Below are 497,044 nucleotides of genomic sequence, written 5' to 3'. Positions count from 1 at the left end.
CGGTCCTCAAGGCACACCAACAGTGCAGGTTTTAGTGATATCTAGGCTGCAGCACAGATGGTTAAATCAAAATAACTGAGCTACTAATTAAGTTACGTGTGCTGAAGCCTGGATATCACTAAAACCTGCACTGTTAGTGTGCCTTGAGGGGACTGTGGTTGAGAATGCCTGGACCAGATGATGTTGAGATCAGTGCTCTGTAGGAACCATATCATCACTTTCAGGACTCCTTGTTCTTCTTTATGCTTAAGATGGTTATTCATGAATTGACCGTTAGTAAATAAACCCATAGAAGTCTGATTTCTGTGACTGGTTTAAAGACACTCAACTTACAGCCCTGTGCTTTTATATTGTCACATATTCCTCTGTATCTTCTAATGTCCATATACATTTACAGTGGTGAGTGTATTCTACCATATATTTATGGCAAGTGTAACTTGAACCTATCAGTCTTTTCTATCACTATTGTATTTGACAATTTATTGTGTTTCTAATTACATTCTGCTTGATATCTGTGTATATATTGCATAATAAAACTGAATCCGTCTACCATGGAGCGGCAATAATCCTGACTGACTCCAGCCAAAAGAAAAGCAACAGCTGACTTGGGTCAAGACTTGCATGGAGCTTGTAGCATTAGCTTACCATCAGCCCTAATACAGAGCCTAAAAAAGGGGGAGATGTAAAGAACTGCGCTAATCCTGTATAAAGCTCTATAAGCTTGTTGCTGATTTTGAACAGTTAATGGGTGTACTATAGAACCCCACTTAAGGATAGACAAATACAATAGCAAAGAATTGTTCAGCGCACCCCTAGCTTAAATGATGCATTAATACCGAATACAGGTTGAGTATCCCTTATCCAAAATTCAAGATCCCACATTTTTTGGATCCCCTACTGAGATAATGACATATGTATTATATATATATATATATATTTTATATATTTTATCGTTAAATAAATATATATATATATATATATATATATATTTATAAATAATATATATAATATATGTCATTATCTCAATAGGGGACCCACAAATTTGGGATTTTTAACCACTTAACTGACGATTTATTACGCCAAAAACCGCTCCGAAATTATTGTTGTTTTTTATGAGTGAATTAGGTGAAGAACATGAATCCTATCCCAAATTATTTTAGAATTTTTTTTTTTTATCCCGAAACAGCGATCGGGAACATTGCAACCATTGGAACATTGTGACCATCGCGGCTTTCATTTTGAAAGCTGGGACAGCCTCCAGGTATACTGGGGGTGGCTTGGGAGGGTTAATTTTTACTCCCCAGCAGCTGCTATTGTCTGCAGCCGCTGGAGGGGGGGGGGGGATCCTGCAGTGCTGACTGATCAGCAGTGATCGACAGCACGGCAATCAGTAGGGAAGAGTGCAGGGAGGCAGAGGGACCGGTCCCTCTGACAGCAGCAGCGGAGGGAAGTTTCTCTTCCCTGCCGCTGCTAACATGCTCTATCTGACTGGTCGCATCCTGTGTGACCAGGTCAGATAGAGCACTTGCAGGCATGGTCGCATCTGATGCGACCATGCCAGGCAAGTGCTTAATTTTGGATAAAGTATACTCAACCTGTATACGTGTAGTATTTACCTCTATGTGATATGTGGCAGTAATAATATGCACACTAAGCAGTAATAAAATCAAAATATTTCCCCCAGCAGCAATGTCCCTCCATAGGTGCAAATCAACTGGGTTTTTTTTCTAGGGTGCTGCTTTTTAGTGGAATCTGTTTTTATTTCCTTTTATATATTGATTTATTTTATTTTAATTGAGCAGCAGCGCTAGCCATCCTTTGGATGCCCACGCTGACTCTCCAGTACCGGTGGCCGCAGCGCAGATGAGTGGGTTGATGTCTTCGGCCAGAACACTCATAGGCACACTGGGGATCCTTAGCCGCAGCTAGTTGCTACACAGGGACCAGGTAAGACGGCTCACTGCTTTAAGGGAGCAGTGTTGTAGCGGCTGTCACCGCCTCTGTGGGAGATCACTTGTGCTGACAAGTAGGCGTCTGAGTCACCTGCACCCCTACTAGACCACCAAGGATACTGGCATCGGGCCGTTTGCCTGGGATTGACAGTCGACAAGGGAAGGTACGTTAGCTCCTCCCCTGCCCTTTTGGCGCTTTCCCTCAAGCAGGCATTTTGCCATAGGGTAGTCCCTCCTCACACTCCCCTCCCTCAGAGAGACGCTGGGCGGTCATCTTACTCAGTGCCTGCTACAGCTAATCACTGGAGAGTTTGCTCTGGCTCCTGGTGTTGCTCTATACCTCTCCTCCAGCAGTCAGGTTATACTCTCAGCGTATTTTCTTTTCTGTCAAATGTATTGTTATAGATATTTTAAGTGTACGTACAGCTGAGCCTAATTATTTTTCACTGTTTGACTGTTAATTGCAGTCCCGTATTTGCACTCCTCTGTTTATTTCTGTAAAATGTCTTCCAAGAGCAAAATGCCCAGGGAGATGGATGCTCCTGTGTTACGTAGCTGCATGACCTTTTCCACTGTGCTTTCTCTTCAGGATACGGACCAGGATGGTCTCTGTATCTGGTATTTTACAGATTCACATCGTGATGACCTGTTGACCGCAGCTTCCAGCCAGAAACTGGCTTGGGTATTTTCTCTTTCACAGTTATATATGGTAAATAGGCTTCCCACTCCCCCTTCTAGTCTACAGGGGTCCAGCCTGCTGCAATTCTGCCATCTGACCTGCAAGCAGTTACTGTAGAACCGCCCTGGATGTGGTCCTTTTGCAGACTATACAAGGTTTGGTGCAGGTGTCGGCTTCTTTGCAGAAGATGTTGGATAAAGATCGCAGTTTGAACCGCAGACCCTCCCGGTGGGAAAGCTCTAATCCCCATTCTGGGTTTGCTTTGGAATCGGAGGCTTCCTCAGACAGTGAGGAAGACTCTTCAGTTACTTCTGATGTGGAGATTTCCTCTATCCCGGAAGAGTCTTTATCTCATGTACTAGATATAGCTGCCCTTATCAAGACAGTTTAATTGATCCTTTTAATTGAGGAGGAGCAAGTCCCTAAGTCTAAAGCTCCTGTGTTCAAGCGATCGAAAATGTTTTCCCCAGAATTCTCTGTCTGTGCAGGTAGAGGATCTGTTGGCATAAGCTTGGTAAGTGCTTTCATGTCTTTAAGCACATTGCTTCTTTTTATCCGCGGCTCGGGCTCTGGTCGTTGCTCACATTGCCCTCCTGGGGGGTAATTCGGAGTTGATCGTAGCAGGAACTTTGTTAGCAGTTGGGCAAGACCATGTGCACTGCAGGGGAGGCAGATATAACATGTGCAGAGAGAGTTAGATTTGGGTGTGGTGTGTTCAATCTGCAATCTAAATTGCAGTGTAAAAATAAAGCAGACAGTATTTACCCTGCACAGAAACAAAATAACCCACCCAAATCTAACTCTCTCTGCACATGTTATATCTGCCCCCCTGCAGTGCACATGGTTTTGCCCAACTGCTAACAAAGTTCCTGCTGCGATCAAATCAGAATTACCCCCCTAGTTTGAAACACTACCCTCCCTATCCCTAACATGAAAACTTTTCCATAAAGTTATTTATTCCCATGCCTGTGCGATTGAGCGCCCAGCCCTAGCATCCGCTTGGTTGGCTAAGGCCATCGAAGGTTGTGCGGATGCCCTTGAAGACCTTGCTTCAGCTACTCACAGAAACAAGTTGCTGTCCTTGGTGGGGCATATCAGGGAGGGGCTTTTCTTAATGAGACAGCAATGCACACTGGTATCCTATCATCCAAGATTTCTGCTTCCTCAGTGTCTGCTATGACAGCCCTCTGGCTTTGTTCCTGCAGCGTCTAAGATGGTCTTCCTTCTGTGATGGTCCCTAGGGTGCGAGAGTCTTCTTTTTGCTCCTTTCATCCACAGGTGAAAAGCCACGGGCCAGTCCTTTTCTAGGTTCCAGAGTACTTCCTCCAAGGGCTCAAAGCCCCAAGGTAACAACCCTGGTTTGCTAGGAAATATTGCAATGATACAATCCTCAGGCACTGACATACACAATCCTGCAATAGTTTGTAGTCAAGGCTGCTGCTTCATTAGCAAAGGTCACTGAACCTCCTAATATACACACCAGAAAATATATAGAAAAAATGATGCGCTGCCTGACTCAATTAGATACATTTTAAAACATTTAATACACATAAAACATACATTGATTAATATACCACATGGCTGGTGATGCAATTACAAATTAAAATTATATCACTATTGTGCTCACAACCACTTATATCATATATTAGATGTTAATTGCACTATATTGGCAATGGTGATGCATTAAAGTTCATTAGTTAGTAGTAGCAATGAATTAGAGTCCACTAATCCAACAAAAAAACAGTATTATTGTGTTAGTGGTGGTTATGATTAAAAGTCCATTATTCCAACATGTTTAGAAAGCATATCAGATAGACAGCATTAGTATTCAGCATATTCTGTGTTTTATGTTGGTATGATGCTTGCAAGCTCACATCCACAGTTCACTTGTTAGTGCATAGACCATATATATGATATACTTGCGTGGCCACATTATATTTGGTTATGCACGACTCAACGTGTGGCAGACTGGTATGTAGCTATTGGTCCGAGTGACGTCTCACCCACTTTGTAAGCCTCCGGTACTCACGCGGTTAGTGCAAAGATTAGTAAGGAGTGCCACCAGCTGTGGGTCACAGTCCTCATCCTCTTCACGTTTCTCCGCCTTTAGAACCTCAGTGGCTTCATCAGAAGGTCTGCTAGGCACTCGGCCACCAAGCCAGCTGAGACGCCCTCCACATGATTTGGTGGGCCTCCACCTGGGGGACCCCAGGGTGGCAGGCCAGCTTCTGCATGGCAACTACTATGGACTCCTGGTTACGCATAGTCTCCCAAGGTTTTACTCTAACTTTCTGGAAAGCCCAATTTCCACAGGAACCTTGAAAAGCAAAAACTCTTTTGGAGTCCGTTCACTCCCTACTAACCACCAAGGTAATTGTTCCGGCCAATCCTCAACCTGAACACCCTAAATGGGTACTTGTGGAATATCTGTGGTGCATCAATCTGATGCTGGAGCCGGGGGATTTCATGGCATCCTTGGACATCCAGGATGCCTATTTGCATGTTCCTATCTGGCTCAGTTGCAAGCGCTTCCTTGCGGCTTCATGAATGTCATAGTGGCTCATTTGCAGCACAGAGGGTTCAGGATTCTACTTATCCTGGCCTAGTCTCCGGATGATCTCCAGGAAGACTTTCAACTCACCATAGATCTCCAGTACCATGGATCATCAATTTGCAGAAATCCTTCTTGACTCCGTCTCAGGAGATGCTCCAGCTGGGGGCCTTGCTGGACTGTGACAGTTAATTGATCTTCCTCCCTTCAGACAAACGTTGGGAACTACAGGACAAGATGTGCAAGTTTTTACATCACAGCCAAATGTCCATAAACTCATGCATGTGGATCCTGGGCTCTCTTGCCTCCACCTTCGACATGGTGAAGTAGGCCCAGTTTCATTCCAGGCTTCTTTTAGATGGAGGTTCTGACCAGGTGGAACAACTTCCATCAGCAGATCAGAACACAGACAATTCTATCTCGGGAAGTCCATCTCTCCCTCTTGTGGTGGCTCCAGACATCCCACTTGTACAGGGGTTCACCCTTTTTGGATTTGAAATTGGGTCCTCCTCACCACCAACGCAGGTCTTCGTGGAGGAGTAGCGGTCACCTGTCAGCAGTCCTTTCAGGGTCAGTGGATGGCTCAGGAGAGCAGACTTCCAATTAACACTCGAGCCCTGTGCGGTTTTCAGGGCTCTCTGTCTAGCTCTGCGGCTTTTTCAACATCATTTAATCCAGGTACAGTCCAACAATGCGACAGCCATCACCCATAAAGGCGGCACTCGCAGTTGGGGCGCCATCTCGAAGGTGAGTCACGTTCTCATTTGGGTGGAGCGTCATCTCCCGGCTCTGTCAGCGGTCTTCATTACAGGAGTCCAAAATTTGGAAGATGATTTCCTAAGCCACCAGGACATTCACTCAATCGAATGGGCTCTTCATCCAGACGCATTTCAACTCTTCGTTCATCACTGGGGCTTGGCATACATCAACCTAATGGCATCTCGGCACTCCCACAAGCTGCCGAGGTACTGCTCCCGCACCAGGGATCTGGGGGCCCTTCTGGTGTATGCCGTAGCAGTTTGGTGGACTTTTCGTCTCATGTACATCTTTCCCCTGATCTCGTTGATTCTGTGGGCTCTCTGCAAATTGAAGTTGGAAGGTGACACCATGATCCTGGTAGTTCGCGATTGGCTGCAACAAGCTTGGTATATGGCTCTTCTGTGCCTCTCCATCATCACTCCGTTTCGTCTTCCCCTTCGGCCGGACCTTCATGCTTCCATCTGGATCTGGCCCGTCTCGCTTTGATAGGGTGGATCTTAAGACATGCGTCCTGTGGGCAAGGGGTTCCCCAATTCGATCATTCGTACTATGCTGGATGCCCGCAAATATGCCAGAAGTAAGTTTGGCGTACTTACTTCTCCTGGTGTTCAGCTAGAGGTTTTAATTCCTGGTTGTTTTTGACTCTCTTGCGAGTCCTCTCCTTTCTCCAGGTGGGTCTGAGTTTTTGTGTCCCCACCTATTGTCTTCCAGAGGCAGATCACACGGATGCCTGAAGTTCAGACATTCTTTTAATGTATCCTCCACGTGTAGCCTCTGTTTGGTCCTCCGGTGGCTCCATGACCTCAGTTCTTCATTCTTCAAGCTCCCCTTTTTGGACATTTGCTGGCTTACGTGGAAGACACTCTTCCTGTTTGCTATAGCGTCATCCCGGCAGGAGTAATTCCTGAATGCATTATCTGGTCTCGCTCCATTTTTGGTTTTCCACTCGCACCAGGCCATACTTCGGACATGACTTGGCTATCTCCCTAAGGTAGTTTGTCAGATTTGTATTAACCAAGAGATCGTGGTTCCTGCCTTTACAGCTCCTGATTATTTACCGGAGGAGGCCTCCTTGGAAGTAGTGCGGGCTCTCCCAGATTTATGTTGACAGGACAAAAGAACTCAGTGAAAAGTCCCTCTTTGTCCTATGACTTTCACATATGGCTGGTAACCATACAGACTTTGGCCAGTTGGCTTCTAACCATCTGCCATGCTTACTCAGCGGCGGACCTTTCTGCCTCAGGCGTAGCGACTGCTTATTCCACCCAGTTGGTGGGAACTTTTGTTACGTAGATGAGACAGTGAAAAGATCTACAGTCAATAGGTTGACAGGGTCAAAAGGTCGACATGAAAATGCTCGATGCAAGGTTTTTTTTGGGGGGGGGGTTATGTTTTTTACATCTTTTGATGACGACTACTATCCATGTTACAAACTGTTACCTTTAGTAGCGCAAAGGGACGCGTTTCTAATATGGTTTAAACTACAAAATGCCACCCAAAAAAAAGAAATTCAACCATTTGGCCCTATCAACCTTTCCTACCTGTCGACTTTTTGTACTGTCTACCTTTCTCCGGCAGGGTCCACAGGTTATCCACAGGATAACAATGGGATATGATGAAGTGACAGCGGATTTGAACCAATCGATCAAAGCTTTCTGGCCTCCCAGCATGCAACGGGCCCGTCCATATATCCCCACCTCCTGGCTCAGGCAAATCAGTTTTTGTTTGGTGCGGCAAGAGCCGGACCATGGTCAGAGGGCTGCTGGTTTTAGCAGCCCTAAGCTTTCTATATAGCTTACCTTAAAAAGAGTCGCTCCAACAACTCTCCGCCGGGTCGCGACAATGCTTACCCACGAGTACAGTGCTGTTTCGGCAGGCGTCTGTGTTGGATATACTAGCAGGTCCAGCAGACGTTAGCAGGCTGTGGCCAGAGCACGGGGAGAAGGTAAGGCATTGGTTCTGCTTAGAAGGGGAATACGGACACAGCCACACTGTATTGAGAGACTACAGAACAGTCGCTGACGCGGCTGCCACCTCGGGTGCTCCAGCGCTAGGCCTTGGGGATCATAGGCTCCAGGAATAGTATGAGGCCGTGATCCCTAGGATTGATGTCAGCAGTGGGAAGTCAGACGCTCTCCTGGTCGCCCCTCCCCCTGGTTGATGACCAGTTTCCTCCGAGTCTCCCGCCATGAACTGTTTCCCGTTTCCGTCTCAGACGCTGTACACTAGGGGACCCAGTTGCAGCATAGGCGGCTATGTGACTGGTGCGTCAGTGTTCACTATAGGTTCATGGAGCAACAGTGTACACTAGTAGCGTCTGGATCCACTCAGCGTTCGCGAATGTATTGATCGGTCCTGGAAGCCAGGTGAGTCTCCCTGTATACCACTCTGAGTTTGGGTAATACAGCACTAAGTCTCTATCTACCTTTTTGAGTATGAATAGTTAGATAAGTGCCTATTGCATATGAGTCTGCATACATATACGGTTGTTTCTTTCGCAATGCGTCTGAATACGGTAGATCTGTTTAAACATGATTCAGTAATATGTTCTCCTACATACTTGAAATGTAGTTGTAGTTGATGATGTGCTCCTATTGCTTATTATAACATAACATATAACATGTGACTGACTGCTAGTGTGATTGCTGACTTTACTATATTCTGCCAGTTTTGTTTTATTCCGATCCTCAATGCTGGTGCATGGGTAGGGTCGGATTGTATGTCACTTTAAAAAAACTTAGTGATTATAGTCACAGATTGTGTAGTACACTGTGAAAGTGTTGGTTATTTATCATGTCTAAGACGATACACTCACAGCAACACCAAGACTCATATCATGTTTGTCTTGCAAAGCTGTGTTATCCTCTCAGGAGCTGGTTCGGGATGGTTTGTGTGCAAATTGTTTTAGCGTTCAGCGGGGGTTCTTGAAAAATACAAGGCAGTTTCAGGTGCAGGTTGATCCACCTTGGGCTATGTTTGCACAGACTTTATCCAGTATAGCTGAACGGATAATTCATCCAACTCCTGTAGCGGGGCTAGGTTACACGATTAACCCTTACATGCAGCTTCCCACTTGTGGTGTATCACTTCCAGCAGCAGCCTCTCAAAAGAAACCGGCTGATAAGCCGGTAGTAAGTAAATCTTCATCCTCACAGGCTACACATGGTGCAGATGAGGATTCATCGGAGGATGAAAGCTCAATTAATTCTACTTCGGCATACGAAGAGGAGGAAGGACTCAGCTCAGTGAATATAGCTGACTTAATTAAATCAATGAAAGCCATTCTATACTTAGAGGATTCTGCAGAGCCTGTATGTTAAAAACCAAGGCACCTGTGTTTAAACGTCCCAAAACAGTTAAGACTGAGCTTCCAGGGTCAGATCAGCTGATAGAAATCATGGAAGAGGCTTGGGCTACGCATAATAAAAAGTTTTGAATTCCTAAGAAATGGAATTCCAATTATCCTCTTCCAGCTGGGGATTGTTTAAAAAGGGAGGTGACTCCTAAAGTAGATACGCATATGATTAGATTAGTGCGAAAATCTACATTACCTTTGACTTCAACATCATTAAATGATGTCAAGGATAGGAGAGTGGATGGTTTAAAAAAAAAAAAATGTCCTGTCTGGGGCAGTCATAAGGCGAGCCATGGCTTCAGCTTGGATGGCAAAGGCAGTGGCTACCTGGGCTGATGCTTTGGAGGGGGATTTTTCAATAGCATCTAGAGAGAAAAATCCCATATAGCACATATAAAACAGGCTGCAATGTTCTTGGAAGAAGCAGCATTGGATATGGGTACTATTGCCTCCAGGGCATCAGCTTCAACAATAGCTGCTCGCAGAGCAGTTTGGCTACGTACGTGGAAAGCTGATTCAGAATCTAAGAAGGTTTTGGAATCTGCCCTTTTCTGGACATCTTCTTTTTGGTAATTGAGGGCACAATAAAAACACATCACTAGGCGCCCTGAAAGTGTCTGAGGAAGCCGCCGAGGAGATAGGCGGAGAAACGCGTAACACGACAGCTCAACGGAGTGCCGCTGTGCACACTATTTCAGAACAGGAATCCAACACAGCACTGACGTCAGTAAGGTAACGGGACCACATGAAGTGCACGGACTAAAATCCTCCTCCCATGTTGTAAAACGCTGGCGGGTCCAGAGGCAGCAATAGTGGATATCAGTGCCGTGGGACCCATGTAAACCATCCACAAAAGGTCTGTGTGCTAGGGATTCTTTGTTCATAACACTCACGAGTGGACATTGTTATCAGCTGATTATACCTTGCTACACTGTAGCACATGTGGAAGAACTTTATTTAGAAAATAATATAGATACAATTATATGTGCAAAAACGATACAGTATCCCTATTTGGCCAGCACAACTTAACATCCGGATCCGCTCGGGGGACTCTTTGGTAATAAATAAGAACTATGTGCAATATCTACAATAGAGCTTGAAAGGTTTTATTAGGGAAAAGGAAATTAGATAGAAACTCTTCTAGGTGTTTTCTATTGTTTTTTCATCTGAACAATACCTCATTAGCATTTTAATGGTACTATTGTGGTTTTTGTTTTTTTATGTAGAAAATTAAAAATTGTTATTTTATTTAGTCTGCATTGGTGATGAGTATTAATAATTCATTATTAAGGTGTGTCTTTAAGAGATACCATCATCGCTCCCATCTTTGTTCTTTTTCTTTTTGGTAAAGAATTGACATATTTTGGAGCCAGAAGCAGACTCCAAGAAGGTCAAGTTTCCTTCCACATACAATTTCAAACCTAAAGTTCCGGTTTTTCGTCCCTTTCTCAAGGAAAAGCTAAAGGCAAAAGTGATAGCAGGTAGTCCCAATACAACAAGTCTGGTAAGACTAAAAAGCATTGGGCTACCAGAGGACCAATGCTAAAACGGATAATAAGCCATCAGTCTGATGGTGCAGGCCTCCACCTGGGGGACCCCAGGGTGGCGGGCCGACTTCTTCAGTTTGCACAGATATGGCAGCAGTCTACATAGGTCAGGACGCCAGTCCGTTAGGACGCTGCAGTGCATAGTATATAAAGTGGCTAGTTATAAATGTGGCAGCTTAAATCAATAGCAGTGTTATACCTGAATGTCATTAGTTACATCTTCATCTGATATCGACTGCAAAATTGGCTCCTCCTCCTCTCTCCTCACCAACAGGTAAACCACATTGCAGCAGAGTATTGCATCTGCCTTACTAAAGATTTACTCGGTAAACCATATTGGAGTAGAGTATTGGATCTTCCTTACTAAAGATTTACTCGGTAAACCCTATTGCAGCAGAGTATTGCATCTGCCTTACGAAATAATTACTCGGTAAACCCTATTGCAGCAGCATATTGCATCTGCCTTACTAAAGATTTACTCGGTAAACCTACTCAGATCAATATTGTTTGTTGTTTTGGTTTTTTTTTTTTCAAATTACATTGCATGTTTAAAAGTTTAGAAAGCTGTTCTAAGTGGATTTATATATGTACTATGTTAAGAACTTATAGTGATTGAGTAGGGTTTACTGACCTTAAATTTGTGAGATTTGAGTAACACCTTTTGCTGGAGGTGGAGGGTTGTTGTGTGGGGGAGGGGGTTGTAATCAGGTTCAACATGTGTTTGTAGACTTATTTATTCAGTATAGGTCAGGACGCTACAATGCCTAGTATATGAAGTGGCTAGTTATAAAGTGGCAGCTTAAATCAATGGCAGTGTTATACCTGAGTTAAACCGAAGGAAAATAGAAGGCAAACAAACAGAGCCGGCTCTACCATTAGGCAGCTTTAGGCGGCTACCTAGGGGCGCCGGTTCCTGGAGGGCGCCACTAAATTAATCTAGAAAAAAACTGAAGGATGACTTTGTGTGCCGCCTCCTCCTTACACTGCTCTGGCTGCTGCTTCGGGTCTAAACAGGTGCAGCCATCACTTTCAGGCTGTACCACAGAGTGCCTCAGCGCTTCCTCCGTGCTAACAAGTGTAACATCATGTCATATGAAGGCACATAGGAGGCGGATGTAACTATGGCTCCCAAGGGGCGCCCCCACGGCCGATCCTCATAGTCCTGATGCAGGCCCCTGGATCCCAACTCTCCAGCAGCAAGCAGCACCTGACTACATGCCTGCACCTGCAGCATCGCTGTAATGCTGCTGCCGCCTGTAAGATGAGCCGTACCAATTATGAGGGAAAACAAGGAAACAACTATTAGGTCAGTAACCCATGGGGGTTTCTGCAGGACCACAGGCAGTACACATCTTACATCTTGGTAGGTGGGTTGCTCTTGTAAACAGCATAATAGGGACACAGGCACTGGGGTACAATACAGTACATATGGAGGGGGGGGGTTTAGTAATTAACTTACAGATGGGGGGATGGAACACAATAAGGAGCATACAAATATATGTATATAATACTGTATGTATGTATACACATACAATTAAATATCCCACCACACCCCATATACAGATGCAATGTATACAAGATAGATAGATAAATAGATTATTCCAGCACTCAACAAAAAAAAAAAAGTGAATTGGCCTCAGTGTCCTATACAATTGCCATCATGCCAGCTAGCATGTACACATAGGCAGAAAGAACGGTCATCACTCAAGGATTTGAAAGTAAAAGTACTGTATATTGTGAACAAAGTCACAAAAATATACTTTTTCACTTTAAAAGTCCATGAGTGTTGTTTCTTTTTTCTGCATATGTATAATAATGCAATATACCCTAGTGCACCTGCATCTTCCCTGGGGGAATGGGGGGGGGGGGGGGGGGGTTGCAGGTTATGGGGCACTAGGCTGGAGATTTGCCTAGGGTGCATAGAGTCCTTCCACCGGCCCTGCAAACAAACCAGCAAGATAACAGAAGGACTGCGTTACAACCACAAAACTCAGGATCAGGAGCCCTCACCTCTACCATGAGATCTCCAGGACCAGGTTTACCACCTCTCCGGCTGAGAACATCAAGTGCGCCCCTGGGCCTAAACCTAAAGATGAGCAGGGAGCTGTGGGTGGAGAACGCCAGGCTCAGCGGGGACATCTGCATAGGTCCTGAGGGTGCTCCCCACATTCTCATACCCACCCGTAATGTTATCCCAATTTCTCTGACGTCCTAGTGGATGCTGGGAACTCCGTAAGGACCATGGGGAATAGACGGGCTCCGCAGGAGACTGGGCACTCTAAAGAAAAGATTAGGTACTATCTGGTGTGCACTGGCTCCTCCCTCTATGCCCCTCCTCCAGACCTCAGTTAGAATCTGTGCCCGGCCAGAGCTGGGTGCTCCTAGTGGGCTCTCCTGAGCTTGCTAGAAAGAAAGTATTTGTTAGGTTTTTTATTTTCAGTGAGCTTCTGCTGGCAACAGACTCACTGCTACGTGGGACTAAGGGGAGAGAAGCAAACCTACCTGCTTGCAGCTAGCTTGTGCTTCTTAGGCTACTGGACACCATTAGCTCCAGAGGGTTCGAACACAGGCACCTGTCCTCGATCGTCCGGAGCCGCGCCGCCGTCCCCCTTGCAGAGCCAGAAGACCAGAAGCTAGAACACGACGAAATCGGCGGCTGAAGACTCCTGTCTTCATTAAGGTAGCGCACAGCACCGCAGCTGTGCGCCATTGCTCCCAGCACACTTACACACTCCGGTCACTGTAGGGTGCAAGGCGCTGGGGGGGGCGTCCTGGGCTGCAATTGAAGTACCTTTGGCATAAAAATACATATATACAGTCTAGCACTGTATATATGTAAAAACCCCCGCCATTATTTTACACTGAAAGCGGGACAGAAGCCCGCCACTGAGGGGGCGGGGCCTTCTACCTCAGCACACCAGCGCCATTTTTTCTTCACAGCTCCGCTGGAAGCAGCTCCCCAGGCTCTCCCCTGCAGTATCCAGGTACAAGACGGGTTAAAAAGAGAGGGGGGGCACATAAATTTAGGCGCAAAGAATACAAAAAAAGCAGCTATTGGGTATATCACTTATTAGCAGTGAAAATCCCTGTGTTATATAGCGCTGTGGTGTGTGCTGGCATACTCTCTCTCTCTGTCTCCCCAAAGGACTTTGTGGGGTCCTGTCCTCAGTCTGAGCATTCCCTGTGTGTGTGTGTCGGTACGGCTGTGTCGACATGTTTGATGAGGAAGGTTACGTGGAGGCGGAGCAAGGGCAGATGAGTTTGGTATCGCCGCCGTCGGGGCCGACACCTGATTGTCATTTAAGACCTTCCACATATCCATCCAATGTAAACTCCTTATATAAAAGGTTTGATGACGCTGCAGCCTTGAGACAGCCGGGGCCTCAGCCCGCGCCTGCCCAGGCGACTCAGAAACCGTCAGGGGCTCATAAATGGCCTCTATCTCCGATGGTTGACACAGATGTCGACACGGAGTCCGACTCCAGTGTCGACGATGATGAGGCACATTTACAGTCTAAAATGACCAAGGCCATCCGATACATGATTATTGCAATGAAAGATGTATTACACATTTCTGAGAGTAACCCGGTTAATACCAAGAGGGTTTATATGTTTGGGGAGAAAAAGCAGCCAGTGACTTTTCCCCCATCTGATGAATTAAATGAATTGTGTGAAGAAGCGTGGAGTTCCCCTGATAAGAAATTAGTGATTTCTAAGAGGTTACTGATGGCGTACCCTTTCCCGCCAACGGACAGGTTACGTTGGGAAACATCCCCTAGGGTGGACAAGGCGCTGACACACATCTAAAAAGGTGGCCCTGCCTTCTCAGGATACGGCCGCCCTAAAGGAGCCTGCGGATAGAAAGCAGGAAGCTATCCTGAAGTCAGTGTATACACACTCTGGTACTCTACTGAGACCTGCTATTGCTTCAGCCTGGATGTGTAGTGCTGTAGCAGCTTGGACAGATACTCTGTTAGACGACATAGATTCCCTCGACAGAGATATTGTTTTGCTAACCCTGGGCCATATCAAAGACGTCGTCTTATATATGCGAGATGCTCAGAGGGACATTTGCCTGCTGGGCTCTAGAATTAATGCTATGTCCATTTCTGCCAGGAGGGTCTTATGGACTCGGCAATGGACAGGAGATGCTGATTCTAAAAAACACATGGAGGTTTTGCCTTATAAGGGTGAGGAATTGTTTGGGGACGGTCTGTCAGACCTCGTGTCTACAGCGACAGCTGGAAAGTCCACTTTCTTGCCTCAGGTTTCCTCACAGCCTAAGAAAGCACCGTATTATTAAATGCAGTCCTTTCGTTCCCAAAAAGGCAAGAGGGTCAGGGGTGCATCCTTTCTTGCCAGAGGCAGGGGTAGAGGTAAGAAGCTGCACCATGCAGCCAGTTCCCAGGAACAAAAGTCCTCGCCTGCTTCCACTAAGTCCACCGCATGACGTTGGGGCTCTACAGGCGGGGCCAGGTGCGGTGGGGGCGCGTCTCCGAAACTTCAGCAGCCAGTGGGTTCGCTCACAGGTGGATCTCTGGGCTATACAAATTGTATCTCAGGGATACAAGCTGGAATTCGAAGCGACTCCCCCCCGCCGTTACCTCAAATCAGCCTTGCCAGCTTCCCCCATGGAAAGGGAGGTAGTGCTGGCGGCAATTCACAAGCTGTACCTCCAGCAAGTGATTGTCAGGGTCCCCCTCCTTCAACAGGGAAGGGGTTACTATTCCACAATGTTTGTGGTACCGAAACCGGACGGTTCGGTGAGACCCATTCTGAATTTAAAGTCCTTGAACACTTGTATAAAGAAATTCAAGTTCAAAATGGAATCGCTCAGAGCGGTTATTGCAAGCCTGGAAGAGGGGGATTTTATGGTGTCGCTGGACATCAAAGATGCTTACTTGCATGTCCCCATTTACCCACCTCACCAGGAGTACCTCAGATTTGTGGTACAGGACTGTCATTACCAGTTCCAGACATTGCCGTTTGGCCTGTCCACGCCACCGAGAATATTTACCAAGGTAATGGCCGAAATGATGATACTCCTTCGGCAGAAGGGAGTTATAATTATCCCATACTTGGACGATCTCCTCATAAAGGCGAGGTCCAGGGAGCAGTTGTTGATCAGCGTAGCACTCTCTCAGGAAGTGTTGCAACAGCACGGCTGGATTCTGAATGTTCCAAAGTCGCAGCTGATTCCTACGACGCGTCTGCTTTTCCTGGGCATGATTCTGGACACAGAACAGAAGAAGGTGTTTCTCCCGGTGGAGAAGGCCCAGGAATTAGCATCTCTGGTCAGGGACCTCCTGAAACCAAAACAGGTATCAGTGCATCACTGCACGCGAGTCCTGGGAAAGATGGTGGCTTCATACGAAGCCATTCCCTTCGGCGGTTCCATGCGAGGATCTTTCAGTGGGATCTGTTGGACAAGTGGTCCGGATCGCATCTTCAGATGCATCGGCTGATCACCCTGTCCCCAAGGGCCAGGGTGTCTCTTCTGTGGTGGCTGCAGAGTGCTCACCTTCTCGAAGGCCGCAGGTTCGGCATACAGGACTGGGTCCTGGTGACCACGGATGCAAGCCTCCGAGGATGGGGTGCAGTCACTCAGGGAAGAAACTTCCAAGGGCTGTGGTCAAGTCTGGAGACTTCTCTACACATAAATATACTGGAATTAAGGGCCATTTACAACGCCCTGAGTCAAGCAGAGCCCCTGCTTCGAAACCGGCCAGTGCTGATTCTGTCAGACAACATCACGGCGGTCGCCCATGTAAACCGCCAGGGCGGCACAAGAAGCAGGATGGCAATGGCGGAAGCCACAAAGATTCTTCGATGGGCGGAGAATCACGTGCAAGCACTGTCAGCAGTGTTCATTCCGGGAGTGGACAACTGGGAAGCAGACTTCCTCAGCAGACACGACCTCCACACCGGGGGAGTGGGGACTTCATCAAGAAGTCTTCCAACTGATTGCAAACCGATGGGAACTGCCACAGGTGGACATGATGGCGTCCCGCCTCAACAAAAAGCTAAAAAGATATTGCGCCAGGTCAAGGGACCCTCAGGCGATAGCTGTGGACGCCCTAGTGACACCGTGGGTGTACCAGTCGGTATATGTGTTTCCTCCTCTTCCTCTCATACCAAAAGTACTGAGAATAGTAAGAAAGAGAGGAATAAGAACAATACTCATTGTTCCGGACTGGCCAAGAAGGACTTGGTACCCGGAACTGCAAGAAATGCGCACAGAGGACCCATGGCCTCTGCCTCTCAGACAGGACCTGCTGCGACAAGGGCCCTGTCTGTTCCAAGACTTACCGCGGCTGCGTTTGACTGCATGGCGGTTGAACACCGGATCCTAGCGGAAAAAGGCATTCCGGATGAAGTTATTCCTACGCTGATAAAGGCTAGGAAAGACGTGACAGCAAAGCATTATCACCGTATATGGCGAAAATATGTGGCTTGGTGTGAGGCCAGGAAGGCCCCTACAGAGGAATTCCAACTGGGTCGTTTCCTGCACTTCCTACAGTCAGGGGTGACTATGGGCCTAAAATTGGGGTCCATAAAGATCCAGATTTCGGCCCTATCCATTTTCTTTCAAAAAGAACTGGCTTCACTGCCTGAGGTTCAGACATTTGTTAAGGGAGTGCTGCATATTCAGCCCCCTTTTGTGCCACCAGTGGCACCCTGGGATCTTAAAGTTGTGTTGGATTTCCTGAAATCCCACTGGTTTGAGCCACTTAAGACCGTGGAACTGAAGTATCTCACGTGGAAAGTGGTCATGCTGTTGGCCTTAGCATCGGCTAGGCGTGTGTCGGAATTGGCGGCTTTGTCATGTAAAAGCCCATATCTGATCTTCCATATGGACAGGGCAGAATTGAGGACTCGTCCCCAATTTCTCCCAAAGGTGGTGTCCTCGTTTCATTTGAACCAACCTATTGTGGTGCCTGCGGCTACTCGGGACTTGGAGGACTCCAAGTTGCTGGACGTAGTCAGGGCTTTGAAAATATATGTTTCCAGAACGGCTGGAGTCAGGAAGACTGACTCGCTGTTTATCTTGCATGCCCCCAACAAGCTGGGTGCTTCTGCTTCAAAGCAAACTATTGCTCGCTGGATCTGTAGCACGATTCAGCAGGCCCATTCTGCGTCTGGATTGCCGCATCCAAAATCAGTAAAAGCCCATTCCACGAGGAAGGTGGGCTCTTCTTGGGCGGCTGCCCGAGGGGTCTCGGCTTATCAGCTTTGCCGAGCGGCTACTTGGTCGGGTTCAAAAACATTTGCAAAGTTCTACAAGTTTGATACCCTGGCTGAGGAGGACCTTGTGTTTGCTCATTCGGTGCTGCAGAGTCATCCGCACTCTCCCGCCCGTTTGGGAGCTTTGGTATAATCCCCATGGTCCTTACGGAGTTCCCAGCATCCACTAGGACGTCAGAGAAAATAAGAATTTACTCACCGGTAATTCTATTTCTCGTAGTCCGTAGTGGATGCTGGGCGCCCGTCCCAAGTGCGGACTTTCTGCAATACGTGTATATAGTTATTGCTTAACTAAGGGTTATTGTTATGAGCCATCCGTTGAGTGAGGCTCAGTTGTTGTTCATACTGTTAACTGGGTAAGGTATCACAAGTTGTACGGTGTGATTGGTGTGGCTGGTATGAGTCTTACCCTGGATTCAAAATTTCCTTTCCTTGTAATGTCAGCTCTTCCGGGCACAGTTTCCCTAACTGAGGTCTGGAGGAGGGGCATAGAGGGAGGAGCCAGTGCACACCAGATAGTACCTAATCTTTTCTTTAGAGTGCCCAGTCTCCTGCGGAGCCCGTCTATTCCCCATGGTCCTTACGGAGTTCCCAGCATCCACTACGGACTTCGAGAAATAGAATTACCCGGTGAGTAAATACTTATTTTTCCTTCTGACACTGGTTACCTACAATTGTTGTTTATCTCCCCTTTTGTTTTGTGTGTGTGTATGTATGTGTATCTACATTGTTTAAAAAAATAAAGGGAACACTTAAACAACACAATGTAACTCCAAGTCAATCACACTTCTGTGAAACTGTCCACTTAGGAAGCAACACTAATTGACAATCAATTTCACATGCTGTTGTGCAAATGGAATAGACAACAGGTGGAAATTATAGGCAATTAGCAAGACACCCCCAATAAAGGAGTTGTTCTGCAGGTGGTGACCACAGATCACTTCTCAGCTCCTATGCTTTCTGGCTGATGTTTTGGTCACTTTTGAAAGCTGGCGGTGCTTTCACTCTAGTGGTAGCATGAGACGGAGTCTACAACCCACACAAGTGGCTCAGGTAGTGCAGCTCATCCAAGATGGCACATCAATGCGAGCTGTAGCAAGAAAGTTTGCTGTGTCTGTCAGCGTAGTGTCCAGAGCATGGAGGCGCTACCAGGAGACAGGCCAGTACATCAGGAGACGTGGAGGAGGCCAACAACCCAGCAGCAGGACCGCTACCTCCGCCTTTGTGCAAGGAGGAACATGAGGAGCACTGCCAGAGCCCTGCAAAATGACCTCCAGCAAGCCACAAATGTGCATGTGTCTACTCAAACGATCAGATACAGACTCCATGAGGGTGGTATGAGGGCCCGACGTCCACAGGTGGGGGTTGTGCTTACAGTCCAACACCGTGCAGGACGTTTGGCATTTGCCAGAGAACACCAAGATTGGCAAATTCGCCACTGGCGCCCTGTGCTCTTCACAGATGAAAGCAGGTTCTCACTGAGCACATGTGACAGACGTGACAGAGTCTGGAGACGCCAAGGAGAACGTTCTGCTGCAACATCCTCCAGCATGACCGGTTTGGCAGTGGGTCAGTAATGGTGTGGGGTGGCATTTCTTTGGGGGCCGCACAGCCCTCCAGGTGCTCGCCAGAGGTAGCCTGACTGCCATTAGGTACCGAGATTAGATCCTCAGACCCCTTGTGAGATCATATGCTGGTGCGGTTGGCCCTGGGTTCCTCCTAATGCAAGACAATGCTAGACCTCATGTGGCTGGAGTGTGTCAGCAGTTCCTGCAAGACGAAGGCATTGATGCTATGGACTGACCCGCCCATTCCCCAGACCTGAATCCAATTGAGCACATCTGGGACATCATGTCTCGCTCCATCCACCAACGCCACGTTGCACCACAGACTGTCCAGGAGTTGGCGGATGCTTTAGTCCAGGTCTGGGAGGAGATCCCTCAGGAGACCATCCGCCACCTCATCAGGAGCATGCCCAGGCATTGCAGGGAGGTCATACAGGCACGTGGAGGCCACACACACTACTGAGCCTCATTTTGACTTGTTTTAAGGACATTACATTAAAGTTGGATCAGCCTGTAGTGTGTTTTTCCACTTTAATTTTGAGTGTGACTCCAAATCCAGACATCCATGGGTTAATAAATTTGATTTCCATTGATAATTTTTGTGTGATTTTGTTGTCGGCACATTCAACTATGTAAAGAACAAAGTATTTAATAAGAATATTTCATTCATTCAGATCTAGGATGTGTTATTTTAGTGTTCCCTATATTTTTTTGAGCAGTGTATGTGTGTGTGTGTGTGTGTGTGTGTGTGTGTGTGTGTATGTATATATATATATATATATATATATATATATATATATGTTTATAAAAAAATTTCACTACCACCCTACTGTGTGCTTTTCCTGCAATGTTTACCTCCACTGATTGCACACCCTGCCATTGCGCCCTACATACAGGGTACATCATACTATTATACAAGTGTCAGTTTTCCCATATATGCACTTGGCCCTTGTATGGCTCACCTCCCACAGTGTAACCTTCGAAGTGCGCCCAACATGGGTGCCTCATCTGGTACGCTTGTGGATGGGATGAAAATACGTGGACCTGGTAGTTTTGTCAGAACCCTACTCTGAACTTTAGGACTCTGAAATCACCCCCATTTTGTGTCATCTCTTCTAGGGGTGGACTATTCCAGCCTGGATAATCCTACGCTGAGCGCCTAAGATGGCTGCCACACTTGGTACCTTGTGAGGGTGGAATACACAACCATTGGAAGTTATTACCCAAAATGCCTACACCAATCCTGCATTATGCTTTCTGTGTGCTTAAGGTTTTCTTTTATTATGTCTGTATGGCTTATCTATTGCTGTCTTACTTAAATATTCTGTATTATGGCCCTCATTCCGAGTTGTTCGCTCGGTATTTTTCATCGCATCGCAGTGAAAATCCGCTTAGTACGCATGCGCAATGTTCGCACTGCGACTGCGCCAAGTAACTTTACTATGAAGAAAGTATTTTTACTCACGGCTTTTTCTTCGCTCCGGCGATCGTAATGTGATTGACAGGAAATGGGTGTTACTGGGCGGAAACACGGCGTTTCAGGGGCGTGTGGCTGAAAACGCTACCGTTTCCGGAAAAAACGCAGGAGTGGCCGGAGAAACGGTGGGAGTGCCTGGGCGAACGCTGGGTGTGTTTGTGACGTCAACCAGGAACGACAAGCACTGAACTGATCGCACAGGCAGAGTAAGTCTGGAGCTACTCTGAAACTGCTAAGTAGTTAGTAATCGCAATATTGCGAATACATCGGTCGCAATTTTAAGAAGCTAAGATTCACTCCCAGTAGGCGGCGGCTTAGCGTGTGTAACTCTGCTAAATTCGCCTTGCGACCGATCAACTCGGAATGAGGGCCTATGTGCATTGTATTTGATGTTTGTAAAGCGCCTTGAGTCTTGTTGGAAAAAGAGCACTATATAAATAAAATTATTATTATTATTATTATTATTACTACAACAGATGCCTGGGTGCAGGAAGCGCTATCTCTAGGTTATGCTTTTGCCTTCAAGAAGTACCCTCCTCAAAGGTTTTTTTTGTACCAGCCCGTCTCGGGTAGGGACGAAGGCCAGGTCTTTGCAAGAGACAGTTCAGAAATTGCTTCAGTCAGGAGTAGTCATTCCAGTTCCTCCAGCACAACGAGGACAGGGTTTTTACTCCAACCTGTTTTTAGTTCAGAAGCCAGATGGGTCTTTTCGGGCCATTCTCAATCTGAAAGTACTGAACAAATACATTTGGTACCTCAGTTTCACATGGAGACTTTACGTTCCATCATTTTGGCCATGGAGCCAGGGGATTATATGGTATCCCTGGATATACAGGTCGCTTACCTAAATGTTCCTATAGCACTGTCCCATCAGTGCTATCTCAGGTTCTCTATCCTCCAACAGCATTTTCAGTTCCAGACCCTACCTTTTGGGTTAGCCACAGCCCCCAGAGTATTTACCAAGATTATGGTGGTAATGGCATCTTATCTCCGACAGCAGAGGATAAGAATGTTTCCATACCTCGACAATCTTTTAATCCTGGCACAATCGCAGGAATTGATCCTATGTCATCTGCAACAGACCATAATGTGTCTGCAGAAGCACAGGTGGCAAAATCGTCTCTGGTTCCGTCACAGCGAATGACTCACTTGGGGGCTGTACTGGTTTGATGGTGTCAACATTTGACATAGTGGAGTATGCACAATTCCACTTGAGGCCTCTGCAGTGTCTGATTCTTGCCAAATGGAGTGGGCTGCATCAGACGATAAAAACACAGACTATGGTTCTTACGATAGAAGTAAGAAGGTCATTAGCCTGGTGGCTACAGCCATCCCATCTGGACAAGGGGAGTCCCTTGTGGATATCAGATTGGGAAATTCTGACAACAGATGCCAGTCTCCAGGGCTGGGGAGCAGTGTCAGGAAGGTTGTGTTTCCAGGGGCAATGGACCAAGGAAGAAGGTTGCCTGCCAATAAATATATTGGAACTTCGGGCCATATACATGGCACTGATTCAGGCAAAGGACATTCTTCGGGGAAAACCAGTCCAGATCTGCTCAGACAATGCGACTGCAGTAGCGTACCTCAACCATCAGGGAGGAACTCGCAGACGAAAAGTGATGAAGGAGGTAAATTACATACTAAAATGGGCAGAACTTCATCTTCCAGCCTTTTCCGCAGTATTCGTTCTGGGAGTCCTAAACTGGGAAGCGGACTTTCTCAGTCGACACGCCATTCGGGCAAGTGAATGGGCTCTACATCCAGAGGTCTTCCAGACTCTAGTAGACAAGTGGGGGTTGCCAGAGATAGATCTCATGGCATCCCGTCTGAACAACAAAGTGCTCGCATATGGGTCAAGAACAAAGGATCCCAGAGCGATTTTTATGGATGCCCTGACGGTGAGACGGGACTTTCATCTGGCTTATATCTTTCCTTCAATCACCCTATTACCAAGGGTGGTGAGAAAGATAAAGCAAGGGAAAGGTGCTATGATACTAATATCTCCGCCCTGGCCCAGAAGGCATTGGTACACAGATCTGCAGAGAATGTCGATGGATGCTCCCTCAATGTCCAGATCTACTGATGCAGGGTCCTTGTTATCGCAGACATCTGGATCGACTGTCTTTGATGGCGTGGCTCTTGAAACCTCTATCCTGCAGTCAAGAGGATTCTAACAACAGGTAATTCAAACTATGCTTAGAGCAAGGAAACCTTCCTCAGCTCACATTTATCACCGAATATGGCAAACCTATATTCATTGGTGCAGTGAACGGAAAATGGACCCTAAGTCTTTCAGAGTTTCCAGGGTCTTCGCATTCCTTCAGGTAGGAATGGATAAAGGTTTGAAGGTGGCTTTCTTGAGAGTGCAAGTGTCTGCACTGACTGTATGGTTCCAAAAGAAAATTGCCAACTTACAGGATGTGCATACATTTTTCCAGAGAATGCTGCGCATTCAACCTCCTTTTGTTCCTCCTATAGTGCCTTGGGACTTAAGTCTAGTCCTGAAAGCCCTTCAAGTTGCCCCATTTGAACCACTTAATAAAGTGGATCTTAAATGGTTGACAGCTAAAGTTCTCTTTCTACTGGCTATGGCGTCAGCTAGAGAATATCAGATTTAGGGGCTTTATCATGTCGTTCTCCATTTCTGATTTGTTCATCCAGATAAAGCAGTTCTAAGAACTAGATCTGAGTATCTTTCGAAGGTGGTGTCTAAATTCCACCTTAATAAAGAAATCGTAGTCCCGGCTTTCCAGGTACCGGGCCTTTCTGCGGGATATGCATCGCTAGACGTAGTCCGTGCATTAAGGATCTACGTGGATCGTACCAGTGCCATCAGAAAGACAGATTCTCTCTTCATTCTCTATGGATTTCACAAGAGAGGATAACCCGCTGATAAGCAGACACTGGCAAGATGGCTTCGGATGATGATTTCAGAAGCATATTCTCAAGCTGATCTCCCTGTTCCAGCTAATGTCTCTGCTCACTCTACTCGTAAGGTAGGTCCATCATGGGCAGCACAACGTGGTGCTTCAGCAGAACGGATATGTAAGGCAGCCACATGGTCTTCCATTAACACATTCATTAGACATTATGCCATGGATACCTTTGCCTCTCATGATGCTGAATTCGGGCGAAAGATTCTCCTGTCCATTCAGGAGCGTCCCCACCACTAAATTGCTTTGGGAAATCCCATTGTTATCCTGTGGATAACCTGTGGACCCTGCAGGAGAAATATATGTAATGGTAAGAACTTAACCGTTGATAACGGTATTTCTCCTATGTCCACAGGGATCCCACCCTGATGCACCTGATTTGAGGATCCTTTTACTCACTAACCTCTTCCTTCTTGTATGGAAGGGTGTGCATGTGTGTTCTTATCACCTGATTAGGACTACCTATGATGCTCCTGCCTTGAGCTTTGGAATACAACTGATTTGCCTGACCCAGGAGGCGGGGATATATGGACGGGCCCGTTGTGTGCTGGGAGGCTAGAAAGCTTTGACCGATTGGTGCAAATCCGCTGTCGCTTCATCATATCCCATTTTTATCCTGTGGACTTAGGAAAAATACAGTTATCAACGGTAAGTTCTTACCATGACGTATATTTTCTCATGTTGACCTTTTGTACCTGTCAACCTATTGACTGTCGACCTATTGACTGCAGACCTTTTCACTGTCTATCTGCTAATCCACACTGGGAACTTCTTTGGTAGCTCGTCGTGGATCACCTTTTGTAAAGCGGCCACGTAATCTTCTTCCCATATGTTTCTCAGATTCTATCCATTTGACACCCTTACTTCTGCTGATGCAACTTCGGGCAAATGGTTCGAAGTGCGGCTCAGGAGCATCCCCACCATTAGGAAAATTGCCTTGGGACGTCTCATTCTCAGCTTGTGGGGGGTATTCAATTAGTGCTGTTTTTTCGACCAGTCGAAAAAACTGCACTTTTCGACCGTTTTTAGGTTGAATTTACATTTGACCTATTCAATGCCCGTGCTGTTTTTTTGACTGGTCAAAAAATCCACATAACGAAAACCACGTGGAACGGTGAATTTGCCGCTGATCCGCGTGTTTTGTCGAATATGCAGGCTTTTGGGTCCGTATTCGCCCATGCTGATTCAACAAAAAAAAAACTGAAAAGGCATGGGCGAAAATGGATTAAAAGAAGGGTGAAAATGGCCAGTATTGAATATACACACAGGTCGAATTAGTGCAGACTTTTCGACTGTCAGAAAATTCGGCACTAATTGAATTTACCCCTATGTCCCCTATTGATTGAAGGAGAAAATGAATGTGCTCACCTGTTAAATCCTTTTTTTTTTTTTTAGAGATCCATATGGGACATAGGGCCCCACCCTGATGCTGGATTGCTGGATTTTTTGTTTTTCTCTGCTTCTGTCCACATTTTCTGCGTGTGTTTGTAACGGAGTTTGTGCCAGTCTTCCTTCTCCTTCTACTCGCTCCTGCCTTCGGGTTGTTAACTAACCTGGTTTCCTGAGGCTGGGGGACTGGGAACAAGAACGTAACTATTTGGTGTCCAGTCCTTCTACCCCATTGTCAGCCGGTGGCTCTCGAAGAAAAGGATTTAACAGGTAATCACATAAATCTCCTTTTCTTCATTGAAAACACTGGAGAGATGTTTTTTCTCAACTTAATAAACAACCCTAAGTATCTAATTAAACGTCCTACAACACCAAACATATGAACATATTTACATCAATCAACTTCTGGGTGTCAAACTGTCAGGTCTGTTGGTGTTTGTGTTCCCGGAGGGGGCACTAGTGGGCCCGTGGTGGCAGAATGATGGAGGAAACAAAGAGGCTGTAGTAACTTAGTAAGTGCATGTGCACACCAGTGGGGTGCGGTGAGGTCAGTAGATGGTGAGGCACTGCAGTCATAATGTTCGCCGAGCCCTGCCAATGACCCATAGCGCTGCTATGCTGATGCCCACTACCACCCCCAAGCAGTTACCAGTTTCTGTTGCTGTCCCTGATGCGGCAGCTTGTGCAGGTGAGGGATCTTTTCAGATCCCTCCCCGCTATTTCCCCGCAAGGTCCCTGTCAGGTGGGCAGACTCAGCAGGGGTCACTGTGCCTGTAGACCTGCCCATCTCACGCTGCCAAGCAGACCTAGCAGCAGCGTATTGCATTTACAGCAATCCCTCTCAGCCCGCGGGACTCCCAGTGACTGTACTGATCCCCGCTGCCAGAAAGTCCTTTCATGGATCCATGATCCTCCCCTCCATGGCACTCCCTGCTCACCTGGACCCCTGACCAGCGCTCACCTGGACACCGATGATGCAGTGTAACGAGAGGATCCAGGTAGGGTGCGGGGACACTGGGGACCTATAAACAAGTAGCAAACAACTCTGTAATCCACTGCTGACAGTGCCGGCAGACACCATCTGACCTGACCCAGCTGGCTGTGGGGACATTAGGACACACACACAGAGGAAGTGGGAACACCAGGCAGTGCTGTAACTAGACATTTTAGCGCTGTGTGCAAGAAATGACAGTGGCGCCCTCCACCTTATGTAAAAGAGGGACAGTGTGCGCCGTAGGCGCGCGCAAAAAATCTAGGGGCATGGCTTCATGGGGAAGGGGCATGGCTTCATGGGGAAGGGGTGTGGCTACAAAATAATACCAATTCAAATTACGCCGCACAGTAGTGCCACTACACCAGGTAGAGCCCCTTTCTCTAACGTCCTAGAGGATGCTGGGACTCCGTAAGGACCATGGGGATAGACGGGCTCCGCAGGAGACATGGGCACTTTAAGAAATGCCTTTGGATCTGGGTGTGCACTGGCTCCTCCCTCTATGCCCCTCCTCCAGACCTCAGTTTGATACTGTGCCCAGTGGAGACTGGGTGCATTTCAGGGAGCTCTCCTGAGTTTCCTGTAAAGAAAGTATTTTAGTTAGGTTTTTTATGTTCAGGGAGCCTGCTGGCAACAGACTCCCTGCATCGAGGGACTGAGGAGAGAGAAACAGACCCACTTCTCTGAGTTTCAGGGCTCTGTTTCTTAGGCTACTGGACACCATTAGCTCCAGAGGGATCGGTACGCAGGTCTCACCCCCGCCGTCCGTCCTAGAGCCGCGCCGCCGTCCTCCTCGCAGAGCCGGAAGATAGAAGCCGGGTGAGTATGAGAGGAAAAGACTTCAGAGGCGGCAGAAGACAGCTTGATCTTCATAGAGGTAACGCACAGCAGTGAAGCTGTGCGCCATTGCTCCCATTCACCTCACACATCGGTCACTGTAAGGGTGCAGGGCGCAGGGGGGGGGGCCCTGGGCAGCAATATAAACCTCTCCTGTGGCAAATGTACATATATACATGTACAACTTGGCACTGTACATGTATATAAAGAGCCCCCGCCATGTTTTTAACAATTTGGAGCGGGACAGAATCCCGCCGCCGAGGGGGCGGGGCTTCTCCCTCAGCACTCACCAGCGCCATTTTTCTCCACAGCTCCGCTGAGAGGAAGCTCCCCGGACTCTCCCCTGCTTGATACCATGGTGAAAGAGGGTTTTGAAGTAGAGGGGGGGCACATAATTGGCGCATATACATACTTGAAAAGCGCTACTGGGTAAACATTCTGTGTTTTTTCCTGGGTCATATAGCGCTGGGGTGTGTGCTGGCATACTCTCTCTCTGTCTCTCCAAAGGGCCTGGTGGGGAACCTGTCTTCAGAAAAGAGCTTCCCTTTGTGTGTGTGTGGTGTGTCGGTACGCGTGTGTCTATATGTCTGAGGTTGAAGGCTCACCTAAGGAGGAGGGGGAGTGTATGAATGTAAGGTCTCCGTCGGCAGCGCCGACACCTGACTGGATGGATATGTGGAATGTTTTAAGTGCTAATGTTAATTTATTGCACAAAAGATGAGACAAGGCTGAAGCTAGGGTACAGTCAGGGAGTCAACCCATGTCTGTCCCAATGTCGCCGGGACCTTCGGGGTGTCAGAAGCGCCCACTATCCCAAATAGTAGACACAGATACTGACACGGATTCAGACTCCAGTGTCGACTACGATGATGCAAAATTACAGCCAAAAGTGGCTAAATGTATTCGATATGATTATTGCAATAAAAGATGTTTTGCATATCACAGAGGAACCCCCTGTCCCTGACACGAGGGTACACATGTATAAGGGAAAGAAACCTGAGGTCACCTTTCCCTCCTCACATGAGCTGAACGAATTATGCGAAAAAGCGTGGGAAACTCCAGACAAAAAACTGCAGATTCCCAAAAGGATTCTTATAGCGTATCCTTTCCCGCCAAAGGACAGAATATGGTGGGAATCCTCCCCTAGGGTAGACAAGGCTTTGACACGCTTATCAAAAAAGGAAGGGGTACTACTCAACTCTGTTTGTGGTCCAGAAACCGGACGGTTCGGTCAGACCCATTTTGAATTTAAAATCCCTGAACCTTTACTTAAAACGGTTCAAATTCAAAATGGAATCGCTCAGAGCGGCCATCGCCAGCCTGGAAGGGGGGGATTTTATGGTATCTCTGAACATAAAGGATGCATACCTGCATGTTCCCATATATCCTCCTCATCAGGCGTACCTGAGATTTGCGGTACAGGATTGTCATTACCAATTTCAGACGTTGTCGTTTGGGCTTTCCACGGCCCCGAGAATTTTCACCAAGGTAATGGCGGAAATGATGGTGCTCCTGCGCAAGCAGGGTGTCACAATTATCCCGTACTTGGACGATCTCATAAAAGCGAGATCACGGGAGAAGTTGCTGAACAGCGTATCCCTTTCACTGAAGGTGTTACAGCGGCACGGTTGGATTCTCAGTATTCCAAAGTCGCAGCTGAATCCTACGACTCGTCTGCCTTTCTTGGGCAGGATTCTGGACACAGACCAGAAAAGGGTTTTTCTTCCTATAGAAAAAGCGCAGGAACTCATGACTCTAGTCAAGAACCTGTTGAAGCCAAAACAAGTGTCAGTACATCATTGCACTCAAGTCCTGGGAAAAATGGTGGCGACGTACGAAGTTATTCCCTTCGGCTGGTTCCATGCAAGGACTTTCCAATGGGACCTATTGGACAAATGGTCCGGGTCACATCTGCAAATGCATCAGCTGATCACCCTGTCCCCCAGGGCCAGGGTATCTCTCCTGTGGTGGCTGCAGAGTGCTCACCTTCTAGAGGGCCGCAGATTCGGCATTCAGGAGTGGATCCTGGTGACCACGGACGCGAGCCTCCGAGGTTGGGGAGCAGTCACACAGGGAAGAAATTTCCAAGGCCTTTGGTCAAGTCAAGAGCCTTGTCTTCACATCAACATCCTGGAACTAAGGGCCATATACAACGCCCTACGTCAAGCGGAGACCTTACTTCGCGACCGACCAGTTCTGATCCAGTCAGACAACATCACCGCAGTAGCTCATGTAAACCGCCAGGGCGGCACAAGGAGCAGAGTGGCGATGGCGGAAGCCACCAGAATTCTTCGCTGGGCGGAGAATCATGTCAGCGCACTGTCAGCAGTGTTCATTCCGGGAGTGGACAACTGGGAAGCAGACTTCCTCAGCAGACACGACCTGCATCCGGGAGAGTGGGGACTTCATCAGGAAGTCTTCGCACAGATTGCAAGTCGGTGGGGACTGCCCCAAATAGACATGATGGCGTCCAGTCTCAACAAAAAGCTACATAGGTATTGCGCCAGGTCAAGAGATCCTCAGGCGGTAGCTGTGGACGCCCTAGTGACACCGTGGGTGTTCCAGTCGGTCTATGTATTTCCTCCTCTTCCTCTCATACCCAAGGTGTTGAGAATAATAAGAAAAAGAGGAGTGAGAACAATACTCATTGTTCCGCATTGGCCACGAAGGACCTGGTATCCGGATCTGCAGGAAATGCTCACAGAAGATCCGTGGCCTCTTCCTCTAAGACGGGACCTGTTGCAACAGGGTCCCTGTCTGTTCCAAGACTTACCGCAGCTGCGTTTGACGGCATGGCGGTTGAACGCCGGATTCTAGCGGAAAAAGGTATTCCGGATGAGGTCATTCCTACGCTAATAAAGGCTAGGAAGGACGTGACATCTAAACATTATCACTGAATATGGCGAAAATATGTTTCTTGGTGTGAGGCCAGGAATGCTCCTACGGAAGAATTCCATCTAGGCCGTTTTCTTCACTTCCTACAAACTGGAGTGAATTTGGGCCTAAAATTAGGCTCCATTAAAGTTCAGATTTCGGCCTTATCCATTTTCTTTCAAAAGGAATTGGCCTCTCTACCTGAAGTACAGACTTTTGTGAAGGGAGTACTGCATATTCAGCCTCCTTTTGTACCTCCGGTGGCGCCTTGGGACCTTAACGTGGTGTTAAGTTTCCTTAAGTCACATTGGTTTGAACCACTTAGAACAGTGGAGTTGAAATATCTCACTTGGAAGGTGGTCATGTTGTTAGCCTTGGCTTCGGCTAGGCGAGTTTAGGAATTAGCGGCTTTATCACATAAAAGCCCCTATCTGGTTTTCCATATGGATAGAGCGGAATTGCGGACCCGTCCTCAATTCCTACCTAAGGTGGTCTCATTCTTTCATATGAACCAACCTATTGTCGTGCCTGTGGCTTGGAGGATTCCGAGTCTTGGAGGATTCCGAGTCCCTTGATGTGGTCAGGGCTTTGAAAATTTTACGTGGCCAGAACGGCTAGGATCAGAAAAACAGAAGCACTGTTTGTCCTGTATGCAGCCAACAAGGTTGGCGGCCCTGCTTCAAAGCAGACTATTGCTCGCTGGATCTGTAACACGATTCAGCAGGCGCATTCTACGGCAGGATTGCCGTTACCAAAATCGGTTAAGGCCCATTCCACTAGGAAGGTGGGCTCGTCTTGGGCGGCTGCCCGAGGGGTCTCGGCACTACAGCTGTGCCGAGCTGCTACTTGGTCGGGGTCAAACACCTTTGCAAAGTTCTATAAGTTTGATACCCTGGCTGAGGAGGACCTCCTGTTTGCTCAATCGGTGCTGCAGAGTCATCCGCACTCTCCCGCCCGTTTGAGAGCTTTGGTATAATCCCCATGGTCCTTACGGAGTCCCAGCATCCTCTAGGACGTTAGAGAAAATAAGATTTTAAACCTACCGGTAAATCTTTTTTTCGTAGTCCGTAGAGGATGCTGGGCACCCGTCCCATATGCGGACTACTTCTGCAAGACTTGTATATAGTTTTGCTTACATAAGAGTTCTGTTATAGTTTTCATCGGTCTTGGACTGATGCTATGTTGTTTTCATACTGTTAACTGGTAAGTATATCACAAGTTATACGGTGTGATTGGTGTGGCTGGTATGAATCTTGCCCTTGGATTAACAAAAATCCTTTCCTCGTACTGTCCGTCTCCTCTGGGCACAGTTTCTCTAACTGTGGTCTGGAGGAGGGGCATAGAGGGAGGAGCCAGTGCACACCCAGAACCAAAGTCTTTCTTAAAGTGCCCATGTCTCCTGCGTAGCCCGTCTATCCCCATGGTCCTTACGGAGTCCCAGCATCGTCTACGGACTACGAGAAAAAGATTTACTGGTAGGTTTAAAATCTTATTTTTACACATTACGGCAGACAGGCCCCCTTTTTACACATTACGGCAGACAGCGTCCCCTTTTTACACATTACGGCAGCCAATCCCCCTTTTTACACATTATGGCAGACAGCGGCCCCTTTTTACACATTACGGCAGACCGCGTCCCCTTTTTACACAGTACGGCAGCCAGCGTCCCCCTTTTTACACAGTACGGCAGCCAGCGTCCCTCTTTTTACACAGTACGGCAGACAGTGTCCCCTTTTTACACAGTACTGCAGACTGCGTTCCCCTTTTTACACATTACGGCAGGCAGCGTCCCCCTTTATACACATTACGGCAGCCAGCGTCCCCCTTTTTACACATTACGGCAGACTGCGTCCCCCTTTTTACATATTACGGCAGACAGCGTCCCCTTTTTTACACATTACGGCAGACAGTGTCCCCTTTTTACACATTACAGCAGACAGTGTCCCCTTTTTACACAGTATGGCAGACAGAATAGATAGCTAGATACACGGGTAAAGTAGGACGGGGAACATAGGGGTCGGTGTGTACTGACTGTGTCGGCAGTGGAGAACACCGTGAGACATACGGGGAAAGAGAGGACGGGGGAGCACAGTGGTCTGCGTGCGCTGACAGAGCAGGGGCCAATGCAGGATTTCTAAGAGGGGGTTTCTAGATATATGCTATATAGTTTTAGAACGTATATATATTTTATAGACAGAGACATTTATATGAATGATACAGCCAGGGGCGGATTGGGACGGAAAACCAGCTCGGGAAATTTCATATATTTTTATATATATATATATATATATATATATATATATATAGACAGATGAGGTCCCTGCACTTGCCCTTTGAAATCCACGTGATAATGCTCAGGTGCCATCCGAGGAATGAATCCGATATAACAAACGAAATGGCGGCACTCCGAGACTGCTTAGTGTGAAGAAATGCTGCTTTATTAATAAAGCAGCATTTCTTTACACTCAGCAGAATAAAGTAGCATTTCTTTACACTCAGCAGTCTCTGAGTGCAGCCATTTCGTTTGTTATATAGCTCTGGTAAAATACACATTGAGAATATACACATGAGCAATTGCTTTGTATAACATTGGTTTCATAGAGTTAACTCACCAAGCCCTGAACACAGGAGAACTCCCGTGCTTCAGCCTGTATAGGGAGAGGAAGAAACTTGAGTACAGGGAAAGCGTTTTACTTTCCGTTTCTGCTATCCCTGACAGCAGAAGTCCGTGCATGCAGGGAGAGGAACTTTTCTGCCTGTTGGTATGAGAGCACAGGAGTTTCCAGGACTCCCCTGCACGCTGTGGCTGACAAAGAGGACATCACTGCTGTGGGGGATACAGTCACTACAAAGCAAACTGCCTCCCGGCTCCCTCTCCCTTCAGCCTGCTCACTGCTCAGTTCTGACAAGCAGCAGCATGACAGCTTGCCAGGAGGGAGGGAGGAGAGAGAGATCTCGATCTCTACCTACAAGACGCTGCCGCTCTTTCTTCCCTCGTCCAGCACTGACAGTGACAGCCGGATGCAGTCACTGTCCGTGCTCTATCTAATGCCCGATCACAGGGACAGGGGCGCTGCGGCACTTACACAGGTGCCGCTCCATGACATTTATCAATGGTCTTTTCGGCCACTTTCCTTGGCCCCGCCCCCTGCCCAGCCCCTACCACTGCCCGATTAGAATGCACAGTGGGAGGCACCGTTCTCGGTACCGCACAAGTGCATTTAAACACCCATTTAACATCTAAAAACATTAACATAATATAAAGAAGATTCTTATGACACAGATTATGTGTCATAAGTATCTTCTTTGTATTATTTTAATCAGGAATGACAGGGGAGGCACTGCCTCCCCTGACTGCACGTCCCTGGTGCACACTGGTCTTTATTAATAGTACACACATGAATGGTAACAAAAGCAACAGAAATAAGTGCTGGATGATCGGTGTGTGAACCAATATAGTCTCAAATATAACTGAAAGTCACTGGAACTTAGAATCAATCAGCATGGAAGATGATGGAAACTTGAACTGCAGATATTGGCCTGGTAACCAATGGTGAGCTGGAACTTGAAGATATCGGCCTGGTAACGGTAACGGACTGGAACTAGTGGTTGTCGGCCTGGAAACAGATTGTGAACTTGTAACTGTCGGCCTGGACACAGATGATGAACTTGGAATATCGGCCTGGAAACCAATGATGGGCTTGGATTATGGGATACCGCCCTGAAATCCGATGGTAAACTTGAACTGTGGATTTCGGCCTGGGTACCGATGATGAAGTGTAACTGTGGATATCGGCCTGAAAAACGATGGTGAACTGCAGTGTGTGAAACTACACAGCAGATGGTAAAATAAGGGTATGACACAGAGTAATAGTGTAACAGGTAAGTACTGTGGGAATGTGGTTGTAGGTGTAGGTGTCTGTTGACGTACCTGGATTCTTCACCGGAATCACTTCCTGACGTGGATCTCACTGCTGGAACCCTAGGCAGAGGTGACGAGGAACCCCAACCACAGAGGACCCAATATAATAGTCACCACACATTAGGATGGTGACCTAAAGATGTGTTATTCGGGAACAAGAAAATGGTCACTGCTGTAACTTTAACTTTTAGTTAAGTGTTAAGACAATATTCACATTTATGGTACAGTAGCAGGTTTCAGCATACAGTTAACATAGACATTCAATAGCTATTAACCCAAAATTATACGGTAGGTGGCCGTCTAATGTCACTAGCATTCAAAGTCAGATTCAACTAGTACCAACTTTCGGTTAGAAATACAACCTTCTGAGTGTGGGTAACACCTTTCTATTTCGTAGCAAAGTTAAGCTAGCCTTAGTGGTTCTCACAATCACAGTTCTGTTACTAGGCGGAACAAGGCCTGCAAGCACTGTGGTAGTTGCAGAGGGAGATAGCACGTTTGAAATACAGATGCAATCGGAGCTCCTCACCGGAAAGACAGTATACTAGCTACTTGAGATCTACCTAGTAAATCCACCAGGTGACAATATCGCGTATGGGATGCTACAGTATCTTATCAGTTCATATATTGAACAGTAACCCCAATCCCAGTGGTATACAACAAGTCTTCTTCTATAAGCAATTACACTAGAAGCAGGTTTGCAGACAGATTAGAGGTAAAGCAAGCAGGTATTAAGCAGGGTTAATTACGCAGTTCCAAGTCCTCTTGTCAAGGGGAGAAAGTTACAGAAATTTGAGAGTGGTCATTAGCAGGACTGACGTAGCGACCGTTATAATGCATTTTTAATATGCAGTAGATACTTCCCCCTAAGTCAGGGCATTTACTAGTAAATGTTTCTCTGGCGGACTGGATGAGCTTTGCAGATGAGTGGGGACCAATAACATACAGGCAGCAGCCGAGTTCAATGAGAGTGCAACTAAAGATCAGTTTTAAGTCAAAGCCATAAGATTTTAAGCACAGCTGGTAGATGCAGATTATATTAGTTCAGATGGCTCAGAATAGAACATACAAGGTGTAAATAAAACGGACAGAGATGAGCTGTGAAGGGTCTGTAGTACACAAAGGGTCCTCACTTGCCTGACACACTGTCGTTGGTTAATGTCACTGAGGCAGTTTAGAGTTTCTTGTGCTATCTGATGCCTGTCTTTCCTGAGGTAAATTATAACCAAATGGGTTTGCGTTGGGCATTAAGTGGGCTCCCCTGTTGAAAGGTACAATATTTGATACTGTCCAGTACTCTTAATAGCTGTGTCTGCCAAGTAAAAGGAAGAGCGTCTATCTCTCTCATCTGACCCCTATTCAGCTGTGTATGTGGAGCTCGGTGACTCTGGGTTTCTAACTGAGATCATTAGCTGGAGTGTCTGTGCGTCAGGGGTAGGTACCTGCTATCAGTGGCCTCACCCACTCCCCTCTATCACCTGAGACCTTTTCCGGCAGCTTCTCAGTACTGGGCAGGCTGGTGTCACTGCAGTGGCTGGCGGCTCTCACAGCGGTCTCCTCAGCAGCAGCTTCGCTCTCCACGGTGTGTCTCCTCACAGCAGTCTCCTCAGCAGCGGCTCCACTCTCCACAGGGTGTCTCCTCACAGCGGTCTCCTCAGCGGCAGCTCCACTCTCCACAGTGTGTCTCCTCTCACACACACTGGTGCGAACCCCGCCTCCTCTTTTTACCGCTCTGCCACAGCCAATCAAAACTCCATCAGCCTTCTCACTCCCTCCTCCATTATAAGTAAGTCCAAGGGTCCTAGTGCCTGTCTGCTCACTGATCCTGCTGACGTCTCCCAGGTAACCGCAGGAGAGTGTGTTAGCCCCTTCTGCATTAACAGGACGGGTAGTAATTGAAGCTCAGCAAGGGGAAAATTAGGGGACCTTACTCATGTCTCCAATCCGACAGTTGCCTGCACTATACAGTACATCCTTTGCAGTATAATTTAAGGGGATCCAGTTTAGAGTGTCACAATAGCACTTAGTACAGCATGGCAGGAGACAGCAAAAGGAGAGAGCAAGGATTTCCTAGTGCAGGGTGATTAGTACTGACATTGCAGCTAGCAGTTAACGAGCAGGTGATGAATAGTAATGCAGCACCTGGTGCAAGTCTGATTCTGTAGATAATGCTGAGCACAGGTAGGTAAAGCTGCAACCACTCAGGATGGCTAGTTCCATGGAAGAGCTGACACAGGGAGGTCTCTGGAGCCAGGAGACACTGTACATAGGATGTGACGCGTTGTTCAAGGTACTGGAGAGTAGACTGAGCTTTCCCTTCCGTTAGTCAGCAGGGATTGGAGAATCAAGACATGTGAGTGCTCCAGTGCTCAGGAGTGTATAGTTCCAGGTCAGCTGACTGCAGGTTTCATGGTGGCACTCATACTCCGGAGATGGTAGGAATGCATTGGGGTACACACTGGAGAAAGTCTCTGCACATTGCAGGCAATCATGGAACATGCTGCCAAGCCGAGGATGTGACCTCCGGAGGCCAGCGCATTAGAGCACCGGTAAGTGACGTGATGCAAAATGCAGATTCCTGACTCTGGGGGTTTATTTACTAAGTATCGGGTTTAAAACCCCGGAGCTTCCAATCATGTTTATACCTGAATTTGAAATGGGCAACGTTTTTACTAGCTGTGTTTTCCTTTTAAAATTGCAGGCATAAACCCATCGTAAGCAGCTGGTTTTAGAACCCAACACTTAGACAGTGATTCCAACCAAACTGTGTTTGCAAGAACTAAAAAGCAAAAGACTGTTGCGTACGTATATTGTGAAATAATGAATAGTAAAACCTGATAACTTTTTTATTGATTTTCATGCAAATTCACAAATAGCTAGCAGTAAAGCAGCAATACATTAGAAACCCAAGAATATGTTCTAAAGATAAAAAATGTGAATTAGTCAGTATTAAACGCCAGTGAAGAGACTATATCGTATCAATTTGAAAAGAATCATAAAATTTTTTCCAAGCTGAGTTGTATAAACGTAGTGGACTTGTAGCGACATCCTTTGAGGTGTGTAGCTGCTTCCTTTGTCATTGTGGTTTGAAAAATCATGCTGCAGGTGTTTACATTTGTAATGGGTATCAACTGAAACAACTTGTAAAACAATCATTATATAGTAGTGTATAGTGTTACGTAAAAGTTTTCCATTGAATATTCAGTAAAAGGATAGTCGCAGTATGATATTGAATATCTGATGACTTTGGGTCTAATTCAGAGTTGACTGCAAAAAAACATTTCCCTCTAATGGGCAAAACCATGTGCACTGCAGGGGGGGCAGATATAACATGTGCAGAGAGAGTTAGATTTGGGTGTGGTGTGTTCAAACTGAAATCTAAATTGCATTAAAAATTAAAGCAGCCAGTATTTACCCTGTACAGAAACAATATAACCCACCCAAATCTAAATTTCTCTTACGTCCTTGGAGATAATGGGAATTCATTTAGTATCATGAGGTATAGACGGGTCCACTAGGAGCCTTGGGCACTTTAAGAATTTGATAGTGTGCGCTGGATCCTCCTGTGCCCGGTCACGTCGCTGGAAGCTCCTGAAGAGTTTCCTGCATTTATTTTATCTGTTTGTTATTTTCAGGCAGGACTGGATGGCACCAGCCTGCCTGCTTCGTGGGACTTAGGGGTGGAATGGCCCAACCTCTTGAAGGGTTAATGGTCCCGTTCCTCGCTGACAGGACATTAGCTCCTGAGGGAACTATTCGCAAGCCCCACCACAGCGAGCGTACATTCCCGCAGCATGCCGCCACCCCTAACAGAGCCAGAAGATAGAAGAGTGGTGAGTACTAATCCGGCGTCCCGGTTAGTGGGTCGCCGGCCATTATGGCGGCATGAGTGTACGGAGACGCATAGCTTCTACATGGGGCGGCTGGGTCTCCAGACTCAGTACACAATGCAGACGCACCTCCTCTGATGGAGTGAACTGAATCTAAATACACTATATGTGTACACAGTACCCAGACTGGCATTACAGACTTAAAAGGGGGCTGACTCCATTTTAGGCATTAAAATTACCTCAGCCAGTATAAAATAGTGTGGAAAGACCGCGCGCCATTGAAGAGGTGGGGCTTCACTATGAGCGGATCCAACAGCTCACCAGCGCCATTTTCCCTCTGCAGTGGACACAGACCGCTTCTCCGGAGAGACTCCAGATTACCTCAGCGGCACCAGGGGTCATAGCAAGGGGGAGCGCTTACTAGTGTACTAAGTCCCCAATCTGGGTACTTAGTCTGCGATCAGCTAAGCTTGGCAATAGCAGTAAGGGCACTGTGTGCTGGCTCCATACTATCTCTGTGTCTCCCTGAAAGGGCTCTTTGTGTGTTAATTGTGCATTTAAAGAGTGTGTTTCATATAAGGCACAGTGTTCCGCTTCTCCAGGGGGTTCACTGCAGTGTATTCAGTGCAGTGTACCCTCCCAGGCTAGCGGGGCTAGGGGAATGATCTCCAATATTTCTACTAAATTGTCCCGCAATGAGAAAGAGACGCAATACTTAAGACAATCCATGCCTGAGTTTATGAAAAGAGACTCGGTACCTAAACCAGCGTCTCAGTCCCCTGCCATTTGTCTGCAAAAACGTCCTTTGACCCATGTCCTGCAGTCTGACTCGGATGATGAAGGGTCAGACATGGAGGAGGGGGAGGTGGACTCAGAGGTGGGGGAGGCTACTCTGTCACAGGGAATAGAGGCTCTCATAGAAGCTATCAGATAAGTTTTGCATATCCCTGATAAGGTACAAGAGGAGACTGAGGAATCTTATTTCAATATAAAAAAGAAATCCTCAGCCACTTTTCTTGTGTCAAACGAACTAAACACCCTGTTTGAAGAACTGTGGGTTAATCCTGATAGGAAATGAAAAATTCCTATAAGGTTGCTATCATCTTTTCCTTTTCCTCCTGAGCATAGGGGAAAATCGGGAAAATCCACCGATAGTGGATGCATCAGTATCCAGGCTGTCACAGAAAATTGTATTGCCTGTCCCGGTTGCAGCCTCCCTTAAAGACACGGCTGATCGTAGAATTGAGAATACACTCAAATCTTTGTATACAGCTACTGGGGTGGCCCAGAGACCCACTATATCATGTGGGTGGATTACTAAGGCCATCGCCAAATGGTCGGGTAACCTACTTCAGGGGTTAGGTACCTTGACTCCGGGGGAGATTATTTTACTCCTGCAACATATACAGGACTCTGCGAATTTTATGGTGGAAGCCATAAAAGAGATAGGCTTGCTTAATGAACGCACTACTGCTATGGCAGTGTCAGCACGCAGAGGCTTATGGCTACACCAGTGGACTGCTGATGTGAACTCCAGGAAAGGCGTGGAAAGCCTACCCTTCACAGGAGAGGCCTTATTTGGAGATGAACTAGACAAATGGATCTCCAAAGCTACTGCGGGTAAGTTCACATATCTTCCTTCTGCAGCTCCTCCAACCAGGAAGGCCTACTCAGGACATAATCTACAGTCCTTTCGAACTGCCAAGTTTAAGGGCAAAACCAGAGGTTCTTCTACAGCCCCCAGAGGCGCTAGAGGTAAACCACACAAACCAGCAACTGCCGGTTCACAGGAACAGAGCTCAAACTCTGCTTCCTCAAAGCCTTCAGCATGACGATGGACCGCGATGTCTGGAGGACTGGCTGGTGGGAGCCCGACTAAAAATTTTCAGTCACATCTGGACAGGTTCATTCTAGGATCACTGGGTCATAGATCTTATTTCCCAGGGCTACAGACTGGAGTTTCAGCTAATAGATTCTTCAAATCAGGCTTACCAGTGTCACAAGAAGCAAGTATAACCTTACAGGATACCATTCAAAAACTGGTACAGACACAGGTCATTGTCCCAGTTCCACTTCATCTGCAAAACAAGGTATATTATTCCAACTTGTTTGTAGTACCGAAACCGGACGATTTGGTAAGACCGATTTTGAACCTCAAGTTGTTGAACCCGTGCTTACGAGTGTTCAAATTCAAGATGGAGTCTCTGAAAGCGGTGATCTCAGGTCTGGAGGAGGGGGAATTCATAGTGTCTCTGGATATCAAGGATGCGTACCTTCACATTCTGATCTGGCCGCCTCATCAGGCTTATCTATGGTTTGCACTGCAGGACTGCCACTACCAGTTCCAGGTCCTGCCATTTGGTCTCTCCACGGCACAGAGAGTGTTCACCAAGTTGATGGCAGAGATGATGTTCCTACTCCGCACATAATTCCGTACCTGGACAATCTTTTGATAAAGGCACTGTCCAAGGAGCAGTTGTTGGACAGCATTGGCTTCTCAACCAGGTTACTCCTGGATCACGGGTGGATTCTGAACTTACCAAAATCTCGCCTGAAACCGACGCAGAGGCTTCCTTTTCTGGGAATGATACTGGACACAGAGTCTCAGAGAATGTTTCTTCCTCTGGAGAAGGCTATGGTAATCCAGTCGATGGTTCGGGCTGTCCTGAAGCCAACCCGGATCTCGGTGCATCTGTGCATTCGCCTTCTGGGGAAAATGGTGGCCTCTTACGAGGCGCTTCAATATGGAAGGTTTCATGTGAGGCCCTTCCAGTTGGATCTGTTGGACAAATGGTCCAGATCGCATCTTCACATGCACCAGAGGATTTGTCTGTCACCAAGAGCCAGAATCTTCCTTCTGTGGTGGCTACAGACTTCTCACCTCGTCAAGGGTCGGAGGTTCGGGATTCAGAATTGGATTCTGCTAACCACAGCCGCAAGACTCAGACGTTGGGGAGCAGTCACTCAGGGGGTGCAGTTTCAAGGAAGATGGTCAAGTCGGGAAGTTGTCCTTCCAGTAAACATCTTGGAACTCAGGGCAATCTACAACGCCCTTCTGCAGGCCTCATCTCTACTTCGGAATCAGGCCATTCAAGTCCAGTCAGACAATGTAACAGCGGTAACGTACATAAACCGACAGGGTGGAACAAATAGCAGAGCTGCAATGTCAGAGGTGTCAAGAATTCTCTTCTGGGCGGAAAAATACGCTGTGGCATTGTCGGCAGTCTTCATTCTGGGAGTAGACAACTGCAAAGCAGACTTCCTCAGCAGACATGGTGGTTTCCCCAGCACAAACTATAGGACAATGAATGTAGGAAACTAACTAACTATATATATATATATATATATATATATATATATATATATATATATATATATATATATATATATATATATATATATACAGGTTGAGTATCCCTTATCCAAAATGCTTGGGACCAGATGTATTTTGGATATCGGATTTTTCCGTATGTTGGAATAATTGCATACCATAATGAGATATCATGGTGATGGGACCTAAGTCTAAGCTCAGAATGCATTTATGTTTCATATACACCTTATACACACAGCCTGAAGGGCATTTTAGCCAATATTTTTTATAACTTTGTGCATTAAACAAAGTGTGTGTACATTGACCCATCAAAAAACAAAGGTTTCTCTATCTCACTCTCACTCAAAAAAGTCCGTATTTCGGAATATTCCGTATTTCGGAATATTTGGATATGGGATACTCAACCTATATATATATATATATTTATTTTAAAATAGACGATTTTTATTCCTCAGCAGACACGACCTGCACCCAGGGGAGTGGGCCTCCACCCGGAAGTGTTCCGGTGGTGGGGATATCCACAGATCGACATGATGGTCTCTCGACTCCAGAGCCGGCCATAGGTATAGGCAAACTAGGCAATTGCCTAGGGCATTTGATATGCCTAGGGGCATCAGCAGCTTCTGCTGATTAAAATGATATGCGGCATGCCTATATTCTGTATGTAGCATTTCATATGCAGATACAGCCACAGTCTCACACAGTATATAAGCATGCCGCATATAATTTTAATCAGCAGAAGCTGCTTGTGCATCCTAGCTACATAGCAATGCAAATGCATTTTCATAAAATAAGGTGCCCGACATTAGTATTGAGGCAAGATTTATGAGGACACATCTGTATCTAAGCAGAGGTCACAGTGTTAGTGGTAGTGTGAGTGCTGTGTGCATGTGAGTGGGTTGGTTGTGCAGTAGTGTTTGGAATGTGTGTAAGGAGCATTGTGTGTCATGTAAAAATGCATAAATAATGTGCAACATGTGTAAAGGGGCACTATGTGTGTCATTATGTGTATAAGGGCATTAATAATGTGCGGCATATGTGTAACAGGGTACTACTGTATGTGTGTCATTATGTGTATAGGGGCACTAATGTGCTGCAAATGTGTAGGGGGCACTATGTGTGTCATGTGTATAAGGGCATTCATGTGCGGCATATGTGTAAGGGACATTATGTGTAAAAGGGCATAAATAAAGGTTGCCATAATGTGTAAGGCACATTATGTTTATAAGGACATTAATGTGTCTCATATGTGTAAGGGGCATTACTGTGTGGAATTGTGTATAAATGCATTACTAATGTGTGGCATTATGTGTATAAGGTGCTCTACTATGTGGCGTTGCGTATAGAAAGGGCACTACTGTGTCATCTAATGTGAATAAAGAGCAATAGGGTGTGGTGTAATGTGAATAAGGAGCAATTGAGTGTGATGTAATGTGAATAAGAGGCTCTACTGTGAGGAGTAACGTTTATAAGGTAAAATGATAATACTGTGGGATGAAATATGAATTATGGACACTATCACATGATAAAATGTGAATAAAGTTGCAGTACTGTGTGGTGGAATTGGGGTTACTATTGTGTGGCCATGCCCCTTGCCAGCAAAAACACACCCCTTTTTGGGCTGTGCGCCAAATGTGTGAACTGTTCCTATTTAAAATATAGGGGGTGCATACACCAAAATAATGACTGCTATGGGTGAGGGGTGATGGTGCTGGGAAAGAGGTGCAAGGTCAGAGGCGGAACCAGCGGTGGTGCTAGGGGGCACTAGCCAAAATCTTGCCTAGGGCATCATATTGGTTAGGGCCGGCTCTGCTCGACTCAACAAAATCTCAAGCGGTATTGTTCCAGGTCGAGAGACCCACAAACAGTGGCAGTAGATGCCCTGACAACTCCGTGGGTCTACCAGCTGGTGTATGTGTTTCCTCCACCTCCTCTGATCCCAAGAATTCTAAAGAGAATAAAAAGGGAAAAGGTTCAAGCAATCCTCATTGCTCAGGACTGGCCTCGAAGGGCCTGGTATGCGGATCTTCTCGGGATGCTGATCGAAGATCCGTGGCCTCTACCTCTTCGCGAGGATCTTCTGCAACAGGGCCCGTTCGTCTATTAAGACTTACCGCAGCTACGTTTTACGGCATGGAAGTTGAACGGGTGATTCTAGCCAGGAGAGGGATTCCTGACAAGGTCATCCCGACTATGATCCAAATCAGGAAGGGGGTAATGTCTAAACATTACCACCGTATATGGAAAAAGTATGTCTCTTGGTGGGAGGGCAGACAATATTCTGCGGTGGAATTTCATCTGAGACGTCTCCTGCTTTTTCTGCAGTCGGGAGTGGATGTGGGCCTACGCCTAGGCTCAATTATAGTCCAGATTCGGCCTTGTCTCTTTACTTTCAGAAACAATTGGCTTCTTTCCCTGAGGTCCAGATGTTCTTGAAAGGTGTTCTGCACATCCAGCCTCCCTTTGTGCCTCCCACGGCACCTTGGGATCTCAATTTGGTTCTACAGTTCCTCCATTCAGATTGGTTTGAACCGTTACAGAAGGTTGACGTAAAGTACCTTACGTGGAAGACCGTCACACTGTTGGCCTTTGCTTCAGCAAGACATGTGTCGAGCTAGGGGCATTGTCTCAGAAGAGCCCCTACTTAATTTTCCATGAGGACAGAGCTCAACTCAGAACTCGTCAGCAATTCCTATTGTGGTTCCGGCTGTTACGGACAACTCTACTACTTCAGTCTTTGGATGTTGTGAGGGCTTTGAAGGTGTACGTAAAGAGGACAGCTTGTCACAGGAAATTGGACTCGCTGTTCTTTCACTATGATCCCAATAAAATTGGGTGTCCTGTTTCAAAGCACGCTGGATCAGGTTCACTATCCAGCATGCTTATTCCATCGCAGGATTGCCGGTTCCAAAATCTGTACAGGCCCACTCTACTAGGTCGGCGGGCTCTTCTTGGGTGGCTGCCCGGGGTGTCTCGGCTTTACAGCTCTGCCGAGCAGCTACTTGGTCAGGTTCGAACACGTTTGCAAAGTTTTACAAGTTCGATACTTTGGCCTCTGAGGATCTTCAGTTTGGTCAATCAGTTCTGCAGGAACTTCAGCACCCTCCCACCTGGTTTGGGAGCTTTGGTACTTCCCCATGGTACTAAATGGATTCACAGTATCCCCAAGGACGTAAGAGAAAATAGGATTTTAATTACCTACCAGTAAATCGTAGTCCTTAGAGCATACTGGGCACCTGCCCGGTGCTTCGTTCTTTCTGCACTGTTACTTAGTTAAGAATTCTGGTGTGTTCAGCTGTTGCAGTTCATGTTTCAAGTTTGGTTAGCATGGCTTTCATATTGTTCTGTGTGTGCTGGTTCGTAATCTTACCACTTTCCTTATCTATCCTTCTCTCGAAGTATGTCCATCTCCTCGGGCACAGTTTCCTAGACTGAGTCTGGTAGGAGGGGCATAGAGGGATGAGCCAGCGCACACTATCAAATTCTTAAAGTGCCCAAGGTTCCTAGTGGACCCGTCTATACCCCATGGTACTAAATGGATTCCCAGTACCCCCTACAGACTACGAGAAAAGGATTTACCGGTAGGTAATTGAAATCCTATTTTCTCTGCACGTTATATCTGTCCCACCTGTAGTGAACATGGTTTTGCCTATTAGAGGAACATGTTGTTTTGCAGTCAACCTTGAATTAGGCCCTTAAAACATTATTTTGGTGTAATAGGGCTGACAGGTGCACTTCAACAATTCCAAGAAATGTTAGTCTCTTCTAAATAAATGTATATACTACCTGAATACCTGTACTTCGCTACGGAATTTCAAGTATTTCCATGCGTGTAACTTTTTAATTTTGAAGAACTTCCTGGTAAATTACATTTTTAGTCTTTATTTTAGGCTGGAGAATAGCCAGGTTATCAGAGGAGATGACTCTGGAAAAAAGAACCTACAAACTGAGCTTTGTAATGGTCATGGCATAGCAGACCTTTACCGGGAACTGCAGCGGTTTGAACTGGTAGTATGATGGGATCAGAGGAATTCTCAGAATAAAGACAGTTTTGAGTGGATGCTAAAGAGGCTCTAATAATCCTCCAATTTAAAATGATACAAAAATCGACAGAGTGTCTGTAAAAGAATTATTAAAAAATTATTGTTTTTAAACCTAGATTAACATGCTGCTAAAAATATATACACCTACTTAGGCACTTAGGGGGTCATTCTGACCCGTACGCTCGCTGCGCTTTAACGCAGCAGAGCGAACGGGTCCCTGCTGCGCATGCGCCGGCGCCTTAGTGCGCATGCGGTATGGCCAAAGGCAGTAGCAGGACAGCGATCGCCTCTGCCTGATTGACAGGCAGAGGCGATCGATGGGTGGGAGGGGGCAAAACGGCGGCATTTGGCCGCCGTTTCGTAGGCGCGGTCCGGCCAACACAGGAGTGTACATCTTAAAGGTTCTGTAAGTCTTACTGCAATATGATGAAGAGGACCCAACATATGGCAGCATAAAACAAAACACACCCCTTGTTGCCATCACCTCCCCATATATCATTCTGGTAAATTGTTATTGGTACCCGCCAATTTCAGCACAGTGTTACCATGTACACTGCTAATGTCGCTATCAGAGACTCAAGCCGGGTACACGCTGGGAGACCTCCCCTAGATAGCAATCAGCGCTATATCGCTGATTGCTAATTAGGGGAGATCACCAGTGCATACACACTGAACGATATCGTACAGTGACGTCATCCCCCGCACTCACCAAATATGCAGCTCAACGATCTAGTTAAAGTGGAGCTGCATGTTCAGTAGATAATGCCTGAACGAGAACGACCCACGGATGCACGCATCGTTCAGGCATACACACTAAACGATATGAACAATAGATCTTTTTAAAAAGATCATTATTATATATATCCCGTAGTGTGTTGCCAAGTGTGTACGGGGCTTTAAGGTGCATACACACTAGGCAATTCATTCCAGGAGTGACATTGCTTAGTGTCTCCCCTTCTTGGCCGCGCCACCCGACGTGGGCATAAACAGCGCGCAATATTACTACCAATATCGCACAGTGACGCCATGCCATGTCGCGGCCGGCCCGAACATTCAGCACGTGACGATATCGTCTGATTGAGCTGCATGCACAACTGACGGAGGGAGTCGTTAATAACCCCGTGCCCGCGCATCAGCCGTCGTCTGCAGCATACACACTGAGCGATTATAGTAAGCGATATCACTCTTGAGGGTAAAAATTAGCGATATCGCTTACTATATTGCATGTGTACGGGCCTTTAGCAGTATATTTACTAAAGTGCAGGTTTACAGAAGTGTAAATGTTGCCTATAGCAACCAATCGGATTTTACTTAGCATTTAGCACCTTTTAGAAGATAACAGCTACTGTAGAACCTGATTAGGCAACATCTCCACTTCTGTAAAACCTGCACTTCAGTAAATATACTCCTCAGTCCTGTATTAGGCTGGGTACACATTAGACGATATATCGCCTGATTTATCGTTTCCGAAGCAGATCGTAATGATATATTAGCCATGTCGTCTAGTACAGGCCTGGCCAACCTGTGGCTCTCCAGCTGTTGTGAAACTATACATCCCAGAAGGCCCTGTCACAGTTTTAACCAGTGGAGAGCCACAGGTTAGCCAGGCCTGGTCTAGTGTGTAACCCGTGATCGCGCACTCCCGTGGGCTGTTTGCTGGGTTGCACGCCCAATGGAATGATTCTGGCAACGACGTCATGCATCATAAATGCGTATGTGAACAATATATTGTGTGGAACATGATATATATTCATATCAGTCATGCCATCAGCTAGGGTACTCATTGTCTTAGCTGTAAACCCTGGTTACGTTCTGTCTGCAGTGTCTTCATACAGATGCATCCATATACATCTAGCTTCAAATCACGCCATTTAGCCTCCATTGGCATGTCACAGACTTTGTGACTTAACCACACCATGCTTCCCACAAGAGACTTTTTCACAAAATATACATCTTATTTGCATCACTATTATAACAAAAGTACATAGGGACACTGTCTACTGACACAGGCATTTCCCATAGCTTATCTGGGTAAAAATGCAAAGGTCTGATTCAAGTGACCATGGGGTCTATTCATGAATCAGTGAAAAGTGCGGAGAAGTTGGCCATGGCAACCAATCAGCAATGAAGTAACACTTTATAATTTGCATACTATACAATTGTACAGATTGGGGACATGAGCGCATATGCTTACACGTCCAGACGCTCTGGCGGGGACCCTCCGGGGAGGTGCGGGCTGCTGGAGGCGGTTGCTGACTGCGGGCTGGTCTCCTGGAGGCAGGGTCTGGCGGCGGAGTTCTCTGGCTTCGGGTGCCGCCATCTTGGACTGTCAGGTGACAACCGGAAATAATAGTGTTTCATTGACAAACTCCTGGGAACCAATCAGTAACCGCCTGCAGGTATATAGTAGGTAATCTTTTGGTGGGGAACTGCCAGTGCAACGTCTTACACCAAGCTACTGGGTGCTCTAGTTGTCTGTGCTCTTTCGCCTTGACAGTCTAGCATCCAGCTTCCTGAATCAGCTGTCAGTTCTTCGTAAGCTGCTTACTACAGACTGGAACCACGGTTCCTACAGTCTGCAAGACTGTAGTCTCCCACATTCTAACCCCAGTTTTGCCTCAATTGCTGCAGTTACCAAACTCACCGGAGGCAACCGCAAGTCCTGATCATGGTAACTTGTCCCCTGCTTCCCATATTACCTCGCTACCTGTATACCAGTCCGTTCATGTGTTATTTTCCTCATCAGTTATCTGTGAAAAATACTTTCATTCAGCCAGGTCGGTTTATATACGCAAAGAACCCAAATCTAAATCTCTCTTCACATGTTGCATCTGTCCCACCTGCAGTGCAACATGGTTTTGCCCATTATTGTGTTTTTTTGGATTGCTAACAAACCTGAATAACCCTTATAGGGACCAGTATGATATCCCGCCGCACGGGATGCTGAAGGTCTGTATACTGATATCGGCATCTCGAGCAGTGGAATGCAGGCAGGGGGCAAGTGGAATGAAGCCCCTTGTGGGCACGGTGGCGAGCTATGCACGCCACAGGTTCTATTCTCTCTATATGGGTGTTGTGGGCACCCATAGAGAGGGAATCACCTACCTCGCCGGTATGGTGGCGGCGGTATGGTGCCCCAGTCGGGATCCTGGTGTCGGTATTGTGACAGGCAGGATCCCGACCATTGGTATGCTGACCCCCCCCCCCCCCCTTCATAGGGTCTAATTTGGAGATACATGCAAAACTGTTGGTTTACATTTCTGATGGTGGGGAGCATGTGCAGAATGGGTCCAGTGCTGTCGCACACAGTGCCCCCTGAGTCACTCAGGCAGCGGCTGATTAGGGGGCTTGGAGTGGGCGGATCTGGGCATCATTCTTGAAAATTGGGAGTGCCGTACCCATTTTATGGGAGTCCCAAATATGAAGGTTACACCAATGGCCAATGGTATCGCTGATGATCCGATATTGCATCTTAGGGCTGAGCACAAGGATCTGCGATGACGGCAGGAGGCATCTTTTTCCCTCAGGCGCCTCCTACAGCATTAGCATATTTTCACCTCGGTGCTGTGACCATCTCTGAATCAGGCTCTTGTTTAAAATCAAAGCACTTTACAAAGTTGCAGTTAAAATGCCAACTTAAATGTACTTGTTTAATTTTAATTATGTTTTTACAGGACAAGTTCAACTTTACATTTGGATTTCTTTTAAACTAAATGTAATACTTGGATTTTGTCTTGGTAAGTTTAGCTAGTAGTACAGATTGTGTGATTATCTCAAGGGAGAACATTCTTGTATTAAATGGAAAATGTGCTCAATTAAAATGATGATCAAAAAATAATTTTTAATACAGTATATTAAATAACTGTTATTGCACTAGACAGAAACAAAGCTGATTGGGTTCTTTTTATTTCCACCTAATAGTAATGTAAATGAGACCTAATGTGAGCAAATTATCTGAACCAGATGACCTCCATCCAAGGTCAAGTTGGAATATCCTGCGAGATGCAGGCTGTTCGGGAATTCCTGCGAGTCTGCCCTTATTTTTGAACCGGCAATCATGGACAAAGCAAACCCTACCTTGTTTTACCTTATAAATGACTGCGGCTTTAAAATTATGGGCAGTTTCACAAGACTTCCTGAGCAGCATGTAGCTTGCAAGCTATTTCATCTTGCCCCAAGTGTGATAAAGGGCCTAATTCAGCTTCAGTTGTAGTTTTGTGAAAAATCGCAAAACTACAAATGTTTTCTTTAACATTCGAGGGCAAGAGCACAGGGCAAGGCCGCACCACATGTTGGCTCCTGTCCTCCCCCCAACCCCCCCCCCCCCCTTAATATATGAGCGCATGCTTAAGGTAGCTCCCTGGGTCACAGTGGCTGCGTGTGAAGGCACGCAGCCGCCGCAGCCCGCCCCATCAACTGTCCAGACACACCTGCGTTGACCGGAATTCGCCCCTTAAACGGAGCTTCAACGCCCACAAAATGCAGCGTCTATGCCCCGTACCCACCCCCTTAAGGTCTTAGATGCAGTTTAGAACCTTGTACACGTGCGCACTGGCATGTGCTGAAGTGCTGTGGTCGACCCTATGATCCACACCCCTGTAAACAGGTCCCAGGTCGGATGACCCGGGTTACCCATTTACACTGCCCTTTATCCCATCTTACCCATGTCCAGCCTGGACCCTGGACCCAGGTTTTTTTGTGGGACCCTTTTCCACTGAACAGAAACCCAGGTTGATGTGTTTTCATGTGCTAAAACCTGGGTTTATCAAGCCAGTGGAAAAGGGGTATTATTCTGCTGGATAGTAAATTATCTGACAGACTACTTGTTATAAATATTTCAAAGTATGGCTGCATTAAGTTATAGGTGTACCCATAGTTTTAGGACTAATGCTGTAAAAAAACCAAACACAAAATAAAATGTATTTCTAGAATCCACACAAGATGGCCCTTTAAGAAGATTGGGCAGCAACATAGTACATTTAGTTTGAATAAATGTAAGACTATGCATGTGGGTTCTGAAAACATGGAGGCAATTTACACCCTCGGTGCAATAACTTACAAAATGTCAGTATGTGGTACACTGAGGTCGCAAATAATAACTTGTATTTAATTTCAGTGAAGACCCATATTTCAAATGCAGTATCATTAGGGCCATTTGGAACTCATGTGCAGTGGTATACATTGGATGTCCCTGTTCTTTCGCAGCACCTTGTTGGCACTCTCTGGTCCCTGGGGTGCAGTTTTGGGGGTCTTTTAGGGCGAGGTGCATTCCTGCAGTGACCGGTCTCCTTCCATGCATTAGTGACAATAGACACAGTGGATTTCGGAACCTTCCTAACATCTGCATTGCTTTCACACTCAATAGGTGTGCTGATTTCACACTCATGGGTGTGCCGCTCTGGGACTCCATCCCCCCTCCACCGCATTATGTACTACTCCCCCTTCTTCTCCCACCAGGACATAGCTGGGCGGCACCGGGAAGCAGTCTGTGTCCCAGAGCCAGGGGTGGAGGAGGTAATACGTGACCCGGCGGAGGGGGAAGTCCCAGAGCGGCACACCCGTGTTGGCTCCTGTCCACACCTATGCTCTAACAACTCATACCTCCGATCGAGCAGCCTTATGATGATGATCACCTTATCAAACTCAGCTAGCTTCTTCCGGCAAGCCATTTCATTAGCAAATTATCTAATCAGTGCCCCTCTACCTGTTTTATACCTTCACCCACATGTGTCCGCTGCAGGAGTACACACGCGGAGTGTCCAATCACTTTTGTCAACATAGTGTATATGTGTTCCAAAAGTGAATGTGAACATTTTTTCAGTCTTTATGTTTCATCTGTCAATAGAGACACTTCTTTGGGAGACTTTGGGGTAAGTGTTATGTCTGCATGATGCAGGCATCAGTGAGTTCCCGGCAATGTTTTAAAGTGGCAATTATATAAAAGGCAAAGACACTGTTTTAAAGTGGTAATCATCTGGTTTTGCTTTTTAAATGATTGCTACTTTAAAATACCAGGCAGACTCCCCGGGAACTCACTGATGTCTGCATTTCACAGGCTATTACATATACCCCATTGAGTGTGTCTAATCTACACACAGCATGCATCCATGAGTTATCCATGGAGGCCCCATATATTCCCTCTCCCTTCTATAAGACAAATAAGTAATTCTATCTACAGTGCTACGGGCAGGCTGGAAGAGGTGAACAATATGGGGTAGTTCAAATACATTCTTAGGCAGCTCTTTCTTATAAAAAGCTTTTCTGTACACATTTTTTAAATACATATTTCTTTATAAGTTATTTGATACATATTATGGGAATGCTTTGAGAATAGTGTTAAGCTGGGTACACACTATACAATATATTGTGTGATATATTGTTCAGTTACGTCAGAATGATATATTGTACACATTGTATAGTATGTACCCCCAATGCATCATTCTCAGCTGTCTCAGTTCTCGGCTGTATTATGTGCATTGTTTTTGATATCTGTAAAGCGCCTTGAGTCCTGCTGGAGAAAGAGTGCTATATAAATAAAATAATTATTATTATTATTGTTATTATTATTTATTGAATTGTCCCATTGGAAGGGCTTCATGTCCAATGGGATGATTCCACAGTTGGCATGGTGTAGTTACAAGCAGTATGTAGCGATACTGTACACTGTGCCGTCGTACAGCGGATCATATCGTGTATTGTTACATCGCATCGCTGGGTCTCATCGTCAGAAGGTGTGTATCAAGCTTTAGTGTAGCTTTTAAAATAGTTTTTAAATTGTTTTAATACGTGGTGTATTGTCTGATTTCATAGTCAAGTAGTATTGTCCTTATAGTAGACTATCACAATTCTAATGCTAGTGTTGCTGCTTATAGTCTTGTAATAAAGCACCTAAGTGGATTTGTAATTATTTGTTCTGTGCGTTGTAGATTGCCCTGAGTTTATTGGAAGGACGACTTCCCAGCTTGACCATCTTCATTGAAATTGCACCCCCTGGGTGACTGCTCCCCAACGTCTGATACTTGCAGCTGTCCTTAGCAGAATCCAATTCTGAATCCCGAACTGCCAACCCTCAATGAGGTGAGAAGTCTGTAGCCACCACAGAAGGGAGATCCTGGCTCTTGGTGACAGACAGATCCTCTGGTGCATGTAAAGATGTGATCCGGAGCATTTGTCCAACAGATCCATCTGGAAGGGCCTTGCATTAAACCTTCCGTACTGAAGCACCTGCACAGATGCACCGAGATCCGGGTAGGCTTCAGGACAGCCCAAACCATCGACTGGATTACCATAGCCTTCTCCAAGGAAAGGAACACTCTCTGAAACTCTGTGTCCAGTAAAATTTCCAGAAAAGGAAGCCTCTGCGTCGGTTCCAGGTGAGATTTTTGTAAGTTGAGAATCCACCAATGATCCAGTAGTAGTCTGGTTGAGCGGACAATGCTGTCCAACAACCGCTCCCTGGACGATGCCTTTATCAGAATATCATCCAGGTACGGAATTATGTTCACTCCCTGTTTGCGAAGTAGAAACATCATCTCTAGACTCTGCCATCACTTTGGTGAACACTCTCGGTGCCGTGAAGAGACCAAATGGTAGGTCCTGGAACTGGTAGTGACAGTCCTGCAGTGCAAACCGTAGATTAGCCTGATGAGTCAGCCAGATCAGAATGTGAAGGTATGCATCCTTGATATCTAGAGACATTAGGAATTCCCCCTCCTCCAGACCTGAGATCACCGCTCTCAGAGACTCCATCTTGAATTTGAACACTCGTAAGTACTGGTTCAACGACTTGAGGTTCAAAATCAGTCTTACCGAACTATCCAGTTTCGGTACTACAAACAAGTTGGAATAATACCCCTTGTTTTGCAGATGAGGTGGAATTGGAACAATGACCTAAGTCTGTACCAGTTTTTGAATAGTGTCCTGTAAGGTAATACTTGTCTCTTGCGAAACTGATAAGCCTGTGAGGTGGGAGCTCCCGAAACTCCAGTCTGTAGCCCTGGTAAATAAGATATATATGACCCAGACATCCTGGCACGAACCTGTCCAGCTGTGACTGAAGAGTTTTAGCTGGGCTCCCACCTGACAGACCTCCAGGCATCGTGGTCCACTGTCATGCTGAAGGCTTTGAGGAATCAGAGCTTGAGCTCTGTTCCTGCGAACCGGCAGTTGCTGGTTTGCGTGGTTTACTTCTAGCGCCTCTGCTGGCTGTAGGAGAACCTCTGGCTTTGCCCTTAAACTTGGCAGTCCGAAAGGACTGTAGATTTGGTCCTGAGTAGGCCTTCCTGGTTGGGGTAGCTGCAGAAGGAAGATATGTGGACTTACCCGCAGTAGCTTTAGAGATCCATTTGTCTAGTTTATCTCCAAATAAGGCCTCTCCTGTGAAGGGTAGGCCTTCCACGCCTTTCCTGGAGTCCACATCAGCAGTCCACTGGCGTAGCCGTAAGCCTCTGCATGCTGACACTGCCATAGCAGTGGTGCATGCATTAAGCAAGCCTATTTCTTTTATGGCTTCCACCATAAAGTTCGCAGAGTCCTGTATATGTTGCAGGAGTAAAGTAATCTCCCCTTGAGGCATGGTATCTAACCCCTCAATTAGGTTACCCGACCATTTCACAATCCACCCACATGCTATAGTGGGTCTCTGGGCCACCCCAGCAGCTGTATACAAGGATTTGAGTATAGTCGCAGTTCTACGATCAGCCGTGTCTTTTAGGGAGTCTGCACCCGGGACAGGCAATACAATTTTCCGTGACAGTCTGGATACTGATGCATCCACTATCGGTGGATTTTCCCATTTTTTCCTATCAGGAGGAAAAGAAAAAGATAATATCAACCTTTTAGGAATTTTAAATTTCCGATCAGGATTGACCCACAGTTCTTCAAACAGGGTGTTTAGTTCCTTTGACACAGGAAAAGTGGCTGAGGATTTCTTTTTTATATTGAAATAAGATTCCTCCGTCTCCTCTTTTACTTTATCAGGGATATGCAGAACTTCTCAGATAGCTTCTATGAGAGCCACTATTCCCTGTGACAGAGTAGCCTCCCCCACCTCTGAGTCCACCTCCCCCTCCTCTATGTCTGACCCTTCATCATACGAGTTAGACTGCAGGATATGGGCCAAAGGACATTTTTGCGGACAAATGGCAGGGGACTGAGACGCTGGTTTGAGTACTGAGTCTCTGTTCATAAACTCAGTCATAATTGTCTTAAGTATTGCATCTCTTTCTCATTGTGGGACAATTTAGTCGAAATATTGGAAATCATCCCCTTAATGGAGTCCAGCCAAGCTGGCTCTGCCCCGCTAGCCTGGGAAGGTATACTGCACTGAGAACACAGTAGTGAACCCCCTGGAGAAGAGGAACACTGTGCCTTACATGAAACACACTCTTTGTCTGACATACTGTGACAGTGACCGCACACACACACACATAGGAAGAGGTTAAATGCACAATTAACCCACTAAAAGCCCTTCCAGAGAGAGACAGAGATAGTATGGAGCCAACACACACCGCCCTTACTGCTAATGCCAAGCTTAGCCGGGTTGCAGACTAAGTAACCAGATTGGGGACTGGTACACTAATAATCGCTCCCCCCCTGCTCTGACCCCATGATATTAGGTAATCTGGAGTCTCTCCAGAGGAGCTGGAGTCTCTCCAGAGTATCTGCGTGCTGCTGAGCTGCTGGATCTGCTCATAGTGAAGCCCCGCCCCTTCATTTGCACGCAGTCTTCCCACTCTTTTTTTATATTGGCTGAGGTAATTTTGTGCCTGAGTCAGACCCTTTTTGAAGTCTGTAATGCCAGTCTGGGTACTTTGTACACATATAGTGTACTGATACTCAGTTCTCCCCCTCAAAAGCTGTGCGTCTATGGAGACCCAGCTGCCCCATGTAGAAGACGTGCGTCTCCGTATCCTCATGCTGCCATAATGGCCAGCGACCCGCTAACCGGGATGCCGGCTTAGTACTCACCACTCTTCTTTCTTCTGGCTCTGTTAGGGGTGGCGCCGTGCTGTGGGAATGTACGCTCGCCGTGGTGGGGATTGTGAATAGTTTCCTCAGTAGCAAGTGTCCTGTCAGTGGGGAATGGGACCATTAACCCTTCAAGAGGTTGCCCCCCCCTAAGTCCCACGAAGCAGGCAGGCTGGTGCCATTCAGTCCTGCCTCAAAATAACAAACAGATTAAATAAATGCAGAAAACTCTTCAGGAGCTTCCAGCGAGGTGACCGGCTCCTCCGGGCACGTTTTCTAAACTGAGTCTAGTAGGAGTGGCATAGAGGGAGGAGCCAGCACAAACTATCAAATTCTTAAAGTGCCCAAGGCTCCTACTGGAACCAACTATACCCCATGGTAGTAAATGGATTCCCAGTATCCCCTACAGACTACAAGAAAAGGATTTACCAGTAGGTAATTAAAATCCTATTTTCTACCTGTAACTAATACCTCTATTCCATCTAAATCCCTGACTGACCCGAGATTATCATGAGGGTATAACGATTCCTGCTTCACCTCTTTACTAAGGCTAAATAGGAAGCAGCAGAACTGAAGAGAAGGTCCTAACAGAACTTTCAAAACTAAAAGTGAAAAATTAATTGGGGCCAGATGGGATACACCCAAGGATACTAAAAGAGCTAAAAGATGTGCTGGTGGCACCAATAACAGAATTATTTAACCAGTCACTAAATACAGGTGCCATTCCAGAGGACTGGAAAAGAGCAAATGTAGTTCCACTGTATAAAAGTGGAAGCAATGAAGAAGCAAGTAACTACAGACCAGTAAGCCTTACATCAGTAGTAGGGAATGTAATGGAAAAACTATTAAAAGACAGAGTAGTGGAATATCTTAAATCAACTTACAGGATCCAAAACAGCATGGGTTTACTGATGGGAGATCATGCCAAACAAATCTTATTGACTGTTTTGACTCTTTGATGAAAATAATAGATCAAGGGGGAGCTGTAGATGTAGCATATTTAGACTTTAGTAAGGCATTTGACACTGTCCCACATTGCAGACTGCTAAATAAACTTGAAAGCGTGGGGATGGATTACAAAACAGTTAAATGGAAAAGAACCTGGTTGCAGGATAGGAAACAGTCAGTTGTAGTAAATGGAGTGCAATCTTTGGAAGAAAATGTTACTATTGGAGTACCCCAGGGATCTGTACTTGGTCCAGTTCTCTTTAATATCTTTGTTGGTGACATTGCAAATGGTATTAAAGGGAAAGTATGCCTTTTTGCAGATGATACAAAGATTTGCAACAGGGTAGACACACCGGGATGGGTAAAACAAATGATTGATGACCTAGCTAGGCTTGAGAAATGGTCAAGAGCGTGGCAACTACAGTTTAATGCTAAAAAATGCAAAACCATGCACTTGGGTCTCAAAAACCCAAAGGCTAAATATAGTATCAAGGGTACTATAATGGAAACTACTGAGGAGGAAAGGGATTTAGGAGTCACTATTTCAAGTGACTTAAAGGCAGGAAAACAATGCAACAAAGCAATGAGATAAGCAAGTCAGATGCTTGGTTGCATAGCCAGAGGAATCAGTAGCAGGAAAAAAGAAGTAATAATGCCACTGTATAGGTCATTGGTACGGCCTCATCTTGAATACTGTGTCCAGTTCTGGAGACCATATCTCCGAAGGATATAAATACATTAGAGAGTGTACAAAGAAGGGCAACTAAAATGGTGCATGGCCTACATCACAAAACTTACCCGGAAAGGCTAAAAGATCTTAACCTGTATAATTTGGAGGAGAGAAGGGAAAGGGGGGACATGATAGAAACTTTCAAATATATCAAGGGTCTTAACAAAGTTCAGGAGGGAAACATTCTTCAAAGGAAGAGATACTGAAACTGGGGGAGGCAGGTTCAGGGGAAATTTAAGGAAAACTTTACAGAAAGGGTAGTGGACAAGTGGAATAGCCTCCCATCAGAGGTGGTAGAGGCTAAGACTATAGAGCAATTTAAACATGCTTGTGACAGGCATATGAATATCCTTACAAAAGAATGAATGTTCAAAAAAGGTTGAGATTCCCTAAAGTATAAAAAATGGGCAAACTAGATGGGCCAAGTGGTTCTTATCTGCCGTCAAATTCTTTGTTTCTATGAGATGTATTAACATCTCGAATGAGGAAGCTGGAGAGCTGGGAAGTGAAACTTCCCCCTCCGGTGATTGCTGCCAGAGTCTCCTCAGCGCATGTCTCTCCCCACGGCTGGCTCCGGTGCCCATGCCGAGATCTCGCTACTCACGATCTCTCATGCAGTGCTGTCCCTGGCTGTGGTGTATGAGCAACAACACCTGCATCTGTCAAAATCGACAGCTGCAGGTGTCAGAACATACATTGCTTTCAGATAGCAGCAGCTCTGTCATTCTGCACGCTGTATTACATGGCAGAGAAGCGGGATCTGTCAACATAACATGCACTGATACCACTTCTCCCTCTTATCAATGATTCATACATATACCCCACAGTTCCAAATCAGGTTAGACCTGGGACTGGCCCCTTGCCATCGTGGCTTCAATCCGGATTATTCCAAGGTTGGAGCCGTTTACGCAGAACACGGATGCAGTAGCCGCCAGAAGTCTTAGCTGCATTAAGACTCCGGCTCCGCCCTCCTGACGTCACTCAACCTACCCCCGGATAGTGTGAACGCTGCAGGAAGCTGCCAGCAGCGTCTCTGTCCACCCCATGCTGTGAATGGGAGCCGGGTCAGTTGTCACGGTTTACTCATTTACACTGCCCCTTAATCCAGGTCCTTCCCAGGGACCAACATGCAAACATATACCCTCCAATATGACCCATTCCATTAGGTACAAAATGCTCTGTTCCTGGACTTCCTTTCCAGTGACATTTACAGAGGTGGGGCTGTAAATTCAACTAGGGTAGCCACACCAACTGCCACCTCAAACACTGCCAAACATCACTGGCCAGGACTCAATGGCAGTTGCTGTGGCTCCTCTATTTGAATTTAGGACTGTGCTGCAGCCCCACCTCTAACTGCCACTGGCAACGAAGTCCAGGAACAGAGCATTTTGTACCTAATGGAAATGGGTCATGTTGGAGGGTATGCAAACTAGCGGGGTCGATTCTCGGGTCACTGGACATGGGTTAACCCTTTTCCACTGAGCTGCAACCCAGGATTTTGCGCCAGTGGAAAAGGGGTATAATACCCCTTTTCCAATGCCGCAATAACCTGGGTCGTGGCTCAGTGTAAAAGGTTCCTTGAAGAATAACCTGAGCCGGGTGACCCAAGAATCCGACCCTGGTAGCAACCAGGGTTGGACCCAGTTAAGGATGCAGTGTAAACGGAGCGACCTGGATTATCCGACCTGATTTATGCTTAAAAACTGCTGTTTGGCTTTGTGTGCAGAGGTCCGCTTCAAGGGAGTGTCTCTGAGTGACTTGCAGAGCAGACAGAGTTTCAGTGTAAACGAGGGACGTGCAGTCAGGGGAGGCAGTGCCTCCCCTGTCATTCATGATTAAAATAATACAAAGAAGATACTTATGACACATATTCTGTGTCATAAGTATTTTATTTATATTATGTGAATCATTTTACAGTTTGAATTGATGTTAAAATGTATTTTGCGGCACCGAGAACGGTGCCTCCTGCTCTCCATTGTGATGGTCCGGAAGCAGGGGGCGGGCAGGGGGCAGGGACAAGCAGAGGGCTGTAAAAGCCCATTGAAAAAATGAATGGAAGCGGCACCTGTCCAAGTGCCGCTGAACAGCAGGGGCGTGCTTTCAGCGTATCTGAAAGCATGCCCCTGTCACTGTTACTGCATCCGGCCATGAGCGTCATCAAGTGGGGTCTGCGGGGACTGACAGAACGGGACCCGGGTCTGCAGCTGAAAAGAGGAATAGTCTGCACGACTCTGCAGTGGCGCACACAGAGACGGAGACAGCTTTGTCTCCGTCTCAGCAAAAGCCGCGATCGCGACCGCGGATCTGCAGCAGCAAGAGAGAGCTAAGGAGCTCTCTGCTTATAGCATCTCCACCACTGCCACCCTTTCTGCTCCCAGCCCGAGATGGACTCTGTAAGTTTAAAGCCAATGTTTGTGTGTATTTGTATGTTTGCATGTAGTACAGTATGTCTGTGAGTTTGTGCAATTGTGTATGTACAGTATGTATTCATGTGTATGTGTTTGTGTATGAATATGTGCATGTACTGTATGTGTAAAATATATATATATATATATATATATATATATATATATATATATAAGGCAAACAAGTCTGGCACTCACCCATGGGCAAAGTGAGCTACTGTAAGCTCCTGCTCCAGTGCCCTCCTCAACAAACACAGCGGTCTGCATATATGGAACGGAGAAACAATGGTGGCACTCTGGCGACTCGGTTAAAGATGTGTAGAAATAGTGCTGTTTATTCAACGTTTCGGGGTACAAGCCCCCGTCTTCAGGATACACTAACGGTTGTGTATCCTGAAGACGGGGGCTTGTACCCCGAAACGTTGAATAAACAGCACTATTTCTACACATCTTTAACCGAGTCTCCAGAGTGCCGCCATTGTTTCTCCGTTCTATCTATCTATCTATCTATCTATCTATCTATCTATCTATCTATCTATCTATCTATCTATCTATCTATCTATCTATCTATCTATCTATCTATCTTCTCCAAACGCGGCATGAACGGCACTCACAGGGTAGAACATATGAAAAAATGCTGGTATGTTTATTGATGTAACGTTTCGGAGCTACTGCTCCTTCTTCCAGACACCAGACAGAATTCTGTCACCTTTTCCCTGGCATCACCCACTGCTGTCACCCTCTCCCTGGCATCACCCTTCCCGCCACCCTCTCCCAGGCATCACTCACTGCTGTCACCCTCTCCCTGGTGACCCTCTCCCTGGCGTCACGCTCTTCCTGGCGTCACGCTCTTCCTGTCACATTCTGGCGTCACCCACTCCCTGTCACCCACTGCTTTCACCCTCTCTCTGGCGTCACCCTCTGCTGGCTATTTTGTTGTCCAGGACATCCATTAACTTAATAGCGCCACATCCACGGTGCTATTAAGTTAATGGAAGCCCTGGACAACAAAATTGCATTCATGTCCTCTTCCCACTCCCTTCCCCAGTCCCAAACACTAACTATTATTATTTTTTTCTATAAAAATGTACAATATATCACAAGTATGATGAGCAGGCAGGCAGCGGGAATTGGCGGCATCGGACTGAGATGCAAATTAGTGGCGGAGGGCTGGGTCAGTTGATGGTGGGCGAGTTTGTAAGCAACTGGCGGTGGCAGCAGGCATCGTCTCAGGGGCAGTAGCGGGCATAGGCTTGGCGGCGGTAGGGGTCATTGGCAGGATTCGGCAGACATTATGGCTGCAGTGCCTCACCAGCCACTGACCTCACCGCACGCCACTGGTGTAAACAGGACTGACCCAGAAATAACCTGGGTCCAAGATGCAGTGTAAACAGGGGGCAGGATGTAATGACTTGCGAGACGGCTGGAGCTTCCGAGTCTCCGGCTGAACTTGTACGTTTTTTTAAAGCTGCAAATGATTACAAGGCAAAACCAACCAGGTTTCGCTTTGTAAACGTTTGCTGCTTTAAAAACACGTACGAGTTCGACCAGAGTCTCGGAGTTCCGGCAGTATCGCAAGCCATTACATCCGGCCTGGGCTCTGACCTGGTTTGGAACCGTGGGCCTAATTCAGACCTGATCGCAGCAGCAAATTTGTTAGCTAATGGGCAAAACCATGGGGATCATTCCGAGTTGATCGCTCGCTAGCAACTTTTTGCAGCGCTGCAATCGGGTTAATTCTCGGAAAAACTGCACAATACGTATGCACAGCATTGCGCAGGCGCGTCGTACGGGTACAAAGAGTATCGGTGCTGGGCGATGGATTTAGAGAAGAATCCATTTGCACAGCCGATCGCAAGGTGATTGACAGAAAGAGCGCGTTTGTGGGTGGTTAGTGACCATTTCTGGGAGTGTTTGCAAAAACGCAGGCGTGTCCAAGCGTTTGCAGGGCGGGTGTCTGACATAAATTCCGGGACCATAAAGACTGAAGTGATCGCAGCGGCTGAGTAAGTCCAAAGCTACTCAGAAACTGCAAAAAACTTTTTTGTGCCGTCGGCTGCAAACGCATTCACACACTTGCAAAGCAAAAATACACTCCCCCATAGGCGGCGACTATCTGATCGCAGCACAGCAAAAAGTTGCTAGCAAGCGATCAACTCGGAATGAGCCCTAATTGTAATGCAGAGGGGCAGATGTAACGTGCAGAGAGAGTTAGATTCGGGTGGGGTGTGTTCAAACCGAAATTTAAATTGCAGTGTAAAATGAAAGCAGCCCGTATTTACCCTGCACAGAAACAATATAACCCACCAAATCTAACACTCTCTGCGAATTATGCCCCATGTCTGGAAACTTGGGTCGGACCTGTATATGAACCTGAGGTGCTATAACCAGTATCACAAATAATGGAGAGTTCTTTGTACACTGCTAAAAAATAAATAAAGGGAACACTAAAATAACACATCCTAGATCTAAATAAATGAAATATGCTTATTAAATACTTTGTTCTTTACATAGTTGAATGTGCTAACAACCAACTCACACAAAAATTATCAATGGAAAACAATTTATTAACCCATGGAGGTCTGGATTTGGAGTCGCCCTCAAAATTAAAGGGGAAAAACACACTACAGGCTGATCCAACTTTGATGTAATGTCCTTAAAACAAGTCGAAATGAGGCTCAGTAGTGTGTGTGGCCTCCACGTGCCTGTATGACCTCCCTACAATGCCTGGGCATGCTCCTGATGAGGTGGCGGATGGTCTCCTGAGGGATCTCCTCCCAGACCTGGACTAAAGCATCCGCCAACTCCTGGACAGTCTGTGGTGCAACGTGGCGTTGGTGGATGGAGCGAGACATGATGTCCCAGATGTGCTCAATTGGATTCAGGTCTGGGGAACGGGCGGGCCAGTCTATAGCATCAATGCCTTCATCTTGCAGGAACTGCTGACATGCTCTAGCCACATGAGGTCTAGCATTGTCTTGCATTAGGAGGAACCCAGTGCCAACAGCACCAGCATATGGTCTCACATCTCATCTCGGTACCTAATGGCAGTCAGGATCTCACCTCGGTACCTAATGGCAGTCAGGCTACCTCTGGCGAGCACATGGAGGGCTGTGCGGCCCCCAAAGAAATGCCACCCACACCATTACTGACCCACTGCCAAACCGGTCATGCTAGAGGATGTTGCAGGCAGCAGAACGTTCTCCTTGGCATCTTCAGACTCTGTCACGTCTGTCACATGTGCTCAGTAAGAACCTGCTTTCATCTGTAAAGAGCACAGGGTACCAGTGGCGAATTTGCCAATCTTGGTGTTCTCTGGCAAATGCCAAACGTCCTGCACGGTCTTGGGCTGTAAGCACAACCCCCACCTGTGGATGTCGGGCCCTCATACCACCCTCATAGAGTCTGTTTCTAATTGTTTGAGTAGACACATGCACATTTGTGGCTTGCTAGAGGTCATTTTGCAGGGCTCTGGCAGTGCTTCTCCTGTTCCTTCTTGCACAAAGGCGGAGGTAGCGGTCCTGCTTCTGGGTTGTTGCCCTCCTACGGCCTCCTCCACGTCTTCTGATGTACTGGCCTGTCTCCTGGTAGCGCCTCCATGCTCTGGACACTACGCTGACAGACACAGAAAACCTTCTTGCCACAGCTCACATTGATGTGCCATCCTGGATGAGCTGCACTACCTGAGCCACTTGTGTGGGTTGTAGGGAGGTCATACAGGCACATGGAGGCCACCCACACTACTGAGCATGATTTCGACTTGTTTTAAGGACATTACATCAAAGTTGGATCAGCCTGTAGTGTGTTTTTCCACTTTAATTTTTAGGGTGACTCCAAATCCAGACCTCCATGGGTTAATAAATTTGATTTCCATTGATAATTTTTGTGTAATTTTGTTGTCAGCACATTCAACTATGTAAAGAACAAAGTATTTAATAAGAATATTTCATTCATTTAGATCTAGGATGTGTTATTATAGTGTTCCCTTTATTTTTTTGAGCAGTGTATTTTAAAATACAGAATTAGGGCGGGATGTATTAACTAGAGATGAGCGGGTTCGGTTCCTCGGAATCCGAACCCCCCCGAACTTCACCCATTTTACACGGGTCCGAGGCATACTCGGATTCTCCCGTATGGCTCGGTTAACCCGAGCGCACCCGAACGTCATCATCCCGCTGTCGGATTCTCGCGAGATTCGGATTCTATATAAGGAGCCGCACGTCGCCGCCATTTTTCACTCGTGCATTGGAAATTATAGTGAGAGGACGTGGCTGGCGTCCTCTCACTTTGTTTCAGGGGGCTGCATATCTTTATTCTGGGGACCAGCAGTATTATAGGAGGAGTACAGTGCAGAGTTTTGCTGACCAGTGACCACCAGTATTATACGTTGTCTGCTTGAAAAACGCTCCATATCTGTGCTCAGTGTGCTGCATATATCTGTGCTCACACTGCTTTATTGTGGGGACTGGGGACCAGTAGTATTATATAGGAGAAGTACAGTGCAGAGTTTTGCTGACCAGTGACCACCAGTATACGTTGTCTGCCTGAAAAACGCTCCATATCTGTGCTCAGTGTGCTGCATATATCTGTGCTCACACTGCTTTATTGTGGGGACTGGGGACCAGCAGTATTATATAGGAGGAGTACAGTGCAGAGTTTTGCTGACCAGTGACCACCAGTATTATACGTTCTCTGCCTGAAAAACGCTCCATATCTGTGCTCAGTGTGCTGCATATATCTGTGCTCACACTGCTTTATTGTGGGGACTGGGGACCAGCAGTATTATGCAGGAGGAGTACAGTGCAGAGTTTTGCTGACCAGTGACCACCAGTATTATACGTTCTCTGCCTGAAAAACGCTCCATATCTGTGCTGCATTGTAGTATATAGTAGGAGTACAGTGCATAATTTTGCTGACCACCAGTATATAATATATAGGAGTACGGTACAGAAGGCCACTGCTCTACCTACCTCTGTGTCGTCAAGTATACTATCCATCCATACCTGTGGTGCATTTCAGTTTTGCACAGTTTGCTGAACACCAGTATATAATATATAGCAGTACGGTACAGTAGGCCACTGCTCTACCTACCTCTGTGTCGTCAAGTATACTATCCATCCATACCTGTGGTGCATTTCAGTTGTGCGCAGTATATATAGTAGTAGGCCATTGCTATTGATACTGGCATATAATTCCACACATTAAAAAATGGAGAACAAAAATGTGGAGGGTAAAATAGGGAAAGATCAAGATCCACTTCCACCTCGTGCTGAAGCTGCTGCCACTAGTCATGGCCGAGACGATGAAATGCCATCAACGTCGTCTGCCAAGGCCGATGCCCAATGTCATAGTAGAGAGCATGTAAAATCCAAAACACAAAAGTTCAGTAAAATGACCCGAAAATCAAAATTTAAAGCGTCTGAGGAGAAGCGTAAACTTGCCAATATGCCATTTACGACACGGAGTGGCAAGGAACGGCTGAGGCCCTGGCCTATGTTCATGGCTAGTGGTTCAGCTTCACATGAGGATGGAAGCACTCATCCTCTCGCTAGAAAAATGAAAAGACTTAAGCTGGCAAAAGCACAGCAAAGAACTGTGCGTTCTTCTAAATCACAAATCCCCAAGGAGAGTCCAATTGTGTCGGCTGCGATGCCTGACCTTCCCAACACTGGACGGGAAGAGGTGGCGCCTTCCACCATTTGCACGCCCCCTGCAAGTGCTGGAAGGAGCACCCGCAGTACAGTTCCTGATAGTCAAATTGAAGATGTCACTGTTGAAGTACACCAGGATGAGGATATGGGTGTTGCTGGTGCTGAGGAGGAAATTGACAAGGAGGATTCTGATGGTGAGGTGGTTTGTTTAAGTCAGGCACCTGGGGAGACACCTGTTGTCCGTGGGACGAATATGGCCATTGACATGCCTGGTCAAATTACAAAAAAAATCACCTCTTCGGTGTGGAATTATTTTAACACAAATGCGGACAACAGGTGTCAAGCCGTGTGTTGCCTTTGTCAAGCTGTAATAAGTAGGGGTAAGGACGTTAACCACCTCGGAACATCCTCCCTTATAAGTCACCTGCAGCGCATTCATCATAAGTCAGTGACAAGTTCAAAAACTTTGGATGACAGAGGAAGCAGTCCACTGACCACTAAATCACTTCCTCTTGTAACCAAGCTCCTGCAAACCACACCACCAACTCCCTCAGTGTCAATTTCCTCCTTACACAGGAAAGCCAATAGTCCTGCAGGCCATGTCACTGGCAAGTCTGACGAGTCCTCTCCTGCCTGTGTAACGCCTACTGCTGCTGGCGCTGCTGTTGTTGCTGCTGGGTGTCGATCGTCATCCCAGAGGGGAAGTCGGAAGACCACTTGTACTACTTCCAGTAAGCAATTGACTGTCCAACGGTCCTTTGCGAGGAAGATGAAATATCACAGCAGTCATCCTGCTGCAAAGCGGATAACTCAGGCCTTGGCAGCCTGGGCGATTGAGATACTGTGTCCCCGGTACCAAATACCATCTAGGTTCCATTTCTCTAGGCAGGCGATACCGAAAATGTACACAGACCTCAGAAAAAGAGTCACCAGTGTCCTAAAAAATGCAGCTGTACCCAATGTCCACTTAACCACGGACATGTGGACAAGTGGAGCAGGGCAGACTCAGGACTATATGACTGTGACAGCCCACTGGGTAGATGTATTGCCTCCCGCAGCAAGAACAGCAGCGGCGGCACCAGTAGCAACATCTCGCAAACGCCAACTCGTTCCTAGGCAGGCTATGCTTTGTATCACCGCTTTCCAGAAGAGGCACACAGCTGACAACCTCTTACGGAAACTGAGGAACATCATCGCAGAATGGCTTACCCCAAATGGACTCTCCTGGGGATTTGTGACATCGGACAACGCCAGCAATATTGTGCGTGCATTACATCTGGGCAAATTCCAGCACGTCCCATGTTTTGCACATACATTGAATTTGGTGGTGCAGAATTATTTAAAAAACGACAGGGGCGTGCAAGAGATGCTGTAAGAATTGCGGGCCACTTTCGGCATTCAGCCACCGTGTGCCGAAGACTGGAGCACCAGCAAACACTCCTGAACCTGCCCTGCCATCATCTGAAGCAAGAGGTGGTAACGAGGTGGAATTCAACCCTCTATATGCTTCAGAGGATGGAGGAGCAGCAAAAGGCCATTCAAGCCTATATATCTACCTACGATATAGGCAAAGGAGGGGGAATGCACCTGACTCAAGTGCAGTGGAGAATGATTTCAACGTTGTGCAAGGTTCTGCAACCCTTTGAATTTGCCACACGTGAAGTCAGTTCAGACACTGCCAGCCTGAGTCAGGTCATTCCCCTCATCAGGCTTTTGCAGAAGAAGCTGGAGACATTGAAGGAGGAGCTAAAACAGAGCGATTCCGCTAGGCATGTTGGACTTGTGGATGGAGCCCTTAATTCGCTTAACCAGGATTCACGGGTGGTCAATCTGTTGAAATCAGAGCACTACATTTTGGCCACCGTGCTCGATCCTAGATTTAAAACCTATGTTGTATCTCTCTTTCCGGCAGACACAAGTCTGCAGAGGTTCAAAGACCTGCTGGTGAGAAAATTGTCAAGTCAAGCGGAACGTGACCCGTCAACAGCTCCTCCTTCACATTCTCCCGCAACTGGGGGTGCGAGGAAAAGGCTAAGAATTCCGAGCCCACCCGCTGGCGGTGATGCAGGGCAGTCTGGAGCGAGTGCTGACATCTGGTCCGGACTGAAGGACCTGCCAACGATTACTGACATGTCGTCTACTGTCACTGCATATGATTCTCTCACCATTGAAAGAATGGTGGAGGATTATATGAGTGACCGCATCCAAGTAGGCACGTCAGACAGTCCGTACGTATACTGGCAGGAAAAAGAGGCAATTTGGAGGCCCTTGCAGAAACTGGCTTTATTTTACCTAAGTTGCCCACCCTCCAGTGTGTACTCCGAAAGAGTGTTTAGTGCAGCCGCTCACCTTGTCAGCAATCGGCGTACGAGGTTACTTCCAGAAAATGTGGAGAAGATGATGTTCATCAAAATGAATTATAATCAATTCCTCCGTGGAGACATTCACCAGCAATTGCCTCCAGAAAGTACACAGGGACCTGAGATGGTGGATTCCAGTGGGGACGAGTTAATAATCTGTGAGGAGGGGGATGTACACAGTGAAAGGGGTGAGGAATTGGACGATGAGGAGGAGGTGGACATCTTGCCTCTGTAGAGCCAGTTTGTGCAAGGAGAGATTGATTGCTTCTTTTTTGGTGGGGGCCCAAACCAACCAGTCATTTCAGTCACAGTTGTGTGGAAGACCCTGTCGCTGAAATGATGGGTTTGTAAAAGTGTGCATGTCCTGTTTATACAACATAAGGGTGGGTGGGAGGGCCCAAGGACAATTCCATCTTGCACCTCTTTTTTCTTTCATTTTTCTTTGCATCATGTGCTGTTTGGTAGTGATGAGCGGGTTCGGTTTCTCGGAAACCGAACCCCCCCGAACTTCACGCTTTTTACACGGGTCCGAGGCAGACTCGGATCTTCCCGCCTTGCTCGGCTAACCCGAGCGCGCCCGAACGTCATCATCCCGCTGTCGGATTCTCGCGAGGCTCGTATTCTATCGCGAGACTCGGATTCTATATAAGGAGCCGCGCGTCGCCGCCATTTTCACACGTGCATTGAGATTGATAGGGAGAGGACGTGGCTGGCGTCCTCTCCGTTTAGATAGAGAGTGAGACACTTGATTTACTGGAGCATTAGGAGTACTCAGAGAGTGCAGAGTTTTGCTGATAGTTATACTAGTGACCACCAGTTTTATTTATTATTTAATGTAATCCGTTCTCTGCCTGAAAAAAAACGATACACAGTCACATACCATATCTGTGCTCAGCCTCAGTGTGCTGCATGATAATATCATCTATGTATATCTGACTGTGCTGAGTAGTGCTCACTGCTCACACAGCTTAATTGTGGGGGAGACTGGGGAGCAGTTATAGCAGGAGTACATATTTAACAGTGCACACTTTTGCTGCCAGAGTGCACTGCTGCCAGAGTGCACTGACCAGCAGCTGAACTTATTGGGGTGCAGCGAAACGCGTCAGGACCCCCCTGTTTTACATCACTTCAGTTCCAATGATCTCCAGTACGTGTCTGAACCAGCCTTGGATCCACTACTAATTTGCCGTGCGGCAACAAAGAGGACAACCCTAGCACTCACCACTACTAATGAGGACATTTTCCATCTAACATGGACTGCTACCTATGGAAGCCTTTCCACCTCTAAAGCGGTGACCGGTAATTATACAAACAAACCGAACTGTGCTAAACTAATCAAACCTCTGTACAAATCAGTGGACGTTTCTGGGCATCTTAAAGGAACAGACACCGAGTGATCCTAAACAGCAATAGGACGAACTGAATGTGATATGTTTTATTTTATTTTATTTTACATAATTTCTAAATATGAGGAGAGTAATTGTTTCCTATATGTGTTTTTACTAAAAATAAATTGTTAAATTATTGTACTAATCCAATCACTTCATTATTAGCGCTGCCAACCCACAATCTTTTCTGTCTTCATACTAGTAGTTTAGGAGTCTGCAGTGCTGACAGTGTCCAGCAGGTCCGTCATTATATAATATATACCTGTCCTGCAGTAGTGATATATATATATATATTTTTTATATCATTATCATCCAGTCTATACTAGCAGACGCAGTACGGTAGTCCACGGCTGTAGCTACCTCTGTGTCGGCAGTCGCTCGTCCATAATTGTATACCTACCTGTGGTGGTTTTTTTTTTCCCTATCTTCTTCATACTAGTAGTTTAGGAGTCTGCAGTGCTGACAGTGTCCAGCAGGTCCGTCATTATACAATATATACCTGTCCTGCAGTAGTGATATATATATATATTTTATATCATTATCATCCAGTCTATACTAGCAGACGCAGTACGGTAGTCCACGGCTGTAGCTACCTCTGTGTCGGCACTGGCAGTCGCTCGTCCATAATTGTATACCTACCTGTGGTGGTTTTTTTTTTTTCTATCTTCTTCATACTAGTAGTTTAGGAGTCTGCAGTGCTGACAGTGTCCAGCAGGTCCGTCATTATACAATATATACCTGTCCTGCAGTAGTGATATATATATATTTTTTATATCATTATCATCCAGTCTATACTAGCAGACGCAGTACGGTAGTCCACGGCTGTAGCTACCTCTGTGTCGGCACTGGCAGTCGCTTGTCCATAATTGTATACCTACCTGTGGTGGGTTTTGTTTTTCTATCTTCTTCATACTAGTAGTTTAGGAGTCTGCAGTGCTGACAGTGTCCAGCAGGTCCGTCATTATATAATATATACCTGTCCTGCAGTAGTGATATATATATTTTTTTTATATCATTATCATCCAGTCTATACTAGCAGACGCAGTACGGTAGTCCACGGCTGTAGCTACCTCTGTGTCAGCACTGGCAGTCGCTCGTCCATAATTGTATACCTACCTGTGGTGGGTTTTTTTTTTTCTATCTTCTTCATACTAGTAGTTTAGGAGTCTGCAGTGCTGACAGTGTCCAGCAGGTCCGTCATTATATAATATATACCTGTCCTGCAGTAGTGATATATATATATATTTTTTATATCATTATCATCCAGTCTATACTAGCAGACGCAGTACGGTAGTCCACGGCTGTAGCTACCTCTGTGTCGGCAGTCGCTCGTCATCCATAAGTATACTAGTATCCATCCATCTCCATTGTTTACCTGAGGTGCCTTTTAGTTGTGCCTATTAAAATATGGAGAACAAAAATAATGAGGTTCCAAAAATAGGGAAAGATCAAGATCCACTTCCACCTCGTGCTGAAGCTGCTGCCACTAGTCATGGCCGAGACGATGAAATGCCATCAACGTCGTCTGCCAAGGCCGATGCCCAATGTCATAGTACAGAGCATGTAAAATCCAAAACACCAAATATCAGTAAAAAAAGGACTCTAAAATAAAATCGTCTGAGGAGAAGCGTAAACTTGCCAATATGCCATTTACCACACGGAGTGGCAAGGAACGGCTGAGGCCCTGGCCTATGTTCATGGCTAGTGGTTCAGCTTCACATGAGGATGGAAGCACTCAGCCTCTCGCTAGAAAAATGAAAAGTCTTAAGCTGGCAAAAGCACAGCAAAGAACTGTGCATTCTTCGAAATCACAAATCCACAAGGAGAGTCCAATTGTGTCGGTTGCGATGCCTGACCTTCCCAACACTGGACGTGAAGAGCATGCGCCTTCCACCATTTGCACGCCCCCTGCAAGTGCTGGAAGGAGCACCCGCAGTCCAGTTCCTGATAGTCAGATTGAAGATGTCAGTGTTGAAGTACACCAGGATGAGGAGGATATGGGTGTTGCTGGCGCTGGGGAGGAAATTGACCAGGAGGATTCTGATGGTGAGGTGGTTTGTTTAAGTCAGGCACCCGGGGAGACACCTGTTGTCCGTGGGAGGAATATGGCCATTGACATGCCTGGTGAAAATACCAAAAAAATCAGCTCTTCAGTGTGGAAGTATTTCAACAGAAATGCGGACAACATTTGTCAAGCCGTGTGTTGCCTTTGTCAAGCTGTAATAAGTAGGGGTAAGGACGTTAACCACCTCGGAACATCCTCCCTTATACGTCACCTGCAGCGCATTCATCATAAGTCAGTGACCAGTTCAAAAACTTTGGGCGACAGCGGAAGCAGTCCACTGACCAGTAAATCCCTTCCTCTTGTAACCAAGCTCACGCAAACCACCCCACCAACTCCCTCAGTGTCAATTTCCTCCTTCCCCAGGAATGCCAATAGTCCTGCAGGCCATGTCACTGGCAATTCTGACGAGTCCTCTCCTGCCTGGGATTCCTCTGATGCATCCTTGCGTGTAACGCCTACTGCTACTGGCGCTGCTGTTGTTGCTGCTGGGAGTCGATCGTCATCCCAGAGGGGAAGTCGTAAGACCACTTTTACTACTTCCACCAAGCAATTGACTGTCCAACAGTCCTTTGCGAGGAAGATTAAATATCACAGCAGTCATCCTGCTGCAAAGCGGATAACTGAGGCCTTGGCATCCTGGGCGGTGAGAAACGTGGTTCCGGTATCCATCATTACTGCAGAGCCAACTAGAGACTTGTTGGAGGTACTGTGTCCCCGGTACCAAATACCATCTAGGTTCCATTTCTCTAGGCAGGCGATACCGAAAATGTACACAGACCTCAGAAAAAGACTCACCAGTGTCCTAAAAAATGCAGTTGTACCCAAAGTCCACTTAACCACGGACATGTGGACAAGTGGAGCAGGGCAGACTCAGGACTATATGACTGTGACAGCCCACTGGGTAGATGTATTGACTCCCGCCGCAAGAACAGCAGCGGCGGCACCAGTAGCAGCATCTCGCAAACGCCAACTCTTTCCTAGGCAGGCTACGCTTTGTATCACCGCTTTCCAGAATACGCACACAGCTGAAAACCTCTTACGGCAACTGAGGAAGATCATCGCAGAATGGCTTAGCCCAATTGGACTCTCCTGTGGATTTGTGGCATCGGACAACGCCAGCAATATTGTGTGTGCATTAAATCTGGGCAAATTCCAGCACGTCCCATGTTTTGCACATACCTTGAATTTGGTGGTGCAGAATTATTTAAAAAACGAGAGGGGCGTGCAAGAGATGCTGTCGGTGGCCAGAAGAATTGCGGCACACTTTCGGCGTACAGGCACCACGTACAGAAGACTGGAGCACCACCAAAAACGCCTGAACCTGCCCTGCCATCATCTGAAGCAAGAAGTGGTAACGAGGTGGAATTCAACCCTCTATATGCTTCAGAGGTTGGAGGAGCAGCAAAAGGCCATTCAAGCCTATACAACTGAGCACGATATAGGAGGTGGAATGCACCTGTCTCAAGCGCAGTGGAGAATGATTTCAACGTTGTGCAAGGTTCTGCAACCTTTTGAACTTGCCACACGTGAAGTCAGTGACACTGCCAGCCTGAGTCAGGTCATTCCCCTCATCAGGCTTTTGCAGAAGAAGCTGGAGACATTGAAGGAGGAGCTAACACAGAGCGATTCCGCTAGGCATGTGGGACTTGTGGATGGAGCCCTTAATTCGCTTAACAAGGATTCACGGGTGGTCAATCTGTTGAAATCGGAGCACTACATTTTGGCCACCGTGCTCGATCCTAGATTTAAAACCTACCTTGGATCTCTCTTTCCGGCAGACACAAGTCTGCTGGGGTTCAAAGAACTGCTGGTGAGAAAATTGTCAAGTCAAGCGGAACGCGACCTGTCAACATCTCCTCCTTCACATTCTTCCGCAACTGGGGGTGCGAGGAAAAGGCTCAGAATTCCGAGCCCACCCGCTGGCGGTGATGCAGGGCAGTCTGGAGCGACTGCTGATGCTGACATCTGGTCCGGACTGAAGGACCTGACAACGATTACGGACATGTCGTCTACTGTCACTGCATATGATTCTCTCCCCATTGAAAGAATGGTGGAGGATTATATGAGTGACCGCATCCAAGTAGGCACGTCAGACAGTCCGTACTTATACTGGCAGGAAAAAGAGGCAATTTGGAGGCCCTTGCACAAACTGGCTTTATTCTACCTAAGTTGCCCTCCCACAAGTGTGTACTCCGAAAGAGTGTTTAGTGCCGCCGCTCACCTTGTCAGCAATCGGCGTACGAGGTTACATCCAGAAAATGTGGAGAAGATGATGTTCATTAAAATTAATTATAATCAATTCCTCCGTGGAGACATTCACCAGCAGCAATTGCCTCCACAAAGTACACAGGGAGCTGAGATGGTGGATTCCAGTGGGGACGAATTGATAATCTGTGAGGAGGGGGATGTACACGGTGATATATCGGAGGATGATGATGAGGTGGACATCTTGCCTCTGTAGAGCCAGTTTGTGCAAGGAGAGATTAATTGCTTCTTTTTTGGTGGGGGTCCAAACCAACCCGTCATTTCAGTCACAGTCGTGTGGCAGACCCTGTCACTGAAATGATGGGTTGGTTAAAGTGTGCATGTCCTGTTTATACAACATAAGGGTGGGTGGGAGGGCCCAAGGACAATTCCATCTTGCACCTCTTTTTTCTTTCATTTTTCTTTACGTCATGTGCTGTTTGGGGAGTAGTTTTTGGAAGGGCCATCCTGCGTGACACTGCAGTGCCACTCCTAGATGGGCCAGGTGTTTGTGTCGGCCACTTGGGTCGCTTATCTTAGTCACACAGCTACCTCCATTGCGCCTCTTTTTTTCTTTGCGTCATGTGCTGTTTGGGGGGTGTTTTTTGGAAGGGCCATCCTGCGTGACACTGCAGTGCCACTCCTAGATGGGCCAGGTGTTTGTGTCGGCCACTAGGGTCGCTTAGCTTACTCACACAGCTACCTCATTGCGCCTCTTTTTTTTCTTCTTTGCGTCATGTGCTATTTGGGGGGTGTTTTTTGGAAGGGCCATCCTGCGTGACACTGCAGTGCCACTCCTAGATGGGCCAGGTGTTTGTGTCGGCCACTTGGGTCGCTGAGCTTAGTCATCGAGCGACCTCGGTGCAAATTTTAGGACTAAAAATAATATTGTGAGGTGTGAGGTGTTCAGAATAGACTGAAAATGAGTGGAAATTATGGTTATTGAGGTTAATAATACTTTGGGATCAAAATGACCCCCAAATTCTATGATTTAAGCTGTTTTTTAGGGTTTTTTGAAAAAAACACCCGAATCCAAAACACACCCGAATCCGACAAAAAAAATTTGGTGAGGTTTTGCCAAAACGCGTTCGAACCCAAAACACGGCCGAGGAACCGAACACAAAACCAAAACACAAAACCCGAAAAATTTCCGGTGCTCATCACTACTGTTTGGGGACTATTTTTTTGAAGTGCCATCCTGCCTGACACTGCAGTGCCACTCCTAGATGGGCCAGGTGTTTGTGTTGGCCACTTGGGTCGCTTAGCTTAGTCATCCAGCGACTTGGTGCAAATTTTAGGATTAAAAATCATATTGTGAGGTGTGAGGTGTTCAGAATAGACTGAAAATGAGTGGAAAATATGGTTATTGAGGTTAATAATACTATGGGATCAAAATGACCCCCAAATTCTATGATTTAAGCTGTTTTTGAGGGTTTTTTGTAAAAAAAAACACCCGAACCCAAAACACACCCGAATCCGACAAAAAATTTTCAGGGAGGTTTTGCCAAAACGCGTCCGAATCCAAAACACGGCCGCGGAACCGAATCCAAAACCAAAACACAAAACCCGAAAAATGTCCGGTGCACATCACTAGTATTAACATACATCGCCGCCCATCGCAGCGATGCTAATCGCATATGTACACTACTAACAATGTGGTGACGGAGGCCCCCAGCGATACCTGTGAGGTGGTGTGCGGGAGGTCTCCGTCACCTCCCTGGGGTCTTCACCTGCTCACCTGCTGGGAAGCTGGCTGCCCCGGGCACCGCCTCCTCCTCCCTGCATCCGGAAGGACCTCCGGCCGTGTTGCTAGAGGGAGGAGGAGTTTAGCTTCCAGGACCAGGGCTGCCTTGAAGAAGGTATGCCGGGGGGTCGAGGTCTGAGGCGGGGGGTGGCGGGTTGCTGCGGCCGGCGTTAAGAAGCCCATAGGCTTCTATAGGGTATCGCCATACAAAACGGGGTTTTATTGTATTTTCCCTTTAGTACATCCTGCTCTTAGAGTTTTGCACCTGTAATTTAGCATGTTTTACCTATGATGGTTTGTGTATGAACCATTAAGGGAAAGAAGTTGATATCATGGCAATATCCAGAAACACTCCAGGGTTTTTGAATTTATGAAACAGTGTGTAGAAGTAAATGCAGCATTTTTTGCTTCCTCAAGCTAACTGTTAATATGTTTAAAATAATAAATGCAGTCTCCGAACTGGCATTCAACCAATATCATTCTCATCTACAGCGCAGGTCTGTTTGGAGAGTCCTTTATTGCACTGGTTCTCAAGTTTAACTATAGTCTCAAGTACACCCAAGGTCAGGTTATCTTTAATCATGTACTGGTAAGTTAATTGGGTATGGCTGTCTAAACCGACTTAGAAAGCGTCAACAGTGTCCAGGTCGACACCAAAAGGTTAACACTTGAAAAAGGTTGCCATAACAAAAACGTCGACACGGAAAAGGTTGCCACAGGAAAAGGTTGACATGAGATTTTTTAATTTTGTTGTTGTTTACGTAAAGTGACCAGGAATCCACATTTAAACCTTTTGTCCATGTCGACCAAAAGCCTGTCGACCTTATCCATGTCAACCTAGCAGCCAGGTACTAAGTTAATGGTGTGTCTGTAATTACCCTACATGTTTCCACAGATAAAATCCTGAAAACATGACCTGTTAGGGGTGCTTGAGGACTGGAGTTGAAAATCACTGATCATAGGCATATTATTAAAACTCTTTTCTTTTGTAGGACAGACCTTTTTTAACGTTCACTTTCCCATCTTCAAGCAGATTCTTTACTAACTATCTAGCTAACACCTTTTATTTCTTTTTATGGTATCCCAGTTGATTTGACTCGAGTACTGTTAACCAAGGCCTTTTACCAGATCACAGTGGCTGGATTCAAGCTGAATACTCTAGTCCAGTGGTAATAAAAAGAGGCGATCTCACAGCGATGCTATATACAAGTTCCAGATCCGTGTGTATTCCTGTTCCTCAAACAGAGAACACAATATGCAACATATCCATTAGCTGGTATTAATGTTTCCACAAAACGTCTCCCAAGGTCACTACTCTTAGTGACTGACCTGTGCTAAATGAGATGCGTTCCCATAAAGGTTTCTTTCACACTTCATATATCAACAGCCTTCTAACCCACGGCTTATCTGCACCAGGCTTACCTTTAAGATAAGCCCTATATGCACTGAAAGGCATCTTTTCCAGTCCTTGTTCGTATCCGGACTTCCGTTACCTCCACTCAAATGGCTCCAAATGACAGCAAATGGTGAAACAATGTCTGTTTTTATTCCAAAAAGAATTTTCCCACAAAAGTGCGGGAATAAAACAATATACAAAATATAAAAACAATAAAACAAGATACAACAGGTGCCCCATGTAAAAGAAAGCAGGGCCACTTCCAATGGTACCGGTAGGATGGACCAGCTAATGGATATGTTGCATATTGTGTTCTCTGTTTGAGGAACAGGAATATACACGGATCGGGAACTTGTATATAGCATCGCTGGGAGATCGCCTCTTTTTATTACTATTGTGTCTGTAAAGGAGTGGTGCTCTTTTTTGGGGATCTGCCGAGCTGAAGCTAGGGCGCAAGTTACTCTTTATTTACTCTAGTCCAGTGGTTCCCACACTTTTTTGAGACACGGAGCCCTAGACTATCAGATTTTTTTTCACGGCACCCCTAGGTCAAAACTTTCTTTTTGAGACATTTAGAAAGAAATATTGCATTACAGTAAGTAAAGTGTTTATACAGTATGTCATCCCTAGGTCCAGTTGTGTGTTGAGAGATGAGATTTGCTTCAGATTGTCCATACTGTATACAGTATTTTATGATTGACAGTCACCAGCACTGGTTTTGCCTTTTACATTGACCATAAATAATTTGAATTGGTCCTAGACCACCAATCCAAGACACCCCTGCAAGTGTCCCACGGCACCCCAGGTTGCCACGGCACACTGTTTGAGAACTGCTGCTCTAGTGTTTTTCTGATGCACATTGACGTCTGAGGAAGCCGTGGCAGTGAAATGTATTAAAGTGACTGTTACATGAGTTTGGCATTTAGCACAGTCCCTAAATTTTTTATCCAGACAAAGGAGGTTCCATCAAAAGCAGTCACAGCATGACACTTTGGGGTATATTATTTACTAAAGTGTGGGTTTTCAGATGTGGAGATGTTGCCCATGGCAACCTGTCATATTCTACTTAACCTTATCGCTAGTGCCTTCTGAAAGATAATAAACATAGAAACATAGAATTTGATGGTAGATAAGAACCACTTGGCCCATCTAGTCTGCCCCTTTTTAACATTTAGGTCAGCGGTGGCCAACCCGCGGCTCTCGAGCCCCATGCGGCTATTTCTATTTACGATGCGGCTCCCACTCCCGCTCCCGCACCCGGCACTGCTCCCAGCCTCCCACAGTCAGCCTGCCTCTTCTGACAGGCACGCAACTGTTCAGGGGAGACATGCGCCGGCACTGCTCCGCGACATGCCCTATGTGACGTCATGATGTCACATCACATACTGAGAGGCAGAGCCGCTGCCACAAGAAGAGGAGCAAATACAGACGTGGATGCCGGCTCTGACAGTAGGGTTGCCTGAATGGCTGTCGGGGGGAGGGAGCCTGAGGTCTGGTGTGAGGAAGCTGCCTGGGGTTCTTTGAAAGAACATGGACTGCTGGCATAGTGAGCCAGGTACCCCCACTGACCACCAATGCGGTATAGATGCTGGTATAGATCATTTGTTTTACCTCCACCCTGGGCGACTCAATTGACATAAAAAATTTCCTTGCTCCCACACATATACACAGCTTGGTGATTGGCAGTGATTTTAGTGGTTGCAGCAGTCCAGAGACACAGAGTGAAAGGGGTGCAGGCAGAGAGGCACAGAGTGAAGGCTGGGAGGCACAGAGTGAAGGGTGGGAGGCTGAGAGGCACAGAGTATAGGATGGGAGGCTGAGAGGCACAGAGTGAAGGCTGGGAGGCTGAGCGGCACAGAGTGAAGGCTGGGAGGCTGAGAGGCACAGAGTGAAGGCTGGGAGGCTGAGAGGCACAGAGTGAAGGGTGGGAGGCTGAGAGGCTCACAGTGAAGGGTGTGAGGCTGAGAGGCACAGAGTATAGGGTGGGAGGCTGAGAGGCGCAGAGTGAAGGGTGGGAGGCTGAGAGGCACAGGGTGTGATGGGTGGCAGGCTGACAGACGCAGAGGTGGGATGCTGAGAGGCACAGGGTGTGATGGGTGGCAGGTTGACAGACACAGAGGTGGGATGCTGAGAGGCACAGAGTAAAGGGGGGAGGCTGGCTTGTTTCAGTGTATTTTATGTAAATCTGGATATGTTTTTTTTTTTTTTTGTGTTTCTTGCCCCAAGCATAACTAAAAATTGGGCTGTGACACATGGTCATGCTCCTACAAACATCATACTGATAGCGGGCGCACAAAATTGGGGCGTAGCCTTGTGCCAGTTAGGCCATGCCCCTTTTTTTGCACGGATGCCTTAGACATGCGCATGATACCGTCTCTTTCATTTGACTACAGATATTTTTCAGCCCACTGCCATTGACTGGTTGGCCACCCCTGCTGTAGGTAATCTCAACATTTTTTGAACTTTAGTTCTTTGTAAGTATATAAATGATTTAGAGGAACTATTAATAATAATTGTCATGTATTCCATACAGTATGCAGCATACCAAATACAGGAGAAAATAGAGTGAAGAGAGGGGGGAGCAGGGTACTTCTAATCAGCAGCAATCTAGCAAGAGGTCGCAGAGATAATGTGGTGTATCAGCTTATTTTGATGCCTTGAAACCATAGCGAGACCCAGTGGTAGAAGAAGAAAAAGAAAAACTTAGGTTCACATGGGATGGGAATCTGGAAAATATGGGAGATGAGGCCAGTGACCCTCCTGCCAAACATTTTTGGGCACAACCACCATATGTGGAGGAAAGTGCATTCAGCATCTATTTGATGCCACCTTTACAATGATTTATAGAGGTTCTCTTTTATTTACACAAATCGAACTTGAAGCAGCATTTTCCCAAATCTTTGACCAGTCATCCCCATCCAATACATCACCCAATGCTTCACAGGCAACCTCATGAGAATCACGCAAGCAGGGGCGTCTCTAGAGAGGAGGGTACCTGTGTGCAGACTCCGTAATGAAGCACTGAGACCTAAAGAATTGCACTTATTATTAATACTGGGTCAGCCAACACATTTGGTGTTGCAGCTTAGTTCTATTATTTTAGGAATTTGCAACTATTGTGCTCCATCTAATTGCTTACACATATTCATGTATAGCAATATTAAGAGTTATGGTAACTTACCTTTGATAACGCTATTCCTTCTAAGTCCATGGGATAACCTCAGGCCACTTGTGGCCTCCAGAGGACTGGGCACGACAAAGTACCACAAACCCAGGATGCACCAGTCAGAATCTGATTGGTTGATATGGGCAACATCTTCACATCTGAAAACCTGCAGTTTAGTCATATTTCCCAACTGTCCCGAATTTGGCAGGACTATTCCGGTGTTCCACCCACAGGTTGCAGTGTCCCGTGGTGGGTGGGTGGGTGGGGGGGGGGGAGATAAGAGACCCCCTCTCACTCGCTGCTGGTGAGTAGTCGCTGTCTGTTCACTGAGAGAGGGACAGGGGGCATGCCAGCAGCTCACAGAGCACTTGGCATGCCTCCCACAGCCATGAAAACGGGGGCCGAGACCAGCGATCGTGGCATTTCCGTGAGGCCACACACCCTACTTGTACGGTCACGCCCCCTATTTTTGGGTGTGCGCCTTTGGTGCTCCTCCCAACTTTCTGAAGTTGGGAGGTATGCTTTAATATAGTGGCTGTTTTAGGTGCAGGTTAGCAGGACGGGGTGCCCAAAGCTCTGTGGCCTGAGGGCACGGCCGCAGTCACCCCACCAGTGCCATCTGAATTGCGTGCACCTGCTTGCACTCAGTTACTCACTTCTGCCCCGCTACTCACTTCCGCACGCTTGGCAGAAGTGAGGTACAAGAGTCGGGAAACCTACTGGGTGAGTCTATGTTCCCTGGGTAGAGAGATGGTGTGTAACCCGGATACAGGCAGCAGAGCGGATTGCACATGCACACACACACACACACACACACACACACACACATACATACACTCTCTTTCTCTATAGCAGGATTCTATCTGGTGCAACGTGAATAAGGGGGTCTACCTGGCGCAATGTGTATAAGTGGCTACCTGGCGCAATGTGTATGAGGCTCTACCTGGAGCAATGTGTATAAGGGGCTCTACCAGGTGCAATGTGATACTACTGTGCGGTGTAATGTGACTGACGGACACTACTGTGTGGTGTAATGTGAATTGGTACTATTCTGTGGCCACACCATTTCCCCATGAAGCCATGTCCCTATCTTTATGATGCGTACCTTCAACGCGCACTGTCCCTGTTTTCTATGGGGAAAGGGGGGAGCGCCTTGAGTGCTACAAGATCTAGAACTGGCCCTGCTATAGCAACTATACATCTTTGCAATATAGACAGAACCAGCAGCCAAAATGTTATGGACTTTGCTTATGTGAGTTACTGGGATACTTATTTGCACAAATACCTAATATAGTGGCTTTAATTTTATGTCATACTAGGACAGTATTTCATGCTAATAATTGGATCTATATTTGTTTGTACGTGCTTGGAGAATTGAACAACTACTAATTGTCTGATGGCATAATCTAACAAAGTTTTTGCATGCTGCCATGGAAATATCCATTTCATTATTTTGCGATTTGGACTGTGGGGGTTATTCAGCTGTGGTTGTAGTGGCGTCCTGTGCTGCTAAGTACTGATTATCGGTACACAAACCATCGGGTCTGCGTATATCTCTGAATCTGTCCTAGATAATTTTACATTACTAAACAACATTTGTGGATGATCAGTGGCACTAGCAATTGCCTATTTATTTGTATTTACATATTATGAACAATTAGGTGTGTGTAAAATATTAAATGTATTTATCCAAAGCTGTTTGCAGGGACATTTAATGATCTTTATAATAAATTAGGTATTTATTATGGGTGTAGTATGGTATGCCGGCGGTCGGGGCTCCCGGCGACCAGCATACCGGTGCCGGGAGCCTGACCGCCGGCATACCGACAGTGTGGCAAGTGCAAATGAGCCCCTTGAGGGCACGGTGGCGCGCTAAGCGCGCCACGCTATTTTATTCTCCCTCCAGGGGGGGCGTGAACCCCCACGAGGGAGAATAAGTGTCGGTATGCCGGCTGTCGGGATTCCGGTGCCGGTATACTGTGCGCTGGGATCCCGACAGCCGGCATACTGAAGACCACCCTTTATTATATTGGGGACACTAGTTGTAGTTGACTGTGCAGTTTATTGTTAGTATATGGCTCTGTGTGTGGGGTTAATTTATTTGAAATGCCCAGCCATGTGGTTGTAATTATATTTCTATCAATATTTGTGCATGTATATTAAAAGTAAAGTCTGGGAGACAGGGCTTCTGCATTTTTTTTGTATTGTTTTACATCCGCTGGTCTCCAGCATTCATTCTCTAGAAGCATCAGTCTGTCACACTGAAATCAGTTAGCCCCTGAGAATATTTTTTTTTCTTGCTCTGCTTTATTGTTACACTGCAATTTAGAGTTAATCTAGGACATAACCCCTCCCCCCCTTCCCCACCCCCAAACTCGAAATTTGTCTGCACATTTTAAATATGTCACTTTCCACAGAGAACATCAGGGTTTTATACGAAGGCAGGGCACCCACTATACAATTATCTGGCACACCAACTCTGGCTGGTATAAAATTTTTATAAAATTCTGGTGATGTATGTAGCAAATAACAATCGACCATTTGCTCCCAGACACTGGAAAATGGACAATAACTGTCCTTCAGACAAATTGGTTAAATCTATCCCAGCTTTAGATTTGCTCAGGTCACTAAATCAGACCCTTGGTATGTATATATATGCCTGAGAAGTGTTCAGTGCCACAAGCCTGACCATCAGTGAATAATTGAGGCACTGCATGGCTGACAATAACATATTACACTGAACTACGGAGCTTGGTTGCATGCAATGTTATAAATCTTTAGCATACTGTACATCACATCTTGCGTTGCTGGAAACCTGAGGTAGAATTACTTGAGGACCTGTTCATTCCATACTCTAAGGTGCTGATTATGAGTTGTACGCTGCTGCAACTACTTTAGCATCTTTGCCGTAGTTGCGGACATGACTCTCTTTTTTTGCTAATGCTAGTACCAGCCCTTTGTCTGGTGTACAGCATGCGTCTGTATGTGGAAGGACTGAAACACCCACTTTGAGTGTCTTCAGGCACTGTAATATCATTATGGGTCACACCATCGAAACTTACACCACCCCTATGGTAGATTTTCCCTCCGAGTATGGTTTCCAGTGTGAGCGATTTAAACGCCTGTGTATGCAACATCTTCAGAGACATGCCCGTAACACTCTCATAACATACTCTGAGGATAGACCAGCCAAGTGCATCTGCATAGCCACCTCCCAGTCACTGCCCAGGAATGGGCAGCACATTTCCACTACATTTCAGATACCATGGGGGAGATATATTAAACTTTGGGGAGAGATATGTAAAGAAAGATAAAGTACCAACCAGTCAGCTTGTAACTGCTAATTTCAGGATCAGGATCCCGTTGATTGGGATGCCGATGGCCAGAACACCGACAGCGGCAACCCATTCCAATGCACATAATCCAGACACCTGGCAAGTATTGCAACCCTCCCCGTCTCCCCCCCCCCCCAATGCTACTCCTCCCTCCCCACATACTGCCACCCCCCCTCTGAAGTCTAACCCTCCCCGCAACCTAACCTTGACCATCCCCCGTTGGTGCCTAACCCTCGCTACCTGCAGTCTAATCCTCCCCCCACTGCCTAGACCTAACACACACCCCACAGCCTAACCATATCCTTCCCGGCATACTTACGTTCGAAATGCCAGCAGTCAGGATTCCAGCACCAGCAGTGTGATCAATGTCGGAAACCTGGCCTTGGATGGCATCAGGATCCCAGTGATTGGGATGCAGGCAGCCAGAATACAGACAGTGGCATCCCATTCCAACACGCTTAATCCTGACACCTGATAACTTTTGTAACCCTCCGCATCTCCCCCCCAAACATAATCCTCCCTCCCTGCATCCTGACCCCCCCCCCCCACTCGCAGTCTAACCCTCCCCGCAGCCTAACCCTAACCATCCCCCCTTGGTGCCTAACTCTCCCTCCCCGCAGTCTAAATCTCTCCCCTCTGCCTAAACCTAACACCCCCCAGAGCCTAACCGTAACCCTCCCCGGCATAGTTACATTTGGGATGCCGGCAGTCAGGATTCCAGCACTGGCAGTGTGGTCAATGTCGGTATCCTGGCCTGGGTCTTCTGACCTGTGTCGGGATTCCGGCATTGGTCTCCTAACTGCCGGCATCCTGAACGCCAGTATGTGGACCGGGTCACCTTTTAAAGACTGTATTTGAAAAATTATAGAATCTGATTGGTTGGTACTTTATCTTTCTCCAAGCATTAATAAATCTCCCTCTGTGTGCCTCAATCGCAACTCTGATGCTGAGCATACATAGAGTATAACGCATGCACCGGACAAGTTTTTAGGGGTCTTCGTGCACAGACAGTATCAAACAATCGCTCAACTCCATGAACATTGTGACTGTTCAACTCCGAATCAGGCACTAAAACTCTCTGCACATTTTAAATCTGCCTGCCTGCAGCAGTGCAATGCAAAGTTCTATTATTATTATTTTTTTCTAGATATGCTTCTAATTCTGAATCAAAGCTCTAATCAGTATCTATATCTTCATCTGTAGTATTACATTCTGGGTTAACACAGGATTTCCAAACGTTTGAGTGAGCATGATCGTCCAATATGGAGGGTATGACCATGCAGTGGAGAGGGTGTGTCTAGCACTTAAGCCGTCCCCAGCCCGCTACCTCCACCATTATAAGATGCGCTGCTAATTACTGCATGAGTCCTGTCCTTTATTCTGCATTACAGGGATGCATGACAGGGGACATACCTCCAAACGTTTTCCGTATCAGAGGAGAGTCCTATATATGCGAGACATATGCAGGACAGTGGAATAGCGCCTTCTTACTGTATTTTGTTTCCCATTCATCTTCTCCCTGGCAGATCATTATCTATTCTCCTATGTGTGGTAATTAATCTCCGACTCCCCACATTCCCTCTTGTGCAGTGCATCTCACTCTCCTTGTCCCCCTCTAAAATTCCTGCCGCCCACACAGAGCAGCTATCGATTACAGTGAAGCTTCATGTACATTTTTCATACCGGTGAAATGCCGCCAGAGGGTTCCTCTCAGAAATGTAATATAGGCACTTGAATGTGAGAGAAGATGTAAAATGAAAAATGCTGATATAAGAAAATGACCCCCACAATCCTATTCTTTCGATTTAAAATCAACACGTGCAGGCTACATACAGTATGCATATAAAAGCTGTTTATTCCCTGCAGAGTGTGCAGTAAGTGACCAGATGTGGTGAAGAAAAGTACTTTCACAATAGATCTGGGGAAGGAGGGGGGTGAAATGAAACACGCCCTTAAATGTTGCATGATACTGTACATTTTCATTTATACAACAAAATGTATACACAGTCCCATTACTCAATGAATACAATCCTAACCCTAAATTACGTTTTTCCCATTTCGTTTCATCTCTAGGTTATGTGATTTTTCTTCAGCGATGCTACCGGGTCCAGTCACATTATTATGACACCTCCTACATTTGACGTTGGCTGCACGTAGCCCATGAAGTACGTCACGTGTAATGCGCTGGCTTGGTGGATATATAAAGTGTGCGATAGGCCGTCTGCATACATATCACCCTTGCTGTCATGGGTAAAAGGGGTGATTTTTCCATGTTGCAAAGGGATGATTATCAGCTTTCGGGCCAATGGTGGCAGTATTTCTTAAACAGCGCAGTTTGTGAAGTGTTCATGTGCTGCTGTGGTGAAGGTATATAATGACTGGACAAATGGCACCATTGCGAATAACCGGAGCGCCACGTGCCAGTGATGTGAGAGGTGAACGTCGGCTACGAAGGTGCTTGATTGCTAACCGACACGCTACAGTGGAGCAGCTCACCATTAAAATGTACCTGTGCCAACCTCCCAGCACCTCCCAGCCCGTCTAGCTGCTGTCCATGCAGTAGTGGATCTTGCCACGGGCAAGCAGGACTTTTGCCCGGTGCGCCGCCTTCCGGAGGGCGCAGGGCGCCATCCGGAGGGCGCCGCACCAGGGCAAGATCCGCTGCTGCTGTGCCCCCCGCTGCCCGTTGCCCCCGCTGCCGCTGTGAAGAGAAACTAGACGCGTACGCGTCTAGTTTCCCTTCGTGGAGAGGTCCTTTACTGTGCGGTGCGCGATGACGTCATCGCGCACCGGACATCATTTCAGTCTGTACAGGGGGCGTAAATGACCATGCCCCCTGTACGTAGCCACACCCCCTATTGTCGCCCGGGGCGCACAGCGCCCAAGAACCGGCCCTGTGTCCATGCTGCACTCACAGTTACTCTGGCTATAAGCCGGTGGTCATAATACTGTGACTCCACCGTGTATTGTTCGCTTTTTTTCTGACTCTTTTCTGTCAAATTATTTTTTTAGCTTACATGGATGTTAAAGAATGTCCCCAAGATAAAGTCTCTTCAAGCATTTCAGTAGTTCCTGTAGATCAGTGAACCAGTGACATGTCCAGCAAATCAAGTTTAATTGAGAAAATAGGAACATTAATGTGTGAATGATATTGCTGCTACAACATGAAAGTGTCAAAGTTAAAAGAGTAATGGACATATATGGAGTAGGTCACTACAGTATTTTGAGACCTGGCTTCCAACACCAACACCATTCACAGCAAACAATTGTTAAAGTTTACATGAATATCTTTCTATTTTTTTTCTTTTTTAATTAATAATCAATGTTGCAATTATTTTAACACCTTTACTCCCAAGACAAATGTCTTTGATGCAGCATTGATGGTCACTTTTGTGGTAGGAAAGGCACCAAAGAGTAAAGTGCTTTCTATAATGTCACTGACATATAAACTTGCTTGAATTACAATTTTGACCCCACCGGGAAAGCAGGGGTGTAATGTGACTGCAGCATATTCAGCTTTGCCAACAAAGTCTCACATCCTAAATGATCAGTCAGCCAACAAATACAGCCGTAGATATCCGATGCTCATTAGTACCTTCCCCCCTTAGTTGTCATTATGTTGCGCTTTACAACGACGCTCTGTATATTAAGTGATTTGCACACCTTTAAGACAAGTAATACATTCCATATGTGACTGGCGTGGTGAAGAGTCCAGGCATGGGCAATGCAGGTCTCTGGAAGGCAGTGGGAGCTCCATATGCTGCTGCAGACCCCAACTGAGCATTAAAGGGGAATGGTAACGCAAAAGAGGGTAACAGTGGCTTGGCAGCCATTTTCAGCTTCTCCAGTTCGGCCTCCTGAAGCCGTTTGGCTTTGGCTCGTCTGTTTTGAAACCAGATCTTCACCTGTGTCTCTGTGAGGTTTAAAGAGCTGGAAAACTCGGCTCGCTCAGCAATGGAGAGATACTGCTTCTGTCTAAATTTCCTCTCCAGGGCCAACAACTGAGAAGTGGTGAATGGAGTTCTGGGCTTTCTGTTATTTTTGTGTTTCCTCAAAGTGCATGGTGGAGGGCTTGCATGTCCTATCGAGAGAAAGAAAGCACAGAAAGTTTCGTTTTTATATAACTGGGAACAATTCATGTTTCTTTAAAAAAGGTTGCAGATTTTTCTTTTATATTAAAAGAAATAGTGAACAGAAATAAATATATATCTATATATATATATATATATATGTTAACAAAACATTTTCTAACACAGGGCTGTGAAAATATGTCAATTCTTATGCATTATGCATAAGAATTGACATATTTTCACAGCCCTGTGTTAGAAAATGTTTTGTTAACATATATATATATATATATATATATATATATATATACACAGGGGTGTATTTAGGTGTCCGAGTGCCCCTGGCAAAGTAAAGGACTGGTGCCCCCCACCCTCCATATTTCCATATTTGAAATAGGGAAGGCACGTGTGCCAAAAAGGGGCGTGGCCACTCAATAGTACCCCAATGCAAATTACACCACAGTGGTGTGCCTTACTCACATGACACAGCACAGTAATGTACATTATTCACGTTATGCTACACAGTAGTACCCTTTATACACATTATGCCAATCAGTAGTGCCCATATATATACAGTTGTGCTCATAAGTTTACATACCCTAGCAGAATTTGTGATTTTCTGGCCATTTGTCAGAGAATATGAATGATAACTCACAAACTTTTCTTTCACTCCTTTGACAATTCTTTTGCTTTCCCCATGACTCGGAATCCAGACACGTCAGTGCAGCACTGGATGAAAGATGCAAGGGTCTTTCAGGAGTCCAGAAACGCACTGACCTTTTATACACACACACACTGATTACAAGCAAACAGATCACAGGTGAGGATGGTTACCTTTAGTAGCCATTCAAGACCGTTTGTATCAACTTGTGTGCATGTTATTAGGCCAAAATCTCCAGGGTATGTAAACTTTTGATCAGGGTCATTTGGGTAGTTTTTGTTGTCATTATGATTTAAAAAGAGTAAACACAGTTGTTTGACAATAAATGGCTTCACCCAACCACTAACCATGAGTGAAAGAAAAGTTTGTGAGTTATCATTCATAATCTCTGACAAATGGCCAGAAAATCACAAATTCTGCTAGAGTGTGTAAACTTATGAGCACAACTGTATATATATGTGGGAAGGCGTGCACGCTCCTGGGAAAGTGGGCATGGCCTCACAATTTTATATTATGATATCAAACTATTAATATATAATCACACCCCCTACACATGCGCACACACACAATTAGCAGCCTTACACACAATACCCACAGTAGTTCTCATTACACATAATGTCCCCAGTAGTGTCAGATGCACATAATGTCCCCCAGTATAGTGCCAGTTACACATAATGACCCCAGTAGTGCAGTGCCAGATACACATAATGCCTCCGAGTATAGTGCCAGATTCAAATATGCTGCCACAGTGCCAGATACAAATATGCTGCCACAGTGCCAGATACACATGCCACCACCGAGCTAGACACTCGTATGCCCCTACAGTGCCAGACACTCGTATGCCCCCACAGTGCCGGACACTCGTATGCCCCCACAGTGCCGGACACTCGTATGCCCCCACAGTGCCAGATACGCATATGCTCCCACAGCGTCAGAGACACATGTGCCCCCACAGTGCCAAACACACATATGCCCCCATGTTGATTTTACTATTAAAGGCAGCACTTTTAGGTAGATTCACTTTTAGAGGCGACAGCTATCCCCCCACCCGTGTAGTTCCTCAACAGCAGGGAAGCCCATTAATGATCAATGATCAAATAATGCAGCAGCCACTGTCATTGGCGCCGGGGTCCAGCACCGCACCACAATACAGACAAGAAACTCTACATAAACTACACCCCCCAGCAGCCGCTGCTGCATACTATGTTCATTACTGGGCATCCCTGCTGGTGAGGAACTACACGGGGGTGGGGGGATAGCTGCTGCCCCTAAAAGTGAATCTACCTACTGCCCGCGGGTGGCACCTCTGGACGGCGCCCCTCCTCGGCTGGCGCCCCTTGCGAGTGCCATCCTGGCCAATAGGAAGATACACCCCTGTATATATAGCACCTTAAATATCCTTATAATTATTCTGCACCTGAGGTGGACCCCCCAGAATATTGTGCACTGCGTTTCTTGCTCCATTTATCTTCTCATTATAAAAAATATAAGTCAAAAGCTTGATTTATCTAGACACCCAAGTGGCATCCCCACCACCTCCACACCCCTTTCCCTCGATAAGTGGTGAACCGCAGCCACCTCTTCTATAAACCATGGTAGCACGTTCTACTCATGGAAGTGTGAGGTCAGGTTCTAATATTACAGTCCAGCACCACATTTACAGCCGATTACCAGCATTGTGGATTAGCAGCTTCCTTTCATAGTGAGTGGGTGCCGCTGTGAAAATATAGGGGCTGCTGTGCTACTGGATTTACCAAGCATTACGGAACTTGGCTGTAGATGGCGTTGCCCTATAGTAGCCTATGGGCTTCTATTCGGTAAGTTTTTCAAAGAGGGATCTGATGGCTGTGCATGTGCAGTGTGTACTGGGCAGCCAAACCAAGAAGCAATGTGTTAGCTTTGCGCATTCACGGGTGTGGTTCGTTGGGTCAACAGTAACTAGGTTGACAGTCATTAGATCGACCACTATTGGTCGACACAACCATTAGGTCGACATGGATAAGGTCGTTGTGGAAAAAGCTTGACATGAGGTTTTTCTTTTAGGGGGTAGGGTGTGTGTCATTTTCTTTGTAAAGTGTCCGGGAACCCCAATTAGTGCACCGTGTCCCCTCGTATGGCTCGCTTCGCTCACCATGCTTTGGGCAAGGTGCCTCACTCCACTACCGCTGCACAAGGCACAGGTTACTACTCCCAATCGTAGTCCATGTGGATCAAAAAGAATGAAAAAGTTCAAAAAATTAAGAAAAAAATGTGAAAAACCCATGTTGACCTTTGCATGTGTAGACCTTTGCCATGTCGACCTAGTGATCATGTCGACCTAATGCATGTTGACAATTAGTGGTCAACCTAATGAGTGTCGACCTAGGTGTTGTCGACCTAAAGACCAGATAACGCATTCACACTGCTTCCAGCTCTTCATCAGAATGAGCTCTTATTAGAGAAACATAGTAATTTTGTGTAAAAATCTTTCTTTTTCATGTTGTAAATTTAGGCACTGAAACGTGGATTGTGATAAATATGCCACTGTATAGATTTGCCTAGTAGTACCACCGATCAGTTTTGGTGTATAAGCTTATTTTATAGGTAATCATTGCAAGAGCACCACCGCCTCAGAGGAGATTCAGGGGATCTCAATCTCATCTTTTTTTAAATCTAACACAGACGCTGCCATCAATCACAAAATTTATGTCTTATGTTTTTATGGAGAGTTAAAAATTCCTTATAAATGCATTGACAGGATCTGTCATATAGTATATAGGAATTAATTCAGACCTGATCGCTAGGCTGCGTTTTCATACAGCGGGCGATCAGGCCTAAACTGCGCATACGTATGCACCACAATGTGCAGGCGCGTTGTACGGGTACAAAGCAGGTCGCCGATCAGCGATTTGTTTGAGCGAAGGATCCATTCGCACGGGCGTTCGCAAGGAGATTGACAGGAAGAAGACATTTGTGGGTGTCAACTGAGCGTTTTCTAGGAGTGCTTGGAAAAACGCAGGCGTGTTCAAGCGCTTACAGGGAGGGTTCCTTATGTCAATTCCGGTCCCGGACAGGCTGAAGTGTTCGCAGCGGCTGAGTAAGTCCTGGGCAACTCACAGACTGCACAAAATCTGTTTGTACAGCTCTGCTACACATGTGTTCGCACATTTGCAAAGCAAATATACACTCCCCTATGGGCAGCGACTATGCGAACGCAGGACTGCAAAAAAAACCCTAGCGAGCGAACAGGTCTAAATTAGGCCCTAATTTTCATGATCATTGCAAGGATTTACCTAACACATTTTAATTCCCTGGACAATATATATATATATATATATATATATATATATATATATATATATATATATATATGTACATACGGCCAGCGGGTATGCAGTTTGTGCCAGTGGATTTTCTTTGAACCGTGTGGTAACCAGCCCACAGCGTGTGCTATATGGTACGAGTCCTATACAATTTGTTCGTGGACCTGTTACTGTTTTTAAATTGAATAAACAGTCTGCACTATGAGCGCCTTTTCCATTATGTTTTATTCCTAGAAATCAATCCTGCTCCAGGAGTCCGGAGCCTTCATTGGGAAAGTGCTGCAGTATTTATCCTATACCTGTGCTACAACTCAGAGGTTTCTGGTGCTTGTAATTTTCTCTACTGTTGAGAGAAAAAGGACTGCCAGCGCACCTGCACACCTTCTAATCGAACTGATATATATATATATATATATATATATATATATATACACACACACACACACACACACACACACACACAGTATATATTTGCAATAATTCTGCGGCGACTGTACAATGATTTATTTATTATTTATGATTTGTATGTATGATTTATTTTATTTTGTTCTGAGGGTACTCTGAGGAGTAGCATCAGCTCATCACCCAGAGCTGTATTTATCTTCCAATGAACTTCTAGTGAATCTGTCAAAATAGTCGTCCTTCGATTCTACCTATAAATACTGTTTCTGTGCTGAAAACAAACATAATTTATCATACATGACCAGTCATGGACTAAACAATGTGCCCATCTTGTGTAGGGTAAAACTGTCCTGATCAGAGGATCACTACTGTAACAAGCTGTAATGCTGCTTTATGGTGACTGCACATCAAGGTAATGAACCACAGGACACGCACCATAATAATGTGTCAATGAATTTTGAGCTAAAAATTAAAATGGGCTGGATTTCTTTATTTTTTTTTTAAATGTCATATGTGGCTGTAATTAATACATAGCATAATTGGAGATCTTAATCCAGTTAAATTGCTCTGTCTGGATTCAGAAATGATATATTTTCTCTTGCCACAAGACTGCATTACTTCTGGTGTTTGGGGGCCTAATTCAGACCTGATCGTAGCAGCAACTTTGTTAGCAGATGGGCAAAACCATGGGGGTAATTCCAAGTTGATCGCAGCAGGAATTTTGTTAGCAGTTGGGCAAAACCATGGGGGGTAATTCCAAGTTGATCGCAGCAGGAATTTTGTTAGCAGTTGGGCAAAACCATAGGGGGTAATTCCAAGTTGATCGCAGCAGGATTTTTGTTAGCAATTGGGCAAAACCATGTGCACTGCAGGGGAGGCAGATATAACATGTGCAGAGAGATTTAGATTTGGGTGTGGTGTGTTCAATCTGCAATCTAATTTGCAGTGTAAAAATAAAGCAGCCAGTATTTACCCTGCACAGAAACAAAATAACCCACCCAAATCTAACTCTTTCTGCACATGTTATATCTGCCTCCCCTGCAGTGCACATGGTTTTGCCCAATTGCTAAAAAAATCCTGCTGCGATCAACTTGGAATTACCCCCCATGTGCACTGCAGGGGAGGCAGATTTAACATGCAGAGAGAGTTAGATTTGGGTGTGGTGTGTTCAATCTGCAATCTAATTTGCAGTGTAAAAATAAAGCAGCCAGTATTTACCCTGCACAGAAACAAAATAACCCACCCAAATCTAACTCTTTCTGCACATGTTATATCTGCCTCCCCTGCATGGTTTTGCCCAACTGCTAACAAAATTCCTGCTGCGATCAACTTGAAATTACCCCCCATGTGCAGTGCAGGGGGGGGGGGGGCAGATATAACATGTGCAGAGATAGTTAGATTAGGGTGGGGTGTGTTCGAACTGAAATCTTAATTCCAGCGCAAAAATAAAGCAGCCAGTATTTACCCTGCACAGAAACAGCATAACCCACCCAAATCTAATCTCTCTGCACATGTTATATCTGCCCTCCACTTTATTTTTACACTGCAATTTAGATTTCAGTTTGAACACACCCCACCTAAATCTCTGCACATGTTATATCTGCCCCCCCCCCTGCAGTGCACATGGTTTTGCCCATCTGCTAACAAAATTGCTGCTACGATCAGGTCTGAATTAGGGCCTTAGGGGGTCATTCCGAGTTGATCGTAGCTGTGCTAAATTTAGCACAGCTGCGATCATGAACTCAGACATGCGGGGGGACGCCCAGCACAGGGCTAGTCTGCCCCGCATGTCAGCGGCGATGCCTTTGTACTTCAAGAGTAGCTCCCGACCAGCGCAGCTTTAGCGTGCTGGCCGGGAGCTACTCATTGCTCCCCGGCCCGCAGCGACTGCGTGTGATGTCACGCAGCCACTGCGGGCCACCGTTTCGCCCCCTTCCGCCCATCGACCGCCTCTGCCTGTCAATCAGGCAGAGGCGATCGTAGTGCAGCGACGGGCGTCCATGCGCCGGCGCACTGCAGTGCTGATGCATGCGCAGTTCTGACCCGATCGCTACGCTGCGAAAAACTGCAGCGTGCAAACGGGTCAGAATGACACCCTTAGTCTTTTCATTGCCATAGGAATGATAAAAAACACACACACACACACACACACACACACACACACACACACACACACACACACACACACCTTTCAATAATGCAGCCGTGTCTTTGAGTATTTGAGTACGGAAAATGCCACAATGTTTATCATGCTGAAGAGTGAGAGAGAATTTTTTATTTATTTTTTAATCTCGAGCAGTGTTGATTGTCTGGATGGCTTTTTTTTTTTTTCTTGTTTAGTGTTTTGCATGCACTTTGTGTGTAAATAGGTCTGAGTCTAGAATCCAGTGTTGCTGTGTTTTTACTTACATAAAGTTACATTACACTGAGGTGGTGTTTTTCAGAGCATTACTTCTTCAGTTTGTGCATTTACCACGTGTCAATGCATCAGAAAGTCCAGGGAGCTCTACAGTAGAAATGTGTAGCAAAACACTTTACATTTTTAGGGGCATAACAGTGATGCGATGCTTACCTTGCTGCCTCACGCCACTGGGGCCTTGGGTTCAATTTCCACTAAAGTCCTATCTATTTGTATGGGGTTCCTCTGGGTACACCAGTTTCTTCCCACAATCTGAAAACATGCGGGTAATTAACCAAATATTTACCCTAGGGTATCCATATGATAAAGGAATATAGGGGGGTGATGTATACTATCAATAGGATACATATGATATCCCAGCAGATGGAATGACAGCTGTCACTATACCAACAGCGGCATCCCATCTGCTGGAATCCCGGCGGCAGGGGCAGCAAGTCCCCTCGCCATGCATCGAGCCAAGTGGCTCGTTTCGCTCGCCACAGGTTCTGTTTTCACTTGGTTGGTGGAGTGGACGCACCAACCGTGTGGGAATACCCGGTGGTGGTCGAAATTCTGGCTGTCGGTATTTCACTGGCTGTCGGGATTCCGGCGTCAGTCTCTTGAACGTTGGGATCCCGACAGACGGTATATTGACTGCATCCAGTATCAAGAAGTGCAGAAGTAGACCAATGGAAAAGTTGCTCATAGCAACCTATCAGTGCCTACCTATCATTTTTGTTATTTAAATGCTTCCTCAAAGCTGATTGGTTGCTTTGGACAACTTTTTCACTGGTCCACTTCTCCACTCTTCTCACTGCTTGCTGCATCAACCCCATAGATTGTAAACTCCACTGGGGCAGGGACTGAAGTGACTGGCTAAATATCCTCTGATAAGCACTGCAGAATATGTGTGTGCTATATAAATAACTGTTAATAAATTAAATAAATGCTAGTGTTAAATACCCAAGTAAAACTAGTGGGTATGAAGACTTAATGGTTCAGTCAAGACAGAATTTGGTCTATCTGGGTTTTGTTAACGCTACTAGAATTTGGAAAAGGTTGAACATGAAAACCAGTATTTCTAAGACGGTCACATAACTACATCCCCTTTAACCACACTAAGTGGGTGTATTATTCCAGAATAGCTGTCTTATCTAGTGTCTGGAAAACCATGGCATTATCAACCTATCTGTACTGATGCTGTAAAGTATCAAGACCTTTGAGGTGCAGTATTTTGCACAGTGATAAACTGATTTATTTTGTTTTTCTGTAATTGATCAAAGAATCCAACTGTGCCTTGTTGTTGTTAACCTTTTTGCTTCCAAGGGGAACACTGCTAAAGTAATGTTTGGCAAGCTCTCTGGCAGCAATAAACATCTAAACATGCATATGTAGAGTTTTACTACATTCCTTTGACAAAAACGTAGGCTTTCTACCTTTCTTTATTGCCTAAAACTCAAACAGCACATGCCGTTTTAATCAATACTATATTAGTGACATTTTATTCCTTTACAGACGGAAAGAGAATAAGCCATTGTGTGTAAAATAGAAGTTTAAACATACGTTTTAAAATAAAAATGTGCGTTCTTAGTTTAATGTAAACAATGTTTCGTTTTTTTGGAAGTCTATTCTTACCTCCCACTGTACTACATGGCATGCCTAGAAAACACAAGTATGCCACAATTATTGGTTTATACAGAGGGCCTGACTGAGACAAACACTGTAACAATGGCTCTCTTGTGATGAGAAGTGGTAGGCCTTTGTGTCGCGAGTAACTGTTCTAGTTTATTGGATCAGATATACAGAGTTTTATTTTACTTTTATTGGCAATAGACCAAATTATGTTCACTGTAATCATTTAAAAGGAATCTATATTTTATACTGCATGTAGGAAGAAATTGTGTTGGGCCATGTTTCTGCACCCACTTTTAAACCACTGTTCCAGCCTACATAGCAAACTATTGCTCTCATTAATCACAGTACTTATTGAATACATCCTTCCATTGGAAGTCAGATAATTTATTATCTATGAAAAACTCTAATAATACAATGTAATGATTGCTGCCTCTCATCTTTGTGTCTATGGCGAATCTGCAATATTTACTACTTGAATATTTAACTACTATGAATATTAAAGTGATTATGAATATTAAAGTGATAATTGGATGTGGTATCAACAATGCTGGAACACAATGATGTTATTGCCAAAATGTATATGATATTTTTATTTTATAAAACACCTTTAGCCTATAGTCTTATTCATAAATCACTAAAAGAGACAAACTATAACCCCCATTACCCCATTGTTTCTATAGTATTTGCTTTATATGGAAATATATTTTTTAATTATTTACTGAATCTGTCAAAGCCCACGGGTGTTAAGCGAAAACTCTGATATATGAATAAAATAACAGCCACTGGCCTAACGATTAAAGCGATAACTACTAAAGTAGATGGGTAAAATCATGGTATTAACTTGATATTAATACATTTTAGTCATAACCAAAACAGTAACATTCGCCAAAGCCCAAATTCCAATACTAGCACAAGGCCTTAAAATATTGCTAATAAGTTCCCTAACACTAGCATCAGTACCAGTGGCGGCTCTAGATGTATGGCTGTCCAAAATTCAGAGAAGGAGGTTGTACCAACTGCAAGTTGGTCCCGGAAGGTTATGTTTGCCAGTGTTGGGGTGGTGTGTGTGTGTGTGTGTAAGGGAGGGGGGGCAGTTGGTGTGGCTCCCCTTTTTACCTTTTGGACTGGCTGCCACCCCGTATCTGGAGCCATCACTGATCAGTACCCCTGCCTTGATCATACCTAAATGTTACTAGAATAACCTTCCCTAACATACTTTTTACTTTGAAATCATAAAATATAAATGTCTGGTTTAACTAATGCTGGGGACATTCTGCAAGTCATTTATTTCATTAATACAGATGATATTTTTTCAAATGATATGCCCATTGTTTGTATCTTTAATCTTAAAAGTATATCACATTCCCCAAAATAATCTAAAATATATTTAATAAAAAACAAATAAATTTTTTTTATGCATTATGTAAATGTGTATATATATATTTGGAAATGTGTTAAATGTCGCACTCAATAAAGTGTAGTTATTCAGTGGTTTATAATGGCAATGTTTATTAAAGATACAGATATATTTATGCAATAGATTCAATCTTGTATATGTTCTGTTGCACAATCATTTATATTGGGGCACTGGTGTACGTTGGCCATAAAAGTGAAAGGGATCACTACATGACCACGAAAAATAATCAAAGAGGACTGATCTGTAAGAAACGGTTAAAGCTAAATTATGGAACTTCTGATTTGCCCCAATTTAAATATTTCTGTAAAACCATTGCCATCCGCTTAGCTCCAGAACCAGAAGTGATGTCACATCCACTTATACAATAATGCCAAGTTCAGATGTATAACAACCTTCACCTCATACAGGTTTGTTTTTAATTATCTGTACATATTTTCAGCTAGTTTTATTTAAAAATAGATGTACAGAATTTCAGTTAGCCATATAATATCTAATGCATACAGCAATATTTATACAGAGAGTGAAAAGGAACTGGAGTGTTCTACTGAAAAAGTTACATACACATAAGAACAGTGCAATAAATAGAGTGAGATCCTATATGAATGCTTTGAACAGAAAAGAGGTACTTGTCCTAAGGTGCTTACAATCTGTTATTTGCACAAATTACATTTTGTAAGTGGCCCTTGAGTGGCACTGTCTGTCTGACCACTCTGATAACTCACATTACAAACCAAACTAAACACAGGTCTCATTCTGCAGCCCTGGCTCTTTAGATCAAAGTGAAAATGTAGTTCCCGGGTTATGAATTGAATACAGGTCAGTGAGATCTGGGAGAATGGGGCTGTGAAGTGCGGTTCCTTTTCAAAAACAACTTTTATTGAACAGGCACAACCAAAACAGCATGAAGCAAAGAGAATTGATTGTAGAAGATTCATGTGGTGTCCTTCCAGGCCTCAGGGTATCCCCCCACCCCCTCCCTTACTTTTCTTGCACTCGCTTTAAATTAAAAATGTCCTGGCCTTTTACTAGCTTGATAAGGCGCTCCATTACTACAATTGCAGGCTGCAAAGAAAATATATGAAAAAATGTAACAACATGATGTTCTCTTTTTACCTTGTTTACGCAAAAGGAAACAGATGAACTAGCAGTGAATTTTAATGATTTGTTGTAAATCCTAAGGCTGTACTTGAAATCTCATTCCATGTTCCTTTATGACATGAAGTTAATTTACAGTGTAATGCATTGGAGACCATTTTATCATAAAAATAAAAGGCAGTTATCTGTAGATTATGTGAAAAATAAAACACGTTTTTACTTAGAAATACCGGTGTTTAAAAGGCAGACTTTGTAATAACTATGCAGAATTTCACTGTAAACATTCAAGGATACAAATGTAGCGCAGATGATACAAGATTTAAATACATGAATAAATAAAGTTAAAGAAAGTAAGTTTTCTGTGTTCTATGCCTTTGACAGTAACATTTAAGAAATTGTTTGATCCTTTTCCCAAATTTAAACTCCCCTTTAAATTAAGCTTTCAAACAAAATCTCACTTTTCTATTGGCCAGCAAAGCAACTCGAGACACTGTAAATTCCACCCTTCTATGTGTGTCTGTAATTTATATAGTTTATTCAGAAAGCAATATTCTGTAAACACCATACATGTTGGAGTGAATTATACTTTGGCATACAGTAACAAACGGCTGGCCCGAATTGATGGATATTTGTTGGGATGCAGGCTCTTGGCATCTGTTGCAGCATGCCTTTTTTGACGTTACTTTATTTTATTTTATTTCAATTATTTGATCTTATTGTCATTTTTGGAATAAATAGTAATATAATTCAAGGAGTTGATACTGGAACAATCATTTTCTAATAGTTATCTCCTACATTAATAATAAGAATAGTTTGTTTTTTTAAATGATAGTTATTGCAAGTGTTTAAAGATAAACATATACTTTTCATTTGCTGTACTGTTAGGAGGAACACAGAAAATATTATAAAATATATAAATAACTCCCTTTGAATAAGTTCTCTTTGTTAGACAGCATGAAGGGAGAGTAATTATTTTGAAAACAGAACCCCCTTGATCTGAAGTTGAATTATCTAAACTGCACAACATTTTCTTTGATATGTGAATAGTCAGAAGATGCTACAGAGTTCTGTTAACAAAGACCCTGATTCAAAGTCAGTATTTCCATCTCTACAAATATTTTTTTTTAAGATGGAAAATTAATATCTGTGGGTCCTGTTAACCCCATCACACCAAAGTTCCTCTGCATTGCTCTCTTCTGAACTGTGTTTAGACTTTAAGCATAGAACATAATTTTTACATTTAATCCACAAACCCAGAACAGTTTTTTTTTTTTTTCGCCATTGACTCATGTTTAAATGAATTCCAGTGCAAGCCCTTGGAAAATATGATGCTTTGTAAACTGGTAATGGGTGCAGTCAAGATCAAATTGTGCCAGCAAAACAGTTTCCTTTTGTTTGTTTTTTTACAGTAACTACTAACAGTATAAGCACATTGAATAGTTTATGAACTCAGTTGCAAAATGTAATGTTAAAAAAAGTTTATACTTAGTGTAGTTAAATGATATTTAGCTTTTCACTTTCACATATTAAATTATTAGTGCTATCGTTTTACAGCTATTTAACATATGCTCAAAGAGCGGAGCCCCCCCGCCTGTATGTTATATTAGGCAGAAAATTAGAGTTAGGACGTGTTGTGTATGTCAAGTGGAACATTGTGTGAAGATGATTTAACCCGAGCGTTAGCACCACTGTCACAGATACATATGAATTATTACCTAACTGAATACATTGAACTGAAAAATCACCTACAGTAGCTAATCCAATTCCCAGCAAATACAATTGGGCCGCCTAGTTTTTTTTAACTGTAGACTTTATCATTAGGCAGCGTTTACATTTCTTCATACATTAGGTACCCAGATTGTCATGTACAAAACTATATTGTCCCGCATATTATACAATGCTTTTACATGTATCAGCATGCTACAACTCTCTCTCTATATATATTAACAGATTAAAACTAGTGTATATGTTTACTAATACACACTGTATATACATACATACAAATACACACACACACACACACACACACACACACACACACACACACACACACACACACACACACATCTATCTCTTATAAGTGTATTCCTGCCTGTTTTGTGTTAACATAAAAGGATGCAATCTCGCGATCCCGACAATAATCGTAGTTGCGGTGCATATTCACAGAATACTTGTCATTCATATAATATCATACTGTAAATAGACTTGAAGCAGGCAGGACAATACATGTTGAAATAACCACGAAACATACTGTACATCTAACTGCTGCCCTGAAAGTTTGAGCTTAGAAGTGAGAACTTTTATATGCACATAAGTTATAGAAAGAGAATCCTTGCAAAAACAGCAAAAAAATAAAATAAATACAGACTAATTTAATATAATCTGTTACATCCTTAGATAACTCCAGATATTTAATTGTTCGATAAAGATGCCTGTTTCTACTTACTTGGGGGTGAGGAGTAGGGTGGCCCCTGGTACCAGGAGTTGCCCCCATGATCGCCTAGGGTCTCAGGGTCTTGTTTACAGGTGTCTTCTAAGTGTCCACCAAGGGGAGACGCATCTTTCTCTGCACCTAATGTCCGAGAGGTAAATACAGTCTGCTGCTGATCTCCATCACCCCCAGTGTCCGGGGACTGGGCCTTGCTGGGCTTCCGATGGGAGATCAGGGACTCCACACTGAAGGACAATGCTGGGCTCTTCCAGCCACTAGCCACTTCTGGGCTGCTGCTTGCCACCGGCATCTCTGTCTGGCTAGCCTCGGGCTGTTTGGGCTTTGGCCCCGGGGACCCTTCTCGGTCAAGATTCATGATCTGAGGAAAAGGGGCCATAAAAAGGGGCCATAAAATGAATAGACACTGGGTGCCAGCAGATGATGAGGAGCTGTCCCTGGTCCCAGGAGAGAGAGGGAAAAGAGGTTCGTCAGCAGGAGAGGAGCTGTCCAAGCAGAGGAGGTGCTGTCCCAGTATAATAAAGTGCCCACCAGGGGGGTACAATGCTCCCTAAGGAGAGGAGATGCTGCTGGGCTTACATATTACAGGGAGATTACTGCTGCTTCTCATTCCACATCACATAGCACTGTCTACATAGGAGCAAAATACATAAGAAAGGTTGTTCTGCGTCTGGCTTATCCAAAGTCACCAGTCTGTGTGCCCCTGATCCTTGGCTAAGTAGGTTTCTGTCTGCTTTCTGCTCCCACACTCACTCACACTCACTCCACTCCGCAGCTAATAAACTCCTTTTACTTTCCTTTCATGGCACCGCCCTCCAATGGCAGAGTCCGACCCCTTCAAACGTCACATAGTAGGGTTTCTATTGGCCCAACAGTGTCCCCCTTCCTCCTAAAAAAAAAAAAAAGAAGCATCAAGGCAGAATGAGAAAAAGAAAAAGTTCATGAAGTTCTGGCTGTGGGGTTTAATGGCTGCTTAGCAAGAGACTACATGATTGCAAATAATCACTAGGCAGCCTTATAAAAGGGATCAACTCCCTTTTATTGTCCCCATTGCTACTGTTAAACTGCATTTTATCCTAAATAGTGTCCACTGAAATCAGCTTATGTTTCCTAATAGTTAAACACAGCACTACTACGTAATACAAAACACGTGTTACCTACAGTATATCCACAATAACATCCATTAAGTGTTGGACACAAGGTATTGACTCTCAGCACGTCAGCCTATGAATTACTGTAGCATAACATTACTCACAGCTGAGCACTAAGAAGTGTTAAATAACCATACCTATTAAAATGTCTTAATACTGTAGTTTGATTTCTTCTATGTTTAGATTGTCAGCTCAGCGGTCTAGACGTTTAGAAAAGACCATCATATGGGCAGAGCACCACCTCCTTACATTACTAATGTGGTTAACTTAAACATCAGGAATTTCCTGTCAAACCAATTAATAAGAATAATTATTAGTGCACAGTATCAACCCAATTTATGTGCATCAAAGCAACAGCATAGAGAGGTTCATTAGTAATTCCATTCAGCAGTGGGACCTGCTCCACTTAGCTGAGTAATGGTTAATTCATTACAATGGCCAGGGCTGTGGCGGAACATTGCATTGAATCACCAGGCAATCCTTCAGCAGAAGTCAGAGCATTTAATAAGGCAGACAAGTTATGTTATGCTAGGCGCCAGGCTCGGCAGGATCAAACAGAGAAGCTACCTCTGGGAGAATGTGCTCACTTATAGCCCGGCTCAGGCTCACTGTCCTGGGTCCTTTCTCACAGCCTCTTAACCCATGCAAGCCCAGAGCCTGCAGCAGCACTCAGGGAATTATTCCAGACATATATAACATCATTTATTATATTTAAAGCTGAGATATTGGCTAGCAGCGTTTTCTGACCAGTGGCACACATGTATGTTTCACCTTTAAAACATTCTTTTATTTGAACATTGCATGATTTTTATATTTATATTTTCTTTACACACTGTAGCTTCTCCGCTACTATAAGGAGAGAGAAACATAAATAAATGGTGAGATGGATGGATGGATAGATAGATAGATAGATAGATTAGATAGTGAGAGAGACAGAGGAATAAATGGCGTGACATATGGCGTGACATATCGATATTGACAGTGAAAGAGAAATGATGCAAATAAATTGTGAGATCGTTTGATGATGAAAGAGACATATGAAATAAATATTTTATCATTAAACGATCTCACAATTCATTCACACCGTTTATCTAGCCATATAGATATGTAGATGTACAAAGATAAATGGTGTAAATACATTGTTAGACACATTGATGATGAGAGATACAGATAAATAAATATTGTGTCCACAATGTATAAACAAATAGATGTAATATAGATTGACAGATATCCCATATAGTACTACTGTGCATCTATCTATCTATCTATCTATCTATCTATCTATCTATCTATCTATCTATCTATCTATCTATCTATCTATCCCATAGTCCTGCGATATGTACAGCACCCCGACCCACACCGCACTCCCACAGGTTTTTAAATATTAAAATGTTTTACACTGCATGGACCTAGCAGACCGCTATGAATTGGATGCTTGTGTCAGCTGCAATCTACCAGTCATAAGTTTATCATAATATCATTAAGTAGAATCAGCGAACTACGTATTTATGTGTCTATAGGAATGGGGACAGAAAGACCTGTTTCAGAATTCATGGAAAATAGTAAAGCTGAGATCTTGGCAAGCAGCTTTTCCTGACCAGTGGCAGACATGTATGTTTCACTTTAAAACATTATTTTATTTAAACATTGTATGCTGTCTATATTTACATTTTCTTTACATAGCTTCTCCACCGCTATGAGGAGAGAGAGAGAGAGAGAGAGAGAGAGAGAGAGAGAGAGAGAGAGAGAGAGAGAGAGAGAGAGAGAGAGAAATTGTGTGATAGATAGCACTGTCATTCACAGTAATGCACCATAGTAACATCATATTAATACTAGGTATGCACCATATTAAAGTTATTGCGCCATATTAAAGCTGTTGAACTATTACACCGTATTCGCTTTTTTAAACAGCTCTGCTACTTTGGTCACAGACATGACATGTAAGGAACTGCTTGCCATTGTGTTTCTAATGAAATACTGTACATATCTGAACATGCATTGGCACTGAAATACGTTTATAACGAAGCATGCTTGGAGTTCATGGCCTATAAATATTTACTATACTAGTGTTATCATTGTCAAGTACAATAGATGTATTAGCTAAACATGTGTGTTCCCATTGTGTTCAATGTAATTAAATGATGAATTCATCTATTGAATATAATACATAAGGTTCATGTCAATCCGATTCACTGTAGTATAATGTTGTTACTGTTCAGTATACTGTATATATGGCCAGTCCGGACAAAAGTAATCTCAGGCGAAGCAAGAAGTCAATCTCCCAACTATACATTATTATTATTATTATTATTATTATTAGTAGTAGTACTAGTAGTAGTACTACTACTACTAGTAGTAGTAGTAGTAGTAGTAGTAGTAGTAGTAGTTGTTGTTGTTGTTGTTGTTGTTGTTTATGGCCTAACAGGTTTAAACACTACAACTTGGCAGCAGCCAGGGATTCCAAAAATCATGTGCAGAAACATATGCTGTAGTAACAAGTTCTGCTAGGAATCCACAGACTGACACTTACCTCTGATTAGTCCAGATCCCTGCTTGATCTCAGATGCATTTTAGTCATAAAAGCTTTTTTTGTTTAATTTTGATAAACAATTTACAGTATTCACTTTTTCTCTGTCTAGTACAGTCAATAGCAGTCTCTGAGGGTATCCTACAGCATTTATTAATACCTATAGCGCTGACAAGGAGAGGAGACTTGCGCTTAGTAATAGTCAACTCACGCAAATGACACTGTTACTATTATTATCCTTTATGTATATGGTGCCACAAGGGTTCCTCAGCGCCTGACAAAGTACAGAAACAAAGGAGCAGAACAAGAAAACAATGACTTACATAGAAGACAATGTAGGACATAGACAGGGTATATAAACATTTCTGTATCAGCGCACACGTCATTGAAATAAGCATCAGGGTTCCAAACTAAGGACATGGTGTCATTGTAAGGAGTATGGTCTTGTAGGAGCTACATACTGTAAGTAAGAGGGCCCTGCTCGAGAGAGCTTACATTCTAAAGTACACAGTGTATACAATGTTTTTGGAGTAAATGGATAGCTTCTCTGACTCACTATACACTCTCGCACACATATAGATATGAAGGCATATTACTGTTATCCACACGTGTAGATGTGGACGATTATCATTTATCATGTATTCATGTACAGATAAAAGTTTGTGTGGCAGGAATCAGAATTCGGCGTTGTGTATCTTATTACTGTATATTAAGATCTGGAACATTATGTCCATTGGTTGCCTGATGCCACTCGATGCATGTCCATAGTCCCTGGTAATGAGGTACTTTTAAGTATAAATTAAATTTCCATGCACTGCAAGCCTATAACAGAGCTGCTTTTATTCCGAGTAACACACTCTTCATGATACGTGTAATCACCAGAATTATAGGGAGCTCGTGTTAGCTGGAGGAGATAAGTCAATTAAACCCAATAGAATGGATTCACGGAATTGACTTTAACCACTTACCTGCGACATGGGTACTCCCAGGGGTTGCGCTGTGTTTTACAGAAGTTAGAAAGTAGTTCTGTAACCCCACGTAACTGTATTAGATACATTCGTTAATGGAAATCGGGACAACATGTAAGGTGTAGCATTTGGCCAACATTCACCATTCATGACTACAGTCAGTATTAGGAGTGGAATATGCATAGTTTGCAGTCAGGGCCGTCTTAAACAGCAGTGTGGGCCCCTGGGCACAGCAATGCACTGGGACCCCTACCCATCCTCCAGGGGGGGGGGGGGGGGGGGGGGGGTGCTGTCAGCGGCAGCTTTGATGTCCGGCGGGTGGTAGGGGGTGTACCATCTTCTGCTCAGCATATAGGACCTGGAGCAGTACTTTCTGCTACTTACTCCTTTACTGCACAGGTAGGGAAGAACACTAAACTGTAGAAGGGGCATTGGGATGAATGAAGGGGCCCCAGTACATCACTTCCAGGGTGGTAGGGGGTGTTTAATACACAGGGGAGGGGTGGATAGTGGAGTGGGCTTAATATTCATCATTTTCTGGTGGGAAGGTAGCTTGCATGACTGCAGATATCTCAAGTTCCTGGAAAAAGATTTCTTAGCTTTGAATGGGATAAAAAATTATAGTGTCTTACCTGTCAGGAGGTACTGGGGACTTGGGGATCAGAGATCAGGAGCCAGAGCAATCCACCAACGAATATATAAAACTGCATATTAGGCGTGTGGAGCTTAAGCAGGGACCAGCTGCTTGAAGGCTGATATCTCTGGTACTGGGCATAGTAGAGACAAGCTGCCAGTGTCCACCGAAAGTGGAGAGTCCCAGCTTTTGAAATGTACCCTCAGAAAAACTCTACATTATACAGAGCCTGAGATATCTGGCTAGCAATAGCAATTAACAGGCTTGGATGGGGACCACTGCTTTGAAGTCGGATATCTCTGGTTCCCTATGGCCGATTTTCAAAAATTTGATACCTCTGGAAAGAGGGGACCCTCAGCTATCAGCCTAGGGCCCTTATACTCCTGGGGCCCTTGAGCAAGAGCCCATTGAGCCCATACGAAAAGACGGCCCTGTTTGCAGTATATGTCCCACTCTCTTGCCCGCATTACGAGGTCTTGTTTGTTTCCTTTAATTACATCTTAAAATGAAATCCAGATCTGTGTTGAGTTTATTACAAGCACTCAGCAAAATTCAAGGAAATTCAATTAGATAAATAGTCAGCGCTTGCTCTTGTTGCATGAGGAAGGGGGGAGATGTGCTTAATTTTTTATGGGGGGGAAAGGGGGGGGGGTGTCTCAGGGCATAGGGAGCCGCCAAATTTATGCTAGCAGAAAACACTCAGGTTCTGCAGATAAATGTGGTATCTTCAAAGGCACACAAAATGCTTTCTACTGATTAGGGATAATGATCTAAAGCTCATCTTTCATGCCAGGAGCCTTTACCAGGCATGTAGGGGCGGGGGCGATTTAGCATAACTCTGGATTGGTTAATGTGTATGCAGGTACTGATGATATCCCTCACAGTCTATGACATGCAAGTGATAATATGGTTACTATTAGTTAGATTACTTGCCTCTGTAATATGAAGAGGCGCCCAGTTATTATCATATGTTGTAGGTTACACGTACAGATACTGAAACTTCTGCCACAGACTTTGCAAAATACTTTACGAATATATAAAATGGGATTAAAAGACCCTTTAGTATATGGTCGTTAGTAAATATTGTGCTGTACAATAAACGGTTTCCTCCTGATACAACAGTGCTGCAATTGCTGGTGACAGGGCTTCCAGGTAAAAAGCAACATAACGAATGCAGCTTAACTAAAACAGGTCCTTCTTACTTCACTTGGTAAATGCAACAATTAATAGCGGTGGAACTGGATCCCAGTCTTTCCCTAATATAATACACTATATTTGTGGCTCTATCTGTGTAATAGACGCGAACACCTCAAATGTCTCAAATAGTTTCATTTCACCGAAACGCAATTATTTGACCATCTCACCCGGTGGCACTGCCTGGGAGCATTGCACAGAATTAGAACTATTATCTCACCCGGCGGCACTGCCTGGGAGCATTGCACAGAATTAGAACTATTATCTCACCCGGCGGCACTACCTGGGAGCATTGCACAGAATTAGAACTATTATCTCACCCGGCGGCACTACCTGGGAGCATTGCACAGATTTATAACCACTGTATTATGATAAATCTGGTTTTAGTTTTTCCCATGTTAAACTGAAAGAAATAATTCCATTACTGTTACATTTTACCATAATTTAGTTGCTTTGTATTAAACAATTAATAGTATACTTATCCATAGATTATGACCCCTTTGGCTTTAATATTACTATTTAATATTATAATATAATGGACACTTTTGTTATCTGAAGTGATTTATGGCGATGATGTCGATATATGCCGGGTCTTTGGTATTTTCACAAGCCCAATTTAGGATGCTGGAGACGTTTCCTCTGCAGTTATGTGCGGTATGTGTGCCCGTCCCCTCCCTAGGTCTCTGTGCACAAGGGGCTGCATTATTCCTCATATGGACCAGCAGGGTATCACATTCTTAGCACGGTTAGCGCCCAGCACGGAGCTGGCCCACGGACCGGGCCCCCTCATCTGTAAGTCATTGGGGCTGCTCTCAGCTACACTGCTGTTATGTCTATTGCTCCATGCATGGTGATAATAATATTGTGCTTCTCGGGGCAGGGGCTCCTAGGTATCAATCAGCCTGAGCAGCTCAGCCCATCTCCTCTCCCCTTTGTGAGACTTTTATTAACGCAGCAATAATAAACACTACATAATCCCACCATTCTCCTCAATAAACACCCCCTTATTGATTCAGAATGTACACTCACAGTGATAATATTTATAGAACACAAATTATATAGTGTGTGTACAGTACATACACGTATATATGTATATTGTATGTATACACAGTATATATGTGTGTTTACAGTATGTATATATATATATATATATATATATATATATAGGGAAAAGAAGGCAGCGGCACTCCGGCGTTGAATGAATCAAATGTGTATTAGATCAAAACATTACAAACAATGGTCACGGTTTACCGTGACCATTGTTTGTAATGTTCTGATCTAATACACATTTGATTCATTCAACGCCGGAGTGCCGCTGCCTTCTTTTCCCTATTTTGATGCACCTGCGGAGGGCACCCGGATTTACAAAGCACATCAGAGTGCCGGGCATCCTTGTTTTGTATATATATATATATATATATATATATATATATATATACATACTGTATACTATATGTAATGGGTGTTAAAAAAAAGGGTAACTGAAACTTGGCTGTGTATCTTACAGTAGCTGTTGAGTGACAGCCGGTATGCCGCAGTACACCATCCAGGGACTTGCATGGTGTGCGGAACATTATTTCCAAGTATAAAACTTCTTTCTATAAATTGGGATTTATTGTTATTATTTTTACTGCACATGGCCTGAGTCTGTGTATCAGCAGGGACTCCTAGGTAGCAATATGACCAGTTCTTCATGGCAAGTTTATAGTAAGTACTAATATGCAATTGTTATGAGCTAACATTTCTCAGCTGTTACAATAATACTGTAACTATGTTAATGGTTTAGTCAGCAACATTTCTAATTACCTTGCAATTATGTGCTTACCCTATATAGAACATTACTTTACACACTGTATATAAAAAGCAGCTGGTCTGACAAGACAGTATATATATATATATATATATATATATGACAAAACAATATAAAAAAGTCAGCATTCAAAGGAAAGATGACAATTTTCAAAAACAAAAAACAAAAAACAAAAAACAAACAAAAGAGAAATAGCAAAAACATGCCTTTTTGCTGTTCTTTCATTTTTATTTTTACTTTTCATTACAATCATTTTTAGTACAGGCTTTATTACTTATATTAGCTGATAATAAGGTTGAACATTACAACAGAAAATGTATTTAAAAGGAATATTTTTTGTATTAACATAAATATGTGATCTCTAATCCCCCCCCCCAAAAAAAAAACAAAAAAAAAACAAAAACACAACAACCTTAGGAATACAACTTTTTAAGCTTGTAAATTTTCCAGAGGTATGTACCATGCAGAAAAACAATGCATCTCAGGCTGAACGGCAAAGGGAGGGTTATTATTAGCTCCAGCCATAATTTTGTCCACTTGTACTGTATGTACTTTTCACTAATAATTATTTATGTTTTGCACTGTATCATGATTTATATTGTACATTCATATAGATTATATGGGAGGATTACTGTATAGAGGACATGGTAATGGTTAGAGTTAAACCATATTTATTCCAGTGTTCTATAACTCAGCAATTCAGTCCATTTATATATGTAGACATCTTGGGGTGAATTTTGCATGCACAGCTGGAAGAGAGGACTACAGAATGTGTAATACTTCAGTGAGTTCCTGGCTCCTACTATGCCAACTGAGCACATGTGGTTTAATATGTATGTTAGGTTTATATTATATGGCATGAAATGACTCCCTCTTTAAAGATAGTTTATACATCTAATGCAAAAATGCAAAAATACCAACACAGTTTATTAGTAACACAAGCAGCACTGTGTATTGTACATGACATGTATAGGTTTATATTAATAACATGTGACACCCAACTGTATAAATCGTTTATTATATGCAAATCTTTTACATATGATCTGAGAATTTAGTCTTGGCCTTAAAACTCTCTCTAATCTCTCTCTGTTTCTGTCTGTCTGTCTGTCTGTCTGTCTCTCTCTCTATATATATCCTATCGTTTGCCCGTGCCTTCACTCATGTGGCTGTCTGTTATTTCTCAGTGAAATTAGTTTTATAGAGACAGTAGTGTTATCTAATATTTTGATGTAAATTTGAAATTGTAAACATTGACCACAAAATTTGTTGTAAGCAATATTTGCCCTTTTTCTCCTTCAGGGATTAACACAAAAAGGTTCTTGGGGCTACTAACTCGTGAGCAAGCCATGTAAAGCTGCCCATTGGAGAAGCAGCTGGTCCTGAGATCTATGCCTGCAGTCCTGAGCATTTGCCCCCTGTGACTTGTTGATTTTCATAGTGAAGAAGATACTTACAGGAAACTGCAGGCACTTGAATTGAAAAGGAAGTTTATTAGGGATAAGGGTTATACCTGGTATAAACACAGTCTCACCTGTGCCACATCCCACTACAATCTCTACCTCAATTATGTTCCTCTGCAGAGCAGTCACCTTAAGTCAGGTTTCTTTTGTATAACGGGCAGAATCAAGTTTTGCAGAAGCATGATCAAAACACCAACCTTCAGTGCAGTGTTGTGTGCTGGAAGTCCAGCTGTACTAAATAAGTTCAGAAATTCCACATACAGTATAGTCATTTTGGACTTCAGGAGCCTGCACCCTGCACACACCGAATGTCAAGCATATGCTTTTTCCTTTATTGCTCCTCTCCCTGATGCCACATCAAGATCATACATACCACAGTCTCTTTTTAGGTCATCAAATATACAATAGTGTACACGCGATCCAATTTCATCCAGTGGGTTTTGCATGATGCCGGCACAAACAGACAGACAAAAATTCAGAAATAGTATTTCCTTCATCTCCATAGTTCATAAACAGAGTTCATATACATTCATTAGAAGTAAATTTCTCAAAACAAAATTGCTATGTACAGACAAAACCCTTACAGTTTTGTTGTCTATATTATACATATCTATCTATCTATCTATCTATCTATCTATCTATCTATCTATCTATCTATCTATCTATCTATCTATCTATCTCTCTCTCTCTCTCTCTCTCTCTCTCTGTCTATCTATCTATCTATCTATCTATCTATCTATCTATCTATCTATCTATCTATCTATCTATCTCTTTGTCTGTCTGTCTGTCTGTCTGTCTGTCTGTCTGTCTGTCTGTCTGTCTATCCACATATATATGTATGTATGTATGCACAATGGGGGTGATTCCAAGTTGTTCGCTCGCTAGCTGCTTTTAGCAGCATTGCACACGCTAAGCCGCCGCCCTCTGGGAGTGTATTTTAGCTTAGCAGAATAGCGAACGAAAGATTAGCAGAATTGAGAATAGAAATTTCTTAGCAGTTTCTGAGTAGCTCCAGACCTACTAACAAATAGCAATCAGTTCAGTCAGTTTCGTTCCAGGTTTGACGTCACACACACGCCCAGCGTTCACCCAGCCACTCCCCCGTTTCTCCAGACACTCCCGCGTTTTTCCCTGACATGCCTGCGTTTTTCCGCACACCCCCAGAAAACGGCCAGTTTCCGCCCAGAAACACCCACTTCCTGTCAATCACCCTCCGATCACTTCTACGATGAAAAATCTTCGGACGTGAGTAAATCTACTAAGTTTTGAGCTAAAATACTAACCGCATGCGCACTGCGTACCATGCGCATGCGCATTTTTGCCTTAATTGCTCCGTTGCGAAAATCGGCAACGAGCGAACAACTCGGAATCACCCCCAATGTGTGGAAAAATAGACCCTTCTTGCAACACAGAGGGAAAGGATATATTCTCGACAAAATGGAAGAGATAATAGAGAGTTATTTGTGCACACACAAGAGCAGGCCATGATTTCATATTTACCTCAGCTCTTTTTAGGTTACAGTTTACAATTCTGAAATTTGTCAGAATTTTAGTAATTTGCTAATTAATTTGCAGGCTTGTCCCAAAAGTAGCAACAGTACATCCAGAGGCGCATCACATCAGTCACAGTGCTCCTCAACAAATATTATTATTTATTAACAGTTTCTTCTATAGCGCAGCAAATTCCATTGCGCTTTACAACTGGACACAATTAGAAGACAAAACCGGGTAAAAACAAACAGTCATAGAGGTAGGAGGGCCCTGCTCGCAAGCTTACAATCTATGGGATATCAGTCCTTAGTCTTGGAAAAGGAATTTACAGTTTCTGTGGAACGCATTCTTCCTACATTGTTCTACAGGACAAGTTCTACTGATGCCCTTATAACTTACTGCATACGTGTGACCACTTTTGTCCTAGAGCATGAATATTCTTCATTTCTCTGCACACTGATGAGGTTATTTCCAAAGAATAAACCAGTAATGTGCTCTGGTCCCCCCGACCAGCAAAGAGAGTGTAGTTGTGGGAACCAGACAATATACTGTAGTGAGCACTTTTATGTGTTTTTCACTAATAGATATTTATGTATCTTGCTGTTTCAAGACATATTTTGTACATATGTACAGGATATAATATATACAGAATATGCTTGCTAATGGGTGTGGTATGGTATGCCGGCGGCCGGGCTCCCGACGACCAGCATACCAGCGCCGGGAGCCCGACCGCCGGCATACCGGCAGCGTGGCGAGTGCAAATGAGCCCCTTGCGGTCTCGCTGCGCTCGCCATGCTGCGCTCACCACGCTGCGGGCACGGTGGCACGCTACGCGTGCCACGCTATTTATTCTCCCTCCAGGGGGGTCATGGACCCCCACGAGGGAGAATATGTGTCGGTATGGCGGCTGTCGGGATTCCGGCGCCGGTATACTGTGCGCCGGGATCCCGACAGTCGGCATACTGAAGACCACCCCTTGGTAATAAATAGTGTGAGATTCTCTTTTCTCTTTGTTAATCCACATAATTATGTAAATAGCAGCCTGTAATTATTTAGTAATGTATACATGTAACCTGTTTTTCTTTCTATGTCTAAGGGGCAGATGTATTAAGCCTGGAGAAGTGATAAAGCAGTGATAAATGTAAGGCGATAACACACCAGCCAATCAGCTCCAATATGTAAATTGACAGTTAGGAGCCGATTGGCTGGTGCGTCATCACCTTGCATTTATCACTGCTTTATCACTTCTCCAGGCTTAATATATCTGCCCCTAAAAGTCTATTTATCACCAGATGAGAGTAGGTGGTATATAAGTATCATACTGTATTTTGAGAAATGTGCCACATGTAATAGAGACAGCCCTGATGTCCCCTCTCTCTGCTGAGTAATTCAAAACATAAGTGAGTGTGAAACAAGAACTATTGTATGAGGAAAACTTCAAGTGTAATTTCTGAAATATTGAGTCTAATAGATTTGTATGGGCTTGCAGCATATATTACCCCTATCATTCCAAACCTTTTATCTCATGCTGTAATAAATACAAAGCTCATTGTTTCTGTACTTGTCATTGTACAAATAGCACAGGCAATATATTGTGTGTTATTTGCTATCTAAATAAGTATGTTGTTTGCAATGAACTTACTAGCACAAAAGCAATTTTTATTACAGCACATGTCATTAGTGACATTAACTAGATAGGTTTAGAAATTCAGAGGCAGTCCGTTGTAGTGCTGATTTATTTGTAAGAACACTATGACCGGCACAAAACAATTTTTTATTTTTTATTATGCTGTAATCACTTGTTTGTTATAAAAGCCCATTTTATTTGCGTCACAATATCCCATTTACTGATATTTACCTGTGCATCTGGCACTGCTGGGGGCAGTACCTGTGCATCTAGCACTGCTGAGGGCAGAACCTGTGTATCTGGCACTGCTAGGGGCGTATGTGTGTCTGGCACTGCACTACTGGGGGCATCTGTGTATCTGGCACTGCACTACTGGGGGCATCTGGGTATCTGGCACTGCACTACTAGAACCGTATGTGTATCTGGCACTGCACTACTAGAAGCGTATGTGTATCTGGCACTGCTGTGGGTATCCATGTATCTGGCACTGCACTACTGCGGGGCATCTGTATATCTGGCACTGCACTACTGGAGGCGTATGTGTATCTGCACTGTTGGGGGTGTATGTGTATCTGGCACTGGACTACTGGGGTCATTATTTGTATCTGGCACTATACTGGGGTCTTTATGTGTATTTACTGCTCTCTCCCGGTGTAACCCAGGCATATATACTGCTGCTCTCTCCTGGTGTAACCCAGGCGTGTATACCACTGCTCTCTCCCGGTGTAACCCAGGCGCGTATACTATTGTTCTCTCCTGGTGTAACCCAGGTGCATATACTACTGTTCTCCCCCGGTATAACCCAGGCGCATATACTACTGTTCTCTCCTGGTATAACCCAGTCACATACACAACAGCTTGAAGTGGGAAGCGAGTTAAGAGCCGATTTCTTTATATACTATGCTAGGTGGCGCCTTTAATGGCTGGCTACTCCCCTCTGGTCACTTGGCCACATCCCTTCTAGCATATGGCAATGCCCCATAGCGGGCCCCTGTGATTGCATTTCCCTGGTGGGCCCCTCATGTCCCAGTCCGACACTGTGCTGCCATGTCCATAATTGCTTACAACAAGGCTCCTGTCACTCTGAGGCTGCGCCCACACCATACCTCCCAACTGTCCCAAATTCAGCGGGACAGTTCCGCTATTTGGACACTGTCCCACTGTCCCACTGCAGTTGGGGGAGCCTTTGCTCACCCACTGCTCTGCTCTGCAAAGCAGAAAGTGATCTCTGAATACATGCAAGTGCACGGCATCTATTCAGTGCTGGGAGGGGAGCAGGGGGCTGCACAGGGAGCGCTGAGCACGCTCCCAAAATGATAGAAAACCTGGTCCACGGATCGAGGCCACGCCAACTGGGCAGAAGCCACATTCCCCCTATCAGAGGCTACACCTACACATTGGGGGTAATTCAGACCTGATCGCTCGCTAGCTATTTTTTGCAGCGCCGCGATCAGATAGTCGCCGCCTATAGGGGACTGTATTATCGCTTTGGAAGTGTGCGAACGCTTGGGCGGCTGCACGGTACAGAAAAGTGTTCTGCAGCTTCTGAGTAGCCCGGAACTTACTCAGCTGCTGCGATCACTTCAGCCTGTTCGTGGACGGATTTGACGTCAGAAACCCGCCCTGCAAACGCTTGGACATGTCTGCGTTTTTCCAAACACTCCCAGAAAACGGTAAGTTGACACCCACAAACGTCCTCTTTCTGTCAATCTCCCTGCGATTGGCCGTGCAAATGGATTCTTTGCTAAATCCATCGCTCAGCAATGATCTGCTTTGTACCCATACCCTGTGCCTGCGCATTGCAGTGCATACGCATGCGCAGTTCGGACCTGATCGCAGCGCAGCGAAAAAACCTAGCGTGCGATTAGGTCTGAATGACCCCCATTGTTCTAGGATCAGCACCCCATTTTGAGAGAGCAATAAAGTCATATATTAAATTTTTTAGATATGAACAATGGGGTTCATTCCGAGTTGTTCGCTCGTTATTTTTTTTCCGCAACGGAGCGATTAGTCGTGAATGCGCATGCGCAATGTCCGCAGTGCGACTGCGCCAAGTAAATTTGCTATGCAGTTAGGAATTTTACTCACGGTTTTTTCTTCGTTCTGGTGATCGTAATGTGATTGACAGGAAGTGGGTGTTTTTGGGCGGAAACAGGCCGTTTTATGGGAGTGTGCGAAAAAACGCGGGAGTGGCTGAAGAAACGGAGGAGTGTCTGGGCAAACGCTGGGTGTGTTTGTGACGTCAAACCAGGAACGACAAGCACTGAACTGATCGCAGATGCCGAGTAAGGTTGAAGCTACTCAGAAACTGCTAAGAGGTGTGTAATCGCAATTTTGAGAATCTTTCGTTCGCAATTTTAAGAAGCTAAGATTCACTCCCAGTAGGTGGCGGCTTAGCGTGTGTAAAGCTGCTAAAAGCAGCTTGCGAGCGAACAACTCGGAATGAGGGCCAATGGATTTAAATAAGGTTGTTCAGTAATAAGCTAATGTTCCACTGCAGTTTTGTTATAAAGTAAAGTGTTACCTCCCCACTCCATCAGCAGATCTTAATTTGTCTCAAACATGTAAAATACTGGGTAAGAGAAACATGAATATCTTTTTCTTCTACATTTGACTGGACCAGTGAGAGGTAAATTTAGATCCAAAGTATGGATTTGTACCTGCCAAACGCCATATACTTGACATCTCTACATTACCTCTCTCTAACCTGTTGTCGGTTCTCACTCTCTCATTCTCCATCCTATACCATGTGGCAAGATGGAAGAAAAGCAGAAGTGAGATACCAGTGGTACTAACAGGGACTTTCTAGAATCTTTTGAGTGCATATACACTATATTACAATATAATACCCTTTCACATCGCACAAATAACCCGGTACCGACACGGCATATTGCCGTGTCGAACCGGGTCAGTGTGCGATGTGAAAGCACACTGGCCGATTTAGCGGGTCGCCTGACCCGGTAAATCAACCCGGTAAAAAAGAAGGGTTTTACCCGGGTTGATTACCGGGTCAGGTGCGGTGTGAATGGGAGCCGTGTCGATGCGACACGGTTCCCATTCACAAGATAGGGAGAGGCGGCGCTGGAGATGAGCTCATCTCCCGACGCCGCCTCCACCCCCGCCCCTGCTGCTGCTGCGCGCTCCGTTGTTATGGCAACCGACCCGGTATATTGCCGGGTCGGAAAGCCAGCAGCGGAGTGCAAATACCGGATCCCACCCGGTAAGTACACGTTTGTCTTACCGGGTAGGATCCGGCATTTGCAGTCTGAATGCAGCATTGTGCCTAGGGGTGGTGTGACCTCTAAATTCGCCACTGCCCAGCAAACCTTTGAAATCAGTACTTTTAAGGATTTGCAAAACAGCTGGCACTGAAGCAATAATTAATGCTTCCATAGATTTGTGTCTGCTGCCGCAAGTTACATACTGAATTTGCGATGGCAAATTGCAATTGATGATTAATAAGCCTTCACACAGTGCAGATAGCACTAGTCTTCTGTACTAACACAACTGAATTATTAAGCCATTGCAAACTTTATTTTTATAGATAATCTTTATGTTGTGCTCTTTGATGTACACATTTTGGGAAATGCATCTGTAATGATGTATTAGCCAGACACTTCTTGTGCCCAGGTGTTGTAATAGCTGTAAGTAGCATACTTATATGGAGTAGTAACCCCATAATTAGCCTTTATGCTAACACAGTGCAATGTAGGAATGCTGAGTGACACAATTGACAGCGAACAGTTTAACCCATTAATAAGAGGGGAGAGCTTGGCTCTTTGTGCATCTTGGCTGTGGTTGCCGATCATGGTCTTTCTCCCCTGTTCAGTGTTTTATAGCAATGTAAAAAGCCACTGCTCCAGAATAGCAGTCTGTTCCTATGATGTACATGCAGCAAGGCATTTCTTGCTTCCGATCGCTAGTTGCCATCGCACCTGACACGTATCACGGTGGGAAGTGAGTGATTGATTCATGGAGTGGCGCGCACTCTCCCAGCAGCAGCAGCGCTGTGTGTGACCGAAACATCCCGGTACCTGCCCTCGCTGTGGACGCAGCCAGTGCTCTGTGTCCCAGGACTGACTAAGCTGAAAAGGGCCAGCAGGCAGGAGAGTGGGAGGATGGGGTGGGTGCTGCAGCTGCTGGGGCTTGTTTCCACAGCTTTGCCCAGCCGCAGCCCGCCCCAGCACAGCAAGCCGCCACAGCTCCACTGTACGGAGTCCGTACAGTGGAGCTGAGGCGGCTTGCTGTGCTGGGGCGGGCTGCGGCTGGGCAATGGAGCTGTACGGAGCTCTGATGCTCCGTACAGTGTTAAACAGGGCCGTGACTGTGCGCTCTCCAGGGCTCTGCGCTGTGTGCGAGGCCCCTCTCGCACACACCTAGTTACGGCCCTGGGTGATAGTGTGCTGAGAGACGACACAAGGGGTAGGTGATAGTGTGCTGAGAGATGACACTAGGGGGAGGTGATAGTGTGCTGAGAGGCGACACAGTGGGTAGGTGATAGTCATGTTGGCACGCCCCGCCCCATTTTCAGTGATCACCCCCCTTCTGGTATGTGACCATGCCCCTTCTAGTGCATGGCCATGCCCATTTTTTTGACACGCCTTTGGCGCGCGCACATACTTTGCTTTAGTTTTTTTGTGTGTGTGTGTGTGTGGGTGGGGGGGGGGGGGGGGGGGCACCACTCTTCATCTTGCCCTGGGCTCCGAAAACCCTAGTTACGCCTCTGCTATCACCTACCCCTTGTGTCGTCTCTCAGCACACCTTCATTCAATTTTTGGACATTACGGCAGTAGAGTCCCCTATTTACACCGTCCGCAGACAGAGTCCCCTATTTACACAGTACGCAGGCAGAGTCCCCTTTTTACACAGTACGCAGGCAGAGTCCCCTTTTTACACAGTACACACAGTGCCAGATACACATTACCCCACAGTGCCAGATACACATTACCCCACAGAGCCAGATACATATTACCCCACAGTGCCAGATGCACATTGCCCCACAGTGCCAGATACACATTGCCCCACAGTGCCAGATACACATTGCCCCACAGAGATACACATAGCCCCACAGTGCTACTGCCAGATACACATTGCCCCACAGTGCAACTGCCAGATACACATTGTCCGAAAGTGCCACTGCCAGATGCACATTGCCCCACAGGGCCACTGCCAGATACACATTGCCCCACAGTGCCACTGCCAGATACACATTGCCCCACAGTGCCACTGCCAGATACAGAATGCCCCACAGTGCCACTGCCAGATACACAATGCCCCAGACTACCTCCCCCCGCTCCCCGCTGCCCCACTCACCGCCGCAGCGCCTCCCCTGCCCAGCCTCAACGCACCATGAAGTCCGATCCGGTCTCCGGCTGCGGGTATCTTCTTGGCGCTGGTTTGTTAGCCAATCAGACCTCGTGGACCGGCAGCCAATCAGAAACCAGTCTGCAAGCTCTGATTGGCTACCAAGCCAAGGAGACTCGCCCCACCGCCGCCGCACTGGACCGTCCATCACCAGACATTGAGCACATTGAGGGGTAGGAGAGACGCTGCGCTCCCCTCCCCTCATTATCACATAGCAGCAGGATGGGGGACTGGCCGGGGGCATAGGATCAGTAATGGGGGCGAGTGGGCATGATGCCCTGGCCGGCGGCAGCGCCCCCCTCTGCTGGGCCAGCCAAGGTGCCCAGGGCACATGCCCTGCTTGACCCTCCTTAGTTACGCCTCTGATAGGTGTTATCTATTGCACAATGGTCCACTAGATTGCAAAGGTTCTTGGTGGGTTGTATGATATGGCCACACAGCAATTTTAGCCTGAAGTCAGGAGAATGGGAATGTGAAGAAAGAGAAAATATGTGAGGATATGTGTGGACTGTATAGTGGGGATGTAATTGGAAGGAAAGTTTATGCAGAATATGTGGGCGGTTCTGGAATTTGCTACTCTTTCCTGAAAAGGTGACTAGAAGAGAGTCTTATCGTGTGTGTGGGACGACATTCCACAGAGTGGGTGCAGCCTGAATAAAATCTTGCAGTTGGGAATGGGAGCAAATAATGAGTGTGGATGAGAGACGTAGAAGCGAGGAAAATTAGCCTTGCAGTAGCATTCAGAAAGGATTGTAACGGTGAGATTTACTCTTTGGTAAGACCAGTAAGAAGACTATTGCAATAATCAACGTGGGAGATAATGAGAGCATGGATTAGTGTTTTTGTAGTTTCTTGTGTAAGGTATGGTCGTATTTTGGATATGTTTTTTAGATACATGTAATATGACTTTGAGACAGATTGAATTAGGGCAACAAATGACAATTCAGAGTCAAGGTTGAGAAGTGATTTAAATGTTGCTTGGGGTTAGAGGCTTGAGCAGAGAAGAGAGTTTGGAAAATAAGAATTTACTTACCGATAATTCTATTTCTCATAGTCCGTAGTGGATGCTGGGGACTCCGAAAGGACCATGGGGAATAGCGGCTCCGCAAGAGACTGGGCACAAAGTAAAAGCTTTAGGACTAGCTGGTGTGCACTGGCTCCTCCCCCTATGACCCTCCTCCAAGCCTCAGTTAGGATACTGTGCCCGGACGAGCGTACACAATAAGGAAGGATTTTGAATCCCGGGTAAGACTCATTACCAGCCACACCAATCACACCGTACAACTTGTGATCTGAACCCAGTTAACAGCATGATAACAGAAGGAGCCTCTGAAAAGATGGCTCACAACAACAATAACCCGATTTTTGTAACAATAACTATGTACAAGTAATGCAGACAATCCGCACTTGGGATGGGCGCCCAGCATCCACTACGGACTATGAGAAATAGAATTATCGGTAAGTAAATTCTTATTTTCTCTAACGTCCTAGTGGATGCTGGGGACTCCGAAAGGACCATGGGGATTATACCAAAGCTCCCAAACGGGCGGGAGAGTGCGGATGACTCTGCAGCACCGAATGAGAGAACTCCAGGTCCTCCTCAGCCAGGGTATCAAATTTGTAGAATTTAGCAAACGTGTTTGCCCCTGACCAAGTAGCTGCTCGGCAAAGTTGTAAAGCCGAGACCCCACGGGCAGCCGCCCAAGATGAGCCCACTTTCCGTGTGGAATGGGCTTTTATAGATTTTGGCTGTGGCAGGCCTGCCACAGAATGTGCAAGCTGAATTGTACTACAAATCCAACGAGCAATCGTCTGCTTAGAAGCAGGAGCACCCAACTTGTTGGGTGCATACAGGATAAACAGCGAGTCAGATTTTCTGACTCCAGCCGTCCTGGAAACATATATTTTCAGGGCCCTGACTACGTCCAGCAACTTGGAATCCTCCAAGTCCCTAGTAGCCGCAGGCACCACGATAGGTTGGTTTAAGTGAAATGCTGAAACCACCTTAGGGAGAAATTGAGGACGAGTACTCAATTCTGCCCTGTCCGTATGAAAAATTAGGTAAGGGCTTTTATAGGATAAAGCCGCCAATTCTGATACACGCCTGGCTGAAGCCAGGGCTAACAGCATTACCACTTTCCAAGTGAGATACTTCAAGTCCACAGTGGAGAGTGGTTCAAACCAATGTGATTTTAGGAATCCCAACACTACATTGAGATCCCAAGGTGCCACTGGAGGCACAAAAGGAGGCTGTATATGCAGTACTTCCTTGACAAACGTCTGAACTTCAGGTACAGAAGCTAGTTCTTTTTGGAAGAATATCGACAGGGCCGAAATTTGAACCTTAATGGACCCTAATTTGAGGCCCATAGACAGTCCTGTTTGCAGGAAATGCAGGAATCGACCCAGTTGAAATTCCTCCGTAGGGGCCTTCCTGGCCTCGCACCACGCAACATATTTACGCCAAATACGGTGATAATGTTGTACGGTTACATCCTTCCTGGCTTTGATCAGGGTAGGGATGACTTCATCCAGAATGCCTTTTTCCTTCAGGATCCGGCGTTCAACCGCCATGCCGTCAAACGCAGCCGCGGTAAGTCTTGGAACAGACATGGTCCCTGCTGGAGCAGGTCCTGTCTTAGAGGTAGAGGCCACGGGTCTTCCGTGAGCATCTCTTGAATTTCCGGGTACCAAGTCCTTCTTGGCCAATCCGGAGCCACGAGTATAGTCTTTACTCCTCTCCTTCTTATGATTCTCAGTACTTTTGGTATGAGAGGAAGAGGAGGGAACACATACACTGACCGGTACACCCACGGTGTTACCAGAGCGTCCACAGCTATTGCCTGAGGGTCCCTTGACCTGGAACAATATCTGTCCAGTTTTTTGTTGAGGCGAGACGCCATCATGTCCACCTTTGGTTTTTCCCAACGGTTTACAATCATGTGGAAGACTTCCGGGTGAAGTCCCCACTCCCCCGGGTGAAGATCGTGTCTGCTGAGGAAGTCTGCTTCCCAGTTGTCCACTCCCGGAATGAACACTGCTGACAGTGCTATCACATGATTTTCCGCCCAGCGAAGAATCCTTGCCACTTCCGTCATTGCCCTCCTGCTTCTTGTGCCGCCCTGTCTGTTTACGTGGGCGACTGCCGTGATGTTGTCCGACTGGATCAATACTGGCTGACCCTGAAGCAGAGGCCTTGCCTGACTTAGGGCATTGTAAATGGCCCTTAGTTCCAGGATATTTATGTGAAGTGACGTTTCCATGCTTGACCACAAGCCCTGGAAATTTTTTCCCTGTGTGACTGCTCCCCAGCCTCTCAGGCTGGCATCCGTGGTCACCAGGACCCAATCCTGAATGCCGAATCTGCGGCCCTCTAGGAGATGAGCACTCTGTAACCACCACAGGAGAGACACCCTTGTCCTTGGAGATAGGGTTATCCGCTGATGCATTTGAAGATGCGATCCGGACCATTTGTCTAGCAGATCCAACTGAAAAGTTCTTGCGTGGAATCTGCCGAATGGAATCGCTTCGTAAGAAGCCACCATCTTTCCCAGGACCCTTGTGCACTGATGCACTGACACCTGGCCTGGTCTTAGGAGTTTCCTGACTAGGTCGGATAACTCCCTGGCTTTCTCTTCCGGGAGAAACACCTTTTTCTGTACTGTGTCCAGAATCATCCCTAGGAACAGCAGACGTGTCGTCGGAATCAGCTGCGATTTTGGAATATTTAGAATCCATCCGTGCTGTCGTAGTACTATTTGCGATAGTGCTACTCCGACCTCTAACTGTTCTCTGGACCGTGCCCTTATCAGGAGATCGTCCAAGTAAGGGATAATTAAGACGCCTTTTCTTCGAAGAAGAATCATCATTTCGGCCATTACCTTGGTAAAGACCCGGGGTGCCGTGGACAATCCAAACGGCAGCGTCTGAAACTGATAGTGACAGTTCTGTACCACAAACCTGAGGTACCCTTGGTGAGAAGGGCAAATTGGGACATGGAGGTAAGCATCCTTGATGTCCAGAGACACCATGTAGTCCCCTTCTTCCAGGTTCGCTATCACAGCTCTGAGTGACTCCATCTTGAACTTGAACCTTTTTATGTAAGTGTTCAAGGTTTTCAGATTTAAAATGGGTCTCACCGAGCCGTCCGGCTTCGGTACCACAAACAGCGTGGAGTAATACCCCTTTCCCTGTTGTAGGAGGGGTACCTTGATTATCACTTGCTGGGAATACAGCTTGTGAATGGCTTCCAATACCGCCTCCCTGTCGGGGGTAGACGTTGGTAAAGCAGACTTCAAGAACCGGCGAGGGGGAGACGTCTCGAATTCCAATTTGTACCCCTGAGATACTACCTGCAGGATCCAGGGGTCCACTTGCGAGTGAGCCCACTGCGCGCTGAAATTCTTGAGACGGGCCCCCACCGTGCCTGAGTCCGCTTGTAAGGCCCCAGCGTCATGCTGAGGACTTGGCAGAAGCGGGGGAGGGCTTCTGGTCGTGGGAAGAAGCTGTCTGTTGTAGTCTTTTTCCCCTTCCTCTGCCCCGGGGCAGATATGAGTGGCCTTTTGCCCGCTTGCCCTTATGGGGACGAAAGGACTGAGCCTGAAAAGGCGGTATCTTTTTCTGCTGCGAGGTGACTTGGGGTAAAAAGGTGGATTTCCCAGCCGTTGCCGTGGCCACCAGGTCCGATAGACCGCCCCCAAATAACTCCTCCCCTTTATACGGCAATACTTCCATATGCCGTTTGGAATCCGCATCCCCTGACCACTGTCGCGTACATAATCCTCTTCTGGCAGAAATGGACATCGCACTTACTCTTGATGCCAGAGTGCAAATGTCTCTCTGTGCATCTCGCATATATAGGAATGCATCCTTTAAATGCTCTATAGTCAATAATATATTGTCCCTGTCCAGGGTATCAATATTTTCAGTCAGGGAATCCGACCAAGCCACCCCAGCACTGCACATCCAGGCTGAGGCGATTGCTAGTCGCAGTATAACACCAGTATGTGTGTATATACTTTTAAGGATATTTTCCAGCCTCCTATCTGCTGGCTCCTTAAGGGCGGACGTTTCTGGAGACGGTAACGCCACTTGTTTTGATAAGCGTGTGAGCGCCTTATCCACCCTAGGGGGTGTTTCCCAACGAGCCCTAACCTCTGGTGGGAAGGGATATAGTGCCAATAATTTTTTAAAAATTAGCAGTTTTCTGTCGGGGGTAACCCACGCTTCATCACACACTTCATTCAATTCATCTGATTCAGGAAAAACTACGGGTAGTTTTTTCACACCCCACATAATACCCCTTTTTGTGGTACTTGCAGTATCAGAGATGTGCAAAACCTCCTTCATTGCCGTGATCATGTAACGTGTGGCCCTACTGGAAAATACGTTTGTTTCTTCACCGTCGACACTGGAGTCAGTGTTTGTGTCTGGGTCCGTGTCGACCCACTGAGGTAATGGGTGTTTAGTAGCCCCTGACGGTGTTTGAGACGCCTGGACAGGCACTAACTGAGCTGCCGGCTGTCTCATGTCGTCAACAGTTTTCTGTAACGTGCCGACACTGTCACGTAATTCCTTAATTACGGCCATCCATTCAGGTGTCGACTCCCTAGGGGGTGACATCACCATTATAGGCAATTGCTCCGCCTCCACATCATTTTCCTCCTCATACATGTCGACACACACGTACCGACACCCAGCACACACACAGGGAATGCTCTGATAGAGGACAGGACCCACTTAGCCCTTTGGGGAGACAGAGGGAGAGTTTGCCAGCACACACCAGAGCGCTATATATGTATAGGGACAACCTTACAATAAGTGTCTATCCCTTATAGCTGCTTATATCTGTTATTTTGCCAAATAAGTGCCCCCCTCTCTTTTTTACCCTGTTTCTGTAGTTGCAGGATGCAGGGGAGATTCTGGGAGCCTTCCTACCAGCGGAGCTGTGTGGGAAAAATGGCGCTGTGTGCTGAGGAGATAGGCCCCGCCCCCTTCACGGCGGGCTCTTCTCCCGCTTTTTACTGGAAAACTGGCAGGGGTTAAATACATCCATATAGCCCAGGAGCTATATGTGATGTATTTTTCGCCAACTAAGGTAAATTCATTGCTTCCCAGGACGCCCCCCCCCAGCGTCCTGCACCCTCAGTGACCGGAGTGTGAAGTGTGCTGAGAGCAATGGCGCACAGCTGCAGTGCTGTGCGCTACCTTATGAAGACAGGAAAGTCTTCTGCCGCCGATTTATGGACCTCTTCTTGCTTCAGCATCTGTAAGGGGGCCGGCGGCGCGGCTCCGGGACCCATCCATGGCTGGGCCTGTGATCGTCCCTCTGGAGCTAATGTCCAGTAGCCTAAGAAACCCAATCCACTCTGCACGCAGGTGAGTTCGTTTCTCTCCCCTAAGTCCCTAGATGCAGTGAGCCTGTTGCCAGCAGGTCTCACTGAAAATAAAAAACCTATTTAAACTTTTACTCTAAGCAGCTCAGGAGAGCCACCTAGATTGCACCCTTCTCGTTCGGGCACAAAATCTAACTGAGGCTTGGAGGAGGGTCATAGGGGGAGGAGCCAGTGCACACCAGCTAGTCCTAAAGCTTTTACTTTGTACCCAGTCTCCTGCGGAGCCGCTATTCCCCATGGTCCTTTCGGAGTCCCCAGCATCCACTAGGACGTTAGAGAAATATGTTTATTTGTGTCCAGGGCATTACGATAGGAGTGGTAGACAGGGGCGGATTGGCCATAGGGCTCACCAGGAAGATTCCTGGTAGGCTGACGTGTCCATGGCGCCTGTTTTGTGTGTTGTCATGTGGCCCCACTCCCCAACATGACAGGCAGCCCACTGTACTCAGTACACTGCATTGTCTCCATTCATTCGGTTATTCCATCTATGCAGTACAGTAACTCTGCCATCCAGTGATGCTGCCATGGTTGCACGGTATGTTATACCTTTTGTGCTGCCCATGTCAGGCCACTTCTATAAAATTGTACAGGGTCACTTTTAGTTCCCATTCCACCTCTGGTCTCAGACACAACTGCAGCAAAAGATGCAAGGAAGGTGTCAGAGTCGGTTTAGTTTGTGTCCCCGGAGGGGGCGCTAGTGGGTCAGTGGAGGTAGGTGGAATGAAGTGAGGAGGCAGTATTGGGTTTCTGCGCATGTGCACAATGTAGATTTATTAATAACAGAAAGTCCAGATAATAATGCAGCAGAAAGTAAAACAAACGAATGCAATGGAAATGACAATGGTAACGGCAATGGTAATGGCAATGATATAATATGGTTTGAAACTGAAAGTCTATGGCAGAGTTTGTAATGCAGAAATGGAACCAGAGTAATTAAAACGTGGAGCCAGCAGAGGTGGAATAATGGTAGCAAACCTGGTAGCAATGCAGGAGACTGGATGGTAATGTTCACTGTGCTGTTGGAAGTGCACAATCAGCATGCAGGCTGAATCACAGGTGAGATGACGGAATGCACCTGGAGAGAGAGTCTCTACTGCTGTAGGCTGGAGCACACTGCAGGTGTAGAAGGTGTGAAGCCAGAAAGGTATTGCTGGTGCTGGTACTTGTAGTTCCACGGAAGTAACAGGTACTGAAGAATATCCAGGAACACGGAGGATCAGGAGAATATCCAGGAACACGGAGGAACAGGAGAACAGGTCCAGACACACGGGTCGCAGGAGTGACACAAAGTTCAGGACAACCTCTGACTCACCCTGCAGCTCCTGATATACCCCCTGACCGGCAGGTATTGGCTGGAGTGAGACGAGGAGGTGCGGCCAAGCTCCGGATTGGCTGCCGCACTTACACTGGGGAAACTGTCATGGCGGCGCCCATGACGCGGCCCGGCTGGGACGCGGCGCGCCCACACGCCCGTTGACTCCAGGGGCGCTCCCAGGCCTGAGATGGTATCCACGAGCAGGGTGACAGGTGACAGCAACATGCAGTGACCCCGGACGGAGTCCGCTCCGGCGGACAGACATAACAGCGGTAAGTCGATTCCTGACAGTACCCCCTCCCTTATGGGTGGGCACCGAACACCCACGTGGCTTGGAAGGATGAGACCTGTGGAAAACACGGACCAACCTGGGAGCGTGGACATCAGCAGAGTTCACCCAACTCCTCTCCTCAGGACCATAGCCGGCCCAGTCGATGAGATATTGCAGACGACCATACCGGTGACGGGAGTCCAGGATCTTCTCTATCTCGAACTCTATGCCCCGCTGAGTTGGAATGCTGGGGCCAACTGGAAGAGCTCTTTGGAAGCGATTTAGGACTAATGGTCTGAGGAGAGAGACATGGAAAGCATTAGGAATACGCAATGAAGAGGGTAACTTGAGCTTGTAAGCCACAGGATTTAGAACTCTTTCGATGGAGAAAGGACCAATGAAGCGTGGTGCAAACTTCATCGAAGGCACTTTAAGACGAAGATTCCGGGTTGACAGCCAGACTTTATCCCCAGGTTTCAAGCTGGGAACTGCACGTCTCTTGCGGTCGGCAAAGAATTTGTACCGAGCAGAAGCCTTTTTGAGTGAAGTATGAATCTTCCTCCAGATTGTTGAGAACTGACTGAGGACAGTAGTGGCAGCAGGAACATCGATGCTAGGAAGGTCTTGAAAATCAGGAACTCGTGGATGCTGCCCATAAACAGCGAAGAACGGAGTAGTTTCAGTAGCTGTGTGGTAGCGGAAATTGTGAGCGAATTCAGCCCACGGGAGCAAATCTACCCAGTCATCTTGGGAAGATGATATGTACAGTCTCAGGAAGGTTTCCAACTCCTGGTTTACCCTCTCTGTCTGCTTATTCGTCTGAGGATGATACGCTGACGAGAACTTGAGATGGACCTGCATGGCAGAACAGAGAGCTCTCCAAAACCTTGCCACAAACTGAACTCCACGGTCAGATATTATTTCAGTGGGTAGTCCATGTAAACGGAAAATCTCCCGTAGGAAGATTTGAGCCAGTTTTGGAGCGGAAGGAAGTCCTTGGAGTGGAACAAAATGAGCCATTTTGGTAAATCTGTCGACCACTACCCAGATGGTATTGAATCCTTGGGAGGAGGGAAGGTCAGAGATGAAATCCATAGACAGATGTGACCAAGGACGGCTGGGAATGGATAATGGCTGTAACTGACCTGCTGGAGACTGACGAGGAGTTTTGTGCTGCACACATTTAGGGCAAGACGCCACAAAGTCTTTGATGTCGACTTTCATCTTCGGCCACCAGTATGTTTCAGAGAGAAATTTAAAAGTCTTTAGGACACCAGGATGCCCAGTAAATTTAGACTGATGAGCCCAAGACAACAACTTAGAACGGAGTTCAGGAGCAACAAAAGTCTTACCAGGAGGCGGAGCTGGAGAAACTTGTGAAGAAGCAAAGGCAACAGGATCCAGGATGGAGCGTGGTACTGGATCGGATATCTCGTCCTCAGATTCCATGGATCGAGACAAGGCATCTGCTTTGGTATTCTGAGAACCTGGGCGGAAATGGAGCTTGAAATTAAAACGGGAGAAGAACATAGCCCATCGGGACTGGCGAGGATTAAGGCACTGAGCTGCCTTCAAGTAGAGCAGGTTTTTATGATCCGTATAGATATTAAATGGAAACTTCGCCCCTTCCAGGAGATACCTCCATTCCTCAAGGGCCAGTTTAATCGCCAGAAGCTCTTGATCTCCGATGGAATAATTAACTTCTGCAGGAAGAAATTTACGGGAAAAGAATCCACAGGGATGAATCTTCCCGTCAGCTCCCATCTGAGAGAGAACAGCTCCCACTCCTACTGTGGAAGCATCCACCTCCAACTCGAATGGCTTATTAATATCGGGCTGTAACAAAACTGGAGCGGTAACAAAAGCCATCTTGATTTTTTGAAACGCAGCCAGGGCATCTTCTGACCAGTTGGAATGATCTGCCCCTTTCCGAGTTAAGCTAGTAATAGGAGCAATGAGAGTTGAAAAGCCTCGGATGAATTTCCTATAATAATTGGCAAAGCCCAGGAATCGTTGAATGGACTTGAGAGTGTTCGGAATGGACCAATTGGCAATAGCTTCCAATTTTGCCGGGTCCATCTGGAGATCCGATCCAGAAATTATATACCCCAGGAAGGGTATGGAGGTAACCTCAAAGGTACACTTAGATAATTTGCCGTAAAGACAATTCTCACGAAGACGTCGGAGGACTTCACGGACTTGGAGACGATGAGAAGGGAGGTCTTGAGAGAAGATGAGGATATCGTCCAGGTAAACAACGAGATACTTGTACAGAACGTCACGGAAAATTTCATTAACAAAGTGTTGAAACACTGCTGGAGCATTGCTCAACCCGAATGGCATTACCAGGTACTCGTAATGGCCATCCCGAGTATTGAAAGCTGTCTTCCATTCGTCACCGCTGCGGATTCTGATGAGATTATAGGCACCGCGGAGATCTAACTTGGTGAAGATGCGGGCTCCTTTGACTCTATCAAATAACTCGGTAATAAGAGGTAACGGGTAGCTGTTCTTAACGGTAATATCATTAAGTCCCCGGTAGTCAATACATGGACGTAGTCCTCCATCTTTCTTTTTAACAAAAAAGAAACCTGCCCCAGCAGGTGATGATGAGGGACGGATGAATCCTTTCTGTAGGTTTTCTTTGATGTATTCGCTCATCGCTTCGGTTTCAGGAACAGATAACGGGTAGGTGCGCCCCCTAGGTGGTTTTTTGCCAGGAATGAGGTCGATGGGGCAATCCCACTCTCTATGGGGCGGCAGGACATCAGCGGCCTTCTCGCTGAAGACGTCAGCGAAATCTTGATAGGCCATAGGAAGAGTAGACTGGGTCTTGATTTCAGAAGTCTTGACAGGAACAACTTGGGCTAAACAGGACTGACGGCAATGTGAACCCCAAGCAGTTAGTTGTAAGGTAGCCCAGTCAATCTGTGGGTTATGTAGCTGGAGCCAGGGCATACCTAACACAATCTCCTGAGTTGCCTGAGGAATAACTAGAAATTTTATTAACTCAGAATGCAGGAACCCAACCCCCAGTATCACTGGCCGGGTTTGTTGAGTGATATACCCCTTAGAAATACGACTACCATCAACTGCCGTGATGTAGACTGGATATGGAAGTTCATAGACCGGCAGATGAAACTTGTCTACCGCAGCTTGAGTGATGAAATTCCCCGCTGCACCACAGTCTACCAACGCAGTTGCAGATTGGAGTCCAGCCGCCGTCTCTAAGGTCACAGGAAGCATGAAATCTTGGGTTGAAGGAGCTTGCTTGAAAGATCCCAACTTGACTCCTCCCCTACAAGTCAGGATCTGGCGTTTCCCGAACGCACTGGACAAGAATTTATTTGGTGACCTACTGCCGCACAATAAAGACACAGTCTCTCACGAAGTCTCCTTGACCGCTCCTCAGAGGTTAAGCGGGACCTATTAATTTGCATAGGCTCGTCAGAAGGTGGAGGCTGAAACTGTACAGGAGGTACCATTCTTGGTTTGCGACACTCAGCACGAGCACGCTCACTATTGCGTTCGCGGATGCGAGAGTCCAACTTGATACATAGGGAGATTAATTCTGGTAATTGCACAGGGATATCACGGGTTGCCAGTTCATCTTTTATCCTCTCCGAGAGTCCATGCCAGAAGGCTGCTACCAAGGCTTGGTTATTCCACTGGATCTCTGCGGCTAGCGTCTGGAACTGGATGACGTATTGGCCCATACTGCGAGTCCCTTGACGGAGCTGGAGAAGATCTGCGGAGGCTGATGTTGCACGACCCGGTTCATCGAAGATGCGTCTGAAGATGGAAACAAACTCAGCATAGTTGTTCATCAACGGGTCGGCACGTTCCCATAGAGGAGACACCCAGCTCAGGGCTGATCCAGAGAGCAGTGAAATGATATAAGCAACCTTGGATCTTGGCGTGGGAAAATTATGAGGTAAAAGTTCAAACTGGACTTCACACTGGTTGAGGAACCCACGGCATAACTTCGGACTGCCATCATACCTGCTAGGCACAGGCAGGTGCAAACGAGATACAGGAGCAGATGCAGCCGGAGAAGAAGAACCCCCTACACTTGCATGTGCAGAGGTAACAGGAACTGGAGGTGCAGGCGCACTTAGCAGAGATTGTTGTAACGTATCAATCCGGGAGGACATCCCTTGCAGAAACTGGAATATCTGCTGCTGCACAGCCTCTTGTCCATCCAAACGGGAGACCAGGTTTTGTAAGGCCCCTGACCCCACACTCTGACCACCGTCCGAGTCCATCGGTCCTGAACTTACTGTCAGAGTCGGTTTAGTTTGTGTCCCCGGAGGGGGCGCTAGTGGGTCAGTGGAGGTAGGTGGAATGAAGTGAGGAGGCAGTATTGGGTTTCTGCGCATGTGCACAATGTAGATTTATTAATAACAGAAAGTCCAGATAATAATGCAGCAGAAAGTAAAACAAACGAATGCAATGGAAATGACAATGGTAACGGCAATGGTAATGGCAATGATATAATATGGTTTGAAACTGAAAGTCTATGGCAGAGTTTGTAATGCAGAAATGGAACCAGAGTAATTAAAACGTGGAGCCAGCAGAGGTGGAATAATGGTAGCAAACCTGGTAGCAATGCAGGAGACTGGATGGTAATGTTCACTGTGCTGTTGGAAGTGCACAATCAGCATGCAGGCTGAATCACAGGTGAGATGACGGAATGCACCTGGAGAGAGAGTCTCTACTGCTGTAGGCTGGAGCAAACTGCAGGTGTAGAAGGTGTGAAGCCAGAAAGGTATTGCTGGTGCTGGTACTTGTAGTTCCACGGAAGTAACAGGTACTGAAGAATATCCAGGAACACGGAGGATCAGGAGAATATCCAGGAACACGGAGGAACAGGAGAACAGGTCCAGACACACGGGTCGCAGGAGTGACACAAAGTTCAGGACAACCTCTGACTCACCCTGCAGCTCCTGATATACCCCCTGACCGGCAGGTATTGGCTGGAGTGAGACGAGGAGGTGCGGCCAAGCTCCGGATTGGCTGTCGCACTTACACTGGGGAAACTGTCATGGCGGCGCCCATGACGCGGCCCGGCTGGGACGCGGCGCGCCCACACGCCCGTTGACTCCAGGGGCGCTCCCAGGCCTGAGATGGTATCCACGAGCAGGGTGACAGGTGACAGCAACATGCAGTGACCCCGGACGGAGTCCGCTCCGGCGGACAGACATAACAGCGGTAAGTCGATTCCTGACAGAAGGCAGCAATTGGGTACAATCAGGCCCTATGAGGAGGGATCCCGCGCCCTCATCAGACCACATCCCCGTTAGGGCTGCTTCCATAAATTTCCCAGGCTGGTTTTGCATCCCAATCCGCCCCTGGTGGTAGATAATCTTATTTATGAGGAAGTCACTTGGAGTACGAGATTTACACCACTGACGTTCAACTTTACATTACCGTTTTTGTAGATGTCTTGTTAATTTAGAGTGCCACAGTTAACATCTAGGCCTATATGGAGTGCAATAGGCAGCTGGATCCACTTCATCAAGGACTATTTCTAGAGTCTGGTTCAGGTGTGACACAACTATCTTAGGAGAAGTGAAAGCAGAAATTGGTGATAGGAGTTGTTGCAGAGAGGTGGAAAGTTCTTGAAAATTAATTGTGTTAATATTTCTGCGGGTTTGAGGAGGATTGGAGGACTTCAGTGACATTTGCATATAAAGGTACATTAGCTGTGCTATTAACACACACCTCTGAGTCAGCCTCAGTAGGTGATAGCATTTGGAGAGGCAGAGACCTAACAAATTGATTTTTCCCCCCTGATTGGACTGTTCTATTGTTACTGAAAGCATAAACCCAGCAATCATGAAACAATAGTGACTGCAAGGCTGAAGCACAGTTAAGTCAAATGTCTTCATAACTACTTGCATAACTACCTGCATAAGAAACTGACCATAAGGCAAAAGGTTGAGGAGGTATGACGCTGTATTTCTTCTATCACTATGCATTAAATAGTTTGATAAACAATTGTGGCGTACAAAACTCCGATCAATCTTGTAGGATTTTTTAATGCATGGAATATAAGGTAGAATACAGCCAAAATGTAAATATAAGTATATAGTACTTGTCAGCTGTTTCTGTGGAGTCTTCATTCTAAAATGCTACATTTAAAAAACAAAAAACAAAAAAACAACAGCCCATGGATGTTACTGCCTGAGTAGCAATGGCACCATTGGATGATAATTTGTAGGCATTTTGCTTATTCACGTCCACTCAGTAATCATCTGGCTATTTCCTTTGTTGAGGGAAAAAAGTTGAAAGAAATTTTCTTATTTTTTTTTTTGTAAATTGTTCCGAAGGGTTGGTTTGGATAGTCATTAAAAAAAACTTTCTCCTTATTTTGTGGCACTGTCTATTGGTTTTATATTTATGTTTGAAAAATTGTAATTGCCCAATAAATAAAATACTTGAGAGAAGTTGGTGATTCCTGGGAGTTTAAATGGAGATCTAAAATGAGTACATTTGTCTAAAAAAAAAAATCTTCAGCATTCAATTTAGAAGCAAGAATTAGACACATATGTTGCCTGTGTTCCTGGCACAAAAACAGCTTTTCCCGTCTAATAATAAAATTCATGTTTTTATTACATCTGTTGTTATAATAAATATATTTTGTAGAGTCCAGAGTTTGCTTCCACAGACTTCCAGACCAAACATCTTTAAAGTTTGATTTGATAATTTGCTCTGCGGAGCTGGAGCCAAGACATAAGGGATGGAAGCCATGCTCTCACAGCAATCATTGTGAGGCAGCAATTGTGGATATGGCCAGAAATACTCATGAAGTCTGTTTTATTTTTTTTGTTTGTTTTTTTCCAGGAAATTATCTGCTTTGTATAAATGAAAAGTCATTACATTGTCATAATTTACCCAAGTCAACACTATAAACTTTCTGACCTTCCATTGAGTAAGGTGAAATATGGAAGAACAACCTTGTCTCTTTCTGTAACCTAGCTCAAACCTTTAAAGCAGTTTTGCTTGGTTGAACTTGTAAAAAATATAAAAACAAAGAAGCACAATGTTTAAAAAAAACGATTCCCTATAAAGTTATAAAGACGCAAATGCAAGGATTTCACCAAAACACAGCTGATAAAGAGTCAACTACACTACAATATATTTGCTTTCATTTGTTCACATTTTTTTTTTTTATAGTACTCTCTACTTAGCAGAATATTATGAAGTTCTGGGGGTATATTTACTAAGCTGCTCCCAATTTTGATCGATTTTGTGTTTATTTTTCAAAGTGTCATCTCGGGAATTTACTAAACACAAAGCTCGGCAGTGATGAGGGGATTCGTATTTTTTATGAGGGCAGAGAAAAAAATACGAATGAATACACCATCGGTCAAACACGCCTGTTTAGGTATACAACTCAGTAATTTACTAAGAATTCGTATTCACAATCACTGCCGGCAATAGCCAAACACTGCCGGTAAATGTTACAAATTGTAAAAAAAAAAGCAGTTTTCAAATAGACCTGCTTTTTTCTCTCTGTATTCTGATAGGCATGCACGGACCAGTGAGATCAGTGCATGCTTAACAGTGGGAAGGGTTGTGAATGAGTTAAAAATCCTTAAAAAATTTGCGTGGGGTCCCCCCTCCTAAGCATAACCAGCCTCAGGCTCTTTGAGCCAGTCCTGGTTGAAAAAATAAGGGGGAAAAAATGACTGGGGTCCCCCCATATTTAATCAACCAGCACCAGGCTCTGCGTCCGGTCCTGGTTCAAAAAATATGGGGGACAAAAGACGTAGGGGTCCCCCGTATTTTTTAAAACAGCACCAGGCTCCACTAGCCAGAGAGATAATGCCACAGCCGGGGAACACTTTTATACTGGTCCCTGCGGCCGTGGCATTACCCCCCCCAACTAGTCACCCCTGGCTGGGGTACCCTGGAGGAGAGGGCCAGGGGTGAAGCCCGAGGCTGTCCCCCCATCCGTGGGCGGTGGATGGGAGGCTGATAGCCTTTGTGTAAAATTAAAGAATATTGTTTTTTTGTAGAAGAACTACAAGTCCCAGAAAGCCTCCCCCACAAGCTGGTACTTGGAGAACCACAAGTACCAGCATGCGGGGGGAAATGGTCCCGCTGGTACCTGTAGTTCTACTACAAAAAAATACCCCCCAAAAAACATAACACACACACCATGACAGTACAACTTTAATTGACATACATGCACAATTACACACACACATACTTATCTATGTTGACACGGAGCACCTCGGTCCCCTTGTCCAGTAGAATCCACGGGGTACCTGTAAATAAAAATTATACTTCCAAACAATCCAGTGTAGATCTGTCCTCTTCTTTAAGTTTGTAATCCACGTACTTGTTGAAAATAAAAAAATGAAGAAACCGGTCAACGCTACTAAAGGGGTTCAATGTTTATACATGGAACCCCTTTCCCCGACTGGCGGGACCCCCCGTGACTTCTGTCAGTGAAGGTCCCGCCAGCCAATCAGGGAGCGTCACGTCATGGCACTCTCCTGATTGGCTGTGCGCTCCTGCACTGTCAATCAGGAGGAGTGCACTGGTTACAATGTAGCGTAGCGGCGCTCCATTATAACCAATGATGGGAACTTTGCGGTCTGCGGTTAACCGCAAAGTTAATTGGGGTCACTCTTGTGGGTGACCCCAATTAACTTCACGGTTAACCACAGACTGCAAAGTTTCCATCATTGGCTTCACCCCTGGCCCTTGGGTGGCTGGAGGGGGGGACCCCTTGATTTAATGGGTCCCCACTCCTCCAGGGTACCCCGGCCAGGGGTAACTAGTTGGGGGGGTAATGCCATGGCTACAGGGACAAGTATAAAAGTGTCCCCGCGCTGTGGCATTATCTCTCTGGCTAGTGGAGCCCGGTGCTGGTTTAAAAATACAGGGGACCCCTACGTCTTTTGTCCCCCTTATTTTTTGAACCAGGACCAGACGCAGAGCCCGGTGCTGGTTGATTAAATATGGGGGGATCCCTGTAATTTTTTCGCCTGTATTTTTTCAACCAGGACCGGCTCAAAGAGCCCAATGAAGCCTTGCACGGATCTCACTGATCTAGCCAGGATTCATTGTGTTAAATCCGGCAGTGTTTTACTAATCACTCCCGTAAAACACTGCCCGACAATACGAATCACATCAACAGCTTAGTAAATTACATGCACTTTATTAAAAAATTGAAAAAAAACACGACCGATATAATTCGAGATTAAACTCCCACCAAATCATCACAAATACAAGTCTTAGTAAATATACCCCCTGGTGTCCGAGCTTTAAAAGTGCAGAGTTTGTCTTCACATGTAAATAGCTTATCCACCTTCAGATAATTTTCATTTAATAACTTTTATATGCTTTGTAATTTAATTTAATAATGTGCTTTATCCTTCCTAGCTAACTGCAAGTTAGCAAGGGCTGGTTAGTTGTGGTCATCAGTAGCTCCTTGGTTTGTGACTATAGTGGGTTGGATGTTGTAGCCTGTTGATTGTCATGTGATAGGAAGTGCTGTCTCTTGCCAATTTGGAATTCCCCATCCCTTTGCCCATTTAAGATGACTTGCATCTGTTTATGTTCTTTATCTGTTTTTGATTATATTTCCCTGGCAGTTCAAGCAGGGCTGCCAAGAAAAAACCTGGGCCCTGGTACAGTAAGTTCCCGGGGCCCTTCCTGCAGGGGGTGTGGCCCCACCCTGCTAGTTGCATGGCTGCACCACTTTGGGGGCATGTCTAGCACATGAGAAGTACACACTCACAGGAGCATGATTTACCTCCCAGCAATTGGGACAAAAAGTGTTCACTGATGGTGGGTCAGTCACATAAAAGCTGCATTGGTTGCAGAGCGCCTTCCCCGGAACACCATCATTTTGTGAAAGAGGATCTGACTTGCTCATTAGTGGTCATCACTAGAATATATTGTTGCATTAGTAAGTCCCGAGAATGTCACAGTATTTCTGCTTATACTACCTGTCATCCCACTAAAGGCACCCAGGAAATTGCGCAGTATTTTGGACACACACACACACACACACACACACACACACACACACACACACACACACACACACACACACACACACACACACACACACACACACACACACACACACACACACACACATACACACACGTATATACTGTGTATGTGTGTATATATATATATATATATATATATATATATAATATATATATATTAGAGATGAGCGGGTTCGGTTCCTTGGGATCTGAACCCCCCCGAACTTCACCTATTTTACACGGTTCCGAGGCAGCCTCGGATCTTCCCGCCTTGCTCGGTTAACCCGAGCGCGCCCGAACGTCATCATCCCGCTGTCGTATTCTCGTGAGATTCGTATTGCATATAAAGAGCCGCGCGTCGCCGACATTTTCACTCGTGCATTGGAGATGATAGCGAGAGGACGTGGCTGCGTTCTCTCAGTTTCTGTGTTCAGTGTGCTGCAAATATCTGTGCTCAGTGTGCTGCAAATATCTGTGCTCAGTGTGCTGCAAATATCTGTGCTCAGTGTGCTGCAAATATCTACGTTCTCTGCCTGAAAACGCTCCATATCTGTGCTGCATTGTAGTTGTGCGCAGTATATAGTAGGAGGACAGTGCAGAATTTTGCTGACCACAAGTATATATATAGCAGTACGGTACAGTAGTCGATTGCTCTACCTCTGTGTCGTCAAGTATACTATCCATCCATATCTGTGCTGCATTGTAGTTGTGCGCAGTATATAGTAGGAGGACAGTGCAGAATTTTGCTGACCACAAGTATATATATAGCAGTACGGTACAGTAGTCGATTGCTCTACCTCTGTGTCGTCAAGTATACTATCCATCCATATCTGTGCTGCATTGTAGTTGTGCGCAGTATATAGTAGGAGGACAGTGCAGAATTTTGCTGACCACCAGTATATATATAGCAGTACGGTACAGTAGTCCATTGCTCTACCTCTGTGTCGTCAAGTATACTATCCATATCTGTGCTGCATTGTAGTTGAGCGCAGTATATAGTAGAAGGACAGTGCAGAATTTTGCTGACCACCAGTATATATATATAGCAGTACGGTACAGTAGTCGATTGCTCTACCTCTGTGTCATCAAGTATACTATCCATATCTGTGCTACATTGTAGTTGTGCGCAGTATATAGTAGGAGGACAGTGCAGAATTTTGCTGACCACCAGTATATATATAGCAGTACGGTACAGTAGTCCATTGCTCTACCTCTGTGTCGTCAAGTATACTATCCATATCTGTGCTGCATTGTAGTTGTGCACGGTATTATAGTAGGAGGACAGTGCAGAATTTTGCTGACCACCAGTATATATATATATATATATATATATATATATATATATTTATCTCTGTATCATGTGCTGTTTGGGGACTATTTTTTTAAGTGCCATCCTGTCTGACACTGCAGTGCCACTCCTAGATGGGCCAGGTGTTTGTGCCGGCCACTTGGGTCGCTTAGCTTAGTCATCCAGCGACCTCGGTGCAAATTTTAGGACTAAAAATAATATTGTGAGGTGTGAGGTGTTCAGAATAGACTGGAAATGAGTGGAAATTATGGTTATTGAGGTTAATAATACTATGGGATCAAAATGACCCTCAAATTCTATAATTTAAGCTGTTTTTGAGGGGGTTTTGAAAAAAACACCCGAATCCGTCAAAAAAATTTCAGGGAGGTTTTGCCAAAACGCGTCCGAATCCAAAACACGGCCACGGAACCAAAACACAAAACCCGAAAAATGTCCGGTGCACATCACTAATATATATATTACACACAGGCCCGGCGAAAGGGGGGGGGGGGGGGACAAAGGGTACACCTGTACGGGGCCCCGAGGGTGAGAGGGGCCCCAAGGATCAGGGCACAAAAGCATTGCCGCAGCGCCTATATTTTATTTTTATACTGTCCGACGGGTAACAGCGGGCAATCATTGTGTCCCAGTGAACCTCCCCTGCTCTCTCTCCTCCCCCCCCCCCCCGGGATATCTGTAACTTGGTCTGGTCCCAGCGGACGTCATGACGTCATTATGCATGACAAAAGCACAGCGCTTACTTGTCTCCTTCAGCAACTGCAGAGGAGCTTCAAGCAGCCAGGCCGCTGAGCCAGGCAAGCAAAACGTGGAAGACAGCAAATAGACTGCAGCAGCAGCCGATGCTCACAGCCCCACTACTGTCCCTACATACCCACGCTGGCTGTGGTGAGTCCATCCTGGGTCCTGTTACTTCACCACACACATATTATTTATATATATATATATATATATATATATTAGTGATGAGCGGGTTCGGTTTCTCGGAAACCGAACCCCCCCGAACTTCACCTTGTTTACACGGGTCCGAGGCAGGTTAGAACCTTCCCGCCTTGCTCGGCTAACCCGAGCGCGCCCGAACGTCATCATCCCGCTGTCGGATTCTCGCGAGATTCGGATTCTATATAAGCAGCCGCGCGTCGCCGCCATTTTCACTTGTGCATTGGAGATGATAGGGAGAGGACGTGGCTGGCGTCCTCTCCGTTTATTGTAGAAGACAGAACTTGATTCATTGGTTGTTTATTGCTTAATTGTGGGGAGGATTGGGGAGCAGCTGTTAGGAGTACAGTGCAGAGTTTTGCTGATAAGTGACCACCAGTTTTTATCCGTTCTCTGCCTGAAAAAAACGCTCCATACCATATCTGTGCTCAGTGTGCTGCATAATATATCTGTGCTGAGTGCTCACACTGCTTAATTGTGGGGACTGGGGAGCATCTATAGCAGGAGTACAGTGCAGAGTTTTGCTGACAGTGACCACCAGTATACGTTGTCTGCCTGAAAAACACTCCATATCTGTGCTCAGTGTGCTGCTTTATTGTGGGGACTGGGGACCACCAGTATAATTAATATTATATAGGAGGAGTACAGTGCAGAGTGCACTGCTGTACCTACCTCTGTGTCGTCATCCATTAAGTATACTATCCATCTACATTCTATACCTGTGGTGCATTTTAGTTTTGCAGTTTGCTGACAGTGTCCACCAGTATACTATATATAGCAGTACGGTAGGCCACTGCTGTACCTACCTCTGTGTCGTCACTTGTCATCCATTAAGTATACTATCCATCTACATTCTATACCTGTGGTGCATTTTAGTTTTGCAGTTTGCTGACAGTGTCCACCAGTATACTATATATAGCAGTACGGTAGGCCACTGCTGTACCTACCTCTGTGTCGTCACTCGTCATCCATTAAGTATACTATTCATCTACATTCTATACCTGGGGTGCATTTTAGACAGTTTTGCAGTTTGCTGACAGTGTCCACCAATATACTATATATATACTTATAGCAGTACGGTAGGCCACTGCTGTATCTGCCTCTGTGTCGTCACTCGTCATCCATTAAGTATACTATCCATCTACATTCTATACCTGTGGTGCATTTCAGACAGTTTTGCAGTTTGCTGACAGTGTCCACCAGTATACTATATATATATACTAATAGCAGTACGGTAGGCCACTGCTGTACCTACCTCTGTGTCGTCACTCGTCATCCATTAAGTATACTATCCATCTACATTCTATACCTGTGGTGCATTTTAGACAGTTTTGCAGTTTGCTGACAGTGTCCACCAGTTTTCTATATATATACTTATAGCAATACGGTAGGCCACTGCTGTATCTGCCTCTGTGTCGTCACTCGTCATCCATTAAGTATACTATCCATCTACATTCTATACCTGTGGTGCATTTTAGACAGTTTTGCAGTTTGCTGACAGTGTCCACCAGTTTATTATATATATTCTTATAGCAGTACGGTAGGCCACTGCTGTACCCACCTCTGTGTCGTCACTCGTCATCCATTAAGTATATTATCCATCTACATTCTATACCTGTGGTGCATTTTAGACAGTTTTGCAGTTTGCTGACAGTGTCCACCAGTATACTATATATATACTTATAGCAGTACGGTAGGCCACTGCTGTACCTACCTCTGTGTCGTCACTCGTCATCCATTAAGTATACTATCCATCTACATTCTATACCTGTGGTGCATTTTAGACAGTTTTGCAGTTTGCTGACAGTGTCCACCAGTATACTATATATATACTAATAGCAGTACGGTAGGCCACTGCTGTACCTACCTCTGTGTCGTCACTCGTCATCCATTAAGTATACTATCCATCTACATTCTATACCTGTGGTGCATTTTAGTTTTGCGCAGTAAATATAGTAGTAGGCCATTGCTATTGATACTGGCATATAATTCCACACATTAAAAAATGGAGAACAAAAATGTGGAGGTTAAAGGGAAAGATCAAGATCCACTTCCACCTCGTGCTGAAGCTGCTGACACTAGTCATGGCCGAGACGATGAAATGCCATCAACGTCGTCTGCCAAGGCCGATGCCCAATGTCATAGTAGAGAGCATGTAAAATCCAAAACACAAAAGTTCAGTAAAATGACCCAAAAATCAAAATTGAAAGCGTCTGAGGAGAAGCGTAAACTTGCCAATATGCCATTTACGACACGGAGTGGCAAGGAACGGCTGAGGCCCTGGCCTATGTTCATGGCTAGTGGTTCAGCTTCACATGAGGATGGAAGCACTCATCCTCTCGCTAGAAAAAAGAAAAGACTTAAGCTGGCCAAAGCACTCCAAAGAACTGTGCGTTCTTCAAAATCACAAATCCCCAAGGAGAGTCCAATTGTGTCGGTTGCGATGCCTGACCTTCCCAACACTGGACGGCAAGAGCTTGCGCCTTCCACCATTTGCACGCCCCCTGCAAGTGCTGGAAGGAGCACCCGCAGTCCAGTTCCTGATAGTCAAATTGAAGATGTCACTGTTGAAGTACACCAGGATGAGGATATGGGTGTTGCTGGCGCTGGGGAGGAAATTGACAAGGAGGATTCTGATGATGAGGTGGTTTGTTTAAGTCAGGCACCCGGGGAGACACCTGTTGTCCGTGGGAGGAATATGGCCATTAACATGCCTGGTCAAAATACAAAAAAAAATCAGCTCTTCGGTGTAGAATTATTTCAACACAAATGCGGACAACAGGTGTCAAGCCGTGTGTTGCCTTTGTCAAGCTGTAATAAGTAGGGGTAAGGACGTTAACCACCTCGGAACATCCTCCCTTATACGTCACCTGCAGCGCATTCATCATAAGTCAGTGACAAGTTCAAAAACTTTGGGTGACAGCGGAAGCAGTCCACTGACCACTAAATCCCTTCCTCTTGTAACCAAGCTCCTGCAAACCACACCACCAACTCCCTCAGTGTCAATTTCCTCCTTACCCAGGAAAGCCAATAGTCCTGCAGGCCATGTCACTGTCAAGTCTGACGAGTTCTCTCCTGCCTGGGATTCCTCCGATGCATCCTTGAGTGTAACGCCTACTGCTGCTGGCGCTGCTGTTGTTGCTGCTGGGAGTCGATCGTCATCCAAGAGGGGAAGTCGGAAGACCACTTGTACTACTTCAAGTAAGCAATTGACTGTCCAACAGTCCTTTGCGAGGAAGATGAAATATCACAGCAGTCATCCTGCTGCAAAGCAGATAACTCAGGCCTTGGCAGCCTGGGCGGTGAGAAACGTGGTTCCGGTATCCATCGTTAATTCAGAGGCAACTATAGACTTGATTGAGGTACTGTGTCTCCGGTACCAAATACCATCTAGGTTCCATTTCTCTAGGCAGGCGATACCGAAAATGTACACAGACCTCAGAAAAAGACTCACCAGTGTCCTAAAAAATGCAGTTGTACCCAATGTCCACTTAACCACGGACATGTGGACAAGTGGAGCAGGGCAGACTCAGGACTATATGACTGTGACAGCCCACTGGGTAGATGTATTGCCTCCCGCAGCAAGAACAGCAGCGGCGGCACCAGTAGCAGCATCTCGCAACCGCCAACTCGTTCCTAGGCAGGCTACGCTTTGTATCACCGCTTTCCAGAATAGGCACACAGCTGACAACCTCTTACGGCAACTGAGGAAGATCATCGCAGAATGGCTTACCCCAATTGGACTCTCCTGGGGATTTGTGACATCGGACAACGCCAGCAATATTGTGCGTGCATTACATCTGGGCAAATTCCAGCACGTCCCATGTTTTGCACATACATTGAATTTGGTGGTGCAGAATTATTTAAAAAACGACAGGGGCGTGCAAGAGATGCTGTTGGTGGCCCGAAGAATTGCGGGCCACTTTCGGCATTCAGGCACCGCGTACAGAAGACTGGAGCACCACCAAACATTCCTGAACCTGCCCTGCCATCATCTGAAGCAAGAGGTGGTAACGAGGTGGAATTCAACCCTCTATATGCTTCAGAGGATGGAGGAGCAGCAAAAGGCCATTCAAGCCTATACATCTGCCCACGATATAGGCAAAGGAGGGGGAATGCACCTGACTCAAGCGCAGTGGAGAATGATTTCAACGTTGTGCAAGGTTCTGCAACCCTTTGAACTTGCCACACGTGAAGTCAGTTCAGACACTGCCAGCCTGAGTCAGGTCATTCCCCTCATCAGGCTTTTGCAGAAGAAGCTGGAGACATTGAAGGAGGAGCTAAAACAGAGCGATTCCGCTAGGCATGTGGGACTTGTGGATGGAGCCCTTAATTCGCTTAACCAGGATTCACGGGTGGTCAATCTGTTGAAATCAGAGCACTACATTTTGGCCACCGTGCTCGATCCTAGATTTAAAACCTACGTTGTATCTCTCTTTCCGGCAGACACAAGTCTGCAGAGGTTCAAAGACCTGCTGGTGAGAAAATTGTCAAGTCAAGCGGAACGTGACCCGTCAACATCTCCTCCTTCACATTCTCCCGCAACTGGGGGTGCGAGGAAAAGGCTAAGAATTCCTAGCCCACCCGCTGGCGGTGATGCAGGGCAGTCTGGAGCGAGTGCTGACATCTGGTCCGGACTGAAGGACCTGCCAATGATTACTGACATGTCGTCTACTGTCACTGCATATGATTCTCTCACCATGGAAAGAATGGTGGAGGATTATATGAGTGACCGCATCCAAGTAGGCACATCAGACAGTCCGTACGTATACTGGCAGGAAAAAGAGGCAATTTGGAGGCCCTTGCACAAACTGGCTTTATTCTACTTAAGTTGCCCTCCCTCCAGTGTGTACTCCGAAAGAGTGTTTAGTGCAGCCACTCACCTTGTCAGCAATCGGCGTACGAGGTTACTTCCAGAAAATGTGGAGAAGATGATGTTCATCAAAATGAATTATAATCAATTCCTCCGTGGAGACATTCACCAGCAGCAATTGCCTCCAGAAAGTACACGGGGACCTGAGATGGTGGATTCCAGTGGGGACGAATTAATAATCTGTGAGGAGGGGGATGTACACAGTGAGAGGGGTGAGGAATCGGAGGATGATGATGATGAGGTGGACATCTTGCCTCTGTAGAGCCAGTTTGTGCAAGGAGAGATTGATTGCTTCTTTTTTGGTGGGGGCCCAAACCAACCAGTCATTTCAGTCACAGTCGTGTGGCAGACCCTGTCGCTGAAATGATGGGTTCGTTAAAGTGTTCATGTCCTATTTATACAACATAAGGGTGGGTGGGAGGGCCCAAGGACAATTCCATCTTGCACCTCTTTTTTCTTTCATTTTTCTTTGCATCATGTGCTGTTTGGGGACAATTTTTTGGAAGGGCCATCCTGCCTGACACTGCAGTGCCACTCCTAGATGGGCCAGGTGTTTGTGTCGGCCACTTGTGTCGCTTAGCTTAGTCACACAGCCACCTTGGTGCCCCTCTTTTTTTCTTTGCATCATGTGCTGTTTGGGGACAATTTTTTGGAAGGACCATCCTGCCTGACACTGCAGTGCCACTCCTAGATGGGCCAGGTATTTGTGTCGGCCACTTGTGTCGCTTAGCTTAGTCACACAGCCACCTTGGTGCGCCTCTTTTTTTCTTTGCATCATGTGCTGTTTGGGGACTATTTTTTTGAAGGGCCATCCTGCCTGACACTGCAGTGCCACTCCTAGATGGGCCAGATGTTTATGTCGGCCACTTGTGTCGCTTAGCTTAGCCATCCAGCGACCTCGGTGCAAATTTTAGGACTAAAAATAATATTGTGAGGTGTGAGGTGTTCAGAATAGACTGGAAATGAGTGGAAATTATGGTTATTGAGGTTAATAATACTATGGGATCAAAATGACCCCCAAATTCTATGATTTAAGCTGCTTTTTAGGGTTTTTTGAAAAAAACACCCGAATCCAAAACACACCCGAATCCGACAAAAAATTTTTGGTGAGGTTTTGCCAAAACGCATCCGAATCCAAAACACGGCCGCGGAACCTAACCAAAAATCAAAACACAAATCGCGAAAAATTTCCGGTGCACATCACTAATATATATACAAGCTCCAAGGTCCGGCACTCCAATGATCCGTGTGGTAAACTTCAGCCTGTGCCCTCACAATAATAAAGACATACCCAGATAAGGTGCGGCACTCGACTTTGAATAAAGGACAACCAAACCACGCTTTCAGCAACGTTTCAGTGTAATAAACACTATCATCAGGCTAACAGAACCATAAACAACACATACCTTATATACTTTAAAACACCACGTGTAACGCCCATGTCTGCACCGGGACTGCACACCCGGCCGGCATTAAGAATCAATGACGTCACTCCCCGCGGACAGGCGCACAGGGAATGACACAGTGCACACCATCACCATGGTTACAGCTTAAACAAAGCAAAAACGGAACATTGATGTAAACGGAGAACCAAAGTAACATGAAATATGAAGCAACAGCAACAAGATAGACATTGCCATTAGATGAAAGAAACATAGTATAGTGAATCATTAAAAATATGAAAGTATTAAACACTCATTAAGACCATGAGGGGACAAAACACCCAATTTATGGATCCATCTGGCTTCACATTTCAATAATTGCAAATTACGATCCCCACCACGGTAAGAGGCAGGTATGTGGTCTATCATGCGATATCTAATGCTGGAAAGATTATGTTTGGCTTCAAGAAAATGTCTTGCCACCAGCTGCTCACTGCTCCCCGACTGCAAAGCAGCACGAATAGCAGAACGGTGGCCGGACATTCTCTCCTTGAATTTACATTGCGTCTTGCCCACATAGGACAGACCGCAAGGACACACAATCTGATAGACAACATACAGTGGCGTAACTACTGCCCCCGCAGTCCTCGCGGTGGCTTGGGGGCGAGGGCTGCGGGGGCGCCACTGATTTACAGCAGACTGACATGCGGACGAGCGTCCGCATGTCAGTCTGCTTTCTCCTTCCCTCCGCCGCTTGTTGGAGGGACACGGAGGGTACAGCCTCTCCTGTGTCCCTCCTGCTGCATCATCTCCGGCGGCCGCGGGTCTGATAGGGAGAAGTGCCGTCCGTGAGCTCTAATTGGCTCACGAACCGGCACTTCCCCCTATTAGACCCGCGGCCGCCGGAGATGATGCAGCAGGAGGGACACAGGAGAGGCTGTACCCTCCGTGTCCCTCCAAAAAGCGGCGGCGGCGGCGGGGGGGGGGGGATGATATCTGGCACTGGGGGGAATATCTGGCACTGGGGGGGAATAACTGGCAGGGGAGGGATATCTGGCACTGGGGCATTGTCTGGCACTGGGGGCATATATGGCACTGGGAGGGGGATATCTGGCACTGGGGGGGAATATCTGGCAGGGGGGGGGTGGATGTCTGGCACTAGGGGGAATAACTGGCAGGGGGGGATATCTGGCACTGGGGCATTATCTGGCACTTGGGGGAAGTAACTGGCAGGGGGGGGGATATCTGGAACTGGGGCATTATCTGGCACTGGGGGCATATATGGCACTGAGGGGGAATATCTGGCAGGGGGGGGATATCTGGCACTGGGGCATTATCTGGCACTGGGGGCATATATGACACTGGGGGGGAATAACTGGCAGGGGGGGGGATACCTGGCACTGGGGCATTATCTGGCACTGGGGGCATATATGACACTGGGGGGAATAACTGGCAGGGGGGGGATATCTGGCACTGGGGCATTATCTGGCACTGGGGGCATATATGGCACTGGGGGGAATATCTGGCAGGGGGGGGATATCTGGCACTGGGGGCATATATGGCACTGGGGGGGAATATCTGGCACTAGGGGCATATATGGCACTGGAGGGGGGGGGAATATCTGGCACCGGGGGCATATATGGCACTGGGGGGGGGGATATCTGGCACTGGGGGCATATATGGCACTGGGGGGGGCATATCTGGCACTGGAGGCATATTTGGCACTGGGGGGGAATATATGGCACTGGGGGCATATTTGGCACTGGGGGGGGGAATATATGGCACTGGGGGCATATCTGGCACTGGAGGCATATGTGGCACTGGGGGGGAATATCTGGCACTGGGGGCATATGTGGCACTGGGGGGGTATATGTGTACCTGGCACATGGGGGGGTGGCTATATTTGGCACTGGGGCATGTGAGTACCTGGCACCGTGGGGGAATATCTGGCACTGGGGACATATGTGGCACTGGGAGCACAGCCCTAGCAACGAGCATGACACACAGTGCATGAAACACCTGGCAACGAGCATGACACACAGTGCATGAAACACCTGGCAACGAGCATGACACCCAGTGCATGAAACCCCTGGCAACGAGCATGACACCCTGAGCATGAAAACCCCTGGCACCGTGCATGGAACCAAGAGCATGAAACCCCTGGCAACGAGCATGGCACCCAGTGCATGAAACCCCTGACAACGAGCAGGTAATTGAAAAGTAATTAGAAGCCTTACTGTAGGACTTAATGTGTAATGGGCATTACGGTGTGTGGCATAATGTATCACGGACATTGCGGTGTGTGTCATAATGTGTCACAGGCATTACGGTGTATGGTATACTATATCGCGGGCATTGTGATATGTGGTATAATGTCTCAGGGTCATTGCAGTGTGTGGCATAATGTATCACGGACATTGCGGTGTGTGTCATAATGTGTCAGGCATTACGGTGTGTGGTATACTATATCACGGGCATTGTGGTATGTGGTATAATGTCTCAGGGTCATTGCAGTGTGGCATAATACATAACGGGCATTGCGGTGTGTGGCATAGGGTGTAACGGGCAGGGCATTGCGGTATGTGTCACAGGCATTACGGTGTATGGTATACTATATCACGGGCATTGTGGTATAATGTATCACGGACATTGCGGTGTGTGTCATAATGTGTCACAGACATTGTATGTGCTATAATGTATCAGGGGCATTGCAGTGTGTAGCATAATGTATAACGGGCATTGCGATTCCTGTCATAATGTGTCACAGGCATTACGGTGTGTGGCATAATGTGTCACGGGCATTACGGTGTGTGGCATAATGTGTCGGGGGCATTACAGTGTGTGCATATTGTGTCGTGCATTATTGTGTGTGGCATAATGTCTAAGGGCCATTGCAGTATGTGGCATTATGTATACTGGGCATTACTATAATGAGGAAAAATGACAAATAATGTAAGGGGCATGAATCAGGATTATTTTTCTTTCCTGTGGTGGCCAACGTATGGGCATGCAGGTTGCAGAACTGGGGTATAAGGTAGTCTTTTCCTGCAATGCCACGCCCCTTTATGCGAAACCACGCCCATTCCAACGAAACCACACCCCTTATTTTGCCGAGGCGCGCGCATATTTATCCCTTTCTTGCTCCCAATTATGTAGCATGAAGGAGGGAGGGGGGCGCCGAAGAATTTTTTGGCTTGGGGGAGAAAAATTTCTAGTTACGCCACTGACAACATACATACTATTACAGGTGAGGTGATGCAAAATCTTGTACTTTCTACCAGATCGGGGGGGAGTAAACACATCTCCTGCGAGCATGTGGCCACATGTGACACAGGAACATTTAAAACAACCAAATTTCTTGCAGGATAAAAAATGGTCAGGAACATCATTAACTCTAGTAATGTTAGGCTTTACCAGATAGTCACGTAAATTCCTACCCCTAGAGTAACAGGGCATCAGCCTGGTATTAGTTAATGACAGCGATTCATCAGTTGCAACTATAGGCCATGCGGCCTTAGAAATTCTATTGATGTCAGATGATAATACATTAAATTTATTGATCCAAGGGAACACCTGATTACCAGCGTTAGTACTTTTTCTTGAAGCCAAACATAATCTTTCCAGCATTAGATATCGCATGATAGACCACATACCTGCCTCTTACCGTGGTGGGGATCATAATTTGCAATTATTGAAATGTGAAGCCAGATGGATCCATAAATTGGGTGTTTTGTCCCCTCATGGTCTTAATGAGAGTTTAATACTTTCATATTTTTAATGATTCACTATACTATGTTTCTTTCATCTAATGGCAATGTCTATCTTGTTGCTGTTGCTTCATATTTCATGTTACTTTGGTTCTCCGTTTACATCAATGTTCCGTTTTTGCTTTGTTTAAGCTGTAACCATGGTGATGGTGTGCACTGTGTCATTCCCTGTGCGCCTGTCCGCGGGGAGTGACGTCATTGATTCTTGATGCCGGCCGGGTGTGCAGTCCCGGTGCAGACATGGGCGTTACACGTGGTGTTTTAAAGTATATAAGGTATGTGTTGTTTATGGTTCTGTTAGCCTGATGATAGTGTTTATTACACTGAAACGTTGCTGAAAGCGTGGTTTGGTTGTCCTTTATTCAAAGTCGAGTGCCGCACCTTATCTGGGTATATATATATATATATATATACATATATATGTATTTTTATATATATTTATATATGTGTGTGTGTATATATATTTAAATATGTGTTTTATATCTATATATTTCATATATGTGTGTGTATGTATACATGTATATGTGTGTGTATATATATATATATATATATATATATATACACACACACACACACACACTTCACTAAATGTATTTAGTGATACATTTATTGGCACACGCAGCGGAGGGATGTTTGGAGGATTGGAGGAGGGGTCAGGGGGATTTGAGAGGGGGGTGCCCAGAGATATCTGTGTGACGGGCCCAAAGATTTCTGTTGCTGGCCCTGATTACACACACGCATACAGGGCAATAGAGAGTCTGGCTGGGTCCAGGTACTTTTCGGGATCCGTGGCCTATTCACAGTAGGCATGGTCATGCACCCTTTGAAAGAAAGAATACAGAAAAAATTGTATTTTAAGCGCCACAATGCAACACTCCAGCCCAGCAGTCAGCAGCGTGTGCTGGGCTTAGAAGAAGAGCTGTAGTTGCTGCTGCCAGTTAAAGGGGTGTAAGCTCAGGGCCCCCACTGGGCCCCTCCATCAGACCTGGGCCCAGGTAATTTGTACCCTCTCCCTCCCTCTCTCGGCACCACTGAGTTCATGTCGACCTAATGGCTGCGTCAACCTATTTCTAGTGTCGACCTACCCACTAATGGGTGTCGACCTAGAGTCCGGATACCAATAAAATGGCACCTATATCTCATAGTAATTAAAATCATTCTGTCAAGGTTTCCCAGCACATTACATTTACAAACCTGTGAAATATCCTGACAGTCTAAAATCTCACGATGCTTGGATCCGTCTGTGAGAAAAATTTCCAGGGACAGAACAGTTAACCCACCTATTAGCCTTGACGATCCCAGTGGTTCTGTGAATACTTCCCCAGCTGACTACAAGGTGAACATACAGTAACAGTCCCATGCAGAATACTCAGAGCCTGGAAGCAGACACTCATTCAAACTGATTTACAGCTACCGACTGCTCCTTGGGGGTCATTCCGAGTTGTTCGCTCGTTATTTTTTTCTCGCAATGGAGCGATTAGTCGCTAATGCGCATGCGCAATGTCCGCAGTGCGACTGCGCCAAGTAAATTTGCTATGCAGTTAGGTTTTTTACTCACGGCATTACGAGGTTTTTTCTTTGTTCTGGTGATCGTATTGTGATTGACAGGAAGTGGGTGTTTCTGGGCGGAAACAGGCCGTTTTATGGGTGTGTGCGAAAAAACGCTACCGTTTCTGGGAAAAACGCGGGAGTGGCTGGAGAAACGGAGGAGTGTCTGGGCGAACGCTGGGTGTGTTTGTGACGTCAAACCAGGAACGACAAGCACTGAACTGATCGCAGATGCAGAGTAAGTGTGGAGCTACTCAGAAACTGCTAAGAAGTGTCTATTCGCTATTTTGCTAATCTTTCGTTTGCAATTTTGATAAGCTAAGATTCACTCCCAGTAGGCGGCGGCTTAGCGTGTGCAAAGCTGCTAAAAGCAGCTTGCGAGCGAACAACTCGGAATGAGGGCCCTTATGTCTTAAAACAACAGGAGGCAATAGAGGGCGATGGTGTAGGAAGGTGATGATAATGAAACTGATGCTGTCAGCTTGAAAAGCATTAGTCAGTAACTGCCTTTACAGGCAAACATACCAACATTTTTTCTTAATGATATTGAATTTCAGTATTGTACTAAACAAATTTTTTGATCTTCTAAAAATATTTGCCTTATGGGGTAATTCAGACCTGATCGTTGCTGTGCGTTTTCACACAGCAGGCATTCAGATCTGAACTGCGCATGCACCGCAATGTGCCAGCGCGTCAGATGACCGCACCGGGTATCGGTGCCTAGCGATGGGATGGTGCGAAAAAAGCGATTGATCCAAGGGAACACCTGATTACCAGCGTTAGTACTTTTTCTTGAAGCCAAACATAATCTTTCCAGCATTAGATATCGCATGATAGACCACATACCTGCCTCTTACCGTGGTGGGGATCATAATTTGCAATTATTGAAATGTGAAGCCAGATGGATCCATAAATTGGGTGTTTTGTCCCCTCATGGTCTTAATGAGAGTTTAATACTTTCATATTTTTAATGATTCACTATACTATGTTTCTTTCATCTAATGGCAATGTCTATCTTGTTGCTGTTGCTTCATATTTCATGTTACTTTGGTTCTCCGTTTACATCAATGTTCCGTTTTTGCTTTGTTTAAGCTGTAACCATGGTGATGGTGTGCACTGTGTCATTCCCTGTGCGCCTGTCTGCGGGGAGTGACGTCATTGATTCTTGATGCCGGCCAGGTGTGCAGTCCCGGTGCAGACATGGGCGTTACACGTGGTGTTTTAAAGTATATAAGGTATGTGTTGTTTATGGTTCTGTTAGCCTGATGATAGTGTTTATTACACTGAAACGTTGCTGAAAGCGTGGTTTGGTTGTCCTTTATTCAAAGTCGAGTGCCGCACCTTATCTGGGTATATATATATATATATATATGTATGTATGTATTTTTATATATATTTATATATGTGTGTGTGTATATATATTTAAATATGTGTTTTATATCTATATATTTCATATATGTGTGTGTATGTATACATGTATATGTGTGTGTATATATATATATATATATATATATACACACACACACACACACACACACACACACACACACACACACACACACACACACACACACTTCACTAAATGTATTTAGTGATACATTTATTGGCACACGCAGCGGAGGGATGTTTGGAGGATTGGAGGAGGGGTCAGGGGGATTTGAGAGGGGGGTGCCCAGAGATATCTGTGTGACGGGCCCAAAGATTTCTGTTGCTGGCCCTGATTACACACACGCATACAGGGCAATAGAGAGTCTGGCTGGGTCCAGGTACTTTTCGGGATCCGTGGCCTATTCACAGTAGGCATGGTCATGCACCCTTTGAAAGAAAGAATACAGAAAAAATTGTATTTTAAGCGCCACAATGCAACACTCCAGCCCAGCAGTCAGCAGCGTGTGCTGGGCTTAGAAGAAGAGCTGTAGTTGCTGCTGCCAGTTAAAGGGGTGTAAGCTCAGGGCCCCCACTGGGCCCCTCCATCAGACCTGGGCCCAGGTAATTTGTACCCTCTCCCTCCCTCTCTCGGCACCACTGAGTTCATGTCGACCTAATGGCTGCGTCAACCTATTTCTAGTGTCGACCTACCCACTAATGGGTGTCGACCTAGAGTCCGGATACCAATAAAATGGCACCTATATCTCATAGTAATTAAAATCATTCTGTCAAGGTTTCCCAGCACATTACATTTACAAACCTGTGAAATATCCTGACAGTCTAAAATCTCACGATGCTTGGATCCGTCTGTGAGAAAAATTTCCAGGGACAGAACAGTTAACCCACCTATTAGCCTTGACGATCCCAGTGGTTCTGTGAATACTTCCCCAGCTGACTACAAGGTGAACATACAGTAACAGTCCCATGCAGAATACTCAGAGCCTGGAAGCAGACACTCATTCAAACTGATTTACAGCTACCGACTGCTCCTTGGGGGTCATTCCGAGTTGTTCGCTGAGTTCGCTCGTTATTTTTTTCGCAAGGTTATTTTTTTCGCAAGGTTATTGACAAGAAGAGGCTGTTTGTGGGTGGCACTGGCAACTGACCATTTTACAAGAGTGTCAGGAAAAACACAAGCAGGCTCAGGCGTTTAGAGGGAGGGTGTCTGACGTCTGCTCCGGCCCCGATCACCAGGAATCCATTGCAGCGGCTAAGTAAGTTCTGGGCTGAGCAGAGACTGCACAAACTGATGTTTGTGCAGCTCTGCTACAAATGTGATCGCACACCTGCACAGCACTTTTCCCCTCCCCCTGTAGGCGGCGACTATCTGATCGCAGGGCTGCAAAAAACGCACCTTAGCGATCAGATCTGAATTATCCCCATAGTTTCTTAGTGTTCTCTAAGCTGAGAAATGATTGATCAGATCAACGTCGTCACATGCAGCCGCTCCAATTGAAAAAATGGCGGCAGGACTCCTGCTGTCGAAGCCAGGCTGCGCCGGCAGGAGGCTTCCGTAGTTTCTGCGACCACACTCTAATTGCGTTGAGATCGCAATTAGAGCGTGGTCACAGTGGGCGGGCTGTGGGTAGCATGCTGGGTGGCCTTGCTCTGTGATGGGCAGTCCCCAGCATGCAATTGAAGGATTGCAGAATCTGCTAGAAAGCAGAATCTGCAATCCTTATTGAATAAGGGCCCTCATTCCGAGTTGTTCGCTCGCTAGCTGCTTTTAGCAGCATTGCAAACGCTAGGCCGCCGCCCTCTGGGAGTGTATCTTAGCTTAGCAGAATAGCGAACGAAAGATTAGCAGAACTGCTACTAAATAATTCTTAGCAGTTTCTGAGTAGCTCCAGACCTACTCACAGATTGCGATCAGCTCAGTCCGTTTTGTTCCTGGTTTGACGTCACAAACACGCCCTGCGTTCGGCCAGCTACTCCCCCGTTTCTCCAGACACTCCCGCGTTTTTCCCTGACACGCCTGCGTTTTGTAGCACACTCCCGGAAAACGCTCAGTTACTACCCAGAAACGCCCCTTTCCTGTCAATCATTCCGCAGGAACACCAGCAAAACTGCTAAGTTTGTGCCTTGCGCATGCGCAATTAGCAACAAATCGTAGCATAGCGAAAATCGGCAACGAGCGAACAACTCGGAATGACCCCCAAGGTCCATAGTATGGGGGAAGTGCTTTGTGCATTCATTGATGAAGATGGGTGCCTGTTGCTCTAGACAGATATGCTGTCTAGCACGCCTTTGCTAGCTGGACACCATTCACGATTATATAATAGATGGGTCTGGCAATTTTATGTCTTTTCCCTTTGCCATACAATTTTTTTTGTCTAGACAATGACTATTCTCCAATCACCAGATCAGTTCTGTCAGTTAATAAACATACAACTCTTCATTTCAAGAATAGATTGATTTAAAAGGATTGCTAATATTATACCTCTCTAATTGAACAACATAATGTAATCCAGGCTCACCTTCTCTGGGCTGAAGTCTTTCAGCCCAGAGAACAGAATACTGTTACTGCTGTGGCCAGGGCCGTCTTAACAGCAGTGTGTGCCCCTGGGCACAACAATGCACTGGGGCCCCGACCTATCCTCCAGTGGTAGTGGTTGGGGGTGCTATCAGTGACAGCTTTGATGTCCTACGGGTGGTTGGGGGTGTTCTATCTTTCGCTCAGCATGTAGGACCTGGAGTGGTCATTTCTGCTAATGACTCCTTTACTGCACAGATGGTGGGAGATGGGGAAAGAGGGAGAACACTAAACTGTATAAGGGGGTATTGGGCTGAATGAAAGGGCCCTGGTACATGACTTCCTGTGTGGTAGGGGGTGTTTAATACGCAGGAGAGGGGTGGATAGTGGAGTGGGCTTAATATTCAGCATTTTCCGGAGGCAGGGCAGCTTGCTTTACTGCAGATATCTTCAGTTCCTGGAAATAGATTTCTACCTTTGAATGGGATAAAACAATAGAAAGTCCCTCCTGTCAGGAGGTACTGGGGACTTGGGGATCAGAGTTCAGGAGCCAGAGCTATCCATCAAAGATAATAAAAAACAGCATACCAGGCGTGTGGAGCTGGAGCAGGGACCAGCTGCTGGAAGGCTGATATCTCTAGTTCACATAGTAGAGACAAGCTGCCAGTGTTCACCAAAAGGGGAGAGTCCCAGCTCTTGGCATATACCCTCAGAAAAACTATAAAACAAACAGAACCCAAGATATCTGGTTGGGAAGAGCAATTAACAGGCTTGGATGGAGACCACTACTTTGTAGTGGGATATCTCCGGTTCCCCAGGTCCGATTTGCAAAAGTCTGGTACCCCTGGAAAGAGGGGACCTCAGCTTTCAGCCTATGGCCCTTATACTCCTGGGGCCCTTGGGCAAGTGCCCACTGAGCCCATACGAAAAGACGGCCCTGGCTGTGGCTGATCTTCTAGTGGCAGTGCCTCCACCCAGGTCCCTGAATATTACCAGCAATCCAACAGGTGTTGACTTGGGAATGACCACTATTCTCCTAGAATTAATGAGTTTTGCATTTTAGTTCAGTCACCAATAGTCACAACAAATGAATATGGTCAAAAGGAAAGATAACATGTATTACTTAGAATAAGGGTAAAGGGAACACTTTAGCCAAGCATATAACTTAAGTTGGATTCATACTACATTTCTGGATATTGGACCAGAAATCTTACCCTTATGTTTTTTGATTGACTTACACTTCCTAAATCTAATATTCAGTATTAGGTTTACAATAAAAAGCATATTTACTTCCTAATAACAATACCCTATTGTATAATGCAGAGCTGGCCAAACCAGTCCTCGAGATCTACCAACAGTTCACATTTTCCAGATCACCTAGCTGGTGCACAGGTGTAGTCATTACTAATTAAGATGTGCTGCATTCATTCCTAACTGACAATTATACAGATCTCCAGGAGGCCTGGAAAACATGAACTGTTGGTAGATCTCGAGGACCGGTTTGGCCAGCCCTGGTATAATGAATTGCTTCTTTTGTGATCTATCCACCCCATTATATTTGTAATTACCTTACTCCTCTAAACCTACTCATGAACCTGTACTCCATCCACTCACTCATCAATAGCAAACTTAAAAGGTACCAAATATGTTTACATTTTACTATATACTTTATATATCTGCAGTATGTAATAATATTTAATAATAATAATAATTTTATTTATATGGCGCTCTTTCTCCAATTGGACTCAAGGCGCTTAACAGATACATAGCATAATATAGTACAGAAAATCATGAAGTATGTGGAATATCCAGTCTGTAGAAGTAGCAGTCAGTAGCCTAATCTTTAAATATAGAAAGCGTTGGTGCACATTTACTTGGATACAAATTCTGGATTGTCAGAGATTAATTTACTAAAGATTGCATTTTCGGGCGTTTGGCCTTTTTTTCAAACTCAAATTTTTCCTAAAGACAGTCAAGGGAGTACAATCACATTTTGAACTGCAAAACACAGCTGAATCTGCAAATAGAAGTCAACACACCATCGGACCAACTTGCAAGTACTTTCACTAGAAAATAATAAAACTCAGAAATTTGCTAAGAATTGCGTTTATAAACACAGAGCAAACTAGTACCAAAATATGCTTTGCAAGGAGACATCCTTCTCAGCAGAGTGTTTGCAGAAGCCTGCACAGATCACTGTGATCTGTGGAGTGCTTCTGTGTATTACTGTAAAGACACACACAAGCAGAGCCAGCCCCGGGTTCTTTGAGCCGGCCCTGGTTCTAAAAATATGGGAAAATAATTGCATAGTGGTCCCCCGTTTATTAAGAACCAGCTGCGGCTCCACTAGCAGGAGATTATGCTGAATTATCAGGTACTTTGTGTCACAACTGAGGGCCTGAGCTGACGGGAGGCAGCCTCAGTTGTAGGGGCTGAGATGTACCGGAACCTGGGAGGTTGTATCAGACCCCTGGACATGTAAGTAACATGAATAATAACTGCCCGAAGGCGTGACCACGACAACTTGGATAAAAGTCAATGATGTTTATTATGACAACTCCGCAACACAGCAGCAGTAAAAGAAAACGTAAAAGTCAGCAAAGAATAAATACAGTTCCTGGGTACTACAGGATGGCAGGAGCCACAGGGCACTGGTAGTGTGAGATAGTTCTTATGATCTTCTAGATGGAAAGTCCTTACCAGGCCCGACTGTAGCAATGGAGATAACCCAGGATTGTGCCAGCTGGTGTTCCAGGAAAAGCTGGGTTGCTGAAGATAAAACAGCTGCTGTGGATACTGGCTGGAACCAGACTGTTGTTAGCACGGAGTGGATACTGGCTGGAACCAGTTAAATAATAAATGAACTTAGGAGCGATGAAATATGAACTGAAATGTAGAACTTGAGAGCGGAGAAATAATAATACCGGTGGAGAGTGGTAAAGTGTAGAAAGGACACCGGCCCTTTAAGGGAAGCTGTACTCTGCTGGAAGCTGAGCTGGAAGCAGGTAATGTTGTAGCTGGAACCAGATGAATCCACAATGGATTGGAGAGTCAGGCTACACCGCAGGGGGAATGCTGGTGCGGGTCTCTATGGTGGAAGTCTTGAGACAGGAGCTGGAACCTGGAAGACAATCACAGGAGAGAGACAAACAGGAACTAGGTTTGACAACCAAAGCACTGACGCCTTCCTTGCTCAGGCACAGTGTATTTATACCTGCAGCAAGGAAGGGATTGGCTAGGCAATTATGCAGATTATCAATACTGAGAACAGATTGGTGGAAATGATCAGCTGACAGAATCCAAGATGGCTGCGCCCATGCAGACACTTGGAGGGAAGTTTGGTTTGTAATCCATGTGGTAATGAAAACAGTAATGGCGGCGCCGGCCACCGGAGACAGGAGGCGCCAGGCTGACAGATGCACATCCAACCACTCGGACACAGCGGAGGCCGCGGCTGACGTAATCGCCACTCAGACACTCTGCATGCAGAAGTTCAGGGACGGCGGCGGAGGCCGCGGGAGACGCCATGCCAGGTGTAATATGGCGTTTACTGTGACAGCGTCCCAGAGTGACAGGAGAGGATACAGGAATGTACACATCAGGATAACAGATGGAATCCGGTCCTGGAGCGCTGAGCCAGCCTTAGGAGGCATCTGATGGGTAAGAAATGGCGTCCAGATACCCGGATCGTGACAGCACCCCCCCCTTTAGGAGTGGCCCCAGGACACTTCTTTGGCTTTTGAGGAAACTTGGAATGGAATCTCCGGACCAAGGCAGGAGCATGGACATCAGAAGCATTGGTCCATGAACGTTCCTCAGGACCATAACCTTTCCAGTCAATAAGATATTGTAGTTGACCGTAACGGTGACGTGAGTCCAGGATCTTGGCCACTTCATACTCAACGCCTCGTTGAGTTTGGACTTTCGGAGTTGGAGGAAGTGAGGAATGAAACCGATTCAAGATCAGCGGTTTCAACAGGGAAACATGGAATGTCCTGGGTATTTTTAAGAAGGGAGGCAACTGGAGTCTGTAAGCAACAGGATTGATGACTTGTTCAATCTTGAAAGGACCGATATAGCGAGGTGCAAACTTCATACTGGGAACTCTTAACCTCAAATTCTTCGTGGATAACCATACCCGATCACCCACCTTGAGAGCAGGAACTGCTCGACGCTTCTTATCCGCAAACTTCTTGTACCTGAACGATGCCTTGAGCAGAGCTGATCGTACGCTCTTCCAGATATTGGCAAACTGATGCAAGGTGATATCCACTGCGGGAACAGAAGTTGCTGGAAGCGGTTGGAACTCAGGGACTTTAGGGTGGAATCCAAAGTTAGTGAAGAATGGTGTTGAAGCAGATGAAGAATGATACTGGTTGTTATGACAGAACTCGGCCCAGGGAAGTAATTGAACCCAGTCATCTTGAGAGGAGGACACATAGATGCGGAGGAAGGCCTCCAAGTCCTGATTCACCCTCTCGGTTTGACCATTGGTCTGAGGATGGTAAGCCGTGGAAAACTTTAGCTTGACTTGGAGGACTTGACATAAACTTCGCCAGAATTTGGCTGTGAATTGAACTCCTCGATCTGAGATAATTTCTTCAGGAAGACCGTGGAGTCGGAAGATCTCTTGTATGAATACTTGAGCCAACTTGGAAGCTGACGGAAGACCGGTGAAAGGAATGAAGTGTGCCATCTTGGTGAACCGGTCAACTACCACCCAGATGGTATTGAACTTGTTGCACATGGGTAAGTCTGTAATGAAATCCATCGACAAGTGGGTCCATGGTCGACGGGGAACGGATAGTGGAACCAGTTGCCCCGCAGGCGACTGGCGGGATACTTTATGTTGGGCACACTTTGGGCAAGATGCAATAAACTCCAAGACGTCCTTTTTCAGAGTTGGCCACCAATAGGACCTAGAGATAAACTCCAGGGTTTTTTGGATACCTGTATGTCCGGCAAAACGGGAAGCATGGGCCCAATGCATGAGCTTCTTCCTTAGCATCGGCTTCACAAAACTTTTCCCTGATGGGGGCGTAGAGTCCATCCCTACCGTGGAGAATGCCAACGGATTTATAATAGGATGCTTGTCTGAAGACTCTGACTCATTTTCTTGCTCCCATGAGCGGGAAAGGGCATCGGCCTTGCGATTCTGAGAGCCCGGACAGAACTGGAGTTTAAAGTCGAACCTGGAAAAGAAAAGTGCCCATCTGGCCTGACGAGGGTTGAGACGTTGTGCGCCCTTCAGGTATAAAAGGTTCTTGTGGTCTGTAAGTATGGTGATTGAATGAGAAGCTCCCTCCAACAGATACCTCCACTCTTCTAGAGCGAGCTTGATGGCTAGCAACTCCTGGTCGCCAATGGCATAGTTGCGCTCAGCTGGGGAGAACTTCCGGGAGAAGAAACTGCAAGGGTGTAAATGGCCATCTTTAGCCCTCTGAGATAACACCGCTCCTACTCCAACGGAGGAGGCATCCACCTCTAAGATGAAAGGAGAGTCGATGTCAGGCTGTTTCAGAACAGGCGCAGAGATGAACCTTTGTTTTAAAAGATGAAATGCTTGCATGGCTTCTTCAGACCACTTGGACGGGTTAGCACCCTTCTTAGTGAAAGCAGTAATAGGCGCCACAATGGTGGAAAAGTCTCGTATAAACTTTCGGTAATAGTTGGCGAACCCTAAGAACCTCTGGACTCCTTTGAGGGTTAAGGGTACCGGCCAATTTTGGATTGCTTGTAGTTTCTCAGGATCCATCTCTAGTCCGGAACCGGACACAATGTACCCTAGAAACGGAATGGACTTGACTTCAAAGACGCATTTTTCTAATTTGCAATAGAGATGATTGACACGGAGACGGGACAGAACCTCTTTAACCCAAAAACGATGTTCCTCTAAATCGTTGGCAAAAATGAGGATATCGTCTAGATAGACCACGACATGACGGTATAGAATGTCTCTGAAGATCTCATTGACAAAATGCTGGAAGACAGCTGGAGCATTGCTCAATCCGAAGGGCATGACGAGGTACTCATAATGTCCGTCACGGGTGTTAAAGGCGGTCTTCCACTCGTCACCCTCACGGATCCGGATGAGATTGTATGCACCTCGCAAGTCCAGCTTTGTAAAGATGGTAGCTCCGCTAACTCTGTCAAAGAGCTCAGTAATCAGGGGTAAAGGATAACGGTTCTTGATGGTAATGTCGTTCAAACCTCTGTAGTCGATGCACGGCCGCAGACCACCATCTTTCTTTTTTACAAAAAAGAAGCCTGCGCCGGCTGGAGAAGAAGAAGGTCGAATGAACCCCTTTGCTAGGTTCTCTTTAATATATTCCTCCATAGAATGCGTCTCAGGCAGAGACAACGGATAAGTTCGGCCTCGAGGTGGAACCTTCCCTGGAACGAGATCAATCGGACAGTCCCATTCTCTATGAGGAGGAAGGATATCAGCAGAAGCTTTACTGAACACATCCGTGAAATCTTGAAATGGAGGAGGTGGAACATCAGACGACCTGGGGGAGGAAGAACAGACAGGCAATACTTTAAACAAACATGTCTCAGCACAGGAGGAACCCCATGCCAGGATGTGCGTAGTCGTCCAATCAATTGTAGGATTGTGAAGACGGAGCCATGGAAGGCCCAGGACCACAGGATGTGTGGCTCTTGGAATCACTAAAAAAGAAATAAGTTCGGAATGAAGAACTCCCACTCTCAGACGAACTGGTAGAGTCCTTAAAGAAATAACTGCATCAAAAATTTTGCTGCCATCCACGGCAGTTAAAGAAATGGACGAAGGAAGTCTCTCGGTGGGTAGGGACCACCGTTTAACATAGGCTTCGGTAATAAAGTTCCCAGCCGCTCCGGAATCAAGGAGGGCAATGACGTTCCGATAACGTTGAGCAACTTGAAGCGAGACTGGGAGATTACAATCTTGAGGAGATGGAGAGGAGATCATTACTCCTAGCCGGCCCTCTCCTTGGCGAGCTAGGATTTGGAGTTTCCCGGACGTTTGGGACAGGCATTAATGGTGTGAGACGGAGCTGCACAATAGAGACAGAGAAACTCGGAGAGACGTCTTCGGCGCTCAGCAGGAGTTAAACGGGAACGGCCAAGTTGCATGGGCTCATCTTTAGATGGTGACAGTTGACGAGGAGGAGGAGCAGAAGATTTTGGAGCAGATGATCTTCCACGCTCAGTTGCTCTCTCTCTAAAACGTAAATCAACTTTCGTGCAGAGTGAGATTAGCTCATCTAACTTAGAAGGTAAGTCTCTGGTAGCTAACTCATCTTTAATACGCTCAGATAAGCCATGCCAGAATGCAGCATACAGGGCCTCGTCGTTCCATGCCAGTTCGGATGCCAGGATCTGGAACTGTATCAGATATTGTCCTACAGTACGTGACCCCTGGCGTAAACTGAGAATCTCGGATGAAGCTGAGGTTACCCGGCCTGGCTCGTCGAAGATGCGCCTGAATGTTGACACGAAGGCAGTGTAGGAAGATAGCAGGGTGTCGGACCTCTCCCATAACGGTGATGCCCAATCAAGGGCTGAGCCACTGAGAAGAGAAATAATGTAGGCAATTTTTGTACGGTCACTGGGAAAATTGCCAGGTTGTAGCTCAAACTGAATCTCACACTGGTTGAGAAATCCCCTGCAGAATCTTGGAGATCCGTCAAATTTTGCTGGCGTTGGAAGATGAAGACGTGGAGCAGAAATGGGTAAGGTGGGTGGGGTTATAGCTGGAGTCACTGTGGTTGACGCACCAGACGCGCCTGATCCACGGAGAGTTGTCTGAATCCCATCCAGCCGAGTAGAGAGATCCTGGAGACAGCGGATGATGTGGCCCTGTGCAGCCTCCTGATGTTCTAGTCGGGCTGCCAGTTCTTGCATCGGCCTGGCCGCTTGATCCTGGTCTCCGGCTGGATTCATTAGGTCAGTGCTTACTGTCACAACTGAGGGCCTGAGCTGACGGGAGGCAGCCTCAGTTGTAGGGGCTGAGATGTACCGGAACCTGGGAGGTTGTATCAGACCCCTGGACATGTAAGTAACATGAATAATAACTGCCCGAAGGCGTGACCACGACAACTTGGATAAAAGTCAATGATGTTTATTATGACAACTCCGCAACACAGCAGCAGTAAAAGAAAACGTAAAAGTCAGCAAAGAATAAATACAGTTCCTGGGTACTACAGGATGGCAGGAGCCACAGGGCACTGGTAGTGTGAGATAGTTCTTATGATCTTCTAGATGGAAAGTCCTTACCAGGCCCGACTGTAGCAATGGAGATAACCCAGGATTGTGCCAGCTGGTGTTCCAGGAAAAGCTGGGTTGCTGAAGATAAAACAGCTGCTGTGGATACTGGCTGGAACCAGACTGTTGTTAGCACGGAGTGGATACTGGCTGGAACCAGTTAAATAATAAATGAACTTAGGAGCGATGAAATATGAACTGAAATGTAGAACTTGAGAGCGGAGAAATAATAATACCGGTGGAGAGTGGTAAAGTGTAGAAAGGACACCGGCCCTTTAAGGGAAGCTGTACTCTGCTGGAAGCTGAGCTGGAAGCAGGTAATGTTGTAGCTGGAACCAGATGAATCCACAATGGATTGGAGAGTCAGGCTACACCGCAGGTGGAATGCTGGTGCGGGTCTCTATGGTGGAAGTCTTGAGACAGGAGCTGGAACCTGGAAGACAATCACAGGAGAGAGACAAACAGGAACTAGGTTTGACAACCAAAGCACTGACGCCTTCCTTGCTCAGGCACAGTGTATTTATACCTGCAGCAAGGAAGGGATTGGCTAGGCAATTATGCAGATTATCAATACTGAGAACAGATTGGTGGAAATGATCAGCTGACAGAATCCAAGATGGCTGCGCCCATGCAGACACTTGGAGGGAAGTTTGGTTTGTAATCCATGTGGTAATGAAAACAGTAATGGCGGCGCCGGCCACCGGAGACAGGAGGCGCCAGGCTGACAGATGCACATCCAACCACGCGGACACAGCGGAGGCCGCGGCTGACGTAATCGCCACTCAGACACTCTGCATGCAGAAGTTCAGGGACGGCGGCGGAGGCCGCGGGAGACGCCATGCCAGGTGTAATATGGCGTTTACTGTGACAGCGTCCCAGAGTGACAGGAGAGGATACAGGAATGTACACATCAGGATAACAGATGGAATCCGGTCCTGGAGCGCTGAGCCAGCCTTAGGAGGCATCTGATGGGTAAGAAATGGCGTCCAGATACCCGGATCGTGACACTTTGTTGCAAAAGTAAAGCAGGATACACACTAGCACAATATTAATTAGAGCAACAAACATTCTATCTTGAGCAGGTTGGTGGGTGTGTACACCCGATATGTCTGTGAACAATTTTGTTCACAGGGGATGCAGTCAATATACCGGCTGTAGGGATCCCGGTGTTCAGGAGACCAAGGCCAGAATCCTGACACCGGAATCCTGACAGCCGGTAAAATACCGATGCCCGGAATCCCAACAAATGCTCGGTATTGCCAGTTGGTTGATGGGTCCACGCCATCAGCCTAGTGGGAATAGAGCCTGCGGTGAGCGAAGTTAGCCACTGGGCCTAATGCAGTATGTGAGGGGACTCACTGCCTCGCTGAAGGGATTCTGGCAGACGGGATGCCGCTGTCTGCATAGTGACAGCCGGAATCCCATCAGCCGGGATATCATATGTATTCCGTTAATAAATATGTATTCCGTTCACAAACATATAGTTCGGCCCTGCAGCACAACCGAAGCCACTATCTCTTGCAGATATATCGACATGTCTGACTGGCTGTGTGTACAGGACACCCGCCGACCGCCGGTACACTGGCTGCAGGAACTGACATCCCAGCTGTGTGGGCAAATTCATATCAAACAGCCATTTTCATTGCATTTGAGGAGATGTGTCAAACATTGTAGAGAGGACAAGTGGATACGTTTCACAGAGCAACCAAGCAGCTTCTGTTTGAAAAGTCTCCCACAATATTCCTAATTTTATTTACAGTGTGAAACATTTGTTGACATAGATGACGCATTATAACTTTTTCCAAACACACCATAGTTAAAATGGTATGCGGTCAGCATACCACTCGTTAGGATCCCGGCTGCCACAATACCGTTGCCGGTATACTGGCGGGGTAGTTGATTCCCCCTCTATGGGTGTCCACGACACCCATAGAGAGAGAATTGAACCTCTAGCGGCCATAGGTTGCCACCGAGCCCACAGCGTGGCGAGTACAGTGAGCTTGCAAGGGGCTTCATTGCGCTTGCCCTCCTGCTGGCATTCCACTGCTCGGGATGCCAATGGCAGTATAACATATGTTATAAAATGTTGCAATAAACTTAGAATGATGAATAAATGTTATTTTGTTTCAAAATGGAAACACATATCTTATTTAAGTTCTATTAAAATGAAAATATTAACACATGAAAAAATTATTTTGTTCTGATTTTATTACAAGCAATGTATAAAAAGACATTTTTTGACAAGAGTTTATACAGATGTTTCTGATTGGCTTATGTAGATTTAAAACAAGGGGGCAAAGGTATTGCTGAGCGCAGCATTGCTCTTGAATTCCTCTGTGAAAACTGTACAGCTGTCTCCCAATTTAAGTAGTAGATGGTATAACACAGCACAGTACATCTGAATGGAACTTTACTGCCTGGAAAAGTGGTTCATTTGTATTTCTTGGTAGCAGATTTGTCTTTGCTATTATTCACAAGGAGTCCATTTTTATGTCCTATCTAGCATGAAGGACCCAGCTGGCTTCATAAGGCTATATATATATATATATATATATATACACACACACACACACACACACACACACACACACACACACACACACACACACACTATACACACACATTTATAGAACACTGCAAGAAAATGGCTTTGGAGTTGGACACAAATCCACTTTATAACACATTCATGCACTTAACTTGAGAGCTTGTTGTTATTCAGTTACAACACCCTTTATTAAATAACACTTTTCAATATATTTCCATAACCAGGATTCAAACCCATAACCTGTTGCATTCCAGTCAAACACCATAATCATTGAGCTATTTGAGCCTGCATAAAAACTGAGATTTCTAACTATGAAGCTACTTGTACTTTGTTAAAAAAAAATAATCAGCATTGCAATTGAGCAGATCTACTGTATATAGTAAGCTGCCACACATCCAATCCTTTGCAGCCATACACTACATATATCTGCTCAGATGTAATGCTGATCATTTTTTCACAAAGTACAAGGTAAACTTCAAATAGTTAGAATTCTCTAGCTTTCTATGCAAGGGCAGATAACTCAATGAATAGAGTGTCAGACTGCAATGCCAAAGGCAATGGGTTCGAATCTCGGGTATGTCAGCAGCATATTGAAATGTAATAAAGCACAGTATGACTGAATAACAAAGAGCTCTCAAGTTAAGTTCATGAAGTATTAGCGACAAAATGAGTGGGGGGAGGAGAAGAGGTGGTCAGGAGATGCCGGGCTTCAGAAAGGGGGGAAGCTACAAGTGAAAGTAACAAACACCTAGTTACGGCCCTGTATTTGGGGACCTCTACGCAATAGTATGCATAGACTAATGATTCCACTAATTGTAATGCATTACAGGAAGTTCTTAATCAGTTGGTCTCCTAATTACTATGAACCATCCTTCTCTCTCTCTGGTGAGGCTATGTTTAGTGGGATGTCAATGTTCGCCAAAACTGTTTATTTAAACTTACACTGTTTACATTTGTACTTCTTTTACACCACACAAATTATCTTTATTTGTTGTAGACCTAGTTTATAACAAAACTTCTTATATTGAATATATAGATTATATTATAAACCCCTTTTCTCTCAAGCACTATGTTTCGTAAATGAGTTATTTACAACAGAGAACACTTTGAGGTGCAGTTGGTAAAGTTATATTAAAATAATATTAATTAAGGGCCTAATTCAGGTTGGAACGCAAAATTTGCGATTCGCAATCTGGTCGTTTATTGAATGACTGTGCATGCCCAGCGTTCGCATTGCGCACTCGCTAGTAAAAACAGCGACAGAAAATGCGTACACATTGTGATCTCAATGCAGCCGCTGTTTGAGTGACAGGAAGCCTGCGTTTCTGGGCGGAAACCCACCATTTTCTGGGTGTGTCTAAAAAACCGCAGGTGTGCCCAGACGTTTTTAAGGAGAGCCTCTAACATCAGCGATGACCACTTCCAGCCTCTTGTTTACCAAAAATTGTGGATGACATTGCGCGGCGCAGATAGGAAAAATCTTCGAAGTGTTTGATTTTGCGATCACTCCTTATATTGTGATGCATTCGCAATTTTTACGGTGGGAGTTTTTTTTTCTATTTCTCAGTGGCAACTATTTGATCGCAGAAACTGCTTTTTAGCAGAAACTGCAATCCTTACTGAATTAGGCCCTAAGCCCACTGCTGTCTTTTATTTGAGTGAAAAGAAGTATTGTATAAGGCAGACAATTTTCTAGCACAATTTTAGTGTACTAAAATATTTTCAACGCAATATTTGAATAAAAAATGTTATTTGTAAAGGTGCATACACACTAGAAGATTTTAAGCTCAATGTAGCTCACTTTTAGCGTTTTGAGCTACTTAGAGCTCAAAACCTCCTCTAGTGTGTATGGCCGGGCGATGAGCGGTGAACACTGATGCTCACTCCTGCATCCTCGCTGGCTGCCGTCGGACAGTTTTACTGGCCGAGTGATCCATTTTCCACAGTCTTCTACTGTGGAAAGTGGTTCACCCCCATGAACATCGCTGGGCACAGTGAAAATCGCTCACTGTGTATGCACTGAGCGATTTTCCTGCCAGCGATGTTCACATCATCCTGTGCATACTCACTGGGCAAAAACACCCAGTGTGTATGGATCTTAAGACAGACAGTTGGTATAGACTTTATTCTAATAATGGGAACCACATCTAATGCAATTTTGTTGTTACATCTGCGCCCACTCCTTGGTGATAAACACTAGTGACAACACTATTGTGCTCGTAATTTGTAGCAGCATCCCTGTGCTTACTAGTAGTCAGTTGCCTCCAGGACTCATGAATGAGTCAGAGGCATGGGTGTAACTATAGTGGGTGCAAGGTGTGCCATTGTTATGGGGCCCAAAGGCTTAGGGGGGCCTGGACACAGGTAAAATGAGTTGTACACCATGTCTCAGATTTGCCTGCAAAGCAATCCATTGCCCAGCCTGAATTGTGTGACACTACATTTTCAGTAATTGAATGTTATAATGGTAAGGGGGCACTGTATCATACCTCCCAACTTTTGAAGTACGGAAGTCGGTACTCTCGCGTGGCGTAGCTGCGTGTGATTCAGAAAGGGGATGTGACCTTGGGTGGGAGGGGTGTGGCTTCTGTTCAAAGGGCGGGCCTCGTGACGTGTACTTGTTTTTCGTAATTTTGGGGGCATGCCCAGCTTCGTGCTCACCTTTCAGCACTGAATAGATGCCGTGCGCATGTGTACAGAATCTATTCAGAGATCACTCGCTGCTTTGCAGAGCAGAGCAGCGGGTGATGAAAGGCTTCCCCAAGTGCCCCCGCCCACAGGATACTGTGACCCACAGGTGGGGCAGCGGGACAGTGTACGAATAGCAGGTATGCTGTAATGTAGCATCCACTGAACTGGAGGCCACTGTAATGTAGCACAATATGAACTGGAGGGCACTGTAAGGTGTCATATTCTTATTTGCTCATTGTAATGTGGAGCACACTATAATGTTACATGATAAGAACTGGGGCACTGTTATGTGGCATATTATGAAATGGAAGCACTATAGCGTGGCATAATATTAACTGTGGCACTGTAATGTGGCATAATAATCAGTAAAAATTATAAAATTTGCAGACGACACCACCTTCGTTGGCTTAATCAAGGACGAAGACGAATCTGCATACAGGCGCGAAGTGGAATGGCTAACGCAGTGGTGCAGCAGGAACAACTTTGACCTAAATCCCCTCAAAACAGTACAGATGGTGGTGGACTTCAGAAGGAAACCCAATGCCATGCAACCACTTGTAATAGCCAACAGCGTGGTTTCGACTCTTTCAAATTCCTATGGTCAAATATTTCACAAGACCTCAAATGGGGACCCAACATAAGCACTGTCGTAAAGAAGGCCAAGCAGCAGATGTTCGTTCTGAGGCAACTCAGCAAATTCAACATCCCGCAGAAGCTGCTGCTCATCTTCTACACAGCGATCGTAGAATCGGTCCTATGTTCCTTGATCACAGTCTGGTATGGAGCTGCCAATGAGAGTGACAGACGGAGGCTGCAAAGGGTGGTGAGGACAGCTGAAAAGATTGTTGGGGCTGACCTCCCTCCCGTCCAGGAATTATAACAGTCAAGGGTCAGGAAGTGAGCGGAGAGAATCGTGGCAGATATGCAGCACCCAGGTCACAAACTGTTTGAACCGCTTCCATCAGACTGACGCTACAGGTCCATTCCCGCGAAGTCAACCAGATCCATTAAAAGCTTCTTCCCACTAGCTGTCCACCAGCTGAACAATATATAAAAAGTCTAACATGTATAATATGTCTAATATGTTGAGTCTATCGTACAGTTGCAATGTGCAATATGAACTCATACGTGTAATGTTTGTAAATGTATGCTACGTTTTTCCCCCTTCTTATGCTATGTATTCCCCCTTCATGCTGCTGCTTGGCGATGCATTGTACCACAAAAAATTCCTAGTGTGCATGAGTACACCTGGCCAATAAAGCTGATTCTGATTAATTTGAACTAGAGGGCACTCTAATGTGGCCAAATATGAACAGGGGGCACAGTAATGTGGCATAATTGAACTGGGGACAGTGTATGTCATAATGTGAATTGGAGATACTGTGTGGCATAATGTGTACTGGCAGCTCTACAATGTATCATCATGTAAACAAGGGCACTACTACGGTTCAAAAAATAAGCTAGGGCACTACTATGGGGCATAAAATTAACAACCGCTGTGGTGAGGTGTCTCTCTGGAAGCATTGGGACAGGGGCCCCTTTAATATGTTGCTATGGGGTCCACAAAGTTCTAGTTACGTCCCTAGTTAGAGGGGTTTATTAACAAGGGACACAGAGCACCAGACCTAGCAATCCATAGGGATAAAACTGGCTCCAGCTCTACAGACACAGACTCTAAGTCATGTCAGGCCAGAAATAGCAGTTCTCAGGCAAATTCTGCACCAAGTATCAGTATCACAAATCAAGGTCAGGGTCAAGTCAAGATCCACAATAGTCAGGTAGCAAGTGATTTATTTACATTATTATATAGTGCTTTCATATTTCAAGATTTTATATAGGTATCCGGTCTCTAGGTCGACCACACTTAGGTTGACAGTCATTAGGTCGACCACTATTGGTATGCATTAGCTCGACATGGTCACTAGGTCGTAATGCTTTACGATCCACGTAGACTACAATTGGGAATAGTAACCTTGCCCGAAGCATGGTGAGTGAAACCATGCTTTGCCATGCACTAATAGGGGTTCCCAGTCACTTTACGAAGAAAACGACACAAACCCCCCCAAAAAACTCATGTTGACCTTTTTCCATGTCGACCTAATGACTGTGTCGATCTATTTCAGGTGTTGACCTAGTCACTGTCGAACAATAGTGGTCGACCTAATGAATGTCGACCTAAGTGTGGTTGGCCCTATGATCCCAAACTGTGTGGAGTTTGTATATTCTTCCCGTACTTGCGTGGGTTTCCTCCGGATACTACGGTTTCCTCCCACAATCCAAAAATACACTGGTAGGTTAATTGGCTCCCAACGAAAATGAACCCTAATGTAAATGTGTGTGTGTGTGTACATGTGGTAGGGAATATAGATTGTAAGCTCCCCTGGGGCAGGGACTGATGTGAATGGCCAAATATTCTCTGTAAAGCGCTGCAGAATATGTGTATAAATAACTGGTAATAAATAAATAATAAATAAAATGATCAACACCCATTATGTATTCATCTACATCATGCCATGTCACAGGCCCTGAGACATGACAGTTAGGAGCTGATTGGCTGGTACTTTTATCACTCTCCACTTTATCACTTTTTAAGGCTTGGTACATCTGGCCCATTATGAGAAGGGGGAGGAGCCGTGACCAGTGCTTTGTGGGTGTGGCTAGTGTGTGTGTACACCCCTACACAATCAGCTTTACTGTCTGACTAAATATATAAACATAGATAAAGTGCATCATTTTGTGAGAAAATAAAAATAATATATTATTACTTCTGATTTATAGCCATGTGGTCATCATCATGCTGTTATGATGTGGAAACCTGGAGCTGTGGAATAGTATATTATATAGCAGTTTAACAGTGAAAAAAATAATTTGTAAGATTTGCGAAACAGAATACAAATTTCCTGGGAGTATAATAATAAAGTATTTTCCAGTTACAGTATCTTCGGTAAGAGCAAAGTTTATGCAGATAATATGAAAACATTCCTAATGCAGTAACTTATTCCAATACAAACAAAGGAGTTTCTGACTCTATAGCGATAAAATATATTATTCTGATGAATAGGAACTCCAACTACTATGGTTATTATTCCAAGGAAAAGCAAGTGATTGAAGATTTTAGTAACTGAAGGATGAAGCAAGCTGGGATTTGTAGTCCCACAGCAGCTAGAGGGCCGCTTATTGCTCACCTCTGATCTAAGTAATGAAACTTTTTTCTACAATTGTATGATGTAAATGACACAACTACAAGCTGTAACTGCAATATCAAGAGGTGTATAAACTCTGTGCGGGTTCAGTATGATATCCCGATGGACGGGATGCCGGCGGTCAGAATACCGACAGTGGCATCCCGACAGCTCTGTGGAAAGTACCCTAACCCTAACCCACCCTTGGGGGTGCCTAAAACTAACCCTCCTTTCCCTGCTGCCAAAACCTAACCCTCCCCGCTTGGTGCCTAACTCTAACCTCTCCTTCTAAGGGCCTAAACCTAACCCTCCCCGTTACCTAAGCATACCTTTCCCGTCCCTGCACCCTAACCCCCCTTCTAATGCCTAACCCTAACCCCCCACGCAGTATTTTGATGCCGGGGTCCTGACCTCCATTGGGATTTAGACGCCGAGCTTCTGGCGTCCCCCGGGATTCTAGTGTTGGTATATCGATCGCCGGGATCCCATCCTTCTGGATATTAACTGCATCGGGTTCGGTATGATATACCGCAGCACAGGATGCTCATTGTCAGTATACCAACAGCGGCATCCCGGGCTATAGAATGCCGGCAGGGGGCCCGCGCACTCGCTGCACTCGCAATGCTGCGGGCTTGTTGGCGAGCCTCTATGGGTGTTGTGGACCCTCTATGGGTGTATGGTGCCCCCGTCGGTATATCGGCGTCGGTGTTGTGATAGTCGGGTGCCCGACAAGCAGTATGCTAACCTCATACCACTGCATCCCCTCTGTGCAAACTGACAAATTTCTGTATTATACATACTGAACAGTGTAGGCAGCTAAGAAAAGAGGCCCAGATTTATCAAGCCTTGGAGAGTGATAAATTGCATTGTGACAAAGTACTAGCCAATCAGCTCCTAACTGCCATGTTACAGGCAGTGTTTGAAAAATGACAGTTTGGAGATGATTGGTTGGTATTTTATCACCGTACAATTTATCATTCTCCAAGGCTTGATAAATCTCGGCCAGAGTGACATCATGGAAAATTATGGAACTGACAGAGCCGTGCACAAAAAAATCTACTAAAATAGAGATGTGAGCTGATCCCGTGTTTTGGTTTTGGTGTTGGAACTGGATGTCATCTTCATGTTTTGGTTTAAGTCTTCATGTTTTGGTGTGTTAGTTTTGGTTATTACAGAGTTGTAACAATCGCTTAATAGCATTGTTTAAATGAAAAATATACAATGTCCAAATAATATTTCAGATGAAGGGCAAATTCAATTAGCCACAAAAAGCCACTTTCATGGTAAAAACTATTTTTTTACCGCAAATCGACAAAAGTGCCTATTCAGTTGACAAAAACGGATTTGCGGTAATTTAACAACACATTTAAATTCACCACCTCTGAGCAGATACAAACTTGGGGAAAATCTCTATTTTTAGTTCAAAATGTCGCCATTTTGTTCAGAAACCCTGAGACACCCCCCTGAATGACTAATTAGGCACTTGCAAAGTTTTTAAGTATTTTTAGTTGGCCAGTAATATACTTGTGGGGTTGAAAAAGTGTAAAATGATGGGACAGGTGTAATGGAGGTGCTTTTTGAGTGGGACAAGTGTCTTTAGATTTGCAGGCGGAATTAATCGGTCTGTTTCTAATTTTTTTTAAAGTCCCCTAAAATGACCCAAATATACTCTACCCATTTTATGTACCCTGAATTAAATGTTATCACTTATTTTGCTGAAACAAAATACCTTTCTGTACGTTTCTAAACATTTCTAAACATTTTAAAAAATAAGTTTCTATACGTTTCTAAACATTTAAAAAAATGCATATAACAGCCATTTGACCCAATTTAAATACCAGAAATACTTTTATTATAACCAAATATAAACGTTTATACTGTTATCCGATGTTAGTTTAGCTTTTTTTAAGGGGTACAGGCAGATTTACCCATTATTTACTTCTCACAGCAACAATTTTCTCGGTAATCCCGTTTTCATGAATTTGCAACTGAATAGGCGAATTGTGGGAGCGCGCATACCTGTGGAAAGCCCATTTTTGCTGCAAAAAAAACACGAAAGCTGCAAAAATGGCAATCGTGGTAAATTACCGCAATTTTGCGGCTAACTGAATTCGCCCCTTAATGATCAAATGTCAGAAACTCATCTATGCAGTCTCCGTACTAGCTAGGCATGAATTACAGATCAACCTGTTATAATTTGAGCAACATGCCAAGAGGAGGGGGGTTTCCGGCCGTCTGGAAACCCCCCTACGTTTGCCTATGACTGAGGTACTAATTAAGTCACCTGTACCCAAGCATGGTTATCTTTCAAGACCGGACCATTAGGGTGCATTGGGGGCCAAATTTGGGAACCTCTACCATAGGCACATTCATTTGCATTTGCATCATATACTACAAACTCTGGTCCAGCATGCTGAATAAGGAATAATTCTGAGACCCAAACTTGAAATCTTAACTAAAAACATGCTTTTTTAAAAATAAATATTAAACTGTACCATATAATGTGATGTAACATGGCTGTACGTATTGATAAAGTCAATTTTTACCTAAAAACATTAAGCTATATTCTATTATGGACTAAGTACGCTATTGGCGCACTGTGTACCGTAAGGGTACGCACCTAGCGTAGAGGACGCTAGGCAGTGGGCGCGACGCACGAGAGACATGCACGCTCACAGAATGTTACACAGTAACCCTTAGTAACAACACACCTTAAGGGTACGCTTTACCCTTTAAACCTTAGCAATGAAATATAACGATGTAATGTTTGTTAACCTTGGCAATATGAGACGCTGATTGAGCGATTGAGATGCTCAGTAAACCCTTTACAGTAACTAGTGAAAACACAAGACCTGGTTAGGATACAAAAACCACTTGGGCTCTAACACCCAGTGGATGATTCTATTTGAGTAAAAAGGGGAAAAACAGTACAGCTTATACACTACAAAACTAACATAAAATCTAAACAGAATAACGAGAAAAATATGAACAATAGCTAACGATCGCAAATACAAGAAAACAGAATGTGTACACAATGAGAACAAATGGCAAACACAGAGGATAACAAAATGGCTACAGAGAACTTACACACGTGGGAATGATTCGCAGGCGCGTCCTGAATCCAGCCCTCAGCCTTCAATATGAAAACTTTGCAGAGAGAGTGAGCGACTGGACAAGCAATGGTGGTCTTCATATACACAACATACAGTAACAATACAATGGTCCCTATAATCTTATGGTTCATTGGACACAGGAATGTGTCTCTGCATTATAACAAAAGGTGGGTTCGAACAGGTGGGCTGTGCCTTTCTCCAACTGCTCAGGTGGGAGGTATCCTTAGGATTCCCGCCGCATGGGTAATGAACAGCAAATACAGTAAATATCTATAAACTACTTTTGTACATAACTATGCGCAGGAGCGAGCAATCTCTTCCTAACCAACACCGAAATGTTACCAATAAAATACTCTACAGCTGGATACTAGACACCACGTTCTACCTTTATCTGACCCTTTCTATCATGCAAAGAGGAATTTCTCTGTCCAAGAACCGTTTACACTAAACATACTTTCCAACATTGTTAAGGGGAATATTCACTATAAAACACACTATGTGGGTAAAATATGTTATGATCGAGTCGCCCGCTAGACACTCACAAACTCTACCGTAAATGCGCATACACCGCGCGTGATCGCCGGAGCGATCTTACGCAAATTGCGGATATGTGCACGCACGGCAGGGCATGAGGGGTTAGTACAAGGCATATGAATCAGGATATTTTTCGACTTTGACAGTCCACCCTTTGGCAGTCAATAATAACTGCCACTATCTAAACAATTAAGCAGAAAAATATATTACCATGAAATACCTTATTATGATTGGGAGTAGGGAGAAGAGGAGGAGGTGGGAAATGTATGACCTAGTGAGATAGTAAAAAGCATGTATGTATGAAATCCATGTCTGAGGGGTCATGTATCATCGTGCCGTACATGTTCTAAAAATTAAGCTTCGAGGTATTGTGAAGCATACATTGAATCCTTCTTATCCCGTATTAAGGGTCTGTAAGTGGGCTAACAAACTCTACCGAGCTCTTTTCGGCTTTTAGTTCCAACAAATGGGGTGCACATTAGTTGATGATACATGAAGGGGGAAAGTATGTGAGTGCTAATATATGTGTCTATATCACCTGTCGACTATGTGTGCCACTACCTGAAGATAGAAGAGATGAAGATAAGAAACATGCGTTATAAATGCATTCGTATGAATATATATGTGTGGTCGTCCTTGGGCGTCTGTTGGAGTCTTGTTGATGTCTTGTTGATGTCTTGTCGAAGTCTTGTCTGGATAACTGTATCTTTGCTGAGTGGCAAGCAAAGCTCTTCAAGTGTCCATAAAAATTACAGTCTCTAAGAGTTCATCAAATGGCTGTGACAAAGTTCATCAATGGTCTGTATAATGGGTCATCAAAATCTTCTTCCGAGTCGGTGTCTTCTTACCTTGGAGGAAAACAAAGGAGAAACGGGTGAAAGAAACGGACCGTGGAATCTCGTTTTATCACAACATTGTCTCAATTGCTGGGTCATAAATTAAACTAGTTGTTGTTACAATGCCTTCGCTCCTCAAACTCATCAATTTGGTACTACGCTTGCAATTCATGAAAATTTGAACACATTTGAATATCAGTCCAATCATTATGACAACTCCTAGGATACATAAGAGGAATTTCCCTACAGCAACGATAACATTTTGAGCCCATTCTCCTAACCCTGAGAACCAATTGCGTGGGTTCAACCATGATACCCAGCCGGTCAGTTCATTACCCACAGAAGCAAGGGTAAGGTTGTGTCTCCTTCGGAACTCCCACTTCAATTGCAAGATATCGTCCATCTTTTGATCTATGACCTCGGTTGGGTCCTCAGTGCTGTTTGTGATATACGTACAACACTTCACTCCATACTGAGTTGCTAGGGTGACACAATACCCTCCTGTTACTGCTGTGAGGTAATTGAGAACCATCCTGTGCTGGATCAGTTCCGTTTTTTAAGCTTGCAATTCTCTCCCAGTATATCTAAAGGTGTCATCATACATCTCGGTGATATTGTCTATCAGGTTCGCTAGCGCGGTAATATACCTAAAATTTATAACTCCTCTGGCGGTACGGGTGATATCTAGCGCGAGCAGGAGTTGAATCCCGGTGGATTCGTGGATAAAATCAGAGGCTGCATGCTCTGTCCTATCTATAAGGTGTCTTTTTACAATGTGTTCGTAATGGGTGTGAGTGTAAGGAGCTTGAGCATTGCGGTGAACGTCTTTCATTCTATCATGGGTAATGGTCATTACTTCCGGTAACACTCTTCCAATGTAACACAATCCCTCTGAGTTTGGGGCAAGCCACTTATACGCCTTCCTCCCACATATGAAATATGCATCATCGGGGAGGACATATGGGACAGAATATGACATCACCATAATACAAACCTTCCAGGTGAAAAATCCTATCCCTAATTCTCTCATCTGACTAGTACACATATCAGGTTGTATGATATGCGCACAGTATCCTGGTGATACTTCTCCAACTCGCATGGGCCTACTTCCTAGAGTGTACCTATATTGGAAATATCTTCCACTGTTGGTTATTTGGCGTATAAGCTCTGAGTCAATGGGCATTCTATCGGCTCTGTGTGAGAATGTCATGGTTCGGTTGTTCCATGTCACTTCCCAATTTCCCGGCTTTCGGGGATTGGAAATGTTAAAACATATTAGGAACCTATCCACATGATATTGGTGGAGCTTCAAACTAGGAGGCCTAGAAATATTAATTTCTTGTCCACCGGTCTCCCACCCCTTAATTCAAGTACCTCATCTATCGTTAAAGAGTATGGCACTACTCCTGACTTTCTATGACCTTGAGGTACTTGTGAGCACACCCAGCATTCCGTTTGGTTTAAAACCTTACCCACTAATGAGTGATAGTCACTCAATGGATGACGGTCCATATTGATATTAATGCTGGACTGACATCTCTGGATGCACCCGTCCTCAACTATGTTGTCACAATTTCTACATATACAATTCTCTTCAGCTAACAATCCTTCACAATGTCTGTTAGTGTCATGGCTACCAGATCGTTTTCTGATACTCGCCTTTGCTCGGTGATTGTGTTGCTCTTGAAATTCTACGAATCCATCCTGATCATCAGAACCCATTCCAGATCCTTTCTCGACCTCACTGGTACTCTCACCGAAACAGACTGCTCTGGTCAACAACAGGGTCAACAGGAAAACACGGACTGCAGTCTCTTGGGGCGAGTCCATCTTAGGAGGAGAAAGAAAGAGTTGTAATGGGGGAAAGAAAACAACTAGAAGGGAAAGAAAACTTGGCGCGACAACCGCCTCCGATCTTGTAGTTCTCTGTGCTCAGGTGCCGTGACAACAGTCCTGCCTCTCAGCCTTCCCGGAACAGACACTCCAGTGATATGGTTTCCTCCACACTCTGCTCTTTGTCACAGGCTCTCTCTGGGTCAGCGACCTTCTTACAGTGGGACGAGTGGACCCAAGTCTCTCTTTCGGCAACCTTCAATGCTGTCGTGCTGGTCAATAAGACTTGGTACGGTCCTTCCCAACGGTCAATCAGGCAACCTGAGCGTAGAAAATTCCGAATCATTACATAATCCCCAGGTTCAATGTTATGACAATTACTGTCTGGCAGATCAGGAATCACCAGCTTTAGATTGCTATTCTGATTCCTCAACTGCTTGCTCATCTTAACCAAATACTTTACAGTGACTTCATTGTTACATTTCAAATCATCCTGGGGGTCAATCATTACATGGGGTTGTCGACCAAAAAGAATTTCAAAGGGACACAGATTAAGAGGGGACCTGGGAGTGGTTCTGTTGCTGTACAATACAAGTGGCAAAGCTTCTGGCCACAACAATCCAGTTTCAGCCATTACTTTGCTCAACTTGTTCTTAATAATGCTGTTTACTCTTTCCACTTTCGCACTCGCCTGTGGGCGGTACGGAGTGTGCAGCTTACTATTAATTCCCATTAATTTGCACATTACCTGAAAGACTTCACCTGTAAAATGGGTACCCCTATCACTTTCAATTATCCTAGGGATACCATACCTGCACACAAATTCCTGCACGATTTTCTTTGCAGTAAACGTAGCGGTATTTGTGGCAGCGGGGAACGCTTCAACCCAATTTGAAAACACATCAATACAAACCAATACATATTTTAAATTTCTACAGGGTGGCAATTGTATGAAATCAATTTGTATTACCTGAAAAGGGCCGTCCGTTGGCGGAATATGGGATGGTTCTGTTGGTATCGCCTTTCCAATGTTCTTCCTCAAGCAGGTGAGGCATGTCATTGCCCTCTTACCCGCATGGGAAGAAAATCCTGGTGCACACCAGTAGGCTCTTACCAACTTGCACACACCTTCTTTACCTAGATGAGTCAGCCCATGTGCCGCCTCCGCTAAGCTTGGAAGGTATGTTCTGGGCGCCACTGGCTTACCCTGTCCATCTGTCCAGAGTCCTGAGGACTCCTGGCCACATCCTTTTGACCTCCAGACTGCCTTTTCCTGTGGAGAACACAAATCTTGCATTTCACTCAATTTCTGTGTGCTGACGGTATTGAATACCATCAGTTGTGTGATGTCCGTCTGTCTGGGGGTACTGGCTGCTAATTTAGCAGCTTCGTCTGCCCGGCTGTTACCAAGTGACACTGGGTCTTGGCTGTATGTGTGGGCTTTACACTTGATAACAGCCACTCTGTCAGGTTCCTGTATTGCTGCTAAGAGTCTTTTGATGTGGGTTGCATGCGCCACGGGTGTGCCAGCTGCCGTCATGAAATTTCTGAGGCGCCATAGGGCCCCGAAATCATGCACTACTCCAAAGGCATACCTAGAATCCGTGTAGATATTGGCTGACTTACCTTTAGCCAATTCACACGCTCTGGTTACGGCAACCAGCTCAGCAACTTGTGCTGAGTGAGGTGGGCCCAGGGGTTCCGCTTCTATGGTGCCTTTGTCATCTACGACTGCGTATCCAGTACACAAGTCTCCCGAGTCCGTCTGTCTGTGGCAACTACCATCAGTGTAGAAAGTAAAATCTACACCTTCCAGTGGGTTGTCACTGATGTCAGGCCTTGCAGTGAAATTTTGGGTCAAATATTCCATACAATCATGTGTGTCAGTGTCTGTACTAAATCCTCCTTCACCATTACTCTCATCCCCCACCCTTTGTGCCTGTCCAGGCACACCTGGGAGATACGTTGCAGGATTTAGTGCGCTGCATCTCCTTATGGTGATGTTCACAGGGGCCATTAGTGCTAATTCCCACCTTGTAAACCGTGCGGATGAGACGTGTCTGGTTTGGGCAGAATTCAGTAAGGCTGACACTGCATGAGGTGTATGAATGGTCAGGTTGTGTCCTAGCACTACATCTTCGCTTTTACTCACTAGCAATGCTATCGCTGCAACACATCGCAAGCATGTGGGGAGGGATCGTGCTACCGTGTCTAGCTGAGCGCTGTAGTAGGCTACCGGCCTGCTGGCATCACCATGCTTCTGGGTTAAGACACCTGCCGCACACCCAGCTCTTTCTGTACTGTACAGTTCAAAGGGTTTCCCATAATCTGGCATACCTAAAGCTGGTGCCTGCGTTAGGCACTGTTTGAGTCTCTCAAATGCCAGTTCGGACTCATCTGTGTGCGAAATCCGATCTGGTTTGTTTGATGAGACCATCTCTTGTAAAGGTAAGGCTAGTATGGAAAACCCAGTTACGGCAGTACCCACACATTCCTAGGAAAGTGCGAATCTGTTGCTGGGTTTGTGGCAGAGTCATGTCGCGAATCACCTGTACTCTATCAGCAGTGAGGTGTCTCAGTCCTTGCGTCAAGCAATGTCCCAAATTTTTTACCTTGGTCTGGCATAATTGCAACTTATCCTTTGAAACCTTGTGTTCCGTATCAGAAAGATGAAACAGAAGCTGTTTCGTGTCTCTCAGGGACGATTCGAGTGAATCAGAACACAGCAGTAAGTCGTCTACATACTGTATTAATACTGATCCGCTCTCAGGTTGAAAGGATTGTAGACAATCATGCAAAGCCTGTGAGAAAATACTTGGGCTGTCAATGAAACCTTGTGGTAAAATAGTCCAGGTGTACTGTACTCCTCTGTATGTGAATGCGAACAAATATTGACTGTCAGGGTGCAGAGGTACCGAGAAGAAGGCGGAGCAGAGGTCAATCACAGTGAAAAATTTCGCAGTGGGAGGGATTTGCATAAGGATAACAGCTGGATTTGGCACTACGGGGAATTGGCTCCAAACTATTTTGTTGATCCCCCTTAGATCCTGCACTAGCCTGTAACCCCTCCCCCCGCTCTTTTTCACAGGGAAGATGGGACTATTGGCAGTGCTGGACGTTCTAACCAGAATGCCCTGTTGTAGCAAGCGCTCTATTACTGGGTAAACTCCTAACTCCACCTCTGGCTTCAGAGGATACTGTGGGATTTTTGGAGCTATCCTACCATCTTTTACTTGAACTATTACAGGAGCTACATTTGCCATTAATCCAGTGTCTTGTCCATCCTTGGTCCAAAGTGACTCCGGTATCTGGGAAATCATTTTCTCTACCTTGGACGGACACCTATCTGTAACAGCAGTGTGTGACATTAGCCTTTGTGGGGAGTCTAGCATATCCTGTACTTCCTGAGCGTGATTCTCGGGTATATCTAAGAACACACCTCCTGGAGTACAGTATATGACACACCCCATCTTGCACAGTAAATCTCTCCCAAGTAGATTAGTCGGAGCCGATGCAGCTAGCAGAAAGGAGTGCTTGGTCTGCAAAGGCCCTATCGTAATCTCTGCTGGTTTGCTTAAAGGGTAGTGTTGTACTACTCCTGTTACTACCATGGCTGGAATTGTTTTACCAGTGGTCTTCATACCCACTGTTGAATTTAACACTGACTTGGCCGCCCCCGTGTCTACAAGGAAAGGTAGAGATCTACCAGCTACATCAATTGTGACCTCGGGTTCACTTCCAAGGCTCGCAATTAATTTCACTGGCTGCAGACTACAGGTGTGGCCCCACCCCAAATTGTATGTGGTGACCTCCCCGCAGCGCGTTGGCAGCTACAACAAGTGAAGGGGGTAACTGGGAATTTTCAGAGACTTGCCAGTCTCTTTTTGGTGGGTACCTTTTTGTTTCCCCTGCATGTGGCTCATAACTCCGTCTCTGCGGTCCCTAATCCCAATTTCGTGTGTCATGTCGTTGTCTAGGGGGTTGGTATACCTTATGTCGGTCGTTAAACATACAATTTCATGCATAATGTCCTTCTCTCTGACAGTTGTAACATTTCATCACATTTGACTTACCCACAGGGGTCTGGGGCTTAGGCTGAGGTGGCTTCATTGTAAGGGCTTGTATACTTACTGCCATCAGCTTATCGCCCTGTGACTCCCTGTGTCTCATGATGTTCCGATCATGTTCAATAGCGGTCTCTCTCAAAGCAGCCACCGACATACCTCTCCAGTTGGGTTGAGTGGTCTGTACCCTTGTCCTCAACACTTCCTTTAAACCATCCATTAATACAGAAACTGCTACTTCCCTATGATGCACATTTGTCTTAATGTCTTCTATTCCAGTGTACCTAGCCATTTCCTGCAGTGCCCGATGGAAATACTCAGAAGCAGTTTCCCCTTTTTTTTGTCTTATGGAGAAAATTTAGTTCCACTTGACAACAGTTGGGAAATATACTCCTAGCTGCAGGTTGAGACGTTTTACATTGTCCTGATTGTACTCATCAGTGAGAGGTACCTCTTCATCTAACCTACAATCAGTGATAAACGTTGCAGAGTCAATATTGGGGGGCAAGCATGCCCTCAGCAATGTCCGCCAATCTTTGTTATTGGGTTCTGCAGAGTTACCTAATTCTCTAATGAACCTTTGGCTTGCAACTAGATCTTTCCTAGGATCAGGGAATTCAGACATAATTGTTCTTAATTCTGTCCGGGAAAAGGGACAATGCATTGCAATGTTCCTGACGGGAGTGACTCCTGTGGCGTCAGTTTTTCCATTTGGGACTGCAATTACCCTGACAGGATTAAGTTCAATCACATCACTCTGGGTTGATTCTACAATATGTGGTGTAATTGTTTCTGCATAATGTACAGTGCCGTACTTACCTGCGGACACGACCTCACCTGTCCCTCCACTAGGGGCCTTTGCTACTCCTCTTACTGGTTGGGCCGTGCCCACTGTAGTCTCACTTATGGTGGCTGCTAGAGAGAGTGCCGATATTGTGGTAGGCTCATCTTCCTGGTCGCAGTCCTGAGGGAAGTTTAAGACAGGATACAACTTGCATGGGTTAACATTAGCATCAATACACTTATCTACTTTACTCTTATCATTTATACATTTATTAAGTGCACTTTTATCATATACCAGTATGCCATTCTCTGTAGCCACTTTCTCTCCTGTTATGTATGGTGGTGGTGGTGCGGTAGCTATCAGTTTCCTGATAGGATTGGAACTAGCTGCTTGAGCTAATCCTCCTTGTATCTCGCCTTCCTGTTGCCATAACTGTAAATAATCATAATGTCTAATCCGTTGCTTGCCGGACTTTATTAGACATATCCTTCTCCTTAAATTTTGCAAAACCTCAGGATTAAAACTGCCTACCCTGGGGAACTTTTCCCCATCGTTCACAGTCATACGTTCCCATTCATTGCATAAAACCTCTGCGTGTGATCCATATTTCTCACACATTACGTACCTCGCTGACCCGACTGGCCACGGAATAATATCAACCTGAACCTTGGTTGATCGTCCCTTACTTGAGCAACTGGCCCCATTCTTTGCAGGTATTGCCTTCTCAGCGAATTCCTACAAAAACCACGTTCCCAGAGGTAAGGCGACGGTGAAAGTCCAACGAGTGCCTTCATCCACTCTCGCCCACGTCGACCAATATGCCCACACACTGCTACAGCACTGGCGTACTCAACCCAGGGCCCCTATGTAACCTCTACTTACTGGGGCGTGTGGGAGTATGCTACCCTCCCCAGTAGGTATCAGTTGCTGGAGAATTCCTGAGTGAACAGCGAACCTCCCTTAAAATAAAAAAAACCTACACAAATCACGTTAGAATGTACAAATAGCGTTTATGATCCCGCAAATCGTACGCAAATTGCGTAATGGGTATCAAGGTAACAAACTAATGCACACAATTACATGCGGTACAGTCGCAATGCGTATAAGTAACTATTACTTATCCGCAGAACGACCAGCGGAATCGGTTGTTTAGACTGCGAAACCTTCAGCCGGAGCGTATTCTCAAAACGGGCCTATATGGGTATTGCGCCAACCCCCAGGGCTGCGCTCTCTACCTCTGACCTTTCTTAAGTCAGGGTTTTCAGAAACTGCATATAGGTACTTTTAACGGCTTTCTGACTTTCGCGGACCTCCTGGTCTGCTGTAACACTAATTGCTCCTCTTACCTTATGGACTTTTAACGTGAGATGGCCTTCTCCCACGCCACCACGTGTTCACTTCACGGGTATCCTTCTACGAGATCTCGAATTCCGGGGTTCACACCAAAAAAAAACTTTACTTGCATACACACGCTCTTTCACTTCATATATACTTTGATTTTTCTGTACAGAAAATTTCTTTCATTCAGGTAACACAGGCTAATCCCAGAGGTAATGCAACGAGAGGAGGATCTTTTTTCTTTAAACTAAATTTTGGAAACTGAACAAATTTGTGCTATTATCTCGTGGCTTCTGTATCTACTACTAAAACAATGCTATCGTGTGATTTGTATTTAGTGGGCGTATCCGTACGCACGTTGCGTAATGTACGCCACGTGTGTAGGCCTTTGTGTTGCGTACGCGGTCTCGCGCTCGGTCAGAGACACATGTACACAGGCCAGATACGTCCGCAGTAACACAAATAACACGCTTCTATAAATGCAAACGATATTTAACTATAATCGTTTACCAAACACCACACAGTATCTCCTGTATAACCTTTATAACTGGGTCAGGCTGCGTGCGTATTTTACAATTACTCCCTTAAGTATTACTTTTACTTTTAACTAAATAGCAACAAATTTTCTCAGCACGTGATCAATGCGAATGGCAGATAGAAAGGCAGATATGTGAAAGTACGCAAATGGAAATACAAGTGTGTGCGTGTGTTGCGTGTGCAATTTTCACCAATACAGAAATTTAAACAGATTTAAAAAAAAGACAATAGCTTAACGTTCTTACCTTTCGGTTCCGGATCCCACCAGCATCCCTACAAACCAAGCGGAGCAGACGCTTATCTAATCAGCACTTACCGTATCCCCAACCACCAAACGGCTAACAGGGGATACTACCTTCCCGCCCTTTGCTGATGGATAAAGTCTGCCTGGTTCCGCTTGGCTGCGGATATGAGGAGGCCCGGACGATGCCCCCAATTGATAAAGTCAATTTTTACCTAAAAACATTAAGCTATATTCTATTATGGACTAAGTACGCTATTGGCGCACTATGTACCGTAAGGGTACGCACCTAGCGTAGCGGACGCTAGGCCGTGGGCACGACGCACGAGCGACACGCACGCTCACAGAATGTTACACAGTAACCCTTAGTAACAACACACCTTCATGAATTTGCAACTGAATAGGCGAATTGTGGGAGTGCGCATACCTGTGGAAAGCCCATTTTTGCTGCAAAAAAAGCACGAAAGCTGCAAAAATGGCAATCGTGGTAAATTACCGCAATTTTGCGGCTAACTGAATTCGCCCCTTAATGATCAAATGTCAGAAACTCATCTATGCAGTCTCCGTACTAGCTAGGCATGAATTACAGATCAACCTGTTATAATTTGAGCAACTTGCCAAGAGGAGGGGGGTTTCCGGCCGACTGGAAACCCCCCTACGTTTGCCTATGACTGAGGTACTAATTAAGTCACCTGTACCCAAGCATGGTTATCTTTCAAGACCGGACCATTAGGGTGCATTGGGGGCCAAATTTGAGAACCTCTACCATAGGCACATTCATTTGCATTTGCATCATATACTACAAACTCTGGTCCAGCATGCTGAATAAGGAATAATTCTGAGACCCAAACTTTAAATCTTAACTAAAAACATGGTTTTTAAAAAATAAATATTAAACTGTACCATATAATGTGATGTAACATGGCTGTACGTATTGATAAAGTCAATTTTTACCTAAAAACATTAAGCTATATTCTATTATGGACTAAGTACGCTATTGGCGCACAGTGTACCGTAAGGGTACGCACCTAGCGTAGCGGATGCTAGGCCGTGGGCGCGACGCACAAGCGACACGCACGCTCACAGAATGTTACACAGTAACCCTTAGTAACAACACACCTTAAGGGTACGCTTTACCCTTTAAACCTTGGCAATGAAATATAACGATGTAATGTTTGTTAACCTTGGTAATATGAGACGCTGATTGAGCGATTGAGACGCTCAGTAAACCCTTTACAGTAACTAGTGAAAACACAAGACCTGGTTAGGATACAAAAACCACTTGGGCTCTAACACCCAGTGGATGATTCTATTTGAGTAAAAAGGGGAAAAACAGTACAGCTTATACACTACAAAACTAACATAAAAATCTAAACAGAATAACGAGAAAAATATGAACAATAGCGAACGATCGCAAATACAAGAAAACAGAATGTGTACACAATGAGAACAAATGGCAAACACAGAGGATAACAAAATGGCTACAGAGAACTTACACACGTGGGAATGATTCGCAGGCGCGTCCTGAATCCAGCCCTCAGCCTTCAATATGAAAACTTAGCAGAGAGAGTGAGCGACTGGACAGGCAATGGTGGTCTTTATATACACAACATACAGTAACAATACAATGGTCCCTATAATCTTATGGTTCATTGGACACAGGAATGTGTCTCTGCATTATAACAAAAGGTCATAGGTGGGTTCGAACAGGTGGGCTGTGCCTTTCTCCAACTGCTCAGGTGGGAGGTATCCTTAGGATTCCCGCCGCATGGGTAATGAACAGCAAATACAGTAAATATCTATAAACTACTTTTGTACATAACTATGCGCAGGAGCGAGCAATCTCTTCCTAACCAACACCGAAATGTTACCAATAAAATACTCTACAGCTGGATACTAGACACCACCGTTCTACCTTTATCTGACCCTTCCTATCATGCAAAGAGGAATTTCTCTGTCCAAGACCGTTTACACCGTTTACACTAAACATACTTTCCATACTGTATATATATATATCTATATATCTATCTATATATATATATATATATATATATACACACACACTTATGTGAGTGGGTATAGGTACATGGCCACAGTAGAATTTATTCAACCGCTTATACAGAATGCTGTCTAGGCTTTGGAGGCCATTTTATCATCCATATTTTATGTAACTATGAAATGCTAGTTCTTTGGCTTTATTCTATTTACATTCATTCTGCATTCACCATTGCTAAAAGGTGAAGAAGAAAAAATATTGTTTCCCAGACATAGAAGAATAAAGATATGTAATGGGTCACCCTCGTAAATAGGCTTGCCATGAGGAAGCTAGTGCTAGAAACTTCAAGCAATGGCTTCCGTCGGTAATTGCCACCGACAGCTGTATCCTTTCATAAATAGGAAACTCAGTGCCTCTGCTGTTTTGACCAGAGTTTAGGGTTATCTCCACTTGATAAACAGACCCCTAAGTCCTTGTTGCTTTACAGTAAATGTTGTTTTGATGAAAGAGCAAAAGTACCTTTTTTTTAATGACAAGGCTTAACCCAGAAGGAGATCTGTGGTGAAATCAATAGGTTTAAAGCTTCTGGTGCCAGAACAGTTCTATGCATAAGACATATTAGGAGGTCAGTGCTAGATAAGGACAGACAGGATGATCTTCAGACTAATCTTGCAGACTTGAAGACCCAGTGCCAGATTATAACATTACTGAAAAGTCCATTGAGATTTCATTCATTATTTAAAAAAGATGCTCAGTTCTATTTCCCATCAGAAATTCACACCTGAGCACATATGGTTTTAGTTTGGTTCTGATAAAACTTGAAATCAGTCATTGATCATCACAATTGGGCGATATATACGTAGCTATTTTGTTTAACAATAATGATCTGTTTTACATACATAACAGCACTTTCCTCTCTGTGATAAATCTTCTAAAAGCTCCCTGGCCTTACCCCCTGACATGCATGCCACTGAATCACTAAGTACTGGTCAAAGAGAAGGTGGCCCTGATTCCTTCCATCAGTGGCTCTGACAAGTTAGTTGTGTCTAATGAAGTTTCAATTCACTGCTTTCAAGTCCATATAAACTCTTAATCAAAGAAGGAGAGATGCAGGAGCCTGACAGCTGTCTGCGTCCTGGGCTCACTTTAATTACTGCTGAAAGGGAGGGGAGGGCAGCAGAGACATTTAAAAGAACCAATTGTCCCATAAAAGCAACCCCCTTTTCAGCCCATCTACAGTAACAATAGTCTGAGGGTTGTTTAGGTCCCTTGTATAAATAAGTATTCTTAGAGCCTTTGTGTTTAATAGATTTATTCTCAGTTAAGGGAACAATTTAGTAAAATATACACAAGGGAAAGTGTAAAAAGCCCCTCTTCCACACTTCTCTGTCCCATCTCCCCCTTACAATCAAGTTTGTGTTCTAGTGCAAAATGTTGAGTAACATTGCTCTTTTTTTATTTTTTATTATCGTAAAGTGTTAAGTTGGGTATACACTGACAGATATGTCGTCCGGATCAGACCGACTTATCCCTCACATTGGCACATATCAGGCAGTGTGTATGCCTGATAAGTGGGTGCCTGCGGTTGCTAGCGACGGCATCAGGTTTGATGTGCTGCACACCAAACCTGACGATATTGCTAGCGTCCTATAGTAATTTACTAATGAATGATGGAACATGATCATTCCATCCTTCAATAACATTGTTTTAGTGTTTACGTGCAATCTGGACTAATGGACATTCGTTCTGATGTCTGAAGGAAAGCCTGTCACTCAAGTGTGTACCCAGGTTCATTTAAGCTTATAAGAGCACTATGAGCCATTCAATGTGCCATACAGAATTTGCACCAAAGCTGAGGCACAGTAAACTGTTATTGCACCTGCAGTAAATGCGTAGTTTTGCTCATATGCAGGGATCTCTGTGGCTAGACTGCCACCTATCCGTGGCTCGATGTCTGTCATCATAGTATGCACTAGCACTAGCCACAGGTGCAAAAGATCAGTCTGAAAAAAAGGCACATTTACACTTATGCACAGTTCTGCATAGCTTGCTGTTCCCTTGAATTAGAACTAGCTTGCATGAGAATGCCACATTACTGCCCACTAACATCCCTACAGTAGCAAGTGAATATACGCCTGAATTATGTATTACATAGTTTTGTGCACTTGGTTCCAAAGCCCGCGCAGAGCGAAAACATGCAAATTACTCTCTACATACTGGTTTGTATTCAACTCCTTATCAGCTCCTTAATAAAATGTTTTAACAGTTTTAGTTGAGTATGGTTATGAATTAAAAAATAAATGTATTAAGCAGTAGTTTTGTTAAATCACCACCTGGTGCCATATCTATTGGGTAACAAACTGCAGTATTTATTAAAGCAAAACTGACAGAAAATTCCAGTAGATCCGCCATTTGCAAACCCGACATGCTACAAATCACTATCCTATTTTATTACATTAAAAACTGCAAAAGCCGCCAGTTATATTACCAGACGAGCCAGTACAGGCATATGCATGTCCTCACAGTGCTCAGCAAGGCAGGGAGTTAACACTTTCCTCTCTAGACCACTTACTGCTCTGATAAATTGGTGAATAGCCGCAACAATGCCTGACACTGAAAAATATACCCCTATATCTTTCATTTATACATTTACAGAGAGCCTGTAGCTTTCCATCATGCATCAGCAGGTGCCAGCTACCAGTGGATGCAGAAGGGGCCTACAAAAAAGGGACTTAGGCCCAGACTTATCAAGCCTTGGAGAGTGATAAATAGCACGGGGATAAAGTGCCAACCAATCAGCTCCTAACTGTCATTTTTCAAACACCGTGCTATTTAACACTCTCCAAGGCTTAATAAATGGGGGTATTAATAGATTATGGAGTCTATTTACTATTATGCGATAATGGAAAATGTTTTCTATTACCCCTTATCGCAATGACAGAACATTTAAAAAAATATAAAAGTTAGCCAGGGAACCTGAGCAGTGTTCAACATACTGACAATACTGATTGGCAGAGATATGAGGAATCTCATCACTTCGCTTGCAAGCCTTTGGATTATCAGGTTATAATGGGAGTCAGGAAAGCCTGTGATACCCACACTAAGACAATGGGGGTAATTCCAAGTTGATCGCAGCAGGAAATTTTTTAGCAGTTGGGCAAAACCATGTGCACTGCAGGAGAGGCAGATAGAACATGTGCAGAGAGAGTTAGATTTGGGTGGGTTATTTTGTTTCTGTGCAGGGTAAATACTGGCTGCTTTATTTTTACACTGCAATTTAGATTTTAGATTGAACACACTACACCCAAATCTAACTCTCTCTGCACATGTTATATCTGCCCCCCTGCAGTGCACATGGTTTTGCCCATTAGCTAACAAAAATCCTGCTGAGATCAACTTGGAATTACCCCCAAAGTGGCTTCATTTGCACCAAATAAATAACCCTTCTCTTTGCTAGATGCACTGCAGCGGTCACAGCTTACATGTCTAACAAAATTTCTGTGTGGTTAAGGCCGCAACCTGACATATCTGTTACATTTGTGATGTTTTGCTGTGTCTGTGCTGCGAATAAGATGCAAAATTTCTAAGAAACAAATGGTATGCTACTTCTGATTATCTCAGTCACGTCTGGCATCTCGCACTGTATGACAAATAGATGCTACAGAGTACAGATGTGTCATTTTATATCATTGCTCACGCTGCAGCATACTGTAGCAGTTCTGCAGTGGAAAAGGGGTTGTACACATCCACAATCCCAGAGGGTTGCATTGTGTAAACAGTGCTGCAGCATGGCGCATTGTGTCGTGCACATGCACAGTATCTGTAGGTGTATGAGGACAGGACCTTCTTCCTTGCTGCACCAGTGCTTTGTGGCCGAACCTAGATGGTATGTCCTGCTGTTCAATTTGATTGTACAGCCTACGTAATAAACCATACTGGTGCCACTGTATAATAATATCTTCTGTCCCTACTCTAGCGTTTATACTGTTCTGATTGAATCTCAGTGTATGGCTGGCCTTTCATACTGAACCTTTGATTGCATCCCACATCACAGAAGTTTATTTTATAATTAAACGTAGAAAGAGAATTAAAAAAAAACCTTTTCAATATTGCCAACCAATCCTGGACCTACAAAATAGGTTAACTGTCCACCTTTAATCGTAAGACAATATACATGAAAGAGTAACAGTGTTACTACGTCGTATTCTATTGGTAAACAAGGCTAGATTGCAATATTAAATATGAGCTCTTGAACCTTTGCAAAATGTAAAAGTACTGTTTCAAGCCATCGCTGCAGCTCGTCTCCGTGACGGGTCCCGTGTAGAGATGAGCGCCTGAAATTTTTCGGGTTTTGTGTTTTGGTTTTGGGTTCGGTTCCGCGGCCGTGTTTTGGGTTCGAACGCGTTTTGGCAAAACCTCACCGAATTTTTTTTGTCGGATTCGGGTGTGTTTTGGATTCGGGTGTTTTTTTCAAAAAACACTAAAAAACAGCTTAAATCATAGAATTTGGGGGTCATTTTGATCCCAAAGTATTATTAACCTCAAAAACCATAATTTACACTCATTTTCAGTCTATTCTGAATACCTCACACCTCACAATATTATTTTTAGTCCTAAAATTTGCACCGAGGTCGCTGTGTGAGTAAGATAAGCGACCCTAGTGGCCGACACAAACACCGGGCCCATCTAGGAGTGGCACTGCAGTGTCACGCAGGATGTCCCTTCCAAAAAACCCTCCCCAAACAGCACATGACGCAAAGAAAAAAAGAGGCGCAATGAGGTAGCTGTGTGAGTAAGATTAGCGACCCTAGTGGCCGACACAAACACCGGGCCCATCTAGGAGTGGCACTGCAGTGTCACGCAGGATGGCCCTTCCAAAAAACCCTCCCCAAACAGCACATGACGCAAAGAAAAAAAGAGGCGCAATGAGGTAGCTGTGTGAGTAAGATTAGCGACCCTAGTGGCCGACACAAACACCGGGCCCATCTAGGAGTGGCACTGCAGTGTCACGCAGGATGTCCCTTCGAAAAAACCCTCCCCAAACAGCACATGACGCAAAGAAAAAAAGAGGCGCAATGAGGTAGCTGTGTGAGTAAGATTAGCGACCCTAGTGGCCGACACAAACACCGGGCCCATCTAGGAGTGGCACTGCAGTGTCACGCAGGATGTCCCTTCCAAAAAACCCTCCCCAAACAGCACATGACGCAAAGAAAAAAAGAGGCGCAATGAGGTAGCTGACTGTGTGAGTAAGATTAGCGACCCTAGTGGCCGACACAAACACCGGGCCCATCTAGGAGTGGCACTGCAGTGTCACGCAGGATGTCCCTTCCAAAAAACCCTCCCCAATCAGCACATGATGCAAAGAAAAAGAAAAGAAAAAAGAGGTGCAAGATGGAATTGTCCTTGGGCCCTCCCACCCACCCTTATGTTGTATAAACAAAACAGGACATGCACACTTTAACCAACCCATCATTTCAGTGACAGGGTCTGCCACACGACTGTGACTGATATGACGGGTTGGTTTGGACCCCCCCCAAAAAAGAAGCAATTAATCTCTCCTTGCACAAACTGGCTCTACAGAGGCAAGATGTCCACCTCATCTTCACCCTCCGATATATCACCGTGTACATCCCCCTCCTCACAGATTATCAATTCGTCCCCACTGGAATCCACCATCTCAGCTCCCTGTGTACTTTGTGGAGGCAATTGCTGCTGGTCAATGTCTCCGCGGAGGAATTGATTATAATTCATTTTAATGAACATCATCTTCTCCACATTTTCTGGATGTAACCTCGTACGCCGATTGCTGACAAGGTGAGCGGCGGCACTAAACACTCTTTCGGAGTACACACTTGTGGGAGGGCAACTTAGGTAGAATAAAGCCAGTTTGTGCAAGGGCCTCCAAATTGCCTCTTTTTCCTGCCAGTATAAGTACGGACTGTGTGACGTGCCTACTTGGATGCGGTCACTCATATAATCCTCCACCATTCTATCAATGTTGAGAGAATCATATGCAGTGACAGTAGACGACATGTCCGTAATCGTTGTCAGGTCCTTCAGTCCGGACCAGATGTCAGCATCAGCAGTCGCTCCAGACTGCCCTGCATCACCGCCAGCGGGTGGGCTCGGAATTCTGAGCCTTTTCCTCGCACCCCCAGTTGCGGGAGAATGTGAAGGAGGAGATGTTGACAGGTCGCGTTCCGCTTGACTTGACAATTTTGTCACCAGCAGGTCTTTCAACCCCAGCAGACTTGTGTCTGCCGGAAAGAGAGATCCAAGGTAGGCTTTAAATCTAGGATCGAGCACGGTGGCCAAAATGTAGTGCTCTGATTTCAACAGATTGACCACCCGTGAATCCTTGTTAAGCGAATTAAGGGCTCCATCCACAAGTCCCACATGCCTAGCGGAATCGCTCCGTGTTAGCTCCTCCTTCAATGTCTCCAGCTTCTTCTGCAAAAGCCTGATGAGGGGAATGACCTGACTCAGGCTGGCAGTGTCTGAACTGACTTCACGTGTGGCAAGTTCAAAGGGCATCAGAACCTTGCACAACGTTGAAATCATTCTCCACTGCGCTTGAGACAGGTGCATTCCACCTACTATATCGTGCTCAATTGTATAGGCTTGAATGGCCTTTTGCTGCTCCTCCAACCTCTGAAGCATATAGAGGGTTGAATTCCACCTCGTTACCACTTCTTGCTTCAGATGATGGCAGGGCAGGTTCAGTAGTTTTTGGTGGTGCTCCAGTCTTCTGTACGTGGTGCCTGTACGCCGAAAGTGTCCCGCAATTCTTCTGGCCACCGACAGCATCTCTTGCACGCCCCTGTCGTTTTTTAAAAAATTCTGCACCACCAAATTCAAGGTATGTGCAAAACATGGGACGTGCTGGAATTTGCCCATATTTAATGCACACACAATATTGCTGGCGTTGTCCGATGCCACAAATCCACAGGAGAGTCCAATTGGGGTAAGCCATTCCGCGATGATCTTCCTCAGTTGCCGTAAGAGGTTTTCAGCTGTGTGCGTATTCTGGAAAGCGGTGATACAAAGCGTAGCCTGCCTAGGAAAGAGTTGGCGTTTGCGAGATGCTGCTACTGGTGCCGCCGCTGCTGTTCTTGCGGCGGGAGTCCATACATCTACCCAGTGGGCTGTCACAGTCATATAGTCCTGACCCTGCCCTGCTCCACTTGTCCACATGTCCGTGGTTAAGTGGACATTGGGTACAACTGCATTTTTTAGGACACTGGTGAGTCTTTTTCTGACGTCCGTGTACATTCTCGGTATCGCCTGCCTAGAGAAGTGGAACCTAGATGGTATTTGGTAACGGGGGCACACTGCCTCAATAAATTGTCTAGTTCCCTGTGAACTAACGGCGGATACCGGACGCACGTCTAACACCAACATAGTTGTCAAGGCCTCAGTTATCCGCTTTGCAGTAGGATGACTGCTGTGATATTTCATCTTCCTCGCAAAGGACTGTTGAACAGTCAATTGCTTACTGGAAGTAGTACAAGTGGGCTTACGACTTCCCCTCTGGGATGACCATCGACTCCCAGCGGCAACAACAGCAGCGCCAGCAGCAGTAGGCGTTACACGCAAGGATGCATCGGAGGAATCCCAGGCAGGAGAGGACTCGTCAGAATTGCCAGTGACATGGCCTGCAGGACTATTGGCATTCCTGGGGAAGGAGGAAATTGACACTGAGGGAGTTGGTGGGGTGGTTTGCGTGAGCTTGGTTACAAGAGGAAGGGATTTACTGGTCAGTGGACTGCTTCCGCTGTCACCCAAAGTTTTTGAACTTGTCACTGACTTATTATGAATGCGCTGCAGGTGACGTATAAGGGAGGATGTTCCGAGGTGGTTAACGTCCTTACCCCTACTTATTACAGCTTGACAAAGGGAACACACGGCTTGACACCTGTTGTCCGCATTTCTGGTGAAATACCTCCACACCGAAGAGCTGATTTTTTTGGTATTTTCACCTGGCATGTCAACGGCCATATTCCTCCCACGGACAACAGGTGTCTCCCCGGGTGCCTGACTTAAACAAACCACCTCACCATCAGAATCCTCCTGGTCAATTTCCTCCCCAGCGCCAGCAACACCCATATCCTCCTCATCCTGGTGTACTTCAACACTGACATCTTCAATCTGACTATCAGGAACTGGACTGCGGGTGCTCCTTCCAGCACTTGCAGGGGGCGTGCAAATGGTGGAAGGCGCATGCTCTTCACGTCCAGTGTTGGGAAGGTCAGGCATCGCAACCGACACAATTGGACTCTCCTTGTGGATTTGGGATTTCGAAGAATGCACAGTTCTTTGCTGTGCTGCTTTTGCCAGCTTGAGTCTTTTCATTTTTCTAGCGAGAGGCTGAGTGCTTCCATCCTCATGTGAAGCTGAACCACTAGCCATGAACATAGGCCAGGGCCTCAGCCGTTCCTTGCCACTCCGTGTGGTAAATGGCATATTGGCAAGTTTACGCTTCTCCTCCGACAATTTTATTTTAGGTTTTGGAGTCCTTTTTTTTCTGATATTTGGTGTTTTGGATTTGACATGCTCTGTACTATGACATTGGGCATCGGCCTTGGCAGACGACGTTGCTGGCATTTCATCGTCTCGGCCATGACTAGTGGCAGCAGCTTCAGCACGAGGTGGAAGTGGATCTTGATCTTTCCCTAATTTTGGAACCTCAACATTTTTGTTCTCCATATTTTAATAGGCACAACTAAAAGGCACCTCAGGTAAACAATGGAGATGGATACTAGTATACAATTATGGACTGCCTGCCGACTGCAGACACAGAGGTAGCCACAGCCGTGAACTACCGTACTGTACTGTGTCTGCAGCTAATATAGACTGGTTGATAAAGAGAAGATGTCTATGTAACTATGTATGTATAAAGAAGACTGAAAAAAATCCACGGTTAGGTGGTATACAATTATGGACGGACTGCCTGCCGAGTGCAGACACAGAGGTAGCCACAGCCGTGAACTACCGTACTGTACTGTGTCTGCAGCTAATATAGACTGGTTGATAAAGAGAAGATGTCTATGTAACTATGTATGTATAAAGAAGAATGAAAAAAAACCACGGTTAGGTGGTATACAATTATGGACGGACTGCCTGCCGAGTGCAGACACAGAGGTAGCCACAGCCGTGAACTACCGTACTGTACTGTGTCTGCAGCTAATATAGACTGGTTGATAAAGAGAAGATGTCTATGTAACTATGTATGTATAAAGAAGAATGAAAAAAATCCACGGTTAGGTGGTATTACAATTATGGACGGACTGCCTGCCGAGTGCAGAGACACAGAGGTAGCCACAGCCGTGAACTACCGTACTGTGTCTGCTGCGACTGGATGATAAATGATATAAAAAATATATATATATCACTACTGCAGCCGGACAGGTATATATTATATATTATATAATGACGGACCTGCTGGACACTGTCTGTCAGCAGAATGAGTTTTATTTTTATAGAATGAAAAAAAAAAAACACACAAGTGAAGTCACACGACGAGTGTTTAACTTTTTCAGGCAATCACAATATAAGTATACTACTAACTATACTGGTGGTCAGTGTGGTCAGGTCACTGGTCAGTCACACTGGCAGTGGCACTCCTGCAGCAAAAGTGTGCACTGTTTAATTTTAATATAATATGTACTCCTGGCTCCTGCTATAACCTATAACTGGCACTGCAGTAGTGCTCCCCAGTCTCCCCCACAATTATAAGCTGTGTGAGCTGAGCAGTCAGACAGATATATAATATATATATAGTAGAGATGAGCGGGTTCGGTTTCTCTGAATCCGAACCCGCCAGAACTTCATGTTTTTTTTCACGGGTCCGAGCGACTCGGATCTTCCCGCCTTGCTCGGTTAACCCGAGCGCGCCCGAACGTCATCATGACGCTGTCGGATTCTCGCGAGGCTCGGATTCTATCGCGAGACTCGGATTCTATATAAGGAGCCGCGCGTCGCCGCCATTTTCACACGTGCATTGAGATTGATAGGGAGAGGACGTGGCTGGCGTCCTCTCCGTTTAGAATTAGAATAGATTAGAGAGACACTTGATTTACTAATTTTGGGGAGCATTAGGAGTACTCAGTAGTGTACAGTGCAGAGTTTTGCTGATAGTGACCAGTGACCACCACTTTTATTTATAATCCGTTCTCTGCCTGAAAAAAGCGATACACAGCACACAGTGACTCAGTCACATACCATATCTGTGTGCACTGCTCAGGCTCAGGCCAGTGTGCTGCATCATCTATTATCTATCTATATATAATATTATATATATCTGTCTGACTGCTCAGCTCACACAGCTTATAATTGTGGGGGAGACTGGGGAGCACTACTGCAGTGCCAGTTATAGGTTATAGCAGGAGCCAGGAGTACATAATATTATATTAAAATTAAACAGTGCACACTTTTGCTGCAGGAGTGCCACTGCCAGTGTGACTAGTGACCAGTGACCTGACCACCAGTATATAATATTAGTAGTATACTATCTCTTTATCAACCAGTCTATATATTAGCAGCAGACACAGTACAGTGCGGTAGTTCACGGCTGTGGCTACCTCTGTGTCGGCACTCGGCAGCCCGTCCATAATTGTATATACCACCTAACCGTGGTTTTTTTTTCTTTCTTTATACATACATACTAGTTACGAGTATACTATCTCTTTATCAACCAGTCTATATATTAGCAGCAGACACAGTACAGTGCGGTAGTTCACGGCTGTGGCTACCTCTGTGTCGGCACTCGGCAGCCCGTCCATAATTGTATATACCACCTAACCGTGGTTTTTTTTTCTTTCTTTATACATACATACTAGTTACGAGTATACTATCTCTTTATCAACCAGTCTATATATTAGCAGCAGACACAGTACAGTGCGGTAGTTCACGGCTGTGGCTACCTCTGTGTCGGCACTCGGCAGCCCGTCCATAATTGTATATACCACCTAACCGTGGTTTTTTTTTCTTTCTTTATACATACATACTAGTTACGAGTATACTATCTCTTTATCAACCAGTCTATATATTAGCAGCAGACACAGTACAGTGCGGTAGTTCACGGCTGTGGCTACCTCTGTGTCGGCACTCGGCAGCCCGTCCATAATTGTATACTAGTATCCAATCCATCCATCTCCATTGTTTACCTGAGGTGCCTTTTAGTTGTGCCTATTAAAATATGGAGAACAAAAATGTTGAGGTTCCAAAATTAGGGAAAGATCAAGATCCACTTCCACCTCGTGCTGAAGCTGCTGCCACTAGTCATGGCCGAGACGATGAAATGCCAGCAACGTCGTCTGCCAAGGCCGATGCCCAATGGCATAGTACAGAGCATGTCAAAACCAAAACACCAAATATCAGTAAAAAAAGGACTCCAAAACCTAAAATAAAATTGTCGGAGGAGAAGCGTAAACTTGCCAATATGCCATTTACCACACGGAGTGGCAAGGAACGGCTGAGGCCCTGGCCTATGTTCATGGCTAGTGGTTCAGCTTCACATGAGGATGGAAGCACTCAGCCTCTCGCTAGAAAACTGAAAAGACTCAAGCTGGCAAAAGCACCGCAAAGAACTGTGCGTTCTTTGAAATCCCAAATCCACAAGGAGAGTCCAATTGTGTCGGTTGCGATGCCTGACCTTCCCAACACTGGACGTGAAGAGCATGCGCCTTCCACCATTTGCACGCCCCCTGCAAGTGCTGGAAGGAGCACCCGCAGTCCAGTTCCTGATAGTCAGATTGAAGATGTCAGTGTTGAAGTACACCAGGATGAGGAGGATATGGGTGTTGCTGGCGCTGGGGAGGAAATTGACCAGGAGGATTCTGATGGTGAGGTGGTTTGTTTAAGTCAGGCACCCGGGGAGACACCTGTTGTCCGTGGGAGGAATATGGCCGTTGACATGCCAGGTGAAAATACCAAAAAAAATCAGCTCTTCGGTGTGGAGGTATTTCACCAGAAATGCGGACAACAGGTGTCAAGCCGTGTGTTCCCTTTGTCAAGCTGTAATAAGTAGGGGTAAGGACGTTAACCACCTCGGAACATCCTCCCTTATACGTCACCTGCAGCGCATTCATAATAAGTCAGTGACAAGTTCAAAAACTTTGGGTGACAGCGGAAGCAGTCCACTGACCAGTAAATCCCTTCCTCTTGTAACCAAGCTCACGCAAACCACCCCACCAACTCCCTCAGTGTCAATTTCCTCCTTCCCCAGGAATGCCAATAGTCCTGCAGGCCATGTCACTGGCAATTCTGACGAGTCCTCTCCTGCCTGGGATTCCTCCGATGCATCCTTGCGTGTAACGCCTACTGCTGCTGGCGCTGCTGTTGTTGCCGCTGGGAGTCGATGGTCATCCCAGAGGGGAAGTCGTAAGCCCACTTGTACTACTTCCAGTAAGCAATTGACTGTTCAACAGTCCTTTGCGAGGAAGATGAAATATCACAGCAGTCATCCTACTGCAAAGCGGATAACTGAGGCCTTGGCATCCTGGGTGGTGAGAAACGTGGTTCCGGTATCCATCATTACTGCAGAGCCAACTAGAGACTTGTTGGAGGTACTGTGTCCCCGGTACCAAATACCATCTAGGTTCCATTTCTCTAGGCAGGCGATACCGAAAATGTACACAGACCTCAGAAAAAGAGTCACCAGTGTCCTAAAAAATGCAGCTGTACCCAATGTCCACTTAACCACGGACATGTGGACAAGTGGAGCAGGGCAGGGTCAGGACTATATGACTGTGACAGCCCACTGGGTAGATGTATGGACTCCCGCCGCAAGAACAGCAGCGGCGGCACCAGTAGCAGCATCTCGCAAACGCCAACTCTTTCCTAGGCAGGCTACGCTTTGTATCACCGCTTTCCAGAATACGCACACAGCTGAAAACCTCTTACGGCAACTGAGGAAGATCATCGCGGAATGGCTTACCCCAATTGGACTCTCCTGTGGATTTGTGGCATCGGACAACGCCAGCAATATTGTGTGTGCATTAAATCTGGGCCAATTCCAGCACGTCCCATGTTTTGCACATACCTTGAATTTGGTGGTGCAGAATTTTTTAAAAAACGACAGGGGCGTGCAAGAGATGCTGTCGGTGGCCAGAAGAATTGCGGGACACTTTCGGCGTACAGGCACCACGTACAGAAAACTGGAGCACCACCAAAAACTACTGAACCTGCCCTGCCATCATCTGAAGCAAGAAGTGGTAACGAGGTGGAATTCAACCCTCTATATGCTTCAGAGGTTGGAGGAGCAGCAAAAGGCCATTCAAGCCTATACAATTGAGCACGATATAGTAGGTGGAATGCACCTGTCTCAAGCGCAGTGGAGAATGATTTCAACGTTGTGCAAGGTTCTGATGCCCTTTGAACTTGCCACACGTGAAGTCAGTTCAGACACTGCCAGCCTGAGTCAGGTCATTCCCCTCATCAGGCTTTTGCAGAAGAAGCTGGAGGCATTGAAGAAGGAGCTAAAAGGGAGCGATTCCGCTAGGCATGTGGGACTTGTGGATGCAGCCCTTAATTCGCTTAACAAGGATTCACGGGTGGTCAATCTGTTGAAATCAGAGCACTACATTTTGGCCACCGTGCTCGATCCTAGATTTAAAGCCTACCTTGTATCTCTCTTTCCGGCAGACACAGGTCTGCTGGGGTTGAAAGACCTGCTGGTGACAAAATTGTCAAGTCAAGCGGAACGCGACCTGTCAACATCTCCTCCTTCACATTCTCCCGCAACTGGGGGTGCGAGGAAAAGGCTCAGAATTCCGAGCCCACCCGCTGGCGGTGATGCAGGGCAGTCTGGAGCGACTGCTGATGCTGACATCTGGTCCGGACTGAAGGACCTGACAACGATTACGGACATGTCGTCTACTGTCACTGCATATGATTCTCTCAACATTGATAGAATGGTGGAGGATTATATGAGTGACCGCATCCAAGTAGGCACGTCACACAGTCCGTACTTATACTGGCAGGAAAAAGAGGCAATTTGGAGGCCCTTGCACAAACTGGCTTTATTCTACCTAAGTTGCCCTCCCACAAGTGTGTACTCCGAAAGAGTGTTTAGTGCCGCCGCTCACCTTGTCAGCAATCGGCGTACGAGGTTACATCCAGAAAATGTGGAGAAGATGATGTTCATTAAAATGAATTATAATCAATTCCTCCGCGGAGACATTGACCAGCAGCAATTGCCTCCACAAAGTACACAGGGAGCTGAGATGGTGGATTCCAGTGGGGACGAATTGATAATCTGTGAGGAGGGGGATGTACACGGTGATATATCGGAGGGTGAAGATGAGGTGGACATCTTGCCTCTGTAGAGCCAGTTTGTGCAAGGAGAGATTAATTGCTTCTTTTTGGGGGGGGGTCCAAACCAACCCGTCATATCAGTCACAGTCGTGTGGCAGACCCTGTCACTGAAATGATGGGTTGGTTAAAGTGTGCATGTCCTGTTTTGTTTATACAACATAAGGGTGGGTGGGAGGGCCCAAGGACAATTCCATCTTGCACCTCTTTTTTCTTTTCTTTTTCTTTGCATCATGTGCTGATTGGGGAGGGTTTTTTTGGAAGGGACATCCTGCGTGACACTGCAGTGCCACTCCTACATGGGCCCGGTGTTTGTGTCGGCCACTAGGGTCGCTAATCTTACTCACACAGCTACCTCATTGCGCCTCTTTTTTTCTTTGCGTCATGTGCTGTTTGGGGAGGGTTTTTTGGAAGGGACATCCTGCGTGACACTGCAGTGCCACTCCTAGATGGGCCCGGTGTTTGTGTCGGCCACTAGGGTCGCTAATCTTACTCACACAGCTACCTCATTGCGCCTCTTTTTTTCTTTGCGTCATGTGCTGTTTGGGGAGGGTTTTTTGGAAGGGACATCCTGCGTGACACTGCAGTGCCACTCCTAGATGGGCCCGGTGTTTGTGTCGGCCACTAGGGTCGCTAATCTTACTCACACAGCTACCTCATTGCGCCTCTTTTTTTCTTTGCGTCATGTGCTGTTTGGGGAGGGTTTTTTGGAAGGGACATCCTGCGTGACACTGCAGTGCCACTCCTAGATGGGCCCGGTGTTTGTGTCGGCCACTAGGGTCGCTAATCTTACTCACACAGCTACCTCATTGCGCCTCTTTTTTTCTTTGCGTCATGTGCTGTTTGGGGAGGGTTTTTTGGAAGGGACATCCTGCGTGACACTGCAGTGCCACTCCTAGATGGGCCCGGTGTTTGTGTCGGCCACTAGGGTCGCTAATCTTACTCACACAGCTACCTCATTGCGCCTCTTTTTTTCTTTGCGTCATGTGCTGTTTGGGGAGGGTTTTTTGGAAGGGACATCCTGCGTGACACTGCAGTGCCACTCCTAGATGGGCCCGGTGTTTGTGTCGGCCACTAGGGTCGCTAATCTTACTCACACAGCTACCTCATTGCGCCTCTTTTTTTCTTTGCGTCATGTGCTGTTTGGGGAGGGTTTTTTGGAAGGGACATCCTGCGTGACACTGCAGTGCCACTCCTAGATGGGCCCGGTGTTTGTGTCGGCCACTAGGGTCGCTTATCTTACTCACACAGCGACCTCGGTGCAAATTTTAGGACTAAAAATAATATTGTGAGGTGTGAGGTATTCAGAATAGACTGAAAATGAGTGTAAATTATGGTTTTTGAGGTTAATAATACTTTGGGATCAAAATGACCCCCAAATTCTATGATTTAAGCTGTTTTTTAGTGTTTTTTGAAAAAAACACCCGAATCCAAAACACACCCGAATCCGACAAAAAAAATTCGGTGAGGTTTTGCCAAAACGCGTTCGAACCCAAAACACGGCCGCGGAACCGAACCCAAAACCAAAACACAAAACCCGAAAAATTTCAGGCGCTCATCTCTAATATATAGATGATGCAGCACACTGGCCTGAGCCTGAGCAGTGCACACAGATATGGTATGTGACTGACTGAGTCACTGTGTGTATCGCTTTTTTCAGGCAGAGAACGGATATATTAAATAAACTGCACTGTGTGTCTGGTGGTCACTCACTATATAATATATTATGTACTCCTGGCTCCTGCTATAACCTATAACTGGCACTGCAGTAGTGCTCCCCAGTCTCCCCCACAATTATAAGCTGTGTGAGCTGAGCAGTCAGACAGATATATATAATATTATATATAGATAATAGATGATGCAGCACACTGGCCTGAGCCTGAGCAGTGCACACAGATATGGTATGTGACTGACTGAGTCACTGTGTGTATTGCTTTTTTCAGGCAGAGAACGGATATATTAAATAAACTGCACTGTGTGTCTGGTGGTCACTCACTATATAATATATTATGTACTCCTGGCTCCTGCTATAACCTATAACTGGCACTGCAGTAGTGCTCCCCAGTCTCCCCCACAATTATAAGCTGTGTGAGCTGAGCAGTCAGACAGATATATATAATATTATATATAGATAATAGATGATGCAGCACACTGGCCTGAGCCTGAGCAGTGCACACAGATATGGTATGTGACTGACTGAGTCACTGTGTGTATCGCTTTTTTCAGGCAGAGAACGGATATATTAAATAAACTGCACTGTGTGTCTGGTGGTCACTCACTATATAATATATTATGTACTCCTGGCTCCTGCTATAACCTATAACTGGCACTGCAGTAGTGCTCCCCAGTCTCCCCCACAATTATAAGCTGTGTGAGCTGAGCAGTCAGACAGATATATATAATATTATATATAGATAATAGATGATGCAGCACACTGGCCTGAGCCTGAGCAGTGCACACAGATATGGTATGTGACTGAGTCACTGTGTGCTGTGTATCGCTTTTTTCAGGCAGAGAACGGATTATAAAGTAAACTGCACTGTCCTCACTAGTAAACTCTCTCCACTCAGTCTCTACACTTCTACAGTAACAGTACTCCTCCTAGTCAGCTCCAGTAAATCTCTCTCAGTCTCTTATAATCTAAATGGAGAGGACGCCAGCCACGTCCTCTCCCTATCAATCTCAATGCACGTGTGAAAATGGCGGCGACGCGCGGCTCCTTATATAGAATCCGAGTCTCGCGATAGAATCCGAGCCTCGCGAGAATCCGACAGCGTCATGATGACGTTCGGGCGCGCTCGGGTTAACCGAGCAAGGCGGGAAGATCCGAGTCTGCTCGGACCCGTGAAAAAAACCATGAAGTTCTGGCGGGTTCGGATTCAGAGAAACCGAACCCGCTCATCTCTAGTCCCGTGTCATCTGGCCGCAAAGTCTGACGGTCCCACTGGTTGCTAGGCAATTGGGATGCCAGACAGCTACGGTGCCTCTAGTTGCTTAGAGCTCAGAACGCAGGGAGTACATGCAGCTGCAGGAGATCATTAATCATTGTGGTCCTTCTCGTTCCTGCAGCTCTGATTGGTTCCACTCCCTGTTATAAGGCAGTGAGGCTTGCTCCTACCTGCCTGTTATAGCTTATGCTTCAGTGTAAGTTGCTGGTCTGTGTCCCAGATTCCTATACTCTGTGGATATTCTGTGCATGATTCAGAGAAATATGCAAAGCCGATGTTCCACGCAGTGGCGCAATTATCGGCAGACTGCACATGTGCTGCGTTCGCATTGCGCATGTATCAATGTGCCACTGTGAACCTGCACACAATGGCCCTCATTCCGAGTCGTTCGCTCTGTAATTTTCATCGCATCGCAGTGAAATTCCGCTTAGTACGCATGCGCAATAATCGCACTGCGACTGCGCCAAGTAATTTTACAATGAAGATAGTATTTTTACTCACGGCTTTTTCTTCGCTCCGGCGATCGTAGTGTGATTGACAGGAAATGGGTGTTACTGGGCGGAAACACGGCGTTTTCGGGGCGTGTGGATAAAAACGCTACCGTTTCCGGAAAAAACGCAGGAGTGGCCGGAGAAACGGGGGAGTGTCTGGGCGAACGCTGGGTGTGTTTATGACGTCAAACCAGGAACGACAAGCACTGAACTGATCGCAGATGCCGAGTAAGTCTGAAGCTACTCTGAAACTGCTAAGTAGTTTGTAATCGCAATATTGCGAATACATCGGTCGCAATTTTAAGAAGCTAAGATACACTCCCAGTAGGCGTAGGCTTAGCCTGAGCAACTCTGCTAAATTCGCCTTGCGAGCGATCAACTCGGAATGAGGGCCAATGAGTATTCCTTTGCTAAGTGAATGTTTTGGGTGTTAACGGGAAGTGGTTGTAAAAACGCAGGTGTGTAATAGCTGTCTTCAGGGCATGTATTTTCCTTTAGCTGCGTGCCTTAATGTACAAAAACATGGCACCTGCGTGACCAACGCCAGGTCCAGTCTGCATAGCCATAAGTCTACCCTTCAGCCCAATGTTCTTTGATCTTGCATATACTGTAGGCTGTGTATGTGGGCACAATTGTGAATGAGTTGCGGTAGCCCCGGTGGGGTCTCTTTTTATTTCTGGGTGGCAGCTTCACTTCCTGATATCTGCAGTTGCGCTGCGGATGAAATCACACTTGCAGCTGCATTAGCATATTTCTCTGAATCAGGCTCTCTGGCCGTTCCTGTGGATACTCTGCCTGTCAGAACTCCTGTCTGCAGTTGTTTCTGAATCTTGTAATAATAGTTAATATTGAATCTGTCATTTATTACTCCTGGAGTTCAAATAGTTGTGAGTCACTATGTTTGTTTAAATTGAAACAAATTCAACTATTTGAACTGCATTATTTAAACTGTTACATGTCACATCATGTGTAATTATAAGGGTTGTTGATGGTTGCCATGGTGACTCTGTTTCAGTCCCAACACGCCGGCTGGCCGGTCCGGGATGGTGTCACTTCCGGTGAGACATGACCGGGATCCGAGCAACGTGATTGGAGGCAGTGTGGAGTTTTCCCGGGTGAGCAGGTATTTAAACTAGTGATGTGCACCGGAAATTTTTCGGGTTTTGTGTTTTGGTTTTGGATTCGGTTCCGCGGCCGTGTTTTGGATTCGGACGCGTTTTGGCAAAACCTCACCGAACTTTTTTTGTCGGATTCGGGTGTGTTTTGGATTCGGGTGTTTTTTTCAAAAAACCCTAAAAAACAGCTTAAATCATAGAATTTGGGGGTCATTTTGATCCCATAGTATTATTAACCTCAATAACCATAATTTCCACTAATTTCCAGTCTATTCTGAACACCTCACACCTCACAATATTATTTTTAATCCTAAAATTTGCACCGAGGTCGCTGGATGGGTTCACTACGGCTGGCCGGCGGTCGGGCTCCCGGCGACCAGCATCCCGGCGCCGGGAGCCCGACCGCCGGCTTACCGACAGCTTGGCGAGCGCAAATGAGCCCCTTGCGGGCTCGCTGCGCTCGCCACGCTACGGGCACGGTGGCGCGCTACGCGCGCCACACTATTTTATTCTCCCTCTATGGGGGTCGTGGACCCCCACGAGGGAAAATAAGTGTCGGTATGCCGGCTGTCGGGCTCCCGGCGCCGGTATACTGAGCGCCGGGAGCCCGACCGCCGGCAAACAGAAGACCACCCCGCTGGATGGCTTAGCTAAGCGACACAAGTGGCCGACACAAACACCTGGCCCATCTAGGAGTGGCACTGCAGTGTCAGGCAGGATGGCACTTCAAAAAAATTGTCCCCAAACAGCACATGATGCAAAGAAAAAAAGAGGCGCACCAAGGTCGCTGTGTGACTAAGCTAAGCGACACAAGTGGCCGACACAAACACCTGGCCCATCTAGGAGTGGCACTGCAGTGTCAGGCAGGATGGCACTTCAAAAAAATTGTCCCCAAACAGCACATGATGCAAAGAAAAAAAGAGGCGCACCAAGGTCGCTGTGTGACTAAGCTAAGCGACACAAGTGGCCGACACAAACACCTGGCCCATCTAGGAGTGGCACTGCAGTATCAGACAGGATGGCACTTCAAAAAAATTGTCCCCAAACAGCACATGATGCAAAGAAAAAAAGAGGCGCACCAAGGTCGCTGTGTGACTAAGCTAAGCGACACAAGTGGCCGACACAAACACCTGGCCCATCTAGGAGTGGCACTGCAGTGTCAGGCAGGATGGCACTTCAAAAAAATTGTTCCCAAACAGCACATGATGCAAAGAAAAATGAAAGAAAAAAGAGGTGCAAGATGGAATTGTCCTTGGGCCCTCCCACCCACCCTTATGTTGTATAAACAGGACATGCACACTTTAACGAACCCATCATTTCAGCGACAGGGTCTGCCACACGACTGTGACTGAAATGACTGGTTGGTTTGGGCCCCCACCAAAAAAAAAAGCAATCAATCTCTCCTTGCACAAACTGGCTCTACAGAGGCAAGATGTCCACCTCATCATCATCCTCCGATTCCTCACCCCTTTCACTGTGTACATCCCCCTCCTCACAGATTATTAATTCGTCCCCACTGGAATCCACCATCTCAGGTCCCTGTGTACTTTGTGGAGGCAATTGCTGCTGGTGAATGTCTCCACGGAGGAATTGATTATAATTCATTTTGATGAACATCATCTTCTCCACATTTTCTGGAAGTAACCTCGTACGCCGATTGCTGACAAGGTGAGCGGCTGCACTAAACACTCTTTCGGAGTACACACTGGAGGGAGGGCAACTTAGGTAGAATAAAGCCAGTTTGTGCAAGGGCCTCCAAATTGCCTCTTTTTCCTGCCAGTATACGTACGGACTGTCTGACGTGCCTACTTGGATGCGGTCACTCATATAATCCTCCACCATTCTTTCAATGGTGAGAGAATCATATGAAGTGACAGTAGACGACATGTCAGTAATCGTTGGCAGGTCCTTCAGTCCGGACCAGATGTCAGCACTCGCTCCAGACTGCCCTGCATCACCGCCAGCAGGTGGGCTCGGAATTCTTAGCCTTTTCCTCGCACCCCCAGTTGCGGGAGAATGTGAAGGAGGAGATGTTGACGGGTCACGTTCCGCTTGACTTGACAATTTTCTCACCAGTAGGTCTTTGAACCTCAGCAGACTTGTGTCTGCCGGAAAGAGAGATACAACATAAGTTTTAAATCTAGGATCGAACATGGTGGCCAAAATGTAGTGCTCTGATTTCAACAGATTGACCACCCGTGAATCCTGGTTAAGCGAATTAAGGGCTCCATCCACAAGTCCCACATGCCTAGCGGAATAGCTCTGTATTAGCTCCTCCTTCAATGTCTCCAGCTTCTTCTGCAAAAGCCTGATGAGGGGAATGACTCCACTGCGCTTGAGTCAGGTGCATTCCCCCTCCTTTGCCTATATCTTGGGCAGATGTTTAGGCATGAATGGCCTTTTGCTGCTCCTCCATCCTCTGAAGCATATAGAGGGTTGAATTCCACCTCGTTACCACCTCTTGCTGCAGATGATGGCAGGGCAGGTTCAGGATTGTTTGGTGGTGCTCCAGTCTTCTGTACGCGGTGGCTGAATGCCGAAAGTGGCCCGCAATTCTTCGGGCCACCGACAGCATCTCTTGCATGCCCCTGTCGTTTTTTAAATAATTCTGCACCACCAAATTCAATGTATGTGCAAAACATGGGACGTGCTGGAATTTGCCCAGATGTAATGCACGCACAATATTGCTGGCGTTGTCCAATGTCACAAATCCCCAGGAGAGTCCAATTGGGGTAAGTCATTCTGCGATGATCTTCCTCAGTTTCCGTAAGAGGTTTTCAGCTGTGTGCCTCTTCTGGAAAGCGGTGATACAAAGTGTAGCCTGCCTAGGAACGAGTTGGCGTTTGCGAGATGCTGCTACTGGTGCCGCCGCTGCTGTTCTTGCTGTGGGAGGCAATACATCTACCCAGTGGGCTGTCACAGTCATATAGTCCTGAGTCTGCCCTGCTCCACTTGTCCACATGTCCGTGGTTAAGTGGACATTGGGTACAACTGCATTTTTTAGGACACTGGTGACTCTTTTTCTGAGGTCTGTGTACATTTTCGGTATCGCCTGCCTAGAGAAATGGAACCTAGATTGTATTTGGTACCGGGGACACAGTACCTCAATCAAGTCTCTAGTTGCCTCTGAATTAACGGTGGATACCGGAACCACGTTTCTCACCGCCCAGGCTGCCAAGGCCTGAGTTATCTGCTTTGCAGCAGGATGACTGCTGTGATATTTCATCTTCCTCGCAAAGGACTGTTGGACAGTCAATTGCTTACTGGAGGTAGTACAAGTGGTCTTCCGACTTCCCCTCTGGGATGACGATCGACTCCCAGCAGCTACAACAGCAGCGCCAGCAGCAGTAGGCGTTACACTCAAGGATGCATCGGAGGAATCCCAGGCAGGAGAGGACTCGTCAGACTTGACAGTGACATGGCCTGCAGGACTATTGGCTTTCCTGGGTAAGGAGGAAATTGACACTGAGGGAGTTGGTGGTGTGGTTTGCAGGAGCTTGGTTACAAGAGGAAGGGATTTAGTGGTCAGTGGACTGCTTCCGCTGTCACCCAAAGTTTTTGAACTTGTCACTGACTTATGATGAAAGCGCTGCAGGTGACGTATAAGGGAGGATGTTCCGAGGTGGTTAACGTCCTTACCCCTACTTATTACAGCTTGACAAAGGCAACACACGGCTTGACACCTGGTGTCCGCATTTGTGTTTAAATAATTCCACACGAAGAGCTGATTTTTTTTGTATTTTGACCAGGCATGTCAATGGACATATTCCTCCCAAGGACAACAAGTGTCTCCCCGGGTGCCTGACTTAAACAAACCACCTCACCATCAGAATCCTCCTTGTCAATTTCCTCCCCAGCGCCAGCAACACCCATATCCTCATCCTGGTGTACTTCAACAGTGACATCTTCAATTTGACTATCAGGAACTGGACTGCGGGTGCTCCTTCCAGCACTTGCAGGGAGCGTGCAAATGGTGGAAGGCGCAAGCTCTTCCCGTCCAGTGTTGGGAAGGTCAGGCATCGCAACCGACACAATTGGACTCTCCTTGGGGATTTGTGATTTAGAAGAACGCACAGTTCTTTGCTGTGCTTTTGCCAGCTTAAGTCTTTTCATTTTTCTAGCGAGAGGATGAGTGCTTCCATCCTCATGTGAATCTGAACCACTAGCCATGAACATAGGCCAGGGCCTCAGCCGTTCCTTGCCACTCCGTGTCGTAAATGGCATATTGGCAAGTTTACGCTTATCATCAGACGCTTTCAATTTTGATTTTTGGGTCATTTTACTGAACTTTTGTTTTTTGGATTTTACATGCTCTCTACTATGACATTGGGCATCGGCCTTGGCAGACGACGTTGATGGCATTTCATCGTCTCGGCCATGACTAGTGGCAGCAGCTTCAGCACGAGGTGGAAGTGGATCTTGATCTTTCCCTATTTTAACCTCCACATTTTTGTTCTCCATTTTTTAATGTGTGGAATTATATGCCAGTATCAATAGCAATGGCCTACTACTATATATACTGCGCACAACTAAAATGCACCACAGGTATAGAATGTAGATGGATAGTATACTTAATGACGACACAGAGGTAGGTACAGCAGTGGCCTTCCGTACCGTACTGCTATATATAGTATACTGGTGGTCACTGTGTCAGCAAACTGCAAAACTAAAATGCACCACAGGTATAGAATGTAGATGGATAGTATACTTAATGACGACACAGAGGTAGGTACAGCAGTGGCCTTCCGTACCGTACTGCTATATATACTGGTGGTCACTGTGTCAGCAAACTGCACAACTGAAATGCACCACAGGTATAGATTCTAGATGGATAGTTAACTTAATGATGACACAGAGGTAGGTACAGCAGTGGCCTTCCGTACCGTACTGCTATATATAGTATACTGGTGGTCACTGTGTCAGCAAACTGCAAAACTAAAATGCACCACAGGTATAGAATGTAGATGGATAGTATACTTAATGACGACACAGAGGTAGGTACAGCAGTGGCCTTCCATACCGTACTGCTATATAAAGTATGCTGGTGGTCACTGTGTCAGCAAACTGCAAAACTAAAATGCACCACAGGTATAGAATGTAGATGGATAGTATACTTAATGACGACACAGAGGTAGGTACAGCAGTGGCCTTCCGTACCGTACTGCTGTATATACTGGTGGTCACTGTGTCAGCAAACTGCACAACTGAAATGCACCACAGGTATAGAATCTAGATGGATAGTATACTTAATGACGATACAGAGGTAGGTACAGCAGTGGCCTTCCGTACCGTACTGCTATATATAGTATACTGGTGGTCACTGTGTCAGCAAACTGCAAAACTAAAATGCACCACAGGTATAGAATGTAGATGGATAGTATACTTAATGACGACACAGAGGTAGGTACAGCAGTGGCCTTCCGTACCGTACTGCTATATATAGTATACTGGTGGTCACTGTGTCAGCAAACTGCACAACTGAAATGCACCACAGGTATAGAATCTAGATGGATAGTATACTTAATGACGACACAGAGGTAGGTACAGCAGTGGCCTACTGTACCGTAATGCTATATGTTATATACTGGTGGTCACTGGTCAGCAAAACTCTGCACTGTACTCCTCCTATATAATATTATACTGGTGGTCCCCAGTCCCCACAATAAAGCAGCACACTGAGCACAGATATGGAGTGTTTTTCAGGCAGACAACGTTTACTGGTGGTCACTGTCAGCAAAACTCTGCACTGTACTCCTCATATATAATATTATACTGGTGGTCCCCAGTCCCCACAATAAAGCAGCACACTGAGCACAGATATGGAGTATTTTTCAGGCAGACAACGTATACTGGTGGTCACTGTCAGCAAAACTCTGCACTGTACTCCTGCTATATAATACAGCTGCTCCCCAGTCCCCACAATTAAGCAGTGTGAGCACAGATATATGCTGCACACTGAGCACAGATATGGAGTGTTTTTTAGGCAGACAACGTATTACTGGTGGTCACTGTCAGCAAAACTCTGCACTGTACTCCTCCTATATACAGCTGCTCCCCAGTCCCCACAATTAAGTAATAAGCAAGCACAAAATATTTGCAATGCATCAACATAAACGGAGAGGACGCCAGCCACGTTCTCTCCCTAACATTTCCAATACACGAGTGAAAATGGCGGCGACGCGCGGCTGCTTATATAGAATCCGAATCTCGCGAGAATCCGACAGCGGGATGATGACGTTCGGGCGCGCTCGGGTTACCCGAACCATACGGGAGAATCCGAGTATGGCTCGGACCCGTGTAAAAAGGGTGAAGTTCGGGGGGGTTCGGTTTCCGAGAAACCGAACCCGCTCATCATTAATTTAAACACTGTTTTATTTGTTGTTTGTTATCCTGACGAAGGGGCTGCGACCCCCGAAACGTAGAAATCTTGCATTAAAGCACGTTTATGCACTTTAAAAGCCTCTCATTGCCGTCTATTTCTGGACTATGTATGCAGGAGTTTTCTCTCATGTAGAAGGACACGGGAGCAATTAAGCAGCAGCCGTGGGGATGGAAGGAGTCCCGGGTCATACTGCAAACATATGTTAAGCCTGACGTCCTGACATGGGATTCCAAGCTTGGACCAAGGCACCCTGAATACCCAGTTTTCACCCACAGGATTCTTCACTCATCGCTATTTAACACTGGTGGAAGATAAGTTGGTGAGACACTTTGCACGTTGCACTTTAGAAGTTGTTGTTTACACCGTTTGTGTCAATATGCCGAATACCAGTGATACTTCTGTGGAAGGAGCCACATTTTTTCTGCAATGCGACACCCATGATACACTAAGCTTCAGTGATGTAGAGGCAGAAAGTATCCTTTACAAAGAACCATTGTTTGACACAGAATTAACTGCTACTAATGAAGATGTTTATAAGGAACTTTTGAAATCACACAAAAAAAAAATGGATTTTCTTTATCATGCCATGACTTTATCAGATTACTATAGAGCCAAACAAATTCCGCGTGGCTTCAGAGTCCATAACATGCCGACAATCGGATGTTATGAAGCTGCCTTCTGTAAGAAATGGATTATGGTCCTTAATAAATGCTCATTAGATCTAATGCTCCTGGTGATAGAGGAGCAACCAGGGAGTGCAATGTGACTAAGGACAAGATTAACCAATTACAGCAGGGAGCATGGAATTACAGCTGATCATATCCCTGAGTGGTTAAGTAATTTGTCTTCTGAGTTGGAACATTATAAATGTAATGTGATCAAATTCAAGAAGCAGAAATGTACTAAAGTACAACAAGATTATGATCAGCATAAAGTTTACACATGGTTTAGTAATCCGGCGTTCAAACCACATTTAGGACGCCAGCCCCAGTATCGCAAACGGGGGCCACGACAATATCATTCCAGCACATCGGCTAGTGAATTGGAAGAAAATACTTCTGCTGGTCTACAACAATATCATGAGGTCCCTTTAGGAATACGAACAAGGACCATAGCGGCAGGTCGAGAGGTACCCCAACGAGGTGAGGGGGCCAGAAGAGGTGGAAGGAGAGGAGCAAAAGGAAAATCAAGACCACCCTAGGCCAGAAACAATTGATTTACAATCTATCCTCCAAACCGTTGACCCCTGTGGAGAGCCAAGTACTTAGTAGTGGACTATCTTTCGTTCCTACACAATCACTGGACCTTTTCTCATGGAAAGTTGACACTTATAAGTTGACGAGATCACTTAAATTAAAAGAACATTTTGCCAAACAGATGCCATCTACTTTGGATCCTAATATGAGTGGATTACCTTCTCAGGTGAGGAAATTTACTAAATAATTTTTTGAACCTAGTTCGGTGAATCCTTCTATTAGGACGTTTGGCAGATTATTGGAGTCACTACCCAGAGAACAGACCAGCACTGTATATTCTAATTTGTCCAGAATTGAATCTGATGCATTGAAGAATTTGAGTAAACGAGAAGATAAAATTATTCGTAGCGCTGATAAGGGTGGTACAATAGTTATTTTGGATACTGTTACATATAGAGCTGAATGTGACCGGTTGTTATCAGATACTATTATAATACTATTATAATATTATGAGTTGAAGTGTAGCTGGATGAATTATTAACTCGGGCTGTTAATGAGAATATTATTTCTTCTGCAGTAAGCAGGGCTCTCTCGGTAGATTACCCAGTTACCCCTGTTATTTATGTGATACCGAAATTACATAAGGATTCTCTCAATCCCCCTGGCAGGCCTATTATTTCCGCCAGGGGTTCTTTGAGTGAGCCCCTTTCGGTATATTGTGATAGCTTTCTACAACCATGTATCCAACAAATGACTACACACCTGCTAGACACCTCCTCTCTCTTAAGAAAGTTAGCCGATTTAGGCAAGGTTCCGAGGTATGTTATATTGACATCATTAGACGTTACAAGTCTATATACCTGCATCCCTCACGGGGCAGGCATTGCAGCAGTCAAACATCTGATCACTAACAACCCGCTTTATGTGGGTCCAGAAATAGAATTTTTCCTATCACTGTTGGAATTCACGTTGTCCCACAATTACTTTTTGTATGATAAAAATTTCTATATCCAGTGTACAGGTTGTGCGATGGCATAGGCGGTGTTGCCGGCCTGCGCCAACTCATTTATGTGGGAACTGGAGCGAGAATTATTCCTACAAGATAGTGAGGTTTTTACTCATTTAACGTTATATCAGAGATACATAGATGACGTGTTAATATTCTGGAGAGGTGGGGAAAAAACATTATTAGATATTATTGAGCGACATAATACATTTGATAGTCCGATTAAGTTCACAGTAACTATGGATCATGAACAGATACATTTTCTAGATGTGTGTATTTCTATTAAAGATGGAATTATCACCACAAGTTTATATGTGAAACCCACTGACAGGAACAATTAATTAAAATTTGATAGCTTCCATCCCAGACCCACTGTACAGGGATCACCGTACTCCCCGTACTCCCAATTCTTGAGGGTATCACATTAACAGCGACAGCACAGAACGAGATTGACAGCTAGATAAGATGGTGGATAAGTTCGTACAAAGGGGCTATCCACCGGTTATTCTGGTAAATCTAGGATAAAGGCATTAAAACATACATGGGAACAACTATTGATGCCTAGGGTTAGAAAACAACAACAGAAGAGATTTCCGTGGGTAACGCAATTTAATTCCAGCATCCCACACCTTGCTAAACAGGTGAGGAAATGGTGGCCTATAGTAGCCACAGATAAGGAATTGGGGGAGACCTATGGAAGTAAACTATTGTTCGGGTATTCAAGAAACAGGAGTATTAGAGACATGGTTGTAAAAACGGATTTATCCAGATTTAATACCACGTCATCACACTTTTTGAAAAGGAAAAATGGATGTTACCGGTGTAGTGGCTGTACTACATGCAGTTACCTAATTCCGAGAGACTCATTTCAACATCCACACATGGGTAAAAATTACCAGATACGTTTTCCACTATCATCATGTAATTCTAAATTTGTGGTTTACTTACTGTCCTGACCGTGCCGGCTTGCTTATGTTGGGAAGACGGACTGTGAATTCAAGGTCCGTATGGCCCAGCATAGATATGCTATAAGAGAAGCAATTAAATCAGGGCATAGTGAACAACCTGTAGCACGGCACTTTTTGCAGGCCAAGCATGGTATTGCCACATTAAGGTACAAACTCATAGACCAAGTCCCTCGATCATTTAGAGGTGGGAACAGGTCTAAAAAACTATTACAAATTGAAGCTATAGGGATATTTAAATTAAATACAATAAGAATACACCCTAAAGGTCTCAATGAGACAATACACTTTAGATGTTTCTTATAACCAATAGGTATAATACGGGCATGGTGTGTCAGTGAAAAAAGCTTGCTTGCAAAATGTTATAATTAGGCTAGTATGAGCTAGTGTATTAATACTATTTAGGATATGAAGGAGGGGGTCATTGGCGGTTTGACATATGTGTTTTTTGTATATATGCTTATTAGTATCAAATATGTATTCTATATATGTGAGTCACTATGTGTGTTTAAATTAATACAAATTCAACTATTTGAACTGCATTATTTAAATTGTTACATGTCACAGCATGTGTAATTATAAGGGTTGTTGATGGTTGCCATGGTGACTCTGTTTCAGTCCCAACACGCCGGCTGGTCGGTCCTGGGATGGTGTCACTTCTGGTGAGACATGACCGGGATCCGAGCGACGTGATTGGAGGCAGAGTGGAGTTTTCCCGGGTGAGCAGGTATTTGAACACTGTTCTGTTTTTTGTTTGTTATCCTGACGAATGGGCTGTGACCCCGAAACGTAGAAATATTGCATTAAAGCACGTTTATGCACTTTAAAAGCCTCTTAGTGCCGCCTATTTCTGGACTATTTATGCAGGAGTTTTCTCTCATGTAGGAGGGCATGGGAGCAATTAAGCAGCAGCCGTGGAGATGGAAGGAGTGTCGGGTCATACTGCAAGCATATGTTAAGCCTGACGTCCTGACAGGGGATTCCAAGCTGGGACCAAGGCACCCTGAATACCCAGTTTTCACCCACAGGATTCTTTACTCATCGCTATTTAACACTGGTGGAAGATAAGTTGGTGAGACACTTTGCACGTTGCACTTTATAAGTTGTTGTTTACACCGTTTGTGTCAATATGTCGAATACCAGTGATACTTCTGTGGAAGGAGCCACATTTTTTCTGCAATGCGACACCCATGATACACTAAGCTTCAGTGATTTAAGGCAGAAAGTATCCTTTACAAAGAACCATTGTTTGAGACAGAATTGACTGCTACTAATGAAGATGTTTATAAGGAACTTTTGAAATTACACAAAAGAGAAATGGATTTTCTTTAACATGCCATGACTTTATCAGATTACTATAGAGCCAAACAAATTCCGCGTGGCTTCAGAGTCCATAACATGCCGGCAATTGGACGTTATGAAGCTGCCTTCTGTAAGAAATGGATTATGGTCCTTAATACAGTAAATGCTCATTAGATCTAATGCTCCTGGTGATATAGGGAGCAACCAGGGAGCGCAATGTGACTAAGGACAAGATTAACCAATTACAGCAGGGAGCATGGGATTACAGCTAATCGTATCCCTGAGTGGTTAAGTAATTTGTCTTCTGAGTTGGAACAATATAAATGTAATGTGATCAAATTCAAGAAGCAGAAACGTACTAAAGTACAACAAGATTATGATCAGCATAAAGTTTACACATGGCTTAGTAATCAGGCGTTCAAACCACATTTAGGACGCCAGCCCCAGTATCGCAAACGGGGGCCACGACAATATCATTCCAGCACATCGGCTAGTGAATTGGAAGAAAATACTTCTGCTGGTCTACAACAATATCATGAGGTCCCTTTAGGAGTATGAACAAGGGCCATAGGGGCAGGTCGAGAGGTACCCCGACGAGGAGAGGGGGCCAGAAGAGGCGGCAGGAGAGGAGCAAGAGGAAAATCAAGACCACCCCGGGCGAAAAACAATTGATTTACAATCTATCCTCCAAATCATTGACCCCTGTGGAGAGCCAAGTACTTAGTAGAGGACTATCTTTCGTTCCTACACAATCACTGGACCTTTTCTCATGGAAAGTTGATACTTATACGTTGACGAGATCACTTAAATTAAAAGAACATTTTGCCAAACAGATGCCATCTACTTTGGATCCTAATAAGAGTGGATTACCTCCTCAGGTGAGGAAATTTACTAAATCATCTTTTGAACCTAGTTCGGTGAATCCTTCTATTAGGACGTTTGGCAGATTATTAAAGTCACTACCCAGAGAACAGACCAGCACTGTATATTCTAATTTGTCCAGAATTGAATCTGATGCATTGAAGAATTTGAGTAAACGAGAAGATAAAATTATTTGTAGCGCTGATAAGGGTGGTGCGATAGTTATTTTGGATACTGTTACATATAGAGCTGAATGTGACCAGTTGTTATCAGATACTATTATAATACTATTATAATATTATGTGTTGGGAGACCCAACGCATAAATTTAAAGTGTAGCTGGATGAATTATTAACTCAGGCTGTTAATGAGAATATTATTTCTTCTGCAGTAAGCAGGGCTCTCTCGGTAGATTACCCAGTTACTCCGGTTTTTTATGTGATACCGAGATTACATAAGGATCCTCTCAATCCCCCTGGCAGGCCTATTATTTCCGCCAGGGGGTCTTTGAGTGAGCCCCTTTCGGTATATTGTGATAGCTTTCTACAACCATGTATCCAACAAATGACTACACACCTGCTAGACACCTCCTCTCTCTTAAGAAAGTTAGCTGATTTAGGAAAGGTTCCAGGGGATGTTATTATGACATCATTAGACGTTACAAGTCTATATACCTGCATCCCTCACGGGGCAGGCATTGCAGCAGTCAAACATCTGATCACTAACAACTCGCTTTATGTGGGTCCAGAAATAGAATTTTTCCTATCACTGTTGGAATTCACGTTGTCCCACAATTACTTTTTGTATGATAAAAACTTCTATATCCAGTGTACAGGTTGTGCGATGGGATAGGCGGTGGTGCCCGCCTGCGCCAACTCATTTATGTGGGAACTGGAGCGAGAATTATTCCTACAAGATAGTGAGGTTTTTACAAATTTAACGTTATATCAGAGATACATAGATGACGTGTTAATATTCTGGAGAGGTGGGGAAAAAACATTATTAGATATTATTGAGCGACATAATACATTTGATAGTCCGATTAAGTTCACAGTATCTATGGATCATGAACACATACATTTTCTAGATGTGTGTATTTCTATTAAAGATGGAATTATCACCACAAGTTTATATGTGAAACCCACTGACAGGAACAATTTATTAAAATTTGATAGCTTCCATCCCAGACCCACTGTACAGGGATCACCGTACTCCCAATTCTTGAGGGTATCACATTAACAGCGACAGCACAGAACGAGATTGACAGCTAGATAAGATGGTGGATAAGTTCGTACAAAGGGGCTATCCACCGGTTATTCTGGAACAATCTAGGATAAAGGCATTAAAACATACATGGGAACAACTATTGATGCCTAGGGTTAGAAAACAACAACATAAGAGATTTCCATGGGTAACACAATTTAATTCCAGCATCCCACACCTTGCTAAACAGGTGAGGAAATGGTGGCCTATAGTAGCCACAGATAAGGAATTGGGGGAGACCTATGGAAGTAAACTATTGTTCGGGTATTCAAGAAACAGGAGTATTAGAGACATGGTTGTAAAAACGGATTTATCCAGATTTAATACCACGTCATCACACTTTTTGAAAAGGAAAATGGATGTTACCGGTGTAGTGGCTGAACTACATGCAGTTACCTAATTCCGGGAGACTCATTTCAACATCCACACATGGGTAAAAATTACCAGATACGTTTTCCACTATCATGTAATTCTAAATTTGTGGTTTACTTACTGACCTGCCCGTGCCGGCTTGCTTATGTTGGGAAGACGGACTGTGAATTCAAGGTCCGTATGGCCCAGCATAGATATGCTATAAGAGAAGCAATTAAATCAGGGCATAGTGAACAACCTGTAGCACAGCACTTTTTGCAGGCCAAGCATTGTATTGCCACATTAAGGTACAAACTCATAGACCAAGTCCCTCGATCATTTAGAGGTTGAAACAGGTCTAAAAAACTATTACAAATTGAAGCTATAGGGATATTTAAATTAAATACAATACACCTTAAAGGTCTCAATGAGACAATAAACTTTAGATGTTTCTTATAACCAATAGGTATAATACGGGCATGGTGTGTCAGTGAAAAAAGCTTGCTTGCAAAATGTTATAATTAGGCTAGTATGAGCTAGTGTATTAATACTATTTAGGATATGAAGGAGGGGGTTATTGGCGGTTTGACATATGTGTTTTTTGTATATATGCTTATTAGTATCAAATATATATTCTATATATGTGAGTCACTGTTTGTTTAAATTGATACAAATTCAACTATTTGAACTGTATTATTTAAATTGTTACATGTCACAGCATGTGTAATTATAAGGGTTGTTGATGGTTGCCATGGTGACTCTGTTTCAGTCCCAACACACCAGCTGGTCGGTCCTGGCATGGTGTTACTTCTGGTGAGACATGACCGGGATCCGAGCGACGTGATTGGAGGCAGAGTGGAGTTTTCCCGGGTGAGCAGGTATTTAAACACTGTTCTGTTTTTTGTTTGTTATCCTGACGAAGGGGCTGCGACCCCGAAACGTAGAAATCTTGCATTAAAGCACGTTTATGCACTTTAAAAGCCTCCCAGTGTCGCCTATTTCTGGACTATGTATGCAGGAGTTTTCTCTCTCATGTAGGAGGGCACGGGAGCAATTAAGCAGCAGCCATGTGGACGGAAGGATTGCCGGGTCATACTGCAAATATATATATATATACATATATATATATATGTGAAAGCCCTCACTCACGGACTGACTGACTCATCACTAAGGGGGAGATGTACTATGCAGTGATAAAACTGGAGGAGTGAGCCAGTGGAGAAATTGTCCATGGCAACCAATCAGCATTGACTTAACATTTATAATTTGCATACTTTAAAAGTATACAGAGCAGCTGATTGTTTGACATGGCCATCTTCTTCACTGGCTCACTTCTCAGCTTTTATCACTGCTTAGTACATCTCCCCCCTACTTCTCTTACTTCCCAATATGTTAGGAATCTGAAATGTAACATAGGTATTCTTCAGGTGGGAAATAGGAAAACAAAGTAATCAAAATTTTAATAAACCTCCCCTAAGGGTATGAAAAGGGGGTTGACATAATGACGTCATTACCGATAACGCCCAGATGGACAATCGGATCAAAATTTGGATTGCACCTCCATTGGGTAGCATTTAAGAAAATACAAACATAGTCCTGTCACTAGGAAACACTATTTGTACTTTGGTAAGTAACTGGCTGCATAACAGGGAACAGCGAGTGGTGGTTGATGGGATGTTTTCTGACTGGGCCTCAGTGCTTAGTGGAGTACCATAGGGTTCAGTACTCAGGCCACTACCGTTTAACATATTTATTAATGACCTAGAAGTGGATCTGGAAAGCACAGTGTCAATTTTCGCAGATGATACTAAATTGTGTAGAGTAATTAATTCAGACAAGGATGCTGAGTCTCTAGAGGATTACTTATCTAAACTGGAGGTTTGGGCTGACAAATGGAGAATGAGGTTCAATATAGAAAAATGTAAAGTTATGCACCTTGAGACTAAGAACAAACGGGCTACCTATAAATTAAATGGGGACCATCTAAGGTTAAATGGTAGTTGAAAAAGATTTGGGGGTGCTCATTGCTAATAGACTTAGGGGGATATTTACTAAGCAGTGCGGAGAAGTGAGCCAGTGGAGAAGTGTCCATGTCAACCAATCAGCACTGAAGGAACATCTATAATTTGCATACTATAAAATTATACAGAGCTGCTGATTGTTTGATGGGGCAACTTCTCCACTGGCTCACTTCTCCACTCTAATAACTGCTTAGTAAATGTCCCCCTTAGTAGCAGTTCCCAGTGTCAAAGTACAGCAACAAAAGCAAATAAGGTGTTAGCATGTATAAAACAGGAAATTGAGACAAGGGATGAGAGTGTAATCCTGCCACTGTACAAATCATTGGTATGGCCACGCCTTGAATATTGCATACAGTTATGGGCACCTCACTATAAAAAAGATATTATGGAACTTGAAAGAGTTCAGAGGCCAGCCACTAAACTGATCAAGGGGTTAGAGGCGCTTGATTATGGGGAAAAGCTTACTAGGTAACATATGTTTACACTCGAAAAGAAGAGGGGATATTATTAATATTTATAAATATAGTGGAGCGTTGTGACTTATACACCTTTTCCACCTGAGTACCGTGTCCGATCCGGGATGTTTAACCCGGCTACAACCCATGTCGGCCCCCCCGTTTCCACTGCACTTCGACACGGGTTATTCCCATGTCAGATCTGTTTCCACCTAACCCGGGTAAGCTCTGTAAAAGCCTATTGATGTCATTACAAATGGACCTTTTACTGTCTCATCAAGATGATGTCATCAAAATGACCAAAAAATAAAAAAATATATGTACAGTGTGTGCCCCAGCGTGACTTCTTTTACTGCCTCAATGCCTGCATGTGCCCATTGTAGGGTTTGCAAACTGCTGCAATACCTGTGTACAGCTGCTGTGGTGCCTGCATGTGCCCAGCGTGTCTCCCAGGGATGACATCATCTTCCTGTGCCCCAGAAGCACCAATCAGCATGTCAGAGCATTAGTCGTGTCTGAAAACACGTGTAATGACCGTTTCCACTGCACCGTTACCCGTGTCATTACCGTGTTCTACCCAGGTATCTATCCGGGTAGGATTCCCGATCACTCAACCCGTGTTGACCCGTTTCCACCTACTAAAAACCAGTGTTGATGCGCGCCCCCGTGCAAAAACACGGGTAAAAAAAGCTAGTGGAAAAGGGGTATAAATAGGAACGGAGAGGGTTACACATCTGAGGCTGGGAATGGCATTGTGGGTATGAGGTGATAGGATGATCCAATAGGGATACAAGGTTAGAGGGGGTTGTTTCATTCATTAGGGTTAGCTAGAAGAGGAGTTAGCCTCTTTTTTCTGGTCTTGGCTGGGTGAGTGTCACTGTGTGTACTGCTGCAGGATTTGAAGACCTGGTATTTCTAAAAGTTTATAGATGTGCTTTATTCTTGGTACTCACTGCACTGTAATGTTCCCTTGGTGTGCCTTTTAAATACAAAGAAAAGCTCTCTGGTTCTTCCATCTCCCCCTTTGTGGTTGACAGCTGCTTCCTTCACCTCCCCCCCGGCCCCCTTGAGCCTCCTGCATTTGTCATGGCCGCACTCCCCCCATCCTCGCCGCTTTCCCTGTGCCCCGATTAGTTACCAATTGGTGCCGGGAAGCGGCGCAATCCTGGCTGGGACTGCTCCCTCCTAACTTCCTCTGTCCAGCACCGCCGTCTTGGGGCCCGCTAGCCCGCATCCATTATGGGCGCGCACGGTGTCGGGTGTGATAGTTCCCGCCTGCATCTCTACAGCTGGTGCAGCGGGAACCGGGACTGGGGTGGGTCGGCCTGCGGGCCACGGCAGCAGGAAGGGTGCGGGGACAGGTTCTCGAACTGCTGCCTCCCAGTCCCCGGCGGCAGCTCCGGAGCAGGAGCGTTCGCTCCCGTGTGTCAACACAGGCTCTGGCAGGCGTGGGAGACCCCTGAAGGTTGGCGGGGGAGGCTCCCATGTCACTGCCAGTGCACATAGGTTAGATGGGAGCTCTGGACTTTTAGAGGGCCAGAGCTCCACAGATGGTGGCCATTTCAGAGGGGAGGGGGAGCGGCAGGGCCTTAGGTGCGGTTAGCTGCAATGAGAGTCCCCTGGTGCATCCGTTAGAGGGGCCTTGCTTGGTTGCAACTGGTAGCACTACTGTCCGCAGTCGGTCCTCGGGGGGTAGCCACTCGCTTGCGGGTGGTGTGGTGGACCCTGCTCCGTCTAACCCCTCTGCTGGGCGCGATGGGCGAGGCCATAGGGCTGGCAGGCGTGGCATAGGTTCCCAGTATGGTGATGGTGGCTGTTTTTGACCCTTCAGCTTTGTCTGCTGCCTTTTCCTCCATGGCTTTGGCACTCGCTCCCTTTGGCGTCGCATACTGTGCCGCATGGGTTAGGCGCAGCGTGCAGCCTGTTTTTAGGGGTGCTGACCCTGGTGTTGCTCAGTTTTTGCTGGCGTTTAGTGATATGGGGTTCGCCGTGACCCGACTTGGAGGTGTTGTATCTGCATCTGCATGGATTTGGCGCCTCTCCCGCTGTGTTGCCTCCTTCTCGGCTGTCTGGCTCTGGGGCTCCAGGGCTGGTTGATTCTTCTTTTTCAGATGCCGGAGTGGATGTGGATTTGAGTGCCCGTGCCAGCGATGGATCGTTGTCGAAGGGGGATAAGCCTGGACCATCAGGTGAGGAGTTTGGGCAGTCTGTTGTGCAAGTTTCGGGCTCTTCCTCCTCTCCCCGCTCTAAGTCTAGCCTGTCTTCCTCTTCTTCCTCATCCTCTTCTCTCTGGTCTTAGATTAGCAGTGCTGCCCAGGTGCATAAGCGCGCTGCTAAATATGCTAAGTGGGAGGCAGGGAGATGCGCAAAGCATGCTAAGAGCAGGCGAGTCACTGACATTTCCCGGATGGAAAGGAAGTGCCGTTACTTGCCTGGGGTGGTGCATTGCGACTATACTGAGGTTTTGCACGGGCTTCGCGAGAGTTGTCATAGGAAGATTCAGAAAAGGGGCTATGTGGATATGTTCATTTTGACCGATGAAGCGAAGAAGGATTTTAAGGGCGCTAGAGCGAAGGGCCGTGTCAGTGTCACGCCCTTTAAGTCGTATGAAAATTGGTTGGCTGGTTTTTGTGTGTTTGCCGCTTGTTATCTGGAGGATCGGCCTGGCGAACATATGAACATAATTATGTACATTCACGTGATCCAAGGCATGCAGCGAAGGTACAAGGGTGGCGATTGGCATATGTATGATGAGCAGTTCTGGCAGAAGCAGGACTGCTTGCCAGTGATGGATTTTGCGTGCAAGGATGTGAAGGTGTGGCTGGATGTTACTAGGGCCCAAGAGGAAGTGAAAGATGGTTGTCGAACTGGCATTGATACTCCGCAGTCGGCTCCTGGTGTTTCGCACGCGTTCGTGGAAGCCCAGCGGTTTGGGGTGCCCGGACGATCCCAGGTACTGGCTCCTGCAAAAGGCAAATGCTTTGCATTTAATAATTCCACCTGCACCCTTGGCCAACGGTGTCGCTTGCGCTGTGGTGGGTCCTATCCCGCGACCACTTGCTTTCAAGCCAGTCACCCAGTCACCGGGGACGTTTAGGCTCATTCAACATTTGTCTTACGCATCGGGTTGTCGGTTAATGATGCCATACCTCCTGAGCGCTGCTCAGTAGTATACCAATCATTTGATGATGCTCTCTGTCTGGTGAGGAATTAATGTCCTGGGGCCCTCATGGCTAAGATCGATGTTGAATCAGCTTTGGGTCTGCTTCACTGCAACCCGACTCATTTAGATATATGGGTTTCGGATTGGTGAGGAATATTTCATAGACAAGTGCTTGCCTATGGGATGTTCCATTTCCAGTGCCTTTTTCGAGAAGTTCAGCACCTTCCTGCATTGGTGCGTGGAGTTTTCTTCAGGTGGCCATGGAATTGCCCATTACCTTGGATTGCCATGGGACCGGCTGCTTCTAGTCGCTGTGGTTACCTTATGTTCAGCTTGCACGTGCTTTTCTGTCATTTCGGAGTGCCAATAGCGGATGATAAGACGGAGGGTCCTCTCTCTTGCTTTTCATTCTTAGGGATTCAAATTGACACTGTGCGGGGCTGTTGCTGCCTGCCCCCGGAAAAGGTGACCAAGCTGCGAGGGGTCATTGTGCTGTGTGGTGCATCGTGTAAAATAATGCTTCAGCAGGTTCAATTGCTTTTGGGTCTGCTGAATTTTGCATGCAGGGTCATCCCTATGGGTTTGCTATTTTGTCGTAAGTTGGAGCGGGCCATAGCGGGGGACTCCAGATCCCATCATTTGATCAGGTTGTCTTCCGAGGTTAAGCGAGACTTAGCTGTTTGGGCTTCCTTTCTCAAGTATTTTAATAGTGTTTGTATCTGGTTGGCCCCTCCTGTCGATAATTTTTGTTTGCAGTTGTTTACCGTCCCTATTGGGGCATCAGGTTTTTGTTGTTACCTTAGCGGGACCTGGTGTAGCTGGTTTGATGGCGGTTTGACTAAGGACCTTTTGCTCTTGGAGTTGTTCCCCATCATGGTGGGCATGGAAGTTTGGGGAGCAGCATCTTCTCCAGGTTTGCTAATCTGGGCGTGGTGCATGCGATTAATAATCAATGAGCTAAGTCGCTGATTATGTTGCGCATTTTAGCGCAGCTAGTGCTGACCTGTTTGGGCTGCAACGTGCTGTTTAAGGCGCAACATGTCGGGGGTTGATAATGAGGTGGCCAATGCGTTGTCACGGTTTCACTTGGAGAGATTCTGGGCACTTGCTCGGGTGCTTTTGATATTGGGGTGCTCTGCCCTTCTTATGTTTGGCAGGTTATCGAGCCGCCTTGGAGGGGCTAGTAGAGCATTTCATCGCCCCGAGTACCCTCCGGAATTACCATCAGGCTTGGGCAGAATGGGAAGCATTCTCCAGTGATTGGGGGCTTGCAGGTATGAGCGGGTTTCTGGAAGATCTAGGGTGGTCATCTCTAGATACCTTCTGGGTATTTACTTTTTTGCAAAGTTGAAGGGCGTTCCCGACTTTAGAATAATTTTTTTACTCATGAAGCCCATGAAAAGTTGTGCTCGGGTAGTTCCGGTTGCCCCAGATAGTAGACGCTTCATCGATGCGTCCCTTTTCCTGTCTGTTCTTGGGGAGGTTGTTGACGTCGCTTTGTCAGCCTTCGAGGCCCTATTATTTCAGGTAGCTTTTTCCATGGCATACCACGGCGCTTTCCGGGTATCGGAGTTGGTCACCCTCTCCAAACGGGAGGATGCGATGATACTCCGTAAGGTGAAAGGTGGTTGTGGTGTAGAGTTCGCCGCTCTAAGGGGGTCATTCCGAGTTGATCGTAGCCCTGCAAAATTTTGCAGGGCTACAATCATGACATAGACATGCGGGGGTACGCCCAGAACAGGGCTATCCTACCCCGCATGTCAGTGCCGCCCCCCTCCCCCCACAGAAGTGCAAAAGCATCACACAGAGGCGATGCTTTTGCACTTTAGGAGTAGCTCCCAGCCAGCACAGCTTTAGCATGCTGGCTGGGAGCTACTAGTTGCTCCCCAGCCCACAGTGGCTACATGTGATGCAGCCACTGCGGTCCGCCCTCCGCATGGTTCGGCTACGCCTGCGTTGGCTGGACCGCGCCCCCATAACGGCGGTCAAACACCGCCGTGCCGCCCCCTCCCGCCCAGCAACCACCTCTGCCTGTCAATCAGGCAGAGGCGATCACAGGGAAACACGATCCTTGGCCGTCCGGCATGCGCTGGCACACTGCGGAGCATGCGAAATTCTGACCCGATCGCTGCGCTGCGATAAACTGTAGCGCACGATCGGGTCGGAATTACCCCCTTAGACCAATCAGATGTGCAGGGGAAAGTGGGTTACACAGTTACATAGTTGTTGAGGTTGAAGAAAAGACAAATGTCCATCGAGTTCAACCTGTAGTAGTAATTTTTTTATTTTTTTTAATCTAACTAAATGCTGTATCCTTGGATATTTTTTTCCGCTAGGAATTTATCTAATCCATTTTTAAACTTATTGATTGAGTCCACCATTACTACCTTTTCTGGCAAAAAAATCCAAATCTTTACTGTTCTTACTGTGAGAAACCCTTTTCTCCGTTGTGTATGGAATTTTTTTTCTTCTAACCTCAGGGGGTGTTCTTGTGTCCTATGTAGTGTTTTTTTGATGAACAAATAATTTGATAAATCCTTGTATTGTCCCTTAATGTATTTAAAAATATTAATAATGTCTCCTCTCAGTCGCCTCTTTTCCAGTGTAAACAAATCTAACCTTTTAAGTCTTTCCTCATAATCCAATGCCTCTAACCCCTTAGCCAGTTTGGTGGCTCGCCTCTGAACCTTTTCGAGTTCCAAGATATATTTTTTATAGTGAGGTGCCCAGAACTGTACACAATATTCCAGGGGTGGCCTCACCAATGATTTATGCAGTGGCAGGATTACACTCTCATCCCTTGTCTCCATTCCCCGTTTTATGCATGATAACACCTTATTTGCTGTTGTTGCTGCATTTTGACATTGCGTACTGCTAGCAAGTTTATTGTCGATGAGCACTCCCAAATCTTTTTCAGCTACTGTTATCCCCACATTTTCTTCATTTAGTTTATAAGCTGCCTGATTGTTCTTAGGGGGTCATTCCGAGTTGTTCGCTCGTTATTTTTTTGTCGCAACGGAGTGAATAGTCGCTAATGCGCAATGTCCGCAGTGCGACTGCGCCAAGTAAATTTGCTATGCAGTTAGGAATTTTACTCACTGCATTACGAGGTTTTTTCTTCGTTCTGGTGATCGTAATGTGATTGACAGGAAGTGGGTGTTTCTGGGCGGAAACTGGCCGTTTTATGGGTGTGTGCGAAAAAACGCTACCGTTTCTGGGAAAAACGCGGGAGTGGCTGGAGAAACGGAGGAGTGTCTGGCCGAACGCTGGGTGTGTTTGTGACGTCAAACGAGGAACGACAAGCACTGAACTGATCGCACTGGCAGAGTAAGTCTCGAGCTACTCAGAAACTGCACAGAGAAGTATTCTACTTCTACTTCTCTGTGCAGTTTCTGATAAGCTAAGATTCACTCCCAGTAGGCGGCGGCTTAGCGTGTGCAAAGCTGCTAAAAGCAGCTTGCGAGCGAACAACTCGGAATGACCCCCTTAGTCCCAAAGTGCATAACTTTACGTTTGTCTGTATTGAACCTCATTCCCCATTTATCTGCCCAGACCTCAAGTCTGGGCAGATAAATCATACGATAAGTCATTCTGCAGAGACTCCACAACCTTGTCTGAATTAATTACTCTATATAGCTTAGTATCATCTGCGAAAATTGACACTGTGCTTTCCAGTCCTGCTTTCCAGTCCCTCTCCTATGTCATTAATGAATATGTAAAACAACAATGGTCCGAGTACTGAACCCTGTGGAGCAGGGGTGTATCTTCCTATTGGCCAGGATGACACTCGCCAAGGACGCCAGCCGAGGAGGGGCGCCGTACAGAGGTGCCACCTGCGGGCAGTAGGTAGATTCACTGTTAGAGGCAGCAGCTATCCCCCCCACCCCCGTGTAGTTCCTCACCAGCAGGGATGCCCAGTAATGATCACAGTATGCAGTAGCGGCTGCTGGGAGGTGTAGTTTATGTAGAGTTTCTTGTCTGTATTGTGGTGCAGTGCTGGACCCCGGTGCCAATTACAGTGGCTGTTGCTGCTGCATTCTTTGATCATTAATGGGCATCCCTGCTGTTGAGGAACTACACGGGGGTGGGGGGATAGCTGTCACCTCTAAAAGTGTATCTACCTAAAAGTGCTGACTTTAATAGTAAAATCAACATGGGGGCATATGTGTGTCTGGCACTGTGGGGGCATACGTGTATCTGGCACTGTGGGGGCACACGTGTATCTGGCACTGTGAAGGCATACATGTATCTGGCACTGTGGGGGCATACGTGTGTCTGGCACTGTGGGGGCATACGTGTATCTGGCACTGTGGGGGCATACGTGTATCTAGCACTGTGGGGGCATACGTGTATCTGGCACTGTGAGGGCATACGAGTGTCTGGCACTGTGAGGGCATACGAGTGTCTGGCACTGTGGGGGCATACGAGTGTCTGGCACTGTGGGGGCATACGAGTGTCTGGCACTGTGGGGGCATACAAGTGTCTGGCACTGTAGGGGCATATGTGTATCTGGCACTGTGGGGGCATATGTGTATCTGGCACTGTGGGGGCATAAGTGTATCTGGCACTGTGGGGGCATACGTGTATCTAGCACTGTGGGGGCATACGTGTATCTGGCACTGTGAGGGCATACGTGTGTCTGGCACTGTGGGGGCATACGTGTGTCCGGCACTGTAGGGGCATATGTGTATCTGGCACTGTGGGGGCATTTGTGTGTCTAGCACTGTGGGGGCACATGTGTATCTGACACTGTGTGGGCATATGTGTATCTGGCACTGTGGGGGCATTTGATTGTCTGGCACTGTGTGGGCATACGAGTGTCTGGCACTATGGGGGGCATACGAATGTCTGGCACTGTAGGGGCATACGAGTGTCTGGCACTGTAGGGGCATACAAGTGTCTTGCTCGGTGGGGGCATGTGTATCTGGCACTGTGGGGGCATATTTGTATCTGGCACTGTGGGGGCATATGTGTATCTGGCACTATACTTGGAGGCATTATGTGTATCTGGCACTGCACTACTGGGGTAATTATGTGTAACTGGCACCATACTGGGGGGACATTATGTGCATCTGACAACTATACTGGGGATATTATGTGTAATGAGAACTACTGTGGGTATTGTGTGTAAGGCTGCTAATTGTGTGTGTGCGCATGTGTAGGAGGTGTAATTATATATTTTTAGTTAGATATCATAATATAAAAGTGTGAGGTCACGCCCACTTTCCCAGGAGCGTGCATGCCTTCCCATATATAAATATATATATATATATATATATATATATATAAAAACACTACTGTGTGGCATAATGTGTATAAGGGGTACTACTGTGTAGCATAACGTGAATAATGTACATTACTTTGCTGTGTAATGTAAGGCACACTACTGTGGTGTAATTTGAACTGGGGTACTATTGAGTGGCCACACCCCTTTTTTGGCACACGTGCCTTCCCTATTTCAAATATGGGGGGGGGATGGCACCAGTGCTTTATTTTGCCAGGGGCGCTCGGACACCTAAATACACCCCTGCTGTGGAGTTCCACTGAGCACTGAAGCCCATTTAGAGTACATCCCATTAATTCCCACTCGCTGTTCCCTATTGAACAGCCAATTATTCACCAAAGTACAAATAGTGTCCCCTACCCCAAGCTCCCTTAATTTGAAAATTAGTCTCTTATGTGGAACTTTGTCAAAGCCCTTAGCGAAGTCCAAAAAGATCACATCCACTGCATGACCCTGATCAATATTATCGCTCACTTTCTCGTAGAAGCTTATTAAGTTAGTTTGACAGGATCTGTTCTTCACAAAACCATGCTGATTCCTAGTAATGACCTTGGAGGTATCCAAGTACTCAAGTATGATGTCCCTTAATATACCTTCTAGTAATTTCCCCACTATAGATGTCAAACTTACCGGTCTATAGTTACCGCGGTGAGTTTTACTATCCTTTATAAATATTGGGACAACCTCTGCTATACGCAAGTCCTTTGGTATCGTTCCTGATCTAATTGACTCTCTGAAAATCAAATATAGGGATCTCGATATCTCTACATTAAGTTCCATAAGAACCCTGGGGTGGAGTCCATCCGGCCCAGGAGATTATTTATCTTAATTTTACTTAGTCTCTCCTGGACTACTTCCTCGTTTAACCAAGTACCTAGCATCGGGTCATTATCATAGCTAATGTTATGCTCTACTCTCGTCAACCTGTCCTCATTTGTGAATACTGAATCAATCTGTCATGTCTATATCATCATTAATCAAGACATTCAACTCGCCCTTTAAAGGCCCAATATTCTCCCTTTTTAACTTTTTTTCCGTTTATGGGGTTTGTTATACTCTCCTTTGTGATTTGTTTTTCGTTTTCTATTTTTGCTGCTCTGATTTCATTTTTGCATTTTTGTTACATTCCTTTTTGTTACATTCCACCGTTCCGTCAGGCTCAAATGCTTTGAAACCACGCCTTTTTTTTAGTCATTCGTTCCTTGACCCTCTTATTAAGCCACATCGGTTTTAATTTCATACTCCTGTTTTTGTTGACTTTGGGAACATACAAACGAGTGTACTTATTGAGCGTAGTTGTAAAAACATCCCACATTTTAGCAGTATTCTTACCATGCAATACAATTTCCCAATTGATGTCCCTCATTGCTTGTTTCAGCAATATGAAATTAGCTTTCTTAAAGTTAAGTTTTAGTTAGACACCTATATTGTTGTTTTTGGAAGCTGATATCAAATGTGATCATATTGTGATCACTATTTCCTAGGGTCTCCCCTACTTTAGTATTTGATATTATTTCCTCATTATTAGTTAGTACTAGGTCCAGTATAGCCCTATGCCTAGTTGGTTCCCCGATTACCTGGGGCAAGTAGTGATCTTTTAGCATGTTTAAGAACCTATTACCCCTAGTATTTACTATTTCGGTGTTTATGTCTGGATAATTAAAGTCCCCAACAATAATGATGTCCTCCATACCTGCCACTTTTTTTATTTGCTGCCAGAGTAGTAATTCGTCAGACACACTAATATCTGGCGGTCTATAGCATGTCCCTATTTTGTATCCTTACCCCCACTCGAAATATCAACCCACAATGACTCCACGTTATCTCCAGTCCCCTCGCAAATGACTTCCTCTAAATATGGTTTTAAGAAAGGTTTAACATATAGACAAACACCCCCTCCCTTTTTATTAGTCCTATCTCTCCTGAAGAGGGTGTTCCCCTCCATGTTTGCTGCGCAGTCATGTGAATCGTCCCACCATGTCTCAGTAATGCCTATTATATCATATTGGTCATTAAGTGCAATTGTTTCTTACTTCCCCATTTTGCTTGTTAGACTTCTTGCATTTGTAATCATACACTTAAGTTTGGTAATTCCCTAATCCGTAAATTTTGTTTTGGATAACGTTTCCTTAGGAATCTGAGTTTCCCTTAAATTACCATCGCTGACTATTTTTCTCCTTCCCCCCTCTCCACCCTCATTATACTTTATACATCCCATTTTTCTTCGTTCTCTAGTTGTCCCACTAATTCTTTCTAATCCCTCCCCCCAGGCACCTAGTTTAAAATCTCCTCCAACCTTCTAGCCATCCTTCCCCCAACACTGCTGCAACCTCCTCATTCAGGTGCAATCCATCGCAACAAAAAAGATGGCGCCTGTCTGAGAAGTCTGCCCAGTATTCTAAGAACACAAACCCCTCTTTACTGCACCAGTCCCTGAGCCACACATTTACCTCCCTAACCTCCCTCTGCCTCCCTGGACTAGCGCGTGGCACAGGTAATATTTCAGAGAATATTACCTTAGATGTCCTTGCCTTTAATTTTTGGCCAAGGTCCCTATAATCTTTCTTAAGGACATCCCACCTACCACTTACTTTGCGTTGGTGCCAACGTGCACCAAGACCACCGGGTTATTCCCGGCCCCTCCCAACAATCTTTCTACCCGGTCCGCAATGTGCCATACCCGAGCACCCGGGAGACAACAGACTGTACGGCGATCACGGTCCCAGTAGCAGACTGCCCTGTCTGTTCTTCTGATAATAGAATCCCCTACCACCACAATCTGGCTAGGTACCTCACTTTCTTTTTTTCCCTTTGTCCTGGAGGGACCACTCCTCCGGTTGCTAGAGGGACCGGTCTCTTCCAGTGCCGTCATTTCCTCACTGCCCTCTCCAGAATCTTCATCCAATCGTGCAAATTTATTGGGGTTTGGCAGATCAGAGATGTCCTGTCTCCCCCTCTTCTTCCTCCATCTAACCGTGACCCAGCTAGCTACCTGATTATCCTCATATACCGGTGACCCCCCCTGCAACTCCTCCACCATTCTATCTAAGCTCTGCTCGAGATTGTGAATCTCCCTCAGTCGCGTAACGGTTTGCTCTAGATCAGTTACCTGGGCTTCCAGGGCAGCCATTTGCATACACCTCATGCAGATGTATTCACACTGGGCCGGTTACTCCAGGTGCGCGTACATCTTGCACGACATGCACTGAGTGAGATCCTCAATCACGGCCACCCCCATTTTGTTTAAGAGGGGGGAAAAAAACCTGTCCGTCCGCTATGTTTCAGTCTGGCCTTCCTCGAAAGGTTTGTGGCTGTTGCATTACGACGGCTCTCCGCTTACTAAATATCAATTTAGCTGGATACTGCATCGTTGCCTTGTCATTTTAGGCCTCTCACCTCCGCACTCATTTCTTTCAGATTGGGGCTGCCACGTCGATCGTGGTTGCTGGGTTTTCGGTTGGTGCGATTAAGGCTTTAGGCCGGTGGAAATCGGGCAGTTATAAGCGCTGCATTATGCCTGATTTTTTATCTTGACCTTTCAAAAGTTGGTTGTTCATGTCTTTTTTTTGTTTTTGCTGATTGTTCACTTAATTTGTCTGTTTGTCTTCCCATGTCCTTCCTACTCGGGGATTAGCTACTCACCGCTGCTGGCAGCGGGGATCCGGAGGGTTTTATGACTTTTTACCTGGACTGACGGACTTAATTTGGCTTAATTACATCCTGATTCGGCTAATTGCCTCCAATCCTATGTCCCTCAGCAGGTTTTACATTTTAACTCCGGTAGAGTTATTTGTGTGTTCCTTTATTCTTTCCCCTTCCCTGTACGATTGGTGGGTGATAGGTGTGGAGTTTGGATTGTGGGTCACTCCTACATTTACTGGGCGGCTCGGTTTATGGCATTGGATAGGGCTCCGTTTTATGCAGGCCGTGATGAGACAAGGTGGATAGGTGTGAGAGGTATGTGTTGAATTTGAAGTCGGTACTTTTGTATAATGTGGTGCGGCATGATTTGCCTGCAGTTTTGGTGTTGCACCTAGGTGGTAACGATCTTGGGAAAGGGTCTATATTGGAGTGGCGTTGTGTCATTTTGGAGGAAGCTTAACTCAGCTGTGGCTAAATGGGTTCTGGCTAGGGGTGATGCCATGGTACCGCAAGAGCGGATCAGATTCTGGCCCTCATTCCGAGTTGATCGCTCGCAAGGCGAATTTAGCAGAGTTGCTCAGGCTAAGCCTACGCCTACTGGGAGTGTATCTTAGCTTCTTAAAATTGCGACCGATGTATTCGCAATATTGCGATTACAAACTGCTTAGCAGTTTCAGAGTAGCTTCAGACTTACTCGGCATCTGCGATCAGTTCAGTGCTTGTCGTTCCTGGTTTGACGTCATAAACACACCCAGCGTTCGCCCAGACACTCCCCCGTTTCTCCGGCCACTCCTGCGTTTTTTCCGGAAACGGTAGCGTTTTTATCCACACGCCCCGAAAACGCCGTGTTTCCGCCCAGTAACACCCATTTCCTGTCAATCACACTACGATCGCCGGAGCGAAGAAAAAGCCGTGAGTAAAAATACTATCTTCATTGTAAAATTACTTGGCGCAGTCGCAGTGCGATTATTGCGCATGCGTACTAAGCGGAATTTCACTGCGATGCGATGAAAATTACCGAGCGAACGACTCGGAATGAGGGCCTCTGTTATCATTATCTTTACTGGCCTGAAGGGGTGCAATTAGAAGATCAACACTGTCTAGGTTGACAATGTTTAGGTCGACCACTATAGGTCAACAGTCACTAGGACAACAGGGTTCGAAGGTCGACAGGGTTTCTAGGTCGACATGTGCTAGGTCGACAGGTCAAAAGGTCGACATTAATTTTTCAATTTTTTTTCTTTTTTTGAACTTTTTCATACTTAACGATCCACGTGGACTATGATTGGAATGGTAATCTGTGCCGAGCAAAGCGGTAGCAGAGCAAGGCACCTTGCCCGAAGCATGGAGAGCACTAATTGGGGTTCCCGGTCACTCTACGAAGAAAATGACACCCCAAAAAAACAACAACTAATGTCGACCTTTTGACCTGTCGACCTAGCATATGTCGACCTAGAAACCCTGTCGACCTTCCAACCCTGTCGACCTAGTGACTGTCGACCTAAACATTGTCGACCTAGACACTGTTGATCTACTGATCCACAACCGCATTTAGATAGGAAAGGTTTACTTATTTTTCTGGAGGATCTCTTTTTGATGGTGTCTTCTGTGAGGTAGGCTTATGATGGCGGAGCGAAGTTTCTGGGACCAGGAACTTTGCTTGAAGAATGGCAGGTTACCTGTTTTAGGTTATAGATGGATTGTTTGTTGATTGATTCATAGATGTTTGGTGCGCTCACCTTCATTGACTGTGTATAATGGCTGGACCACTTAGACGGGGGCAGCGATATCACCCAGATGGGTGGGTAGTCATGGTAGAAGGTTGAGTGGATACCTTTTTTGTTGTTAGTTTGGGAAGTATGTTGCAGTTTTGCGGTTTGGGGAATGAGTTCTAGCCGTTCTTTCTTTGCCACCATTATCTAATCATTTTCTTTACAACTAGTTAAAGTTTATAGTGGTTTAAATAAATAAGCTAACATTTATCTGCCAAATCTAAGTCTCCGTGACATTATTTTATGTAAGATAAGTGTTTGGGTTATTGATTCATGCACAAGGTCATTCATCAGCCATTAGGATATTTAGAGGAGCATAGTGACTAAATAGGAACGGAGAGAGTTAACATCTAAAGATGGGAATGTCATTGTGGGTATGAGGTGATAGGATGATCCAATAGGGATACAGGTATAGAGGGGGTTGTTTCATTCATTAAAGCTAGCTGGAGGAGGAGTCAGTATCTTTTTTCTGGTCTTCCCATCCTCTCTCCCTTTTTTTGTGTGTGTGGGTAGCTTTTGCGTTAGCTGTTTTGGCGGGAAAGAACGGCAGGTTTCCTGTTTTAGGTCATAGATGGATTGTTTGTTGATTGATTTATAGTTGTTTGGTGCGCTCACCTACATTGACTGTGTAGAATGGCTGGACCACCTGGACCGGGGCAGCGACATCACCCAGACGGGTGGGTAGTCATGGTAGAAAGTTGATGTTGCAGTTTTGCGGTTTGGGGAATGAGTTCTAGCCGTTCTTTCTTTGCCACCATTATCTAATCATTTTCTTTACAGCTAGTTAAAGTTTATAGTGGTTTAAATAAATCAGCTAACATTTCTCTGCCAAATCTAAGTCTCTGTGTCGTTATTTTATGTAAGATAAATGTCATGGTCCAGCGGATCAGGTCCTGGGAGTCCAGGTACTTACCTGTCTGGATGTTCTGGCGCAGTCCCTCCGGAGGGGGTGCAGGCTGCTGGCGCTGGTCTCAGCTTTCAGGGAGGTCTGGGAGGCCAGGGGGCAGAGGCAGCAGCATGTGTGAGTGCAACTTCCAGCTGCAGAGTTGCAGTATGGGTGCGGCCATCTTGGAAGGGTCACCTAACCCAAATCATCCAGTGACCAGTGTGCAGGGGTTAAAGTGAGCCGGAATGGGGCGGAACTGTGTTCTGTCAGTTCCACTTGGAGACGTAACACAGTTCCGCCTCCTCCAGCTCACTTAACCCGATGTGTGCCGGCGCCGCAGGTAAATGCCGGGCGCCCGCTGAGATTGTGTTATCAGCGGCGCCCGGCTCTCCCTGCACAGCCGGCGGCAGGAGCTCACTACTGAGCTCCTGCTTCTGGCTCCCGGCTCAGTGCGCACTATGAAGAGAGACGTCATGACGTCTCTCTCATAGGGCTGGGGAGCGGAGTGAAGCGGACGCCAGGAGGATCACAGCAGGAGCGGGGATTGGTACGCATGTTTTTTTGTTTATTTTAAAACGTGTGACTACTACTAGAGGCATAACTACAGGGGGGGGGGCTAAACTACAGGGGCTAACTACAAGGGGGCAAGCTAGTGGGGGCATTACTACATGGGGCAAACTACATGGGCACATTACTACTGAGGGCATAACTACAGGGGCACATTACTAGTGGGGGCATAACTACAGGGGCACATTATTACTGGGGGTATGACTACGGGGCATTACTACTGGGGACATTATTACTTGGGGCAATCTACATGGGGCTAAACTACATGGGCTAAATGACTGGGGGCATTACTACAGGTGACATTACCACTGGGAGCAATACTACACAGGGGCATTACCATTAAGGGCATTACTAAGGGGGGCACTACTAATGAGGGCATTGTAAAGGGGGCACTTCATAAGGGGCATCACTCCTGGGGACATAACGGGCACTACTACTGGGGGCATTGCATAAGGGGCACCACTACTATGGGCTCTATATAAGGGGCACTACCACTGTGGGCACTACCAGTACAGTGGACATTGCATAAGGAGTACTACTACTGTGGGCATTGTAAAAGGGGCGCTACTGCTTTATTGCATGGGCGCCGGGGGGGGGGTGAGTTCCACCACCTCTATACGACCACTTTAAGCACTGCCAGTGTGACTTGCAAAGCCAATGAGAATCAGCCTGCGGGTATAAACCTGAGGCTTTCTGGGTGAGAAATCGCCAGTGCAACGTCTCTCACACAGCCTTGTGTGTGCTAGTTAATCTGTGCTTCACAGCCTAGCTGCTGTAGCATCCTGTTCCTGGAATTCTTCTGATTCACCAGATTTCCTGGTCATTTCGGCACACTAGCTGATCCTCCGTTTACCTTCACTCCCTGAACCCTCAGCTCATTCCAGTCATCAGCCAACCTACCTCCGGGGTCCTGCCAGGCGTTCGCACTCGGGCAGCCGGGCTCTGCTGATCCATTCGCTTCTACAGAATTTCCTAGTTACAGCTCCAGCAGTACCTTCATAGGAGACCTATGAAAAATACCTTTATTCAGCCTGCCTGGCTTATCCTGTCGAAGGTTACCGACACCGAGTCTAAAGCCACAACTCCAGATTCCCACAATCCAAGCAGCGTGACAATAAAGTGTTTGGGTTATTGATTCATGCACTAGGTCACTCATCAGCTGTTAGGATGTTTATAAAGGGACAATACAAGGATCTATTAGGCTATTTGTTTATCGAAAAATCGCTACACAGGACACATGGACACCCTCTGAGGTTAGAGGAGAGAAAATGTCATACCCAACGAAGGAAAGGGTTCTTCACAGTATGGGCTGTAAAAATGTGGAATTCTCTGCCAGAGAAGGTGGTAATGGTGGACTCAGTCAACATGCTCAAAAATGGATTAGATAAATTCCTAAATGAAAGAAATATCCAAGGATACAGCATTTAAAGGAAGATCATTTTAGAAAAGGCTTAGACTTAAAAATATAACTTCATCTGCGCCATTATAGTTAAAATATAGGGGGTAATTCAGACCGGTTTCCGGACTCCAGGTCGACAACAAAAAGGTCGACACACCTTAGGTTGACGCCAATTGGTCGACACACCTTAGGTCGACATGGACAAAAGGTCGACATGGACCAAAGGTCGACCCGAACAAGGTCGACATGGAAAAAGGTCAACATGAGTTTTTCACTATTTTTTTCTTTTTTGGAACCTTTTCATACTTAACGATCCACGTGGACTACGATTGGAACGGTAATCTGTGCCGAGCGAAGCGAAGGCACCATGCCCGAAGCATGGCGAGCGAAGCGAGCCATGCGAGGGGACGCGGTGCACTAATTGGGGTTCCCGGTCACTCTACGAAGAAAACGACACCCAAAAAAAAAAAAATTCAGGTCGACCTTTTTCCATGTCGACCTTGTTCCTGTCGACCTTTTGTCCATGTCGACCTAAGGTGTGTCGACCAATTGACGTCGACCTAAGGTGTGTCGACCTTTTTGTTTTCGACCTGGAGTCCCAGACCCATTCAGACCTGATCGATTTTTGCTGACCTGCGATCAGATTGTCTCAGCCTACAGGGGGAGGGAGAATTCACTGTGCAAGTGTGCGATCGCTTGTGTAGCAGAGCTGCACAAACTGATTTTGTGCAGTCTCTGCTCAGCCCAGGACTTACTCTGCCGCTGCAATGGATTCCTGGTGATCGGGGCCGGAGCTGACGTCAGACACCCTCCCTGAAAATGCTTGATCCCGCCTGCATTTTTCCGGACACTCCTGTAAAACGGTCTGTTGCCATCCACAAATGGCTGCTTCCTGTCAATCACCTTGCGTTCGCCCGTGCGATCGCTTTTTTTGCACCATCCCATCGCTAGGCACCGATGCTCGTTGCAGTCATCCAACTCGCTGACGCATTGCGGTGCATACGCATGCACAGTTCAGATCTGATTGCACGCTGTGTAAAAACTAGAGATGAGCGCCGGAAATTTTTCGGGTTTTGTGTTTTGGTTTTGGGTTCGGTTCCGCGGCCGTGTTTTGGGTTCGACCGCGTTTTGGCAAAACCTCACCGAATTTTTTTTGTCGGATTCGGGTGTGTTTTGGATTCGGGTGTTTTTTTCAAAAACCCCTAAAAAACAGCTTAAATCATAGAATTTGGGGGTCATTTTGATCCCAAAGTATTATTAACCTCAAAAACCATAATTTACACTCATTTTCAGTCTATTCTGAATACCTCACACCTCACAATATTATTTTTAGTCCTAAAATTTGCACCGAGGTCGCTGTGTAAGATAAGCGACCCTAGTGGCCGACACAAACACCGGGCCCATCTAGGAGTGGCACTGCAGTGTCACGCAGGATGTCCCTTCCAAAAAACCCTCCCCAAACAGCACATGACGCAAAGAAAAAAAGAGGCGCAATGAGGTAGCTGTGTGAGTAAGATAAGCGACCCTAGTGGCCGACACAAACACCGGGCCCATCTAGGAGTGGCACTGCAGTGTCACGCAGGATGTCCCTTCCAAAAAACCCTCCCCAAACAGCACATGACGCAAAGAAAAAAAGAGGCGCAATGAGGTAGCTGACTGTGTGAGTAAGATAAGCGACCCTAGTGGCCGACACAAACACCGGGCCCATCTAGGAGTGGCACTGCAGTGTCACGCAGGATGGCCCTTCCAAAAAACCCTCCCCAAACAGCACATGACGCAAAGAAAAAAAGAGGCGCAATGAGGTAGCTGACTGTGTGAGTAAGATAAGCGACCCTAGTGGCCGACACAAACACCGGGCCCATCTAGGAGTGGCACTGCAGTGTCACGCAGGATGGCCCTTCCAAAAAACCCTCCCCAAACAGCACATGACGCAAAGAAAAAAAGAGGCGCAATGAGGTTGCTGACTGTGTGAGTAAGATAAGCGACCCTAGTGGCCGACACAAACACCGGGCCCATCTAGGAGTGGCACTGCAGTGTCACGCAGGATGGCCCTTCCAAAAAACCCTCCCCAAACAGCACACGACGCAAAGAAAAAAAGAGGCGCAATGAGGTAGCTGACTGTGTGAGTAAGATAAGCGACCCTAGTGGCCGACACAAACACCGGGCCCATCTAGGAGTGGCACTGCAGTGTCACGCAGGATGGCCCTTCCAAAAAACCCTCCCCAAACAGCACATGACGCAAAGAAAAATTAAAGAAAAAAGAGGTGCAAGATGGAATTGTCCTTGGGCCCTCCCACCCACCCTTATGTTGTATAAACAGGACATGCACACTTTAACCAACCCATCATTTCAGTGACAGGGTCTGCCACACGACTGTGACTGATATGACGGGTTGGTTTGGACCCCCCCCCAAAAAAGAAGCAATTAATCTCTCCTTGCACAAACTGGCTCTACAGAGGCAAGATGTCCACCTCATCATCATCCTCCGATATATCACCGTGTACATCCCCCTCCTCACAGATTATCAATTCGTCCCCACTGGAATCCACCATCTCAGCTCCCTGTGTACTTTGTGGAGGCAATTGCTGCTGGTCAATGTCTCCGCGGAGGAATTGATTATAATTCATTTTAATGAACATCATCTTCTCCACATTTTCTGGATGTAACCTCGTACGCCGATTGCTGACAAGGTGAGCGGCGGCACTAAACACTCTTTCGGAGTACACACTTGTGGGAGGGCAACTTAGGTAGAATAAAGCCAGTTTGTGCAAGGGCCTCCAAATTGCCTCTTTTTCCTGCCAGTATAAGTACGGACTGTGTGACGTGCCTACTTGGATGCGGTCGCTCATATAATCCTCCACCATTCTTTCAATGTTGAGAGAATCATATGCAGTGACAGTAGACGACATGTCCGTAATCGTTGTCAGGTCCTTCAGTCCGGACCAGATGTCAGCATCAGCAGTCGCTCCAGACTGCCCTGCATCACCGCCAGCGGGTGGGCTCGGAATTCTGAGCCTTTTCCTCGCACCCCCAGTTGCGGGAGAATGTGAAGGAGGAGATGTTGACAGGTCGCGTTCCGCTTGACTTGACAATTTTCTCACCAGCAGGTCTTTCAACCCCAGCAGACTTGTGTCTGCCGGAAAGAGAGATCCAAGGTAGGTTTTAAATCTAGGATCGAGCACGGTGGCCAAAATGTAGTGCTCTGATTTCAACAGATTGACCACCCGTGAATCCTTGTTAAGCGAATTAAGGGCTCCATCCACAAGTCCCACATGCCTAGCGGAATCGCTCCGTGTTAGCTCCTCCTTCAATGTCTCCAGCTTCTTCTGCAAAAGCCTGATGAGGGGAATGACCTGACTCAGGCTGGCAGTGTCTGAACTGACTTCACGTGTGGCAAGTTCAAAGGGCATCAGAACCTTGCACAACGTTGAAATCATTCTCCACTGCACTTGAGACAGGTGCATTCCACCTCCTATATCGTGCTCAATTGTATAGGCTTGAATGGCCTTTTGCTGCTCCTCCAACCTCTGAAGCATATAGAGGGTTGAATTCCACCTCGTTACCACTTCTTGCTTCAGATGATGGCAGGGCAGGTTCAGTTGTTTTTGGTGGTGCTCCAGTCTTCTGTACGTGGTGCCTGTACGCCGAAAGTGTCCCGCAATTCTTCTGGCCACCGACAGCATCTCTTGCACGCCCCTGTCGTTTTTTAAAAAATTCTGCACCACCAAATTCAAGGTATGTGCAAAACATGGGACGTGCTGGAATTTGCCCATATTTAATGCACACACAATATTGCTGGCGTTGTCCGATGCCACAAATCCACAGGAGAGTCCAATTGGGTTAAGCCATTCTGCGATGATCTTCCTCAGTTGCCGTAAGAGGTTTTCAGCTGTGTGCGTATTCTGGAAAGCGGTGATACAAAGCGTAGCCTGCCTAGGAAAGAGTTGGCGTTTGCGAGATGCTGCTACTGGTGCCGCCGCTGCTGTTCTTGCGGCGGGAGTCCATACATCTACCCAGTGGGCTGTCACAGTCATATAGTCCTGACCCTGCCCTGCTCCACTTGTCCACATGTCCGTGGTTAAGTGGACATTGGGTACAACTGCATTTTTTAGGACACTGGTGAGTCTTTTTCTGACGTCCGTGTACATTCTCGGTATCGCCTGCCTACAGAAGTGGAACCTAGATGGTATTTGGTAACGGGGGCACACTGCCTCAATAAATTGTCTAGTTCCCTGTGAACTAACGGCGGATACCGGACGCACGTCTAACACCAACATAGTTGTCAAGGCCTCAGTTATCCGCTTTGCAGCAGGATGACTGCTGTGATATTTCATCTTCCTCGCAAAGGACTGTTGGACAGTCAATTGCTTACTGGAAGTAGTACAAGTGGGCTTACGACTTCCCCTCTGGGATGACCATCGACTCCCAGCAGCAACAACAGCAGCGCCAGCAGCAGTAGGCGTTACACGCAAGGATGCATCGGAGGAATCCCAGGCAGGAGAGGACTCGTCAGAATTGCCAGTGACATGGCCTGCAGGACTATTGGCATTCCTGGGGAAGGAGGAAATTGACACTGAGGGAGTTGGTGGGGTGGTTTGCGTGAGCTTGGTTACAAGAGGAAGGGATTTACTGGTCAGTGGACTGCTTCCGCTGTCGCCCAAAGTTTTTGAACTTGTCACTGACTTATTATGAATGCGCTGCAGGTGACGTATAAGGGAGGATGTTCCGAGGTGGTTAACATCCTTACCCCTACTTATTACAGCTTGACAAAGGGAACACACGGCTTGACAAATGTTGTCCGCATTTCTGGTGAAATACTTCCACACCGAAGAGCTGATTTTTTTGGTATTTTCACCAGGCATGTCAACGGCCATATTCCTCCCACGGACAACAGGTGTCTCCCCGGGTGCCTGACTTAAACAAACCACCTCACCATCAGAATCCTCCTGGTCAATTTCCTCCCCAGCGCCAGCAACACCCATATCCTCCTCATCCTGGTGTACTTCAACACTGACATCTTCAATCTGACTATCAGGAACTGGACTGCGGGTGCTCCTTCCAGCACTTGCAGGGGGCGTGCAAATGGTGGAAGGCGCATGCTCTTCACGTCCAGTGTTGGGAAGGTCAGGCATCGCAACCGACACAATTGGACTCTCCTTGTGGATTTGGGATTTCGAAGAACGCACAGTTCTTTGCGGTGCTTTTGCCAGCTTGAGTCTTTTCAGTTTTCTAGCGAGAGGCTGAGTGCTTCCATCCTCATGTGAAGCTGAACCACTAGCCATGAACATAGGCCAGGGCCTCAGCCGTTCCTTGCCACTCCGTGTGGTAAATGGCATATTGGCAAGATTACGCTTCTCCTCCGACAATTTTATTTTAGGTTTTGGAGTCCTTTTTTTACTGATATTTGGTGTTTTGGATTTGACATGCTCTGTACTATGACATTGGGCATCGGCCTTGGCAGACGACGTTGCTGGCATTTCATCGTCTCGGCCATGACTAGTGGCAGCAGCTTCAGCACGAGGTGGAAGTGGATCTTGATCTTTCCCTAATTTTGGAACCTCAACATTTTTGTTCTCCATATTTTAATAGGCACAACTAAAAGGCACCTCAGGTAAACAATGGAGATGGATGGATACTAGTATACAATTATGGATGGACTGCCGAGTGCCGACACAGAGGTAGCTACAGCCGTGGACTATTGTACTGTACTGTGTCTGCTGCTAATATAGACTGGATGATAATGAGATGTAGTATGTATGTATAAAGAAGAAAGAAAAAAAAACCACGGGTAGGTGGTATACAATTATGGATGGACTGCCGAGTGCCGACACAGAGGTAGCTACAGCCGTGGACTACTGTACTGTGTCTGCTGCTAATATAGACTGGTTGATAAAGAGATGTAGTATGTATGTATAAAGAAGAAAGAAAAAAAAACCACGGGTAGGTGGTATACAATTATGGATGGACTGCCGAGTGCCGACACAGAGGTAGCTACAGCCGTGGACTACCGTACTGTGTCTGCTGCTAATATAGACTGGTTGATAATGAGATGTAGTATGTATAAAGAAGAAAGAAAAAAAAAACCACGGGTAGGTGGTATACAATTATGGACGGACTGCCGAGTGCCGACACAGAGGTAGCTACAGCCGTGGACTACCGTACTGTACTGTGTCTGCTGCTAATATAGACTGGATGATAATGAGATGTAGTATGTATAAAGAAGAAAGAAAAAAAAAACCACGGGTAGGTGGTATACAATTATGGACGGACTGCCGAGTGCCGACACTGAGGTAGCTACAGCCGTGGACTACCGTACTGTGTCTGCTGCTAATATAGACTGGTTGATAATGAGATGTAGTATGTATAAAGAAGAAAGAAAAAAAAAACCACGGGTAGGTGGTATACAATTATGGATGGACTGCCGAGTGCCGACACAGAGGTAGCTACAGCCGTGGACTACTGTACTGTGTCTGCTGCTAATATAGACTGGTTGATAAAGAGATGTAGTATGTATGTATAAAGAAGAAAGAAAAAAAAACCACGGGTAGGTGGTATACAATTATGGACGGACTGCCGAGTGCCGACACAGAGGTAGCTACAGCCGTGGACTACCGTACTGTACTGTGTCTGCTGCTAATATAGACTGGTTGATAAAGAGATGTAGTATGTATGTATAAAGAAGAAAGAAAAAAAAACCACGGGTAGGTGGTATACAATTATGGATGGACTGCCGAGTGCCGACACAGAGGTAGCTACAGCCGTGGACTACTGTACTGTGTCTGCTGCTAATATAGACTGGTTGATAAAGAGATGTAGTATGTATGTATAAAGAAGAAAGAAAAAAAAACCACGGGTAGGTGGTATACAATTATGGACGGACTGCCGAGTGCCGACACAGAGGTAGCTACAGCCGTGGACTACCGTACTGTACTGTGTCTGCTGCTAATATAGACTGGATGATAATGAGATGTAGTATGTATAAAGAAGAAAGAAAAAAAAACCACGGGTAGGTGGTATACAATTATGGACGGACTGCCGAGTGCCGACACAGAGGTAGCTACAGCCGTGGACTACCGTACTGTGTCTGCTGCTAATATAGACTGGTTGATAATGAGATGTAGTATGTATAAAGAAGAAAGAAAAAAAAAACCACGGGTAGGTGGTATACAATTATGGATGGACTGCCGAGTGCCGACACAGAGGTAGCTACAGCCGTGGACTACTGTACTGTGTCTGCTGCTAATATAGACTGGTTGATAAAGAGATGTAGTATGTATGTATAAAGAAGAAAGAAAAAAAACCACGGGTAGGTGGTATACAATTATGGACGGACTGCCGAGTGCCGACACAGAGGTAGCTACAGCCGTGGACTACCGTACTGTACTGTGTCTGCTGCTAATATAGACTGGTTGATAAAGAGATGTAGTATGTATGTATAAAGAAGAAAGACAAAAAAACCACGGGTAGGTGGTATACAATTATGGATGGACTGCCGAGTGCCGACACAGAGGTAGCTACAGCCGTGGACTACTGTACTGTGTCTGCTGCTAATATAGACTGGTTGATAAAGAGATGTAGTATGTATGTATAAAGAAGAAAGAAAAAAAAACCACGGGTAGGTGGTATACAATTATGGACGGACTGCCGAGTGCCGACACAGAGGTAGCTACAGCCGTGGACTACCGTACTGTACTGTGTCTGCTGCTAATATAGACTGGTTGATAAAGAGATGTAGTATGTATGTATAAAGAAGAAAGAAAAAAAAAACACGGGTAGGTGGTATACAATTATGGATGGACTGCCGAGTGCCGACACAGAGGTAGCTACAGCCGTGGACTACTGTACTGTGTCTGCTGCTAATATAGACTGGTTGATAAAGAGATGTAGTATGTATGTATAAAGAAGAAAGAAAAAAAAACCACGGGTAGGTGGTATACAATTATGGACGGACTGCCGAGTGCCGACACAGAGGTAGCTACAGCCGTGGACTACCGTACTGTACTGTGTCTGCTGCTAATATAGACTGGTTGATAAAGAGATGTAGTATGTATGTATAAAGAAGAAAGAAAAAAAAAACACGGGTAGGTGGTATACAATTATGGATGGACTGCCGAGTGCCGACACAGAGGTAGCTACAGCCGTGAACTACCGTACTGTGTCTGCTGCGACTGGATGATAAATAATGATATAAAAAATATATATATATCACTACTGCAGCCGGACAGGTATATATTATATAATGACGGACCTGCTGGACACTGTCTGTCAGCAGAATGAGTTTTTTATAGAATAAAAAAAAAAACACCACACAAGTCACACGACGAGTGTTTAACTTTTTCAGGCAATCACAATATAGTATACTACTAACTATACTGGTGGTCAGTGTGGTCAGGTCACTGGTCAGTCACACTGGCAGTGGCACTCCTGCAGCAAAAGTGTGCACTGTTTAATTTTAATAATATGTACTCCTGGCTCCTGCTATAACCTATAACTGGCACTGCTCCCCAGTCTCCCCCACAATTATAAGCTGTGTGAGCACAGTCAGATATATACATAGATGATGCAGCACACTGGGCTGAGCAGTGCACACAGATATGGTATGTGACTGAGTCACTGTGTATCGTTTTTTTCAGGCAGAGAACGGATTATATTAAATAAAACTGCACTGTCTGGTGGTCACTGTGGTCAGTCACTACTAAACTCTGCACTCTCTACAGTACTCCTAAGCTCCAGTAAATCAAGTGTCTCTGTCTCAAATCAATCTCACTCTCTCTCTTCTAATCTAAATGGAGAGGACGCCAGCCACGTCCTCTCCCTATCAATCTCAATGCACGTGTGAAAATGGCGGCGACGCGCGGCTCCTTATATAGAATCCGAGTCTCGCGAGAATCCGACAGCGTCATGATGACGTTCGGGCGCGCTCGGGTTAACCGAGCAAGGCGGGAAGATCCGAGTCGCTCGGACCCGTGAAAAAAAACATGAAGTTCGGGCGGGTTCGGATTCCGAGGAACCGAACCCGCTCATCTCTAGTAAAAACGCACACAAGCAGCCATCATGTCTGAATTACCCCCATAGATATATATAGATTAGTGTAAGAATTATAATACAGGTTGAACTCGATGGACATTTTGTCTTTTTTCAACCTCATTAACTATGTTGCTACAGATGGAGCCAGCGTTATCTTTGCTGGCTGAGGCGCACATGTGCACTACCGGCGTGACTAGGCGATCCGTCTACCTAGTCACGCCGGGAGTGCACAGAGCTCGCTAGTCGTGGCTCCATCTGTGACTAAGCAGCCCGCCTGGGCGCACCTAGCCACTGTAAGCGTCTCTGTCTGGGTGTGCACGCCCGCCCAGACGGAGACGCTCTCCATTCAAGTGAATGGGGAGCGTCTCCGTCCGGGGGGTGCGCGCACCCGTCTAGACAGAGACGCTCACAGTGGCTAGGTGCGCCCAGGCGGGCTGCTTAGTCACAGATGGAGCCACGACTAGCGTGCCTCCATCTGTATATTACTATGTTACTTTTTATCGTATCTGCTTGGGTGCTCCTCGGCTAACGCCAAGAACCATGGATTAATAATTACTTACATTAAGATGTATCAAATTTACATCTCTATAGATTTACTGTACTCAATTTTGAACACTTATTTATATTTACTACTGCGAAAATCAGAAACTCCCATGTGAAGAACGGGAAGAACAGCTAGGAAGAGATAAAGGGCCTTACTCAGAGTTGGATAAAACCAGATTCTCGAAAGAAAAGAAACAAAAATTCCATATCTGGAACCTAATCAGAATCAGTCTCAGACACAAATCTGCACTCCTCCACTTGGCTGCAGCTCCCTCCCCTTCTTGTACCTGGCTGAGATGAGACTTGGTTGCAACTGGTGTTGTGGCTTCATTGTCAGTACTGAAAATGCATAAAATTGCTATATACAATGGAAAGCTGGATAGACCAGAAAACCAGTACCACAGTGATTTTTTTTTATGACAACACTGTAGAATATACAGTACTGTATATGCAGGCTTCTCCATCATCAATTGAGTCTGAAGGATTCCTTATTTGTGTAGGAGTTTGTATTGCATTGTAAAATCACTTCTGAAAAACTGCTCCAGGGGCGTATTGGCCATAGGGCTCACCAGGAGGATTCCTGGTAGGGCGATGTGTCTGTGGGGCCTGTTGTGTGTTGTCATGTGGCCCTTCCCCCACATGACAGGCAACACGCTGCGCTGAGTACACAACATTGTCCCTATTCATTATGTTATTCCATCTCTGCAGTACAGCAACTCTGCAATCCAGTGATGCTGCCATGGCATACCTATTGTGCTGCCCATGTCGGGCCACTTCTACAAAATTTTACAGGGCCACTTTTAGTTTTCAACCTGCCCCTGGTCTCTGACTCAGCTGCAGTAAGAGACACAAGGAAGGCCGCAATTGCGTACAATCAGGCCTTATGAGCAAGAATCCCCCCTCAACAGACCCCTACCCCCTCATTAGACCACACCCCCATTAGGGCAATTTCCATAGATTTCCTGGGCTGGTTTTCCATCCCAATCCACTGTTGCACTTCTCCATCAGTTTTAGAAGTTTTGCCTAAATGGGTGTGTTTTCCCGTTTGCAACCAATCACATGCACTCATCACTATCGACAATACAATCACAATCAAAGCTGATGCAAGTCAAACCCCTCCAGGAGGCAGAGTTTCAGACTACCCTTACAGTACTTTTTTGCGACTGCACGCCAAATGCAGTCACATTCACAGCCACTTTCCATAATTCAACACCCCTGTCAGTGTTGATCTCAGCCCAAAGGCAAATGCAGGAAGGATTGTGGTGGCCTTGAAACCCCCCTACCCGGCCCATTCCGGCCTATACCATGAGTGACCTAGAGCTACATGTTTTACGGATATCCTTGGAATCACAAATGAAATATTAAGCACCATGTAGTTAAAAAAATAAATAAATAATAATAATAATAATAATAATTAGCAGCTTAGCAGCTCTTCCAACACACCCATGAGGTGGCTGCCTAATGTCGTTTTTGGGGGTATCGCCAGTAGCCCTAATCCCCAGCTTTAATTTCTGTTCAGTTATTTAATCACTTTTACATTGCGAGATGGGATTTCCTTCTGTTATCAATGTTGCTATTCCAAGTCTTTTGGGTACACAATATTTTGTGTTTTGCCACCTTCATTTCTGTAATGTAATTTCAGGTCACTGAAAAATGGTTATTTCTTTCAGGTATTATAGTTCATTAACCACTTCACTGATTCATATTTTTTCCAAAAACTGCTCAGAAATTGGCGTGTTTTTTTTTTTTTTTTTAGAATTGAATTAGGTTAAGAACATTTAAAAGTATGTCAAATACAATTTTCTTAAAAAAACCCAAACACACATATTATGTATAAGTCACACATACATTACACACAGAGTCATGCATACATCAGGACTGAACAACCTGTGGTTCCCTGTTGTGAAACTACAAATCCCAACATGCTTTCCCACAGTTTTACTATTATGGAATGCTTAAACTGTGGAAGGGCATGCTGGGATGTGTAGTTTTCCAACAGCTGGATAGCCAGGGGTTGGCAATGCCTGCATACATAATTACACACACATACGTCCATATTGTCGAAGTCGAAAAATATTGCAGTACACACATCACGTACAAACTACACACAGATGGCTTCCGTGCGCGTACTTGTTCTGCCGTGCGTGCACATATTCGCAATTTGCGTATGGTCGCTCCCGCGGTCCTGCGTATTAGCGCGTGGTATGAGTAATTACGGTAGAGTTTGTAATCGCATGGAAAAGCCATAAAAACACATTACATATTTAATCCAAATAGTGCACAATGTACACATAGTCTCCCTGCACCACACCAGCAAGTTAAACTAGTTTAAATGGTATCAGAACAAAGGGATTCACCTTTACAGGATAGGAGGGGACAGAATTAGGTTATAAGGTGGTGTTTGGTATCCAGCTGTAGGGTATTTTAAGGGCAATATTCCGGTGTTGGTTTGCAGAAGATCGCATGCTCCTGCGAATAGTTATGCGCAGGAGCAGAATATAAATATTAACTGTATTTACTGTACATTTGGTATGCGGCAGGAACCCAGAGGAGACCACCTGCAAGTGCACCTGGAACAGACATCGCCCACCTATTCAAACCGACCTATGACCTCTCCTGTACTGTAAATGACCATCCCTGTGTCCAATGGACAAAGAGATTACAGTTTCCATTGTGTTAAGTTTTGGACTATTGTATAAAAAGCCAGCTGCATGCCTGGTCAGACACAGACTCTGAAGGTCATCTCCCTTGATGATTGAGGACCGGCCGGGAAGCGCAGGCGAAACCAAAAACGTATGTACCATTGACTGTAGCCATTTTTCTATTGTATTGTATTGTTATTGTAACTCCCTTTCAGTAATTATATGTTGGTGTGTCGGAACACGGCATTTTAAAAACAATCTGGTGTCATGTCTTCTTTCCCTGCTAAGGTTATAAGTGTATTTCAGTCACACGTGTAGCTGCTAAGTGCTCACGGAGTATCTTTGGGTGTGTACGCACTGCGTGTACTTTGTACGGCCAGCGCGGCGTTTGTACGCAAAGTACGTACATGGTAAGGGGCTCTGTATGCTAATGGTGTAAAAAGTACGTAGGCAAAGGATTGATTACAGCGGCCGCAGAGGCTCCATTTAAAGTGTATTGAATGTCTTTTTAAAGTGTTGCTTTTAGTCCTGTATGTAAATCGACATTTACAATTGGGGGCTCGATCCGGTTTTCACATGCTCACAGCCTAACAGGTCATAGCAGACATAATCTATCAGCAAAGGGTGGAAAGTTATCTTACGTAACCTTTTCCTGGTTGGTGAATGTTCTAAAAACCCTATTTGTGTGCTGTTAGATTGCGTCTGCTCTGTCTGGTCTGCAGAGGTGCTGATAGAACCCCGTAAACAGGAAAGAAAGCTATTTAAAAAAATCTGTGAATTTTATTTTGGCGTCAAAAGCGTACACAAAGGGCACCGATACTTTGCATACCCTCTCATATTGTTCTGCCACAAGGTTTAGATTGCTAGATTCGTTTCGATCTGTGTGAAATCGGATACATTTGTTGCTATATAGTTAAATTTGAAATAAAAGTATTTAAGGAAGTAAGTGTAAAGACACAAATGTAGGTCTGGCCCAGTCATAAAGGGTTACACAGAACAAGTTGTGTCTAGTGGGCAATAGCAGTTAGCATTGCTCACATTTATAGAGGTTGTGCAATTTGTTTTATTGCGGACGCACGATTTTGTACACGTGGCTCGGACAAAGTACAGGACCGTGCACGCAGCGTAAAAGGCACGCTGGTCGGGTGGTTATGCAAAGTGCATAAGAGTGCGGACAATAAGTACAAATTACACAATAGTTTTGTTCAATTAAAAGGTGGGATAGTAGCCATGCTACAATAGCACAAAACTATCCGGTTTCAAAAGCAGATTAGTATAAGACTTTTGTTTAAACTGTATTGCCTCTGGGGGAAAAGCTGCCGATCAGAACGAGTGAAAATTTTCTGTACAGAAAAACAAAGCGTATTTGAGTGAGTGAAAGTAGGAGTGAATGTATTGAACCCCGTGAATTCGGGATCCCGTCGTTCGGTACACCAAGTGAGTGGAGGCTTGGCGGCATGAGGCGGCTGACTCATGTTAGTATAGGTTTTGGAATACGTAAGTCGTGAGGAGACTTACACAGGATCGTGGTACGGAATTGTGAATTGTGATTGTGACCCATATAGTTTTTTTTTATACGCTCCGGCTGAGGTTTCGCAGCTTGTGATTCGATTCCAGTGGTCGTAGGGCGGATAGGTAACAAGTACCTATACGCTGTGCGATTGGACCGCAAGTTTGTGGGTGCGATACATAGTGCAACTTGATACCCCTTTACGAGCTTTTGCATAAAATCACAGTATCATTAGCGCTGTATAGAGCATACACAAGCGTGATTTGTGTACAAGTGCATAAAGGGAGTTTTCGCTGGTCTCTCTCGGGAAAATCTCCAACGACAGATATTTACTGGATAAGGTAAGTCGGTCCTAAAAACTTCCAGTAAATATAGGTCAATTAGGGGCCAAAAGTTGGGTACATTGCGATCCGCTATCAACAGTGTATCATAGTATCGGCCAACTTGGGCGGGAGTGGGTGAAAGCGCTCTAAGAACTTTCACCGTTGGCTTATATTGAGCGTTTTGGTGTTTGTGGGAAAAGGCCCACAATTATGGGAGCCAGTTGCTCAACTAAGAGACGTATGGCAGCCAGGGTTCAGGCAGAAGAGTCGCGGCCCAAGGGGTCCGCAAGGTTTATAATGTGTGAGAAATATGGTTCACACGCTGAAGTTTATTGTGACGAATGGGTACGTATGACTGACAAAGATAGGGTATCATTCCCTAGGGTGGGCAGCTTTGAACCAGAGGTACTGCAGAATGTAGGTGGTAAAATATGTCTGATTAAATCCAGAAAACAAAGGATCAGACATCACAATTGTTTAAACCTGTGGCAACAAGAGGGGGAGGTGCAAAGGGAACAAACTCGCAAAGCAAGTTCCAAACCTAGCAGGAATGAGGGCATGAACACACCATTATCGACACAGGTCGAAAGGGAAGCGATGGCTACAGTCAATGGTAGATCTGTAAATGATAGTAGAATACAAGAGCAATGTATTAACCCTAATTTTTGCAAGTTGTATCCTGTTTTAAAGTCTCTCCAAGGTTATAGGTCACAGGAAGATGAAGGACCCAGCCAAATTGCAGCTCTCATTCAGGCAGTCACCTTGCAGGAAACTCAGGTGGGGCCTGTCCATCCAGTTAGAGCAGTAACAATATTCCCCACTGAAAGAACTGGTGAGGTTACAGCTACCGGTAAGTGTGAGACGGGTCATTGCACAGAGACAACAACACCTTACAGTAAACAGATTAGGAACAGAATGGTAGGATTACATCCTGTCTTGGAAAAAGTAACTCCCAATGGGGGAACCGATAGTCAGAGAGAAATCCTCACCAGGAATAAACTAAGGTCCAGAGCTGAGCTGCGGTCAATCATTTCAGAATTCCCCGATCCCCGGAAGCATTTAGCCAGATGTCAGAAGTTTATCAGAGATCTGAGTAATGCTCATGAACCAGCTAACAAAGATTAGCGGATATTTTTGAAAGGGTGCCTACCCCCTAATATTGACACCCAAAAATTAATTACTGATTGTAGATTAGAGTCGGATGGTCCTATGACTGACGAACACAATCAGGAGAACGTGGAGCGAATAAATATGCAACTAGAGTTTTATTTCCCCACTACTGTTAAGTGGAGAAGAATTTTCTCCATAAAACAGAGAGAAAATGAAATGGCATCTGAATATTTCCATCGGGCTCTGCAAATAATGGATAGATACACTGGGGTATCGGATACAGGGAACGATGCGAATTACAGGGAGGTGGCTGTCTCTGTGCTAATGGAAGGGCTCAATAAGATAGTAAGGGACAGGGTACAAACATATTTGCCTAATTGGAGAGGGGCCACAGTAGCTTGTCTTAGAGAGTGCGCAATTGAACACCACAAGAATATTGCTAGGCGCAGAGAACAACAGGAGGGGGAACTGATGACAATAAGTCTACAGGCTCTGACAGGAAAGCCCCATCAGACCAAACCCCAGACCCCTGCTGTTTGGAAAAGACCGAGAATATGTTACATTTGTAAAAAGGAAGGACATTTTGCAAGGGACTGTAGGAATAGTAGAACACATAGCCAATATAGACCCCTAGACAGAGAAAACAAGCCACATTATTAAACACATAGATGGGACCAAGGGACATATAGTAAGGAATCACGAGCCATATAGAAAACACAGATTCGGTTAAAGGGAAGAACGGAATAAATGCAACTTTACCCTTTTGACAAAACTTGCTGGGGTTAAGATGAGGCCTCTAAACTTTTGCTTCTTTCTCTAGCAGAAATGGCCCTTGATTAACTTAACAGGAGTTTTGTTAGATATGGTATACATATAGCGTGCTCCCGCCCAGGAAGTACAAAGTATGTTGGATACCCACGAAGACTAATATTGCATTTCACTGTTCTAGATTCATGTCCATCACAGGTAGAGGAAATTATCTCACAGATACCGGGTTCCCTATGAACTTAGGATGGACAGGACACTGGATTGATGGCTGGGATAGTCCCAGTAGAGATACGACACATAGATTTTTTTTTGGGGTGTAGACATTGTAGAAAAGTCATTCCCCATAGTGCCCAATCCAGTTGTAAAATTTTATAAAATCCTCTTTGTCTCTACTAACTTATCTGTTACTAACCTCTATGTGATTTTTCTTCAAAGTTTCCTCCTCATCTCTTACGTTCACCGACAGGAGGGTACAATACATGGACCCGATTACAGGTCAAACACCACGTGCCTACTCAGTCCGTCATAGTTCTGCCCAAATCCAGTATATCTCACCAGAACAAGGACACCAGTATTAATGCAGTGTGCCTGGTCATGCACAAAGGGTAGAGAATGAGAATACTGGTGAAGGGAGACTGTGTACAGTCACCGATATGCATGATGGTGTGACAGCCTGTTGGTGAATGCCAAACCTGACATTTTCTTTTTTTATTTACTATTATTCCCCTCTCTTCTCTCATCCAGAGATGGTTTACTTCACACAACTGATAACACACAACAGTAAATTGAAATGCAAAATTTGTGTTCCCTACAGGAAAAGGCAGTCTGGAGGTCAAAGGGATATGGCCAGGAGTCCTCAGAACTTTGGACAGGTGGACACGGTAAGCCGGTGGCCCCCAGAGCATATCTTCCAAGTCTAGCTGAGGCGGCACACGGTCTGACTCATCTGGGCAAAGAGGGTATGTGCAAGCTGGTAAGAGCCTACTGGTGTGCGCCAGGATTCTCTTCTCATGCAGGTAAGAGAGCAATGACATGTTTTACTTGCTTGAGGAAGAATATTGGTAAGACAATACCAACAGAGCCATCCCATATCCCTCCGACAGACGGACCTTTTTAGGTAATACAAATCGATTTCATACAGTTACCACCCTGTAGGTGTTAGGCGCCGGGGTCCGCATGTCCGCGCGGCCCGGCGCCTAGCAACTAGGGACGCCGTGCGCGTTCAGCCGCCGGCTCCCTAGCAACGCTAGACGCCGGGCGCGCTGAGCCGCACGGACCCTAGCAACGGGGACGCCACGGGCGGACCGCGTTCCCCGTTGCAGGGCCTAATTAACAAGCACACACACTTGTCCTCTGGCCGTGCAGCAAGGCAGCTGCACGGCATTTATTCCCAATCAGGCTCTAAGCAGCTGATTGGAGGACTCCCTGTTAAATACCTTCCCAGTACTTCTCACAGACGCCGGTAATAGCTTCCTGCATGCTGCCTTGGTTTGCTGAGAGTCTGTTCCAGTCCTGCTGTATCCGGTCATTCCTGTCCTCAGAAGTCCTGTATTCGGGAGTTGTCATCTCATCCCAGGAAGTCGTTTGGTCCCCAGTTGTCCTGACTGATCACCTTTGTATATCGAGTGGTGTTCCGTGAGTTGCGGCTCTGCCGTGTGTTGCGGCTCAGCCGCTTTATCTTTATATATTCTGTTTTTGGAGCATTTGCGGAGGGTTCCGCTTCCACAAGTCCTCTCTGGAACTCGGCGGTGCCGGGTAGGAGAAGTGGACAAGTGGATATTTTGGTTGTCCTTTTCCCTGGCGGTGTTTCCGCACATATTCTAGTTTTAAGTTAGCTTGTAGCCCCTGGCCTGGTTGTTTAGTCAGAGGGCCCCTTGTTATCACCCTGTCTCGGATTTCCCTTTGTCTCTCATTAAGACCTGGGGGGGCATCGGAGTTGGGCAGACATAATCCGCCCTTCAAACGCGGCTGCCATGGGCTCAAGCTACCATAGTCTCGCAGGGGATTTCCGACAGCACGGGTGAGACAACGGAATTAGGGTGCCAGGGGCTATTTTCCATTCCCGCTCCCTTCCCCAGCATTTCGTTCCAGTGCTCCGGTCCTCGCAAAAAGATCTCCTCAGACCAGAGTGCTGGAAACATAACATTATTACCGGCCCTACCAAAAAATTAAAATTAAACAGGGCTTTAATTTTTTCCTCTCATTCAGTTTTTGTTAAAATTTTTTGGCCTCATGAATCCGACAGGTTTAGGGCCAAACCCTGGCCAGCTCTTAGTCAATCAGATTCAAGAACTTACTCAGATGGTTCAGGATCTTTCCCTTCGGGTGAGGTCGCAGGAAGATCTTTTGCGAGCCTCCCCAAAGGTAGTCCCTGAACCAAAGATGCATTTGCCTGACCGCTTTTCTGGCGATAGAAAATAATTTTTTAGTTTTAAAGAATCCTGTAAACTTTATTTCCGTTTAAGACCTACTTCCTCTGGTTCTGAATCTCAGCGGGTTGGGATTATTATTTCTTTACTCCAGGGGGATCCTCAGACCTGGGCGTTCGGTTTAAGGGCAGAGGATCCTGCGTTATTGTCAGTAGACGCTTTCTTTGAGTCTTTAGGGCTTTTGTATGATGACCCAGATAGAGAGGCGTCCGCTGAAAGTCAGCTGCGCGCTCTCAAACAAGGAAGAAATCCTGCAGAGGTTTATTGTACTGAGTTTCGCCGTTGGTCGAACGACTGTGGCTGGAATGACCCAGCCCTGCGCAGTCAGTTTCGCCTCGGCTTATCAGAGTCTATTAAAGACAGTCTCCTCCAGTACCCCGCTCCTGAGACTCTCGATAAACTCATGGAGCTTTCTATTAAGATTGATCGTCGTCTCAGAGAGCGGAGGGCTGAAAGAGGAACACCTGTAAGGTCAAGTCCTTGGGTTTATTCCATTCCAGAAGACGTAGAGGAGCCCATGCAGATGGGTCTCTCCCGGCTGTCTCCTGAGGAAAGGACCAGAAGGCAAAATTCCGGTCTTTGTTTGTACTGTGGTGGTAAAGGACATTTTGCTCGTAACTGTCCGAACAAGTCGGGAAACGCTTTGACCAGGTGAATTGCGAGGGGGTTCACCTAGGTCTGCAGCTTATCTCCTCGAATAACTCTCTTTTAGTCCCAGTTAAGGTTTCCTTTGGCAGCCTCAGTTCTTTGGTGTCGGCTTTTGTTGACAGTGGAGCTGCAGGAAACTTTATGGATTTAACTTGGGCTAAGGCCTTAGGCATTCCTCAGTTACCATTGGGTAGGTGTGTCACCATGCATGGCTTAGATGGGAGTCCGCTTTCCAACGGGGTTATTACTCACCGTACACCTCCCGTAGTACTTACAGTAGGAGCTTTACATTCCGAAAAGATCGAGTTCTATCTAACACATTGCCCAGCAGTTCCAGTTGTTCTGGGTCACCCTTGGCTGGCCTTTCATAATCCCACCATTGATTGGCGGTCCGGGGAGATTTCACAATGGGGTACTTTTTGTGCTAAGGAATGTATTTCGTTTCCAGTTAGAGTAGCAGCTATCATTCCAGAACTCATTCCTGTGGAATACCAGGAGTTTGCCGATGTATTCTCCAAAGGCAATGCGGACATTCTGCCTCCCCATCGGCCTTATGATTGTGCTATTGAGCTAATCCCTGGTGCCGCATTGCCAAAGGGGAGATTATATGCATTGTCCGGGCCAGAAACTTCGGCTATGAATGACTATGTTCAGGAGAGCTTACAGAAAGGTTTTATTAGACCATCAAAATCCCCTTTAAGTGCTGGTTTTTTCTTTGTGGAGAAAAAGGATGGCTCGCTTAGACCATGCATAGATTTTAGAGCCTTGAATAAAATCTCAGTCAAAAACACCTATCCTTTGCCGTTGATTTCTGTACTCTTTGATCAGTTACGTTCTGCTGTGATTTTTTCTAAAATTGACCTGAGAGGAGCTTACAACCTCATCCGAATTAAATCTGGAGATGAGTGGAAGACGGCTTTCAGTACTCAGTCGGGTCACTACGAATACCTGGTGATGCCGTTCGGCCTGTCTAATGCTCCAGCAGTTTTTCAAGACCTCATTAACGATGTGCTCCGTGACTTCCTAGGGAAATTCGTGGTAGTTTATTTAGACGACATCTTGATTTTTTCTGAATCGATGGAACAACATATCACCCAGGTGCGTCTGGTTCTTCAAAAGTTACGTGAGAATCATTTATATGCCAAACTGGAGAAGTGTGAATTTCACGTCACGAAAGTATCTTTTTTAGGGTACATAATTTCCCCTTAGGGATTTTCCATGGAACCTAAGAAGCTTCAGGCCATCCTTAATTGGGCGCAACCCACCAATTTAAAAGCAATTCAGCGCTTTTTAGGGTTTGCGAATTATTATAGGAGGTTCATTCATTCTTTTTCTGACCTGGTTGCTCCCATTGTGGCTCTGACAAAGAAAGGAGCGGATCCTACCAACTGGTCGCATGAAGCTGAGTTGTCCTTCCGGGCCCTGAAACAAGCCTTTGTCTCAGCTCCAGTCCTCAGACATCCTAATCCGGAATTGCCCTTTGTTGTGGAGGTTGATGCCTCAGAGGTTGGAGTGGGGGCTGTCCTTTCTCAAAAGGATCCGGTGTCTTTGGACTTACATCCTTGTGCCTTTATGTCCAGGAAGTTCTCCTCTGCTGAATCCAATTATGACGTTGGTAATCGGGAGTTACTGGCGGTAAAGTGGGCTTTTGAGGAGTGGAGGCATTGGCTGGAAGGAGCAAAGCATACTATTTCGGTATTGACTGACCATAAGAACCTGCAATACATTGAATCAGCTAAACGGCTTAATGCCCGGCAGGCACGTTGGGCATTATTTTTTACTCGTTTCAAATTTATAATCACTTTCAGGCCTGGTTCCAAGAATACTAAAGCTGATGCCCTGTCACGTAGTTTTCTTCCGGTTCACAATAACAATCCTGTTGTTACCCCAATACTTCCATCTTCGGTCATCCGGGCAGGCCTCACACAGGATTTATTTACCCAGTTAAACCAGCTTCAACACCAAGCTCCTAGATTTACTCCTGCTGGTCGTCTTTACGTTCCTGAATTTTTGAGAGCTACTGTTTTAACTGAATTCCATGACAACAAGGTTTCAGGGCATCCGGGAATCACTAAGACATTGGAGTTAGTCTCTCGCTCAGTATGGTGGCCTAGTATGTCTAAAGACGTTAGGGAATTTGTTTTTTCATGTCAGGTTTGTGCACAGCATAAGGTTCCCCGTTCCTTGCCTATCGGGCAACTTATGCCCTTAAGTGTCCCTCTCAGGCCATGGTCTCATATTTCCATGGATTTTGTGGTTGACCTTCCCCTTTCAGCCGGATTCCGAGTCATATGGGTGGTAGTGGACCGTTTTAGTAAAATGGCTAATTTTATTGCTCTTCCCCGATTGCCTTCTGCTCAAGGGTTGGCAGTTTTGTTCCTCCGCCATGTGTTTAGGCTTCATGGGTTACCCACTGATATTGTTTCTGATCGGGGTCCACAATTCATCGCACAATTCTGGAGATGTTTTTGTGCTTCATTAACGATGAAACTGTCATTAACATCCGGTTATCACCCACAATCCAACGGGCAAACCGAACGAGTTAACCAGTCATTAAAACAATATCTGCGCTTGTATTCAGCCAAACTCCAGAATGATTGGTCCGAGTTTCTTCCTTTGGCTGAATTTGCTTACAATAATTCCTGTCATTACTCCACTAAAGAGTCTCCATTCTTTTCAGTTTTTGGTTTTCACCCCAGAGCTAATTCTTTTTTTCATCATTCTCCAGTCTCCTCGCTGGCATTGACCTCCCATCTCAGAGCAATTTGGAAAAAAGTGCACCTTGCTCTCAGAAAAGCGGCCTTTCGAGAAAAGAAATTTTCTGACAGGCTCCGACGTCCTTGCACTTTTAAGGTGGGAGACAAGGTGTGGTTGTCAACTCGCAACATCAGGCTTCGACAATCCTCGGCTAGACTGGGACCCAAATTTATTGGACCATTTCTTATTATTAAAAGAGTCAACCCAGTTGCCTTTCGGCTACGTTTACCAAGATCTCTCAAGATTGGAAATACGTTTCATTGTTCCCTGTTGAAACAATACGTTTCTTCCAGTAGATTTCCTCGGAGGATCTCTCAGGGTAGATCTCCAGTGGATGTACAGGGACAACAGGAGTTCTTGGTAGAAAAAGTTCTTGATTCCAAATTGTCCCGGGGTCGGCTTTATTTTTTAGTTCACTGGAAAGGCTATGGTCCGGAGGAAATGTCTTGGGTCCTAGATAAGGATCTTCATGCCCCTAGGCTCAAGAGGGCATTTTTTCGTGAATTTCCTCAGAAGCCTGGCTTTAGGGGTTCCTTGACCCCTCTTCAAGGGGGGGGTACTGTTAGGCGCCGGGGTCCGCATGTCCGCGCGGCCTGGCGCCTAGCAACTAGGGACGCCGTGCGCGTTCAGCCGCCGGCTCCCTAGCAACGCTAGACGCCGGGCGCACTGAGCCGCACGGACCCTAGCAATGGGGACGCCATGGGCGGACCGCGTTCCCCGTTGCAGGGCCTAATTAACAAGCACACACACTTGTCCTCTGGCCGTGCAGCAAGGCAGCTGCACGGCATTTATTCCCAATCAGGCTCTAAGCAGCTGATTGGAGGACTCCCTGTTAAATACCTTCCCAGTACTTCTCACAGACGCCGGTAATAGCTTCCTGCATGCTGCCTTGGTTTGCTGAGAGTCTGTTCCAGTCCTGCTGTATCCGGTCATTCCTGTCCTCAGAAGTCCTGTATTCGGGAGTTGTCATCTCATCCCAGGAAGTCGTTTGGTCCCCAGTTGTCCTGACTGATCACCTTTGTATATCGAGTGGTGTTCCGTGAGTTGCGGCTCTGCCGTGTGTTGCGGCTCAGCCGCTTTATCTTTATATATTCTGTTTTTGGAGCATTTGCGGAGGGTTCCGCTTCCACAAGTCCTCTCTGGAACTCGGCGGTGCCGGGTAGGAGAAGTGGACAAGTGGATATTTTGGTTGTCCTTTTCCCTGGCGGTGTTTCCACACATATTCTAGTTTTAAGTTAGCTTGTAGCCCCTGGCCTGGTTGTTTAGTCAGAGGGCCCCTTGTTATCACCCTGTCTCGGATTTCCCTTTGTCTCTCATTAAGACCTGGGGGGGCATCGGAGTTGGGCAGACATAATCCGCCCTTCAAACGCGGCTGCCATGGGCTCAAGCAACCATAGTCTCGCAGGGGATTTCCGACAGCACGGGTGAGACAACGGAATTAGGGTGCCAGGGGCTATTTTCCATTCCCGCTCCCTTCCCCAACATTTCGTTCCAGTGCTCCGGTCCTCGCAAAAAGATCTCCTCAGACCAGAGTGCTGGAAACATAACATTATTACCGGCCCTACCAAAAAATTAAAATTAAACAGGGCTTTAATTTTTTCCTCTCATTCAGTTTTTGTTAAAAATTTTTGGCCTCATGAATCCGACAGGTTTAGGGCCAAACCCTGGCCAGCTCTTAGTCAATCAGATTCAAGAACTTACTCAGATGGTTCAGGATCTTTCCCTTCGGGTGAGGTCGCAGGAAGATCTTTTGCGAGCCTCCCCAAAGGTAGTCCCTGAACCAAAGATGCATTTGCCTGACCGCTTTTCTGGCGATAGAAAATAATTTTTTAGTTTTAAAGAATCCTGTAAACTTTATTTCCGTTTAAGACCTACTTCCTCTGGTTCTGAATCTCAGCGGGTTGGGATTATTATTTCTTTACTCCAGGGGGATCCTCAGACCTGGGCGTTCGGTTTAAGGGCAGAGGATCCTGCGTTATTGTCAGTAGACGCTTTCTTTGAGTCTTTAGGGCTTTTGTATGATGACCCAGATAGAGAGGCGTCCGCTGAAAGTCAGCTGCGCGCTCTCAAACAAGGAAGAAATCCTGCAGAGGTTTATTGTACTGAGTTTCGCCGTTGGTCGAACGACTGTGGCTGGAATGACCCAGCCCTGCGCAGTCAGTTTCGCCTCGGCTTATCAGAGTCTATTAAAGACAGTCTCCTCCAGTACCCCGCTCCTGAGACTCTCGATAAACTCATGGAGCTTTCTATTAAGATTGATCGTCGTCTCAGAGAGCGGAGGGCTGAAAGAGGAACACCTGTAAGGTCAAGTCCTTGTGTTTATTCCATTCCAGAAGACGTAGAGGAGCCCATGCAGATGGGTCTCTCCCGGCTGTCTCCTGAGGAAAGGACCAGAAGGCAAAATTCCGGTCTTTGTTTGTACTGTGGTGGTAAAGGACATTTTGCTCGTAACTGTCCGAACAAGTCGGGAAACGCTTTGACCAGGTGAATTGTGAGGGGGTTCACCTAGGTCTGCAGCTTATCTCCTCGAATAACTCTCTTTTAGTCCCAGTTAAGGTTTCCTTTGGCAGCCTCAGTTCTTTGGTGTCGGCTTTTGTTGACAGTGGAGCTGCAGGAAACTTTATGGATTTAACTTGGGCTAAGGCCTTAGGCATTCCTTAGTTACCATTGGGTAGGTGTGTCACCATGCATGGCTTAGATGGGAGTCCGCTTTCCAACGGGGTTATTACTCACCGTACACCTCCCGTAGTACTTACAGTAGGAGCTTTACATTCCGAAAAGATCGAGTTCTATCTAACACATTGCCCAGCAGTTCCAGTTGTTCTGGGTCACCCTTGGCTGGCCTTTCATAATCCCACCATTGATTGGCGGTCCGGGGAGATTTCACAATGGGGTACTTTTTGTGCTAAGGAATGTATTTCGTTTCCAGTTAGAGTAGCAGCTATCATTCCAGAACTCATTCCTGTGGAATACCAGGAGTTTGCCGATGTATTCTCCAAAGGCAATGCGGACATTCTGCCTCCCCATCGGCCTTATGATTGTGCTATTGAGCTAATCCCTGGTGCCGCATTGCCAAAGGGGAGATTATATGCATTGTCCGGGCCAGAAACTTCGGCTATGAATGACTATGTTCAGGAGAGCTTACAGAAAGGTTTTATTAGACCATCAAAATCCCCTTTAAGTGCTGGTTTTTTCTTTGTGGAGAAAAAGCATGGCTCGCTTAGACCATGCATAGATTTTAGAGCCTTGAATAAAATCTCAGTCAAAAACACCTATCCATTGCCGTTGATTTCTGTACTCTTTGATCAGTTACGTTCTGCTGTGATTTTTTCTAAAATTGACCTGAGAGGAGCTTACAACCTCATCCGAATTAAATCTGGAGATGAGTGGAAGACGGCTTTCAGTACTCAGTCGGGTCACTACGAATACCTGGTGATGCCGTTCGGCCTGTCTAATGCTCCAGCAGTTTTTCAAGACCTCATTAACGATGTGCTCCGTGACTTCCTAGGGAAATTCGTGGTCGTTTATTTAGACGACATCTTGATTTTTTCTGAATCGATGGAACAACATATCACCCAGGTGCGTCTGGTTCTTCAAAAGTTACGTGAGAATCATTTATATGCCAAACTGGAGAAGTGTGAATTTCACGTCACGAAAGTATCTTTTTTAGGGTACATAATTTCCCCTCAGGGATTTTCCATGGAACCTAAGAAGCTTCAGGCCATCCTTAATTGGGCGCAACCCACCAATTTAAAAGCAATTCAGCGCTTTTTAGGGTTTGCGAATTATTATAGGAGGTTCATTCATTCTTTTTCTGACCTGGTTGCTCCCATTGTGGCTCTGACAAAGAAAGGAGCGGATCCTACCAACTGGTCGCATGAAGCTGAGTTGTCCTTCCGGGCCCTGAAACAAGCCTTTGTCTCAGCTCCAGTCCTCAGACATCCTAATCCGGAATTGCCCTTTGTTGTGGAGGTTGATGCCTCAGAGGTTGGAGTGGGGGCTGTCCTTTCTCAAAAGGATCCGGTGTCTTTGGACTTACATCCTTGTGCCTTTATGTCCAGGAAGTTCTCCTCCGCTGAATCCAATTATGACGTTGGTAATCGGGAGTTACTGGCGATAAAGTGGGCTTTTGAGGAGTGGAGGCATTGGCTGGAAGGAGCAAAGCATACTATTTCGGTATTGACTGACCATAAGAACCTGCAATACATTGAATCAGCTAAACGGCTTAATGCCCGGCAGGCACGTTGGGCATTATTTTTTACTCGTTTCAAATTTATAATCACTTTCAGGCCTGGTTCCAAGAATACTAAAGCTGATGCCCTGTCACGTAGTTTTCTTCCGGTTCACAATAACAATCCTGTTGTTACCCCAATACTTCCATCTTCGGTCATCCGGGCAGGCCTCACACAGGATTTATTTACCCAGTTAAACCAGCTTCAACACCAAGCTCCTAGATTTACTCCTGCTGGTCGTCTTTACGTTCCTGAATTTTTGAGAGCTACTGTTTTAACTGAATTCCATGACAACAAGGTTTCAGGGCATCCGGGAATCACTAAGACATTGGAGTTAGTCTCTCGCTCAGTATGGTGGCCTAGTATGTCTAAAGACGTTAGGGAATTTGTTTTTTCATGTCAGGTTTGTGCACAGCATAAGGTTCCCCGTTCCTTGCCTATCGGGCAACTTATGCCCTTAAGTGTCCCTCTCAGGCCATGGTCTCATATTTCCATGGATTTTGTGGTTGACCTTCCCCTTTCAGCCGGATTCCGAGTCATATGGGTGGTAGTGGACCGTTTTAGTAAAATGGCTAATTTTATTGCTCTTCCCCGATTGCCTTCTGCTCAAGGGTTGGCAGTTTTGTTCCTCCGCCATGTGTTTAGGCTTCATGGGTTACCCACTGATATTGTTTCTGATCGGGGTCCACAATTCATCGCACAATTCTGGAGATGTTTTTGTGCTTCATTAAAGATGAAACTGTCATTAACATCCGGTTATCACCCACAATCCAACGGGCAAACCGAACGAGTTAACCAGTCATTAAAACAATATCTGCGCTTGTATTCAGCCAAACTCCAGAATGATTGGTCCGAGTTTCTTCCTTTGGCTGAATTTGCTTACAATAATTCCTGTCATTACTCCACTAAAGAGTCTCCATTCTTTTCAGTTTTTGGTTTTCACCCCAGAGCTAATTCTTTTTTTCATCATTCTCCAGTCTCCTCGCTGGCATTGACCTCCCATCTCAGAGCAATTTGGAAAAAAGTGCACCTTGCTCTCAGAAAAGCGGCCTTTCGAGAAAAGAAATTTTCTGACAGGCTCCGACGTCCTTGCACTTTTAAGGTGGGAGACAAGGTGTGGTTGTCAACTCGCAACATCAGGCTTCGACAATCCTCGGCTAGACTGGGACCCAAATTTATTGGACCATTTCTTATTATTAAAAGAGTCAACCCAGTTGCCTTTCGGCTACGTTTACCAAGATCTCTCAAGATTGGAAATACGTTTCATTGTTCCCTGTTGAAACAATACGTTTCTTCCAGTAGATTTCCTCGGAGGATCTCTCAGGGTAGATCTCCAGTGGATGTACAGGGACAACAGGAGTTCTTGGTAGAAAAAGTTCTTGATTCCAAATTGTCCCGGGGTCGGCTTTATTTTTTAGTTCACTGGAAAGGCTATGGTCCGGAGGAAAGGTCTTGGGTCCTAGATAAGGATCTTCATGCCCCTAGGCTCAAGAGGGCATTTTTTCGTGAATTTCCTCAGAAGCCTGGCTTTAGGGGTTCCTTGACCCCTCTTCAAGGGGGGGGGTACTGTTAGGCGCCGGGGTCCGCATGTCCGCGCGGCCCGGCGCCTAGCAACTAGGGACGCCGTGCGCGTTCAGCCGCCGGCTCCCTAGCAACGCTAGACGCCGGGCGCGCTGAGCCGCACGGACCCTAGCAATGGGGACGCCATGGGCGGACCGCGTTCCCCGTTGCAGGGCCTAATTAACAAGCACACACACTTGTCCTCTGGCCGTGCAGCAAGGCAGCTGCACGGCATTTATTCCCAATCAGGCTCTAAGCAGCTGATTGGAGGACTCCCTGTTAAATACCTTCCCAGTACTTCTCACAGACGCCGGTAATAGCTTCCTGCATGCTGCCTTGGTTTGCTGAGAGTCTGTTCCAGTCCTGCTGTATCCGGTCATTCCTGTCCTCAGAAGTCCTGTATTCGGGAGTTGTCATCTCATCCCAGGAAGTCGTTTGGTCCCCAGTTGTCCTGACTGATCACCTTTGTATATCGAGTGGTGTTCCGTGAGTTGCGGCTCTGCCGTGTGTTGCGGCTCAGCCGCTTTATCTTTATATATTCTGTTTTTGGAGCATTTGCGGAGGGTTCCGCTTCCACAAGTCCTCTCTGGAACTCGGCGGTGCCGGGTAGGAGAAGTGGACAAGTGGATATTTTGGTTGTCCTTTTCCCTGGCGGTGTTTCCGCACATATTCTAGTTTTAAGTTAGCTTGTAGCCCCTGGCCTGGTTGTTTAGTCAGAGGGCCCCTTGTTATCACCCTGTCTCGGATTTCCCTTTGTCTCTCATTAAGACCTGGGGGGGCATCGGAGTTGGGCAGACATAATCCGCCCTTCAAACGCGGCTGCCATGGGCTCAAGCAACCATAGTCTCGCAGGGGATTTCCGACAGCACGGGTGAGACAACGGAATTAGGGTGCCAGGGGCTATTTTCCATTCCCGCTCCCTTCCCCAGCATTTCGTTCCAGTGCTCCGGTCCTCGCAAAAAGATCTCCTCAGACCAGAGTGCTGGAAACATAACATTATTACCGGCCCTACCAAAAAATTAAAATTAAACAGGGCTTTAATTTTTTCCTCTCATTCAGTTTTTGTTAAAATTTTTTGGCCTCATGAATCCGACAGGTTTAGGGCCAAACCCTGGCCAGCTCTTAGTCAATCAGATTCAAGAACTTACTCAGATGGTTCAGGATCTTTCCCTTCGGGTGAGGTCGCAGGAAGATCTTTTGCGAGCCTCCCCAAAGGTAGTCCCTGAACCAAAGATGCATTTGCCTGACCGCTTTTCTGGCGATAGAAAATAATTTTTTAGTTTTAAAGAATCCTGTAAACTTTATTTCCGTTTAAGACCTACTTCCTCTGGTTCTGAATCTCAGCGGGTTGGGATTATTATTTCTTTACTCCAGGGGGATCCTCAGACCTGGGCGTTCGGTTTAAGGGCAGAGGATCCTGCGTTATTGTCAGTAGACGCTTTCTTTGAGTCTTTAGGGCTTTTGTATGATGACCCAGATAGAGAGGCGTCCGCTGAAAGTCAGCTGCGCGCTCTCAAACAAGGAAGAAATCCTGCAGAGGTTTATTGTACTGAGTTTCGCCGTTGGTCGAACGACTGTGGCTGGAATGACCCAGCCCTGCGCAGTCAGTTTCGCCTCGGCTTATCAGAGTCTATTAAAGACAGTCTCCTCCAGTACCCCGCTCCTGAGACTCTCGATAAACTCATGGAGCTTTCTATTAAGATTGATCGTCGTCTCAGAGAGCGGAGGGCTGAAAGAGGAACACCTGTAAGGTCAAGTCCTTGTGTTTATTCCATTCCAGAAGACGTAGAGGAGCCCATGCAGATGGGTCTCTCCCGGCTGTCTCCTGAGGAAAGGACCAGAAGGCAAAATTCCGGTCTTTGTTTGTACTGTGGTGGTAAAGGACATTTTGCTCGTAACTGTCCGAACAAGTCGGGAAACGCTTTGACCAGGTGAATTGTGAGGGGGTTCACCTAGGTCTGCAGCTTATCTCCTCGAATAACTCTCTTTTAGTCCCAGTTAAGGTTTCCTTTGGCAGCCTCAGTTCTTTGGTGTCGGCTTTTGTTGACAGTGGAGCTGCAGGAAACTTTATGGATTTAACTTGGGCTAAGGCCTTAGGCATTCCTCAGTTACCATTGGGTAGGTGTGTCACCATGCATGGCTTAGATGGGAGTCCGCTTTCCAACGGGGTTATTACTCACCGTACACCTCCCGTAGTACTTACAGTAGGAGCTTTACATTCCGAAAAGATCGAGTTCTATCTAACACATTGCCCAGCAGTTCCAGTTGTTCTGGGTCACCCTTGGCTGGCCTTTCATAATCCCACCATTGATTGGCGGTCCGGGGAGATTTCACAATGGGGTACTTTTTGTGCTAAGGAATGTATTTCGTTTCCAGTTAGAGTAGCAGCTATCATTCCAGAACTCATTCCTGTGGAATACCAGGAGTTTGCCGATGTATTCTCCAAAGGCAATGCGGACATTCTGCCTCCCCATCGGCCTTATGATTGTGCTATTGAGCTAATCCCTGGTGCCGCATTGCCAAAGGGGAGATTATATGCATTGTCAGGGCCAGAAACTTCGGCTATGAATGACTATGTTCAGGAGAGCTTACAGAAAGGTTTTATTAGACCATCAAAATCCCCTTTAAGTGCTGTTTTTTTCTTTGTGGAGAAAAAGCATGGCTCGCTTAGACCATGCATAGATTTTAGAGCCTTGAATACAATCTCAGTCAAAAACACCAATCCATTGCCGTTGATTTCTGTACTCTTTGATCAGTTACGTTCTGCTGTGATTTTTTCTAAAATTGACCTGAGAGGAGCTTACAACCTCATCCGAATTAAATCTGGAGATGAGTGGAAGACGGCTTTCAGTACTCAGTCGGGTCACTACGAATACCTGGTGATGCCGTTCGGCCTGTCTAATGCTCCAGCAGTTTTTCAAGACCTCATTAACGATGTGCTCCGTGACTTCCTAGGGAAATTCGTGGTCGTTTATTTAGACGACATCTTGATTTTTTCTGAATCGATGGAACAACATATCACCCAGGTGCGTCTGGTTCTTCAAAAGTTACGTGAGAATCATTTATATGCCAAACTGGAGAAGTGTGAATTTCACGTCACGAAAGTATCTTTTTTAGGGTACATAATTTCCCCTCAGGGATTTTCCATGGAACCTAAGAAGCTTCAGGCCATCCTTAATTGGGCGCAACCCACCAATTTAAAAGCAATTCAGCGCTTTTTAGGGTTTGCGAATTATTATAGGAGGTTCATTCATTCTTTTTCTGACCTGGTTGCTCCCATTGTGGCTCTGACAAAGAAAGGAGCGGATCCTACCAACTGGTCGCATGAAGCTGAGTTGTCCTTCCGGGCCCTGAAACAAGCCTTTGTCTCAGCTCCAGTCCTCAGACATCCTAATCCGGAATTGCCCTTTGTTGTGGAGGTTGATGCCTCAGAGGTTGGAGTGGGGGCTGTCCTTTCTCAAAAGGATCCGGTGTCTTTGGACTTACATCCTTGTGCCTTTATGTCCAGGAAGTTCTCCTCTGCTGAATCCAATTATGACGTTGGTAATCGGGAGTTACTGGCGATAAAGTGGGCTTTTGAGGAGTGGAGGCATTGGCTGGAAGGAGCAAAGCATACTATTTCGGTATTGACTGACCATAAGAACCTGCAATACATTGAATCAGCTAAACGGCTTAATGCCCGGCAGGCACGTTGGGCATTATTTTTTACTCGTTTCAAATTTATAATCACTTTCAGGCCTGGTTCCAAGAATACTAAAGCTGATGCCCTGTCACGTAGTTTTCTTCCGGTGCACAATAACAATCCTGTTGTTACCCCAATACTTCCATCTTCGGTCATCCGGGCAGGCCTCACACAGGATTTATTTACCCAGTTAAACCAGCTTCAACACCAAGCTCCTAGATTTACTCCTGCTGGTCGTCTTTACGTTCCTGAATTTTTGAGAGCTACTGTTTTAACTGAATTCCATGACAACAAGGTTTCAGGGCATCCGGGAATCACTAAGACATTGGAGTTAGTCTCTCGCTCAGTATGGTGGCCTAGTATGTCTAAAGACGTTAGGGAATTTGTTTTTTCATGTCAGGTTTGTGCACAGCATAAGGTTCCCCGTTCCTTGCCTATCGGGCAACTTATGCCCTTAAGTGTCCCTCTCAGGCCATGGTCTCATATTTCCATGGATTTTGTGGTTGACCTTCCCCTTTCAGCCGGATTCCGAGTCATATGGGTGGTAGTGGACCGTTTTAGTAAAATGGCTAATTTTATTGCTCTTCCCCGATTGCCTTCTGCTCAAGGGTTGGCAGTTTTGTTCCTCCGCCATGTGTTTAGGCTTCATGGGTTACCCACTGATATTGTTTCTGATCGGGGTCCACAATTCATCGCACAATTCTGGAGATGTTTTTGTGCTTCATTAAAGATGAAACTGTCATTAACATCCGGTTATCACCCACAATCCAACGGGCAAACCGAACGAGTTAACCAGTCATTAAAACAATATCTGCGCTTGTATTCAGCCAAACTCCAGAATGATTGGTCCGAGTTTCTTCCTTTGGCTGAATTTGCTTACAATAATTCCTGTCATTACTCCACTAAAGAGTCTCCATTCTTTTCAGTTTTTGGTTTTCACCCCAGAGCTAATTCTTTTTTTCATCATTCTGCAGTCTCCTCGCTGGCATTGACCTCCCATCTCAGAGCAATTTGGAAAAAGTGCACCTTGCTCTCAGAAAAGCGGCCTTTCGAGAAAAGAAATTTTCTGACAGGCTCCGACGTCCTTGCACTTTTAAGGTGGGAGACAAGGTGTGGTTGTCAACTCGCAACATCAGGCTTCGACAATCCTCGGCTAGACTGGGACCCAAATTTATTGGACCATTTCCTCGCAAAAAGATCTCCTCAGACCAGAGTGCTGGAATCATAACAGTAGGATTATGAAATATGTGTTAGTTTGTATTGATGTATTTTCCAACTGGGTAGAAGCGTTCCCTGCTGCCACAAATACCGCTACGTTCACTGCAAAGAAAATTGTGCAGGAATTTGTGTGTAGATATGGTTTCCCTAGAATGATTGAAAGTGATAGGGATACCCATTTTACAGGTGAAGTCTTTCAGGTCATGTGCAAACTGATGGGAATTAATAGGAAGCTGCATACTCCGTACCGGCCACAGGCGAGTGCAAAGGTAGAGAGAGTGAACAGCACTATTAAGAACAAGCTGAGCAAAGTGATGGCTTAAACTGGATTGCTGTGGCCAGAAGCTTTACCACTAGTGTTGTACAGCATCAAAACCACTCCCAGGTCTCCACTTAACTTATCACCCTTTGAAATTATTTTTGGTCGACTACCTCATGTAATGATAGACCTCATGTAATGAATGATTTGAAATGCAATAATGAAGTGACTGTGAAATATTTGGTTGGGATGAGCCAGCAACTGAGAAATCAAAAAAGAAATCTAAAGCTGGTGATTCCTGACCTACCGAACAGTTTTGTCATGACATTGAGCCTGGGGATTATGTGATGATTCGAAATTTTTTACGCTCAGGTTGCCTCATAGACAGGTGGGAAGGACCATACCAAGTCTTGTTAACCAGCACGACAGCACTAAAGGTCGCCGAAAGAGAGACTTGGGTCCACTCGTCCCACTGCAAGAAGGTCGCTGACCCGGAGAGAACTCATGACAAAGAGCAGGGTGTGGAGAACCTCGTATCACTGGAGTGTTTGTTCCGGGAAAGTTGAGAGGCAGGACTGTTGAAAGGCACCTGAGCACAGAGAGCAACAAGATCTAGGACGGGTGTCGCACCATTTTCTTTTTTCACCCCCCCCTGCATTTTCCTTTCTTTTCTCCTCCTTATTTTCCTTCTTTCCCCTAACGAAATGGATCTATCACAAGAGACTGTGTTTCGGGTTCTGCTAGTAAATCTGTTTTCGATCAGGACAATTTGTTTTGGTGAGGGTCCCAGAGAGGTTGAGCAGGGATCTGGAATGGGTTCTGATGGCGAGTACGAATTTGTAGGATCTCAGGAGCAGCACATCACTTGAGTAAAGGCTGTTATCAGTAAGCGCTCTGGTAGTCATGGAGCTCGGAGGCACTGTGAAGGGTAATTGTCTGATGAATATTGTATTTGTAGGAATTGTGAGAATATAGTCGAGGATGGGTGCATCCAGAGATGTCAGTCCAACCTTAATATCGACATGGACCGCCATACGTTGAGTGATTACCCCTCAGTAGTGGGTAAGGTCTTAAACCAGACAGAATGCTGTGTGTGCTCACAGGTACCTCAAGGTCAGAGTAAGTCAGGATTAGTACCATACCCTTTAGCAATAGATGAGGTACTCGAATTACGGGGTGGGAGACCGGTGGACAAGAAATTCAATATCTCCCGGTCCCCTAGTTTGAAGCTCCACCAGTATCATGCAGACAGGTCCTTACTGTGCTTTAATATTTCCAATTACCGAAAACCAGGAAATTGGGAAGTGAGGTGGAATAACCAGACAATGACCTTTTCACACAGAGCTGATAAGATACCCATAGACTTGTACGCCAGATAGCCAACAGTGGGAGGTATTTTTGGTATAGGTATACCTGTGGAAGCAAGACCATGTGGATTGGAAAAGTATCGTCAGGGTATTGTGTCCATATCATCCAGCCCGATACTTGTACTGAGCAAATGGGAGAACTAGGGATTGGTTTCTTTACTTGGAAAGTTTGCAATATGGTGATGTTACATTTTGTCCACTATGTTCTCCCAGATGATGCCTATTTCATATGTGGGAGGAAAGCGTACAAGTGGCTTGCCCCAAGCTCAGAGGGATTGTGTTATATTGGGAGAGTACTACCGGAGGTCATGACCATAACCCATGATAAAATTAAAGACGTTCACCGCAGTGCTCAGGCTCCTTATACTCATACTCACTATGAACACATTATCAAGAGACACCTCATAGATAGGGCAGAGCACGCAGCCTCTGATTTGATCCACGAATCCACCGGGATTCAGTTCCTTCTCGCATTAGACATTACCCGTACTGCCAGAGGAACTATAAATTATAGGTATATCCATGCGCTAGCGAACTTGATAGATAATATCACTGAGATGTATGATGACACCTTCAGGTATATGGGAAGGGAGTTACAAGCCTACAAGAAGGAACTGATCCTGCACAGGATGGTCCTTAATTATGTTACAGCCGTGACAGGTGGGTACTGTGTTACTCTGGCAACTCAATATGGTGTGAAGTGCTGTACATATATTACGTACAGCACTGACGTCCCCACGGAGATCATCGATCAGAAGATGAATGAGATCTTGCAGTTGAAGTGGGCGTTCAGGAGGAAGCACAACCTTACCTTAGCGACTGTGGGTAATGAACTGACCGGCTGGGTCTCATGGTTGAATCCACGCAAATGGTTCTCAGGTTTAGGAGAGTGTTCTCAAAATGTCATTATGAGTGTCATTATTATGTATCCTGGGAGTCATCATAATTATTGGTTTGATATTTAGGTGTGTTCAAATTCTAACACGGCGCAAGCGCAGCACAAATTTGCTGAGTCTAAGGAGCGAGGGCGCTGTTACAGCAGCAGATTTAATTTACGATCCATCCATAGAGACAGCATTATGATAAGGATTGCAAATTAATTTCATGGCCTGTTTCTTTCACCCGTTTTTCTTTGTCTCCCCCTCTGCCCAGATACATCCAACCGGAAAAGACGTCAGCCCTACCCAAAATGTTTATGTGAATGTATTTTTCTCTGACGTCCTAAGTGGATGCTGGGACTCCGTAAGGACCATGGGGAATAGCGGCTCCGCAGGAGACTGGGCACAACTAAAGAAAGCTTTAGGACTACCTGGTGTGCACTGGCTCCTCCCACCATGACCCTCCTCCAGACCACAGTTAGAATCTTGTGCCCGGCTGAGCTGGATGCACACTAGGGGCTCTCCTGAGCTCCTAGAAAAGAAAGTATATTTTAGGTTTTTTATTTTCAGTGAGATCTGCTGGCAACAGACTCACTGCTACGAGTGACTAAGGGGAGAAGAAGCGAACCTACCTAACTGGAGATAGTTTGGGCTTCTTAGGCTACTGGACACCATTAGCTCCAGAGGGATCGAACACAGGACCCGACCTCGATCGTTCGGTCCCGGAGCCGCGCCGCCGTCCCCCTTACAGAGCCAGAAGCATGAAGATGGTCCTGGAAATCGGCGGCAGAAGACTTCGGTCTTCAACAAGGTAGCGCACAGCACTGCAGCTGTGCGCCATTGCTCCTCATGCACACCTCACACTCCGGTCACTGATGGGTGCAGGGCGCTGGGGGGGGGGGGGGGGGGGGGTGCCCTGAGCAGCAATATGAATACCTTGGCTGGCAAAAAATCACAATATATAGTCCCAGAGGCTATATATGTGATAAATACCCCTGCCAGAATCCATGAAAAAAGCGGGAGAAAAGTCAGCCGAAAAAGGGGCGGGGCTATCTCCCTCAGCACACTGGCGACATTTTTTCTTCACAGTGCAGCTGGAAGACAGCTCCCCAGGCTCTCCCCTGTCGTTTTCAGGCTCAAAGGGTTAAAAAGAGAGGGGGGGCACTAAATTTAGGCGCAATATGTGTATACAAGCAGCTATTGGGGGAAAAATCACTCAGTTATAGTGTTAATCCCTGCATTATATAGCACTCTGGTGTGTGCTGGCATACTCTCTCTCTGTCTCCCCAAAGGACTTTGTGGGGTCCTGTCCTCAGTCAGAGCATTCCCTGTGTGTGTGCGGTGTGTCGGTACGGCTGTGTCGACATGTTGGATGAGGAAGGTTACGTGGAGGCGGAGCAGAGGCCGATAAATGGGATGTCGCCCCCTGTGGGGCCGACATCAGAGTGGATGGATAGGTGGAAGGTATTAACCGACAATGTCAACTCCTTACATAAAAGGCTGGATGACGTAACAGCTGTGGGACAGCCGGCTTCTCAGCCCGCACCTGCCCAGGCGTCTCAAAGGCCATCAGGGGCTCAAAAAACGCTCGTTACCTCAGATGGCAGACACAGATGTCGACGCGGAGTCTGACTCCAGTGTCGACGAGATTGAGACATATACACAATCCACTAGGATCATCCGTTGCATGATCTCGGCAATGAAAAATGTGTTACACATTTCTGACATGAACCCAAGTACCACATAAAAGGGGTTTTATGTTTGGGGAGAAAAAGCAGCCAGTGTTTTGTTCCCCCATCAGATGAGTGAATGAAGTGTGTAAAGAAGCGTGGGTTCCCCCGATAAGAAACTGGTAATTTCTAAAAAGTTACTGATGGCGTACCCTTTCCCGCCAGAGGATAGGTCACGTTGGGAGATATCTCCTAGGGTGGATAAGGCGCTCACATGTTTGTCAAAAAAGGTGGCACTGCCGTCTTAGAATACGGCCACTTTGAAGGAGCCTGCTGATAAAAAGCAGGAGGCTATCCTGAAGTCTGTATATACACACTCAGGTACTATACTGAGACCTGCAATTGCCTCAGCATGAATAGTGCTGCTGCAGCGTGGTCTGATACCCTGTCAGATAATATTAATACCCTAGACAGAGATAATATTTTGCTAACATAGAGCATATTAAAGACGTCGTCTTATATATGAGGGACGCACAGAGGGATATTTGCCGGCTGGCCTCCAGAATTAAGGCAATGTCCATTCTGCCAGGAGGGTATTAGAGACCCGGCAGTGGACAGGTGATGCTGACTTTAAAAGGCACATGGAGACTCTGCCTTATAAGGGTGAGGAATTGTTTGGGGATGGTCTCTGGGACCTCGTATCCACAGCAACAGCTGGGAAGAAATTTTTTTACCTCAGGTTTCCTCACAGCCTAAGAAAGCACCGTATTTTCAGGTACAGTCCTTTCGGCTTCAGAAAAGGGTCAAAGGCGCTTCCTTTCTGCACAGAGACATGGGAAGAAGGAAAAAGCTGCACCAGTCAGCCAGTTCCCAGGATCAAAAATCTTCCCCCGCTTCCTCTAAGTCCACCGGAGGAGACAAGTGCGGTGGGGGCGCGTCTCGGGAACTTCAGGGACCAGTGGGCTTGCCCACAGGTGGATCCCTACGTTCTGCAAGTAGTATCACAGGGATACAAGCTGGAGTTTGAGGCGACTCCCCCTCGCCGTTACCTCACATCAGCCTTGCCTGCTGCCCTCGGAGAAGGGAGGTAGTACTGGCGGCAATTCACAAGCTGTACTTCCAGCAGGTGAAATCAAGGTACTCCTCCTTCAACAAGGCCGGGGTTACTATTCCAAAATGTTTGGGGTACCGAAACCAGACGGTTCGGTGAGACCCATTCTAAAATTGAAATCCTTGAACACTTATATACGAAGGTTCAAGTACAAAATGGAATAGCTCAGGGCGATTATTGCAAGCCTGGAGAAATTCATGGTATCACTGGACATCAAGGATGCTTACCTGCATGTCCCTATTTACCCTCTTCACCAGGAGTACCTCAAAATTGTGGTACAGGATTGTCATTACCAATTCCAGACGTTGCCGTTGGTCTGTCCCCGGCACCGAGGGTATTTACCAAGGAAATGGCTGAAAAAATTATCCCGTACTTGGACGATCTCCTTATAAAGACGAGGTCCAGGGAGCAGTTGTTCGTCGGAGTAGCACTATCTCGGGAAGTGCTACAACAGCACGGCTGGATTCTGAATATTCCAAAGTCGCAGCTGGTTCCTACGACGCGTCTACTGTTCCTGGGTATGGTTCTGGACACAGAACAAGAAAAAAGGGTTTCTCCCGGAGGAGAAGTCCAAGGAGTTGTCGTCTCTAGACAGAGACCTCCTAATACAAATACAGGTGTCGGTGCATCAATGCACGCGAGCCCTGGGAAAGATGGTAGCTTCTTACGAAGAAATTCCATTTGGCAGGTTCCATGCAAGGATCTTCCAGTGGGATCTGTTGGACAAGTGGTCCGGGTCGCATCTTCAGATGCATCGGCGGATAACCCTGTCTCCAAGGGCCAGGGTGTCGCTGTTGTGGTGGCTGCAGAGTGCTCATCTTCGAGAGGGCCGCAGATTCGGCATACAGGACTAAGTCCTGGTGACCACGGATGCCAGCCTTCGAGGCTGGGGGGCAGTCACACAGGGAAGAAACTTCCAAGGACTATGGACAAGTCAGGAGACTTCCCTACACATAAATATTCTGGAACTAAGGGCCATTTACAATGCCCTAAGTCAGGCTAGACCCCTGCTTCAACACCGGCCGGTGCTGATCCAGTCAGACAACATCACGGCGGTCGCTCATGTAAACCGACAGGGCGGCACAAGAAGCAGGATGGCGATGGCAGAAGCCACAAGGATTCTCAGATGGGCGGAAAATCATGGTTAGCACTGTCAGCAGTGTTCATTCCCGGAGTGGACAACTGGGAAGCAGACTTTCTCAGCAGACACGACCTCCACCAGAAGTCTTCCAAATGATTGTACACCGTTGGGAAAGGCCACAGGTGGACATGATGGCATCCCGCCTCAACAAAGAGCTAAAAAGATATTGCGCCAGGTCAAGGGACCCTCAGGCGATAGCTGTGGACGCTCTGGTAACACCGTGGGTGTACCAGTCGGTGTATGTGTTCCCTTCTCTGCCTCTCATACCCAGGGTAATGAGAATAATAAGAAGGAGAGGAGTAAGAACTATACTCATTGTTCCGGATTGGCCAAGAAGAGCTTGGTACCCAGAACTCCAAAAAATGATCTCAGAGGACCCATGGCCTCTGCCGCTCAGACAGGACCTGCTGCAGCAGGGGGCCTGTCTGTTCCAAGACGTACCGCGGCTGCGTTGGACGGCATGGCGGTTGAACGCCGGATCCTGAAGGAAAAGGGCATTCCGGAGGAAGTTATCCCTACGCTAATTAAAGCTAGGAAAGAAGTGAACACAAACCATTATCACCGCATATGGCGGAAATATGTTGCGTGCTGTGAGGCCAGGAAGGCCCCAATGGAGGAATTTCAGCTAGGTCGATTTCTGCACTTCCTACAGTCAGGGGTGACTATGGGCCTAAAATTGGGTTCCATTAAGGTCCAGATTTCGGCTCTATCGATTTTCTTCAAAAATAGAACTGGCTTCACTGCCTGAAGTTCAGACTTTTGTTAAGGGAGTGCTGCATAGTCAGCCCCCGTTTGTGCCTCCAGTGGCACCGTGGGATCTCAACGTGGTGTTGGATTTCCTGAAGTCGCAGTGGGTTGAGCCACTTAAATCCGTGGAGCTAAAATACCTCACGTGGAAAGTGGTCATGCTGTTGGCCTTGGCGTCGGCCAGGCGTGTATCAGAATTGGCGGCTTTGTCATGCAAAAGCCCTTATCTGATTTTTTTATATGGATAGGGCGGAATTGAGGACTCGTTCCCAATTCCTTCCTAAGGTGGTATCAGTTTTTCATGTGAACCAACCTATTGTGGTGCCTGCGGCTACTTGGGTCTTGGAGGATTCCAAGTTACTGGACGTTGTCAGGGCCCTGAAAAATATATGTTTACAGGACGGCTGGAGTCAGGAAAACTGACTCGCTATTTATCCTGTATGCCCCCAACAAGCTGGGTGCTCCTGCTTCTAAGCAGACTATTGCTCGCTGGATCTGTAGCACGATTCAACTTGCACATTCTGCGGCTGGACTGCCGCACCCTAAATCTGTAAAAGCCCATTCCACGAGGAAAGTGGGCTCTTCTTGGGCGGCTGCCCGAGGGGTCTCGGCTTTACAAATTTGCTGAGCTGTTACTTGGTCGGGTTCAAACACTTTTGCAAGTGTCTACAAGTTTGATACCCTGGCTTAGGAGGACCTAGAGTTTGCTCATTCGGTGCTGCAGAGTCATCCGCACTCTCCCGCCCGTTTGGGAGCTTTGGTATAATCCCCATGGTACTTACGGAGTCCCAGCATCCACTTAGGACGTCAGAGAAAATAAGATTTTACTCACCGGTAAATCTATTTCTCGTAGTCCGTAGTAGATGCTGGGCGCCCATCCCAAGTGCGGATTGTCTGCAATACTTGTATATGGTTATTGCCTAACTAAAGGGTTATTGTTGAGCCGTCTGTTGAGAGGCTCAGTTATATTTCATACTGTTAACTGGGTATAGTATCACGAGTTATACAGTGTGATTGGTGTGGCTGGTATGAGTCTTACCCGGGATTCAAATTCCTTCCTTATTGTGTCAGCTCTTCCGGGCACAGTATCCTAACTGAGGTCTGGAGGAGGGTCATGGTGGGAGGAGCCAGTGCACACCAGGTAGTCCTAAAGCTTTCTTTATTTGTGCCCAGTCTCCTGCGGAGCCGCTATTCCCCATGGTCCTTACGGAGTCCCAGCATCCACTACGGACTACGAGAAATAGATTTACCGGTGAGTAAAATCTTATTTTATATATGTGTCTTATCTTCATCTCTGCAACCTCCAGTTAATGGCACACATAGTTGACAGGTGATATCCACATATACCAGCACTCACATATGTTCCCCCTCCATGTATCATCAACTAAATGTGCACCCCATTTGTTGAAACAAGAAACCGAAAAGAGCTTGGTAGTGTTTGTTGGCCCATTTACAGACCCTTAATATGGGATGAGAAGGATTTAATGCATACTTCGCATTACCTCGAAGCTTATTTAGAACATATATGGCACGATGATACATGCCCCTCAGACATGGATTCATACATACATGCTTTTTACTATCCCACTAGGTCATATATTTCCCACCTACAACTCTCCCCCGATGATCCAAGCTTCTGTATATATTGTATAGATATTTTTCTGTTTAGTGATTAGTTAGTGGCAGTTATTGGTGACTGCCAAAAGGTGGACTGTCGAAGTCGAAAAATATTGCAGTACACGCATCACGTACAAACTACACACAGATGGCCTCCATGCGTGTACTTGTTCTGCCGTGTGTGCACATATTCGCAATTTGCGTATGGTCGCTCCCGCGGTCCTGCGTATTAGCGCGTGGTATGAGTAATTACGGTAGAGTTTGTGATCGCATGGAAAAGCCATAAAAACACATTACATATTTAATCCAAATAGTGCACAATGTACACATAGTCTCCCTGCACCACACTAGGAAGTTACACTAGTTTAAATGGTATCAGAACAAAGAGATTCACCTTTACAGGATAGGAGGGGACAGAACTAGGATATAAGGTGGTGTTTGGTATCTAGCTGTAGGGTATTTTAAGGGCAATATTCCGGTGTTGGTTTGCAGAAGATCGCATGCTCCTGCGTATAGTTATGCGCAGGAGCAGAATATAAATATTAACTGTATTTACTGTACATTTGGTATGCGGCGGGAACCCAGAGGAGACCACCTGCAAGTGCACCTGGAACAGACATCGCCCACCTATTCAAACCGACCTATGACCTCTCCTGTACTGTAAATGACCATCCCTGTATCCAATGGACAAAGATTACAGTTTCCATTGTGTTAAGTTTTGGACTATTGTATAAAAAGCCAGCTGCATGCCTGGTCAGACACAGACTCTGAAGGTCATCTCCCTTGATGACTGAGGACCGGCCGGGAAGCGCAGGCGAAACCAAAAACGTATGTACCATTGACTGTAGCCATTTTTCTATTGTATTGTATTGTATTGTATTGTAATTGTAACCCCCTTTCAGTAATTATATGTTGGTGTGTCGGAACCCGGCATTTTAAATACAATCTGGTGTCGTGTCTCATTTCCCTTCTAAGGTTATAAGTGTATTTCAGTCACATGTGTAGCTGCTAAGTGCTCACGGAGTATCTTTGGGTGTGTACGCACTGCGTGTACTTTGTACGGCCAGCGAAGCATTTGTACGCAAAGTACGTACATGGTAAGGGGCTCTGTACGCTAATGGTGTAAAAAGTACGTAGGCTAAGGATTGATTACAGCGGCCGCAGAGGCTCCATTTAAAGTGTATTTAATGTCTTTTTAAAGTGTTGCTTTTAGTCCTGTATGTAAATCGCCGTTTACAATATATATATGGCCACAGTAGTAGTGCCCCTTACACATAATGCCCACAGTAGTAGTCATGCTTATACACATAATGCCCACAGTATAGCTGCTTATACACATAATGCCAACAGTAGTGTCCCTTATACACAATGCCCACAGTAGTGCCACTTATACACATCTCTGCATCTGTAATTCCAGCAGCTACCTGCCCTGTGTCCCTACAGCAGCTTCTTCAACTCTGTGTCCCTCCAGCCCGCTCTCACCTTGTCTTCAGCATGCACACAGCCTGCTCCTCTTGGTGGCTCTTCTTCACTTCAGCCATGGTGACAGCATGACATCAAATATGCCATGCCAGAAAAGGCAGCCGTTGGAACATGAGGAGGGGATGAACGCCAGATGACAAACACAGCACGAGTACCAGGAGGGGCGGGCAGAGGAGGATCATGGCGCCACCAGGATTTGAGGAAGGGGGAGGCGGACGCAGCTCATTAGTGACACTAGTGCCGCCTGCATCATCTATTGACATTGGTGGCGGGATGGGCTTCTCTGTTGGAATTACTGTGCAGGGCCATGGCAGAGGCAGAACTAGTTCCACCTACTATTATAGGTGACGGAACTCAGTTCCACCCCGTTCCTACCCAATATAACCTCTGCATTTAATACTAAAAATAATAATTTATATTTAAGCATGTAATAGACATGTGAGCAGACCCTCGCGTTTTGGTTTTGCCAAAACCAACCCTCAATGTTTTGATTCAGATTCGGATTTGGTTTTGGATTTCTTGATTTCCTACAGTATTATCAACATCAATAAAATTAATTTTCAGTTATTTTCAGTCAATTTTGACCTCACTCTCCTTTGTGAAATTGCACTTGAAATCATGAGTGACTTACAAGCAATCCAAAACCCAAGAATCTGATTTTAAATACAAGTTCCGTACCGAGGGAAGCTCCTAATCGGAACTCGATTCGACTCGACTGAATTCAACTCGGAATCCCTAAATTCGGGAGAGTTTGGATTTCTAAAATGAAAAACAAACGGAGCACATGCAAAAGCATCGAAAGGAGCGGGGTTCGAGTAGCCCTGTGCCCAGAGCCATAACTAGGTGTGTGCAGTAGGTGCATTGCCCAAACCTTCTACATACATTCCGAGTGCCTTCACATTCCCCCCGCTGGCGGACGCTCCTCCCGCTCCTGCTTGTCTGACGCCCGCAGCCCCAAGCTCCTGGTCTTTGCTATGCTACGTATGGGTGGTATTCATGCTGACCGACAGTCACATGACCTCCTCCACCAGCCTGACGGGTTAGTATCCCGATGGTCGGCATGCCGACCAACAGGGACTATTTCCACTCGTGGGTGTCCACGACAACCATAGAGTGGGAATAGAACCCGTGGCAACAGCAGGGTCGCCACCGAGCCCGCAGCGTGGCAAGCGCAGCGAGCCCGCAAGGGGCTTGTTGCACTCGCCCCTCGCCACCGGGATCCCGGCGTCGGTATGCTGCCGGGATCCCGGCGTCGGTAAGCTGACCGGCGGTCTCCTGACCGCCGGTCAGCAGTACTACACCCGCTACGGGTAGGCAAAGGGGAGGCCAGTCACTGCACTTTAAGTACCGTCTGGGACCACCTCTCAGGGTGGGCTGTGCCTGTCATCACTGACCTCCGGCCAGTGGCGGAACTAGCGAGCGGTGGGCCCAGGTGCGACAAAATGCTTTGCCCCCCCCATCCCATCCAAGTCCACACCCTCACCCCTGGAGAGGATCTGGTGAGGGGGACCTGCTCAGGGCCAGAGAAATGGATACCTAGCAACAGTGCCGTAACTAGACATTTTAGCACTGTGTGCAAGAAACGGCATCGGAGCCCCACCCCTGCATGCAAAACAGGGGCAGTGCGCGCCGTAGGTGCGCGCAAAAATACATAGTGGCGTGGCTTCGTGGGGAAGGGGTGTGGGGTGTGGCTACAAAATAATACCAATTGATAAACGGTGCACAGTAGTCTCCATTATTCAAATTACGCAGCACAGTAGCACCACTACACCAGGTAGAGACCCTTTTACACCTTACGGCGGACAGATTGCTCTTTTTACACATTACAGCAGACAGCGTCCCCTTTTTACACATTACGGCAGACAGCGTCCACCTTTATACACATAGCGGCAGACAGCGTCCCCCTTGTTACACATAGCGGCAGACAGCGTCCCCCTTGTTACACATAGCGACAGACAGCGTGCCCTTGTTACACATAGCGGCAGGCAGATTCCCCCTTTTTACACACTACGGCAGGCAGATTCCCCCTTTTTACACATTTCGGCAGACAGAGTCCCCCTTTTTACACATTGCGGCAGACAGAGTCCCCCTTTTTGCACATGAAAAGAAAGAAAGAATTATACTTACCCTTTCTGCTGGCTCAGGCTCCTCGGTGCAGCTTCTGGCAGAGATCCCGGGCAGGAGAGAAGGAGGAGGAGGAGGGAGGTGGAGGAGGGAGCCGCAGCAGCGCTGTGTTATTGGTGGAGGCGCTGCTGCTGCTGTCCCTCTGCTCACTATAGGCTGTTCTCTGCCGCTGTGAATGGCTGGGATGCGCTTCACAGCGGCGGAAGACAGCCTATAGTGAAGCAGAAGGACAGCAGCAGCAGCGCCTCAACCAGTAACAAAGCGCTGCTGCGGCTCCCTCCACCTTCCTCCTCCTCCTTACCCCCGTACCGCTGCGCTGCGCTCCTCTCCTGTGTCCTGCGGGCGGCTGTGGGCAGCGGTTGCCCGCAGCACACAGCGGCATGTAATGAGTCAGTTTGACTCATTACATGCTTTGGGCCCCTGAACAGTGGCGGGCCCCAGTGCAACGCACTGGTTGCACTGGCGGTAGTTCCGCTTCTGCCTCCGGCATTCTCCACCGCAGCTGCTGCTTCCCCACTGGATCCTCCTCCATCAGGAGCAGGAGGTAAACACTGAGGAGACACGAGTAGCTGGAGCCTGTCAGCGCTGCAGTAACTCGCAGCGCGTCTCCTTCTTTCAACAGATCACCTCAGCGCTGGCTTTGCTCACACTGCCACCAATGTCTCGCTGCCTAGGGTTACACTACTCTACACTACACTTCACTTCAGTACTCTACAGTACACTTTACTACAGTACATTACACTACACCCTAAGAGTAGGGAGGGGGATGTAAAGTGCTCTACCTGGCTGCCGAAATGTGTAAAAAGGGGGACTCTGCCTGCCGTAGTGCATAAAAAGGGGACTCTACCTGCTGTAATGTTTAAAATGGGGACTGTGCCTGACGTAAGGTGTAAAAGGGGGCTCTATCTGACATAATGTGTAAAAGGGGGACTCTGCCTGCCGTAATGTGTAAAAGGGGGACTCTGTCTGCCTTAATGTGCAAAAAGGGAATTCCACCTGGTGTAATGTGTAAAACGGGCTCTACCTGGTGTAGTGGTGCTACTATGCGGCATAATTTGAATAATGGAGACTACTGTGCAGCGTAATATGAATTGGTATTATTTTGTGGCCACAACACTTCCCCGTGAAGCCTCGCCCTATTTTAAATAAGAGGGGGGGGGTGCGGATGTTGTTTCTTGCACACAGCGCTGAAATGTCTAGTTACAGCAGTGCCTGTGCCTACTCAGCCTAGCCGCGAAGGCAGACGGCTACCCGCCATGTTTTGGGCCACAGTGGCTGCGTATGATGTCATGCAGCCGCAGTGACCTGTCCCAGCAATGGTCCTGACATGCCTGCATTGTCCAGAACGCACCCCCAAGCGCTGCTGACACGCCCCCTCCTGCCCTGCAATTGCCTCTGGTGGTCAATCAGGCAGAGGCGATTGCACAAGTGAGATGCCATCGTATCTCACTGTGTGCGCATGTGCAGTGCGGCTTCTGCGTGTGCGCACACTTCCCCGGTGATCAGACTGCGAACGTTGCTTTAGCAGAGTTCTAGTCTAAATTAGGCCCAAAGTTTAGTAGAGTTTAAAGTTATGAAAGAGAGTTTGCAGGTTATAAAGTAATGATCTGAGAGATGGAAAGGAGTGTTACAGAGATTATTAACTGAGCATACTTTAAAGTATACTTTGATAGAGGCCGAAAGAGGATGTTAGAGAGTAGTTTGGAGGTGCAGGGAGATTGTGGATCATCAATAGGGATGTTGAATCACCCATGAAAACAGTTGTGATGTCAAAGTATAAGAAATTAGGGGGGTTGGGTACGTGTGACTCGACGGCAGGATCCCGGCTTTAAGATGGCCAGTGGGGGGGAGAAAGAGTGCAACAAAGCTCCTTGCGGGCTCGCTGCACTCACCACGCAGCGGGCTCGGTGGCTCTCTGCGCTTGATGCATTTATGCCCCTCCCCCAGTGCCACATATGACCCCCCAGTGCCAGGTACACCCCGTCCCCCCTGCGCTCACCGCTGCTGTGCTCTGTGTGAGGCCAGGTATGAGAGCGTCTCTCGTGTTCCTCCTGTGTCTCCGGCGGCTTGTCTCTCAAATGAGGCGCCAGTTCGTGAGCCAATTAGAGCTCGTGGACCGGCAGCTAATCAGGAGCTGCAGCTGCCGGTATGCGAGCTCTGGCTGGCTCACGAATCAGCGCATCATTTGAGAGGCACGCCACCACTGTCCGTTTCGACAGCTGTATTTGGCGATGCCCATAGATCAAAGCAAGGACAGCTGTCCCTGGCTGTGGCGGGTGCCGGCTCGAGTGCACAGGGGATCTTGCGTGAGTAGCAAGATACTGCGTATGCACAGAGGAGCCGGTCGGGACAGGGAGACACAGTACTTCAGCACTGAACTAAAGTGCTATATGCTTTAGGAACATCACTGGAGAGCGAAGCTTTCACTCCCCCGCTTCGGCAGACAAGATGTTAATACATCTTGTCGATGTCCCTTCCTGCTTCGCCTCGGTAATGAAGTGAAGCAGGAACTGGATCATGCCGCTATAATACATTTACCCCCAAATGTACGATGTCCACCTCCCCTCTCTTACAAGCCCTTCTCTAGTCCCCCTTGCTCTTCAGAATCCAATTCAAGCTTCTGACACTCACTTACAATGCCTTCACCCACTCCTCTGTCAGGTCAGTAACTATGTCTGTTTCTGGAGGGGGCACTAGTGGGTCAGTGGTGGTGCGGTGGAGGATACGAGGAGGATGTAGAAGATTCCTGCGCATGTGCGCAATGATATTTATTTAGCACACAGAGGTATGACAGTCACTGAAGCACAATAACAATACCGATGGTTTGAGCAAGGAAGCTGATAGAGGTATAACAGTCACAGGTGATAATCTGTAAACCAGTTAAATGAACAACAGTGATGACTGGACTGGAAGCCGATGGCAAACATCGATGGTCAACTTGGAAGTCGATGGTAACAGGACCAAATATGCAGATGATGATAATGCAACTGATGACAGTGAACATAGGCAAAAGTAACATAGAAACATAGAATTTGACGGCAGATAAGAACCACTTGGCCCATCTAGTCTGCCCATTTTTTTTATCCTTTAGGTAATCGCAACCCTTTTTGAACCTTAATTCTTTGTAAGTATATTCATATGCCTATCCCAAGCATGTTTAAATTGCTCTACAGTCTTAGCCTCTACAACCTCTGATGGGAGGCTATTCCACTTATCCACTACCCTTTCTGTGAAATAATTTTTCCTTAAATTTCCCCTGAACTCTGGTAATTGGTCTGGAAACCAACAGCACTATATTCACACAGTTTGTATATATGCACAAGTCCACAAAGCCAAGCAAGGCAAAAGCAGGAGACAGTTTGTAAATTGCAAGCTGGTTGTTTTAAGTGCCAGATGGAATAGCACAGTGCTGAACACATATACACAACACACGGGTGAGAATGGTAAGTAGCACCTGGGGCATTATTTACTAATATTCGTGTTTGAGTCGGTTTGTGTAGTGTTTAAACTCGTTTTGTATCCCTATACGCAAAGTTACGAAGCAGTCGACTTTATGGTTTTCGTGTTTTCCGATGTCGATGCCAGTCGGTTTTTTTTGCCACATTTACGGCCGTCATTGTCGTTTGCGTACGTGTTTTTGTTGTATTTGCTGTTTTTTTTCCTAAGTTAAACGCGGCAGTGTTTTTTTTTCCCTCGGCCGCATTTTCACTTTCAGTTTCGATTTTCATCCCCGTTCGTGATTGGTTGTGTTTCAGATGGTAGGAGTGTCTGTGCGCAACCATATAAATACGCCCCAAACCGTCCGCACCTCGTGGGTTTAGTTAGTGGTGAGGAGGAGGGAGGTTGTGCTGTGGAGGTAGGTGAATTTGTGGTTTGAAGAGGAGTGGTGGTAGCGATTTCTGGGTGTGGTATTGTGTTTGAAAGTCGTCTTGTCATTCTTGTTGTCTTGTATTTTGTGGTTTTGTCTCATTTTTAGTCCAAGTTATTTTTCTTTATAGTCCCTTGTCAGTGTGTGTGTGTGTGTGTGTGTGTGAGTTGTGTAGTGGTAGTGGAGGAGTGTGTTGTTGTTGTTTTTTTCCTGTGTTAACTGTTTAGACACACAATTATGTGTGACTCAGAGGTGGAGGGTGTGAGTGAGGGGGAGGAGGTCGGTCAGGTGGAGGAGATGAGTGTTAGTGAGGTTAGTGAGGTGGAGGAGGTGGGTGAGGTTGCTGCAGCAGCCTCAAGTGATAGTGACAGTCAGAGTGCTCCGCAGCCACGCACCACTACTAACACTGGGCGGAATGTTAAGTTTAGTTTTGCAGAAAATGTGGCATTGGTGCGTGAGCTGATGAAGTATCAGAGGCAGCTATTTGGACCTGAGTCCGCCAAGGTGCCAACATGAAGGAAGACGGTGTTGTGGGCGAAAGTACTTGCTGCTGTCAATAGTGAGGGGGTGGTCAAGCGTACAGAGGACACGTGCCGCAAACGGTACTATGACATAAAGCAACGTGTCAAGTCCAAAATGGCCAAGGAGGCCAAGTCGGCTCGGAAAACCGGTTGTGGGCAGCCCTATATTGCAAGTTATCTGGAGTATGAGGAGCCCCTGCGGAGTGTAATCCCTCCAGAAGTTGTCTCTGCAACCCATGTCCGGGATTCAGATAGGCCCAGGAAGAATGGTGAGCATGTGTATTTGCATTTACATTTTTTTTTTTGTAATGTGTGTCATGTGACGTTGCATATAACTCACATCTTCAAGTGTGTGTCTGCAAATACATTGTTTTGGTTAATGTTTTATATAAAAGCCAATGTAACATCTTACTTTATTGTATGTCATGTGTTTTTCAGACAGATATTTTGCATGTGTAGTTTGGACTTGGTGTGTCTATGAATTGTCCTGCAATAATGTTTTCCTTTTGGGCGTTGTTTTTTTAAAAATTGTGACTATGTTTTTTATTTAAGTGATCCATGTTGAATTTTTTTTAAAAAGTGGTTGTCATGTTAGAGGCTGGAGTACTGGAAAGTGGTTTAGAAACCACTTACATGTGTATTGTCATCTTTAGAATCAGATAATGTTAATTATTTAATGTTAAAAACAATATATATTTTTTTTTGGCTTGTATTTGTACAGTGACACCACAGTGCAGTGTAATTTTTTAATAAATTGCTGCATTTTGTTTTTGCTCATATAGTGGTAATGTGTCTTTGGAGTGCCACATCACAGAGCAAATTATATATTGCATCTGTAATATTTTTCCTTCCAATACAAAATGAAGTTGTGTTTTTTTTTTTGTTTAAAAACCTTTTCTAGAACTTGTGGCCTATGTCAGTGTCCTGTACATGTTTTCCTGTGTTGATGTTGCCATAGTGCATATGTGTTTTGGTCATTGTTTTATTTTATTTATTTTTTTAATTCTGGTCCTTATGTTTGTTTTAAATAAAAACCAAGCATTTCTAAAAGAATAAATGTTTATAAGCATAATGGGTGGATGTATACACAATAGCATGATTTTTTAATATAATTCATTTTATACAGTGTCTGAAAAAAGCAGTACTACTCGTCGGCCAGTAACTCCTATCACATCTGATGATGATGATGACGCTGCGGAAGCAGGTAAAGTGTCCATTGTAGTATAGGGTATGCTTGTAAAGGAATGGGCATAACAAAATTGCACTTTCATTAAAAGGTCCATCAAAAGAAGTATGGAGCAGCAGAAGTGGCACTTCTGTAAGACATCACCACAAAAAACCTGTGGCCGAAAAGAAAGCAAGTTCGTATGTCGCGACACAAACACAGCAGGCTACCCCGCCACGAAAATTATCGTCCGTATGTTCTGTACCCCCACTCCAAATTTTGGACACACCTCCAAGACGTCATCCACACTCCCCTCATCTTGATTGTGAGTATCAAACTGAAAAAAATGTGTAAAATGTCAGAACATAATCAAAATCAGTCATAACCGCATTAAGTCAAAACACATCCAAAACTAAAATACTTACCACAGTAAGTAAAAGCTGAAATGGAATACAAACTAAATGGCCTTGTCCACATCCAGTAAAGATATGTATGTCCACTTGAGCCATACAGTATGACATTGGGTATAAGATGCTGCAACAAAAAAGCATGTTGGTTTGTTTGCAAAAAGTAAGGTTGTTTTTCCAAAAATCACATGTGTGCTTGAGGTAACATTGCAAAATACATATAAAAACATTACTATGTTTGTTAGAACAAAGCTATAAGGTAACACATTCTGTATTCCAATGTGTTTTTATGGTGGAGTATGTGTGAGCTACAATAAAACTAAAGTGTTTGTTTTCACAATTAAGTAACCAGACACATTTGCCTCAAACAGGCATATGTATGTATTTAAGCTATGAGTGATGATGTTGGTAGCCAGAATAGTTGTAAGCAACAGTGAATGACATGTGTTCCATGTGTAGTGTTTTTTTAACATTTCTCAAACATATGGATAGCTAACGGAGATTTGTTTTACATTTCAGCTTCGAGTCCTGGGAACAGCAACCCTCCACAACAACACCAACACAGTGACATGGAGGAGACAAACATCTTAGAAATGCAGCCATTAATGCAAGGAATGAGCCCCCCAGCACCTGTGAGTACACAACCACAGCAAAGCACACCACCATCACAACACAGCCCAACAACACCAGGAACACAAGGCCCTGATCAGGTGTTTTGGACTATTTGGGCTAGACAGCAGGCCACTAATGAAGATTGCCTGCGTAAGCAGGCACAAATGTTTGCAAGCCTACCATCTCACCTCAGAAGAATATCAAGAAATCTGAGCAGACAAAATGAACAAACAACCAGAATAGGCAATACCATGGAACTCATGCGTACAGACATTACACAGGTCATGGGCAACTTACAGCGCATAATGGAAGAACAGCACAGACAACAGCAAAGTTATATGAGCATTTTTCAAAACAATCAAAAGATTAATGAAAGTTTATTCCGAATAGTAGACAATCAAAATGCTGCTACACGTGAACTCAATGCCACCCTCACTAACCTGAATGAAACACTCAGATGTATGCACCAACAGCAAACAAGCAGCAGTTCTGGTACGACTACTCCAAATATCACGCCAGTCTCATCACCACCAAGACGGTCCACCAGAGCACGACAACATGACAGTGCTAAAGGCAAAGGGCAGGACAAGCAGCCACCCAAAAAAATGTGAAAAAAAACAAGTTAGACATTTGAGATAAGTAACTCAAAATAGTTAGCAAGTGTTTTTGTTGCTAAAAAAATATAACACTTAGCTCCTTGACCCTTTTTTCAACATCATTAATTATAAGTGGGACAAAAAAAGGGAAATGTTGATGGAGCCACACATACATGTTAGCAGGAAGTAAACTGACCACTTGATTTTTTTCTAATCATTACTCTTTCTAGATTCCAATCATTCTCTTTGCCTGCAGACAATCCAAATTACAATATTAGTGACACATATCTTAGCTATCTTATCTATACAACATTACAAGAAGAACACAATTGAGTTGCGTAAAAAGCTTGTAATATGTTGCCTTTGTTTTGTTTGAAAAACATTGTCCAAATGAATGTCAGTATTGTTGGGACATGTTTGTGAGTGTAAAAAATTATTAAGCATGTTTTTACACATGATGCTGAAACAAACAAATATGTACTTTTACAACAAAAAACAAAAACTGTGTATAATAATGTATATGTGTGGCAAACTGTGTATTTACTTACACATCATCAAGTTTACAGCATCAAACATTAGGAAATAAATTATTCCTGATTACAGTAAGTTTGTGAGTCATAAATATGATGGTGCATCACACATAGGGACACATGTATTCCTCAAGGCAAACATATTATATGTTGAGGAGTGTTTTTTGGGAACACAGGTTCACAAACTCGGCCCTCAGGAACCCACACAGTGCCTGTTTTGCAGGTCTCCTCACAGAATCACAAGTGACATAATTATCTCCACCTGTGAACCTTTTAACATATGTCTGTGAGTAATTCATACACCTGTGCTTCTACTGGGTTACGAGAAAAACATGCACTGTGTGTGGTCCTGAGGGCCGAGTTTGTGAACCTGTAACACACAATGATAAAGTGAAATACTAAATGGATGATGTGGGCTTGTAAGAAATTAGCAGTGCAAATTTTCAAACACTTATCCAGACTTAATGCATGCCACTCATAATCTGTTGTTTTGAGATTAAAAATACACACAATACACATGCGACATTTGTTTTTCATATAGCGAGGGTATGTTTGTATGTGTCAAGGAGACAGACACATTCTGAGTAATGGATTTTGGTAAAAAAGGCAAATCATCTATTTAGGAATACACAACAAAAGAAAAAAGCAAACCAAGCTTACCTTAGAAATAGCGATTGATGATCTGTTGCCTAACCTGCCTCCCTACATCAGTACTCCAAGTATCACCAGATGTCTCTAATTCCTCCTCCTCCTCCTCCTCAACATGTGGCAGATGTAGTTGCAAACACATGTTATGAAGAAAGCAGCAGCAGAACACAATTTGAGTCACCTTGGAGGGACTATACAACAAAAGGCCACCAGACTTATCCAGACACCGAAACCTAGATTTCAGCACACCAAAACATCTTTCTATCACATTCCGCGTGGACTTATGTGCATTATTGTAATTGTGTTCAGCAGGGGTATCAGGTCGGGACAATGGAGTTAGAAGCCAAGAGAAACAGCCATATCCTCCATCACCTAAAAGACAGATATAGTAACGTGATTCATGTTAAGATACAGCAACACATAAGTTACACACTGTGGGCCAGATGTATTAACCTGTAGAAGGCATAAGGAAGTGAAAAAACAGTGATATGTGCAAGGTAATAAAGGCAGCAGACAATCTGTTCCTAAATGTTCATTTACATATTGGAGCAGATTGGCTGGTGCCTTTATCACCTTGCACAGATCACTGGTTTCTCACTTCCTTATGCCTTCTACAGGTTAATACATCTGCACCTGTATTTGGGCAAAGTATACGCAGGCCTACACATATCAAATTACATACCCAGCAGCCATCCATCTGGCATTTGTCCGTCCTCAAACTTATCAAAGAGGGATGACTGACTGAGGATGAAGGAGTCATGGCAGCCCCCAGGGTAACCAGCAACAACACTCATTATTATGAGATTTGCATCACAAACCACCTGCACATTTGAGGAGTGTTCGAAATGGCGGTTTGTATATATGTGCTGCCTGCCTCTAGGTGGTCTCAGCTGAATGTGTGTGCAATCTATGGCTCCAAGCACATTGGGCATGCCAGCCAGCTCATAGAAATCTACCCTGACGGCATGCCACTGAGACTCCTGGGTAGGGAAGCAGATTGAGGCCTCGATGTGGTGCTGCAAAACAGCCAACACCTGTGTGAACATTTTAAAGAACAATAAACATGATATTTTAGGACAGAACTTGCCACCGAGAAATTAAAACAAACACAAAACAGAAGAGGTCGTTAGGTATACATCACCTGTGTTAAGATTCTTGAAAATGAGGGCTGTGAGATTCCTATGACATCCCCAGACACAGCCTGAAAGCTGCCAGTAGCCATAAAGTGCAACACAGCCAGGAGTTTGTGCAGGCCTGAGACAGGGCGAGAGCGTGCTGTCTCAGGGTCTAGGCCCAGTTTGACAAGGTCATACAGACAGAAAATGTTGTTACGATTTAGACGGAACATCTGTATGACCTTATCATCGGACAATGCGTTCAAGTTTGAACGCCCCCTAAAAAAACGAGGCCTGCGCAGCCTCCGCGGAACCTGTACAACCTGCTGACCATGTTCAGTTTCTTGGCCCTGGGTACTTACAGGCTGATGTCTGAGTCTGAGGAATCCCACAGCACACAAAAGATCACTGGCCCACAGTCCTGCTGCCATTTCTGAGTGTAGGTGTACTGAAATGGGCCTAACATCCTTTTATAGGCATCCTAATTCAGGTGTGAGTGATTTTTTATTTGCAACACATGTAAACACGACTGAAAAAAGCAGGTCTATTTCTCTAACGTCCTAGTGGATGCTGGGACTCCGTCAGGACCATGGGGAATAGCGGGCTCCGCAGGAGACAGGGCACATCTAAATAAAGCTTTTAGGATCACATGGTGCATACTGGCTCCTCCCCCTATGACCCTCCTCCAAGCCTCAGTTAGGTTTTTGTGCCCGTCCGAGAAGGGTGCAATCTAGGTGGCTCTCCTAAAGAGCTGCTTAGAAAAAGTTTTTTTTAGGTTTAAATCTCAGTGAATCCTGCTGGCAACAGGATCACTGCATCGAGGGACTTAGGGGAGAGATTTCCAACTCACCTGCGTGCAGGATGGATTGGAGTCTTAGGCTACTGGACACTTAGCTCCAGAGGGAGTCGGAACACAGGTCCTCCTGGGGTTCGTCCCGGAGCCGCGCCGCCGATCCCCCTTACAGACGCTGAAGACGGAGGTCCGGAAAGCAGGCGGCAGAAGACTCCTCAGTCTTCATGAAGGTAGCGCACAGCACTGCAGCTGTGCGCCATTGTTGCTACACGTCTCACTGATTCAGTCACGGAGGGTGCAGGGCGCTGCTGGGGGCGCCCTGGGCAGCAATATTAAATACCTTTAGTGGCAAAATAAATACATCACATATAGCCATTAAGGCTATATGTATGTATTTAACCCAGGCCAGTTTTCTTAAAACCCGGGAGAAAAGCCCGCCGAAAAAGGGGCGGAGCTTATTCTCCTCAGCACTCAGCGCCATTTTCCTGCTCAGCTCCGCTGGTGAGGAAGGCTCCCAGGACTCTCCCCTGCACTGCACTACAGAAACAGGGTAACAAAGAGAAGGGGGGCATAATTTGGCGATATTGATATATTAAAAGCGCTTATATCAAAAACAACACCTTCTAGGGTTGTTTATATACATTTATAGCGTTTTTGGTGTGTGCTGGCAAACTCTCCCTCTGTCTCCCCAAAGGGCTAAGAGGGTCCTGTCTTCGATTAGAGCATTCCCTGTGTGGCTGCTGAGTGTCGGTACGTGTGTGTCGACATGTATGAGGACGATGTTGGTGTGGAGGCAGAGCAATTGCCGGTAATGGTGATGTCACCCCCTAGGGAGTCGACACCGGAATGGATGGCTTTAGTTATGGAATTACGTGATAATGTTAGCACATTACAAAAGTCAGTTGACGAAATGAGACGGCCGGAAAACCAGTTAGTACCGGCTCAGGCGTCTCAGACACCGTCAGGGGCTGTAAAACGTCCCTTACCTCAGTCAGTCGACACGGGTACCGACACAGATGAATCTAGTGTCGACGGTGAAGAAACAAACGTATTTTCCAATAGGGCCACACGTTATATGATCACGGCAATGAAGGAGGCTTTGCAGATCTCTGATACTGCTGGTACCTCAAAAAGGGGTATTATGTGGGGGGTGAAAAAACTACCTGTAGCTTTTCCAGAATCAGAGGAATTGAATGACGTGTGTGACGAAGCGTGGGTTAACCCAGATAGAAAACTGCTAATTTCCAAGAAGTTATTGGCATTATACCCTTTCCCACCAGAGGTTAGGGCGCGCTGGGAAACACCCCCTAGGGTGGATAAGGCGCTCACACGTTTATCAAAGCAAGTGGCGTTGCCGTCTCCTGATACGGCCGCCCTCAAGGATCCAGCAGATAGGAGGCTGGAAACTACACTGAAGAGTATATACACACATACTGGTGTTATACTGCGACCGGCAATAGCCTCAGCCTGGATGTGCAGTGCTGGGGTAGTGTGGTTGGATTCTCTGACTGAAAATATTGATACCCTGGATAGGGACAGTATTTTATTGACTCTAGAGCAATTAAAGGATGCTTTTCTTTATATGCGAGATGCTCAGAGAGATATTTGTACTCTAGCATCAAGAGTAAGCGCGATGTCCATATCTGCCAGAAGAAGTTTATGGACGCGACAGTGGTCAGGTGATGCGGATTCCAAAAGGCATATGGAAGTATTGCCATATAAAGGAGAGGAATTATTTGGGGTCGGTCTTTCGGACCTGGTGGCCACGGCAACTGCCGGCAAATCCACTTTTTTACCTCAGACCCCCTCCCAACAGAAAAAGACACCGTCTTTTCAGCCGCAGTCCTTTCGCTCCTATAAAAACAAGCGACCAAAAGGACAGTCTTATCTGCCGCGAGGCAGAGGAAAGGGTAAGAGAGGGCAGCAAGCAGCCCCTGCCCAGGACCAGAAGCCCGCCCCGGGTTCTACAAAGCCATCAGCATGACGCTGGGGCTTTACAAGCGGACTCAGGAGCGGTGGGGGGTCGACTCAAGATTTTCAGCAATCAGTGGGCTCGCTCACAAGTGGACCCGTGGATCCTGCAGATAATATCTCAGGGTTACATGTTGGAGTTCGAAAGGTCTCCCCCTCGCCGGTTCCTAAAGTCTGCTTTACCAACGTCTCCCTCAGAAAGGACGTCGGTTTTGGAAGCCATTCACAAGCTGTATTCTCAGCAGGAGATAGTCAAGGTACCCCTCCTACAACAGGGGATGGGGTATTATTCCACACTATTTGTGGTACCGAAGCCGGACGGTTCGGTAAGACCTATTCTAAACCTGAAATCCTTGAACCTGTACATACAGAAATTCAAGTTCAAGATGGAGTCACTCAGAGCAGTGATAGCGAATCTGGAAGAAGGGGACTTCATGGTGTCCCTGGACATAAAAGATGCTTATCTGCATGTCCCAATTTACCCCTCACACCAAGGGTATCTCAGGTTCGTGATACAAGACTGTCATTATCAGTTTCAAACGCTGCCGTTTGGTTTGTCCACGGCCCCTCGGGTCTTTACCAAGGTAATGACCGAAATGATGGTTCTTCTACGAAGAAAAGGCGTATTAATTATCCCTTACTTGGACGATCTCCTGATAAGGGCAAAGTCCAGAGAACAGCTGGAAGTCGGTGTAGCACTAACCCAGGTAGTGCTTCAGCAACACGGGTGGATTCTGAATCTTCCAAAATCTCAATTGACCCCGACAACTCGTCTGCTGTTCCTGGGAATGATTCTGGACACGGTTCAGAAAAAGGTGTTTCTCCCGGAGGAGAAAGCAAGGGAGTTATCCGAACTTGTCAGGAACCTCCTAAAACCAGGAACTGTGTCAGTACATCAATGCACAAGAGTCCTGGGAAAGATGGTGGCTTCTTACGAAGCGATTCCATTCGGCAGATTCCATGCACAGACATTTCAGTGGGATCTGCTGGACAAATGGTCCGGATCGCATCTGCACATGCATCAGCGGATAACACTGTCACCAAGAACAAGGTTGTCTCTCCTGTGGTGGTTGCAGAGTGCCCATCTGTTAGAGGGCCGCAGATTCGGCATACAGGACTGGGTCCTGGTGACTACGGATGCCAGCCTACGAGGCTGGGGAGCAGTCACACAGGGAAGAAACTTCCAGGGCGTGTGGTCAAACCTGGAGACGTCCCTTCACATAAATATACTGGAGCTAAGAGCGATCTACAATGCTCTAAGCCTGGCAAAATCGCTGCTTCAGGGTCAGCCGGTGTTGATCCAGTCGGACAACATCACGGCAGTCGCCCACGTAAACCGACAAGGCGGCACGAGAAGCAGAAGAGCAATGACAGAAGCTGCAAGGATTCTGCGCTGGGCGGAGAATCATGTCATAGCACTGTCAGCAGTGTTCATCCCGGGAGTGGACAACTGGGAAGCAGACTTCCTCAGCAGACACGACCTTCACCCGGGAGAGTGGGGACTTCATCCAGAAGTCTTCCACATGATTGTGAACCGTTGGGAAAAACCAAAGGTGGACATGATGGCGTCTCGCCTCAACAAAAAATTGGACAGATATTGCGCCAGGTCAAGAGACCCTCAGGCAATAGCTGTGGACGCTCTGGTAACACCGTGGGTGTACCAGTCAGTGTATGTGTTCCCTCCTCTGCCTCTCATACCAAAGGTACTGAGAATTATACGGAAAAGAGGAGTAAGAACAATACTGGTGGCTCCGGACTGGCCAAGAAGAACTTGGTATCCGGAACTTCAAGAGATGCTCACGGAGGATCCGTGGCCTCTACCTCTAAGAAGGGATCTGCTTCAGCAGGGACCTTGTATGTTCCAAGACTTACCGCGTCTGCGTTTGACGGCATGGCGGTTGAACGCCGGATTCTAAAAGAAAAGGGCATTCCAGAGGAAGTTATTCCTACCTTGATTAAGGCTAGAAAGGAAGTGACTGTACAACATTATCACCGCATTTGGCGGAAATATGTTGCGTGGTGTGAGGCCAAGAAGGCTCCAACGGAAGAATTTCAATTGGGTCGATTCTTACATTTCCTGCAAGCAGGATTGTCTATGGGCCTAAAATTGGGGTCCATTAAAGTTCAAATTTCGGCCTTATCAATCTTCTTCCAGAAGGAATTGGCATCAGTGCCTGAAGTACAAACTTTTGTCAAAGGTGTACTACATATACAACCCCCAATAGTGCCTCCAGTGGCACCGTGGGATTTGAACGTAGTTTTGAATTTTCTCAAATCTCATTGGTTTGAGCCTCTAAAATCGGTAGATTTAAAATACCTTACATGGAAGGTAACCATGCTATTGGCCCTGGCTTCAGCCAGGAGAGTTTCAGAGTTGGCGGCTTTATCATACAAAAGCCCATATCTGATTTTCCATTCGGACAGGGCAGAACTGCGGACACGTCCTCATTTTCTCCCTAAGGTGGTTTCGGCTTTTCACTTGAACCAGCCTATTGTGGTGCCTGCGGCTACTAGCGACTTGGAGGACTCCAAGTTACTGGACGTTGTCAGAGCATTAAAAATATATATTTCAAGGACAGCTGGAGTCAGAAAATCTGACTCGTTGTTTATATTGTATGCACCCAACAAGATGGGTGCTCCTGCGTCTAAACAGACGATTGCACGTTGGATCTGTAGCACAATCCAACTTGCACATTCTGTGGCAGGCCTGCCACAGCCTAAATCTGTAAAGGCCCACTCCACAAGGAAAGTGGGCTCATCTTGGGCGGCTGCCCGAGGGGTCTCGGCATTACAACTTTGCCGAGCAGCTACGTGGTCAGGGGAGAACACGTTTGTAAAATTTTACAAATTTGATACTCTGGCTAAGGAGGACCTGGAGTTCTCTCATTCGGTGCTGCAGAGTCATCCGCACTCTCCCGCCCGTTTGGGAGCTTTGGTATAATCCCCATGGTCCTGACGGAGTCCCAGCATCCACTAGGACGTTAGAGAAAATAAGAATTTACTTACCGATAATTCTATTTCTCATAGTCCGTAGTGGATGCTGGGCGCCCATCCCAAGTGCGGATTGTCTGCAATACTTGTACATAGTTATTGTTACAAAGATCGGGTTATTACTATTGTTGTGAGCCATCTTTTCAGAGGCTACTTCGTTTTTTGTTATCATACTGTTAACTGGGTTCAGATCACAAGTTGTACGGTGTGATTGGTGTGGCTGGTATGAGTCTTACCCGGGATTCAAGATCCTTCCTTATTGTGTACGCTCGTCCGGGCACAGTACCTAACTGAGGCTTGGAGGAGGGTCATAGGGGGAGGAGCCAGTACGCACCATGTGATCCTAAAAGCTTTATTTAGATGTGCCCTGTCTCCTGCGGAGCCCGCTATTCCCCATGGTCCTGACGGAGTCCCAGCATCCACTACGGACTATGAGAAATAGAATTATCGGTAAGTAAATTCTTATTTTTTTTGCCGCTTTTTTTAACGAACCGCAAAAAAATACGACCGCATTTGAGCACTCAGAAACTAACACCCAAATACGAATGAAAAGTGAATTCCCGTATTCTATGAAATAACAGCCGCGTTTGACCGATGGTCTATTCATTCGTATTTTGGAACGTTGTCATTCAAACCATTACGAATAGACCAGACACTGCCGAGATTGGTGCTTAGTGAAAAACACAAATCGGCCAAACTTGGATTTTTAGTAAATACTGGCCCTGGAGAGAGTCTCTTACTGCATGCAGAGGTGGAAGCTGGCTGTGGAAGGAGTTGTAGCAGGGCTGGATGGCTGGAGCCTGTAGTTCCACGGAGACACTGGAGCAAGGAAATCACTGGAGACAGAAGACTGGAGCCAGGAGACTCTGTACACTGGATGTGACACGTTGTTCAAGGCAATGAGACTGAGCCGATGTTCTGTATTTATACCCCTTGCTCAGCAGCAGTAGCAGCGGATCTTGCCACGGGCAAGCAGGACTTTTGCCCGGGGCGCCGCCTTCCGGAGGGCGCTGACGCCATCCGGAGGGCGCCGCACCATGGCAAGATCCGCCACTGCTGTGACCTCCGCTGCCCGCTGTGTCCCCCGTCTTACGCGTCTAGTTTCCCTTCGTGGAGAGTACCTTTGCTGAACGGTGCGCGATGACGTCATCGCGCACCGCACAGCAAAGGTACTCTCCACGAAGGGAACTAGACGCTACGCGTCTAGTTTCCCTTCGTGGAGAGGACTTTTTGCTGTGCGGTGCGCGATGACGTCATTGCGCACCGCTCAGCATTCAAGCGGCGCTACTAATGTACAGGGGGCGTAACTGACCACACCCCCTGTATTAAGCCACACCCCGTTTCCTGCCCGGGGCGCAGAGCGGGCTTGAACCGGCCCTGCTCAGCAGGCATTGGATGCTTGAATCATGTGTGCAGAAACAGCGCAGAATTGGGTGTTACAGGTCAGCTGACCACAAGTGTCATGGCAGCGCCCATGCTGCACAGATTGTGGGTACACACCAGATAGACAGGGGTACACAATGACAATGGGCACCGCGCCCGCGTACAGAGCATTCACGCAGCCGCAAACTGGGGCCGTGACCTCCGCAGGCCTGCACACCAGCACGCTGGTAAGTGAAATGTCACTGAATGCCGATTCCTGACACTCTCCAATTTACATCTCTGTCCTTATCTCCCTTTACACTCCCACCCATCCTCTTCACTCTGCTAATGCATGCCGCCTCTCCTGCCTACTTATTCCCTCCATCCACTCCTACGTCCAAGATTTTGCACATGCTGCTCCCTATCTCTGCAATTCTCTACCTCTCTGCCCAGGGCCGGTGCTAGGGTGTTCAGCGATCCCCTGCAAACTATAAATTTGCGCCCTCCCTCCCATGTATTATAAAGAGACAGTGTGCACTATTAAAAAAAAACAAAGAAGGTGCGGTCTCACAAGGAGGGGTTGTGGGCACAATTCAAATTACGCAACAAAGTAGCACAATCTAATGCCGGCTGCACACTAGACGATATTAGGGATGATGTGCCTGATTCCGACACATCAGTCAAGATATTTCCTAGTGTGTATGCACTATGTCGCTGATAATGCATGCTCCCACGCATTGTCAGCGACATTGTCCGTCGGACCTGTGTGCATGGCTGATGGCCGAAATCACCAGCAAGGGCCATGCTGCATTCGGCTTCAACCCCCACCGCTGCTCCATAGCCACAAACATTAGCAAGTGTGTATGCACTTGCTGATGTCGGAACCCCGCAGGGCTCCGTCACCGCTTATATTGCCAGGAACACACATCGTTTAGTGTGTCCCTGACATTATTCACATTACACTGCACGCACTGCCCCTGATTCACATGTCTACAGTAGTAGTGCCCATTATAGATAATGCCCACAGTAGTGCCGCTAACACACAATTCCCACTGTAATGCCGCTTACACATAATACCCACAGTAATGCCACCAGTAGTAGTGCCGCTTACACATAATGCCCACAGTAATGATGACGCTTATGCATAATGCCTACAGTAGTGGCGCTTACACATAATGCCCACAGTAGTGCCCCTTACACACAATGAGCCTCGCCTACACTCCTGTCACCTGGTGAGACAGTGAATAAAGGATGGGGTAATGAGGCGGCATAGCAGGAAGAGCTGACCTGGTAACCGTTACCAATGATGGGAAGGCGAGATGCTGGAGGGGATGTGTGGGGTAGTGGGAGATGCCGGTGTTGGCCTTTTACACACAAACACTTGCTCTCACCTCAGCCACGGCTGCAGCAACTCCTGCTTTCTGTCTCCAAGACTTCCACCATGCTTAGGAAGGGGGCATGTCTGAGGACATCAGCACTGTCAGTGGCACCCCTTCCTCCCGCTTTTGGCACATTTCTTATCTGTTTTTCGTGGCTCCTCACTGTCCAATGGCCCAGCTCTGATGCTGTTCCTGCCTCACGGAGCAGATATGTCTGAGAGTGTAGTATAAGGTGAGCGCAGTGGAGTGGGGAAGGCGCCCCTACAGCCCAGCGCCGTCCTGCAATGCATATACATGCTTACCGCATTGCACTGGCCGTGCCCAGACACCTCCCCCTCTAATACACTACAACACCCAGACACCCCTCACCCACACTACATCACCTAGAGACACTCTCCATTGTATTAGTTGCCCCCCTCCCCAGTGGTACACAGTTACCCCCCCCATGGTATATAGTTATCCCCCTGCCCATGGTATTCAGTTTCCCACCTCCCCAAGCAGGGCCGGCAAGAGAAATCTTGGGGCCCGGTACACCAATTTCTCCGGGGCCCCCCACCCTGCCTTGACTCCCCCCCTCCCTTATAAAGCACAAAGTCGCTGTAAAAAAGTTATATATATATATATATATACACACACACACATACTGTATATATATATATATATATATATATATATATATAAAATATACAGTATATATATTATAATTTATACATATATATATATACACACACACATATATATATATATATATATATGGTCCTTGTATGGGCGGCACACAAGGACCATATACACAGATGCAGATCTGAGGGGAGGGCACCGGAGCAAGGTGAACGGAAGTCCGGAGTGCCAGGGACATTTTTTGCATATAAATATATATATATATATATATATATATATATACACACACACACACACACACACATAGAACTCACCATACACACATTTATATAGAATAATATGGCAGTACCTTGACATAGTATACAGTATGACAGGCTGTGAGGGTGCCATCCAGGCACGTAGGGAGCAGGGTTGGACAGAGGTAGTGCTGCGGGCAGCTGCTATAAGGAGCCCTGACTCACACAGTCAGTGTAGCCTGTGCTTGCTGCTCTGCTGCCCGGCTCTTCAGCGGCAGCAGATCGTCAGACACGGACGGGGCGGCAGAGAGGCATACCGCAAGCATAATGAAGGCAACAAAGCGAAGACCAACCAGACCAAGCAAGTGATGGGGCCCCCCTGAAGCTCGGGGCCCGGGAGGGTTGTCCCCTTTGACCCCCCCTGTCGCCGGGCCTGTCCCCAAGGTACAAATTAACAACCCTCCCCATGATACGCAGTAACCCCCTCTCGATGGTACACAGTATCCCACTCCCCATTGTACACAGTAACCCCCTTCCCCATGGTACACAGTAACCACCCTCCCCATGGTTCACAGTAATTCCCCCTCCCCATGGTACACAGTAACCCCCCTCCCCATGATATACAGTAAACACCCTAACCCATGGTGCACAGTATTCTCTTCCAGATGATACACAGTAACCCCTCACCCCATGATACACAGTAACCCCCCTCCCCATGGTACACAGCAATCCCCCCTCCCCATGGTACACAGTAATCCCCCCTCCCCATGGTACACAGTAATCCCCCCTGCCCATGGTACACAGCAATCCCCCCTTCCATGGTACACAGTAATCCCCCCTCCCCATGATATACAGTAACCCCCCTCCCCATGGTGCACAGTAATCCCCTCACCATGATACGCAGTAACCCCCCTCCCCATGGTACACAGTAACCCCCCTCCCCACCAACTCCAGACACACTGCACACTGGACCACCCACTTCCCAGCATCCCCCTGGTCCTAGGGACCATCACTGAAGATTCAGGCTTACACAGATTAGTAAGGGAGTGTCTACAAATATTAAGCATTCTAATACACTAACATCACATCCTCTTTTCTTTAAAGATAAGCCCTATACGCTTCAATGCAACAATTAACAACGTCATATTAAGAACATCATCTAACACGTTTCAATGAGTCTCTCAGGTCTGCGTATTTCCCTTTTGGGTCTTTCATACACAGTCTGTGTTTCATCGACCATGTTGGACCTTTCTAGAATCGTGGTTGGTTCACCATTATCAGGATCATCATACATGTCAGATGAAGGGTATTCTTCAGTCATGTTGTCTTCATTATGGTTAGGTTGAGATCTTAAATCCACCCGATTTCTTCTTACTTCTGTTCCACGCTCTGTACGTATAGTATAAGATCTTGGTGCTACTTTTGCTTGCACAATACCTTTCTGCACCCAAATACCTTTCTCGTGATCTCTGAGATGGACTTGGACACCCGATTTTAGATCAGATAAGCTTTTTGTTCGTCTGTCATGGAACAGTTTCTGTTTTGCCTGTTGACGTTCCTTACTCAGTCTGACCAATGCTGAGTTATGTGTATTAAGCAGTTCATCATGTATCGGGAGATTTGCTCTAATCCTCCTTCCCATCAGCATTTGTGCAGGAGAAAGTCCATTCTGTAAAGGTCTACTGCGGTAGATTAAAAGACTTTTGTAGAAATCTTCTTTGCCTTCTTGAGCTTTTTTTCATGAGACTCTTTACAGTTTTTACTGAACTTTCCACCAACCCATTTGAGCGTGGATAGTGGGGACTTGACGTAGTATGGACAAATTCCCACTCATCAGCAAATTGTCTAAATTCAGCACTGGAAAACTGAGGACCATTGTCAGTGAACACTTCCATAGGAACACCATGCCTTGCAAAGATTGACTTCATGCAATTGATTACGGCTATACTAGTAGTTGTATGTAGTGTCTTCACCTCAGGGTAGTTAGAGTAATAATCAGTCACGACAATATACATTTTCCCATTACAATCAAACAAATCTGCGCCAACTTTCTGGTACGGTCTCTCTGGCACTGCGTGAGGACTCAGTGGCTCGACTTGTTGTTTCGGTCTATACGTAAGACATAATTCACATGTAGCTGTAGTCTGTGCTATGTCTTGGTTCATTCTTGGCCAATACATAACTTCACGCGCTCTCCGCTTACATTTTTCTTCTCCTAAGTAGCCTTCATGTATCTTGCACAGCATAGTTTTTCTTAGTCGTGCAGGTATTACAAACCTATTGCCTTTGTAAATAATACCATCAACAACTGTAAGGTCACTGCGGTACATCTAATAATCATGGATAGACAGCAGGCACGCATGTTTTTCTGCTGGCCAACCTTTCAGAATGATATCTTTCAACACTTTCATTGTGTCATCTGTCTCAGTTTCTTTCCTAATCTGTTCTTGTCTTGCAAGAGACACTGGTAGAGAAGCTATGATCAAATTAACATAGGCTTCTATCTCTTCATCCATCAGACTTTTGGAACCTTCACTTTTGTCCACAGCATGAGAAAGTGTATCAGCAATGTACATGTATTTGCCGGGACAGTACAGCAAGTGTACATCATATTTCTGTAGTCTGATAAGCATTCGTTGAATTCTCATGGGACAGTCATGTAATGATTTAGTCATGATAGCTACCAATGGCTTGTGGTCAGTTTCCACTGATGAAATCGCTCACATGCATATGTGATCGCTAGAAGTTCTTTTTCTATCTGAGCATACCTTGTTTCAGCACTTTTCAGTGCTCTTGATGCATAGATTACTGGTTGCCATGTATCCTCATGTTCTTGTAACAGCACTGAGCCTAGGCCAAATTGTGAAGCATCTGCTGAAATTCTTATTCTTTTCGCTGGATCAAAGAATTTTAGCACTGGTTGCTCTGTAATGATCTGTTTCAAGTTTTGCCAACTTTCTTCTTGTTCATGTGACCACATCCACTCGTTATCTTTGTCCAACAACCATCTAAGAGAGGCTGTTCGTTCAGAGAGTTGAGAAATAAACTTTCCCAAGTAAGTAATCATTCCTAGGAATCTTCTGATGTCGTCTTTGTTGTTAGGACGTTCCATGTTCACTATAGCTGATATTTTCCTTGGGTCTGGTTTTACACCTTGATCCGACACCACGTCGCCCATAAAGGTAAGTGTATTCACGCCAAATTCACATTTGTCCTTGTTTAGCTTTAGATTCACTTTCTTGACAAGTTCCATTACGTGTCTCAATCTAGAATCATGTTCTTCCTTTGTAGATCCCCAGACAATAATGTCATGCATCATTGTTTCAACACCTGGAATATGTTCAAAAATCATGTGTATCTTTTTGTGATATACTTCTGGAGCAGACAATATTCCATATGGTAGTCGAAGAAATCTGTATCGACCTTCTGGTGTATTAAATGTACAAAGCTTTGAGCTGGCCTCATCTAGCTTCATTTGCCAGAATCCTGAAGATGCGTCCAATTTACTGAACCATTTTGCTCCCGCAAATTGCGACATGATTTCATCTCTGGTTGGTAGTTTGAAATGTTCTCGTTTAATAGCTTTGTTTAAATCTCTGGGGTCTAGACCTATTCTGAGTTGTCCATTTTTCTTTTCAACAATTACTAAGGAGCTTAGCCATTCAGTAGGCTCATCAACTTTCTGTATCACACCCAAGGCTTCCATGCGATTTAACTCTTGTTTCAGTTTTTCTCTCAGCGCAAACGGCACTTTTCTACAGGGGTGTATCACTGAAGAAACTTGCGTGTCTATATTTATTTTATGTTCTCCAGGCAAACAACCTAGACCTTCAAACAAGTCTATGTATTCCATAAACATCGATTTGCAGTCATCTTCTACTTATGATGTCACCATAAAAACTTTCTTTAGCAAGCTTAGTTTCTCACAGGAACTTAATCCTAGAATCGGTAGCACATTTTTATCCACAATCAGTAGAGATGTTTTAAACTGTTGTCCCTTATATTTCAGTGTCACTAAGCATGTACCTTTCACAGAAATTTCCTCCCCAGTGTACCCTGTAACTTTCACTTTGGCTGGATGAATTTTAGGTTTTACTCTAAAAGTCTTCTAGTCTTGAAACGATATTAAATTCACCTGCGAGCCAGTATCAAGCTTAAAGGGAATGACAATCTCGTTCACAGTTAAAAGGACAATCCGTTCTTTCTTATCTGCACTGCAAAGTTCAATGCAATCCACAAAGAATTCATCTGTTTGTTTAACAGCATGCACTTTGGTTGTTTTACTTTTAATTTTACAGCATTTGGCAAAGTGATTAAGTCTACCACATTTCATGCAGGTTTTACCATAAGCAGGGCACATTTTAGGATTGTGAGCATTTCCACATCTACTACACATTTCCTTATTAGACTGTGGCTTAGACTGCTTCATTCTTGAGAATGGAGGTTTGCTTAGCTCTGTGTTCTGCACTACATGTACATCAGCATCAGCTTCCTTGTGTAACTTTTTGGCTTGAAATCTAGTTATTTCTGCAGATCTACACATAGTCACTGCCTTGTCTAGTGTTAGGTCTTGCTCTCTCAGCAGTCTCTCTCTGAGTCCATTATCAGGTATTCCACAGACAATACGATCTCTAATCAGTGAATCCTTTAAATCACCAAACTCACAGGTTTTACTGAGTGATTGCAGCTCTGTAACATACTGATCAAATCCATCTACAGGCTTCTGATCACATGTGAAAAACTTATATCTTTCATATGTCACATTTTTCCTTGGCACAAAGTAATCTTCAAACTTTTGCATTATAGAAGATAACACCATATTCTGCCCCTCAGCAAACTGAAAACTATTATAAATGTCCAGCACATCCTCTCCTATCACATGGAGGAAAATGGATGCCTTAGTTTTGTCAGCCTCTGTATCAGCTCCACATGCAGCAATATATATATTAAACCTTTGCTTAAATCTTTTCCAGTTTTCAGACAAGTTACCAGACATCAGCATGCCTGTTGGAGGAGCTAGTTTATCCATGGTTACTCACTGTTTGAAGAGAGGAGCACACGGCAGACACTGAGTATCACAGCCTTCAAGATTCTTTCACACTAGCAGTCCAAGTTAAACTTCTTCTGACACCATGTTTTGTTCATATGTTTGTAAATCCAGTCATCAGGACACAGACACATGTGAGTTCACTGCTGTGCTGTTTATTCCATCACCAACTCCAGACACACTGCACACTGGACCACCCACTTCCAAGCATCCCCCTGGTCCTAGTGACCATCACTGAAGATTCAGGCTTACGCAGATTAGTAAGGGAGTGTCTACAAATATTAAGCATTCTAATACACTAACATCACAAACCCCCCTCCCCATGATATACAGTAACCCCCCTCCCCATGGTGCACAGTAATCCCCTCACCATGATACACAGTTTCCCACCTCCTTCATGGTACCCAGTTACACTGAGACTCACAGATGTGGGGGGATGTCTCCACCAATAGCGCCAGCTGAAGATATCCAGTGACTGCTCAGGGCTCTGGGGGAAGTTATGGTTGTCAGGACGAGGTCTCCAGTGTTAGTATCCCCTGCTACTTGTCTGCTCCTCTCAGCTCTCACACCCGCTTTGAACGGGGTTTCTGCATCTGCAGCTCCTCCCAACCAGAGAGATGATTGGAGGGGGACACCAGTAGCAGACCTGCAGTTGCCGGGTGCTCTGCCGGGTGTCTAACAGTGACTCTAAGGGCTAAAACACACGAGCCGGCTTTTGCCGGGCGGGAAAAAGCTGGATGGCTTTTTTCCCATGCCGGCAATGTAATGAACAGTGTGAGGAGTAGTGTCCTTACACACTGCACGGCCCCGGCACGGCTGCCGGGTTGCAGCCGGAACTATCCACTGGAAGGTCTGGCTGCCGGGCCGGCGCCGGGCCGTCTTTGCAGTCAGTGAACCATGTGTGTGAAGGGGAGCTTTCACACACAATGGTTTTTTCCCAAGCCGTGTCTAATGCTGCGCATGCGCACAGCATCACCCATGGCTCAATGCTGTCCTGTGTGAGAGACTCTGACGGTTTCTCCCGGATGGCAAAAAGCCGGACAAAGGTTGTCCGGCTTTTTGCCATCCGGGAGAAACCTGCGCTTGTGTTACAGCCCTTACTCAGCCTATACACGCTGAGGCTACACACTGGTATCAGTGCCGGGTGACCAGCGCTGAAGTGCGCCTAGTTTGACAGGCGCAGCAAGCGCCAGAGCAGGGGAGCATCTCCAGGCCGGTGCCTCCCAGCTTTGCTGACCGCGCTGAGCGGGTCGCGTTGGCTTTTTCTCTGCCTTAGACTCTCCACCTCTCTACAAAGCTTCAGACTGGCCCTCATCCTAAGCCCTCTGTCCCACGCTCACTGTCTACCCCATCTGTGTCACCCCTGTCTGTCTACCGCTCCCCTTTAGAATGTAAGCTCTCACAAGCAGGGCCCCCTTCCATCATGTGTTTTTACTTCTCTTACTTAAACTATCTTTTACACCATACTCCCTTCAATGGCACCAAATCTCTTGTTTTTCTGCCATCCTAATACTTATTTCAGTGTTGTCTGCTGATGCAAGTATATTTATATATCGTGTACTTGTCCAAAGTTGTATTGAACTGTAAGTGACTGTTTTCTTGTTTTGCTGCGGATCCCTTTATATGGCGCTGTGTAAATAAAGAATAATAATAATGATGGCTGGTCTCTGCAGGTCAGTGCACTAAGGTCTGACATTCATCGTATTACTTAGTATTTTTTCTCTGTTTCTTTTTTTTTAAATTAAATATCATAACGATATTACAACTACTAACACATGCGGGGACTAAGTAAATATCTGGAGGTGATTCCCTCTAAATGAGTTTCCGAAGTTGGATTGTGATACAGCCGTATACAGTGTTTCTGTTGCAATGTATGTTATGTATGCATGCATGGTATATTACGTATTTCCTTTTTATATTGTTATTTGGCGATGTATTGTAAATCGCAAAAATTCATAGTATACGGGTCTATTACAGTATGCCGGCATTCGGGATCCCGGCGCCCAGCATATCGGCGCCTGGATCCCATCCGCTGGCATGCCGGCAGCAGGGCGAGCGCAAAATAGCCCCTTGCGGGCTTGCTGCGCTTGCCATGCTGAAGGCATGGTAGCGCGCTACGCACGCCACCCTATTTATTCTCCCTCCAGGGGGGTCGTGAACCCCCCAAGGGGGAGAATAGTTGTTAATATACCAGCTGTCGGGATTCTGGAGCCGGTATGCTGAGTGGCGGGATCCCGACAGCCGGCATATTAAATGCCTCTCCTACTATACGCGAGTATACATGGCCAATAAAGTTGATTCTGATTCTGACAAGCTGGTAAAGTTATATTAACTGTTTAGGATACTATTTATATTGAGGGGCCAACAGAGTGGAGTATATTACTTTGCTTTTATAGTCTAAAGACTGTAGCGGCAATTGAATTATCAAAAAAATAAAAACATAGAGGCAGCTAAGACAGTGGAGCGCGCAGGAGGGTTTCTGAGTATCCAGAACCCCTCCCCCCCCCCAACCCCACTCTGACAGACCAAATTTTTGTTTTCATGCAATGGAGCTGCCCACCATGGCCCTCAATTAAGCCCCTCCCCTCCATCATTGACTCCGGCTCCTTTCCAAACACCCGCGACACCCATAGAGGGAGAATAAAACCTGTGGCGAGTGCAGCGAGCCCGCAAGGAGCTTAGTTGCACTCGCCCCCCTGCCGCCATTCCACTGCTCGGTATGCCGATGTTGGTATAATGACATTCGGCATCCCGAGCGGCGGTATTACAGACCGATCCCTTCGGTGTATAGTGTAGCATATGTAATTCTATGCTGTGAACTGTATGCTGTGATGCGAACGCATCACAGCCACAGTATAAAATAAGTTTTGAAGCAAAAGGAAGGAAATTGGACTTGGGGTGGCGCACTTGAAGCTAAATATTCACACTATTAAAATATAACTTTTATTTCCATCTTAATAAAAGAGCCAAAAACTGTGAACATTTTAAAATCAATAGAGACAAGTGTGGGACACAGTGCAACATATAATGTTAAAAAACACACTCTTTTGATCCACTGTGCTGTGAACTGTATGCAGTGATGCGACCGCATCACAGCCACAGTATAAAAGAACACATCTGTAAGCAACAGAGCACAAACTCACGGCAGTTTAGAGCACATCTGTGAAAACTTGCCACACATCAGTGCAGACAGGAGAATTGCAGTTTAATAAACTATATGATCCCATGGAAAGTAACCAAGAATGTTGTCATTAATCAACTACTAGCTCAGAGACCCGAGGGAAGTACAGGGAAATGGAGATGGAGTATATAATTGAGATGTGGACTATAGCGACATCTATTTTGTAGAAAAATAGGAAAGACAAGGCCATAAAAGAATACAAAAATGATTGATTGATTGATTGATTGATTGATTAATTAAATTAAAATTAACATGTATGAGACCTAAATCAAAAACTATATCTGTTCTGAAGCAAATTAGGAGTGAAAAAATCATAAAAGAATACAAAAATTATTGATTGGATTGATTGATTGATTGATTAATTAAAATGAACATGTGTGAAGACTAGATCAAAAGCTGTACCTGTTCTGCATGTAAAGCACCACATAATTTCTGGTTAACAAGCTGTTGCAAATTAGTATAGATTATACAGCAATAGCCAAACCAAAAAAAATGTTTTCTCTTTTAAAAAAAACACTATAACCAGTGCACCTAAACAGCCGATAATTAAAAGAAAAGCTGTGCAACATGGAACTGTCATTGGGACCTCCCACTTACCCTAGACTTTCCTTGTGGATTTGTGAACACGCAGTTTGTTCTTCAGCCTTAGGGGGACATTCATTTACTAAGCAGTGATAAGAGCGGAGAAGTGAGCCAGTGGCGAAGTTGCCCCATCAACCAATCAGCAGCTCTGTATAATTTTATAGTATGCAAATTATAGATGTTACTAAAGTGCTGATTGGTGCCATAGGCAACTTCTCCACTCTTATCGCTGCTTAGTAAATGTCCCCCTAAGTGTTCTTGTTTTTGGGAACTAATGATTTGTGAGTTTTTAAGGTGACACCTCTACCTCTTTTTTTAACATTGTGTAAGATTTTTATTTGTAGCCACAGCACTAGTATTTGATTGCTGCCGCTATTCCATCGACTGATTAGGATCCATACCGATTCACAGTGCTTATATTGTTAATGCGGTGGGCAGCACGGTGCTTACTGAGCGACATTGTAAAACAATGCCACTGCCTGACTCTGAACACGCACTTTTTTCTCTCTATTTTGTTTTTTTTCTCTTTATATTTCTTTTTTAACAGATGACAACAACAACACACTGTGACTCACAGCACTTATATTATTAAAACAGCGGCAGGGCCTGGCGTGAATACACACAAGTTGTTTAAAAAAAAAATATATATTATTATTACCGTATATACTCGAGTATAAGTCGACCCGAATATAAGCCGAGGCACCTAATTTTACCACAAAAACCTGGGAAAACTTATTGACTCGAGTATAAGCCTAGGGTGGGAAATGCAGCTCTAACCGTACACAGCCCTCAGTGCCAGATATGCCCTCATACTGCCAGATATGCCCCCACAGTGCCAGATATGCCCTCATACTGCCAGATATGCCCCCACAGTGCCAGATATTCCCTCATACTGCCAGATATGCCCACAGAGCCTGATGTGCCAAATATGCCCTCATGCTGCCAAATATGCCCCACAGTGCCAGATATGCCCTCATGCTGCCACATATGTCCCTCATGCTGCCACATATGCCCCTCATGCTGCCAGATATGCCCTCATGCTGCCAAATATGCCCCACAGTGCCAGATATGCCCTCATGCTGCCACATATGTCCCTCATGCTGCCACATATGCCCCTCATGCTGCCACATATGTCCCTCACGCTGCCACATATGTCCCTCATGCTGCCAGATAAGCCCCTCATGCTGCCACATATGTCCCTCATGCTGCCACATATGCCCCTCATGCTGCCACATATGCCCCTCATGCTGCCACATATGTCCCTCATGCTGCCACATATGTCCCTCACGCTGCCACATATGTCCCTCATGCTGCCAGATAAGCCCCTCATGCTGCCACATATGTCCCTCAATGCTGCCAGTTGTGCCCTCATGCTGCCAGTTGTGCCCTCATGCTGCCACATATGTCCCTCAATGCTGCCACATATGTCCCTCAATGCTGCCACATATGTCCCTCAATGCTGCCAGTTGTGCCCTCATGCTGCCAGATATGTCCCCTCTTGCTGCCACATATGCCCCCCACATGCTGCCAGATATGCTCCCTCCCCAAGTGCCAGATATGCCCCACAGTGCTGTTACTTACCCCTCCGTCGATCCCGCGCTGTCTTCTGGAGGGACACGAAGCGCACAGCACGCGCCTCTCCTGTGTCCCTCCTGCATCTTCGGCGGCCGCGGCGGGTCTATTAAAGGAAGTGCCGGTTCGTGATCAGAGGTCACGAACGGGTACTTCCTTTAATAGAACCGCCGCTGCTGCCGCCAGAGATGCAGGAGGGACACAGGAGAGCCGCGCGCTGTGCGCTCCGTGTCCCTCCTTCACACTGCTCTGCCTCTGCCTGTCACTGACTCGAGTATAAGCCGAGGTGGCTTTTTCAGCACAAAAAAAAGTGCTGAAAAAGTCGGCTTATACTCGAGTATATAAGGTATTTTTGTTCTTACACACTGCTGCAAATCACTGTGCTTATATTATAGCATTGGTGACACAAACATTTTGTGGGCACCAGTGTGCACCAACAAAGAGCTATGGTTGCACTGCAGGCAATGACTAAAAAACACCAGTGTGCACCAAGGATTAATGCTGCCCCTGTGTCACGATCCAGGTAATTCCTTATCAGTATTTACCTTCCAAATGCCTCCTGAGACTGTCCCAGTGTTCCAAGCCTGGATTCCATCTGCACTGTCTGTGTGCAGCACGCTACATCTCATTGTCTCAAAACTCTTCACTGTGATTCTGGCAGCTTCATGGTTAAAGCTCACATACAAGTTACAAACAATCTTTCCCTCCAAAAGCAAACATGGGCGCAGCCATGTTTGCTTTCATCACATGTTGCTTTTCAGCCTATCAGCTGCACTCTGGTTTCTACCTAATTACCCAGCAGCTGCACTCTAGACTCTGCTTAATCAGCCAGCCAATCCCTGTTTCCCAGCTGGTATAAATATCTTGTTCCTGGACTGGAAAGATTGTCAGTGCTTCAATCGTCTTCAGTGATTCCAGTGTGCAGTCCTCCCATGGACTTTCTCTGTAGTACAGCCTGACTCTGCAGTGTCTCATCATTGCATCCTGTGACTGGCAGTTACCGACACCAGCTTCCAGCAGTGCTCTGCCCTGCCAGTAACCATCGGTGTTCCACCATCGATCTCCAGTGACCATCGGTGTTCCGCCATCGATCCCAAGTATCCATCGGTGTTCCGCCATCGATCCCAAGTCTCCATCGGTGTTCCCCCATCGATCCCAAGTCTCCATCGGTGTTCCGCCATCGATCCCAAGTCTCCATCGGTGTTCCGCCATCGATCCCAAGTCTCCATCGGTGTTCCGCCATCGATCCCAAGTCTCCATCGGTTTTCTATCATCAGTATTCCTCTGAACTGTGTTTAATAAAACCTTTGAACTTTCCTTCGTTGTCTTGGTCACGCCTTCGGGCATTTGTTCTAAAGGTATCCTGTATGTCCAAGAATCCTGTACTGCCTCCCAGGTACACATATACCTCAGCCCCTACAACTGAGGCTTCCCCCTGGTCCGCATCAGCCCTCAGTTGTGACAGTAAGCACTGACCCAATGGATCCGGCCGGAGACCAGGTCCAAGCGACCAGGCCGATGCAAGAACTTGCAGCCTGCCTTGAACGTCAGGAGACTGCACAGGGCCATGTGATCCGCTGTCTCCAGGACCTCTCCTCTCGGCTGGATGGAATACAAGTAACCCTCCGTGGTTCCAGGGCGTCCAGTGTGCCGACTGCAGTACCTTTGGTGGTATCCCCACCCACCATTCCCGTTTCTGCTCCTTGTCTCCATTTACCGACACCTGCCAAGTTTGATGGTTCCCCAAAAGCCTGTCGGGGTTTCCTAAATCAGTGTGAGATATATTTAGAGTTACAGCCTGACAGTTTCCCAACTGACCGCACAAAGGTTGCTTACATCATCTCCCTCCTCAGTGGCTCCGCCCTCGATTGGGCATCACCTCTATGGGAGAAGTCTGATGCCCTGCTCTCTTCATATGCAGACTTCGTGGCAACCTTCAGGTGCATCTTTGATGAACCAGGTCGTGTGACCTCAGCCTCCTCTGATATCCTCCGGCTACGTCAGGGGACACAAACAGTCGGTAAATATCTGGTACAGTACCAGATCCTAGTGTCTGAACTTTCCTCAGCCCAAGGAAGGGCGTCTGTGTCTACAGCCCAAGAGGGGGCGTCTGTGTCTACAGCCCAAGAAGGGGCGTCTGTGTCTACAGCCCAAGAAGGGACGTCTGTGTCTACAGCCCAAGAAGGGGCGTTCGTTTCTGCAACCCCAGGAGGGGTATCCAATGTTCAAGCTCTAGTAGGGGCATATGAGTCTTCTCAAAAAGGAGTTTCTGATCTGTCAACCCCAGGGGGGGTGCTGGAGAAAACAACCCTGAGAGAGGTGTCTGATTCGTCAACCCCAGGAGGGGTCACCAAAGTTTCAGCCCCAAGGGAAGTATCCAGAGCCAAGTTCCCAGATGGAAATTTTTGTGCTACAGATGCAGTTATGAACTCCTGTTTGCCATCTTCAGAGAGCACCACCCTGTTGGCATCCAGCATGGACCAGGTCCAGGATGGTCTAACTGAACACTCAGATACCACTCATTCCGGTTCTAACCAGATTCTGACTCTTTCAGTTCCAGCTGATTCAACGGTCTCCAAACTCAATCCTGTCCTATCCGTCGGTCTAAAGACTCCACCGGTCTCAGCCGGTTCAAGTTTGTCTGGACTCAATCTGGTCTCATCCATAAGTCCGGTACAGCCTCCTCTGGTTCCAGCCAATTCAAGTTCATCAGGATTCAATCTAGATCCTTCCGTTTGTTCAGGTAAAGAATTTATAAGAAGTGTCCTGGGGCCACTCCTAAAGGAGGGGGTGCTGTCACGATCCAGGTAATTCCTTATCAGTATTTACCTTCCAAATGCCTCCTGAGACTGTCCCAGTGTTCCAAGCCTGGATTCCATCTGCACTGTCTGTGTGCAGCACGCTACATCTCATTGTCTCAAAACTCTTCACTGTGATTCTGGCAGCTTCATGGTTAAAGCTCACATACAAGTTACAAACAATCTTTCCCTCCAAAAGCAAACATGGGCGCAGCCATGTTTGCTTTTATCACATGTTGCTTTTCAGCCTATCAGCTGCACTCTGGTTTCTACCTAATTACCCAGCAGCTGCACTCTAGACTCTGCTTAATCAGCCAGCCAATCCCTGTTTCCCAGCTGGTATAAATATCTTGTTCCTGGGCTGGAAAGATTGTCAGTGCTTCAATTGTCTTCAGTGATTCCAGTGTGCAGTCCTCCCATGGACTTTCTCTGTAGTACAGCCTGACTCTGCAGTGTCTCATCATTGCATCCTGTGACTGGCAGTTACCGACACCAGCTTCCAGCAGTGCTCTGCCCTGCCAGTAACCATCGGTGTTCCACCATCGATCTCCAGTGACCATCGGTGTTCCGCCATCGATCCCAAGTCTCCATCGGTGTTCCGCCATCGATCCCAAGTCTCCATCGGTGTTCCGCCATCGATCCCAAGTCTCCATCGGTGTTCCGCCATCGATCCCAAGTCTCCATCGGTGTTCCGCCATCGATCCCAAGTCTCCATCGGTTTTCTATCATCGGTATTCCTCTGAACTGTGTTTAATAAAACCTTTGAACTTTCCTTCGTTGTCTTGGTCACGCCTTCGGGCATTTGTTCTAAAGGTACCCTGTATGTCCAAGAACCCTGTACTGCTTCCCAGGTACACATATACCTCAGCCCCTACAACTGAGGCATCCCCCTGGTCCGCATCAGCCCTCAGTTGTGACACCCTGATTAGGAGCTCTGGGCTGCAATGTGTGCAGTTACAGCACCAGCGTGAATCAATAAAAGGCTAATGCTGCCCCGTATTAGGATCTCAAGGCTGCACTGTAGGCAGTGACAAAAAAATTATTATTATTATTATTATTATTATTATCAGAGTCCTAAGTAGTTCTAAGGAAGTCCTTGTTCTGTATTCAATAGTTGCTTAAAAATAAACCTCTGGTTAAAGCTAGTATATCTTTAATACTTCATTACAATTTTAAAGTGTTCCCACATAACCAGAGCATTATCCATCACAGGATGCATGAGCAGGATGGTGATGATTGCACACTCATTGATGGCAACAAAGCATATCAAAATACTGGTGAGCAACCTTCAAGGGGGAACTGCATATTTATTTATCTATCTGTATTACCTGATATAACTATGGGGGAATGGGGGATTTATAATTTAATAAAACAAACACTATTTACATTCATAATCAATTTTATTTAAAAAATTGTTTGTGAAGTAACCTTGTACTTTCTATTAGTGCAAATTAAAACATGCTAAAAATATATAATACAGGTTCAGTCAGTCATAAAGGTTGGTGGTATTGCATTACTATGTGAGGATATGTAGGGTACTATTCCATTCTCTCCTTGATTTGTTGTCCTGAGTTGGCCAACGTCCTGTGACTCTCTGCTGTCCACCCTTTTTTCTTCAGGTGGAGAGGAACCATGTTTGTGTCCACCAGAAGATCCCTGAGGGCGGCAGAGGAGACAAAGTGCTGCTGAAAGACATTCATCCACCAGATATTCTTGTATCTTGTAATGAACAGATTGAGCAATCTGTTTATCATACTTGTGCCTCTTATAGCAGCAATGCAAATTGATCAGTGTGATCAGATTTCTACGTTTAAAGGGCATATCAGCAGCTGAAATTCATTGCCAAATTTTTTAAAGTATGGTGATGGCATGTCACGGATTCAGGTTTTGGTTTGGTGCACTGCCTTTGACAATGACAGGACAGACGTTCAAGATAAGCAGCAATCCGGCTAGCCAAGCACATCCACCACAGATGAGAATTTCTACCACATTGAAGGTCTAATTCAGGAGGACAGACACATTCAAGTTAGTGATATTGTGATAAACTTAGCTGCTGATGTGCCCTTTAAACCCAGAAATCTGACCACATTACACAAATCAATGTTTGACCATGTTTCCACCAATGTTTTAACGTATGATGTTGTACTTCATTTTTTGAACATATAAGAATATATAAATATATATTTATTATCACAAGAAAAGAAACCTACAGCAAATGAACGCAAGGCATCTTCAACCTTTCCAAACATGTTCTGATCCAACCCACTTCCAGATTTTATGCACTAGAATCTAAAGGGAACAACATTGGAATTTTCTATGACATGGTAAAAAAAAAAGACCTATGGGACACAGAAATCCGTACGATTGTAGAGAAGAACATCACCAACAGAGAAAGAAGGACCCTAAAGACTTCAAGGACAATAAGGGCATTATTTTAAAACTGGTTGATAAAGGTGGGTGGGGGGGAGGGGGTTTGGTCATTCTGTATCTGGATTCTTATATAGCTGAAGCTGGCTGATTACTAGGAGACAGTGTCTCTGATACATTATTACCAGCAGACCTAAAAAGAGGACTTTGTGGAAGAATTGAGAACTGAGAATTATCCTGCTACAAGGGCTCAGAAGCGAGATCATTGCTAAAGAGGAATTTCAATACTTAATGAACACCAACCGCATAACCCTCATCTTTCATTTTCTTCCTAAGGTCCACAAGTCCTTGACTAACCCACCAGGGAGACCCATCATGGCAGGAATCAACTACCTCCTTCTCACCTATCGGAGTACGTGGACATCTTCCTAAGGTAATATGTAATACACCTGCCATCATATTTGAAGGATACAATGACAGTATTGAACTCAATGGAAGCCATGGTCTGGAAGGAGTCGTATATGTGGGTCACTATTGATGTACAATCTCTGTATAGCTGTATAGAACACAACAGTATAGAAGCATGCAATGAATTTCTTATTAAAGACATATCAATGTCCGAGGCCCATAATAATTTTATCTGTATTTTAATCATCTGGGAATTAACTATTCCAACTTTTATTCAGTTCTTATCATACATTTCAGTCAATAATTTTAATCTTGTCTTCACTTCCAACATCAACAAGAAATGCATTGAATTTCTGTACCTAGTACTCTCACGCTCAGGGAATGGGGTGATAACACAAAATATTATTAAAAAGATGGATATGAATAGTTACAGCCATTGCAAAAGTAACCACTTCAAGAAGTGGAAGGATAACGTCCCGTAATCGCAGTATCATCGGATTGTTAGAAACTGCAAAGGACCAGAAGATAGTGAAGAACAATTACAGGTCTACACAAACAGATTTAAAGAACAATGCTACTCACCACACATCCTGAAGGTAGCAAACAAGGTGGAAAAACTGGACAGAACACAACTGTTCATATACAAAAATAAGAAAGAGAACGAAGACAAGGTACAGTTCATCACAACCTACAGCAAGCATGAGAATTAATAAGAAAATCACTCAGAGACCACTGGGACATATTACTTATGTTACCCCATCTTGAAAGATTACCTTCCAACGAACCCACAGGTGATCATCAGGAAATCACAGAACCTGAAGGACATTCTAGCACAAAGTATGATTCAAGACAATAAACAAATATCAACATCAATGGCTAAATCAGACCTGGGCAATGTACGGCCCGCGGGCCACATACGGCCCTTTGGCAATCCCTGTCCGGCCCGCGTATTTATTCCAGTCACACGGCTCCCCCCCCCCTTTATCTTACACACACGGCACCCGCAGCTCTCCGCCCACAGGCTCCCGGCGCAGTGGCAAACGCAGGATTTGCATGGGGGGGGGTTTCCAGAACCGGGCGGAGCCAATCACGGGGGGTGGGGAACTGAGGTGACCCAGTATAAAACTAGCGTGTCTGTGTGTGTGTATATATATATATATATATATATATATATATCTACATATATCTACATATATATATATATATATATACATACATACACACACACACACACACACACACACAGCATATTAAACATGCAGACATATATATATATATATATATATATACACATGTATATATATATATATAGTGTGTGTGCGTGTGTGTGTGTGTGTGTTTATATGTATGTATGTATGTATGTGTATATATGTATGCACATGGATATATTATTATTATTATCCTTTATTTATATGGCGCCACAAGGGTTCCGCAGCGCCCAATTACAGAGTGCATGAATAATCAAACAGGAATGCAGCAATTTACAGTTGATGACAATATAGGACAAGTACAGGGTAAATAAGCATAGTTACATCAGCAGATGACACTGGAATAAGTATCAGGTGGCAGAAGACTGCTGGAGTTGATGCAGTTCAAGATTATTAAAGTAAGAAAGGATAAGCACATGAGGGAAATATATATATGTACTATAATTAAAATAAACTTTTATTGCACTTACAAGTGCCACCAGGAAGACAGCAGGCTGCAGAGGACGCTAGATAGCCATTAATAATACTCATGCAGCTTAAAAAAAATATATATATTTTTTTTTTAGTGGAGGGGGGTTTCTGGGTGCTCGGAAACCCCCCCCTGGGTGCGCCACTGCTGCACCACACACTGTGCTGAAGCGCTAGGTCACAAAGACCCTGCGATGGAGCTTAACAATTGAAGCCCAGTGACTGCCCGCGAGTCGCAAGCTACAGAACCGCAGTGCACGGGCAGTCACTGCCGGCGGTCCCCGTCCCCTGGGTCCCTAGCAACCAGCGCCTGATGACATATATCCCACGGGAGACTGCTTTGCCCTGTCGCTTCCTGCTTAAACTTCGGGGTGCTTTAGAGATCCTATCAGACCGGCATCCAGGGTGAGTCTTGCAGCAATGGGACAGCAACCCGTCATACAGTGCACATTACAAGCCAATAGCAGAAAAAAATTACATTGAAAAGTAGGTTTGTGCTTTTAAAGCTATATACACCTCACATACACAACATGTACCCACCACCACCGCATACATACACACGTTACCACACAATTACACAACACACACATATACAATACAATTTACATGGATATGTTTTGAATATCTATATTTTATTATATCCCAATATTAGATTTATCATTAGATTTATCATTAATTTAAAGTAAACTGTTTATTACTTTTAGACTCTTTTACATATTTTCCTCTTTGACCTACACCACAATTTATAAATTTACATAAATATTTACAGAATATTCTTAAACTTCTGATTACCAGTAGCCTCTTATCAAAATATATAATTTGCTGCATTTTATAATGGGAGAAAATTAATATTGAGCATAATTAAGTTCAAGTTATCATTGGTTCGGCCCTCCAACACAGTTTAGATTTTTCATGTGGCCCCCTATAGAAATTAATTGCCCACCCCTGGGCTAAATGTATGGGTTGTTACAAATGTGGTTGTTGCAATATTTCTCCAAACAGGAAAACCTTCCACAACAAGAACTCAAGAAAGGAATATAAAATGAAACAGTTCATCAACTGCAACACACCCTCAGTCATATAGATACTGGAGTGCCCCTGCAAACTGAAATACGTGGGTAAAACTAAAAGACCACTCAAACTCAGGATTCAGGAACATGTTCAGAACATTAAAAACAAAGTACTAACACACGCCGTCTCCAAACACTTCATGACTCATCATAATTCTCTGACCCAGATAACCTGACATTTAAAGGCATTGAACTGGTGGCTCTAGGACAAAGAAGTTGAGATCTCTCCAACTTATGATCTAAACATGGGATGTATTGGATATATGAACAACACTCTGTCCAGAAAGCTTTAATGAGAGCTATGAAATAGCCCCCTTTCTCTGACATAAAGGTTCCGCTTCCGATTCTTTTTTTCCCTTTTCCGCTTTTTATCTCCCTGTGCATATTTTTCCATCATGTACGTACGTTACACACTCCCTCACCATTGTCTTTTAATATTACGTCTTGAATAAAACATAGATACTGATTGTACGGTGGTATTCCCTCATTTACATATTCCCTCTGATTACTACTTGGCATGCCCAATTTTGTGCGATCTTGGAAACTAAGCAGTGCTGGGCCTGGCTAGTACTGGGATGGGGGACCACCCTGGAAGACTTGGTGTTGTAGACAGCATGTGGGTGATGTATATACATGTATTTTTAAATAGTACACCTAAAAATCACTCTCTTTGGGCTATACTTAGGACCACAGTTATTTACTCAGCAATATATATTGAATCTCATATCCTGACTCCATTATATACTGCTCAAAAAAATAAACGGAGCGCTTAAACAACACAATGTAACTCCAAGTCAATCACACTTCTGTGAACTCAAACTGTCCACTTAGGAAGCAACACTGATTGACAATCAATTTCTCATGCTGTTGTGCAAATGGAATAGACAACAGGTGGAAATTATAGGCAATTAGCAAGACACCCCCAATAAAGGAGTTGTTCTGTAGGTGGTGACCACAGACCACTTCTCAGCTCCTATGCTTTCTGGCTGATGTTTTGGTCACGTTTGAAAGCTGGCGGTGCTTTCACTCTAGTGGTAGCATGAGATGGAGTCTACAACCCACACAAGTGGCTCTGGTAGTGCAGCTCATCCAGGATGGCACATCAATGCGAGCTGTGGCAAGAAGGTTTGCTGTGTCTGTCAGCGTAGTGTCCAGAGCATGGAGGCGCTACCAGGAGACAGGCCAGTACATCAGGAGATGTGGAGGAGGCCGTAGGAGGGCAACAACCCAGCAGCAGGACCGCTACCTCCACCTTTGTGCAAGGAGGAACAGGAGGAGCACTGCCAGAGCCCTGCAAAATGACCTCCAGCAAGCCACAAATGTGCATGTGTCTACTCAAACTATCAGAAACAGACTCCATGAGGGTGGTATGAGCGCCCGACGTCCACAGGTAGGGGTTGTGCTTACAGCCCAACACCATGCAGGACGTTTGGCATTTGCCAGAGAACACCAAGATTGGTAAATTCGCCACTGGCACCCTGTGCTCTTCACAGATGAAAGCAGGTTCTCACTGAGCACATGTGACAGACGTGACAGAGTCTGGAGACGCCAAGGAGAATGTTCTGCTGCCTGCAACATCCTCCAGCATGACCAGTTTGGCAGTGGGTCAGTAATGGTGTGGGGTGGCATTTCTTTGGGGGGCCGCATCGCCCTCCATGTGCTCGCCAGAGGTAGCCTGGCTGCCATTAGGTACCGAGATGAGATCCTCAGACCCCTTGTGAGACCATATGCTGATGCGGTTGGCCCTGGGTTCCTCCTAATGGAAGACAATGCTAGACCTTATGTGGCTGGAGTGTGTCAGCAGTTCCTGCAAGACGAAGGCATTGATGCTATGGACTGGCCCCGCCCATTCCCCAGACCTGAATCCAATTGAGCACATCTGGGACATCATGCCTCGCTCCATCCACCAATGCCACGTTGCTCCACAGACTGTCCAGGAGTTGGCGGATGCTTTAGTCCAGGTCTGGGAGGAGATCCCTCAGGAGACCATCCGCCACCTCATCAGGAGCATGCCCAGGCATTGTAAGGAGGTCATACAGGCACGTGGAGGCCACACACACTACTGAGCCTCATTTTGACTTGTTTTAAGGACATTACATCAAAGTTGGATCAGCCTGTAGTGTGTTTTTCCACTTTAATTTTGAGTGTGACTCCAAATCCAGACCTCCATGGGTTAATAAATGTGATTTCCGTTGATCATTTTTGTGTCATTTTGTTGTCAGCACATTCAACTATGTAAAGAACAAAGTATTTAATAAGAATATTTCATTCATTCAGATCTAGGATGTGTTATTTTAGTGTTCCCTTTATTTTTCTGAGCAGTGTATATTTTAAATACATACTGTACATATGTGTTTTATCTTTCCAGAATAATACTGCTGTACATGATTTTAATAGAACTGTTTCACCAATCCTATAGGTTTCCCCTGTAATAGCAAATGACCATGAACATTTACATTCCAGTATTTTTAAATTGTACAGTATATAAGCTGTATTACAATCATGTACTAACCTATATTGTATTTACTATCTCCCAATTCTATATGATCGTGGGAGCGAATTTGGATTATATCCCCATTGAGAATAAAATGAACCCTCCAAGATGGCTGACGAACTTCCCTGCTATACGGCCAACGATACGAACTACCGTAAGCACACCACCAGAAACACATGTGCATTCTACAAGCATTCCAAGATGATCAAAACACGGAAGCAGCGCCCACACTGACCGCGCATGCCCAGACTGCAGCACCAAAAACCGGAAGTGGGACGAAAATGACTTTCCTGCAACTAGGACAAGAAGTACTGATCCCTGTCGCTTTTGTTATGTTGTTTTATGATACATATTGAATATTCCTTGTCTTTTTATAAATAATAGTCACCTACAGTATGACCTTGTTATGCCTTAAAGTAGTTCCATACCGTGTTTTGAATTTACAAACATGATTAATTGCACTGACGATTCCAAACAGGAAGTGATGCTAATTATCAATTCCTAATTGATCTATGTATAAATATCAGTCCTGTCCCAGCTACTCTCTACCCCTTGACAAAGTCCACAGGATGAAACGCGTTGGAGACTCTGAATATACCTCACTCCTAAAAATAAGCATATTTATCCTGATCTAATTTGTCTCTTTTATGTCGTGTTTTCTCTTGTCACCAAAAAATTATTTTGATATAAGACTATTTTTAGGTCACATTTTTAGGCAAATTTTGCTGTATAGAGTTGTTTATTCTGTACCAAAAGTATCTCTGTGACATTGGTATACTAGTGTGCTGTTTACACATGTTTTTTTAAATAAATGAATGTATTATATTTTATGCATTCTTATAGTCTTTTTATGAATCATTGACGACAGTGGTCGCTCTATTACCCTATCTCCTTTAACATATATATACTGTACATCCATGTATCCAAATATGCAAGGACTGATTGCCCACTTTCAGCGTCTGTACATGCAATAATATTGATTACTGCCCCCTTAGACGTAACAATCTGTCGCACCAGCAACACTTGCACTAGCACTGCAGGTGCAGTTTCTCTGTCTGACCTAGCTGAACTTTTCCACAACATTTCTGTAATTGTGCAGCTCAATCACATCAGCGCTTTTGTGTGTGTACAATCTGTGTAACGCATATGTGGCATGAGTTTCGAGATTTTGACGCATTGAGTGCTTCTTAATCAGACCATTATGCTTTTCATTAAACACATCAACAGCTACCAAGAGCAACAAAACGTTTATTTTTAATTAATAAGTGTTGATTAATGTTGAAGCAATAGACACAAAATTGTTTCACAAAAGTGTTTATAGACAAAAAAGAAAAAATACTCATTTGCATTTAAAAGAAGAAATATAGAAAAGATATCACAATATCACGTGGGATATATTCATAAAAGTTATGCGTTGAAAGTGAAACCATGGAACAGAGGCGTCACCAGGTGTGGTGACACCCGGCGCACACTCTGTATTATTACACCCCCACCTTCAGCCCGCCGAAGCTGCGGCGCCCGATAAGGGGGCGTGGCCTAATTTAAAAGAGTCATTGACTCGCAGATATTTTCTCCTTCACTCCGGGGGCATGTCCAGCTTCCCCGAAGATGCTGGCTGCCCCTGGAGACTGGGCTGCGTGCAGTGCCGGCTCTTATCTGTGATAGGAGCCGAGTGCTGCAGGAGATGATCTCACTGCAGAACTCGGCTCCTGTCACTGCAGAAGAACTGGCACTTTGGTGTCAACCTTCTGAGGGTGACACCCGTTTGCGGGCCGCACCCCCCGCACCCGCCTTCTGACGCCACTGCCATGGGGGCATATGTAATAGGGTCTGAGTTTGCCAGAGGTGTGGGATGCCGGACGATATCAGACTTTTTATTTAAAGTGTCAATTATTTTCAAGGCACAACCATGCCTTATGATTGGCACTTTAAAAAACGTCCAAGATCGTCCAGCATCTCGTCAAACTCGGACACTATTACATATGCCCCCATATATTTATTAATAAAAATACACCTTAAACGAGCCATATTACAATATCAAGAAAACATAATTATACAGGGTAATCCAGAACCTGAAGGCAGATGGAGCAGAACCAGAATAACAGAGGATTGTGTAAAAGGTAAGTATTATATTAAGCATGCAGGCAAAGCAATCTCAGCGGCAGATGGTAGTAAACTTAAATATCAGCAATCGGTTAACCCCCAATGGAAGCACACAGATAGGTATCACGAAGTCAGTAATAGTCCTCAATGCACAGAAGCCAGAAAAATGCTGTTGGTAATATTAGGCATCAATATGGCGGCAATCATGGAAGATGCATTGCTGGTAATAGGAGTCTATAGATTCAGACAACTAACAACTTATACGGATTTAATGAGCCAATACTGACTAGAGAGAGATGATACTGGTGTTGCAGGGTTGATGGTGAATTACTGATGATGCTGAACCAATGGTGAGACACAGATGAGGAGGAATCGATGATGGAACATCGATGGTAGCAGGAATTGATGATGGCACACCGATGGTAGCAGGAATCTATGATGGAACACCAAAAGTAACCAGAATTTATGATGGGTCACCGATGGTATTGGGAACGATGCTGGAATTTTCGATGGAGTCAGGCGGACCCGCTGGAAGGAAATTGGTGCAGGTCTCTTTAAGTGGATGGGATCACAGGAGCTGGTAACCTGGAACTGCAGAGCAGAGAGAACAACCACAGACAGCAGAGACATCCAACACTGGGTTAGACAACCATAACACTGACAACCAGAAAGTGCTTTCACAGGAAACTAATAACCACTGTGAAGTGGTAATTGGCTGAGCAATCAGCTAGGAAGCAGATTGTGGAGGATTGGCTGTAGAAACTCATGTGATCTGACCAAACATGGCTGCACCCATGTTTGGATATTGGAAGGAAAGTGTGTTTGGAAACAGCATGCTTCTGCCCCACATCAATGGCGGTGGCAGCGGAGGCTGCGGGGAGCTGAGAGTGACATCGACCTCCGCCCGGACAGGAGGGACATGCTGCACGGCAGCAGCAATTTCAGTACCGGGTGACCTCAGGAGCGACAGTGGGGATCCTGTGCTGTGCACCGCATGCAACAGCGCAGACGATAGCCGGACCTGGAATGCAGGGACGGTCCGGAGAGACACATGAGAGGCAAGTACGTGTGTCCTGTCACCTGGATCGTGACAGCAGACTACACATACACACAGCAATCAACACAATTTTTTTTTACGCACTTTATTGGTGCTACCAACTTTCTCTGAGGCAAACGAGTAAGAAGGTCAAACATATAAATGCAACACGTAATTACAGCTGTAAGAGAAAGTATATTAAAAGAAAGATGAAAAAAGACAGTAGTGGGTATGCTGGTAATTGAGCGGTATATATTTCACATGGCAGGAATGCAGAATGGGCAGAATGGGCAAAGGAACCAACTGACTTGGGACCAATAGCAAATAGGGATTTATACTTCCAGCCTACGATAAATTGTGTAACTGAAGCAAAACGTGTACTAAACTCAGTAACTATAGTAATTCTGTATTATGGGCCTGATTCATGATTCTAAGCAGGGCCGTAACTAGTTGTGTGCCGGCGGTGCCTTGCACACAGCGCAGATGCGATGTGGGCGCAGGACCAGCCAACAGCACCCGCAAGGCCATGCTATGCTTTTCTTTTAATGCGCTGCCCCAGCCCCGCCGCCAGCTGTGTGTAATGTACGGTAATGTATGTAGCTGTGCGCACAGCTCCATCTCTGCTATGCACACCGCTACGTATATTACATTCTCCACCCGCTCCCGGCAGTAGTGGATCTTGCCACGGGCAAGCAGGACTTTTTCCCGGGGCGATGCCTTCCGGAGGGCGCCGGCGCCATCCGGAGGGCGCCACACCATGGCAAGATCTGCTACTGCTGTGCCCCCCGCTGCCCGCTGTGTCCCCCGGCTACGCGTTTAGTTCCCCTTCGTGGAGAGGACCTTTGCTGTGTGGTGCGCGATGACGTTATCGCGCACCGCTCAGCATTTCAGCGCCACTACTCTACTGTACAGGGGGCGTAACTGACCACGCCCCCTGTATGAAGCCACGCCCCTATTTCCAGCCCGGGTCGCAAAAAAGGCTAGAGCCGGCCCTGGCTCCCAGCTCACTCATCCACCTCCGGCCGCCGGCAGCATCAATTACAGCGGGCAGCGCTACGGCTGTATGCCCGCATTCTCCGCCTCGTCCTGGCTCATTCATCCACCTCCGCAGCCGCATCCATTACCTTGGAAAGCGCTGCGCTGAATGCCTCAGGCCGCAACTCGACATCTGCGGCCTCCCCTCCTTCCCAGGCAGCTGGCGCCGCCACTTCCTCCGCCTCTGCAACTGGATCACCAGATTCCGTGATACCTGAGGCGGCATGTATTAAGCAGGTAAAAGCAACCACACAGAGTCACACTCTCTCTACCAGTAGAATAAAAGTACAAAGTTGTAATCGATAGCGCTCTTAAGATAAAATAGTGATAAAAAAGTTTCTTAAACTTCTAAGATCTGTAAATAGAATGTGCCCACTTTCCACAAATTAATTAGCAATGTGGTTAAAAGATGGACACATAAAAGGAAGTATAGTGTAGTATTCCTTTTGAACGGATAGTTAGAATGAGATATTGCACTTACAACTGTGATGAATTTTAAGCACCATATCACAAGAATCTCCAAGAAGGCATACAGCTCAACACTAAGATCTGTAAACAGAATTTGTCTACCTTCCACCAATGTTGCCAGAGTATGGTTGATGACAGACATATAAAACCAATATAGTGCAGTATATACTTATAAACGAAGCAGATAAAAACATCATATCACAAAAACCCCGGGAAGGTACACAGCTCGGCTTTGGGTTAGACCAGGGCCGTAACTACGTGTATGCCAGGTGTGCCTGGCACACAGCGCAGTTGCCCTGAGGGCGCAACGGCCAGCGGCATGTAATGAGTCAAATTGACTCATTACATACTGCCTCTACTGTGTGCGCTACGCTGTTGAGGAGAGAGCAGCGCCGGAGGCAGCAGAGGAGGAGGAGGAGGGAGGGGGACTGGAGCCGCAGCAGCGCAATGTAATTGGTAGTAGCGCCGCTGCAGCTGTCCCCTCTCCTTCCGTATTGGCTGTCCGGCGCTGCTGTGAATGCTGGGATGCAGTTCCCTCATCCCAGCATTCACAGCAGCGCCGGGCAGTCAATACGGAAGGAGAGGGGACAGCTGCAAAGGCGCCTCTACCAATTACATAGCGCTGCTGCGGCTCCAGTCCCCCTCCCTCCTCCTCCTTTGCCTCCGGAGCTGCCAGCACGAGGAGCCTGACTGCCAGCGGGGAGAGATGGTAAGTATATATTTTCTAAAGCTTCTAAAAATGAAAAGTGGTGATGTTGCCCATAGCAACAAATCAAATTTTGTCTATCATTTATCTATTGCATCCTAGAAAATGAAAGAATCTGATTGGTTGCTATGGGCAACATCACCACTTTTCAATTTTAGTAGCTTTAGTAAATGTACCCCTTTGTGCCTGGAACACACCATGTTGCCATGCAAGGAGAGCAAATCCATTTATATTTTTTTTTGTGTGTATGGTAAATAATAAGAATTTACTTACCGATAATTCTATTTCTCGTAGTCCGTAGTGGATGCTGGGAACTCCGTAAGGACCATGGGGAATAGCGGCTCCGCAGGAGACTGGGCACAAAAGTAAAGCTTTAGGACTACCTGGTGTGCACTGGCTCCTCCCCCTATGACCCTCCTCCAAGCCTCAGTTAGGATACTGTGCCCGGACGAGCGTACACAATAAGGAAGGATTTATGAATCCCGGGTAAGACTCATACCAGCCACACCAATCACACCGTACAACTTGTGATCTGAACCCAGTTAACAGCATGATAACAGAGGAGCCTCTGGATAGATGGCTCACAACAATAACCCGATTTAGTTAACAATAACTATGTACAAGTATTGCAGACAATCCGCACTTGGGATGGGCGCCCAGCATCCACTACGGACTACGAGAAATAGAATTATCGGTAAGTAAATTCTTATTTTCTCTGACGTCCTAATGGATGCTGGGAACTCCGTAAGGACCATGGGGATTATACCAAAGCTCCCAAACGGGCGGGAGAGTGCGGATGACTCTGCAGCACCGAATGAGAGAACTCCAGGTCCTCCTCAGCCAGGGTATCAAATTTGTAGAATTTAGCAAACGTGTTTTCCCCTGACCAAGTAGCTGCTCGGCAAAGTTGTAAAGCCGAGACCCCTCGGGCAGCCGCCCAAGATGAGCCCACCTTCCTTGTGGAATGGGCTTTTACAGATTTTGGCTGTGGCAGGCCTGCCACAGAATGTGCAAGCTGAATTGTATTACAAATCCAACGAGCAATAGTCTGCTTAGAAGCAGGAGCACCCAGTTTGTTGGGTGCATACAGGATAAACAGCGAGTCAGATTTTCTGACTCCAGCCGTCCTGGAAACATATATTTTCAAGGCCCTGACTACGTCCAACAACTTGGAGTCCTCCAAGTCACTAGTAGCCGCAGGTACCACAATAGGTTGGTTCAGATGAACACTGAAACCACCTTAGGGAGAAAATGAGGACGAGTCCTCAATTCCGCCCTGTCTGAATGGAAGATCAGATAAGGGCTTTTACAGGATAAAGCCCGCCAATTCTGACACGCGCCTGGCCGAGGCCAGGGCCAACAACATGACCACTTTCCATGTGAGATATTTTAACTCCACAGATTCAAGTGGTTCAAACCAATGTGACTTTAGGAACCCCAAAACTACATTGAGATCCCAAGGTGCCACTGGAGGCACAAAAGGAGGCTGTATATGCAGTACCCCTTTTACAAACGTCTGAACTTCAGGAACTGAAGCTAGTTCTTTCTGGAAGAAAATTGACAGGGCCGAAATTTGAACCTTAATGGACCCCAATTTTAGGCCCATAGACACTCCTGTTTACAGGAAATGCAGGAATCGACCTAGTTGAAATGCCTCCATCGGGGCCTTTCTGGCCTCGCACCACGCAACATATTTTCGCCAAATGCGGTGATAATGCTTTGCGGTTACATCCTTCCTGGCTTGATCAGGGTAGGGATGACTTCATCCGGAATGCCTTTTTCCTTCAGGATCCGGCGTTCAACCGCCCTGCCGTCAAACGCAGCCGCGGTAAGTCTTGGAATAGACAGGGTCCTTGCATGAGCAGGTCCCTTCTTAGAGGTAGAGGCCACGGGTCCTCCGTGAGCATCTCTTGAAGTTCCGGGTACCAAGTCCTTCTTGGCCAATCCGGAGCCACGAGTATAGTTCTTACTCCCCTCCGTCTTATAATTGTCAGTACTTTTGGTATGAGAGGAAGAGGAGGGAACACATACACTGACTGGTACACCCACGGTGTTACCAGAGCGTCCACAGCTATTGCCTGAGGGTCCCTTGACCTGGCGCAATACCTGTCCAATTTTTTGTTTAGGCGGGACGCCATCATGTCCACCTTTGGTTTTTCCTAATGGTTTACAATCATGTGAAAGACTTCTGGGTGAAGTCCCCACTCTCCCGGGTGGAGGTCGTGCCTGCTGAGGAAGTCTGCTTCCCAGTTGTCCACTCCCGGAATGAACACTGCTGACAATGCTATCACATGATTTTCCGCCCAGCGAAAAATCCTTGCAGCTTCTTGCCCTCCTGCTTCTTGTGCCGCCCTGTCTGTTTACGTGGGCGACTGCCGTGATGTTGTCCGACTGGATCAGCACCGGCTGACCTTGAAGCAGAGGTCTTGCTTGGCTTAGGGCATTGTAAATGGCCCTTAGCTCCAAAATATTTATGTGAAGTGATGTCTCCAGGCTTGACCACAAGCCCTGGAAATTTCTTCCCTGTGTGACTGCTCCCCAGCCTCGCAGGCTGGCATCCGTGGTCACCAGGACCCAGTCCTGAATGCCGAATCTGCGGCCCTCTAGAAGATGAGCACTCTGCAACCACCACAGGAGAGACACCCTTGTCTTTGGTGACAGGGTTATCCGCTGATGCATCTGAAGATGCGATCCGGACCATTTGTCCAGCAGGTCCCACTGGAAAGTTCTTGCGTGGAATCTGCCGAATGGAATTGCTTCGTAGGAAGCCACCATTTTTCCCAGGACCCTTGTGCACTGATGCACTGACACTTGGCCTGGTTTTAGGAGGTTTCTGACTAGTTCGGATAACTCCCTGGCTTTCTCCTCCGGGAGAAACACCTTTTTCTGGACTGTGTCCAGGATCATCCCTAGGAATAGAAGACGTGTCGTCGGGATCAGCTGCGATTTTGGAATATTGAGAATCCAACCGTGCTGCCGCAACACTACTTGAGATAGTGCTACCCCGACTACCAACTGTTCCCTGGATCTTGCCCTTATCAGGAGATCGTCCAAGTAAGGGATAACTAAAACTCCCTTCCTTCGAAGGAGTATCATCATTTCGGCCATTACTTTGGTAAAGACCCGGGGTGCCGTGGACAAACCAAACGGCAGCGTCTGAAACTGATAGTGACAGTTCTGTACCACAAACCTGAGGTACCCTTGGTGAGAAGGGTAAATTGGGACATGGAGATAAGCATCCTTGATGTCCAGAGACACCATATAATCCCCTTCTTCTAGGTTCGCAATCACCGCTCTGAGTGACTCCATCTTGAATTTGAACCTTTGTATGTAAGTGTTCAAGGATTTCAGATTTAAAATAAGTCTCACCGAGCCGTCCGGCTTCGGTACCACAAACAGCGTGGAATAATACCCCTTTCCCTGTTGTAGGAGGGGTACCTTGATTATCACCTGCTGGGAATACAGCTTGTGAATGGCTTCTGCTGCAGCCTTTTTCCTCTCCCTCTGCCACAGGGCAGAAATGAGGAGTCTTTTGCCCGCTTGCCCTTATGGGGCCTAAAGGACTGCGCCTGATAATACGGCGTCTTCTTATGTTGAGAGGCTACCTGGGGTAAAAATGTGGATTTCCCAGCCGTTGCCGTGGCCACCAGGTCTGTTAGACCTACCCCAAATAACTCCTCCCTTTTATAAGGCGATACTTCCATATGAAAACGAAATACCTAGGCGCTAATTTTAAGGAAAAATTGGATATGTATGTGTATATATACACATGCAAATATGCACGTGTACATCCAAATTGATCGTACCTCTGTGTCTCCCGTTCGCTGCTGCAAACAAACTTCTGTACGTTTGTATATGAATATAAGAAGAGAAAAATAATACAGCTGCGCCCGGGATTAACAGAGCATATAGTAAACCATAATTAATCCATTAATTGCACATGCGGATACAGGTCACCGAGTGTCAAATCAATCAAACCCAATCAATAATGCACATAAATGTTTTAATATAACAAAATAAAATTATATTTAAAATATACTGTGCACAGTATCAAATTAATATTGCTTTAAAAAAGCCAAGGAGAAAACATATAAGACATAAATCATAAAAATGTATCCAGTTATGGACACAACACTGTAGCATAAATGATATCTCAGACTTGTCTCAATTGGGAAATATGGTCATTGAGAAACACTGTTTGCGCAATTGATTTTTTATACAATGACTATAAAATCAATTTAAAGTCCACAATATTGTATGGTGCTATATAAAATTCGCACAGATATCTCAATTCATCAAGTCCATACGGTATATAACTGGTCTTATGATAAGTACTGTTCGTGCAAAAAAAACTGTGATATAAATTGCTTGTTCACTAAAACAGGTACGTGTGGCGTCCCACCGTGATGTTACCTGATATGTAGTAAAGGTAGGAGCTGATGTTCGGATTAAGCACACCTCATGTGGCTGCTAAATTGACTGGTAATGTTGAGACCGCTGGTCCTTGATTAAATAGCGGAGGGAAAGGTGCTAGTAATGACCGCCAGACTGCGCTGGCCTCAATGATCACCTCGTGATGCTCTCACCGGAAAATCCGTCCCGTAGATAGTGCAGATAGTGACCGCCAGACTGCGCTGGCCCGAAGGATCACCTCTTACCGCTCTCACCGGCAGACCCGTCCTGTGGCGAGGAGGAGCCGAGCTGGATTTAAACACCTCACGTCAACCCGCCGGGTCAGATGGAAAAGATGTGACCGATAAGCTGCAGCAGAGATAGATTAGCTGTGTCTCATAGGCACCAGTAAAGGCTTTTTTGTCGGTTCGGACCTCTGGATATCAGACCAGAGGAATAACGTGTAGCAGGTATCCCAGGTGGGAACAATAGGGAGGAGTCCTAACGCGTTTCGTCACACCCACGTGACTTTCTCAAAGGTATGACTCCTGTGGCCAAATTCAGAGTTATATACCCCTTCCATACAGCACCTGTGTTGTGTTTTTAATCACAGTGCAAAGCTGTCATCAGCCTTAGATCTAATTGCGCACATTTTTCATTCATTCTTAGCAAGTATCCACAGTAATATATAGAGACAAAACATGTTAATGATAATAAAAACTTCATTATACTGCACATTGTTTTCAAATTTATATCTTAAAATAATGACACTCGGTAGCCTGACCTCATGGCAATAATAAAAATTTGGAGTGATATAGCACTAACAATAATACATAAAAATATATATAGCAATTATAAACACAGAGAGAGAGACAACAAAAGTAAGAAAAAACATTGAGATAGTATCCTTGATGGTAAAATTACATTTCTATACCTAGACAAAGCTTCATGTTGGATATAAATATGTATTAATAATATAATATCCATACATATAAATCAAAATCGACTATAATATTTATAATTCAAATTTTTTAGACATATGAACTGATTAGTCAATTAATATGATATAATGTCATATTAATAAATTGAATCCATTAAGTATACACAGAAATTAATAAATTAAATTATCTATATATGTCTTGAACTATGATCATGTCTTTTTATCTTTTTATCAGAAAAAAAAAATATATAAATAAAAAATTCTAAATAAAAAAATATATATATAAAATAATAATGAAATAATGAAAATATTGTGAAAAATAAAAATTGGTATAGAATAACCATATATAATACATTGAAGACAAAATGGGAGAGAGAGGGAAGAGAAAAAGGAGCGAATGAAAGCGAAACCTAAAGGGACACTAGACGATTAAGCAGAAGAGGGAGGGTAAAGATCTTGGATTATATGCTGTGAGTGATATGAAAATATTGATAGATCAAAGATCTATATCAATATGTTCATTAAGTCCCTCTGGAACGAGGGTCCCTAACCTGTGTATCCAATAATTTTCTCTCACGCAAAGTTTCCTAAATCTATCCCCACCCCTCAATGTTGGGCTAATAATTTCAATACCCAGCAATTTTAAGTCCCGTGGGTTCCTACAGTGGAATTCCGAGAAATGTTTGGATACCCCATGTGTAAGAATACCCTTCAGAATGTTGCGTCTATGTTCAAGGAAACGTGTTTTAAGTGGTCTCGTAGTTCTACCTACATATTTCTTATTACAATTACATATTAGCACATATATAACGTATGTGCTATTGCAATTAATAAAAGACTGTATTTCGAAGGTTTCACCCTCTGCAGTATTGGTAGCCTCAAACTGTCGTGTATTATTTAAGATAAAGGAGCAAGTTATACAGATGTTGTGACCACATTTAAAACACCCTTTAGGTTTCTCTGGGAGCCACTGTAAGGAACCTTTATTTACATGTTCAATATGTCTTTTATCAACAAAAAAACTAGGAGCTAAACTCTGCTGTAAACTGGAAGATTTCTTAAACACGACTGAGGGAATATCATTGATACACTTCTTTAGGAGAGGATCAGCATGAAGGATGGAGAAATTGTTGGTCAGTATCTTCTTAATCTTAGTGGATGCAGTGTTATATTTGGTAATAAAATGTGGATTGGTAGAATCAAAGGAAGATTTCTTACCCCTATATTGCAAGAGGTCATCCCTATTTATTTGTGAGATTTCTTTAAAAGCTGCATCTGTCAGACTAACTGGGTAACCCCTTTGGTGTAAAGCAGTGGTTAATTCCTTAGCTTGTTTTTCATAAGTGGCCATATCACTACAGTTTCGGCGCAATCGCCGTAGTTGTCCAGATGGAATATTATTAATCCATGATCTATGGTGTGAACTATTAAAATGTAAAAAGTTATAATTGTCCACTGTTTTCCTATAAGTTCTGGTCGTGATACGGTTGGCATCAACAGAGAGTGTAATATCAAGAAAAGAGATGGAGTGAGCATCTATAGTGCTACTAAATAATAAATTAAAATCATTATCATTAAGGAGTGCTGTGAGATTTGTGAAAGAAGAAACATTCCCATCAAAAATAAAGAATAAATCATCGATATAACGGCCATAGAAGACGAGGTCCGCGCCCAAGTCCCGCCCCCATATGTGCGCCTCCTCGAAGGCGCCCATATATATGTTGGCGAAGCTCGGCGCGAACCTCGTCCCCATGGCCGTACCGAGAATCTGCAAAAAAAATTCACAATTAAATAAAAAATAATTGTGTGTCAGGATGAATTGGATAGAATCCAATATGAATTCACGCAAATCATCGGATATCAATTTACTATTCTCTAGACAGGACCTGACTGCCCAGATACCTTTTTGATGTGGGATGTTTGAATATAGAGCTTGCACATCGCAAGTCACAAAGAAATATGTGTCCTTCCATATGATTTTGGATATAGAATTAAGAAAGGCCGTTGTGTCTTTAATATGTGAACGTAAAACTGTGACATGTGGCTGAAGAAAAAAATCTATAAAGTGAGATAAATTAGCAGTGAGGGAACCAACACCAGAAATAATAGGTCTACCCGGGGGTGTGTTGAGTGTTTTGTGAATTTTGGGAAGGTGGTAATAAGTGGCAGTGACAGGATATGTAGGGACTAGATACTTCATCTCTTCTCTTGTGATTGTCCCCCCGTTGAACGCCTCTTCCACTAGGTTATTTAAAAGGAAAAGATATTCTCTGGTGGGATCTGATGTTAGCTTGATATATGTATTGGTGTCTCTAAGCTGTCTTTCTGCTTCTTTGAGATAATCCACTGTATCCTGAATGACTATCCCCCCTCCCTTGTCAGCTGGCTTGATTACAAGGGAGGGGTCTTTTGCAAGGGTTTTGACTGCTAGCAGTCAAAACCCTTGCAAAAGACCCCTCCCTTGTAATCAAGCCAGCTGACAAGGGAGGGGGGATAGTCATTCAGGATACAGTGGATTATCTCAAAGAAGCAGAAAGACAGCTTAGAGACACCAATACATATATCAAGCTAACATCAGATCCCACCAGAGAATATCTTTTCCTTTTAAATAACCTAGTGGAAGAGGCGTTCAACGGGGGGACAATCACAAGAGAAGAGATGAAGTATCTAGTCCCTACATATCCTGTCACTGCCACTTATTACCACCTTCCCAAAATTCACAAAACACTCAACACACCCCCGGGTAGACCTATTATTTCTGGTGTTGGTTCCCTCACTGCTAATTTATCTCACTTTATAGATTTTTTTCTTCAGCCACATGTCACAGTTTTACGTTCACATATTAAAGACACAACGGCCTTTCTTAATTCTATATCCAAAATCATATGGAAGGACACATATTTCTTTGTGACTTGCGATGTGCAAGCTCTATATTCAAACATCCCACATCAAAAAGGTATCTGGGCAGTCAGGTCCTGTCTAGAGAATAGTAAATTGATATCCGATGATTTGCGTGAATTCATATTGGATTCTATCCAATTCATCCTGACACACAATTATTTTTTATTTAATTGTGAATTTTTTTTGCAGATTCTCGGTACGGCCATGGGGACGAGGTTCGCGCCGAGCTTCGCCAACATATATATGGGCGCCTTCGAGGAGGCGCACATATGGGGGCGGGACTTGGGCGCGGACCTCGTCTTCTATGGCCGTTATATCGATGATTTATTCTTTATTTTTGATGGGAATGTTTCTTCTTTCACAAATCTCACAGCACTCCTTAATGATAATGATTTTAATTTATTATTTAGTAGCACTATAGATGCTCACTCCATCTCTTTTCTTGATATTACACTCTCTGTTGATGCCAACCGTATCACGACCAGAACTTATAGGAAAACAGTGGACAATTATAACTTTTTACATTTTAATAGTTCACACCATAGATCATGGATTAATAATATTCCATCTGGACAACTACGGCGATTGCGCCGAAACTGTAGTGATATGGCCACTTATGAAAAACAAGCTAAGGAATTAACCACTGCTTTACACCAAAGGGGTTACCCAGTTAGTCTGACAGATGCAGCTTTTAAAGAAATCTCACAAATAAATAGGGATGACCTCTTGCAATATAGGGGTAAGAAATCTTCCTTTGATTCTACCAATCCACATTTTATTACCAAATATAACACTGCATCCACTAAGATTAAGAAGATACTGACCAACAATTTCTCCATCCTTCATGCTGATCCTCTCCTAAAGAAGTGTATCAATGATATTCCCTCAGTCGTGTTTAAGAAATCTTCCAGTTTACAGCAGAGTTTAGCTCCTAGTTTTTTTGTTGATAAAAGACATATTGAACATGTAAATAAAGGTTCCTTACAGTGGCTCCCAGAGAAACCTAAAGGGTGTTTTAAATGTGGTCACAACATCTGTAAAACTTGCTCCTTTATCTTAAATAATACACGACAGTTTGAGGCTACCAATACTGCAGAGGGTGAAACCTTCGAAATACAGTCTTTTATTAATTGCAATAGCACATACGTTATATATGTGCTAATATGTAATTGTAATAAGAAATATGTAGGTAGAACTACGAGACCACTTAAAACACGTTTCCTTGAACATAGACGCAACATTCTGAAGGGTATTCTTACACATGGGGTATCCAAACATTTCTCGGAATTCCACTGTAGGAACCCACGGGACTTAAAATTGCTGGGTATTGAAATTATTAGCCCAACATTGAGGGGTGGGGATAGATTTAGGAAACTTTGCGTGAGAGAAAATTATTGGATACACAGGTTAGGGACCCTCGTTCCAGAGGGACTTAATGAACATATTGATATAGATCTATGATCTATCAATATTTTCATATCACTCACAGCATATAATCCAAGATCTTTACCCTCCCTCTTCTGCTTAATCGTCTAGTGTCCCTTTAGGTTTCGCTTTCATTCGCTCCTTTTTCTCTTCCCTCTCTCTCCCATTTTGTCTTCAATGTATTATATATGGTTATTCTATACCAATTTTTATTTTTCACAATATTTTCATTATTTCATTATTATTTTATATATATATTTTTTTATTTAGAATTTTTTATTTATATATTTTTTTTTTCTGATAAAAAGATAAAAAGACATGATCATAGTTCAAGACATATATAGATAATTTAATTTATTAATTTCTGTGTATACTTAATGGATTCAATTTATTAATATGACATTATATCATATTAATTGACTAATCAGTTCATATGTCTAAAAAATTTGAATTATAAATATTATAGTCGATTTTGATTTATATGTATGGATATTATATTATTAATACATATTTATATCCAACATGAAGCTTTGTCTAGGTATAGAAATGTAATTTTACCATCAAGGATACTATCTCAATGTTTTTTCTTACTTTTGTTGTCTCTCTGTGTTTATAATTGCTATATATATTTTTATGTATTATTGTTAGTGCTATATCACTCCAAATTTTTATTATTGCCATGAGGTCAGGCTACCGAGTGTCATTATTTTAAGATATAAATTTGAAAACAATGTGCAGTATAATGAAGTTTTTATTATCATTAACATGTTTTGTCTCTATATATTACTGTGGATACTTGCTAAGAATGAATGAAAAATGTGCGCAATTAGATCTAAGGCTGATGACAGCTTTGCACTGTGATTAAAAACACAACACAGGTGCTGTATGGAAGGGGTATATAACTCTGAATTTGGCCACAGGAGTCATACCTTTGAGAAAGTCACGTGGGTGTGACGAAACGCGTTAGGACTCCTCCCTATTGTTCCCACCTGGGATACCTGCTACACGTTATTCCTCTGGTCTGATATCCAGAGGTCCGAACCGACAAAAAAGCCTTTACTGGTGCCTATGAGACACAGCTAATCTATCTCTGCTGCAGCTTATCGGTCACATCTTTTCCATCTGACCCGGCGGGTTGACGTGAGGTGTTTAAATCCAGCTCGGCTCCTCCTCGCCACAGGACGGGTCTGCCGGTGAGAGCGGTAAGAGGTGATCCTTCGGGCCAGCGCAGTCTGGCGGTCACTATCTGCACTATCTACGGGACGGATTTTCCGGTGAGAGCATCACGAGGTGATCATTGAGGCCAGCGCAGTCTGGCGGTCATTACTAGCACCTTTCCCTCCGCTATTTAATCAAGGACCAGCGGTCTCAACATTACCAGTCAATTTAGCAGCCACATGAGGTGTGCTTAATCCGAACATCAGCTCCTACCTTTACTACATATCAGGTAACATCACGGTGGGACGCCACACGTACCTGTTTTAGTGCACAAGCAATTTATATCACAGTTTTTTTTGCACGAACAGTACTTATCATAAGACCAGTTATATACCGTATGGACTTGATGAATTGAGATATCTGTGCGAATTTTATATAGCACCATACAATATTGTGGACTTTAAATTGATTTTATAGTCATTGTATAAAAAATCAATTGCGCAAACAGTGTTTCTCAATGACCATATTTCCCAATTGAGACAAGTCTGAGATATCATTTATGCTACAGTGTTGTGTCCATAACTGGATACATTTTTATGATTTATGTCTTATATGTTTTCTCCTTGGCTTTTTTAAAGCAATATTAATTTGATACTGTGCACAGTATATTTTAAATATAATTTTATTTTGTTATATTAAAACATTTATGTGCATCATTGATTGGGTTTGATTGATTTGACACTCGGTGACCTGTATCCGCATGTGCAATTAATGGATTAATTATGGTTTACTATATGCTCTGTTAATCCCGGGCGCAGCTGTATTATTTTTCTCTTCTGATACTTCCATATGCCTTTTGGAATCAGCATCACCTGACCACTGTCTTGTCCATAACCCTCTTCTGGCAGAAATGGACAGCGCACTTACTCTTGATGCCAGTCGGCAAATATCCCTCTGTGCATCACGCATATATAGAAATGCATCTTTTAAATGCTCTATAGTCAGTAATATACTGTCCCTATCTAGGGTATCAATATTGTCAGTAAGGGAATCCGACCAAGCCACCCCAGCACTGCACATCCAGGCTGAGGCGATTGCTGGTCGCAGTATCACACCCGTGTGAGTGTATATACATTTTTAGGATATTTTCCTGCTTTCTGTCAGCAGGTTCCTTAAGGGCGGCCGTATCCGGGGACGGTAGTGCCACCTGTTTAGACAAGCGTGTGAGCGCTTTATCCACCCTAGGGGGTGTTTCCCAACGTGCCCTATCCTCTGGCGGGAAGGGGTATGATGCTAATAACTTTTTAGGAATTAACAGTTTTTATCGGGGGAAACCCACGCATCATCACACACTTCATTTAATTCCTCAGATGCAGGAAAAACTACAGGCAGTTTTTTCTCACCCAACATAAAATACCCTTTTTAGTGGTACTGGTATTATCAGAAATATGTAAAACATTTTCCATAGCCTCAATCATGTAACGTGTGGCCCTACTGGAAGTCACATTCGTCTCTTAATCGTCGACACTGGAGTCAGTATCCGTGTCGGCGTCTGTATCTGCCATCTGAGGTAACGGGCGTTTTAGACCCCCTGATGGCTTTTGAGACACCTGGACAGGCACAGGCTGAGTAGCCGGCTGTCTCATGTCATCAATCTTTTGTAAAGAGCTGACACTGTCACGTAATTCCTTCCATAAGCTCAGCCACTCAGGTGTCGACTCCCTAGGGGGTGACATCTCCATTACAGGCAATTGCTCCGCCTCCACACCATTTTCCTCCTCATACATGTCGACACAATCGTACCGACACACAGCACACACACAGGGAATGCTCTGATAGAGGACAGGACCCCACTAGCCCTTTGGGGAGACAGAGGGAGAGTATGCCAGCACACACCAGAGCGCTATATATATATACAGGGATAACCTTATAGAAGTGTTTTTCCCCTTATAGCTGCTGTTTTATTAATACTGCGCCTAATTAGTGCCCCCCTCTCTTTTTTAACCCCTTTCTGTAGTGTAGTAACTGCAGGGGAGAGCCAGGGAGCTTCCCTCCAACGGAGCTGTGAGAGAAAATGGCGCCAGTGTGCTGAGGAGATAGGCTCCGCCCCTTTTTCGCAGACTTTTCTCCCGCATTTTTATGGATTCTGGCAGGGGTTAAAATACATCCATATAGCCCTGGGGGTTATATGTGATGTATGTTTGCCAGCCAAGGTGTTTTTATTGCTGCTCAGGGCGCCCTCCCCAGCGCCCTGCACCCTCAGTGACTGCAGTGTGAGGTGTGTATGAGGAGCAATGGCGCACAGCTGCAGTGCTGTGCTCTACCTTGGTGAAGACTGATGTCTTCTGCCGCCGATTTTCCGGACCTCTTCTTGCTTCTGGCTCTGTAAGGGGGCCGGCGGCGCGGCTCTGGGACCGGACTCCGAGGCTGGGCCTGTGTTCGGTCCCTCTGGAGCTAATGGTGTCCAGTAGCCAAGAAGCCCAAGCTGGCTGCAAGCAGGCAGGTTCGCTTTTTCTCCCCTTAGTCCCTCGATGCAGTGAGCCTGTTGCCAGCAGGTCTCACTGAAAATAAAAAAACTAAAACTAAACTTTCACTAAGAAGCTCAGGAGAGCCCCTAGTGTGCACCCTTCTCGGCCGGGCACAAAAATCTAACTGAGGCTTGGAGGAGGGTCATAGGGGGAGGAGCCAGTGCACACCAGGTAGTCCTAAAGCTTTACTTTTGTGCCCAGTCTCCTGCGGAGCCGCTATTCCCCATGGTCCTTACGGAGTTCCCAGCATCCACTAGGACGTCAGAGAAAGTAAAATACTGGCTGCTTTTGCATGTAGACCACAAATGTTAGCTTTATTTTTATACCGCAATTTAGATTTCAGTTTGAACAGATCCCTAATCTAATCACTCTGCACATGTTACATCTGCCCCACCTGCAGTGCAACATGGTTTTGCCTAGTTCTTATTTTTTTATGCTTCAGTGACGTACTGGGGCATGAGGGCCCACCGGGGATTTCGTTGAGGGGGTCCGTGTTTAAGGGGTGGGGTCAGCCAACAGATGATGTGTGGCCAGCCACTACAAGGACTTGGCTAACCATTATGTCAATTTTGGTGTAGTTTCTATAGAAGTGAACCAAGCACCCTTGTCTTACAGTGGTTTTGCTCCACCAGATAACTGACTCTTTAATAGGATAATCATGTATAGTCTAAATGCACAGTCTGAAACCTGACCTAGAAAAGAGGGTGGGCTCGTAGGCAGTGGGGACCACCAGTAGTTTCCCCAGTACACCCATGGGACAGTCGACCCTGTTTTGCTTTACTTACACACAGGAATCAGGCTCAATGTTCCATAGCACCCTATCAGAAGAATATTGCAAACAGTTTTCTTGACATTAGATGTGTTGCATACGTATATTGGCCCTCATTCCGAGTTGTTCGCTCGCTAGCTGCTTTTAGCAGCATTGCACACGCTAGGCCGCCGCCCTCTGGGAGTGTATCTTAGCTTAGCAGAATTGCTAACGAAAGATTAGCAGAACTGCTACTAAATAATTATTTGCAGTTTCTGAGTAGCTCCAGACCTACTCACAGATTGCGATCAGCTCAGTCCATTTAGTTCCTGGTTTGACGTCACAAACACTCCCTGCGTTCGGCCAACCACTCCCCTCGTTTCTCCAGACACTCCCGCGTTTTTCACTGGCACGCCTGCGTTTTTTAGCCAACGCCGTGAAAACGCTGAGTTGCCGCCCAGAAACGCCCCTTTCCTGTCAATCATTTACCAAACAGCAGTGCGACTGAAAAGCGTCGTATGAACACCAGCAAATCTACTAAGTTTTGTGTTAAATAACTTAGCGCATGCGCGCTGCGTACCACGCGCATTTAGCATCAAATTGCAGCATAGTGAAAATCGGCAACGAGCGAACAACTCGGAATGACCACCATAGAGTTTATACAAAAGCACACTAATCGGCAAAACCATGTTGCACTGCAGTTGGGCCAGATGTAACTTGTGCAGAGAGATTTAGATTTGGGTGGGTTATATTGTTATTGTTTCTGTGCAGGGTAAATACTAGCTGCTTTATGTTTACACTGCAATTTAGATTTCAGTTTGAATACACCCCACCCAAATCTAACTCTCTCTGCACGTTACACCTGCCCAATTGCAGTGCACATGGTTTTGCCCATTAGTGAGCTTTTTTTGGTTTGCTAACAGGCAGCTCTGAATAAGCCCCCATTGTATAGATATCAATACGTATGTGTAAAAATGTGATTTATTAATAGAAATGTAAAATTATAAAATACAGTGTAATTTATAGATAATAGACTATGATGAAGCATTTTGTTAGTTAGTGCAAGTTAAATGTTAATCATAATATCCAGTTATATATTCATTATTTATATTAAACAAGCCTCAGCTATTTTTTAATCTCAATAATTATGATATGGTATATTTATTTATTTATTTATTTATTTATTACCAGTTATTAATATAGCGCACACATATTCCGAAGCATAGCTAAAATATTACTTAAAATGCTATTGTAATATATGAGTATATCTGTATAATAAAACATAACTGATTTGTGTAATGTAAAAAATAAATAAATAATGACCATTTCCCAATGAATTGAATCATCCTAGGAATGTTGTATAATTGATGTTCTCATTGAGCCCTTTAGGTGCAAAAAGAGCTCCATATAAATTAGGTTTAAATTCTATCCTATAGTTTATCAAAAAAAGTTATACTTGCATTGCTGTCTTTTACTATTTATATTTGAAGTACGGTAAGTTGGTATAGTCACAATTTATTTCTGTTTATGTGCTTAACGATCATATAAATATTTTTTTATATGTTGTTTATGTAAAGATATTGTCTTGAATTTGTTCTGCCATATTATATATTATCCTAAATAAGCATATTTACACTAGTAGTTATGTTTTTGCTAACTGTTTAGTGACTGCACACTCACTTAATGTGTTATGATAAAGATTCAAAAGCAACAATTTTGATAGAACTTTTTAAAGTAGGCCAAAACATTTAGGCATGGAAACAGTGAGTGACATTAATGAGCGCAGTAAGGATACACTTGGGTAAAAGTATGAGTGCAGCTTAATACCTATAACTTTTGATTTATGAAATAAGTACAGATTTTTAGATAAGTGTTTTTCTCATTCCATTTCTAACAATGACTACTTTCTTAAGCACCAAGTATGCTGTTCCACTTATAATCCATTTGTAGTACGTTCAGTTTAAGTTGTATTCATGTACTGATATGACTAAGGTAGTAATCTGTGATAAAAGAAATGCTGTTTATTAGCTGTAATTCCAGGTGGAAGATGGGAAACGCATTTATTCTAGTACAGGACCTTTAGTCAACAAAACAATTGAATAGTTCACATGGCTGAAAGTGTTAATGTTAGCCCAGTGAACTTTGCCTCTGAAAGATGGTTTTGGTTGGATGGGGTAGAGGCAACTGACAAAGGGGAGACAGCCATGGCGCATGGCTTCTGTTATTTGTCCCTCCAAGTTTTTCGCTCTCTATTCTTCCTCTCCATGGGTGTCCAGACTTACTGACCTGCCAGCTGCTGCCTTTTCAACCCTGCTTTATATCCCTCTCTGCAGGTGAACTGTCATTTCTCCACTTCCCTCCGCCTCATCTTCCTCTATTTCTTCGATCCATTGAAAGTAATTTCTAGTTGAAGTCAGAAATAGAAGAGCCTGTGTCCATACACTCAGAACTATGGGCCGGAATCAGAGGTGGATGCAATGACTATGTTAGCGCAGTTAAGCATTTTCTTTTGCTCTACGCATGTATCAGAGTCATAGTGGGCTCACATGGCGATTGATTAGTGATGACCGAGGCAGAAATGACTTATTTGCAAAAGTGAGTGACAGGTAGTGAACGCATGATGGAAGTAATGGGTGGAGGCGAATCAAACGCAGGCATGTCGCAACCGTGTGACTGCTTTTCGTAGGTAGTTGCGGCCGGCTTGCGATGGACATTCTGAGCAACCATAGGTCCACTGTTGCAACCAACAGCCTGGATTCATGTCCCAGTGATGGTTTTCGGTCCTTTGCGCATGTGCCGGAACCCGCACTGCACATGTGCAGTATGGGTGTGCAACGTCGGTCGCAGTAGCTATAGCATCAGACTGTCAGTAATTGACAGTCTGATGCCATTTGGGGATGGGAAGGTGGCGGCAATGGCCTCCGTTTCTCAATACAGAGGCGTGTCACCACCGTTGCATCAAGCCCATCCACATCTGAATCAGACCCAGTGTGCAACCATTGGTGCATCTCTGTATGCAAGCAGTAGATCAGAAACGCTGTCAACGGACATCTCTGTTCAAATCCACATGGCAGTATAGTTAGCATATTTTCAAAGATCTGATGTGTCCGAATACACAGTTGCGAATACAACTGTACACACCTATAATTCAGGACCTATGTACGTTACATTGTGGGGTGTTTCCGAGAAAAATCAGACTCTGATCTAAATGTCATTTTCAGCATTGAGAAGATATTTTAGGAATTGAATATTAAATTACGATGTTTGTTGTCCTTTGTATTTACTGTTTACACATGACAGACTTTTAGGAGTCTGCTAAAGTTAGGAAGATATTGCTGGGTAAATGATGCCCAGAACACTTTACAGTCTGGATATCAGTGCATATGCAGCAGACTCTGCTGGGGACATGCACTGGTGAGAGAGGAGAATGCATGCAGGAAGACTGCTCTATGTTAACTGCCCCTGCATAGGTGTTGCATAATATGCTCCTTTGTTCAAGCATCAAACATGGGACAGGATGTATTATAGTACATCACCATCCATCGCCGCAATGCTAATTGCATATGTACTAACATATGCGATTAGCATCGCAATGCGATGACAAGGGCCCCCTGCGATAAAAAGATGGCGATACCCTCCGCGACGATATGCATGCGGACAGGTCTTTCACAATGCGGTAACCACATTTTTCCTTTAGTACATCCAGCCCCATGCAGAGAAAAATTGTGGGAAAAACTTTATTGTAGCCAGCACAGGCAAACTTCATAACATAATTAGAGATGTGTGCCGGCCCATTATTGCTGGTTTTGGTTCTAATTCATTGTTGGGTTTTGGATTCAGTTTTGCCAGAACCGCCTCACATGTTTTGGTTTTGGTTGTGGATCTGTATTTTTTTTCCTTCAAAAATTTATAAAAACAGCTAAAATCACATAATGTTGGCCTTTTTTTGTTACTACAGTATTTTGACCTCCAAAATATAAATTTCCAGTCAATTTTGACCACCTCATAGCTCACAGCTTTGTTTTCATCCAGGTTAGGCCAAAGGCTACAGCGAGCTGGCTGCTTAATAAGTGACAGAGCAGTACAAAGACACAGCAGTTTATAGGACATCTATGAAACACTGCCACACAGCAGTGACAGAAAATTGTGCAAGATCGAATTGTCCTTGGTTCCTCCTATACTCCCTTATTTTGGATATTTTAAAAAGGACATGCACAGTTTACAAACCAAGCACTTCAGCAACAGGGACTGCCACTTTTGTGGCAGAAGTGCTTGGTTTGTTTGGGCCCCACAAAACAAGCTACCAAAAGGCTTACGGCAGCTAAGCTAACAGCTGTACACTGGTGGCAAGATGTATTCGTCATTATTATCCTCATCCTAACCCTCATCAGTGTGTACATCATCCTCACGCAATATTAGTTCACCCCCACTGGAATCAACTATGACAGAAGTCTCTTTACTTTAATGTAATTGCCAGTAAAGGTTTTCCTCATGGAATTTCACGTTCATTTTTATGAACATCATCTTTTCCACATTTTGAGGAAGTAGCACCCTACGCCGATTGCTGACAAGGTTACCGGCTGTGCTGAAAACGTTTTCTAAGTACACACTGGAGGGTGGACAGCTCAAGTAATGCAAAGCCAGTTTGTACAAGGGCCTACAAATTGCCATTCTGTCCTTCCATTACTCAAAGGGACTCTGTGACATGCCTATTTGTACAGTGTCATTTAAATAATCCTCGACCATTCTTTGACCGTTGTGATGATCCTGACTGTATTTCTCATGTTCTGTGACTTACCTCAGCTTATTCTGCAAACAGGCATCTGTTTCACATACTAACTGCAGTCTTGATTACTTGCTGATTAGCACATGAGTAGGAATTCCTCTGTGTGAGTAATTGACAAGATCCAGTGTTCAGCAACCAGGGTCTCTGTTCATCACACCCAGCAGGCAGTAAAGTCTGTACATGTTGTTCCTGCATATCTCTCTCAGCAAAATGTCTGCTTCCTAATGTTTGGGCCCACTAGGCCTCAATCCACATCTGAGTCTAAGCCTGGAGTACTGCTGTGACAAGTCCTGATCATTTGACTGCAGCACAGCCAGTCATGTGATTGTCTGGGCCTCCCTATATCACCTGATCAGCCCAACAAATCCCTGCACACTGTCTCCTATAAGAATGCTGGGTAAGTACTGCCTAATCACCAGTGCTATGATTGTCATACCCTATATGGTAGTTTGCTCTCAGCTGCTTCCAGGTTACCTTGCTCCAGGAGATTCCATTCTGCCCTGAGACCTGAGTTCCATCCTGCTTGCAGCTCTGCCTGGCTCCATCGGTGTTCCACCTTCAATCTCCAAGCTCCATCTGTGTTCTGCCATCGATACTCAGCTCCTTCGGTGTTCCGCCATCAATCTCCAGCTCCATCGGTATTCCGCCATTGATACTCACCTCCATCAGTGTTCCGCCATCGATCTCCTGTTCCATCTGTGTTCTGCCATCGATCTCCTGCTCCATCGGTGTTCTGCCATCGATCTCCTGCTCCATCAGTGTTCTGCCATCGATCTCCTGCTTCATCAGTGTTCTGCCATCGATCTCCTGCTCCATCGGTGTTCTGCCATCGATCTCTAGCTACATTGGTGCTCCACACCAATATCCAGTACCATTGGTATCCTTCCCATCTCCAGTGGTCAGTAACCTTATGCTTATTTGTATCAGTACTTCATCAGTGGTTTACACTGCAACTGTGTCTGCTATTGTGTACTCATTTATATTGGGACTTCATCAGTGGTTTACACTGCAACTGTGTCTGCTATTGTGTATTCATTTGCATTGGGACTTCATCAATGGTTCACACTGCATTTGATATTACATCTTGTCATCGATATTACATCTGCTACAGCATTGCCTTTGATCCTATGCCTATGTTACTGCATTATCTGTGATACCGAATATTAAGTCTACTACCATTTGCCGCTATCTGTACCATCTTGCGTGCTAAATAAAAATACTTATTTTATTTCTCATTCTCCTCCATTCTGGTCACACCTTCGGGCCTATGCTCAAGTAATACCATATCCTGGTTTATGTACAAGAACTTTATTCAAGCTCCCAGGTTAACATTCCAGTCAGCCCTATACCTGAGTTCTCCACTGGTCAGAGTCAAACCTCATGCATGACAACCATTTCAGATGGAGCTACGGTAGAGATGTCACTAACTGTGGGAAATTCTTATAGACCCGACCAGATGTCAAAATGTTGTGTTGACTCCTCTGCATCACCACTGGGTCTCTTGGGAAAGCGGAGTTTATTCCTGGCAGCAGCAGTTGCCAGAGAAACTGAAGGAGACATCATCGTGTCATGTACCACTTGGCTCACCAGAAGCTCTTTGCATCTCTTAAGATCTGGGACAGTTGGAAAGAAATACACGACGTTGAGATGAAACACAGTTGCCAAAATGTAGTGATTCTGATTTCAAGATCTTGCCAACCATTGGATCCTGGCAAAGCGAATCTAGGACTTGATCTACAACATACTTAGCGGAATTGTTTTGTTTAATCTCCTCCCTCAATTTCGCAAGCTGATTTTCCAGAAGTCTAATTAGGGGAATCACCTGACTCAAGCTAGCAGTGTTTGAACTCACTTCACAGGTGGCTACATTGAAGGGTTTCAACACCTTGTAAAACACGGAAAGTATTCTCTAGTGCACTGGATGAAGGTACACTCCCCCACCTCTCCCAATGTCATGGCTTGTTGTTTAGCTGTGGACAGCTTTTTGCTGTTCCTCTATCCGCTGAAGCATATAAAGGGTGACATTTCACTTGGTTACCACCTTTTGCTTGAGTTGCTGGCAGGGCAAATTGAACTGATCTTGGAGCTGCTGCAATTGCCTACATGGCATGGCTGAATTCCGAAAAATGTCCCAAAGTTTTTCGGGCTACAGACAGTATTTCCCGCATGCCCCTGTCAGTTAAAAAAAACAACCTGTACCACCAAGTTGATTGTGTCTGCAAAAAAAGGGACATGGTGGAATTCACCCAGCTGTAATGCTTTCACGATATTTGTGGCGTTATTAGAAATCACAAAGACTATGGAAAGTCCAAGTGGGGTAAGCCATTTTGCTATGACACCCCTTAGTTTTTCTAAGAGGTTGTCATCAGTATGCCTCTTAGTGAAGCCGGTGAGACACAGAGTAGCATGCCTCTGAATGAGCTGGCGTTGTCATGTAATCTTTAGTTTGCCCAGTTCCACTTGTCCACATATCTGTGGTTAGCTGGAAAAAGGGTACAATGGCATTTTGTAGGCCAATAATTCATTTTTTTTAACGTCCTGGTATAGGTGAAAAATAGTTTTTTGAGTGAAATAGAACCGAGATTACATTTGGTAGCGGGGACACAGGACCTCAATTAACTGTGTAAAACCCACTGCATTAATTGGGTATATTGGATGTAGATCTAATACTAGCATAGCAGTCATGGCGTAAATGATCCACTGTGTGACTGGGATACAGCTGTCATACTTGCTTCTCTTTCAAAGGATTGTTGAACAGTCATTTGTGTTTTTACATAAACACTAGTAGACATCTTGGTCCCCTTCTGGGAAGAAGAGCCACCCCCAGCAGAGCTAGCTGATACTGGACTGCTTGTTGTTATTTTAGCATCAGTTTCTTATGTTGATAAAAACTTTTCATGAACTCGCTACGAATGACGTAACAGGGAGTAGGTCCCAAGACGATTAATGTTTCTACCGCTACTTACTGTTGCTTTAGAAACACTACAGATGACTTGACAATTGTCAGGATTTGGGTAAAAATTATTCCACACATAAGAGGTGGATTTTTTTTTGGGCCAATGCCGAGGCATGGCAATGGCATTTGTCTTATCATGGGCAAGAAATACTTCCCCTGGTGCCTGACTTAAACAAACAACATCCTCATCATCAATATCCTCATGAGCGCCAGTATCAGCTGCACATTATCCTCCTCATCCTGTTGCACTTCCACAGTAGCATCCTCAATTGCTATGTCAGCATGTTGACTTGTGCTGCTCATCCCCATACTTGCAGAGATACAGAAATGGTGGAAGGAGGCTACTCTACTGGTACAGTATCAGAAATGTCAGAACTTGTGCACACACTTAGGGGTATATTTACTAAAGTGCAGTATTTTAGAAGTAGAGATGTTGCCAATAGCAACCAATCAGATTCTACTAATAATTTATATAGCACCTTCTAGAAGATAATAGCTAGAATCTGATTGCTTGCTATCAGAAAGGAGTGGTGATTCAGCACTAGTCAAGAAATTCAATAGAAGATATGTTTTATAAACCAAAATTCGGACATGTGCTGGAACAGATAATGGTTCCCTATTAAGTCCACTTGGTGGTGCTCCCTGAGTCAAAATTGTCAAAGTCAGAAAAATATCACGATGCACACTGCCATATTTGCACCTCATACAGGTCCGCGCTGCGCATGCGTGCGCTCTCCCGTGCGTGCGCATACTCGCTGTTGCGGGCACCCGCGGGTGCGCAGTATGTGCATTTACGGTAGAGTTCATGTGTTCGTAGCGTGCGACTCAATCGTTACATATTTTCACTATGTAATGTATTTTGTAGATTATGATCCCTTTGATAGAATCTGAAAGTTTAGTTAATGTAGCATGTTCGTGGACAGAGAAATCCCTCTTTGTTTGATACAAAGGGTCAGACAGGAGTAATACAGTGGTGTTTAGTATCCATCGGAAGAGTATTTAATTAGCAATATTCCGGTGTTGGTTTGAAGCGGATTAATCGCTCGTGCGAATAGTTATGGACATAAGAAGTTTATGTCCATTTACTATTATTTGCACTTACTTATCCATGCGGCGGGAAACCCAGTTCCCCACCCACCTGAGCAGTTGGAAATCGTCACAGCCCACCTGTATGAATCAACCTATGACCTTTTGTTATAATGCGAGGAGGAATTCCTGTGTCCAATGAACAATGAGATTGTAGGGACCATTGAATTGTATTGTGTGTGGGGCATAAATAGACAAGCCGATCACATCCAGCTCACTCTTCAACGGTTCTCATTGCTGAAAATCGGGAGCTGGATGTCCAGAGGCGCATGCGATCGTTCCCCTTGTGCGTAAGTTTTCTCCGCAATCATATTGTCTTTCTTGTTATTATGGGCCATATCTCTCTCTCTCTTTTCTCTTTCTCTAGTATTCTCTTAAACGTAATAGTATTGTATTGTATTTACTGTGTAGTTATCTGGTTAGTTAGTCTATGTTATATTGTAGTGTATGACTTGTAATTGTATTATTCTTTTTCAAGTATAACATTCATATTAGGCGTTAGACCCTAAGCACGGTATTTGTGTATTTCTTATAGTGTTAAGTATTCTCAGAGCGTCGGTGACGCTCGAACAGCTTTTAAGTTAATAAGGTTACACGGTGTTGCATCTACACTCAATCTCTGCACCAAGGTTTACTGCATAATACACTGTTTTATGGTATAGTTACAAAGGTTTAACATTGTGAGCGTCTGCGCCGCTGGTGATCTCCTCGTGGTCTCGAGCGTTCGCATCGCTATAGCAAATCATTACGTTAGTCGGCAGCCAATAGTGTGCCTGCCCGTGATCTCTTGGCCGTGAGCGAACGTGACGCTTGAGCGTCTCGACCTCGGCTAAGCGATTGCTACGCAACGTGCGTACCCTTATGGTACTCCATACGTCAATAGCGTACAGTGTTCTTAGACCTCTTAAAGGGTTTTAAATAAGATAAATATTTAGCTTTATCAATTGGCGGCTCGTCCTGTCCTTCACATATCTCTGCTAGGTAATTTCAGCAGACATTATCCAGCAGCAAAGGGCGGGAGGTCATATTCCTCGTAGTGCTGTTTGGATAAGCGTCTGCTTCGCTTAGTAAAGGGTGCTGAAGGAATCCGGAACCGGAGGTAAGAACAACACGCTAGTGTCTTTTAAAACTGTTTATTTCTGTCTTGCGTACGCACGCACGCACATATCTGCATTTCTTTTTCATTAGTGTATTTTCATATATCACTCTCCTGTTTGCCATTTTATAATTGATAAAACGTGCTAAAAGAGATTTGTCGCTATTTCATAGTTAAAGTGTAAAGCCCACACGCAACTCTACCTAAGGTATAAGGAGAGATTGGTGTGTTGCGCGGTAGACGATCGAGAATCATCTACATTGATAAATGTGTTAGTTGTGTTGCGGTGGATATTTGCTTTGCGTACACGTGTCTCTAACAAAGGGTGAGACTCGCGTACGCAACTCAAAGGCCGACGCACGCAGCGTAAATTACGCAACGGAGCGTCTGGGTACGCCCACGTAACTCAAGCCACACGATAGTGTTGATTTTCAACAGGCGATAAATAGCGCAACAGGCGATAAATAGCGCAACAGGCGATAAATAGCGCAATAGGCGGTAAGTAGCGCAAGTCTATTTTAGTGTCCGAAATTTAGATTAACAGATCCTTCTCCAAATTCACAACACATCTGGTCTAAAGAAAATTTCTGCGCAGAAATAGAAATAGAAACAAAAGTGTACGTGTGGTGAGTGAGTGTTTTGTATATATAAGTTTATACAATTTTCCAGGTTGAACCACAAGAAGTCGAGTTCTCGCAGAGGTACATGCATGTAAGTGTCGTACATGGTGGCGAGGGAGGCATCCCTTGTTAAATATAAAATTTGAGCAGTAGAGTATAGTAGACCAGGAGGTCATACTACAGACCAGGAGGTATAGACCAGGAGGTCCAGGTACAGCAGACTAAGAAGTCTGCCATAAATAAGAGAAAAGGGCACAACCCAGGGGGTTGGTGCAAAACCCATATAGGCCAATAAAGCTCTGGCTGAAGGAATTCGCAGCCGAAATTTTCGATTCCACTGGTCGCTCAGTACATAAGATTAGTTGCTTATGTGCTGAACGATTGTACCGCACGTAATTGTGTACATTAGTTAATCTGACCAGTACCATTTGTGTACGAACCCGGTCATAAAACTATTTGTTTGTACACTCTGATGTGATTTGTGTAATTTTTTATTTTCTGAAGGGAAGTTCGCTGGTCACTCAGGAATTGTCCAACAACCAATAGTTACTGGAAAGAGTAAGTGTTCTGCGGATATCCCTCGCATGTTCCAGTAAATAGAGGTTCATAGGGGCCCTGGGTCGAGTACGCCAGCGCTAAGGCAGTGTGTGGGTCGTATCGGTCGGCGTGGGCGAGTGAGTGGGGTACTCGGTAAACCGCCACCGTCAGCCTATCGTGAACATTTTGGTTTTTGTAAGGGTTCGCTGAAGACCCTGATTGAAGGTCAGAGGTGGTGAAAGCAACGCCTGCAAGTTATGGGGGCCAATTGTTCAGGAAGGGGGCGATCAACCTCGGTTCGGGTTGATTCAGTAAACCGACCAGTCGGGTCGGCAAGGTACGTAATGTGATTCCTGATTTACCAGATAGTAATTGTCATGACATTGAACCTGGGGATTATGTAATGATATGGAATTTTCTACGCTCAGGTTGCCTTATTGACAGATGGGAAGGACCATACCAAGTCTTATTGACTAGCACTACAGCATTGAAAGTTGCCGAGAGAGAGACTTGGGTTCATTCGTCCCATTGTAAGAAGGTTGCTGATCCAGAGAGGTCCCGTGATAAGGAACAGACGGTAGAGGAAGTTGTATCACTGGAGTGTCTGTTCCAGGAGGACTGAGGCGGCACCTGAGCATCGAGAATCACAAGATCAAAAGCAGTTGTCGATCCCCGTTTCCCTTTTATTGTTTTTCTCCACTTCTTATCCCCTCTCCCTCAAATTATTTTTTTCCCCTTCTCATTCTTCTTCGTTTCCTCCTAAGATGGACTTGCCCCAAGAGACTGTGATCCGGATTTTCCTGTTGACCATGATGTTGACCAGAGCAGTCTGTTCCGGCGAGAGTGCCATGGAGGTCGAGAGAGGTTCTGGAATGGGTTCTGATGACAGAGATGGAGGCGTAGTTTTCCGAAAACAACATAATCAACAAGCAAAGGCGAGTATCAGAAAACGATCCGATAGCATTGACCATAGAAGGAATTGTGAAGGATTGTTAGCTGAAGAAAACTGTATCTGTAGGCTCTGTGACAATGTAGTTGAGGATGGATGCATCAAGAAATGCCAATCCAGTTTTAATATCCACATGGACCGGCATCCCTTGAGTGACTATCACTCCTTAGTGGGTAGTGTGTTAAATCAAACAGATTGTTGGGTATGCTCTCAAGTACCTCAAGGTCATAGCAAATCAGGACTAGTACCATTTCCTTTAACGATAGGGGAGGTACTTGAGCTAAGTGGTGGGAGGCCGGTGGACAGGAGGTTTAATATCTCCAGTCCTCCTAGTTTGAAGCTCCACCAATATCATGTGGATAGATCCCTCATATGTTTTAACATTTCCAATCCCCGAAAGCCGGGAAATTGGGAAGTGTCATGGAGTAACCAAACCATGACCTTTTCATATAGAGCAGATAGAATGCCGACAGATACAGAGCTTATACGCCACATAGCCAGTAGAGGAAAATCTTTCCGATATAGGTATACCCTAGGAAATAGGATTACGAGAGTTGGAGAGGTATCACCAGGATACTGTGCACATATCGTACAAGCTGATACGTGTACTAGACAGATGGGAGAATTAGGGTTAGGAGATTTCACATGGAAGATGTGTAATATGGTTATGTCCTACTCCGTCCCATATGTTCTCCCCGATGATGCATATTTCATATGCGGGAGGAAGGCGTATAAGTGGCTTGCCCCAAACTCTGAAGGATTGTGCTATATTGGAAAAGTACTGCCTGAAGTAATGACTGTATCACATGCCAAAATTAAAGATATACACCGTGTTGCCCAAGCTCCTTATACTCACACCCATTACGAGCACGTAGTTAAACGGCACCTGATAGAAAGAACAGAGCATCCGGCCTCTGACATGATCCATGAATCCACCGGGATTCAGTTTCTAATCGCGTTAGACATCACTCGCACCGCCAGAGGAGTGTTGAATTATAAATACATATCTGCGCTCGCAAATTTGTTAGACAATATCACAGAAATGTATGATGACACGTTTAGGTATACTGGAAGAGAACTTCAAGCTTATAAAACAGAACTGGTTCAGCATAGAATGATTCTCAATTATCTCACGGCAGTGACAGGTGGATATTGTGTCACACTGGCAACGCAGTACGGCGTGAAATGTTGCACATATATTACAAATAGTACCGAGGACCCGGTCGAGGTCATAGACCAAAAGATGGACGATATTCTCCAACTGAAGTGGGAATTTCGCAGGAGACACAATCTCACTCTTGCTGCTGTAGGTAATGAGCTGACTGGTTGGGTGTCATGGTTGAACCCGCGAAATTGGTACACTGGTTTAGGAGAATGGGCTCAAGGAGTCATAATGGATGTTGGGAAGTTTCTCCTATGTATCTTAGGTGTTATCATAACGATTGGCTTGATATTTAGATGCGGTCAGGCTTTAACGAAGTGTAAACGAAGTACCAGGGTGATGAGTTTAAGGAGTGAGGAAATTGTAATTCCAATGGATTTGATTTATGACCCAAATGTAGAAACAATGATGTGATGAAAATGCGATTTCTACGGTCCGTTTCTTTCACCTGTTTTTCCGTTTTCTCCAAGGTAAAAAGACCCACTTGGACGAGGAATTTGATGATCCTGTATACAGACAACTGATGGATTAAAGAAGAAGTTTTGACAACCTTATACACAGATATTTGATGAACTTTGCCATAGATCCCCAGTTTCCCTAGAAATTTTAAAATTACGCTAGCCCAACACTTTTGTAAATCTATGGACATTGACAAAGCTTTTTGCCCACACGCCTTTTGGCAAAAGCACAAAGAAGACTGCATTCAACAGACACCGAACAAGACTTCAACCGACAAATGTTCATTTACCTGACATAGAATACCACTGCATTTACCGTAATTATGTCTTTTCTTCATCTCTACAACCTTCAGGTAATTACACACATAGTCGATAGGGAATACAGGCACAGATATCAGCAATCACATATTCCCCCATTCATGTATCATCAACTAAAATGTGCTCCCCATTTGTTACAACCACAGCCGAAAAGAGCTCGGTAAAGTTTGACAGCCCATCCACAGACCCGTACCACGGGATAAGAAGGAATTCAAATGTATACTTCGCAATGCCTCGAAGCTTGATTTAAAACACGTACGGCACGATGAGACATGACCCCCAAACACGGATTCATACACACATGCCTCTGCTATCTCACTAGGTCATACCCTTTTCCTACCTTCTCCTCTCCTCCCCTACCCAACCATGTAAATGTATTAACCCCTGACATATATTTTTCTCTTTTTGAAATGTTTTAGGAAGTGGCAGTTATTGTTGACTGCCAAAGGGTGGACTGTCAAAGTCAGAAAAATATCACGATGCACACTGCCATATTTGCACCTCATACAGGTCCGCGCTGCGCATGCGTGCGCTCTCCCGTGCGTGCGCATACTCGCTGTTGCGGGCACCCGCGGGCGCGCAGTATGTGCATTTACGGTAGAGTTCATGTGTTCGTAGCGTGCGACTCAATCGTTACATATTTTCACTATATAATGTATTTTGTAGATTATGATCCCTTTGATAGAATCTGAAAGTTTAGTTAATGTAGCATGTTCGTGGACAGAGAAATCCCTCTTTGTTTGATACAAAGGGTCAGACAGGAGTAATACAGTGGTGTTTAGTATCCATCGGAAGAGTATTTAATTAGCAATATTCCGGTGTTGGTTTGAAGCGGATTAATCGCTCGTGCGAATAGTTATGGACATAAGAAGTTTATGTCCATTTACTATTATTTGCACTTACTTATCCATGCGGCGGGAAACCCAGTTCCCCACCCACCTGAGCAGTTGGAAATCGTCACAGCCCACCTGTATGAATCAACCTATGACCTTTTGTTATAATGCGAGGAGGAATTCCTGTGTCCAATGAACAATGAGATTGTAGGGACCATTGAATTGTATTGTGTGTGGGGCATAAATAGACAAGCCGATCACATCCAGCTCACTCTTCAACGGTTCTCATTGCTGAAAATCGGGAGCTGGATGTCCAGAGGCGCATGCGATCGTTCCCCTTGTGCGTAAGTTTTCTCCGCAATCATATTGTCTTTCTTGTTATTATGGGCCATATCTCTCTCTCTCTTTTCTCTTTCTCTAGTATTCTCTTAAACGTAATAGTATTGTATTGTATTTACTGTGTAGTTATCTGGTTAGTTAGTCTATGTTATATTGTAGTGTATGACTTGTAATTGTATTATTCTTTTTCAAGTATAACATTCATATTAGGCGTTAGACCCTAAGCACGGTATTTGTGTATTTCTTATAGTGTTAAGTATTCTCAGAGCGTCGGTGACGCTCGAACAGCTTTTAAGTTAATAAGGTTACACGGTGTTGCATCTACACTCAATCTCTGCACCAAGGTTTACTGCATAATACACTGTTTTATGGTATAGTTACAAAGGTTTAACATTGTGAGCGTCTGCGCCGCTGGTGATCTCCTCGTGGTCTCGAGCGTTCGCATCGCTATAGCAAATCATTACGTTAGTCGGCAGCCAATAGTGTGCCTGCCCGTGATCTCTTGGCCGTGAGCGAACGTGACGCTTGAGCGTCTCGACCTCGGCTAAGCGATTGCTACGCAACGTGCGTACCCTTATGGTACTCCATACGTTCACTTGGTAAATACCATGTGTTATTTAGTATGGATTAGTAAGTAACCTTTATTGTTTCAAATATAAAATAAATTTGTATCCAACCAACAAAGTGCAAAATATTTTTTTGCAATTTAAACAAATAAGCAAAAGTTAAAAAACAATATATGTTCTAGTCCAACTGTCTGTAACGTACATTGAAACAATGTAAACACAATCAGTTCTACATCTATTTCATTCAGACCAGTACAGAAAAAGCTGTATTGATAAGACCCCAATGGGTCAGTCAACACTCAGGAGAGCCTAAACACCCGTTTAGTACTGCACCATATATTCAGAATCCAGGCAGGTTTCTTAGTAACCGTACTGCTCCGCCTGCTGTAATCAGTTAGTAGTATTACTCATGCGGTAAAGCATACAGATTGAAGAATGGCTAAGAATGGCAAATTTTTATAGAAAGTATGAAGAAAGAAAAGTGGTGATCCTGCTGTTAGTGTTATATCTGATTTACGCATCCATATTGTTCATGAATGTCTACAACTCTTAGTATTCTTTGGAGGTCACCCTTCCAAGTACTAACCCAGCCCGCCACTGTTTGGCTTCCAAGATCAGATGTGATTGGGCATATGCAGTGAGGTATGGTAGTAGAAAGATGAACTGAGTTAATTGGAACACTAATGACAGTGCACCTAAATGAGAAAGAAAGTGGTCTCGGTTTCCAACATCTCCACTTCTAAAAACCCACAATTTAGCAAATATACCCCTTAGACTCTCCTCAGGGATGTGTGACACTTCTGAACATACATTTTGTTCTACTGCCTTGGTGGTTTTAATTTTTTTGACACATCTTCCAGACTCTGAGTAAGAAGGGCTCATCATGAGAGCCAGAAGAACCACCACTCATAAATAAAGGCCAAGGCTTGGGCCTTTCCTTGCCATTTTGTATGGTGAATGGCATATTGGCAATTTTATGTTTTTCTGCACCAAATTTTCCCTTTATTAGAGACTTTTTTTTCTTTACCACTGTATATAGGGGGTAATTCTGAGTTGATTGGTGCAGGAACTTTGTTAGCAGTTGGGCAAAACCATGTGCACTGCAGGGGAGGCAGATATAACATGTGCAGAGAGAGTTAGATTTGAGTGTGGTGTGTTCAATCTGCAATCTAAATTGCAGTGTAAAAATAAAGCAGCCAGTATTTACCCTACACAGAAACAAAATAACCCACCCAAATCTAACTCTCTCTGCACATGTTATATCTGCCTCCCATGCACTACACATGGTTTTGCCCAACTGCTAACAAAGTTCCTGCTGCGATCAACTCAGAATTACCCCCATAGTTTTATGATTATAGATGCCCTGACTTAAACCCTCAGCAACCTTGAGATAGGGACTCAGAAACTTGACTTAGTCTTAGGGAGATGGTGAATATGTTTGAAGAGGAGGCCTTTATCAAAGACATTGGGTAGCAACTTGTGGAAGAGAGTCATAGTGTAGTCCAACAAATTTGAATTGGAGACGGAGTCAGGATCCCTGGAGTTTAATATTATTTCTTAGGGAGCAATCTTCCATGTCCGCCATCTTGTCCCTAAACGTCTTCACTATGGACTGTTGGTCATGAGTAGAAATGAAATTGGTATGTGAAGCACCAGATTCTTCCATCTTACCTTCCAGGTGATTAGCACGGCTTCCTATAGTAGAAAGTTCAAATTTAAGTGAGTGAGATCCATTTTGAAGTCCTGGTCCATACCAGAATTTAGCAGCAAGCAATAGGTATCTCTCGAATCAGGACTGGTAGCAGAAGCAGGTAACGAGGCACCAGTGACAAAGCTGTAGTTATGGGTCAACGTCTGGCTGGAAAAGGCCACTGGCGAAAGAATGGATCTTTTGGGAGGCATAATAGGGACAAGATTACAGCACCGAGATAAAAAACTGAATCCATATTGCACCTTCGGCTCAAATCGTCAGCTGGAGGTGATTAGTATGTCAGCTGTAGAGATACTAGTTTACTAAAAGGTATGCACTGAGAACATGGGTTGTGAGAGGTGGGGAGACTGGATCACATCTGTGGTGGGGCAAGTCAGAAGGCTGACAGTGAAGTTGGACCCATCACATAGAGCCCAACTAATTCGGAAATCACCAGCAGGGAAAATGTCAGGTCACCCATGAAGGGTGTCACCACAAGGAGTCCCGAACCAGCCTTGGAGCTCCCTTCCACCAACAAGCGTGGATAGCAGTTAAAGAAACTATGTCTCGGGTATACACCGCCATCTTAGCCAGGCAGACTTACTCCTCCCTATGAAACTAATACCGCATAGGGAGTGGTGACCAAACGGCTCCTACCAGAGGGGATACTTCCTAATGCAGGACACTCCACTTTGAATGAAGATCTTAATTTAGGCAGACTGTTCCTTTCTGTGACAGTCCCAATCCCGGAGCTCAATTCCAGTCCCTTAGCTTCACAAAGGCTGTAAACAAGGAGAAGACTACTCTCCAACAGGTTTGGTCTTACTGATTATATCAGCTGTGTCTTTGACCATGAAACAGGATTGTGGGAGATGGATCATATCAATGTGGAGCTTTACTGAGAGGGAGAGGGAAAGGGAGAGTTCCCCCTTTCAGGCTCGGGCATGATTCACACCCAATTTTCTTAGCAGCCAGTTCTGGGAACTTGCTAGATGACTATATGAGCTGAGGCCTCTTAAGCCTCTGGGCCCCTTAGCAGTGGCATCCCTGATGTGGATGGCTACATATTCTCTGTAAAGCACTGCAGGATGTGTGTGCACTATAGACTATATGGAAACGGGGCCTGGACTGCACACCCTAGCTTATTATAATGGGATGTGCTACCTTGCTGGGACTAAGTACTGTAATACTACAACATAGGAAAAAGGGTGCAGGTGGACCATACACCATTAAAATTATTATAACCATAATATAATATTTGAGGTTCTTGGCATATATTGGCCAGTATATGAGCCTGCCCACCTGCTTCACGGTGACCTCATCGGACAGGTCCCTAACACTATAGGGGTTCACCTCCGGGACGCAGAGCACCCCCAGACCACCCCAGCCAAAACACCCCAGGGCATCACACAGAAAAAGGATAGGAGTGAAAGATCAGTGTTAAGCAAATGAAAGAGGCTGCTGAATGTGAAAGAAAAGAAGAGGACAGCAGTAAAGTGTCAGAGTGTTAGAATGTGAAGTTTAGCTGAGCAGTGTTATAAGTTTAAAAAATATGGGAAAAAAGCTACATAAATATAAAACAAACACAATGTGATATAAGTGTTAAAAGTAAATGTAAGGTGGTGATGCCCCAAGGTGGCCCAGCCAGAGCAATATAGGGAGCTCCACACCCCAAAAGCTCACCCCCAAACTGACTTTGTATATAATTAAAAGGATCATACCTATGTCTTTTGTGCAGTCAGAATGTGCTGGTTCCCTGTTTAAAAGCCTGAGAGGCAGTGGGTGGGGTGCTAATCCAGAGATGAGGGCTGTCCCAATCTCTCAGGTGTGTATACACACACATAATATAGACTATATGGAAACGGGGCCTGGACTGCACACTCTAGCTTATTGTAATAGGATGTGCTACCTTGCTGGGACTAAGTACTGTAATACTACAACATAGGAACAAAGGGTGCAGGTGCACCATACACCATTAAAATTATTATAACCATAATATAATATTTGAGGTTCTTGGCATATATTGGACAGTATATGAGCCTGCCCACCTGCTTCACAGTGACCTCATCGGACAGGTCCCTATGTGTGCACTATATAAATAACTGGTAATAAATAAATAAATAAAGAATATTCCCTTACACCCACTATAGCTGCGCCTATGAGCCCAGACCTTTTGCTGATGTCGCTACTTCTGCCTGTGCAGCTGACAAGGGTGGTGAAGTGTGTGTGTGTGTGTGTGGGGGGGGGGGGGGTGAGAGGGATTTGGGATAGAGCCCATAGGCCTCTATAGAGCAACCCTATCTAAAGATGGAGTTGTCCACCGCATCCAAGCCCAGGAACCTATCGCATTCTGGGGCATGTCGCATATGTGATAAGCGGCCAAACCACCGAAAGCTACGTTTTCTGAGGTTTGCCTGTATTTTTAAACTTGGTGCATCCCACCCATAAGGCCTAATTCAGATATTGTTGTTCTTGAGATTGCTGTTGCTATCTTTTGCCGTTTGCAATCATGACTATATGCTAATATAGATAGAAGCTAACCTTAGTATGGGTGTGGATCATTAGATCTACACTAAAAAGGTCAACAGTCATTAAGTCGACCCTAATTGATCGTCATGCAAAAGGTCGACAGGGTCAAAAGGTAGACATGGAATAGGTAGGTAGTGGAAAGGACGACAGGTCAAAAGGACACAAAAAAGTTGGCAGTTTTTTTTTTTTTTTTAGTGTTTTGACACTTTTCTGCTACAAAAACTAGAGATGAGCGCCTGAAATTTTTCGGGTTTTGTGTTTTGGTTTTGGGTTCGGTTCCGCGGCCGTGTTTTGGGTTCGAACGCGTTTTGGCAAAACCTCACCGAATTATTTTTGTCGGATTCGGGTGTGTTTTGGATTCGGGTGTTTTTTTCAAAAAACCCTAAAAAACAGCTTAAATCATAGAATTTGGGGGTAATTTTGATCCCAAAGTATTATTAACCTCAAAAAACATAATTTACACTCATTTTCAGCCTATTCTGAACACATCACACCTCACAATATTATTTTTAGTCCTAAAATTTGCACCGAGGTCGCTGTGTGAGTAAGATAAGCGACCCTAGTGGCCGACACAAACACCGGGCCCATCTAGGAGTGGCACTGCAGTGTCACGCAGGATGTCCCTTCCAAAAAACCCTCCCCAAACAGCACATGACGCAAAGAAAAAAAGAGGCGCAATGAGGTAGCTGTGTGAGTAAGATTAGCGACCCTAGTGGCCGACACAAACACCGGGCCCATCTAGGAGTGGCACTGCAGTGTCACGCAGGATGGCCCTTCCAAAAAACCCTCCCCAAACAGCACATGACGCAAAGAAAAAAAGAGGCGCAATGAGGTAGCTGTGTGAGTAAGATTAGCGACCCTAGTGGCCGACACAAACACCGGGCCCATCTAGGAGTGGCACTGCAGTGTCACGCAGGATGGCCCTTCCAAAAAACCCTCCCCAAACAGCACATGACGCAAAGAAAAAAAGAGGCGCAATGAGGTAGCTGACTGTGTGAGTAAGATTAGCGACCCTAGTGGCCGACACAAACACCGGGCACATCTAGGAGTGGCACTGCAGTGTCACGCAGGATGTCCCTTCCAAAAAACCCTCCCCAAACAGCACATGACGCAAAGAAAAAAAGAGGCGCAATGAGGTAGCTGTGTGAGTAAGATTAGCGACCCTAGTGGCCGACACAAACACCGGGCCCATCTAGGAGTGGCACTGCAGTGTCACGCAGGATGTCCCTTCCAAAAAACCCTCCCCAATCAGCACATGATGCAAAGAAAAAGAAAAGAAAAAAGAGGTGCAAGATGGAATTATCCTTGGGCCCTCCCACCCACCCTTATGTTGTATAAACAAAACAGGACATGCACACTTTAACCAACCCATCATTTCAGTGACAGGGTCTGCCACACGACTGTGACTGATATGACGGGTTGGTTTGGACCCCCCCCAAAAAAGAAGCAATTAATCTCTCCTTGCACAAACTGGCTCTACAGAGGCAAGATGTCCACCTCATCTTCACCCTCCGATATATCACCGTGTACATCCCCCTCCTCACAGATTATCAATTCGTCCCCACTGGAATCCACCATCTCAGCTCCCTGTGTACTTTGTGGAGGCAATTGCTGCTGGTCAATGTCTCCGCGGAGGAATTGATTATAATTCATTTTAATGAACATCATCTTCTCCACATTTTCTGGATGTAACCTCGTACGCCGATTGCTGACAAGGTGAGCGGCGGCACTAAACACTCTTTCGGAGTACACACTTGTGGGAGGGCAACTTAGGTAGAATAAAGCCAGTTTGTGCAAGGGCCTCCAAATTGCCTCTTTTTCCTGCCAGTATAAGTACGGACTGTGTGACGTGCCTACTTGGATGCGGTCACTCATATAATCCTCCACCATTCTATCAATGTTGAGAGAATCATATGCAGTGACAGTAGACGACATGTCCGTAATCGTTGTCAGGTCCTTCAGTCCGGACCAGATGTCAGCATCAGCAGTCGCTCCAGACTGCCCTGCATCACCGCCAGCGGGTGGGCTCGGAATTCTGAGCCTTTTCCTCGCACCCCCAGTTGCGGGAGAATGTGAAGGAGGAGATGTTGACAGGTCGCGTTCCGCTTGACTTGACAATTTTGTCACCAGCAGGTCTTTCAACCCCAGCAGACCTGTGTCTGCCGGAAAGAGAGATCCAAGGTAGGCTTTAAATCTAGGATCGAGCACGGTGGCCAAAATGTAGTGCTCTGATTTCAACAGATTGACCACCCGTGAATCCTTGTTAAGCGAATTAAGGGCTGCATCCACAAGTCCCACATGCCTAGCGGAATCGCTCCGTGTTAGCTCCTTCTTCAATGCCTCCAGCTTCTTCTGCAAAAGCCTGATGAGGGGAATGACCTGACTCAGGCTGGCAGTGTCTGAACTGACTTCACGTGTGGCAAGTTCAAAGGGCATCAGAACCTTGCACAACGTTGAAATCATTCTCCACTGCACTTGAGACAGGTGCATTCCATCTCCTATATCGTGCTCAATTGTATAGGCTTGAATGGCCTTTTGCTGCTCCTCCAACCTCTGAAGCATATAGAGGGTTGAATTCCACCTCGTTACCACTTCTTGCTTCAGATGATGGCAGGGCAGGTTCAGTAGTTTTTGGTGGTGCTCCAGTCTTCTGTACGTGGTGCCTGTACGCCGAAAGTGTCCCGCAATTTTTCTGGCCACCGACAGCATCTCTTGCACGCCCCTGTCGTTTTTTAAAAAATTCTGCACCACCAAATTCAAGGTATGTGCAAAACATGGGACGTGCTGGAATTTGCCCATATTTAATGCACACACAATATTGCTGGCGTTGTCCGATGCCACAAATCCACAGGAGAGTCCAATTGGGGTAAGCCATTCCGCGATGATCTTCCTCAGTTGCCGTAAGAGGTTTTCAGCTGTGTGCGTATTCTGGAAAGCGGTGATACAAAGCGTAGCCTGCCTAGGAAAGAGTTGGCGTTTGCGAGATGCTGCTACTGGTGCCGCCGCTGCTGTTCTTGCGGCGGGAGTCCATACATCTACCCAGTGGGCTGTCACAGTCATATAGTCCTGACCCTGCCCTGCTCCACTTGTCCACATGTCCGTGGTTAAGTGGACATTGGGTACAACTGCATTTTTTAGGACACTGGTGAGTCTTTTTCTGACGTCCGTGTACATTCTCGGTATCGCCTGCCTAGAGAAGTGGAACCTAGATGGTATTTGGTAACGGGGGCACACTGCCTCAATAAATTGTCTAGTTCCCTGTGAACTAACGGCGGATACCGGACGCACGTCTAACACCAACATAGTTGTCAAGGACTCAGTTATCCGCTTTGCAGTAGGATGACTGCTGTGATATTTCATCTTCCTCGCAAAGGACTGTTGAACAGTCAATTGCTTACTGGAAGTAGTACAAGTGGGCTTACGACTTCCCCTCTGGGATGACCATCGACTCCCAGCGGCAACAACAGCAGCGCCAGCAGCAGTAGGCGTTACACGCAAGGATGCATCGGAGGAATCCCAGGCAGGAAAGGACTCGTCAGACTTGCCAGTGACATGGCCTGCAGGACTATTGGCATTCCTGGGGAAGGAGGAAATTGACACTGAGGGAGTTGGTGGGGTGGTTTGCGTGAGCTTGGTTACAAGAGGAAGGGATTTACTGGTCAGTGGACTGCTTCCGCTGTCACCCAAAGTTTTTGAACTTGTCACTGACTTATTATGAATGCGCTGCAGGTGACGTATAAGGGAGGATGTTCCGAGGTGGTTAACGTCCTTACCCCTACTTATTACAGCTTGACAAAGGGAACACACGGCTTGACACCTGTTGTCCGCATTTCTGGTGAAATACCTCCACACCGAAGAGCTGATTTTTTTGGTATTTTCACCTGGCATGTCAACGGCCATATTCCTCCCACGGACAACAGGTGTCTCCCCGGGTGCCTGACTTAAACAAACCACCTCACCATCAGAATCCTCCTGGTCAATTTCCTCCCCAGCGCCAGCAACACCCATATCCTCCTCATCCTGGTGTACTTCAACACTGACATCTTCAATCTGACTATCAGGAACTGGACTGCGGGTGCTCCTTCCAGCACTTGCAGGGGGCATGCAAATAGTGGAAGGCGCATGCTCTTCACGTCCAGTGTTGGGAAGGTCAGGCATCGCAAACGACACAATTGGACTCTCCTTGTGGATTTGGGATTTCAAAGAACGCACAGTTCTTTGCGGTGCTTTTGCCAGCTTGAGTCTTTTCAGTTCTCTAGCGAGAGGCTGAGTGCTTCCATCCTCATGTGAAGCTGAACCACTAGCCATGAACATAGGCCAGGGCCTCAGCCGTTCCTTGCCACTCCGTGTGGTAAATGGCATATTGGCAAGTTTACGCTTCTCCTCCGACAATTTTATTTTAGGTTTTGGAGTCCTTTTTTTTCTGATATTTGGTGTTTTGGATTTGACATGCTCTGTACTATGACATTGGGCATCGGCCTTGGCAGACGACGTTGCTGGCATTTCATCGTCTCGGCCATGACTAGTGGCAGCAGCTTCAGCACGAGGTGGAAGTGGATCTTGATCTTTCCCTAATTTTGGAACCTCAACTTTTTTGTTCTCCATATTTTATAGGCAGAACTAAAAGGCACCTCAGGTAAACAATGGAGATGGATGGATTGGATAGTTTACTAGTATACAATTATGGACGGACTGCCACGGTTAGGTGGTATAAAAAAACCACGGTTAGGTGGTATATATTATAATAATAATACAATTATGGATGGACGGACTGCCTGCCGACTGCCGACACAGAGGTAGCCACAGCCGTGAACTACCGCACTGTACACTGGTTGATAAAGAGATAGTAGTATACTCGTAACAACTAGTATGACACTATGACGACGGTATAAAGAATGGAAAAAAAACCACGGTTAGGTGGTATATATTATAATAATAATACAATTATGGATGGACGGACTGCCTGCCGACTGCCGACACAGAGGTAGCCACAGCCGTGAACTACCGCACTGTACACTGGTTGATAAAGAGATAGTAGTATACTCGTAACAACTAGTATGACACTATGACGACGGTATAAAGAATGGAAAAAAAACCACGGTTAGGTGGTATATATTATAATAATAATACAATTATGGATGGACGGACTGCCTGCCGACTGCCGACACAGAGGTAGCCACAGCCGTGAACTACCGCACTGTACACTGGTTGATAAAGAGATAGTAGTATACTCGTAACAACTAGTATGACACTATGACGACGGTATAAAGAATGGAAAAAAAACCACGGTTAGGTGGTATATATTATAATAATAATACAATTATGGATGGACGGACTGCCTGCCGACTGCCGACACAGAGGTAGCCACAGCCGTGAACTACCGCACTGTACACTGGTTGATAAAGAGATAGTAGTATACTCGTAACAACTAGTATGACACTATGACGGTATAAAGAAAGAAAAAAAAATACCACGGTTAGGTGGTATATATTGTAATACAATTATGGATGGACGGACTGCCTGCCGAGTTCCGACTGCCGACACAGAGGTAGCCACAGCCGTGAACTACCGCACTGTACTGTGTCTGCTGCTAATATAGACTGGTTGATAAAGAGATAGTATACAATACATACAACAATGAATATACTACTATACTGGTGGTCAGGCACTGGTCACCACTAGTCACACTGGCAGTGGCACTCCTGCAGCAAAAGTGTGCACTGTTTAATTTTAAATTAATATAATATTATGTACTCCTGGGGGCTCCTGCTATAACAACCTGCAGTGCTCCCCAGTCTCCCCCACAATTATTATAAGCTTTGCCTTTTATACATTGATGTGCAGCACACTGGGCTGAGCTGAGTGCACACAGACTGAGTCACACTGTGTGACTGGCTGCTGCTGTGTATCGTTTTTTTTCAGGCAGAGAACGGATATAGCAGAGAACGGATATATATTAAAATAAATAAAAGTTAACTAACAACAACTGCACTGGTCACTGTGGTAAACTCTGTCTGACTCTGCACAATCTCTCTCTCTCTTCTAATCTAATTTCTAATGGAGAGGACGCCAGCCACGTCCTCTCCCTATCAATCTCAATGCACGTGTGAAAATGGCGGCGACGCGCGGCTCCTTATATAGAATCCGAGTCTCGCGAGAATCCGACAGCGTCATGATGACGTTCGGGCGCGCTCGGGTTAACCGAGCAAGGCGGGAGGATCCGAGTCTGCTCGGACCCGTGAAAAAAACATGAAGTTCGTGCGGGTTCGGTTTCAGAGAAACCGAACCCGCTCATCTCTAACAAAAACCCCATTAGAATACCGCGTCCCTGCACATGGCTTGCTTCGCTCTCTATGCTTCGGGCAGGTTACTATTGCTAATCCTAGTCCACGTGGTTGGTAAAGTATGAAAGAGTTGAAAAAAATGAGGAGAAAAAAAGCAAAAAAAAACGAGTTTTATGGTAAGAACTTACCTTTGTTAAAACTCTTTCTGCGAGGTACACTGGGCTCCACAAGGAATGGACAATGGGGGTGTAGAGTAGGATCTTGATCCGAGGCACCAACAGGCTCAAAGCTTTGACTGTTCCCAGAATGCATAGCACCGCCTCCTATATCACCCCGCCTCCCTGCATAGGATCTCAGTTTTTAGTTAACCAGTCCAATGCAGTAGCAGGAAAAGAGACGACGGTTAGTAGCCACAACACCGCATTCTCACGATAGGAGATGTGTCAGCGGCTAATGCCATACCAACCCAAAGAAGCTAAGTGCATCAGGGTGGGCGCCTTGTGAAGCCCAGTGTACCTCGCAGAAAGAGTTTTAACAAAGGTAAGTTCTTACCATAAAACTTGTTTTCTGCTGCAGGGTACACTGGACTCCACAAGGAATGGACAATGGGGATGTCCTAAAGCAGTTCCTTATGGGAGGGGACGCACTGTAGCGGGCACAAGAACCCGGCGTCCAAAGGAAGCATCCTGGGAAGCGGAAGTATCGAAGGCATAGAACCTTATGAACGTGTTCACAGAGGACCATGTAGCCGCCTTGCACAATTGTTCAAGGGTCACACCACGTTGGGCCCCCCAAGAAGGTCCAACAGACCGAGTAGAATGGGCCTTAATGTGATCAGGAGCAGAGAGACCAGCCTTCACATAAGCATGTGCAATCCCCATTCTAATCCATCTGGCCAGAATTTGCTTGAGAGCAGGCCAGCCCCGTTTGTGAAACCCAAACACAACAAAAAGAGAATCAGATTTCCTAATAGGAGCTGTTCTCTTCACATAGATACGGAGAGCCCGTACCAGATCCAAAGACCGCTCTTTGGGAGACAGATCAGAAGAAACAAGTGCCGGAACTACAATCTCCTGATTAAGGTGGAACGAAGAAACCACCTTAGGTAGATAGCCGGGACGAGTCCTAAGAACCGCCCGGTCACGGTGAAATATCAGATATGGGGAACTACAGGACAAGGCACCCAAATACGACACTCTTCTAGCTGAAGCAATAGCCAGCAGAAACACCACCTTAAGGGAAAGCCACTTAAGGTCAGCTGAACCAAGAGGTTCAAACGGAGACTCTTGTAACGCCTCCAAAACCACCGACAAGTCCCAAGGAGCCACAGGCGGGACATAGGGAGGTTGGATACGCAACACGCCCTGAGTAAAGGTATGCACATCAGGTAAGGTCGCAATATTTCTCTGAAACCACACCGACAAGGCAGATATTTGAACCTTGAGGGAGGCCAGACGCAGGCCTAGGTCCAGGCCCTGCTGAAGAAAAGCCAACAACTTGGCTATACTAAACTTGGAAGCATCATAATCGTTAGATGTGCACCAAACAAAGTAAGAATTCCAGATCCTATAGTAAATCCGAGCCGAAGCCGGTTTCCGGGCCCGCAACATAGTTTGAATTACCGCCTCAGAAAACCCTTTAGCCCTCAAGACGTAAGCTTCAAGAGCCACGCCGTCAAAGACAGTCAGGCTAGGTCCTGGTAGACACAGGGGCCCAGAACGAGGAGTTCTGGGCGTTGTGGAAGTAGAATTGGACGCTCTGACGATAGGCCTTGCAGGTCTGAGAAACAGTGCCGTCTGGGCCACGCTGGAGCTATGAGAAGCAGAATTCCTTTTTCTTGCTTGAACTTCCGAATTACCCTGGGCAGGAGTTACACCGGAGGGAACACGTACGGCAGCCGAAACCTCCACGGTACCACCAGCGCATCCACGAATCCTTGCTCCGAAGACCGGAACCTTGTGATTGTGTCGAGACGCCATCAGATCTACGTCTGGAAGGCCCCACCTTTACACTAGGAGTTGAAACACTTCTGGATGGAGGCCCCACTCGCCGGCATGCACGTCCTGACGACTGAGAAAGTCCGCTTCCCAATTCAGGACTCCCAGAATTAATATTGCCGATATGGCCGGTAGATGGCGTTCTGGCCACTGTAGAATCCGTGAGACTTCCTTAATTGCTAGGCGGCTTCGAGTGCCGCCTTGATGATTTATGTAAGCCACTGTGGTGGCGTTGTCTGACTGTACTTGAACAGGACGGTTCTGAATTAAATGCTGGGCTAGGTTCAAGGCATTGAAGACTGCCCGCAACTCCAAAATATTGATCGAGAAGAGGGACTCCTCCTTGGTCCACCGCCCCTGAAGGGAGTGTTGCTCCAGCACCGCGCCCCAACCTCTTAGACTGGCATCTGTCGTCAACAGGACCCAGTCGGATATCCAGAACGGACGGCCCCTGCACAGTTGTTGGTCCCGGAGCCACCAGAGCAGTGACAGACGGACCTCCGGAGTCAATGAGATCATTTGAGACCTGATCCGGAGAGGCAGGCCGTCCCATTTGGCTAGAATCAGCCTCTGGAGAGGGCGAGAGTGAAATTGAGCATACTCCACCATGTCGAATGCTGACACCATGAGGCCCAGCACCTGCATCGCCGAATATATCGACACTTGCGGACGAGATAGGAAGCAACGAATCCTGTCCTCAAGTTTCAGGACTTTCTCCTGAGAAAGGAACAACCGCTGGTTGTGAGTGTCCAATAGTGCTCCCAGATGCACCATGCTCTGAGCAGGGATCAAGGATCACTTCTTCCAGTTGATGAGCCACCCGTGGGCTTGCAGAAACCGGACCGTCGCATCTAGATGACGCAGGAAAAGTTCTGGGGAATTTGCCAGGATTAACAAGTCGTTCAAATACGGCAGTATCCTGACCCCTTGACGGCGGAGTACCACCGTCATCACCGCCATGACTTTTGTAAAGACTCGCGGAGCCATTGTTAAACCAAAAGGTAACGCCCGAAACTGGTAATGGCAGTTGCCAATCGCAAATCTCAGGTATTGCTGATGAGACACTGCTATAGGAATATGCAGGTAAGCATCCTGTATATCCAGGGAGACCATGAAGTCCCCAGGTTCCAAGGCCAGAACTATAGAGCGAAGGGTTTCCATCCGGAACTTGGAAACCTTCACAAACCTGTTCAATGCCTTGAGGTTGAGAATGGGACGGGAGGACCCATTCGGTTTCGGGACTAGAAACAGCGGAGAATAGTACCCCCGGCCCCTCTGCGCAAGAGGCACCTGTACTACGACTCCTGTATCCAGGAGGGTCTTTACCACCGAATGTAGAGTGTTTGCCTTTGTCTTGTCCAACGGGACATCTGTCTGGCAAAATCGATGAGGGGGTCGGTTTTTGAAGGCTATGGCGTAACCTCGAGTGACGACTTCCCGTACCCAGGCATCTGAAGTGGTCTTCAACCATTCCTGGGTATACCCTAGAAGCTGGCCCCCCACCCTGGGATCCCCCAGAGGGAGGCCCGCCCCATCATGCAGCAGGCTTATCTGTCTTGGAAGCTGGCTGACGGGCCGCCCAGGCTCTTTTGGGCTTAGGCTTACCAGGTTTGGAAGTGCGGGCCTGCTTGTTGTACGCCTGACCTTTTGCTTTACCTGAAGGATGAAAGGGGCGAAAGGAAGTACCTTTAGCCTTCGACACAGAAGGAGCAGTACTTGGCAGACAGGCAGTTTTGGCAGTAGCCAAGTCAGCCACAATCTTATTTAAATCCTCCCCAAACAGAATATCTCCCTTAAAAGGGAGTACCTCCAGGGTTTTTCTAGAGTCCAGATCCACAGACCAGGATCTCAGCCACAATATCCGGCGAGCCAGGACTGACGTAGTAGAGGCCTTGGCTGCCAGGATACCGGCATTAGAAGCTGCCTCTTTAATATAACGAGAAGCTGTGACAATATAAGACAAGAATTGTCTAGCATGGTCAGAGGAGATTTCAGCATCTAACTCCAAGGCCCATGCTTCAATGGCCTCTGCAGCCTAAGTAGCTGCAATAGTGGGCCTTTGTGCAGCACCCGTGAGGGTGTAAATCGCTTTCAGACAACCCTCCACACGTTTATCCGTAGGCTCTTTTAGAGACGTGACGGTGGTGACCGGTAGAGCTGAGGAAACCACCATCCTAGCCACATGTGAGTCCACTGGAGGAGGCGTTTCCCAATTCTTAGACAGCTCCGGCGCGAGGGGATAGCGAGCCAGCATCTTCTTTTGAGGCACAAACTTCGTACCTGGGTTTTCCCAGGGTTCCTGACATGGGTTCACTACGATATGCCGGTGGTCGGGCTCCCGGCGCCCAGCATACCGGCGCCGGGAGCCCGACCGCCGGCTTACAGACAGTGTGGCAAGCGCAAATGAGCCCCTTGCAGGCTCGCTACGCGCGCCACACTATTTTATTCTCCCTCCAGGGGGGTCGTGGACCCCCACGAGGGAGAATAAGTGTCGGTATACCGGCGCCGGGATCCCGACAACCGGCATACTGAAGACCACCCCCTGACATATATCAATTAGGTGGTCAGAGTGAGGTAAAACTTGTTTAATCATCTTCTGACGCTAGAACCTATCTGGTTTCTTAGGAGGAACGGATGGCTCGGGATCATCCGTAATCTGTAAAATTAACTTAATAGCCTCCAAAAGATCAGGAACATCCACATGTGAACCACCCTCCCCATCAGCCGTATCTGAGTCAGAACCTGTGGGGTCAGTGTAAGTGCCGTCTTCATCCGACGAGGTGTCAGTGACAGCAGTGGATTGTGAGGAGACAAGCGCTCGCTTAGAGGACCCCTTAGACGTAGGCGAGCGACGGTCAGACTTTTTAGTAGTCAGGGACTGGTTCAACTTCTTTATTTGAGCAGATAAATCGTCCGCCCACGGCGGGTTAGCTGCAGGGACCACAAACGGTTGCACTGGCTTTGGGGGTCCCATAGGGGGTGTTAGTTTATGAACTAGCGTATGCAGAAGCGTGGAAAAAGCGGCCCATGGCAGGTCATTATTTGCCCCTGTTGCCACCGTCCCACTGGGGGGCAAGGAGCCCCCAGAACCAGAGCCCAAAGCTGCTATATTCTCCTCATAGGTATCTGCGGCATCAGCAACACCGGCAGTGTGTTCAGCCCCAGAACCGTTACCCTCAGAAGCAGACATGATATAACTTGCAGTATAATTTGCAGTACAATTTGTCAGCAGCACAATACCTCTAGCCCAAACCCCTGCGCAGTGTAGTCAGCACCAGCAGAGATATGGTGACTAAATCACAGAGAAAAATACGTAATACAGTATATCTTTGTGAAAATCCTATATTAGATAAAACCTGACGCACCAAGCCCCCTCAGGTTATAGAATATAGGGATAGCAGGTTGAGTGAAAGACACGAAATGGACACCACTCAGCTATCAAATGCACACACAGATAGTCACAGTTTGTACAATGCAGAGGTTATTACTAACAATAATACTGCACTGGACTAGCTTACACAGCTATATAACAAGAGATATAACAGTACACAGTAAGAACTGGATGTATATCACAGGGTAATTGTACTAGGAAACCCTGACTAAGTGCACTTTTTCTTAACTAACACGGACTAAAAAAGGCAGGTAGAATACTTAAGTGTCTTGTAAAGTCACAGCTCTGACAACCAGGTGGCTTTACATAGGAGGATTTGCCTAAGCATTCCCAGGAACAGTGAGATGAGGGATAATGGCGCCGCAGACACTGCCAGGGAGTGAGGGAGAGACAGATATGCTGCTCCAGGGCGGGAACATTTGCAGAAAATGGCACCCTGGGACTGGGGGAGGGGCTTCAGGTCCAAGCTCTATCCCCCTGCTGGCAAAACCACCGGGTACTGCGGGCTCTAATAAAATGATTTATAGAGAAAACCTGACCTGTCCCATGCCCTGGTGATCTAGTGGGATCGCCTGTACTGCCAGTGTCCACCGCCAGCGCGCGCGGCCCGCCTCCCACTGACCGCACCGGATCGCGATAAAGACCAGGTCCCGCAAGCGGGACCCACTTACCACCTCCCGAAGCGCAGCCACGCGATCCCGGAGAGCCCCCGTCGTGTGTGCCTGACAAGAAGAAAACCGGAGCCTCCTGCTGTAGTTACCCGGCAACCAGGGCACGGAGTGTACAGCGCTGCTGGGGAGAGCCGGAGCTGCAGCCGTGAATGTCCACTGACATGTAACACTGCTGCTGCCCTTGTAGTCTTCACTTTTTTCCTCAGAAAAAAACCTCTTCTTAGGGCTGCCTGGAGCAGCCCCTCTGTTAAGTGCCTGCTACTGCAGCACCAACTACAAAACTGAGATCCTGTGCAGGGAGGCGGGGTGATATAGGAGGCGGCGCTATGCATTCTGGGAACAGTCAAAGCTTTGAGCCTGTTGGTGCCTTGAATCAAGATCCTACTCTACACCCCCATTGTCCATTCCTTGTGGAGCCCAGTGTACCCCGTAGCAGAAAAAGGTGTCGACCATACACGTGTTGAACATTGTTACGTCGACCACTGAACCTGTCAACCTTTTGTACTCATTTTACATGTCTACATTTTACATGTCGACCTTTTGACCATATCAACCTAATGCATGTCAATCATTAGTGGTCGACCTATTGACTGTCAACCTTTTGACTATCAACCTATAGTCTGGATACCCCTGAGTATAGAGACATCCACTGATGTCTCATCATTTCCTTCGGACGGCGTACAAATGCTGAAACATCGGTACCATCATCACATATCGGATCATCACACAGATTCTGAGTGCTTCTGAAGACGAACAGGCTAAGCAGCTCTCCTGGGACGCAGAGGGCTTTCTAGTAGCAAATAAGATTGCAACTGCTAATTTCTGCAAGACCAGAAAATGCCAAGACACGTCTGCATTTACCCAACTACTCCCGTTACCACTCCCAAACGCTGTCTTCCTGTCACTCACTTTGCAACTAATACCTCCTAATGACCGTCATTGCAATTCAAATCGCTGAGTATACGCACTGCAGCTCAGATGCATGCGAGTTTCTGGCTGTCGGGATCCTGGCGCCCAGCACACCGGCGCCGGTATCCTGACAGATGGAATGCCAGCACCGGGGTGAGCGCAAAAGACCCTTTTGCAGGTTTGTTGTGCTTGCCCCCTGCAGGGTTGTCGTAGACATCCCAAAAGGGAGACTAGTTGGTATACCTGCGTTCGGGATCCCGGTGCCGGTATGCTGAGCGATGGGATCCCGACATCCGGTATATCGAGTGCCACCCATCAATATACTATAGCGTATAGCTATATAACACATGTACCACATTCCTGAGGGCTATACACACTACGAGGAAGTTATGAAATATAATACTGGGGTGTGTGTGTAGAACTATTGTACCTATCTACTGTATTGTACAAAACTTTGTTTCCTTTATGAAGTGCAAACTTGACTAGTCTCCACTAGTCTTCACTAGATTACTCTGACAGTCTGGCCGGACAGATTATAACACCTAGAACACAGCATTTAATGGCAGCAGTGGAAGGGTGAAATCTGCAGCTGTGTGCATGTCTCCGGCCTGTGACAATAGAGCATTGTCCCTGCAGGCATGAAACACAGCAGGTTCTCTGCAACTCCTGCTTCTTATTTAGGTCTCTTGCTGAAGGCACATATCTTCATTTGAACTTGGAGGGGGTCCACAGGGAGTGGTCCATCTCTTCTTCTGCTTTGCATTAGCCTGGATGCCTTTACCATAGAGGGATATTACTTTATACATGTATTGGATATTCCTTTTCATTAAAAAAGCTTTATTATTATGAAATATAACCTCCTTTAAATCTTCACACAGTTGTATGTTTAGGTTATATGCCACATCCCTGCCTCTTTTTCATTTCCTCTTTCTTACCACCCCTGAATGTACATTATTGGACATGCCACTGTGGATCCAGATGAGGAAAAGTAAAACTTATTACTGACCCAGCCTTGAGATCTAGTTAGGGAAAAAAAGAACTTAGGGCAGAATATATAGGAAATGGTTGGTAGGAGGCTGAAGTGTCAATCACATATTGTGTAGCCCAGATTAAAGAGGTAGGCAGTGGCTTAACAGAGACTTTACGAGGCGCTTAACATATGGCCCTCTGCAGTTGTGGAACTGCACATCCCATCATGCCCTACCACAGTCTTAGCAATCCCTAATAGCAAAACTGTGGCAGGGCATGCAGGGAAGTGTAGTTCCACAACAGCTGGAGGGCCAAGCACATCTGTTTGGATGCCATAGCCAAATGATGGCTCTGTTATACTCACAAGAATGAGGGATTCATTCTTATATAATGGTCTTTGTTTTAATTTGAATTTGCCTGTTGGGAAGGTTTTGTTAGTTTCATCACAAAACATTTGGTCTGCTAGGGATTTTCCTGCAGACTTCAGGCTAAAGTGGGGAGGCTAGGTTGTATTGCTGGACCTTTTGACTTGCAACCAGTAAGAAGAAGAGTTGGGGCTTTCTCCCTTGGCAACGGTTCCCAAAAAAGCGTCGGTCCTGCCAGTACTGGCTGGTGTGAACTTTTCATTTTTCCCCTGTGTTTGCTTTTTCTGCATTTTGGTGTGCCCATTGCTGATTACAAGACTGAGGGCCCAAAAAGTGTATGTCCTAGTTGGGTATTGAGATCGATACCTTGGATGGGTGACAAGGTGCAGAAGTTGAAATTGCTCATTGAGTCCTGCTGTCTGCAAAAAAAATCCTGCTGTGCAGGTGCAGTAGTTGCTGGGTTTACTCAATGAGGAGGGTTTTTTTTTTGCCTCAAACTGGAGTGGGCCATCGTAGCTAACAGCATCATTGCAATAAATTCAACTAACAGAAAGGTCCCTTTATTCACACACTCTCAGCTTGAATGGGTGAAGAAGAGATACTTGAAGGAAAGTAGAAAAGGTCCAGTAGCAGTGGGACAATGGCCCTCATTCCGAGTTGTTCGCTCGGTAATTTTCTTCGCATCGCAGCGATTTTCCGCTAATTGCGCATGCGCAATGTTCGCACTGTGACTGCGCCAAGTAAATTTGCTAAGAAGTTTGGTATTTTACTCACGGCATTACAAGGTTTTTTCTTCGTTCTGGTGATCGGAGTGTGATTGACAGGAAGTGGGTGTTTCTGGGCGGAAACTGGCCGTTTTATGGGTGTGTGTGAAAAAACGCTGCAGTTTCTGGGGAAAAACGTGGGAGTGGCTGGAGAAACGGGGGAGTGTCTGGCGAACGCTGGGTGTGTTTGTGACGTCAAAACCAAGATCGACAAGCACCGAACTGATCGCACTGGAAGAGTAAGTCTCGAGCTACTCAAAAACTGCACAGAGAAATGTTTTCGCAATATTGCGAATCTTTCGTTCGCAATTCTGCTAAGCTAAGATTCACTCCCAGTAGGCGGCGGCTTAGCGTGTGCAATGCTGCTAAAAGCAGCTTGCGAGCGAACAACTCGGAATGAGGGCCAATATCCCATAGGGGAGCGAACCAGGTAAGTGAGTTAGGAGAGTGTAGGAAGGAAACACATAAAGACTGTCTGTACATTATAGTAAAATGCCCAATCACTGCACGGACAAAGAGCTGCTCACTGTGTGTGATTAGATCAGATCTCTGGGAAGTAGGGGTCCAACTGCACTGAGCCAACTGTGGCTGAGAGGATGAAGCTGTTGTGTGCCGGGTGGTCTACAATGGGATAGCTGCTGCTGTGGCATGACACAGTAGACTGCAAGCAGGCAACAGTTCTCAGTGACTTGAGTGACCACAGTTCAAGGCTCAGCAGTCACAGCAACCTTGTGGCTGGACACCGTGGGCCATCAGGGCTGCAGGCAACCAGAATGCCAAGGGGCTAATGGTCCTTGGCAACGGCAGTCTGTTCCATGGACAGGTACTCCAAGCTGGAATACAATACCTGCAGCTGTACAGTGCCTGGTATTCGGAGCCCACCAGTAGCACAGATAAACAGCAGAGCAAGGCTTCGGTAGTCTCCAAGCAGGAGCACCTATGTCCCAACCTTGGCATTTGAGGCCGTGGTTGGGTGCAACATGTAGGGTCACAGGAATCGCGATCCGATTGGCAGGGAACACAGAGAGTGGACAGCTGAATTTTGAAATGCTGCTGAATCCAAAGCTTGCGAGTTCTGGCACTGGGGAAATGACGGTTTGCCTCATTTGCAGATCTGATTATGGTGGGGAGATCTGAGTCTCGGCTGTCATCCACCCGGAATGTGTAAGCTTGGCTAGGTTCAGTTTCCTGAAAAACCGAACCCGCTCATCTTTAATCGTAGGTGCCACTAGACCACACCATTTTATTTGTTTGTCTGCTGAGTTGAAGCAGGATATGATGGTTTGGTGACTTTTAGGAAGTTTAATCTTGTGCTCTTGTGGCTTCCCGAATGTCTATAACTCCCAGTTGCAGTTATTCACGGACGCGGCAGGGTCCTCAGGTTGTGGTTGTTACCTGAATGGACCTTGTCATGCCACACCTTGACCCCTGGATTGGGTTGCTATGGTTCTTAACCGTGACTTATTGCTTTTGCAATTATTCCCATTACTTGTCACGTTGGAATTCGTCATGGTATATAGGGGCGCTTACATACTTTGGGCCTACACTATGGTATAAAATGAATTGTAAGGAATTATAATCTTAAATAATATAAACTGGGGCACTGTATTGTGGCACAATAAAATGTGGAGGCACTATAGTGTGGCACAATATGAAGTGGAGGCAGGGCCAGCAACAGAAATCTTGGGGCCCGGTACATGGATATCTCTGGGGCCCCCCTCGACCACCGCACCCACACATCCCTCTCCTGGGAGCGAGAGAGAAAGGGTGTCAGGGTGAAAGAGGGAATAAGAGAAAGAGAGAGGGGAGACCGAGAGAGAGGGTGTCAGGGAGAGAGAGAAGCGTGAGGGAGGGTGTCAGGGAGAAAGGGATGAGAGAGGGTAGAGAGAGGGCATCAGGGAGAGAGAGTGTGTCAGGGAGGGAGAGGAGCAAGATAGAGAGGGAGGGGAGCGAGCGAGAGTAAGAGAGTTAGTCAGGGAGAATGAGAAAGAAGGGAGCAAGAGAGAACAGAGTCAGGGAAAGAAAGAGGGAGAGATAGAGAGAGAGGGGGGGATAGAGAGAGAGACAATGGGGGTAATTCCAAGTTGGTCGCAGCAGAATTTTTTTTGGCAATTGGGCAAAACCATGTGCACTGCAGGGGAGGCAGATATAACATGTGCAGAAAGAGTTAGATTTGGGTGGGTTATTTTGTTTCTGTGCAGGGTAAATACTGGCTGCTTTATTTTTACACTGCAAATTAGATTGCAGATTGAACACACCCCACCCAAATCTAACTCTCTCTGCACATGTTATATCTGCCTCCCCTGCAGTGCACATGGTTTTGCCCAATTGCTAACAAAAATCCTGCTGCGTTCAACTTGGAATTACCCCCATTGGCAGGGAGAGAGAGACAGTGAGTGAGAGAGACAGTCAGGGAGAGAGAGGAAGAGACTGTGTCAGAGAGAGAGAGAGAGAGAGAGAGAGAGAGAGAAAGGGTGAGAGAGACACGATCAGGGAAAGAGACCAAGTGTCAGGGAGAGAGGCAGAGAGAGTGTGTTGGAGATAGAGAGAGACAGGCAGTCTTAGAGAGAGATAGAGAGGCAGAGTCATGGAGGAAGGGAGGGAAGGAGGGAGAGAGAGAAAGATACAGCATCAGAGACGGAGAGAGAGAGAGATTGTCAGGGAGACAAAGAGGGGGTAAAGAGAGACAGTGTCAGGGAGAGAGAGAAAGTCACAGAGTGTCAGTGAGAGAGACAATCAGGGAGAGAGAGGGAGAGACAGTGTCAGGGAGAGAAAGAGGTTGAGAGACAGTGTCAGGGAGAGTCAGAGAGAGAGAGAGTGTCAAGGAGAATGTGAGAGAGACACCGTCAGAGAGAGAGCAAGTGTCAGGGAAAGAGGGGAAGAGAGTGTGTCGGAGAGAGAGAGACAGTCTCAGAGAATGAGAAGCAGAGTCACAGAGGGAGGGAGAGAGAGAGAGAGAATGAAGGAGACAGTATCAGGGATAGGAAGTGAAAGAGAGAGAAAGAGTGTCAGGGAGAGACAGTTTCATTGAGAGAGAGACAGTGTATCTGAAAAAGGGGTGCTCTCTCTGCTGTATCTGATAAAGGGGTGCTCTCTGTTTGCTGTATCTGAAAAAAGGGTGCTCTCTGTCTGCTGTATCTGAAAAAGGGGTGCTCTCTCTGTCTGCTGTATCTGAAAAAGGGGTGCTCTCTGCTATATCTGATAGACAGGCAGAGGCGGTCGCTGGGCAGGAGGGGGCGGCACGGCGGCATTTGCCCGCCGTTATGGGGGCGCGGTCCAGCCAACGCAGGCGTGGCCGGACCGTGCGGGGGGCGGGCCGCAGCGGCTGCGCGACATCACACGCAGCCGCTGCGACCAGGGGCAGCGACGACCATCTTCCGGCCAGCCGCAGGAGCTGCGCTGGCAGGGAGTTACTCCACAAGTACAAAAGCATCGCTGCTGTGCGATGCTTTTGTACTTGTGCAGGGGGGGACGACCAGACATGCGGGGCGGGCTAGCCCTGTGCCGGGTAGCTGTGCTAAATTTAGCACAGCTACAATCAACTGGGAATGACCCCCTATGTTCCTATAAAGGTATCTTTAGTTTCTTTTCCACACTGTATTACCGATGGATTAAATCCACACATATACTCCAACCAGTAGAAACAATAAGTTTTTATTAAAAGTGAATGAGGCTTATACATAGTGTGGTCCAACACATGTGCAGATCACTATTAAGATGGAACCCGGGTGTATAACAGTGCAACTTTTGCAGGTGAACACACAGTGCAATACCTCAGTGTAAAAAGACACTGTCTAGTTAGACAGTCAATAGACACCATGGGGTATATTTACTAAAAATCGTATTTTCCCGAATGAGGTTAAAGTTCAATCACGAATGACATCGAAAGTATAAAGTTGCAACTTTTTGAATTTATTACGACTAATTTACTAAGCTGTCGTATTCTGCATTTTCGTATTTACCGATGTCGATGTCATTCGTATTTTTTGGCAGTGTTTTACGTGAGTGAATTGTAAAACACTGCCGACTTTAACACAATGAATCTCGGCCGGATCTGTGAGATCCGTGCCGGGCTTCATTGTGCACCTTTCGTAAAAAAGAAAACATTGTTAAAATCTGGGGGGAAAAATGCGTGGGGTCCCCCCTCCTAAGCAAAACCAGCCTCGGGCTCTTTGAGCCGGTCCTGGTTGAAAAAATATGGCAAAAAAAGTGACAGGGGTTCCCCCATATTTAAACAACCAGCACCAGGCTCTGCGCCTGGTCCTGGTTCCCAAAATACGGGGGACAAAAAGCGTAGGGGTCCCCCGTATTTTTGAAACCAGCACCGGGCTCCACTAGCCAGATACATAATGCCACAGCCGGGGGACACTTTTATATTGGTCCCTGCGGCCCTGGCATTACATACCCAACTAGTCACCCCTGGCCGGGGTACCCTGGAGGAGTGGGGACCCCTTCAATCAAGGGGTCCCCCCCCTCCAGCCACCCAAGGGCCAGGGGTGAAGCCCAAGGCTGTCCCCCCCATCCAAGGGCTGCGGATGGGTGTCAGGTCCGGGTGTTTTTGTGAATCCGTTAACCCGGGACCAACCACAGGTGTAGGTGCTGGGGTATGAAGAAAGCAGGGAGGACGAAGAAAGTTCCGTTTCATATATTTATTGAAAATAACAATTCAGTAAAGTGGTAATGGCAAGTTATTAATCACCATAGTATACTGACGTATTGCATGAATAATAGAAATAATATGCAGGATATATCTTAAAGAAAAAATAAAAGAAATGTTCATGGAATTGCGTTTAAAACAGGCTGGAGAATAAATGTTAAATTGTCCAAATATAAACAAGCTTTGATGCTGAACTGTAGAATGTGTTTAACTGGGTAATGCAGACATGAAGAAATAACTGTGAGGATTTGCAATGAAGTTTTGAGAGGTAACTGAGAGACTGTGAAGAATTATCCTTGTAATGGCAACATAGAAAGTAAAAGTACTAAATTGGGTTACTTGCGAGTTCCGGAGATCACTGTGAGACTGTAGCAGATGATATAAGTGATGAACGGGTTAAATGCAGAGCAGAACAAATGAACAGCTGAAGTTAGTGGAATCCTCCAAACTCTGTATGGTTGAAAGCAGGCAGACAGGGTTTCCTCATGCAAGACTCTGGGAATCCAATTGTTACCAGTAGGTGCGTGATTAACTGACAGCACAGCGGGGAGCCGATGGATCTTTAGCAGTGAAGGCTGCAGACGGGCTTCTGGGAACGGAGGCGATATCTGGACCACGGGAATCACACAGGAATGCACGGAGAGAGCACAGAGCTAGAGCACAGCGTTGATACAACAAAGCACTGGCCCAGAGTAACATAATCCCAGCCTACTTAAAGGCAGCACAAGCACTGGATTGGCTTACACCTGCCCACAGGTGTTTTCACAAGTGCTCTGTATTACCTATTTGGTCTCCAACATGGCCACCTCCTATACAGCAGACACACCGCAGTGCCTTAGGCCATTTGGTCCCCGCACTCCCAGTTCCCAGACTCTGCATTACCTGTGCCACTGATCACGCCGCGTCCCCACACGGGCGCACAGCACCGCGAGCAACCGCACTGGCAACGGATGAACCCCAGAACCAGCAAAGGTGAGAGACCGGTTCGTGACAGTACCCCCTCTTCTACGAGTGATCTCCGAACACCTTTGAACCTTATCAGGATTTTTGGAGAAGTATTTCTGTACCAGTCTTGGAGCATGAACATCTTCAGAGAAAACCCAGGATCTCTCCTCCGGACCGTAACCCTTCCAGTCGACCAAAAACTGTAAACGTCCATATCGGGAACGTGAGTCTACAATCTCTTTAACTTCAAATTCCTCATCTTGCACAGAGTCAACTTTAGGAGATTTGGACTGGGTAGTACGAAACTTATTGAGAATCAAAGGCTTCAATAAAGATGTATGAAAGGCGTTAGGAATTCTCAAAGATGGTGGCAACTTGACTTTGTATGACACAGGATTGAGTACCTTTACAATGGGAAATGGACCAATAAACTTGGGAGCAAATTTCTTAGAAGGAACTTTGAACCTGAGATTGCGCGTAGAAATCCAAACTTGGTCCCCCACCTTGTAATTCGGTACACCTTTACGTTTTCTATCTGCGAAAGATTTATAACGAGCGGAAGTTTTGACCAACGACTTACGCACACAACTCCAGATTCTAGATAGACGTTGAAGTTCTTGATCTGCTGCTGGAACCTCTAGGGCTGGCAATGGATGGAACTCTGGCACACGAGGATGAAAGCCGAAGTTAATATAAAAGGGCGTAGATTCTGAAGATGAATAGAAGAGATTATTATGAGCAAATTCTGCCAATGGAAGGTAGTCAACCCAGTCATCCTGTGAGGACGATATATATAGCCGGAGAAATGTTTCAAGGTCTTGGTTGACTCTCTCAGTTTGTCCATCTGTCTGAGGATGATATGCAGAAGAAAAATTCAACTTGACATTTAAAGATGAACAAAGCGACCTCCAAAACTTGGCCACAAACTGTGTTCCCCGATCAGAGATGATCTCTCGAGGAAGGCCATGCAACTTGAAGATTTCAGAGATGAACAATCTGGCTAGTAAAGGGGCTGATGGTAACCCAGTTAATGGAATGAAATGTGCCATTTTCGAAAATCGATCCACTATCACCCAAATGGTATTTCGCCCTTTTGATGGAGGTAGATCGGTCACGAAATCCATTGAGATATGAGTCCATGGTTGTTTGGGTATGGATAATGGATGTAATAAACCTGGTGGAGAACTTCTTGGACTCTTATGTTGGGCACATTTAGGACATGCTGCTATAAACTCTTGGACATCGGCTTTGAGACGTGGTCACCAATAAGACTGTTGAATAAATTTGAGAGTCTTTAGAACCCCAGGATGACCCATGAAGGAAGAGGAGTGAGCCCAGGTAAGCAGCCGTTTACGAAGATTTGTGGCGACAAAGGTTTTGCCAGGCGGAGGAACTGGAGAGGTTCGAGTCATTAAAAAGGACGTAGGATTCACAATGGCTTGATTCGTGGTAGCATCATTTGATTCAGAAGAAGCAAAGGACCGAGAAAGGGCATCTGCCTTTTTGTTCTGAGACCCTGGTTGATAGGTGAGCTTGAAATTGAATCGTGTGAAGAAAAGCGCCCATCTAGCTTGTCGTGGATTCAAGCACTGAGCTGACTGCAGATATAGAAGATTCTTATGATCAGTATAAACTGTAATGCGATGTTGTGCTCCTTCTAGAAGGTATCTCCACTCCTCAAATGCCAACTTGATGGCAAGTAATTCTTGCTCACCGATTGCATAATTACGTTCTGCCGGGAGGAACTTACGGGAGAAATATCCGCAGGGATGGACCTTTTTATCTTCAAAAACTTGTGACAACACAGCTCCTACTGCTTCTGTAGATGCATCCACCTCTAGTAGAAAGGGACGATTAAAATCAGGCTGTCGAAGAATGGGTGCTGACCCAAAAGCTTGCTTTAAATCAGAGAAGGCTTTGATTGCTTCAGAAGACCAGTTCGTAGGATTTGCTCCCTTGCGAGTTAGGGCTGTGATGGGAGCAGCTAACGAAGAATAATTCTTAATGAATCTCCTATAGAAATTAGCAAAGCCAAGAAATCGCTGAATCCCCTTGAGAGTTGTAGGAGTGGACCAATCTCGGATAGCTTGTACATTACCGGGATCCATACATAGCTCTGATCCAGAAATTATGTAACCAAGGAACGGTATGGAAGATACTTCAAAGGTGCACTTCTCTAACTTACAATAAAGTTGATTTTCCCTCAAACGTGTCAGTACCTATTTAACTTGGTGACGGTGAGACTTTAGATCCTTAGAGAATATTAGAATATCATCCAGGTACACTACTAGACACTTGTAGAGAAGATCACGAAAAAGTTCATTCACATAGCTTTGAAAAACTGCAGGTGCATTACAAAGACCAAAAGGCATTACAAGGTATTCGTAATGCCCATCCCGGGTATTAAAAGCAGTCTTCCACTCGTCCCCTGCCCGGATGCGGATTAAATTGTAGGCCCCTCGGAGATCCAATTTTGTAAACACAGTAGCTCCCTTTACCCGATCAAATAATTCTGGAATTAAGGGTAATGGGTACTTGTTTTTCACAGTGATCTCATTGAGTCCACGGTAATCTATGCATGGTCGTAACCCACCGTCCTTCTTCTTAACGAAAAAGAATCCGGCCTCTGCAGGTGAAGAAGATGGTCTGATAAATCCTTTGGTTAGATTTTCCTGTATATAATCAGACATAGCTTGCGTCTCTGGGATGGATAGCGGATAAATTCGTCCCCTAGGAGGGGTTTTACCCGGAACCAGGATGATTGGGCAGTCCCATTCGCGATGAGGAGGTAGAGAGTCTGCTGCTTGTTTACTGAAAACATCCGCAAAGGATTGATACACCGGAGGTAGGTCGGAAAGGCTAATTGACCGGAGAGGTACAATTGAGGCTAAACAGTCCTTGGTACAAGATTTACCCCACGAAAGGACTTCCATGGTTTGCCAATTAAGTTGAGGATTATGTTTCTGCAGCCAAGGTAAACCAAGTATCACATTTTGAGAGGCTTTGGGAATCACGTAGAAGGAGACGTATTCGGAATGGAGCACACCAACTTTCATCTTGAGACATACGGTTCGATGAGTAATTATACCATCTGGAATTCAACTTCCATCCACTGCTGTAACAGCAACTGCTGCTTCCAGAGGCATGGTTTGAACTTTAGACCGTAAGACAAAGGCTGAAGAGATGAAGTTCTCGGCTGCCCCGGAATCTAGGAGAGCTGAAACTTTCACTGTAGAACTTGGAACTTCTAATTGAATAGACCAGGTCGGCTCTTTCCCAGAACGTGATTCTAAAGTAACTCCTAGCTTAATCTCTCTTGAATAAGCTAGGAGCGAGAGTTTCCCGGTCGGAGTTTGCAGAATTTAACTAAATGTTCGGAGGACCCACAGTACATGCAGAGGTTACCCTGTCGACGACGAAGTCGTTCCTCCTCTGTGAGGCGAGAGCGCCCAATCTGCATAGGTTCTTCTGTCGTTACCGGAGACTGTGATGAAGAATCTTGTCGAGGCCTAGGATGATAACGTGGACTGGATCGCTCTGCCCTGGATTTCTCTAAACTTCGCTCCCTGTAGCGTAGGTCAAGATTGTTACAGAGAGAAATCAATTCATCCAGTTTAGTTGGCACATCCCGGATAGTTAAATCATCCTTGATTCTCTCTGAAAGTCCATTCCAAAACGCGGCGATCAGGGCCTCCTCATTCCAGTTTAACTCTGAAGACAACGTGCGAAACTGAATAATATATTGACTGACATGACGTAAACTTTGACGTAGACGGAGAATCTCCAAAGATGCTGAGGTGGTCCTGCCTGGTTCGTCAAAGATTCTCCGGAAGGATGATACGAACCCCTTGTAATTAGAGAGGATAGGATCACCTCTTTCCCATAATGACCGGAGAGGAGGGCAATAATATATGCAACCTTAGAACGAGCTGATGGGAAACTGGCGGACAACAGTTCGAACTGGATCTCGCATTGATTCAGGAATCCTCTGCAAAGTTTTGGAGTTCCGTCAAACTTACTCGGAGAGGGTAACTGCAAGCGGGACGTAGGCAGCGTCACAGGAGAAGCTGTAGTGGTAACTGGGACAACCGGAGTTGGAATCTGGACTTGAGACGTTTTAATAGCCGTATGAAGAGTCTCTAAACGGTCTGCCATAGTTTGCATAAACTGCACTATTTGTGTCTGTATAGACTCCTGGTTTTCCAGACGGGAAAGGATATCTGACGTAGCACCGCCTCCTGCGAATTGGTCACTTGACGGATCCATGTGCCAGTGCTTACTGTCAGGTCCGGGTGTTTTTGTGAATCCGTTAACCCGGGACCAACCACAGGTGTAGGTGCTGGGGTATGAAGAAAGCAGGGAGGACGAAGAAAGTTCCGTTTCATATATTTATTGAAAATAACAATTCAGTAAAGTGGTAAATGGCAAGTTATTAATCACCATAGTATACTGACGTATTGCATGAATAATAGAAATAATATGCAGGATATATCTTAAAGAAAAAATAAAAGAAATGTTCATGGAATTGCGTTTAAAACAGGCTGGAGAATAAATGTTAAATTGTCCAAATATAAACAAGCTTTGATGCTGAACTGTAGAATGTGTTTAACTGGGTAATGCAGACATGAAGAAATAACTGTGAGGATTTGCAATGAAGTTTTGAGAGGTAACTGAGAGACTGTGAAGAATTATCCTTGTAATGGCAACATAGAAAGTAAAAGTACTAAATTGGGTTACTTGCGAGTTCCGGAGATCACTGTGAGACTGTAGCAGATGATATAAGTGTTGAACGGGTTAAATGCAGAGCAGAACAAACGAACAGCTGAAGTTAATGGAATCCTCCAAACGCTGTATGGTTGAAAGCAGGCAGACAGGGTTTCCTCATGCAAGACTCTGGGAATCCAATTGTTACCAGTAGGTGCGTGATTAACTGACAGCACAGCGGGGAGCCGGTGGATCTTTAGCAGTGAAGGCTGCAGACGGGCCTCTGGGAACGGAGGCGATATCTGGACCACGGGAATCACACAGGAATGCACGGAGAGAGCTCAGAGCTAGAGCACAGCGTTGATACAACAAAGCACTGGCCCAGAGTAACATAATCCCAGCCTACTTAAAGGCAGCACAAGCACGGGTGTTTTCACAAGTGCTCTGTATTACCTATTTGGTCTCCAACATGGCCACCTCCTATACAGCAGACACACCGCAGTGCCTTAGGCCATTTGGTCCCCGCACTCCCAGTTCCCAGACTCTGCATTACCTGTGCCACTGATCACGCCGCGTCCCCACACGGGCGCACAGCACCGCGAGCAACCGCACTGGCAACGGATGAACCCCAGAACCCGCAAAGGTGAGAGACCGGTTCGTGACAATGGGGGGCTGATAGCCTTTTTGTCAAAATTTGAATATTGTTTTTAGTAGCAGTACTACAAGTCCCAGCAAGCCTCCCCCGCAAGCTGGTACTTGGAGAACCACAAGTACCAGCATGCGGTGGAAAACCGGGCCCACTGGTACCTGTAGTACTACTACTAAAAAAATACCCCAATAAAAACAGAAGACACACACCTTGAAAGTAAAAGTTTAATACATACATCCACACCTCCAAACATACATACTTACCTATGTTGACACGAGGGTCGGTCCTCTTCTCCATGTAGAATCCATGGGGTACCTGTTGAAAAAATTATACTCACATAATCCAGTGTTGTTTGGTCCTCTTCTGTTCTATTTGTAATCCACGTACTTTGCAAAATAAAAAACGGATACACGACCACGCACTGAAAGGGGTCCCATGTTTTCACATGGAACCCCTTTCCCCGACTGCCAGGAACCCCCCCTGACTTCTGTCTAAGAGGGTTCCTTCAGCCAATCAGGGAGCGCTACGTTGTGGCACCCTACTGATTGGCTGTATGCTCCTGTAGTGTATGTCAGGCAGCACACGGCAGTGATACAATGTAGCGCCTCTGCGCTCCATTGTAACCAATGGTGGGAACTTTGTGGTCAGCGGTTGACCGAAAGTAACCTCACCGCTGACCACAAAGTTCCCACCATTGGTTACAATGGAGTGCATAGGCGCTACATTGTATCACTGCCGTGTGCTGCCTGACATACACTACAGGAGCACACAGCCAATCAGGAGGGTGCCACAACGTGGCGCTCCCTGATTGACTGAAGGAACCCTCTTAGACAGAAGTCAGGGGGGGGTTCCTGGCAGTCGGGGAAAGGGGTTCCATGTGAAAACATGGGACCCCTTTCAGTGCGTGGTCGTGTATCCGTTTTTTTATTTTGCAAAGTACGTGGATTACAAATAGAACAGAAGAGGACCGAACAACACTGGATTATGTGAGTATAATTTTTTCAACAAGTACCCCATGGATTCTACATGGAGAAGAGGACCGACCCTCGTGTGAACATAGGTAAGTATGTATGTTTGGAGGTGTGGATGTATGTATTAAACTTTAACTCTCAAGGTGTGTGTCTTCTATTTTTATTGGGGTATTTTTTTAGTAGTAGTACTACTACAGGTACCAGTGGGCCCGGTTTTCCACCGCATGCTGGTACTTGTGGTTCTCCAAGTACCAGCTTGCGGGGGAGGCTTGCTGGGACTTGTAGTACTGCTACTAAAAACAATATTCAAATTTTGACAAAAAGGCTATCAGCCCCCCATCCGCAGCCCTTGGATGGGGGGGACAGCCTCGGGCTTCACCCCTGGCCCTTGGGTGGCTGGAGGGGGGGGACCCTTGATTGAAGGGGTCCCCACTCCTCCAGGGTACCCCGGCCAGGGGTGACTAGTTGGGTATGTAATGCCAGGGCCGCAGGGACCAATATAAAAGTGTCCCCCGGCTGTGGCATTATGTATCTGGCTAGTGGAGCCCGGAGCTGGTTTCAGAAATACGGGGGACCCCTACGCTTTTTGTCCCCCGTATTTTTGGAACCAGGACCAGGCGCAGAGCCCGGTGCTGGTTGTTTAAATATGGGGGAACCCCTGTCATTTTTTTACCCATATTTTTCAACCAGGACCGGCTCAAAGAGCCCGAGGCTGGTTTTGCTTAGGAGGGGGGACCCCACGCATTTTTTTTGGGAAAAATTAACACTTTCCCACCCCTTCCCACTGAAAAACGTGCACGGATCTCATGGATCCGTGCATGCCCTTCCGAACACGGTAAAAAAAAGCAGGTCTGTTTTATTTTAGCACTTTTTCACGATTTGTATTTTTTCACGGCAGTGTTTGGCTATTATCGGCAGTGTTTGTGAATTGCACTTTTTAGTAAATGACCGATTTCTACCAAATTCCAGGCGTATTTGACCGATGGTGTATTCATTCGTATTTTTTCCCTAGGACTTCCAAAAAAATACGAATGCCCTCATCACTGCCGTGATTTGAGTTTAGTACCGTATATACTCGAGTATAAGCCGAGTTTTTCAGCACATTTTTTGTGCTGAAAAAGCTCCCCCTCGGCTTATACTCGAGTGATGCTCCCGGGAGTCGTGTGCAGGAGCAGAGCGCAGGGAGCAGCCATTTGAGGAGGAGGAGGAGGGAGGGAGGGGGACTTGAGAGCCGCAGCAGCGCACTGTAATTGGTGCATCCACCAGTGACGCTGCTGCAGCCATCCTTCTCCCTCTCCATGCTCGCTAAAGCACCGCCGCGCCACCCGCCTCCTCAGCCGCCCGCCTCCTCAGCCGCTGCATTCTGTCCCAAGGCCGGCCACCGCTGCCCGCACCGCCTGCCGCTGCCTGCACTCCCGTGCCCCGTCATTGATGGTGAGTAGAGACGGGCTACGGGCTGGAGCGCGGGTGTGTCGGTGGGGGGGGGGTTGTCGCGGGGTAGTTGGGGGCTGGGCATATCTGGCACTATGAGGGCATACGGTATCTGGCACTGTGGGAGCATATGTAGCACTGTGGGGGCATATCTGGCAGTATGAGGGCATATGTGGCACTGTGGGGGATTATCTGGCAGTATGAGGGCATATGTGGCACTGTGGGGGCATATCTGGCACTGTGGGGGATTATCTGGCAGTATGAGGGCATATGTGGCACTGTGGGGGAATATGTGTATCTGGCAATGTGGGGGCATATCTGGCACTATGAGGACAAATATCTAGCACCATGGGGGCATATTTAGCACTGTGGGGGTATATCTGGCACTGGGGGGCATATCTGGCAGTATGAGGGCTGTGTACGGCTAGAGCTGCATTTCCCACCCTAGGCTTATACTCAAGTCAATAAGTTTTCCCAGTTTTTTTGGGGAAAAGTAGGTGCCTCGGCTTATATTCGGGTCGACTTATACTCGAGTATATACGGTAAATTCCCGAGATGACACTTTGAAGAAGAAACACCATCTCGGTCAAAATCGGGACCTTAGTAAATATACCCCCATATGTTAGACAGACATTAGGTCGACAGGATCAAAAGGTCGACAGGTTCAAAAGTTCAACATGAAAAAGGTAGATAGTACAAAAGGTCGTCAGGGTCTAAAGGTCGACATAGCCACCGAGCCCGAGGCATGACGAGGGGATGACTTTCTACATTTAGGGGTCCCAGATGACAAAACTATCCACACAAACCACAAAAATGCAAAAGAAATGGTGTCTACCTTTTTTGTGTCAACCATTTTCATGTCGACTTTTGACTCTGTCGACCCTTTGACCATGTCGACCTGGTGTATTTAGATTTTGCAAAAGCCTTCGATACAGTGCCTCACAGGGGACTGATCATCAAATTAAGGGAACTTGGCCTAGGATATACTATTTGTACATGGATAGGTAATTGGCTGGATAACAGGGTACAGCGAGTAGTGGTCAATGGGATGTTCTCTAGCTGGGCACCAGTAGTCAGTGGAATACCACAAGGATCTGTACTTGGCCCACTGCTGTTCAATATATTTATCAATGATCTAGGAATAGGCCTGGAAAGCACAGTGTCAATCTTTGCAGATGATACTCAACTGTGTAAGGTAATTAAGTCAGAAAGCGATGTGGAGTCTCTACAGAATGACTTAATTAAACTTGAAACCTGGGCGTCTAAATGGGGAATAAGGTTTAATATAGAAAAATGCAAAGTTATGCATTTCGGGACAAAAAAAACACACGTGCATCCTACACTCTAGATGGGGAAAATATAGGGGTAACTGTGGTGGAAAAAGATTTTGGGGTGTTCATAGATAATAGGCCTAATAACAGTACACAATGTCAAAATGCAAAAAAGGCAAGTAAAGTGCTTGCGTGCATAAAACGATGTATTGAGACAAGGGACGAGGATGTCATCCTGCCACTGTACAAATCATTGTGTTCAGTTCTGGGCACCGTATTATAAAAAAGATATCGGGGAACTAGAAAGAGTTCAAAGAAGAGCTACTAAACTGATTAAAGGGTTAGAGTTGCTGTAGTATGAGGAAAGGCTTACTAGGTTAAATATGTATACACTAGAAAAGAGGCGTCTAAGAGGAGACATTATTAATACAGGTTGAGTATCCCTTATCCAAAATGCTTGGGACCAGACGTATTTTGGATATCGGATTTTTCCGTATTTTGGAATAATTGCATACCATAATGAGATATCATGGTATTGGGACCTAAATCTAAGCACAGAATGCATTTATGTTTTATATACACCTTATACACACAGCCTGAGGGTAATTTTAGCCAATATTTTTTATAACTTTGTGCATTAAACAAAGTGTGTCTACATTCACACAATTCATTTATGTTTCATATACACCTTATACACACATATCCAAACAAAAAAAACACTCTTAGTGCAGCGCCTAACGATAGTATAGATAAAATAATAAACTGCTGAGACACTGCGCTTGCCTTGACCACTATGTGAAGAATGGAGAGAGTAGACTGAAACAACAAGAGAGGCTGCGCTGTGTGTCAGTAGTTAAGTACAAAAAGAGCAAACGTGTACTATAAAGGTATTAAATTTATTAAAAATGACATGTGGTTAATAAAACAAACTTAAAATAAAAGCACACCTGTATCTGTCTCAAAGGTATATGGAGTAGTGATAACTGGTATATGGTATATGGCAATAAAGGTCCAATATAAAGTTCAGAAAAAAGAAACTCAATGCGGTGCAGTCCCAGAGAAATGGTTACCTCGTATATGTCACCCGGCAGATGGTGATGTGTGTGTATAGTACCTCTCCGATTGGGCTGGTATAAATTTCGGCCGAGCGTCCCCGGCCAAAACAATCCTGCTTTGCCCAAATTGTTGCACAGCGGAGGGACGATATCTAGTAGACAGCCTGTCAGTAGTCACTCGTCGCGGTGAGGAGATGGTATAAGCTTGCGGCTGGATGGAAGCAAAGTCCGGTAATGCTCACCAGTTGCAGTGGTGAGATGGACGGCAGCCTGTACGGTGACGAGCCGGTAATAGGCTGAAATTGGAAACCAAGGAGGGTTTGCACGGCAGTGTAACACCTTGGACCAGGTGTGCTAGTTTGGAGACTCCGCCTCCAAACTAGCACACCTGGTCCAAGGTGTTACACTGCCGTGCAAACCCTCCTTGGTTTCCAATTTCAGCCTATTACCGGCTCGTCACCGTACATGCTGCCGTCCATCTCACCACTGCAACTGGTGAGCATTACCGGACTTTGCTTCCATCCAGCCGCAAGCTTATACCATCTCCTCACCGCGACGAGTGACTACTGACAGGCTGTCTACTAGATATCGTCCCTCCGCTGTGCAACAATTTGGGCAAAGCAGGATTGTTTTGGCCGGGGACGCTCGGCCGAAATTTATACCAGCCCAATCGGAGAGGTACTATACACACACATCACCATCTGCCGGGTGACATATACGAGGTAACCATTTCTCTGGGACTGCACCGCATTGAGTTTCTTTTTTCTGAACTTTATATTGGACCTTTATTGCCATATACCATATACCAGTTATCACTACTCCATATACCTTTGAGACAGATACAGGTGTGCTTTTATTTTAAGTTTGTTTTATTAACCACATGTCATTTTTAATAAATTTAATACCTTTATAGTACACGTTTGCTCTTTTTGTACTTAACTACTGACACACAGCGCAGCCTCTCTTGTTGTTTCACCTTATACACACAGCCTGAAGTCATTTAATACAATATTGGCCCTCATTCCGAGTTGTTCGCTCGGTAAATTTCATCGCATCGCAGCGATTTTCCGCTTAGTGCGCATGCGCAATGTCCGCACTGCGACTGCGCCAAGTAAATTTGCTATGAAGATAGGATTTTTACTCACGGCTTTTTCTTCGCTCCGGCGATCGTAGTGTGATTGACAGGAAATGGGTGTTACTGGGCGGAAACACGGCGTTTTATGGGCGTGTGGATAAAAACGCTACCGTTTCCGGAAAAAACGCGGGAGTGGCTGGAGAAACGGAGGAGTGTCTGGGCGAACGCTGGGTGTGTTTGTGACGTCAAACCAGGAACGACAAGCACTGAACTGATCGCAGATGCCGAGTAAGTCTGAAGCTACTCTGAAACTGCTACGAGGTGTGTAATCGCAATATTGCGAATACATCGTTCGCAATTTTAAGAAGCTAAGATTCACTCCCAGTAGGCGGCGGCTTAGCGTGTGCAATACTGCTAAAATCGCCTTGCGAGCGAACAACTCGGAATGAGGGCCAATATTTTTAATAACTTTGTGTATTAAACAAAGTTTGTGTACATTGAGTTATCAAAAAACAAAGGTTTCACTATCTCACTCTCATTCAAAAATGTCCGTATTTCGGAATATTCTGTATTTCGGAATATTTGGATATGGGATACTCAACCTGTATCTTCAAATATGTAAAGGGTCATTACAAGAAGTTAGCAGGGTATTTGTTTATTAAAAGAACTCTGTATAGGACACATGGGCACTCGCTGAGGCTAATGGAGAGAAAATTCCGTACACAATGTAGGAAAGGGTTCTTCACGGTAAGGGCAATAAAGATTTGGAACTCCCTGGCGGAGAAGGTAATAACAGCAGACTCTGTAAATGCATTTAAAAACGGATTGGACACATTTTTAACTGGAAAAAGTATCCAGGGTTATAGCATTTAGCATAGTGACATTAATATTTGGGAGTGGTAGAATCATATAGTTATCAATTGGTACTAAACCATTACTTCAGCAGGTGCATTATAATATGAACAGCTTAACACAGAATACAGGTTGAACCCGATGGGCATATTGCCTCTTTTCAACCTCACTAACTATGTAACTATGTTTAGTACTGTCTACCTTTTCCATGACCTGGGACATACAAAATAGACAGGGTCCCCCCTTCCAAAAAAATATTATGCCGCACCACTCCACCCCTATGTGATGTCACACATCACAATGTTACATATAGGTGGAGCATAGCAGACCCATAGGAATGACTCACAGAGAGCTGATGTGAAGGGAAGGCTTGTTTTAAGAAGTCCTAACGGCGCATCAGCCCGCTGTTGTTGCACGGCCTGGTGCAACTCTCTAAGTATCAGTGACTGGAGCCAGGGGAGGGCCCCGCTCTCTGTAAGGGGCCGGGACTCCAGTCCCCGCTGTCACTCCCTGATGGCGGCCCTGCGCTCGGGGCTTGTCCAGTGCTCTGGCAGTCCCCTGTCTCTCCCATCATGTTGTGAATGATGCTTGCAGTATGTGACAGTGTCCCCAACCTCTTCCCCCGCCCACCAACAAGGACACTGCGACCCATAGTTGGGACAGCGGGACAGGGCCCAAAAAGTGTAACTGTCCCACTGAAATTGGGATGATTGGGTGGTATGCATCAACATCTCTATTCTATATTTTGGACCTAAGTACTTGCAGCAAAATGTTAAAATCAGTTCTAAAAATCTAGGAACTGGTGCAAACATTTTAAAACAGGTGCAGTACAAAGCATGAACCAATTACCCTGAACCTGCAAACTACACTGCACCTCTTACTTTAGCAATGTTCCTAAAATGATAAAAGCTAATTTAGTAACAGTATTCACATGGACTATGAAATTTAGGTCACAATCTATAACCACACCCAATGTTTTCCCTGTGACTTGGCTAAAATTGAATTTGATTTCAAGAATGCCGACACTATGGTACTGATACGGAGATGCATGCAACCCGCATTATAGGAGATTTGAGGGTGTGTCAATTCAAGTCACTGTGGTCACAGAAGCACAGCCACACGCATACAAAGCCGTGGTCCAACAGATACACTGCACCTGCCATAGGGCTGATGCAATTTTCGATGGTGTGACCAGGGGCATATTAAGAGAGAAGTGGTCTCCATCTGGTTCTCCCCCACTTTAGCCAGCCAAAAAGTGCATTAATGAGTACTAGTAGACTCTGGCGCTGTGCAACAATTTTTCTACTGTGCATGCTCAAAACGGGCGACATGCCATTTTCTTGCTGATATGTCGAACTCCGAAGATGTGAGTATTATAGAAATAGTTGCAGGGTATGAGCCCGCCTGGACCCAGTGTCACAATCCTGAGTAAAATCATATCATTTGGTGAGTTACCATCTGTCCTGTATCCTGCATGCTTTCTGTTGGTTGGGATAAACAGCTCATCAGTACCATGAGTTTCCTGAGTGCTGAGTTCACTCTCTGCTAACGAGCTGCATCTGTATTGATTAACCTTCTGTGTAAATATTGAACTCAGCAAGTCTCTGCATGCTGTGCCTGCACAGCAATCATTGAGGATTCTGTATACAGTCCTATACTTCTGTGCCAGCATCCACAAGTCCAGTGGTCACCAGATACACCTCCTTGTGCTCTCAGGACCTGTGGCCATTACTGTCTGTCTATGCACACACCACATTAGAGTTCCCTTCAAAACCAGCTATGGACGTCGCCATGACAGTTCCTGGTCAGCTGACCTTCCAGGGCCCAATCCAGAATCACTTCCTCGTCATGTGACTCCCTCATCCAGTCAGCTGTGAGCAAGAGGTACAAGTTTCAAATCCCAGCACTGGCAAGCTGTATGTGCTTTGTTGTCTCTCAGTCTGTAGTGAGCCCCTGCATCTTCAGCTGTATTAGACAGAGTGCTATTACCATCACAGCACCACCTGACTCTCTGGCTGATATTAAAGGGCCATACAGCTATTTCCAACACATCTTGTCCAAGTGTACTGGTGTGCCATCCCAGTGCACCTATAGACTGTTCTGCATTTCATCACGGCATCTATGCCTTGCTGGTTCCGTCCAGCATTCTGAACACCTACCTTGTTGGTTCCACCCAACATTCAGAAAACCTTAATTGCTGTCTTCATACACATTCCAGAAAACAAGCATTGCTGTCTTCATCCAGCATTCACAGCAAACCTGCCCTGCTGGTTCCGTCTAGCACTCCAGAAAACCTGCATTGCTGTCTTCATCCAGCATTCCAGAAACCCTGCATTGTTGTCTTCATCCAGCATTCTACAAACCTGCCTTGCTGGTTCCGTCCAGCATTCTGAACTCCTGCCTTGTCGGAAAGCCAATCCCGACATCTGGAAAACCTGCCTTGTCGGAAAGCCAATCCCGACATCTGGAAAACCTGCCTTGTCGGAAAGCCAATCCCGACATCTGAAAACCTGCCAATTCTGAAAGCCAATCCCAGCATCTGGAAAACGTGCTGTGTTGGTTCCGCCCAATCTTCTTCAAATCTACTCCGCTGGTTCCGTCCAGCATCTGGAAAACCTGCCATGCTGGTTCCAACCAGCCTTTTGCAAATGTGTTTGCTGGTAAATCCCAGCATTCCGACTGCTAGTCTTCATAGACTTTTTGTTCTCAGTGACCATCCAGCTATCTATTGCTCTGGAGGTTCACGCCACCAGTGTTTCAGTACCCAAATAGCTGGTCACTTCCTCTCTTTGAGGAGATCGTATCTTAAGCCTACCCAGTTCTGTCCACAACTCTCAAGACCAGACCCATTGTCCTGTCCTAGTCCATGTTCACAAATAACTACAGCCGTGACACCCAGGGGCCATGTGCACCACACAACCTGTACACATTATAGATATGCCACTGGGCGCAACCGATGTTGGTGTATAAGGATCGCTATTACAGAGTGCACTGGCGCTAAAAGTGGGCATCTCAGTACCTGCACATTCGGCCACACAAATGTACCCAAGGGAAGGAGTTTGTAGACATTTGTGTATGTTTCGAAGATGGGCGATGCCAATAGACATCGCTGTGTTCTCTTTTGTATGCGACTTAGAACCAAGACCTATGTGTTATTGTAACTTCGGTTACAAAACTAAAAACTCAATTTTATCATGATCTGACTGCTTGCAACTTTTAGCTCATAAGTAGATGGCGCCATCTTAAATTGAGGTGTTTTTTTTGTTTAAAAAATATTTATTAGAGGGGGCGTGGCTTGCAGCCTGAGGGAGCAGAGATGTTTTTGGTGAGCTCCTGCCAAACATCGCTCATTTACACTGCTATTCTGAATTTAGCAGCGGCTACAGGGTTGCCAGTGCCTTGTCATCCTGTCCCTGAGCCGGGACGATCGGAGTGGGGAAGCTGCGGAGCCGGGGAGCGGGTTTTTACTTGCTCCTGCGGGTTGCGGCCTTCCTCTCCTATAGAAGCCGGTGCCTCGATTTCAGACCCTTTCCGGACGGAAGAGACAGACTGCAGAGGCCGCCCGACGCTCGGCGGCCCTGGTTACCGGAGCTCTCCCCCCCGGGGAATCTTACCGAGTGCTGAAGACTGCGCACACGGGCCCCTGAGATTGGAAGCCGGGCACTGTATGGAGATGCGGGGGGTCCGGGAGAGTCGGAAGACGGTGGCCATATTGGAGGAGGTGAGGAGGACCGCGCGATCACGGGGAGCGGCCGGGCGACTCGCACAGTGATATCCAGCGGAGCTCGTCTCCCAGAGCGGCTGACGGAGAGCTCCGATTCACTATAGCAGACCCCTGGGCCGACCTACTTGCCGTTCACGACCAGCTGCAGATCAGAGACGGCAGCCATATTAGAGGAGGCGCTCTAGACCCACATCCACAAGCTCACACTACAGTCTTCCCAGGGCCGCAGCATAACTCCCAGCGTTGCTCGCCACACGCCCACGGGCCACACTGAGCGCGATATTAGCCCCCGGAGCAGTAATATTTCTATGGGCGCCCGGCGCCGCTCGCTGTTTGTAATTGCCCCGGCTGGGAGACGAATCTTGGTGCTGCACGCTGCCCTGGAAGGTCCGCGGTGGGGTCTCTGGCCTTCACCTCTCTCTCTGTAATGTTTATGAAGCTGACCTAATAATACAGCCTGTCCTCCCTGGATCGTGATGGTGTTTCTACATATCTCTCCCTTTACTGCATAACGTGCAGCAGACCAAGAACGTCTGTGTCTTTTTCTTTATTTTTAATTATTTTATTTTATTTATTTATTTTTCTCTTCTTCTCCCTTTGGCGTGATATCCCACCTACTCTCTTCATCTCCCCATAATGACGCAAAGAAATAAGAAAAACACGCAGGCCCCCACAAATTTTTTGGGGCAAAAATCTAAGGGCCTCCCAACCCCTGCATTGCTCACAGACTCTCCTCCTTCCCCCTGTTCATCAGAGACGGGTATCGATCCACAGATACAAGCAGTTATGACCAGTTTACTAGAGGGGGTACAGTCCGCTTTTAAGCAAGAACTTTCCGCAGCCATTGCTGAGTTCAAGTCTGACCTCACGGCCCTCGGTAATCGTACTGACGCTCTAGAATCAAAGAAAGATGACCTGTGCCACTCTCAACAACGTCTCGATTCTGAGCTCTCTAGGCTCCGTGATGAGCTGGAGGACCTTAAAGAACGTCAGGAGGACAAAGCAAATCGCTCCCGTCGCAATAATCTGTGCATCCGCAATGTGGCGGAATCAATCCTTAGCTCAGCGCTGCCATCCTTCCTGAATGATTTTTTCCTGCACGTACTGCCTGACCTTTCCGTTGCTGATTGTGTGATAGAGCCCATAGAGCGCTCCGAGCGAAGCCTGCCCCGACTCAGCCGCCCAGGGATGTCATAGTTCGTCTACATTATTTTTGCTCAAAGGAACGCATCCTGATGGCGCTGCGAGACTCTCCAGTGATCAACTTTCGTGACATGCCTCTGCAAGTCTTTCAGGACTTTGCCCCCTCAACTATCCAAAAGCGACGGGACCTCCAGCCCGTCACTCGTATATTACGCCAACAACACATACGGTATAGATGGGGATTCCCCATCATGCTACAAGTTACAGTGAACAACTCTACCCACTCTGTCAAAACCTTAAATCAGGGTCAAGAGTTATTGGCCAAACTTGGCCTTCTTCCTGCACCGCCTTCCGATGGTGGGACTGCCTCTACCTCTGGGCCTAGACACTCCCAAGCCCCTTCGCCTGAATGGACACGGGTATCTCGACGTCGCAATGACACCAAGGACCCTCCTTGATTTTGACGAACCTTCTTCTGGATTCACTTGAACAGTTCTCACTACTTTAGGAATGCGCCTCCTGACGAGAGGGGACTTCTGTTATGGTTTTTCACCTTTTAAATGCGCTTGTCGGGAGCTCTGAGGTTGCTCACCAAGCTTTACTGTTTATTATCTTATTGTCTGTTAAACATAGTCTGGTGCGTTCAAGCTAGGCTCCGATTGTTTTGCCTTGTCCCCCTTTGTTCCCACTTTTCTTCTCCCCCCCCTCCCCCCCCCCACACAGTATGTTTTTGGTTTATTGTTTTTCATATGTTGGGTTTCATTACTGTATTATTCGGCTTTAGCCGACTCAACCATTGCGGTCCGTAGGGACCTGCTTTTCCTGTATTAGCTCACTGTTCCCACTACCCCCATGCTCCCTTTATTTGCTATTCTAGAATATGATGTTTGGTATCTGTGTAGCGGTCCCTGATAAGGACCCTATAACTCAGGGTTTTCTCCCGTATGGGTTCTCTACTACTCTCTTTTCCCTTTCTATTTCTATGCCTCTGATTCTTTTCTCTTGCTGGTCTTCTTCTTTTCTTTTCCCTCCTCCCCGGGACGGGTTTCCAATGCTCCTATATTGCTCCTTGATATCGCATGGCGCTTAAATTGTTTTCTATAAATGTTAACGGGCTTAATTCTCCCAGGAAGCGTACAGTGATGTTGCCCGCCTGTAGGAGGGAGAATGCCGATATAGTCTTCCTCCAAGAGACCCACTTCACCGGTGCACACTCTCAACTATCCGGTAAGCAATTTACCCAGACATTTTTTGCCTTTGCTGATTGTAAGAAAAGGGTGGTGGCTATATTGATCCACCGCAATGTCCCATTCGTTCACACTGCCACTATAGCTGACCCAGATGGCCGATTCCTGATAGTTATTGGGATGCTCCGCACCGATATACTCACGCTAGTGTCGGTATACGCCCCTAATCAAGATCAGACAAGGTTTTTCCGCACACTATTTTTGAAGCTTACTAGAGTGGCGCAGGGCTATATCTTCTTGGGCGGGGACTTTAATACCGTGATTGACCCTTCCCTAGATAAATCCGCTCTGCCTAAAACTAAGAAAGAAGCACTCCCCTCTGATGCTGCTCTCACATTGACGTCCTCCCTCACACAGCTTGATTTAAGGGATACGTGGCGTCTTAAACACTCCAACGCCAGAGATTACACCCACTTCTCCGCACCTCACCAGCTTTACTCTAGAATAGATATGATACATGTATCTAATTCACTCTCAGCGCTCATATCTGACTCAGGCATTACTCCCTGTTCATGGACAGATCATGCAGGGGTATATATCCAGGTAGACTTGTATAGATCCCCTAACAAATCCCGTAAGTGGCGTCTTGACGACGCTCTTCTTTCGCACCCCTCTACCCTCTTAGACACTAAAACGAATCTAAAACTTTTCTTTGAGGAAAACGCCTCCCCAGAGGTCTCTCCTAGTCTGGTCTGGGAAGCACATAAAGCCACTATCCGCGGCCAGTTTATGTCTAAGGCTTCGGCCATACGTAAGAAAGCGGCACAGGAAATGTCCTCACTGGAATCTAAACTATCTGTCACGGAGGGCGGCAGCCATACTACAGAAGCTCCGTCAAAAATTATACGACAAAGCGGATAAAATCGATAGCCTTTTAGCTAATAAGTTGAGAAGTAAACGGGCGGGTGGACTGATAGAAAAACTGCACTCTTCAGTATCAGACACACTTACTTAAGATCCTAAATTGATGGTGGAGGAATTTCGGGACTATTACAGTACCTTTGATTACCTCCCCCCCCCCCCCCACCCCCCTCTTCCCCCCAATGGTCCCCAGGGAGCATGTTCATATTTGCTAGATGCCCCCTTGCCGAGATTGACGGAGCAACAGATCGCTCTCTTGAATGCAGATATATCGCTAGAAGAGACGGTTGCCGTCATCAAATCCATGCGGTCGTCAGCTGTCCCTGGACCGGATGGCTTTACCGCCCAATATAACAAAACATACCATACAGAACTGGCCCCACACCTTACCTTGCTCTTTAATAGTGTCTTAGGGGGAGCATCTTTTGAAACCAGCTACCGTACAAGCGGACATTATCGTGATCCCGAAACCAGAAAAGGATCCAACTAGTTCCAACTATCGCCCGATTTCTTTGCTGAACGTAGATCTCAAGATATATGCGAAAGTCTTGGCCAACCGCTTAGCTCCCCTGCTTACACATCTGATACATCCGGACCAGGTGGGCTTCATTTCTGGTCGCCAGGCCTCCGACAATACCAGGAGAGCCATAGATTTGATACACTCTATTCATAAACAAAAGCTACCCTCGTTGCTGCTAGCATTGGATGCCGAAAAAGCTTTTGACAGAATCTCCTGGCCCTTTACTTTTTCGGTACTACGGAGGATGAGGTTTTCTGGCAAGTTCCTTGAAGGTATTACGCGCTCTATAGGTCCCCTACGGCCACGGTTTCAGTTAATCGCCTTACCTCAACCGTGTTTAATATCACTAACGGCACTAGACAGGGATGCCCGCTCTCCCCGTTGTTGTTTGCTCTAGTTATGGAACCATTGGCAGCCCGGGTCCGAGCTAGTGTAGATATAGCAGGAGTGCGGGTAGGCCCTTCTGAGCATAAAATCGCGCTATATGCTGATGATGTCCTTATATCCCTGGGATCGCCGTCTCAGTCGTTACAGCCGCTACTCGCGGAAATAGATCTCTACTCCAAATATTCAGGTTATAAACTCAATACGAGCAAAACTGAGGTGTTGAACTTTTATATTCCTGGCCCGACTAACCTCTTGCTGGAAAACTCCTTCCCATTCCAATGGCATAAGCAGAAGATCAAATACCTAGGAATTTTTCTCACACATAGCCACCATCAACTTTACCAAGCTAACTTCCCTAGGCTGATAGATCGCATTAAATCAAATTTGTCCTCCTGGTCCAGCCTTTTTATTTCCTGGGTGGGTAGAGTAAACTCAGTGAAGATGAACGTGCTCCCTCGGATACTTTACCTGTTCCAGACCCTCCCGATTTTTGTTCCACCATCGGTTTTTAAATTCTTACAATTTCACACGTCACAACTCATATGGGTGAACAAGCGTCCCCGGGTCCAGTTGAAACTCCTACAGCGCCCAACATTTAGTGGCGGCCTAGGCATTCCAGACTTCAGAAGGTATTATCTGGCTACACAGCTCTCCCACTGCGTACAATGGTGCAATCCTGAATCCAGAAGGGTCTGGGTGTCCATAGCAGCTGCCGAAGTGGGTCTCTCTACCCTCTCTTCTCTCCTCTGTCTTCCAAAATCCTGTCGCCCCAAAACTATAGTATCTCATCCTGTAGTTTCCCGCTCATTAACGATTTGGGATTCTACCAATAGGAAATTTGGCTTGGCCCTGGCCCCTTCCCCTATCATTGCAATACTTCACAACCCTGCATTTCCTCCTGGCACAAATAAATCGCTGTTTGCTCCCTGGCAGGATAGAGGTATCTTGTATCTGAATGATATTACCAAGGATGCTAGCTTTCCACAATTCTCCCAGATTCAGGACAATATTGATATTCCCTCTTGATTTTTCTATCAATTCTTGCAACTTAGACATTTTCACTCCTCAATGAGTCAGGTCCTCTCTAGTAGGCCCCTAACCCAGTTCGAGACTATTTGTTTCAGACGTCACTCAACCAAGGGGTTAATTTCCTTCATATATACTACGCTCAATGAGAATGCTTCCTCGCAGCGTGATCCACATGAGAGAGCATGGGAAACGGACCTAGGCTGGCTCTAGATGATGAGGAGTGGTCTGAGGCCTGGGGTAATGCAGCATCTAGTTCCATCTGTGTTAGAATCAAGGAGAATGTCTATAAACTGTTATATAGATGGTACTACGTACCATCTCGCCTGAGCAAAATGTACCTGGGCACGACGGATAGATGCTGGAGAGGTTGTGGCGCAGAGGGCTCTTTCCTACACATATGGTGGTCATGCCCTAAAATAGTACATATGTGGAGGGAAGTGATTCAACTTATACAGTATCTAGTCTGTTGCAGGTTCCTATTCCTTCTGACCCTAAATATATTCTCCTCCCTTTAAATTTACCAACACTAACGAAATCTCAAAATAAACTACTACGTCATATAATGTCTGCAACAACATGTCAATTAGCCGCAGATTGGAAAAATCCTATCCCGCCTTCCACGCAATCTATAGTTGCCCGTATATGGTATGTTTACCGCATGGAATATATGACTAGCATTATTAACTGCTCCCCTGGGTCATTCGAGAAGGTTTTGAATCCCTGGATGGCCACCCAGCATGCCCCTTCACCCTTTTCCGTGTGATACCCTGCACGAAACTTAAGGAAACCCCCTCGGGGAATCTATTCTATTCTACCCTACTCTACACTACCCTGTTCTTTCCTCTGGATCTCTCTCTCCTTTAGAACGTTTTCCTACTTTTCCTTCACACTGTCCATCAGTTAGCTACGTTGCTGGCTGGTTCTGTTCCTATTTTACAATACCCGCTCTCTTGGTCACAAATGGGTCAATGTTGCTGTCTTGATCTTTTTAGTTATCTTTACAATTGCCAAAGATTCTGCTATATACATAATGTATTTGGTTGAATTCATTACCTGTTGGTATTGTTATGTATTTGTGACCTTATGAATAAAAAGTATTTACAAAAAAAAAATATATATATTTATTAATAAAAAAATGAGGCCTTGTGTAAATTATCCCAAAGATACTTTATTATAAATTTGTCAGTGCGGCCGCGTCTTCAGCAGAGCTGTGTTGTGCAGGGGTGGCCAACCAGTCAGTGGCAGAGAGCCAGAAAAGATCTGTAGTCAAGGGTAAGAGCCATATCATGCGTGCGCCTAAGGCGCGTGAGCAAAAATGGGGGCGTGGCATAGTTGTCACAAAGCCACATCCCATTTTTATGCGCACACCTTTCGGTTTGACGTTTGTAGGAGTATGACCTTGTGTCATAACACCTTTTTTAGTCACGTTGTACAGTGCCACAAACAAATAAAGCCCCTGTACAGTGCCACTTACATATAAAAACACCAAAAAAAGTGTGCCTCCATAGTGCCAAATACATATATGTCCCCACAGTGCCAGATACATATATGTCCCCACAGTGCCAGATACATATATTCCTCCACAGTGCCAGATACATATATTCCCCCACACCGCCAGATACATATATGTCCCTATAGTGCCAGATACATATATGTCCCCACAGTGTCAGATACATATGTTCCTCAACAGTGCCAGATACATATATGTCCCAACAGTGCCAGATACATATATGTTCCCATAGTGCCAGATATGCCCCCACTGCCAGATACACATCTCCCCAGTGCCAGATATGCCCCCACTGCCAGATACACATCTCCACAGTGCCAGATATGCCCCCAGTGTATGATACACATGTCCCCCCAGTGCCAGATATGCCCACAGTGCCAGATACACATGTCCCCCCAGTGCCAGATATGCCCCCAGTGCCAAATATGCCCCCAGTGCCAGATATGCCCCCACTGCTATCTACACGTCTCCCCAGTGCCAGATATGTCCCCAGTGCCAAATATGCCCCCACTGCCAGATACACGTCCCCCCAGTGCCAGATACACAAGTCCAACCAGTGCCAGATATGCCCCCAGTGCCAAATATGCCCCCACTGTCAGCTACACGTCTCCCCAGTGCCAGATATGCCCCACTGTCAGCTACACGTCTCCCCAGTGCCAGATATGCCCCCAGTGCCAGATACACGTCCCTCCCAGTGCCAGATATGCCCCCAGTGCCAGAAACACATGTCCCCCCAGTGCCAGATATGCCCCCAGTGCCAGATACATGTCCCGCCAGTGCCAGATATGCCCCCAGTGCCAGATATGCCCCCACTGCTAGCTACACATCTCCCCAGTGCCAGATATGCCCCCAGTGCCAAATATGCCCCCACTGCCAGATACACGTCCCCCCAGTGCCAGATATGCCCTCAGTGCCATAAACACATGTCCCCCAGTGCCAGATATGCTACCAGTGCCAGAAACACCTGTTCCCCAAGTGCCACATATGCCCCCAGTGCCAGATATGTCCCCAGTGCCAAATATGCCCCCAGTGCCAGATATACGTCCCCACAGTGCCAGATACACATGTCCCCCAATGCCAGATATGCCCTCAGTGCCAGAAACACATGTCCCCCCAGTGCCAGATATGCTCCCAGTGCCAGAAACACCTGTCCCCCAAGTGCCAGATTTGCCCCCAGTGCCAGATTTGCCCCCAGTGCCAGATATGCCCCCAGTGCCAGATATGCCCCGAGTGCCAGATACACATCCCCCCAGTGTAAGATACACATGCGCCCTCCCAAGTGCTGCTCACCGCCACGCTACTGCTCTGCTCAGTCTGCTGCTTGTGAGGGGGGGAGAGCGCAGCGTGCACCTCTCCTGCCCCTCAATCTCCACTCTCCGGCAGCGTTGATTCTCTCTAATTAGGCGCCAGTCCATGAGCCAATCAGAGTTCGAGGACCGGCAACTAAACCTCCTGATTGGCTGCTGGTCCGCGAGCTCTGATTGGCTCACTGACCGGCGCCGGGCACTGCAGACTACGAGCCGCATGCGGAGAGATAAAGAACCGCATGTGGCTCAAGAGCCGCAGGTTGGCCACCACTGGTGTAGTGGCCGGCCCGTGACCCTTGGCAGTAGCGTGGTCCGGGGGGCACATGGCACCGTGCTCCCTTGGCCAGCCCGCCTCTGAACAGCTCTGAGGTCATGGGTTCGATTCCCACTATGGCCCTCATTCCGAGTTGTTCGCTTGTTTTAGCAGCTTTGCACACGCTAAGCCGCCGCCTACTGGGAGTGAATCTTAGCTTATCAAAATTGCGAACGAAAGATTAGCAGAATTGCGAATAGACACTTCATAGCAGTTTCTGAGTAGCTCCAGACTTACTCGGCATCTGCGATCAGTTCAGTGTTTGTCGTTCCTGGTTTGACGTCACAAACACACCCAGCGTTCGCCCAGACACTCCTCCGTTTCTCCAGCCACTCCCGCGTTTTTACCCGAGAAACGGTAGCGTTTTTTCGCACACACCCATAAAACGGCCTGTTTCCGCCCAGAAACACCCACTTCCTGTCAATCACATTACGATCACCAGAACGAAGAAAAAACCTTGTAATGCCGTGAGTAAAATACCTAACTGCATAGCAAATTTACTTGGCGCAGTCGCAGTGCGGGCATTGCGCATGCGCATTAGCGACTAATCGCTCCGTTGCGAGAAAAAAATACTGAGCGAACAACTCGGAATGACCACCTATGGCTCTAACTGTGCGGAATTGGTATATTCTCCTCATGTTTGTGTGGGTTTCCTCCGGGTACTCCGGTTTCCTATCACAATCCAAAAATGTACTGGTAGGTTAATTGGCTCCCAACAAAATGAACCCTAGCGTGAATGTGCCTGTGTGTACATGTGATAGGGAATACAGATTGGAAGCTCCACTGGGGGACTGATGTGAATGGGCAAAATATTCTCTGAAAAGCGCTGCGGAATATGTGTGGGTATATAAATAACAGGTAACAAATAATAAATAAATAAATTGTGTGGGAGTCTTAAAACACACAGGTACTATTCCTCTACGGTTACCAGTACCTCAGCATTGACTAATCTTGCTGGGTTCTTGAATCAAAGATCTGGAAAGCTCTGAAACGTCTCTCACAGACTTGCCTTGCCAAATGGAAAGATGAAGGAAGTAGTAGTAATATCAGTGGCAAAGTAAATGGACAAGTATCAGACAACTGAATCACTTTTTTACTCTATCTGGTTCTCTGGGGTTTGTCTGGGACCTCTTCTAGCCCCTGTGCTTGCTTCTTTACTCATTGGATGAAGATAGTGTGCAGGTCTGTTTCCCGAGAATGTACTAGGGTGACCTAATGATAACTATGTGGGAAAAGGTGGACGTTGGTGGGGAGACTGGCTTAGGACCCAATTTTGGTCAACTGAAGGGTATCTAGGGCCTAATGTCCAATATTGTTAACCAATGGGCCCTGAAGAAATACATGTGCCCCACTGGGGTATTCCTGGGGATAGCTCTATTGCAGATGTGAGCCCTCTACTCCCTATCGGTTTTCAGGGAGTATTGCTATGATGTCTCAGTGCCATTGGCTCATTATGGTTAATCTGATTGGCTGGTGGGATTTCCCTCCACGGCTGAGCTCCTCTTCGCCAGCCTTTTTCCATAGGCAGTCTGTCTTTATATTCAGAGGAGCACCTTCCTATGTCTGTAAGATGCCTGTCTCATCTCTCACTGTCTCTATGGTTGGTAAAGGCTCTACAGTCTCCTTACTGTTAAGGCCCGTACACACTGGCCGATATATCGGCCGTTCTCTTGAACGGCCGATATATTGCGGGTCCGTCGGCCAGTGTGTACGGCCGATACGTCTGTGAACTCCGTCGTTCACAGACGTATCGCGTCAGCCCCGTAGCACAGTCGACGCCCAGTATATATCTACTGATATATTGGCGCATCGCTGTGTGTGTACGGCGGTTGGCCGACCGCCCGTACACATGCTGCGGCGGCCGGTGGTGATTGACAGCTGAACTGGCTGGGCGTGTGTACACGCCCGCCCAGTTCATGACGTCAGTCCCCAACAGATCGGGCAGTGTTTATGTTCAACACACTGCCCGATCCGTCCATAGATATATCTGCAGATCAATTGATTGGCAGATATATCTTCCAGTGTGTAGTGTACCCACCTTTACTGTACATACATTGCTCAGAAAGACTAGCTGTCAATCCTCCCCAGCAACTCCAGTCACCAAGTGCTATGCAGGCTGAGTTTGACAGGGTAGGACAAAAGTTGCCACATACTGTAGGATATGTCTGGAATGTGTATGTATCATGTGGGAAGTATATATTAAGTAATATTGAGTTAAACAACAAAATGCTCATATTAATAGAGTTGAGCATGATTTTTGTAGAAACTAACACAACTTCTTTGTGTAAATTTCATTACACCAGTCTCAGACATGTGACATAAACATGCTTGAATGAAATTGTTATATATCCATTAGCTGCTGTACTTATCGTATTAAAATATTACTGTCCTTGTATGACTTTGTGGTTTCCTGTAATACTGTATATTGTGCTGGACAGAGTTTTTATTCATCTCTTATTCTGCAGAGAAATTAACATACATTTTGTATACAGTAGTAAAGACACCCCCAAAGTCCCTTTACCATTTAATTTAATACCTGTAGGAGGCTCAATAAAGTAGTAAATTGTCAGAAATCAAGCAAATGTCAATTTTATAAGAAGGGAGGCTTAAAGATGCATTTAAGCTTGTTGACATGACCTATTTCTTTACTTTTAAAGTCCTGTGCATATAAGTTGCAAATTACAAAAGGCATTCATTGGATGCAAAATTCTAGCAGGGCTAATCATTGTCATCATTGTGTATTTGTACGGCACTACAACATTTTGCAAAACTAGTACAGTATACAGTCAGGGCCGGTGCTAGGGTGTTTGGCGCCTCCCTGCAAATGATAAATTTGCGCCCTCCCATATATAAAAATGAGCATGCACCGCAAAAAGGGTCTGATCTCACAAGGAAGGTGCTTGGCCACACAATAGTACACCCAATTGAAATTATGCCACACAGTAAAACAATCTTATTTACATTACACCACACGTAGTGCCCCTGATTCACGTTACGTCAAACAGTAGTAGTCTTTAGTCATGTTATGCCACACAGTAGTGCCCCTTATACACGTTATGCTACACAGTAGTACTCCTTATACACAATGCCACAGTAGACCCCCTTTACACATTATTCCCACAGTAGTAGTGTCACACATAATGCCCACAATAGTAGTGCCCCTTACACATACAGTATGTCCAAAGGAGGGGAGAAAGGTGAGAGTGTGGTACTGACACGGAAGATCAGTGATGGATTGGAGACAAGAACCCCAGCTTCAAACTGATATATATATATATATATATATATATGTTAGGCGCGGCGGCTCTCGCCGGCGCCCGACCGTTGCTGAGCAATGGTCACGGCCACCGCGCCTCCCTGTTGCCCCACACGGCGCCTAGCAACGCCAGGACGCCGTGCACGCCGAGCCGCCGGGTCCATGGCAATGGGGACGCCACAGGCGAACCGCGTTCCCCGTTGCCATGTAAATCGCTAACACCTGTCTAACTCTGAGTCGTGCAGCAAGGCAGCTGCACGACATCCCTAATTAGGTTCTCTACAGCTATTGGAGGGCTCCTTGTTATATTCTGTCTCAGTGCATTTCACAGACGCCGGTGATAGCTTCCTGTGAGCTGTTCCTGCTCTGAGAAAATTCCCTGTCCGGTGTTCTGTAGTCCAGTCATCTTGTTCCGGTGGTCCTGACTCCTGGTGTCGGAAGCCAATCCTTGTACTTCTCCCTGCCTTCCTGTCGGTTGTCTCCTGCGTCAGAAATCCGAAGATTCCGGTTTGCTTACGGTTGTTCCCGGTGTTGTGAGTAGCGGCCTACGGCCGCGCCTTGCGGCCTTGGCCGTGGAATTCCCTTTATTCTTGTTTTTGCAGAGGTGTTCCGCCATAGCTGTCCTACCTGGTATACGGCGGTGCCGTGTAGGGTTTGGATAGTGTACCTTAGTTTCCTTTTCCTTTGGCGCCTGTACCTGCACATACCTTTAATTTGCAGTTCAGTAGTAGCCCCTAGCTCAGTTTTGTGTTTAGTTAGAGGTCCACTTGTTATCATCCCGTCTCCGTTTATACCTTGTCTCATACTAAGACCGGGGGGCATCGGAGTTGGGCAGAACTAATCCGCCCTTTAAACACGGCTGCCGTGGGCCTAAGAACACATAGTCTCGCAGACGTAGACTGACCACGTGGGTGAAACAACGGAGTTAGGTTGCTAGGGGTTACTATTATACCTTGTCACTATTTCAGCCTCACGTTCTTGTGCTCGGGACTTACCACTCAATATCTTGCACAAAGAACGTAACATTATCACCGGCCCAAAAAACAAACAAAATTAAACATAAGCAAAATCTTATCCGATATTCTAACTAGAGAGATGTTGGAATTCTGTCCTCATGAATCCCAACCAGCTTTTGGCCAATCAGGTTCAGGAACTCACTCAGATGGTGCAGGATCTTACCCTTTGAGGAAAGGTCGCAGGAAGATCTTCTGCGGGCTTCCCCGGGTGTGACTCCTGAACCAAAATGCACCTTCCTGATCGCTTTTCGGGTAACCAAAAAGATTTCATTAATTTTAAGGAAGCCTGCAAACTGTATTTTCGGTTAAGGCCCCGGTCTTCAGGTACAGAGTCTCAGCGGGTGGGCATTGTGATGTCTTTGCTCCAAGGCGATCCCCAAACCTGGGCTTTTGGGTTCAAATCTGATGATGCAGCCTTGCAAACAGCAGATGCCTTCTTTAAATCCTTAGGCTTGTTGTATGATGATCCAGATAGGGAAGCATCGGCCGAAAGCCACTTACGTGCACTTAAAAAGGGTAAAAATCCCGCCGAGGCATATTGTACGGAATTTCGCCATTGGTCGAACGACTGTGGCTGGAATGATCCTGCCCTGCGCAGTCAGTTTCGCCTCGGTTTGTCTGAAGTAATTAAGGATAGTCTTCTTCAGTATCCAGCTCCGGAGACTCTAGATTAGCTCATGGAGCTTACTATTAAGATTGACCGTCGTCTCCGAGAACGGAGGGCTGAAAGAGGGGCTAATTGCTTTCCCTAAGGACTTCGAGGAGCCTATGCCAGTGGGTCTCTCCCAGAAGAAAGAGCCAGAAGGCTAAATTCGGGGCTATGCTTATATTGTGGTGGTAAGGGACACGTGGCGCGTAACTGCCCAAATAAGCAGGGAAACGCTCTGACCAAGTGAATTGTGAGGGGGTTCACTTGGGTCTGCAGTTAATCTCCTCAAATGATTCCTTGTTAATTCCTGTAAAAATTTATTTTGGAAGTCTCAGTTCGTTTGTGTCAGCCTTCATTGACAGCGGAGCTGCTGGGAATTTTATGGATCTTGCCTGGGCTCAGGCTTTGGGAATTCCGCAGTTTCATTTAGATAGACCTACCACCATGCACGGGATAGACGGTGGTACACTCTCTAATGGGGTAATTACTCATCGCACCCCTCCAGTACAACTGACAGTGGGGGCCTTACATTCCGAGAAAACTGAGTTTTATCTTACCCATTGTCTGGCTGTGCCTGTTGTTTTAGGTCACCCCTGGCTTGCCTTTCATAATCCCACCATAGATTGGCGGTCTGGGCAAAATTCCCGGTGGGGTTCCTTTTGTGGTAAAGAATGTATTTCTCGTCCAGTCCGGGTAGCGGCTGTCACTCCGGAACTTATACCTTCGGAATATCAGGATTTTGCTGACGTTTTCTCTAAGGGTAATGCGGATATTCTGCCTCCTCATCGGTCATATGACTGCGCCATTGATTTAGTCCCTGGTGCCACTCTGCCAAAGAGGAGACTATATGCATTGTCTGGCCCAGAGACTAAGGCTATGAATGATTATGTTCAGGAGAGCCTGAAGAAGGGATTTATTAGGCCCTCGAAATCTCCGTTAAGTGCAGGGGGTTTTTTTGTTGAGAAAAAAGACGGATCTCTTAGACCGTGTATTGATTATCGGGCCTTGAATAAGATTTCTATTAAAAACACCTACCCCTTGCCGTTGATTTGATTTCAGTACTGTTTGATCAGATCCGTTCTGCGGTTATTTTCTCCAAAATTGATCTCAGAGGGGCCTACAACCTCATCCGAATAAGATCTGGGGATGAGTGGAAGACGGCTTTCAGTACACAGTCTGGACATTACGCATATCTTGTAATGCCATTCGGTCTGTCTAATGCTCCTGCAGTGTTTCAGGACCTTATTAACGATGTCCTCCGCGACTTTCTAGGGAAGTTCATGGTCGTTTATTTAGACGATATTTTGATTTATTCTGAGTCTTCCGAACAGCATGTGGTCCATGTGCGACTAGTACTTCAGAGGTTACGGGAGAATCATTTGTACGCCAAATTGGAGAAATGTGATTTCCACATTACGGAGGTGTCCTTTTTAGGGTATATTATTTCTCCAAAGGAGTTTTACATGGAACCAAAGAAACTTCAAGCAATCCTGAGCTTGCCGCAACCCTCTAACTTAAAGGCTATCCAGCGATTCTTAGGTTTTGTGAATTATTATAGGCGTTTTATTCATGCCTTTTCGGATTTGGTTGCTCCTATTGTGGCGTTGACAAATAAAGGAGCTGATCCTTCCAATTGGTCACCTCAAGCCAAGTCTGCCTTCCTGGCCCTAAAACAGGCCTTTGTCTCAGCTCCTGTACCCAGACACCCTAACCCAGATCTTTCCTTTATAGTCGAGGTGGATGCCTCAGAGGTTGGAGTGGGAGCCATCCTTTCTCAGGAAGACCCTGAGTCTCTGGAGTTACACCCTTGTGCCTTCATGTCCAGGAAATTCTCCTCCACAGAATCCAACTATGATGTTGGTAATCGAGAGTTGCTGGCAGTTAAATGGGCTTTCGAGGAGTGGAGGCACTGGCTTGAAGGAGCGAAGCATACCATTACTGTGTTCACTGACCACAAGAATCTACAGTATATTGAATCAGCAAAGCGGCTAAATGCTCGGCAGGCACGTTGGGCGCTGTTTTTTACGCGATTCAAGTTCATCATCACCTTCAGGCCCGGTTCTAAGAATACCAAAGCCGATGCCCTGTCACATTGTTTTCTTCCTGCTCACAATAACCACTCTTCCGCAAACCCCCATTGTCTCATCATCCGTCATCCGGGCCGGCCTCACACAGGATTTATCCACACAGCTAGTCCAGCTTTAGCAGCAGGCTACCAGTGATACTCCTGTTGATCGTCTCTTCGTCCCTGAGTTCTTGAGAGGCACTGTCCTTGCTGAGTTTCATGATAGTAAGGTTTCTGGTCACCTGGGTATTGCTAAAACCTTGGAGTTAATCTCTCGCTCAGTGTGGTGGCCTAATCTTTCCAAGGATCCTTTCCTGTCAGGTTTGTGCTCAGCACAAGCTATCCCGATCTCTGCCGGTCGGGCAACTCATGCCTCTTGCAATTCCACTCAGTGGTCACACATTTCCATGGATTTCGTGGTGGACCTTCCTCTTTCATCCGGATTCCGGTGTATTTGGGTAGTGGTGGACTGTTTTAGCAAATTGGCCCACTTCATTGCTCTTCCCCGATTACCCTCCGCTCAAGTTTTGGCAGTTCTGTTTCTCCGCCATGTCTTCAGGATTCATGGTTTACCCGTGTATATAGTCTCAGACCGGGGACCCCAATTCATTGCCCATTTTTTGAAACGTTTTTGTGCCTCATTAAACATGAAACTCTCTTTTAACATCTGGATACCATTTCACAGTCTAACGGACAGACTGAACGTGTTAATCAGTCACTAAAACAATATTTACATCTTTATCCTGCCAAACTTCAGAACGATTGGTCAGATTTTCTTCCACCAAGGAGTCTCCATTATTTTTGGTACTGGGCTTTCATCCTAGAGCCAATTTCTTTACTCCTCATTGTCCAGCTTCTTCGTTGACCTTAACTTCCCGTCTAAGAATTATTTGGAGAAGGTACACCTTGCCCTTAAGAAGGCTGCTTTCCGAGAGAAAGTTTTTTCTGATAGGTCCCGACGCCAGTGCACGTTTAAGGTGGGGGATAAGGTGTGGTTGTCAACCCGCAACATCAAGCTCCAACAACCCTCGGCTAGACTGGGACCCAGATTTATTGGACCATTTCTTATTGTCAAGAAAGTCAATCCAGTGGCTTTACGGCTACGTTTGCCTAAATCACTTAAAATCGGCAACACTTTCCACTGTTCTCTTTTGAAGCAATATATTTTTTCCAAGATATTCCCTCGGAAGACTTTCCAGGATAGACCTCCGGCGGATGTTCAGGGTCAACAAGAGTTCCTTGTGGAGAAGTTTTAGATTCTAAGTTTTCTCGTGGTTGGCTCTATTTTTTGGGTATGGCCCGTAGGAAAGGTCTTGGGTCCTGGACAAGGATTTACATGCACCTAGACTTAAGAGGTTGTTCTTTCAGGAATTTCCTCAGAAACCCAGATCTAGCGGTTCTTTCTCAAGGGGGGGGGGGGGTACTGTTAGGCGTGGCAGCTCTCGTCGGCGCCCGACCGTTGCTGAGCCTCCCTGTTCGCTCGCATGGCACCTAGCAATGCCAGGACGTCATGCGCGCTGAGCCGCCGGGTCCATGGCAACGGGGACGCCACAGGCGGACCGCATTCCCCGTTGCCATGTAAATCATTAACACCTGTCTAACTCTGAGTCACATCACTAATTAGGTTCGCTGCAGCTATTGGAGGGCTCCTTGTTATATTCTGTCTCAGTGCATTTCACAGACGCCGGTGATAGCTTCCTGTGAGCTGATCCTGCTCTGAGAAAATTCCCTGTCCGGTGTTCTGTAGTCCAGTCATCTTGTTCCGGTGGTCCTGACTCCTGGTGTCGGAAGCCAATCCTTGTACTTCTCCCTGCCTTCCTGTCGGTTGTCACCTGCATCAGAAATCCGAAGATTCCGGTTTGCTTACGGTTGTTCCCGGTGTTGTGAGTAGCGTCCTTCGGCCGCGCCTTGTGGCCTTGGCCGTGGAATTCCCTTTATTCTTGTTTTTGCAGAGGTGTTCCGCCATAGCTGTCCTACCTGGTATACGGCGGTGCCGTGTAGAGTTTGGATAGTGTACCTTAGTTTCCTTTTCCTTTGGCGCCCGTGCCTGCACATACCTTTAATTTGCAGTTCAGTAGTAGCCCCTAGCTCAGTTTTGTGTTTAGTTAGAGGTCCACTTGTTATCATCCCGTCTCCGTTTACACCTTGTCTCATACTAAGACCGGGGGGCATCGGAGTTGGGCAGAACTAATCCGCCCTTCAAACGCGGCTGCCGTGGGCCTAAGAACACACAGTCTCGCAGGCGTAGACTGACCACGTGGGTGAAACAACGGAGTTAGGTTGCTAGGGGTTACTATTATACCTTGTCACTATTTCAGCATCACGTTCTTGTTGTTCGTTCACTGTACTTGGTACTCCTGGAACTGGGCGGATGAGCCCCAAGTACAGGAACGTAAAGCTGCAATAGATACAGAGCTCAGCAGCAACCCCTACGGAAACCTGACTCCGTTGTCTCACCCTCGTTGTCAGCCTACGCCTGCGTGACTATGGTTTCTTGGGCCCACGGCAGCCGCGTTTGAAGGGCGGATTATGTCTGCCCAACTCCGATGCCCCCCGGTCTTAGTTGGAGACTAAGATGGTAAACTGAGATGGGGTGATGACAAGGGGAACCTCTAACTAAAGACAGAAATACAGAGTTAGGGGCGCTACAGAATTTAAATAAAGTATGTGCGGCACAGCCGCCAGGATAAACAACAACAAAGGAAATGCTGTCCACACGCCGACACAATACTGTTGTGTACCGGCGGTGACAGCATATGCAGAACCCTCTGCAAAACACCAGTAACTAGAAACTAAAGAATACAGTGGCCTTGGCCGACGAACGCGGCAAAGCTGCTACTCACGGAACCGGTACAAATACTGGCAAACGGACAGGAACCCCCAATGTAGCTGACACAGGCTCTCAGGACCAGAGGACAGGCAGAGTTCCAACAACTGAGCAGTGGACACCAAGGAACAGGATACGGAATCAGGATCAGGAACAGACAAAGCCACTGGACTTCAGAACAGGAACGCTTCAAGGCAAGAAGCAGGGTCAGACACTGGATCAGACACTGGATCAGTCACTGGAAGCAGCTAGATAGAAACTGCTAGACAGTCTATGTAATGCACTGAGCCAGAATATAACAGGGAGCCCTAATTAATTATGTTGTGCAGCTGCCCTGTTGCACAACTCCAAACTGACAAGATGCAATTAACAGACAGGTGAGGCCAAACACATGGAAACAGGCTGCAATTACACAGACTCACCACCAGCAGCAAACAAGAGTCTTCTAAATCAGAGCAAAGGGAAATCCTGGCCTGCAAGAGAACTATAACATAAAATACATAAACGGAAAACAGGAATGAACCACTACCTGTGGTTCATAACACTTGTGCTCGGAACTTACCACTCAATATCTTTCGTTCGGAGGACAAAGAACGTAACACTATATAAACACACATCCATGTACAGAAAGGTAGCACTCCTGGGGGTATATTTACTAAAATTCGTATTTTTCAGAATGAGGTTAAAGATCTAACACGAATGACATCGAAAGTGTAAATTTGCAACTTTTTGAATGTATTACGACTAATTTACTAAGTTGTCGTATTTTACAAATTCGTGTATTCCCATGTCGATGTCATTCGTAGTTTTGTAAGGTAGAATGCGGCCGATTTAGTGGTTTTGCGGCCGTGTTATGAGGTTTTTTTTTACGACTGCGTCACATTTTAGTCAAGGCAGTGTTTGTACGTTCACGGCCGCGTTTTTTTTCTAAGTTTCGTTTTTGTCACTCGTCTGTGATTGGTTTGATTCGTGATGGAGGAGTGTCTGTGCACATTTCTATAAAAACGCCCCAAAACGTCTGCACCTCGTGGGTTTAGCTAGTGGAGAGGTGAGAGGAAGGTGTGTTAGGAGTTGGTGAGTTTTTTGGAGTTTGTGGAGGATTTGAGGAGGTTTTTTGTGATTGTTGAGTGCTGTACTGTGTGTGTAAGTAGTCTTGTCATACTTGTTGTGTAGTTATTTAAAAGTTTGTCTACTTTTTTTGTCATTGTTTTTTATTTCACGTCTATTGTCATTGTTTGTGAGTGAGTGAGTGAGTGAGTGAGTGAGTGAGTGAGTGAGTGAGTAAGTGAGTGAGTGTGTGTGTGTTGGGTGTGTGGTGTGTAGTGGTAGTGGAGGAGTGTGTTTTCTGTTTTTTTTTCTCAGTGTTATTTGTTGTTTGTCCTGATTATGTTCCAGTCAGAGGTGAGTGTGGTAGAGGAGGTGAGTGAGAGGGAGGAGGTGAGTGAGGTGGAGGAGGTGAGTGAGAGGGAGGAATTGAGTGAGGTGGAGGTGGTTAGTGAGGAGGAGGGGGTGGCTGCTGCTGCGGCCTCCAGTGATAGTGATGGTGTTGTGGCTCCGCAGCCACGCACCACTACAAAGACTGGCCGCAATGTAGAATTCAGCTACGCTGAAAATATGGCTCTGGTGCGGGCGCTGATGAGGCATCATCGGCAGTTGTTTGGCCATGATGCTGCCAAGGTGTCGTCACGCAGGAAGTCTGTTCTGTGGGGGGAAGGTCATTGCGGCTGTGAATAGTGAGGGTGTGGTGAGGCGGACCGAGGACACGTGTCGTAAGCGTTTTTACGACATAAAGCGCTGTGTCAAGGCAAAGATGGCCAAGGAGGCTAAATCAGCCCGCCAAACCGGGGGTGGACACCCCTTCCGTGCATCTTATCGTGATTAGGAGGAGCCTGTGCGTGCACTCATTCCGCCAGAAGTGGTTGGTGCGACTCATGTCCGGGATTCTGACCGGCCAAGGCAGGATGGTGAGTTGAATTTTTTAACTAAAAAATCTAAACATCTGTGTTTTGTCCTTTGTTGTCAGAAATTTCATCAAGCTAATTGTGATTGTCAGTTTGTTAATTCTTCTAATGTGTTGGTGATGTAGTGCAGACCTGGCCAACCTGTGGCTCTACAGGTGTTGGCAAACTACAAGTCCCATCATGCATTGCCTCAGTTTTGATATTAGTGAATGCTAAATCTGTTGCAGGGCATGCTGGTATGTGTAGTTTTACTACATCTTGAGAGCCACAGGTTGGCCAGGACTGATGTAGTGTTAATATCAATTTTGTATATTTTTTTCCTTTTTTTACTCTGGTTGCCTTGGCCTTTTCCTTCCGTTTGATATCAGTAGTAAATCTTTCTAGGTGTATTTTAAAGAAGTGTGATGAATATGTTTTATGCAAAGTGTTTTTTTATTAAGATTTCATAGGATTTATGTTTATTGTGTGTTGTTGTGGGTTGTCCTTTGTGTGTTTGATGTGTTTTTCATGCATATTTGTTTTTGCAGTTTAATTTTTTGTGCAGATATTTGTGCCTAGTGTTTTCTGGATTGTATTTAAATTGGTACCTTAGCGTGCAATATTGTGGTTGTGTCAAGCTATGTGATTTGGTTTTTAACCATTATAATATTGTGCATTATTTGCCTTTGTGTATGGATTATTTGGAGAAATTGTACCTTATTTAAAGTATACACACCCAATGAAGTCAGGCAGAAAAGCATAAGCATTGTTTAGTTTACTTATCATCAGGTTCCACATATGTTTACATCACAATAAGGATTATCAGAAAACAATGTTTTTAAAAAGTATGTTCATAAGGTAATTATACATATTTCTACAGTACGCCAGAGAAGCAGCACAGCCAGGCCACATCCAACACTGCCAAGTGATGCAGATGGTGGGAATGCAGGTAAGAATTCACTGTAAACACATATTCAGCAAACACATAGAAACACAAAATGTTAATGTTTATCTTATCACATAGGTTCTTCTTCTGCAAACCCCCCTCCACTAAGGCGCCCATCACAGGGCTCGGTGACTGTGCCTAGGAGGCCAACCAAGAGACGCCGTCTTGAGGCTGAATCTGTAGCACCATCATCACCACCCCAACGGCGCATCTCCGCAGTGTTGTCCCTGCCACCACAAGCAATTTTGGCGAGTCCACAAAGCGAGGATCCACAATCACCTCAGCTGTCTGGTGAGTAAACATAAAAGTTAATTGTAACAACAACAAAAAAACAGTGTGGTCTATGAATTAACCTGGATAAGGCATAATGAAGTGATAAACCACTGATATGTGCAAGGTGATCAAGGCAGAAGCAAAACAGATCCTAACAGTTAAATTACAGATTGCAGCTGTTTGGCTGGTGCCTTTATCACCTTGCACATATCACTGGTTTATCACTTCCTTATGCCTTCTCCAGGTTAATTCATCTGCACCACTGTTTGTATACAGCTACAAATAATGTATTTGTTTTAATTAAGAATCCAGGTAATAATCACAAACAACAAGCACATGGGCTTTACGTTATTTTTGTGGTTACATTTTCAGATGTGATGTTGCCCATAGCAACCAATTTTGAATTATATTTAATTTGCAAGAAACAGCAACATAAAATAAGAATTTACTCACCGGTAATTCTATTTCTCATAGTCCGTAGTGGATGCTGGGAACTCCGTAAGGACCATGGGGAATAGCGGGCTCCAGATGAGACTGGGCACTCTAAAAGAAAGATTAGGTACTATCTGGTGTGCACTGGCTCCTCCCTCTATGCCCCTCCTCCAGACCTCAGTTAGGGAAACTGTGCCCGGAAGAGCTGACACAATAAGGAAGGGATTTGGAATCCCGGGTAAGACTCATACCAGCCACACCAATCACACCGTACAACTCGTGATACTATATCCAGTTAACAGTATGAATAACAACTGAGCCTCATGAACAGATGGCTCATAACAATAACCCTTTAGTTAAGCAATAACTATATACAAGTATTGCAGACAATCCACACTTGGGATGGGCGCCCAGCATCCACTACGGACTACGAGAAATAGAATTACCGGTGAGTAAATTCTTATTTTCTCTGACGTCCTAGTGGATGCTGGGAACTCCGTAAGGACCATGGGGATTATACCAAAGCTCCCAAACGGGCGGGAGAGTGCGGATGACTCTGCAGCACGAATGAGCAAACTCAAGGTCCTCCTCAGCCAGGGTATCAAACTTGTAGAATTTTGCAAACGTGTTTGAACCCGACCAGGTAGCAGCTCGGCAAAGTTGTAAAGCCGAGACCCCTCGGGCAGCTGCCCAAGAAGAGCCCACCTTCCTCGTGGAGTGGGCTTTTTAGGATGCGGCAGTCCAGCCGCAGAATGTGCAAGTTGAATTGTGGAGCAGATCCAGCGAGCAATAGTCTGCTTGTTGGGTGCATGTAGGATAAACAGCGAGTCAGTCTTTCTGACTCCACCCGTCCTGGAAACATATATTTTCAGGGCCCGGACTACGTCCAGCAACTTGGAAGCCTCCAAGTCCCTAGTAGCCTCAGGCACCACAATAGGTTGGTTCAAGTGAAACTCTGATACCACCTTAGGAAGGAATTGGGGACACGTCCTCAATTCTCTGTCCATATGAAAGATCAGATAGGGGCTTTTACAGGACAAAGCCGCCAATTCTGACACCCGCCTAGCCGAAGCCAAGGCCAAAAGCATGACCACTTTCCACGTGAGATATTTTAATCCCACAGTCTGAAGTGGCTCAAACCAATGTGATTTTAGGAAATCCAACACAACGTTGAGATCCCATGGTGCCACCGGGGGCACAAAAGGGGGCTGAATATGCAGCACTACCTTAACAAACGTCTGAACTTCAGGCAGTGAAGCCAGTTCTTTTTGAAAGAAAATAGACAGGGCCGAAATCTGGACTTTAATGGACCCCAATTTTAGGCCCATAGTCACTCCTGACTGTAGGAAGTGCAGAAATCGACCCAGCTGAAAATCTTCTGTGGGGGCCTTCTTAGCCTCACACCAAGCAACATATTTTCGCCATATGCGGTGATATTGTTTTGCTGTCACATCTTTCCTAGCCTTTATTAGCGTAGGAATGACCTCAACCGGAATGCCCTTTTCCATCAGGATCCGGCGTTCAAACGCCATGCCGTCAAACGCAGCCGCGGTAAGTCTTGGAACAGACAGGGCCCCTGCTGTAGCAGGTCCAGTCTGAGAGGTAGAGACCAAGGGTCCTCTGAGATCATTTCTTGAAGTTCCGGGTACCAAGTCCTTCTTGGCCAATCCGGAACAATGAGTATAGTTCTTACTCCTCTTTTTCTTATTATCCTCAGTACCTTTGGTATGAGAGGAAGAGGAGGGAACACATACACTGACTGGTACACCCACGGTGTCACTAGATCGCCCACAGCTATCGCCTGAGGGTCCCTTGACCTGGCGCAATATCTGTTTTAGCTTTTTATTGAGGCGGGACGCCATCATGTCCACCTGTGGCCGTTCCCAACGGTTCACAATCAGCTGGAAGACTTCTGAATGAAGTCCCCACTCTCCCGGGTGGAGGTCGTGCCTGCTGAGGAAGTCTGCTTCCCAGTTGTCCACTCCCGGAATGAACACTGCTGACAGTGCTATCACGTGATTCTCCGCCCATCGAAGAATCCTTGTGGCTTCTGTCATTGCCACCCTGCTTCTTGTGCCGCCCTGGCGGTTTACATGGGCGACCGCTGGGATGTTGTCTGACTGAATCAGAACCGGTTGGTTTTGAAGCAGGGGTTCTGCTTGACTCAGGGCGTTGTAAATGGCCCTTAGTTCCAGAATATATATGTGTAGGGAAGTTTCCTGACTTGACCATTGTCCTTGGAAGTTTCTTCCCTGGGTGACTGCCCCCCAACCTCGGAGGCTTGCATCCGTGGTCACCAGGACCCAGTCCTGTATGCCGAATCTGCGGCCTTCGAGCAGATGAGCACTCTGCAGCCACCACAGTAGAGACACCCTGGCCCTCGGGGACAGGGTGATTAACCGATGCATCTGGAGATGCGATCCGGACCACTTGTCCAACAGATCCCACTGGAAGATTCTTGCATGGAATCTGCCCAAGGGAATTGCTTCGTAAGAAGCTACCATCTTTTCCAGGACTCGCGTGCAGTGATGCACCGACACCTGTTTAGGTTTCAGGAGGTCCCTGACCAGAGATGATAATTCCTGGGCCTTCTCCTCCGGGAGAATATCTTCTTCTGTTCTGTGTCCAGAATCATGCCCAAGAACAGCAGACGCGTCGCAGGAATCAGCTGCGACTTTGGGATATTCAGAATCCAGCCGTGCTGATGCAGCACTTCCTGAGATAGTGCTACGCTGACTAGCAACTGCTCTTTGGACCTCGCCTTTATAAGGAGATCGTCCAAGTACGGAATAATCATGACTCCCTTCTTTCGGAGGAGCACCATCATTTCGGCCATTACCTTGGTAAATACCCGCGGGGCCGTGGACAGATCAAACGGCAACGTCTGGAATTGGTAATAACAGTCCTGTACCACAAACCTGAGGTACTTTGAACTTGAACTTTTTTATATAAATAAATGTTCAAGGATTTTTAAATTTAGAATGGGTCTCACCGAACCGTCTGGTTTCGGTACACAAACATTGTGGAATAGTAACCCCGTCCCTGTTGAAGGAGGGGTACCTTGATTATCACCTGCTGAAGATACAGCTTGTGAGTTGCCGCCAGTACTACCTCCCTTTCTCTGAGGGCAGCAGGCAAGGCTGATTTGAGGTAACGGCGAGGGGGAGTCGCCTCGAACTCCAGCTTGTATCCCTGTGATACTACTTGCAGAACCCAGGGATCCACCTGTGAGCGAGCCCACTGGTCGCTGAAGTTCCGGAGACGCGCCCCCACCGCACCTGGCTCAGCCTGTGGAGCCCCAGCGTCATGCGGTGGACTTAGAGGAAGAGGGGGAAGATTTTTGTTCCTGGGAACTGGCTGTCTGGTGCAGCCTTTTTCCTTCTTCCCTTGCCTCTGGCAGAAAGGAAGCGCCTTTGACCCGCTTGCTTTTCTGAGGCCGAAAGGACTGTACCTGATAATACGGTGCTTTCTTAGGCTGTGAGGGAACCCAAGGTAAAAATTTGACTTCCCAGCTGTTGCTGTGGATACGAGGTCCGAGAGACCATCCCCAAACAAATCCTCACCCTTATAAGGCAGAATCTCCATGTGCCTTTTAGAAGCAGCATCACCTGTCCACTGCCGGGTCCATAATACCCTCCTGGCAGAAATGGACATTGCATTAATTCTGGATGCCAGCCGGCAAATATCCCTCTGTGCTTCCCTCATATATAAGACAACGTCTTTAATAGGCTCTATGGTTAGCAAAATAGTATCCCTGTCGAGGGTAACAATATTATCTGACAGGGTATCAGACCACGCTGCAGCAGCACTACACCTCCATGCTGAGGCAATTGCAGGTCTCAGTATAGTACCTGAGTGTGTATATACAGACTTCAGGATTTCCTCCTGCTTTCTATCAGCAGGCTCCTTCAAGGTGGCCGTATCCTGAGACGGCAGTGCCACCTTTTTTGACAAACGTGTGAGCGCCTTATCCACCCTAGGGGATATCTCCCAGCGTGACCTATCCTCTGGCGGGAAAGGGTACGCCATCAGTAACTTTTTAGAAATTACCAGTTTCTTATCGGGGGAAACCCACGCTTCTTTACACACTTCATTCAACTCATCTGATGGGGGAACAAAACACTGGCTGCTTTTTCTCCCCAATCATAAAACCCCTTTTTAGTGGTACTTGGGTTAATGTCAGAAATGTGTAACACATTTTTCATTGCCGCAATCATGCAACGGATGCCCCTAGTGGATTGTGTATATGTCTCAACCTCGTCGACACTGGAGTCAGACTCCGTGTCGACATCTGTGTCTGCCATCTGAGGTAGCGGGCGTTTTTGAGCCCCTGATGGCCTTTGAGACGCCTGGGCAGGCGCGGGCTGAGAAGCCGGCAGTCCCACGGCTGTTACGTCATCCAGCCTTTTATGTAAGGAGTTGACACTGTTGGTTAATACCTTCCGCATATCCACCCACTCTGGTGTCGGCCCCGCAGGGGGTGACATCACATTTATCGGCACCTGCTCCGCCTCCACATAAGCCTCCTCATCAAACATGTCGACACAGCCGTACCGACACACCGCACACACACAGGGAATGCTCTGACTGAGGACAGGACCCCACAAAGTCCTTTGGGGAGACAGAGAGAGATTATGCCAGCACACACCACAGTGCTATTTAATCAGGGATTTACACTAACAGAAAGTGATTTATCCCTATAGCTGCTTTTTATATACAGTTTGCGCCTAAATTTAATGCCCCCCCTCTCTTTTTAACCCTTTGAGCCTGGAAACTGCAGGGGAGAGCCTGGGGAGCTGTCTTCCAGCTGCACTGTGAAGAGAAAATGGCGCCAGTGTGCTGAGGGAGATAACCCCGCCCCTTTTTCGGCGGACTTCTCCCGCTCTTATAATAGTAATGTGGCAGGGGTATTTTACACATATATAGCTTATTAGACTATATTATGTGTGATTAGCCACTTTAAGGTACTCTAATTGCTGCCGAGGGCGCCCCCCCCCCCAGCGCCCTGCACCCATCAGTGACCGGAGTATGTGGTGTGCACAGGGAGCAATGGCGCACAGCTGCAGTGCTGTGCGCTACCTTAATGAAGACCGGAGTCTTCAGCCGCCGATTTCCGTGAAGATCTTCTTGCTTCTGGCTCTGCAAGGGGGACGGCGGCGCGGCTCCGGGACCGGACGACCGAGGCTGGGCCTGTGTTCGATTCCTCTGGAGCCAATGGTGTCCAGTAGCCTAGAAGCCCAAGCTAGCTGCAAGCAGGTAGGTTCGCTTCTCTCCCCTAAGTCCCTCGTTGCAGTGAGTCTGTTGCCAGCAGATCTCACTGAAAATAAAAAACCTAATAAATGCTTTCTTTACTAGAAGCTCAGGAAAACCCCTAGTGTGCAACCAGCTCGAGCCGGGCACAGATTGTAACTGAGGTCTGGAGGAGGGGCATAGAGGGAGGAGCCAGTGCACACCAGATAGTACCTAATCTTTCTTTTAGAGTGCCCAGTCTCCTGCGGAGCCCGCTATTCCCCATGGTCCTTACGGAGTTCCCAGCATCCACTAGGACGTCAGAGAAATGTAATCTATAATCCAATTGTTTGGCATGGCCAACATCACCATTTCTAACCATAGGCCACCTTAAGACATTTACATGCATTTTTAATGAATAGTTTGTGTTTTACTTTATTTGTTAAATTTTTGCACACAACACTGACTGCCTTGAACAATGTATGAGTGTTTTCCTAAACACATTTAATGTATTGTGTGTGTTTAACAAAAGGAAGGTTCATACACAATCTGTAAATGCATTAATTTAAAATTGAGACAGTTCTTCGTGTTTGCACATTAATTATGGCTCAGAGTCCGACAATTCCCTAAATCATTTTTCAACTGAGTATGGAAAGTGAGAAGCCACATATGTCTACAAAAAGGTGAGCTACCTAGTTAATTTTAGCCCACAATCTCTGTATCATTTACAACATGAATATTATTAAGTAAGGCATGTTGACGTAAAGCAAAGAAATAATAAAAAAACTAAATAGTGGCTGTTATCAACCCCATACAGAACCACCCATCATGGACGAGGACGCCCAGCAGGAAAGTGACCAGCAGGCTACCTACACACTACACCTGCAGCCCATCGATCCTACCCAGCCAACCACGCCGCAGGACATAACACAATCACCCCAAACATCCCATAGCCCCCAATTGAGGCCAACACCACCCCAGCAACAAATGGCCCCAGAGTTTTGGAGCAGTTGGGCCACACAACACTATGCCTGTCTGAACACCCACACCCAATACCTTGCCAGTCTGCCCCATCATCTGCCTCGCCTCAGTCGGAACTCAGGCAGACTGATAGTTCAGGTTGGCAGAATTGCCAATTCAATGGAGCAGATGAGGGCAGACAACAGTCAAATGCAAGCCAATTTACTCCGAATCATGGATGAACAACAGCGGCAGCAACAAGCCCTCATACAAATTATCCAACACAACCAACTGATAAACGAAAACCTCTCCCGAATTATTGCCAACAACATTGCCGTAAATACACAACTGACTGCAAGCATACACAACCTGAGCCAAAACATTAATGTGTTGGCATCCCAACAAATCAGCTCAAGCTCGGGAACTACCACACCAAGCCAGACCCCAGTTACCTCCCCTGTTAGACGCTCCAGCAGAACACGGACCAATGAACCAGGCCAATCCTCTGCACCCAGCACACAAAAAAAAAAAAAAAAATGAAGGATGCAGCAAATCGTTGTTTAACAATAAAGTTTTTGGAATTGTAACACCAAAAATGCCTGTGTTCAAGCAAATCATTTTTAAACACGCAATATGTGTATGGTTTAATGTGCTAATGAGTGACAGTGTAAGTTATTCAAATTACAGTATAACTGTAAAGAACAGAATAAATAACAAACACTAATGCAACACAAACAACATTCACACCTACAATTCATTTTTGAAAAGTGGTTAGGCAAGGTTATTTATAACTAAATAATACTTACCGTAAAAATAACGCAGAATCACTTCTTGCCTTACCTGCCTCCCTACATCTGTACTCACACTGTCACCAGATGTATCTAACTCACCTACTTGCTGGCTGTTTTCTTCATCACCAACATGTGGCAGATGTTGACGCAAACACATATTATGAAGAAAACAGCAGCAGAACACAATCCTAGTCACCTTTGAGGGACTATACAACAAAAGCCCAGCAGACTTATCCAGACACCGAAACCTAGATTTCAGCACACCAAAACATCTTTCTATCACATTCCGCGTACACTTATGTGCATTATTATAATTGTGTTCAGCAGGAGAATCAGGTTGGGACAATGAAGTAAGGAGCCAAGAGTAGCAGCCATAACCACCATCACCTGAAAGACAGATATAGGCAACATTAGGACATGTGTATTATGGGAAATCACATAAAAAAATCAGGAGGTTGAAGTTACCACACATACACACAACACACTTGGAACATACCCAGCAGCCAGCCATCAGGCATTTGTCCGTCCTCAAACTTATCGAAGAGTGATGACTGACTGAGGATGAAGGAGTCATGGCAGCCACCAGGGTAACCTGCAACCACACTCATAATTTTGAGATTTGCATCACAAACCACCTGGACATTAGTGGATTGGCCCATATGTCTATTTGTATAAATATATTGCCTGCCCCTAGGTGGTCTCAGCTCAACGTGTGTGCAATCTATGGCACCCAGCACATTGGGCATGCCAGCAAGCTCATAGAAAGCTACCCTGACTGCATGCCACTGCGACTCCTGGGTAGGGAAACAGATAGAGGCATCTATGTGGGGTTCCAAGACATCCAAAACCTGAGTGGACATTACAAAATATAAGGTGAGTGTCATGATCTGTAAGCAATACAATACTGTGTTATATTACATAACAGAAGCAACACTTAGACATAGACGTGTATTATGTTTAAACTCACCTGATTTAAATATTTTGAAAAGGTGGGCTGGGAGATACCAATTACATCGCCAGTCACAGCCTGGAAGCTGCCAGTAGCCATAAAGTGCAACACAGCCAGGAGTTTGTACAGGCCTGAGACAGAGCGAGAGCGTGGTGTCTCAGGGTCTTGGTCCAGTTTGACAAGGTCATACAGACGGAAAATGTTGTTTCTATTTAGCCGAAACATCTGTATGACCCTATCATCGGACAATGCGTTCAAGTTTAAACGGCCCCTAAAAAAACGAGGCCTGCGCAGCCTCCGCGGCACCTGTACAACCTGCTGACCATGTTCACTTACCTGGCCCTGGTTTATTGTAGCCTCATGGAGCAGTCTCAGGTATCCCCCAGCAAACAAGAAATCTGTACTACACACGGCAGCAGCCATTTCAGAGTGAGAGTTGCTCAAAATGTGCTTGGGTCCCTTTTAAAGGGCCAAAAATTCAGGTGTGACTAATGTATAATTGAAAACACATGTAAACACGCTTATCAAAAGCAGGTCTACTTTTTTTTAGGACTTTTTTACGATTTGTATTTTTTCACGGCCGCACATGCTTTTTCACGGTAGAGATTTCAAATATGAATGGTTAGTAAATGACCGTGATCCATACCTAAACAGCCGCGTTTGTCCAATGGTGTAATCATTCGTATATTTTTTTCTTGGACTTCCAAAAAAATACGAATGCCCTCATCACTGCCGTGATTTGAGTTTAGTAAATTCCTGAGATGACACTTTGAAGAAAAAACACCATCTCGGTCAAAATCGGGAGCTTAGTAAATATACCCCCTGGACTCCACTTTCCAAGTGTGAAAAGGAGCTTTATTTAACAATGTTTCGGGTTGATTCCCCGAAACGTTGTTAAATAAAGCTCCTTTTCACACTTGGAAAGTGGAGCCCAGGAGTGCTACCTTTCTGTACATGGATGTAGATAGGTCTGGTTAGCTCATAGGGAAGCACCCTGGCAAGTACATATTACAATGTATGTATATATATATATATATATATATATATATATATATATATATATATATATAACCTGATACAGTACAGTGGCACTATTCAAGCAGGTAAATATAGGTGACTAGCACCAACCGCTAATAAGTGGCTGTCGCTAGGTGCCTGCCCCCCCCCCCCCCTCCCATCTCTCTCCTTCCTGACCTGAGGGGTGCACCTTCATGCTGACTTTTGGCGTCAGAAGGGACTGATGGAGGACGAGGCCCGGACTGCTCTGTGCCGCCACCGCTGCCACATACCCACGAGAAGCACAGCAGCTGAGCACAGGGCAGGAAGCATACAGCCGCGCGGGCACACACCACATTGGTCACATCCACCTCCAACCCAGAGCACACAGATTGGCTGGCCGCAGACACATGGGCGTCCTAGGCCTGGCTGTGAATGTCACCGTGGCAACAAAGTAAAGAGAATGACTCCGCCCCATACTAAACCCCACCTCCTGGTGTCTGCATTATTCTCTGTAGTCTGTTCCGGGCGGACTCCACGTGTGACCGCCGTCTCTATTTCAAAGCAGAGCTCTGTCGGAGCTCTCTGACTATCACTGAGGAGCTGCCACGCATTTTTAAGACAGAGACAGATAAAAAAAAAACCCTAACACAGAAATCGTGCGGCGTGCTACACGCTGTCCACACTGCTGCCCGGCTGCCATCCAGCATGACAGACGCACCCGGCAGCAGCAACGGGGATGCAGAGCAGGGTGAGCGCCTCTTCAATCTGGTGCCTCCCTGCACTGCATCCCTTTGCTGAGCGGGTAGCGCCGGCACTGTATACACTAATATATATGAGGTAGCTATGACAGGATAAAGCCGGTACTGCTCATGGGAGTTTGCAAGCCAGAGGAAATGTAATGTTCCCACATGAAAACAAAAGGACCAGATAAAACAGGCTAATGATACCGAGTAGGAAGAAGATAAATTTACTGATGGCCAAAATTAATCTCATGGGGATGCGGTCATGTGACCGCCGTTCTGGATCCCTGTGGTCACCATGCCGACGCCGGGATCCCGAGCAATCAAAATGCCAGCAGACAGAATGCCAACCCACAGAGACTATTCCCACCCGTGGCTGTCTGCGTCACACAAAGAGTGGGTATCAAATCTGGGGAAAGCGCAGCGAGCCACGGAGCCCACTGCATAGCGAGAGCAGCGAGCCTGCAAAGGGCTTTGTTGCGCGTTTCCCACCCCCCTTCCCGGCATTCTGCTGCCGGGATTCCAGGGGGCCGTATGCTGACCTCCAGGATCCCGAGCGCCGGTCTCCCAGCCTCAACCCATCTCATGTTGTCACACTGAACACTCAAATTTTACTACTTACCAATCTGGAGTCCCACGGTGGAGCTCCAACCGCAGTAAACAATTGCCAGCAAAATGGCCGCAGCGCATGCACAGTAGGAATATAGTCTCTGGAACATGGCTCTAGACTGGATCTAGACTTTGTGGCGCCCAGGGCAAAAGTTTCTTTCTCTCCCCCCCCAATTCAAAATAGGGACAGTGCACCAAAAATTAGGGGCTGGCTTCATGGGAAGGGGCGTGGTCAGAGAATAGTACCAGTTCACATTATCAGTCACATTATACCACACAGCAGTGTCCATCAGTCACATTATACCACACAGCAGTGTCCATCAGTCACATTATACCACACAGCAGTACCCCTTATACACATTATGCCATGTTAGAGCCCCTTACACACATTACACCACACAGTAGTACCCCTTATACACATTATGCCATGTTATAGCCCCTTACACACGTTACACCACACAGTAGTACTCCTTATACACATTATGTCATATATATATGGAGACGGTGTCTGCGCTTACCTTCTGTCCTAACTAAATTTGTGGAATGCACCCAAGATATATATGGGTATGTATAACAAGAATGGGAGTGAGGATGGAACACAGGGGGAGGGTGGAAGGTGGGGGAAATCTGGAAATTATAGAAAAGTCAGAACTAAAAAGGCAAGGAATAATGGGGAAAGGAGGGGAGAGCATGGAGACAGAATAATTAAATAAAATGAGATCGAATACCAGGAGTGATGTTTGTTATGGGTGTATATGTTTATACCAATTACTATGAATGTATTACATGATCATGAAATATGAAGCTGGAAACATTTCCTAGGGTGTATAACCTTTTATTGTAACTGGGAGTAGTCACAATGCTCTCCAAATGTCTTATAAAGTGTATAAATCTGATCAGTGCAATGTCATTCTAGGGAGTATCCCACTGCAGTGGATATAAGGTGTTTTTTTAGGACCCCCTTTATATCGGGCACCGCCAGGGTGAGTGCAGCTGTGCCCTGAGGTTGCAGCACCCTGGGCGGTAACCCTGCTTACCCGCACCTAAAACCACCACTGATCTGTGGCACCTGCAGGCACCCACTGCGAAAAGTCTGGCAACTAAAAACTCACAGATCCATCAGAGATTATTGGAGATTAAATAATATACCCACAGATCCATCAGAGATTATTGGAGATTAAATAATATACCCACAGATCCATCAGAGATTATTGGAGATTAAATATACCCAACAGGGTAAATGCATAGCCACAAGTTCCCTTAAATTACTTTGCAAACACAAAAACATTCCATCCTAATCCACAGTATTGTGAATGTCAGATCTGTAGTAACACCACGCCCCCCCCCCCTCCCCACCCACCCTCACATCCTCCACTACTGCTCCTTGTATAAGGAATACAAATCTATACAGCACTTGTTGTTTGTATATTCCTAAATGATTGGTCCTGTTACACATTGCTGTGTACAGCTACCTTGAGAAAGGTGTGGGTCATTCAGACCTGATCGTAGCAGCAAATTTATTAGCAGTTGGGCAAAACCATATACACTGCAGGGGAGACAGATGTCACATGTGCAGAGAGAGTTTGATTTGGGTGTGGTGTGTTGACACTGAAATCTAAATTGCAGTGTAAAAATAAAGCAGGCAGTATTTACCATGCACATAAACAAAATAACCCACCCAAATCTAACTCTCTCTGCACATGTTATATCTGCCCCCATGGTTTTGCCCAACTGCTAACAAATTTACTGCTACGATCAGGTCTGAATTAGCCCCGGTAAGTACTATACAAAAGAAATTGCTGCAAAGTCTTATTGAGCACAATGAGATTTTCTGGTTTATAGCTTTATAAATACACCAAGACTTACACAATATATACAATATCCAGTAGCGGATCTTGCCACGGGCAAGCAGGACTTTTGCCCGGGGCGCCGCCTTCCGGAGGGCGCTCCGGAGGGCGCCCTCCGGAGGGTGCAGCACCATGGCAAGATCCGCTGCTGCTGTGCCCCCCGCTGCCCACTCTGTCCCGCTGCCGCTGCCCGCTGTGAAGGGAATTAGACTAGTTTCCCTTTGTGGAGAGGAGCTTTACTGTGCAATGCGCGATGACGTCATCGCGCACCGCACAGCATTTCAGCTGCGCTACTACTGTACAGGGGACGTAACTGACCATGCCCCCTGTATGAAGCCACGCCCCTATTTCCCGCCCCGGGCGCGAAAAGCCCTAGAACTGGCCCTGACAATATCTATTTGCATAGTAAACTATATATGCAGTTTAAAAGCTCCTTCTTCATATCTTAAGATTATTTGTGTCAGGCATTCCATCAGTGGGTTGTTAGGTAACTGAGTATTTTCTAAACCAGCTGATATCCTGCCTTAGAATTATTCTGAGGTTTACATTGTGTAGATCCATTCTTTAAGTATGTAAAAATGATATGTACTGGGGCCACTCCTATGCAACTCTAAACAAATTTGGGTACTAGAGGTCTAATAATAATAATAATAATAACAATAATAATTATTATTATAATAAAGTTAAAAAAAAAATACATTGGTCCAGGAGATATGCTAGACACCTATAATCACTGTCTTGCATGCAGGTTGGTGTATCCCTACAAGCTATAAACAACAAGTATTGGGGTTGATGTGAGGGGTGTCCAATGTCCTGCTATCATGCTGTACACATCCGATCTTTTTCTACTCAAAGACCCCATAACGGGCACCCTTTATCCGTCTGGGAAAACCACATCCTCCTTCTAGTGCTTCCTTTAATCAGGAGGTAGCCTGTAATCCTATAGCTCACAAGTTCTGATGGAGAGATCCCTCGCTAGAAAACATTTCTGTATGTTCAGTACATGTGTCTGCTACATTAACCCTAGCCTAGGCTTCCTGCTGCTCTCTCACAGATCAGCTGCAGTTTGACTTGTGGTCTCTTGATTTTCTTTTTCCCATGGGACAGTCATTTGTAAAAGAAAAAGGCTACAAAGAGGAAGTACAAAGTTATAAGCCTTAAACTAAGGCCTTAAATAATTAGTTCTCTGCAGGTAGTGACCATATCAAAAGCACAGATCCTCACATCCCCACAGACTCTGTGGGTGAATATGTCCTTGATCAATACCTGCTTGAGTTTCATAGAGTTATCTATAGACGGAGCCTAATGTGAAACACATGTTGAGCTGAATTTGTTATTGGACTTTGAAAGTCAAAGATTTGCAAAGTGAATGACCCCATCATGAGGCAACAGCCACCCCTCCTTCCCTAATGTAATCATTCTATTAGTGCATCATGGGCCTCAGTTTGTTCAAGTCATTTAGGTCCAATTATGGCTCTCCAGATTCCTATAATGTGGTGTTAAAAAGTGGTAGAGATAAATCTAAAGCCATAAAGTATCTGTATTCGGAACAGTCAGATTCTACTATGCAGTTACATCAATATGGAAGTCAGTAGTATAACACAAACAAGGAAAGTGCTTTATCAGTGGAAAAAAGAGTGGAGTCAGTAAAAGCTAATACATCTATAATACAGCAGAGAAGACTTTGTGGCTGTTATAACAACTGTGCATTCTAGTGTCATAATGACCATATACAGTACCAATGTAAATTTTCTCAACTTATTTAGAATAACAATATACAGAAGTTACCTGTATATACACAACTGGTGGATACTGGATAGTAGTTTGATGAACAATTCCATAATTTCTATAGTGAAAAACAGACTGGAAAGACTTATGCCATGACTACCTAGACAGGACAGTAGCAGGACATAATATGCCCTGCCCCTCAAACATGTGAAATCATGATGCTATAATGAGTTGGTAGGGCCACCTGTCCCAAAAAGAAGCTGAGCACCGGAGCCTAATAAGCATGCTCAGGCAACACTGCGGCTGATCTCTAGACAATTACAGGTGCCAATGGGCAGAGGCCGTGGTGCCCTGTAGGCCTATGCCATGGTCAGTTACAACCCTGTACCTAGATGACCATCATTATGAAATACTTAGGAGCAGTGGTCGAAGTGGGGCGGTATACGGCGGTATGGTATACTGCCACTTCTTCCACTGACCCAGAAGTTTTTTTTTTCTTTATTAAATGAAAAAGTATGCATGCAGGAGGCGAGGGAAGTGGCCATCCTGCTGCACATGGTGCTCCCGTCCCTGCTCGGCGGCTGTGTAGAGCGGTGGACTAGCTCACAGCTGCTCACCGCCACCAGCCGCAGACCACCGCCAGCTGCCCGACACCAGCCGCCCGCCGCTCACCGCCGCCCACCGCTCACCCGCAACAAATGGCAGTCAGAGGGACCTCACTGCACCAAATGCCTCCTTATCACCGCCGCTGCCCATGGGTGCCTCCGCCGACCACAGTCAGGTAATGTTCCCCTGCTGTCATCCTCTCTCCCTGTCATTACTGTCCCTGTCCCTACTGTCACTCTCTCTCTCCCTGCTGTCACTCTCTCTCTCCCTGCTGTCACTATCGTCACTCTCTCTCTCCCTGCTGTCACTCTGTCTCTCTCCCTGCTGTCACTGTCGTCACTCTCTCTCCCTGTCGTTACTCTCTCTCTCCCTGTCATTACTCTCCCTGTCCCTGCTGTCACTCTCTCTCTCCCTGTCCCTGCTGTCACTCTGGCTGTCCCTGCTGTCACTCTGGCTGTCCCTATCTCTGAATTGTGGATCATACCATGTGCTATAATGTGAATTTCAGCTCATTCAGTGTGCTATAATGTGAATTTCAGCTCATTCAGTGTGCTACAATGTGAATTTTGTCTCATTCAGTGTGCTATAATGTGAATTTTGGCTCATTCAGTGTGCTATAATGTGAATTTTGGCTCATTCAGTGTGCTACAATGTGAATTTCGGCTCATTCAGTGTGCTATAATGTGAATTTTGGCTCATTCATTGTGCTACAATGTGAATTTCGGCTCATTCAGTGTGCTATAATGTGAATTTCGGCCCATCCAGTGTGCTATAATGTGAATTTCAGCTTATTCAGTGTGCTATAATGTGAATTTCGGCTTATTCATTGTGCTATAATATGAATTTTGTCTCGTACCGTGTGCTATAATGTGAATTTCATCTCGTACCGTGTGCTATAATGTGAATTTCGGCTCGTACCGTGTGCTATAATGTGAATTTCGGCTTGTACCGTGTGCTATAATGTGAATTTCAGCTCGTACTGTGTGCTATAAGGTGAAAGGGGCACCAGTACTAGATAGTATATGGGGTTCTACTACACTTGACAGACACCCTTTTGGGTGACCACGCCCCCTTTTCTGGAGCACGCACGCATAATTGCATCCTTGACTTTTCCATACCCCCACTTCAAAATTTCCACTTCGACCACTGCTTAGGAGCAAATGAAAAGTAAATGTTTGAAAAATATATCATAAAGTATCAGGAATAGTCCAACACCTCCTATGTTTTTAATAAGATTAAACGGCCAAATTGAAACACAAGCAAGAGACATGGAAAACCTCAACTTCCCGTTTTAAAGTATACTAGAAATTATTATTTTCATAGCAGATAGCTATTGGCTGTAACAAACACATGATACAACTGAAACTGAAAAAAGAATCAAAAAGGAAAGATGGGCCAGTATTTACTAAAAATCCGAGTTTGTCCTATTTGTGTTTTTTTTTCTAAGTCCCAATCCGGGAATTCACTAAGCACCAATCTCGGCAGTGTTTGGACTATTCGTAATGGTTTGAATGACAACGTTCAGAAATACGAATGAATAGACCATCGGTCAAACGCGGCTGTTATTTCATAGAATACGGGCATTCACTATTCATTCGTATTTGGGTGTTAGTTTCTGAGTGCTCAAGTGCGGGTCTGTTTTTTTTCGAATCGTTAAAAAAAGCAACAAAAAAATAGACCTGCTTTTTCCAGTCGAGTTTGGATAACCATGCACGGATCAGTGAGATCTGTGCATAGTTATCTATGGGAAAGGGTCTGTTTAGTGTAAAAACTGGGGAAAAAATTGCGTGGGGTTCCCCCTCCTAAGCACAACCAGCCTCGGGCTCTTTGAGCTGGTCCTGGTTGAAAAAATATGGGGGGAAAAATGACAGGGGTTCCCCCATATTTAATCAACCAGCACCGGGCTCTGCGCCTGGTCCTGGTTCCAAAAATACGGGGGACAAAAAGCGTAGGGGTCCCCCGTATTTTTGAAACCAGCACCGGGCTCCACTAGCCAGGTACATAATGCCACAGCCGGGGGACACTTTTATACTGGTCCCTGCGGCCCTGGCATTACATACCCAACTAGTCACCCCTGGCCGGGGTACCCTGGAGGAGTGGGAACCCCTTAAATCAAGGGGTCCCCCCCTCCAGCCACACAAGGGCCAGGGGTGAAGCCCGAGGCTGTCCCCCCCATCCAAAAGCGGCGGATGGGTGGCTGATAGCCTTGTGAAAAAATGTGAATATTGTTTTTAGTAGCAGTACTACAAGTCCCAGCAAGCCTCCCCCGCAAGCTGGTACTTGGAGAACCACAAGTACCAGCATGCAGTGGAAAACCGGGCCCGCTGGTACCTGTAGTAGTACTACTACTAAAAAAATACCCCCAAAAAAACAAGACACACACACCGTGAAAGTTTAAGTTTATTACATACATGCACACCTCCATACATACATACATACTTACCTATGTTCCCACGAGGCTCGGACCTCTTCTCCATGTAGAATCCTTGGGGTACCTGTGAAAAAAATTATACTCACATAATCCAGTGTAGAATCAGACCTTTGTATAATCCACGTACTTGGCAAAATAATAAAACGGAAACCCGACCACGCACTGAAAGGGGCCCCATGTTTACACATGGGACCCCTTTCCCCGACTGCCAGGACCCCCCCTGGGAATCGGGATTGAAAATGACCAAACCTGGGATTGGCTGCTTTTCAATGTGTCCCACCCCCCTGCCCTGACTAGCCCAGATAACTCACCATAATCTGGACGGGAGTAAGTGCGGGTGGGCGGGCCACTTGCTGTGAAGTCCAGCGGCCGATGAGGGTGGCAGTGAGGTCCGGCGGCTGCCTGCGCAGCATGATCTCTGACTTCACGTCACGCTGCTCAGTGCACCCAGCCAGAGCGAGGGGTAGCTGAGCAGGGGAAGCCAGGCAGCGTCTAAGCCTCCTGAGGACGCTCAATGCTGCCTGGCATAGAAAATATTAAAGTGGTGGCCAATCCCGAAATCCCCGGGATTGGAAACTCCAATTCCGGGATAAAATCCCGGCCAATTTTAGACCGGAATCTCTGGATCCTGCCAATCCTGGGATTGGACACCCTACATATGATATAACTATAGTTACAATAATTGCTTCCTGTCCTTAGGAGGGTGGGGAACTAAAAAATAGGATTTTGATAACATACCGGTAAATCCTTTTCTCCTAGTCCGTAGAGGATGCTGGGGACGACATCAAGACCATGGGGTATAGACAGGATCCGCAGGAGACATGGGCACTCCAAAGACTTTTCATTGGGTGTGAACTGGCTCCTCCCTCTATGCCCCTCCTCCAGACCTCAGTTGTAGGAACTGTGCCCAGGGAGACTGACATTTCGAGGAAAGGAATTACTTAACTAGTGGTGAGATATCTACCAACTCACACCCTCAACCAAGCCGCACACATGGCATTCAACATAACACACGCCAACAGGCATGAACTAATTGCAGCAACATGCTGAAACCAAGATAACACAACTTGTGTAACTGTAATAACTAAACTGCAGGTAAAGTACGCACTGGGACTAGAGATGTGCACCGGAAATTTTTCGGGTTTTGTGTTTTGGTTTTGGGTTCGGTTCCGTGGCCGTGTTTTGGGTTCGAACGCGTTTTGGCAAAACCTCACCGAATTTTTTTTGTCGGATTCGGGTGTGTTTTGGATTCGGGTGTTTTTTTCAAAAAACCCTAAAAAACAGCTTAAATCATAGAATTTGGGGGTCATTTTGATGCCAAAGTATTATTAACCTCAATAACCATAATTTCCACTCATTTTCAGTCTATTCTGAACACCTCACACCTCACAATATTATTTTTAGTCCTAAAATTTGCACAGAGGTCGCTGGATGACTAAGCTCAGCGACCCAAGTGGCCGACACAAACACCTGGCCCATCTAGGAGTGTCACTGCAGTGTCACGCAGGATGGCCCTTCCAAAAAACACTCCCCAAACAGCACATGACGCAAAGAAAAAAAGAGGCGCAATGAGGTAGCTGTGTGAGTAAGATAAGCGACCCTAGTGGCCGACACAAACACCTGGCCCATCTAGGAGTGGCACTGCAGTGTCACGCAGGATGGCCCTTCCAAAAAACACTCCCCAAACAGCACATGACGCAAAGAAAAATGAAAGAAAAAAAGAGGTGCAAGATGGAATTGTCCTTGGGCCCTCCCACCCACCCTTATGTTGTATAAACAGGACATGCACACTTTAACCAACCCATCATTTCAGTGACAGGGTCTGCCACACGACTGTGACTGAAATGACGGGTTGGTTTGGACCCCCACCAAAAAAGAAGCAATTAATCTCTCCTTGCACAAACTGGCTCTACAGAGGCAAGATGTCCACCTCATCATCATCCTCCGATTCATCACCGTGTACATCCCCCTCCTCACAGATTATCAATTCGTCCCCACTGGAATCCACCATCACAGCTCCCTGTGTACTTTGTGGAGGCAATTGCTGCTGGTGAATGTCTCCATGGAGGAATTGATTATAATTCATTTTAATGAACATCATCTTCTCCACATTTTCTGGAAGTAACCTCGTACGCCGATTGCTGACAAGGTGAGCGGCGGCACTAAACACTCTTTCGGAGTACACACTTGTGGGAGGGCAACTTAGGTAGAATAAAGCCAGTTTGTGCAAGGGCCTCCAAATTGCCTCTTTTTCCTGCCAGTATACGTACGGACTGTCTGACGTGCCTACTTGGATGCGGTCACTCATATAATCCTCCACCATTCTTTCAATGGGGAGAGAATCATATGCAGTGACAGTAGACGACATGTTCGTAATCGTTGGCAGGTCCTTCAGTCCGGACCAGATGTCAGCATCAGCAGTCGCTCCAGACTGCCCTGCATCACCGCCAGCGGGTGGGCTCGGAATTCTGAGCCTTTTCCTCGCACCCCCAGTTGCGGGAGAATGTGAAGGAGGAGATGTTGACAGGTCGCGTTCCGCTTGACTTGACAATTTTGTCACCAGCAGGTCTTTCAACCCCAGCAGACCTGTGTCTGCCGGAAAGAGAGATCCAAGGTAGGTTTTAAATCTAGGATCGAGCACGGTGGCCAAAATGTAGTGCTCTGATTTCAACAGATTGACCACCCGTGAATCCTTGTTAAGCGAATTAAGGGCTCCATCCACAAGTCCCACATGCCTAGCGGAATCGCTCTGTGTTAGCTCCTCCTTCAATGTCTCCAGCTTCTTCTGCAAAAGCCTGATGAGGGGAATGACCTGACTCAGGCTGGCAGTGTCTGAACTGACTTAACGTGTGGCAAGTTCAAAAGGTTGCAGAACCTTGCAAAACGTTGAAATCATTCTCCACTGCGCTTGAGACAGGTGCATTCCACCTCCTATATCGTGCTCAGTTGTATAGGCTTGAATGGCCTTTTGCTGCTCCTCCAACCTCTGAAGCATATAGAGGGTTGAATTCCACCTTGTTACCACTTCTTGCTTCAGATGATGGCAGGGCAGGTTCAGGCGTTTTTGGTGTTGCTCCAGTCTTCTGTACGTGGTGCCTGTACGCCGAAAGTGTCCCGCAATTCTTCTGGCCACCGACAGCATCTCTTGCACGCCCCTCTCGTTTTTTAAATAATTCTGCACCACCAAATTCAAGGTATGTGCAAAACATGGGACGTGCTGGAATTTGCCCATATTTAATGCACACACAATATTGCTGGCGTTGTCCGATGCCACAAATCCACAGGAGAGTCCAATTGGGGTAAGCCATTCTTTGATGATCTTCCTCAGTTGCCGTAAGTGGTTTTTAGCTGTGTGCGTATTCTGGAAAGCGGTGATACAAAGCGTAGCCTGCCTAGGAAAGAGTTGGCGTTTGCGAGATGCTGCTACTGGTGCCGCCACTGCTGTTCTTGCGGCGGGAGTCAATACATCTACCCAGTGGGCTGTCACAGTCATATAGTCCTGAGTCTGCCCTGCTCCACTTGTCCACATGTCCGTGGTTAAGTGGACATTGGGTACAACTGCATTTTTTAGGACACTGGTGAGTCTTTTTCTGAGGTCTGTGTACATTTTCGGTATCGCCTGCCTAGAGAAATGGAACCTAGATGGTATTTGGTACCGGGGACACAGTACCTCAATCAAGTCTATAGTTGGCTCTGCAGTAATGATGGATACCGGAACCACGTTTCTCACCGCCCAGGATGCCAAGGCCTCAGTTATCCGCTTTGCAGCAGGATGACTGCTGTGATATTTCATCTTCCTCGCAAAGGACTGTTGGACAGTCAATTGCTTGGTGGAAGTAGTAAAAGTCGTCTTACGACTTCCCCTCTGGGATGACCATTGACTCCCAGCAGCAACAACAGCAGCGCCAGCAGCAGTAGGCGTTACACGCAAGGATGCATCGGAGGAATCCCAGGCAGGAGAGGACTCGTCAGAATTGCCAGTGACATGGCCTGCAGGACTATTGGCATTCCTGGGGAAGGAGGAAATTGACACTGAGGGAGTTGGTGGGGTGGTTTGCGTGAGCTTGGTTACAAGAGGAAGGGATTTACTGGTCAGTGGACTGCTTCCGCTGTCGCCCAAAGTTTTTGAACTTGTCACTGACTTATTATGAATGCGCTGCAGGTGACGTATAAGGGAGGATGTTCCGAGGTGGTTAACGTCCTTACCCCTACTTATTACAGCTTGACAAAGGCAACACACGGCTTGACAAATGTTGTCCGCATTTCTGTTGAAATACTTCCACACCGAAGAGCTGATTTTTTTGGTATTTTCACCAGGCATGTCAATGGCCATATTCCTCCCACGGACAACAGGTGTCTCCCCGGGTGCCTGACTTAAACAAACCACCTCACCATCAGAATCCTCCTTGTCAATTTCCTCCCCAGCGCCAGCAACACCCATATCCTCCTCATCCTGGTGTACTTCAACACTGGCATCTTCAATCTGACTATCAGGAACTGGACTGCGGGTGCTCCTTCCAGCACTTGCAGGGGGCGTGCAAATGGTGGAAGGCGCATGCTCTTCACGTCCAGTGTTGGGAAGGTCGGGCATCGCAACCGACACAATTGGACTCTCCTTGTGGATTTGTGATTTCGAAGAACGCACAGTTCTTTGCTGTGCTTTTGCCAGCTTAAGTCTTTTCATTTTTCTAGCGAGAGGCTGAGTGCTTCCATCCTCATGTGAAGCTGAACCACTAGCCATGACATATTGGCAAGTTTACGCTTCTCCTCCGACGATTTTATTTTAGATTTTTGAGTCCTTTTTTTACTGATATTTTGTGTTTTGGATTTTACATGCTCTGTACTATGACATTGGGCATCGGCCTTGGCAGACGACGTTGATGGAATTTCATCGTCTCGGCCATGACTAGTGGCAGCAGCTTCAGCACGAGGTGGAAGTGGATCTTGATCTTTCCCTATTTTTGGAACCTCAACATTTTTGTTCTCCATATTTTAATAGGCACAACTAAAAGGCACCTCAGGTAAACAATGGAGATGGATGGATACTAGTATACTTATGGATGACGAGTGACTGACGACACAGAGGTAGCTACAGCCGTGGACTACCGTACTGCGTCTGCTAGTATAGAGATGATAATGATATAAAAAAATCTATATATATCACTACTGCAGGTATATATAATATAATGACGGACCTGCTGGACACTGTCAGCAGACTCCTAAACTACTAGTATGAAGAAGATAGAAAAAAAAAAAACCCACCACAGGTAGGTATACAATTATGGACGAGCACTGACGACACAGAGGTAGCTACAGCCGTGGACTACCGTACTGCATCTGCTAGTATAGAGATGATAATGATATAAAAAATATATATATATCACTACTGCAGGTATATATAATATAATGACGGACCTGCTGGACACTGTCAGCAGACTCCTAAACTACTAGTATGAAGAATATAGAAAAAAAAACCCCACCACAGGTAGGTATACAATTATGGACGAGCACTGACGACACAGAGGTAGCCACAGCCGTGGACTACCGTACTGCGTCTGCTAATATAGAGATGATAAAGATGATAGAGATGAACAAAAAAAATATAACACTACTGCAGGTAAATATTTATATAATATAATGAATGACGGACCTGCTGGACACTGTCAGCAGAATGCGTTTATAGAATAATAAAAAAAAAAACACCACAGGAGTGTTTAACTTTTTCAGGCAGACAATATACTGGTGGTCACTGGTCAGTCACACTGGCAGCAAAAGTGTGCACTGTACTCCTGCTATAACTGCACCCCAGTCTCCCCCACAATTCAGCTGTGTGAGCAGTGAGCACTCAGCACAGTCAGATATACATAGATATATCATGCAGCACACTGAGGCTGAGCACAGATATGGTATGGAGCGTTTTTTTCAGGCAGAGAACGGATTAAAAAAAACTAGCAAAACTCTGCACTGACTGTACTCCTCCTAACAGCTCTCCCCAATCCTCCCCACAATAAGCTAAGCAGCAATCAGATCAACTAACTACTAACAGTAACTATAAACGGAGAGGACGCCAGCCACGTCCTCTCCCTATCAATCTCAATGCACGTGTGAAAATGGCGGCGACGCGCGGCTCCTTATATAGAATCCGAGTCTCGCGATAGAATACGAGCCTCGCGAGAATCCGACAGCGGGATGATGATGTTCGGGCGCGCTCGGGTTAGCCGAGCAAGGCGGGAAGATCCGAGTCTGCCTCGGACCCGTGTAAAAAGGCTGAAGTTCGGGGGGGTTCAGATTCCGAGGAACCGAACCCGCTCATCTCTAATTATGCTATGTGTATATTTTCTTTTCTTTAAGAATCGCGTGTTCAGCTTACAATCCAGCTAAGCACGACCAGTGAATCTAGCGCCCCAGACACCATTGGTAACCTTTTCCTGTCTTGTATGTGCAAAAGTGTGGGTGACACTCTTTTACCTTGGGGACAAGGGCAGCTATAGGCGCACGCTATTAATCACCAGCTTCTTTTCCAAACAGAGCCTCTGTTTTCCGTATACGAGCTGTTCTAGCAACATAGATTTTCAAAGCTCTAACCATATCTAGAGACTTTGAATCAGTGAATGTGTCAGTAACTACTGGCACCACAATAGGTTGGTTTATGTGAAAAGCAGAAACCACCTTTGGAAGAAAATGTTGGCGAGTTTGCAACTCTGCCCTATCTTCATGGAAAATCAGGTAAGGGCTCTTGTGAGACAAGGCCCCCAATTCCGACACCCGCCTTGCGGATGCCAATGCCAAAAGCATCACCACTTTCCAAGTGAGAAACTTCAACTCTATCTTTTGCAGAGGCTCAAACCAATCCGATTGAAGGAACTGCAATTCCACGTTAAGGTCCCATGGTGCCACTGGAGGCACGAATGGAGGCTGGATGTGCAGAACCCCTTTCACGAAGGTCTGAACCTTTGGAAGAGAGGCCAATTGTTTTTGGAAGAACACTGACGAGGCCGAAATCTGGACCTTGATTGATCCCAATCGTAGGCCCGTCTCCACACCATCTTGCAAAAAATGGTGAAAACGTCCTAAGTGAAACTCTTCCATAGGAGCTTTCTTGGATTCACACCAAGACACATATTTTCTCCAAATACGGTGGTAATGTTTTGACGTTACTCCCTTTCTCGCCTGAATAAGGGTGGGGATGACCTCCTTAGGAATACCCTTCCTGGCTAGGATACGGCGCTCAACAGCCATGCCGTCAAACGTAGCAGCGGTAAGTCCTGGTACACACAGGGCACCTGCTGCAGCAGGTCCTCCTGAGGAGGAAGAGGCCGAGGATCTCCTATGAGTAACTGCTGAAGATCTGGGTACCAAGCCCTTCTTGGCCAGTCTGGGGCAATGAAGATTGCTCGAACCCTTGTCTTTCTTATAATCCTGAGTACTTTTTGGATCAGCGGAAGTGGAGGGAAAACATACACTGACGGAAACACCCACTGGGTCACCAGTGCATCCACTGCTACTGCTTGAGGGTCTCTCGACTTGGAACAGTATCGCTGAAGCTTCTTGTTGAGACGAGATGCCATCATGACTATTTGAGGAACTCCCCAAAGACTTGTCACCTCTGCAAAGACTTCTTGGTGGAGACCCCACTCTCCTGGATGGAGATCGTGTCTGCTGAGGAAGTCTGCTTCCCAGTTGTCCACTCCCAGAATGAATATTGCCGACAGAGCTTGTAGATGTTTTTCTGCCCAGCGGAGGAATTTTCTCGCCTCTGCCATTGCCGCTCTGCTTTTCGTTCCGCCCTGCCTGTTTATGCATGCGACTGCTGTTACATTGTCCGCCTGGATCTGTACGGGACGGTCTTGAAGAAGATGTACCGCTTGTTGAAGGCCATTGTAAATGGCTCTTAGCTCCAGAACGTTGATGTGAAGGCAGGCTTTCTGTTGTGACCAATGTCCCTGGAAGTTTTCTCCCTGAGAGACTGCTCCCCAGCCTCGGAGACTTGCATCCGTGGTTACTAGGACCCAGTCCTGAATCCCGAACCTGCGTCCCTCTAGCAGGTGAGAGTTGTGCAACCACCACAGGAGCGAAATCCTGGTTTTTGACGACAGTATTATCTTTCTGTGCATGTGTAGGTGTGACCCCGACCACTTGTCCAACAGGTCCCACTGGAATACTCTGGCATGGAACCTGCCAAACTGTATGGCCTCGTAGGCCGCCACCATCTTCCCCAACAACCGAATGCACTGATGGATCGACACACTTAATGGTTTCAATATCTGTTTTACCATTTTCTGGATTTCCAGAGCCTTTTCCAGCGGAAAAAATACTCTCTGAACTCTGTCCAGAATCATCCCGAGGAAAGACAACCTTGTCGTCGGTTCCAACTGTGACTTTGGGTAATTGACAGAGAGAGGGATACGTTTTGTAATAACTGCTCCCTGAATCTCGCCTTTATCAGGAGGTCGTCCGTATAAGGGATTATATTGACTCCTTTCTGACGAAGGAGGACCATCATCTCCGCCATCACCTTGGTGAATACCCTCGGCGCCGTGGAGAGACCGAAAGGTAACGTCTGGAATTGGTAATGGCAATCCTGAATCGCGAATCTCAGATAAGCCTGGTGAGGAGGATAAATGGGAACATGCAGGTAAGCATCCTTTATGTCCACCGACACTAAGTAGTCCCCCTCCTCCAGACTGGCAATCACCGCCCGAAGTGATTCCATCTTGAACTTGAACCGTTTCAGGAAGAAATTCAGATCTTTTAGATTTAGGATCGGTCTGACTGAGCCGTCCGGCTTCGGAACAACAAAAAGGCTTGAATAAAAACCCTGTGTGACAACGGTACCAGGACTATAACCAGGTCTTGACATAATTTTTGGATTGACGCTGTTACTGCTTCTCTCTCTGGCGGAGAAGCTGGCAAGGTCAATTTGAAAAATCGGCATGGGGGAACATCTTGAAACACTAGTTTGTATCCCTGGGATACTATTTGCAACACCCAGGGATCCAGGCCAGACAGAATCCAATCCTGGCTGAAGAGTTTGAGATGTGCCCCCACCCGAGCGGCCTCCCGCAAGGGAGTTCCAGCGTCATGCTGGGGATTTGGCAGAAGTAGGGGTAGACTTCTGCTCTTGGGAACCTGGAGCCGGCGTGGGCTTCTTTCCCCTTCCCCTTCCCCTACCTGCAAAGAAGGGGGAACCTCTCGCCTTTTTGTATTTATTGGGCCGAAAGGACGGTATCCGGACTCCAGGTCGACAGCAAAAAGGTCGACACACCTTAGGTCGACACCAATTGGTCGACACACCTTAGGTCGACATGGACAAAAGGTCGACATGGACAAAAGGTCGACAGGAAAAAGGTCGACATGGAAAAATGTCGACATGAGTTTTTCACGATTTTTTTTCTTTTTTTGAACCTTTTCATACTTAACGATCCACGTGGACTACGATTGGAACGGTAATCTGTGCCGAGCGAAGCGGTAGCGGAGCGAAGGCACCATGCCCGAAGCATGGCGAGCGAAGCGAGCCATGCGAGGGGACGTGGTGCACTAATTGGGGTTCCCGGTCACTCTACGAAGCAAACGACACCAAAAAAACATAAAAAACTCATGTCGACCTTTTTCCATGTCGACCTTGTTCCTGTCGACCCTTTGTCCATGCCGACCTAAGGTGTGTCGACCAATTAGCGTTGACCTAAGGTGTGTCGACCTTTTTGCTGTCGACCCTCAGTCCCAGACCCTAAAGGACTGCCTTTGCGGGTATTAGGTCTTTTTTGCCGAAGCAGGCGCAGAGGGCAAAAATTTTGACTTACCTGTGGTAGCCACTGAGACTAACGCATCCAGGCCATCGCCAAATAAAGCCTCACCTTTATATGGGAGAGCCTCCATGTTTCTATTGGAATCTGCATCCGCGTTCCACTGGCGAATCCATAACGCCCACCTAGCTGATACTGCCATGGTAGCGGCTTGTGAACTCAAGAGTCCAATATCCTTCATTGCTTCCAGCATGTAGGCGGCAGCGTCCTTGATATTCCCTAACTTAAGGAGTATCTCATCTTTATCAATCGTGTCAATTTCTGATAACACGCTTTCTGACCATTTTTCAATAGCGCGACTCACCCATGCGCAGGCAATAGTGGGCCTGAGCAGTGTACCATTGGTAACATAAATGGATTTCAATGTCGTTTCCATTTTGCAGTCTGCCGGCTCTTTAAGAGAAGCCGTTCCAGGAGCAGGGAGAATTACCTTCTTTGTCAACCTGGAAAGTGCACTGTATAACACAGGGTGTGACTCCCATTTTTTCCTGTCTTCAACCGGGAAAGGATAAGCTATGTGAATCCTTTTGGGAATACGAAATTTTTTATCAGGATTCACCCACATCCCTTCAAACAGAGCATTTAGTTCGTGTGAAGGAGGGAACGTGACTTTGGATTTCTTTTCCTTACATAAATAAGCTTTCTCCTGAGGTACAGGAGTGGTTTCTGTAACCTCCAACACGTCCCTTATAGCCACAATCATATATTGTATACTTTTTGCCAATTTATGATCTATCTCTCTGGATTCACTATTGTCGACACAAGAATCAGAATCTGTGTTGGTATCAGTGTTTACAACATTTGCAAATGGTCTCTTATGTGACCCAGAGGGGCCGCCCACATAAGGAATAACAGCATCCTGAAAAATCACATCTTCCACAGATTTTCTCCAGCATGCAGCCTTAGATTCAGACTTATCTAATCTACGGTTAATCAGATGCATACTGTCACGTAGCTCTTTCACCCATGCAGACTCTTGGTGTGCCGGTAGCACCACCACATTACAGCTCTGTGTCCCTAAAATGGCTTCCTCCGGGGAGGAACTCCCTGCCTCAGACATGCCTCACACGTGTACACCACACTCACAGATACACTGGGACTTATTTTGGGGACAGACCCACAGTAAAATCTGTCAGAGGGACACAGGATAGGAGCAGCCAGTTCACAAACCCAGCGCCAGTATTGCCTGTGAACACAGTATGTCCACAGCCCAAAAGCGCTTTTAAATAGTAATATACACGATCAAATGCACCACAATCGCTTTGTGCCCCCCCTTTATAGCACCCTGTACTTGTCAGAAGTGGAGGAGAGGACCAGCGTGTTCTCTGCAGCCTGATGAGGGAGAGAAAATGGTGCTGAGTAGTGTGCTGGTTGCCTGAGGAAGAAGCTCCGCCCCTCAGTATCCATGACAATATTTATACTGGCGGGGGTAGGGCTATGCCAGCGGCATCTTATGCCCCCTTTTAGCCAGTTTGAGGTATTTTTCTTGCTGCCCAGGGCGCCCCGCGCCCTGCAGTACCTGTGTGTGTGGGCAGCAATGGCGCGCTGCGCTCCCGCCGGCCGCACCGCACCTCAGCCGTCACTTACTTGATTGAAGATCATTCTTCTCATACTCACCTGTCTTCTGACTTCTGGCTCTGTGAGGGGGGTGACGGCGTGCTGTGGGAGTGAGCATCTAGACACGGCTAGCGTTCAGTACCCTTCAGGAGCTAATGGTGTCCTGTCAGCCAGAAGCAGAGCCATGAAACTCTGAGGAAGTTGGTTCTGCCTCTGCCCCCTCAGTCCCACGAAGCAGGGAGTCTGATACCAGCAGATCTCCCTGTAAATAAAAAACCTAACATAAATCTTTTCAGAGAAACTCAGTAGAGCTCCTCAGAGTGCATCCAGTCGACCTGGGCACATTTCTAAAACTGAGGTCTGGAGGAGGGGCATAGAGGGAGGAGCCAGTTCACACCCAATGAAAAGTCTTTGGAGTGTCCATGTCTCCTGCGGATCCCATCTATACCCCATGGTCTTGATGTCGTCCCCAGCATCCTCTAGGACGTATGAGAAATTAAAATACTTAATTTTGAGGGCTACTGTCTACTGAGTACCATAAAAATGGGATTAGATGGACAGATGGACAGACCATGGGGGTAATTCAGACCTGGTCACTGTGCTGCTAATTTTGTTGTACTGTCTGTGATCAGATAGTCACCGCCCAGGGGGAGTGTAAATTCGCCCCGTGCAAGTGTATGATCGGATGTGTACGCAGTGCAAAAATGTCCCTCAGTCGGCGGACAGCTGCAAATCCATTCGCAACTCATTCACCATTGAGTGATTTTTCCAATCTGTGCAGTCTGTGCGCATCCCAGGACTTACACCTCCAGTGCCATGAGAACGGACTGATCTGGGCTGGTGCTGACATCACACACCCTCCCTGAAAACACATGGAAATGCCTGCGTTTTCCCTGACACTCCCAGAAAACGTCCAGTTATTACCACCCACAAACAGCCTCTTCCTGTCAATCACCTTGCGAATGGCTTTGCGATCGTAATTTTTGCACCAGCTTGTCACTGTTTGGCGATGCTTGTTGCTGTTTGGTGCTGCGCATTGCGGTGTATACACATGCGCAGTCAATCGATAATCACCCACTGTGCGAAAATACACAGCATCGATCAGGTCTGAATTGGGCCCCATGTCTTGAACAGGTCATACAGTGCAAAGGGTGCTGAGGTGGCTGCATTCTGCTACCGCTTAAGTAGTGCATTTTGATGCAGTGGGGCCACAAATACAAACATAAACACTTAGCACATGTGATATATCTATCTACAGATGCGGCTGCTGTCAGCTTACCCGCCAATGGGTCGCATGTGCAGCTGCATCGCGAGCACAGGATCATACATAACCATGCAATCCCATGGATCATGGGTGCATACGTGGTACAGACTTTACAGGGTACTTTTTCTGCTGAATCCATTTGGAAATTGGGGGGAAGTCAGGGGGTGCAGTATTGGAAGGGGGTGGGAGAACAAAGGGAAGGACAAACGGTGGGAGGAGAAAGAGGTGAGGGACATATGAAGTGGGAGGGGAAAAGAGAACACGGCTGGTCCCAGAGTGGCACCAGCCCACGGTAACTAGCCACACACTGTAGAGTCTGGAGTTGGGTGCAGGGGGGCAGAGATCCCTGGAGGCAGGCAGAGAAGGGCTAAAGGGTAGGGAGGAGGTGAAGCAGCCCGGGAAGGGATTATCTTCCTCTTGACACTGCCTGTATTAACTGTAGATGGCAGCCGCAGTTCATCCCTCAACTCAGTACTTGACTGGCGGCTCTCAAAAATTTTGGGTGGGGACAAGTGTTCCAGGGACTATGGCCAGGGGCAAATGCAAGATTTGTAAGGGGGGGTTTCCGTGTATATAGTTTTATTTATCTATCTATCTATCTATCTATCCAGGTCAGGTATTCGTTATCTGGATACCCGTTAACCAAAATATTCAGAAAATCTGAAAATTTGGGTCCCGTAGTGATGTCATGACGCGGCCGGCGTCATGCTATCACTGGAGTCTGTGGCCAATCACAGAAAGGTGGGGGAGTGGCTTTGCAGCCATTCCCTCACCGCCGCAGACTTCCAGGGTCCGCCGCTGACTCCCGCCGCCAACACGCCAGACCCTATATATATATACATAGTCATACACTTGTGAATAATAGTCCAGCACTCCGCTAACAGTACACTTGCCTCTGTGGTAATGCAATGTGTAATACGCCACTAGTGATGGAGTGGTGGTGTATGAGTGGATTGAGTGGTACCTGCGCTTCCTGATCTTCTTCCTTGGCCTTCTGTACACTCTCTCTTCAGGCTTCCTCGGGGATTAGGCAGAGAGACAAGGACCCCAAACATCCCAACCAAACATGTCACAACGCGTTAGAACAGTGACTGGTATTTTATTATAAGGAACAAGGTTGTCACTGCTGTTTTTGAAAGAAAACGGTTTAACATACACAATGGCACCAAATCAGGTAAAACACATGACAATCCTAACTGCTACAGTAATATCTTTCTGGTAACGCCAGTTAGTTACATCACACTTCACGGTTAAGCACACCTTTGCACATGTAGTACTCACTTTTGCATGTAGTACAATATTAAATAAATGAACCTTGGCAATATTTCTAGTGTCCTCCAGGTGGCGGTTGCATTTTTAGTTAGCAAAGCAATATGTCTCTCTTTGTTAGGAAAGCCAAATGGAAGTAGTACAAGTCCTGGTTTGGTGAGTTCACGTCCCCTCACTACAGTCTGTAATGCACCCTGCAGGGTGTGACAATAACTATATCACTGTCCAAGTCTCTCACTTTGTGTGATAAGGAATGGGTTGTTGGTTTCTTACTCTCAATAGCAGTTGGATGTCAGTTGTAGTAGAGTGACTATACTTCCCACTGACAGTCTGTTGTATCACACTTGGCTGAATGCCTTTCTTCCAATGTGGGGGTTACCCAGCTGCCCTTAGTAAAAGTTCAACACAGAGTCTCTAGCTCCTGCTCTATCTGGCCTCTCTCTCCTTCTGGCTCACACTGACTGACTGGGCACATAGGAGGTTGGCTGTCAGGTATCAGGCTGGGGATTTCCTGAGGGTCTGTCTGTTGCTGGCTCTCTCCTCCCTCTGATTTTACAGGAGCTTACCCTGGGGTGTTAGTGCCTGGCTGGTCACACTGTGATGTCTGCACCACTCTCTGTCCCTGTGTTGCAGCTCCTGGTGGCTGAGGGGATCTCTCCAGTCACTGGAGCTTCCTGCTGTCCTTCCACAGCTGCACCCCACTCCTCTAGTCAGCACTCTCAGGTACAAGCCAGCTCCCAGGCAGCTCTACTCAGCTTGGCTCTGTCTCCTCACTCAGCATTCTCTTCTCTCCCCACAGGCTCCTGAGCTCCTCCCCTTCCTCAGTTCACAGGTCAGCCTGTTGCTGGGGCTCTGGATCTTTCCACTCTCCAGGTGCTGTGGCTGTCATCCTTCTGGGTCCTAGTGTTTCCCTAATAGCTGCTGGCATCATCCAGTAGGGGAAGTGTTAACCCCTGCAGTACTAGAGCAAGTAAGTCCATTTACAAACGTGATACCCACTATTATTCATAGTGTTTTACCAGCGTATCACAAATGCATCTAGGAAAAAATACAGTTGCACTCAAGGACTAGTGCAAATAATAATAGGCGTTGGAATGGGAGGGCAAGGGGGCAGCAAACATGACAGAGGCGCAGGCGTGGGGAGGGGGAGCGCTTACCCCCAAGATTACTGCGGAGACTGTGACTTCAAAACTTCGGCGCTGGAGCGTGCTGCCCCGTGTCCTGTCCAGCCAGCTCTTCACAGAGGCATTACTGGGAGGGGGCTGGGATGTCCCAGCAGGCTCAGCATGGCCACGCCTCCTCCCAGTAATGCATCTGAGAGCCGGCTAGGACAGGAGGACACGGGGCAGCACGCTGCGGCGCTGGAGTTTTGAATCAGATTCTCCATGGTGATCTGGGGGGTAAGAGCGCCAAAATGTATTCTTATTTATGCCCCTCCCCCCAGCCACAACACGCCCCCTGTAAATAATCAATCATATATTGTGGTGTCATGAAATAACCAACGTTTCAGGGCCCATGTGACAAGCTCTCGGACAAATAGGCGGATTTGTGCATAACGAAAATCTGTGCACATGTGCATATTCTGGTGGTATAACCTAACTATACCATAATGCACAGACCTAGTTTATTTGTATCAACTACCCCCCCTCCCACCTCCCCCCCCCCCAAAAAAAAAAAGCTAGCAACCACAGTGTACACTGCTGCTGTGCTTTGATGGATTAATTCACCTGCTTTTATGGCTCTTATTGGCAGGGCTAGGAAGCCCATTGAATCTTCACTCCAGCACTAGGGATCCTGCCTGGAGTGATGACGTCCCCTACCCATAGGCCCGCGGGTAAAATGCTGTTAGTGGGCAGAGCCTAATGCCGTAACACCCCCCCCCTCCCCCACCTGCATGCGCCAGTGATGACTGCTACTCTGGTGGGACCAACTATGGGGAAGCAGAACTACACCCGGCTACAGCTTATTTATTATATTATTTATTAACAGTTACTTATGCAGCACCAGCATATTCCGTTGCACTTTACAATTGGGAACAAAACATTAATAAAACAAGACTGGGTAATAACAGCTTGGAATACTGTTTAGAACTGTCCAAGCAAAGGGGCCATAGTGCAGTGCCAGGGATGACTGTGCCAACAGAGACTCTGGAACCCAGTCAATGTTCAGATGAGCCAGTAACAAGTACAAGAGGAACCAGAGAATATAAGCAGCATCCAGTCAGGTTTTCAGGTTCCTGTACAAACAGTTCTACAAAGAGATTGCCTTTAGGTAAAATATACAGTAGAGTTCTAATTTCGGAAAGAATACAGACTATGGGGGTCATTCCGAGCTGATCACTAGCTGCCGTTGTTCGCAGCTCAGCGATCAGGCTAAAAATCTGAATTTCTGCGCATGCGTATGCACCGCAATGCGCACGCGCGACGTATGGGTACAAAGTCCTTTGTGGTTTTGCACAGGTTCTAGCAAAGCTTTCAGTCGCACGGCACAACGCAAGAAGATTGACAGGTAGGGGGCGTATCTGGGTGTCAACTGACCGTTTTCAGGGAGTGTTTGGAAAAACGCATGCGTGCCGGGGAAAACACAGGCATGGCTGGGCGAACGCTGGGCGGGTATGTGACGTCAAAAGCCAACCCTCCAACGTTAGAATCAACGCATACGAAGAGTAAGTCCAGGGCTGGTCTTGTTTTGCACAAAATGTTTTCGCATGCGCTCTGCTGCACAGGCGTTCGCACTTCTGCAAAGCAAAAATACACTCCCCAGTGGGCGGCGACAATGCGTTTTTCACCGCTGCTAAAAACTGCTAGCGAGCGATCAACTCGGAATGACCCACTATGTTGTAAGCTGTACTGTTACAATGACCTATTCCAATTTTTTCCAGATAGAACTTGGGGAAAGACTATGGGGTTTTTATTAACATTATTTATTAACATTAACATTATTCATTATTTTTACTAAAATAATGTGAAAAAGGATGTTTTCACACCCATTTCACATTATTTTCTAACACTCAATTTTCGTGAAAAACTGCTCCAAACCCTTTAATTGTAATTTTTTTAGTAACCCACATCGCATTCCCCATACTTATAATGGGAAATGCGATGTAGCTGAATTTACGAAGAAAAAAAAAAAAACCACTGCAGTGTGCCCTGTGATAATAACGGCAGTTTAGGCTGACGTAATCTCAGGGCAGCACTTCGACATGCAGTCTTTTGCCCAGCTTTCTCTGCCCCCGCGTTATCGCACCTAATTGGATACCACGCTATGGGCCTTATTCAGACCTGATTGCAGCAACAAAACTGTTATCTAATGGGCAAAACCATGTGCACTGCGGGGGGGGGGGATATAACATTTGTAGAGAGAGTTACATGTGGGTGGGGTGTGTACACATGGGTGTATCTAGGGGTCCGAGCGCCCCTGGCAAAGTAAGGGCCTGGCGCCCCCTCAAATTTTACCAAATTTGAAATAGGGGGGCCATACCAACTGCGTCCCACAAACGCTGCCAAACATTGCTGTTCGCGACTCACTGTCAACGGGAACTGGCTGGTAGCAACAGCAGACAGGAAACGGAGCAGCATTGGATCATGAACTGCCCAGTGAGGTGCGGTGAGGTCAGTGGCTGAGGAGGCACTGGCTAGTATCAGTCAGAGTTACATACACATATATGAATGGGTGTGTTAGGAAATGGTGATGTTCAGGATGCTGGCGGTCACATGACAAACTGCGACATCATGATTTTTAGAATGCTGACAGGGGACAAGGTAATTAATTTACCCCTCCTCTGCCTCCTACCCTAACCACCCTGGGTTGGTGGCTAGGGCTAAAACTCGGGGGGTGGGGGGTGGGGGGGGGGGGGGTGCAGCTATGGCTAATCGCAGGGGGTGGATGCTAAGACTCGGTTAACCCCCCTTGTAGTGTTGACCACATCCCATATGAACCGTAGGGTTCATGTGGGCATTATACATGGTTGTACATATTTTGTTACCCTATATATGTTATTTATAGTAAATAAAACTGGAGAATACTCGAGTATAACAGGTGAGGCTCTGCCTTCCCTGCCTACGCTCACTGGATCAGTCCACCCCCCCCCCCCCCCCAACCTCCGCTATCAACAGATTTATATAGGCTAGCTAACCTGCCTGCCCCAGACTATGTGTCATGGTGTCCCACCCACCCCAGACTATGTGATCAGGGCTAGTTCTCGAGAACAAAATTTTCCTTTGGTTTCCCCCCCCCCCTCCCATATTAAAAATTAACATCTCAGTTTAACATAATGCTATGTGGCGCAAAGCATGGCGTTGGTCACTCTTATTAACCTCTGACCTTTGCTTTTTTTCTTTGACCCAGATTGCATACTTTTTCCTGCAGTTTGTGTTTAATGTAATAAGTGTAGTAAGTACTTGGGATTAGTATATTTACTGACCCACTCTATATCCTACACTACATCACTGACCTCTCTACACCCTACACTACATCACTGACGCCTCTACACCCTACACTACATCATTGACGCCACTACACCCTACACTACATCACTGACGCCTCTACACCCTACACTACATCACTAACGTCTCTACACCCTACACTACATCACTGACGCCTCTACACCCCACACTACATTACTGATGCCTCTACACCCTACAGTACAACACTGACGCCTCTACTCTACATCACTGATGCCTCTATACCCTACACTACATAACTGACCTCTCTACACCCTACACTACATCACTGACGCCTCTACACCCTACTCTACATTGCTGACCCTTCTATAGGTTACACTACACTGTAAAACATCACTGTACTACCTCTCTGCACTACATCAGAGACAGAGAAATACTGCGAAAAATAAGACAAAGGGTACAGTGGCAGACACTGACACGCTAGACCAGTGGTTCCCAAACTCTGTCCCGAAGGATCCCTAACAAGTCACGTTTTCCATGTCAAACGGCATGTGTACTGTGTATCACCAACTGCCACATTTTAAAAATCCACAGGTGACCTGGAAAAACGTGAATTGTCGAGGACCGAGTTTGGGAACCACTGCAGTCTAGACAGAGGAGAGAGTCTAAGGGGGACATTTACTAAGCAGTGATAAGAGCGGAGAAGTGAGCCAGTGGAGAAGTGCCCATGGCAACCAATCAGCACTGAAGTAACATCTATAATTTGCATACTATAATATTATACAGAGCTGCTGATTGGTTGATGGGGAAATTTCTCCACTGGCTCACTTCTCCGTTCTTATCACTGCTTAGTAAATGTACCCCTAAGAACAGTAAAGCACCAGGGAAAATTGTGTGTGTGTGCGTGCGTGCGTGCGTGCGTGCGTGTGCGTGTGTGTGTGTGTGTGTGTGTGTGTGTGTGTGTGTGTGTGTGTGGTAAGTGTCTAGTAGTGAGTGGTAGGATAGGGGAAAAATACTTTAAGCAGCCTTAGAACTGAGTTGGGAAACTGATGCTGGCATTGTACTGTCGACATAAGGACTGTTGACTTGCTGACTACATTCAACAACCCACTATTAGTATAACAGCTGTAACTATCTCCCTCTAAGAGGACGGAGGTGGGTGCAATTACATTTGGGGGTGGTTCAGTAAAATGTGGCAGCTCAACCGGCAAACATATGCACTGGAAAAATGCCATACTGTACAGCTCTCCCTTATTAACCACCCAGTCTTAAAAGCAATAAGCGTTTTAAACTTTTTGATAAAGCTTATTAGCATCTCCAGCACGCTGCAGATGCTGGGAGATGTAGTTCTCCTTGTCAAAACAATTATGAACACTGTGTGTCCCCCCCTGAAAACTCTCAAACACACATTACCCTCATACGCACAAATCTAAACACAAACATATCTCCCCCACTGACAACTCTTACCACTCCCACACTGACACCTCCATCACGCCAATCCCCCCTTCCTCCCATCCACGCTGACACCTCCATCACACCAATCCCCCCCTTCCTCCCATCCACGCTGACACCTCCATCACACCAATCCCCCCTTCCTCCCATCCATGCTGACTCCTCCATCACACCAATCCCCCCTTCCTCCCATCCACGCTGACACCTCCAGGCTCCATCACACCATCCCCCCTTCCTCCCATCCACGCTAACACCTCCATCACACCAATCCCCCCTTCCTCCCATCCACGCTGACACCTCTATCACACCAATCCCCCCTTCCTCCCATCCACGCTGACACCTCCATCACACCAATCCCCCCTTTCTCCCATCCACGCTGACACCTCCATCACACCAATCCCCCCTTCCTCCCATCCACGCTGACACCTCCATCACACCAATCCCCCCTTCCTCCCATCCACGTTGACACCTCCATCACACGAATCCCCTCTTCCTCCCATCCACGCTGACACCTCCATCACACCAATACCCCCTGCCTTCCATCCACACTGAAAACTCCATCACACCAATCCCCCCTTCCTCCCATCCACGCTGACACCTCCATCACACGAATCCCCTCTTCCTCCCATCCACGCTGACACCTCCATCACACCAATTCCCCCTTCCTCCCATCCACGCTGACACCTCCATCACACCAATCCACCCCCTTCCTCCGATCCACGCTGACACCTCCATCACACCAATCCCCCCCCTTCCTCCCATCCATGCTGACACCTTCATCACACCAATTCCGCCTTCCTCCCATCCACGCTGACACCTCCAGGCTCCATCACACCAATCCCCCCTTCCTCCCATCCACCTGACACCTCCATCACACCAATACCCCCCTTCCTCCCATCCACGCTGACACCTCCATCACACCAATCGCCCCTTCCTCCCATCCACGCTGACACCTCAATCACACCAATCCCCCCCTTCCTCCCATCCACGCTGATACCTCCATCACACCAATCCCCCCTTCCTCCCATCCACGCTGACACCTCCATCACACCAATCCCCCCTTCCTCTCATCCACGCTGACACCTCAATCACACCAATCCCCCCCTTCCTCCCATCCACGCTGACACCTTCATCACACCAATCCCCCCTTCCTCCCATCCATGCTGACTCCTCCATCACACCAATCCCCCCTTCCTCCCATCCACGCTGACACCTCAATCACACCAATCCCCCCCTTCCTCCCATCCACGCTGACACCTCCACCACACCAATCCCCCCTTCCTCCCATCCACGCTGACACCTCCATCACACCAATCCCCCCTTCCTCCCATCCACGCTGACACCTCAATCACACCAATCCGCCCCTTCCTCCCATCCACGCTGACACCTCCAGCACACCAATCCCCCCTTCCTCCCATCCATGCTGACACCTCCATCACACCAATCCCCCCTTCCTCCCATCCACGCTGACACCTCAATCACACCAATCCCCCCCTTCCTCCCATCCACGCTGATACCTCCATCACACCAACCCCCCCTTCCTCCCATCCACGCTGACACCTCCATCACACCAATCCCCCCTTCCTCCCATCCACGCTGACACCTCCAGGCACCATCACACCATCCCCCCTTCCTCCCATCCACGCTAACACCTCCATCACACCAATCCCCCCTTCCTCCCATCCACGCTGACACCTCCATCACACCAATCCCCCCTTCCTCCCATCCACGCTGACACCTCCATCACACCAATCCCCCCTTTCTCCCATCCACGCTGACACCTCCATCACACCAATCCCCCCTTCCTCCCATCCACGCTGACACCTCCATCACACCAATCCCCCCTTCCTCCCATCCACGTTGACACCTCCATCACACGAATCCCCTCTTCCTCCCATCCACGCTGACACCTCCATCACACCAATACCCCCTTCCTTCCATCCACACTGAAAACTCCATCACACCAATCCCCCCTTCCTCCCATCCACGCTGACACCTCCATCACACGAATCCCCTCTTCCTCCCATCCACGCTGACACCTCCATCACACCAATTCCCCCTTCCTCCCATCCACGCTGACACCTCCATCACACCAATCCACCCCCTTCCTCCGATCCACGCTGACACCTCCATCACACCAATCCCCCCCCCTTCCTCCCATCCATGCTGACACCTTCATCACACCAATTCCGCCTTCCTCCCATCCACGCTGACACCTCCAGGCTCCATCACACCAATCCCCCCTACCTCCCATCCACCTGACACCTCCATCACACCAATACCCCCCTTCCTCCCATCCACGCTGACACCTCCATCACACCAATCGCCCCTTCCTCCCATCCACGCTGACACCTCAATCACACCAATCCCCCCCTTCCTCCCATCCACGCTGATACCTCCATCACACCAATCCCCCCTTCCTCCCATCCACGCTGACACCTCCATCACACCAATCCCCCCTTCCTCTCATCCACGCTGACACCTCAATCACACCAATCCCCCCCTTCCTCCCATCCACGCTGACACCTTCATCACACCAATCCCCCCTTCCTCCCATCCATGCTGACTCCTCCATCACACCAATCCCCCCTTCCTCCCATCCACGCTGACACCTCAATCACACCAATCCCCCCCTTCCTCCCATCCACGCTGACACCTCCACCACACCAATCCCCCCTTCCTCCCATCCACGCTGACACCTCCATCACACCAATCCCCCCTTCCTCCCATCCACGCTGACACCTCAATCACACCAATCCCCCCTTCCTCCCATCCACGCTGACACCTCCAGCACACCAATCCCCCCTTCCTCCCATCCACGCTGACACCTCCATCACACCAATCCCCCCTTCCTCCCATCCACGCTGACACCTCAATCACACCAATCCCCCCCTTCCTCCCATCCACGCTGATACCTCCATCACACCAACCCCCCCTTCCTCCCATCCACGCTGACACCTCCATAACACCAATCCCCCCTTCCTCCCATCCACGCTGACACCTCAATCACACCAATCCCCCCCTTCCTCCCATCCACGCTGACTCCTCCATCACACCAATCCCCCCTTCCTCCCATCCACGCTGACACCTCAATCACACCAATCCCCCCCTTCCTCCCATCCACGCTGACACCTCAATCACACCAATCCCCCCCTTCCTCCCATCCACGCTGACACCTCCATCACACCAATCCCCCCTTCCTCCCATCCACGCTGACACCTTAATCACACCAATCCCCGCCTTCCTCCCATCCACGCTGACACCTCCAGCACACCAATCCCCCCTTCCTCCCATCCACGCTGACCCCTCCATCACACCAATCCCCCCTTCCTCCCATCCACGCTGACACCTCCATCACACCAATTCCCCCTTCCTCCCCCCTCCACACTGACACCTCCATCACACCAATCCCCCCTTCCTCCCATCCACGCTGACACCTCAATCACACCAATCCCCCCTTCCTCCCATCCACGCTGATACCTCCATCACACCAACCCCCCCTTCCTCCCATCCACGCTGACACCTCCATCACACCAATCCCCCCTTCCTCCCATCCACGCTGACACCTCAATCACACCAATCCCCCCCTTCCTCCCATCCACGCTGACACCTCCATCACACCAATCCCCCCTTCCTCCCATCCATGCTGACTCCTCCATCACACCAATCCCCCCTTCCTCCCATCCACGCTGACACCTCAATCACACCAATCCCCCCCTTCCTCCCAGCCACGCTGACACCTCAATCACACCAATCCCCCCCTTCCTCCCATCCACGCTGACACCTCCATCACACCAATCCCCCCTTCCTCCCATCCACGCTGACACCTTAATCACACCAATACCCCCCCCTTCCTCCCATCCACGCTGACACCTCCAGCACACCAATCCCCCCTTCCTCCCATCCACGCTGACACCTCCATCACACCAATCCCCCCTTCCTCCCATCCACGCTGACACCTCCATCACACCAATTCCCCCTTCCTCCCCCCTCCACACTGACACCTCCATCACACCAATCCCCCCTTCCTCCCATCCACGCTGACACCTCAATCACACCAATCCCCCCTTCCTCCCATCCACGCTGATACCTCCATCACACCAATCCCCCCTTCCTCCCATCCACGCTGACACCTCCATCACACCAATCCCCCCTTCCTCCCATCCACGCTGACACCTCAATCACACCAATCCCCCCCTTCCTCCCATCCACGCTGACACCTCCATCACACCAATCCCCCCTTCCTCCCATCCATGCTGACTCCTCCATCACACCAATCCCCCCTTCCTCCCATCCACGCTGACACCTCAATCACACCAATCCCCCCTTCCTCCCCCCTCCACACTGACACCTCCATCACACTAATCCCCCTTTCCCCGTCCACGCTGACACCTCCATCACACCAATCCCCCCTTTCTCCCATCCACGCTGACGCCTCCCTCAGACCAATTCCCCCTTCCTCCCATCCATGCTGACACCTCCATCACACTAATCCCCCTTCCCCCCTCCACAATGACAGCTCTCATATACACATGCCCCAGTCCCCATACTGACAATTCTCTCACCCCCCCCCACCCCCCACACACACACACACACACACTGACAGCACATATACTGTGCAGAAGAGCCGATTATTGTTATGTGGAGGGTATTACTGTAATGATGGGGGGGGCATGTCTAAAATGTGGGATATTTGCAGGTATTGATGTACTGTGTATGTCACATACACAGATCTCCCCTTCCTCCCTTGCCCACCAACAGCTCCCTTTACAGGTTCACACACATCCATCACCCCCCCCCCCCCCCCATACTGACATCTTTCCCACTCCCCACCTACCTCCCACCCACACAAGTCCCCTCCACCACACAGACAGCTGTCACAGACTTCTTGGGACATGGACTCACCATGGTGTCTCAGCACTTCAAAGGGTCTGTCCATCAGTCACCAGCGGTGTGATTCCTTGCAGGCAGCCCCAGAAATCCTCCTCGCACTGCCCTGGTAATCATGGGCCTGGGCCGGATCTCCGCCTCCAGGGGGCGGGGCTAACTGCTTCCAAAGGAACAGAGGAGGGAGGGAGTGACTCGGAGGTGCAGGTCGCAGGCGCTGAGGGGAGCGATATGTTCAGCTCGGCAGCATACAGCTTCTGTCTCTTCCCCTTGCCGCTGATTAAACTACCTGTAAGTTGTGCAACCTTTGCTTCACTCCCATCCAGACTGCTCTATCACTTGGCCGCAGGTGGCACCTCCGGGCGGCGCCCCCCTTCTACGGGCGCCCCTGGCAAGTGCCATCCTGGCCAAATGGTAGATACGCCTCTGTGTGTACACACTGAAATCTAAATTGCAGTGTAGAAATAAAGCAGCCAGTATATACCCTGCACAGCACCAAAATAACCCACCCAAATCTAACTCTCTCTGCAAATGTTATATCTGCCACACCTGCAGTGCACATGGTTTTGCCAATTAGAGAACAATTTTGCTGCTGCGATCAGGTCTGAATTAGGCCCTATGTCCACAACATTACAGACCCATACTCAACACAGTACCTGTTTTGTACTCACTATGGGGGTCATTCCGAGTTGATCGCTCGCTGCCATTTTTCGCAGCGCAGCGAACAGGATACTACTGTGCATGCGTAGGCACCGCAATGTGCAGGCGCCTCGTACAGGTACAAAGCAGATCGTTGCTGGGCGATGGATTTAAGGAAGAATCCATTCGCACAGCCGATCGCAAGGAGATTGACAGGAAGGGGGCGTTTATGGGTGTCAACTGACCATTTTCAGGGAGTGTTTGGAAAAACGCAGGCTTGTCCAGGCGTTTGCAGGGCGGGTGTCTGACGTCAGTTCCGGGACCAAAAAGACTGAAGTGATCGCAAGGGCTGAGTAAGTTTAGAGAGTAGTATAGTGAACCACTTTCTATCAAACTCATTTTTGACAGGTGCCACACCCACTCTCCGCCTACTCTCCGCCCAGACCCCGCCCCCATCGTCACCCATAACACCCCCCGACACTCCCACTTTTCATCTCCTTCTGCTGTTGTTTTATATGAAATAAGCTTACAAAATCTGTTATAAGCGCTTTTTATACAGTGTGTATTATCACTGATGATGCAACGATGTATATTATTTCAAAATGATTTATAAAATAAACGTGCGAGCTAGGAATGTTGTTTATTGGATTCTAGCGTGATATCTATAAAAGTGTATACTGCTATGTCTGCGAACAAAATATCCGGTGTGTTACAACAGTCTGCTAACCGAAAAAATCATATGAAGAATGCGTATTACACTGTATTAAAACCGGGAAGTTATAGCGGCATTGATAAGTTTTATGCATCGAATAAAGACGTGTTTAAAAGGAGCGATATTAAAGAATGGCTGCAAAAACAAGATACTTATATATTACATAAGCCGGTCAGGAAAAACTATAAAAGGAATATGATCTGCGTATCGGGTATAAATCAACAATGGCAATGCGACTTGGTTTCGCTCATAAATCTTGCGAAGTACAATGACGGATTTAAGTACATACTAACCATCATCGATACTTTCAGTAAGAGGTCGTGGGCTGAAAGCCTAATGACTAAGAATGCTACATCCGTCGCTAACGCTTTTGAAAAAATATTTCAGCAGGGTTACGTACCAAAGAATCTACAAACCGACTGCAATAAAGAGTTTCTAAACAAAACCTTAAAAAAAGTGTTAGAAAAATACGATATACACCATTTTACGACTAATAACGACATAAAGGCAGCTGTCATAGAACGCTTTAATAGAACTTTAAAAAACGGATGTGGCGCTATTTCACAGCGCATAATACTTACAGATATATAGATGTTTTACAGGCCTTTATATGCAGCTACAATAACACGTACCAAAGAACGATTAAGTGCGCACCGTTTGAAGTGAAGACCTCTAACGCTTTGAGGATTTTCAAGACTGTGTACGGCGATTACTTTAAATACGGTAAACAAGCGCCACGTTTTAACATCGGTGAGCACGTGCGCATATCCAAATATAAGGATATATTTCAGAAAGGGTATGAACAGAATTTTTCGAGGAAATATTGGTCATACAGGATGTGAACACTAAAGGTGTTAAGCCGCTTTATAAGATGACGGATCTCTACGGCGAAACCATTACAGGCAGTTTTTACCCCGAAGAACTTCAATGCATACCCAAAAACCATAATAGAATTTACAAAGTGGAAAAGATTTTAAAAAATAAGACGGTTAAAGGTCGAAAATACGCGTTAGTCAAGTGGCGCGGATACCCTGCAAAATGTAACAGTTGGGTAGCGGCAGCTGAGTTAAAAGATATATAAAGCGCATTACCCTCTAAACAAGACGAGCTATGGATGACAAATCGTTTTACATAACTTTGCCCAGCAATGCTTCAGCCTATACTTTCCCGCAGAATAAGATATCTAACTATACAACAAAGCTTGCTTAAGCGGTGAGTGGGAAGTCGCTCTTACATAGATACAATATCCGCACACATGGAATACTTTGGATATACAGGATTGTAGGTTACAAATAACACAGGACGTTATGCTAACCAATTCAGTTGTGGAATTCACAACAGTGGCCCTCATTCCGAGTTGTTCGCTCGGTATTTTTCATCGCATCGCAGTGAAAATCCGCTTAGTACGCATGCGCAATGTTCGCACTGCGACTGCGCCAAGTAACTTTACTATGAAGAAAGTATTTTTACTCACGGCTTTTTCTTCGCTCCGGCGATCGTAATGTGATTGACAGGAAATGGGTGTTACTGGGCGGAAACACGGCGTTTCAGGGGCGTGTGGCTGAAAACGCTACCGTTTCCGGAAAAAACGCAGGAGTGGCCGGAGAAACAGTGGGAGTGCCTGGGCGAACGCTGGGTGTGTTTGTGACGTCAACCAGGAACGACAAGCACTGAACTGATCGCACAGGCAGAGTAAGTCTGGAGCTACTCTGAAACTGCTAAGTAGTTAGTAATCGCAATATTGCGAATACATCGTTCGCAATTTTAAGAAGCTAAGATTCACTCCCAGTAGGCGGCGGCTTAGCGTGTGTAACTCTGCTAAATTCGCCTTGCGACCGATCAACTCGGAATGAGGGCCAGTGTGCGTTAAACCCGGATTTTATAAAACAATCGACGCGCTTGAACGTGTTGTAACATGCGACAGTAAGCGGTTGTATCATCTTTCAGCGGGTGATAAACTGACGAGTATACTTGGATTACAGCATAAAACTAAGATTTCTAAGCCATGCGCAGACATCAAGGGATGCCAGTATACGCTGTACGTGTATACTGACATTATCGAACATCAGAGGGTCGGTGATAGCTACGTACCGCTACTACGCTCAGTTGAAATTAAGGGATATAACAACGAAGTGATCACAATACGATATGAGAAACCCGATTACGTACCTTTGTGCAAAGCGCATTTTGACACAGTCGCCATAGAGATAAAGGATGACCAGAACAAGAACATATCATTTAAGTTTGGTAAAGTGATCGTGAAACTACACTTCAGACGTCGCAAAAACGATATTTATTAACTAAACAGAATGGTCGCTGTTAAAAATTATGGTGATGCGGACCTCTACACACAATATTATAATACACAAGCCGGTAATGGATTACCCGGTTTTCACGGCAGTGCGTACATGTACGGCTGCGGTTTAGGCGGTATTTTTTTAAGTCTTTTCAGAAAAGCTGTTCCTCTTTTCCAGAGAGATTTAGAGTTAGCTAAACCACATATGAAGACAGCCGCACGTAATATTGCGAAAGACGTTGTCGGACAAGCCACAACGGCCGTAATTAATAAAATACACGAGTCGAACCAAGCAAAACAAGATGGATCAGGCCTAATATATACAAGAAAAGGTGTGTCTAAAAGAAAACGGAAGCGTGTGATATCACTTCCGCCTTGGGACATACCCTTTTTAAATAAAAACCAGAGACGACGCAACTCAAAGAAGAAGAGAAAGCCGAAGTGCACCATTGGTGATATTTTTTAAACATGTCTTTCATACACCACAAGTCCGTTGAATGTGCAAAAACTGAGCTGGATCTTTTTGACGTACCCCCGGCACAAACTAGCATCAAAGGATGACCGGAAGTACGTCACCGGAAGCCCTTATGCGTTCCAAGGGCGTTCCACCGGGAGACGCGCTAAACGCTCTGCTATTCTACGATTATGACTCTCCTCACAATAATGTTACACAGACTGGGGGGACTGTTATTCATTGTAAATAAACAGTTTAAAAGACTGGTTGGTAGATTATACGTTAACACTTATCCCAGCCGGGACCGGAAGTCATATGGATGTCACTTCCGGAAATCATGATGTAATTTTAAAAAATTATTTTTAAAAGATGTATAGCTTTGTTTTTATGAGACTCACCATCTATTTGTATTTTGGTAATATTCATATATATGAAATCTAGGTATTATCCAAAGTATATTTACTATTGCTTAGACATGACCTTTGAACCGGAAGTAATGGTGGTCTAAGGTATAAATAGGATATCCTGTTCACTTCACTCTCACTGCCTGATGAAGGGAGATTCCCGAAACGCGTAGCAGCAGGAGAGTGGAGTATTCACTGAACATTCAACAGGTGAAAGGCTAACCAGACGATTGGAACGTGGACGAGGGAACCCGGTTCCGGAGCCAGTTACCCTAAGGTTACATCTGATACGCCCACTTAACACTTTCATCTGGTAATCCTCCACCTTTATTACCCTCCATTTGGGAGAAAAGAACTTTTATTAATCCAGATCTGCATTTTATGTGTGTTTTTTTATATTTTGTATTTGATCATCCATTGTATTAAATCTTGCCCTATTCAAATATACTACACTATATGCTTTTTATCTATTTTTTTACATGTGAAATGAATTCAAGAACACATGCATATAGGAAGTATTAAGGGAAGTATTACCTTTTAATTAAGCGCACATGAGATAATTACACTCTCTATGTGTATTTCACGCATTTAGCGCACCCTATTACACCTACTCTATATATTTAGCATAGAGAAAAGTCTATACGTTGAAGTTCAACCTTTAGCGGCTTTATCAGACACAGCACCGCTAGAGTTTTATATAGCGGCCGGCGGCGAACACTTCTACGATCTGAACAACACGCTGCTGTACGTGACGTGCAAGATTGTACGAACCGATAACACACCGATACCGCAAGGTGCGCGGGTCGCACTTATTAATTACCCCATAGCGACTTTATTCAACAAAGTGGATGTAACTTTGGGCGATAGGATCATATCACAATCCAACAATCTTTACGCATACCGCGCATACATTGAGACTATATTGAATTACAGCTCGGACGCTTTGTCAACAAAGCACACAACAGGATTATTTTACAAAGATTCGGCTGGAGAATTTAACAACACTGTGCTGGACGGACCGAATACGGGGTTCAAAAAACGAGCAGGAGCGACAGAGCAGAGTCGCACTGTTGAATTGCTAGGACCGCTTTACTGCGACCTTTTCCATCAACATAAATTAATTTGAAACGCCGTTGACCTGAAGATTAAACTCACCAGAAACAAAGACGCATTCTGCTTAATGTCGGCTGAAGCGGATGCCTTTAAAATACAGATCACAGCGGCATCCCTGTTCGTGAAAAGAGTGCAGGTTTCACCGGTCGTGCGAATTGGACACGCGCAGGCTCTGCTAAACGGCAATGCGAAATACGCGATCGACCGCGTTGGGATGAAAATCTACAGCGTACCCACGGGCAGTAGAGTATTTATCTAGAAAATCTATTTTTAAGTCAAGTGCCGAAAACTGTCATAGTCGGCTTTGTGGATAACGAAGCATTTTCAGGAATCCGTAACCGGAATCCCCTTTGCTTTGAACATAAAAATTTAAGTTTTGTGTCCCTTTATCTGGATGGAACACCACATCCTGCAAAACCATTTCAACCAGACTTTGAACATGGTAATGCTGTAAGAGAGTATATGTCACTCATACAGATCACAAATAAACAGAAATCTGACAATGGTATACTGATTGACCGCGAAGAGTACCTCAGAGGTTACGCACTATTTGTTTTTGATCTTTCACCTGAACAGGAGTGTGGAGAACACCTTTCCCTGATAAGAACGGGGAATCTACACGCTGAATTCCGCTTAGCAGAAGCGCTGGACCGGACAGTCAACGTGATAATATACGCTCTATTTGATAACATCATCGAGATTAATCAAAGGCGCGACGTGCTGTACGATTATCTATAAATGAAATAAACTAAAACAGCGTTTGCTGAAAAATTAACACATTACAGATAAATTGCGTTCTGTATGCTGCGCCAAGCACACAGAATATTTTTAAAGGTACTTATACGTGTGATCTGTTGCCTACCGATAAACTGACGCATTACCCCTGCGCATTTGTAATCAATACGCATAGTAGTGGACAGCCTGGCGAACACTGGTTGGCAGTTTATTTTAATGAACACGGTATTTGTTATTTTTTTGATTCCTACGGTCTCTTGCCGGACAGTGACATTTTCTCAAAGAATATCATAAAGTTTTTACATTTTAATTCAAAAAGTATTTGTCACCAAAACCGTCGGTTACAAGATTTTTCAAGCACTGTATGCGGTCAATATTGTATTTACTTTATATTTATGATGTGTAAAAACTACAAATATGAGGAGATTATATCCCGATTTAGTATTGATACAAAATGTAATGACCGTTTAGTTGCAATGTTTGTAAGGCGCCTGCCGAAAAGACATTGTTTGAGTCGTTATACAGCTAAATCTAAATGTATACAGAAATGTGTTACTTGTAATCATCCCTGTGATTGAAACATTTTATGTACAATGTTTCATAACTATAATAAATCAAAGATTTTAAACTTTATGTTGTTGTGCACTTGTGATTTTCTTTCAAAAGCACAGATTAGAAACAAAGAACAAAACAGATTATTATAAATCATAAGATTATTTTATTGTAACATAAAAAGCATATTTACAGATGCATAAACATAATATTATAACAAATGTAATCAGAACGATGTTTGAAGCATTTTTATACAATGATTCATAACTATAATAAACAAACTTTTAAAAAAAAACTTTATTACAATGTCAATGCTTAAAATCAATATATAATATAAATAGATCATAGGCTCAGCCACTGTGAATCCTGTAACATTTCTACAGTTCGTTTCCTAGGCATTAAGTAACCATGAGTCGTTGTTAATCCGGGACTGCTTATAACATTTAAACGTCTTTTTTTATATGCATCTAGCTCTGGTGTTAATAAAAAGTCATCATCAACGGTGTGTGTTTCTGCTTTTAAACGTTCTAGGTGCATTCTGTTTGATGCTTTCCGACTACAGTGGACGGGACATTTATTTCAGCCATAGCTTGCATAATTTCACTCCACCCATGCGGCACTTTACGGCTCGACACGCTGTGGCTTTGCGTGATGTGTCTTATTAAATCTAACATATTGGAGCCCTGTACAACGTTACCTTTATAGAGAAACTCGCCTTTGGCGTTCCAGTTTGTGTTGTGTTTCGACCCTGTCATTTTACTCAAAATAATTTCAGAGTTCTTCCTATATCGGGCATTAACACCATCCACAACATCATGATAAACAGTGTGAATTCCGTCTGGTTGATCAGAGTTGTTTGTTTGAGGTTGGGATGTTATTTTGGGCGCTAAAAGAGTTAAAGATGACATTTCTCTATCAGCTTGCTTACTCAACACCATATATTTCTGCAGAGCGGCTGTGTAACGTTTATTTTTATCATATTCCGATAAATTATTATTCTGTAGTATGTTTATGATTTCCACATCCAGACCTTGCATGACTGTTTTACATATATCATCGTTAACCGGTTTGTTTTGTAAACGTTCTATCTTTCGCTGCGGAACCAGGTACATTTTCTCAGCGTATTCCATCAGCGATTAGTCAGAAGACTTGTTATTAACGGAATAGCAAAACCAAGCAAAGATCCAATAAAGCCACCGGATTGTTTCACAAAGCGCTTCTTTTTACCAATGGCGCATTTCTTATCACAAAGCGATTTTATAAGGGCTCGCTTCTTCTTAAGGTAGTTCAGCTGACGTTGTGACAAGGGTATTTTACCTTTAAGTATATTGAGGGCTATCTCGCAAATGGTTGTTACTAAATCATTTGAAGCGGTGGATAGAATAGCTTTTCTTTGAGTCGGTGTCGCCTTTATTAACGCTTTTAAAAGCGACCAATTGCGACGAAAGCGCATCGACATGTTCGCTGTTAGTGGAACTAAGATAAATGACTAAAAGTTGTAGAATTACAGCTATTTAGAAGCATGTTTTTTAAGGACATACGCAACTGGTGTATCTGGTGGAAATAAACCGCTTCGTAAACGGTACTCATCAAGCGTATTGTTTCTTAAATCAACCAGTAAATACCCATAAGGAGATCTGGTCGCATCTTCAAAAGATTCTAAAAAGAATCTTGATTCACCCGGATACATCTGTCTAGACAGCGTTGTCACTTGCAATTTATCCCTAGGGTTTTTGAAAAGAACCATATATTTTGTATTTAAATGTATGGTTCTGCTGTTTTTACCCTGACAAAACACATTTTGCACGAGGTACATGATGCTCAGATTTCTATGATGTACATACTTTGTGAAAGCTTTTTCAATCTCTGAATTATTACTAGCCGATTCCATCAGATCATCAACAACCGCTAAATTAATCCTATAAGGGGGAAAAAGTTGGTCGTCGTTAAAAGTCTCAGGTAGACCCTCTATAAAACGAATGCTTGGGTAATCACGCAGAAGCTGGTCATACATAGGTTGCCAACATCCGTAAAACCAAACAATATTATCAGGCACGTGTGATATGTGCGTAGCTGCATTTTGCAGCAGCTTTTTAACAAAATAACTTTTACCCGAATTGGAGGGGCCTGCTAAAATGCATGAAAAGGGATGTTGCAGTCTGATATCCATCTTAATAACCAAACGGTAACGTTGTGAAGTTTTCTGTAAATCTCAGTTTACTGTAAACGCACTTTTGCGTTTTCTGCAGCACACGCGTTTCAATTTGCCATTACTTTTTAACCCTCACTATTCCGGGTTGACGTATCACAATTTTTTTCTGGATGACACCTGCAGTATTTAATTGGTAATCCAAGACCAACTCTTTCAGGCTGTCAAAGTTGACGTGTTGCACATTATCAACGTTGAGAGTTATACCTTTAACTTTTAAACAGGTCTTTCCGTTATTTAGACGATATCCATATGATTTGGGGCCTGATGAGACAAACTCTGTTATATGCGTACCGGCTGGTATTTCGCTAGTCAGTTTGCCTAGATAATCACCCAATGGCGGATTCCAATCACCGGGGCTGCTGACAAAAATAACAGAGTCTGTATCGTGGTAAAGACAACGTTCTTGTAATCCGTCCAATAGTTTATACAGTTCAATTCTAGCATGCGCTGTTGTAAACGCAGCTATAAAAATATTACAGCTACTTGATCGGGTGTAAAGGTCTTTGGCGTACCTCCAATTCACCATAACAGAATCCTCGTCAATAAAATCTAAAGCAGACACCTCATAGTGTGGTAAAAAAGCGTATTCAAAAAGTCTGTCGGGATCTGTTACTATCTCCGTATTGGGCATGTTATTACGTTGACCAAATTTACCCCACAACGAATTCAAAAAAAGTTTTGATAGCTGTCTCTTGGAGGGATTGTAATAGATATGATCTGGTCGTAATGACACGCCTTCATTTTTTTGATAGTCATCTATATACGATTGGCGTTTCTCAGAGTCTGTACAACATTGCCAACCAGTGTTCGCCAGGCTGTCCACTACTATGCGTATTGATTACAAATGCGCAGGGGTAATGCGTCAGTTTATCGGTAGGCAACAGATCACATGGATATGTACCTTTAAAAAATATTCCGTGTGCTTGGCGCAGCATACAGAACGCAATTTATCTGTAATGTGTTCATTTTTCAGCAAACGCTGTTTTAGTTTATTTCATTTATAGATAATCGTACAGCACGTCGCGCCTTTGATTAATCTCTAAGAATGCCAAATTGATTTTTCACAAATATTTAAAATGCCCGCTCTAATATATATTGTAAATGCCTGCACCTCTTATTACCATATACGATAAAAGTGCGCTGTACATCGCAAAACACTGTATCCCATAAGATAAAACAATACACCCACACATTATCTGAGTTCCAAAGCTCATTGAAGTATATATTTGCTATTAAAAGGATATGGATTCAATATATATTACAAAGCACAGTATACCTATAGTTACATGGTTACACTCACACAGTAAGTAGTTAGAACATACAATTACATACAATTATATGCCATTACATACAGTTTCAGTTACATGCCAGCGATACAATTACCATTCCCTCCAATGCAGCTTATGTCTCCCTCTCTCTGTAAATAAATACAGGAACTGAACTGCCAGCAACTCCTCCATCATCCTCTGAGACCAAAAAGCAAGTAACTGACCTCCTGTGTGGTCAGCTTATGTCTCATCTAGTTTCTGGGGGAGGGGACTCATGATGAGTCACCAGTTCCTTTGTATATGGTAATCAGATTCAGCCTTGAAGACATCCAAAGGGCTGGCCTGAGTTCCCTGTCCACTGTAACATTCATTGTTCTAACAAAGTGATTTTAGCTTTTATACATGTAATCATAACTATTCGCTGCAATGTCCTACAACTTCATAACAAGTATCAAATTAATCTACACATTAAGCTGGTTGTTTTAATAGTAAACATGACCGGTCTATCTTGTTTAGTTCAAATAATACACATTCATGACATTACTTCATTAGATAATTTTAAATCATCATGATGTCTGGCGCTTGATATTATTATAATTATGTACTGTATGAAATAAGTGTCGAATCCATCTCTGTGGCATGTCCGTGTAAATGCGTGTGTTACCATATATGGCTGTGCTTGCTGCGCGTATTTGCAAGTATAGCGACTTAAATGTGTGTAGTTTGTATGTTCTCTTTATGTAATATTTTTGACTTCGACATCTCGATGATGTTATCAAATAGAGCGTATATTATCACGTTGACTGTCCGGTCCAGCGCTTTTGCTAAGCGGAATTCGGCGCGTAGATTCCCCGTTCTTATCAGGGAAAGGTGTTCTCCACACTCCTGTTCAGGTGAAAGATCAAAAGCAAATAGTGCGTAACCTCTGAGGTACTCTTCGCGGTCAATCAGTATACCATTGTCAGATTTCTGTTTATTTGTGATCTGTATGAGTGACATATACTCTCTTACAGCATTACCATGTTCAAAGTCTGGTTGAAATGGTTTTGCAGGATGTGGTGTTCCATCCAGATAAAGGGATGCAAAACTTAAATTTTTATGTTCAAAGCAAAGGGGATTCCGGTTATGGATTCCTGAAAATGCTTCGTTATCCACAAAGCCGACTATGACAGTTTTCGGCACTTGACCTAAAAATAGATTTTCTAGATTAAATACCCAACGCGGTCGATCGCATATTTCGCATTGCCATTTAGCAGAGCCTGCGCGTGTCCAATTCGCACAAAACCATGTGCACTGCAGGGGGGCAGATATAACATCTCCAGAGAGAGTTAGATTTGGGTGGTTATATTGTTTCTGTGCAGGGTAAATAATGTCTGCTTTATTTTTACAATGCAATTTAGATTTCAGTTTGAACATATCCCATCCAAATCTAACTCTCTCTGCACATGTTATATCTGCCCCCCTGCAGTGCACATGGTTTTGCCCACTTGCCAACAAATTTGCTGCTGTGATCAAGTCTGAATTAGGCCCCATATACTGTTAAAAGAGACCTTTTGTGGACTAACGCTGCAGGGTTTTTTTGCAAGTGAGGTACGCACCTCACTTACCTTCATTGTGTTACCACTATTTTTTTAACTACAAAGATACCTCTATGTGTTTTATTCCTCACCCACAAAAAGTGAGTGGGGTTTGCAATATCTTTTGATCAAGCTGTTCAATTGAAAAAAATAGATATCCTATGACTTTTTAACCTTGAATTTTATTCTATAATAGTACACATTGCGCATTTTCTTTTCAATTTTTTTCATATACCAATAAAAAATTACCTGATTGGCAAGAGGAAAAGGAGAAAAACATAACCATCTTTAACCACTCAGGATAAGTATTATATATGTTACATCTTCTGGTGATTGGAATTTAAGCGCCATCTCTTTCACTGTACCCTTTGTTTCCATACAGAGTACAGATCAGCAGATTTATCAAGCTGCAGTTTTACAAAACATCAAAAACATAAATGTTGGAACCAGGGAGATGATAAAGTGTTGTGGACTGCTCCGCCTGGTGGAGGTTGTACAAATTACCATACAAAACTGCTGGATAATCTATATAATATGTATTTATTGGAAATATTTCAGTGTATAAATGCTGATTGTTAGAACATTGTTAATCTGATATATAGAGTGTTTATATAATACAAGACGTGGAGTGGTGACTTACAAATAACGATAACACATACAAGAGAGGTACATTATGGAGCTGGATGTAAGGACAAGCCTTCTGACTGATTACAGTGGTCATTCCATTTATGGAGGATGCTTTAAATCACTAATATTTTGACCTGCTCTTCTAGTAAAGGTTGGGTAAAATGGTATACATTCATCCAACTTGGAGTGGGAACAGGATTCCAAGAAATAGGATTACTGGTTTCTATATGAATATATAGTAACATAGTCAGTGAGGTTAAAAAAGACTAGTAGTCCATCGAGTTCAACCTGAATTTTATTGCATTCCCTATTCTATTTAGGATAAAGGCTAAAGCCTCGTATATCTTTATCCGTTAGAAATTTGTCTAACCCATTTTTAAATGCATTGCCTGAGTCCGCCATTACAACCTTCTCTAGCAGTGTATTCCATATTCGTATATACATCTAGTGAAGATGTTGCAATAACAAAATGAGTATTATGTTACAAAAACTCTCATGGAAAGTTGAGCATCAGTGGTGTAAATCTCGTATTCCACGTGACTTCCTCAGATATAAGACTTTCTACCACTCTTATCGTAATGATCTGGACACTGCCAAATAAACATATTTCCAAACTCTCATATATGCTCAAGCCTCTAACCCTAAATGACTTTTAAATACATTTAAATCACTTCTGAACCCTCCCTCACCCAATCCACCAGCCACTTATCAAGGCGCAAGATCTTGATCCGAGATGAAATGGTATGCTCTTCCTCAGCCAGTGACCTACTCAATTCTGTACCTGAACCCTCTGGCACTCTCTCTTCATTTGATACCACAGATGAAGATGAAGTGTCAACACTCTTCTCATTCTGCTACTCTACTACCTCTCCTCTTGATCACACACCCTCACAAATAAGTAAATCTCTGTCTCCTGTGCTCATCTGAACTTTAACTAACATCTGTAATCTCTCTCTCTCTCTCTCTCTCTCTCTCTCTCTCTCTCTCTCTCTCTCTGTATCTTTCCTTCACTATGCATGCAGTGATTACTCTCATTCTGAAAAAAATCTAAATTCTGACCTTAACTCTCTCTCAAACTACCATCCCATCCCTCAGCTACCATGCCTCTCCAAGCTACTTGGGAGACTTGCCTACACTCGCCTCACACACTTTCTTAATTCACACAACTTATTGGACCGACTTCAGTCAGGCTTTTGTTCTCAACACTCCACAGAGACAGCACTGACTAAAGTAATGAATGATCTAGTCACTGTGAAGTCTGAAGGCCATTACTCACTACTCATTCTCCTAGATCTCTCTGCTGCTTTTGACACTGTTGACCATTAGCTTCTCATACAAACACTACAATCCCTAGGTCTTCAAGACACAGCCCTCTCTTGGTTCTTATCCTATCTAATCGCTTCTTCAGTGTTCGCTTCTCTGAATCCACCTCCTCTTCACTACCTCTTTCATTTTGAGTACCACAAGGCTCAGTCTTAGGTCCTCTGCTTTTCTCAATATACAGTATACCTCATCTCTTGGCAAACTAATCAGCTCTTTTGGATTTCAGTATCATCTGTATGCAGATGATACGCAAATCTATCTATCATAGTAACATAGTATCTGAGGTTGAAAAAAGACAATTGTCCATCGAGTTCAACCTATTTGTGGTCTCCTATGCATGATGATTTGACTAAAATTACTGACTGATGCTGCTGTCAGCCGTTACATTTTATCCCTATTTATAGTAACTATAATGCATGACTATGCACCATACCCCTGGATATCCTTATCCATTAGGAATTTATCTAACCCATTCTTAAAGGTGTTGACAGATTCCGCCATTACAACTCCCTCAGGCAGGGAATTCCAAACACGTATTGTCCTTACCGTGAAAAAGCCTTTACGCCGTATTGTGCGGAATCTCCTCTCCTCTAACCTGAGCGAGTGTCCACGAGTCCTCTGTGTTGATCTAACCAAAAACAGGTCCCGCGCAAGCTCTGTGTATTGTCCCCTTATATATTTGTAGATGTTGATCATATCCCCTCTTAGTCTCCGCTTTTCCAATGTAAACATGCCTAGTCTTTCAAGCCTTTCCTTGTATTCTATCGTCTCCATGCCCTTAATTAGTTTGGTCGCCCTTCTCTGTACCTTTTCAAGCTCCAGGATATCCTTTTTGTAGTCCGGTGCCCAGAATTGTACACAGTATTCAAGGTGTGGCCTCACTAGTGATTTATATAACGGGAGTATAATACTCTCGTCCCTAGCATCAATACCCCGTTTTATGCATGCTAATATCTTATTAGCCTTCTTTGCTGCAGTCCTACTTTGGGTACTACTGCTTAGCTTGCTATCTATGAGGACACCTAAGTCCTTTTCCAGTACAGAATCCCCTAATTTTACCCCATTTAGTAGGTAGGTGTAATTTATGTTCTTGTTACCACAGTGCATTACCTTACACTTGTCTGTGTTGAAGCGCATTCTCCATTTGGCTGCCCATGCCTCTAATTTAACTAAGTCGTTCTGAAGAGACTCGGCATCCTCCTCTGTATTTATAGCCTTACACAATTTGGTATCATCTGCAAAAATTGACACCATGCTCTCTAGACCTTCTGTTAGGTCGTTAATGAAAATATTGAACAATAGCGGTCCTAATACTGAGCCTTGCGGCACACCACTTAGCACTTCAGTCCAAGTTGAAAAAGATCCATTAACCACAACGCGCTGCTTCCTATTATCTAACCAGTTTTTGACCCAAGTGCATATTGTGCTTCCTAGCCCTGATTCTTGTAGCTTGTAGATAAGTCTCATGTGTGGTACAGTATCGAACGCTTTGGCAAAGTCTAAAAAGATTACATCCACGTCTTTACCCTGATCTAGGTTTGCGCTTACTGTTTCATAAAAGCCAAGTAAGTTGGTTTGACAGGATCTGTCCTTCATAAACCCATGTTGATTCCTTTTAATGACCTTATTGGTTTCAAGGAACTTCTGAATACTATCTCTTAGAATACCTTCCAATACTTTCCCCACTATAGATGTAAGACTAACTGGTCTATAATTACCTGGTTCAGCTTTACTTCCCTTTTTGAATATAGGCACTACTTCCGCTATACGCCAGTCTTTGGGAACCATACCTGATATAACTGAATCCTTAAAGATCAAAGATAGCGGTTTTGCCATTGACAATGCTAAATTCCTTTGTCGTATAAACAACCCTTTATGAAGCTAAGAACACTGTACGCTGTTTACTTAAGAAGTACCGTAATGGTACGCTATCTGCGTAGCGATCGCTCAGCCGTAGGCGAGACGCTCAAGCGTCACGTTCGCTCACGGCCCAGTGATCACAGGACACGTTATTGGTTATGTCTAGGGGAATGATTCGCTGTAGCGTAGCATACGCTCGAGACCACGAGGAGGTCACCAGCGATGCAGACGCTTACAACACTATACCTTTATGTTAAAAACCTTATACCAATGAAATACACTGAATACCTTAATGTGAGTACAGGGTGTAAGTGCAACCTTGTGTAACCTGACTATCTACAAAGCTGCTTGAGCGTCACCGACGCTCAAATGAACACTTATCACTATAGAAAATACACAGATGCTGGTTTAGGTTCCAAGGCCTATTAACTGTATTATATCTAATATACTTGTAAAAGGGGATAACAGTACAAATGATACACTACAATATAACAAAGACTTCCTAACCACAGAACTAAACAATAAATACAAAAAGACAATACTACACTGACCTAAATGCAATACAATACAATACTATAATACTATGAGAGATATAAGAGAAAAGAGGAGAGAGAGAGAGAGAGAGAGAGAGAGAGAGAGAGAGAGAAATTGGCTCACAGTAAGACAATGATAACATTAAATAAGAGACAACATGGTTGCAGATAAAACTACACATGTGAGAGACAATCGCTGCGCAGTTAGTCAATGCTGAATACAGCATGGGATGGAAGCTAGACTCCATTTTGAGAAACCTCCCATAATTCTAAAGACTGCACCACATGCCTGAAAGGGGGAGGGGAAGACATCCAGCAGCAGCCATTTTAGATTTGCAGGTCCAAACACATGGCACTCTATACTAAACCACAATCACATAGCAGAAAACACAAGACTCCATTTTCTTCCAAAATGTCCAAGCCTCAAAACAATGCATATGTTCTGATTTTACAATTCCAAACCATCTAAAACACCTTTCACAATGTAATCCAACTTCCTAGAACCATCTCATAATTTCACATCCCAAACAACTTCAGTATCTCAATAACCAGAGCATATTCATCACAAGACCAGATCACAATGTAATTAACACAAACGTAACTGCATGGTGGTATTTATGATTAACAGGATATATATTATAACTAACCAGCACAATCTATTTTAAATCTCCATAGGCAAACATATACCACAAATACTATGCTACAGATTGTATACTGTTCCAATTCATCACGGACTTCACAGAGTATCCACAAACACCCAACAATCACACAACCAAGTTACAATATCCTATTTAAACCAGAAAGCAATCTGTCTGTTTCCTTATCTAGCCATGTGAGGTTCAATACTTAGCCTTTAGTTTGGAGGATGTCCTGGGGATTCAGCCGCCATGCTGCTTGGTGCCAGGTAGCTGTGTGTGTGTCTGTGAGTGTAGCTACATTACATCTGTTCTCTGAGGCCACACCTGACCACTACCTTCCTGTTTGACCAGTACCTGGGGGAGGGGTCTTTCTTTCTCCTTTGTATTGAGTCACCATTCTCTTTGTATATGCTAATCAGGTTCAGCCCTGAAAACTTAGTAAAAGGTTGTCTTGAGCATCCATTGTTCTAACAATATGATCTTAGCTTTTATACATATAATCATATCTATCCGCTGCAATGTCCCACAACAACACAACAGGCCTCAAACTAACCCACACCTCATTCTGCTTGCTTCAATACCAAACATGATGTGTTTATCTGGTTCGGTTCGAATGATACACATCCATGACATTAATTCATTAGCCAATTCTAAATCTCCATGATGTCTGGTGCTGTTCATTATTATAACCATGTACTGTATGAAACAAGTGCCAAATCCATCTCTGTGCCATGTCCGAGCAAATGCGTGTGTTTCCATATATTGCTGTGCTCGCTGCGCATATTTGCAAGTATAGCGACTTATATGTGTGCAGTTTATATGGTCTCTCTATGTAATATTTTTGACTTTGACACCAGTTCAGAGTGAAGCTCCATTAGAACCCTTGGATGAATACCATCGGGCCCTGGTGATTTATTAATCTTTAAATGTTTTAATCGGTCACAGACTACTTCCTCGCTTAAATAAGTACCTATCAGTGTGATATTCTCATTATTGAGATTGTGCGTTAGTCCCTGATTTGGGTCCTCACGAGTGAATACTGTTGAAAAAAACTCATTTAGTGTGTCCGCTATGTCATTATCATTTTTGCTTAAGACTCCCAACTTGTCTTTTAAAGGGCCTATACTCTCCTTCTTAAATCTCTTGCTATTAATGTATTTAAAGATTTTTTTGGGATTCGCTTTGCTTTCCTTTGCTACTAGTTTTTCAGTTTCTACTTTAGCCGCTCTTATTTCCTTTTTGCAAATTTTGTTACATTACTTATAGTGCTGAAATGACTCTGCTTCCCCGTCAGATTTGTATTTTTTAAATGCTCGCCTTTTCTTGCTAATAAGTTCCTTAATCTTTTTGTTAAGCCACATCGGTTTATGATTTTTATTCCTTTTTTTGCTACTCATTGTCATTGATTTGTCACCACGTGTATTTGTCCATGTCACTGAATGCCTTTCTGCCATTTCATCTTAGATGTCATCTCGCCACCTCAAACTAAATATTTCTAAAACAGAGTTAATTATATTTCCACCGACCAATAGTAGTTACCAACCTGATATCGCTATCACTGTTGAGATCGCAACAATCAATCCTACCCCAACAAGATCGCTGCCTAGGTGTCTTACTTGACTCAGACCTTTCCTTTGCTCCCCACATTCAATCTGTCTCAAAATCATGTTACATGCATCTATAAAACATATCCAAAATATGACCATACCTTACACAAGACACTGCAAAAACTCTAATCCATGCTCTCATTATCTCACGCATTGGTTATTATAATAGTCTTCTTACTGGTCTTACCAAAAATAGACTTTCACCACTACAATCCATTCTGAATGCAGCTGCAAGGCTAATCTTCCTCGCTAGACGTTCATCGGCTGCAGATACACTCTGTCTGTCCCTCCATTGGTTACCTGTATTCCATATAAAATACTTTTACTCACACACAAGGCCAAATTACACCAATGTACATCTATTCGCTTATCTCAAAATATCTCCAAACCCGACCTCTCCGCTCTTTACAAGATCTACGTATCTCATTCACATTCAATATTTGCTCCCATGCACGTTTGCAGGACTTTCTTCGGGCTGCACCCACTCTGTGGAATGCCCTCCCACGCACAATAAGACTCTCCCCTAGTCTCCAAACCTTCAAGCGTTCTCTGAAAACTCATCTCTTCAGGCAAGCTTATCACATTCCAAAACCACTCACTCAACTTTCATAAGCTTTCTTATCCAATTATACCTCCACTGTACAGTCCACACATATCCTCCACATATTTTCTCTTCACTTTCCCTTCCTTCTGACCCTGGTTTATCATGTGATATCAGGCAGCCCACCTAGAACCTTTGCAATCTGGTGGAAAACTATGCAATAGATAGCACCTATCCTTGTGTATCAATGCCTATTTCCCTATAGATTGTAAACTTGCGAGTAGGGCCTTCCTACCTCTATGGGGTATATGCAATTGCGGTCGAATTCGCGGCAATTTTCGCCGTTTTTTAATTCGACTCAATTCGACAGGTGAATCCCGGAAGGTGGCTTCCGGAATTCACCATATTCAATGAAAAACGGATTCGCCAGAGTCGCGGGCGAAAATCGGCCGATTTGGCGGATTTTGCCGCGATTTTAAAAAACGGTAAAAAAACGTGAAAAACCCGGAAAAAAAATAGCGTGGGGTCCCCCCTCCAAAGCATAACCAGCCTCGGGCTCATCGAGCTGGTCCTGGTTCTAAAAATGCAGGGGAAAAATTGGCCAGGGATCCCCCGTATTTTTAAAACCAGCACCGGGCTCTGCGCCTGGTGCTGGTGCCAAAAATACGGGGGACAAAAAGAGTAGGGGTCCCCCGTATTTTTAACACCAGCATCGGGCTCCACTAGCTGGACAGATAATGCCACAGCCGGGGGTCACTTTTATGCCGTGCCCTGCGGCCGTGGCATTAAATATCCAACTAGTCACCCCTGGCCGGGGTACCCTGGGGGAGTGGGGACCCCTTCAATCAAGGGGTCCCCCCCCCCCAGCCACCCAAGGGCCAGGGGTGAAGCCCGAGGCTGTCCCCCCCATCCAATGGGCTGCGGATGGGGGGGCTGATAGCCTTTTGTGATAATAAAAAGATATTGTTTTTTCCAGCAGTACTACAAGTCCCAGCAAGCCTCCCCCGCAAGCTGGTACTTGGAGAACCACAAGTACCAGCATGCGGGAGAAAAACGGGTCCGCTGGTACCTGTAGTACTACTGGGAAAAAAATACCCAAATAAAAACAGGACACACACACCTTGATAGTAAAACTTTATTACACACTACCGACACACACATACTTACCTATGTTGACACGCCGACTGCCACGGTCTCCGACGATCCGAGGGTACCTGTGAAAAAATTATACTCACCTTCCAGCGTCCAGAGATAAATCCACGTCCAGAGAGTAAAATCCACGTACTTGTTTAAAAAAAAAAACACGCAAAAACCCGCTCCATACCGGACTAGAAAGGGGTCCAATGCTTTCACATCAGACCCCTTTCTCCCGAATGCCGGGACATCACGTGACTCCTGTCACTGACGTCCCTTCAGCCAATCAGGAAGCGCTACTTCCGTGGCGCTCACCTGATTGGCTGTGCGCTGTCTGTACTGTGACAGCACATCGCAAAGCCGCTCCATTACTTTCAATGGTGGGAACTTTGCGGGTAGCGGTGGGGTCACCCGCCGGTCAGCCGCTGACCGGCGGGTGACCTTACCGCTAGCCGCTAAGTTCCCACCATTGAAAGTAATGGAGCGGCTTTGCGATGTGCTGTCACAGTACAGACAGCGCACAGCCAATCAGGTGAGCGCAACGAAGTTGCGCTTCCTGATTGGCTTAGAGACCTTTCTGTGACAGCTGTCACTGACAGGTCTCATTCGTGTAAAAAGGTGTCCCATGTGTCAGCATGGGACCCCTTTCAGTCCGGCATGGAGCGGGTGTTCGGTTTGTTTTTTTGCCAAGTACGTGGATTTATCTCTGGACCATGGCTGAGGTGAGTATATTGATCTTTTCTTTTCAGGTATCCGTGGATTCTACATGGAGAAGAGGACCGATGTCGGCGTGTGAACATAGGTAAGTATGTGTGTGTCGACGTATGAAATAAAGTTTTACTGTCGACGGTGTGTGTGTCCTGTTTTTATTTGGGTATTTTTTTCCCAGTAGTACTACAGGTACCAGCGGGCCCGTTTTTCTCCCGCATGCTGGTACTTGTGGTTCTCCAAGTACCAGCTTGCGGGGGAGGCTTGCTGGGACTTGTAGTACTACTGGAAAAAACAATATCTTTTTATTATCACAAAAGGCTATCAGCCCCCCCATCCGCAGCCCATTGGATGGGGGGGGACAGCCTCGGGCTTCACCCCTGGCCCTTGGGTGGCTGGGGGGGGGGGACCCCTTGATTGAAGGGGTCCCCACTCCCCCAGGGTACCCCGGCCAGGGGTGACTAGTTGGATATTTAATGCCACGGCCGCAGGGCACGGCATAAAAGTGACCCCCGGCTGTGGCATTATCTGTCCAGCTAGTGGAGCCCGATGCTGGTGTTAAAAATACGGGGGACCCCTACTCTTTTTGTCCCCCGTATTTTTGGCACCAGCACCAGGCGCAGAGCCCGGTGCTGGTTTTAAAAATACGGGGGATCCCCTGTCAATTTTTTCCCCGCATTTTTAGAACCAGGACCAGCTCGAAGAGCCCGAGGCTGGTTATGCTTTGGAGGGGGGACCCCACGCCATTTTTTTTTATGATTTCACCGTTCCAGCATAAAAAAATAAAATAAAATATTTTAAGAAATATATAAATAATATTTGTGCCTCCAAAAAAAAAAAAAAAGTACCTAATCCCTTCTAATATAAATAGATCTGCTATTCCCCCCAAAAAAAACACAAAAAAAAACATGTTTAAAATTTTTTTATTTGTTTTCACCCTCCAAAGTGTGGCGGATTGAAAATGACGAATTTGCTGTCTAAAAGCACTGCTGTCGAATTTCCAAACTTGAATTGAATATGCTTTGGTCGAATTGCAGCACTTGTATCATTGCAGAAAAGTCGAATTTGCAAAAAGTCGAATTTCAAAAAGTCGAATTTTGAAAGTCCGTTTTTTGGTCAGAAAGCACTGAATTGCATAGGCGATTTTTTTTTTTGGTCGAAAATGACCCGAAATTCGACAATTTCGGGAATTCGACCGCAATTGCATATACCCCTATGACAGTTTGGTATTACCCAGTTTTGTTTTATCATTGTGTACAATTGTAAAGCGCAACGGAATTTGCTGCGCTATATAAGAAACTGTTAATAATAATATTAAATAAAATATCAAAACAAAGTAAAAGTTGCCCCAAACCATAGAGCTGTAATGTGATCCATTCTATTTCACCTAATGTCATATAGTTTAGCAATTTTATAATTTCCCCATAATATTTAACAGATAATGAAAAGTAGCAATCATCTTACGTTATATGATAATCAAAGAAAATACTAATGCATAAAGTATGAAAGAATGCTGTTATATCTTACACTGCACTGTACAGTAGCATGATCTTGGAAATAATGATGCATCCACTTAAACAACAACGCTACATGAATTGTGTCACTTATTGATTATGTCTTAATTAGAACCACTGCTTCAACATCCTTAATTGGAAACACTGCCTGATCTGAGAGAGGGACTGCAGTGTTTGCAGCCAACAGCAGCTGAGGGAGACAGGCTTTGATGTCTGTTCTCTGACTCTCCTGGGTGCTTCCTGCTTTGGCTCTGATCACTCTCATCACTGTCCGGTCTACTATAGGGATTCCCAGAGACTCTAAAGATAATGGCCCTCATTCCGAGTTGATCGGTCGCAAGGCGAATTTAGCAGAGTTACACACGCTAAGCCGCCGCCTACTGGGAGTGAATCTTAGCTTCTTAAAATTGCGACCGATGTATTCGCAATATTGCGATTACTAACTACTTAGCAGTTTCAGAGTAGCTCCAGACTTACTCTGCCTGTGCGATCAGTTCAGTGCTTGTCGTTCCTGGTTGACGTCACAAACACACCCAGCGTTCGCCCAGGCACTCCCACCGTTTCCCCGGCCACTCCTGCGTTTTTTCCGGAAACGGTAGCGTTTTCAGCCACACGCCCCTGAAACGCCGTGTTTCCGCCCAGTAACACCCATTTCCTGTCAATCACATTACGATCGCCGGAGCGATGAAAAAGCCGTGAGTAAAATTACTTTCTTCATAGTAAAGTTACTTGGCGCAGTCGCAGTGCGAACATTGCGCATGCGTACTAAGCGGATTTTCACTGCGATGCGATGAAAAATACCGAGCGAACAACTCGGAATGAGGGCCAATATGTACACAAGCAGCATGTTAGTTTTCATTTTCCTTGTATTATTCTTAATATTATTTAATAGCCATAAATACGTAAGCGACAATATGTATTATTTGATTATAATGTTCCATGCACTCTTCAAAAAATTTTTTGAAGAGTGTATGGAACATTATAATCAAATAATATATATTGTAAAACCAAGCATTTCTTGTAGTGGACTACAGCAGATACCATTCATGTTAGTAATGACAAACATGCAAATATATATGTTAGGTTTGTGCATACACCAATAATAACTGACGTTATTTAATATTCATATAAAGATGATGCATAAACCATATAAACAGTCTCCAAAAAGTGCAAAACATTTATCAAAGCTTGGAGAGAGATAAAGTGGAGAAGATAAAGTACTAACCAACCAATCAACTGCTAACTGAGCTTGCAGGCTGTGTTTGAAAAGGGAACGTTAACAGCTGATTGGTTGGTAGATGTATCAAACCTTGGAGGGAGATAAAGTGGTGAAAGATAAAGTACCAGCCAATCAACTTCTACTGCCCTTTTACAGGCTGTTTGAAAAATGACAGTTTGGAGCTGATTGGTTGGAACTTTGGGGTCTATTTACTAAGCCTTGGATGGAGATAAAGTCGCTGGAGCTAAAGTACCAGTCAATCGGTTCCTAACTATTATGCCACAGGCTGTGTTTGAAAAATGACAGTTAGGAGATGATAGGCTGGTACTTTACCTCCAGCCAAGACTTAGTAAATAGACCTCTTTATCTCTCACTGTATCCTCCCTTTATCTCTCTCCATTTTATCTCCAAGCTTTGATAAATCTCCCCAAGTATGTCTGCTCAGGTACACTATATATACCCTAATGCCAAAACATGTGGTTTCAATAAATTAAATAACTGTTCCTATATAATAAATATAATTTGTGCAGTTTCGGGTTGATTGATGCAACTTAACTGGTTAAAAACATTGGAGAGTTCATTGCACAGAAGTCCTACAATTGAAATGGCTGAAAACATTTAGGTTACCTATACAGGATGTTCAGTGTAGTGTAATGGAGGTACACACAGAGAGATCAGTGCTTTAGTTCTAATGGTGCCCATACACTTGTGCGATGCCCCGCGACGCGACATCGCGGGGCATCGCACAGGCAGTTCAGGTGCGATGAAATCGCACCTGAACTGCCAAAGTGATTACCATGCGATCATGCGATAGATCGCATGGTAATCACGTGATCGGCACGTCACCGCCATGTGCTCCCGGAGAGTGCCCATCGCACATCGCAGTGCGAAATATCTCATGTGGGTTTAAAAACCACATGCGATCACACTGCGATGCGAGAAATATTAAGTGCAGCACATACTATCTTGAGACGCGACATTCGAGCGGCGATCCCGCGCGTCGCGTCTCAAGGTACCTAAAATGTGCATACAATCCTTCAATTTCTCTCACAGATGAGGTCGAAGGATAGCACCTAATATCTCACAAGTGTATGGGCACCATAAGAAATCTGACTAGATTGCTTAGAAACAAGGGCGTAGCTACCATAGGTGCAGGGAGTGCTTTCAAAGTTACATGTGTTATATACATTTTTCACCATTGGGTGGTACATAAGAGCCCTTACAATCCTTTGCCTTGTGGCCTACAATTTATCTAGTTATGTCCCTGGGCCTGTTTATTGTAATGTAGTAGAAAATTAACTGGAGGGCATTATAATGTTACATTATATGAACTGGGGACACTATATGTAATGTAATATGAATTGGGAGTACTGTGTTGCATACTGTGTACTGGCAGCCCTGCAATGTGACATAATGTGAACTATGGCACTAATAGGGATCATAAAATGAACTAGGGCACTACTATGGGGTATAACGTTAACTAAGACTCTACTATGGTTCAGAAAATGAACTACAGTAGGAAACCAATATGTGGCTTAAAATTAACCTGCTACGGAGAGGTGTCACTCAAGAAGCATTGGGACACGGGCCCCTTCAAAATGTTGCTATGGGGCCCACAAAGTTCTGGCTATGCCCCTGCTTAGAAGTTAAGCACAGATCTCTCCGTGTGAATGCCCCACAGCGATAGCGATGCACGGCTCCGAGCGGTCACTGATAGATCGCTCAGTATACATCTCTCCCTGTGTGTACGGGCTTAAGGTGACTGGAATAAAGCATGTAACAGAGGACAATGGGCAGAATGTAGTGGTTACAAATTAAACTCTGGCCACCATGCCAGAGTCTGCTGCACCACAGAGAGGAGTCTGCACACAGGCACCCTCCTCTACTATAATGCCCCTGGAGCAAGTAATGCTGATTCAGCGTTGTATACAATGGAGATTCTGTATGAACTGAAGCAATTTATTTGCCACTTGCACATATGCCGCAATAGTCTTGCGAAGGGAGTTGCAGTGGGGATTTTTTTCACAAAGTATTTAACAGTAAGGAACTATTTCTAGGAGGAAATGGGGGAGTGGCGACTATACACCCCAAGCATTTCTGGGATGTACAATTACAAGATCTCCGGCACCTTACTTCCAGCAGCCATGATATGCGACCAGCAGAATCTTTGACCTCTTTGGAGGAGGGGGGCTGCCACTGCCCGTGTTCCCTGTAGAGGTAAGCCTTGGTCAGCCTGGTCCCATCACCTGCGCAATAGATCTGGCAGGCCAGGGCGTGCGCATAACCAGCGGAGGGGTCTGCACATTCACAAAACACCTGCTTCTATGGAATGCATCGACTATTGCCCATAGAAGCCGAATAGGGCTGCCAGAAAGGCAGGGAGTGGCTTACCACCGGAAACACGCTCGCTGCTAATCGCAGCCAGTACTGCCAGTCCCAGAGGGAGAAAACACCTCCTAATGGCACTGCCTGTCCTGCAGGTGACTGACAGGTATCACTTACAATGGGAAGTTACTGCCAGTCAGTGTAGCCAGTGTAGTCATGGACTGCAACTATCTTACTGAGCTTGAAGATATTACTGGGGGTGTTGCAGTCGGGCCTGCAGCCCATAGGTAAAATCCGCTACTGTATGTGACCGTAGGGTTAGTCAGATTTTTGATGTTCTTCTGATATGTATCTGATAGATGTGTCTTTGCATACAAGTGGTGGATTAGAGATGCCAGTTATGGGCATCTCTATATAGCTACCAGTGGCTGTAATATTAGCATATTTACGCATGGTTGCTGCATACAAATTTGCTGCTGTGAATGCATTTGCGTACATCTCTGAATCGGGATCTAAGTCATATTTTTAGTGATCTTACTCTGTTACTACAATCACGAGATGGCAGTAACGAACAGATGCTGTGGTGCACAGTACAAAAAAAAAGGTTTATTCATGCAAACATTTGAAAACCCCCCATGCCCACTTGAAACCCTGCATTTGTCTCTGTAATGCATGTTGATGAGATATGCAGATCTTGGGCGAAGTGAAGGTGTCCAGCTGGGAGATATTTTGAAATAAGTGAAGAGGTACATGTTGGTGTAGTGCTGTTTATAGCGGGTGTGGTATGGAAGGACGACAGTAACTAGGTCGACAGTGTCCAAATCACCACTATTAGTCGACAGTAACTAGGTTGACAGGGTCTCTAGGTCGACATGGTCTAGGTCGACAGGTCAAAAGGTAGACATGAGTTTTTTATGGGTTTTTTGTGTCCTTTTCTCTGTACAGTGACTGGGAACTCCAATTAGTGCACTGTGTCTCCTCGCATCGCGAGCGAACTTCGGGCAAGGAAGCAGGTTACTGTTCCCAATCGTAGTCCGCGTGGATCGTTAAGTATGAAAAAGTTAAAAAAAAGAAAAAAAAAGTTAAAAATTCAAGACCTTTTCACCTATCCACCTAGAACCATAGTTGCCTACCCTCCTGCATTCTGCAGGAGATTCCCTGAAGTAGTAGCAATCTCCCTAACTCCCTGAATAGTCCTTCAATCTCCCTGATTACACTTTATCCCCATTATGCAGCTGTTACATTCTTGGGGAAAAAGATAAATCAGAGATACATACTGTGGCAGAGACAACATGTTTCCATGTGAAAGTAATGTGGAGGAAGTCTAGAGATGTGCACCGGAAATTTTTCGGGTTTTGTGTTTTGGTTTTGGGTTCGGTTCCGCGGCCGTGTTTTGGGTTCGAACGCGTTTTGGCAAAACCTCACCAAATTTTTTTTGTCGGATTCGGGTGTGTTTTGGATTCGGGTGTTTTTTTCAAAAAACCCTAAAAAAACAGCTTAAATCATAGAATTTGGGGGTCATTTTGATCCCAAAGTATTATTAACCTCAATAACCATAATTTCCACTCATTTTCAGTCTATTCTGAACACCTCACACCTCACAATATTATTTTTAGTCCTAAAATTTGCACCGAGGTCGCTGGATGACTAAGCTCAGCGACCCAAGTGGCCGACACAAACACCTGGCCCATCTAGGAGTGGCACTGCAGTGTCACGCAGGATGGCCCTTCCAAAAAACACTCCCCAAACAGCACATGACGCAAAGAAAAAAAGAGGCGCAATGAGGTAGCTGTGTGACTAAGCTCAGCGACCCAAGTGGCCGACACAAACACCTGGCCCATCTAGGAGTGGCACTGCAGTGTCAGGCAGGATGGCCCTTCCAAAAAATACTCTCCAAACAGCACATGACGCAAAGAAAAAAAGAGGCGCAATGAGGTAGCTGTGTGAGTAAGCTAAGCGACCCTAGTGGCCGACACAAACACCTGGCCCATCTAGGAGTGGCACTGCAGTGTCACGCAGGCTGGCCCTTCCAAAAAACACTCCCCAAACAGCACATGACGCAAAGAAAAATGAAAGAAAAAAGAGGTGCAAGATGGAATTGTCCTTGGGCCCTCCCACCCACCCTTATGTTGTATAAACAGGACATGCACACTTTAACCAACCCATCATTTCAGTGACAGGGTCTGCCACACGACTGTGACTGAAATGACGGGTTGGTTTGGACCCCCACCAAAAAAGAAGCAATTAATCTCTCCTTGCACAAACTGGCTCTACAGAGGCAAGATGTCCACCTCATCATCATCCTCCGATTCATCACCGTGTACATCCCCCTCCTCACAGATTATCAATTCGTCCCCACTGGAATCCACCATCACAGCTCCCTGTGTACTTTGTGGAGGCAATTGCTGCTGGTGAATGTCTCCATGGAGGAATTGATTATAATTCATTTTAATGAACATCATCTTCTCCACATTTTCTGGAAGTAACCTCGTACGCCGATTGCTGACAAGGTGAGCGGCGGCACTAAACACTCTTTCGGAGTACACACTTGTGGGAGGGCAACTTAGGTAGAATAAAGCCAGTTTGTGCAAGGGCCTCCAAATTGCCTCTTTTTCCTGCCAGTATACGTACGGACTGTCTGACGTGCCTACTTGGATGCGGTCACTCATATAATCCTCCACCATTCTTTCAATGGTGAGAGAATCATATGCAGTGACAGTAGACGACATGTCCGTAATCGTTGTCAGGTCCTTCAGTCCGGACCAGATGTCAGCATCAGCAGTCGCTCCAGACTGCCCTGCATCACCGCCAGCGGGTGGGCTCGGAATTCTGAGCCTTTTCCTCGCACCCCCAGATGCGGGAGAATGTGAAGGAGGAGATGTTGACAGGTCGCGTTCCGCTTGACTTGACAATTTTCTCACCAGCAGTTCTTTGAACCCCTGCAGACTTGTGTCTGCCGGAAAGAGAGATACAACGTAGGTTTTAAATCTAGGATCGAGCACGGTGGCCAAAATGTAGTGCTCTGATTTCAACAGATTGACCACCCGTGAATCCTTGTTAAGCGAATTAAGGGCTCCATCCACAAGTCCCACATGCCTAGCGGAATCGCTCAGTGTTAGCTCCTCCTTCAATGTCTCCAGCTTCTTCTGCAAAAGCCTGATGAGGGGAATGACCTGACTCAGGCTGGCAGTGTCTGAACTGACTTCACGTGTGGCAAGTTCAAAAGGTTGCAGAACCTTGCACAACGTTGAAATCATTCTCCACTGCGCTTGAGACAGGTGCATTCCACCTCCTATATCGTGGTCAGTTGTATAGGCTTGAATGGCCTTTTGCTGCTCCTCCAACCTCTGAAGCATATAGAGGGTTGAATTCCACCTCGTTACCACTTCTTGCTTCAGATGATGGCAGGGCAGGTTCAGGCGTTTTTGGTGTTGCTCCAGTCTTCTGTACGTGGTGCCTGTACGCCGAAAGTGTCCCGCAATTCTTCTGGCCACCGACAGCATCTCTTGCACGCCCCTCTCGTTTTTTAAATAATTCTGCACCACCAAATTCAAGGTATGTGCAAAACATGGGACGTGCTGGAATTTGCCCATATTTAATGCACACACAATATTGCTGGCGTTGTCCGATGCCACAAATCCACAGGAGAGTCCAATTGGGGTAAGCCATTCTGCGATGATCTTCCTCAGTTGCCGTAAGAGGTTTTTAGCTGTGTGCGTATTCTGGAAAGCGGTGATACAAAGCGTAGCCTGCCTAGGAAAGAGTTGGCGTTTGCGAGATGCTGCTACTGGTGCCGCCGCTGCTGTTCTTGCGGCGGGAGTCAATACATCTACCCAGTGGGCTGTCACAGTCATATAGTCCTGAGTCTGCCCTGCTCCACTTGTCCACATGTCCGTGGTTAAGTGGACATTGGGTACAACTGCATTTTTTAGGACACTGGTGAGTCTTTTTCTGAGGTCTGTGTACATTTTCGGTATCGCCTGCCTAGAGAAATGGAACCTAGATGGTATTTGGTACCGGGGACACAGTACCTCAATCAAGTCTATAGTTGGCTCTGCAGTAATGATGGATACCGGAACCACGTTTCTCACCGCCCAGGATGCCAAGGCCTCAGTTATCCGCTTTGCAGCAGGATGACTGCTGTGATATTTCATCTTCCTCGCAAAGGACTGTTGGACAGTCAATTGCTTGGTGGAAGTAGTAAAAGTCGTCTTACGACTTCCCCTCTGGGATGACCATCGACTCCCAGCAGCAACAACAGCAGCGCCAGCAGCAGTAGGCGTTACACGCAAGGATGCATCGGAGGAATCCCAGGCAGGAGAGGACTCGTCAGAATTGCCAGTGACATGGCCTGCAGGACTATTGGCATTCCTGGGGAAGGAGGAAATTGACACTGAGGGAGTTGGTGGGGTGGTTTGCGTGAGCTTGGTTACAAGAGGAAGGGATTTACTGGTCAGTGGACTGCTTCCGCTGTCGCCCAAAGTTTTTGAACTTGTCACTGACCTATGATGAATGCGCTGCAGGTGACGTATAAGGGAGGATGTTCCGAGGTGGTTAACGTCCTTACCCCTACTTATTACAGCTTGACAAAGGCAACACACGGCTTGACAAATGTTGTCCGCATTTCTGTTTAAATACTTCCACACCGAAGAGCTGATTTTTTTTGTATTTTGACCAGGCATGTCAATGGCCATATTCCTCCCACGGACAACAGGTGTCTCCCAGGGTGCCTGACTTAAACAAACCACCTCACCATCAGAATCCTCCTGGTCAATTTCCTCCCCAGCGCCAGCAACACCCATATCCTCCTCATCCTGGTGTACTTCAACACTGACATCTTCAATCTGACTATCAGGAACTGGACTGCGGGTGCTCCTTCCAGCACTTGCAGGGGGCGTGCAAATGGTGGAAGGCGCATGCTCTTCACGTCCAGTGTTGGGAAGGTCAGGCATCGCAACCGACACAATTGGACTCTCCTTGTGGATTTGTGATTTCGAAGAACACACAGTTCTTTGCTGTGCTTTTGCCAGCTTAAGTCTTTTCATTTTTCTAGCGAGAGGCTGAGTGCTTCCATCCTCATGTGAAGCTGAACCACTAGCCATGAACATAGGCCAGGGCCTCAGCCGTTCCTTGCCACTCCGTGTGGTAAATGGCATATTGGCAAGTTTACGCTTCTCCAACGACGATTTATTTTAGATTTTTGAGTTTTTTTTTTCCTGATATTTGGTGTTTTGGATTTTACATGCTCTGTACTATGACATTGGGCATCGGCCTTGGCAGACGACGTTCATGGCATTTCATCGTCTCGGCCATGACTAGTGGCAGCAGCTTCAGCACGAGGTGGAAGTCGATCTTGATCTTTCCCTATTTTTGGAACCTCAACATTTTTGTTCTCCATATTTTAATAGGCACAACTAAAAGGCACCTCAGGTAAACAATGGAGATGGATGGATACTAGTATACTTATGGATGACGAGTGACTGCCGACACAGAGGTAGCTACAGCCGTGGACTACCGTACTGCGTCTGCTAGTATAGACTGGATGATAATGATATAAAAAATATATATATATCACTACTGCAGGACAGGTATATATTATATAATGACGGACCTGCTGGACACTGTCAGCAGACTCCTAAACTACTAGTATGAAGAAGATAGAAAAAAAAACCCACCACAGGTAGGTATACAATTATGGACGAGCGACTGCCGACACAGAGGTAGCTACAGCCGTGGACTACCGTACTGCGTCTGCTAGTATAGACTGGATGATAATGATATAAAATATATATATATATATCACTACTGCAGGACAGGTATATATTATATAATGACGGACCTGCTGGACACTGTCAGCAGACTCCTAAACTACTAGTATGAAGAAGATAGAAAAAAAAAACCCACCACAGGTAGGTATACAATTATGGACGAGCGACTGCCGAAACAGAGGTAGCTACAGCCGTGGACTACCGTACTGTGTCTGCTAGTATAGACTGGATGATAATGATATAAAAAATATATATATATCACTACTGCAGGACAGGTATATATTATATAATGACGGACCTGCTGGACACTGTCAGCAGACTCCTAAACTACTAGTATGAAGAAGATAGAAAAAAAAACCCACCACAGGTAGGTATACAATTATGGACGAGCACTGCCGACACAGAGGTAGATACAGCCGTGGACTACCGTACTGCGTCTTCTAGTATAGACTGGATGATAATGATATAAAAAATATATATATATATCACTACTGCAGGACAGGTATATATTATATAATGACGGACCTGCTGGACACTGTCAGCAGACTCCTAAACTACTAGTATGAAGAAGATAGAAAAAAAACCCACCACAGGTAGGTATACAATTATGGACGAGCGACTGCCGACACAGAGGTAGCTACAGCCGTGGACTACCGTACTGCGTCTGCTAGTATAGACTGGATGATGATATAAAAAATATATATATATATCACTACTGCAGGACAGGTATATATTATATAATGACGGACCTGCTGGACACTGTCAGCAGACTCCTAAACTACTAGTATGAAGAAGATAGAAAAAAAAACCCACCACAGGTAGGTATACAATTATGGACGAGCACTGCCGACACAGAGGTAGCTACAGCCGTGGACTACCGTACTGCGTCTGCTAGTATAGACTGGATGATAATGATATAAAAAATATATATATATCACTACTGCAGGACAGGTATATATTATATAATGACAGACCTGCTGGACACTGTCAGCAGACTCCTAAACTACTAGTATGAAGAAGATAGAAAAAAAAAAAACCACCACAGGTAGGTATACAATTATGGACGAGCGACTGCCGACACAGAGGTAGCTACAGCCGTGGACTACCGTACTGCGTCTGCTAGTATAGACTGGATGATGATATAAAAAATATATATATATCACTACTGCAGGACAGGTATATATTATATAATGACGGACCTGCTGGACACTGTCAGCAGACTCCTAAACTACTAGTATGAAGAAGATAGGGAAAAAAAAACCACCACAGGTAGGTATACAATTATGGACGAGCACTGCCGACACAGAGGTAGCTACAGCCGTGGACTACCGTACTGCGTCTGCTAGTATAGACTGGATGATAATGATATAAAAAATATATATATATCACTACTGCAGGTATATATTATAATATAATGAATGACGGACCTGCTGGACACTGTCTGTCAGCAGAATGCGTTTATAGAATAAAAAAACAAAACACCACACGAGTGTTTAACTTTTTCAGGCAGACAATATACTGGTGGTCACTGGTCAGTCACACTGGCAGCAAAAGTGTGCACTGTTATGTACTCCTGCTATAACTGCTCCCCAGTCTCCCCCACAATTAAGCTGTGTGAGCAGTGAGCACTCAGCACAGTCAGATATACATAGATGATATTATCATGCAGCACACTGAGGCTGAGCACAGATATGGTATGTGACTGTGTATCGTTTTTTCTCTATCGTCCTAAGTGGATGCTGGGGTTCCTGAAAGGACCATGGGGAATAGCGGCTCCGCAGGAGACAGGGCACAAAAAAGTAAAGCTTTTACCAGATCAGGTGGTGTGCACTGGCTCCTCCCCCTATGACCCTCCTCCAGACTCCAGTTAGATTTTGTGCCCGAACGAGAAGGGTGCAATCTAGGTGGCTCTCCTAAAGAGCTGCTTAGAGAAAGTTTAGCTTAGGTTTTTTACTTTACAGTGAGTCCTGCTGGCAACAGGATCACTGCAACGAGGGACTTAGGGGAGAAGTAGTGAACTCACCTGCGTGCAGAGTGGATTTGCTGCTTGGCTACTGGACACTAGCTCCAGAGGGACGATCACAGGTACAGCCTGGATGGTCACCGGAGCCGCGCCGCCGGCCCCCTTGCAGACGCTGAAGAGAGAAGAGGTCCAAAATCGGCGGCTGAAGACTCCTGAGTCTTCATAAAGGTAGCGCACAGCACTGCAGCTGTGCGCCATTTTCCTCTCAGCACACTTCACACAACAGTCACTGAGGGTGCAGAGCGCTGGGGGGGGCGCTCTGAGAGGCAAATAAAAACCTTATTAGAGGCAAAAAATACCTCACATATAGCCCACAGAGGCTATATGGAGATATTTAACCCCTGCCTAACTTCAAAAATAGCGGGAGACGAGCCCGCCGTAAAAGGGGCGGGGCCTATCTCCTCAGCACACAGCGCCATTTTCTCTCACAGAAAAGCTGGAGAGAAGGCTCCCAGGCTCTCCCCTGCACTGCACTACAGAAACAGGGTTAAAACAGAGAGGGGGGGCACTGATTTTGGCGATATTGTATATATATAAAAGATGCTATAAGGGAGAAACACTTATATAAGGTTGTCCCTATATAATTATAGCGTTTTTGGTGTGTGCTGGCAGACTCTCCCTCTGTCTCCCCAAAGGGCTAGTGGGTCCTGTCCTCTGTCAGAGCATTCCCGGTGTGTGTGCTGTGTGTCGGTACGTGTGTGTCGACATGTATGAGGACGATGTTGGTGAGGAGGCGGAGAAATTGCCTGTAATGGTGATGTCACTCTCTAGGGAGTCGACACCGGAATGGATGGCTTATTTAGAGAATTACGTGAGAATGTCAACACGCTGCAAGGTCGGTTGACGACATGAGACGGCCGACAATCTATTAGGACCGGTCCAGGCGTCTCAGAAACACCGTCAGGGGTTTTAAAAACGCCCATTTACCTCAGTCGGTCGACACAGACACAGACACGGACACTGAATACAGTGTCGACGGTGAATAAACAAACGTATTTCTCATTAGGGCCACACGTTAAGGGCAATGAAGGAGGTGTTACGTGTTTCTGATACTACAAGTACCACAAGAAAGGGTATTATGTGGGAGTGGAAAAAACTACCTGTAGTTTTTCCTGAATCAGATAAAATAAAATGAAGTGTGTGATGATGCGTAGGGTTACCCCGATAGCAAATATTGGCGTTATACCCTTTCCCGCCAGAAATTAGGGTACGTTGGGAAACACCCCTTAGGGTGATAAGGCGCTCACACGCTTATCAAGTGGCGTTACCGTCTCCAGATACGGCCGCCCTCAAGGAGCCAGCTGATAGGAAGCTGGAAAAATATCCTAAAAAGTATATACACACATACGGTGGTTATACTGCGACCAGCGATCGCCATCAGCCTGGAGATGCAGTGCTGGGTTGGCTTGGTCGGATTCCCTGACTGAAAATATTTTATTCATGTAGAGCATTTAATAGGATGCATTCTATATATATGTATGTGAGATGCACAGAGGGATATTTGCTCTCTGGCATCAAGATAAGTGCGTTGTCCATATCTCCCAGAAGATGTCAGGGACACGACAGTGGTCAGGTGATACAGATCCCATACGGCAGATGGAAGTATTGCTGTATAAAGGGAAGGAGTTATTTGGGGGTCGGTCCATCGGACCTGGGGACCACAGCAACAGCTGGGAAATCCAACCTTTTTTACCCCAAGTTACATCTCAGCTAAAAAAGACACCGTCTTTTCAGCCTCAATCTTTCCTTTC

At 45.8% G+C, this 497,044-nt stretch overlaps 1 protein-coding gene and 1 pseudogene across 1 annotated transcript; both read right to left on the bottom strand.

Annotated features, from left to right (window-relative positions):
- Positions 1–83,385: 83,385 nt before the first annotated feature.
- Positions 83,386–451,786, bottom strand: LOC135055042 (homeobox protein MSX-2-like). Its single transcript, XM_063958628.1, has 3 exons — positions 450,782–451,786; positions 100,105–100,996; positions 83,386–86,762 (listed from the first exon to the last, which is right to left on the bottom strand). Exons 2-3 carry the CDS (start codon positions 100,484–100,486, stop codon positions 86,347–86,349), a joined length of 798 nt encoding a protein of 265 aa, XP_063814698.1. The 5' UTR covers positions 100,487–100,996; positions 450,782–451,786; the 3' UTR covers positions 83,386–86,346.
- Positions 357,904–358,022, bottom strand: LOC134897120 (5S ribosomal RNA; annotated as a pseudogene).
- Positions 451,787–497,044: the final 45,258 nt, after the last annotated feature.

The sequence above is a fragment of the Pseudophryne corroboree genome, chromosome 3 (assembly GCF_028390025.1).
Source record: "Pseudophryne corroboree isolate aPseCor3 chromosome 3, aPseCor3.hap2, whole genome shotgun sequence".
NCBI lineage: Eukaryota > Metazoa > Chordata > Amphibia > Anura > Myobatrachidae > Pseudophryne > Pseudophryne corroboree.
This window is presented reverse-complemented; position numbering and strand designations above follow the sequence as displayed.

Coding starts and splice junctions, on each gene's coding strand:
- LOC135055042 (XM_063958628.1), bottom strand. CDS start 100,486: ATGGCCCCTTTTCCTCAGATCATGAATCTTGACCGAGAAGGGTCCCCG. Junction 86,763..100,104: donor ACCCTACTCCTCACCCCCAA/GTAAGTAGAAAC, acceptor TTCTCTCGATAG/GACATGCAAGCCCTCCACCA.